Genomic DNA, 544,015 nt, shown 5'->3' with positions numbered 1-544,015 from the left:
CTGCCAAGACGCAACTTCCAGTTAACCAGTCAGAAGACTGGGTTCACTGGGAGGGGGGCCTTAAAGAGACAGGAGCTAAAACAGCCTGTTTGAAACAGAGGCTGAACTGAGAGGTATAAAGGGCCAGTGTAAGATAAATAAGGAGGCTTTTTTTTTAACTGTAAATAATGCAAATTTATTCCAGTAGAGCCCCAGAATATAAATATAGACTTGGAAATGTGCATGATACATCACCTTTATATCTGTATTAGCAGATTTTATGGCCACGGCGACAGTGGAAGCAAGCTGTAACAACAGCAATGACATATTATCACTTTATAAAGTTGATATGGTGAATATGCTAGCAAAGAATTGCTTATTTACACATTCACCAGATATGAAGCAACATTAGCATTCATTTGGAGTTATATATCTGGCCACCTGGTGAGTGTAAGTCAAATATTCACTCTCCTTTTAGCTGTTTTGGTCTCTGCTAACGTCTGAGGGAAATATTGTCTCATTAGCTTCTTGATATTCTGCTATATTCACAAGCTAGTTGCTAACTTTGTGTTTCAGCCGTTAAGTGCTGGGCTGATAAAGTTCAGAGGGCTTGTGGCTTGCTTTTTTTGCTGAAAACAGCTGCCTGTGGCTGAAAACGACACTATGAGAGCTGTGAGACTGAACCAAAACAGTAGAGCTGAAAATGAAAACAACGAGCTGAAAGATGCCATAAAGCTCCATAGAGCTAAGGGAAACTGCAGAGTAGGGAACTAATTCTCTGGTTCAGTGATGCCTTTTACATACAAGTAGTCATATGATCCATATGTTAATAAAAAAAATATAAAAATATTTTAATAAGTCCCCTGAAGTTTTATCTGCTTTCAAAAGATTTTAACTAGATGACAGTCATCCACAGGAATAAGAACAACGTGGCATAAAAAAACAAAATGGGCCCAGACATGCAACACACCATGACCAGGGAAGGATGGATTTTTATTTTGTAACAAGTCACCATCGTGAATAAGGTTCCCTCCTCCGTGTCTTTCAAAGTGAAATGAAGGTTGAGATTGTTTTCTTTAACAGAAAAATATAAATGCACATATTCACATTTATACATATATAGCTCTAACATGCAAACCCACCTGAAAGGGCACAATCCTGCATGTACACACAAACACACAGATCCCAAGGTCACCTGTGTATGACAGATTAAGAGTATAAATGGCTGCTGTGTGTAGCTCTAATGACTGGTCTGTCATCAGTTTTCATTAAGTGCCCTGGGTTTACCAAGGTGAGACCGTTCTGTCCGCACAGTCTGGATTCAGATGCCGAGTTATGGATCGTGAAAGAGAACGGAGAGAAGCTCGGAACAGCAGAGTGACCTTAATTTCCAGTAAAATGTTGGAGCAGGAAAGAAACTGGTGTTACGTGTTTGCAACACATCTATATAATTAAACGACCACATGATTGTACTTGCACTCCAGAACGACCCATAGGATCTGAATATACTGCTTTCCGAAACCATTACAAATCACTGTTAAAAAATAATTATGTTTTATGGTGTGACAACGCTGTGGTTAAGGTCTGGTTAGGTTTAGGCACAAACACCACTTGGTTAGGGTTAGGGAAAAATCATGGTTTGGGTTAAAATGATCACTTGAAACGTGGTTTTTACTTCCTTAAGGTTACACAACTTTCGTCATCATGGCAACACGACATCATTTTTTTAAAAAAAAGTCCCGTCTGGGTTGGAAACATGACACTTGTGGTTGGAAATGGGAAGTGAAATGCATTCTCCTGCAGCTCAGTCCACTTTTTGCCATCTAACTATCTAGCCATCCACCCAATCTACCTCCTCATATTAACGTCATCTGAACTGCGTCACTTCCCCGGGTCATAATTACTACCATCGCTAGATGGCGTAAACGTAACTATAGGTCGTTTTTGTCGGCTGAATTTTACATCTACACTGTCGTTTTTCTTGTGAGGACTGGCTGGTGTTTGGCATGTGCATATAGAGCCTGTGACTCGGGTCGCTGGCCCTGTGTCCTTAAAGGCAAATTCCAGCAAAGTCATCATTTGGAAGAAAAATAACATGCCTCATGAATTCCCGAGTAGTCTACAAGATGTGTTGCTTGGGCAATCATGTGCTTGTCCAATCAGCAGGAAACTAAGTTGTGTGTGTACCAAACCATAACACCGTGATGAAAAACTGAAAATGAAGGAACATATTTACTTTCCCAAATGAGCCGCTCATTTGTTAAATTCATATTAGAAACTGTCTCACTGCCTGTGGTACGTCAGGAGGGATGGTGAAGAGCCAGAATCTGAGTCCAGGACAGGAACCAGAGCCTCCAGTGTGTCACCTCAGACAGAACACACAGCAACAGGGGGAGATCTTTCTCCAAAGCCCAGGAACACTGCTGACAGTGTTTAGACAACTGCTTAAGTCTCTGTTTCCCGCTATAACTCACCCTGCCTCCTCTTTTCTCCTCCATCCTGCACCTCCAGGAACTCGGAAGGAAGATGCTGAGATGAGGGCCAGAGACGGACACAGAGGAAGCAGTAAACACATAAAATAGACACGTATACAGATTTTATTCTGTCACCAGATGAGGCTGGAATCTCCAATGAATTAGTGAATATGTGTCAGGAAATGTAATCTGTAAATATTATTTAAACTGACTGAGAGTTAAGTTAACTATCACTTCATATGCTTTTAAAAGAGAAAATCCTGCCCAAGTCAAGGGCATCTACAGATTAGCTGATCTGAGCAGAGGCAGAGATGTGTTTTTTCCCACAGCCATGCAAGATAACATTAGTTTCGGTGAGATTAACAGAGATTTGAGGAGAGCCATTTCCTTCTTAATTAAACATTAATATCGCAGGCAAATATCCAACATAAAGGATTGATCTTGTTTATCACAGTCAAACAAACAGCACAGATAGCCATCTGGAACAGACACTATCCTAAAATGCTCTTTCATAACTGCACTTATAAATAGATTTGACTGAAATCCCTGAAAGACCCCCACACCCCCACCCCTCAAAAAAAGCAAGGAAAAACAACCAGTGAGTTAACATGCTCCCAGTTCCAAGAATAGGCTGTACCACAAGGTCCGGGATTGGATTTTGCGATAAGCCAGCCATATGAGCTGCATTCTCTATCTGCTCTGACCCGGCTGCATGTGAGCCGCAATAACAAAGGCGCTCAGCAGTGGGCCCCAGGATCCGTTTACTCAGTGGCGTAATGTTTGTGCTCTCATGGCCCTCATAGCAGCCGAGCGCAGCCCTTATCAGGGGCCCCGTCCAAGCTTGCCGTGGCCCTCTGGAAGGCTGCGGCTACACCGCACTGTGTACTCTACCACTGCAAACAACCCCCGCACAAAGGGGAGAAAAAAGAGCAAAGGGTGAGGAGGTAAAGAGAAGGATGAAAAACAGAGGGATCTGATGCCTGGGGTCTTGGTTGGTTTCCATAAAGGGGCCTCCATCCCTGCTCCTCTGGAGGGAAAGAAGAGAGGAGGGTGGAGGGTCGGAGTGCATTCCTCTCTCCTCATGCCCTGGAGGGGTGTCGGCTTTGGCTGCAGAACGGGGAACGAAGGCAGGTCTAAGCCCCTGCAGACACGCAGGCCTCGGCTGGCTAATACTCTGTTGGCCTAGCAGTAAGCAAGACTGAGGGGTCTCTGGGTCCATCACTATCCCCACACCAAGGATCTGATTGACTAGCAGGGCTCTCTGGTCCATCTCTTATTATGCATGGAAGTATTGCACAAAACCAATCTGTTTGTAAGAATAAAAGCGTTATTGTAAGAAAACCAAGAAAACAACAAGGAACAAGTGTTGATGGAAAACTATGGCTTTAATTAGTTTCAGAACAATATCCGCGAGTGGAAAACCATGCATCCTCATGAGGGAGCATTTCTGCTCTACATGCACAAATGCGGTCCTGCGAGCACAGAGCCGTGACGACCCTCCCTACGTGCCCACAACTGCTCAACACTTGCTCGTCAAATTGAGGCTGAATCCAAATGTCCGGACTTAACCGCACTTGCAGACTTGCGGACTTTGCGGGCGCGTTCCTGAGAAGTCTGTGAGTGCTGAGGGCTGTCCAAACCCACAGTTCATCAAGCCCACAAGAATCCTCAAGTGGATTTTCTGTAGACTCTCTCCAGAGAGTCTGCTTGGGGTGCAGACTTCACCAGACTTTGCTTAGAAAATTACCCATAATCCTGCAGCAATAGGCTTTAAAGTGAGAAATAATAAAAAAAACCAATAATTATCATAGTAATATTAATAATAATAGGATGTGTAAAATATTTACTTTTGATGACATTTGCTTTTTTCACTTTTGTTGTATAAATGAATTGAAGTGAGATAACCTATAATATCCACACAAAATAATAGGCTCAATGACTTGGATTTGTTTATTATAATCTGCTAAACTAGGTGGGGTAATGGTTGGTTTTTGTCCGTCTACAATGTGAAGATCCTCAGTGAGGATTTAATAGCAGTGTAGCAGTTCATGTAAAGGGAAAATCTCTCTGAGCATTCTGACCAAGTTTGGTGAGAGTAAAGCCGCAGACCAGCATATTTCAAAACCATTAGGAGCTGTTCAGAAAAACACTTTGAAATGAGTTACATGGTCAGGAATTTCATTTTATCTCCATGGAAACAGTGGAGGTCTTAAGTCCGTCTCTGAGCACATTTTATCCCCTTGCGGCCCAGCGCCCTCACAGACTTGATGTGATGATGGTGAACATGTCACAGTACTATGACTGAAATCCTTGAGGGCTCAGTCCACTAGTCCAGAGGCTGGACAGTTGAAGATAGGCAGTTTCCTGAGAGAACAAAGGGAAACATAAATAATTATTAATATTTAGCAGCTGATTGTCCATTTTTTTTTTACCATTTACACTTAGACAAAAGTGTTAGACATTGTAGCAAAAGCCTTAACCCTTTTTAAACCCACTTTCAGATTTGTGGAACCTTTATTTTGCTTATGAAAACAGAAAAAAGGTTGATTTCACTGATATTTTTCCATCCAGACCACATTAGACCAGATCCAGATAAAAAACCAGTACTCTTGGACTTCTGGACTAGATTACCAAAGGAGACTCTAGAGAGTCATTAAATCACAGTTTCAGATTTGTGAAACCTTTATTCTATTTGTGAAAACACAAAAAAGAGTGATTTCACTAATCTTGCTGCTAGAAATTCACACCATGTTTCTCCATTTCGTCATGTAGAGCTCCTCTTTCTCATTGAAAAACCAAGGTAGAAAAGTTATTTTTATCTTTTCAAGTTCAATTACTAAATATCTTTATAGAGTAAATTTTCTAATCTGTCTAATGTGGTCTGGATGGGAAAAAAGGAGTGAATTTGCCCTTTTTTCAGTTTTCACAAAGGCATGGAAAGGACTGTTCCATACTTTCCATCCTCGTTGCTGCTTTTTGGGCTTTTCTCCTTGACTGGCACGCAGGGAGGCAGCAGGCTGGCATAGCCACTGTAATTTCCAGCTCTGTCCTTTCTCAAAACGCCTCAGAGAATAGTGCTTAATGTCATTCTTAGGCCAATTCAGACTTTATATATATAATATATAATTTCAAACATCACATCTATAAATACCTTCCAACCGCAGTAGAAAGAAAACAAGAATGGTTTTCTAGAAAATAATCCCAGTAGACATGGGGAGAAATCAATCATTTTGAAGTGATGATGATGCCACTTTGGGAACAACTTCTACATCCAAAATGAAATCAAAATTTCCTCTCCAGGATTAGCTTCAGCTACACGATGCCAGTGGTTGATGCGGAAATCTTCCCAAAACCCACCAAAAACCTGTTCCAGCTTAGCAGAGACCATCCCACAGTGTGACCAGAAGAGGCCTTCCTTCCATCGAGCAGCCAACCCACCAACCCACAGCTTTGTCTTTCCCCTCATATATGCTCTGGTTTTCCCGAAAAACCAACAGCAAAATAGGATGCAGACTTGCAGACTGTTTTGAATTGCACCCATAAAGAGGACAGACGGAGAGATGGAGTACTCTTCTTGGTCCCCAAAAGTAGAGGAATGTTAAGCATATCCCTAAGAAGATTAGGGGTCTCCTTGTATAGCACACAGCTTTCCCTCGATGTGCCAAAGGACCTGTGTAGATCAAAGCCGCCTCGGACTTCCTCGTCATTAGCCATGGCTTATCCCCAAATGCTTTCACCCTCTGATACTGACCCCCCTCATTATCCCAGCACACCCATCACTTCTGCTGGCTTTGGAAACAGAGTTCAGGGCTCTGGCACAGGATGTGATTCCCCTCTTAAAGACCCCCTTCCTCTCTCATTGAAAAAGTTACACTCACTCAGTCAAATTCAGATGTAAACAGCACAGGCAAACACTTGAGTATTTCAGTGAACTAACATGCATACACAACACAGTGTGTTTAACAGCTGGTTAACAGTTTATCTCTGTGTGCTATTTGCACACATTTTATGAGCAACATCTATTTCTTTTCTAGAAATTAATCATAAATACACACAGCATTAAAATGACTAATACCAAACACAATGAATTACAGAGAAGATGTTATGTGCTTAAGCAAACAGAAAAATAAAGCCTAAAAGGGAAACTGGTAAAGAATTGTTTGTTTTGATATTACTGCTTATTCTTTTTCCTATTTCTCCTCTTTTGTTTACAATATTAAATGTGAATTCTTCCATTGGTCGTTTGCCATCTGGAAGCCATAAATGTCAAGAGTTTGCTTGCCAAGAAGGTTATAGGCATATTTATACACTTATGGGTCCTAATCAAAACAAAGATTGGCCATCTGAGCCAAACATTTACAATATCTATTGTTTGTGAAATATAGAAATGGTCGCTTCAGAGGCAAGTTGAAAGGATTTGTAATTAATATTCAAAGCAGTTGCAGGAAAGACGAAAATACTATTCACTTGCTGCCACTTTGTGATTCATAAAAAATGAAGTATTAATAGCTTGCATTGCACGCCGTTCAAACCGCCAACATCCGTCTAACCAGCCCCCTATCACTAAAGTCAATGCTGCTTGATTAGCCATGAAGGAAGTAGGTTAAGAGTGCCTTTGTTCCAACATTTACGAATACATTCCTCCATACTGTAGATTATCCAGCTATAACACAGGAACAAGCTTGTCACACAGAGATGGATTTTTTCCTCAAAGTATAAAAGCATACAGTGCACAGCAATCCGAGCGTTCAGTGTGTTTGCTCAGGGTGTGTGAGGCCCGCCACAGCAGAGCTTGTTCGGGGTTGCTGGGAAGGCCACCTGAGCTGGAGAGAGCTTGCACACCTGTTCTCTGTTTGGTCAACAGCGCAATCGTGGCCCGGTCACACAGCACAATGCTATCGCTGCCGATCTGGAGAGCAATCCAGCACTTATCTCTTATTGGCTCAGATTGCAGCCATTCAGGCCAATTAGGAGCTCTCCCTCCTGTTCAGTGAGTTCCTGCCCTCCAGCAGTGAGGCCCCGCTGCACGGCTGCTGCAGTTCCTGGACTGGGCCGAGCCAGCCGGGGCACTGAGGGAATAAAGATTTAAGCAAACATCACGGGACGTCAATTCCCACATATGGATGTGTTTGCAGAAAGGAACAAGAAGGTGGAGCAGTGGCTGTTGCGACAGCGCAAATCTTGTCACAGCAATTAAGTAAAACTGTTTTCACAAAAACAAAGTTCTTGCTGAGTGGTTTGCACTTTTTCATGGATGGCTGGTTTCAGTTCAGTGTCAGGCTCAGAGGGAAAAAAGGGATTCTGGCTCTTGCTTGGAGTGAACTTGCAACCTCCCAGTCACAAAATTGTCCAACAGGCCACCCTGTCTCGACAACATTATGCCGTCTGTGAAATCTGTGTTCTACCCACACAGCACCAGTTGTAGAATGATTAAATTAAGTTTCCCTATTGGCCTGGAGAAGATCAGTCTGGCTAAATGACGCTGTCCCAGTGAGATTGAGAGAAGGCAGGTGCTGGAGTCTACAAGAGCTGTGAGGTGCCAAAGCCCTCCAGTATGGATGAAGAAAGCCTGGCATTGACCCTTTGTTCACACTGCTGCCTACTTCGTAGGGCCCAGAAAGAAGGCAGGGGAGCAAGGACTTTGAACACACCTCAGAATACACGCACACACATTTGCTATTTCCCTTGGATGGACTTACCGGTGTACGTCATCAGCCTGGCCCCGTTTGACCATTGCCGTGGTGACGATTCACAGCCTAGCCATTAACACAGCGGGAGCACTGGAAATCTTGACACAAACCTGGCAACATACGCATATAGTCCACGCACATATCCCGTCTGAAAACCCAGAATTAGACATAGAAGATAGAATCGATCTTTTCATGCCTGAGAGCTCAGACTGTGCAAGTGTGTGACGCTAGCATCATGCCTGCTCACTGTGATTGTGAGTGTATGTATGAAGGTGGGAATGTGTGAAACAGATCAGTATCAAGCAGAAAATATTCTGCTTGGACTGCCAAGTTGGCATGTTTAAAGTAATCAAGTTATTAATTATTTTTGTCAAATAGCCTTTGAAACTCGCTCTATTCTGTTACCTGATGCATCCAATATACTAGTTGGCTAACCCAAAACACAAAGATTTACTAGTTCTGCATGTATAGTGTGAAACAGAGTAAACTGTGGAAAAGGAAAACAAAAATGAATATAAGGGATGATGCTCAAAAAAATGTTATAGGGTATACAAGATAAAGTGTCAGTAAGATCTAAGCAGGAGAATACAACAATGGAAAAAGGACAGTGCCTATACACAGGATGGAGATGTAGCAGCATATATATCACTGTGGTTTTGATGAAGAAGATTCATCTCACTTCTCAGTGTGTCACCCTGCGCCTCACCTCTGCCTGGCAGCACTGTGCAGCATCATTCCTTGACAGCTCCGAGTGCTAACGGAGAGCTCAGAAAAAACAAGACACAAGCCAGAGACAGCAAAGACACTTGATATGAAGAGGGGATTTAGAGAGAAAGGAGACAGAACTACATCTAACTCCTAATAATGTCTGTAAGTATTGTATGTCTATGTGATAACATGCACAGCAGAGCAAATCTTTCAAGTCAACAGACAGGAAATCCTGCGTGATGCTGGTTGTTTTCAGAACATTTGTGTCATATCATTTTCAACGTGCAACAACTCTTAAAAAGGAGCTTTTTATAGGAGTCTTTCGTCTCAGAAGCGATTAGCCTTGCTAACCATAAAGACTAGACGCAGGGAGAAACAGTTAGCCTGTCTCTGTTCAAAGTTCATAAATTTGCCTACCTTTCAAACTCAGATGTTGTACTTTGTTTTTTTAATCTGCACAAACAGAAATGTTAAAATGACAATTTATGGTGTCTGGGTTACATGCTGTAACTGTTTCTTGATGTACTAAAGCCAGTGACCTCCTGGAGTCTTGTTGATGCAGTGAGGGTGTTTTTTTTTTTTAAACTTTTGAGAGAGCCAAGCTAGCGGTTTCCCCCTGCTTCCAGTCTTCATGCTATGCTAAGCTAATTGCTTCCTGGCTCTAGCTTCAAACTTAACACAAACATAAGATTGGTATCAATCTTCTCAGCTAACTCTCACAAAGAAACCACATAAGCATATTTCCCAAAATGTTGAACTATTTCTTTATAGCTCATTATATTTTCATTGTAAATACCTTGAAATTAGACAATAATGAGAATGATAGAGTGGGTGTGAGTGATAAGTGAATGATAAAAGTTTACTACTTTTTATTTTATGGGAAATAAACATGAATTTTCACCAGTCTATGTATCCATCTGTAGCAGTTTGGTTTAACTGATGCTAACACGCTGTATATTTAAACCAATGCGACTGAGCTGGTTGACCTCAGCAGCACACCTGCCTTTAATAAGCACTAATTAAGTCCCATTGACAGGGCGTAAAATACAAAGATTTATAACTTGGACCACCGTATGACAGTCATCATGGTAAAAAATGTCTGCTCATCACAAAGAAAAGAAAAATTATTTTTCTTAGGAATCAAACATTATTTTCTCAAGAAATTAAATTAAAACAAATACAGATAGCATTAGCAATAATGGCAAGACTAATATAGAGTCTAAAGTATATGGTATAAAAGCTAAGTTTCAATAAAATAAATCATTTCAGCGTATTTTCAATGGTCATGTTAGAGATTTCAACAAAAATGGTGCAACACTGAGTACTCAAAGTTTTATATCTAGGTCAGTTGCAGCCATGCCATTACACCTTTCACTGAAACACTCAAATGACAGGGAAGAAAAGTCAGAATCAATGAAATACATATGACTAACAGAGTGCTATGATCTGTAGAGTCACAGATCCATTCCTCTACTCATGGAAATTATTCTTGGATCGCCTTGAGAGGCAGCCAAGCCGTGCCGCAGTCACTGAAAATCAAACATGCAGGGCACGGTACATATGAAAGTCTTTATAGGACCCTATAGTGTGCCTCATTCTTTGTTTCATTTACCCCTTTCCTCCATCCTCCCTGTCTTGTCATCCTCAGGGCTGTGTAAGCTCTGTGGTTTTGGCATGCCGGTGAAGAGAACCCAGTAGTTCCTGTTGTGGAAAGAGCGACTATTACAACCCCACACTGCTACAGTTCACGGAACAATTATCATAATTATCATTTCACCAAATAGCGCAATGATATCCAGTGGTGCGGCTGCCATGGGGTTTTGAATGTCAGCTTGATGCGCCTGATATGTTTCTATTTTGCAATCTGTCTTTAATTTTGTTTTTTCTGTGTTTTCAGTCGTGGGAAGTAGTGACACAGTTGTTCACAGTGAGGAACTGGGTGAGTCACCACTGTAAGGAATTTATGAACCAACCATACTAGGTGATATACAGAAAAACATTATGAAATATATAAATACAAAAACCAATGCATTTGAGCTGTCCAATCCTTTTTTCTTCTTTCCCTTTACGCATCTGGCAGTGCACAGGCTGACCAAAGCCATTCCATGTAAAGAGAAAAATAAAGAGCAGGAGAATAAAGAGCAGGAGAAGAGAGCAGGAAGAGATGAGGCGTCCGCCAGTCTCCTAAACAGAGGAAGGACAGGGAAAAAGTGAAGTCAATAATAGTTTATATTCAGCCAAGGCAATATTAGCATCCATCCTCCATCTCCATCCAGCTTCTCTTTTCTTCAGCCACAGTGACTGTCGGAACTGACCGTAACTTAACCGATCTGTGGAGCGGTGAGCATTAGACACCAGCATGTCTGCCATCGAGAGTCAACATGCCGCCAGGGGTGAAAGGTCACATCTGAGCATAGGGATGGGAAACCGCTCCAGCGAAAGGAAGGGGGATAAAGAAAAGACCAATGCAGGGTGGTTAAGTATTCACTGGCAACATAAAATGAGAGGCAGTGGTTAAGGGCACAGAGAGGGGGATTCTAAGTGGAGGTTTAGGCTTTGTGTATGTTCATATTTCCTCTATGAATTTGGCCTGCTGTCTGAGTCAAATCACAGTTAATTCTTTGGAGAAATCCACCCTCTTGTTTAGATCCAAATTCCACAACCTCATTCAGTTTTTATGGAATTTCTCTATGAGTAGTTGAAAATGTGACAGCAATCTAAGTCATGGAGTACAACGTAGGAGCTGTGTATGGAGTCAAACTGAACTCACTGGAATGCAAACATAAAAACACATAAATAAAGACAAATGCAATGTAATGAAATACCTAAACCATGAATATGAACCCAAAAGTGTAAGCAAGAAAATTTATACCATAAAATAAATCCATAAGTTCTAAAGTTTTCTTATAAGAGGTAGGTGCTTTTATTGTGACAAACATGAGCAACCCATCTAGGTTAGGCTGGTGTGAAACAAATGCTTGAAATGTATCTAAACTACTATTAAATCCACCTTCTGGACATGAACTGTCATGGCGTATATGTGTAACCATGGTAACATGCATGCGCACCAGCACGTAAATTACATGGATTTTCCCCAAACAATGAGAAAGTGAAAAGCAGTTAAAACAGTGCTTGGCTGTGCTTTTGTCAGTCCTTTAGCAGCTTCTCATTAACAGTGAGTGAAATGTAGTGAGCACACAGTCATTATCCCCTGGAATATTACAATAAAACCTGTTTCTACCTGTCTGTCATTTTCCGTAACATGAGGTCCAGCTGCAGTTAATATCATAATTTCCCCATGAACTCTTCAACACATAAAGAGCAGCAATGTGCTGCATAACTTGCATAAAACAAGTTGTTTTTCATGTTATAATGAGAAAAATGATCTTGTTATAATGAGAAAACGTTCTTGTTACGAAATACTACCTTGTTATATAGAGTTAACTTTCTCATTATAGTGAGAAAGTTTTCTTGTTATATTGAGAAACTGAGCTAATTTTTGTCCTGATGGAAGCAAAACACTGCTGTAGTTTTCCACTTTTGCTCTCAGATCTTAGTTTTTTTTTTCCTTTTAATCTTTTCATTCTCACTGCTCAGCCTGTTCTGAAATAGGGGTGCACTTAGTGTCTATAGGCCACCTAGCAAGTGATTGACAGCTGATAGACCCCTCTCACGCTGGGCATGCCTGTGGAGGAAGTCGGACAAAGCTGTGTAAAATGACTTTCACTGTAACTGCTCTAACAACAAACAGAAACAGGGTTATCTAGGTTTTCACAACTTTCTATCCGACCAGGGGCTGCCAGTAGCGTTGCTAATGTTCTAACCTGAAGAACTGTAATCTTTTATCCTAGCTAGAAATTGCTAAAGCAAGCTAACATTACTCAACAAATGGAGCAGCATTGCCCAATGTTTCCTTTAAAACCACTTCACTGGTAAGCACTGATTTCAAATATTAAATATTTACTTTGTTTCTCACATTATTACAGTGGATGTGCACTATCCTTATCTGCTATATTTAATTGTTAGTAGTTAGCTGGTGTCAGCGTCTTTCCTGTTTCTGTAAACAAATGTTTATGTAATTTAGAGCCTGCAGGAAACACATTATTAACAGGCTGTACAGGTTTTTATGGCAGTGATGGTGGTTTAACTGTATTAAAGTGAGAAACCTGCACCAGATTAATTCTCATTGCCTGCATGTTGTGACAGTATAACTTAGCAGACCAACTTTACATGGCTTAGATATCACATTCACAAAATAAATGTTTTTCATTTGTGACATGTTTACTCTGTTTACATTCCACTGGGTGATGTCATAGATTTGGTCTAAACCTCTTTGAGAAGATAAAAAGTGCAGAGGAAAAGCACAGTCAAAGAAGATTTATATACACAAATATGTGATTCAACGTTAACACAAATCTAACGTCACTCTCACTACCCTCTCCCATTCCAAACACTTCCACTCATTCAGACTCACAGTACATTTAACAGTGTACTCTTGCATACTTGTGGCAGCTGTAAGTCCCAGTGAAGCCACATTTCCTTCATTAAGATATATTTCACTGGCACAGAGTTCTATGACTCAACCGGGTTCATTTATCACCATTAAGGAAGTACAAGGAGCCTGGGACAGGTGCTGAAACCTGCTCATAGAAAATTCCCTGTATTTTGACACAAAACACCATCACTATCAGTATTTTGCAAGGTGGTTGAAGTATTTACAGCTCAGCCAGTTTCAGTTTGTTACATGCATTCAAATTGCATACGTACCCCAGTCACTGGAAAATATTTTAACATCAGGTCCAAGTGTCCTACATGACTCTGTTTTAATTATGTTGCTGCATCAGAGTCTGCAAAAGTACTCTAAACATTATGAATTATGTGTAAACATTATTTGACCAAGGTCTTTTTTCATCTTAGATCTGTTACCCGATCCCTCACTCAAATCCTTAAAAATCGAGGAGCAACCTGGTTTCCATTTAGACACTTAATTTAACTACTTAATGGTTCTTGAATGCCTTAATCACCGCAGCTCGAGATATGTTACTCAGTTGCTCCCCGAGAAAACAAACCTCTGACTGACATTTGTTGGCAGGCATTAAACCCAAATCCAACTGCAGAACAACTGGGTCTGGCTTTTCAAGCCTTGTCAATTCTCAGGATTCGGAGGTGTGGTACAGTTCAAGGAGGAGCAGCCTGAAATATCTAATGTGAAAAGTTCTTGTCACGACTTGTGTCTTGTCTTAATTCTCATTATTCAGGCTTGGAAAAGTAATTTCACTGTTTGATCTGTTTTCTTTTAGTTGAGTAGACCTGTTGAAAAGTCTAAACTTGTAATACCCTTGGCAGACAGTCTGTGTGTGTATGTGTGGATATGTATGTGCATGTCAGTGTATTGTGTGCGTAGTGCAGTGCCTTGGGGTTACCTCCTGGGCTGAATGTGAGGAATCCACCCCCGCTTTCTCGGTAAATGTGCACCCAGTGCCCTTCTCCACGGCAAACCTCACCTGGCCCAGGTGTGCTCTTCCCCCTTAGGGGCCTTTAGTGAACCTTTGTGGAGACGCTCCGAGGCTCTGGGGCTGCTGGGGTCGCCCAGCCAGCCAGTCCTGCTTTATAGCTCATCTACTGGGCCTCTCTCCTCCTCCTGTCCAAGCAGCCATGTAATGAAGCCCTAATGAGCCTGTCACTCCAACTGTCACTTATTCTCACCTGAAAGACACAGCAATAGGCGGTGAAAAACAGGGCAAGGAGGTGAGACAGGCTGAAAGTGCATGGCAGGAGATTAAAAAAAGAGAAATTCATCAAGTGCAAAGCAAATGTAAAAATGATAAAGTTAATATTGTAGAAAGAGCCAAATGGGTTACAGGTGAAATTTGTAATATAAAAGAAAAGCATGGTTTATTACAAATGGATAATTTACATAAATACTAATTACATTTTACTCTGCACACTTGTTGCAGTAAGAGATGATTTTCCATTACTTTTGTCTACAGTAAATGGCTTAAACTCTTCACCCTCTTGAAATGTTTTCCAAGATGAAAAACATTAACAAGCCCGAATGCATGACTACAATTAGTTATGTAAATAAATAAATAAAGAGAAAGACACAAGAAAGAAAGAAAGAAATGTACAGACAATACATAAGAAGACATCCATCACGTATGAATATGAGCAGTGGTGGGAGAAGTACTTAGATCATTTATTTTAGTGAAAGTATTAATACCAAAATTTAAAAAACACTCTAAGTAAAAATCCTGCATTTAAAATCCCACTAAGGTAAAAGTACTTAAAGTATAAAAAATAAAAATACTCATTCTCCTGAGAAATGGCCCCTGTGAATGACATATTATCATCATACCTTAAAGGCATAATATGTCGGATTTTCCTAAAAAAAACAATGTATAGACACAAAAATAATCCCTCTCTATCATCAATTATGACCCAGTAAAAGTGCGTGGCAGTGTACAGAGACCCTGCCGTCTGCCTCTGTTTTCTTATTTTCTTATTATTTTGATGTGTTTGGGACATTTCTGGGCATCAACCTTTGCGCAGTGGGTGTGCTTCAGTGTTTCCTCTGCTTCTCCGTGTCTCTCCTCTGCTGCTCCTTTGCTGTCTGTGTCTGTTTGACCAAGGTCAGGACTGAGCTACACACACACACACACACACACACACGCAGAGCAGAGAGGCCACAGTGGACAGGATAAGTGTGTACTTCAGCTGCATTGACACAAAATCCAGCAATGCAGCACCTTCCCGCAGGGTTGCATGAAGGTGTGGGTGTGTTTACTTGAGCTTTAGAACATAACTGCCATGAAACAATCAGAAAATAATTTTAGTTTTATTTATCTTATTCACAGCTTTGTTCTCACTATCCCTGCTCACTCTCTACATTCACTTTCTAGCTTGCTCAACCACTGCTGCTCTCTCTCTTTCTCTCTCTCTCTCGCTCTCAGCTCACTCTGGTGTCGTTGAGCCGAGGAGGAAGGGCCAACTTTGATTGCTGTGTTTACAAACACCAACCGACAAATCCTGCATAGTGTGCCTTTAAGTAAATGTACTTAGTAACATTCCACCAGTGCATATGACGATAGGTTCTATGGCTTGTATGAGGCAGGCTACCTCTCTACCACTGCGTGGAGCCAGAGAGCTTTTTTCCCTTGAACAGTGAGAGAAAATGTTTTTTAATAGAGAAGGGGAGGGAAGGAGGACTGAGGAGTAAAGAGAGGAGGGGGAGCAGTGTACAGTCGTCTGGCAAAGTCAGAGATCGCCTGATTAAAAGCATGTGCTGAACCCCGATTCCCAAACTATGACAGACAGACCGCAGCAGATACACAGACATGAACAAAGAAGTAAAGACCTCCACGTATGAACATGGACATATAATAGATGCACACATTTGAGAGGACATATATGCATATGCTTGCTGAAACACATTTGGAAATAATATAGGGGGTGGTGTTGCACATTCACAAGTGAGGTCTTAAAATTTTGATACTATACCTCCACAATGTTCACACTGAACCGACAATTTAGAATAACAACCTATGAAATGCATAAGTTCAGACCTCCATGTTCTTCTTTTACAGACTGATTTTTCAGGGAGGAGCATATCCTTCTGTTTGGGAAGTTAGTCAGTGATAACAAACACACTCTTGAGAATCAAGAGAGGAGTTAAGAAGAGGATAGGTGTGTGTGGGTGTGTGTGTGTGTCCCATGTAAGAGCATCACTGGCCCATGACATGAGCAACTGGAGCGAGCCAGGGCAAAGCAAACAGAAGCATAGAGCTGATGAAGGGCTTGAGATCCAGAAAGAACAGCAAAGTTCGAACCCAAAGAGAAAATATACACTGCACAGGCCCTCAAATAGAATAATATCTCGTCAAACACGAGAGCTGGGCAGCAAGTTCAGCTGCAAAATGACAACATGCAGACTCTTTTGTTCTCCAAGTGGTTTGCTGGGATGCCAAGGCTTTGAAGCTGACAACTGACGAATCCAGACAAAAGAAACAAATTGAGGGAAAAAATCATGACTTTAATAAAATAAATTTATATATTTTTTTCTTTATTTAGACTTTGCATGCGTTTTTTGTTTCATTGTGATCTTTCACCATGCTTTTGGTGTGGCTTTTCTCACTGGTGTGGATTTCAAAAGCACACATGCTGACTAGTTTACCTCTAACAAAACATTTAAGGGAGGTTGTGGGGGTGGTGTATGAGTGTAAAAATACATCAATCTTTGTGTGTCAGCACTGCCTTGACATGATGGGGATTTCACATGGCACAGAGCACCAACAAGAGTGTCCAAATAGTTGGTTCTTCTGCACCCATGGAGAAGTGGTCACATCTTTGGCTATGGTGTTAGTCTGGTTCCCCTGCTGATCTTCTGTTTATCTGGTTCTCAGAACCCACTGACAGCAGTCACGGAAACCATTACAGCCCCCCGTCACAACTTGTTTATGTTAGCTTTGATTAATAGCCTGTACATTCACAATGAGACACACACCCTGATTGAAAAAGAAAAAAAATATGACTTGTTTAATTTGAAAAGGAGCTTAATCCATTCCCACTCCTCTTGTGACTTTTCAGTTGTGCACCACACGAAAAAGAGAGGAGGCCAAGGAGTGCAGCCTGCATGCTACATCTGCAAACAAGCCCAACCAGCTGTGTAGTGTATAGATCCTAAGACTCTTTAAACCCTCACGTCTCTGTTCATTTGTCAAAATTTACATGGAAACATATTAGACATGCATTTTTGAGAGCTGGTTTCCAAGATGGGGGGGATGATGTTTTTTTTTCCATAACTGGAGAAAAATACAGGTCTCTCGTTGGTTTGAGCACACTGTAAATTTGAAATGTTTGAAATGATGCATTGAGAAGACTCATCTTTCACTGCAATGGAAAAAACCTCCAACATCTGTTGTAAGAACAAATAAACATTTACGAAGTATGTTATACATATATATATATATATATATATATATATATATATATATATATATATATATATATGATGAATAAGGCTTAAGAGGAAAACAGAAAGACATCTGCAAGACATGATATTATTGGCATCACCAGGAAAAGTGTGAAATCACAACAGCCCATTTCAACAAGAGCATCTCCTGTACAGAAGCCTTGCTCAATCCCTTATGTAAACCCAGCATTCCCACAATTATGTTGCACCATGATGACTGGGCTCACCTGTCCCAGCATGAATTGTGCTGAGAACAGCATATGGCAGTAAAGGATGTGCCACTTTTGAGGTTGCTACAGATATTTTACCAATACACTGCGTTACTATGGCTTTAAGCAAGTAGTTACAGAAGCATACAGTAAAATTAATTGGCAGGTAGAGTTGATACTGTAGGGTGTACCTTGCTTCAACATGCTGGGTTAAAGAGTAAAAGCCTGCAACACATTGTTACATTAGGTATAGTTCCTGATGCTGCAGAGTCAGAGCAGGCAGCAGTGGCTGGGTGTGTGTGTGTAATGCTGTGGCTGCGGTGGCCAGTGCAGCTGCATACCGCACACCGGCCCCCTCATGGCTGCTTCGCATTATGGTATTCCCTCATTCCCCATTGTGAAATTTGTTATCTATCATGTGACTGCCTGGGTTCCATTAAGGCTCACACTTCCCTCCATCCTTCCTCCTTTCCCTTCCTCTCTTACCTCCTTCTCTGATGGGGTTGATGCAGGATGGTGACAGATGGTGTTTCTCCCCACGTTTACGAATCTGGACCGATGTTTATTTATGCAGCGGCGGGCTGAACGGGAGTCTGCCTTTTCCCTGTTAGCACCCCCCCATATATAAGAGTATTTGCATGTGTGTATCTATAACTAAGTGACCCAAATTCCCTCATACGTGAAGGCATCCATTCCTATGTTTGCACTGTATGTCATATCTATCAACGCTGAGTTCAAATGTGAGTGAAATGCTGATCAAATACATTAAAAAGACGTCAGTATATAGCTCAACCTTATCTGTGGAGCTCAGAGGAGTCATACAGTGGGTATGTTGTAATGTACATTTATGATAACTCAAATCTGCACAAACCTATTGGCCTCCATGAGCCTGATAACAAGTTGGCGCCACAGCAGAACTGATATCACCTGACACAGTGAGTGATTGTGAGAGAAAGAAAGAGTCTGTCAAACATATGACCAAACAGATAACTCCACCTTTCAGTTAGACCTCCATCATTCACTCTGACTGTTTATCACTCTCCCCCCTGGTGCCTGTTGCCCTCCTTTCGCTGCCCCTCCTCTCTATCTCTTCCTCACTTCACCTCCCTCCTCCGCTTTGCTCTTCTTAACTCCTAGCCGGGGCGGGGGGAACCACTCCGATGGGCCGCTGCCCTATCCAGGGGCCCTGCTTCGACACAGCTCTGCTCCCAGTGTCAGGGTGATGGAGAGGGGTTATCAGTCCAAACACCTCCCTTTTCTTCCCCTCCTCCAGAGAAAGGCCTGGGAAAGAAGTCAGACCGGAGGGACTGAGCTGTTACGATGGTTTGAATAAAGCAGAGCTGTTAGCCTGATGGAGAACGGGCTGTTTCTCTGCAAACGCGTCTGTCAAAGTGTTGGACTGAGAAAGGGTCGAACATTGATATCAGTCAAGTGAGTACCGTGCGATGATGTTCTCGGAGAGGCCCTTTTATAGTGATGTATAGTGCTTGTTCAATATGGTATTAGTAGACTTTAACAGTAGCTTTAACGCACACTCATCCATCTGATGACAGTTACATCTCTCAAACTCTCTGTGACAAATGTTGGGATTAAAGCATTTCAAGATAAAATATTTTTTCATACAGATTCTGATGCAAGACTTGTCTCTGGAGCGTAAAATAAGACAAATAGCGAGTAATGGAATTCTAGCGACCTCAGCGGAAAAGTGAAATACAACTTCACTAACGGGTAAATTGACAGGATTTTGTGTTCTGTTGGGAAAAAGATGAAAAGAACAACGCTTCAGTGTTTAAAAACTCATTTCTGAATAATCTGCTTTTTTTGGTCAAATCGCTCAACACATAGAGGTCAGGGCTGTACTCTGGAAAAGCAAAAGTGAAGTCCAAGAACAACCACCTCTTCGTGTTCTCACACACTCTCACACACACACACACACGCACACACACACACAGAGGTCGCCAGGCTGTGAAAAGAAGCCAAAATACACTTAACTAATCTGCTTGATCTTGCAATTTATTGACGATGAAAACTTCAAAAGGTTTGAAACTTGACCCGCATGCGTCTCCTAAACCATGGCCAATGCAATTTCCACCGGCAGGCAGGGGGGGCTACGGTGGGAAGGGCCTGACCAGTGGATGGAGCTTTATTGGTTGCATTCGCCTCGGCATAAAACTAATTCACCCTCGATGACAACTCACGGAGGGGGCGAAAGATGAGATACATTCTTTTTACCCCCTTCCCTCAACTACCTAGTTTATTAGCTAGCCTCTCTGTGACAGAGCTATTCATTCACTGCCCTGCGCTACCCTTTCTCTCTGACACACACTACGCACATGCCCTCTTTCCCTCTCACACACCGACCAACCCAAACATGTTATATTACCGGCTGGGAATTTATATCACTTTCAGAGTGAAAAAGCAACAACGCCTCAGTCTGGGCTCAGGGCTCCATCGCTCATGTGCAAAGGCTGCCCTTTATGGCTGCACAGTAGTGAGGCCCCTCATACACTCTGAGCTCAGAATACACTCAAAGCAAAGAATTACAACGGGGCAGTCTTGAGTTATCACACACCATCTGTACACATGTGGAAAAAATACCTCTTTATCTAGCTTTCCTGTATGTTAATGAATGAACAGACAGCAGAATGAGGATTCTGAGCATGAAGACAGCAAGACATTTGTCTTGGTTAAGCAATTTATTCATCCCGTCTGGAGTAATAACTTCTCAGAGTTCAAAGCTAAACAGCCTGTCATTAGTTAGCTGTACCTCTACTTGCCATCAATCACATTCTTAATAGGACTATAACTCTTCATGGAAGTCTGAAGAATAAAAATAAAGAGATAGTTTGGCTAGCAAGAGCCACACCAAGATTTTCACTTTCAGTAACACCTTGTCTAACACGCAGTGCTACCACTGTAGCTCCATCTCTCCCAGGGTCGCTCTGAAGGCCAGGAATGTGACCTGCCGCAGATCTCCCAGGGCTCCAATGAGCTCCACATTGCGCTGAGGTTAGGTACCCGTAAGCCCAGCTGGGCTTTACTAGCAGTCCTGCCTCTAGCAGCACTGCAGGCCTATCAAGTTACCCTGATTTTGGGTCAGTGAAGCCCTCCTGGTTCCACTTAGAGCCCTGTTTCATTATTTTAGATTTATCACTGCCATGTTTGCCAGTTGCCATGTTTTCCTTACATATCTCCATAAGTGTAATTCATAGCATCTCATAATGCACAAACCAAGACATTTTAAAGGACTGCAAGTTGGAGTTGTTCCAGGGTGGAGGGATTAGAGGCTCTCCAGGGGCCGCTGGGTAAAGCGATGGAGTGTTGCCCAAAGGAGAGAGAGGCCAGTCCCAGTGGAGTGAACATTACTGGATATGTACCGAGTCATTGCGTGGCCTAAGGGTCTGGCCTGACAGCCACCCACACCCTCCTCCCGGCATGGCAAGGCAGAGAAAGTCCCAGAGGATGACACAATGGCCAACTAGTGTCATGGATAATTTCCAAATCTTTTCAAATCTTGCATGCTATTTTCCCCTTATTGTTTACCTTACTGAGGCAGAACATCATTATTTTATCATTATCTCATCTGCTGCTGATTTGCAAACAATGACCTATTGATAAATGCAAAGAATGAGAACTCACAAAGCTGTCTTGATAAATTTAAACTGCTTAAGACGTAGATGAATATCAGTGAAAGATGAAAAAAATGAGCTATTTCACCACTCAGTACGTCTATACAGCAGTCAGGACTTTGCATCTAATCTCGTGGGGGCCTCTAGGGGCCATTTAACTGTTGTGTTCTTGTGCCGGAAGCTCTCCGGTGGGGGTGAGGGGCCAGGAGACTTGGAACTGGGATGGAGCAAGAAGGGGAAGAAAGCTGGGATTCATCCTCCATTACCATAATAGAATTAGCACGGCGAACAAAGCAGGCATTAGTGCGCCCACGGTGGCATTTGGAGAAGATCCATCTCTCTTTCCTCTGCAGGCCGGCCCTCGTCGCTTAAAGAAAAAGAAAATCTACTCTTTGTTCCCCCTTTCATGAGCCTTGCCAGATTGCAACAAGGGGCTCAACGGACACACATGCACACAGACCTGCACAAACACACGCAGCATGCCTCTTGCACATACTTGTGTGTGTGATGTGCGCCTGCATGTGCACACTCATGGCTGGCCAGTACCTCAGCGTTTAGCAGGCAGCTTGACCTGCCCATCAGAAGGGATTACATCTACATAACTCCAACAAAACACTGTCAGCACCCGCCCCTCCCTCATCAACCCTTCCTTCCATTTCTTCTCTTCTGTCATCCCGCTTTTCTCTTCACTCTTTCTCCTCATCACTTTAACCTTTCAATCCTTTCCTCCTGCCTCTCTTGCTTCTCTGTCTATTAGACTTGTGTCTAGTCTGATGTAATGCCTTTCCAGTGTGCCAGCATTTCTCACAGCTGTGCTGCATCAAATCAAAGTCCATCACAGTCCACTCAAAGAGATCAAGCAAGAGTGTCAGCGAGCGGTGACCTCCAAATATTTATAAGTGTTAACTTGGAATACCTGAGAGAAGGCTTCCCTGCGCAGAGAGCTCTGTGAGCCGTGTCTATAAGGAATAGCTGCTACACTGATTCCCAGATTAGGCAACATGCAGTAGTGCTGGTGTCAGATTGTCTCGGTGATACGGGGAACATGGCGCCGCCATGCACAAACACAGCAAGCTGTTATGAAATGGACCTGCAACTTCTGGTTGGCTCTCTCACTGCATGACCCACTAACACACCGCAGACACACTGGAATGTGATTCTTTTCAATGGGATTCAAACAAAGATTGTGCAGCCTAGTTAGTGTCCTGGGAAAATATAATCACATGTTGACCTGACTTGACGGAATGAGTCAATGAGATAAATTAAAATAGTTTACTGGAAAGCATAAAGCATTTTATTAAAAAGGATGATGCTGTAAACTGCTGGTAAGTAATCTGAATAGAATCATTAAATCAATAATTTTCATTATCTTAATTGCTCACATCTACAACACAAACTACTATCTAATTTCTAATGACACATATGGAAACTGGTCTGGAGAATCTTAATTCAGCAAACTAAATTAAGAGATGTGCTGCAGAAGGAAGCAACTCAATGTCACACATTTCACACCTTTTCCCCAGGTCTCTGCCGCCCCCTAGTGGAATCATAATAGACATCAGTCCTACGCTAATAGTAAAGTACAGTATACAATACTGTATGAACTCATTTTGACAGTGCACTATTTTCTTAGTTTGTGTATAAAATATGAATGAACATTACATTTTTTGTCACTCAATGACATCAATCAAAGGGCAACTTTGGAAAACTTCACAAAAAATGATTGATCATTTTATATGTTCATTTGCACATGCGCTGTAACATAACCATACACATTTTTTCACTTTTTTCCAGTTGTAAATAGCCCCTCTATTATTGTGGTGTGTTGCATTGTGGGACAGCAATACCCATCAATCCAACTCTCAAAAATCAAATGATTTTAGCATGCACAGTAGCTTTTCTAAGTACTAATAGATCCTCTCCAGACATGTTTTAGGACATATAAAATCCTCTGTTTAGAATAGTAAATTGTGACTGGCGTGTTTTTTCCATAAAAAATGTTCAGTTACCTTGCAAAAAATCTTTAAATTGACATGTACTCTGTCTCCCTCATTGAAAAATCCAGAATCTATGAATATACAAATATTGTTCATTTCAAAAGTTTAACTGCTGGACACAAGATGTCTCCTACTTCACTGTAAAGTCTATTCTCAGTGTATGTGCACTGGAGGCTTCAAGTTTAAACATCACACTTGTGTAAGTTGCATACTGGCCCTCGATTGGCTCCTAATTAGTTGTGACGTCACAAATCATGCTAATAGGTACATACCTTTAACTCAGATTTAAGGTGAGAACAGAGAAACTTTCCTCCTTCAGCAGATGAATGTAAAAACAGTCATTCTGCACGGTGAAGCTCAGACATCCAAGTGAAGAAACAAGAAGAAAAGCCAGAAAAACAAATTTTTGACCGGAGCTCCACTTTAATGTTGTTATTCATCCGGTGAGAACATACTCTATCAAGGCATGGTATTGTATACAGCTGGTACAGGGAAGTTGTCTCAACTGAACGGAGACATAAGACAAAGCTTATAGTTTCATACTGTAGATATGACTCTACTGTGATTCTAACTGCATGGCGGATGTTTTCCTTTGAAAACCACAGGAGAAAGGCCCGGGCCTGGACCTGCTTCTCTCTTGGCAGTGTAGCACGTGCTTATCCCCAGGAGTGAAGGCCTGCACGGGCCGCAGCAAAACAGCCCACCACTCCTGAGCCTCCAGTGTCCCCTATGGCCCCGCTCTCACACACAGGCCCAGTGTGTCCGGTTGGACTACACAGAGAGGAAACTCACATACTCTGCTTGACTAGAAACAAAAACACGCCGCTCCACGAGAGACCCGAGCACAGCAGGATAGTCTCTCTGCACTCACAGGAAAGAGGCCAGGGCAGTTAAACTGGGATAGCTGTGTATGTTCATACACCCAGCTCATATTCGTGGGTACACAGGATCATATACAACTCCAGAAAACATGCATGCATGCACATATACACAACCAGCAATACAGGAAATGGGTCAGCTGCAACACAGGTATCCTTTACATCCTCTCCTGGCTCCCACTGTCCGCCGATGAAAGGGAATACCCCCGTCTCTGCAGTCCTGGGCCCGGCTGGCTGAGTGTACAGCAGCTTATAAGAGGCCATTTCCTTCATAATCATCCCTGCCTTCCCCTGTGCTAATCTCCCAAAGGACAGTGGCAATTAGCCTGGGGAGGGCCTTACTGTAGCAGGGGCATCTGTGGCATCTCTATTAGCTCATGGCTAGCCATTAAAACACACACACACACACACACACACACACACACACACATTTTGGGGTCAACCAGAGGCATAGCTTGGATTTCTAGGTCCTTGGCGTCGTGTCTGCACACAACAGGCCTGGCTTAACTTTTTCTCCTCCCTAATAGGTGTAAGTGTTGGTTAAGTGTTCATTAGGCCTCTTCTCTCTTCATCTCTCGCCACCTTATTATGTAGTTGCTATTAATTCACTTCACAGTCCTTAATCGGATCTGTCTGCGGCATCTATTTATTATTTACACATAAACACATATGTAGTCACCAGAGGGTCTGGATGTGGTTTTAGCTTTGTCGACAGCAGTCGCGGCGGGGATCTTTCAGCCGTGCCTGTCTGGCTTGTAGACAGAGCAGTGAGGATTTTCTATTATACATGGCATTAATTTCATCAGATAAACCTCCTATACTCCCATTTTGGAAATTTCCCCTGGTGCAATAGGTGTGTCAATCCAATGAAGTCAGCACATTCCATTGTCTGCGTGAGTCTTAACCTTGTTAGCTAATTGTTTGTCTCTCTCTCACACACAAAACAGTGATCATTCTCTGGGAATTAGGAGCTTAGCATTGTGTAAAAGCCTGCCCAGGATTTGCAGACCACACTGCAGTGGTCGACAGAGGCCGCTCCACGCTCCTGACACAATGCACTCATTGATTTTGTCTTTGCTTTTGTAAATAACAGCCTTGACCGCAACATGCACACGTGGAAGCCACAAAAGAGCTGTTTTAGAGATAGCAAGAGCTTTTTAAAAAGATTATCCTGTCCACAAGTCATTACCGGGAGCTGATAAGAGTTTGTCATCAAGTGGTAATGTTCCACAGATCCTGTTGTTCCCCTATGCTGCCCCCCGTCTAGCACTCGTCCCCCCTTAACTCTCTCTTGCTCATGGCTTTCTTAAATGGGGGAGGAGTGTAGTGTTGTGGTGAGGCGAGGCCATGGTCTGCTGAACACTGTGACATTCATCTAAATGGAATCAGATAAAGCTGGGGGCCTGAATACCTTCAACATAAACATCACCTGGAGCCCCCAGCAAGGGCCCCGGCAGCACTCTGCAACCAACCAGAATGCACAAACATCAGGGGGAACAGAGAGCTCAACCAATAGCAGAAGCTGAAAGGACGGAAGGAAATCAGTTCTAACCAGTGTAAGGAGTGGCTGGCTGCAGGTATCAGATGAGATCAGACCTGTGGGTTCCTTCCATGCCTGGCGATACCCCCAGATATGGGCGAGGGGAGGTGATGTAGAGGTGAGAGTGACTGTGTGAGAGAAACGGATATGACCTTTACATGTGTAGATCAGGTTCTCGGCGGAGTGATAACAGTGTGGAGGAAGGTGAGAAGAGTGTCACCATTACAGTGATATGAAGACGTTAAAAAGAATTTTTAAAAAAAACCTATCAAATATGATGCAGGTGAATTCAGATGTAAATGTGATGATATTCTGTAGGTCAAAAGGACAAAAAAATGAAACAGAAATCAACATACCTAGACAAATAATTATCCTCATAAATGCGCAGCCGCTCAACCCAAAATAATTCCACTACCTGGGGTGTGAACTGCATAAAGAATGGTCCACTGGAAGGTGGGATAATTACAGAGAAAATGAGGAATGAACTCAGCGGTAACCCTCAGCGAGGAGGGGAAAAACAAACGGGAAAACATGTCACACAGAGGAAGAGACAGTGGGCTTTCAGTAAGTTGTTCGAGCAAGCTTAGACCTGCCCATCCTGGATAGAGCTATCTGTCAGCACTGGATGAGAACATGCTCATGGGAACTGGATGACCTGCTGTTCTTCACGTTCTTTACCACACAGACTGGGGAAGTGTTGGCCCTGCCTCCGCCTGCTGCTCATAGAGGGCCCGGTTCGATGGCTGCTTATACAGATGATTGAGAATGCGTGACAGTCAGACTACTGTATGCGATTGATTTGCTGTTAATTCTCGTTGTATGCAGTGTGAAACAGTGAGGGCCAGTGATTTCCATCTGTTAAATTGCTCCTCACAGCTCTGGATCCAAACACACTCAATCTTGGGCTTCTGACACCGCTTTAAATCTTATTTCAGGAGGGGTACTGAAGAGGTGAAAGCCAAGCAGCAGATGGAAACAAGCCTTCCAGGAAATTAGTGGAGGTGGGGTGCAGCAAGAACATGAGTTGGCACGGCGTTTCCTTTCTCTGCCTGTTTTCTTTAGGCGGAGGAAAAGCAGAGATGGACAGAAAAAGGGGTTTGAAGCACATGTATGGTGGAAGGTGGAACTGACAAGGAAGAATGGTTGGATGGGAGTTGTTATCAGAGCCATTTGGCTAGCTGGGTGGTAGCGTAATGTATAAGCAGTGGAACAGAAAAGAAGTCCCGTAAGGCCCTGCATACTGATGACCTGGCTGTAACGGCTGGATCAGCTCCCCGGCAGTTATTCATTAAGCCATTAAAGGAGCACAATCAAGTCATTTGTGTGGCCTTCTGTTTCAGACTGGTTTTCTTCTCTTTGTGCTCTGGTTTTTTGCAAGATAGAGAGAGAGAGAAGAAACAGAATACACGTCAATGAATAAATCTGAGGCGAAGAAAAGAGCGAGACGGTTAGACCTGGGCAGCGAGCTGAAGCCAGCTGTTAGCCCTCCTTCTGAGCAGAAAAGAAGTAATTAATTGCGGAAGCAGTGCATGCAGGAACGGATTCACTTTTAAGACAGTTTGATAAATGAACCAACATTCAAATTCTATCTACCTGGCTTGAAATAAAAGAGGATAATTGCAAAGGGCACTTGATATAACAGGTCTTTTCAAACAGAGTGCCTGCCATTAAAAAGCAAAAACACAGCCACTGAGCCTGCTGTGTCCTTTAGAGAGGTAAGAGTGCCCTCTTGTGTCAACATTCTCCACACATGAAACACACGTAAAATATAAATGATAATAATATTGATTTTTTATTGCCATCTATATGTACATAAATCTTTTTTTTTTCTCTTGTAATATATATATAGCTTAAAGCATTAGGATCACTGTGTAAACCATGAACAGAGAACAATGGAAAAAAAAAGGCTGAACTTTGACACCATTACAATGATTGATTACAATGAAAATACACCGTTTAAGGCATGTCTTCTCTCTTGGCTACATGCCTGAATTTTGAACAGAGCGTTATTTGTAAAGTTCATCTAAGTATAAAGAAAGCAGCGAGTGTTAATCAAACTAATGCCTAATCATAAGGAGGCAGTACAATACATGTTGCTTCACAATACTGCATGATGTGATTGGAGGAGGACACACAGCATCAGGGAAACTACAGCTGATTATCCGTTGAGTTGTGTGAATCTATGCTAGCTCTGGATGAGATACAGTATGTTAGTGGGACTATGTGAAATGGATATAAAGGAACAATATGTTGTCCCCTAAAATAGGCCTGGGTTGCCATAGTGACACTGCCTGGGGTTCACTGTTACACAGAAGAGAAACAGCACTGACGTGTTTATGAAACACAATAACACACTAAAGGTCCCACGGATGGAGTTACTGTCTCGTTTCAGGACAACTAAAACACATTACAAGGCAATTAAACACACAACCACCGCGCATACAAAGTCTTTGCATTGTCATACAGATGATTTTGATGATCAGTAGACATTTAATAAGTGAAAATGAGGCAACAGCGAGGCGGAGGAGCCATGGCGCCGAGTACAAACCATTTCCCAAACTGCGTGTCAGGTTTGCAATTTTGACGAGCAACAGCGGGAGCAGCAGGGATTATTATTTGTGCGTAAATGATCCATCAGAGGTCTGATTAAAATGAGTTACAACACATTTTGACAGCTCTTCTTGTTAATACACACGCCAGAGAACAACCTCATTATACAAACATCAAGGAAATACACGGAGCAAATATCCTGTCAAGTCTTCATAAAAGTAGAAAATTAAAAATTCCATTTGGATGAGTGGAATGAATCAATGAAAAACACATCTATTTAACTGCACAGAACTCTCTACACAAGCTAATTAAATGGGATCACTAAGATGGCAGCGGTCAGCCTTCCCCCTCTGTGTTCAGGGAGGCAGTATACCAATAAGTAACTAATAAGTGCATGGTGGCCTAGCTAACAAATCTTACTGCCATCCCACAGTTGCAGCTGCAGAGGCTTGTGCTGAAGCAGGCTTTGGTCACTCACTTATACAGCACCACCTGCTGAGGACAAAAACATCCGGTCTGTTATGTGTCTGTCTAGAGCAATATTGTGTCTCAGTAACATGGAAGGTCACATAAATTATCATTCAAATAAAGTGGTGTTTTTGGTTAAATCAAAAGTGCAAAATTTTGGAATTCAGTCATGGAGTAGGCTGCTGGTAAAGTGAAGCCTTCTACGATGCCAGTGCATTCTCAAAATGAAGTAGGGATATTTGGGGATATTTTCAATGTGCCACATTCCGCAAAAAAGGCAAATTAAATCTAAACCTGTAAAGCTACAACAGTACTTTGAAGTTAATACAGGCACGTGAAATAAAGCTTAACAAGCAACCATTAAAAAAAATCAAATGAGTTAAATTCATTAACTAACAAAAACACAGATTTATATCAAGGTGGATGACGATGTATATTACTTCCCTTGTTGGGGGAAATGAGGATAAACATGTGTTTCTTTTGGGGCTGTTACATGCATACATAAATGCACACAAACACATACTGGTCATACCAAACATTAGGAAATGTCAAACTCATTACAGCCACAGACACGGGCATACTCCAGTGACAGACTGACAACTTCACATGGAGGATGCTCCTCATCTCTCATGTCTTGATGATCATGATTCCTCCTGGATTCCCTACACTATAGTATAAAGTTACTGAAGTTAAATTGAATGCCCAACTCTTGATTTGAACGAAGAGCATGTCATCCGTTCTCCCCCGAACCTCCCAACCTCGAGGGTCACTCCGTGCTCTCTTGGCCCAGCTCAACTTCCTCTTCGCCAAGAATGGCTTCTGCCACACCTCCCTCTCCCTGGAACAGCTCCTCCATCAGCTGCTCCCCAGCGCTGCCAGCACGCGATGCCCACAGAGCAGCTCCCTCCCGCAGTCCCAGCGTGCGGAGCAGCCGTGCATAGTCCAAAAATGCAGCTTCAATAAGCTTATGTGAAAACACAGGTCAAGGAGAACTCATGATATTTCACGGGAGATAAAACACACAGTATGCCAACGAAAGCTATCTCTCCAAAATATTCTTCTATTTCATTTCACACTCTTTAACTACCAAAGCAGAGCATCACTAGATGAATGTTGTCCAGATTTACATCCCAAAAAGGTTTCTTTCAAAACTAACCAGTTTTGATCCACTGAAGTTGATTGGAGGTCTGCAAGTAGTGCTCTTAACGACATGATTTCGATCAAAATGTCCACATGCAAACAGGTGACAACTTAAAGTAAAAGAAACATAATGAATGCAGATGCTTCCTTAGAGGGTCACCGAACAGTTTATGTGAATTATATATGGCTACATTAGCTTTAACTTAAGGAATTTGAGTGTATTCAGCCTGCACGTTGTTTGCACTACTGCTGATGGTCACCAAAACGGCAAACATTAGTTGGTCAACACTAGTGCTTGTTCCTGGGGACTGAGCTTGCATTTTTGCTTGAGCCCACTGTCAGGAAAATAGGGATCTTCATTTGGTTTTTCCATGAATGTGTCACCAGCCTATATTTCTAAAAAGTACTTCTACAACAAAAATGGAACAAAAGCAGAGATTATCTCCAAAAAAACCCAAAAAACAATATTTCTGCTGAAATACTGTTGTTCATAAATCACACCCTAACAATTCTCTCTTACAAGAGAGCCTGGCGCAAACTGAAAGTTTGCTCCTGGTCTGGTCCCCAAAAATCATAACTCACTTCAGTGGCTACAAACCAATTTTTACAAATGAACAAGCCAAAAGAGAGTTCTTCTAGTTCAGTGTAGGAACATTAATTATACATTCTAGATAAAATATTGTTTTAGGGTATTTCCCATTTTGAATGTTTTTGGTATTTTTGTTTTTTCTGTTCTGTTTTTGTGTATTATTCATTGCTAATATAAAACTATAGGATATTAGCATTAAGAAATGTGGCTGATAAAAAAAGACTATAGTTGACTATAAAGTTAATATCTACCAACAAGATCCTTTCAATTATGTAACATTAACAGTGTGACACCATGTCCTTTCCTTTATGTATAAAGTTAACATATTTAGAAATAGAAACTGTATAAACTGTGAACTAATATCTACATTGTAGAGGATGGACAAAGTTAAGAATTAAGTTATTACAAAATAAAATATTACATACCTTTGTTTAAAAAAAAATTAAAATCAAAGTTGGATTTATTATAAATGGGTCAAACTCAAACTGAGATCTGGTTCACAGAAGTGTGATACAAAATGATTCAAAGTCTAGATTTTAAAAGTCCCGTCATGAGTCTGCAGCTTAACCGAGCTCTGTGACGAGAGTGTGATATTGGCAATTGGGAACATGTGAGACGTAGCTCGATGTGCTCTGTGGAGGAACTAAATTGAACTTCATTATGAAAAAGCTCTATGCTGTTGAGTGCACATCTATAGCAGAGACAGACAGAGTTAGCAGTGGAGCTACATCTCTGGTTATCAATGGCCCTCAGCGTACAGTAATGAGTTTTCAAAAAGGATATTGGAAGAGTCATTGGCCTCCATCAACCCATACTTCAGACAGGCTTCAATGAAGAGGGCGGCGCGATCAAAGTGCCTCATACTGCTCAGGAGATGAGGGAGGAAGAAAAAGACACATGTAATGCATACATCAACCCCGTCGTCCTGATGCCTGTCTAATTCTCTCTGAGAGCTCTTGCTGATAAAGGCATTTCAGAAGCTGAGCTGTCAAGGGGGAGAACAGGTAGACCAACAGCAGGTCAATATGGAGGTAAAAGATACAGGGTCAGACCACTGAGAAAGCCCCATGTGGTTATGATTGTGGATGAAAGAAGAGGAGAGGAAAGGAAGAGGAAGTCAACAGAAAAAAAAATGGTACTGTAAAGATAGAATTTGAGACTGAAACTTGGTATTTGCATGTATATATTTGTCAGGGTGGAATTTATCTCAGGCAAAGTAAGTTATAAGGATTGTGTTTTTAATTTTAAAATTCAATAACTTTCAAGACCGTATCACTCAATTTCTAATGTCAACAAATACACATTAAGCTCATAAGAGCACCGGTCTTCAATAACAGCTACTTCTTACCTGTGGAGCATCTCTCCTACTTTGTAAAAGCAGCCCAGAGAAAGCAGCACCAGGATGGCTTTGGACTTCTGGTTGACCTGTGGGGAGCACAGATGTTCTGCCCATCGCTTCAGCACGTCTGAGCTCTCTGCTGGGTTCAGACGCACCTGGAAAAAAAAAACAGCCACATTCAAGGCAATGAAACTCCAATTGCTTTAATGGATGCTGCTTTGTGGCAGTAAGTGTCATAAATGCTTTGTTGTTATTTTTAATTGTATTTACAGAAAATATGAGAATTGAAGCATAGCACACCGAACAGCCACTTATTCACCCACCACTCACACACTATCCAAACATGACACAGTATCTGATGTTTCCTGTTGATGGACGCTGTCATGCTGAGTTACCTTAGCCAGCCAGGCGGCACGGTTCCACTCCCCGTAGGTCTGCAAGTAGCGGCAGGCATCCGCCGCCTTGTCAATCAAACACAACAGCTGTACTCCCTCTGATAGATGCAGAAAGGAGAGTAGAGTTGTGTAAGCGAGATAGAGAAATGATGGCCCATCACTATCCGACTCTGCCAGTGTGACACCAGTGTGATGATTTCTTTATACACTGCAAATCTGCTGGCAGTAGCCACATTTATAATGCAATATGTGAAAGAAATCCACATTTAGAATTTTAAATGATTGTGAAAAAAAAGGCATAATAAATAATGTTTAACAGAAATCACTGTAACCTTTTTTTAAGGACAACTATGATAAAATATATATTCAAAAGACATCTAGTGCATTTGAAATGCCTAGAGTTTTGCTGATTTAAAGATATTCTAAGATTCTTTCAAGGCTACAGACACACACATTAACTGCTGCTTGTACTCATTAAAATAAAAGTAGAAAAGTTGCTAAAGGCTATAAAAATCTACCCGCTAGCTTGCCGTTGGCGATCATATTGGTGGCCACTAGCTTGATGGTAGACTGGGACGGGCCCGAGGAGGTGATGGTGGTCACTAAGCAGGCTTTGAGTGAATCACAGTAGTAGCTGGAGTTGTCTGCACTAGTCTCCAATAGTAACTGCACTGCCCGGTCCGTCTGAGAGCAAGAACAAAGAGATGAGAATGTAATGACTGAGGTAACAGAGAGAAACAAGGCATTAGCATCTCAGGCAGGAAGGAACAGAAGACAGAATTGCAAGGGGAAATTATGTTTATTATCATGCTTTTTCATCTGGTGGAGATTAAGGCTCGAGTCAATGCTGGGGTCAGTGCAGGCTGGCCTCTGCCTGTCTGCTTACTGAAAGACTGCACCTTCAACACAGCCTGCACACTGCAGCCTGTGATTAGAGGGAGAGTGGTGACATTGAGAGGGAAGAGAGGTGACTCCAATGCCCACAGGCTGAGATGTTAGAGTGGACAGAGGGAGCACTTATCATCCATCTTGCTTCATTAGGTTTAACAGCACGGATAGGTCCTATTTACCATTATGACAATACGCATGTGTGCACCGCTAAAGGGTGTGAAGGTGTTTGTGTGATAGTAGATGGTCTGACAGAGACCACCTGAGGGAGAGAGATTGCATATCTTTTAAACTATCAGAAGGATGTGACAGCTAAAAACAAAACACATTTTGTCTATCTGATATTAACACTTAATCACAAATATTTACTATGAGAAAACTGAACATTTGAGCAGGAACCTTTATGTAATGTCACTCCCTTATGATATGAATGCAACATGTATCTGCAGCCTCCCTCCTTAAAGCCATGATTGTGTGGGCAGTATGGGTAGTGTAGTACTTACCTGACCCAGCAGGAGGAGCTGGTCAGCACATTTCTTAGTGTGTTCATAACTGGAGCGCTTCACCTCCTGCAGGTGAACTCGATCCAACTGGAACTTCTGTTGAGCAGTAAGGTGAAGTAGTGATAAGTTTAAGAAACACAAAATACAATTTTATATAAACATATATGTATATTATACACACACACACACACACACACACACACACACACACACACACACACACACACACACACACACACACACACATATATATATATATATATATATATATATATATATATATATATATATATATATATATATATAAATCCTTGTACACGAGTGTGGGAGAGAAAGAGATTAAGTGAGACGCAGTGTATGCTTGGTACATATAGATAAAAGTCTGTGTAAAGGAAAATGAGAGATTTCTGTTCAAACACATTATACTTGTTAGAAAAAAACTGCTGATAATGTGAAAATGTGAGCTATGTAGTACTGAATTGTGGAGCATTAGTTAAAATGAACTGAAGAGTTTGAGTGTTAAACTGTTTTCACCATTTCTGTGTTCAGGATTTTTGGTCTGGCCTGAAATGGGTGACTAGCATGACCCCTTCCCTAACAATATACAAGACCTAGAGCACCTTGGCATCCGCTGAGTGTGCAGTCTGTTGTTTGCTAATGGCTTAGCATTAGCATCTGGGGGGATGTATGCTGCAGTCACGACAGTAGATCTAAACTCTCTGGGCAGATAGAAAGGTCTACACTTAACTGAGATATTCAAGGTTAGCAGAGTAGTGCCTCTCAGTAATGACATTGTCCGTGCACCAAGCTCTGTTAACATAAATGCACAGACCCCCATGCCCCACCCACACTTATTTCAGGGCTGTGCTCACTCTTAGACCCACAAGGTACTGAAATTTGGCACCGACTGAACTAACTCCTAACAAACCCTAGTATGCAAGTTAACCTATAGACCAACATGCATAACCCGTAAAAATATTCTTGGCGGTTAACTGATTAACGGTTAACCATTACCATCCCTAGTCTTGAACTCCTGCACATGCACGCGATGCATATCCAGGTATTACATACAGTCTCTGGCAGTCATCTAGATTCATAGAACCTTAGTTACATTTCTAACTCTTGTTTTATATGACCGATGTGGCTAGCTACTCGCCCAAAGTCACATTTGATTGTATTAACTTTTGTAAATGCCCGAGTGAGGGATGAGTCATAAAACAGTTGAAACCTTTTTACAGGAAGAGAAAAGACAGGGATTTTAATGTAAAAATACTATAATATGACTTTTTGACATATATTTGGCATATAACAAGAGATATATGAACAATTAACACAGGGACATAGGATTAAAACTAGGGAAATTAATTTTTCATTTCACTGGGACTTTCATTGGCTTTCTCCCAACTGTCTGATTACTTGTTCTCTGATGGGAGCTCAGATTTTTTTTCCAGTGAGCAAATGATAGGTATGAATCATGAACACAGCAAGAGATATTTCAAAGTGTAAGAGCTCATCAGTTTTATAAGAGGACTAGAGAGAGAACAAGAAACAATAAGGTGAGAGATAATAGCATAGTATGAGTGTCTGTGTGTGTGTGCACACTTACATTACTACATAATATATCTATATTGAATACAAAAGCTTGATTTTTTTTTGTACGTTATGATGATGAGTTCTTCTGAGTCAGAGCCGTGGGTATAAATCCTTGCAGAGATACAAAATGAGTTTAGTAACTTCAGAGCAGTGTGCTCTGTATTGGAGTCTTGGATATTAGTAATTACAGTCAGGCTGCTGCCACCGAAGCTGCTTTATGACAACAGGAGTCACATGTGGCTGCATACTGTCGGGATAGCTCTTTGAAAAACTCCTAACTCTGTGATCACTGCGTGGCCCCTCATTAACGGGGTGTAGAACTTTCACAAAAACAGAATGGAGCATAATCCATAAAAAACCTATGAAAAACACTCAAAGAAAAAAAAAAAAATACAGGCTCATTTGAAACTTTTCAATAAGACCACTACTGACTGAAATTAGACAGTCCATTTACATTCTGCTTCTTCGAACTTCAATGCTAGCTAAAAGCTACTTGACATTTTTCTTCACTAGAAAATCTTCTTTCATCAAAAAAGGGTACATGTTCTCTCCTCTACTTCTTTTGGTATTCTGGTGCAGCCTTGTGGGGGGGAAAGACCAGACCTACCAAGTACCAGATAATGCCTTTCTTCACTCTCATAGTGGGCAAACTTTTTAATTACTACCCATACTTTTTTTTCCTTTATTCTTTTTATGTAAAGCCCACAGCTGCATGGAAATTCAGTCAGCACACAAAAAAAGAATGTGTGGTACATTACAATGACAAAACAATAATCTAAACCTAAAAAATTTAAATCTTCACATTCCCTTTGGCAACACAACGGAGAGTCTCTGTTCAATGGGATGCGTGGCTGCCATGCCAACTAACAGAGTGATACTGGCAGACACAGCAGAGGATGACCAATTAATGTGCATCTTTTGAAGAAACTTTTCTAACACTCTTCAGAGCAAACTGGGTTGATAATTAAAGTTTTTTTTCAGGGTATTGTTTACAAGGGCCTCGTACGCTGCTTAAGCTTCACGTCATCAGCGAGATGTATTGATATGAGCAACAACACGGCACAAACAAGAGAGGGATTTTTATTTAATTAAACCTATGTGAGCTAGATTCATTGTGAGGAAATGTTGGAAAGATAAATTTGACCTCAAAAGCTTAAGACTGTGAAATGCTTCCTTGGAGACCGGGGCTTAGTGAGACATCAGAAGAGATACGCAATGACATTACATTAATATTGGAATGTACTGTGTGACCGGGGCGATGTTGTTGACACTGTGGATGACAAGGGACAGGCTGATGCATGGCTGGACTTGAATATACTAACTGTCTGCAAGACTCCTAAGGGGATTTTTTAAAACGTTTACTGCTGGGATCATGTGCTTGTCTGTGTTGTTACTGTTTATTAAGGAGAGAAAATTCAACAAAATCCATGCCAATACTTTCTCTGCTTCCCTCATTTCACTGACCTGGAAGTAAGAGCTCTCACACAGGACGTCATGGCAGATGTCCAGATGGTTGTGAAGTGACTGCTGGGTTCCTTCATTTTGAGCCTGACCTTCTGCTGTGGACACGCTGAGTTGGCGAGCCTGGGCGAAGGACTGGAGGTAGTGGGACGCTACTGTCCAGAAGTGAAGGTCCGACTCGTCCCCAAACAGCCTGCGGTTTGCCACAACATTGCATCAGTCTGAATCAAGTCAAGTTAAATCAGTTTATTTATATAGCACAGTTTAAAAACAACTAGCGGTTGACCAAAGTGCTTTACATAGAGAAAAATAAAATGTAAAGAGCAGTTACGAATGACACACAGACAATGACAAAAACACATATGGGTCTTTAGCCTTGATTTAAAACATTGAGTGGTGGGAGTTGATCGAACATGGAGAGGGAGGTTATTCCACAACTTGGGCCTGGCCACGGAAAAAGCACCTTTACACCTCAAACGACTGTTCTTGATTGTTTGCTTAAATCTCTAAGACGGTAAAAAGACGACTTAACAACAGCATTTATTTGTTTATTAAATTTATGATGAGGGTCAAATAAAATGCCTGTTTTTAGCATAAGGTTTGATATAACTGGCGAGTGACCGTAGGTTGCAAGTTATATTTTCAATAACATCAGTCTTGTTCTCCTTTAGTTTTAAGAAGTTGCTAGCCATCCATTGTTTGATGTCATTTAGGCAGTCGAATGGGCGATTCAGCATGCTGGGTGCACCAGGACTTAAAGGGAGGTACAACTGTGTGTTGTCAGCATAAAAGGGACAGGACACTTTTTCACAATGAGGCTTAAGAGTAATATATAATGAAAATAAAATACAGCTAAGCAGCGTTCCTTGTGGTACACCATACAAGAGGCAGACGACGATCCACTAAAAGAAACTGAAAAGGTTCTCTTTCTAGGAAAGAGGCTAACCATTTGAGCGCGGTGCCTGAGATCCATACCCAGTGCTCTAGGCGCTCTAGCAGAATGTGGTGGTAGAACTAACAACAATAATATTGCGCAGTCCTTAGCGTCAGCAGACAGCAACAGGTCATCATCGACATGCTCCCTTCTCCTAGTAGTTTGCTCACTAATGACCATAGTTCCTGTATCTCCCAGCCCACACCTCGCTGTCTCAGCAAGCTCTCCTCCACCCCCTCTTCACATCCTTCTGCCTTTTCTTCTGTCTTTTACTTCCTTCACCCTCCTTTTAACATATCTGCACAGGCACACAGCTGTTGCTAGGTTACCTTACCACATTAACAATAGCGTGAAAACTTGGATGGCCGGATGCAGAGAGACGTTGCATAATCACGAGCTCTCTGTGTGAGCACAGTCTCAGTATTCACGGTGGTGCAAATAGGCTCCTTTAGACTTTCCAGGTAAATCATGGCTTTAATAACAAGATGCAAACACACAGGCAATATTGCATTTCTGCTCATACTGGCTGTTCTAGATTTGTCAGATACTCAAGGGAAATGAGAGCCGGAGCACAGACAAGATCAGAGTTGCTGACATCGACTCTCATGTCATGCTTTTTTGCGGAGATAGAGAATACACAGCTGTACAGTTACACCAAAAATAAACCCTATTGTTCTGGCAGACAATTTTAAAAATAAGATTATTGTACTGCACTTTGGACTCATAATCTTATATCCATCATGCTTATCTTTCACTCTAAATACATTACATATTCAAAATTAAATCTATTTTTCTACATTAATATTTACCAAATAACAGTTGTAAAAAATTTAATGAGGAATTTTAAAGGTTAGTTGCCTATGTGAACATTGAAGCAGGTTTTGCTGACTGTTATCATTCCTCCTGTTCATACAAGTGATGGGTGCCAAAATCCACAATCCTCATTTTGAGCAAAAATGCATTTAAAAGTTTATCTGAAGTTAATAGGAAGCTTCAGCAGTCTGAGTCAAATAGTGGATAAAAGTGGATATCTGCCACAGTTACAGTATCTTAGTATAAAATTCCCTCTTTGTGTCCCGACGGACAGTGTTTCCCTGTTCAGCTGCAGTGGGAGGATCACAACAAAAAGAGGGACTTTGGCACTAAAAAGACTTTAACTTTAAAAGATATCTACTTGATTTGACTAATTTGGACATCTGAAGCTTCATATTAGCATCAGATAAACTTTTAAATACATTTTTTGCACATAAGAAGGGCTGTGGATTTTGGCCCCCATCACTTACATTGTAAGTCAATCATGAAGGGAACTCTTAATGGTCAGTATTAACAGAAGGAATGATTACAGGAAGAAAAGCATGTGTCATTGCTCATTTGAGCATCCAACTATTGTTTGAGGACAGATTTGAAAAATTGTGAATCTATCCTATAAGTGTACCATTAAGACACAGACTCTTGCAGAGAGAATAGTCCTCCTCCATCTAATGATGTCTTGCTCAGTTTAATGATGACCTGATCAATCAGTGAACAACAAGGCTAAGAATATGCTCAACTTCCAACACAGATTGGCTTTAGTTCATTGTAACAAATAGACCCACTCCATTGCCTGAACAAAATATTCATAAGAACAGACAGGAAGACATTACTGGAAGCAAATATATTAAGTCCAAGTCAAAGAGAAGTTTACGATGCCTTCTGAGTTTCTTCATTAATAGTACATTACTCTGTAGTGTCTGTGGTTCCAGCCCACCTCTAGCATAGCAGCTTTTTTTCCCCTAACTTTTGTTAGAACTCAGTAACTTCGTCTTTCGTGAGTCTTTGACACAGCTGCACTGTGTGAATGTTAAAATAATGGTGCTGAGGTACCAGCAAACCCTCATGACAACAGTTAGGTCTGTGCAGACAGCAAACAGTCTTACTGTAACTCCATGCTGAGTTGTAACTCACCGTGACACCAGGAGGCAGCGCTGCAGCAGGCTGAGCTCTGGGTCCTGTAGCACACTCTTCATATCACTGGGGAGCCAATCAGAGACAGACAATAAAAACGCAGTAAGAGCCAATTCCATTTCTCAAACACAGCAGGCCCAGTGTGGCTGTTACTGAAGATTCCTCTTATCTGTCAACCCACAGACTACATGCTCTTTGGGCCTGCTGTCTAAATACAAAGGACCCTTGAGTCTCTGACTGCAAGACAAAAGTACATAAACACAAACTGACACTTGGGACAGATATACTAGCGAACACACATACACTCACATGCATCAAAATCTGATTGTTGGTGCTTGCATCATAACATTAATATTAAATATTGTAGGTTGAGCTACAGCATGTAATCATTGACTTTAAAGAGAAATAGCGTAATAACTCACTTAGACAAGGAGTTGAGCTGCTCCTGGATCAGGCCTTTTATCTCAACTTTCTCATTGTAGTCTCTGAAACAGAGGGATCAAACTCTGTCAAACGGCTCACCACGTCTCCCTGAAATAAAACCTGACCTGATATTAAATGAGAAGCTGAGAACCTGCTTGTTAAGAGAAGTCGATCTGTGGTGTCATGCAATAATAGATAACTCTATTTTAACATTTATGCTGAGGTCAGGTAGTACCCTGTGAGTGCTGCTCATATCGCTGCCTGACTTATGATAAGGCAGCTGTGTGTGTTTAATGGAAGAAAGCAGTGCTGCAATTAGGGCTCAGTTAAATAGGGCATAATTATACCAGGCTATAGTTAAACACAGATGTAGCAGTCTGAAAAACAAAAACAGAATCCCTCTCTCTCAGGATGGCCTCTGTTGACTCCCATGTTGACTTGTTTACATGGGGGTGTTGCTTAAACTAGCAAATTGCGCTTTTTCTTTTATTAAGTTAAACTGAATGCTTGGGTGGTTTGGCAATAATTTATCCATCCTGATTCCAAAGAACAATGAGTTGATCTAGATCCATTAACAATTTAACAATTAACAAGTTTGTATTTCATATATCACTACACGGTTAGCTTAAACTATTTGACCATTCCTGCTCCCAACTAATTATAAGTTTGTAACTTAAAACTGAACTAAAACAAGCTTCAATTGCAAAGTGGAACTGTTTTGAAATTTTTCTTATGAAATTATGATGAAGCTAAACAATTTTAGATATGTTTCATAGCTGAATTTGTAGTGTTTAATGTGACATTATGTGACATTTGTGACGAAAGGTCAGTCTGTAACAGCTCTGGCAGGAAGGTTTAATAGAAGATAGACTGCATGTCTATAGCTCCAGGTTCAACAATGTACAGTCCACAGGTTCAAATACAGTTTAACCTGAAGCAGCTCTGTTCCATCGCTGGTGCAGGCTATGTGGATATCAATAATTGAAACTACTAGCTACTATCAATGTGCTGCTCTGTTCACTTCAATTCTGTTCACTCTCAATGCTTTGCTTTAGGGAATTCTGCCAGTGTTTCAATGGAGCATAATGGATAATTTTTTACTGCTGGTGTACCAAACTGCAATGAGCTAGAAATAAACAACAGTTTGGAATTGGATTGAGATTTACGCAGCTGAAAGAATTCATTATAAAATGCATTGGTCAGCCCCGATACTGATCTTTCAGACTGGCTCAGGGCACTCATAGCACAAAAAATATGAGCATCTATTCATACCATGCTGTTTTATTCTTCTATATTCTCTCACAGTATGTCTTTGTGCACACATAGTAGAAGAAAATGAAAAATAAAGCTGATAACATGTTTTTACTCCTCCCGGATGGCACAGTCCAAACACATGCAGGTCAAGTGAAAGAGAAACTCTGAATTGAATGAATGTGTTTGTCTTACTGTTACACACAAGGGACTCAAGTGGACACATTTTGGGGTCAGTTATTCAGCGGTGAGACTTACACTTGAGTGATGTCCATGGTGAAGGTTCCTGACCAGGGCTGCAGCAAGAGGAAAGCTTTGAGGGTGAGGGAAGCTCGGGGCATCAGCAGGTAAGGACACCACACTGAATCTGGACATATTCCCCACAAACCAAACAGAGCAAAGTATTAGACCATGAGAAGAATTACATCACGTGTCGTTACGTAACTGAATAATCATTTAAAAAGCAGAACCTTGTTATGCAGTACACCTTCATTTCAATGTCTAGCTCCCTACATAGAATTAAAAAAACAAACAAACATGACACTCATCCCTCCATCCCTGGCTCACCGGTCAGATCTTGTTCATCCATACGGTAGCTGGCAGACTTCATGGCCATCTCCAGCACTCGGATACAGCCGTCATCTGAGGCAAGCACGACTTTGTCTGATGTGCACCAGTCGATGTCTAGGATGCGGTAGTTCACGTTGCGACCAATCCGCATGCTGCTGACCATTTGGACCTGCCGAGGTAGTTCAATTCAAACTGTCACCTAAAAGTTTCTTTAAAAGCATCTTCAACAACTCTAGGAGGATGTGGTGAGAAATGAACCAGTATTCCACACAAAGAAGACACAACATGGGATGATTGGATTCAATAACAGCCTGCTGGATTGAAAGCAGAGGATGGCCCACACAGCACGCTAAACTAATTTATGTTGAGTACAGCAGGACGCAGAAGGGAAGACTCAGTGGACAAACAGCCTTTTCAGGAGGTGTTCTAAAAACTACTCTCTGGCTTTTTATGGGGCTGTATGAGAGTTAGTGCAACCCAGCTGTCAGCAGAGCGTTGAAGCATTTTAGAGATTTCTCCTGCACGTCCTCTCCCCCTTCATTCTCTCCTGCTCCTCCCTCTCTTTCCCGCTCAATAGCTGTTGCTTGTTTCCCTCTGCAGCTTGATCCATCTGTTGTCTGGCTTTTACGACCGGGGACTGAAAACTGTGTCTTATCGCAGCTCCCCTAAAGAAAACCCATCCCTCCACCCAGACAATAGAGCTCCAGTGGGACCACCTCCTTCCACCCTACACTGCTCAATACACCGGAGTATTTATCCATGTCCACATTCATCCTCTCTTCAATTCTCTACACTCATTGCCGCTGGGTTACCTAACAAATATGCTGGCGTGGATACAGATAACAAACAAATAAAATCCAGTCAATGACATTAGATCGAATGATGAACAGGGTCAGGAAATAGCTGGAAGGATTCATAGACGAGGTGTAATGAAGACTGTGCAGAGAGAAGACTTTCTGCACGAAGGCAACTTCTGTAAACAAAGTTAGAGAAGAAGCGTGGATGCACGCCGCTTAGACGAATCAGGATCATCCATCCTGCTATGGTTGAGCTTATATATGTCAGCGGAAAGCTTTTAGGGCTCGTGTATGTGTGTTTGTACAGCACACTGTAATGATTCTTTAACACAACAGGGCTATTACAGTGAATATACTACAGCGTTAGTTTGAGAGAGGACATTAGGAAAATATACCCCACCACAATATCGTGGTGCTTTAGTGATTAGAGTGCTACAGGAACACATTATTTCTGCCACAGTAAATCTGTTAAACCGTAAACCACCGCTATGAACCCTGCAGACCGTAGCAGATTCTTTCATTTTATTTGAGTTATGCAGTGCCATCAGGTGACGCATGCTGGGAATTCATAATGTGTGGAGCCTCACTTCTTTGGTGTCCCAGACTTCTGCTCCATCTGTGTACATGACCAGAAGCTTCTGGTTGCCCTTCCCTGGTGCAAAGCGAATTTTCTTCACCCAGCCACGGTGTGTTGGTATTCCCCTGAAAACATCAACAACAAGTACATCTTAGATCATTTATGACACTGCGCACTTGTTTTATATCAGTAGCAGCCATTATCTGATGTAAACTTTACTGTATATTTTAAGATTTCTGATTCATTTTTCTCCTTAAGGTACATTTTTTCATTCTTTTTGTACAGTAAGAAACATCAGGGTGCATAGATAGCTAATTAGTCTATGAACATCCTAGCTAGGTTTATTATATTGAAATTACTTTATTACTGCATAGTAATACAGTCTGTTTATCATCTCCTGTGTTCCCATGCAGGTGTAAAGTGTTTTGAAGAATGGTCAGCAGTAATGTAGTATACAATGCTGTAGCTACAGGGTCTAAAAACTTGCATAAAATCTTAAAGTTAAGCCATTACCTGGACAAACGAGCTTTGAGGTCCCAGAAGTTGAGATTGCCATCCACGTCTCCAAGCACCAGGGTGTCACCTTTCCAGGCGATGCAGGCGATACTACCCATACTACCCTGCAACATATTTAATGAGAGGCAGTGAGAAGAAAAAATAAGAAGTGAGAGCTGCACATTTGTCCTCATGTAAAGTGATGTATTTGAAAACTGCTATTGAAGTAAAACTTAACATCTATTTAACAGTTTTCACAGCATGTCTTTATTTTAGGCAACCTGCCTGTTTGGGTTATTTTCTACTATTTACATACACAAATTGTAAGAATTACTGTCCTCTAGGGCTGTGCCCGACTCACAATTGCATCAATTGAATTGAATTTGGCTGTTCAATATGAAGATTCGACTATTCGTTTCTTTTTTTCCTAAAGACTATCTGGCAGATAGTCTGTATCAGAAAATCCACTGGCATGAGCTTCAGTGATGATTTCGACCACATTAACAGTCAAATGCAACAGAGTCATGGGACCGTATCTTTGAGCATTTAAAAATAAACATAAAAAAACATAAAAACTAATAAATAAAGCGAAACAAGAATAAATTAACAAATGAAATTATTTAAGATTGGAATTATTTTTAGATGAAAATAACTAATAATAATAATAATTGAATTTTCAATAAATTCACAGCACTGTCTGGTTTAAAATAATAACTTCTCGTCTTCAACTGTATTTTTCTTTAAACATAAAATAAATAAATCTTAAGTATAAATGAATAAATGAAGATTTGACTGACAAAAAAAAAACAACTGCTCAATGTGAAGAATCTCAGTTGACTGAGGTTTTCCAACAGATGATTCAACTCATCGACTTTGAGGGGGAAGCCCTACAATCCTCTGCCCTCATCAGTGAATCATTGTAGTTGTACCCTCTAAGTAATGAGACCACCTGTGTGAGCGTTTAAAAATTCATCAGAAGTCCATGATCATCCTCCATATAATTAAAGGACAGACTTCAAGAAAAATGACGCTGTGAGGTTCACAAGTCACATCTTCAATGCAGCAAATCAACAGGGAGTTAAAAAAGTGCAATCCCAACAGCATTAAATACACCTTTTCCTTCTACTATAAAACCTCATACTCTCAGGTATTTCATGTTTGAGTGTAAAGGAAAACAGGACAATGAATCGAAAATATCTGTGGCAGCCGAGTGATAAACAAGCATGACACCGCTGGGTGTAAGTAAGGCTGCGCCACCAGACAAGAGTGCTGATGTGAAGACATAAAGTGTCAGCTCACCTTCAGTGTGTATGCAATGGATGATAGGATAAAACTTTTTAGGAGAGTTTCCGTTGGTTTCCTGACAGAGATATGAACATCTTCTATCATCCTGAAAGGACTGTGAAACCTTTGGGGTATGCAAATCTTTGAGCAATGAATTTGCAGCCGTCATGAAGATAAGGCTTTAAATCCCCAGGTAAAGCTCTAGTGTCTGTCTGTATGGAGCGAGCGAAACACTGCCAAACAATCCAATCTGCTGCTCGGAAATGGACTTCAGAATTTCATATGCTATAGAGGCTTTCCTTTACAAATACTGTACCGATCAATATTATGCCACACGATGCTGAAGCATCTCAAAATAAAGCGTGGAATAAGGATAGATAAATATGCGTGTTAAGGTATGAAAGTGTCCTGTTTTTCATTGACAGAAGTAGTGGGCATCAACAACATAACAACAGAAGGCACCACCAGTGCCTACTCTTTATCATGACTCAGCTAGACACAATTACTGTACAAGTCACGACGTGATAATGAAAAAACCAAAAAAGTTCCTGAAGTCAAAGTCTTCTAAAAGACTTATAATAGCTTCAATTTTATGGTGCTCAGGGAGGGAAATGAATGCTTGGGCAACGTAACACTTTTCTTTAATTAACTACCAAGGGGTTCTTTCTTACTGGTGACAAACTGACTTGTAATCAAAGCATCCAGTGCTGCCATATTACCCCTGCATCTTATAGTCATCCAGGTGAAAAGGAACTCTTTCTCCAGTAATAGCTTATTTCTGTTTGCCGTCCCGGCCATTTTGCTGTCAAAGCGAATTAACAGCTAGGTTACTGTTAAATGTTTTACAGGTAAATACAGAAACGGTCTCTCCTACCCTGAGACTGAGTCACGCTCTCAACCACTGGAGAGAACACGTGCAAAAACACTATCTGGGACAAACTGATGACACACTGATGACACACTCAAAATCACCCACACTCGGTTGGCTGTTTGTTCTCTGGAGAAAAAAAAAAAAAAAAAAAAAAGGTTTCAATTTGGAGAAAAACATAAGCTGTAGAATTTATTTGAAAACCTTCACCTTGATTGCATGCGGTGTAGCAATTTAGGTTGGCTGTGTTTTGTTGAGGATCCAACAACTATGTCCCCCACACAGTAAAAACAAAACAACAAAAAAATCCTGAGGGACACTGGTTATAGAGCAGGAATGACAGCTTTAACTTTATAGAGGAAAAAATAACGCAGACACTGGTTTATAACCAGAAAGTGGTGTTTCTTTTGAGCTCCGAAAGGACGTAAAATGTTGACAGAATGCAGATGTTTGATTACAAAAACAAGGAAGCAGCTGATGTGAAACACTTCGCTATAATCTTTCCATTCTCTTTGACATGGAGAAAGAATAGTACACACTGCATAAAACATCTAACTTGGTGAGAGAAGATACCAGAGCGAGAACAAAAGAAGATGAGAAAGAACAAATGAAAAATGGGGACTAGTCGGTTTTTTATCTTAAAAAAACAATGATGGATGGGTGTGTGGTGCGTTCAGGTGAAGTACAGTGACAGGATCGATACTGAGAGAATGTATCGATACGTTTTTTTGCTAGATAGATAGATATATTTATAGAGGGAGAAAAGAGGAAAGTCAGAGGTGGCAGCAGTGATGGGAGATATCACTACATCACTGCAGGGTAAACGGAAAAGAAGAAAAGACAGATTTAGATCTCTGTGTACATAGAGGATTAACAAAATATTGAATTAATATGAGAGAGAGAGATATGATGAAGGTTGGAATAGCTTTGTGTGTAGGTCTGCTTCCATGACCTTGAAGTATAGTTCAGAAGGATATGAAGGGAAAAGAGAGAACCGTGGTCTCTGGACTCACATCAGGAGGGATTCGTGCTCCGTCTTTGACTGTGTTGCCTTCCACAGTGATGTGGTAGACCTGCCCGTCTGTGTCAGTGAATACAAAATGCTCCCTGGCTGAGATAGCCTGACTCGTCTCTGACTTGCTCTCTGCGTCCTGCAGGAGACTGTGGCGGAGAAATCAAACAAACACACAATTTTCTCAGATATTCACAACATGTCAGGGTTTTTTTTTTTTTTTTGCATTTGTTCCAGTGTGAAATATTTTGGCTTGGACTTGGACATAATTAAGTTTGCACGCTGCTGACAGTGGCGGGGCATTACCACTGTCACACACTGCCAATGTGTGTTTGTGGCTGGAGAATATTTTATTTTTCATGAGTTCAAATATGGAGGAATACGTTTTGACTTGATTATTGACTTTTGAAAGAATTTGGGTCAAGAAATCAAGAAAGTGTTTTGACACAGGAATGATTGAACTGTTGAATTACAAAATATACTAATAACAGAAATTAAAAATACAGTAAGTCTCAATTTTTTGTGTGTTCCGTTGCTGTCAATCACAGTGTATTTTCTGAACAAACAAGCCGCTGCTTTGAGCCACCGACTCATGGGGTGTGGCTTCAAAATGTGTGTTAAAATTGGTTTCAAATATTATATTGTTTTGCTAATACACAGGATCTCTATTTACCTGCAAAATAACACTGTGGGCACACAAGCATGTCAGATAAAATGTCTTCCCTGACCATGGCTAGTTTCACTGAGCATTTTATTGTAATCCTCTTAATTCGAAATGAAAGAAAAACAATATCGGGCTGGTGTGAGAGGATTTTAGTCATTGGTGTCAGTCTGGAAAACTTGTCTAACCCTGCCTTAGGGATCTCCTCACCTATCTAAAGGAGGGTTTTTTTTTTAAATATCCTGATTAAAGGCTTTCAGGAACAAATTTCTGAAGGATTATAGTGTTGACCTGATGACTGAGGATTCAACGCTACTTTGCTCGGCGTCTGACACCGTCTGCCGAGCGATGGCCTCCCTCGCCGCCATCTGCTTCTTCTTCAGACTCTTCAGGTTGTGTGACGGGGACCACTCCTGTTTACACACACACACACACACACACAAACAGAAGTAGTTACAGTGACAAACCCAGACAAAGACCCAGACACAAACACATTTGCTAACGTAACAGGAAACCATTACAGTGCATAAAACAGATAGACAGAGACAGGAAGAAGAGGAAGTGACTTGCTCGCATAAATGATACTAAAACACACATGAGAGCTATTTTCCCCCGACCTTCCTGTCTTACTGCTGGAGTAGCGTGGCTGCAGTCTGAGTCTTGGGGTTGTAATCAATATGGAAATGAGACAGCAATATGGGGCTGGGGGAGGCCGGCATGCATTATTAAGGTTACTGGCGGTTTTATTTGCACTGTGGAAGATTTTACAGCCCCACAGTAAAGTTTGTCCAACATAACTCTTTTTTTTATGAGCATTTCTCTGGCCTAATGAAGCCACTGTTCTTTGCTGAGCTTGGGCAAAATTTTTCAGACTAATCTTTAAAATGGCCCACACAAACAAAAGACGGGGGAAAGGGTCACAAAGTATAAGAGACTATTTACCACAGGGAAAAGTCAACAACAGATGTTACTGCAGCACTGACAGTGTGTTTTGTTAACTGCAGGTGTTCAGATATGCAGCTGTGAACGTACATGAGAATATCTGAACACCCTAGGGGAAACATCTTAAAATAGACCAAAAGTTTTTATAGGCGAGTTCATTTCTAGGTACCAGAGCGGTAACGGTGGGGAAGTTCTTAGCCATCTCTCGGAGAAGTGTCCCCGTCCTGATGTCCCACAGCTCCAGGGGTTTGTCTCTGAACACCACCACCAGGTACTGTCTGAGGACGGACATGGACAAAGACAGACAGACACAGACACTCAATCTCAAAGCATGTACAAGAAGGTTTCTTGAATTCAAAGTGGGTCTCACACTCTGGTTACCATGTAGCCTAGATGTCTAAACAGTTGATGGTAAGTCAGCCACCTAGTTAGCACAGTGTCAGAATACCAGCATGAATTTTAATTGTCGATTGAAGTGTTTCACAAAGATGTTTATATTGTGTGTATGTTACGATAAGGTTTTAGATTGACAAATGTTTTAACCATCCCTAAAGAAACTAAATGCAACAAGGATGACTTTTCAAAACCACCCGTAGCTGTTTACAGCAAGAAACAAACTAGCAGCATGAACAAGCTTTGCACATTTGAATTCTGTATTCATATTTGTGAGCTGCAGTTGGCCAGTCAACTAACCTGGGAAAAGAATTTGGCCAAAAAATCTGACAAACTAACAGGCTGCTCTCCCAACTGAGAGAGCAAATATCTAACCTTCAGCTGCTCTACAGGAGTAACACTGTATCAAGCAGTGCAAGAACACTGTAGTACTGGGCAGCTCGTCACTGAGTTTCGGTGTATGATAGCATGTTACCCTTTTTCTCATTGTAACTACAACCTCCAGGCCTTGGTTATTATAAGATTGTGATCTTTGGCAACTTGCCTGGGTGAAATACAAAGACAGCCGGAACAGAAAGACTGTCCAGTAATTACACAGCTTTCCACTTCCATTTACCCTGTGATATGATGTGTGGAGTGTGGCACCTCAGTTGTGCATCATGCATTTTACTTTAATAAAAATGTACATTCTTACAAGTCTACCTAGGTGTTAATGCTGCACACCTTTTGTTTGGTGTCCTTATACCACGATCAATTTAACGATATCCCCATTAAACGTTCTGTAAAGAGCTGACATGATGGTATTTTCATGGCCACTGACCCTTGCATTCATTGTTTTCACAGCAGCCCACTCTTCTCCCTCTGGAGGAGGGAACACTTGTTGCTGTTGGCAATGCAGCAAAATACTAGTGATAGAAGTCACCTCATGTAGGTGGAAAAATCTGAGGTGGCAGCTTTCAGTATCATACATTATCCACCTTTTCTTAATGTAAACATAAGGCTTGGACTGGCTTAGCATTGTCAATTCATAAAAAAATATTGTCATGTTGACCTTGGAAAGCAAACAGAATTTACTATCATATAATTGGCGGTTGAGTGTACAAACAGGCAAATGAGTTGCTGTCTGATAACAGTGTGTATATTTTCATTTCTCGTAATATGCATGTTGACTGTAAATGTATGCTCTTTTATTTCTCTGAATATGACAGTCATGTTAAAAGATCAAGCAACGATAAACGTTTGAACAGAAAATTGCTGTTCCAAAACACTGCACAACATGAATATGTAAGATTTTTGGAAACAATACTAAACAAACAACAGAATTAATTTGTGCCTTTCAGGTCTTTAAGTAGACTTTTCCTGGGATTTAAGTCTGGGTATTAAAAACACCTCAGGAAAAAAGCAAGCAAAGGAAAAAAAAAAATGAAATTAAACATTTGGAGACGGAGGCAGATGGCTCTGAGCAGATAATGTGAAAGGATGTGTGTTGGTGTAAATAGTGTATATATAAATGCACAGTTTGTGCATATATATGTGTGCATTAGAGACTGTGCGATGTCGTTGGAAGTTGTTTTTTGGTGGTGGTGGTGGGGAGAGCAGGCAACTCACTTGAGATGAGACACTTTAATCATCTCTATGGGTGGCTCATCGTTTCCTCGTTCGCCTCTGAATGCAAAGCATCTGCCTGGAAAACACAACAGACACAGACAGGGGGAGAGAGTGAGAATGCGAGGGAGAGAGGTGATGATGGAAAGCAAGAGACAGTGTCTTTCCTTATACCTACATTTCACTTTACTGCTAGGGCGGCCTAGTTTCTTCTCTTCTCTAATCTCAGAGTGGAGAGAGCAAACTGCCGACAACTTATTCTGACCGTCTGCACTAATCCCTGCTTTTCTTTCACAACTGTCCACCCACTGGAGTAGACATGCAGGGCATCAAGGTGCCCCTTTAAACAAAACAAAAATGCCCTTCAGGTGAATCATATCGCATTTGCATAAGGAGACCCTGATCTGATTTTGTGGATGACACTTAGGAAGGTGGCCTGTTTAAAATGTTCAAGTGACAGAGCAGCCTGTGGTGCTTTGGGGTTAGGTGGCGTGTGACCTCCAACGGTTGTGTGGAAATGGCGGTTGGACTTTACCAGAGGGGATAAAATAGCTAAGCATATGGTGTAGAGAAAATTTTGGAGGCCTGTGGTGCACTAGAAGCTAATGAAGCCCTCTTCACCTTCTCCTCTTTTGTTTCCTCAGTCAGACACAGTGGGAGGGGTCGCATGTCTTGATTACAGAGTGTCAATTGTGGTATCTAACTCTACAGATCATCAGCCTGCATGTCTAATCATTCACAAAAACACGCACAAACACAGCTCAAGATCCTGAATAGAGGTCATGGTGCAGCAAAATTAGCAACACAGGAACATACAGTAGAGGATTTTTTTTTTTACATTTGCTGTATGCAAAGGGAGGAGCATGTGCTGTGGGTGATAATCAGAAAGATGCCTCATAGTGCTGAACTGATGATACCTGTCATGATCATGAATGTATAAATAATTTGGAATTATTATTTGTATACATAATAAATATTTATACAGTAAGTGAGGCGATGCAAACTGAGACTGGGTTCATTACCGCTTCTCAACACCACGTCTTCACAAATACTGCAGTACACAAGAAAATCATTTCAGAGATAAGGAATGTGTCCTTTCAGAACAGCTTCTATAATTGCTGCAGAACCCAGGTATCACCACAATTGAGTAAGGCAAGCAAGGGAAATGGTTTTCCAGCCTGGATTCTCAAATCTTATCAGAAAAGGCTCCATCTGTAAAGGGCACAAGGTGCCTGCCTTAGTGGATTAGTCTTACAGGTGAAGTAGAGAATCTTTAAGTGTAGAATTTACTTTTGTGCTGTTCTATTTGAGGACTCGTTTATGCAAAAATCTGCTCACTTTCTTTGAATAAACAGGATGAAAGCACATAAGCTCAAGTAACACAAACAAAAATGTGAAGATTTGCCTGCAGCCTTAGCGAATCTGGTCCAAGATGTTCAAGTATGAGCTAAACCGCTATAAAAAAAAGGTCAGAATGAGATTCCATTTGTAAAAAAAACCTCCCAAATCATCACATGCATGTTGATCCACAATGGTTTTTTTTATATTTCAACATGTGATAAATATACAGCTTGTAACCTGTAAATAAGACATCTTGGGAGTTGCTGAAATGCTTATTTTTTTCAGTTTTGATGGAGCTTAGCGAGCTGCTTCCCTTGTCATCTTGGTGCTATGCTAGATTAAACACGTCCCAGACCTTTTTGTGTCTTTGTACTGAACACACACAGATGAAATTGATATTGATCCTTCATCTAACTCTTGGTAAGGCAGTAAATAAGTATTTCCCAAAATGTTGTGACCGAAGTGAACACACACACACATACACACACATCAGAGCTGTGAGGCCTGACACTGATATCCAGAATCAGAACCAGGTTTATTGCCAAGTAGGTTTGCACATACAAGGAATATACCTTGGTGTTGTGGTGCATAACAGTCAGAATATACATAAATTTAAGTAATACTATATAATATGGAAAAAAGAAACCTACAACAAAAAAGTATGCCAAATATATTGTAAGTGAGATGAGCTGCTATAGCTTTAAATCTCAGATCTAAGTCTCTTGAACTTGAAAGAAAAAACAATTAAATGTATGTGTGTTAGAAAGTGTGCAGGTCTGTAACCAAAGCTAATCCCATGGACTGTTAACTGTTAACAACTCTGGTGCTTAAGAGAAAGTCCTAAAAGTAGTGACTTACCCTGGCCATTGCTCTGAAAGAATTGGAGGTAAAGGCTCTGTGACCGAACCATTATAGCAACCATATCTTTTTAGTGTGCCTCTGCTAACTTAACTACACACTATGGGGGTAAAAGTGTAAAAAGCAGACACACACGACAAACACAGATTCGGAAGATTTGTGAAAATAATAAAATTGGTCATCCATAATTTATATTGTATATTCTTTTCCGCTAAAACTATCTCTTTCTGACTGTTCACTACTCCATCCTCAGGTTACATTCCAACTCTGTTCCTTCTTTGGCAAAGAAAATGCAGCACTGTATTTTTCACCCTCTGGACAAGAGAGAACACACAATGGCCACTAGTGGTGCAGTAATTCTATAGGCTCGTCTTCCATGGGTTCAGGCAGGGATATAAGTTCCTCTGCAAAGACTCATGATAGGATCTCATTTTCAAAGCTAGGCATCCCTTTGGTCGTACCCTAACACTGATTAGATTGGACCTTAATTTGGAGATTGTGAGCATTCCCTGGAGGAGAACAAAAAGAGCCTCTTGGAGAAGCACATAGAAATAGAAAGACAGATAAAAAAACAGAAACAGAAAAGAGAGTGAGAGAGACTGAGGGGACTATTTTCTCTGTTGTTAAGGCTGAGCAACAGAAATCTCAAGAACAAAAGCCAATATAAAAGTGCTGGTTGGTACCCTCAGGTACAAGTGATAACGTACTGTGTGTGTGTGTGTGTGTGTGTGTGTGTGTGTGTGTGTGTGTGAGCGCGTGTGTGTAAGCCTCTCACCAGTTGGCAGGTCGACATGCTGCAGCTCGTTTCGCACTAGGCCCATGTTGTTGGGAGCAGAAGTGGCAAAAGACAGGAAACTGGTAAGACTCACCCATTCAATACCCCTGTGGAATAAACACACACACACACACACAAACACACTTCAGTTAAATGAGGAATATCGCTATCTAACGCTTGCAGTGCAGCTGTCGAAATGGTCCTCCACTACAGTCTGACAAGCAGAAAGGTAAATGGTAAACCTAAAACTTCAATAAAATCCATTACGAGGCTGTAAAAAAAAAAAAATGCACGGCAAATCAAGCCAGCAAGTGTAAGATATGAATATTTTTGAGGTGTGGGCTGAGCTCAGGGAGCACAAACTCCACCGTAATGAGATGGTAAATAGCCACATGATTAATTAGTCAATTTCCCCACTAAATGTAAATGGGATGCTAAGTAGTCAGGCCTCTTTTGGCATGGTTGTGCTGGGGCCATGGCTGCTGGGCTCATTTCCATTAAGCACCTCTGCTCTCCCCACCACAGAAAAAAAAAATTCTTCTTTGAACTTTATGCTGTACGTCACAGCGCTAGAAATAACAGCAGTGCTCGATATGAAACTACAGAGAAAGAGAGAGAATCTAATGGAGAGGTTTTTAAGAGAAAGCTACGGTCTGACAGCATCACTTTGATGTTTATGTCTGATTAAGTGGGTTCGTTTATGACTGTGTGATTTTGTGACGTTTGCTTTTAAAATGTTTTGTGCTCTACTTTCGGTCATGTGTGAAATACATGAAAGCACTGTGCAATATTAAGCAACTAAACAGTGTGTACAGTAAGTGCTTGCATGTGTTGAATATTATATGCGGTGTGTCAGCACAAGTTAGAGTAGTGTGAGTGAGGTATGACACGCAGATGAAGAAGGCAGCTGTTGAGTGATAAAACTGACACCAGAAAACCTGACATTGCCTAAACACTTATCCCTAACATTAATACACACACATACACACACATCTAAACATATATATAGAGAGGAAGCTGCAAAGATTTCAAGCAACTTCTGCTTGTGTTGCGTGGCTCATTAAAGTTTGCTGGAGTATTCATTTGTGGATACCAACTTCTCTCATTAAAGAAAGCCTTGCTATGCTTGAACGGATGGTGTTTGCTCCCAATCAATCTCTTAACAGCATTAATTGATTCAATCTCGTGCTTAATTAATCCTATTGAAATAGTTTTGCTGCTCATTAGAGAATACTAACTAATGAAGTACAGCCTGCTCTTTGTTGGTGTTTGGCTGTTGCATTGTGGGGCACTCAGAAGGTGTTGAGGCACTCCGACTTTATCCCTTTTCAGTGTGTCCTGTTTCATAATTAACCAACCATTGTGCTGAAGCCCAGCAGGACAAAAGGGTTTAATGTATAACACGGCTGCACTGAAACAATGCAAAGCTTGAGTCAAGCACATCGCTACAATTTATCTTGAAAGAACACATTTTGTCCTAATTAGAGTAAATAGCGTGAACATTTATAATAATACAACATGCTGAAAAGTGTTTTTTTTTTACATGAATATACAACTTGATATGTGATGTTCAGTACGACAACAAGTGTTATTAGTAATCTGTGTCCAATCGTTAAGTTCTGAAAACCAAATTGATCCAAAATTATGGAAGACAAAAAGCAGATTAAATTAACTGTTAGCACACATAGAGTATAGACAGGAGAGTGCAGAAAATGTTATGTTTTGTCCACCATGGATTTCTCAATTATTCCTATGGAGTCTTCTGAAAAATGATTTTTCATGATCCTGGAGAATAAAGATTCTTCTCACAATCACAATCACAGTTTCCAGTCAACATAAAGGTTATCAAGAGAGACGAATATTTAAAGGACAACTCCATCTGGATTTTTTTCCAGGTTGTTCAAATGGAAACGCCCACTCAGCCATTAGCAAAAAAACAGTGACATGGGTTAGTGCACTGATTTTGACGCTAAAACATACGTACTTTGATTAAAATTTTCAGATTTGAATACATATGTAACACTACTGGGAAGCTATGGAATCATGTAAAAACCTCAAAAAAAAAACAAAAAACTTCCCCCCAAAAATAATGGACCCGCCCTTTAAAAATTAATAGTCAACTTAGAACAGTGTGTTTAAGCAGAAGGTCATGGCACTGAGGTTTTCATACTACGCATTACAATAGGTATTAAACAGAAGGAATTTATAGGAATGGATTACATTTAGAGCTCAGAGGGTAACCAAAAGCTTCATAATCTCTACAATTTATATTTCTGACAGAATAAACCTGTATCAGAACAGATTCAAGCTCATTGATTTATGACTAAAGCCAATAATTGTGTTGGTGGTCTTGTCATTGATTCCTTGAAATGTCATCAACAACTGTTTTCCAATTATTCCTGTTTTCTTTTGTATTTCCTGGTTGGGTCTAAACAGAGGGGTAAAGCTTCCTCATATGAAATGCTGCTCTTCCTTGAATGTCCCCTTTGACGTGTGATTGACAGGTTCATTAATAAGCTTCTAGGACTCGAGGGAATTGTGTAGTACTGAAAAGGTAAAAGGAACATTCAAAGTAATTTATTGTGACAATCCAAAAGGTGTTTATAGGAAGCATGCATTGGACCCAGAAATCAATAGATCTTTTTTTTACAGCAGACATTTTGACTTGTCCTGGCAGGAAACACACAGGTGTAACGAATGACATTAATAATGGCTGTGTTCTGCTCAGGTGCTAGTGGGGCAGCACACAGAATACCAGAGCCCTCCATTAATCTTATTAGTAACATTACTCACAAGTCAAAATGTCCACTGTGAGAAAGGTGTAAACAAGATCTAGAGGTTCTGTTGAGCTCAGCAACAGGTGTTTTTAGTTCAGATGAATAGTATATTTTGTTACTGTTAAATTAACTAAACAAATACAACACTACACATATTGTATTTGCAACGATGGGTAGAAATGTAACATCACATATCACTAATTTAACACATCTTGTATCACACACACCCTCGGACACACGCATACACGCACACGCACAGTAAAATGCAGGCCTTGTAATTCAGTTTATTAGGTTGTTGTGATGAATTCATTTGCACGGTACACTAAGCTGGTCCCATTTCTCAAGTGCATCTAAGCTCCCTCTGCATTCATCCGCACTTCAGGAAAACAGCCCTCAACATTCAGTTACTTGTTGGAATAAACGTACCGAAGCAGTTCTGCAGTATTTTTATCAGCTACTCCAGACTGTTTAGGTTCTTGAATGTGCTCTGCTTCAAACATTTAGTATATGGTGCCAGGATACTAGAGCTACAACAATAAGTCGATTATTCGATTATCAAAATAGTTGTGATTAAATTTTGACTAATCGAATAATCATGTCATTTTCTAAGCAAAAATGACAAGTCTCTGGTTTCAGCTTCTCCTTTGAGAGGATTTGCTACTTTCGTCTGTTTTATATACGTATTGTAAATGGAATATTATTGGGTTTTGAACTGTTGGTTGGACAAAATAAGACATTTGAAGATGTCATCTTGGACTCTGGAATAATGGGATGGACATTTTTCACTGCTTTCTGAATTTTAATAGACCAAACAATTGATTAATTAATTGAGAAAGTAATTGGCAGATTAATCAGTAATGAAAATAATAATTAGTTGCAGCCCTAAAGGATTTTTCTGTTACCTTCACTGCTGTGTATCATAGGTAACCATGTTATCACTTAGCAACATCAAGCAGTTTTATTTGTGGCCTTCATGATTTCATTTATATATAATAGCAATGCTACTACCTTCTTAGCATTTGGACTTCAGTCAAAAAAGAAAAAAAAAATATGATGAATTTTTTTTAGGGTTCATTTGCTTTGTATAGTAAATTATACGATATGTTTACCAAAAAATCTAGATCATGTATATTGTATTTTTCATCACTATCTCAGTGCCTGTGTGAATTCTTTCTATTTTGCTCTTGTGGTTGTCATCTTTATTTCTTTGAGTCAAGAGTACCATACTCGGCTGAAGCACTCTAATTATGTGATTGCCGATTGCCTCTCCAAACTCTAATGAGCCTGAAGACAATCAACAGAAAATCAATCCACCTCGAGCTGACTGACTTGCCACTGGGGTTCATCTGACCTGCTATTTTACAGATTTTTCATCTGAAGCGTACTGTGAGTGCATACACATGTTCACTAAGGTGTGTGTATCATTTTGTACACAAGTAAAAATCTTACCTGACTTCACAAGAATGGACACTGAGTTCTTTGTGGAGAAGACCACTAGTGAGATTATAGACCAGCACAGACCCATTACTGGTTCCTGAGAAGAAGAGACAGAGGCAGAGAGGAGGGCATAAGAAAAGAAAAATATGAGACAGACTGACATGGAAAAACAAGAGGTCACAAGCCATACAGTTATCTTAGCAGCACCTACCCCCTGGCAGGATCAGAGACACAGTGTGTCAGTGTGACACTGCTGTGTATTCCCTGTCACTGCAGTAGGTGTGGATAGAGGCAGCACATCATACCTTGTGTCACTCAGCTCACAGCCTGCAAATATTGCACTGTTTCATCTGCTACTGAGAAAATAGCACAACAGCTCAATCCCTCCCTAAACTCCACCTGATTAAATACTGCAGGTGACATTTGACACTCTGATCAGAAACTCTGAGCAGGTTTGACAAAGTGTCAAAAAACTTTTTTTCATGAGTGTTCATACTGTAACAGTGAAAAGCAAACCAAAATCTACTTTTAAGTTTCCTTTTTATGCTTACATATCCAGGGAAAGTTTCAAACTATAAAAACTTTAAATTCACCTTATATCTACTTACAACTTTTTCACATGCAGGGAGAGTTGATGGTTTTTGTTTTAGCAATGGCTTCATTCAAATTCACAGTGAAGGAAAATCTTCTTCACTGTGCCGTACTCAAGTGTAGCCTTTCCAGAGGGAGCAGTGACTCTCTTATTCATTTTACCAATCTTGATTGTGTAGCTTCTGGTTTCATTTTAACAAGTGATGTCACATTTTAGCTCCTCTACTCTTAGCCATGGGAGACCCTTTTTATTCATTAGATGATTATTTTATGTGTCACCTTTATTTTTCCATTTAGAAAAATAAGTAATAAAAGCTTTTATTTATTGTTTCAGCTTTGAACCATAAAAAGCTGACATTCCATTTACTATACATTTTCCTAATTATTGCAACAGCTTTTTCATGGTATTATAAAATGCCATGGGCTAACTTTCCATTAGTGGGGAAAACAAGTAGTTGTAAAAAGACAAAACAATTGAGGTTATAACCTAAGCAAGGAAGCTGAAAGACATTGCAATTATAATAATTACTCAAATCAGGAGCATGGCAAAAACTCTGCAGTAGATGTGAAAGCAAATCAAAAGGTTCTGGGGATTTATTTCTATTTTAATGTGCAGTAGCACATTTAGTTCTATAATTATCCCAAATGTGATGGAGCTGGGCTGAGGTGCCAAGTCCCTCTGCAAAGGACTGTTCAATCTGCACTGGGCTTCAGCGAGACGACCACATGCTGACACAACATCTGGAGGTGGTGATAGGCAGTGCCGCACAGGCATCCGTGTGTGTGTGTCTGTGTGTGTGTGTGTCTGCGTGCCATCCCCTCCTGCTCGCTGTGTAGCTGATAGATGGCATGTAGTGAGTGACTGTGGGATGTTTCAGCTGGAAGTCTGGCAAACAGGAAGTGGACGGGGGGAGATAAACACAGATACTCCTGTTCCTGTGGTTTCCCTGAGTTGCCCCACTGCCACTGTTTGTTTACGTTGATTAAAATGACCAATATGATGCAGCCCAATATGTAGAGTGAGGTGAGTGTGGTTGAATAGATTCATTTTGATTGTGGGACAGATACTTCAAATTTGACAAAAAATAAAACATGGCCTCTTAACCCACAATATGGAATGCGCAAATTAGTTGTCAGGTCAGTCAGCAAATAGACCAATCAAATATGTAATTTATGGTCTGTGTAGCATTGTGCATGCTGCTCAAAAAATTCATGGCTGGTCCAGACCACTTATGAGTGACACATCGCAATCACGTCACCTCACCTGTCTTCATTCAGCCACCCACTAGTCGCTGCAGTTAGCAAGGTTGCTGCCGTATGTTGGTGCTCTGGTTAAAAAGTAAAATGGCTTGTTCAAAACGAGCTGATACTAAAAAAGAAAGGCTCAGAGTGAAAACTGTGCACCTATAAGTGGACTGAGAAATATTTGTTTATTTTGCCCGAGGGAAACACGAGACCATTGTGCTTGATTTGCAATAAAACAGTGGCCATAATTAAGAGTAGGGACATAAAACGCCACTACGACACCAAACATGCCCATTTTATACCATTTATTTAACTACCCCAGAACATTGAGGTAAGAACCACAAAACTGTACCAGTTGATGTCATCAAATCAAGCCACCATCAGAATATTTGTAAGATCAACGACATTTTCAACAAATACAGTGAAAAACTCATATGGTAGCACTTATACCAGGGTCTCCATCTGGCTATAGCACCTTTTGTGCCCAAGTTTAAGGACTTGGTTGCACAACAAAGGTGTCATGTCTCCCATTCATACAGAAATGCTGTTCATGTACATAGTTCTGGAGTTTTTGTACTGAAATATCATCATGTAGTGCATCCTTACTGGACCTTTGCAATTGATTTCCCCATAAAAATAAATTACTTAGTAAACGTAAAGGAAATCCTTCTCAAAATCACAAAAAGCAATGCAAAATCTAATGTGTTTCAACAATCATCCAAGCTGATGACAGAGCTGATCTACCCTCAGTTGAACCCAACTCTATGAATAAGTGTGAGATAGCAGGAGATAATGTGTATTCTAAACTGGAGGCTTTAATAGATTATTTAGTGAACTGCAAACGTAACTGATATTCCCTTTGACAGACCACTGGAGCTGAGGATGAGAATCAGTCCATCTGATAATTGTTTTGCTTTTTGAGGTTCACGCCTCAGTAGCTGCCTTCATATTAGTATGTAGGCATTTCTTTCCCACATTTTGCAGTTGACAAATTTATGTCTTTCCTCTGCTACTTTATTGAAGTTGTAATGCAGTTTCATTTTGCTGATCCAAACAAAGCAGCAAAGTATAGCTGTCAGGCAAGCACGGATAAATAAATTAGGCGTGCCACAATCAGATGATTAGGAATGGATGTCAGTTTGTCAGTGTTTGTGTACATGTCACCGAAAAGGAAGCCTCTGGGCCTTGTACCTATCTGTAAAGGAGCTGTCAGGCCTCACACAGATTAGAGCTTTTTAGACAGGCAACCAAACAACGGTGCTTCTGGGTAGCTAGGTTGGCTGCACAGCTTCTGTAACTTTCGCTTTGGAGGCAAGGAGGAAGAAAGACTGACAGACAGGAAAAAATAGAGACGGGAATCCCTGACTTCTGTCGAACTGTAATGAAACTGTGGATGGCAATTTCAACCATCAGTGCTTTCACACCATCAGCAGTGTGCTCATCTCTTACTTTATTTGCACCTAGTAGAAGGTGGAAAAACTTGGTTTCCCTTGGCTGTTCCTCTGACTGCAGGACTCGCATCACTGAGTCAATCAATGAGTCCTCCTTTTAACTCTGCTACACATTAGGGAGAAACCAAATGCAGACTGGAACAGAGGCCAAGAAAGAGAGTGAGCTGTAGCTACCAAGCACTCATCCATGAATCGCTCTGGATTTACTGATCAGGTGTATTCTTGATAGACAGGAGAGGCAACAGATGCAAACGCCCACCAGAATACCTGACACAATACCAACCTCGACGTCATTACTGAGGAAGCGACAATTGCAACTGTAATCCAGGAATCAACTGAATTCATGAAGCATGACAGTCAGGCCAAGTAGCTGATTCAGAGACTTTAAATATGGCACTTTTGAATTATTCTAAATTATACCTTTTTGCAATAATAATAAGCATCATCCCTCAAGTGTGCTAATGGAATAAATTGTCGATAAATTATATATACTAGCCTCAAGATACCATTTTAATTAAACATACTGCAGTTTCTGAATCCCCTGGACACCGCCTCCATCTTTCAGCAGAGATCATGCCCTCCACCATAATCTTCAATGTAATCATCAAGTCCTCCAAACTTACTATTCAGAAGCTACCTCACAGGAAGTGGAACAAAAGACACATTTCAATAATGCAACTAGAGACTGTTAACTACTTGACTCCGCAAGATGACTATGGGGACTAGAGAAAATGATGTGCATAGAAAACTCAATCGCCCTGTTCTAGTTTTAGATTCAGAACACCACTGGGAACCAGCTGTGCCAAGTCAACCTCAGACCATCTGCAGTGTGAAGGGCTCTACTGCACCCGCTCCAGAACTCACACAGTGATTGGAAGAAAAAAAATGACAGGTCTCTGACTGAAAAGTGTTTTTGAAATGGCTTTGAGAGAATGGTGGTGGTTGTTGTTGTTGTTTTTCCAGGTAAAGATGCCCTTTCACCTTCAACAAACCTGTAAATAACAGATGGAGAACAGCAGTGGTCAAACCTTTAGGCTATTTAGAACTATTGCAGTCATTAAGTAATAATGTGCAATGCACTTAAGAGATCTCTGTGTTCCACCATTGTGGACGTGATGCACATATCAGAGAGACAAAGAGACCCTGAGAAAACGGTTGTAAGATGTGTAGGTTTAAGGTGGTATTATTCATCTGCTTGTCTGTGGGTCTGAGGAAGGCAATGTATCTCTGAGGTGTGATTAATTTATGTGGGATATGTCAGGGGATTGAGCATAGCCTATTTTTCAGCTTGACAACTAAACTGAAGGTTTGCTACTTTGGGGACAGAACAGCCTAGAGAGTACTTCTGGGCCTTAAATCGAATTTGGTGCACAGGCAGTGTGTGTGCGCACACGTTTACACACATAGAGCACCAGATAGACACATTACATACACAATTCAGGCTTTAATTTCCTGTTCAAATTGGGATTTTTACAACTCTATGCATCATTAATGAGGGGGGGGGGGGGGGTGATAAGGGAACTGCTATGCTGATCTAAAACAAATAAACCCAAACTTTCACTGTCCATCTCTTTCTCTCTCACGCCTAGTAGCTCTCAGGGGAGTAATAACAGAGGTTGATATTTCAGATCACATCTACGCCTTTTGCATCATTTACTGAGACCACACAGATTCGATGGACTGCTACTTATTCACTTAATGCCTCAAAAAGTCAAATTCACAGCAATTATTTCTATATTCAGACATGCTGATGTGTGCACTTCACTTCATAAATCATAGCTTTTTAAAGCAAATAGTTGAGAATTTGCAAGATGTCAAGAGGTTTAATAAAAGAGTCAACAGGTTTAGGATCACTTTGTAATTTCAGGAATATTTTGTGGCAACCTAAATAGTTTATATTAATTGGACTACAAAGAACATAATGAAGACAATATTTAAATTAAAGAGTAAACAAAATCCTACCTTGTGTAATACTGGGAATTGCTGACCTGGATATTCATTCACTTTGACATGTCCTTTAGGCTGAGCATATGAATGAATATCTAATTACTGTGTTGCTGTTCTGAGGTAAAGACCTGCTTGACTTAGTGCTTGCCTTCACATCAATGGCTGTTCATTTCCTGCTTTGTGACAGACTGATGTTTGAGGTCTTGCTCTGCTGCTATCCATTTCCAGTGCTTATTATGTCTTATTTTTCAGAAGCAAACCACAGGCGCACTTTGATAAAGGGCTTAGACGTGCAAGCGATTAAAATGTGTAGCTGCAGCTGCATAATCGTTCAGCCCTGTGCCCTTTCAAAGCACTCCTCACTCACTGGATGTTTTGTGCTCTCATCACTGGGCAGCAACTTTCAAAATTTCAAACCAGACAAGCTTCTTCTTCTCAACGGCCAAATCTGTGGTAGTTATAGAGATGGTAAGGTGAATGACGAGCACTGAGACAGTTTATATTTTCAAAACTACAGTGTTTAAAACAGACTCTCCAAAACCATGACAGAGATATCACTCAAACCAGCTCAGGCCACACACACACCACCAGTAACATCCCTGTGCAAATTACTGGGATGGATACTTCATACAAAATAATTATTTTATGCTTCCACTATTCAAATGTTAAATATATATTTTGCTATTATCAGAAAGGTAAAATAAGCCAGTACATTAATCAAGTGCTGTAATAATAATTAATAATTTATACAAGTTCAACCTTTATTGTAAACCAATCATTTTTATAATACCTATTTGTTGCACGTATAGACTGATAAGATCTTAGATCTAGGAACTGCGACGGTGGCAATGCACCCTGTTAAGACTGATTCAAAGCACAGAACATCGATGCTGCCACAATGGGAAACTGCTCGCTGTCTGGAAGCACCTTTAGGCTTTTTATATACACACACACTGAAATTACTAGGCTTTAGCATGTTGATAACATTAACAAGGCAGCACACTGTTGTAGAATCCTTCAATTTAAGCATGCTCACGCATTGCTGTATTAAGGTAGTGCCTTGCTTCAGTGAGCTTTGTGATCATGAGTGTGTGTGCAAGTGTGTGTGTGTGTTTGCTGCTGATAGTGGAAGTAAACAATACAATTTGACAGCTTAACTTGCATGTATATGAATATAATTGAGACAATTTCATGACACTTTTGCAAACCACATATAATCTTTTTACAGCCAGTTGTCATACAGTTTAAATAGACGTTCTAAACTGTATTAGTGCACTGATGATGCTTTTCTTCACTGCGGTTGTGCTGATGAACCTTCAAGTTTGCTGAGACAGAACATCTTCCCACATTGATCACATGGGTAAAGCTTTTCTGTGGTGTGAATATGCTGATGAGCCTTCAAATGCATTAACTGATGAAAACTAGTGCCACACTGGTCACAGAGGTAAGGCTTTTCTCTGGTGTGAATACGTTGATGAGTCTTCAAATGCGCTGATTGACGAAAACTTGTGCCACACTGGTCACAGAAGTAAGGCTTTTCTCCAGTGTGAATTCTCTTATGTCGCCTTAAATATCTTGGTTCACTGAACATCTTACCACACTGGTTACAGTCATGTGGTTTCTCTATAGTGTGGGAAGGCTGATGTTGATCTACCTGTCCTCCATTGAAACTCCCTTGACCCTCATCATGAGGTCTAGCTAGACTTTTGCAAGTCTCTTTCTGTGAAGCAAAAACAGGTGGACAAAGGAAGAGAGAGACACAAGAGTTCAGGGGATATTAAATGGTGGAGCTCCCTGATAATACAGGAAGAGGAGTCCTTATAAAAGTAAAAATTTGACATTGCAGACCTGAATAATGGAGAGAGGTTTATTTTATTGTGACTACCTTTTTCTACAACCTAAAAATGCCTCTTATAACGTGGTTGCCCTCGAATCACAATGAACTGCCCTTTTCATATCAGTGCATTATTCAGACTAGTGTTGTGTTAATGTCAGAAGGAGGGGTTTTATTTTGCCCTAACCAATCAGCAGTAACTGATTTATCCAAGCCAATTTAAGAGCTGTGATTTCTGTAAATTTCTTTACAACAACCTGTGCAGCTCCATCAATCTCATCCAAAGTTGTTGCCATTTTAACAGCGATTTTTCTGACTTTCTGGCTCTGGCACAGGAAGATGACGCCCAATTATCAAGACATAATAATTGTGTCCCCCATAATTTTGGACATAATCACTGTGTTCAAAATCCTCCTCTATGTTTTAAAGTGTGTTCTTCCTTATAGTAGGTAGTAGCTGGTAGTTGCTGTTTGGTGGTGAACTATACCTTGAGTACTAATTCAGAATGGTGGTTAAACTATAAACCAGACCTATGTTTTAAATTATTATGTGTATAAATATTTTTGACTGATACATGTTGACTGTATGAATTTACAGCTTTTCTGAAAAAAAAAAAAAAAGGAATTTGCCCCATTTTCTTATTATTTTTAAAGAGATTAATCTTTGCTATTCCTTGTGAAGAAACAATATCACAATATAAGTTTTTAAGTGAAGATTTACATATAACTAAATCAGAAAACAGGTTGCAGCACACAAACTTGCTCTCATGCAGTTATTTGTATTTACACCTAACTGCCAGTTGTAACTGTTGTACTGTACTGTAACTATAAACTACACGATGACCATTATTCATGAAATACAGATATTTCTCTATTAAAACAAAGTAATATCTACATTTAAAAAGGAATGATACTGACTTCCTGTTTACACTGTTGATTGCTTGAAGGTGCTACAAATTTTTCATACATAAACATATATTTTTATTTTGAGCATGAAGGTTCATTTTTGACTTTGAAAACATTAGATTGACAAAAAAATTTTAACTTACGATCGACTCCAAATACCAATACCAAAATAAGATTTACAGTATAACACTGATAACCAAACTCCAAGTAAAGTGGTTACTTCCTGAGTTCTCTATCTGCCAGTAAAGCTCTAGAGGCCAAACAAAGTTTTACTTTGATACTTTGATAAGTTTTCTTGATGATAAACTCCTCTAAACTGTAGAACATCAACTACAAGTGACAAACAGCTAAAAGAAGAAGTTTTTTTCTTACCGTTTATGTGTGAATGAAGTTTAATTAACCTCTGCAAGGAAATGGGTGTCTTCATGTAGGTCAGAGTCAAGGAGGTTTGATAGATGCATTGGTGGTTTCCATGGTAACCGCGGATGAATCCAATTCAAAAACCATTTTAAAAATAAACACACCAATATCATGAAGCACTCCATGCACTTAAACTGCACGCTGAGCAAAACTTTGTAACTTTGTAACTGCATTACACGATGATCTTTGAGCATAAAAAGGTACAATGGCCAGGTAGAGACACTGGTGTAAGTGTTCATTAATGAGTTCTTCAGTGCATTCATTGTTGAAAATGTTTGATTTTATAATTATTCTGCTGGAGCCTTGATATCACGACTTCAACTGGTTCAGTTTTGTGGTTCTTACCTCTGCACTTTAGTATAGGTTTGTCTAAAACAGGCATGTTTGGTCCTGTTGTGGCGTTTTGTGTTCCCACTCTTCATTATGTTGCCACTGTTTCACTGCATACGAAGCAAAATGGTCTCCAACTTCCCTCAGGCAAAATGAACGCATATCCCTCAGTCCAGTCATCCCTCATGCTTTTCACTGTCAACCTTTCTTTTTTGTATCAGTTAGTTGTGAACAAGCCATTTTACTTTATCAATAGGAGCTCCTACATTCCACAACAACCTTGCATACTGTGGCAGGTAGTGGATGGCTGAATGATGACAGGTGAGGTGATGTGATAGCAATGTGTCATTCAAAAACAGTGTGGGTCAGGTTGCAGTTCAATTTTTGTCCCGGTCCGGATTAAATTGTTGCTCGGTCCAGATCCGGACCAGAGTTCGCCTATTGATTATGTATGGTTTGGTGTGTTGCTAGGACTATTCATCACAGTCTGTTTATATTTGGTTTTATCTATGAACTGCTGCATTGATGCAACTGGATTCCTAAAACAGCAATTGTGATGAAAAAAATAAACTTAGCAATGGACAAAGTGTACAAATCAGCTCTAGGTTTTTGTGAAAAGACAAAAACTAAATTTAACTACTGTTCGTAAGTAAGTAAACTGAATGGGCCTGTGTGTAGCACCGCTTGTTTGATGTGATTATGTGACTGTGATGGGCCTTTTAAAAGTGTAGTTAGCGATTCCGGAGAAAGATATTTGAACAAAACACCCCCAAAAAATTGGTTGGTGGTTGGTCTGGACTTTGAGAAGCTCTGATCTATACCAATGATCCATATAATACATATGCTACATAAGTGTTCCATATACTACTATATACACTTCAGGCCACAGTACTTTCTCTTTGGGATTCATCACCGTTCTTTACACAGAACAGAACTTGAAACATGTAGTGCCAGTAGTAGCGCCTTACTGTTAAGTGAGCTTTGTATTGTGTGTGTGTGTGTGTGTGTGCATACGCGCACATGCGTATGTGTGTGCATGTGATTGTATTTTGCATTATTACGTACCAACAGCCAGCAGGGGTTGGTAATGGTTGATGTTTTTGGTGGTAAGAGGTGGACACATGCGGATGGCAAATGGTGGCAGCGGCAGACCAGACAGTAGGCCAGTGAGCAAGAACTTCAACTGGACTTCTTGCTGGTTGGACGATGGAGGAGGAACCTCACCAGCTATCAAGGTCTGACCTAGAGATAAAAACAACAAAGAAAGGTTTAAGGGGGCATTCACAAAACTTACATATCAATGGAGGAATTTTTAAATTAAAAAATACAGTAAACAGTAAATGTTCAGCAATGCTACAAGAACATTAAATGTCCATTAAATATCCCTTTTTCTACTTCTATGTTATTTATTTACTTTTCCTGTAATTTGAGGAAAAGAGTGAAGATTGTTTTCTCCTTCATCTTTAACACAGGGCATAGAGTGTGCAGTCCGCCATAAATCAATATTACAAGTTGACGCCTGTTTACTAAATGACATAGAAACAATCACTGTAATTGAAGCCACAATTAGGCTTTACTGATTAGGTTTTTTTGCCCCTTATACGAGTCCTTTCATACTGCATATATGTTGATCTCACTGTGCCCAATATGATTATAGGCGTACATTAAAATTAGTCAAGCAGATCCAATTTAGATGACATGTTTGGCAGCAAAATAACTGCATCACAACTTTCCTTCTTTGGTTCCCTATAACTTTTTGAACTTCTTTGTATAATATATGTGTAAAGGGGCGAGAAAATATGGGCAGGATTTAGACAACCTCTCTTCATTGCCAACATGAACAAAAGTAATCAACAATATCAGACATAATCAAACACAAGCAACTGGAAGAAAGCTCAAGACACAAAGTATAGTGTTTGGAGCTTGTAACAAGCCCACCTACTGCACATACCTAACAAACAAACAGCGACAGTATCAACTATTGAACAGGATCCCAAAGTAGCTCCTTTCAGATGAGGCTGTATACAGTAATACATGAGACAGTGTCCTAATTTTGTGCAGGTATGACTCATCCTACTTAGTCCTGTGACACAATGTCATTTGTACCCTGATGAAGCCATAAGCCAAAGCATGTTGGAATAAACCTAATCTCTTTTAGCATGGAGAGAAGATGTGTGCAGTTATCTCTCTTTACCTTTTTTCCCACATTTCTAGATAGGTATTTGTAATAGAGCTCATTAGCACTCTTACGAATAAAAGTGTGAACCTGTCCTTACTGATATAAGTCAAAGATGTTCTTTGGCTAACTAAGAAAAGCACAATTTGACTGCAGCTGGAGCCAGCAAAAAAGAACAAATACTGTTTGTTTCATTAAGCTCTGGCCTCAAGTTGTTCCGATTTAATGATCTCAAGGATATAGTGGGGAGTTAAGACAATTAAGCCACTGACCCATGTTTTACACAGGAGTATCTATAGGCTTCATCTAGTTAAACCTAATTTGCTGATTTCATCGAATTTCTAATCCCACACAGTCACAGAATTTAACACCAGTTTTCACCATAAATGTAAGCCCCAGGCCCTTTAATATCTTCAAGGGCCTAAAAACACCCTACTTTACTGATGCATGGATTTTGATGGCCATGCTCCTCACAGTCAGACAGTTAATGACTATATTTTATATGTTTTAAACGGGCAATCATCTCCTTTTGTGTATGTGCTGCAGAGCTAGAGGACATCCTCTGAAGGTGCAACAACCTTGAAGTTATATTTGGCACTGGTTGAAAAATCCATTTGGTTTTCATTTCATGCATCATAATAGCCTTCTTTACACTAGAAATTTAATGTCTAAATGAGCAGCATTGCAACTAGTAGATATAATAAAATGAAATGAGGACAACAAACAAACCAGTAGATCAATACACCACAGATACAACAGATTGCCATGCATAGCAAATCAAAATATGAAAAGGATGCAAATATGGTTTTGCAGGTGGCAGCTAATGCCTAAAGCAATGATTTGTTTGTCTTTCTGTCCATCTGATGCCCTTCTTGTGTCAGTCTCCGACAACTTTAGCATCAAATTTTAGCAACAAACTAGCTGTATCAGTGTAGAATTTTAGCAACCTGCGGGCCAGTGACATTTCTTCATAACAAGAGCTTTAGTTAGCAACTGTCAGTCAGAGCTCCAGGCAGTTGCTGGCTCAAATGCGTGCATGAGTGAGTGTGTGTGAGAGGGGAGAGACAACAAAATCCTCCCCTCTCATGCCAGCATCACCACTACTTCTCTACCTCCCCAAGGCCCTCAGCTGGCAGGCGGTTTGACTATCACTGAATACAACTGACAAAGGAAAAAAAAAATTCTGCATCTTATTACTATTTCATACCCACATTCGTCTTTTGATAGGCAGCTCTGTTCTAAATCAACAGAGATGAGAGAGAGAGAGGGAGGGGGCGAGTGGAGAAGACTACAGAGGGGGAAACGCATCTTAAGCAGAAGGATATGACGGTAAAGAGTCAAAAGTGAAAGAAAGGAAGGGCCAAGCACCCATGAGACTCTTTGTGCAGAGCCAGTCAGTCTAGGGAATAATGCCGGCCTGTGTAGTGCATAGAGGAGAAACCAGCAGTCACACATGAAAGCAGAAAGTGAAGTGCTGCCCTGAGGCCCATACAACTCACACAGGTATAATAAAATATATGAGAGGGCCTGATGCACACACACACACACACCTACAGCTCCATCTCCTTCATTCTTTTGAGTTCTCACTTTTCTTTGTTTTTTTGTTTTCGAAACTGAAAGTTGTCCTATGGAGAGAAAGCTTTTATTGCAACAAAAAATATATGTGACATGCTGACTCTGAAACACCAAACTTCGCTGTACTGATGCTGTACACGGCAACATATCTGGTGCTTGTAGGTGCTGATGTGTACAGTCATACCGATCATGCTGTTGAGAGAGAGATCCTGAATCCTTTTCTGGTTTGGACCCAGCAGAGCTCCACAAAATGACACAGGGGAGTAGAGTGGCGACAGCCCCGAACTGACACAGAGGAAGAGAGAGAATATTAATCAAATACATTTGGAAAGCATGGTGCACATTCATTATTAGAACCAAGTGAATAGGGAGTGATAAATGCTTGTGAGAATGATGAATGTGATCCCCTCTTTAAAAATTTACTGACCCAGAGGGAGACAGCAGCACTTGTACATGATGAAATGAGTAATGATTCCTCATATTGATTGGATGCTGCTCAATTAAAAAAAGAGAGGACTTCTAGAAAAAAAAATGTTTTTATGTGGGCTGCAAACTGTGATACAACTTGTTACAACCAGGCTTTAATCTGTAAATCGAACAGGTGCGGCGCAGTGAAGTGTCTCAACCTAAATAACTCATCTTAATTTATCTCTATGTGCTCAGCACATTGTGACAACACATCTCACTAAGAGAGTTTTAACAGAAATCTAATTCATGTCTAACCTAACTTCTTTTTAGGATTTGTTTTGGCTTTCAGATAGACACATTGAGCATCAGACAATCGCAGGGAAGAATATCAATTTAGTGAAGCGTGAAAGCCAAGTGCTTGCATCTGAATAGTCCTGAAATAGAAAACCTAAGTACTTCAAGCAGATTAATTCAAACTAGACGAGATTATAATACGACAATACATCACAAAGCAGTGCTACAAAAGTCAAGAACATGCAATCTCTCTCTTTAATGCAAGGTTGCGGATTTGTCTTGTTTGCCTGAATTAAATTCCGGTGTTTCTCACTAGCTGACAAACCTCTCTCTGCCTCACACAGGAAGCCAACTTAAGAGAGAAATACAAAACTGTCTCCTCAACAGCAGCAAGGGAGTGCTCCATCAAAGGAAAGCAGGGCTCATCAACGATAGTTAAAGTCACTGCACACCCTACCTGTGACAGTCACTAAGAAGACTAAATTTAGGTCAGAGGATTACGTAGTTTAAAGTCAGTTTATTTAAGGCATCTCACAAAGTGTTCAGACTTTTAACTGTTACCTTCCCCCTTTAGGCCACCACCTGCAAAGCTTTCTGTATGTGTGTATACCTAGGATTGGCAGGAGCCCTGCCGGTGTGGGCTTTGAGCTCCCACAACATGACTCTGCCGTCGCTGACTGTGAGTGCAGCATTGTTCTCGTTGACAGGGCAGATAACCATGCGATATGGCCGGACTGTCTTAGTGACTCGGATAGCATCGCACTGAGAGCGAAGGTCATACACAAGCTCCTGGCTACTCTGTTCTGGATCTGGGAGAGAGAGAGGGGAGAGAGAAAATAGAAGGAGATAAGTGCAGTAGAAAGGTCGACAGAGATCGTCTGAGACGGTGGGAGAGCGATGTGAATGGAGGGAGACACAAATGTGGGATAAGACATTTAGTAAATGTTAATAAAGAAAGGAGTAGATAAGAGTGGATGAAAGAGCGGTGGCCAGACAAGTGAAGACGAATTTTGAGTAATTGTGAGAGGAAAGTAGAGTAGGAGGGTAGAAATAGAGGGAAGGATTTAAGGAGATAAGAAAGGAGGACAGGAAATAAGAGAATAAATGAGTATGTGAGAGACTCAAAGAACTGGCAGAGAGAGAGAGAGAGAGAGATGGGTAGACAGAGAATAGTGTGGAAGAGATAGCAAGAAGAGTAAGTAACAGGGAGAGAGAGAGATTTGGCAAGACAATAGACTATAACACTAAGCCAAAGATAAATGAGACAGTAAGAGGCTAAATGCCCACTGGAGCATAGAGAAAGGCTATAGCCTCTGACTGCAGTGCAGTGTGGCTGAATAGATGATGCCTGGAAGACGACACGAGAATGAGAATGGTTTGTGAGTGAGTACAGTACTATTAGCATACACTGTATGTGTGCACAAGTGTGCTTGAAGGGGTTTCATACCTGCTACCTCTTCAGGAGCGGTAGTGGAGCGACACACTCGAAGGGTGATACACCCGTTCTCATGGAGACAGTACAGGGCATCCCTCTGAGCACAGGGGATCACCTAAACACAGAGAGTCGGGGACACAGTTAGATGATGATGTGTGTGTTCATGATCAGGTTTGCCAGCTGTCTTTGGGAGACAGGCTGGCACTTTTGCATGTGTAGTTCTATCAAAACTTAGTACACACACAACTGTACACAAAATCTAAGCTGAATCAAATAAGCCCATATGTCAGTCTGTTTTATTGTCATTTAAAAAGTAACTTAAGTAGTAATCTTCTATTTGTTGATCATCACAGAAAGATAGAATAAAACAACAGTAGTCATTATGTCAGCAGCTGCACCTTCGTGATGATAAAAGTATTCACTTTTAAACAAGATTTAAACAAGAGTCTTCAGTGGCTCTGTGAGGCTGTACTTCAGCACAGCTTTGCTTTGAGCTAAATGCTAAAAATCAGTATGCTAACATGCTCACAATGACAATACTAACATGTTGAAATTTAGCAGGTCAGATATAAAGTTCACCTGTTCACCATATTAGTTTAACATATTAGCATGCTAACATTTGGTAATTGGCACAATGTCATCAGTTTAACAAGTATTTCATCATAACAGAAATTGAAATGTTGACCCAATGATGGTGCTACAGGGAAAGTCAGGGGATGACAAAGTTATTAAGGTTAATCCTCAGGGCACCATGGATATCTGTACCAAATTTAATAGAAATCTATCAGATAGTTGAGATATTTCAGTCTGGACTACAGTGGTTGACTGACCAACTACCTGACCGTCATGGCAACGCATAGATCCATTTCACAAAAAACAAAAATGTCAACCTGCTGGTGGCACATGAGGAAGTCAAGTGATCACTAAAGTCAGTAGGATTCATCCTCTGGGGTCTATGAATGTCTGTACAAAATTCCATCTGATAGTTATTAAGATATTTCAGTTTGGACTACAGTGGTTGACCTACTGAACAACATATTCTCATGGCCTATTGTCATTTTCAAATTTCACAGTAAGGAACAGATGCTTAGCAGGAGATTTCATCAGTAAGCCTGCATTTTTTGTAATTACTGGCAGTTTCCATTTATCATTTTTCAATTTTGAGCACCCTTTGTCATTTTGTCAACTGCTCTTTTTCAACTTATCATTGTAAAACTAGATCCAACACCTCCTGCATCCTCCCCTTAACTCCCCTCACGTTCATACACTATGTGACCAAAAGGCCACACCTCACACAAACCTAAACCCCTAATGATGATGTCAACAAAAACTGAACATTTTAACTCCACAGGGACAGAATTTGTAATGAACTGCATTAGATTCATAGCTACTGTAGATGTACCTGATGAAATGGCAATCCAGTGCGCATGTGTATGTGCCAGATCTGACAATACAAAGTATAGCTGTGTAGCTGTTTGTATCTCCCCATCTCTTCTTGGCTTCTAAACTCCAGCTTGGACATTTGCTGAAGCCGTGTCATCAGTCATGCAAATTGGCTGTGTGACAAGCACTTTATAACACTTACAGAAAGGAGGCGTTGGCTGCACAGAGCCTGGGTGGCTGAGTAATACCCCTCTACTCCTGCTCTGTGACTTTAGGACTCTTTGACTACAAAGCCTTGTTCTCCACCTTTTGTAGCGTTTAACCTTGGAAACATTTATTAAATCAGGATCAATGATAAGCAAAAGAAAGTATGATTTATGGATGCGTGATAAAATTTAGAACAGAACACAATTTCACACACATAGAATGACAATTATCAACAGTAAACTAGTCAATGCATGTGCATATAGGCATGAACTTCAAGGTTACACATTTAAAAAGGGGAAAATTATGGCTCAAACTGAGCAGAACCACCACAATGAAAAGCACAAGATCTACTCAGTGTAATGACAAGTCACTACAATGGTCATTCCTTCACAGGCAGACACAGAAAGTTAGGAGTGAAAGCACAGTTAACAGAGTGACACCAAGAGGCAGTTTCTGTTCCATTACTGGCTCTGTAGCCGTGACAAATCCTCTTTCTAATACCCCCACAGCATTCATCAATTTCCAATTAGAAATCCAGGCTCCAAAAGCAAAGAATTGGAACCTAAAGGTCACCGATGCTGCTGAATGGGACTGCTGAAAGGTACAAGAAGTCAGAGGATGTATGTGCGCTGGTTTTTGCTGTACCTAAGGACTGCATGGCACTGCTGTGCAGTCGTCAGACCGTGATGACGCGAGCACGGAGGGGGAGGAAGAAAAGTAGAGAACTTGATCATTCACGGCAGGGGGAATTGGCTTCTTGGAAGAATCATCCATTAAAAAAAAGACAGATTTGGTAAATCTCTCGAAGTAATGCAATAAAAGTTCATTCGAGGGGAGGGAAAGACGGTGATGTAGGAAGCATGTTAGAGCGAAACGGCACAGCCATCCTTTCCTTTACCGTACCTAGACCAACTAAGGCAGCAGTGCAAACATTTAGCAAGTTGTGTTTGCTTGTAGTTTCCAAACGCACACCAGGAGTGTCTTTCCATCACATTCCAATTAATTAAAAAACATCTGACAGAATTCTGACCTTGAAATCCATCCTATTGGCACCGTGCCCACCAAAACTAGGCTAACTCCTTTTATATATATGGTTTCCACAAACTTTGATTCCATCGAGCTCTACTAAAATCCTTATTACACAGAATTTACTGTACATATATAGACCGCCTCACCTGGATGAAAGGCACCCCGGAGCGCTCGATGGCCACCACACCCACCGTCTGGCTGAGCTCCAGGTCCAGGATGAGGATCTCTCTGGGATAAAGCAGCAGCATGTGGTTCCTCTTGGAAGGGAGGTAGGACAGCTGCAGACAGTCGTTCAACGTCACCGCCTCTGCGCTACAGGGCCACGAAGAAGAGGAACGTCAGGAAAACAGGAAAAGAAAATCAATTTCACTGACAAATTCTTTTCTTAACTGGAAAACGTTGGCATGTTCTCTGAAAACGGTGAGCTAAAAGTCTAAAACCAAATAAAGTATTTATTGATAAATGAATTCACGTTTCAGGGATAATTATGCCCTCACCCCTTCCTGAATGTTCCCAGGATTCAGCGTTTTCTACTTTCACCGCCGCTGTCTTGATTTTGCATGCTTGTTTTCCTTCTGCTCCCAGCTGTTACTCCAAATTACAGTGAACTAAATTAAACTTGCCTGAACTCAAGATACTGTACACATGACATATTGGAAGAGGCAGAAAGAAATTGTAATAACTCGAAATTGAGGTCTAGATCGCCTGACGTATTGCCAGTCTTATTCTCCAGACACATTACCAAAGATATAATGAGACATGGCTGTAACAACACATGCATATGAAATATGGAAATATTATTCACACCAATGTGATGATGAATTAGAGGGTCCTAAAACAAGTTTAATAACAACTCTCATGTTTAAGATCCACTTGATCTTTATTCATGTCTTCCCATACAGCAGGGCTGAATGAATTAGTTATTACTGTTGTGGTCTCTCTGAGTCTAAGGCAAATGAGGGAGAACTTTAAAGTGAATTTGGTCTAATGATGGGAGGCTTTTGAATTAAGCAGGTATTGGCAGCTCAGACAAAAATTATTCATTCCATGAACCCTGACAATGTTAAATTAAGTCTGTTTATTGCTGAAATTTACTTCACACGTTTTTAAACTAGTTAGATTTTCTATTAGTCATGGCAGCAGCCAAGCCCTGTTCTCTCCCAATGACAACACAGCAGTCACAAATGCTTAGCAGTTCAGCCAAGAGATGAAGTCAAGAGAAGAACAAAGGGATGATTTTCATTGAATCTACGACCGGATCCACAGCCATAGCTCATTCCTCCAGCTTCATTCCTCTCTAGGTCATGATGAGATCAAATAATAGATGCACAAACTTTATAACAAAGTGGAGATTATTATCATCTATGGTAGGCATAACAGATAAAATTGACTCAGCAGAGGAACCTTTAGGAGTTGCTGAGCTAAATCACACTGTTACCAGCTCAGTGGAGTCAGACGAGGCAGAGATAGGGGCTGAAATGTCTGAGCTACCAAAGGTAAAACATCAGAAAAAAAAACGTGAAAGAGACTTCTGTCTCTTAGATGCAAAAAAGAAAGCAACAGATCTTCAGACAGAAGGAGGAAAAACACAAAGAGAGAAGACAAGTTCTATAAGCCCAAGCCCTTCCCAAAATATTCCACAGTCCAAGACTCAAAGCATCACACACTCCTCACATCTCTCTCTCTCTCTCTTTGCTGAGGCATAAAGACTACAGCAGTCAGTAGTAAGTGGTAATACATTGTCACATGCGTACATGAGTGTGCACATACACTGATCAAACCATGTTTATACATTATGTAGTCACCTCAGCTGTAGCTTCTTGACAATACAAAATAAACTGATACAACTTCATACTGACAGGCAGGGGTGCATGAATCATGACTTTGGCTTATATCTACACATGAGCACCAAATGTGTGTATAATTATGTTTATAATGTAGGCCCCCCCAGTCTTGGCTGACAGAGGACCAGCAGCTGGAGATGGCTCACCACAGCAGGGACATGGAAATTTCAAAAGCACCACAAACAAATGAAAAACTGTTCCCGTAACATAAAACTTGTTCCTCAATTTAGTTACAAGGTTCTAAAATTCATGACCCTCTTTAACTTTAGATCTAATCTTTTGTGGTTTTATGAATTTTTTTGGCACATTTTGAAATTTGAAAAGGTACTCTCCTAGTTTCTCATGTCTATTGTTGAAGTAATTATTATTTTATTTTTAATTTTCTGTTTTTTACATCATATCTTTAGATTAGAAGCAAACTTAAGTATTAATAAGTATTATATAAGCCCTGGTGAATAATATATTGTCATCTTTTATATTGAACCTCATTACTGACATTGATATTAAAAGTGTAACTACTAAATTTCTGAGAATTAAAAACATTAAAAATAAATGTAAAGTTTCTCCATGTGTGTTTGTGTGTGGGCTGTGAGAGATATTTCAATAGTGGTTATCATTTGATGTATTTCTTGTATATATTATACATGTTACAAATGGTGTTCTTGAACTAAATGCTAAGTGGTAGTTTGTTATTCCACAACTCTTCATGCTGTGTCTATTTCAAACTTGTTCCTTGTAAAATGGCACAGTTGATTGTTGAACAGTTAGTTTATGTTGTCTGAGCCAGAGTTAGGACAAATTATAGTTATTTATTATACGACTTTGTTGAATACTCGATTCTGATTGGTCAATTATGCCGTTATAGGGTCTGTTTTCTGAATAGCAGACCGCTGCTATGAATAATTGACTGTTGCTATGGACGCAGTTCTGATCATAGACTCTGAAGGACAACGTCCAATTATATCAATCAGTGGAAAGAGGTCCGGTAAAATTACCATCTGCAGGCACAGATGTGACGGCAGCCTGAGGAGCTACTGGACTCCTACTACTACAGATCCTGTCGTCCAATCCAGACAACAGCAGCAGATCTGGTGAGCGCCTCTTCTAGCTGCCTATCGCTACATACTAACTTAAGCGATAAGCAGTTGTGATAATAGTAATATTGTTATCAGTTGTAACATTAGTAACAACTGTGTTTCCAGGAGTGTCAACTGCAAAGCCCCGGCAAGAAGGAAACATAGAGATGAACGAGGACAGAGTTTTCATAGATATTTACGTTGCTATGCACGCAGCTCCAACCGTAGAATACAACTGACTATTTTTTTAGCGGAAGCAATAAAATCATTTTTAAATCAATATTTTGTGTCAGATTATAGATTTCTTTAGTAAATAGCCATGTAATAAGTGGAATAATGTATAGCAAGCTGGTCATTATTGTGTACATTATCCCTTACGTAGATTTCTATGTCTCTTTAACGTGTTGATTTGACAAACCTTTAGACGATAGAGTTGTTTGTTCTTTAATTCAATGTGATAGCAATGTCAATACTATTCCTTGGCTAGTTGAACTCTTGACCTTTCTTTCTATCTGAGGGTTGTTCACTAACCTTTAAGGTTAACTATAGATATTTTCAGAGCCTGTACAAGAGTATTTAAGGCCTGGCTGAGTGCCAACATGTGAGACAAAGAAAAGATAAGTAGGTGATATGTATTCTCTGCCTCTCAGAAATATGATGCATTGTACTTCTGATTGTATTATTTGATTCCATTATGTCATAACCTGACAGTGCTCTCTTTGTGTTTATTGAGTGATCAAGCAATTCTCCTCGACAGTGCATTTAGTGTATGAACAGACATGCTGGCGTGTTAGTGTGCAGCCAATTCCTGTCATCTTGATAAAGGAAGCAAATCTGTGCTGGCTAACAGCCAGATTAATGGCCGCCTGATGACAGTAATGTGCATGATATAGCACTGTATTCAACGAGTTTCTGATAACAGTATAGGAGAGCAGTCTTGTTTAAATCCTCCATCTATCAACTGGAGGCAATAAGAGCGAAAGAGGAAAGATACCGTAACGCTGAATATGATAAACACCCAAAACTGACACAGAGACACAGGCAGACTGGTGTCATATAGCTATAGTTTCAAGAGAAATTAGACACAGCATGAAAGGTGAGGCGAGAAGGTGTCACATACCAAGAGAAGACACAAGACTGAAATGGACACAACGAGAGAGGCAGGAGAGAGAATAAAGACAAGTAAGATTAATGGAGTGTTTGTTATTAGAGCTGGTTGGGTGGGTGGACAGAGCGGCCGGGGTGCTGCTGCTATAAATAAGCCTGTTTGACAGTCACAACCGCTCAGGCAGGAAGCTGCCAGCACATCAAACAATGCTTTGGTCCTGATCTGTCGAAACTTAACTTTAAAAGTATGCCTGATACCATTTCCCAAGTTAGTCATTTAATGGTGTCAAAATTAGGTTAGCCTTGTGTGTCTCAGAATTAAAAAGACATTGGTAATATTTTCCTCTCTAACATCATCTATGATAAATGATTTATAACCAGATCTTATCTGATCTAGAACAGTTTCAATGCCAATCTTTGTCAAATCAATTAAGCTAACATCTAGATGGAAAGTATGAGCTGTACATCAAACTGTGCTCTGAACTGAACGGACAGACTCTTCAATGGATGTTTTGCACAAAATGAAAAAAATAGAGGAAATTAAATCCAGTATTAATCTCACATATTTAAGCCTGCCACTTCACTTTCTTACAGAGAACATCAGGTTTGGTAAATCTTTTAGTTTCTTCGTTTTGTCTCCTCCCAAACAAAGAAAATGTCACAATTCAATTCCAACATGACAGTTCACTTACTGAAAAATAGGAAGAGCAGCACAAGTGACAGAAAAACAAAACTGGAAACAGACAGCACCGAGTTAGCATCAGCATCTCACAACAGCACCTCAACAAACCCCTGATGCAGACTAGCTGACTCAACCTGTTGAGCGTACAGTCAAAAGTGGCATGTTATTATGTTAATGTGCTCCTAATACTGCATCTTATACTTTGTGGTTTGCAGTCATATCTATGAGATGGAAGCTTTAATTAATCAAGGCAGATATGTCCAGTGCATGAATATGTTGTCCAGCAGCGGAGGAAAAAACATGATTAATGCACACTGACAGGTGCTGATTCACTACAGGTCAAGGGCACATACATTCACTTTGCTGCTGCAGATGCCCCAAGTCTAAAAGAAATTGTCTAATAAAATTATCTGTTAGAATTCTGTTTGAATAAAACTCCAATGAGTTGCCCCTGGGCAATGCCAGTTGCTGGGATGAAACTGTTCAGTAGCCAACAGGAGCACTTATTACAGAGAGTAGGGACTTGGGAGATGTCTGAGACTAATTTATGGACATTAGTTTGATGGAATTAAAAAATGGTTTAAAATATGGAGAAAAAAAATCATTGCAGTGGCGGCTCATCACTACTGATTTGCTGCCAACTTACATTAACATCATAAGATGTTAACACATTTGTTTGATTAATCTGAAGATTTATTTTGCTTGGGATTTAAGGGCATACACTTAATGTGAGAGCATGACTAGGTAAACTACTTATTAAAGAGGTGATGCTGTCAAACGGCTCAACCCTCACATCAGCTGGGTATGTTTGCATGAGGAACACTTCACCGTCTACCCCTTTAAAACATCCTGTATATTACATCCTCAAGTATAGTTATAAAAGTGAGTAACATGGTAGCTCTTACGTGGGTTTTTCATTGGTGATGAGCACTTTGACCTTATTGAGGGCCTTCTTGGCTCCAGTAGGGGCCGGGGTAGCAGCAGGAGCAGGCTTGGTGTGAGCGGGGCTTGCATGGGGGCTGGCGATGTAGACCTTTTTGCCAGCACTGCCTGGTGGTTTGGAGTGTGAAAAGTCTGTGATGAAGACTATTCCTTCGCTTGTCAGCACTGTTGAGAAAAAAAGAAAGAAATCATTAAAAAGTTGCATATTCTTGTCACAGCTGAAGACACTGCCAGTATTCTATTAACAAGTGTCACTTGGAAAAATCTCTTTTGTCAATTGCCTCTTTTTTCCAAACGAGTGAAGAATTGAAAATGAGATGTTACCAACGGTTCAACGGTTAGCATAATAGAATGCCACACATCCCTCTAGAGGTGCCGCATTGTTTCTATATTACTTAAGAAATATGCAGACATCATGCAGAACTCTACCGAACTGGTGCAGTGCCCGTTCAAAACAGGCCGATTTTTCAATACCTAGAGAGAACAATGCCCGTCCCCTAAACGCCTCACACGCAGAATATCTGGAGACCACAATTTTGAGTTGAGCTGAAGTTGATTGGATGAACTGTAGTGCCCGTTCAAAACATGCCTGAGACATCCTGCACTATGTGTTGAGCATACATACAAAGTTCCTGCACGTGAGGAACGGGAACAGATTTTAACTCTCTGAACTTTTTCAATTCACTCTCTACAGTAGTTCTCATCACTACGGGTGTAATCCCATCTCTGACCACAATGTGGGTTGCAACGGCAGAGTGGCGCTGTTCGTATTTCCGCTCGTTGAATCCATGTGCAGAAGAAGAAGCAGGCGCAACGTTGTTTATGGGGTATTTTTATATATTTCTGAACGTGCCTGAGACATCCGGCACTAAGTCTTGAACGTACATGTCAAGTTTCGTTCAGAGAACACAGTTCAGCAGTAGAGCTTAAGTTTTTAAAACCTTTTCAAGTCATTAACGCTGCAGATGTAATCTCATCTCCGACCACAATGTAGGTTGCAATGGCAGAGTGGCGCTGTCCATATTTCCGCTAGTTGACTCCACGGGCAGAAGAAGCAGCAAATCGACATTGTTTATGAGGTATTTTTTTAATATATTTCTTGAGAACCGCTCATCCAAACAACTTAACACATCAACTTTGCACTTCCTTCATTCCCCAGCAATCCACCTGCCAGGTATGAAGTAGATCGGATGAAGGGTTCTTGAGATATGCAAAGGACATACATACAGACAGACAGAGATTCCTTGCTTTATATAGAGAGATATAGAGAGAAGAGATACCGAATGCAGCATAGAGAATATACATGTGAGCAAGGAAATGAGAAAATGTTAGAGTGAGTGTACTAAGGTTGAGTCAGAGGCTTAGACAGAATGCCATGTTGTTCACCTACATGCCATGTTGGAGGGGTCAAAGGGGTCAAACGAAAAGGAGAGGATGTTCTCAGCGTAGCTCTTCTTCCACAGCTTGGTGCCTGTGTCTCCATTCCATAGAACAATGTAGTTGGGAGGGTGGACGGCCAACAGCAGATCACGAGACGCATCCTGGTTCCATAACCACTCCAAGTCTGAGAGAAACAGAGAGGAAGACAAAGAGGAGATTGTAGGAATGAAGAGGATGGAGGCGTAGTGTGCACCAGTAGGACAGACAGAGAGTGATGGTAAGAGCATCTTAATGAAAACAAATAGCTGACAACAGAAACAGCGTAAATTATCTTCTTGGCAGGGCTAAGGGGATAATGCCCTCTTCCTGTGCAGCAATGACAGACTAAGACTAGACAAAGAATCGATTCACGCCACCATAAAAGGGAAGGGGGTTTCTGAAAGATCCCTTACCCTGGATAGGTTTGGAGTGCTCCTGGATCTCACAGTGGGCAGTGCCGCTGACTACATCCCACACTATGATCTTCCCCGCGGCATCTCCTGAAGCCAGCCGGAGAGAATAGGGCGAGCTCAAGTTATGGTAGTAGTTTTCTCTGGACCATTTCACCTACCAACACAAAGAAAATGCTGATTATCTGACAGTCGCTATGGAGACATCGCAAGACTTCCATATTTTGCCATTTGTCTAAAGAAGGTAAACAACAAAAGCTGATAGCAACAACGTCTCCCTGAAATAGAAGATGATGAACTTCACTGGTCACACAACTGATGCTGAGATCTGAGGACTTCTCAATTAACCGTAGAGTGATTTAAAACAAATGTGTTATTATGTATTAGCATCATTAAAGATTTTACGACTGTGCATATACTGTAAATGTGCGCTAAGGGGAGAAAGTTACAGAAATCTGAAGAAATAAATTACAGACCCTGTGGGAACAAGACAAATGACTCTATGATGGTGTTGATCATGTCTGTGTATTTGTTCCTGAACAGGCATGCCCTTTACATTGGCTACTTTTTTTTTTATCCACCAAGCTTTCTTGTGTCAGGCTGGGCGGTGAGAAATGGTCTGCTGCTGTGGCTGCAGTGCTTTACAAGATTAAAGTGTACTTTGTAGTGAGGAATGATAGCCTCGGATTGAGCCAAGACAATAATCACTGCACAATTTATTGCCCATTATTTACCCTTCTGAAAAACACACAAACATATATACGCACATACACACACACGCACTCACAATAGGACTCTCCATCAATTCCTAAGCAAACATTGGCTACACAGTAAAGCAGAGCTGCATTTATCTGCCAGAGATGGACAAAAACAACTTAGCTCAAGGTCACACAGTACTAACATTAATACAGGGTGATATAATACCACTTCACCAGTGGGTGTGTGTTTGTGTTTCACCTAGAAAGCACATTCACTATCAGCCAAAAACTGAAATATATGTCAAAGACATTTTAAAATACGCACCACAGATAAAAGTGAGGTATCTGTCTGAAAGCTTACAAAACACACTTCTACAATATATGCTGGCTTAATGTACAACAGGTAAGATTTATGTTTTTGCAGTCAGGGACTGAATATTCAATGAATAAATTCTTTTTATAATTGAGAGAAGAGAACAGTGAAACACATTGACTAAACATAACCTGTTCTACAAAGAACCTAATCTAACCTTTATCAGTCATTTTGTCTGAAGCCTTTATGTTTGTTTTTCCCACAGAAAATGTATTTTATGACAGACATCAAATTCTTTTTTGAAGCCTACAGTATTAAACATTTACACAGATGAAAGAAGAGCTACTTAGGTGGCTGGCTCACCTTAACCACATTGGCTTTGTGCCTCTCCAACACCTGGATGGTCTGGGACGTCTTTGGATCGATGATAAGAATGCTGGAGTGACATCCCTGAGCTATCAGCCCCTGCCAGCCCCTATATAAAAAGCGGAGAATGGAAGAGGGGAGAGGATGTTCAAAGTTGAAGAATAATGAGGCAAGTGTGAGGGAACTGAATGTTATTTCCAACGCAGAGGAAAAGGGATGGTTTGTAAGTGGGAGATTGTGCCAAGGGATGCACAAGTCCATTTTACGTAAATTGGCAAATATGAATCTAAATAATTTATTTTATTAGATGAATACATCAGTGAACGTGGCCGTTTGACCTGGCACTGGTTTGTATTCCCTCCCTATGAATATAGTATGAGCCTAATTGAAAGTTCTGTCTACATTACATTTCAGCGTGCATTCAGTGCCTGCATGCATATGTGGCTGGACCACATCCAGACTGAACAAAAATTTTAAATCAACCCCATATTTTGAAAATATGGGGTAAGCTGAAGTTGATTTTTGTGCAAACAGACTTTAAATGAATGAGTCCTGGTGCAGCAGGCTCACAAAACTCACAGATGAATCGTGTGTGACTCTAAACCAAGATAAGAAATAATAACAGGAACTAATAAAGAGTAGCTGCAGGTGAAGACCAAACCATTAATACAAAAATCATCAAACAACATACTGTCTAGTTACATGAAGTAAATAATTTGACAATTTCAGTTAAAGATGATTAAATTTAAACATATGAACCATTATCAGCTGTATCTATGTAGAATAGAACCTGGTGATAGTGCAACCCTTGTGTAAAATTGTAAAATTTCTGTTAGTTTTAACATTTCAGGAAGATTTAAGGGAGTTTTAACACAGAGCAGGCAATGTGGCTTTGTGGAGTCACACTACAGTCACAGTCTCTAATAGATTTCTATGCAGACAAGGCTTCAGAAATTCATCAGGCCCAGCAAAACGTCACATCACATGACCCAGGATGTATGTTCCTGTGTTTAGTTGAGAAAAATCTACGTTACCGCCATCAATGAACACTGACATCTTTCTAATCAACAATAAAAGGCAACAATATAATGAAACACATTCAATGCAAAACGCAGTTCGGGAACATCATCTGTCAATCGATCAAAATCAACCAGCTATCAAATGATGCTAACGGCAGAAGCAGCAGTACTCACCAATCTACTGCGGTTTTATTCTGCAAATTGAGAGTGCCAGTCAACGTCCGAGCCGCGAGTTTGATGTTGACAGTGTAAGGAATCATTATTGTTGGCCAGTATTTATGCTACATTCACGTTTGTTGACCAAATGCTGCTACAGTGAATTAGCTTCTGCGGTTCGGCTCTGTTGTGAATCCTAACAGGAAGTGAAAAAGTGTATTTTAAATGGAACGCCGTATAGGAACAAATCCCAGCGTAACAAAGGTTCCACATCTGATTACTCATTTTTCTCAATGCAGAAGCAAAATGCTATTGAAATTAACAAATTCTCCTACAAATCAAAATGTTTTTGTTAGAAAATACGGTAAAAAGTACCAACACTGACTCTGAATCGAACAATAACATTTTCCCATCACAATATGGTTTTAGGCTATATGTTTGAAAGTTTTTAAAATAATTTTTATTGTTAGGTGGTGTCACACAGCAATTTTAAAATCAACGAAAACGTTATGATAGCTTTTTGAAAGCAATTACCTCACAAGTATGCACAAAATGATATAAAACATTATTTGGGTTAAGACTATATATCTATTCTTGGGGAGCTGTTATAGTCCCATCTTTGATCAATGTTTAATTTAAAAAGGTTGTGGAAGTGATAATTTACTGCCCACACAAGGTATTTATGGGGTGAAAATGTGTAATTATAAACATATAGACAAACTGAGAGTGCTTGACATTTTAGTTGAAAATGAATGTCACTGATTGAACCTAAAATCTAGAACCTCAAGAGCCCCCTTTTCTATCACCAGAAATTAGTTATTTTCTTAAACTGTGGGGTTCATGCTGCAATTTAACACTGTATAGTATCTTATTAAATGTTAATAACATCCAGTGAGGAAAATTATTCCACCTCTCAGCCTTCATTATAATTTAAACCCCTGTGATTTTTCATCTGACACTGATGATCTTATGGGTCACAAGATCTCTAAAGATTCTTGAGAAACCCCCTGCTGTTCAGGGTGAGCATACTGCTCAGAGCAGTGTCCCAGAGGAAGGTGGTGACGTTGGATTCCAGTCTGATGGGCTTGAAGGCAATACACAAGGGAGGACAGTGAATGGTTTTTTGCCACCACAGCTGTGCAACTTGAATATAAACTATACCTCAAATAACTGCTGGCATTTCAGAGTCTCAAAGTCTTTCTCTCTTTTATTTGGTGGCATTTAACCATCATGCAGTTACACAAACTAGTGCACTGGTTGAGCATGTGAGTAAATCAATATAAATACAACCCTGAAGGAAGAACACCTGTCCTGGATGATTACTTAGGGATAGACCCTATGCAGGTTTGACAGATTTGTGATCCAATACAGTTTGTTTTCAATGTATTACCATACCATACTCTATTCCCTCTGATTTTTGTTTAAGGTCAGGCACCTGTTTTGAATACGATCCTACACAGCCTGTATCATATATATTAAAATTTTCTGTGGCAGTCAGTTTTCTTTGAATTCTGTCCTTATTTCTACATATTATATCCACATGTCAGGGATAAGAGGAGTAACTCCCCCATTTAACAGTAAAAAATAGGCTGAATTTTGATGTGGAGCACTTAAGAAAAACATCTACATTGAACCTTTCGTTCCAAGATAATGGCTGACTTTGACATTTTGGCAGAAATGGAGAAGGTTAATTGAGGCAACACATGCAGTGCAACACAAATAAAATATCAAAGTCAAATAAAACACATTAAAATGAGGAACTGAAAGTGCAGAAAAAATATAAATTGGGGCATAGAAAGACAGTTTATCTTTTACAGTTTAGTAACCATGAAGATTTTTCATTAACTGGTAGATGACAGCATTTGATTGATTCTCATGAAAGCTAGATTTGGCCTTTGAGAAAGATATATCTTTTTTTACCCCACTGACTATGACATATTGAACAAGATAAGATTGTAACAATGCAGCACATTTCTCCCATTTATAGATACACAGATACACTGACATGGGATGTTTTTATCTTGTAAAGTCAAATACTTTTATAATCAGAAAATGTTCAGGTTAACAGTTTCTGCACTGTCAATGGTGATAATCCAAATTTTTATATTTTATTTCTTCAGGAGATTGTCAAAAAAATATTAGCACTCTGCATTGGGATTGCACCACATAATGCATTGACAACCTGCATCATGTGGCACAATCACAGCATTTAACTTGAATGTTTATTCTGACATATCAAACTTTACATAGATTGCACAGTAAATTCAATACACAATTCCAGGAATAGTGAAACAAAACAACACCTTTTCACCTCCATGTCCTATGTGACAGACTAAGTGAACATGTTTCATAGCTTTCTTTGTCATTTGGTTATTGGATTTTGATAACAATCCCTCACAGCTATTATCTGATTTGCATGTTAATTGTTAGCTAGTTGCTAGTTGACGGAAGATTGCATCTCACTTCACATCCTGGATGTTTGACTGTCTGTCAAAATCATCCCATGGTCACAGTTTTCTGCACATTCGACATACACACCAAGAACCTGTCACATTCGTCATAATTATTTCAGGCTTGCTGCCTTTAGGAACCCTGCTGAACTGATATTGAAATATTATCCTATTTCTAACCCTTCCCTGAAGCACACAGCTGTACATTTAAGTCAGATGTATAGCTGGTATCCATACCAGGATTAATGAGATTGCAATATTATTTTGACAAGTTATGACTAAAATACATAAGCAACTTGCAGTTTCTTTTAAGAATTTCTGAAAGTATCAAAACTCTGCAGCAACCACAAGGTCTCTGCAGTGACCTTGTGGTTGCTGCAGACAGTTCATGAGAAAGGAAGCTCTCATCAAGTATGCTACTGAAGCCACAGCTTGCATTTTTACTTTAGGTATATGAAATGAAGTAGAGTCATTTCAATAAAATCGACACTTTTAAAGGAGGTAGAAGTCTACTTTGTATGAGGTTTGTGCATGTTAGAACATACCTTGTTTTTTAACCATAGGGGGAACAATATCTAATGTATCTCAGTTAAGAGGTTTGATGTTTCCCCCATGGCACTGACACATTTACGATGGTGAGATGTAGAAAACCAGCCCTATATGAGTATATTTTATGAGTGCCTATTCTTTCTTTGAAAAGAGAAAGAGGAACAGTATCCAGCGGATGCCCAGAAATTAAAATTTATGTTGATCTCCTCATCTGAATGCATGAGACCAGCACTAAACATATTTCCCACAATGTCAAAGTCTCTTTAAGAATGATGGTCTGGGTTGTCCTGGTTACCTGGTGATCTAAAAACATGTACCCACTGGTTGGATCATGTTTTCTGTCACTTTTTACTTTTTACTATCTATTTTCTACTGTCAAACTATCTCTTGAAATTGTTGATGTGCTTCTATGGCGGAGCGTTATACAGATCGCATCCATCTGCCTTCATCAGTGCAGCCCACTTGGGCACAAGTTTGCAGCTGTGTTTTCACTGCCTCATTAAGACTCTGAGTCTGATTTCCAGTTGATTATAGTCATTTAACTATTTATTCTGACATGGTGAGTAGTCTATCACAACTTGACATCAAACATACATTTATTTGCATGCTGCATAGTTCCACAGTTGTGTGCAAAGTTCCTTTTACATTAAATTCCTGCTACACTGGATGATTTGTGACCAGTAGAAGGTAGAAAGACTGCTAAAAAAATCCTACAGAAATACCTGACATGCCATTAAGGCAAGACTACAGAGCAATATGAGCATCCCATTAGAGTTGTGTTTCTGGCCCAGCGAGTCTTCCAAATACATTGTTTGTACTCGTCCTCCAGAGCACATGTTCTGATCTGACACATCGAATTTGGAAGAACGGCATCAGTTGTCAGCACCTCTCAAAACATTATAAATCACTGTTGCAAAAACAAAACTGTTTTCATATCTGACACCTCCATAAGTAATGTTTGGCTAGGTTTAGGAACAAAAATGACAATTGCTATTAGGATTATGGAAAGATTGTGGAATTGGGATAAAATAATTACTTGGTTAAAGGAATAGTTACCATATTTATCTTTATTACCCATTATTATCTTTCTTACCGAGAGACAGAAAAATCAGCACCACTTTCATGTGTGTATAAACATGAGGTTACAGCCAGCAGCGAATAAGCTTAATTAAGCATGAGGACTGGAAGCAGGAGGTAACAGGTGTCTTGGCTCTGTCCAAAATCTGCCTAAGGTACCAGCATCACAAAAGGTTACCAATTAACACATTTATTTAATGTGTACAAAAAACCAAAGAGTGAAAATAACAAGTTGTTTTGGGGCATTTGCTGAAACAACTGAGGCTGTTGTTTTTTTCTGGGGAGGATAGTCTCCTCTGGCCACCTGAATGTCTAATAATCAATGTTCCTTTTAAGTCTGGTTTGATCTCTGGAGAAAAATATCTGGGTCTGCTAGCTGTGCAGCTTTCTTCACCAGTCGCTGGTTTACCTTAGCTCTGTCCTGCTTTGTGCTGAAGAGGTAGTGTTTAGCCAGGCTATCCTCACAGGACAGGCATTATTTGACAGAGTGAAAGGTAATAAATCAGTCCTTTATTTCACTCGCTTGTTTTTCTTCCTATAGCCTTAAATTTTCCGTAGCTATATTGGCCTGGGCAGCAGAGTGTAATGAAGGTTCTGTAATGAAAATGGAGTCTAGGGATAATCACACTTTGGGGCACGTAAAAACCCAATTAGGGTTTAAAGTGCTTTGAGTACGCTTGACTTCTGGCCATCAGTCATGTGAAGTATCCCCTCTATTTCCGTTACTCGTATTTTAGATGTGCTTATGCGCAAGCTGGAATGTTTTATTGATATCCAGCATGTATTGTATATGTATATACACAAACACTTTCCCTCTGGCATTTTGATGTGCCTTACACGGGGAATAAAATACAAAGGTATAAAAGGTTGTGCCAATTTTGGGGATTCCCATGCTTTAGTTTCAGTTAAATGATAATGACTTTAAAGGCAGATCATGCAATTTGTTTTTTTTTTTTGTTTTTTTTGGTGTTTATTGGACAAACAAAAAGGCCTCTGAAGGTGGTGGTATAGTTAACTCACTGCTTTTCAGAGAGGCATATTGGATTCATACTCTCAACACAGCTGAACCCTCTGCCCTCAATGAAGAGCTAAATTTGTCATGCTTCCTCTAATTCATGATATATTTGCTGCAGAACTTACAACTTTTATGCTTGATTTCAAGTAACTCAAAGATATGTGTATTCTTGTTTTCCTGTCTTGTTTTTAAGGTATGGCTGTGGCACCTGGACATTGGCTCTGGCAATCCCTACCCCTGTATCTATTATCCAATAGGGCTGAATTCTTGTTCCACTTTCTATCCAATGACAAATGCACACCTATCTTTGGTTGACTATGTGATTACATTTTTCCTTTGTCCTCCTTTAACTCTGATGAAGACACAGTAGTGTCGAAATGTTGGTCTGTTTGCACTATTAAAGGCTGCAAATCAATCAGTGTGCTCCACTCTTTTTTCATTAATCATGCAATGTTTGGAAGAAGAAATAACTTATTCTTGCTGTTACAAATGCAGTAATGCAAAGTGTTTATTTCAGCACATTCAGGGGTTTTACTGCTACAGGCTTACTTGTTCTGGTATGACCACTAGCTTAAACGGGCTAATTTTAGTGGCACTAGCATTAGCAATGGCATTGGCAAACTTTGAATAGATATTGCTGTACTGTACATTATAATGGACATCACTGTCAGTTACTGACTTGATGGGTTTTACTTGTGTTACTGTTTCTAAGTTTTAGCACTAACTGTCTGTCATTATCACTGGCTGTCCATCAAAATTATAGGTTCACTTTAAGGGCTGAGAAATCTCAAGTGTCCTTGGTGGCTATAATGATTTCAAAATCCAACAAATCCAGTGGCTACATATGTTACACATCAAGTTGAAAACAAGGCTGATGTTCTTAGTTTTGGAGATTTTATTTCACTGGATGGTAACAAATTTCTTGCTAAATACCTACAGAATATTACTTGGGTAGGAAGAGAATCATAGGATGTGCTCTCAGAGCCAAAAAAACAAGGCGCTTATAGTATGGCTCCCCTAATCATCATTATCGGTCCTCCAAACCTTTAACTGGCACTCAACAAATCCAGCTCCATCATGTGCGAGAATTAGGGACCCTCTGCTAGCACAGTGGGCATAGGGAAGGAGAAAGATAAAACAGAGGCAACAGGGCCGTAAAATTCTCATTGATATCTCTAAAACCATAGCAAATTAATATTTCACTTTGTCATGTCTTAGTTCACTTGAAAAGTTTGAGGTATAGTTGAAAAAATATATTTTCCTTCAAAGTTCTCATCACCAGATTAGTCCGTCTGGTACTCATGAAGCATGTCAGATCCACATAAATGGACCAGCCCTTTGAATCATGCCTCCAGAATGTGTTAACAGCTCTATCCCATATTTCAAACATTCTCGCTTGATGGTTACAGCGCTGGATGTCACAATGAGTTATGATGTCACACTTTCAGAGGAGAGATCCCCACAAGATAACCCTGATTTATTTTTATCATCCAGGCAATTGAACATCTGCCATATGAATATTAATGACTGCCTGAATAAGTCGTATTGTAAAAGCATTGTCATCTGTGTAATTGGCACGCTCTCTATTACTTATGCTGGTATGAAAATGACTCTAAATTGCTGGCTTGTAACAGCAAAATGAGTCATGATTTTATGCTCAGGCTGCATAATTTCTTCACACTGGGAAAATGATACATTACGGACACATTTTATTTATCATTAATACAGTGGAATCAGGGATGACAGAGAGGACATAAATGACGTAAACAATAAGGCTTATGAAAGGCTGTGACCATGTGTACATATAGAAGGGGAGGGAATAACATCAAAGAATACTCAACATCCATTTTACCCTCACAGGGAAACAGGCTTGGCATTAGCTGATAATTTACATGTATAATGATTGTTGTTGGACATCATCAAGAGAGGATAATGCTCCTGCATTGCACATGCATAGATATTTTCCATCACAGCATAGTCCAAAATGACCCATACAGCAAGGTAATTCTCATCAGTTGAGTGCGAATGAAGGCCATGTATTTGCACAGTAACGTCTGACTGAGCTTCATCTGAGTGCAAAGTAGGAGTTGAGAGTGAGAAAGCTTTGTGTGATAGTGCATTAACACATTTATGTTTATACTTGTGTATTTAAAACAATGAGAAAGAGAAAATGAGAAAAAGCAGACAGTCCATTGTTCAGAGGTATTTACTGACCATCAACAACTAGCTTAGCCCCAGTGACTGTGAGCAGCACACCACTAATCCTGTCCTTACAGTGAAGCTGCTGGTTTATACTATCCAGCTCTGAACAAAACCAAGTGATTCCTAAATAGGATTGTTTGTTTTTTTTGATTCAATAGGACATATCATTAGTAACACTTCTACCTTTCTGACTAAGACAAGTCAAAATGTCTGCTGTGAAGAAGGCCTTACCAGTGGCTAACATTAGCAAGCCAGCTAAGAAGACTCAACATGTAAATAAGACAGACAACTTTTGAGTTACACAAATGCGTATTCACCTCTTTTTTATGGGAAGCTAGCCTCCTCCTGCAACCTCCTCTACTTTTACCAAATAAGTTACTGCCTGTTACCAAAAACCAACCCAATTGAACATCTATGGAAGATTTTTGGACTGATGTGTTAGACAGTGCTCTCCATCACCATCATCAAAACACAAAAAGAGGGAACATGTTTTGGAGGAATGGTGTTCATCCCCAAGATGCACTGAGGCACTTCTGGCGGCCCAACACCTTACTGAGGTAAATGGTTGGTATTTCCTTTACTTGTCACTTATCTCTATCTACTGTATAGCTCACATGTGTGTTTGTGAATAAGTATAGTAAGAATAAAGAACGATAGAAATTTGAGAAGCCTTCGTGTTTTTTTGCTCGTACATACATTTTCTTTCGTTAGGGTTGAGATATGTGTGGGATGGAGCTCAGTTAAGCTATGTATAATAATAATTAAGCCCTCTGTGGACCACTGTCTACCTACTCAAACCATTTAAACATCAGACGGAGTTAGTCAATAAACCACTAAGCACTCAGCAAAGACAGAGATGAGAAGCTGAATGATGAAAATGAATTCACATAAACTGACCACAGTGCTGTTTTTTTATCTGTTTCGAGAAAAACAGACAAATGACGTCTACATATTGCACTTATACTTACTTTGAACAAATATTTGTCAGCTTCATTTTTCATTCATCATTTAATGTCATGGGGTTAATCACTGGTGTGCCAGGTGCAACAGCATGTCACATAAACCTGACCCTGAGAGAACCATCAATGGTGCTTTTGGTCTCCTGGAAACACTCAATGCCTCATTAACACAAATGCTTATGCTGATGTGGCTGTCAGCATAATTTATTACCAGTCTTGCTATGGCCTACCTCTTTTATTAATGTCTAATAAATAACAAGGTGGCAGATGGTCAGACATGAAATGCAGTTAAAAAGAAAAAAAAACAAGCCTCTTCTGAGAGGCGTATAAACAAAATGAATTAAAGCTTGGGTGTGTGATGTTTCAATAAAACAGTAAGACTATATTCACCATGCAGGGCAGACGAGGCTTCACAACCTACTTATTAGTTACACTAAGGAAGAGTAGCGTGGGATTGGTATAAAGGCCACAAGAGCAGCTTTGAAAGTATTTTAACAGCTTACCGTGATGATGCAGCCTATACAACACGATGTTGTACAGTCATGCAAATTATTTTTATTAATCACAAGCATATGTTTCTGTGATCCATAGTTGGTTCCCTAAAGCAGAGAGTGCAGCTGTGATGCATTAATTTACAGCCTTGGGCATAACACACACATACACATACACACACACACACACATATGAACACTGACCTCCTGACAGTGTTATTTGGCTCTGTGGTCTGAACTCAGTGGATAGTGACATTGTGTGGAGTTAGTTTCTCTTAAAAGAGAATAAGTGAATAAGTTCATCCCCAGCAACCATACAGTTGTTGGTAATGGAAACATTATAGACCCTGTTGCCAAGGATACACTTTAATCATGGTCAAATACGGTGGAATAGAAAGATAAACAGAGTGAGGAGAAAGAGGCAGAAAGAAAGGAAGAGAGAGAAATAATGGTTTTCTTTATCTCAGTGACATCCCATTGCATTCGGACACTTTGGAAGTATTGATCACATTGGCTATATAATAATAAAGAATATCGATTTGAAGCGAAATTGAATCGAGATTGAATATAACGGAGAGGGTGAAAGTGACAAGGAAGGGAGAAAGTTAAAGAGAAGCAGACAGAGAGTGAAAGAAGCTCAAGGTTGATGCCTTTAAGGGAGGAAGAAATGGCAGGAATGCACAGTAAGCTCAGGGACTCACAGCAAGACACTGCACTCTCTACACTCCACTCTCCTCCTTTCCTAGTGTAAATTTACCCAACCTATACCTTAAAGAATTACAAGTGAACTCACTTGTGCAGCTCTTAATTGTGTGTCTATCTTTGTATGTGCACGTGTACACCCACATGTTCACCGGCGTGTGAATGGGTTTGAATTAGAGGCACTCCATCTTGGACTAGGGACGAGTTATGTGCTAATTACCCCAGTTTCAATTAAGCCAGATTACTTTCCAAAAGCAAGGAAGCATGACAGCTCAATATTAATTGACCAAAGCCAGGGTGCATGTGTGATTGTCTGCAGGTTTGTGTGTGTATGTGTATGTGAGTGAGAGGAAGTTTTGTATGTGCAAAGAGGAACTACTAGAAATAGACAGAAGCAATAAATGAGTTAGTCAGTTTAAAATCCTAACATGATGGTAAATCTTCACATTAGGCTGTTTATGTGACACATTTGTCTTGGGCTCTCCACTGTCAGAGCAGTACTGTTCCTTTGTTCAGGTCAAATCTAGAGGAGAAGCGCTTCATTGCTAATATACTGCAGTATGGGCAGTCAATGAAGATGATTTTGACCCAAATGTTCCATCAGCCTGGATACTGATGATACTATACTTCTTCAACCATATAATATAAAATGACATTTAACATAACTTAAAATCATCTTAGCGTAGTGTGTGGTCATCTTCTCTTCAATATATCATTGCCATGACCAGCACTTAGTCTTTGGTGTGCACTCCAGAGTTGCACACTGGACCACAGATGACTTATTTGGTGACACCAAAAAACATGTTAAACTCAGATTTAAGGTGAGCACAGAGAAATTTCCCTCTTCAGCAGACAGCCTTCTAGTGTTAAACTCATATACGTCATTCTGCACAGTGCGGGTCAAACATCTAACACTCTGCATGGCTGGCTGCAATTAAATTCTTATTTTTTAAGTTTTTTTTCAGTTTCTTTTAAAGTTTAAATGTTTTTAAAGCACTGCCTGCCTTGTAAAGCTTGAGTCTTACCTACCTATCAAGCCTGTATTCACGAACTCACAAATAAAAGAGTAAATGAAAGAACAAACTGCAAGGTCATTAGACCATATCTGCTTTAACTGTCTCGCACATACTGCAAATGTGTCTTCACACAATCTCACTCTCTACAATCTCCTTTTTCCCCTCTAATTCAGCTTTTACCATGTGAATCGCTGAACCAGTAGTAAAGCTTTACAACACAGCGTCAAGATTAATGTCAAGCCTCCTCCTTCTGCCCACCATTGTGTTGTAATAAAAATAATTATAACTTTATTGATATAGCACCTTTCAAAAACAAGTGCTTTACAATAAAAACAAAGTGCTTTATAATGAAAACAGATAATACAAGTAAATAAGATCCAAAACTTAAGATATAAAGAAGATACAATAATTTAAATAGTTATAACAAATACCATCAGTTAAGAAAAAGCCATAAGATAAAAGTGAGTCTTAAGAAGAGATTTACTACTTATGCCTAAGCATGATTTGCCCCAGGGGTAGCATGTATATAGAGAATAAGAGGGGACCCAAAATAGACCCTTGGGGGACCCCACAAAAGAAAGGAGCACAAGAGGTGGAGGCATCTCCAAACATTACAGAGAAGGACCTGTTCGAGATGAACCAATCCAGAGCCACATCACTCATGCCAACAGAGTTCTTCAGACGGCTGATTAAGACATTATTGTCCACTGTGTCAACGGCTGAGCTGAGGTCAAGAAAAATTAAAATGGAGTACACGCCAGTGTCAGCTGCAAGCAGTAAATCATTGGTGACCTTGACCAGAGCAGTCTCAGATTGAAAATCTTCAAGAATTTGATTGTTGTTCATAAAAGAAATCAGTTGTGAGGGGACAATTTTTTCTAAAATCTTTGATAAAAATGGCAGCTTGGAGATGGGTCTAAAATTACTTAAAACATAGGGATCTAAAGAAGGCTTCTTTAAGAGGGGGTACAGTGGCATGCTCAAAATAGGAGGGAAAAATACCAGTAGACAGAGAGCAGTTAATAATGTCTAAAATATCTGGACCAACGGTCTGAAAACCAAGTGGGAATACAGTCTGAGGGGCAGGTGGAAGATTTTGAAAGCGCAACAGTGTATTCAAGGGTTGACAGAGAGATTTCACTGAGGTGAGTTAATGTTGAAGCTGGGGAGGAATCAACATCAAGCTTTCTGAATTAAGTGTTGAGGTGCTGCTGAATCTCCACTACTTTGTTACAAAAGTCACAGAGAAATTCTGCACATCTCTCTGAGGAAGATTCAATTAGCTGGCTAAGGAACTTATCAATCACAGAATTTACAGTTTTAAAAAGGATTCTGGGATTATGATCATGTTTAGCGACCAGTTCAGAAAAATATGTGTTCCTTGCTTCTTTGATTGTACAGTGATAAGTGAATGTTAGATCTTTTAGAGAAGCAATGGAGACACTGAGTTTATCCTTTTTCCATTGTATCTTTAAATCCTTAAATCTTCATTCAACCATTGCAGAGAAGAAGGTTTCATATTTTATTTCTGACTGAAGCTATCTAAAATATTTGTGCAGGAGCTGTTAAAAACACTGAAAGCTCCTCTACAGTGAGGCCATGTGGTTCACTGGTATTAAAAAATGTGTTTGAGGCAGTAAAAGCTTGACAGAGGCGAGGAACAGAGAGTGAATTTAGGGGGTGAGAGAAAATCAGTGTGGTGGGTTTGGGGTCAGGAGAGAGAAGCGGTGTGTTGTGATCAGAGATGGCAAAATCAACGAAGTCCACATCATCTACACAGAAACAATGGGAGAGCACAAGGTCGAGTGTGTGACATTTGTCATGGCTGGGGTGCTTCATATACAGGATCACTGATAAAGGGTCTGAAAATTCCTGAATAAAACCAAAAGTAAGTTTAGGGGGTCTATAGATTAAAAAACATAAAATGAGTTATTTATTCTTTAAAATAAAGATAAGACTCTCAAAGGTGGAGAAACAGCCAAGTGAGACTGGAGAACAACTAAAATCATTTCTATGTATTACTGCAAGGCCAACCCCTCGGCCTGTCATTCTTGGCTGGTGGAAAAATAAATATTCTGGGGGGGATATCTCAATGAGAGGAACACATTCATCAGGACTAATCCAGGACGCTGTGATGATAAAAAATGTCAATATTGTTGGTCATGTTAAAATCCTGGCAGATAAAAAAAAAGATTTGCAAGGGATCTTACAATGAGTAAACAGAAATGAGTTGATTCAACAGCAGGGATTGAAGAAGTGGTTTTAACTGTGATGAGATTATTTCTGTGTGGACTGTAAGACTTTGGTATTGCATGCCGCCTTTCAGTGATCCTACCAGGAATGAGAGAATTACTGATGGAAACAAAACCAGTAACAACAGGATCTGCATTGTCTGGGACATTGTTATGAAGTACAGAGCAGGATGCTGGGCAGGGCCTTGCTAGGGAAACCATCAATTAAGGCTAAACGCAATAAAGTTAATAAAATTACAAATCAAATGTCTTGTTCCTTTCCTGTTGGAATGCAACCCATCATATTTAAACAGATCCTGCTTGGTTCACAAGGAATCAAAATGACTATGAATGAATAAAACAAAGTCCAGTGGCAGTAGTAAAATTTTGCATCCACAGATGCAGACAAAAAAGACATTCCGAGCTCTTCATTCAGGGTTGCCTTTGTAAACTGGAAGTGTTGATCTCAGTTTATGGCCGATTGTTATCGAGCGGGCTGAGTGCAGGTGATCTAAGTGATTGATTACCTGGTCTGATGCTTGCATGGGGGGAGGCACTGACATAGTAACAGACGGCTGTGGTGAAGGAGAAGAAGACACTGGAGCTGACACCGAGGGGAACAGGTTGTCAGGTTCCAATTGCAGGGGTGACAAATGGGGACGTTTGCACTCGGGGGGCCTGATGAAGGGGACAGCGTGGGGTGCTTTCTGGTGGCAGGCCGGACGTGGTCTGCTCTGTGAGCAGGAGGTGGAATAGGGGAGATGACACGCTCTGGGGGAAGCTCAGCCAGAGGAGAGAAGGTAGTGAGTGGGATGTTGTCACTGCCGATACTGAATGGGTCATAGAGGGGAAGAGAGAGCTTTCTGTGACTCTTAACCACAGACTCCTAGGAGGGTGGACAAGGTAAAGCCAGGCCAGGGTCGTTGGCAGGAGTAGCCCTTAGCCTTGCTGCATCCTGTGATAGGGTATTATCACAGAATAATGCCTTGATCCTCCATTTAGCCATCAAATTTTACATTCACATTCAAATCAGCCATTTTCTCATTCATAAAACAAAATGGGACCATCTCACCAGTTGTCAAACCTGTGTTAACTTTTCTGGTTCTGGTTCTGGTGGTTCTGCTTATCAGTCACGTTTTTTGTTGTTATTTTGTCTTGATATCTTGCAGAAAAAGGAAATCTGTTCTAAATTTTGTTTACTACTGATATTTTTACTGTTTAAAAGACATAAAAAGTAAATTAAGTAAGAGCTACTTTAAGAAAAGCAACAGAATACTTGATTTAACAGGGAGGAATTTTTGAAGAGAGTCCTTAAGAGTCACTACAAAGGTGAAATTTCAATGACAAAAGACTATGTGGTACTGTCATGACTAAAAGATGACTTGACTGCCTGTTATGGAAGATGAGAACTGACTTTAATCCTCTAACTGGAGTGGGAAGGGCATTCAACTCTTGAGGAGCCAACACTTGTAATTGGTTAGAGTAACGACCAAGATAAGAGGATTTTTACAACACTGGGATGAAATCAAAGTCTGTCATGCCCTTGTTTTTGGCTCTGGTGACCTGCTCAGACCAACAGTAGCCTTTAAAAATGAGCAGCGACAGTGTAGGGATGATGGTAGGGGGTAGATGAGTCTGGGTGCTGATGGGTAATCAATCATCCTCACTACTGAGATGAGAGCAGGTTCCACTGCAGTGATCCCGAGGCGGTGATGGGGAGGGAGGTGAGGGGAGGGAGACACCAGGGTGGCAGGAGAGAGGAGGTTAGCGAGATAAAGTGCAACAGAGTGGAAAAGACAAAGGCGAAGTTTGATCACGTCCCTACTGGGCACAGGACCAAGACTTGACCCACACAGACAGGGAGCACTGAGGGGGGAGAGAAACTTAGTAGTGCAGGAGATCTCGGCTTAAACATCAACTTCAAACCTTAAACCTCAAAACTGTCTCAAGTATGAACATACATTCTTGTCCAAACTTTAGGAGCGGTGTTAATCCCCAAATGTGTTGCAGGCAACCAGACAGTATTATACCACTGAATTCCATCTTTTCTACTTAACAAAGCTGCGTTTTCATTAGAAGTGAAGGAAATGAGATTGTGTGTTATTCTCTGAACGGGTGATGAATATATTTAGCCTTGCAAACACTTTGATTACAGCTTATGTCAGTTACAGCCATTCAGGAGCAATTTGCGCCCTGCAGCTATTCACCATCTGACTTTGCAATCAGGTAGGAATTAGGCAGGACATATTGATTCAAAATTATACCTATAGGTTATATGTTTACTGTAAGTGGTATTTCATTGTATAGTCAACAGGGGGATTGTGTGATGGTGCAATGAATCTACATGTGGATAATGCATACAGTCTTTTATAAATCAGTGCCTCTAGGCAGCTCAGTGGTCTCACATTTGTTAAGACCTGGAAAATGTTCAAAATGTCAGAGGAGAAACTGATGTACAAGAGGTTGAAGCAAAATAAGTGAGCTAGGGCAAAGAGCAACAGTCCTGTAGAGAAGGAAAGGACTGTCAATTCAACACACATTGTATATCCCTAAAGAATGATATTGGACAACAGAGGAATACAGCTTGAGGACACTGACCTTGAACTTTGTGCTGTCAAAAAGAGGTGAATTTCTGCTGACTCCTCCTCTTCCCTTTCACTCCCTCCATCCCCTGATAAAAATGTTTTTATTCCAACGTCTTTCTTTTCAGCGTGATGTTGAATAAAACATGATGAACCAACTCAACTGTGTTGCTGCTGATGTACTCTCTATGCAGTTTACTGTATACTGGTGCTGAAGCACATTCAAATTTGGTCTTGTGTACACCCCAAGAGGTCAACACTGCGAGCTCAGTCGGAACTTATATATGAAAGAAATATCACTGGAATAAATAAAGCTTTCTTTAAAGAAAACTGTGTAGACTTCCAATGAAATCTGAACATATAAGAACGATTTGATTTGATTGTTTGTCCCTTATGAATTTGTGTTGTGTGTACCAAGTTTGTGTAATTTTCCAAAAGATGGTGATTGTATGAGAACACATTAAGACAGTGTGTGGGCTGAGATTGTCAGTAGAAATTAACACAAACAAGCCTTATTTTTCCTCTGACTCCTACTGTTAGTACCCATTATGGTGCCCTAAAATATGGCAAAATAGCATTGCTATATGAATAATTTATTGCACGGCCGCTGCCATTCAGGAAAGTTTGCAATTTTAAATAGCTGTCACGGTGAGATGAATAAACTGAACATTGAGACGGACAAACATGAAGCAGTGCTGTTTAAATGTGCATGCTCACCAGGACTGATGATAATCTTTTAAGCCAGAGAAAAGAAAACAGAATTTTTTTCCCCACGCTGCCTGTACTTTATACATCAGCAAACATGTCTTTGTCTTTCATCTCAGCAGAAAGCTTATTAAAGTAAACTTAGGAACTTATTAAGAACCAGGTTGCAGCAGGAAAAAAGAATTTCGCAGCAGCATGGTTCCACAGTGACCTCGGCTTAGTTGCACGTTAAACTGGTGTTGATGGCAGAAGCAGCACTGACCTTTTTGCTGCTCGGTGGGTGGGAGAGGTGTCATTAAAGTTCACACAAGACATGGATCTCCCCTCGCTACGGCTGGCAAAAAAGACTGCACGTTATTAACTGATTATACGGAGAAAAAGCTAAATATTTAGTGGGAAAATTCTACACCAAAGTTTTTCAGTAGCCAGTGTCTTACCTAGAATCTTTCTTTTGTCATGCAGTCAGAGCATTACATAACAGTAGTCCAATATGTGGATGTCATGGGTTATAATGATTAAAAAATTGCCATATTGGGTATCCAATGGGAGTAGCTCCTCAAATTTGATGACATTTTGTGTCATTAAGTTGGAGTGTTGCTCCAATTGCTGCTAAAAACAAAGTCATATTTTTCTGACATCACACATGTTGAAGTCCTTATGTTTGAGAGCTTCTGCCAGGACTTTGTGTTTGCAATACAGCTGGCGTCCCACGGTGGAAAGCAAATGGTAATGCCATTATCCAGATGCTAGAGATAATAATGCAATCCTGAAACTCTCTGTCTCTCTCTGCCAGAATGTGCAGTGCTATTTTGCTTTTTATGTGTCTCCACTGTACACTCACTAATGGCCACTCTTAATGCTTCTCCTCTTAATAGTGGAATTGTTTCCCATACACAGAGGAGCAGGATGGACCTGGGACACTATGTGGCCACGTCTCTTTTAATGAGCAGCAATTTAGCCATTGCACCAACTAGAGAACAGAGAAAATTAACGAAAAAACATTTTGTTTAGCTGTTGCTGACTTGAATGCCAAATCTCTGTGTTTTGGGGGCTGATAGTATATGCGGAGGGAGATGAAAGAGCAAGGCCAGCATGTTTATGTGCGTGTGTGTAAGTAGATGCAAGCACTTCCCTGTGTGTGTGTGTGTGTTTCTGTGAGAGACAAAGGGGCACAAAATGAAAGACGGGCAGAAATAAAAACACAGCCCAGGGTCACTGACTGAGGCTATACTGAGGAAAGGCTAATTATGTCCTTGCCTGGATGTCACAGTATACAACACACTGTGAGACCACTGTCCTCCAATCAGCTACTGGCAACTGTTGCTCACCAAGCAGACGAAAAGACAAAGCAGCAGAGCATTTCTAGCACAACACTCTAGAAGGCTTTCCAGTAATTAACACTACAAGGTTACAGTCGCCAGAAATATCCTATTCCAAATTATGCATGCATGCTTAATTTAAAGAACAATTACAGCACTGTATGATGTAGGAAATTATCCAACCCTGCTGAATGTGTATAATTCGTATGCATTATCAGTCTTTGCAGCAATGTTTCACTCAATAGTTAAACAAACTAAGCTTCTCCAGCAGACAAGAGAAAAAGCAGCACATGCCTGAGAATGCTTTCAGATAATATTCATGGCGAATATAAGATGGAATCCCTGGATATGGTGCAATTTTGCTGTGCTGCAACTAAATGATTACTAGCTGTATCTTCTGCCTGGACACACTCACGAGATGAGAGAGCTCAAAGGAAGAAGGAGAGGGAAAACACATGGAGGTTTATTCAACATATCAGCAGCCAGGTAATCCGACTGGCAGTGGAATAAGAAGATTAGCAATACACACTGATGAGTGTGAACTCACAAGAAATATTGCTGAGGAGTCTGTGCTGAATTTAGCTGTGAACTTGGGCAGGTTCTGTACTGGCAGCTAGATCAGGGACTTAATACTGCAGGATGGAAAGATGGCAGCTAGGGAGACCGAGGTTTTATACATTTCCTAACTCATTTTATTGACCTTGCAGTTTTAGGGTGCTATGTAGTTGTATTTAAAGACACGCATCAATAAAATATTGCCTTTTCTGGTTCCTCTTACCCAAAGTGCATTAATTAGGCAGATTCCTTTCATTTATTTTTTTTTTTTACCACTGTTAAACTCATTTGTGCTGCAGGAAAATGTGAGTAGCTGCATTTTGATTGTTGCAAAACTATATTAGCAGAGTTTGCTATAGGCCACCCTGTTTATTGGTGCTTGGATGCCTCAAAGATGTTTTTATATCCATGCGCCCATACAGCCTGGAATGTAATTGGCTTCAATTAGGGATAATGAAACTTGGGAGTTGGAGCTCCTTTAGTGGATATTTAATCTTAAAATAAATGCAAATGCAATACCCATTCATCATTTCAAAGTAAGACAAACAAAATGAGACAAGGCAAACCGTAATTTGACATCTGAGCCTATGAAAACATCTGGTACATTCTTAAACAGGTACCTTTGAGGACACATCTTTGTAGGAGATGCTACAAACAGTGAGGGTGCTGAAAAAAGTGAGACGTTTTTCATACTGATTAGCAGAAGAGGTCTATCAGTTGCCAGATGACATGGTAAAAAGCATTAAAGATTCATAGACAGGTGATCATCTGTAAATCAATGTTATGACTCATGCATATTTAATGAAGCCTCATACAGTAAGTAGTAAAAAAAAAAAAAAAAGTGGGTCTAGAGCCAATATGTTTTCTGCTTTGTATGATAATGAACATAGGTGCTCTCAGCAGCCAGCACCCCACTGACCAGCCTGAAGGCATCATTTTTCACACGTTCTTCACAGAGCCCCTCAGATGGATGAGAGGCATGCAGACTTAAATGGAAATGAGTGGATAAACAAACCTATCGCTTCCTGTGCGCATCCTTCCTTTTGCTAAGCAAACAGCCTGCTACAGCTAACAAAGCCCTTTCCATTATAGGAAACGGACTGGGGCGAGCAAATTAAGAGGAATTCATTCAGAGCATGTTTGATGTCTTATAGCTTATTACTCTGCAGTAACCTTCTTAAAGGTTACGCAAAGTGTAAATGGTCTTCTTTTTGAACACTAGCGCAAGAAATACCATTATAGCAGAGCAACAACAAGAAAACTGATGGAGTGGAACTGCATCTCATTACCACTGAGTAACCAAGGCAACAATGCTGTCCTCTACGATTAATATACAATTAATCAGGAACAATAACAATTTTCTCCATGAACTAACTAAAAAAGCTGAAAAAACTCTTTTATAAGATGAAAAACGCAGTCTTGTGTACATCGCTGGTCTTGGAAGCAAATACATTGAGCAAGTATAGCTTGTTATGAGCATGAGATTCCATGCAATTGACCTTACTGTGTGGGAGGCATAGCTTGTTAAGATTTTTTTTTTTTATTTTGACCTGCTGTGGCTGAAGTCCTCTAACTTTGTGAATCAACGGCAACATGTTTCATTCCCCCCGGGGAGAGAGAGAGAGAGTGAAGTCAGTCCAACGGATGGAAAGAAACTTTGTAACCTTTCAAGGAAAACACAGTGAACATGGTCTGCTAGCTCTAATCCAGCATTTTCCCATTTGTCCACTCATTTCACACCTGAAAATTACAAACTGTGACCCAGAAGTATACATATTTAAACCATCTAAACAGCAAAGAAGATAATTTCACTGGTGTAAGTGCTTTCAGCCAGGGAGGAACTAAATCTACTGCTTTGAAACCTTGTATGCTCTGGGCTATTCCCTGTTCATGATCTCTTAGAAGCAGCCAGACAAGACGTGGAGTCTGAAAAGAAGGTATCCAATTTGAAGGACTTCTTGAATTGACCCATTATCTTAATTTATCACCATTCAGGGGGAGACCAGAGAAGACTTGCAACAGATCATTCAATGTATGCTGGCAGCTGCTTATTACTGTTTGTACTGAAGTTCGAGCAGGGTGTCATTAATACTGGGGATACAGACAGTAAAGAGGGCTGTAGACGGTTCTGTTGTAGGGCTAAACGTGGACAACAGTGCCATCCAAAATTGCTGCATGGACTGCCTTATTATTACCACACTAGACCTTCAAACTCAGTCAGGATTTTAAAAACTGACTTGCATCACACACATTTAACAACACATTTTCAATCAGGGGTAAATCTTTCCTCACTTCATGATTACACAATGATAACTGAGTAAATCCAGTCGTGTTCTGTCACATTACCCTTCTCCAATCCTTTGCATAGTACAACAGTCTTTAGTCAAACAAAACAGCCAGATTCACCTCACTGTGAACCCATCTCTCATTGGCTTTTTTCCATTCTTGGCATAAATCTGTGATCGCTACACACCACAGGACTTGAATTCAAATGTTAAATTTATATCAGATTGGCTCAGATCAGCCTGCAAGTATACAGGACAGGCTACGTTTTAAATCTGTAAACCTCCGTGCACTAACCAGATAATCTTTGCTGAACCATTTGGTCCAGAACAAATCAAATTGAAGTTGAGTGTTCATCGAAGTTTCTTTCTACCTTACACTCACACTTAATCTTGCTGGGTTTCCCTTCACTATGTCCTTGCCCAGTCTACAGAAAGCACTTTCATTTTTCACAAAATATTTCACATATTAGTGTACAACAGCAGCATCAGCATCCTCAAAGCGTCCCTGGGTGGCTTGTGTGTTCCCATTCCCCTTGAAGCCAGGTTTCTGGTCGTTCTTGATGGTGAATCTTATCCAGGCCAGCTGTAGCCCCTCTCCTCAGCTGGGTGCCTCATGGGTTTGGTGGAGAGGCAGTGCCAATGCCCATCAGTGCTGAACATCAGTCACTGCATGCCCCAGATTCACACATCATCTCCACTTCAGAGGGCTGGCCGACTGCTTGTACGCCTGTGTGTGTGTGTATGAGTGCATAAAATTAACTAAGAGGCAATTAGAGATTTCATGAATATCATTTTTTGTGTGAAAGAGGCCCAACACAAACAAACCTGATACAACCTGCCACCTGAATAATGTTGAAGGGATGCTTTTCCTTTGTAGTGAGAAGGTGATTTTAATCTGTGTACCCCTACATACAAATACACAAACACAACCAGAGGACACCTCTGCCAATGCTGAAAAATTCTCCAAGACATCATTTCTCTCTCACATCTTTAAGTTTTTTAAGTAAATCTCTAAGTTTGTTTAGATATTGCTACAAAACAACAGTTATCTAGTGGTGGAAATCACAGACCTACAGTATCTGCCCTCCAAATGACGTTGAAAACATGCCAATACACAAGCAATGGAAGAAACCATAGCCTCGTGAGTGGAAGAAAATAAATTCTGAGATGAGAGAAAATAATAAACTTACCTCCACAGGCTCTTCTGTGGAAAAAAAAACAAAACTTGACAGGCTGCGATTCATCTGTGGTTCATCAACTGTAACAAGCAAAAGGACTGGAGGCCAATTAAATAGACAAAATGAATAAATAAGGAAAGAAGGGAGACAATTTAAATATTTATCCTGTCTGTCAAGTCGATGTACTCCACACATCTCTGTTCAAAAGTGATGTCCATCTTAAATTTTTTGGTGGATGCCATCTTTGCTTTTCTCTTTAGCTGTTTTGATTTAAAAGGCACGCATCTACAGTGACAGCACCAAAAAATACAAAGACAATTTAAATTCAACATTAAAATTCTAGATGAAATCTGTAATACATGTGCATTTGTCAGTGACATTTACCTTTACCTGTGAAGTCTGATGTTTCCTGAGAGATAGAGTGCTTCAGGGAGCCTTTGGGTGGAGGAGCTGCCAGGCTGAAACAGGGACAGATATTTTTGAGACAATTTTTGTGCCTCTAGCAAGATGAGACTTTGTAGGAAGCAAAAGTTTTTTGGTTTATTCAAATACAGTACAAATCAAAATCAATCTCTTTTTGGGCACTTTATAGTCATGCTTTGTGGGTGAGTACGAAATATGACTTCATTCTCCACCAGCTTCTTATCCTTGAAGAAATCCACGAGGAAGAGACAGTGACAGTTATTTGACAATGAGTGAATTTTGAAAAAATGTGAGCGACAGTGTGACTTTTCAGAAGAAGAAGTTGCAGTAATCATTGTAGTTTCAAAGATGTGTTAGAATTCAATTACTTTGAGCATGCACAAAGTTCTTCAGTTATAAAGAAATATTTGTTTTATTGCCTCACTGACCATGGGACTGTATAAGCTTCAGACACAGTTATTTGAAATTCTATCTATGAAAGCAGTATGGTATGCAACAATCCATAGCTTATTGTATCCAGTGGCCTTAAAAAGTTATAAAGCTTTAATACAAGTCTTGGTGAAAATAACTTTTCATCTCAGACTTGACACAGCATCCGTGCATGAAGTATAATTCATCTGCAGTTGTTCACGTCGTATGATGAAAAATCTCATTTGTGAGGGTATTTCCTGATTTTATTCCTCTAAGATGTGCAATGCAATTCACCGTGCCAAAGCATCAGTTGGTTCCATCATCCAACTTGTAAAATGAAAATTGAAACAGAAAGTCGAGAGCTGGAAACAGACACAGCTAGCCTTCAAAGTATAAGTTGCGCGGTTTGAAGCGTGTTTGGCTGCAGTGGTCAATTTAAGGAGAGTAAACATGTATAGGCTGCCGAATACGTTTTGATTGATGCAGGAATGTTGTTAAAAGTAACTCATAGCTCCAACTCACCAACAGAAAGGCAGTGAGATCCTCACAACATGGCACATACCCAAAATTCAACACGGAGTGACGTCAACTTCACATTCCCTATTCACTGCTGGCAAGTACTGTTCTCCAATTTTTTTTTCCTAGAATGGCGAAGTCATGACCCACCCTTCTCTATACAGTAGGGTGGGTCATGACCTTGCCATTCTAGGAAAAAAAAAATTGTGTACCGTTTGCTTCTGGTTTGGGGGCATGACCTTACCATTTCATGTAAATAGAGGGGTGGGGGGTTGGGCAATACAGAGGCTCTCTGGATGTCTACTTTTTTGCCAAAAACAAGAAAGTAAAACGTAACCATTAGTTTTACTAGTACACTGTAAATAAAATATTATATTAATGATAAGAGGTTAATACTTTAATACTCAAAAAAAAAATTTTTTTTTAGGGTCCCTGTCAGTCACAGGCCCTTGGAATTATCCTGACTCCCCTCCCCCCCCATGTGGCACCCCTGGCTGTCACCCTCAAATATATAACCCATGACACTCGACTGATAGTTTTTAGGTCATCTTTCAGTGTAAATCCAACACCCAGTCCTTGTGTTACGTGGCTACAAGCAGTATGAGTGGACAGCATCCATCACATAAGGTGTGATTCAGGTTATAATAAAGAAAAAGCCCTGAACAGATAATAGGTAAAACGATATTGTTTTGTCAGATCTCAGCGCTGGAGGTTTAGTAGCTCACAAGTGCAGTGTGACATTGGAAAACACAGAGGCAGGATGTTGTAAAGCAGAGATATAACCTGACATCCAGGTTTGTAACCTGCAATGAGCTATTGCACCTGTTGAATAATTAATGTTTCTATGCTTTTAAGAGGCAGGTGGTGCTACTCATGACAAACCAGTTATTCCTCACAGTTTCATTTTCTCATCTTTTTGCAATCTCTCCTGCTCACTGGCAAACTGGCAGGTGGACAGAAAGACACACAAACATGCATGACTGCACACTCACACCCAAATATATGCATGTGCGTGAACATGCACAGACATATGGAGACCATCAGTCAGTGTGTCTGTAAATTGGTTGACAGGTAATCCTGTGGTTTCTACTGTTCCCCGAGTCAGTCAGCTGGAACAGATTGGATTTCGGGGCTTTTACCACACAGCTTTTAGGGGATCTGTAATTTCACTTTGCATTGTAATGGTCATATATTAATACTTGAACACCTCAGGTGGGCTGTAAATGTTCCATGAATATGTAAGTTATTGCATGACAATAGGTAATACCTATTTTTTTTACAAGTTTAACATCTACCCCATCAACCTATTTTACAGCAGTAACTTGCGGCACATAAAAATCTCCAATTCTTTCATTTCGAGCTGTTACTGGAAATGTAATTTTTGTTCCAGTTTCCCCACAGTGCATATGGAAGACTGCAGGTTTTGTCTCAGCTGTTGTACTGAATGGAAAAGATGAACAATTCTGATCTTTTATGCTACTGTGACGATTTTGAATTTTAAATTTAGCACGCAATATCTCCACAGTCACAGTAGGTGTTTAGTGCTATACTATGTGTATCGGCCTGTGTGGACCGATTCCACTTCAGCATTACCAGTCAGGTATATCCACCTACTTCGTATAGCGCTTGGTTATTATTAAATATTTATTTATTCCACATTGGGCTTTTCTTCTGCTCACCTCAGATCTTTTTATTCTCTAATGTACCCAGATATACAAACGCACATGTATACTGTGTATACAAGCGCTGCAGGAGACATCAAAATACCTGTCACATCACATCATTGTGAAAATCTACTATAGAGATTGATATTTGCATGAAAGCACAAGGAATACGCACACCACAAACTGAGTCATCAGAAAGAGAAATCCTGCCAAGTGTCATCAGTCATGGTGTTTAAGATGGGGGTGGTGGTGGAGCTGAGATAACCTCCTCCTCTTCTCTGTGATAGCTCCATCCCACAGGTCTGCCAATAGAAGATAAGTCAATATTTCAGGGGAGCACGATGTCGACTAAACTTCTAACCTCAACAAAGAAACTGATCTGGAAGAGATCATGTCCATAAAAATGAGTCATCTTACAATCCATTCTGAAAAAAAAGTTTATCACTCAGTGTCAGATATACATCCAGCCAGTGTGTGAGTCAACTGCAGACTATCATTTTCTCCTCTCAGAATCATAATTTACAATTTTGTGCTGTCAGTGGAGCTGGTATCTGATTGGCAGATATGTCTTTCTGAAATGCAGCTGCTGACATAAATCGTCAGTGATGGCCAAATGAACAGTTATAAAAATGTCAATTATTTTCTCAGCAAAATATTAGAAACGTAGTGTTTGGGTTTTGAGGATCTCAGTGTCATGTAGAAGAATGGGGTGGAAAATTTGCTCAGTCATAACACTTGACAGATATTTTAATGATTTATTCTGCAAAAATGCAGAGTAATGCAAAGTAAAACTTCACCACAAATCATGTTTATGATCCCGTTTAGGACATTTAAAAGTGTAGTGAAGGGTTTAGAGGCATATTCAATCCTGTTGGTTTTTTAAGGCATGTGACTCTGTGAGCTGCTATTGTATGTTTTGTTTTATGTGCTTTTTTAAAATTGTTTTCTTGTATGTTGTTTGTTTATTGCTGCTATCTTGGCCAGAGCTCAACAGGACTTAACTGGTTAAACAAAGGGTTAAAAAAAAATAAATAAATACAGTAAATCCCAACACTTTTTTAGTTGAATTACTGCATTACTACTACTGAGAAAAATGCTGTTTTAGGTCAATATGACAGAAGTTTGTGCTGTATTAGGATCAATATGTTCATAACACACAAACACTAAATTCTTCTCATTCTCTCTTAGACACACACACACACACTCAGTCGTCTGCCCCTGTATTGGAAATTAGTGAAGCCTAAAAAGCTGTTTCACATATAATATCAATTTTCCTCTGGTCAGTCTGGTCTCCAAAAGTGAACATAGTTATGTTCTACATGAAAACACTCTATTGACTTTGAGAATACACACAGACCAGTTTGAGTTTTAAACAAATTGCTCATATCTTCTCAAATGCTTCATTCATAAATCTTTTTTATTTCTCTACATCATATAGTACTTTTACATGCTGCTATGCTTTGAGTTCTCTAATTGTTTTCTCTGCATATCCTTTTCCAAGATAGCCAAAACATTTGGGCAATAAATCATTGGACAATAACTGTGCAATGTGTTGGATTTCGATAGACTACATGAAATCAAAGCCAAAAATCATTTCCAGTTTTCCACCTCATGCCCTAAGAACCACTCTATATTTGCAATACATTGTATGTGTGAGCAGCTAGCTGAAGCAGCCACAGCAGTGATGTCTGCTGAGTCCCAACAGGCTCAGCCACTCAGTCAGTGCTCACAACTGGGTCAGGAGCTGTTAGCATAATGCAGCACACCTGATGTGCCTGGTGCCGAACTGATAATTTGGGTAGTCTTTAAGCTTTCCTCCTGGATCCAGCTGTGGCAGAGAGGGCTGTCTGTGGTGCTAACAATGTTGGTTCACTGCAGCAGTGTATCACAGTTGTGCCACAATGCATATATTCATTGATTTTAACTGTTTTAATGTTAGTTTTCATCTGCAACAGCCCACTGTATACTGACATCTGAGTAGAGGAACCTGTGTCTTCTTGCATCTTGAGATATTTTATAGCCATTCCATGAATAAGGATCACATTTACCTGGAATTAAATTAACATATACATGCAGATTTTTACAATATTATAATATTCTTATTTTAGATGAGTTTGCTGTACTGGATACTAACATCACTAAAAATGTTTATTACATGATGAAAATGTCCTGAATTGTACAATTTTATTAAACCTTGGTAGAGGAGTTGAAAAGTTATACCTTTAAGACTTTGTAAAATTTGGTGAAAGGTTAGAATTGTCAGACAAGTGTTCAACCGTGCTGACAGTGCAGAGTGGGTTTATTCTCTCTGTGTCACTTATGTAGCTGTCCTTACACCTCAGCCATCAATAACGCCCAAAAAACAGCAAAGAAGAGGATAAAAATAAAAGTTCCTCCAGAGTGAGAGGAAGCCTGCCGATTCGTCAGGGAAAACCAGCTTTGTGCATAAGCACTAATGCTATGATTTTAATTTCTGAACCTGAGCAGGACTGGTTACATTGTGAACATTTCACCATCACACATTACAAAACAACTTCTAAAACCTGCCTCGCATGACAGTCTTTGGAAAAGATAACATGACCCTCACAGAGCATTTATTAATTTTACTTGAAATGTTATTTTAACATTCGCAGTTGTCATGGAAATTATTTCACTTAGTAAAGATGAATTCAGAGAGCACGAGTTGCCTCTCGGAGTTTTACTTGCAATAATCAGAGCAACATTTGCAAATGGATCCTGAGGCTTGCTAGGCTGAGAGAGATGTTCAATGAAGTCCAGCGATCATATTTGTACATACAGCCACATCCGTCACAGAGCATTCGGTCACCCTCAGAAGATTTTCCTACCATGGGTCCTTTGTCTACAGTACGACATCATTCCCAGAAATGACATTACTTGTTTCTTTATCTGGGGTTTTGGAATATTTCATTTCATGTTTTGGGGATAAGGACTTACCTTCACTTGTGATCACGTGCCCCAAGAAGGTCACTTGTTGCTGTACACATTGTAATTTGCTGAAACTAAATTTTTTTTGTATCATTCTCACAGGCCTCTTTTGTTGATGAACAAATCATCAAATCATCCACATATTGCAAGAGAGCGCTCCCCCCACGGTAAGGTTAACCCCTCCAGGTTTTCTTTTAATGCTGCAGAAAATATTGCCGGACTTTCACAATACCTCTGTGCTAATCCATTCTAGGTGCTCAACAACAGGAAACCACTTACTATCTGGTGGAGCCTGGATAAGATAGAGTGTGGATTTGGAACATAAGGTGCACACACATGTACTGCTGCATTCACTGCCTGCAGGTCTTTGTACAAATCTGTTAACTCCAGAGAATCAGCTGTTAGTTGCAACATAACTGGTTTTTTTTTGCTCCCATACTTTCTAGTTGCAGGTTTACTTCTCTTTTACTTATAAATCTTACCTGTTCTGTGCAATTTAAGATGTTGGTTGTAATACATCAAAATCCCGTCTATGTTTTCCCACTACTGTGTTTCAGTTCTACACCTCACCCACGGTCCTAGGTCTTTCCACTGCTTTGTTTTGCTCTTTTTTTCCTTCTAGAGAGATGTGTGGTGCTGAGTCATAAATGTGTGTAGTGCAGAGTAAGTTTGTCTGCTTCATGTATTGTGCTTCCTGTTTCTGCATATGTGTGTGTGTGCTTGCTTCATTATCTCTGTTCTCACTGCTCTAGGGTCATTTCCTGTGAAATTGCTACCTGTCACTCCCTTATCTGTGCAGATTTACCACTATGCCCAAACTACACACCAGATCTCCTCTTATTTAGGTTTACTGGACAATATGATGACAAGAGAAAAGAGTGTTTGATTCTCTTTCCATCCTTGTCTTGGACTGATAAAGGAACAATGTACTGTTCTTGGACAGTATTATCACTAGCTTATATTGTTACCAGTGTTCTCCTGCTCATTTTTCAGAGCTGGAGTCAAATCACACCTTTTAATCACTGATCTCGACTTGTCCTCCAACCCCAGTCTCTTTCAGTCTGCTTTTGGCAGCAGTCTCAAGTAGAATGTCCACAGATGAAGCATTCACGGCCAGTCTTTCCGTTGGCTCCACCTCTGCCTTGTCCAGCAGCCTTGTCTTCTGCCACTGTCACGACCCTTGGCTTGAATTTTAAACACCATCAACTGTGCCATTTGAAGTTTGGCAGCTGTGTCTTCGTTCTTGTTGGTCTTTTTCTTCTCATTTACTCTGAACATTCTTTCAGTATGTTCAACATATCTTTCAGCTGCTGCCCTCCTGTATCACAGTCAAGGCCCTATTGTATTTGAAGGAATTTTTATTATTCTTCCAAAAGAAATGCATTTTTGAAGGGCTAAATGTGCTTAAAAACTTACGAAACTTTGCACATGCGTCAGAAGTGGTGAAAAATTTAATATTGTATGGGTCTTGGGCATGGACGTAGCAAAATGGCTTGCGGGCGCCCCCTAGAAAATTTCAAATTAAAAGCCGCCACCTTAAAATTCGGTGCGCCTTGACATTTATTCTACAAGCCTATGAAATTCTACTGGAGGGATGAACACTATTCTTTAAAAAGATATTCCCTCATTTGTTGTTTTGATGATGATTGTGTAGAGCCCTGAGGGGCACAAAGGTGCAAGGGCCCAATCATCGCTGCAGCTTTAATCTCAGCTTGGATCTCTCGAAGCAGTCTCACCAGATACTCTGCTACAGTCTCATTTGGCTCCGGTGCAGACTCAAGCATGGGAAAGATGAGTGCAAGAGACAGGTTTCCACCTGTCTCGCTTCTGGAGTGGTGAGGATGTCCTCCTTGTACCGCTGGAGGGCTAAACCAATGTCCAGCTGCTCTCATGTGCCTGCCTGTTATGCTCCAATCCGTTCCAGTGTCAGCCACAGGAGGTTCAGATGGTGTTGGAGGCGCTGGGTGGGCAGAGGATGTTTTTTTAAGTGGTGTTGCAGCCTCGTGGTGTGTCCCAAATGGGTTGGAGGGACTCCAATTCAGCATGGATGGATTCTGCCTGCACTTATGCCTGAATTCTGCTTCTTTCTGCCAATCCAACATCAACACATTTTGCTCTGGGAAAAAATGAAACAACTTTTGGAAGTAATCAAAAGAGAAATGAAAAGTTCAAAGAAATGGTTTGACATTAATAAATTATCATAAAACTAAATCCATTGTGTTTGGCAATCCCCTGCTATTAAAATCATAATCAATGATGTTGAAATTGAAAGAGTATAGATCATAAACACTATTAGAAACCACACATAAATCATACATAAAAAAATTTGAAAAATCTAAATCCATTGTGTTATTTATATAAAACTAAAGATATCTTGAACCAGAACTCACTATATACTGGGGTGGATGTATTTTTCTCTTACAGTTCCATGAATTACTGGGAAAACAGATATACAACCAACACACATCCAGCATATGTGTGTCCTATAAGGAATGTATGTGTGTTCTCCCATCCTTCCCACAGCTCCACCCCCAGGCTGGGGTGGCTGGTCTGCTCCTACACCAGCAGGATCTACACCAGAATCACCACCAAATTTAACAAACTATCAAGCACATAAATGATGCAACTCAAACATCAGCTGTCAAACCAAGAGAGCTGCACAGAATTTTTTTTTTTTTTCACCTTTTACTTTTTACTTGGCTAGACTGTGACTCACAATCTCTTTTCTACTTGGGCCATGGGTGGACCTTTTCACCTTCACATCAGCAGCTTTTTCACACTTTTATTACCATTTTTGGTACCCATAGTGATCCTGTCACAACTATGTATAACTTTATATCACAATTATAAAATGCATAATGAATTCTTAAATTATATTCTATGATATCAACAAGCTAACTGTTCTCTCACTTTCTCAAACTCCCAGAAAACTACAGGTCTGCTGCAACTCTCAGTTTTCTAAAGTCAAGGCTGAAGACTTGCACTGCACTGTAACTTTTACTCTTGTTTTATTCACAAGTCTGTTTCTCATACCTGGTCTTTTTCACAGAATCACAATCATAGAATAGTTTCTCTTACCAGACAAGTTCTCCGAGTGAATTCTGCTGTTTCCTGTCCTCTCAGGGGATGCCTTCAGGTGCTCCTCTTCTCACCCAGCAGACCTCGGTTACAATGCAGTTGTTGGAGGGGAAGTATTTGGAGCTCGCCAGGGTCCCCGGCCTCTGCCTGTGCACAGTTTTTCCTTTGGTGATGAGCCATCACTGGTTCACATTTGGTCACCCATCCTCGTTGTCAAATTGTTGCAGAAATTATTTCTCTGAGTCTTTGTCTTTGTCTTTATTGCAATAATCAGAATAACATTTGCAAATGGATCTGGAAGCTTGCTAGGCTGATGAAGTCCAGCGATCATATTTGTACATACAGCCACACCAGTCACAGAGCATTGCATCACCCTCAGAGGAGTTGCCCTTGGCATTTAATTAATAAAACATTTGCCCTTTTGTTAATTTATAACTTTATCAATGTTTCTTCCCTGAGGGGGCTCTGCCTCTGCATCTGTCTGCTGGGAAGATGGATCTAAACACTTTCTCGCACTACTTCATCTGGTTTTGTTCCTTCTGTGGCAATCTTGCTACTCTCTGATGCATCACCTTAGCCATGGCCTTAATCAGGCTGAAGTTCTCTCAGTTAAAAGCCACATAGTAATTTTCAGAAATTAAACATAATTACATATGCAGTGACTGTATTCAAGCATGTAGTAGTTGTAATTTCCCTTTCACTGTGTAATGATGTCAAACAGAGATTTTTTTTCACATTGACAAACAGATGCAAGTTCCATGTTCCTTCTGAAGGAAATATGTGGGAGTAAAATCAACAACAGAAGCAGTGGGAGTAAACAGACGAGGACGAAGCAATGTGAAAGTAATAGAATTAAATAATAGAATAAAAGTGTGTTTCTTTTGATAATAGCTTACGCAGATACAGGCAACAAATAGCAATGTCAAAGGAGACACCAGATTTGCAAGGACGGAAATTTGAAGTAGGAATTATACAAGCTTTTGTTCAAATCTTACCTTGACATTTTGTTAGGTATAAACACATGTGTGTCTGGATTCTTTTAGACTGAAATGCACCACCCTGTTCAATGCTGCTACAGCTTGGACCACCACCTTCCAGACTGGCATTTCATATTGATAATATCCACAGTAATGGATGTAACAAACCCGCATTTTAACTGTACTTTAGCTCCCATGGTTTTTGAGTTTTGAGTGGATAAGCAGTCAATTTACTGACCAGCTTTCAATATGAAGCAAAAGAACAACAACTTTGAGTTGATAGACATGAAAATTGATCTTGACTGACATTTACATGTTTTAAATTGACATTTTTAGATGGTGTATCGATCGATCAAACCACACAGCAGATGTTAAGGTCTATCCATACACAGTGTGAGAAAGATCATTTTCAGTGTTGCTTAAAGTGCGTTGAAGTTGACTGTGCACCAGAAAAAGTTTAGTTCACAAAGTTTCTTAAACCCCTTCTCATAACGAATAGACAGAGTTCCCTCGTGAAAAAGCCTCCATTCATTCCATGAATGTTTGTCCTTTTCAAGCATTTGACTTTGCCATGTTTCTGAATGATGTGGATCAATTTCTCCCTCTGAGTGAGCCAAACGAGAGTGCAATCAGTACTTAGCATTTAAGAGACGAGAGCAAGGCTGCCACTCACTTTGCCATCAAATCCCTAGACCCTTTCTGGAGGGTTTACACTGAATGTTGCACTTTGAGAGAATTGTGGTTTGTGTATTAATGAGGCAGACATGACAGAAATCACTGAGTTCTGCGATATAGCACAGTACCCTGAGGAATTTACAGGAGCATGAAAGGTACATCTACAGCTGTCTGCTCATTGCTATTGATCTATTATGAATGTCAGTTTCCACTTCGGCTGGGATTCATGCTGAGTTGAAGGTTTATTGTGCATGCTACCTTACATATATAGAATTTTTATCATGTAAAATATTATACAAAATGAGACTTTTCAACCATGATGATATTGTATACAATACATATGGTTTTCTTAATAGCAAATTAGATAAACTTTCTGACCTTTACAAAATCACCTCATGGAAATCGGAAACTACAGCATGATTCAAGATCAGATTTTTTATTTATTGCAGAGTGTGTCCAAGTCAGACCAAGGGTCCTACTTTCCCGCAGGCGCAAGGCCCGCGCTGGTCCAAACGCAGTCTTTCTGCAATTTCCCGGGGTCTACTTTTTGTGAAATTACGTTTGCGATAAAATTTGCTCAGAAATCCCTTTATCGCACGTGCAGACGCAGGGCAATTTTCGTGGCTTCAGTTGGCAGAGGCGCACGCACAAGACGTCTCCAAAATTACAAAACACATTTAATTTATGTTAAGTTTTGCCCCTCTCAGTATGTTACACGTTTTTCATCTACTGCAGATTGATATGAGAATCAAAACAAAATTTTATTCAGTTCAGATATACAGCTGTATTCATCACAGAGCAACAGGGATGATACCTGTGTTTCATCTGCAGTCTCTGAGTTGAGAGAGGGGCTGTGCATCACTTTACGCACGGACAGCAGAGGCAGAGGAAATTTCATTAACCGACCGGATCGGTCAGGATCTACGATATAATTAATGTTCTGCATTTTATAAACGTCAGACAGGAAAGCTGTTAATCACAGATTCCAAGTTTAACAATAAAATAATTTGAAGTAACGTGGCTGTCCTCAGGATGCGTCCTGAGCTCCATCAAATCCGTCCGGACATTTTTATTAAATAAAAGTTGGAACTCAGTTTAGAGAATCAAAATAGTTCTTCTGTCATGTCGCGAAGATAATTACAGTGAGTTTTCAGCTATGCCACTTACAGTCAAATCTCAAAATATTTTCAGCAGTCAATTCTGCGCATGAACGTGTATCCATGCAATCAGTGTATTACCCTCTGACAACCGGAGGTCTGACAGGTGTGCCGTGCGCGCTCCTTCCTAAACAGAGCAGACATACATCAACATTCTCTATGCCGTGAACAAATAAAACATGTTCGTGAAAACATTTTAAAACAGGTTTAAACACAGTCCTGCATACTTTACGCACAGCCGGGCACGTGGATACCTTCATTCATCATTTAAATATTTCGACGAAACAGTGATAGAATTTGCGCGCACCAGATACTCTGTAACCAGCAAATCTGTTGTTTGCAAAAAATGAGCGGCAGCACCGGTATGATAGCAGCTGCAGCAGACATGGGAACACATCAGCTTTATTTCCATTCCATCATTCTCAGCATTGTATTGATGTATATTAATATTTGGGGTGTCAGTGTCCTGAATCTATATTTTGGAATTACAGGCTTCATAGAGGTGAACTCATTTCTCCCTCTCACTCAGCCCCTCTCCCCTGTTTCACCTGCTGCTGCGTTTAAAGGGAATGAGAGGAGTGATTCTTCATCACTGAAGCCCACCCCGACTCCACCTCCATAATACATTCCTCCCACTAATAATGTATTCAGTCTGTCCTCCACGTTGCGCTTGGCTGAGCTCAAAGTGCACCAGTGCTGATGGTCGGGAAAACTGCAAAAATGTGTTGGCCACACCCATACGCCAGGAATTAAGACTTGGATCTGAGCAGTGTCATCAGCCTCTGAACATTTGAACACTTCTTTACCCAAAAGCTAAAATTCAGAAGCTGTCAATAATGTTCCATTAGTGATGTAAATATGTGAATCCACAAGAAGTTTATATTTTAATTATGACTTTTGACCTCTGGGGAGAGGAAGTGAGCTCAGCAGAAACCTACTTCTCCTTTCTTTCTCCTTAGATTTTCCAGTATGAGTTACAAAACCACAAGAAGAAACTTCTAACAGATGAGTCTCACATCCCCTGGCTGATCCATTAATTATGAGCCAATCTGATGACTCCTTTATTCGCAACTTGCTTGAGAATCCAGATCCATTCATTATTCAGAAATGTCGCATTTCCTCAAAAAAATGATACCAAATTAGAAAGTAGGGGAGAAAAAAGTATTCATTATTAAAAGCTGATGTTGTAATGAAACAATTTGTTACAATGGATATGCACATTATCAAAAGATCCCTTGCTCCCTTCTGTGCACTCCAAATGAGTCTGAGGTGTCATTGTGACAAACTCGATAAATCCCAAACATCTTATTTAAAGCACGACTTTGCTGACTCAGTCTATTTGTAACTGAAACGCTCTCCAGAAAAACACATTTTTGTCAGTATAGATTGGCCATTTCAGGAATAAAACACATAAACACACAGAAAAGGTGAGCTATTTGTAGTGTGAGCTGTTCCATTAGCGTTGTGTCAGCATCGAGAATGTAAAATCAAAAGCTTTTAAGCAAAACTTAAAAGGGCACTCCATCAATTTTAGACATCGAGATCGCTTACTCGTCATGGGGAGTACCGCTCAGGCTGCATGTATTCTTGTACCTTCTATGAAGATCTGAAGCTGTGTCTGAAACACCCTGAAATCTCCCTCATTCACCAGACACTCAGTAATTTATATAGCAAGCAGTAAACTGAGATTTTGGACACTGGTGAATCATCATTTTGAATGATCACTGAAGAGGTCAAGGTGTAGAGTTAGGACTGAATATTTGCATCTATAAAGTGTCAGGCATTGCATTGTTGGATTTTTAATAACATCTCACCCAGTAGGATGGAGCTTATAAAAATCTAATTCTTAAGATGCAGCATGTTTGAAAGATATATAGACTTGCAGTCAGAGAGATTCTAATGAAAGTCACTATCAAAGTGAAAGGAAGTGTAGCATCCAGCGTTTTTATAAGGTGACCCATACTAAGGGCTAAACCTCAGAATAGAACTATATGGATATTGACCTTTTTTCTGTCTCTCGTGAGTCCTCCAACTTAATGGACATGCAACACTAAATTGCTTTATTTACTGTAGTTGTGACTTTCCAACATAACAAACATGTATTGGTCTGTATTCAGGACTTCCTCAATTGGCACAATTCCTTTGGTTCAGTGTAATTCTTACAAATATGTTTGCGGATAGAAAATATGTTTTATGTGCACAGATTAGTCACCAAAGATGTAAAACTTAAGCTTTCCTGACCTGAGTACAGTAGATCACCTGATGAACTCAGTTGTATCCTTTGCTTCTTATTAAAAGTTTGTTCCAGTCCCAGCTGGTTAAGTGTCACTTTCATGTGACATTTTGTGTGGACATATTTTTTCTGTCTGCAATTTCAGGTAGTAAGGATTAAATGGACTTGTTTTCCCACCATTTCTGGGCTTGTGGGCCATGAAATTGGTTAAATGCCTGAGTGTCAGGAATCTTATTTAAAGGTTCTATATGTAAGAATTATGAAGCAATTTACATGTATGAATCATTTTTTATTGCCAATGAGTGAATGGGTTGTAACATAACTTAAAAAATGAGAAGTTCCCCGACTTCCTTGATTGACTGTAACTGCCTGTGGACTGATTTCTATGTGAAGGACTCGGGCCAATTTTTCTGTGAAAATTCAAAGGATGTGATGTTTTTGAGCACTCTCAAGTGCCTTGCCTCTTTCCCGCTAACGTCAACAGATGACCAGCACCCACCATAACAAAAACTATGCTAACTTTTCCAACTAGAAACACCCTGCAGCTCACTTAACGACTACCAGTGTTACTAATGAGAAGGAATTTCTGATTCTTACATATAGAACCTTTAAAAGCAAATATCTCATAGTAAATGGCATCTCTGCTGTTGAGATTTTGACCCATAGCCTTTCAATTATGTCATTTTCATTGAATAACATTATCACTGAATAATATACTATAGTCTTTGTTACTAGCATATCCTATTGTAAGACATACAAAGACAGAATGTGCGATCCGAAACTGGTTTTATGTTTTTCTTATTCTTCTTTTGATCAGATAAAATCTCAACCAGTCAAACTTTTCAGTTTGTGGTCATTAGATGTGAACTAATATACACAGTTTCATGAATTCTCCATTTAAATGCTCCTTTGAACACATAGAGTATGATGGAGTGTTATGTGCAGCATCTTGAAGGGTATTGCAATGTTAAGTGATATTAGATGCCAGCTGACTCTTGATGCATTAGATCCAGGTTGATTTGGCTGCCATAATGGCACTGCTCATCCAGAGGCGGGGAGCTGCCCTTGACAGGAAAACAATATGGATGTTTTGAAGGATGGCTCACTTGGCTTTGATTGAGCACTCTAATCACTGACATACTGAAAGGAAACCATCTCTTCTATTTCCAAGACAAACAAATGTGTAACTGACTGGCAGCTCTTTGCTGCTATATCAAATGTTATTCATCTGTATGGCTAAACAAGATTGTATTTTGTGCATAATTTACCTCAATAACACATAATCACACAGCACATAGTCTTTGTAAGGATTCAGTGTGAGTTGTTCAGGAGCAACAATGTATGTGGGTGTTTTATTGTGTGAGTGCTCGATGTGCCTTGAAACGACAGTATCTAAGATACCTAGCAGGAGCAACTCTCATTACATATTATGCCATTTTAACAATTCACTATCAACTCTAAACAAAGAGGAAAATTGGTGTTTGCCATATGCAGGAAGACTTTGAGCCAATTATTTGGAAACAGTGGGCAAATTAAGAGACTTTAAATCTAAAAATATTATTATTATATTGTAATTTATTTCTTAGCTCATTCCTTGTATCACCTAATCAGATATTTGGAGCCTTGTAGTCACATGTGTGAGGTGAAGCCAGGATCTTTCACATAAGGATCTCTCAGCATACTAACTTTCTCCACTTGTTACAGAACTGGCTGCTGCAGCACTCCTGGGTCTGATTGGATGGATTGTTACCAGACATCACTCAAAAGTTTTCTACTAGCCAAGTGTACATATGAAATAGGCTTTTTCTCTTTCTCTCTTTTCTCTTTTAACCCTGCTACCTTCAGGCCTTGTGCTCTTTACAAATTTTTATCACACCTTAATAAGCTTTGAAAACAATACAATCACGACAGCTTGTCAGCACAGTGAAGAGGGCAGATGTCTGGGATCAACAACAGCCTTATTGATCTGTGGCGTCTTTGTCTTGTTATTCATGGAGGAATACTTTTCATGACTAACAAGGTCATGAGGGTTAAAAGCTTCTATGAAATCATTCAGGGATTTAATTTTTATCCCTTCAGGATAACCAAATTCATTTTAATCTTTATTGCAGTCTTGACAGTAAGTATCAGGGGTGCTTGCTAACATGCTGGTGTGTATCGGGTATAGACACAATGTTAACCATGTTCACCATCTTAGTTAAGTGACTGATGGGAATGTCATTCATTTTGTAGTATTTGAAAATATTAAATTTTGACCTGCTGTTGGCAGAAATTTCACTAAAAAAACAGAAACGTTAACCTCATGGTGGCACTAGAGGAAAAGTCAGGGGATCACCAGTCACCAGACTCCATCCTCTGAGGACCATGAATATCCAAATTACATGAACCAAAGTGATATAACCATCATAAAGACCAACATTGCCATGAATCTTTTTTTTTTTTTTTTTTGCTTTAAAAAGAAGTGGTAACATTATAGGTACAATCAGTTTAAAAAGAAACTTTGTCTGATTAAAGCTTAGGCAGTGGTGGACTAAAGGTTAGAGAAGCGAGCTTGTGACTGGAAAGTCGTCGGTTCAATCCCCGAACCGGCAGGATAAATCCGGGTGGGAAAAGGAAAAGCAGTGTCGCTCCTCCCTCATTACCACCACTGAGGTACCCTTGAACAAGCCCATTAACCATAACTGTTCCAGTAGAGCTGTTCAGTGGCCAACAGGTCAAACTGTTGTTGTACTGGACAGCTTCCAGGTGTGAATGTGATCAGGGCATTCCTGCAAAAGAGAGGCTTCCTCTCAGTGAAACTTCCCTGAATAAATAAAGGTTGAAAAAGTCTTACTGATATGAAAAGTAAGAGACAGTTTTAAGCATACACACCTTTATTGGAAACTCCCTAAACAAGAGTGCAACACAACTGATGCAGAGAAGCACAACACACACTTAGAACAGAGTTCACACTGTCTCAGTAACACTGTGCAATCTGACAGCAGGTCTGTCGAAGCGTAAATTAATTTAACTAAACTTGGGGTTTAGCTCATTCAAATGCCTGCTGCTGCATAATGTGGGATTGCTCATTTGCATATAATAGGGAATAATACATATGTTCTGATTATTGTTCTGATTTTAATATAAACATCCTTAAACTGTGATTACTCTCCAAAGTTGAATTCAAGTGGAGTGGCCCAGAGCTCCAACAATCCCACTATGACAAGACACGTTACTGTAGGCTCCTTTGTTTTCTTCGTGGACAAATTTCACACAGCGGCAGTCTTTCATTGTACATAAAATAGCCTATATAAACAGCAAAACACAGCTCAAAGAGTTCTCACAGCCAGACATGCTTATTCATAGAAAACAGTCTTTTCTCACAAATGGAACTGGCATGCCATGAACAAAGATTCTTAAGTCTTACACTCTTTTTTTTTTTCTTCAGACATCTATTCATTATAATCGATAATAATTTCATTATTCTTTAATATTTTTAGTTACTTTTATCCCTTCAGTCCCTGGGATGGTGAAATGACTGAAAAAAAGTATCACAGAGTAACAAGCATATGTTGCCCTTTACAATCTGCTTTGAAAAAAGAAACATGTATTATAATCATTTTTTCTTTCTCTGTAGAAAATTATTGAAGTTTCATCTCAAAGTGACACATCCACTGTTTGAAAAAAGTAACACCTACTGCTACAAAAGTATCTATAGCACCAAATCAAAACAAATCATGGAATGACTTAAAGGTGGAGAACTTAAATCTTAAACGTTGATGACAGAAAAATACTCCCACAGACGTGACTTCTGAACTTTTTTTTTTTTTCCAATATACACTGTACCATTGAATAGGAGAAAACTAAATGACAAAGTTCAAACATCAGGCTGTCAAGTCAGGCAAATGCAGGTCTATATAACATAACGCATCTGTGTCACAATCAATTCATCCCAAATCTGCCTCAAGATGTCAAAATCTTCACAGTCACAGATCTCCAGGCCTGTGCTGAAAGTCTCAAGCCGGTTACAATTTTCTCAGTCGACTCTCAGAGTCTCGTCAAGTCCCGTCACAGAGTCTGATGTGCAGAGCCGAGCACCTTTTCCTTCTGGTGAAGACGCCAGGAAAGTTTAATTTTGTATTGCATCGGCGTGGGATAGGCCCTGTCAAAACCTGCACACAGACACACACATAGTTTTAAGAAGCTGCCGATGGGCTGCATTAGTGATAGAGGCTTAATTGAAGCTGATTTGAGTGAATGATGTTTAAAAGAATTTTGAACAGAGTGAAGCTTCCCCTGTCTATTACTGTGCCGCGAGCCAAATTGTGCCCAGAATTATGCAAACAGCAGCTGAAGTTACGGCTGTCTCAACTGAGGCTGTCTACAAAAACATGTCGGGTCTGTTGACAGTGGAGACAGACAAATGTAAAAAAATAGGCTTGAATAACATCCTGGTAAGATAATAAAATTACAAAATAACCTTTCTACATTAGGCTTTCTACTCATTTGAAATCAAGTTGTTTTTATGTGAGTCTCCTGTTTTTCGCCCTCGCTTTTCAGTGCAAATGTATATTCTTTGCCCTCCTAGTAGCATGGTGGGTTCGGAGGTAAACTGAGATTCTACCTTCCCATTAATGTCACAGCAATGGCAAAAAAGACACAGTAACCAAGGCAACAAAATGATCCATCATTTTCTAACGAAACTTGTAAGAGGTTACAAATTGCTTTGTCGATGAAAGGGAACCAGTCATCTGGCTATGTGTCATCTCCGTTAATAAAGCATAACAGGGCACATACAACCCAAGCAGAAAAAGCTACAAATCTTTGGTGTCTGCTTCATTTCAACACGCTTTCCCTAAATTAAGGCGCAAAATATTAATAAATAATGGAACATTAATGTATGAATAATACATTAAAACTGTCTCGGGTTCAGGTCTGTCATCTCCTGAATGCTAGATTGTCTATTTGTGTGGCTACAGTCTACAGACTGAAAGCCATTTGCAATGCTTGGGCAGTCCTTGGGGCACCTCATATAGTCCTAATGTCCTCATGTGCAGCTGTGGCTGACCTCACTTAATGAGGATTAATGCAGGATCAGATTGGAGTTTGTGCCTTCCCAGACACACTTCCACCACGGTATTTCCACCTGCCTGTTATTGATTGCACTCATTGAGCTACAATTTGGCTCTATGTCCCTGTGCAACCTCTGGGAACATGTGTTAAATGGTGGGCTTCTGAAAAATAAAGTTAGATGGTGAAGGGGGGAGGAAGAGGAACAGGAGAGGGGCGATATGTAGGATTGCACTGGAAAACTAAATAAGCCCAAGAGAATGGGAAGGAATGGAATAATAAAAAATGGGGGAATTGAGGAGAGTAAGAGTCAGGTTGGCTTGACATGGACCAGCGCCTCTCTCCAAGTGGGTATTGGTTCTATATTTATCATTATGTTGCCATGGACAACCAAAAATTATTAAAAGCAGAGGATATGTGAATCCAGAGTAGTCCTTGAGTTTAAGACCAAAACATTGGTGTCCTCAGCCTAAATGTCTAAATTTAAAAAGCAGAATATCACGGTTCTGGCACTGGCTGCTACTGAATCCATTATTTATCTGTGACATATATCATTAATAGCTTAATCGGTATGATTTTACGATTTGATTGCTGTGACATTTCAAGGGATTTCTCTGGGTTTCTGTCAACTTTCTGTCCAAATCATTTAACAACCAAACATTAAAAACACTCCAGCATCAAGCAATCTGCCAACCACATTCCCCATTAAGAAAAAACTGGCAATATTTGAATTTTCCTCCACAGCCATTAGTAAGACCTGTTTCCTCAGGTTTTCAGCATGTTTTTGCCTCTTCCCCTCTCAGTGGTGATGTCCCATATTCATAGGTTCCTCTCATACATCACATCTAAATATAGACTTTCACGGCTGCTGAGCAAGAACCAGATATAAAAACAAAATGAACAAACAAGAAAATGTAGGCGTCACCGAGACAAAATGGAGATGGGTAAGGTGTATTACTGTCCATTGGAATGTATACAAGAGCCAGTCAGTCACTGGGAATGGGGAGGTGAGCTTGGTGGCTTGGTGAGGGTGTTGGGGGGAGTCTCGGTGGTGGCCACTAGTCATACTGGCCCTTCAGTCAAGCCTTCCAGGGGAAGGGTGGTGGCATTGTCAGTGGGCTGCGGGTCGTCCTGGGGATGTGAGGGCGCGTGGGCGGCGGCAGCCAGGCTGGCATAAGGCAGGTGGCAGTCCATATGCAGAAAGGGTGGGTAGTGTTGGCGGTAGCAGATATACGCAAACAGTAACCCAATCACTCCTCCAACAAAGGCGTCTGTAAAGTCACAAAAACACATATATTTTAGGGTATGCATCTATAGTTAATTTTAGCCTATGTGGAGGAAGCAAATTAACACCTGCTCTTCAGAATGAGTACAAGTAATTAGACATTACTGTATGTGCTACAGTGTCGCAGTGAGCATTCTTCATCTTCATTCTTCATCTAATTGAGAGGATGATGAAAATAAACATGAAAGGCAAAGCGATGACTCTGTTCTACTGAGCACTGGGCTCACATGTCTTTGGACAGACTGTCTTTGTCACTTTGTCATCTATGTTGAATAGCTTCAGATTATACCTGCCCCCTTTAAACTATAATACATCATATACTATCACACTGCCATAGTGAATATTAAGCCTGTATCGCTGGGTATAGATCAAAATGACATCGCCAGCTGGTATCTGGAGCAATTGAAGTAGACGCTTCCATGATATCAAAAATATATATTTCCATAGATCTCAACACACTCTTTATTTTCTCCTTCTGGATAAAATGAAATATAATATAACATCAATTTCCACCATTCAGAAACTATAAAAGGCATGAGCTTGCTCTGTGAATGTTTCATCGACTCCTGTCAACTGAATTTAATAGACTGTGACTTGATGCAATGTTGGCCTCATTGAGACAGTGATTGGAAGCCCTGCCTTTCCCCCCCCGAGGACAAAGTGCACCTACAAAGTGCAAAGGGATGGTGAGAATATTAGCATCCATCAAACATGGCTCAGCAGCCAGGCTAATGGGGGCTCCCAGCTTGTGTTTACACTGAGTGCAGAGTGGGGCGCCTCAAGTTAAATTGGCTGCACCGTTGCTGCTTACTTACAAAATTTTCTGAGTAGAGGAAGTAGGAAGACTATAACTGAGAAGTACTGATGGGACTCAGAAAGTGGTCAGCTGGCCTATAACTATTGTATGTGTTGTGCTTTTGATATAAATAAATTCTGGTTGTTAAAAGAGTTGTCTGTGATGTAGCTGCCCTGCTCCCCGGGAACATATGGCTCTCTAAAACTAATTAACACCATATGACAGTGCTGTCATCATATTACCATATATTCTCTCCCACACACCACCCACATAGTATGTATTCCCCTCCCTGTATCCCTCAAAGTCTCCCTCCAGTCCTCTTAGAACAGATATGAAAAACAGAAGGTTATAATTGTAATTTTCCTTCCAGGCTGCTGAATTAAAAGCCACTTCACTGTCATTTGAGGCAGTTTTCAGAGAAATCAAAACCAGTCATTATGTTATAGCAGCCTTATAAGACACAATTACTCTGTTGTGCAAGCAAGCAAGCAAGCTCATCCTGATTTACTGTACACTCTTGAGTATTCCTTGATTTGTCAGCCATGCTGATTAAGTTAAAAATGTGTGAGATTACCAGAGTACATCTGTTTGAAATGAGCATCACTCAGGGTTTGCCTTAAATTATCTGTATAATAATTATAAAAGTGTCTTAAGCCGGCAGCAATGCTTCTCAGGCTGACACAAGCAGATTTAACAGTGTGTAAGTTAAGAGGAAACAGCATTTGACAGTAATTTTAATTAATGCAGGAAAATGATATTCAGGCTTGTGTCTGTGCTGTTAGCCTAACCTTGCCAGTGGTGTTTGTAGTCGCAGGTACGGGACAGTGCAATCATCATAGCGCTGTAGAGGGGCAGCACCATGGCACAGAGACGCCAGCTACGCCCCCGACCCTGATCCGTAAAACACTGCAGCTTCCCCGCCAGGTAAAAGGAGGTAAAGCCAAGACCAGAGAAAGCGACTAGCAGGGAGAGAAGTGGACAGACAAAGAGAAAAAAAAAGAGACAGGAGGTCAAGCAGCATTCAAATTCAGATTATTAACTCTCATCCTCTCTGTAGCAACCTCTTGTATATCAGCAGTGAAAACTGTGACCAGTGCATTAAATTTGACTGTGCCTCAAGGGACTGCCTTGTAAAAGTCAAGCCTCTTGATTATACTGATGGTGAGGCAATAATATCTCAGTCTGATGGTCAAGTTTGCAACAGGTGTCAGTGCAAAAGAATAAAATCAGCAATGACAGGGACAACATTGGTGTGATAACAAATTGTTTAAGACAGAAAAACATAATGAAGAAGGCAGATTTGCAGTTTGTCCACTGCCACCTATTCACAGGTAAGCTCACTGAGGGATGAAATTTCAGTCTGTTAGGCAAATACATCCATACTAAGTCACTGTGTGCGACAGGTGTCTGAGAGCAGGGTAAGACAAACCACATCTACACAGCTAAACACAGCACACCCTGCACACTGAAGGAGACCTATTTAGAGATGTGCAAAGAGGAGTGTGTATGTGACATTAGTGTGTATCCCTAAGCCAATTTACAGCACAAAATTAGGTTCCTAATGAGTGGCCTCTATGCAAACGCTGTCTAAGTAAGATAACAAAAGAGACTATGTGAGTCCCAAATTACACCTCACTCCAGGATTTGAGAAGTATAAAGTAGATATATGAATAAAAAGCCAATCCATAACATTCAGTTAATCTTGCAGCTCTCCTTTGGAAAAGTCTACTAACACCTGAACGCCTGAGGTCACAGTGAAAACTAAAATAAATGTGACTGAGCTACTGGTCATGCTGTGCTGAAGGGGGTCTGTGTCTTACTTACTAGGTTAGTGTAAGAGAAACAGTGGCTTCATCAAACAGTCTAATTGTATGAATTAAAGGTAGCATGATGGAGCCGTAAAAGGTGGTGCTGAGACAGGGTCATTAGTTTACTGCCGCAGCGGGCCAAACAGCACCCATCAGCACCCATCAGCAGCCCATTTGTCACTCAACCCCGAAACGGACCAAGAATACTAAGGATGTCGAAACACGTGTTTAGCCTGTAGAGAGAGGGGGAGAGAGGAGGGATGGTGGGAAGAGAGGGCAGAGGCAGAAAGTCCAGCTGTCGTCTTGGCTGTTCTGCTGTCGTGGAGCAGGAGTTCGCTCCATTAAGAACTCTGTATTTTCTATTAGACAATTCAGATGAATATATTGGATGGCTGGTATAGGCTGATATTGGGTTATTTATTAAAAACGGTTATACAGTGTCACCCACCTTGGAAATGATGGATATTATGTAGTTTGCTTGATTGCATAATTACTTTAAAATTGATTTCTATAATGAATCCTTTAGCAGGGCTGAATCTAATGTGGGATTTTTTGTTATGTATGGTGAACTGCATGTTTTCTTGTTGTTGCTCCCCAGTCAACATGTCCATGTAAGGTCATAAATATGGGCAACATGGCCAACACATAGCCAGGAGCTTGAAAAGTAAACTGTGTGGGTCCCATGAATGTGGGAATTATGCTTCTGCAAGGCCACATCTGAACATTTCTGGCGCCCATACAGGTTATAGAGGCTCACAGAGGAACCGAAGTGCAAACCTTCTGCCACGGTGTACATTTGCTTACATGCAGACATAGAATGTATGTTCCAGCTAACATGTTCTTAAAACTGGCACATTTGACTTATATAACATGGGTCCCGCCTGACAAGCTCATGTTGCTGCCTGGGCCCCTTATGGTGGATGACCTATACAACCTCAGCCACAGAAACCATATGGTGGTTTATGTGGTGTGATGTGATTTTAATAGCTTAAGCTTTAAAGTGGACCAGTAGTTAAATTTATTAATCAAGTTAATAAATTCATCCCATTAAATCATTCCATATGGAGAGCAGGAAAAATATTAAACATGCTAAAATTAATTACCACCCTGTGATATGTAATAGCCTCTCCATAGTCATCACCACCCACAAAGCGTCAATGAACAGACAAATTACTTTTGTGTTTTTCTGCCTCTGTTTCCCACCCAGTCCTTCTGTTCTGGGATCATGAACTAGCTAGCCAAGATCCTCCGCCTCAGCATTCCTCTATGGCCATCCATCTCACTTCTGGGTAACCTCTCTACATTTCAATCACACAGCAGCTCACATCATTCATTTTAATAGCTGTAACCATAGGTAAGATGATTACATTACTCATTTGGAATGACATAACTAACTTATCCATAAACCACTGGCTCAGTTTGCTGACTGAGCACCCCAAACTAGTTTTACATGAGAAAATCACACATTTCCAAAGTTATTTCCCCGGTTTTGAGGAGGAGATGATCCCTTATCATTGACACATAGAGATAAAAACATTTAATTCATTGTCACAATGTACAATTTCATCTATATTATTTCGATATTAATACATAGTTTATTGTGTTTTACTTTGTTTCTTCTATAGTTCTGTATGGTTTATGAAAACCACCACCAACATTGTATACCCCTGTAAAGACAGCACACAAAACAAAGTTTAGGATCTAGCAGGTACAAGATTTACAGATACTATCTGTTATCATTATTCACTCAGAGTGATAGGGGCTGCAGCTTATCATAGCATGCTCTGAGTGGAGGGCAGGGAAACACCACTGAAAGGGTGAGCATGTATTCACCAGTGGGTGGGCAGTTATGTGTCTTTAGACAAGAACAAACCACAAAACACAATAAAGACTGTAAAGCATTTCAGTGGGCTTATGTAAAGTATATCTCCCAAATACCAGCTAATGTATGTACGTTTCAAATGGAATGCACTTATATATCGCCTTTCTAGTCTTCTGAACACTCAAAACGCTTTACACTACATGCCAACATTCACCCATTCACATACACACTCATACACTGATGGCAGAGGCTACCATGCAAGGTGCTCATCAGGAAGAGTTTCTCATCATTCACACACACTCACACACCGATGGCACAGTCTTCAGGAGCAATTCAGTGTTCATCATCTTACCCAAGGATACTTTGACATGCAGACTGGAGGAGCCGGAGACTGAACCGCCGATCTTCTGATTAGTGGATGACTCGCTCTACCTCTACCTCACCAATTAAAAAATAATGATTAAACGTTGTCAGTTTCAGATTCTAAAAACCTGCTAATTTTCTATTTAAACTATTTATGGCAATGTACTGTAGGTGCTAATCAAGACAGAGAAACAGAAGAGACTGCAAACAATATTCTGTTGGCTTTGATGTTGGCCTGGTCACCTGACATAGAATTGTAACACACAGCTGTGTAAAGATGTGCCAGTTAAACAAAGCAAAGCTGCCAACAAACATATCATAAGGCAAAGTGGCACATGATTTATGAAATCCTTTAAGTATAACTGTACATACTGCATACAACCAATATATTTGCAGACACAGAGAGTCAACATCTTGCGGATTACACTAATAGAGATACTTCGGTGAAATGCATAATACATGACACTGGCTGGCTGTGTCTTCACACACAGAGAGACACAAAAACACATTTCTACATGTAAAATTACCATCATCGGCTAAGCCAATATATTTGCAGCAGCAAGGTTAACCGATGAATACTAGATGTACCTAAAAACCACTGAGGGATGCTACTCAAGAGGCAGCAGAAGTCCCCAAAAGGCCAGAGGACAGAGAGCAGGGCAACAAGGGGAAAAACATTATAGTAATGAATCCACTTCATGCATTTTAAAAGACTCAAAGAGTAATTCCCCCGAGACAAAACAAAGATGCCTAATGAGAATGATGAGCACAGTGCGATATCTTTTTTCATCTTCAAACAAGCACAAGGTTTGTTCAGAAGTTCCAAGTGAAGATGAACCCAGCACTGTGAGTCTGATTGCATTTCTCAACAGCAAATGGGGGTGGTGATTTGTGTAAACATGGCAGAAATCAGACGCACTAGAGACAAAAATTTGAAAAGGCAGTGAGAAATAACGAAAGACGGATGTAAATTTTTGTATCAGAACAATGAGTAATAAATATGACACAGTAATTCCACTGTAGGTGTATTTGAAGGCATATCAAACATCATACTGGGTGATTTTGGAGAAAATAACATTATCTATCATCTGTGTAACTTTGTTAACTCTGTATCTGAAATAAGCTGTCATACTGAGTGACAATATAACTAGCTTTGAGTTAGATACTCCGCTCCCTCCAGCTCCAAAACCCTGTATTTTGGAAAATGGTTTAGATTATACTGCTGGAAGAGGTTCATTGCATGAGGGACCGATGTTGTACGGGTGTGGTGACATTTCCTAATATGTTGTTGATATGTTTCGTTTCTTCTTTTAAGTTATTATTACATTATAATAAAACTGGTTTATAAAAAGCAGTTTTAGGGTTGTATCTGTAGGCATTTGTCATAAATCCCATCAGGAAGTGAAGGCTAATAGAGTAACAGCAGCTTATATTAATACTCATCTGGCAAAAAATGACTCATGAACATGAACATATCCTGGGTGTTACAGTATGAGAAGAGAAATGTAATTGACAACTTATCCACACACAATAAAAAGTGAGTTGCTTCATGACTTCACAATACTGTTACTGACACAAATCTGTTCTGCTCAGATGGACCAAATGATGTTTTTACCTGTTATTCAACTCATAAGTTTATAAGATGTTACAAGGTCATATTTATTGGGATTTACATGTGCCCAGTGTTTATCTACTGTAGATTTATGAAGAGTGTTGTAAAAATTTGATGTCATCTATAAGAGGGAAAACTTCAGCTTATGGAGCCAAATATTTTTATTGGTGGGCCAGAATTGGCCCATGGGCCATTATTTGCCTACCACTGGGTTAGACGTTTCAATGAGTATATTGATATTTCTTCTCCTCTGTGGAAATGTGTTACCAATTTGTGTCATCACTTACTTATTTCATCCCATTTTTACCACATTTTAAATATAGTTGGATAAATCTAAAAAAAATTATTCATTTGTTTGTTTTCCTAAAATGATGGAGATGTGGTAGCTACAGATGGTGGTAGAGCAGCATGATAAATTAAAATGGACATAACTTAGTTGTCACAAGTTGGTCATTGTCATATTTTTTTTAAACATTTTTTGCAGTTGTTATTCTTCTAATAACAACTACAATTTTCTGCACAGGATTAGGGTTTCTATGAAATGTACTTTGAAGAAAAGTTTGTATTATAAATTTTGATGCAGATAAAGACATTAATTCCTACATATTTTACAAATGTTCTGTAATTAAAATCACATTAAGAGGATTGTTCAGCCTTGGAGGGGATACATTCTCTGAGCGCTTTCTTTCTCTTAGTTGAAATGAAAAAAAAAAGATATATATATGCAGCCGTCGGTAATGTTTTCGTTATCATTATGTGTTACCTTGTGGGACAACAGTTTGTGCAATGCATGTTGGCATTCATCATACAACATCATACTCTCCAGTTTGTTATTTTTCCAGTGTGAATATACTTGTTACTGCATTTTGCATGTTGTTGTTGTTTTCATACCTGAAACAGAACCCATTGTACAATTTAATTTTGTGTATATATGCATAGGGTTGTGGCAAAGCTATCACAAAGGCAGCTCTGAACGAGATGAGTAAAGAAGCATGAAGGGATTGCTGGTAACAGAGTGAAGTACAGCACACTGTATGTCTAAAAAGGAAGCCATGTTTAGTTTATAAAGAGCTGTCTTGTTGAACCTGGTTTTTGACAAGTGAAGCAGTGGAGGAACACTCAAAGAGTGGAGTCATACTCTGGTCAAAGGTTCTGCAGACTAATAATTTGGATAAAAGCAGCCTCTTTTCTTTTCTATCCTGTTGAAATAGCTATCATTGAACTACCTGACCACACACGGACGCAAACTGTCTAACCACACACACTGACAGTAGCGGTTATACCTTCCCCCTCTCTGTCCCTTCTGATTTGACCTCTGACCCTTTATCATCCATTAACATGCAACGGCATCAACAGGAACTCATTATCAGTGCTGTATAATTGCGGCTGCGCTCCTGGACAATCTGTTCCTCTACCTCTTCGGACGCTCCAAACTGAAGTGTGCCTGAGTGAGTAACAGTAAACATATGAGAGCACACTTTGCGGAAGGGTAATGTGCTCCAGACACTGAACTAATATGATGTACAATCCAAGCTGTGGTTAATTTAATATAGATGGTTATGTATAAGTGAAAGAAGCAGTGTGGAGATTCAAAAATGTGATTAGGTCTGTCTCACAGGAATCATTTAGGCATAGAGGAGAACGTAGATGGTAGGATGGCAGATGGTTTTTAAAAGTGCATATTAATTGATCATATCTAATGGTTTAATATGCACAGAGGAGGATGGTGAGATGAATATGAATAAGAAGGAGATCATTTGCTTCTACTGCTTTAGGGCTTGCTTGCTTTACCACTGTGTATATTGGTGCAGTGGGTCCGCAGGAGTTTGTATTTATCTCTTTGTTTTTCTCTTTCTGGGACCTGTCTTCTCCAATTTATGTTACTTTGTCACTTTGCTATGAGGTGAGGAAAAGAAATCTAATCACAGAAAACCTGAGCGGCTTTAAAAACTTTGAAATGCAATAATAGTTTGTGTGCTTTTAAAAAAAAATAGCTGTCATCAAACACTGAAGCCTGCTCTATATTTTTATGTTTGCCCTGGCTGATTCTGATGGATTATTTTGGGTGTTATTCTATAATGTAGACCATGCAGCATCATCAAGGGAAGTTAAGCAGCCTCCAAATGCAAAACAGTTTCTTTTACCTAGAGTCAGTGTTTCAGGTTTCAAAGCAGCCTGAAGTGATGTTGTGTTACAGCCAGATGCCACTTTGAATCAGGTTGTATTCATTATTGTCATTTGTTTGGCCCTATTCCCTGCCTATGGCCATATTCGTCTGCGTAAAAGCTCTGTTACTTATGCAAGGTCCAACGAGCGTTGTCTCAGTGAAAAGGGACACAGACAGGAAATTGGATTTCTTCTGCTCTCCAGACGGGCTGGCATATGGGTGCTCCCTGTGTCCCCATCACACAGTTCTCTCAATCACTTTCTCACTCACAGCTCAACAACATAAGGCTATTAGAGCTGCCACACAGATGAATGTAATCCATACACAGCGCTGCAGTGAATTACAGAGCAGTGTCCCTCTCTGCCATTTCTTATGGGACACAGCCAGCACTTCAAAGCATTTCTTTCTTAAAGCAGGTGCCTGAGAAGCTGCTTTAATGTTATACTAAAACATCTATTTGAAATCAGTCTGGACCATGAAATTACAGCGTTTTTTAAAGTCAGTGCAACATTTCCAGCACCTACGCTATTTCTCACTCTACATGGCTCATGGAGGCACACAGTCATCCATTACGGTATTTTCCCATGTTACTGTTATGCACAAAGACCATTTAATCCCATGTTTGATTTGTAGCCTTTTATAGAGGTTCAAGACAGTCACACTCGCAGTAGGATGGCAATTAAACACATTCACAAAACCATTTGACAAGCACCGTGTTTCTTGCACACAAACAACACCACTCCACCTCTCAACAACTCCTGAACTTGAATATTACCACTTTAATTAGAGTATAATATAAAAAAAATATGAGTTCAAGATGTTCATGGCTCCTAGGATTTTCACTTCTCTACCATGGTTGACAATTAAACGCTTCAGCTAAATGCAACCATTTGCTTATTTACACATTCATGCAATACTTACGAACCCTGCATAATTACTTGTTGAGTGTGAATGTGAATCTAGAGTGGGGATGTAATGAGAATTTTGAACAAAAGCAAACAATATAAATATCAAGCATGCCACGGTTGGGGCACAGCTCACTGGAGGATATAAAATATATTTTTGATTTTGCAGAATAGATAGTAGGAGATAGTAGAAGTTAGCATGTTATCGTTGGTGGACTTTTCTGAGGCACACAGAGGCTAGAGCAAGAGAGAAAAGAAACTTCAAAGCCATGCAGTCACATGTATGTTTTGTTGCAATGTTCAACAGCAGAAAGGCCACATATATTCACACCTGTACTTTTGTGTATGTATTTGTGTATGTATTTTTATTTTACTTTCGTATCTTTTTTTCTATCCTTTTTTCTTTTTTAAATTTTGTAAAAAGCCTCCTGTGTACAGGTGTTGTAAATTAGCGTTTGCTATAAACACTAAATACAGTGCATCTGGTGCTTGTGCATAATTGTATGTTGCAGTTCAAATGCTGTTGTGATGTCCATGTCAAATAAAATAAACTGAACTTAAAGTGATGGTTTTGAAAGATATCTCTTTTGAAATACAGTCCTTACATGCCTGCTGCACCGTATAATGTGGAGAATTTATTCAACATTGCTAACATCTGTGTGGCCCACAGCAAACACTCCATGCATACTACTTAGTATTCATACGCTGGACAACAGAAAAACACCTGAATTATTTAACGTGCTGCTGAAGTGAAAACAGCTTGGAAAGCAATATGACTGAAAAGATATCCAGTGTCCCACATTGGTCTGCACAGCTGAACACAGCATGAAGTCAGATGAAGCTGAAACAGTGGGTGTACATACATAAACCAAATGATCATGACTGAATATGCTTGACTCAATCAACCAAACTCATGAGCTACCCGACGAGTCACCACAGGACGTGTAAATTGAATGATAACTCAAAACTACTGTTGATGTCATCGATGATGTAATTACCTTTGAAGAGAGACGGCAACAAGATTATCACTTTGAAATGTGAGTTAAACACCTTTTGTAGTCAGCACACACATGGATATTTTTTACTTGGTGAAATGTTGCTCAGAGCATCAAGATCAAACTGAGTGAAGAGTTACAGTTGTGTGCTGTTTTAATGAGTACGTTGTAATATATCTCTTGGCACTGTGTTGCAAGTGCTGGCAATGATCTGCTTGGACTGGTACTCACAGGAGGAATGGCTGCTGGGGAAGCTCTTGCGTCCCTCGGAGACCAGATCTGGCTCTCCAGTGCACAGCATCTTCGCATTCACTTGTCCATCTGGAAAACAACGCTGGAAATAATCGGGCCTGGGTCTGGGAAATCAAACACAACCCAAAAGACGGTTACTGCACTGCTGGTAGAGAGAATTCCATTTACTTTTTCCTGAATATATTCATGATAGTGTTCTCAAGTGCATTCTGCAGAGTTTACATCTTAAAGGGGTCCTATTAGGCTAATTTCCAGCTCTATGTTTTTATTGTGGGACTCCACTAGAGTAGTTTTGCATGATTCACAGTTCAAAAAACTCATTTATCTTATACTGGCCCTTTATGCAGCCCCTCAGTTTGGCCTCTGTCTCTTAACAGGCAGTCTTAGCGCCTGTCTCTTTAAGGCCCCCCTCCTGATGAGCCCACTCTGTTCTGATTGGCCAGCTTTCCAAAAGCTGCTGAGGGGCAGCACATATCAGAATCATGTTAAGTTGCAGCCGACGAAAACCTAACAATTCCTGCTTTACTGCTTCAAATTAAAAGCTTTTAAATGACTAAATAACAGGAGACTTTTATACAGGAAGTGAAACATGCTCCTCAGTGAATTAGCAGAGCTTCGTTAGCGGCGCTAAAAACCAGTTGAAATAACAAGATATGGAGATATTTGGAGCTCTTCGTTCAGCGGATCAGTTAGAAATAATGCAGGGAGGAATAGTACAAGCAGAAACAGCCACAGTGATGATGATGTTTGATGAAGAGCTGCAGACAACCAGCACACCTCCAGCAGGTGAACAACTTATTTTACTTTGCAGTGCTGTATAATGGATAGAGATGTTCCAATACCATTTTTTCCTTCCCAATACTGATTCCAATACGTGAACTTGCGTATCAGCCGATGCTGAATACTGATCCGATACCATTGCCTTAAAAAAAAAGAGTTTAACAACTGTATACTTCTAACCCTGCATAGATGTGATATGATTGCTATGATTTCCGGGAAAACTGCTGTTTTATCTGGGTGTGAAACTACTTTAAAGTTTATCAATAAATTATGTGTTATCGGATGAATGCATAGACTTGTGTACTTGCCGAAACCTGATCCAGCATTTTAGGCGGAATCGGAGGCATTTCCAATACCGGTATTGGTACTGGAACAACTCTAGTAACGGAGTCACGGCTCGGCGTGACAACACCCAAAACAATGGAAAAATGCCATAATGTTAGTGGAGGAGAGCAGTGAACTCTCACGCTAGCAGCGGATGACCATATAAAGAAATTCAAGTCGATATCAGCTCGGGCTGAAAGTAGAAAAAACAGTTGGAAATCGAGCGTTCAGAGTAGTCTGAAGCCAGTACTTTTTGCTCACAGGGATTACTTCACTGAAAGAGAATGTTTAATGCCTGTGTTTTTTTAGCCTACCTGCCAACAATCAACTTGATAGTATTTGTGAAGACTCCATTCAAGGCGAGAGCCAGGGATACCGCTGCAGAAGGAAGATTGAAACACACAGTCAAATAAGTATCTCACAGAAGTTTATTGTTGAACCGAGGTCGACACAAGATTTGATACATTCTCTTCATAAGTTTCATAGAAACAATGATGCCTGTAGTAAAAGAACTAACTTTACTATCAGTGCAGTCCAGGTGCAGTCTGGAAGGTTGCTTACTTACTCTGACATATTGTACAAATAAAACAGCCAATTAGTTGCATGGAAATTTCCCTTGCAGCTGGGCAGATGGTTGTCTCGTCAGGATTTACAGTATGTGTGAAACAGCCTCTTACAAATTCTAAGCAGCTACAGTAGTAAGCAGGTTTCAAACATATGTACAAGCATCACACACACACACACACACACACACACACACACACACACACACACACACACACACAGAAATACATTCACGCACAGGTTTTTCATGCACAAGTTTTTCAGAAAACATTCTTTCAATCACTGTATAGCTGGAACATGTCCTTTATAAAACCTAATGAAAAGGTCGGATTTTTCATTCCATTCAACTCTATTCTTTCCCTGTCATACTCTAAATCCAACTGAATGTACAGATAATAATAATCTTAAAAAAAGTTTGTCACCAAAATGAGAAAAAACCTGTGCTAACTTTATAGTTTAAAACATCTATCAGATATGTAATAGGGAGGGGAAGGTGCAGAAAGTCTCCTTTCAGAAGTGGTGACAAAAATATTGCACCTGCTTATAGCCTAATCTGACTGTGAAGCAATTACTGTTTCAGCTCAACTTTGGTAATGGGAAGCAGGCGGACTGTAGTTGGTTGACAGGTACGCACTGTAACTGTACATGCACTTAATTAGCTATGAAGCAAACCACTGAGGCTAATCATTAGCCAGAGTGCCTGCCCTCGTAGGTTAATCCTGGTAGTCTGCAGGCCAATTGAATTCACCCTACGTTGCCAGCACCCAAATGAATTAGGTTCATGGGCTGCTGAGAGTAGCACAGTGTCAATATTATTTAACAGCTTGTTACTATGGGCAAACTCTGTAGATCAGATGAAAGCCCAAAATGAGACATGTTTCGCTTGACCAGTTCAAATATGGGACATTAAATTGCAATGTGTTCCCTTTGTCAGATCCCTCTCGGTATGATGAGGCCTGGCACTTTCAAGTATTGCTCGAGCTGCTTTCTTTCATATGTAGTCCAGTTTACTGATGGTCATTAAAGTATTAATAAATCTTGTACTAGCCCAAAGCCAACAGTAGCAATGACACAGTTTTGACAGTCGATTATTTTACACTTACTCCTGGCACCAAACAAGCCAGTTTGGGTCAAAGTAGCTGGAGTTGTTTAGCTGGTCAAATAAATAAAAGGCATGTCATTTTCCCTTGAAGCATATTTGAGATGCTTTATATGAGTATATGGGATACTGTGTATTTGTGCTGACACATTGCGCCACCACTTTAGCCTGGACTCACTCTCTATCTGCTACTTTTACAGGGGGTGGCAGGTGATGTAATTGGCAATTAAGCTCACCACAACTGCACCTGCTGACACTGCATTCTTCCTCCTAATAGTAGTGTGTTCAACCTGCTTCAGTCTCTTTGCCGTGCTGCTAGGATTGAGCTTGTGCCTCTGGCCACCAAAATTGCTCACACCCATGTGCACTTGCAACTCAGAGTTTGCACCAGTGATTGCACTAGTGCAGTTTCAGAAAATTGCAGACCAAATGAGGAAAAACATCACTACTGCCATTTATTTAACAAAATGGATTGATTTTAACAAAATCTCTTAATAGAGAAATAATTTCTCCTGATATAACAAGTTAACGGTGACAGTCCAAATATTTTCATCAGTTTCCCTATTTTTGATATTCAATAACTAAACAGGAGAGCAGTGTGTAGTGTACATTCCTGGAGAGTTAAAGCTTTAACAAACGAAATTGCAAAAACCACACAGACACTTATTATTGATAACTCTCTCATTGTCTCACTTACTGGAAGATTACTCCCTCTTCACACACCAAACAATAACGTCTGTGTGAGCCTCAAACTCTCACATTCAGATGATGAATAATATTCTTCTTGCTTTGCAACCAAAATTAAAAATTATCACTGCGGAATCATCTCTGTGTCATAAAATATAATCAAACTTCCAAAATGGCCTCATTATATCCTGACTAATAGATAGTCGCGCAATTAAGCTGCAGGAGTTTGGGAATGATAAAAGATTATTAGACAGCTCTACAAAGGGAACATTGTGTTTCCTCCAAAGAAAAATGGAAGAAAATCAAACAATAAATGCAATATATTAGCAAAACTAAGTCCCATTGGTATTATAAGGGTGAAAATCAAACTCAAAAACCTTAATTTATGCTAGCTCAATTATATCTGTTTGAGAGTTTGTTTCATGCGTTCAGAATTGTAAGACCCTTAGGGACAACTTTGAACTTAATAAATTAGCGGAAATACAGGGAAAGCCACATTTCTGTGATGTGATTTTTAGCTTGGGAAGAAAAAATAAATAGGTCTATAGGTAGTTAAAAATATAACTTTTTTTTTTTAACTGCACGCCCAGTCCAAAAACTGCTTTCATGATCTTTTTCTTTTCATTAAGTAGCTTTGGAGCCATGTTCAAAACGACAGTATGATCATGTACAAACTTGTCAGTATAACAGGCTTCCTTATGTTCTTTGTTCTTCTGAGTGATGTTGTTTTCCTGTTCGCCAATAAAGCTTTGTAGAAGTGCTGCTCTGCAGGCAGTAATGGGCCTGTTAAGTTCTACAGAGCACTGTAATCTTTACACAGATGCACTGAGCTACCCTCTCTCCACCTGATTCATCTCCTTGTGTCTCTTTAATTGGATTTGTGTTAAACTTTCTTAATGCTCTATGATGTGCCAACGCCTCAACAGGCTTCTCGACTCAGGGAAAATGACGAAGGGGAAAAGTGCTGCTGTGTGAGAGAAATGCCTAGATGCTGTTTGAGAGTTGAACAGATAGCATGCATTTTTAAATGTGTGTAAGTACTCACAGCTCCTGTGATTAAGATGAACTTAAATATGCTACCATATTGACTGTAATGGTAGGTCACAGAGTTGAAAAGCACAATAAAGTACTTTTTGGTGGCCAATGTTAGCCCATGCAAAGATATTTAATAGCAAGAAAACGAGAAAGAGAAAAGTCTGGTTGTCATAAAAAAGCTTCAGTAACTTCAGTTTGTGCTGCAACCATGGTGAAAATGCTGCTTTTTGGTCTTTCGAAAGCAAGAGCAATAAATTTGTGACATAACATTTCAAGTAATTGGTTCCACGTACCTAAACATGCCTCTTTGATCTCTGTCTTGTCCGTCCTCTGAATTATCTTCACCACAAATATCACCGCCAGTGGGGTAAGGAATGAAATTGCCTGTGAGGAAATCAAGACAAAAAATGTATAGTTATCACTGTGACATTAGCAATGCGCTGCAGCATTCCACGGGTTCTGTTTTGCTGGTTAATCGTAAAATGATTTCTGCCTCAGGGAATGACATGAACCTACCTATTATTCAGAGTTAATTTAACAAAGTAAACTGAGGGGCCAAAGAAGCTTCTTTATTGTTTATTGAGGTTTCCTCCCTGCACAGAAAAGTATTTGCACCTCACTTGATAAGAGATTTGGGCCACCTCAGAACCTAGGTAAATATTCATGTCTCAGAATGTATTAATTACTCTTTGGCCAAACTCAATATATTTTCTTTGCCTTAGCAACAGAGGTAGTAAAAACAAAGGCTGGGTTTTAGTTCCATTATTATAACACACATATTGAATTTCCCTTGAGTATTGTTCATCAGTTCAGCCACGTGCACATCTGTGTATCTCTGCCAATTATAAACTAATTTTGAACCTCACTGTATCCTTTGAAGTAGCTGGATTCATACTTGCAGTTGGATTCACACGCATAAATACAAACAGTCACTTCTATGGTGTTTAATTAGTCTCAAAACCCGCACACATAAAAACCAGGCGTGTGCACGTGATGGGAGTGCACGTTTCTGCTCTGCATGCACAAATGCAGTCCCGCGAGCAAGGGGCTGTGACGAGTGAGAGGTCCACCCTCCCAACACGCTCGCAACTGCTCAACACTCACTCACTCATCAAGTTGACTTTTGAGGCTGGAGGCGGGGATGTCTTTTGTTTTTTTAATGGCGGTTGGCAAACAGCTTTTAGGTGCATTACTGCCACCTTCTGGATTGGAGTGTGGATCAGAACAGTTACTATACTATACCTTTAAATTCTCCTATCAATTCCTGCATCTGTCTCTCTTGTTGATACTTAGGACAGTATAAAAATACCTGCTCCACTGTTTCCTGTAGTCGACAATGTTCACATCCACCTGTAGCATGCTTATTCATGACGTTTAATGTACTGTTCAGACCGGTGTGACCAAACCTCATTCTTGATATAATGTCCTCCTCCTTTCTATTTCTATTGCTTCCTCTCATTTCTCCTACTTTTCTTTGAATGCTGCAGTAGTATCAGCCCTTATTTCCTCTATCCCACTCTTCCTGCCATTTCTTTTTCATTGATTTGATTATACTTTTAACCTTAGCCTTGCTATATTTTACGACCATACTTATTTCTCTTTTTCTTGTTGCTCCCTTTGCATAATTATCATTCCCATCCACACAGACATGTGCACGGATCCACATGAATTTAATTTCTATTCCTGCCTTCTTTATTCTGAATTCTGTTTGAGCCGTGTCAAGTACTATGTCTTGCCTTGTATCTCACTGCATGTATTTAATACTTCAGTGCACTACTTCCTTTCCTTTGACTTCCTCTATCCAACTGAGAGCTAAAATGGTTGTTGTCTCAGGCCAATTGAACCAATTAAAGGTGATGGTCAGTATTCAAAGTGAACAAATCGAGAGAAGAGAGTGAGTGTTGAGCAGTTGCACATGTAGCCTCCCTACACGTTTGTACTCGTCACAGGTCTGTGCTCGGGGGACCACATTTGGGCATACAGAGCAGAAATGTGCCCTCACAAGGATTCTTTTCTGCTCACCAATATTGTTCCATGTGTTTGTATCACCTGCACGTGCCTGGTTTTTATGTGCATGGGTTTTGAGACTAATTAAACACCATACTGTAGCTTCAGTGAGAACAATATAGTGCAAAATCTAGGCCTTACACAGTGCAAAGAAATTTTCAAGTAGAAATAGACACCTTTTTTGCTTTAACTTATCATTATGAAGTAAATGTGGATTGCACAGTGTAATGGCTATAGAATAATGACACCATCGGCGTTAAGATTGGTTCCCTATAAGCGTTGCTTTCACTAAGCAATTCCGTCTGCCACTGGGTACAGTCTCCCTGGAAAATGAAGGCTCAATTTATGGCACAAAGGAATTCCTTCAACCATTGCGCAACCAAAAGAAGAAAAGGACAGCACTTTTATTTTCCCCGAAAGCTATATCTCACAATGACTTGTCAGGTGGCAAACCTCTTTCTATTGTCTTATTACTATATGATAAATGTAGAATATTGCACAGACAAATCCTGCGCATGCTATGTTTTAGTTACATAGAGTATATTACAAGAATAACCAGTAGAGGACTCTCTTCCAATTAGCTGTGGTAGCTAACAGGAAGAAACCCCTCTAGAAATCACTTAGCCAAGCTACCAGCCCTACAGCTGGATCACTATTCACTGGATCATTATTCAGCATGGATGTATTATAAGAGTTGAATAAGGCTCCACCACTCAGCCTTGCAGCCAATTTTTCCCTGTGGCCGCTCATGGTATTGCAGTGAAAAATACGCCTGCGGCCCAAAAAACGTTTTCCCCATAGACCACCATTGTAAGAGACATCTGTAAAACTGTTGACAGGACACCCCGAACTGCAAACAAGGTCAATTATGACCCTTTTTTTTATGAATTTTTGACATAATTGACATTACAATGTGAAGTCTATTGGCCGAGTGGGAACTTGCAGGCAGGGCCAGCGGGGGAAACACCACTGTGCATATTAAGTGGGCCGCACAACACGGAGGCAAATCCAGAGGCTAGAAACTTTTTTTTGGCGTATGTGCCAGCTGAGCAATTCTTATTGGACTGAATGGGTGCCATTTTCGATCCGGTATCCAGCTCTTATAATACATCCATGATATTCAATCAGGCTGATCTGTTTGTTCATATGAAAATCAACGGACAGAAAATATGAGTTTACCATCTTCATTGTGCAGTTTCTCTCATTTTGTAAAAACATAAATATTCTACCAAACCAGTTTGCTTACACATACTAAAGAATTTATATCTGCCTTCATTATTAGACTAAATGAACAAACTCACAGTTTTTCTCCTGTTTTCTTCTAACGTTACTCCCTCCCCCACCACACCGCCAACCCCTGCTGTAGTTACTTGTTTGTGTGAAGCATAAACATTACTCAAATTATGTTATTTCTATGCAATGCACATCATTACAATAACTTTTGTAATGATGTTCCCAAATTCGATATAAAATTGTGACAATTTCAATTTCAGTCAGTCACAGCAGCACCCAGTTTATTAGTGAGATTGTGAGGGAATCCAGTGAAAAAAATATCTCTTTCTCTGTCAAATTGAGACATCTGCTCACAGTCTTTAGGTTGACACAACTATAACAGTACAAAGGTCAGCCTCACTTTGGAGGGTGATTTGGTGGTTTACACACACTTTCATTTACAACTCCTGACCGTATTTAACTTATTTATTTCTCTTCATATGCTAAAATTATACATTGGTAATCATAAGAGCATAAAACAGTTGTCCAAAAACATTTTACAGGTTTGACTATATTGATGATATATCTTACAATATTTTAAAGAAGATTTATAGATACTTACAGTGGAGCAATCCTATCTGTTTACTTACATATCTCTTGTATGATTGTTTAACACATCCCTATGAAGATTTAATACCATGCGTGTGCTTCATGTTTGAAAATCATTCCTTTAAATAGCTATACTGTATTACTGGAACCCTCTCTTCAAAGGTCGTGTGTCTCTTGATATGTGAGTGTACAATATGTGAGTAACTGTAATGAAAGTCTTTTTTTCATGGGTGAAAGATCTAAGTACACATCTTTACTTGTGTAAATCTCATTAAACAATTCATCTGTACCTTTCACCAAGTGCCTGCCAAGAGGGTGGACTATACTCATATCTGTGGCTCTCAGATTCAATAATAATAACTCTCAGTAATAATATGACTCAATGTACAGTAGTTGAGTAAAAATGACTGTAACCTAGTTTCAGTTATTTTCTGTATTTTATTTCCTGCATTTCTTCTATAGAGAATATCTGTTTTACCTAACTAACCTTAATATTTTACCTTAATTACATTAAGTTTTGCAGAATATGGGATCAACAAGGTTTTGCTCCAGGATGCAGTGTAATAATCAGGCACTGATTTGTGAGCTGCATGCTAATAGCCTGTGTTTACTCATGCAACGGGACAGAAATGTGACCTTTAGCTACACTGGTCTGGAGGTTTGTACTGTAAAACCACTGGGCCCATTAATAAATAGCAAGCACTGAGAATATTCCTGCTACTCCCATAATGAGTTAATCAAAGATTGCCTCTTGAGGCCGCGTTCAGACTAATACAGTATATCTTTAAGAAGGTCGTGTTGAGTCATAATGTAGCTTCATATAAATCCTCTCCATGTACTATTTTTAATAGCCAGATAAATTCTCCACACCTTCAGGGCCACTGTCAGAGCAATGACATTGAAGAAGCCTGACTGCTGGGTGTCAGCGCTGGGAGCATTTTCCCTAAGAGGCGTCTGGGGGGAGGGCCTTTCTCTTCCACTCATTATTTAGTGGCTTGTCATCAGCAAAGATCCATGGACATTGAAGTTAATTTAAACTGTCATCATTTTTCATAAAGCATGTGGAAAAAGTATATAGAAATAATAGAGTACAGATAAGCTGTAGACAAGCTCAAGGGCTTATCTATGGCTTTTTCAGGATGTTCAGCACCAAAGACAAATGGAATAGGATGTTTAATTGTAGGTGTTTTGTCTATGCTAGTGTGTGCTTACTTCTTGATTCTTTGAAGCCTTCTATTATGCACTTCTGAGTGCTTATAACAAATACCCAGCAAACTGTTTGTTGATGAGGAATCTAAAGCTCTTTTTAATCTACCTGATGATACGAAGAACTGTAGTTCTATCAATGCATTCAAGACCAGACTGAAACATGTACTAAAGACCAATCAGCTGTGTGACCATTGAGTCGCACTGAGTTTAGTTTACATTATTTCTAATTGACATTGTCGGGGGTGAGGGGGGTTTGCTTTTTACTATTTGTTGTTGTGCTGTTGTATGTTTTTTGTCGGGGACTACAGACGCAAATTAGCTTCAAGCTAACTCTAGTGCAGTGCATCTTTAATGTTTCAAACTGCACACTGTCCCATTCAATAAATAAATTCAATAAATTTCTTTTTTAACCCTATTATGTTAATCATTGGATGAAGTGGTCTGGCACACGGGCTTCAAAACATCATTAAGTGGAGCTAAGCTGAGCCTTGAAATATAGTATACTGTCCATATTGAATTTATTTTAATATTCCATACACTAAAGTTTAGATGGCATTATTTATAACGTGAATTGACTGACAGTTTGTGCTTACCACCTTCTCTGCAGCTGTTTCTGAACATAATGAGATGACTGATGTGTGTGGAGGAGCATTGGATGGAGTTGAGCACCAGTCAATCAAACCCTGTCAGTTTGCTAAGGAGTGTGCAAAACAAGCAATGGGCAGGCAAGTCTTTGCTTGTTAAGTTGGTTTCATATTTTGCTTGAACAGTGAATACCTACTAGGTCCTTTGAAAAGTTGGTACATCTGCTGTACGGAGTTTCAACCTATCTGAGAAATTATTAAATGAAACTGTGGGCTGTCCAGCTAATTCACAAAACAGATATTTCTGGTATAATAACGAGAAATGAGTTTTTAATGTTCTGTTGGTTTTTTTAAAAGCCATAATGAAGTTACATTTGTACAAAAAGCTGTCATTGCTGCCACATAACAGTGCAAGGCCTTACAGTGCACTGATAATACCCCACATAACAACTTGGTATTAAACCTTTAAAAGATGGCTTGATCACTGTTTGATGTGATAGGAGAAAATAAGATTATTATATATAGTATAGGGCACATAATGCAATCATCATCATCAGGGCTCAATTTCCACTAGAATGGAAAATATATTTAGATGATATTTCTATTATAACAACTTTAAAAAGCAGTTCTGCTTCATATGGAGCGCATTCTGCTGAAAGTGCCTGGATGTTCAGTTTTAGACAGCCGTGTTTTTTGTTTAAAGTTACCATTGCAACTCTCCAACATATATATGCCCAGGCTTATATTTTTTTTTACCAGATGCTGTGAGCTCCTATGGGGCCCCACTAGTTGCCAAGCAACCAGTGGGGCCTGGCTGCTGTTCACCCAGAAGTGACAGTATACGACCCCGTAACTCTCTGTAAAATCACAACTTGCTGTTTTTACATTTCCGTTCGTATATGGATCAAACAAACAAGATATAACATGTTAATTAGTGAGATATAAACTTGCTGCTATAAGTGTATTTGGAACTTTAAGCAGAGCCAGACAAGCTGTATCCCCCTGCTTCCTGCTGTTATGCTAAGCAAGGCTAATTGCCCTCTTATTGCAACATATTTATTGCACAGACATGAGAACTGTGTAAATCTACTCTTCTAACTTCTGGCAGGAAAGAGAACAAGCATGTTAACCATCATGATCTTTAAAAACCCATAAAGTATCCTATTACAACTGTTTCCCAAAAATTGCACGTCATTAGAAGGTCTAGATGTTGGTGGCAGATGGAAATAATTGAAAGATTGGTTTTGTTTTTACAACAGCTGGTTTTGTTTGGGCATCCATGTTGTTGTTCTATTTAACCATAATCACTCTTTGAAAATAGGACCATCTAGTGTTCACCATCTGAGTGTGAAAGCAATGTATGACTCACAGCAATATTAGAATGAGCTCTGCAATGCCCAGAAGGCTGTATTTTAAGTGTATTGAAGCCAGTGGTGGTTGCTGAGGACAGACGCTTGAATATGTGCTGGGTAGAAGTGTTTGCCAAGAGATTCTTTACTGTAGGTTATTTGCTCAGTGTTTACAGCATGAGCCAGAGGAAAAATATTTCCAGTCCGTGTTGTATTGGTTAGAAATTCATCTTAACCCTGTACTGCCCACCTCTGTCTAAGAAGAGATGATATTTACATTAGAAGTGCTAATCACCACAGCTCTGTAAAGCCCCACTTATATCTATCAAGGCAGTTCAGGCCTCACCTCAACAGGGGAGAGAAGAGGCTTCATAGTATTGATTGCCTTAAATGAAGGATTTATGCGCCACACAGATTACTAAGAATTAAGCAGAGGATACGGTTCATGGAAAAAAACAACAATAATTTAGTGGCAATCAAGTTTGTAATAAGAGGATAGCATAATTAGACAGCAGGTACTTACGAACATGACCCTCTTGGGAATGTGGTCTGACTCAACTAGAGGATTCTTATAGAGCCAAAGCTCCTCCGGTTGAATCACTCTCTCAAAGGGCTCCAGGAATTCTGTAAATCTGTGGCAAAGAACAAACAGATCAGTTAATCGTTTAAAATTTATATTAAGACATTTATCAGATGCATTTGCATACAGTGCAGAATACAATGTACAGTATAAGATATCACATGACTTTTTAGTGTGAACCTGTTGGTTCTTCCACAAGCAGGGTGACTTCACTTGAGATCACCTGCACTGAAGAGCCCTAATGTCTCACACTCTTGTGGGAGCATATTAGCATGCTCCTGCCTCCTCTAGCCTCTCCCTGGCCACCCAGTGATCTGTCAGACGCGACCTTGTTTTCTGTCGTCTCAGCAAAGGCTTTTTGTCACCGCACTCTAAAACAATTCAATAGGCTGCTCTGTTCTACAGTTGGGCTTTGAGTTACCACCTCGGGGCATAACGTCCAAAACTTACAGCATAAATATTTTTAAAAGCTACAGTGTTGCTGAGATATTATTTTCTAGTAACAAGCAGCAAACATTATTACCAAAATTTTGTGTTTTGGGGATATATTATGTTGAAATAGGGGACGGAGGAAGGCAAGACTAGTCTTAGGTTAGTCTCTCTCTCTCTGTATGTGTGCCTGACAGTGACTGACTGACTAAATAGCTCACATAAGCTCAAAAATAAATGAAAAGTTCAGTCACAACTGCAAAAAAATCAGACAACCCTGAAAAACAGCAAACAGCAAAAAAAAACAAACAGTAAAATAAAAGTAGTGAATACACAATTTAAATAGTCGTAACTAAAAGTGATGGATAAATATAGTAGATAACTAAAAGTAATTAATAAATGGTTAAAACAGATAGCTAAAGATAACTAAAAGTATTAGATAAGTTGAACTAGATGTAATGGATAAATGGTTGAAATAGACAGCTAAAGGTAATGGACGAGGTTGAAACGTCCACCAAGTGGTAGTACTGAATGCCAACTTGACCAAACCAACCTAAATAGTTAGTTAGAAGCACTGAATAAATAGTTAGTTAGCTAAAACTATAATGGACCAACAGTTTAAATAGTAATGGTTGATGTAGCTAAAGCAAAGTAAATCTAGCCTATAACATTCTTACTTTAGGCTTAAACCAAAAAACAAATATATTCTAAATTACTACAACATGTCTTACAATCATGAAAAAAAATTGGAAAAGACCTAAATAAATGATAGCAGGTGAGGCTATTGCCTAAAGGAAGAATCCTCAGGTCCAGCAGTTTACTCTCCAGATGAACTGCTTCAATCTAGGTGGAAATAATGACTGAGTAATGTTCTCCCAAAAACCCACATGCCCTTCAGCAAGGCATTTATCACACATCTGCTCCAGTGGAGCTGCTCGCTGGCCGGCCACGGAAGTGTGTTGGATATCTTGGATGATGTGCAGCTTCTCAGTGTGAATCTAACTGTGGAGATTTGAAGGCGGCCATTAGCTGAAAGGCACATAAATCTTCTGTAAACCTTTCTTACGTAAAATGGATGAATATTCAGCTTTTTTTTTTTTTCTTATTTTCCCTCTCTTCAAACGACTGGAAAATCAATTACAATTTCTTAATCTCCTGAAAAGACATGCAGTGTATTACACACTCTGGAAAGTCTATTTATTGTTGATAATGTGTCATGATGTTTTCGCAAGAGAGCAGCCTAATCAGTGCTAGCTCATTTTACACCTTGCTGAGTCTGTGTTTGAGATTCACCTCGGCAACATTTATGGTATATGGTGCATAAATTAAACCATGCTAATGACACACAATATGCTTCACGAATTACTCCAGCTTGTCCTCTCTTCAACTCCTTTGTTCAGATAGTCAGTGACAAGGAATGTTATTTAAGTCCCGAGGGATTAAAAGCAGAGAGATAGAGCATAGCCAGATAGAGTCAGTCAAGGCAGACCCCCTCCTTAACCAACACATATTGAACTCCCAGGTCATTAAATACTGCAGTGGTCTACCTGTCACTCTGCAAGGCTTATCTTGCATCCAACCCTAACATCTTAATGAGTTTGAGACACACACTCCCCCAAGGTAACAACACAGATAAAAATTAATCTGCACAATATTTGCTTTCATGGGTACATGTCAGAATGCACTAAATTCCTGCAGTAGGAAAAGAAATATGTCGATCATTATCAAAAAATTGGCACTTCTATCAGCTTTTGATGTCCAACATCTCATACGAGTACAAACGTTAGAAAAGACAGCATGTTATTACTGTTCATCATGGTAAAAACATTTTTTTCCAAACAGCTTAGGAAAATAATTTGAGCTGATATGAAAAATTTAATGAGATGTTGTAGCTTAAGTTGACAACGAAAACCTCAAATTTCAAAATTAGCACTGTATTAACAGGCACATTCACCATAATATTGTTTGCTGTGGATGATTACTTTCATAAGCTCAAAATTAAAATGCCTTTTGGACATGTAATAATATTCCCCCTTCTTTTGGAGAACTTGTATCAAATCTCCTCCAACAAATCAATACCGCTCTCCAAGGATTCCCCTTGGCTGAAGAAGATTGAGATTTTTTGCCTCATCTTCTCTTTTCCAACTATAAACTTTATTAAAAGAAAGACTCCAATAGGGTTTAGACATACTTTAAGGACTTCAGGCTCCAAACACCAAACACAGTTGGAATTAATCATACCTTCATTCTTGAGTCCGACCACATGGATAAATGTGCCTGGCCTTTGTGGAAATTAATTTTACTTTTATTGTAATTTAGAGGCTGAGATGAAAGCAGTAGGAAGTTTATCATTTGCAGCTGGTGGCAGAGGCAACATTTCCTGTGTGAAGGAGGAAGGACAATGTGGATTACAGTCACATCAGTAGAGCTAATGATAGAGCTAATGATAGAGCTTGAAGAGATAATGACATACACAGCATGTGCCCCTATTTATCCTGCTGTGGAATAATTGTAATCACATTGATTCAAAAAAAAGAGACAAAAATTGTGGAGGGTGGTAATGTGGATGTATGATAGTAGAAACTAACTCAGAATTGACATAATCAGTGTAACAACCAAATCGGTGTCCTTTCTGGTTATTGTTTGTGGCTTATGCTCAAGTCCCGGCTTAATGTCCTGTGATAAGATTTTGACACTTTCTGTAAATGACTGTGTAAGCAGGTGCTATAGAGGCATTGAGAAGAGACAAGAGATAAGGAGACAGAGAGATATTAACAAAGACAAACCATGTAGATAATATTCCCAGAATGCACCTAAACAAGCGTAAATAAAAGATCTAAACTGTCTAAACGAAGCCAGACTCCTATCGGTGCCCCAAAGAGATCAGAGCCCTTCTGACACGAACTCCAGCCAGAGCAGATGAGCTCTCCAAGTGCCCATAAACAGAAGGCACACAAAAGGCCCTGAACTCAGCACCTCCTGCTGGCTGCCTGGGAAGTGCCTCATTCTGTTTTATCATCTACTGTTTGCTCTGTTTACAGACATTATTGAGCAAAAGCATACTAGTTTCTATAGAGGCCAAAACCTTATACATTAACTGACAACCAAAGTATTAAAGGTAAATATGTGAAGTTCTTAAGATAACCCATGTTGACATTAAACTTTTTTAAAAACATTAGAGATTCATAGCGATGGGTAGCTTCGTTTTTCTGCAAATAATTTAATTGTGAGAGTCATTTATGCTCAGTGGACAAAAGGAATGCCACATACATCCACATTAATTCCCATAGCGAGCAGACTATAACAAGCCTTTATCTTGGCTTTAAATCTTTACATTTGACCTTTTCTAACTCGAGAACTTTTTTGCATTTTTCCTCTTCCCTGTTCCTCTTCATTAAGCTCTGCAATTGGGTCAATTTATCATCACCAATTCCTATCCATCTCTGTTTGACGCATATTCTAAATCTGACAAGCACAGCCGCAGCCGAGGAAATAAAACTGAATTATTTCTCAAGATCTCCTCTCTCTCTCATCGTCCCTGCCGAAACACTTTGGAGATTTAGCACACAACAGCATCAAGAACAATACGAGCAGCTAATTTGAAAGCCCTTGATTTACAATGCACTGTGGGAAGAAACTGCGACTGTGGCCTCGGGAATACATATCTTCAGCTGTGCCACTGTGACAGAAAGTTAAAAAAAAAAAAAAGTCGAGGAATTCCTTCTTAGTTAGTTAGATATGCTGCGAAGCAATTAGGCATACAGAAAAGTGGAATAGCTTAGTTGGATTAACTTCAGGCAAGCTCCCATTTTCACAAAACTAAGTCTGAAAGTAATCTTTTGGCTGAATGTCTGTGTGTCTCTGTGTGTGCATGTGTTGGTGTGAATGTATTTGTGCACCAGCCTATCATAGATATATCCAAACAGAAGCTGAGAGTTTTGATCAGTATTGATCGCATTACATCTGCTAGCAGGGGTTGGCCGAGCCGGAGCCAAACGCCCAAAGCTATTATTAAACTACAGTCACACAGCATTTATCTACAGGTGCAGGAGGCCACAGTGCAGCTCTTACACTGCATCGCTCACTTAGCAGACAGAGCGTATGACCTTCACCCCTCAAGGGGAATGGAAAATATCAGGGAGCTTTACAATGTTCTCGACACACAGGCGCAAAGCACAGAGCAAGAGGTCTGCTCAAATGTCTTACAGCTAGCCCAGGGCAAGTGTCGCCCTTCCTAAGTGGGAAGGGTTAGAACGTTTAGCTCACTGTGTCACACTTTGCACCAGCATTTCACAAGTACGACTGCTACAATACCTGCTGTAACACATGAACACATTCAAAAGGATGAGATTGCCAGGCACTGTGTCCATTTGATTGCATTTGCACCCATCAACTGGGTTAAAACCGCAGGAGTGAGCTGAAGGGATTCGGGGACTTAAAACTGGAGCTGACCATCTGCCACATCAGAGTCTGAAATCACTTTTCCCACCAGATCAGAGGTGGGCAATCATCACTGCCTTTCTCTCAGTCTGATGGCGCCGACATGTCACCCCTTACTTATTACTTCAGTCATTTAATCATACAGCAAGGAGCTATTGAAAAGTGACTTATGAGATTTATAAGTGATTAGGATCAGAGGTTGTATTGAGCCAGAGGGAAATTCCCATCTTTTTCTGTTCGGTGCACCTTCTGGTTCATTTACCATTGGTGAATTCCCATTCCTCCTCTTACATGGCATCAAATGCAACTGGAGAATTGGGGCTGTTCAATAAAGCAAAATAGTGGTGGATGATGAAAGCTTGGGCCTCAATATGTTTTATAACTAAAAATATGGTAAAAAAAAAAATAGTATAAATATAGGTAGAAATGAAAATATGGAGAAGTTCTGGGAGAAATGTTAAGAGATATGAAGCAAGAGAGCAGACACTGTTGGAGCAGACTCTTCGCTGGCTGATTCCTGGCCAGTTTTTGTCCCAGAGGAGGCTGGCACACAGACGGGTTGTTCTGGAGAGGCCAAATCAGCAACGTACTGCTTTGACAGCCACTCAACACCTCTAAGCTCTAAATTCTCTGAGCATTGGCCTTTGGTTGTTGCACAGTCCAGTTTCAAATTAAAAGGGTGGTCAGGCTCAGACTGTAAAACTAGCCCTTCAAAAATATGAAAATGCTGACATTTTAAAAAAACATTTAAAGATCCGCTTTTAATTCTATGTAATTGATGCGCTTGATCAAAGTGTTTGATCTCAGTCTGCTAGGTTTCACTTTCCTTTTCTATTTATGGATTTTTGAAGAATTCTCATAAAGTTGATTCGACCTCACTTCACACACATTGCACATATTAATGCTTTAATTTGCATGAAGGACCAGACAGGCAGGATACACAGGATTTTGAAAATGAGCAAGATAGGTTGCCATTAATATAAAGTTAAAAGTAGAATAGAGTAATGTAATATTAGTAAAAAAGTGCACATTTTATGCACTTTCTGGCATGTACTGTGTTGAACAATTTTGGCAAACCCCACACTATCATTACAAAGGCAATATTAGCTGCCGGGTTACTGTGAATTGGGTTCCGTAAGATTGCACAGCTGTACCTAAAAAATACCTAAAATGCACCATGAACCCAGTTTTAAACAGATTTTTCAGGTCTTAAAGGAATACAGTAAATGCACATGCGTTCATAGCGTTACTTCTTCTCATCAGCCTTCTAGAGTTGTGCACCTGTGAAATGTGCTGCTACAATGTTTTAACCTACAGGAGAGAAATTTGTAATGAGTGATGGATGACAGCCACAGCAGGTGAGCCTCGGTCTGTCACAAATCTACAACTTATACACTCAACACTGCAGGAAGTTGCACAGCACAGGGTTTCACTTAAATTACTTTCTTACTACACACAGGGAAAAAAAAATCATGCTTTTGCTATTCCAGCAAAATCAAATCTTACTCTTCTGGCACAACTGGATTAAAATAAAGACAACCGGGTATCTGTGATTTAATAAAGCGCTTCTGCTGCTGCAATTCGATTAGGTGTGGGTCATAGTGGGGAAAGAGGGGAGAGCACTGACAGACTGAGGATACGTTCTTGATTTAACTGTGCTGCTTTATTTCCTTCATTATTGGATCCATAAACCAGAGCACACTGCTGCATTGACAACTAATGCTTGTGTACAAGTGGTGTTGATTATCAAGGGGCTGAGGCCATAACTGCACATTTTAGGATCAGAAGTTTCAATCAGGCAAGTAACAATCAACCTTGTAGATTCCATTTGGATTTGAGAAACCTAAAATTATGAAATGAGACTGTATTTTTTTGCTTAAAAGAATAAACTGCAGGGAAATGTGCAGAAACATTAGGTAATAAAGCTGGAAGAGAGGCTGTTTATGGCAATAGATTTAAAGGCTATAAAGGCTATTAGAGACAGAACGAAAGTGCAAACAACATTCATACGCCTGCTCTGGGGAAAAATACACTCATAATATTAATATCCTCATCGGATTTTCCCGTACAGCAAACTGCAAAGCTAATATGATCACATTGAATCAAGGTAATTGCTGAGATCCTAGTGTCTTCTTTATACTTACTCTGCTATGCAAGTAAGAATTGTGCGTGTGCAATAAATGTCACATCCCCTCTCTCTCCATCTGTGTGTGTATTAGTGGTTACTGTCAGGGCCTTGACCAAACGTGTCAGGAATGCACAGCACCGATCCTGTCACAGGCAGGGGAGACTTGAGGGGAGCAGGATAGATGCTGAGTGACACTCAGCTTGCTCTGGCTTCCCTGGAGATATCCCCTCTGAAGTTGGCTAAAGGGGAGAGGAAAAAAAAGAAAACGCCATCCTTTGCTTGTCACGCAAACTGCTGGTGGGGGATATGGAGGACAGGCTTCATTTTTAAATTTTTTATTTAATTAGCCATTCACACTGGCTAATTCAATAAGGCGTATTAAAGAAGCCACAGTTTAATGAGAAGCAAAATGAGGGATGGCTTGGTCTGACTACAGGTGTCTGGTCACGATAAACGCCCTGGAGACACTTTCAGAAAGGTCAGAAACCTGTAGGCAGGTATTAGGAAATGCACTGGTCTGAAGCTGTTAGGACATGGCCAGGGGACACAGGGGGATTGAGGAATCAAGGAAGCATGGTGGGGGGGCATGGAGAGATAAGTTTCCCACCCACAGCAGGAAAGCAAGGAGCCAAGCTGCTACGCGCAGATGATTTGCCAGCGGGCTTTGCAAATGCTCCACAGGTCCAAGGCTTATGTTCATTGAGCTTGCTGAGTAAATGCATCAACTTTAACGGCCCATTGGTGTCGGCTCATCAGATCTATTGAGCTGTCTCTTTCTCTGTTGCGCTGTATAGAGCAAAATGTCACCCTTGGATGCTCTTATATTGCAGTGACTTAAATGTGTTGAGATGAAGTGTTGCAGTAAACTTTTTTGATACCCACTTTTCTACGACTTGACTGACTCATTTTCTCACAATGACTTTTGGCAGTACCCAAACTACTGCATTTAAAGAAATAGCTCAACATTTTGGGAAAAACACTTTCTGAGAGTTAGATGAGAGGATCAATATCAATCTCATGTCTGTGCATTAAGTGCATGTTAAGCTCTCTAATTAAAATTATGTATCTTGTTAGTTTAATGTGTACATAAAGAGACATGTGAAAAATGTCAATTTGTGGATTTAGGGATAGTTAATGTGCTGTATCTGTTTTTTGACGATTAAAAGTTTAAACACCCTCCCAGTACTTCTGTATAGCCAGAGCATCTCTGGCTATATTCCCCCTGCTTCCAGTTTTTAATGCTAAGCTAGGGTAATCGCCTCCTGGCTCCAGCTCCGTACTTAAAACAGAGATGGCCGGACTGGGAAAATCATTCAGGCCGGGAAATATAGCGCGAATATAGCCCCAGTCAGGCCACTTTATAAATGGGGGTCTGGGGGTAGCCCGCTAGGAAAATTTTAGTTACAAAGACTTGATGTCCTGCATTTTAGTGCATATGAATAACAAACTAGTGAGCCAACAACTGCTTAGTACAATGTACTGTTATGGGCTCAAATAAAACCAAAGGTACATATCATTAAGGAGGGAGACGACATTACTACTACTGCTGTGGCACAAATGCTACTCTCTCCACCTTCAAAAAGAAAAAAAGCAAGAGCACGCCATATCTTTTAATGTACCAATATAATACAGTTAACCACTCTCTCTCTATTTATTCAAAGAAAAGAGCAAGAGCACAATACCCTATTCTGTTTACTGATATACACCCATCAGAAGTTTGAATACACCTGTTTAAAACAATTTTTTTGGCAGAAGATGTTGTGTTGTCTCAATAATTTCAAATTATGAGCTCAAAGTATGAACTCACTGACTGAAATTTTCTCCAAAACAAATGAATTTTCAAATAATATTGACCACATTAACTAGGCTAGATATGCCAATTATGCCATCAATGTTTTTGAGGAAATTATAAATAGAACTACCACTTTTACTATTGATTGTCCAGTTTCTTGGCAGCTTTAATATGGATACAATGGATGATGATGACACATCAGTAACATTAGCTTCGTTAGCTAGGTAGCAAACGTTAGCTAGCTAGCTTTATCTTTCTTTTTTTCCCTCTCTCCCTCTCTGCTGCCAAGTCATTTAGCCGTACTAAATGCACTACTGCCAAAGGAAATGTGTAACAACAACTCTCTCTCTCTCTCCACTCGCTCTCTACTTTTATAGCGCCTGGTTGGCACTGCACGCAGGGCAGTGTTGCGTTCAGGGTCAAAAAAAAAAAATCTGTGGCCTGCGGCAGGCTTTTTGTGCCATTTAGCAGGCCAGGCCACTGGACAAAAGTCCCAGTGCTCCCGATTGCCAGTCTGGGCCTGGACATGAGAGTGGTATTGATCCTGTCATCTAACTCTTGGAAAGTAAGTAAATAGGCATATTTCTCAAAATGTAGAATAATTTTGTAAACAGCCTGTCCTCAGAATAAAAACAACAGTATAGGTAGAAAATTCCGCTGGAAAAAACGACCTATAGTTACGTTTGAGTGACAGACGCCATCAAGCAGCCGTAGTAATTATGATCCAGAGAAGTGACGCAGTTCAGATGTCATCTATATAAGGTGACAAATTTCCATATTATGAGGAGGCAGGTTGGGTGGATGGCTAGATAGATAGATAGTAAAAAGTGGACTTAACTGCAGGAGACCACTGTTTTTTTTACAGTAATTTGTAATGGTTTTGGAAAGCACTAGTAGAGGCGACGCATTAGACAACACTGCTATGGGTCATTTGAGAGTACATGGTACAATTGACCTATGTGGTCATTTAATTATGAGGATGTGTTGTTGTACATGCAGTAAATTCATGCCTATTGTTTGGGTATTGTCCATTTAACTGTGGATTGCAGTGTTGGTAAGAAAAAATAATTTGCACTCAAACTCAACTCAAAATGCCTATTTTGGGTAAAATTTCACCCTATTGAGGCTATTATTTGAGATAAGAGATCTCTCTCTTCAACAATATCTCAAAATGACAAATCTCTAAAAAAAAATAATAATTTGCTCCACAATTCTGAGCAATTGGAAGCAAAACCTGATTATAATCATCAATGTTTTAGAGAGACACTCTTGCTTTCAAACTCCACTGTTGCCCACATTTGCCAGATACAACAACGACTTTATTAACAGTGTTGAAGTGATTTATGGTGGATTGTTCCTTTAATAACTACATACATATATATATTTAGGACAAGAGTTTATTCCAGCTACATTCACTTCAGTGTTATGTAATTATCCTGCGACCTTTAGCTACACCATAGTTGCTGAAGGGTGAATACCCATGGAAATTACTGTACGTCTTTATCAGTTAACCTTGAAAATGTTTTTATCTACAAAGGTCAAATCTGAGTTCTGATGATTATCAAAAAATAAAAACAGGCCTGCTCAGGCAGAGATAATTAATTCTGCACGCAGAATAAGTGACATCAACGGTCATCTCAGAGGTTAGGGAATCTTTGTTTAGCTCAAGGCAGAAGCTTTAAAATAGGTGTATAAAGAAACTCTGAGGTGTGTGTGTGTGTGTGCTTTTGGTTGTGTGTAGGGGTTATTAAGCTAGGCATGTTTTGAGTGTCAGAGAGAAAGACAGAAGAAGGGAGGATGGAACATATAGACAGAGACACCCTGATTACCCACACTGTGGGCTATGATGTTGGACACAGACACGGGAATGACACCAGGCTGACATTTATCAGTGCTGTCATGGTCATTGTTCATCCTGGCAAATGTCAAAGTCGACAGCAATAGGAGAGAAATTCCAGATTTGCGCTCTTTGTTCTTTCAAAGGAAGGTGGAGCACACATGTCCCCACAGAGCGTTAAAGCTGGCCATTAACAGCAACAGAAGCCAAGGTACGCTAATAGCTGCACACACACACACATACACACACTAACTATGAAGGCAGATGCACATACTCTAACTGTGCATGACCTCCCACACTCAGGGGAGGTCATACTCACTCACAATACATCTGCTGATCTGTTAAGAGTGTATATATTGAATGTTTTCTCATTGCACATTCACATTTCCTGCCTCAGGCTGTTCAAGTTTCATGGCTGTTTGATTTCATTTTATTTCCCTTCCTGGTTATTCTTTTGTCTTCTGCCTACCACTCTTCCCTGTAATGAGTTTTCATATCACTTAGATTTTTTCCCAGAAAATAATCCTTTGTCATCTTGTTTTTTTCCTCATTTTCTTGAGGAGGGTGATATTGCCTTAGCAGGGATTTGTTTGTCTCATTTGCAAGAAAATTATATTACTTTTTTTGTTAAATCTGCATGTGCAAATAAACAAAATCTGTGGGTAGTAGGAAGAACACAAATATTCCCACTGAACATACAATTAACATACACACAGGGGATGCACTGTTAGGATGAATCCACCTTGAGTTAAAGACCCTGCATGTTCACACAGGTGTTTTCATTTCATCTCTTTGATTAACCTCATTTTGAGGTGTGGAGGATGCTTGCAAAAGCGGAGTGACTCCCAGCCCCTAGAAATCTGTTCAACCAACCCAGGTGCCCCCTGTTTTAATTGCCTCTGATGTCAATCAAATGCAGAATATAGTCTCCAAAACAAACATGCAACAGACACATGTGTGGGGGAAATGATTGATGGCAAAACAGAAAAAAAGGAGTTTAAACCAATCCGCTCCTTTTTAAAGAATCTGTCATTAAACTATGAATAAAACTATGAATGAACTTTGAATGCTTCTATCTGACCGGTCATCATATTTACTTTCTTAATGATTTTTCTCAAAATGGCTTGGGAGTAGAAATCATATCATAATATTAGAGGTATTTGTGTGTAACATAAATTATAGGTCTGTTTCATTTAGGTGTTTAAGTTCCAGTGCATATTTGCTCAATGACATGGATTGTTAAAATGGCAAAATATAAATATAATGACAATTACATTAAAATAGAATACAAATAAAAAATATAAATAATAACAAAAACAAAAACAATAAAACAAAAGTAGTCATAAAACAGGTGACATGCTGGAAATAAAACATTGTCACATAAATTAAATAAAGGCCTTTTTAAAAAGATTAAAAAAGTTTTGAAAAGTGATTTAAAAGATGTCTATGTTTCTGCAAGCATCAGATCTTCAGGCAGGGGGTCCAGAGCTGAGGGGCCTTGACTACGAAAGCCCAGTTACCTTTAGTCTGACCTAGACACAGCCAAAAGGGCCTTGTCTGAAGACCTGAGGCTGTGTTGCAGGGAAGTAATAACTCAGCAGTGTAGCTGAAAGGTACAAGGTAAGCAATAAAATCTTAAAATCAATTCTAAAACTGACTGGTAACAAGTGTAGAGAGGCTAAAACAGGAGTGATATGATCTTGTCTTTTGGTATTTATTAAAAGCTCTGCAGCTGTGTTTTGTACCAGCTGAAGGTGTGAGACCATTTTTGGCTTAACCCTGAATACAATGAATTACAAAAACCCAACTGAGATGATAATAAAAGCGTGAATGACCTTCTCAAGATCAGGTTGAGAGGGAAAAGACTTGACTTCTGAGATGCTCTTCAGTTGATAAAAACATGACTGTACTACTTTTGTAACTTGTTTTTCAAACGTGAGGTCACTGTCAAATATTACACCTATGGTTTCTGGCTGCAGATTTGACATTTGTAAAAAGAGAGCTAAGATGTTTTTATAAAATCTTTGTTGACTTTGGAGGATCAAAAAGAATTATTTCTGAATGGTTTTCCCTGGAGAAACTTTTCTGACACCCATCACTTTTATGGAACACAAGATAGGTAACAAGGTAATAGTGCTGTTTCAACTTCTGGGGATCACAAACTCCATAAAGACTCTGGAAGAACTCGGGTTTTGCTCACATTACAGGCCTTGGTGCTCAATTCTGATCTTTCAGTCAAATCCGATCTTTATGTGTTGATGGTTCACATTCACATTTCTTTTGTGTGAACACCACTGAGGCCCTAAACTGCCATGCATGCACAGATTTAACTGAAATGTGAGCAACATGTGTACAAGAACAATAACGTAATTTGTGCAACAGTCAAATCACAAACATGGATGACATGGCTGTGCCTGCATACATGTCTAGAATTATTTTTCGTGGAGGTCAGGAGACAATACAGATGGTGAGAGCGAGAAGGCAACATGTTTATTTTTAGTGAGCTGTGAGGTGTTGACACTGAATGATGATGACAGGCGATATGCGAATGTGCAGAGAAGTGAGATGTTAAAAAAAAAAAAAACATGAATTCCAATCTGACAGCTGTCACATAGCCAGAGATTGGTTATGAATCAGATCTAAGACCATATTTGCAAGTGGCCCAGATCTGATATAAAAAACTTTGATTTGGTTTGTTCACACTTCTGTGAAAAAATCAGACATGAGTCATTTGGAGGCAAAAAAATTGGATTTGGGCCACTGTAGCATGTAATGTGAGCATAACCCCACCCTTACAGGTGCCACACAACTAATAGGAGTCACAGGCAATTCAATCAAGAAGTCTTTACCCACACCGTCCTGACACAAGTCAAGTGAAAACACCTGTGTGTGTGTACCATTGAAGTGTGCAGGGGCTTGATGTCATACTTGAATTTGAAGAATAAAAAGTGAAGTTTGACTGAGTCTGTTCTAGTCTGGGCCAATGTTAGCTGGCAGTCATGAAGTGTGAAGTTCTGATCTAGTCCTCGCTCTGTTTGGTTAAGATGATTTGAGTTAGTTAGATTTTTACAACTGAAATTGGGACAACTTGCACAATAGGTGTAAGTTGGAAAAATAATTCTTATTTTATAATCCATCCATCCATATGAGGAAAGATATTTGTTTTTGAACAGTACTCACTTTCATTTTGGTAAAGTGATACACAAGAATTCTTCTTGCGTGATTTTATCTATTGACACAACTCTAGTCATATTCATTCAGTGTGGTGTCCACTGTTCAATACGTGCTTCTTCCAGACTGTCAAAACTAAAAATACCTGTATGTTGTCTGTTGGAGTTATAATAAATACATTTGATATGGGTCGCAGAATTTTTTCTTCTTTGACAGAACTTTTTGCTTTGATAAAACCACGGTTGTTTACCTTAAAGTTAGAAAGTCAGAAAAGTTGTCAGATGTGCCTCTTCCCCTTACTTCCTTTTGACTATGACACACTGTATGTGTTTCACCTTGCTGAAGCAAAGAGCTATCGCTCCACTGTCTGAAGGAAAACCACAGAGGAGTCATCAAGGAAAGAGTCTGGTCTGACAGTAAAACCCAGGGGGCTGAGGGACACACACACACACTCATAGACGTGAAGAAGGCTGTTCCAGAAGGCGAGGGGCTTGCTTGTTATATATTTTTGAGATTTGGGCCAGGAGACTGCTTAAATGGAGGGAGGCTCTTTCATCTCCTCAACCCCTCATCTGTCTTTGTACAGATAAGAGTATGTGGCTGGAAATGACAGTAATGGAGCATATCTAAGAAAATACCTGAGAAAGGCGCAATGGAGAGATGAAGTGACAGAAAGAGAAGGTGAGAGAGAGGGTGAGGGGGTGTTGGGGGTAAGAATAGAATTATCATGATGGCAGGAAGTGTAAAGCAGTGCAGGGATCTTCATCTCTGCTCCGACAGGAACTGTCACTTCTTCACCCCATCCACACCTCCGAGGTCTACTGAATTTCCTCAGTCTGCCTGAGCACCAGTCATGGTTCAAATACTTCATTATATATAGGCTTATAGGAAAATCACCATTTTTACAGAACATATCTAGACAAATGGAATGACTATGGCACGTATCCTACATGTAACAGCATACAATATATCTATAAATTATTGCCCTCATCAATATTTGATACAAGTTCTTCTGTTTGAAAATCTGATCACCACCAGACACTGAATGTTGAACAACTATTTAACAGTATACTATGCTGCAGCAAGAAATTCCTCCAAAGGGTCAGAGTATGTAAAATGTAATTATATGACAGAAGAAGTTGAACTCCCGCATATGATTATCCGTATGAAATTGTCATTTATAAAATACCTACCAGCATAATAACAATCCTTTCTGTGACTGCAGTGTTAATGACTGAATTTGATTGATTAAATACCTCTGTAAACATGGTGGCTTCTGATTAATTGTCTTAATCTCATTTTGTAATGAGAGCTATAGCAATGGGCTGGGAATTAATTCAGATTTAGGAGGAAGACTACAGCTCTAAAAGTCATTAATTGTAGATTAGAAGTTTTTAAATACATGTCACTATAACTCCACACTTTCAGACACCAAAAGGGAGGTTTTTATATTTTAAATTCTTTGATTTCATGATTATGATTTTACATTATTTCAATGAAAATATCATTCTGCTTATTAGTGACTGGAGTTTGATACAACAAATCAAATCTTGAATAAAGCAATAACTTGATATTAGATCATAGGCAGAACTGACAGTCACACTGAGCCTGATAGCATCCTGCTACACAACATAAGAGCCACAGACTCTGAACAACAACCCACATTAGCTTTCCTGCTAAAGTATCCTTCTTATCAAACTCACGAACATGAACACACGTCTTGTACTGCACCTTAGCTTGTTGAACACCAAATAAACATTCACTGGGGAAAAGTGCACCGCTAACATCAGTTAGCAGGCTACATAGCTAATTAGCGGCAGCACATTACCGCATGTTAATGTATCTGAAAATGTCACTTCGGTCCAGTTAGATTCTGGTTTGGTCATTACTCTTCAAAATCCCTGTTGCTGTCTGTCCATGCCTTGTAACTACAGCAATTTGTCCCCTTACCCTATGGTGTATAACTGGTAGCCTAGCAGCTAATGTCAATCAAACAAACCTCCACAACGCCCAAGACCTTTTTTCTTCATTCTAATAACAATACATTTCAAAAACATGTTGCAAGGAGGGATGAAATGTAATTTCAGTTGGACTTTAAATTGGAAAATGGTTATGATTTCTCCCAAAACTCCTTGTTATGTAAGTGCAGACTGGATGTAGGCTAACAGAAGTGAAGCCACCTAAATATAGAGAAATGATGTAATAAATTCAAGGCAAAATTATGCATAGATGTCTGTCTTGATTAAATATCATGCTGACCTGAATCTGTCTTCAAAGAAGCAGAAGCAAGAGAACAGCTATTTTATGGTTATTTTCTATGCTTAAAGTCACTATACTCAATATGTGTTTATTAATGGATGACATGATTTGTGGGTATTGTTAAAGGAGTTATAGTGACAAACCTACAGAGAAATATCACCCAACGAGTCAGCACATTTTTGGTTAGCTGGCCCACAACTTGACAGTTTTGGTTCTTGCTTATTACTCCACAGCAGTCAGTTGTTGTCTGCGAAAAAGCTCTAAAAACCTCAAGTGTGAGCTACCTGCCGAGTACCAAATGGCTTGTTTCTGCTGCCCCCTGCTGCTGTAGTTGCACCAGAATCTTGTGTTCGTGTCAGAACGCAATGCCAGTAATGACTGTTGGGTATTGTAGGAACAAATTGATAACAGTTGGAAAACGACTATAATTATCTCAGCCAGTATGAGAGGCATTTTTAAAAAAATAGCATCTCCTGTTCCATGATATGCTATCTTATGATTTTGGTCCTTTCAGTAAATTTTCATTATCTAATGGATAAGGGAAATTTCAACAAAAACCTCACTGTATTCCTTTAAGGAGAAATGGTGACGAGGACACACGGAGTGATCTGATGCCCATGGAGGGATAAAGAGATGAGGTTGGATAAATGACAGCAGGGACAGCGAGACATAATGAGCTGATCAAACGATTGTGGAGAATGAAATGCCAGAGTAGCTTAGAGCGGTGACAGTCTGAGCTGTCAGGGAATCCCTGGTCTTCATTTGATAGTCAGCTGCTTCTGCTCTCATTGGAATCACATTTATTTCTGCCACAGCACCTGCAGAGTTTGCTGATCCACGCTGTTCTCCCTTTTGTCTGTGTCCCCTGCCCTATCCGTCTGCTAAACATAAACAACTATATTCTTTTTCATTCTCTGCCTGTTAAGTTGTTTTTCATTTTCATATAAATCTCTGGACCTTGGCCTTTTCTGTTTGTCCGTTTTTGCATCCATCCATATTTTTTTCCACAGACCTCTCAGATACAAAATTCACCACGGTCACAAGGCATACAACACATTTAAAAGCCTCACATCTGGCATTGATTCCCCATCCTGATATTTTCACTGATGCTTTCAACTGTACTTGTCAAATTGTCTTTCTTTTGTTTGGTTTAATTGAGTGTCCCTGCATAGACTGCCACTTTTCAACAGCTACTCATTTAAGAACCAAGTAATTAATCACGTTGATTTTGCATAATCAAGTACAACAATGGGTGTTCTCACGGTGCTATTTCAGACAAAGATCAATAACCGACCGTTCCTCGAGGTCACAATGTTTTTGGTAATTGTTTTCTCTGATCAATTTGTGTCAGCAGCATCCTGTCTATGTTTTCCTTGTCATTCCAGCCTCAGTCACTTGTCAAGCTTGCAATCTCAGTTTTCTGTCATCTCTAAAATAATGAGGGTTACAAATTGGATGACCTGTGATTCAGTGCCTTAGATGTTAGCTGACAAAATTAAGGAACATACAGAGAGAATACACAGCAATAATCATACAGGCAGTGAGAGGTAAACAAACGGCAGATTACTCTAGGTAGAGATGTGTCACATTCTTCAGAAGTGATTTCCAGCCACTAGAAAAACAGAAAGACTTCAAAACAAACTCACAAGCAAAAAAGGCATTTAAGTAGACAAGCAATTGTCTATATATTGTACATATGCCAGAAACAAAACACAAGATGAATATAACTCTGGTATTCACTTGCCTTTTTTTTGGTCAACCAGCTTCTGAGAAAAATATTTGGTTTTAAATGGTAGATGTTTGAGTTTGAGTGAACTTCTCAACACAGGGAGAGTCATCTGGGCTAAAACACATAGACTGGTGAAACAGAACAAAAGCTGAAAGAGCCTATTTTCAGTGGGATTGGCAGTATCAGCAGCCTTTTCACATTTCAGCAATTAATATTAAACACCATTTAACAAAAATTTAAAGTGATGCTCACATCTGCGGCCTGCGGCAGCACATTCTTTATCAGCAAATCTCTTACATACATCCAGTATCTGTGAGTTTGGGATAGTGAATGAGAATGTGTGTTTAAGGCACCTTAGTGCCTTAAACAATGATTGTGTAAGTTTATTGCATGTCACATTGTGCTAGACAACTATTGATAGAATCTTGGTCACAATCTGCGTCAGATTGCATCATATCGATTTTCAGGCATTTCATCAGTTCACGTCATCTGTCTGCGGTGCTCCTATGTTTTGAAAATACACACAAAAGTCACACTTTTTCGTTTCCCCTCCATAGTTTTGTTTTTTGTGTACCATGGACGTATTAAGGAGAATGAGTGTGTTTTCCCCCTAAACTTTATTCAAAAACTGCAGTTATGAAATGTCATGCTCGCAAGTGTATTCCGTGTCATTTTATGTTGAATTCTGATTGGATTGTTTGTAGATGAGGGTTGTAGCAGCAGTCATATTGTGAAAATTTGGTCCTAAATTTCTGACACTGTCAGATTTTTGCCTCAGGCTGTCTTTGGTCGCCAAAGCTCCTAATTGGTTGTCGGTGGATATGTCTCACAGTGTAATGTAGGACCGCTGTTTTGGCTTGATGAACCAAAGATTACCATGTTTTTCTCACAGCTGTCAACTTTCATCTCCAACAGCCCGAAATTGCACAGTATAAAGGGGCCTTTAGTGGCAACACATTGCCACAAAACTGTCTCTAAGTTTTTCATCATTAATCCAATAGCCACAACATAAATAACCGTAACCAATCCTCTACAACGGGATTTTCTCCTCAAAACCGAAGCACAAGAGCCCCCATCCTTAACATGCAAGCTAAACAATCCGCTTATTCTTAAACAGTCTAAAGGCCTGACATTCTCCTCTTCCCCAACATCTCACAAGGCTTTCTGAGACTTGCCAAGGCTCTGGGCTGTATCCCAGGGCTGTTCCTAAAGCCCTCCTCTGAGAGGAGAGGATGACACGCAGTGAGCAGAACACTGTTTTGAGGGATGAATGGTGTTTTAGAGCACACACAATCAACCTCATTTGACAACACCTACTATATATCTAAATCCTTAAAATTCTGAGATCATATCAACATGAGAGGGTGAAAACCCCTGCTCTCACACCAAAATTCTCTACAATAAAAGAGTCAATTCTGCTTCGGCTCAAATTGTTACCCGTGGCGACAACAAATCTACTCTATTTTGTTGTTTACATCAGCGATGGACAATCGCTCAAGCAGCTTTCAGATTGCACTGATAGGAGTTCTCAGAGTGGTTTTGGTGGCTCTTTATTTGCTGCTGTCGTGCCTCAGGTCTTAATCTGCAAAATCTAAAAACAATCTAAATCTCCCTAACTCCATGTCCTCCATTTTTATCTTGCTCCTCTGTCTCCTTCCTTTTGTTTTGATGTCCTTCTTTCTTTCTCTTCTGTTCTCCATTGAGCCAAATGATATTTATTGGCATCTACATGCATTTTCTTGTGTTTGATCATCTACCGTGAGCTGAGGAACAAATGCAGGGAAACTTAAATACTGAGTTTGTTGATTGATTGAGGACATGAGCTCTGCCTCACAACTACTCGAGGAAGAAATGACTTCTTGGTATTTGTCTAAGCTCTTGCTTGTTTTGCTGCAGATTACAAGGAAAGTAATCCTATATTGAGTAGCTAACCGCGCACAAAAATAGCTTTATCTTTTTCTAATTCAGTTTTCAGCTTTTGTTTTTGACACTTTGTTAAATGTCAAATACCCATTTCCATTTAGATTGAACTTTTGCTTTACTCTCTGGAGATGTGTGACTCCTGGTATGCTCACCAAGCTATGATGACTGCGTGGCATTAGCGATTTGATAGCACAGGGTTGACCTAACGTCACACACTTGGCCCGTCGCTAAGGTCAGTACACCTCCTGAGGCCTAGAACAGACAGGCAGCTTGGCAAGAAAGGGCAAAAAAATTGAAATATTCCCTTAAAGGCAGGTCATCTTTTACAAAATTTGAATGTGAATAATGTAGGGAATTCTCAATCCTCAGAGAATAAAGTGTGCTAGAGAAGGAAAAAAAACAGTCGAGTATTGTATGTGTACAACAGAAAATAAGCTCTATGTATTTTGGTGTTACAGTTTATATTATTTTAGAACTTGCGTGTGTGATCTCCGATTAAAGACATTTCTCTGATGCATTCATATCTGCTTAAGAGACCAAACTAAAAGATTAATTGAGTCATTTTCAGCATCCCTCGGTACATGTTCACAATTATGAAGTAATATGCACAGCAAAATTAGAAAAATCAGTTCTATTCAGTCAAATTTAATACTGAAATAGGATTCTAAATGGAGTAGTAAGATATTAAGAAATGAATCAAGAATCACGGCTGGAAAATCTTACTGGTAAACAAACATAAACCTATATGGCTGCCATTTTCTTCCCCAGATAAAACGACAGTAAATTACACCTGCAATGAACAGCAGACACAAAAGACGACAGCTAAAAACTGTCCTTTACACCTCCAGTGGAGAAAGAAAAACAGACTAGTTGACCCCAATTATCCTGCATTCACCTTAGGCTTCAAAGTGAGACAAGAACAGGGAACTGCTGGCCTTCAGGGTCAGAGGGCAAGTCTCTGATCTGATGGATGAAAAGCTTGTTCAGTACAGCAATTACCGTTACTGTAGTCCCAAAGATATGTATCAGACCAAATGCTCCCTCTGTCACCATATATGACTGAAACTCAGTATTTTTCTGTCAAAAATAATGTCTCTGAATCACTGTTTCTTCTACATGGCATAGTCAGTTGTTATTTGTGTTGTTGTAGTATATGATGTCTGCTATACTTATATTTCAAACTAAATAAAAAACAGAACTACATTATAAATCATCCAGTGTCCATTGCCCTAATATTACATCAGTATATCAGTGGGCCAAGATGCCAAGATGTCACAGCTCAAATATAAAGATGACGTGTCTATTTTTAAGCATGTGTGTTGTTGTGTGGACTGTTGCATCTGACACTGGGCATCTCTGTGTTTGTGTATGGCAAAATTAAATTAATTTGATGTGTTGTGCTCAGTTTAGGGACACTGCTGCACAAAACAGATCATGTTTACTGATGGGGCTCCATAATAAACACAGTTTATTAGCCTTAGCTTGCTTTCTGTGTACTGAGGAGGGAATATGGGGACTAAAACCCAATTCATTACAGTCATCAAGGACTTTGTGACTGGGACGTCTCTAGCAGATCACGGCAGTTAGTTGTTTCTGATGATGATGATATTGTGTCATATCGTTTTTTATGTGGCCTTGAGCCCTGACACACAGCAACAAATCAGACAAAAATGTGTATCTCACAGACTCACATGCACACATAAACACACCAATGGGCTACATCAGGATGCTTCAGTGTGGAAGCGAAATGACTCCTCTCTGACATGTTTCATTCTTTCCCTTAACAGTGAATGTGCAGCATCAGGCTCTTCTTGGCTGTATAATCCGTTTAGGGTGACAGCACACATAGCTACACCACTTAGCCCAAGGACAGATATTAATGATAATCTACACAAGCTATGCAAGCAGTGCATGCAGCTACACACTCCAAATCAGAGGGGCTGATTTTTGACTTTTCTTTTTTTTTCCCATGGATGGAATGAAAGCTGCGGCAAGGTCAGTCATTTCAGATAACAGGACCTAGGGCTTTTTTTCAGATATCAAGCAGAAAATCAATAAGTGACACAATCATGATGCAAACAAGCTTACTACCTTCAGGACAGGCAAATAATTAATAATTCATATTTATGTTAGTTTTGAGGGCTGCGCCTGTGAGGCACAACCTTCTCACAAAGTGTCATGCTGCGAAAAAAAAGTGCTCATCATTGTATCACTGTGTCAGCTGGGCAGTCAGGGCTCCCTTGTATCACTGTCTATTTTGGGGGGAGTGAAGTGGTCAAAGAAAGCGTCTGTCTCTCTCTCTATCTAACCATCTCTTGTCATCTCTACTCAGAAAAAAAATGGTACTAGGATATATCCCAAGAATCGTGACGCACAGATTCATGAAATAAAGTAAAATGCTGCCGAACATACAACTTGTTTTTGCAACCTGTTAACGCGGCGTCTGTCTACTGTCTTATTCGTTCAGCAGTGATCTGTCCATGGTGCTGAACTGCGGCTCGGCACAAACCTGTCCGTCCAGTACCCCGCCGCGGCAAATGAACCTGAATACGGCAGTTCGGTGTCTAAAGCATGTAGTGGGCACACGGATAACACTCGGTCATGACACTGGATGAGCCCGCTGTGATCGCCAGGGCAGATAATGTCAGAACAGATTTTTCAAAGAGCAGAAAACTCAGCTGGTCGAGGCTTTACTTACACAAAAACTCCGAAAAGCAGAACTCGGATGCCAATCTCCAGAGCCAGTTCTCGCATGTTTTTCCTGCGTTCTGGGGGCGACACATTCATGGTTCTGAGATAATCCGTCAAGTGAAATGAGCGAAGGCGGACCCGGTCAGTTCTGAAGGATGTTCACTTTTTGTAATCCACCTTAACAAAGCGAGCGCTTCCAGAAGCGGTGCTCCCTAATCACACATGCCGCGCGCTTCCATCGGGACACGGTCACCTGAAACAGCCTTTCCTTTTCTTCGCCCTTCTCCGCCTGTCTCCTTCTGTTTCAATCCCCACGGGCGATTTTCTTTATTGCAACTCTGTTGCTGACAGCTGCTCCTTTATCGGGTGCAAGTCCCCTTCCTCCACTCCATCAATTACTTAAACTGGGTTGGAGTTTGGGGAGCAGAGGGGATATAGGCTACGTCGGCAAACATGGAAGAACATTAGAGGTGTGTGATAGTGCTGAGAGGGAAAGTGAGAAGGAGACAGCAAAGTAAAGAGGGAGCCTCTGAGCGCCACCGAGTGTGTATGGAGTCTCTCTCTCTCTCTCTCTCTCTCTCTCTTTCTCTCTCTCTCCCCTCCTCTCTCTCTTTCTCTCTCTCTCTCTCTCTCATGCCTTGGCTCCTCTTTGGGGGATCAGATCTGTAGAAGTTACTGGAACACCACACAGGACCTCACAGGATGAATACATTCAGTGCCAATGTCCAGTAACGCAATGCTGTGATCAACTGATTTTCCCCTTGTCTAGTCTGAGGAAGACATTGCTCCTGAACAAACATCTTCTCATAAATAATGAAGCACTCACAGTAAATGTGATATAGACAAAGCAGTGTACCACTCTGGTGGTGCAGTCTGAGTGTGTGTTCATGACCGGTACATTGCCACAACGGTCGAACAGCTGGTAGAACTAATCCATCAACACAGGTATTAGGCTGAACACTCAGCCTGACACATGATATTACATTAGCTCACTGTGCCAAAAGAAGGCTGGTTCAGGGGAGCCCTGCTCTCTGGTGGCTCTTCCCCATACTATCCAATCATACCCCTGTGAAGAATCTAGCACCTCAGGGCCTGTGCAGCCAGACAGTGATAAAGGAGCACAGGATACATGCATACCTGCAGGCCAGAAAACCTGGCCCGCACTTCATAGTCACGAATGAATATTTGATATCCTCTAAAACTGGCCCTCCTGCATTACCTGCCAGTCCAAGATGTGCATCTGTGTGCATGACAGAGAGGGAGGGACCATAGTGGAAAAAAAGCCCCTGACCCAAAAACGTTTCTGCTGCCTTTCTAGGTCACAGGCTTCACAAGCTGGAAACTGACTCTGTAGATGCAATTTAGAAAAATGTGCATCTTGCTGGATAAGAAGATGCCCTATTAACTACATATGACTAAGATAAATGCATTTATACATGCACATCCACAAAAACACACACACACAGACACTAAGTCAAGGTTTTGATCTATTTCTTTGTTTGATACAGTAGACTTCTAGGTGATGTGCCCAGAGACTTTGCCAGCTCCCTAATAAGAACAAAACAAAACAAGCAGAGATGTGAAATGGTGGTAGGTTAGGAGGTGAGATCTAACTTCAAAGCTTTCTGGCAATCATCAGACTTTTCAGCTTTTAGAGAGTGTGGCATGTTTATCACAAGCTATCAACATTATTTTACCTCCCAGCATCATCATTCAGATGATTCACTCTGGTCAGGGACGCTTTCCAGACCTTTCCGAGCTTCCGCACAGGACTATATAAACACTTAATTATAGAGCAGAAAGAGCATTCAAAATATTACTTAGCTCTCTCCAGGTAATACCAGCCTGACTTTTTCTTTGTTGTAGAGAGTAAACATGCAGGATCTATATTAAAAGGCACATCTTTCCTTTTCATCCCTATTCTTTTATTTGATTTTCTCGGAATAAACATTTGAATAATTCTCTTTCCTTGACCCACCTCTGGAGTTCTTCTTCCTTGTAGTGTACAGCGTGGACTGTGAGTCATGTTTCCTGAGGTTGTACTTACACTGCAAGGTCAGACATATGGTACATTCTAAAAAAGGTTGTATTTCGATAAATTAAAGTTGAATGCATCGTATCAAAGTGCTCTTAATCACCTCCATGAGAATGGGCACGTGTACTAATCAGTGTTGAGGGTATTCTCTGCGACAGAGTGACTCATCAGGCTACAGAAGGATTGGTCCATTGCTCCCTGAGTTCTGGGCTTTATCGGACATCTCTCCCCCTTACACTTTTTTTTATAATCGGAAAACATCTCTCATTTGTGTTTTATATGCAGTTTTATCAGTATGTGGGCAGAATTTTACATGGTGATAAACATAGGGGGGTGTAAAGTTTGATACTGCTGTATAAACCTACTACATGATAACATACTCATTCACTGAACACCGTATCTGTGGCTAAGTAAGATGTGTATCGGAAAAAGTGACGTGTTAGAACATGGGAAATGAAGTTGTGGTATTTTTTAAAACAATCGAGGTTAACCTAAAGGGGAGTGCCACCCATTTTTGATGGTTTATTCTTAGAGTTCTATAATTAGTGCGTCAAAATTTGAATCAGTTCTAGAGTCAGAAGTGCCAACTGTTTTAGTTCAAGTACTCCCCCAAAGGGGAGAGAGGCATATTTCACCGCTCCTTCCTCCATCAGATAAAATGTGGCACCAACAAAGGCATTAGTCATCCAAAAATGAGTGTTGCCATGATCTAATTACCTTCATGTCAGTACACAGCAGTGAACTTTGTGTTTTGTGTAAAAAGATAATGAGAACTGGTTCTGGCATAAACTTGCCATAAAATTACTTCAAAAAGTTGAATGATCCAAGTATTTTTAAGGCGAACAAATGCTACTTTTTAAGAGTCATGGTGTATATTTATGCACAGCACATATTGAATCGCATGTTGAGTCTCTTGATATAATTTGTATACATATCCACATTTTCATAAATTTAACTTCAAATAAATAAGATTAGGCAAATAATGGAACATTTAAAAATACTTTAATACTACTATTACCATGTGACATAGGCCTTACAGTAAGTAACACAAGCACTAAAAACACTCATAGTAAAATGTACCACTAAATATGGATATGAAGGCCAACTGCTTGGCTTCAGTAAATGTCAATTATCCTCATGTTCTGTGGTTAATTAATGAATAGCTTTACTTCCTAAGACATCTAAAAACTATTCAAATTAAGTGGTCTATGTTTAGTTGAACTGTTCATAACTCATCATCCAACCTGTGATCAAAAGTAGACATTGCTATATATTAAGGGCTCAGATGCAAAACCAGTTGGGAATCACTGCTCTAAAGGAATAATACTGAGCCACTATAGTTGTTTTGAAGAAGGCTAACTTAGAGCTGCACCAGCTGATTACAGCCAGGCGAAATACAATTTATTTTGGCATCAGGCTCTGTTTAAATCATTGCCTGTGAATGGATTTTTTTTTTTTACTTATTTTTACTTACTTAAGTTTACTTATTGTGAACTGTTGACATTAATGCACATGATTTATTAATTTGACAGGGGGAAAAAATTATAATTTTGTTGGTGGACTAGTCCTTTAAGATCATGGTTAACACAATATAAATAAAGAGTCCAGTAAAATAATGTGAAACATTGGATCAATTATAACTGAAATTGATTATTTTTAAGATGCAGAAATAAGTGTGATTTAAAGCGGATTTTGATAATGCTTTCAAATTCTCATATATTTTGTATTTGTGACATTTGTAAATGAGAATATAAGCAGCAACCTGTTCTGCTAAATCAAAGTTTTTTATTTAAGAAATTTAATAGAGGATAAGCCTCTTAAGATCCACACGCTCAAACCCCACCAGCTACATCTGTTATCTGTACAAAAGATGAATGAATGAATAGATCAAATAACATTATGTTAAAATATAAAGTCTACTTATGAACAAAAAATTTAAGGTACATTTAAGGTGGAGATGCAACAAAGTCTTGAAGTCGTGGAAAGAAGTAATCAACCTGAGTGAGTTAGGCAAATTATCTGATGGTGTTTTAAACTTAAACTTTTAAACTCCCAATTTCTTTAAAGATCTAGGCACAAAAAAGGTTTTTGAGTGTGTCTGAGTAAATGTGATGAACTGAATGGAACAAAAGCTGTTTAAAGAATAAAGGATAGTTAAAGTAAATACATTTGAAAACAAAGAGCAACCAATGAAAATGTCTCCTAGAGTGAAGTGGTAGATATTATTGTAAACTACATTTAAAGGCTGAAGATGGGATTCAGAGGTGTTCTAGTAAGCTGTTGGACAATTAATTGACTGATATAGTATTCTGACACTAGCGTTTATTTTATTTCTAATAAAATCAATATGAGGCCTAAAATAAAATACAGAATCCATCCAAAGTCTCAAGTATTTAAACTTATCAACCCATCAACCCATGGCAACCCATCAGTAAAATTAACAGCCAACTCATTAAGTGAATTATTAAGATTATAACTAGTACAAATAACATGCCTAAGACTTCTGCTTGTTTAATTTGAGATTGTTATTTAAAAAACATTTTTGAACAAAAGAAAATTCTGATTGCAGAGAGCTTTAAATTTTAGTTATTTCAGAGTCAGATGTGTATATAACTGTGCCATCTGCATATAACTGAACAGAACAATTAGAAGATTTTAGGAAGATCATTAATAAAAATAGAGGAAAGTAAAGGTCCTAAGACAGATCCTTGTGGTACACCCTTTTCAACAGTTGAATAATCTGATTGATTGTGATGAAAATAAACACAATGACAATGGTTATGGAGGTGAGAATTAAACCAAAACAATATCTGTTGACAGACACCAATAGCATAAAGTTTATCAAGAAGAAGATAATGGTCACTAAATTGAAAGCCTTGTTTAAATCAATAAAAATTTCTCCTGTGAAACTACTTTTGTCTGAAGATGATAATACATCATTGGAAATTTTTACAAGGGCTGTAGTGGTAGAAAAATTAGAAAGAAACCCAGACTGAAACGTGATCATTAATGTATTGTGATAATTGATTAAAAATTAACTTTTCAAATATTTTAGCTGTCGTACAAATGTAGAAATTGGTCTATAATTATTAAGATCTAGTGGGTCTCCTTTATCGAGTGGAGTGACTTTACCACATTTCCAAATAGACTGAAGATTACAAGTAGATAGAGACAGATTAAATAGGTCGGCAAGTGGAAGAATAAGCACTCGAGTGGCTAATTTTATAAACTTAGCCTCTAAGCCATCGGGACCAGGAGCAAAGCCAACATTTAGAGCTGAAATAACTTGCATAATTTCAGTGGGTAAAATACTTAAAGAAAATGAGCCACTTCTAGTTAGGTTGCTAATTTTAATTATTTAAATAAGTTGAAACAAAAGAGTAGGAACTACAAACAGAGGACAAATGATGACTGAAAACATTAGAAATAATAGCGGGATCATGGACAACTTCATCATTTACACGGATCTGCGCAACAGAGCTTTTACTGGGGCTAAGGACACTTTTCATCCTGTTCCAGAACTGTTGAAAATCATGAGAAAGACTATTTCTATAATAGTTGGACTTCACATCCATTCTGGTGACCAAACCATTGAGCCTGCAATGAGATGCTGTAATATACAATGAGAAACAGCTTCAGTGGAGCAGACCATGATGAGATTAATATGTCAACAGTCAAAATTCAAACAAAGCTCTCATAAATTGTCGAGCACGCCTTGGCAAAATTTTTCTCTAGGTCCAACACTCAAGTTTATTGATTGGTGGCAGTAAAACAAAAAAGCTGTAGAAGGTCTTGACATACAAGGCCTGATTGGTTCTTGCTCAGTACTCACTCAACCATATTTTCACTTGTCTGTTAGTGAAAAAAGAGAATGTATCACGGTGGTGTTTCCACATAATATTGAAAATCAAGGATGTATTCAGTCTACCCAACAAAAAATGAATATTTATCCAAATGTTAGTTATCATCCAACCTTATAGTATGTGCAACCAATTAGCTGATGGTATAGCAATAAGGATTCAGCAGTGTGTCTTGTTTCTTTTGTGCATCTTCATCATCACTTCTTTTTGTGTAAATTTTAAAAATCATGTCAAAAATTGGGGATGATGTTAGCATTCTATAAATTGTATCTATACTCTTTAGTGGTGACAAAAGGTGTAATAATGTATCACACTCTATAAACACTACTAGTATTAGATAGCACTGATTCAGTTTGCATCTGTCCTGGTGGAAAAAACATGTCTGTTCAAACATAGCCTTGGCATACAGTCTATGTTGTTTCATATATTAAAGCACTGCATTTAGCATTGGGTGCCTCAAAGAAAGCGACAGGCTTTCACAAGAACTCTACCATCTTTGCTGAACAACATATTAATTTCCTCTATTGGCTGGAGAGGGTGACAACATGCAGAGATGTTGTAGATTTCAGCTTCAATTGTCAGTTCAAATAAATCCCAAAGAAGTATACAGTATATATTATAAATATTTTTTCTCACTGCAGATAGTTTCTGTTGTAAGGAAAAAAGGAAAGTCATTTTAAAAATGTATTAATTGTTGAGGTGTGCTACACCCAACCCCTGGACTACTGCTAGAACTAAATGACAATTTTGTTTGTATATATGAGGCTAATGGATGTTCCCACATTTGCCAAAGCATGATTAGTCAGTACTCCATAATAATTACAATCCATCATATTTCAGAAAATATAATATCTAAGGCCACTGTAAAATGAGACTTTCTCATAGCTTACTTTATTTAGTTTAAATGTATTGATTGGATCTTGATGCAAAGACCATCAGTAAGTAACAAAATAATGTTTTGTGAGGGGTAGAAATGTAGGAATTATGTAAAAAAGCCTGTATCCTATCAGTGTCCCCCTTTTTTGGTATACTCAGGATCTTGCTGTGGGTCTTTAAGCATAATACAGCTTGACTAATCCGATCATCATCACCCTTATCAGTGCTAATGCCATCAGTGAAATTAGTAATTAATGTCAGCAATTAGTTCTGCCTTTGAAATGACACACTGTGATGAAATATTAAACTGCTACAAGAATAGGAATATTCATGCAGCTCTTTTTTGTCTGGTCGGGGCCTACAGTGGTTTTATTTGATTTGTTACTCTGTCACAATGTCATCCATTTGCCTTATTGTAATGCAAGTTCTTGGACTGCTGTAGGGGGGAAGGCTTTACTTTTAGGTGGATAAATCTCTGGTATTAGAGGGAAAGAGAGAAAAATGAATCAGAGCTGAAACTACCACTTTTTGTGTGTGCGTGCTCTCACACCAGGTGCAAGATGTGTGTGAAACTTAATACATTGTATGTAAGTTCATTGTGTTCCATGCACCTAAAGCAAAAAATCATTGGACTTTTAGAGTGGATCCAAAATTGTTGGCAATTCAAGAGCAAGAGAAAATATAGCCCTGATTCGCCCTGAGATGTACTTTCTTGTTGAGTAAGAAAATTTATTGATTTACCCACCCCTCCCATTTGCTGGTGATTCCAAACCTGTTCTCTACGACTCCACTGCTGTTTCATTCAAGTGTCACGGCACGGTCGCAACCATATATCTCTATATTGTCTAATGTACAGTAAACACCCTCTTTCATCTGAACTCCACACTTTTGGTACACAAGGAGAACAGGGAAATGCATTAACTGCCCTCGCATGTTGCCTGTTATATATGTGACACATGCACCAAAGGACAACATTCTTTCATCATCAGTCTTAAGGATGTACTGTTCAAATAAATGCAAGAGCAATGACATTGTGCTTGCATTAGCTGATTGGCATCAGCTGCTTCATTCATGCTTCAAAATCATTGGCTCATTTACTTGTTGTTTGTTCACCAGCTAAGTAGTAACATCTACTGATATTCATCCAGGTGTGCAGTACCGAATACTTCATGCCAACATATCCGCTGCTGCTTCCAGCTCCCTCTCCCTGCCTACCCTCATCCTTATATGCCACATTTTTAGTATTTTATGATTTAACTAAGATTAATGTACATGTGCATTTTTTTAATTCTTCTCCTCCAAGCAAAATCCTTGTAACTACTTGAATTTTTTGACAGCTTCCTCAAAGACCAAGCCTTTACCACCAAATCTAACTGTATGAATGACTGAATTGGCTAAAAATGGTCAATTGATGTACTGTAAGTGTGTCAGACTTGAATATCCACAGCTGAACATCAGATTGATAATTCCGTTTGTGCTTTAAGACATTCATATGCATAAATGTAAAATTGGCCACCAGTTCTGGAAACTAAACTTGTCTTGGTTCATGTGATTTTATGAACTCTTGTCATCTATTTGTAATTTTTTTTTTCTCTCAGATAGCATATTTTTTTACTTTTATCACAAGGGGGGGAAAAAAATCTAAATTCCAATTAATGAGAAGACACTGGTATTTCTAAGAGCCAGAAGAGAGAAAGACCAGGAAAAAATGATTTGGAGGATAGATACTGTAGAGAACGATGTAAATTAAAAGCACTGCTTCGAGAAATGAGGGATTACAATTGGTACAACTGGGCCATTGTCTGCTGTTCTCACATTTGGTTAGTCACTGCAAAATGTATTAGGGGAGAGCTGTTGTGGAGGAAAAAAAGGATATGATACTCTAATTAACTGGACAACATGAGTGCTAAATCCTGTATCAGTTCAGTGTTCAATGCTTCGGTAAAGGTCAGTGATGGCACTGTTATTGTCTTCAGTCACTAAAGCCTAATTACTCCTTTAGAATTTAGCTGTATGCAGAAATGTCTGACAACATCTGCACTGGGACTTAAAATACTAGCAATATAGATCTATTTTGTTACATACAGTACAGAATATGCTTCAAGTTAATGTATGAAACAAGTTTGAATTGTATCAAGATCATAAAGTAAGTGAATTTCCATAAGGTGTGAGTGGAATAAATAGTGCTGGATGGAGCTTCACAGTGTTCTAGTGGTCTAGGGTGCATGTCCTCAGTTTTTGTTGCATCACACCCCCTTTCTTTCACCATATTTTCTCTTACTTGCTGTTGTGGAAATATTGAGCGATGGTCAGCACCTCAGAGGAGAAAGTGCACACGAGCCTTTGATGTCTTAATGCTGAGAATGTTTATTGAAGCACTTGATCAAGCGGAGAACTGAAACAGTAAACATCAAGGTCTTCTGCACTCTGATGCTGTCTCTTCCCGTTTTGCCCTCTGAAGGTCTGACTCTTAGTCTTTAACCCCAACAGATCAGCCTACAATATGAAAAATTAGTCTAATTGGTTCACTAGTTTCTAAAACAAGGAACTGCATTTTACCCGTGTTAATTCAGGTCACATTGCATGGAACTTCAGGTCAACGTCAGCACATTCTGGTGTGAATATCTGATTATGCCATGGAATCTACGTCTTTCACATATCTGTGTTGTCTAGGAAGGCCCCCTCCGACCTTGGTAACCATGGCAATGCTGATTTACCCTTTATCAGAGAGGCCTCTGCTTCCCCAAACATCACAGACAGTTACTCAGAGTCTCAAGGAGAGGAGAGAATGTCTCCTTCTACTTAAGAATTATAGTGTGACCTCAAGGACCATGATTAACCCAGTATAACCCAATTTGTAACCCCTAAAGATGGAAAAATTCCATAACACTTGCTGCGTTGGACTGAGTAATAACGGCAAATTTGCAACAACAACATTAATAGTGATAGACAGAGAAATGAATACATAGGGACAGAGAAAAAACAGACAAAACAAAAAAAGCAAACAAAACCAGTATTGTGTTCGCAGACTTGTCCAATTAAAGTTATTACAGAAGTGTGTTTCTAATTTTAACTCCCTGGTAACAGTGAAACTCCATTATGGATGGGATTTCTGAGCATGTGTAATTAAGTGAAAGAGAAAGAGAAGCAGGACGAGTATCATCAGCCTGTGCATCTTCTCCCTGATATCTAGAGGACACATCATTTCTCCTAGATATAATACCCACTAAGTTTCTATTACAGATCTTTGACTTCCTTGGCCCATATATCTTACATATCATAAACAGCTCACTGGCTACTGACTGTGTTCCTTCTTATCTCAAACACTTATCCAACTGCTTTTAAAGAAACTTAGCCTAATCTTAAACCCCTGGACCTCAATAGTTACAGACCAATCTCCAAATTACCATTCCTCTCCAAAGTCTTAGAAAAAGTAGTATCACCTCATTTAATACTGTTAATGAATAACAATGACATTTTTGAGAAATTTCAGTCTGGTTTTAGATATCATCATAGCACATAAACTGACCTTCTGAGGTTTACTAATGATCTCCTGGTTGCGTCTGATGCTGGTGATTGCTCAGTTCTGATACTCCTGGACCTTAGTGCTGCATTTGACACAGCTGACCGAAGCATTTTGCTCAGTCGCCAAGAAGTGGGTTGGCATCTCTCACTCTGTCCTTTGTTGGTCCAAATCATATCTCGACCACAGAACATATTCCGTCACAACCTTATATAAATGTGACTGATGTGTATCCACTTCTTGTTGCTATGCAGAAGTGAAGCCAAAATACTTCTTTTCCGAGAGCTGCCATCTTGCTTGTGTGACGTCATTTGGAGCCAGAGTCTGCGCAGTAGAGTCAAGCGGCAGAATGACGGCCCGCAGGAAATGCCCCCTCAGCTGTCCCACCCATCCATGGTCCCACCGCCTGATGGAGGTTTGAGAGCGGCTATTACAGCTGTCAATCATGACGTCACACTCCCTTTTTATATCATCAAATAACCAATTAAAAACATATTTATCAGAAAAATTAGCACTTGGGCAAACATCAGCGTGATAAGAACTACATAAAAATGACAGAAACCATCATCTGGGAAAAAAATCTTTGAGGTGTACTTTGATTTTTTAGTTTGGCTCATGTCCCATCCGCTAATATGAAGGGGGCAGGATTTATGACCTATACTGCAGCCAGCCACCAGGGGGCGATCGAGATGTTCTGGCTTCACTTTTGCACGCAGTGCTGTCATGACGTCTCAGTTTTTGGTCCATTACTGTTTTCAATATACACGCTTCCACTTTGGGACATTATTTATTTATATAAAATACATTTTCAGTTTTATATAGAAGACATCCAGCTATATGTACCAATAACACCGACTAATACCAGTGGTCTAAGGACTCTTATATCCTGCCTCAATGAGATTAGGGGTTGGATGTCCAACAGTTTCCTCCAATTAAATGAAAGCAAATCGGAGATTGTTTTATTTGGCTCACAAATAAGCTTGGTAGTCTGTTAATATATGTTAAACCTTTTGCTAGAAACCTAGGTGTGCTTTTTGACTCTGACCTTAGCTTTGATGCCCAAGTCAAGAAAACAGTACAGTCCTGCTTTATTCATTTAAGAAATATCAGTCTTTTTTATTGTTCACTGACCAGGAGAAAGTCATCCACATTTTTATTTCATTGCGGTTGGACTACTGTAATTCCATGTACTTTTGCTTGAGCTGAAGTTTTCTTTCCTGTCTGCAGCTGGTCCAGAATGCAGCAGCAATGATTTTAACTAATTCAGAGAAATGTGATCACATCACCCCTGTCTTAACCTCTCTTCACTGGCTACCTGTTCATTTTAGTTTTTAAAATTTTACTAATTACGTTCAAGGTTGAATGGGGTCTTGCTCCAAAATACATCTCTGAATTCCTTACCCCCTATGAACCGAATTATAGTCTGAGGTCCTCTGGCAAGGATCTCTTGGCTGTTCCTAGATCAAGGTTGGTAACTAGAGGTGACAGCCCTTTTGCTGTCAAGGCTCAGCGACTCTGGAACGTATGACCAGAGGTACTTTGGCTCACCACCTCAGTTTCAACCTTCAAGTCCCTTCTTAAAACAAACTTGGACTTTGAGTAGTTTTGTTTGTTTGTTTTTCTTTGTTTTTCTTTTATTCTACATTCTACGTTTTATATTAGCTTTCAGTGTTCCAATGCTTTGTAACTATTGTTTTGAAAGTTATTATTGTTATCATTATTATTGTTGTTGTTGTTATCAGTAGTAATATTAATATTATTATTATTATTATTATAATTCTCTTCTCTGAGCAAATTGCGCTCTCTCTCTCTTTTCATGCCAAACTGCTCAGAGTAATTTCATTTTAATATAATTCTAAGAGAAACAAGCCAAGGTCTACTTTGCTCCTTGTTATTCATGAGAACTCAACCTGCCATCTGTTATTGCAACAAAGTCTGTCAAAAACTAACCTAGATGTATTAGTCTCTCTGCTGCATGGTGGCAGGCATTTCTGTTTCAAAGACACAGTGGTTGCAAACAGCATCATATTACTGCCCTTTATGAATTCTAGTGTGATTTGTGCCCTATATGCCCATACAAGCCCCAGCAATTACACAGATTATAGAAACTTAAAAATCGGAACTGTTTCACCTGATGCATGACATCAGACAGAATGAGTTCAATTAACCCTGAAAAACAAGAGGACTTTTGATCTTTTCAATATTTATCTCCTATTTTATGCCTTTTGATGTCAGAAATATGGCAAACAAGCAGAGGTGTGCATACTCTGATCCAGATTCATCCAATATCCTTTGACAATAAAACTTTAGAAGATACATTTGTGCATCTCCGCCTTACCATCCAGCAGCAGTATTTCAAAACTTCCTGCCAGAAAGTCAATAATTAGAGTCAGAGGTAAGCCTGTTTGAGATATGTTTCATCATTAAGGCAGCTTTGCTAACACGTGAGGTTGTCATGGCAAAGGAGGCTTTTGGATTTTGCACATTAAAGAGTGCTTTGATTTTATTCGCCTTTGGTTAAATCCTTGTCCAATATCTAAATGCTGCTCACATACTTTAGCATAACTAGAGATGCAAATTGTAGGCTAATACAAGGATGTATAATTGAAGCAACTCAGTGTTGTATAAGGTATTTCTTAGTCAGATAGTGACAGGCTGACTAAATGAATGAGTGAAATGTGACAGTTACTTTCTAGATCTGTGAAACTTTGCATTAAAATAGCACAAAGAAGTTTAGTGTACATTTGTAAAAACCCAGTCTCCCCAGTCTCACACTGTGACACACCTCCATGTGTCATTGTGTGTCTGAGGGGACTGCAAGGGTCATTCTCATGGTTCATTGCTGAAGCTGTCTTTGATATATCAAGCTTTCCAGCTCAGTCCCACTGTGCAATCCCAGTCTGCCCAGTCACTGACTGTGAAACCCAGAGGCAGCTTGTTTCTCTTCCTCCCACTCCACTGGCTCCACTGACAGTTATCCTTGCTTCAACTCCTCTCTACAAAAACATTACTCTGTACACTCTCTAGATTTACAGTACTGTGCAAAAGTTGTAGTCACTAAAAGTAATATGAGGATGTTTTCACTTGTTTTTATTTATAAGTTTATTTCATACAAGGTGCAGTAGACAGAAGAAAAACCTAAATGAAATCCATATTTGGTGTGACCATGCTTTGCCTTTAAAACAGCACCAAATCGTATATTTACTCTGTGGATATAGTTGTCTCAGTTGCTTCTGTGTCTTCATGTAATCCCAGACTAACTTAATGATGATGTTGAGATCAGATCTCTGTGGGGGCCATACCATCTGTTGCAGGACTCCTTGTTGTTCTTGTTAATGACGATAGTTCTTTATGACTCTGGCTGTATGTTTGGGGTCATTGTCATGCTGCAGAATACATTTGGGACCGATCAGACATCTCCCTAATGGTATTGCATAATGGATAAGAATCTAAACATTTTAAGTGAGAAAACATTTAAAGACAACTTAGAATCAAATTAGAAATAATGGCAAATTATTTCTCCATCTGCCATTGAGAAACAGTTAGGTACCTCCAATAAGAAATATATTCTGCTATTATTATATTACCTATACAGTATGCTATCTCGTGGTTTTTATTTTAAACAAATAAATGACCATAATCCACATTGAGCTCTCATTTCTGATTAGAGTAAAAGGCACGAGAACAGCTGTGGGTATAGAAGCTGTGGGCTCGCGCTGCGTTCTTCTGTTGGCAGTTACAGCCAGAGAACATCGGTGAAGCTACTGAAGACTAGCCAAATCACTGTTCGCTTTCATCTTTTCTTTCAGGTGGGTAAATGTCACCTAAGTACCTTCATATTTTATTAGTAGTATACCCTTAATAGTGAAGTAGTTTATTTAGTTTGTATTGTGCTTTATTACATTGTTTGAGGGTAATTGCATAGTGGACGCGACTGTTACTAATGCTAACGTAGCTCCTCAGTGATTGAAGCTATTGAAGTTATTTTTCTAATTTTGATCATCTAACCTGTGACAAGACATTAGCTAAGGTTGTAAGGACTATGACTGTTGCTAGTTGTTGATTTTGTTTAAATATGCAGAATTGTAATTTTATGGGTTATTGTTGTTCTGACGATTAAGCTAATCTACCTAATACATGCTAATGTTAGTTGTCACTTGTTGCCATAACAACCAAACTACGTTGCAAATACAGATAAAATGCATTGTATTTAGCACAGCATGGATGATTTTAGTGGGTAGTAAACCTATAGAAAAGAGTTTAATTTGCAATACATACCATTGAATCTATTGTAATTTTTGGGTTCATTTATTGTTTTCTATAAAAAAAAAAATATACCGCCTTGTCATAAGAATTGTAGATCAGAGAATGAGTTTTAATACATTTTAATATATTAGAATTAATTATTCCTGATACTGTATTATATAAGCCTATTTTATGTTTATTGGAATTTGAAATGAAATTATTTAGAGAATGTATAATTATTTTGGGATACTGTGATTTTGATACAATACTATGATTGTTTCCATATATTGTACATTATTCTAAGACAGATCAATTGGCAGTTACACCCAGAGAATATCAGTAAAGCCCCTGAAGACCAGCCAAATCACTATTTGTTTTCATTTATTCTTTCAGAATAAAACCATCCTCCCTTTTCTTAAAATGTGTTCATCCTGAGTGCAGTTTGATTCATGGGTGCAGCACTACCACACGTATATATTTTTTGGCTGACACAATCATGTTGAAATCAATACTCATACTCACACTCATTTAACACATTCTGTGTTTCTTCCCCTTTTCATCATTTGATCCCTCAGGGCCCATTTGGTGTATGATTGAACGATAACTCGAGACTTTTCTCTCTTAACACAGAAATACAGGTACTTTTTTTCATCCTACATATCATCTCTTGTGATCACAAATACTTTAATGGTCCCTCACCAATAACCTTTCATTCCATCCATAGCAGTTGCCTGAACAGGGCACAGCAGCAATGTGCACGAGCAGCTATGTGGAACGGACAGAAGACACGCCTTCAGCAAAAGAGAATGATGGGACACTGGGAGTGATATTGGAACCCCTGTGCTACTTGGCATGGTCCAGTGATGAGTCCTTCCAAAGGTGTTAGGTAACCATCACTAATAGGGGTGCACATTAACCTAGGCCAGCAATTGTCTAGGTATTCATGACTGCCAAGGGAAGCTGCCGTGGCAGTGCCAGTGTAATAGGCTGAGCTTTCTTCACCCTGCTGCCCATTTTGGCACCAGCTTCTTCCAGATGACAGCTGGGAAGTCATTAGCAAACTACCACATTGCTCAAAACACAGAAGAACCTCTCTGACTTGGTGTGTAAAGATGCAACAGCTTGATGTCAGAACGAGTTTCAGGGGACAACTATTTGCATTTATGCAATATGAAAAATGATGAGCCATTTTTGTATGTCTAGTCTAGTCAAGTCCTGTAATCTTTAAAGAGAAAACTAATCAATTTAAAGGGGGCGCAATATATCATACAAAGGAATTGGCACAGTCCAAATAACATTTGTGAACGGATGTCTGTCTCAAAAAGCTGAAGACGTCAGAATCGGAAAGGATTATTAGTTTATACAGATATGAAAAATGTTGTCATAATATAATCTTCCTTCCAGTCAAAATACCTCATTATAATCCCCCAGATACAGTAGAGTCATGTACACCAGTATTTAGTACAAATCTTCACTATCATGGTTTGTGTGGCTACTGCCAAGTGGCAGTGTTGTTTCTGGCACAATCATTCAGTGTCATAAAAAAGAATTGCAGGCATGGGAACCAGTTCCTTCCTGGACTCTCAAATGAGCACTGTTTATCCAAAATACAAGTGTTGAGATAAACAAGCATAACACATATTACCAAAAACATCATGTTGCCAATATTTACATAAACATTACTTTCAGTTTGAGATAATACTGAAATGTAGACACATTTTACCACAATTGTTCGATTTGAAATGAGTCAGACTCATGACCGCTGTGGCCACTTAAATTTATCTTCTTGCTCTAGGGATCTATAAGGAATACCATTAATTTTGCATGGTCACTCAGAGAAGTATATACATGTAATTTAAGTTGCATAGAAGACCTTTTTCATAGCAGACATTTTGACATGTCATAGCAGCAAAAGCACACCATCATACCCTATAGGCTACCATGAATTTGGAAAAAATAAATGGGATTAAGTCATCATTAATGTTATTATTTGAACCTGTGCTTTTCCTGTTTTGACATGTCAAAATGTCTGTTGTGAAGGTCTGTTGCAAAAGGCCTTTTCAACAGCAGACATTTTGACATGGCATGCTGATAAACTGATAAAAAAAGAAACTAGTTTTAAAGCAAAACCCATAGGTGTAGCTAATTCATAACATTTATAATGATTGCTTTCTAATCACATTAGCAAGTCATGGCTTACTTTGTATGTTGACTCACTGGCATGGCTGGGATACCTAAATTAGTCACAACCACCATTAATGTTATTAATTACTCCTTTGCTTTTTTTGTTATGACAAGTCAAAATGTCAAAATAGGTTTATTGATTGGTGATTTTCAAGGGTTATAGCAGTTATTCGGGACATTCACACTCTCACAAGAATTTGGCAAACAACTATAATAATATGTAATGGTATGTAATAATATATAATAATATTTATCAAAATGTGTTGGCAGGTTGGCGAAAAAACAAACACCTGAGTATGAAACAAAATAGTAAGCTAAGTAAGTGATACCTAGCTAGGTTACATTTATCACTTCAGCTCAGCTGCTAGCTTTGGGTACTCCAATATTCATACCAGCAGCTTGTACTTTTTAATAGGGTAAGTTGTGTGTTAACAACTGTTTTTTTTTTGTTGTTGTTGTTGTTTTTGTTGTTGTGTTGATGTTTTTTTAGCTATACAACATTTACGTAACCAGCATTAGTTATATTGAAGTTTTGGTGAAATTATAAAACATTGGCAGGCAACACAGGGGCATTGGTACAATTGTTATGCTAGGTTAGCTAATTTAAAACATTTAACAGATTATGTTGCTTTTATGTGGAGATAGTTTACTACCTATGTCACTGCTAATGAAGAGGAATGAAACTTTTTTAAATACAGTGAAGAATTAGTAAGTCTATGTATCTATGTTACTAACAGGGTATCTGTGGGGTTTTTATTTATATGGATGGACCTTTTTTCACTGCAGACAGTTTGACATGTGATAGCAGGGAAAGCAAAGGTGTAATTAATAATATTAATGATGGCTGCACTTCCAGAGCCCTGCTATTGTGCATGTTTGCTTGCTAGTATTTATAGTGGAACACCACCTTCATTATTGTTCAACCTATACATTTCCTGCCATGACTGGAGATTTGTGTAGGAGAAAATGAATGGTGTTGCACTTAATACTGACTGAAATTGCAACTCTCTTATCAGCAATATAGCCCCGTTTTGACCAAAAGTTCCAGGTACTTTGGAACCAGAGGAATTAATCTCAGCAACTAAATTTGGAACTTAAAAAGTCTCTGTAGTGCAGTCCTGTTTGCATTTCCACTGCATCTGAGGAACCAGGTAGATCATGCAAATTTTAGAGACAAAAATGACGGTGGCAGTTGAAACGCAGCATTCACACATGAGGAAAAAAACAACACAGATTTGTCCTTTTGTTCTGTATATTTACTGCTGCATGAGTTAGATGTAATGAGTGAATGAAAAGGAGAAATGCAGAGAAGGAAAATGAAACTGAAACTAAGAGCGTCTGTTTCAACAGTAAATCATCTGTTGACGTTAAGTCTAGTCAATTTTAATTATAGTGCCAAATCACAACAGAAGTTATCTCAGGACACTTTTCACATAGAGCAGGTCTAGACCGTACTCTTTAATTTACAGAGACTAAACATTTCCCCATGAGCAAGCAGTTGGCGACAGTGGCAAGGAAAAACACCCCTGTAACAGGAAGAAACATCAAGCAGAACTGCGCTCTAGGTGGGTGGCCATCTGCCTTGACCGGTTGGGTTGAGAGAGAAATAAGGAGGGAGAGAGGGGAGAGAGACACACAGAAAAGCACAACAACAACAATGATAATCATAGAAATATAACTAATAATATTAATAGCAGACATGGGTGTCAAGCAGGACCACAGCAGCATGGGGTCCACAGCCACGAAGCCCGCAATCCATAACCAAGCAGTCTGCAACCATGATCCATAGAAACCTGCAAGATGAGAAAGCACAAAAACTCGAGGGGACAAGCCAAGTTAGTAACATGCATTAATGGTACATGAATGCATACAGATGGAGAGGGGGAGGAGAAGAGAGGAGCTCTCATTAGATAATGTATTTCTGAGTTGCTTAGGGCCTAGCACAATAACTTAAGTTTTGTCTGAGTTTAGCAGCAGGAAATTGCAGGTCCTCCAGATCTTTATGTCCTTAAGGCATGCTTGGAGTTTAGTTAACTGATTGGTTTGATCTGGCTTCATTGATAAATATAACTGGATGTCATTTGCATAACAATGAAAATTTATGGAGTGTTTCCTAATAATATTACCTAAAGGAAGCATATATAAGGTGAATAGTATTGGTCCAAGCACAGAACCTTGTGGAACGCCATGTCTAACTTTTGCGTGCATGGAAGCTTCATTGTTAACATGTACAAACTAAAATCGATCTGATAAATAGGACTTAAACCAGCTTAATGCAGTTCCTTTAATGCCAATTAAATGTTCCAGTCTCTGTAATAGGACGTGATTGTCAATGGTTTCAATGCAGCACTAAGATCAAACAAGACAAGTGCAGACTTAAGTCCTTTGTCCAATGCAATTAGGAGGTCATTTGTAACTTTCGCCAGTGCTGTGTCTGTGTTACAGTGCGCTCTAAATCCTGACTGAAAATCCTCAAATATACTATTGATATGTAGGAAGTTATACAACTGATTGGAGACTGCTTTCTCAATGATCTTAAAGATCTGATAGTTAGAACTTTATCATCAAAGAAACTCATGAAGTTGTTACTACTGAGATCTATAGGAGTACATGGATCAATAGAGTTATGACTCTTTGTCAGCCTGGCCAAAGTGCTGAAAAGGAACCTAGGGCTGTTTTTATTCTCTTCTATTAATGATGAGTAATAGGTTGCTCTGGCATTACAGAGAGCCTTCATGTATGTTTTAAGACTATCTTGCCAGACTAAGTGAGATTCTTTTGCTTTAATATGCAGGTTTGAGAGTTATACCATGGAGCTAACCTCTTTTGTTTTACTATCTTCTTTTTTAAAGAGTTGAGTGTCATTCACAGTGACCCTGTGGCACCATGAACAAGATGATCAATTTGGGAGGGACTAAAGTTAGCATAAGAGTCCTCTGTTGTATTGAGACAAGGCATTGAATTCAATGCTGATGGAAGGAATTGCTTCCTTAAATTTAGCTACAGCACTATCAAATAGACATCTAGAGAAGACCTTTTTGCCTAATGGCATGTAGTCCAGTAATAGGAATTCAGAAGTTATTAAGTAATGGTCTGATAAAATAGGATTTTGTGGAAAGACTATTAAATGTTCATTTTCGATGCCATATGTCAGAACATGGTCGAGGGTGTGGTTAAGACAGTGAGTTGGTTTATTTACTCTCTGAGAGAAGCCAATTGAGTAATAATGAGACAAAGGCAGTGCCAAGGTTATCATTATCAACATCCACATGAATATTCAGGTCACCCACTATAATTACTTTATCTGTACCAAGGACTAAGTTTGATAAAAATCCTGAGAATTCAGATAAAGATAAAGTTCAGATACACTATAACAAATAGAATTGGCTGTGATGTTTTCCAGGTTCGGTATGAAAGACAAAGAACAAGACTTTCGAATGAGTTATAATTAAGTTTAGGTCTAGTGTTGATTATTAGCCTTGTGTTGAAAATGACTGCAACTACAACTCCTTCTCAAGGAACATAAGTATTAATGTGAATGGGGGGAGTGGATTCATTTTCAATTTCAATTCAAAGCAGCTTTATTAGCATGAGAAACAGATGTTTACATTGCCAAAGCAGGTGTGAAATAAAAACAACCAAAAAATGTATATAAACAGAACACTTGTGATTTTGTTGTTAGAAATATACAGTATACATAGAAATAAGTAAATAAAATAAAAATAGAAAAATGTAGACTTGCAGTTAAAAAATATAAATACAAACAACAGAGAACTATATAAACGCTGCAACATTTTTTTTAAATTAATGTATTTAAAGATATTTCTTCTGTATGTATGTAAAGTAAGTATGTCTATGTACAGAAACAGTGTAAATCGTTGGTGCAGGAGTACACAGGTGATTGACAATCTTCATGGTGGTTGTATTACATTGGACGCCCTTTTCCAGTCACAACAGCTCACAAATCTTGCTGCTGTGTTTGCACATCGCTGTATTTCGCCCAGCAGATATGGAAGTTTTTTATTAGCCATGTTTTCAAAATCTTTTTGGGTAGTTGCAATCTGTGGGTAGTATATGTCTCTGATGTCTTAGTATAGTTGACAGGTGGTTAAAAAGTGCAGCTCGGTTTCCACCTCCTGCTGTGTGCAGTGGATGTCTTCTCTGGGAAGCCAGAGGCCTGTACTATGAAGCAGGATTTGGGGTTAGCAAGGTAACTTCAGGTTTAACTCTGGGTTATCAGGGTTACGATGATGGTTCACTTCTTACCAGGATACATCACCATGGTAACTTATACTCAACAGCCAACCTGCTCTGGAGCAGCTTAACTTCAGAGGATTCGATCACAACCTGTCAACAGCCTGACCACTTACCAATCAGATCACTGGAAAAAAGAGTAATCATTCCTACAGGATCCCGACATGCACAAAAGTCCTGAGTTTATAATACAGTGACAAGTAAAAAAGAACAAAATGTATTTTATAGGTCAGTAGAAACATTTTATTGTTCCAGGCTTTCTTTTTCCACTCTGGAAAACAAAGCTTCTAACAAACGGAGAGATCGTTTACAACACTTTAACACATAATGATGATTTTAGCTGTATTTTAATTGTGCAAAGTTGATTTTATCCCTGGAGTGATAGCTGACAGTGTGGATGATTTTACACTCTGATCCCATCACTGCAGCTCAGAATAACATGAGACAACTGTGTGATGATAACTAGAAATAAAAACAAAAGTCTGTGTTATCTAATCTTATTAGAAAAATAATCCACACACTGTTAATTGGCTCCCATGATTATAAATGCAACATTTGGGTCAGATAGACCTCATCAGTCATTCCACTACTACTACTTCTCCACTCTTTGCTTTGGCAGTAGAAACAGTCTGGCGTTACTTGTAAGTTTCTTTTCATCAGCCAACTTAATAGCAAAAAATACTCACTCTATTCTTAAGTCATATAGAATAATTCCTACATGTATTTTAAGCCATAGCCTATTTTTAATATGTGGAAATTATTTCTAGTGTTTCTACATCTTCTTATTCTGTTGTATGATTACAGGCTTGTTTTCATTTGGTTGAATATGACTTTTTACTGTTCCTAAAACAGAAGTTTCCTGCAGGTAATTTGTATCATTGGTTCATCTCATATCATATGTAGTATGTCACTCACGGTTCTGATGATGTCATTTGTAATTAACAACCTCGCCTCTTTCACATGAACGTGCTCGTAGCTGGAAAACCCAGACTTGACAGAACTGGTTGATAGCCAGCTTTATAGTACTGATTATCTGGACGGCCAATGTTCAATGCTTGAAACCAGCTAACGAAAAGATATCCTGGGTACGTTGAACTTTCTTTTTAGTACAGACCACACGTCTACCTGTGGCGGCCTCTCTCCACAGTGGGACTGTGCTCACTGAGTCTGTACATGGTGAAGTTTTTTGTTGATTCTTTCCAATGTGTCAAATACTTTTCTTTTTCTTTCTTCTAATTTTTTTTTTACTATCTGGGAGTTCCAGAACCAGCTGGCAGAGAGGGCTTCACTGTAGGGTCTCTCTGTATGTGAGCTCTTTGTTATGGAGTGTGTTAGGGTCACTTTCTTTAGGTGATTATAATATTTTAATTGTCTCTTTTGAGTTTTTATAATCAGTAGGTATTGTCCTAATTCTGCTCTGCATGCATTATTTGGAGTTTTCTGTTGGACATTTTGTAAAATCTTGGCTGGCAAGTGGAGCCCAGACCTTGCAACCATAAAGGGAAATAGTTTCTATAATGGAGTCCAATATTTTAAGTCAGATTTGAATTGGGATGTCCAATTTGATGTTCCTTATGACGGTGTAAAAAGCCCTTCTTGCCTTGTCTCTCAGTTCGTTCACAGCTTTGGTGAAGTTACCTGTGGTGCTGATGTTTAGGCTGAAGAGCAATGGTATCTAGAAAGAATTTATATTTGTGGTTTTGGAGGCTGGATCTTTTTTGGAATATCATATTTTTTGTCTGGGTTAGATTCACTGTCAATGCCCCCAGGACTAGGAGAACTGGTGCAGAAGATCAAGGTGCTGTTGTAGCCCTTCTTTGGTTGGAGACAGGAGCATCAGTTCATTGATGTATATGTTGAAGAGGGTGCCCCCTCCCCCCACTCCCCCACCCACCCCCAGTGGGGACCCTCCTCCACCTACATTTCCACCTCCAGTGGAAGAGGAATTCTTCAAAAAGTCCCTGGGGAAAGTTCCTGCAGTCAAAATGCGGCTTATTAAATTATGAATTCCACAAGTTATTCAAATATGTGTGGAGAGCACTAGGACCTACAGAAAGAAAGTTATGAAATCAAATCCTGTTTACCACTGCTGTATACTTAATGCCTTTGTGACCCCTTTCTAAAACAAAATAACTTCATTTGAGAAGCACCTCAGTGTGTAACACTCCTAAACTGCAGTTGAGCAAAATATCCACCAGAGAGCAGCAAAATATCACTTTGAATCATCATCAAAGGAGGCTGGTAAGAAGGCCCAGGAAAGGTTTACTTGACAATCAATTTGAGATCACTAAAAGTTACCAAATTTTCTGACAATAGCGAACTTGAAGAACAAAGTGTAACAAAGTAGTGCAGAGACTTTCTGAAAACCAGGTCTGTAGCCATGACACATTTTTGTTTGTGCTTTTAGGCTTTTAGCTGCACAACCTGCATCCTTGAAGAAAAAAAGTCCCCCGAGGAACAGCAGTCATTGTAAGTAAGATTTCTTTTTTTTTAGCCTGTTAACAAAAGGAAATTGAAGATTGTCATATTGTAGTTGTCCAAACTGGCTTGCATTTGACAACATGTCTACTCCCATGTTCTACTACAGAGGTGCATTCCTTGATGTCTGAAATTTGTTTCTTACAAGAAGTGAGGCATCTGGTCCTCAGCAAACTGAGCAGCCTGCGCAACCAAAAGAAAGTCTTCTATAACAAACTTTCTAGTTAACCTAGACCTAGTTAAAACAATAAAAATGCTTGGGGCCTGTCTTTTAAATTCAAATACAAATAAGCTTTAGTGGCATGACAGATCAGAAACCTATATTGCCAAAGCAGTACAGAAAATTCTAAACATTGACAGATGATTAGTAATAAATATACAATAATATTCAAATATCAACAATAATATTAAATACGGTATAATAAAAGTCATTTTTTTACAGATGTAATCACATAGAAACATGTACTACAGAGCTTATTTCTCTCAGAGTATGACAAGATTTAACATATTTTTCAGCTATTACTGCACATTGACTTTTCTCACCACATAGATAGGGCAGTTTCTGAGGGTCGGGGAGATGGATAAACTCAGGGCATTTATTATTTATTCTAGCTCTCTACAGTACAGCAGTGTAAATAACCAGACAATAAAATCTGAAGATTTATAACCTAAAATGTCAACTTACACTTGTTGGAAGGGTTAATGTACCTGTTGCAGCATCTGAATTGTGGGATACACTTCATACTGGAGGGAAGTGATTTATACTCTTGCTAGGTGGGAGAAAAATGAAGGAACAAGCAAGGATATCACTGCCCTTGCTTTATATAAATCAGAACCAAATTTCACTTGGATGGCAGCCATCCAGGCATAACTGTATTTGATGAAGTCGGAGGAATATATTTAGTTGTAGGGTTGCAGGAGCAAGCATATTGTACTTCACACCATTGTGTTCCTAGAGCTCATGAGAGGAGGAGGTGCATTTCTGCCAGCTGCCACAGGAAGACACATTTTTGATATGTACTGTATGTGTGAATGAAAACAGAGGACAGGCGATATCAGGAGGACAAAAAAGGAATCCAATCAGCTTTGCCATGCTGCAAAAAGTGAGTTCACTGAAGAAGAAACAGTTTGCTTAGTATCTTAGTGGTATTTTTTAAAAAGCCAGGGGGTCCACACCATTCAGGTGTCCTCTTCTACTTCTGCATCTTCAGGAAATATAAGATTCAGATGAATGCTCTTAGTGCATGCACACACAACCACTTATCATATGGAGATGTGTAATAAAATATACACATATTAATGGATCACCATTGCGTTTGTTAAATTTTTTTGTTTTTAAAATTTTACTCAATTAAGTGCTTAGTCAGCTGAATAATAATCACACTGATAGTGTGGTGTGCTGACATGACATCACAAAATCTCATATTACCAAAGCTATGCATTGCAGTCACAAAAACCTCAGCTGAGGGCCAGCTGGAGCACCTGTTCTTTGTTTGTACTTTCTTGACTGTAGTGGTGTTCATCACCTTCTCCACTATAGTAACAACTTGTTGTCTCTATCCTCTCAGTTTGTCAGTTTGTCAGTTTCATTTATGTTTAATTAAGTGTCTATATTATCCAGCATGTTGAAATGATAAACGATGTACTTAGAAGTTAAATTCATGTAAATTAGAGTAGACAGTAATTTCCCTAAATGTGATATGAAAAAGTTGTCTGAGATGGATGTTGTAGTCTTTGCTTGGCTTTTGTCTGTAATTCTTGTTTAATACACTGGGTGGGGCTATCATACTGGCAAATGCTCATCAGATCCACGACCTCTGTGGTTAAATAATGGATTTCAAATTTAATCTGTGCAATATATTAGCTCATAAGCTTATTTTGGAGGCTCATAAATAGATTTCTCTAATCTCAGTGAATTCAACCCTCTTCCGTGAAGCTTGCAAATGATTTGTCAACACATCTAAGGGTAATTATTTTACATTCTTTACTTATATAAATGTACTAGGGCCATGCCTTATGTAGTGTTCTATCTAAAAAGGCATTAATAAATTCAATCCTCATCAAATGAAAATTATGGAGATAATTTTAGATTGCATGCACGAAGAGAGTTGTGTGTGTTTGGGGTTTATTTTAACTGAAAAAAAAAAAAAAACAGAATCAGAAGGCTTACCTGTGGGGCTGCACCTGCAAGTGCTGGAACTGCTGGAGTGTAACCCTGGTTTAAGGGGAGTGGGTACATAATACGGGACAATATGTAGGAGCTCCACACAAGTGAAGGTTTTCGTTGTACTTGGTGGGTTTTGCAGTGGTAACTTTGAACATTGGGAAGTGAAATTTGTAATGACCAGGGCGTTGGTGGTGATAGAGTAAAACCAAAGGGAGAGATACTGTAGAGAGAGAGGGGAAAAGGGAGGGAGGGAGAGAGAGGGGGTAGCAGATACTTGGTAACGCATCACAGCAGGACAGGCAATCGAATCTAAAGGCGCCCAGCCAGCGACGGACACGGACGAGGAAGGTAGGACAATATGATAATGATATGATCATCCTGCTATGAGTTGATAGACACGGAGGAGTGTTAGAGGGGTGACTGCGGCAGAGATGTTTTCACATAAAAGATTTTTTTTTTTTCCATTATGTAGTGTAACATTTCCTACCCATAATAGTTATGCGTAATTCACGACTTTTACGCGCGCTAATAGTTCTTTTAGTTTGGCGTATGGTTATGCTTTGTCTTTTGAATTTGCGCCGCATAGCAGAGTTTAAGAAATAGTTAATTGATCATTCAAAATAATGTTCTGATGAGTCAAATATCAGTAAAATGGGAGGACCGGTTAGATCACGGGCAATATTAAAGCGATCACTTTATTCAAGTTATGTTATTTTTTGTAGTGGTCCACTCCAACTGTTGCTACTGTTTCATCACATGTTATTTTAGTAATTAAGCAGTCAGTAAATGTGAGGTAGTGTGCATGCATGCGCAGAGGTGTCAGGTGTACAGTGTTATCTCAGGTAGCCCTGGCGACTCCAGAGGTGCCTGCTGGGAAGCGCCTCGGTGACCACTTATTTATTCATGTGTCACTTGAACGCGGCAGCGACGCAACGCAGTGTTATTTCGTAGAAATTAATTTTACCTGAGTGCTCATACTTCTCAGCCAGTAACTCATTTTTTTCCTTGCTGAGGGCAGATGCACTGCTTTTGGACACTGCTGCCTGACTCTGCAAAAGGCTTCAAAGTTTAACAGAACTTTTACATGAGCATTAAAATATAATAAGTCTGTAATTAGAAAAATCTGAAAATGCTGTGGGACACTATGACTTTTTTATATGTTCACCAGTAATGCAATATATGACACCAGACCAGTGGAGAGCAGCAACCGCCTATGAGGTAGCAAATGAATATTCATGACAATTAGAGCTGAAGACAGAAGGATTTATATATATATATTTATATGTGTGTGTGTGTGTGTGTGTGTTCCTTGCAGTTATTTTTGGTCTTGAGGAAGATCCAGTTGAAATTGAAATGACTTCATAGGTAATAGAGAAAAGGCTCAGTAATTGTTCTGTCTCCAGTCTGTCACAGTGTGCCCAATGATGTGCTTCAGCCCTTTTATATAATAACACTGGATATTAACGAAAACTGTAGATTGGGTTATAATTTTCTTTTAGTTTACTTGGGTCCCTGGCTCGGATGAGTTATACAGAATAAATTCATTTGACACAAAAGGGGTGATCAGGCTTGTTCTGTCTCCGAGGAAATGCTGTCACTGTTCCTGTTGAAAGACGTTGCATGGAAATTGGTCAGTGAGCCTATGTTGCAGGTTGACTGTCATCCTCACTGTGGTCCACCTGATGTGCTGCTATTGTCACCCCTGCTATGACGCTTAAGTACACCATAAAATGCACATATGCTGCACAAGTCTTTAAAACGATTGTTAGTATACCATCTCACGTCCAAAGAATCAGATATTTTACATTAGCTTATGTATGTGATAAGCTGGAGAGAAACTGCTGCCATTTTTCATGTGTGATGTGGGGAAAGCATGCCTCTGACAGTTGCCCTCTCTGAGTGTCTGTGACTGTTGAATTCATTCAGAATATGAGGAGGAAGAAAAAAAAAACTGAAACGGAGAGACCATATCTGACAGACACCTTGACTGACAGGCTCGAATGAAACCCAAAATGAGGGATAGAGGAATGAATTACAGATACAGTGACTCTACTGGACTATCCTATAAGGTCTCAGGCAGGGAGCAGAGCAAGGTTTGAGGACAAGAAAGGATGTAAGTATTGTAAAATTGGAATAGGGGTAAAACCGTGGACGAGGAAAGGGAGAGAAGGCAATGTGGGGTGTGAAAAAGTGAAATATTGAAATGAAGTATCTCATTTTGGCCCATGGTGTTGGCATAATTCTTGTAACCGTGCCATTCTGTGGAAATTGTAATGTGACTGGATCCACTGGGAAAGGCTTGGCATTGGTTGCAAGGTGTGAAAGCATCTGAATAGTCTACATGCAGTACCTGCTTTTGAGTAATTATTAGATCCAGGCTTATGAATGTAATTTTTTCTACTTATTTATTTATTTGTGTTGTTTATTTATTTATAGGCTTACTTACATATACTCAGGATATCAGTTTGCTTTGGCACCGTTTTCAGCATTGAGTTCATAGGGTTGATTTTTATTCGGTGTTACATTTTTGGCAGAAAGATTTGAATCTATTTGACAGCTTCTGACGCAGACCTTAAATGTTAGTTTTCAGTTTTTCTGCCTCTTCCCAGCTGCTTTTAGTGTCCACACAACATTCCTGATACTTGCAATTATGATGATTGTACACTTCCCACTTTTCCTTCTTCTACACCAACCTCTCTCCTGGTCCAGTTGTGTGTGGTCATTAAATCAGCCGACCCAGTCGTGCAGAACTGAAGAAAACAGGTTGGAGAGGAGGGGAGGGCTGAGAAGATGATTTTGCTCAGCCAGTTGTATTACAGGTGAACCATCAATTCCTGCATGCTGCTGTCCTTATGGATGTGAAGCCATGCTTTTCTGAATTTGTTATGGTGGGCAAAAGGCTCACAGTGCATCCAATCAATGACAATGTCTTTTTAGAGAAGATGTTGGCTTAAATAGTTGGTTGTAAACAAACCATCCGAAATAATCCTGTTGTAGTCTATTGCTACTAATCCCTGTATCCCTGTATTGATTTATTATTGTGTAAGTGTGAAACTGTAATGAAGGAATTTGGAAATAGAAATTTCCTGAAGGAAAAGATGGAGGCTTTTCATTTCTCACAGTTTAAACATTGGGGATTCATATCTAAGCCGGTAGCATTTACTACATCGAATCATATTCTCCAATGGAAATAAACCATGCCATGTAAAACAAACAAAACAGCAATTTAATGGCAGCTTTGTTGTGTGACGAATCCTTGTTGATATTTACGCATGGAATGCTGCCCTGAAACAGCACGGTGACACAGGACAGGAGGAGAGACAATGAGGGTGAAGTGAGACGGGAGACAGGGCTGAATGAGGAGAGAGGTGAAGTGTTGAGATGCAAAGGTCATCTCTGCTGCAGAGGAGCTACTAAATGGTGTGTTTTGATCTTTCAACCGGGATAGAAAGCGTCAGCTGTTGCAGGGGTGGAATGACTGCGCCCTAACAAAGAGAAAGACAAAAGGAGATGAATGAGTCTCCACAGGCTATCGGCTGCCCTCTGACACAGCTGTCTGTGTTTATGTTGTCTGATATACACACAGGCCTCTGCTACGACAGCTTTGCCAAGCTCATTGCAGTGGATAATGGTCAAGTGAAAAGAGAGCCTGGCTAAGAAACAGGCATTTTAGACTGACATCAGAATTTGGAAGGCAATCAATTCACATTATAGAGGCTTTGATTTTTTTTTACTGGCATAATGTTTGAGTGAGGAGGAAAGAAAAATCACAGGTTATTGGAGAGTTTAGGCAAATATACATTGAAATGAATAGTGTGCTGCTGCCATGATTACAGCACAGTGAAGCTGAAAACATTGTGATTCAGAAAAATAAAAGTAAAGCATTAGATAAGAGGAGAATGACAGTTTATTGATCTATGCTGTTCTTATCAGTAGATGGATGAGGGGAAAAGTTATCCAGTGTGTCATTATATTCTCTCTATAATTTTTCCACAAAAATGCGAAAGTCCTAAAATCAGAGAGCTAAAATTGTTTTGTCAGTGAGTCTGCACTCTGGCAAAAGGCGATGGCTGCAGCAGACATGGTTGCTTGCTTCCTACACACCGTTATGTAGGATGTTCTTTAGTTTTTAAATCTCAGATGTGATGAGACAATTGGCTCCACCATATTTATGGTTTGTTTGTGTACACCATTTTATATTTAGTTTTCATTTTAAGGAACATAGCTATATAGTAATCTGCTCTCTCTGTTCTCTAAGCAAAAATTCATTTGAATTAAAACACAGTCTGTCGGAAAATTTCTCATCACACTTCACTATTATGTCGAATTCTGGCGAAATGGATCCATAAAAAAACAATACTTGCTCAGTCAGAATGTCATCTTGAATTGAGCAGGGCTAAAAGCCTCCACAACTCCAAGGTGAATCGACAAACACAATGTAGTTTAGTGTTATCTGCACATGTATGACAATATATAACATGTATGAGACATTCATGGATAGAAATGCATGGTTCACGTTCATGGTGCATGTGGAGCCAGGCAGGGTTGAACAATAATTGAGTGTAATCACTGATTGTCTCTCTATATAATTGTCTGGTCTCAAATTGAAATTTTCGCACAGACGCCTGTCACAAAATGAGATATTAAATACTTGGGAAAAGGTTGTTTTTTTAACATTTGATTTTTGTAAAACACTGCAGTCACTTGAGTCAATGTCATGAACATGAACTTAAATTTTAATTATACGACTGTGTACTTCAGTTAATATTGTCACCTATTGATACTATGTTGTGAGTACAAAAGCTTTAATCTTGTTCATATTGGGTGTAGATGGCACTCTGGGAGATAAAGTGAATATCAGTTGATCTGGATCAGACTTGGTTATGAGGTATTTCTAAGACTTTTTTTCACATCATCATAGTATTGAGTGTCTGAATAGGCCTTAGGATAGGACATTTGATTAACTTGCTCTCTTGCTTTCATCATGTTACCTTAGCAATATGCACAGACGCTGGAATAGAGTACAGTAATTGACTCTACCAGATGGCGTCTTATCAACACTTTACCTTCATCAGTACATAAATTTGTCATTTTTAATAAGTTTTTCCTATTTCTATTTCTATTCCTATTTCAAACATACTGTAGCTCTCCAGCATTTACTGGACAAATGCAGTTCACTCTCTCAGCCAGCTGAGTGTCAGTGTGTGGCACAAAAGGAGGCCTCTCACTTGCTATTCATTCCAAGTGAACACTAATCAAGCCCCATCCTGTCCCTCAGGCCGTACATCACTTACACACACATACGCATCATGGTGGTGTTGGTCAACACAGGACAAGGTGTGTATGAGTCGTGCCGGCTAAAGCATTTTGTGACACGGTAATGCTGTAATGCGACGCCTCGCAGCACTCCCATTCTGTTCCTAATAATTACTGTCTCCCCAGGTCCTGTGTAAGCTGCCCTCTCTCTCTCCCACAGCGTTTTGCGGAGCTTTAGTGTCGGTCCATACAGGATCAAAGACGTTGCAGGCAGCATCTCTAGTAAAGGAACAGAGTTTGGCTTGGCATGTGTCCTATAGTCCCCTGTCTTCTGTTTGCTTGGCAGGGAGTTACTGATCTTTTATTGAGAGGAGGCTTCAGTCCAGCTACATTCTGAAGAAGCCAATCAGCAGGGGCATGCTTCAGTTCTGCTGAGATGGAAGCTGTATATGTCATGTTTTCCAATTCATTAATATCTGATTCATTTAGTGATTTGGGGTATATTATTTAAAAAATATAATATTGTGTAAAAGGTGGAGGATGATTCATATGGCTCTTAGAAAATTGAGGAATGGTCACTGATGTGGAAGTAAACCACCACTGGTGCTTCTTTCTAGGAGAGCATATCTATACTGTATGCTGTGCTGTGTACCATGCAGCTTTCTGTCTGAAAAGGTTGGTCCAAAATAAAATCCAGTGCTGCCCACTGTGGTTGCTGGACATGTGTGTTGTTGTCCAGTAAATATTGTTTGCTCGTTGTCTTGAATTTTTGTTCTCAAGACCATGGCTACTAATTTGCAAAGAAAGTGGAACATCAGCACCAGTGATTTCATATATAACCTGATCAAAGTGAACAGTTTACTCAGCATCTGTGCGCCATGCCAGTTTGATTATCATTTATACTTGCACTACATGCTCTGCAGTCCAAATGCCATCCCGTTCACATTGCACTCTTGTCATGTAAGTGAGGTTTGCTGAGTCAGGCTTTCAGAGATTCACGTCATGTTGGAGATGAGGAGATCAGGAGGGCGGGAAGGAAGACATTACTCAGCTCATCAGAGCAGCACTGTCCCTCCCTCCTCCTTGACAAAGCCAAATGTCTGCTAATCTGTCTGTGATCACTGTGCTAATGAGTGATGGCTTTTTCATGAGGACAGAGGGCGGACAGAAATCTGCCATTGATCTGCTGTGATAATCCAGATTTGGCTGCCGGCTGAGGCCCGCCACCCCCACTGAGAAGGGTGCCTCTGAGGTTAAGGCAAGTCAGACACTATTGCCATGTAATCAATAATATTAAGTGCGGTAAGCCTGGGGATACAGCCATGTGGGCAGGCAGACCTCTCTAGAGAGAGCACAGCAGGTCCAGATATTACTCTTCACTTTACACTGCCTTAATCACACATTACAGTCAGATAAGCTATAGGACCACAACTCATTAAATAGACCTGGATCTCAGCCACTTTAAGCCTTGCCCAGTGGGAGCTGTATGTGTTCCTAATAGTCATTCCGGAGGTCTTAAAATAGGCTGCCTTTAAATCTGGATTCAGGGCAGGATCTTGAGCATGTTGGCAAGTATTACAGGTGTAAACATTGGACTTGATTTAATGGACTCAAAATAGATTAAAATGCCTGCTGCATAAATGTGAGAAACTGATGATTCATTGATTAATAGTCACAGATGACTAATAACTGATGTAACAAAAACACAAAACCTGGAGTGCAGTCAATGGCTATCCTACCCTTTCATACAAATAGATAAGATATACTTTTTATTATTCTTTGGGTATGGATAAATAGGCGTCTTGGACCCACACTTAACATGACAAGACAACAAATACATAGCCCACTGAAGACATGTATTTGTTTTGCTGACATTTTACATCAGGACACAGGAGACAAAATTATCTCCCAAAGCTAAGCACAAAGATGAAAACATTTTGCAGTGACTTCAGCATACATATATAATTGGATAAGCCAAGTTGTGTGGTAAATCAAAACAGGAAGAGACAAGAGCCGATGTGGATAAAACCAAGAATAGAAAATAGGAGGAGAGAGATGACTAAAAAGAGTGAAAAACAAAGGAATACAGACAGAAAAAGACAAGCTAGGGGAGAGCGACAGACTGGTACGAGAAGTTGTTTGAGTTGAAGGGGGTAAGCTGAAGATGAGCAGTGACTCTGACAGAGTGAAGGAGGGGGTGAAGAAAGTGAGGAATTGATAGATAGTGACAGTATAGTCAGTGGAGTGGGACAGTGCCGCAGTGGGGACCAGCTTGCACGGAGGATCAGCCTGCTGCTTAGCCCTGTCCTACACAGTTTAATTGCCCCATGCATAACTGACTGACTGGAACATCTCAGGCTGTTCTAATGGTACTCCGTGCTTTTACACTAATTACTAACTTACCTCCACCTCTGCTTTCATTTGATTCATCTGCTATCTGCTTGGTGATATTCTTAAAAGTACAATCTGTGATCTAAATATCTAGCATGTCACCCCACTACCAAAATTCATTTCAGAATTGATTGACAAGTCTTTTCATTTATGGACTAACACTAGACAAAAGATAAATGTTAGTTTATATATACTGATGCTACAAAAGATTAGTTTACATCACTAAAGTTTGGTAATCAGTTAAACAGGTGTACCTGTCATCATTACTTGAGCAACAGACAAAATAGTATTCAGTTATATATTTGACTCTATCTAGGATTTATGTGGTTAAAAATGAAAAACTTGAATAGTCTGACAAATTTGCTGCAATTGTATTATGGTTCATACACATTTATTTATTTATTCTTAAAGAATTGGTTTTAATTTTTGAGTATGGAGTTTGGACCACACCCAGTGTTTCTCAGGTGCTAGGCAGAGTTTTGATTGCTACCCCCCACCTTCCCACTCTCCTTCCTTGTTATCTTGAAGTGATTGCAATGTGACATATGCCCCATAAACTGTACTTTGTAAACACAATAGTCTAAGTCAAACATGTAAAAGCAAAAGGAAACTAATTACTGCCCTGTTTTCAATCATGTTATTTCAAGTGGTACTGAAACATGACAATAGTGGCATAAACAATATGGTTTACTGAAGAGAAACACAGCAGACTGGCATACCAGGCATTTAGAGGGTCAGTTTACCAAAGTTACAAAGACAGTACTTTTCACCACTTATCCTTTAGGGTATCTTGCCATTCAGATATTTTCAGTGACCAAGACAATGGAGTTTGCGATGAATTTTGTTTGTTGTGCTCAAAATGTTGAAAAATGGTATTGCAGACTATTTGCTACTCTTAAACAGCCACTGAGGGGCTGCTGTTGTGAGTAGCGACGCAATAAATATCCAGATTTGTAGATGGTCAAAGTTCAGATTTATTTTACACTTGGTTACAGCTGACCAGTGCCGTTCAGGATAGCCAATAAAGTATGAGCACAAAATAATCAAACAAAATAAAGTCTGTGGCACTGCCTCTCACAGAAACCAGCAACACCCGAAACTGATCAACCTCGACCTTCCTAAATACAACTCTCAATGTACCAAAACCAAGAAGCGCCGTCTGGTGGTAAACAACACAAACACAATGGCTCCTACAGGCATTTTAGATAACTCAATAGCAAAGTCTTGTTTTCTGTAGATAATCTACACATCTGCTGTGGACCATGTTCACTACTGTACCTTTTAACCTTCCGTACATGATAGTTTCTAATGAAAACTGTTGACATCAAGCCATGTACTGTCTTCGTGGAAAGATATGTCACTGTTTGAGTTTTTCAAACTTCAGATTTTGGTGTGTTGTCACCACAAATTAAATTAAATCCATCTCAACTGGGGTGGTGGCAGAGTACTCTGCAGCTGTTATCTCAAAACCTGTGCAAAACAAAATTTATCTGCATGGCAAAATTACCCAGGGGTGAAGTTGGAAAATGACTGTTTGTAATTTGGGTGAACTGACCCTTAAAGTTAGGTCAACACTTTCCCTGCACAAAACGACTGGTCATCTGCTTTAAGATTACATTTGTGATTTGCAAGTGTGCAAAATGACAAAGACAGATTGAAAGAAAGACAAGAAACAATAAATTCACTTGAACTTAAATTATATCTGCTCAGTACAGTTGCTTTATGCTGTGTACAAATGATAAAAATGCATGAGGTATTATTAACACTAATACCTCACATTTGTAATTTGCTCAGAGCAGGGTCCCAAGCAATGGCCTACTTTGCTTATGCCTCAGGAATTTTATGAAAGGAGACTAGAGTAGACCAGGTTATACATACAAGCAGTAAAATAGATAGGTACAGCAGGTCACTGTGACCACCTGGTGCTTTAGTTATAGTACAGTGCATCTGTAACTTTGTGGGGGAGCTTTCCTAGTGAGAATGTTTAACATTGAATCCTCCTGCATCCTGGTGAGAGCAGAGAGCCGGATGCTGCTGCAGGAAGGCTGCTGCTTGTATTTTCCATGGCATCCACAGCGCTCTCCAACCCAATGAGTCTGTCTCAACCAGTATCCATCACTCATATTCACCCGTTCGTCCTCTCAGAATGTCCTTTAGCATTTGAATGAATAGTGAAGACACTGGATAAGGTTCGTGGGGGGGGGTAGTGGAGAGAGCGAGAGATCAATTGGCTGTATAGCGGGGGGGTGCATTCAAACAAAGTGAAGACCATGCATAAATCAACCACCTTCCTACATTATATACTAGAACAGGGAAATAACAATGGTGTAGTATAACAGATTTTTGGTACCACTATCAATTTTAAGGCATCAGATGGATGTCTGAAAATGATGGATTTCTCAAATTTTCTATTAGTTTGTGGGCATTTCTGTTTCTACTAAGAAAATCAACAGAGCATAGTCTGATTCTATTAGAAAAGCAGATGTACATCATGTAGAAATATTACAAAGAAAACAACTGTTTCAGTGAAATGTATGTTCATTCAGCAAACAGTTTTTCAGGACAGAAAAGAGACTAAAAGAGCTTGTCTGCTCTGTGTGCAATTTTTTTATTTTTAGGGTTGAGAGCTAGGAATGTACTTTATTGATTGTCTTCATCCAGACTGATCAACCCTAACCCAAGCTGGCTGTGTTGTAGTTACAGGATTTAATAAACTGTGTATGTCAGTATGTTTTGGTGTGGCTGTGGCTCAGGAGGTAGAGCGGGTCGTCCACTAATCGGAAGATCGACAGTTCGATCTCCAGCTCCTCCAGCTGAAGTGTCCTTGGCCAAGATACTGAACCCCAAATTGCTCCTGAAGGCTGTGCCTGTGTGTGTGTGTGTGTGTGTGTGTGTGTGTGTGTGTGTGTGTGTGTGTGTGTGTGTGTGTGTGTGTGAATGATTAGAAACTCCTGATGAGCAGGCCTTGCATGGCAGCCTCTGCCATCAATGTGTGTGTGAATGTTGGCATGTAGTGTAAAGCATTTTGAGTGGTTGGAAGACTAGAAAGGCACTATATAAATACAGCCCATTGACCATTACCACTTATGCTCCAGGGTGTCCAAGTCATGCTACCTCAGTTATGTTCATGTTACTAACAGTAGCATATTATTAATTATTATTAAAATTCAAATAATTTTTGAATTTTGAATTGTGACAACTTGTGGAAATGAGTAATCTGTTTAGGCTGTTTTCATCAGCTTTCTGAGCTACCCATAATACCCTTTACTTGAGGACCATAGATATATCGGAGAGGACAAAGAGGGAGGAGAGGGTATGAGTGGGGGGGGGGGGTTAAGCTCTTCAAGGCCCAGCAACAGAGACGAATGAGTATGTAATGTGGAGTAAAAAAAAAAAAACAGTAGCAGACATAACTGTGCAGGTTGTATTGTCACAGGAAGTGAAATGCAATAATGCTGAGGAAACAAGAATCCAAATGAAAACAAATGTGCCTATTCAAACTGACACACATGCACAGCTAATACAAGCACACACGTATACACACACACACACTCGCACACATATACAGTATATACAATAAGTAATGGCTGACTTTTCTATACCTTCGACTCTTTCTCACTCACCTGTAAATTTTAGCTACTTTGTCTGAATTGAATCCACCACATACTGTATATCTCTAACAGCACCACAGCAACAAGACAGCAAGCAACAGCACAAAACAGCATGTGTATTGTATTTTATTGCTTCTCACACAGATATCTGTACTTTATTTAGCTATTTTTGCCATCAGATACCTGAGGGACAAGCAGCACTGTCTGTGCGCACAAGTTTTTCCATGAGCCGTAGCACAGTGGACTTTGGGGAGAGGGAGAATTTAGAAAGATAACCCTTCAAAATTAAATTGTCACCATTTGAGTTTGGCCACCAGCGAGGCCTTGCTAGGACAAGTGATGACAGTATAAAGTGAGGGAACAAATGACAAGGAGTGGAAAAAGAAGCAGATGTGGAGCCTCCTAACAGGAAACCTCACGCAACAGTGGACCAATACATGATCTCCAGCTTGTCGGCTGTGCAGCAATTTACAGTTAATTGAAAGCATGTCTTTGCTGCTCTCCTGCCAGCAACATCGACAATAAACGCCCACAAGCAAACTTCCTGAACCATGAATACAGAATAAGAATCTCATTTATGACATCCACATATTAAGTGTGATTATTTGTCATGAATTTTGACCATACAGTTTGTTCAGTGAAGCTGCGCTATGTGCATATTGAAAATATCATTTATACTTGTTTTCCTTTTTGCATTGCATTGCAGAAAATTACTAGTGTAGTGTCTTGATTATGGCTATTAAACACTGTGTACTGTAAATGAGCTGCTGCTGTGAATTTGCCTTCATCAATACCCCACCCGTCAAGGACACACACACACAAGAAAACACCTGCTTGAAGCACGCAGAGTAGCAAATACTTTTTCTGTCCCCTAATTATACTGATCATCACATGTCCTACTCAGTTATACGGTAATCACATAACATAAAGAAGCTGAAATGTCTGTGGCCATTATGTGGCTAGACTATGGGTAATCAGCTAACCAAATAATTGTGACTGTATTCTGTGTTTGTGCGTCTCATCAGGTGCAGGTGATGTCGTGGAGTGTGAGTTTAGGTGGCAGGATGACATTTGCCAAGCTCCTCCTTCCCTTCCTAATTCTCCACTCTTTCTGTGAAGGTGAGTCATACTGACCATAAAGAATAAATGTGTGTAAGTCTGGAAAGACCAGACTTTTATTTTATGAGTGCTGATTGTGAGGGAAATGCATTACTTCTGCTTAAGTCATACAATGACCATAAATTGTACAGTGCAAATTTTACAATCTAATGTATGCTAGTGTATCTTCTCAGTGGCTGAAATTAGAGGACAGTGTGTACTGGGCAGCTATATTTTGTTAATATGGGCAACAGTGGAATTTTTAAGCTGAATTATTAAGAAGGAGAATGTTCAGCCAGTAAGACTACCTTAAATAAAGGAATAATGTTTTAAAAAATATCATCAATAGTATCAACATTTAACTACAAATCAACATTTGACAGTCAAATAGAGGATTATGAATAAATATGTTTTTCTAATATTTTTATCAAATGCTTGGTAAAATATGAATACTTCCTGAAATGCAGCAGAATTAAAGAGTTTTTTATTACCTCTCCCACTTTCCTCTCTGTTCTTCATTATCATTTGCTTGAAAGGATTTTCTGTTACCTCTACGCATCAGGCTTTCTCTTACCTTTTTTTTGACTCATACAGCTTTTCCTTTCAGCTGTTTTATTTTTTAAAGTTTTAAGTAATTTTACATCATGCTTAGACATGACATCGATTTCCATTGCTATGTGGATGACACCCAACTGTATGTCCTGTTAAAGCCTGGTACCACTGATGTTTCTTGTATTATGTCCTGCCTTGCTGAAATTAAAACTAGCAGCTAGTGTTAAGCAGCTAGTCTCTCCTTATCTGGGTGCCTTATCTAATAATGTTTGAAATGAGGCCTGCAACCTAGGTGTTACTTGAGTTGTCTTTGATGCTCAGGTGACCAGAGTATTGCATTCCTGCTTTGCCCAACTGAGACAGCTCACCAAGATCAGTTCTTTCCTTTCCTCTGCAGATTTAGAAAAGGTCATTCATGCTTTTATCTCTTCCAGACTTTACTGTTACAATGCACTTTATTCTGGTATCAGCAGGCGAAACATCCAAAGACTGCAGTTGATACAAAATGCTGCTGCCAGGCTTGGTGTGGACAGCCTTTTAGAACGATTTTTAAAACTATATATTTATAGTTATCGTTATAGTTATTGTTCCTGGTGTGGACGGCCCTTAACTCTCTATGAGCCTGATCGCTGCCTGAGATCCTCCAGCAGGGCCCTTCTAATGGTTCCGAAATCCCGACCTGTCACTAAAGGTGACTGGGCCTTTGCTGTTCCGGCCCCTCAGCTGTGGAGCTCCCTGCCTGGAGATCTCAGGCAGGAAAACTCAGCGACCTCTTTTAAATCTCTTCTTAAGACTTATGGCTTTTTCATAACTGATAGTATTTGCTGTAACTATTTAAATGATTTTATCTTGTTTTTACCTCAGTAAACATATAATATCTTTGGATCTCATTTACTTTTATCATCTGTTTTTATTGTAAAGCACTAACTTTGTTTTTGAAAGGTGCTATATAAATAAAGTTATTATTCTTATTATTATTTTGCATGGTCTATTTTTTCACATTTTATCTCTGTCAGTCCTTCACTCTTACTCTCCTCTTCCTTTTCTCCCATCTCGTCTGTCTTCCTTAATGTCTCACATTGTTCAGCCGAGAACTTCATCAAAATATTTTCTCTCCTCGCTGAGCGTGTCTCTGTGAGTGTCTGAGAGAGACAGTTGTAGTGAGGGAGAGCCTCGATGTTGCGGAAAGTCACGGTAACTGTCTCACAGTGACAGACAGGAGACACCTCCAATCACACACAGCACTGAAGCAGCAGGGAAAGTTATTAAGTGAATGCCACAACCTCTTTCCATCAAGCACAATGAGTTTATCAAGGCATTTTTTATATCTCTGGAGTCCCTCAGTCTCTCGCCTCTCACTCTTACCTCACACCTCACTTGCGTTTGCTTTCTGTGTTACATCTCCCTTCCTCTCCCTTCCTCCCTCCCCTTGCTTTCTCTAACTAACCCATTAGCACACTGACCCTGTGCTCCTCTTGAGCATTACCTCCCTGATCCAGAAAATTGGATTGATGATCATTGTTGTGATTATATTGTGGCTGTAATCAATCTGCATTTCTCTATCCAAGCCTGATGCACTGCCTCCCAGTAATTAAGTCACAGGTGTGGACAGGAGCTTGTTAACCCACTTCGCCACCACCCCCCATCCTGTGAAGCACACTCCATGTTCTTGGCACTTACAAGAGCCACACTGGCAAGCCAATCATGAGCATCTTCTTCCGCACAGGCAGGCACATGACTGAACAAAAAGCTCCCTCTTTCAAAGCACTGAATCACTATATCAAGTACTTGCACTTCAAACAGACTGCCCTCCCCTTCTCTCGCTTCACTGTCTCTCTGGTCTGCCGCCCAGCTCAGCTGATCAAAGACCATCAGCTTTGTTCCCTGATCTTCTCAACAAAACAGCTTGTATTGCATTGCGTTCTGACACCGTGGAGGCCCCAAACTCGGCAGACTATTAACCCTTTAAGAGGCACTCAAAAGTGTGTTATTCTATTGGAAACAAGGTATTCTATTTCATTAATTTTAACTCAAGACCATGATCACCTGCTATGGAGCACAAAGACCATACAATAATAACAAAACAATTGCACATGGCATGGCTAAAGTGCTATAAATGCTGCTTAAACCAATGAAGGACATTCTTCAAAAAGGCACCTAATTTACAAATAACTTTTGGCTTATCTGATTGTAATAACAAAATTAATTTAAACATTGATGGACTGTTTAAATAATACTTTGGCAAGTACCTTTCTCTATAATTCATCACGCTTATTCCCTCTGCATATAAATCAATGAGGTACTTGCTATTTTTTAATTTAATATATATACAGTACTATGTACATACTTAATTTGCTATAATTGAATACACTCATGCTTCAAACACATGCAGGCTATAACATTGTTTATATCCATTTTTTAGAGCATTTAAGTTTAAAGCTATAATTTGTAAAGTTAGCTTTTCACAAAAACAACCCCTAAGTATTCATTTTCATTCTGACAGCCATCCACTGTTAAAAACTGACCAGTGTTGGAATTGTTGGAGGCATAAATTACTCTACCTACAGACAGACCATGTAAACATTTTATTCAAGTGAAAGCATGGAAATAATAATCAAAACTGACAGCAGTATTATGCTCTGTGTGTAATTGATGTTCTATGCTTACACTGCTTTATATTGCTGCTAAGTGTTTTTGAGTGTGGTTATCTGTAAAACCTTCTACATATCCGTGGTGTCCATGGAATGAATTCTATTGGCTTTGATGATCCACTGACTTTTCATCTAGCGCCACCAACAGGTCAGAGTTTTCACTTTATTTCGTGAAATATCTCTACATGTACTTGACTGATTGCGACAAAATTCCATACAACATTCATCGTTCTTAGAAGATCCAAATGACTTTGGAGATTCCCTGACTTTTCCTCTAGTGCCACCATCTGGTTGTCATTTGTTGTTTTAAACGTGGTCTGGGATTTCTTATTTTGAAGCGGTTGAAGCGGCTCCGATGCGGAAGGATTGATCATAGACGCAGGGATGAAACAAAAACACAAGGCAATTAAGACGTGGGGAAATATGACGTGGCCCTAGCTAGGGCTGAAGCAGTCTGTTGCCACACCGTAGTGGCGGCAGGATGGAATCATCAGTGTGCCAGTGCAGTGGATAAATTTTTCTGAGTGTCACAACCCTTGCGAAATGACTTGTCTGAATATCAGAATTAAATCCATTTGGTCCGATCATATTTCAAAAGCCTCGAAGAGCCGCATGATTGAATTGTTTTATCCCCCTTCAAGTTAGCCGGAGGGCTAACCCGGAAGTAGCCGACTCGGTCAGCGAAAGTCACCAGTACGCATGCTCTATGGGCCGCACAATGCGGAAGATCTGGGTACTTTCATACCAGGAAGTCGATTTTTTTTTTGCTTCATGCGCCACTGAGCAACTTTCACAGGAATGAATGGGGCCCCGCCCCCGACGCTGTATCCAGTTCTCTTTATGGGCGGGATGTAAGCGTTTGCGATGCCAGCGGGTTGTAGGTCACATGAGAACTGAGACGAACGGGAGAGAAAGGGGTTAGACACGCCTATATAGGTATGCACGGATGGTTGAATTGGTGAGGCGCAGGTGATGTTAGGTGTGAGATGTGAGGTGAATTTAGTGGGAGAGAGGGGCATGGTCTTGTTCCTGAACCTTTGTTATAATAATAACTCCATTTAAACAATGGGAATACTTTCATCAGTGTTTCTCAATAAAACACAAATTTACAGGCTGCACTACCTGTGTATGTTCACCCAATCTGAACAGCTGACAGTAGTGGTAGTAGATGTGGCTGCCAAAAGGCCAAGACTACTGGTACCAACAAAGGAAGGTGTTACCCAGCTAACATTAACTACAGTCAGCGAAATTCATCTATCCTAATGTAATCTCCTGGCTGCACTCACCTACAGTTCCCATTGACGTTGCTTCAGAGGCTGTGATAGCAAATCTGTTGGGAGAAAAAGGATGCTTTGCACTGCATGCTGGAATAGGGTGGGAGGGCTGAAAATAACAGGATGATGTCAAACTCTCTTTATGAATGTCTGCCACTATACTTTAGTGTTGACATTTCTTGCTTTGAAAAATCTAATCAAGCAAAGCAGCCATGGTCTCCTGAAAGCATCAGTACCAGTCCTCAGATGTCATACACTGTCTTAAACTGAATATATTTGCTCCAGCCATTCATACAGTGTCATATGCTGAATATATTTGTTACAGCCGCTTATATACTGTCACACACTGAATATATTTGTTCCAGCCCTTTTTTTGGAGGGAGGGGCCATGCTTTGTTTGGGAAGCAGTGTGAAAACAGACTGTATGAGTTAAACAGTATAACAAGTGTGGGTGCACGGGCATCACAGCAATTAGACAACAATGTAATTCAGTTTAAGTACTTGCTTTTGTGTTTTTGCACCTATACTTCCTAAAGATCACTTGGCCAATGCTGCTTAATTACATCTAATAATCTAATCATGATCTACTCTATCTATTTAAAATAAACTACTGTTGCTGCTTCTGAAAATGTTAAATTCATTACTTCCTGTGCAAAGTTGTGAAAGAACTACCAGACACCAAGAGCAACATTTGTGAAAACTTTTAATATCAGGATAAAGTTTGAATCACTAATTTAGTATCATAAAAGCAGTATAACGTACATTATATATGAAAACAATTTATGGCTTTAACAGCATAAACACAAATCACAATACTGTAAATAATTTCAGGACACAATGTGAATTACTGTTCCTTTTCTCTGCATCACAGCCTCCAACCAGCCACCGCGCTTCCTGAACTACTTCTTCTCAACCTACCTTCTCATCTATGAAGATATGCCCGTTGGTAAGTCTCTGCCGATTGTCAATATGCTTTATTTGATGTATCTACATTGTCTAAAGAAAGTAAAGTAAAGCTATCTTTTTGAATGGCTTTGCAAACTTGTTTACTGCACAGAAATGAGAGAGAGAAAACAACAAGTAAAGAGAGATGTCATAATAGACACTAACAATGATAGCAATGGATGTCCTGGGTGCACATTTTTTTCTGAATGTGTTTCTATGTGTGTAGTGTGTTTGTCTGTGTGGGATGAGAAGGAAACTCCAGAGTCTGATCGGCTGAGTGATTCTTACAGTCTATCTGATATATAACTTGCACAAAAGCCAAAGAAATCTGGATACTTTGGATATTTCGCATCCTGGTGTTGATGTCTGGATGAAAGAATTTGTCCAGATCTGATATCTCCATGTTATTATAAGCTTGCTTACTGTATCAAACTGAGGGGGTGTGTTTGCCTGCATGACAAACAGTCATGCCGTAATCAAAACTGTACTGAACACCCGCTGTGTTACACATGGCTCTGCACACAACTGTGCAGCATCTCGCAAACACCTCGTCCTGGTTGCTGAACCATACCCCTTGCTGGTGAGAGGAGGGGGTATTGCCTCAGATCAAATATCCATGCTGTGTTTGGATGTGTTCCCTCATCTTTCTGCTAAATAATCATATGCTCCTGCCTGCCATACAGAGATGAAGCTACTCGCTCCGAGGCCATGAGCTGAAGTCACTGATCTGCTGCCTAGACAAGACCAGATAGTGTTGTGAGTGTGTGCACATGCATACAGACCAGGTTTAACTGAAGAAAGTCTGCTTTGCTCATCTTCTTTATATAGTTTCAATGGTGCTATTGTGCACGTGTCAGTCAAGTGGTTACTGGCTCTTGGTGTCACCTCACACAACCTACTCACATGCACCCTTCGCTAATACATCAACACCAAGACTTGGTCAGACAACCTCCATGGTAACTGAATGCCACCAATCAGGGTGGCTGTGGAAACCTGATCACTATGCACAAGTCATGCCGTTTGGCTTCCAGTGAGTTAGACAGGTGCTCATTTATGTTCATCAAATTTGTGGTAAAGTAATGGCATAATGAAGTATTGAATATGATTAAACCGCCTCTATTGTGCCCTGAAAGCCTAATTTAACAATTCTTTATTCTTTACGCAGTCTCTGAACCTTGAGATGAAAAAATATGTATTTTTAATCTGCCCTTTATTCAAATCAAGAGTAAGAGCGATGTCAGCATTGAAATCGCTGCAAGCCTATTCTATTAAACCAGTGTGCTGGATGATAAGTAATCTCGAGTTTGTGTGTGAGGAAACGTGGACGTTTGGGGTGAAAAGGATCTTATACTATTCTTTACCATGTCACATACTCTACACACATAACACACAAACATTTTACTCAGTTGTTTGTATGTTTGTGAGTGCTTTTGTGTTTGTGTGTGTGTGCTGGAGGGCCTCCTGGATGAGGACATCTGCTGAGCTAATAAACAATAATCTTGACAAATTGTCACTGTCAGATCACTCAGCCCGCCCTCATAATCACACCACTGAAGAAGCCATTACAAGCCGGGCCAGGGACATGACTGACAGCTCTTTGGACCACTGGAAGGCATTGCTGGACCAAAGCCCAGCTGCCCAAGGAGAGGACACAGTGATTCATGGCCAGAGGGCAACCTGGACAGAGTGGTTAGGGAAATTAGCAACGCCACCCACCAACACATCCATGCCCTTCACTGGTACACCAGCGGACTTAATGAAGAGATGGACCTCTGCCAGAGACTACTTAGTTCTGTTGGACAAAGATGCCAAACTAGACAACTATGAAAGCAATAGTGTTTGGGGTCATGATGATGATGATGTACTGTCAGCAGGTAACTGTCACCTTTCCTGGATACAGTACAAAACATGCTATTAAGATGACGATGATGGAGATGATGCGGAAGGCGATGGTGACTGGGATGGTGATGAGAATGGAGACATGGCTGGTATATTTTGAACCTTCATGACCCTGAGAAAAAATGTCAAAGAAGAAAAAATTATAGGTTGTCTATGCCTGTGACATGTAACTCACATACAGCAACTCTGAGGATGGTATGGATAAGCGAACACTCCATGACTCAGACACGGAGTGTTGACAGACTGGCAGAGTGTAAAGGTCATGTGATAAAAAAAAAACAAACTTCTAGAAAATCAATCCAATATAAAGGATTTTAATTCCAAGCCACTGACACCCTCAGAAATGATGAAAAGCCAGACATCTCCAAATTGCCCTGTCAATCACTGCAACCAACAAAAATGACAACAAATAAATAAGAGGGAGAATAATAGATCCAGGAGGAATTGGACTCGACCATATCTGGTGTTCATACCATAACCCCCAACTGCCCTCGACAGCAGTGGGACAACACATATATGTACGTGGGTGAGACTGAACCCAAGAGGAAACTATGATCCCCATTGGAATAAATGGTGCCTGTGATGTGTGATCAGGCTGCTTTAGTGGTCTGCTGTACGCTGCTTACAATGATTCAATGATGCCTCAGATGATTTTGTTGTATATTTACAAAAATAACTCCCTATATGGTGTTGAAACAAAATTCTTAATCTATTCATATTTATTTTCTGCATGTCTGTGTGTATTATATGTGTATGTATGTTATGTTAGTCTGTTTGTTGTGAGTATACAATAAATACATATGTTTGTGTTTCATGCATTTTTGTCACATCCAGGCAGAGGAATCATTCACTCTTAGGGGGGGCAGCTAAACAGAGAGGCTGATGTTTAAATGCAGTGGCAGATAACAGTGTGTGTTGTGTCAGGAAATGGGATGTGTAATTAGACTGAGAGAACACTTTGATTAAATGCTCTCATCTCCTAATCCACTTTACCCTGATTCTGCAGATTAAGCTCTCTACTGAGTAATTAACTTGTGGAAAGAACACAACATTTGTACAAAATAAGAAACTTCCACACTCTGCTGGGATGGTTTGTGCATGTCTTGTAGTTTATGCCAATTGAGCATAAGGCTTCGCTGTCTGATTAGATTTAAGTTTGGTTTAGGCTAAGGCTATTAAAACATGTGTTCATTTATACATTCAAATTCATTTCTTTTTACTGAGGAAGTAAGAAGTTGACAATAGAACAGGAGAGAAGCTTTTGACAATATTCAATATATAAATGAATAAAGTGAATCAAAGGTCTCTTTTTCAAATAACCATTTAAGTCATTGTAAGACAATCTACTCACTTGTCCCTATATCATTAAACAAAAGATAACACACTGGACAAATTGGATTTCTAAAGAATAGAGGCAGAATACCGGCTCTTATTTGAGCACAAATAGACCTTTTTCTTAAATATTATTTTTTTTATATCTTTCTTCTCTTTTAAAGCCAGCAGGGTAATGTGGCTCTAAAGATGGGCTCACTAGCCAACCACACAGGTTAGTTTAGTTATACTACACTTTAGTTCTGTGCATCAAAGTTGTAGTACCTTAGCATTTCTTATGCACTCTCCTTTTTCTCTTTCTCACTCAAACCCCTCTAACTTTTTCACTCTCTTGTTCTTTTTCACTCAATCTCCTCTGCTCCCTCACATTCTTCTATTGCCACGGTAAATACCTTGCACTTTTAATTAGCTCTGTGGCATTCCTAATTCAATAATAATTAAGGAGCAGGAAGTAGCCCCAAGGAACGACTTATTAAAGCCTTCCCCTAAACGTGTTGATAATGTCTGTGTACTCTCTCCCCAGCCAATTCCCGGCTGTCAACTGCCTAGCGCGTTCTACATTAACTACGGCTTGTCAACACTCTCCTACGGACACTGTCTCTCTGTCTTTTCCTCAGCTTTCTAATTCAGTATTGGCTATGTTAGTTTTCCTGCACTGATAAACAAAGCAGTATCATAACTATTGCTAGCTATTGTAGATGGTGTTCTGATTTGAATACTGCTTTATTTTGATTGGACCAATGCTTTCTTTTTTTAAATTATACATATGTATTTAATATACATACATTTACAAATACACAACCACACACACATGACAAAACAAGACCAAGAAAAACAAAACAAAAAAAAAACTAAATAAACTAAATTTTAACAGGATAACTTTGGTACCTCTAGAAGCGATACTTCTAGATCTTTCTCTCACTGTGACTTAATGGTTGTACAACAGTTATAAGTGATGTGGAATAATAATTTATACATTTTAATAACTATTTCTTTACCATTTTTTAATGTGATTTTAAGCTGTATATACTGAAAAAAAATTGGAGTCGTTTAATTTGTGTTGCCTTTTCAGTTCATTGAAATCAACAGTATTTCCATCAGCTATCAATTGGCTCAGTGTAATAATATTATTTTGCTGCCATATGTTTTTGACAATAGGTTTCTCTCCAGCAGTTAATAAGGGGTTCATCCAAATTGGACATGAGGGCAGGGATAGGCCAGAAATACTAAGATGTCTGTGAAGTTCTTTAGCTACCTCACATGAATGGAGGATCAAGGGATTATCAATATTTTATAAAATTTTGGGTAATACCAGAAGGATGCTGGAGACATATACTTATTACTTTCAGTTAAGATTTTTTGTTCTAACCACCTCTAACTACTTTCTTCAACATGTTTCTTGTGTATGCCCATGATAGTTCATATCTGCCACTATAAGATAGATAATATGAATAAACATCAGGTATACCTAAGCCACCCATGTTCCTAGAGATGGTAAGTTTTTTTCAGACTTATTTTAGGTTTTCTATCTTTCCACAAAATCATAATAAATAATTTATTTATTTCCTTAAACCACTGCTGTGGAAACTTGAGAGGAATTGCAGAGATGAGGAAAGATAATCTCGGGAGTATGTTCGTTTTAATTACTTCTGCTCTCCTCTGCAATGATAAAGGCATTGTTGTCCATCTCTTAAGATCTTGCTTTTTAGTTCTCAAAAGCTTAGGTCCATTCAACTCATAGATCGTTTCAACCGGAGATCTAATTATGATACCAAGATATTTCATCCCCTGTGTCTTCCATACAATGAGAGTAGAAGCTAAATCTGCTGGGGATGTAAGATGGTTCAGCGAATGGCCTCACTCTCACACCAGTTAACCTTGTAACCAGAGTACTGGCTGAAATCATCAGTGAGCTTCAAAAGGTGTGGGACTGAGTCACCTGGCTGGCATAATGTTAAAAATTGTTGTCAGCATAGTTTTAAAATCATACCCAAAAAGGCTGATACCAGTTATGTTTAGATTGGCTCAAGTGCTAGTGTGAAAATAACTGAGGGAGCTGGACAACCATGCCTGGTAGACCAGAAAAGCTGAAAGGGGGTTAATATCATACCATTGATTTTGACACATGCAGTTGGTTCATGATAAAGTGCCTTAATCCAATGTAGACATGAAAAAGTCTCCTCTTGTGATTGGAGGCAAGATGGCCAGCAATGAAACCCACTTGATCTATTCGAATTAATGAAGGAACCACTTTTTCAACGTGCATTGTAAGCATCTTTGCAAATGCCTTGTAATCATTATTCAGCAAACTGAGAGGACAGAAGTTATTCATCTTTAAGTGGTCTTTACCTGGTTTTGGTGACACAGAAATCACAGCTGGGCGCATGTTGCTGGGCGTTGATTGATTAGCAATATCATTATACAATAGATTTAGAAAGGGAGACAGTGTGTCCTGGAAACATTTACAGAATTCAATAGTAAAGCCATCCTCCCCTGGTGCTTTACCAGCAGTGAGCGCTTTAATTGCAGACTTAATCTCTGTCTCAAAGACGCCCTTTCAGAAATATTCCTTATCAGTGTTCTTCAACTCAGGCAAAGACAAAGTATTGGAAAAATTCATTGGCTTCCTTTAAATTAAACTTACATTCTGACTCACATAATTTTGAATAATAATCTCAAGAATGCTGCTTGCCCATAATTAGGAGCATATACAGATGGGCGACAAATTAAAGGAAAAACCTGAATAAATGAGTGGAGAAACATAATGAATGCAGATGCTTCCACACAGGTGCACTGCATGGTACAATTTAGCAATTAACATCCAGTCATGTTCTGTGGCATGTATAAACATGCTGAGCAGGCCCAGTTGATTCTGAATTTGTATCAAGATGGCAAGAGGAAAAGATCTAAGTGACTTTGAAAAAAGGATCATAGTTGGGACTCAGATGGCAGGAGCTTCATTCACAAAGACTGCTCAGCTGGCTAGTGTTTGAATAGGAACAGTGACTTAAGTGACATCTGCATTTAGATCAATGGCAAAGACATCAATAAATAGGGTTGGAAATTGTGGTTGACAACGCACATTTGATGACCGTGATGCTTGTGCATTAGTGCGATATGTAAGGAAAAACAAAAGAGCAACTCTTCCTCAGGTGACTGAGAATGTCAATGCAGGACGTGAGCAGACTGTGTCAGCAAGAACAGTCCGTTGACAATTACATAGAGATGGATGTTAAAGTAGAGACATAGAGACAGCACATAAAGTGTCAGTGAGCCTCGTGGGATAGAGAAGACCATAGAGGAGACCAGCTCTGCAGAGCTTCACCCTTATATCGGCATACTCTGTACACCTGTGCTGGATTACCACTGGGAGATCCTGGTATTGGAGCTATGCCTCCTGATAGAGAAGCCTTCATCTATCAATTCTCTGATGGCAAAACTTATGTTTGTTATGATACTAATGAACAAATTCTTAATTGACCCTTCAACAGCAAAAATGTGACTGCCTTGTGGATAAAGTACAAAGGTTTGCTTTAGTGTTGCTATTGCTATTTTTTATTGTTTGTTTCGAAAATTCGAAATTCACAGTCCTGTTGCTTTTTAACCCTTTGTTCTTTACGTTAAGGGTTGCTTTTGTTCTCTAGTTTCAGGTATTTCAAGATTTTGAGGGAACATACAGTGTTTTTCACCAGTGAAAAACACCTTGGAATGAGGCATTACTGCTTTTATACAGTATGTAATGTTAAAGATTACAGGAATAAGTGGATGCTGCTTTGATGCTTAGGGTTTTTTCCTGCTCAAGTGGTTTTTGTGTTTAGTGTTGGGAAATCCATATTTGACTTCCCGTTGGTGACACTTGGCTGGAGATAAGAGGGCTCAGATCTGTTTTTTTCTGCCCCTGATCAAATGATTGCCCAGACCATTACCTGGTTGGAGAGAAAGGCCTCTTTACCTGGCTGCCTCTCTCTGTGTAAATCACTGACTGAATAGCTGATTTCCACAGGACTGTGGTGGAGACTCAGACATGGGCATGCTTTAGGTCTGGTCTGCTATATCAGTGAGCCCTCAACTAACATCAAAATATTTTGCCCCATTGCACCATTTTCAAAAACAAACTGTAATATTGAAAATATTGCATAAGCAAATGTGTACTAAGATTAGATTTGTTAAGTAAATGTGTATCTAGATTTGAAAACCATTATCACTGGGCTCAGACTAAGAATCCATCCCAATGCTTGCCACCAGGTAGGCGGCAGATGCTGGGCACTCACCTTTGAACTGCCCCGGTGGTGCTGCTCAGTGACCAACAGACTGGATTAGTATCTGGGCTGCCAGAGGGATTATGCCACTTTATTGGAGAGAATTCCGTAAACAAGTTAATTTGCATTAAGAGAAATCTTCAAGGTTGTGACTTATGCTCAATATTGGTTTGTCAACCAAAAACTAAATCAAAAATGCAATTAAGGGTCTTTATCCATCCATTCTTTCACATGTAAGTGTAAGAAAAGCAAACAGAAAACATTGAGGGGAGTAGGAAAATTGCTACGACCATAAACATTTAAGGATTCAGCTTCAAGGGGAAAAAATCAGAAAAAAGATCCGCACACTGTACTAGAAGTACTCAGCAATTTTAATTGAGCAACATTTCGATCTACCAGAGATCCTTGTCAGGCATTGTCAAATCTATTCAGCTTCAAGGGGCCTTGAAGTTGAAATGTCTCTATTCTTCCTCTAAATATTGTATTATGTTTTAATGTTTTATTTCATCAGGAAACATAGTTTAAAACATTCTGCATCAGTGTGAGGTCTTATTTTCTTTTTTGACATTTACAACATCTAAAATTACTTCACAGTCAGATTGTTTTGCAGAAGGCAGAAGACATCCAAGTATATTTTGCCAGTCCTTTGGTTCCACAGACCTAATAATCTAGAGCAGTTGCTCTCAATGTTTTTCACATGAAGGACCCCTAAACTGACACAAATTAGACCATGGACCCCCATTTGATAAGATTTTGTCCCAGGGTCCCCCATCTGATAAGATTTTTGCTTTTAGATGTTTTATTACAGAAAATATATGAAACCCATGACCAAAATAGTCGTATGTCACTTATGGATGGAATTACAGTGAAAATAAATCATTCCCCTTTTTTGCTAGGGACCCCCTGGAACCACCTCAAGGACCCCTGGGGGTTCCCGGACCCCACTTTGAGAACCACTGATCTAGACCAGAAACAGAAGCATAAAATGAGCAATAAAGAAAGATGAGCAGTGATAAAATAAAAGGGTAATCAGGGTATTGTCAGGCGAAAAAGAAGGGGGCAGTTCTTCTGTAAGTGGATTCAGTGTTTCTGGGATTTTGGCTGGTATCCAAGGCTGTCTCTACTTGCAGGATACGTGCTCTAGATATTTTTACTCGCTGACTGTGAGGGGGGGCAGCGCAGAAGTCTGTTTATGCTCCCACTTTCAGCCCTCATTTAGCCAAATTGGAATGCGATGTGTGTGTCCTCTCTGCATCTCTGGCAACCACCGTTATATCTGTCACTGTTTGTGAGTTTGAGTTGGCGGATGCGCTGTGTTCATGAGAGTGACTATGTCTCTATGTGTGTGTGTGTGTGTCTTAGTTTTATAAGTCCTATCTACCAGCTGCAGAAGTGAAGTATTCCTCCCTGTTAAGGTTTGAACCACCTGATCTCAGCAGGAGATGAGTCCCAACATGTCCGGGAGATATTCTTAATGACTGGTAGTTTTTCTCTCCATTTGAACAGTCCATGCCTACCTCACTTTAAAAAGGGGATGCACTTGATCTTCTTACTACCTGTGAGAGCTCTCTGCTGTCATTGAGCTGTTGCATTGACTCTCACAATGGCTTCCCAATAATGCCAGCAGACTGCCATCCATGAGGGACCTCTGTTTTGGTTTAGTCAATCATCCCTTATCTTTCCCCCGTGGTGCCTTGCTCCCCCCTTTCCTCCCCCAGGAAATAATGGGGTCCATGGTTCAGTGGTGTCTGCAAACACACCATCCATCATGACAGTGTGCTGCGCTATATTGTCTGCACTTTCCCAGCACGTGATGTGTTAGTGTTATTATGGACCATGCAAAACACTGCTAAATGCTAAGCTTCCCGCACATACCTTAACTAATTTTAATTTCATCACTTTTTCCTGATCTTGTTTTCTTTCACTCTCGCTTTTCTGTCTGCACTGCAGAAAATTTATTTTAACAATTAATTTTGCTCCATATCCATTCTTAAATTATATACAATTCTGGCAGTGTGTAAGACCGTTTTCCATATTTACAATGCTGCTTCACAAGTTTCAAGAATTTTCCAGACAAAATAGGCAGAACAAGTCAGGTCACTCAACTTCTATCAAGAAATTGACATAATTGACATTTTAACAACTTGATTTGTATTTGATTTATCCCAGTTTCAGATTTCTGTAGTTTGCTTGATTTAGGAAAAATAAAACAAGTGTCCAAATCAGAAATTATCAGCTAAATCCTGACTCACCTAAGCTACAGTAAACCCAGAGAAGGTAACACAATCAGGGGTGATTAGATTCTTTACTTTTTAATCCACTCAAACTTTAAGAGACATGTGAGAGTCATATGTCAATATGTGACCCCCATCGTTTTTATGCTCTATGCTTGAAAACTGTTTTTATGTTTGAACAGGTGAATTGTTTTGGTGTTTCTCATAGTTAACCTATTGAAGACAGTTTGGCCAATTTCTGTCCTTTCAGCCCTTCAACAGCTGAAAGGTGATGGCTGTAACAAAGATCTGGTTTGGCATGGGTTGTAGAAATGGACACTTATGACACTTAAGTGCTTATGTGCCTCTAATGTGTCACTTCTGGTGTGAATTACAGGTAAAACAAAAAAAAGGCAAGGCACATCTAGGCCCTCTCCTCCCTCTGCACATGCAACTGGCTGTCACAGTCAGTTCACTGTTAATAGTAGTCATATTTTAGGTGCTCATAGTCATTGTACAGCTGGTCCACCTTTAAAACAGTGCCTCGAAGTGGTGATATATCTCTGCTCAGCCTGGTGTTCTGTTTCACCTGCACAGTCAAACATCTTATGTAAGGCTCGTTTAGTATTTCCTCAGAGAAGCTATCTCAGACACTTCACACTGTAGCGATCTCTCTCTCCCTCTCCTTGGAAAAGACATACTTCTTCTGTGGTTTGGCCTATTCTATTCAAGTTTTTCTGTTATGACCAGACAGAGTGTGAGAATGCACAGAGACAGAGAAAAAGATGGGGAAAGTGTGTTGAATAGCTGGAGGCTATGTGTGTGATATTTCTCTGGGTTGTAAAAGTTAATTGAAATTGTCTGTGGGAATGTGTTGCGACACCAGGTTGAGCAGTGCTGCCAAGGCGCCCAGTACTGAGCTGACAGGCATCACAGTGATGGTGGCAGTGGTTAGATTACCTGACCAACCGGGGTTGGGCTCTCACACACTGATACACACGCACATCTTTAAGGCTCAGGATGAAACTTATATTCATGGCTCATATTAAATGTGTCTGTATCTGGATGTGATGTCCAGCATAGGCAAGACACTTAACTGTAAGTGATCTGGTTCAAAGTTTGTGTGTGCGTGTATGTGTGAGAGAGAAGGAGCAGGAGAGATCTAACATTTGGAATCATCAAAGAAAACAGCACAATATACTTTAATGGGGATACTTCTCATCCTGTTTTTCTTTCTTTTCATCATTCCAAATTATCAGCATCATCACAGAATTCAGTTTGTTTACACGTTTAAGTGTATTTACTCGGTTGTGTGTATTGTGTGTATTTGTGTATTGGACTCCTATCTGAAACGCCTCAGGTTTAAACCCAGTTTAATCCCAGCAATCCCAGCAATTCAAATGATCAAAGTATAAAGAAGGTGAACCTTCTGCCTGAGAAGTGTTTATTCAGTGTGTATCTCTGCATTTATGCACGATGCATTTTTTTCTCATTTGAAAAAATTAGTGATTTTCAAACACCACAACATTTATTTACTAGAAATGTAATACAATGTTTCTTATGTTGCCATTTTTTCCCCATTTTTCTTACATTTAATTCATTGTCTCAGGTTTTACTATTTGTTTACTTATGTGCGTGTGTTTATATGTGCGAGCGTTACTCCATTCTCCAGTACTGAGAGGTGCATTGCTGGGTGGCAGATCAGCTTCTTGCAGCTGCTTATCTGGCCCAGGTGGGTCACAGCTGATACCTGCCTGAGCCACGCAGAGCAGCTAACCTGGAAATTGATGTTTCACATCAGCGACCACCTCTCTTTGCTCCATTGCAGGGAAGCTGTAGGAGTGAGGAGGGGGAATGCATATGTGTGTGTGTGTGTTTGTGTATGCTGCTTGCATGTGTGTTTGTGTGACTGTATCTATTGTTTTTTTCTGTTTCTCTGTGCCCTTTTGAAGATGTACATGCATGCAGCAGTTCACTAACAAGACCTCACCATGTGTACAGTATACCAGAAATAGTTTATTTGGTTTGGTGGTTGGATGAGGGTCATGTATGGTGGGATGATTGAGGGTCCTAAAGAGGAATGAAGGGGGTCGAGTGTGAGAGGATGAATGGGGGTCATGATGCATCTGGAACATCGAGGAACCCACGGAGCGAGACTCAGGGTGGGGGCACATCTTGATGAGCTTTGGCTTCATCATCTCCCAAGGTTAGCTTCAAATGACAAGGTTAGAACAAGCTTTTCGGATGCCGTTGGGGTGACTGTGGATGTAGCTGTGATGAGCTTGAGATGGCCAAGAATTTGATGGTGTGGTCTCAGATTCCTCTCTGAACGCTTTGGATAGGTTCGAAAGGATTCAGATATGAATTTAGGTGGAAGAGACATACAGGGTGAGAGAGGCCATGCTGGTCAGTCTTGCTTTGTGTGAGATTAAATATGAGGGTGTCTTTAGAGTGGATGGAAATATCCGAGGGGTTTGTGTGCTGTGACAGGTCATAGTTGGAAGTGTATGAATGAACTCTGAGCATTGCAAAAACCAAAGAACGCTAGGAGAGACATTTATTCGAGGGATGGGTCGATGAAAGGGGATAGGTATCCTATGCGAAGGGTTTGGATGAAATGGATGAGGAGATCTGCTGGCAGGGGTAAGCGTTTTGGTGTGACTCAAAGTTCTGCTTTTCATAGGCCTTTGATCAGCATATTGGCATGGGGGTGAGAAATGGAAGGGGCTGGAGTTCTGGAAAGCAGTTTGATAAAGAAGTTAATCCTGTTGATGTACATCTGGTTGGAGGATGTTCTCATTTTGAGATCTGAATGTGTAAGTGTAAGTGATAGAGCCGGTTAACGATATGATGTCTATGGAAGTAAATGGTTGGCCATGTGAGGTACGAAAAGCTTAATGCTGCCCCACCCTGTGTAGTATGATGAGGGTTTTTGGAGCAAGACTTCTTATGACGGCTTCTTGTGATGCGGTAACCAGGTGGAGAAGCTGAGGGTTCAGATGAAGGTGGTGGCTGGATGTCTTGAGACTGGGTGATGTAGTTGTCATGGAAAGCGATTTATTTAATAAGTCATTTTATTATTTATTTATTTATTTAGTTTAGTTTAGTGCAGTAAATGTATTTATATCAGAGACCATGTACAAAATACATTAATCTCAAACAAAGAGATGATGAAAAGATGCTTTGTACCAGATTTAGCTACTAGCTAATTTCCATCTGTAGTCCCTGGGCAGGTGAACAGAAACAATAAAACACAGAGCAAAACCATCATCTCCACTACAAATGGACCAACAACCTATTGACAATCACGCAGGCATATGCACACACACACACACACACACACACACACACACACACACACACACACACACACACTTCATAGGAATAAATAAAAAGCAGAATACAAATATCAAAAGTTATAAAAACAAGTTATCAAAATGTCATATTAAAGCTGACAATACTGGTTACTTAAAATCAATTTTATTAATGGCTTTAAAAGAAAAAGCAGATTATGCAAAGGCAGAGGACACTACATTCTCCCCTTGAAGCAGACCTTGAAGCTCTTCTCATTTGCTCAGAGTGGAGCTGAGCAAACCTCTTCAATGGTGGAGGAGCAGCATTATGGTATATCTTATGCACTAAATGGACATCTGAATACAGAATCGAGTTGTCAAAGCTTAACATTTTATATTTAACAAGAACATCACAATGATGATACTGTTGTGATTTCCTGTCCAGAACTTTTGGGGCTTGTTTATTAAGTGATCTAATTGCTTTTAAGACTGTACAAGAAAATGGATGATCTGGTGGTCTGGATGGTTCTTGGGAGCTAATTTGAGGGTGCTTATTGTAATTGGTGCTTTGGGATACAGCAACATCATAAGCTGTGCTTGGTGGGCTTGTTAGGGCAACTGAACCTGACATAGGCACTACTGCAGGAGGAACAGGTTTCAAGGAAGAGGCAGCTCAAAACATTGCGACTTAAATAATTGAAGTTATTGCAAGCCATTCTGCTGGCCTTGTAGGGGACAGGTCTACCCCTTCTGTCAACGCCCTGGGGAACCGGGCTGTAAGTAAACGGCAGAATGTTGGCTGTTGGAGCAGTGGATGGGTTGGGAGTGATGGGAGGCAGGTGTGTGGCAGGGGAAAACTGTGAAAATATGGATGAGGTGAGTATGGCTGGAGTACAGTAGCCAAGCCAGAGTAGAGCAGTCTGCGAATACACGGCAGATAGGTGACCTGATTGAACAGATGGAAGCAGAGAATAACATGGTAGGTGTAAAAACCGGAGCCACCAAACCACAAGGCTAAATCCATGATGATGGACAAGCAGTTGTCAAGTTCTGTCCTGCGGTCAGGGAAGACTGAGGATAAAGTTAGGCTTAGAAAAACTTCTATCCGGAAGACTTTTTCATCTTAACTCTTGTTATTTTCTCTATGTTGTGTGTTGTATGTTTTTAACGCTGTAGCACTTTGGGGTTCACTGCGAATGAAAAGTGCAGTACAAATGAAATGCATCATTATTATTATTATTATTATCATTATTATTATTATATGACATCATGGTACAGAGAAAGGAGAAATCAAATTCAACTTGTGTGAGTTCTCTGGAACATGAAGATGAAGGGTGCCTGAGTTGGGCTGCACCTTGGGGGATTGGGAGCTCTCTGGGACCAATGATGTTGCGAGCGGGTGACTGAGCGAGGTCGATGAAAGTACCTGAAACAATTTGTCTGAGGGAAGGTGGAGCAGGAGAGGATCATGTAGCCGAAATGGGATGAGCGGAGGGAATGGAAGAAGCTAAGGATGAAATGCCACTGATAGGGTTAATGATGGTGAGAGCCAGAGGCCAGGCAGCAGGAGGTGCTGTAGGGAAGGAAGGTGCAGTGGGTTGTCGGGGAAGGATAGGAACGGAGACATGCCAGTAGGAAACGGAGTGGCTTGCTGATGGTATGAACTGTATGAATCGATATAAAGCAATTGCATTGAAAATGGTTCACTGTTTCGAAGCATTTGATACAGTCAAAATGGCAACATCTGCTGGGCAGCTATAGGTATTACACTTGCATTGCTGAATTAAGTTTTAAGTATAAATTATATATTAATAAATCAGATCACTTTGAAACAGAATTTATATCTCTGTTTTTAGGTATCGTGGCAGATTGAGAAGTACAGCGAGTACGAATGTGGCGTAACGAGGCGTCGTTTGGGGGGTCAAGTGATTTTTGGCGTGGTGAAGCGAAGCATCAAAACAGCTTGCTGAGATACTTTTTGAAAGTCGATACAAAGGTGTAGTCTGCGTAGTATGCATGTGGAGCGTCTGGATCCCGGCTGCAGCGTCTGAAGGAGTATCTTTTCTCCAAGGAGCAATGATGATAACGGCCTCCATGTGAATGATGCGGTGGTGAAGAAGGTATCTCGTTGGTACTGCTGAATCAAGAGTTATGGACAGTACTTTGCGGAAGAACATGGATCATGGAGCACAGGCGGGATGGCTGAGTGGCTGGCTGCAGGGATCAGGAGGCCACAATGGATTGATTGTCAAACAGGTCACTGTCTGAACTGTTGAGGACCACTTCGTTGTCCGTGGTTAAGGTAAGCGAGAAAAAACTATTGCAACTAGATAGTGGTATTTCTGAGAACGAACCAAACGAAGGTGAGGACTGAGACAAACAAGAGAGAAAGGGGTTAAGTACACCCAAATAGGTAGACACAGGTGATTGAATTGGGTGTGCTCTTGTGCTCTTGTTTCTGAACCTCAATTATAATAACTCCATTTAGTGTCATGACTCAAGTGCAAATTTATTGTTGCTTTTTGATTGTTACATAGGTCTCAATTCTTCAAAGAGTTTATTTATTTATTACTTGTTACTTATTTTTCCAATCACAGAGAAAATGTAAGAAGTTATCAAAAATGAAGGGAAAATGAAATATTATGAAAAACTCCTAATGGTCTTTGAAAATGAGAGGGTAACAGGTCTAATTAGAGATGATTTCAAAGCTAAAAAAATCTCTTACTGGAGTGTGCATAATATCATGAATAATACTTGGAAAATGATTTCCTGCTGAGAGAATGAATCTGTGTTTAGAGCACTTTAATCACCATATTCTGCACAACCTTGTTGCCAGCCGCTTCACATGCGACCCATTTACTAATTTGTACAAAACAAGACACACAAGACAAGCTGAATATGTTTTTCTTTTCCTTTAAATTAACAAGTGCAGAGATCTAACTTTTGGCAATAACAGAATGGTCTCTCTAAATATTAGTATGTTTTAGTTACAACAAAGCCCAATCATTTCCAGACCCTTTGAATTATTGTTCGGATGACATGCTGGATCAGCTTATATCAGGCACCTGCAGTATAATATCAACGTTGGTCGTCTGAGGCTGGTGTGCATTCTATGAAGAAAGGTTATCTCGTGCTAGTCTTGAAAGCTGACATTTGTTCTCATAAAGGCCAGCATGCTGGTGCCAGATAGGATTAATTGACAAGTGGGGTGCCTGCACTCTATGCGCCCCATTTATAGACCAGTCTGTGGCTCAAATCTGGTTGCTTTTGTTTAGTGGTATCTCCTTCTCTTTGTCCTCTCCACTGGTTGAGAATGATCCCACTCACTTATTTACTCTTTCTCACCATGGATACACTCTCATTATGCTCTCGGTATGTCGCCATTAGTGCAAGGTGATGTAACTGTGGCCTTTTCAGTGCAGATACATGTGTTGTCAGTTTGGCGTTTGCACTTGCTGTCTTTTGATACGTAAGTATGTGTCAGTCTTCTAAATCTGTGCATGTTAACAGTAGGCACAGTTATAGTCTGAGAAGGCGTGTATGTGTTGTTTGTGCATTCATATGTGTTTATGTGTGCAGTTTTGCACACTAGTGGGTTGGTGAGCTGGAGAGAGTGCTGTATAATTGAATTCTCTTATCTCACAGCAGAGAAGGTGTTTGACATTTAACAGGCCTCTTTAGAAGCAAAGATCATTTTTTAAAGAAATAGGGCAGACTTGTCTGTCATATCTGCCTTTCTCTCTCTCTCTCTCTCTCTGCCCAGTTCACATTTTTGTTCTTTGTCTCCTTTTCTCTCCTATTTGTTTTTCTGTGCAGTAGTTTGTCTCCGGTGAGAAGTTCCAGTTGCTAACAAATCCAAGGCATTTCTGCTGTCTGCCATTGTGTGTGTGAGATGATGTGTTTTGTTTTTTTTTAACTGTTCATCTTCCACTGTTTCCTGCATTCACGCATACATACACTCATACACTTACCATACATAATACCTAGTTACGTGTATTGTACTGCTCATTTCTAACCCAAACCTGTCATGGTTCTTTGCCGGTGCAGCTTGTCTGCTTAAGGAGCTGTTTTTTGGAGGGAGGAGAGAGTTTGTGTAGGACAGTGCAAGAGGGAGCGAGAGAGAGGGATGGAAAAATGAGTCCAAAACTGATCAAGCAGAGCATCTGTAATTGCCCAGCTCTCCTACTCACCTTCCCTGTTTTTTATGCTTCCCCCATCACTCTGTCCCTCTCTCCAGATTGACCAAGGAGGTCAATTGCCAATTTGCTGGTGCCAATGTCTTTGTCAGGAAACAATATTAATTTTGGCTAATTAGGACCTGAAGCTAATGAGCGCTACAGATAATGAGTTCATTTATAATCCATAAAACAAGTGTGGCGTGTTACGGGATGAAAAAAGCTGTAATGGCGGCAGCCGGACATCAGATTTAGGCACCAGTGTAGCAAACAATCTGGACACACACACACACACACACACACACACACACACACACACACACACACACACACTATTGACTCTGGCATGTCTGCATTGCAGTCTTCTGGTAGTTAGCTTCAGCACATTTTCAGCAGAGTTTTTCGGACAGTGACCACCCTACCCTTACTGCCTCTCTGTCTGTACTCTCTCTCTTTACCTCTCTCTATGGGTCTCCTTGTCTCTCTCTCTTCCTGCCATCACCTGTCTGTCTCATGAGGAAATAGTGAGTCACCTCTGATAACAGAAGAAAAAGACAAGTGATGAGAATGCAAAAGAAAGGGACAGAGATGGGATAAGGAATATCAAGAGAAGAAGGGAAGAGGGGAGAAAAGATGGGAGGTAGAAAAGGGAAGGTATGAGGAAAAAGGGAGAGGGAGAGGAATGTATTCAAGGAAAGAGGTAGGACGAAGGAATGGGGAGCTGGATGGAAGTGTGGATGTGAAAGTAAAATTGATACACATGGAGAGACGGGAATAGATATTGGCAAAGGGGGAGATGAGGGTGAGAGGGGCTTCATAGCAGATGGACATAACAGAGCGAGAGAGAGAGAGAGATGAGGAAGAGATGCACTGGAGTCTCTGTCCATACAGACAAAGTCCAGCTGGCTGTGGCCTGGCCCGGCCAGTCAGTCAGCTATACTGAGCTGAGGTGGACCAGACCAGGATCAGACATGGTAGTATGGCACGTAGCACAGTGCAGTTCTACAACTACTACACCATATGGACTGGTGAGAAAACACTTACAAGTATATTCCTGTGAACATCATTAAGCCTGCACGCCACAACTAAGTTATCTGTAAAATGGGAAGGCAAAAAAGCAGCAGCAAGGGCTTGACGCTGTTTATCTGCTTGAATCTTGTTGTTGGATTAGTGAACTTTGCCCCCCCCCCAAGGTAGCCAAGTCAATTTTCATGATAAAGCTGAATGTCAGTTGTCATTTACGTTTGCCATAGAAATTAGATTATACCAACCATTTGGTGTAGTATGTGTTTTTCATTTTCTGGTGTGAAGCTACATCTGTTACTTGAGAATTGGCTGTAGAAACAGTAGGGTTCTTCCTGTCAATTCAAATAAATCAAAAGTGGCCAGTGCTATTTTTCACTTGCCTAAAAAGTTCAAAAAATAAACCTAAGCACAACATCACAGGAACAAGTGATGCTTTAAGAACAACAGAGAGTTAGAGTTTATTTAAAAATGACTATTTGATAATGCAAAGTGAGAATATTCAAGGTGGTAAACTAAATGCTGCTTGCAGAGTTTGTTAAATTCAGTCCACCCTTCCACTAGTTTATAGGGACTGAAACCTCATCATATTTACATTGTTTTCAATATTACTAGAGAAAATAACCATGTCTTACCTCAATAAGTATAAGAAGACACGCATCATCAAGAAAGGGGGCCCTCCACACTCACACAGCTGTTTTTAGTTAGTCTGTTTGATTAGGCATAGCTATGCTGTGTGTTATGTGGGGTTACCAAACCCAAGATACCAATAAGAATGATAAAGGTATATAAGGTCCCACCTTAACAGTGCAGCAGGAGCGTGAGGGAGATATCAATCAAGCACAATCTGTGCACACCCACCCAGTTCTGGGGAGAGATCTAATCAGACAGAAGTGAAAACACCTGTGAGAGTATACTGTGGATGAGTGGGGCCTTTAACCCAAATGATCCAAAACACCAGTGGAACTGATGACAATAATAACGACTGTATTGAAGTCACTTGTGCCAGTACCAGGACCCTGATATTGCACATGCAGATTCACTGGGCACATAAACAGAAAATAGCTATTGCTTTTCATCCTGTGATGAGCCAAACTGTCCTCCATGAGGCAACGCTTTTATAACGTTGGGATCACTAATTCTACCTTTAAAGCACTTCCACATTGCTCTCAGCATTCAGCCACAGTGTCTGCCATTTGGTAGGCGAGTAGTTACATCAGACTGGCTTTGGAAGACCTGGGAGACAAACTTAATTGTTAGATTTTGATTGGCTATATTTTATCGGGGGTGTATTCAAAACACCCCCATTGTTTTCACAACATTGAACTCGCCCAACCTAATGGAGACTGCTCGGTCTAACTGTGCCCAACTTTTACTCAATGTTTACTCAACGTACTGAATGTTTACTGAATCAGCGTTTCTCCTGTAATAATATCAACGAACCCCCGCCAGACCAAAAGATGTTTTTTTAATGCCAAAACTAACGCTAAATATCGGTAACTCCGTTTAGGAATAGGGCAGTGCTTAGTATGTTTGCGTAGCGAGCGGGAAAGAGCGGCAGGAAAGTGACGGTGGATGCGAGCGGAGCAGAGGAAAAGGTTAGTGGTAAGTTCTCAGTCTGGCCATAAATGAACAGTACAGTGTAAAGTGTAACAGTTAATAAATGCTAAAAAAAAGTCACGTCTGTTGTTTCCCCAAGTGCTGGAAAAGTGAATGGGGTTAGCTCCAAAGTTAGCAACAATAGGTTAACCTAACCTGAAGAGGCAAAACAGAGAAATGTAAGTTCACTGTGCACTCGCATTCTGTCCCGTTACACACATACCGCCCCCCACCCCCATCGACTAATCGATTATGTACGATTTCAGTCGATTTTCTTTGGTTGACTACAGCTCTATCAACGAGGGTGACAAATTCTTCGATTGGGTGCTGCTGTTTTATCACTGAAAATGAAGTTGTACGGTAAATGCGGCCTTCCTGATGTTGAGTAGTGTGGCGAGCATATTATGAATTTTCAAAGCACATGTCTTTTGTGAGATTTGCAAGTTCTTAAATCTATAGTGCACATCCATGCACTATAGATTCATTGTCCAGGGGAAACCTCTGCTAATTCTCACAATCTTCACATGTTCATTATAGCTATGTTTGTCAAGAAAAGCAGCCCTTGTTTTCTGAGGCTATACTCCACTCTCTCCCAGCCAATGACAGCTAGGGCTGGAGGTCAAATCTGAGTTGCCACAGCCTCATTCTTGGCCCCGGTGCCTGCCATTCCCCAGCATCCCCATCCACTTCCACAGGGCTGACAGACACAACATCAGCTTTATATTTCAGTAACACATGGGCCAAATGATAAACATGTAAACGGGAGAGAAAAGGGGGAAAGGCCAAAAGGGAGAGGCTTTTGTTTCAGTGTGACTGTGTTTATGTGTATGTGGCCTCACAATAAAGGTGGCATGTTCCATTACGCGACCATGATTTAGCTCACTCTCGGGTAATAGTCAGCCCTGGTGAGGTCAGCAGAGGGCCAGGAGGAGAGAGGGAGAGTGGGCAGGGTGAAAAAGAATGGTAAATAACAGAATAAGAACAGAATTAAAAATTGAGGTGAGCAGCAAAACTGAATGAAAAGAGCAAGACAGAAAGACCGAAAACAAAAGGGAAAGGATTTGGCAGGCGTTACAAAATGCCAGTGCTGATGGACATGCTGGCATGTTGGCAGGTGTGGTGCAGTTTTGGGTGGATGCATGTGTGTTTGGGGCGGGTGTTTGCTTTTGTGACAACAACAGACCTCTAAACAGTGCGGTCTAGACCTGTTCTGTATGAAAAGTGCCCTGAGATAACTTCTGCTATGATTTGGTGCTATATAAATAAAACTGACTTGACTTGACTTGACTCAGCCGTCACTCCAGAACCCTCAGTAGCACACAGCCGACTGTCCACTCCTATCAATGCTGCCTGCGTCCCTCTGTCTGGCCTCCACAAGCAGGACGGAGTGTGACGAGAGGATGACAAAAACAAAAGGGAGAATTGCATGGAGAGTGGTGGAGTGGGGGAACAGCAAGACTGTGATGGGATGGAATAGAAAATAGCCAGAGCAAAGAGCTTTCCTGTGTGATCGCAGAGTGAACGGAGCTGTGTGTGAATTTGTAGTGACAGGTCTGCCTCTCCTCACCAATGCGTGGGATGACTGCCCACTAATGTCCTTCACTGTCCTCCGACTTTTGCAATGTGATTGGTTAGTCACAGCCTTGTCACTCAGTGTTTTCATCATTTCACCATTTGGGTGCATTAGAAAGCCGATCCTGGGCTGGACATCCAATCACATTCTTCATCCTCTCCTGTTCATTTTAGACTGAGCTGAATCGCTGCCAATGTATGATTAATGTGGACAGCGGCAACATCAAATATATTCTAATAACCAAATGCGCTAATGTGATTCATCCAACCCAAAATTTATACTGCAATATTGGCATTAGTGCCTAAAAGTCTCAAAAGTATGTGAGTTATTCAACTTTGTCTTTAAACTTTGCCTTTTACTAGTTTTTGATGACATTCATCGTTGTACAGCTTCTTAAAATTCCCTTGATGCCTCCTCTCTGCAAGCCTGGGAGAATAAAACAAAACCGACTGCAATCTTTGCTTTCTTCTTTTTTCACAAGGTTAATGCACAGGTACATAAACCATTGTTTTCAACATTTTACTCCTCCCATTCGAGCGTTTTAAGCTGTATCATAAGCCGTAGCCTAGTTTCTATTGAAGAGTGCCATGCCATCTGCACAGTACACACACTGCTCGCACCTTCACCCACTTTCACAAGAGGGTGGCTGGACAAAAGATGTGGTAGCCCCTTCGCTTTTTTTAGTTAAACAGTGAAACTTATCTTTTTTTGACAGTATAACTTATAATTTATACCAGATGACCTTCAGGAGATGTTTTATGCTCATGTACTTACATCTAGGTGTGCTAATCTTTGTTTTCCTTTATGTCTTTCACACACAATAAATGTGCATATGTTGTCTGAATATGTACAGTCTGGTAGCTTAAAAGCTGTGTACACACACGCATTTAGGATGTGTGGTTTGGAAGGTGTTCATGTCTCTCAGGAATGGCTAAGGGAAAGGCAGAGGGTATTCTCCTCTCATCCGTGACAGATTTAGTCATAAATCTGTTGGATTAATACACCAGCTCCCAAGGACTCTCATGGTGTGTGTTGTTGAAACACAGGAGTCACTTAAAGCCAGACTCTGGGCACTATTTGTCTTCGGCTCTGTTCGCCATCACGGTTATTGATGTCACACACACACACATGCGCTTTGTGCACACGCAAACACATACACACACACACACAAAGGAAAGAAGGGCAGTGAAAAATAGAGAAAGGGTAAATGAGAGGAAAATGAGATAGAATATGGTAAATGTCTTGTTTCAAAGGAGCTATTAAAATGTAAGGATTTCTCTGTGATAAATTAGCTTTTTTCTAGCAGACAAATATAAATTCCTTTGAAGAACTCCAGTTATAATTTGCACCTATTATTTAATAAGTAAATTGTACTCGTCTGCAGCGGTTGTGTTGATTTGAGAATGTTTTTTCATGGCACAAAGGCTTGCAAACATTATCAGTGGGCTTTTTCTTTCTTTCCATCTTTTTTTATTGCAAGCTTTCTAATTGACCTCCCTGGGGAAAAGCCTTTACTGTCACTCTCCATGCCTGACTTCATCCTACAGGCAAATAAACTATCTGCATGCACCCTCTTCTCTCCTATTAAAGATGCCCCCTGAACACATACACCTCTCTTTGTATGGAAATAGAGGTCCAAGCACTCAGTTTCTGGCCATCACACTATTGTCATTCCGAGTAGATCTGCTCGGTTTATTTCCATGTCAAGCTGGCTTCCCAGAAGGAACCTGGATCTCTAGACATTAACGCAGCACACAGCACTGATGGCAAAGAAAGTGGCGATTGGTAGATTTCAACTCATTTCCATTATATTTCCAATGAAAGAAAAGAAAGTTTAATTTATTGTGTGTTTGACTGGAGGTGAGGGTGCGAGTTAATGCAGGTGCCCCCAAGAGATCACTTAAAAGGATGAGCCTGAAATGGTGACTTAAAAACCCTGATGGAATCTGACTCGTAAATTACCCTCAAAGTGCTTATATGAGCCAGACTGACTGAAACAGCTGGGGTCTCACACTGGTTTGAGTGCAGTACTTCAATATAGTTCTACTGTTTTATGTATGACTTAAAGTTCACACCCACCTCAGTTTTTATCATTTAAAAGTTGAATACAGTGCTTTTATTTTTGCGTTTGCACAGTTAAGAAAAATTCTACTTTCCTATTTCTCATTTCAACAAAAGTATAATGGCATTTCTGCATGTGTGACCCATGTTCTCTCCCAGTTTATGACTGTATAGATCTTTCAGTGTGGCGATTCTAACATGCAGACACACACAGACCTTCTGCAAGACTGATGTGCAAGAAACAGACCTATTTTGTTATAATGGCACACAGTCGATTAGCAGTACGCTGTTTTGCCTGCTTCCTCTTTAGTTCTCTGCTTGTTATTTTAGGCCTGATGGATCCGATACTGAAAAGAGTACAGCATTATAGCTTAGAGTCACAGTCTCATAATCACAACTCATCTATGTGACAGATGTGAAGGCTTTCTATTACTGTTTCTCTCCACAGAGAGAGTTCAATTTCTCTTCACAATCCATAAAGTGACGAATGCTGCACTAAAAAGCAGGGAACAAAATACAGACACAGTACTGGATGAGCTCATGCTGCCAGTTAGTTGAAGACAGTATTTGCCTGTGTGAATTTGTGATGGGAGTGATTGATGTGAGGCATCGTGGCTTCGGCTTGGCGTTGCTGATGTGTTTGAAGGCTCTCTTTGTCAGTGGATAGACAGTGTGGTAACATGAGTGGCATCTCACTGACTCATCAGCCTACTGATTGCATGACTTCAACCCTGAGGCTCACTGGCCCTGCCTCAAGACAATCCATCAAGTATTTATAAGAAGCAGGTAAAGATCAAAATTCTCTCTGCCATGTCCTCCACAGTCAGTCATCTCTCCGCTTTGTCTTGAGGTGGCTTTTTTTTCTTTTGATTGCCGCTGCTTTGGTAGTCAGCGTACTGAACATTGCCCATATACCCATTAAGCTTCTGTGCACCATAAAATTCAAAGCTATAATTCTCAACCTGCCCGAAATTGCAGTCCTGACATTGCCCGTCCCACTGAATCAGCGCTCAGATGACCGAGAGGTCTAGAGATGTCACTGACATAATAAACAGGGCTTTGGCCTGTAGCCCCTTCTCTTTCTCAAGCCTGAGGCCCCAGGGCAGGACCCAGCCGAATCCCCGTCTAACACGCCCGATTCCTATTGATCCAGCAGGGATTGATGTCCTCCAGTGGCTGATTTAGCGCCCCCACTGGTCCCCTTGCCTTTCCTAAAAGGCTGGGCTGAGTAAAACATGAGGGTGCTGCTGTGTAGCAAGTCTTCTTACTTTCATCTCCCCCTCCTCATCACTTATAGTCTTCTGCCTCTCCAGGCCTTGTCATTTTGTATGTTTTATGGCAGTACGTTTTTCAGCCCTGTCACAGTAAAGCAACGATGCTTTGTCTTAATGCAGAAGTCCTACTCTAACTTTGGGAGAAGTGCTTATGGTAATGGAGTGCATCTATTACTTTCTTCAACAACCTCATGTGCTCTTTCCTCTTTCCCTGTTTTTTAAATGTACTCTCATTCTGTTATGCCTCTTTTATTGCGCACATGCTTCACACTTTTGCCTCACCAATTTCCCTCTCTCCACCTCTAACATTTTTAAACCTAAATGCTTCCAATATTTCTTTCAGGTATACCGTTAAGCCTTAAAGTTAAAGCATGTTGACAAAACCACATACAGTATGTACCAAAGGGTCTGCAATATAAAACTGTGCATGTATTTCAGTGTCCCACTCACACTGCCCTCATAGTGTGAGTCATGTAGGCTTTGTTTCACATTCGTACTAACTCACAGGAGGAACCACGTATCTCCAAATCTACCAGGTCAGATGAAGTATGCAAGTGGTGTGGTTTGGTCCCCGAAAGCTTAATGTGCTTACCTTGGTTTGTTGTCGTTTGCTCTGCTTCATTCTGGTTTGACCTTACTGTATGAACACAGAAGCAAAAGTAGGGATTCAATATTTAAGTTTGCAGAGAGAATAAGAGGTTCGGGGGACAATAAGAGAGAGAAAGGTGAGCTAGAGAGATGGCTCTTCCAGCCCATCGCTCTTGTCATGGGAGCAGTGTTGCAGAGTGGAGGAGAAGGGGAGGGGCACTGTTAATGTGCACTGTATCATTCATAACAGTAATACTGGCATCACTTGCTGCTAAATAGCATCATTTGTCAGGGGAAAGGGCTTGGTGCCACCGTGTTACAGATAAGCACTAGAAGGATACTCTAAACACACACACGATGTATTACTATACCTGCGAGGAAGGTTTGCACACAGTGCTGTTTGGTACAGTAGTGTCCTAACCCAAACCTTGACCCTTACTGCTCTGTGCCTACATCTTAATTCTAATCCTAAATCTTTTAGTGTCAAACTCTGCACATATGTCATTCTACACAGTGAAGTAACAATAACTAAAACACATTTTTGAGTGGAGGATGACTTTAACCAAACCTAATCCTTATTTAATTGTAAACTTAAACTAAGCCTCAACCCTAAAGTAGCCTGAATAAGAAGCAACAAAATGTTGTATTTTCTCTAGCTGCAATGATTAGTCAATTAATTGATTGAAAAAAAAATCTGCAACTATTTTGATAGTCAAATAATGGTTTCAACCAAAAATATCAAACATTTACTGGTACCAGCTTGTCAAATATGAAGATGTTTTCCTTTGCCATCATAGTAAACTGATTATCTTTGGGCTTTGGACTGTTGGTCGGTCAAAACAAGACGTGTAAAGTGTCACCTTGGACTCCAGTGAGTGAGTGAGTTTTTTTTTTACTATTTTCTACTATTTGTCTTTTTCTACCTCAGCAAATGTTTCCACTGTGTCATTCAAGAAAACACAGATTTATTGTTGTTGCTGACAGTAATGTCAAAGTTGTTCCATTTCTCAGACATTTCTATTTTTGAGGCCAAAGTAAAATCTCCTGATCCCTAATTTGTTCTTTACTGGATCACATACATTTTTCTCTGTTAACCCAACCTGTGAAACCCAGCCTGATTGGACCTGAGAAAATTAAGAGGAATTTGAGTAAATTCATACATGATGTGCAGTACCAAATCTGTATCAGAAAGCAAAGGCACTGTGCTTCAGCAGACATGGACATATTCTAGCAGTCCAGCGATGTGAGCACCCCATACTGTGTACTTAATCTTAATCTGAGCAGAAAATCCAACCAATATAGTTAATGGGTCGCTCTTAGTTCACCTCTCTGTTCCAAAGTAGGAGTTAATCTTCCATAAGACAGTGGCTCTCATACATAGTCTTAGTCTCAAATGACCATTTGTTATTCTTCACTCGAGTGTGTCTACCCACATGAAGCAGACAATTCCTCCTCAGTTGAGAGGGCCGGAAGGAGAAGGAGAAAAAAAATCTGTTATTATTGATGACTATGAGGTAAAATGCTTAATTTGCACCGTCTTCGACCAAATTATAACTCATATTGAAAGCCGCTGAATTTGCATAAATCTCATTAGATGCAATGAGAGGGGTTCATAAATCGTTATATTAATTAGTCATTTTTGCCACCCTTTCATAGGAAAATGGGGTGTATTAATAAAACGAGAGGGGTGTGTGATTGTGAAGCCTAATTGGTCGTTGTGTTAAGCAGTTTGGTGTGCGAGTGACAGGCTTGATTTAGTTCAGCTTCACCTCTATCGTCTGACTGAGTACCTGCAGGGAGGGAGAGAGGATGAGTGTATGTATATATGTGTACATGCGCTCATTGAATGCATATATAATCTTTGTATTTACTCTCCACTCCATGTTCCCCTCTTGAATATTTATTACTATGCTCCCAACATGCATTGCGTAAGGTCAGCTTCGGAGAGACACAAACAAACATACAGACAAACAAATATGTAAATTCACATCGAGATGTCACAAGGGTTTTGAATGTGTGTGTGTGTGTCACTTTCACCTCTGAAATCTAGACTTTCCATGTTTTCTGACCTTTTGATAATGGGAGGAAAGTGGAGCAACTTTAGCAAACCCACACAAAAAAATGGAGAGAACACACATTGGAGGGACCAGAGCTGAGACTTAAACCCAGAAACCTCAAACCCGTCTTGCTGTGAGGTGACAGCAAACCACTGAGATATATTATCACACTGTATTAAGTTTTGTTAAGTACAATTTTGGACTTCAGTGGGGAAAGGCTTGTTACTGAGATTACGGTTTATAGCGAGAATCAATGGAACAAGAAAGAAAGGGGGTATCAGTAACAGAATTGCGTTGGTGTTGGGAGGAAAGTGAAGGTTCTTAGCAGTGAGTCTCCTAAAACTTTTTGAGCTCATCCCTACAGGACTATAGTTCAGCACCATGGACAGCGTCTAATTTTTAATCTTTGTTTCTTCCTTTATGGAAATAAATGACTAAATGTAAAACTACAAGAATGTCTGTCTCTTTTTGATTGTGCAACTGAGGGTCAGGGTTTAGAGACAAATGCAGGTCAAAAGAATGACCTCAGAACAACAGTTTATCTAAACTTGGACGTACCTGTAAATGTGTGTCTACATTTCAGCTGTGTGTGTGTTGTGTGTGAATATGAATGGAAAGAGAAAATAATACATTTTCTATGTGTGACTGATAACAGCATACCCTCCCCTTCGGCCCATTACAATGCCCTGCCCAAGTAGTTTTACCCTGGCTAGTAATGAGCCTTGTCCCTCCAGGTCATGGGGTCTTGATGTTGTCGTCCATGCCTCCCCTACTAACCTCAGCCTTGCCTTCCTTGACACATCTGTCCAACATGGTGGATTAGTCGGGCTGATGGATCCCCACCTCTGGGTTTGATTAGCCAGCCTGTCTGAACCCTAGTGTCTGTGATGAATGAGGCCTGAGAACCAATGCAACTCCAATTAAAACCCTTTGTTCCTCTACCCTTACACATGCTAATGTGTTTGTATGTGTTGTGTGTGTGTGTTTCTTTATCCTTAACATGAAAATGCAGCTTGGTGTTTGCATATCACTTTAATTCTTTTTGCTGGAACATTTCCTCCTTTATGTTGTAGCTGTGATCTATCTCTCTTTTGGTTTGCTTTGCATTATCTGCATTTAATACTACAGATTACATTCATGAAAAGTAACTCACAAGATAAAATATGCATTGGAACTGTGTAATTAAATGAGCCTTCAAATGGTTCAAAATTAAAGCTTAAATGTCAATACCAACATCATGCTCTGCTAAGATTTTTTCTTTACTATGAGTCAAGTTGTTCCTTATTTGTTAGTATTTAGTGGGTACCTGACCTTTAAAAGAGAAGACATTCCTGGTCAATTGTGGGAAGCTAAATTAAACTAACTCCAGTGTCAACTATTGCCAGAAACAATCCAACAGTGATACTCAGACATCATAATCTCAATGCTATTTTATCCTGTACATATGCCTCAAATGCAATGAAATGTTTTTTATATGGGTGACATATCCTTTTATGTGTGTTGCTTTTTATATGACCCATTACAAGGTCACATAACCAATAAAAAAACTTGTTAGCCACCTTGACCTTTGACTCTGTCTGGCAGGTTCATCAGTGGCCCAGCTAAAGGCGGTTGATCCTGAGGGAGAGCCCCTCATATATGGCGTTTCAGGAGAGGAGGCAATGAGGTATTTTTCAGTGAACAAAGACAATGGCGTGGTGTGGCTTCGACAGCAGCTCGACCGTGAGGTAAGATCAACACACACACCAAAAACTGTGCACACGCTTGCACATTACCAAAGCAAATGCACTATATACAAAAAAAAAGACACTCAGGACAATTTTGAAAATAGGAGATGGAATGCAAATTATGGAATGATGAAAGAGTAGTGAAAAGCACAATACCTGTCAGTGGGGAGAGATGAAGAAGAAAGGGTTTTGAGTTCAGAGCAGCATTTCTATCTAGTTATGCCTTTCTGCAAAGCTCTTTTGCACTACACATTCATGCAAAGTATGTGCTGACACGTGTCTCTGTCTCTACCAGACCAAATCAGAGATGCAGGTCGAATTCTACGTGAGTGACATTCAAGAGGTAAGAGACAGATTTGCACTGTGATCACAGTTATGACACATGCTGACACCTGGATGTAGTCTGACCACACGTCATATAGAGGCCTTCTCTCTCAATCCATCTCTCTTTCAGTCTCGCGCTTTCACTCTCACCCTTTTTTCTCTCTTTCTCACATGAAATCATTCTGACACCTGTCTCACTCAACACAGTTTAGTTACTGAAACATACTGACGTTCAACCTACTCTCCCCCGCGGGTAATCTATCACACACTTGTCCTGTTTTCCTTCACTCTAAATCTTGGCTTGGTAGTGCTAATACACATTTTCAGTAACTACAGTACTCTGTCAAGTAAGTGTGCAGGTGTGGAGGTGGCTTTGGAAGAGATTTACCAAAGTGTTTGCTCCCTCAGGTGGTCAAAGACACAGTAAACATCCAGATTGGAGACGTGAACGATAATGCACCAATCTTCCATGGGCAGCCTTACACAGTCCACATCCCAGAGGTAAGACTGAGTATAACTGCTTTAAAGGTAGCAGTAAAATAACCAATGTAGAAATCACAGGTTGTGATGTTAACAGGCCCAAACTTTCCCTGCGGACAGTTTAAATAAAATGAGAATTCATCATGTGTAGAACAATTACAATATAATTTCTTATATGAACATAAAAACAATGCCGGTGGAGAAATTATGTGACAAGTCACAAAAGAGCATTTTCCTCACATGAAAGCAAAGGTTTGCTCCTGGAATTTAAGACAAGGTACTGTAAGAAAATATGTATGAAATATACCTGAATGGTATGACAGTTTTAACAGTAGTAATGCATGGTGGCCAGATCCAACTTATTGTGATCATCAACTGTTCAAAGTGCTTTTCTGTCTCTGCTGTCCTGGAAATAGCTACATTTTTCTGCACCTGTGATCTACTCACGATTTTGGGGAGTTCTCGTCTAGCTCATGTTTAGAGAATGTGCACAGCCTCCGTTATAGGAAAAAAAACACCCTCTGCAGTGGAGACCTCAATCTCTTTTCTCCTCTCAGTTTCTCTAGCTTCTCTGTCCTCTCTCTGAATCTGCTACCTCCCTCCTCAGCTCTCACTTCTCTCCATCTTTCTCTCTCCTCTTTGCCCTCTCCCTCATCTAATCCTTGATATGAAGTAATTGCCAGAGTGGAGTGGAGGACTTCAAACAGGGGCTGAAATCCACACATACACACAAGCAGACACACACACACACACACACATACACATATCTTATTGTGTTTATATTGAGCACATACCCCTTTCTGAGTCTTCACCAAATCTTCAAAGCCACTGGCTTTTTCTCTCTCCAATCCATAAAGTCAGGCAAATAAATGGGAGAAAGAAGGACTGTTTAGACTAGGCTGTTTAGACCACCCACTAGGGAAGGTTCTCTCAGGCCAATGCAGCCACTGCTCAGTTGTGTGGGACTCACTTATAGTCCACATACAGACTTTCCAAGCTCTGCAAACAATAGGCTTCAGTTTAGCCTCTGAAAAGCTATTAAACAGAGCTGTGTTTGACCCTCATTCGCTCACATATTGTTAGTTCCCCTGCATCACTCAGTGAATTACTGCTTATGTCAGTCCTGCCCTCCTAGTGCTTACAAAATTTTAAGCATTTTTATTTTAGGCAATGGCACGTGGTAATAGATGAGGTTGCTTAAAACACTAGTGCAACAGTGGCTCTAATTCACCAGCATTTACTTACTCTTGGAAAGAGCTGAAGCCTGTAACAATAACATAACATTCCAAATAAAATATGCAAAACAGGTGTATTTGAGCACAGTGTGAGACTAATGCAGGTGGAATGTGTTTGTGTGATCACAAATCTCAGTGAATTTATTAGTGTGTTTGATAAATGAGACACAGAAAATTGATTCATATTTCTATGACTGTGTGTGTTGCAATAACAATGCAGCACTTAGTCCAATCTGTAGACAGAGAGCTCCAAGACTTTCACCTCTTCCACCTAAAGCCTGTGAGAGTTTTTGGAGCTGTGTTCACTTTTTTCATTGTACCGTGTTTCTCCTTTCTCTATCCTTTTCTCCACCTTATCTTGTTTCCCCACAACTTTCGTTCCCTGCATTTTTATGGCCTCATTACCTCCATGACCCTAACCGACCTCTGGCGGGCGAAGCAAACATGCAGCGACATCACTCCATCTTGCTGTCACTCACTGGACATGCCACAGTAACTAAAGGTTAGATTACCAGCGCTACAAGACAGTCCTGTTGAATTTTAGTACACAGAAAAAGATGGGAAAGGGTGATAGATAGATGACAGAGTAGTAAAAGTGAAAGAGCAGTGATGACAGAAAGTCAAAGGATTCAAATGATGAGATTTAACTCAAGCAAAGTGTGACAAGACACAAAACAGATTGATAGAAGCCAGAAGAAAACAAGACAAAGTGCTCAAGGGTTATTGAAACAGAAGAATGGTTAGGGAAGGAGGTTTATTGGGGTGGGCCTGACGCAGCTCAGCAGTGAGCAGATGAAGCAATGTGAGTGGCAAGGTGAGCGGTGCAGTAGGGAGAGTGAGGGAGAGAGTGTGTAAATGTCGTTTTAATTTGTAGAGCCATAAAGAGGGTGAAGGGGAGCAGGTGGGCTGCTAGCATTCCCTCTGTCAGTGCTAATGAGCTGGCCAGATTTACAGCATCCACACACTCAGGCAGCCAGCAGCAGAGACTGGATACAAAGAGCGACGACTATCACCAGAAATAATGTTTTGATACAACAGCAGATGGGCCACAACCCAAATCCATTATTGGTTGAGATGATGGAGTGAGACTACAACATACTGAGAAGTGTTTTTCACATTCCCTAAGCACGACAGGTAGCCCACGATATAGCAAGCCCTGTATTGACAAACTCAAAATGTTTTGCCAAGTGTGCAGGCTGTAATCTAAAGCGTTACCTGTGCATCTGTGGTGTACAGCGCTGCAGTCTGAGCAGCTCTGGGACCATTCATGGCTTTAAGAGCAACTCCCCCAAAAACACTCACATACCAGCCCCAAGCTGCGTGACCCTCACACTCCCCCACTGGGAGTCGGTCTTTCAGTCAGTGCTCTGTGATAATATCAAATGCCAACACTAACAACTTCTCTAACTGTGCCAAGTGTGTGTTTGATACCATGCCCCTGACCACAAACACAGTTTTCTGTTGTTCTTTTAGTCACTTGTGGTCTTTTGCTTCTCCTCTCTCTTTCTCTGCGGTATTTTCTGCCTCAAATGCCTGTTTCTCATGCTCTCATGCTGCTTTGTACAAAACAGATTTTAATTGCATTATTGGATCATACACACTCACCTTGCTCGCATTTATGATCATGTTTCGATATGATCGATCCATAGTTCCCCATGACCTTAGCAAGGTATGTTTGTTAAAGTTTTGTGTTATTTTGGTCGAGCCACTCTACTTATAGCATTACAGAAATTACATTTCATCTCTCTTTCGTCCTCTCGCCAAAACTCACATTCATCCCTACCTAGATACGCAGTGCAGTGGAATCCTGCCTTCGATAGCAGTAATGATGCACAGAAGATTGTATAGCCGAACACAGACCAGTGCTGTAATGCGACACATAGATGGATTAAATGTATTGGTAAACAGGCAGACAGGAAAGAGGCTTCAAGTGATAGATATCCAAACTTTATCTGTTTACTGTCTCTCAGGTATGTCAGGCAAGTGAGCAAATCCCTCCTCAGCCTCTATTTTCTATCAGCCATATCTCAATGTCCCCCTCTAACCTACAGTAAGCTCTGATGAACTACGGCTGATCTTATAGAACAGGGCTGCCCAAGGTGGAACCCCCTTAGGTGGAAGTCAGACATCTAACCATTCAGTCTGGTCTAACATATAAAGGTTTCTGTTTGGTTTGTTAGGGAAGGGAAGGTCTTGTTCAACAGAAGCATAATAAGGAATCCTCATCAGAATGTTTTTTGTTCCTAAAACAATGGTAATTAACTTTTGTTTAATTAAATGACTGTTCACCATATTAAAATTTGGCTCTCAGCCCTTGTTTTATTATTTTTTTTGAATGGTCGGTTGGACTGTGTGTTTGGGAAGCATGTGTATTGGAGCACCTCAGATGCTCAAAGGCACCATGATGGCAGTTTTGTAGAAGAGAGGAATTCATACCAGCATCGTTTCAGCCCCCAACTTTTGGCTACTACTGCCTCCAAACAATTTTGAGTTAAACAGCATAACAGAATTTCACGCACTAAACACACAGACACACACACACAAATGCACTCGTATTTTAGATAATATTGGCAGAGGGTGTTTGAGAGCTCCTATTATGCCTGTGAATGAGCTGTTTAGTGTTGATGTGGGCTCTGGCAGCAAAACAGAGGCACCTGCTATTTGATGTGCCCTCTGTCGCTGTCAGGTAGAACATAGATGAATCTGTTATATTCCTTTCTTCTTTGCTTTTGTTGGACTCTGAAAGCTGAAAATCCAATCTTTGATTGCCTTCTGCCCCGTTTGTAGCAGGTTACAGCATCCAAAAGTAATTTGTTTACCAGGTTTTAGACAAATATCTCAGCTCTAAAGCAGCACCTACACAGTACAGTATAAGTATGACTAATATCTTTGCAGTTGCAACATTCTCTGGGAACCTCATAGACACGTTTTATTTGTAGCGGAATACATATATTTTGAAATAACTTGTCATAAGATATTTGTGATTAAACTTTAGCATCCACATTCACATATAATGCACACAAACCAACCAACACAAACACCGTCTTTATGAAACAACACACACTCATACAAACACACACATGCTGCCTCCTAGAAGTTGGATTTAGCCCATAATGATTTCAGTATCATCTCTCCCGGTCTCTCCTGTAGTGTAATTGAATCTAGTGGTTACTGAGCTGAGTGGTGGCTGGTTGACAGGCACAGGCCTCAAAGAGAATTCTGCCTGACACTAAGACCTTGAGCCCCATAGGGATGGATGGAGGGATTTAGGGAGAAAGAGAGAAAAAATGGATAAAGTGAGAAGGTTAAATGGGAAGCAGTCAATATTTTACTCACCTCAGGCTCTATTTTTAACTTTCTCCTACATATATTTGGTGCTTTGGACAAAATTCCAAGCTAACTTTATGGTTTCTCAAAAAAAAAACCCAACTATCCTTATTGAAGAATTAGCTGCAGACATTTTCTTCAGATTTATGTGCATAAACTTTATACATGATGAATAATGAAATACATTTAAGTCTTGAAGCAGTAAATTGTTGGTTTGAATGTTAAATATTCTTTTGCTTATTTATTTATTTTTTTAGATCTTTCTCCATCTGTCTGTGTGATTATGTCTGGCAGCGCTGATTAAAACATAGCACATGATCATCCTCTCCACAAACTATTCTAACTCCTACACTAACTCCTCCATTTTCTATCCAATGCAGATACAGTACATATGGCCAATTTAACTACAGACTCAGACTCTTTAACCATCTGTTTGCTCACATATTTCATGTAGAAATAGTTCCCTAATTTCTGTTTTCGGGTTTGGTTTTGTGTGTGGGGAGTGCGTGCGAGTGTGTGTTTCTCTATCTGCAGATGTTCACCGTGCAAGCCTGTATTCACGTGTAAGATAGCACATTCTTGAAAGAGTGACTGCAGTCATTCACTTCCATGAATGATGATTCATTTGTAGACTTCAGTGAGCCTTTCAGGGCAAATAGTGGCTTAAGTGAGTTGTCAGGGAGGACGTCGGGCCCGTAGAACAATTTTTCCGCACATCCTTTCCAGTCCAGGAGTTGATGCAACAAATGCTGCCTGGGCATCACGTGCGCTGCCACTTGTGAAGGTAAATCACCTCCTCTTCCTCTCTTTATCTTTCTGTCATTTACTTTACCCCGCTGAGCATGAAGAGCACCTTGATTTGCGTGCTACGCAGAAATGGGCACATATTTGTCTGTCAAAAAAGGGAAGGCTTGCGTTTGTGAGTGACCATCAAAAAGTGCAGAAACATAGAGTGAGGGAGGTTGAGAAAGAGAGAGAGAGAGATAAAGGAGGTGAGGTGGGAGCAGACAAGGAAAGACTGAGAGAGAAGGGGCAAGATTGAAGGGGGGAAGTGGGGTGGGGGGGACAGCTTGCACTCCCAAAAGCCATTAAAGTTTGATTCACCCACTCCTCACTCTTTGAATAAATCAACCTGTCACTCCCTCTCTCCCTTTCTTTCAAGTATGAGGGTACCACCCCTCCATCCCCACCCCCACCCTGCCTTCGGCGCTCTACTTCCCTCCAACACTCACTTGGCAGAATTGTGAATTTTGACAAGGTTTTTCTAACATGGAAGACAGTTGAGCATCTTGTCAGTCCCACTGTATTTTGCAGCTGCTTGAGTGTTTATGTTTATGTGTAGGTGTGTTGGAGAGAAGGAAACAGAGTGCTAACTCTCATGGCTTTTTACAGTGTGTATGATGCATGGTTATGGGAACAATACTCTGCTGAAAGATGGAAGAAATTAATGTGTGGGGGAAAAAAATTGTTGCGCTACAAGTCGTGCTGTCAGCCTCACTAGGGCTCCATTTGGCATTATGCAAATTCCTTGACGATCCTTTCCCTCTGTCTTCTTCTGTGTCTTAATATGCACCACCTCCCCATTGCTCTGTTTTTCCCCTCTCACTGTTCCACTGACCGTGCAAGGTTTTCCTTAATAGAGCTTTATAGCCTTTCCAATTTGCTCAAATCTGTTTTTGCTGTCACATCTACAATTGAGATGGTAGAGAGAGAAGCATTAAAGGAAAATGATGCTTTATAGAGAAGTATGAAAGAAAGGTGAACAGGGATAGAAAGACTGTCGCTACCTACAATTTTCACTCTTTCATGTTGGGATTGTTGAATGTTGTTGTTGAATGTTCAGTCCAGTGTAATAATAACATACAATAGCATTGGGGCTCACCATTTTAACCATATACAGTGAGTCATACATATATAATAGCTGGCTGTCGGGAAAAGTATGATTGATATTACTCATACACCTATTTACCGAGAGGATAAACTGGTTCCTATAGTATATGGTTGTTAAAAGCAGCTCTTATTGTTAAAACATGTTTTTCCCTCACAACTTTTGCTCTTCAATTTACACCTCAGATAACAGGTTTTACTGAGGTATGTTACAGCAGGCATACATGACAACAACAATAAACAACTCTTAAATTAATTAAGGTGACAAACAGATGTTTAAGCTCCAACTTACAGCCCATCCTTGTCAAATCTCTGCAGCATTTTCAGGTTATCATTCTAGTCAGTTTGATGTTGTCGAGAAATTGTTTGGCACCTCTTATAGAACAAAGCAGCATTTCTGCCCTACTAGCAAAGATGGCTGTGGATGCTGATATTGGCTAGTCTGTCTAATGCTAACTCAAACTACAGGCTAGATTTCTACGAAATTTGGTCCACAGATTTTAATTCTCCTGAACTTTTCTCTAGTGCCATCTCAGGCCCAAATGTCTACATACACAAGAAATATCAAAAACAAATGGGCAGATGACCATGATATTCTTTCTTGCACATCCGTGCCCCCCATCGGTTTAACCCTTTGCATTTTGCATTGAGACCTCATGGACTTTTCCTTTAGGAGGCTCTAAGTTCAGAATGTGAACTTTGCACAGGATCTCATAGTCTAACTGGCTGATAGCAATGAGATTCACCATCCACATGTATGCTTCTCCAATGATAAACCAGTTTGATTTTAATACCATCATCATCAGTTTACATTTTTAGCCCCAATAGAATAACAAAGTCATCTTACATCATATATTCATTATATGTCACAGCACCATAGTGGCTGCTGGCAGGGCTTTCAACTTTCACTATTGTTTTCTGTTTAGGATTTTCTGACGGAATCTTTGAATACACAATATGACATACAGAGGTGATCTGTGTACATTAATCTTCTTTTATTGCAAGGACTTTGATTTGATTACCTGCCTTACAGAGGAAACAGTGTACAAAATATCATGCCTGGATATTTTCTTATTTTTGACAACTGACATTCAATGTTCTTACACTATAAATGCAAGCAAAATAAGAAAACAAATAAAAGAAAATTATTTGTTAAGGAACCGAGGTCCACCAAAGTGAAGCAGAGATCAAGGTTTAAGCATAGTACATACAGACATGGTATATTAATTAAATATCCATAGTACAGAATGCTCTTTGTTGTGAAGTTCATGCATTAGAAATGAAAATTAACATATGGCAGTCTTCATGAAAGTTATTTAATCCATAGCTTAATCTTAATGAGCAAGGAATAACATTGTTGGTTAGCCTCTCCTTTCAGAGACAGTACAGCACATCGATTTTGTTCAATGTACATGTATATGTGTTTGGTTGGTTTTAAAGTTTGCTCGGTTGACAAGCCTATGGATTGAGAAATTGTTGAGATAGTGTGGAAAACCTAGCCGTATCTTTTGTTTGTTGTGTTCTTTCATTCTTTTGGACATGTGGAGGGAAAAAGCAGAAAAGTCAATATTTCTTCTCAGTTTGTTCTCTTAAGTAAGCAAGGTCTGTTTTCCCTTTAGTCACCAACTTGCACAGATACCAGCACCCGTCACCAAGGCCCCTCCTCATCCAAGTGAATCCTCTTTCGTCCTCAGACATCTTGCTCTCCATTTTCTTCTTGCCCCCCTCCCCCTTCCATGGTGTCCCCAACATAAGTGCTTTGATGTATAATTGAGTTGTGCGCTCGACCGCTCCTCTCCCCCTTTCTTCCTCTCTTTCCTCTATGCCCCTGCAGGAAATAGAAAAGGTAGGTTAAAAGGGGAGAGGAGAAAAAAGAAGGAAGCAAGAAAGGGAAGGGAAATTGATACATTGTTTATAAGAGAGATTTTGGCAAGAGAGAGGCTATTGGATTATAATAGAGGTTCTTTATAAGAAAAGTGTGAGACACTAATACAAACCTTAGGCGAAATTTCAAAAGTCGTACGAATGAATCAGTATAATGCTATTACGAAATGCTGTTGCATGAGCAAAGGGGACTGAGACACACACAGACCTCGACACTCCTCGTTGAGCGCTCCGTGTCATGTCTCATCAACAAGATGTAATTTAAATTGACAATGTCACATTCTACTAATTGAGATAAAGAGAGAGATGAAAGGAGAATGAAACTGTGGAAATAACAAGTTGCGATATTGTTGTAAGGAAGTGCCAATTGCCATATTATGATCACTTTATAAAAGAGATGATTATATACATAACTATTCTGCATTAATGTCATTAATGCTGCCAGTGCTTTTTATTGATGTGTAATCCTACAGTATGCACACAGCCTAACCTTTGCTGTATTTAACTGATAGTGCTAGTGTCTCAGTGTCTCATTTAGGTCCATCATCTGCTGACATGAGATACTTTTCTTCACTTGCTATCTCTCTGTCCCCACTCTTCTCTGCTGCAGAGCTACATGAAGTGATTGCAAACGGACCCCAGTAGTGCTGCGGTTTCTCTGTACAGGCTGCTCAGATCTGTTTGTCAGTTTATACTTGACTATCACATTTAGTGTTGTGTATTTCATAGTTCTATTTATATGTGCTTGAATTACAATCTGGCTTTAGGGAGGTTTGACATCAATTTGATACTGTATTTACTTTGCAACTTATTACTGATATAGCAATACAAGGTACTTGCTATCTATCTCTTTATATTCACAAAACTGCACCCAGAATTACACAGTTGAACAAATGCTGTAGCCACTAAAATAAAGCTATTTGATACATCTAAGAAATTCAGTGACAACATTTTAAGGCACCACTCAGCAATAGCAACAATATGAAGCCTCCCAACTCACACATACCTTCTAGATACAAAAACAGGATTAGAAAATATATCTCCTTAGCTTTACACAGATAAAACAGTCCACAGTTTGTTCTGGCAGATTCATAACTGGTATCAATACTAGCTTGTAAAGCTGAAACAAAATAGGAGATTTGCTTGTGTGTGTTTGCTTGTGTGCCTCAGTTTTTGACATTGTGTCATGAAATCTGAAAAACAACTACATGCACCCTGTTATTTGAAGAGCTTTCCCCTTTTATTCTGTTCTCTATTCTGTATGTTGCCCAGTTCAGTACTGCCCAGTCCAGAGTAGTCAAACATGTTAGACAAATATGCTTTACTGGCACGACAAGATGTTTTCTGTGTTGCCAAAGCATCATAGCATATCAGCTGAGGTAATGTTGTTGACTCTACTGACCAGAACAGATGGATGGTAAAGACTTAAATGCTGTAAAGTAAATACATCCCGAAGAGCAGATTCAAACATTTTTGGCTGATTATTATGTCAAGATTGAGATGAGAATTTTTTATTCTAATTACTCCTAAATTCTGCTGGGCTAATCTGTCTGCATATCATATCTCCCTCTCCTTATTTTTCCAAATCTGTCTCTCTTTCTCTCTCTCACACACACACAAACACACACACACACACTTAGTTACTGAAAATTAAAAGCTTGCATACTAATACATATCTCAGCGTTCCATGTTATTTTGCCAATCAAACACCCGAGTCTTATTAAGAGTTCCTTCGCTGGAAAGCACATGCAGGCATTTTAATGCTCTGGTTGTGTGGTCTCTGCTGAAAGCCAGAGATAGGAGTGATGAGTTTAAGCACAGACACACACACTCTTTTGGGGAGTAACCACTGGCATTCTTCAAGCACTGGAATAATGCATGGGAAATTAAAGGCACCTGGGGTCATAGCACAGGAGAAAGGCAGCCCAGATATATGTACTCAGATGTGTCTGCAATTGCTTGAAGTCTGTGAATTATGCATCGACTAGGAAGTATGTATATTTCTACTTGTGTCGGTGTGTGTGCGTCTGGGGAGAGACACCTGAGACATTAAGACTCATGGAAGAAGAACCCCATCTGCCCTCACAATACCCCATGCCTGAGGCTACGGATAGAAAGAGATGTTGATATAGAGTTCGATGTAACTATAGGACCAGACTGCAGAACGAAGAGATTCAGGGGGTACAGAGTTCACAATGAAGTGAAAACACACAAAAGACTTGAAAACAAACGCACAGAGATACAAGGCGAGCAGAGAGAAAGGCAGTGGTTGGAAAGAGAGCAGGGCATCCATTGAAAAACAGCAGAGTGTGCTCTGAATCCCATGTGAAGTTGCTGAGACAAGATGGCCCCAACAGCAACTTTGGCAGCACAGTTTCTCTGAGAATCTGCTGTGCAAAGTGCAGCCCTTCTCATCGGCCTCAAACACTTGTCGCTATTATGTAAGGAGGTACCATAGTTAGCAGTAAAGTCAAGTCGTGTCAGGTCACATTTATTCAGATAGTGCTTTAAAACCAAAGTATTTCCTCTGTAAAAGAGCAGTAGAATAAAAATAAAGAATATAGACAGCCCACGCACCACCAGTAGTGGATTCTTTTGATGTGATACTGTGGGGATTCCACAGACTTGGCTCTACCACAGCAGGGGAGGCAACTTATAAAAACTCAGAGGGCTTTCTTCTTTCCTGACGTTGTGACATGTTGCTCTGATTGAATGATCACATCATATGTTCACTTTGCAGTAATGAATCAATCACCTGCTGAGCTGAATGCGCTGCATCTCATCTCATTATCAATGTTACTATCCCCCACACATTGAGCGAGAGACAGGGTTCATCCTGGACAGTCTATACACACATACAGTACAGACACATTCACACCTACAGGCCACCAATTAAACGAACTTTCATATCTTTGGATTGTGGAGGAAAAAAGCCTTATACTAGACCTCAGAATTGTTGCCAACATCTATAGTATTTTTCAGCAGCTCATGTAGATCTGATGACCAGAGCTATGAAGGTGGGATTAAGATTGGGGATGTCATCTTTCTGTGCCAGAGGCAGAAAAAAAAATTTAAGAAATGGTTATACAAGCTGTTGTAAATCGACATGGATAACAAATGCTTCAGAAGGGTTCTGTAGATTGTCTGTACTATAAGGCAGTTTAAAGACACCAAAAAGGAGCATGTCTCCTTTGGGACATGGGGAGTCTGGTCCCAGTGTTCTGGACAAGCTGTTCTGGGACATTGCAGATTACAGTAGTTGAGATGGGAGGAAAAGAAGCCATAAATAACTGTCCATGTCAGTGGACAAAAAAAAAATCTTGATGTCAGAAAGAGCACATCTGACGAACTCTGTACATGACACCTCAAAGTACTGTCAAAAGTCACAGGATGAGCAGGTTCTCAGCATAGATTAGATGCAGTGACTTGTTTCAAGTGAGATGTCAACCTCTGACCGGTTAATAATAATAAAAAATAAAAAGATAATCACCCCTTCATCAAGAGAACATGATGAAGTCAGTCAGTGTTCAATTGTTATTTTGATTTGCTTGTGTGTTGCTCAGACTTTCTATTTTGCAGGTCTTTGTTTGAACCTCTTCCCTCTAGTTCACTCCATCTCCCTCTGATGTTAGTTCTGGATAATTGTCCAAGCAATGTTACCCTCACTCACTATGAATTGAAAGCAGACCAATTGTACTTGTGAGTGACTGCAAACATAATCCAGCTGCCAAAAAACCTCTCCACAGCTACATAAAGATATTGGTTAGTACTGGATTATGGGGTTTGTAATATGGTCCTAGATGTGTACCTTTACATGTGATATATCTTAGTGTTATATAGTAAAAGATTATAAATACAGAGAAACAAAAGCATGCACTTAATTGAACAATATAAAGAACCAGTTGACATGATGGTAACAAAGTTGCACAGGTCTATGAATGCTGCAGGTACATCTTTGACGCTTTCTCTGCTCTTGGTCACATACACATACACAAACACAAATACAAGCTGCCCTTACACATGCACACACGCACACTGAAACTCAAACACACGCCCGTCTTCAGTTAGTCCCCGATTCCCCAATGTCTTTAAAAGAAAATGTGGACTGATTAAAGGAAATGTGAAAAATATGACAAAATAAATAAATAAAGCCAGAGTGTCTTGCCCCCCTAGGCAACAGCCGTTTATATGATAATCAGCTCTACTCTAATTTGCATTTAATTCTATTTTAAAAATGACTTCTTAAGAAAGAGAGGAAGTGGATGAGAACAGGAAAAATAATGTAGGAGAACAAGATATTCTGTAGGAGGAAAAGCAAACAGGCTTTGTTATCGTTTACCTTCCTTTCATCAGGTCATCAGTTATCTTCGGTTTGTGTCAATGTGACTTTTCCTCAAGGACTACCGTTTCATAAAAAGAGCGGTGCTGTACATACATGTTTATCTTTAAAATATGTTCATATGTATACCTATAAATCCCACTTTGTAGTTTTCTTAATGATATTATCCACTCCCTGGACATGGGCTGCTTTATTCTGTGCAGCTGGACCTGCCTCTATCTCTAGCCTGTTTTGAATGGCAGTCTTTGGACTGAAAGCCACTTGAATGAATTCCTGGACCATCTGAGAAAATCTGATCAGGGGGTATGTGTCCCTCCGATCGTATAGCATCTGTTCTTGAGCAGCTTGAGCAAGGCCACAGCAGTGGTAGTATTGTGCATTTCCCAGCTGTGAGTGTAAAGCATAACATGCCCTTGTCACTGCAGCTTATCCCCCGAGGTGCTGCTGTCCAGTTAAATATGCCACATTTACTACTTTTAAACTCATTCATTACCCCGTCAATTTGGAGATAAATAGTAACATATACTTACTGTAAAAAAAACAAAATAAGGCCATCACAGAGAAGACTGGTAGCCTCCACTGGTCGGTTGCTTATATGACATTCAGCCCCATTAGATGTTGTACTATCGCACCAGCATCTCAGACCAAAACAAATGTGCGTGTCTTTTACTCAATAAAGTTGGAAAAAGTGCTGATCAAATATGGATCAAGATTATATTACTGCATTGCCCATTTCTCACGTCAATTGTTTTCAGAGACATATTGTAGCGTACTGTTTAGCTGGAATAGGAGAAACTTTGTGACCCAGCTGCCATGTTGAAAACGGACGAGGAAGGACACAGAGGGACTTGCATGCTCACATGCACTGTGCGGCTACCAAAACAAAGAACGAGGGGGTCAAATTACAACACACAGAGAGGTAGTGTGACTTCATTCTCTGCTCAGGACACCATTACTCCACTATATCTTTGCATAACAAATAGTTGTTTGCTGACATCTAGTGGAGCTGAATGTTGTATATTGCACCTTTAATGGCACCAAACAGTTCCAACATGCATGCTGCACATTACGCCTTTAACTAAAGGTTGAAAACAAAATTGCTTACTTTCACTTTTAATAATTGAGATGGATAACTTTCCACAACAAGTAGAGAGAGGGTACAAGACTTGCCGATGTGGCCTGTCCTTGTACCCTTCCCCTGGGATCAACCCATCTGCCTCTTTCTGGCTCTCTCTGGCTCCGTGGATCCCCGTGGCATGCTGGACTTGATTACCTTTACATTTAAACAAACAGCCCAAGCTCTTTGGAGGCAGTCAGCCATGAACTCTGACAGGGAGGCTGGGGTTGGGCAGTTGGGGGAGAGGACTGATCAGGAGATAAAGATGTTATTTGTTTCTTTTCTCTACTGATAAAAGGGCCTGTCCATACACACAAACACATACACACAGATTCTCCTACTTATCCTCATGAGGAACCTCCAATCCCTATCTCCTCAGCCCTTACCCGCTTTTAACCATCACTTCACCATGCCCAACCTTATACGTTAACCTAACTGAAATCCTATTTCTAACCAAATTCTAAATATATTAGCCCAAAATCAGAACTCTAAGGCCATCCAAGAAGTGAGTCTCAGACAAAACAACAATCCTAATTCAAAAGAATTGAAACCAAAAGTATAGGAACATATCGCATAATGAATACATGTGCTCACATCATGTACATACACACACACAAGCACACAAATTCATACGCTGTCTTTGCCTTTCAAAAGTGGCTCCTCTTGCTGTCTGTTGATGTGGAATCATTTTGTTCGGCTGAGTGCTTCTCCAGAAAATCGCCCATCGCTCAGTCAGGCCATAGAGTGGACAGAGAGAAAAGCAGCGCAAGACAAGATAGAATGAAAGGAGGCTACAGTATAATGTGAGGCTTTTTTTTGCCACTGGTTTCTGTACAGTGCACAAAGACTTGTTCTGTATGTATTGTATGACTGGTCCTCCTGACCAGTTTAATAGAAATTAATTGAGTACAGGGGGTCAAATGAATTGCCAAGATGAAAATGAATGGCAGCTATGTGAAGGCGGTGCATACACACAACATTGTCAATTCAGTCAGTTTAGCAATTGATTTCCTGACAAGAACAATCATAATCTAACCTATTCTTCTTGACTGTTGTTTGTTGAGCCATTTTTATTAGTCTCTTTAAAGAGAGGACATCACTCTTTCACTTTTTTTAAGATCAGCTTTTCTCATTCATCCACTGCTTTCTTGCCATCACCTCAGGAATGTTCAGATGGGGGGAGACAGAGAAAAGCAAAAATTGGAGTTTGGAGAACTGGGTGGATTTTGTGAGTGATGCCCCTCCTGCAACACCACTGAATTTGTTTTTACCAAGGCTGTCTAGGACATAGACACAGAAATACAATAACAACCCAGAAACTCACACAGCAAAAGAGAAGTCTTGTCAACTAGTAAAGTCAAGAAAAATCAAACTTGTGCATTTGCAGCAACATTGCTTCTGTTTATAATGAATGTGAGACAATATGTGCACTTAAACAAGCAGGAACTAAAAGATACAGAGTTTGTCTGCTTAATTTATTGTTAGCCCTGCAATTTGCAAGTTCTGTTTTTTTGTTTTTTATTGTCACTATCTGGCTTCAAGATTCATAATGTGACCTAATTTGCAGTCAGTTTACAGACATTTTCTCACAGAGCCATATTTACATTTTTTTCAACAGCAGTTTCATTTTGTGCAAATTTCATCCCCACCTTAACTGCACGACTCACACTTAGATATACATAGATAACTGGCTTATCATTGAAAATTGTTGTGTTGGAGTTGTATACAAAGCACAGTGGGTCCCTCCGTTTCAGAGCAAAGCTCCCTAATGGCAATCTCTCCTATCACAAGAATGCATCATTACTGATAGGCACACCTATCAGCAGATTGCATGTTGTCACTCAGACAGTCTGTCTCTTAGCTCAAACTGAGCTCAAGATACCAGTCAACACTCAGGCTGCGATGATGGCATCAGCCACCCACGCTTTACTACTGAGGCGGCTAAGATTGAAGAGCTTTATGAGGTGGGTTTCATACCTCAACCTCAGCCCCAAGCACAGTGCCCATTGTGACACAGATCACAGGTACATACAAGAGGACCGCAGCTGTGTGCCACTGGGGAAGCGTGGGCTTTAAACCCCTATCAAAACTGTCGTCATGAGTGGAATTGTAATGACAGGCACATCCTTTTATGAGTTGGGCTTTCTCATCAGCTTGTGGATGCCATTCCCATGACATATAATTTAAAGTTGGTACTACCTCCCCTGGGACCTAGGGCTCATTTTATCAGTGATGTGGCCACATCATGGGACCTGTTCCATGAGTTGTCCGCAAGTAATAGTCTGTTTGTTCAGACACAAGCATACAGTACTTTGAGCGGTTTTACTGTATAGATGTATCTGAGATGCTGATGGCTCTCAGATACATCTATATAGGTGGTTAGGGTATGTATGAATCTCATCCCTTTTGGATGTTTCCTGGATCTTCTCTAACCTGTTGGGCACCAGGGTCATTGACACAGCTGAACAATTTGACACAATTCATATCTGTGCAGCCTGGTTTCACCAAATGGTGTATGAATAACATGCCAATTTCTTATGTAATTTTTGTGTTACCACTATGCATTTTTTGCTTTGTTCATTTAACACTGTTTAGTCCCCATAGACATCCAGTGCAACCCAGTCCATGTCACATGACTGTTGAGTTTCTGTCTGCGAAAACAAACAAAAAGACAAAAAAAAAAGTGGGCTGACATTCCTTTTATTCTCATAGAAAATGCAATATTTTAAGATAGTTTCAGCATTAAAATGTGTGATAACATTTCTAGTGGGAAATGTGCATTTTATTTTCATAATCTTCATTCAGTTATTATGAAGATTCTTGCAGGCTTTCTATTGTTGCTATGGTAGTTGCTATGGACGCTGCTATCACTGAAACCATGTAGCTGCATGTTGTTTGAATCAATGTCTTTGCATTGTGTAGTTATCTGAGCTGTTATGTTATTTGTGTTGTTTTATGTAACTGTTTGATGATATTCTTTCAACAAAAAACATGGATTTTAGAGCAGCCCAGGGATGAATTGAAATTAATGAGATGAGATGAATTGTTATCGAAATGCATTTTAATGCCGAAACTATCTTAAAATACTGCATTTTCCACTGAGAATAAAAGGAATGTCAGCTTTTTGTTGTTGTTGTTTTCACAGACAGAAACTTGACAGTCATGTGACGTGGACTGCCGTGATACTGGGTTGCAATGGAGGTCTATGGGGACTACATGGTGTTAAACGACACGCGAAAAGCTTGAAATGCGTAGACATGACATGCAAAATATCTTCAAAAGTGGTGTGCTGTTTATATGCCATCCCATGAGATCATGTTAATCTGTAACCCCTGGCAAGTCTTACGGCTCCTGTACTGCAAGCAGGAGTTGGAGGTAGTATGCTTACAGAAGTACTCATACATTACAGCAAACAAAACAAATTCTAAAAATGCTATATGCATGTTGATTAGAGAATTCAAATTGTTTCGAAGTAAGTTAAACCACACTTTTTCAGGAGAGTATAAATCATTTTTGTATAATTTCCCCCCATTTACTGTTGGAGCCTTGCAGATGAAGGACACTTAGTCTTGTTTCAATAGCAGTGAATTATTGATAAGCTAATTTCAAATGTGAAATATGGCTTTGTGTGTCACCTCTATGATTAATTTAAGTGTTCTCGTGATTCACCTGCTTCAGCATCTCTGCCAAAGCCGCATACTGTGAAATCATTACCAGCGCCCTGACTTCGCCTACTTATATAGAGTATGTTATATAAATATCCATCAAATAGTTGTGTAATACATATATTTTATGAATACATAGACTATATATTGATGGATTTACATGATTCTGGGGTATATTTGTGATATGTAATTGGTTTTCGTTTTGACTTGAAGTGTTGTATTCGTGATCAAATTTTTTATTTCAAAGGTTTAACACCAAGTCCTCTCCATGAAGGCAATGGTATGCACTGATTCTCTAAGTGGCACAGGATTAGGGTTATGTTCAGCTGTAGGGTTAATTTTGCCTTAAGGTTACATTAAAGTGGCATTTGAGCGAGGTATAGAGGGCTTTGCCTGACCAGAGGAGCACTTGGGAGGCACTGACTTTGAGCAACTTTTAGAATTTTGCTTGGAAGTGACTCATTAGGGCACAGACCTGGTTGAATAAAATTTTCAAAAATGGCACACATATTGACAGAATGTTGAATTAAAGCTGAAATGGGGGCTATATGGTGTGTGCTTCATACTAAACCTAATAACAAGACATAACATAATTCAAATGTCATCTCTGAACAAGTCATTTCTATTCACTTTTGAAAGTCTTGCACTTACTGTTGATCACAATGTCACTTTTATGCTCCAAATTAAAATGCTATCACTAAATAGTTTTGAAACAGCATACAGATATTAGATCAGTCTTCAGTGTGGATTATTTTAATTTGTAATTTGTAATTATTTGTACAAATGGGCTTACAGTAACATGTATTATTTGTGTTTTGTGTTTTCTTAAATTCTTGTTCATTGGTCAAACTTGTTGAGCAGTTTGTGACACTTTCTCATAAAAGGAAAATTTTACTTGCTCACTATTAACTACTTACTCCATGGTATTTACTTCACTTGTCTAAATTCTAGTTGGTGGTTGGTTTGCAATTTAAATATTATTAGAATAACAGAACAACTTACCATAGCCAAAAAGATAAGCTATGTTCAAATCTTACAAAGTTTGTTTCATCAGTTTAACCCATGGTTAGGTCTGATTCATCAGTGACAGTTAACTGGTAACAGTGCTGTTTCTATTGTTATCTGCAGTATACCTGCAGTGGCTAAACTGTTAACTGAACCGTTGTTTCAGGTGTCCTGTTACATCATGTTAACAGATGCTGGCTAACATGAAGCATTTTGCCTTACCGAGGCATAAGGCCTTTTTAGTTAAAATCTTTCTTATCCCTTAATTCTCATCTAATTATTTTGCTTCATGTTCTCCTCATTTGCAATACATTCCCTTACATATAGAATTATGCCAGTGGCAGTGTGACACCACACCACATGTGGGAGGCAGTGATGGAGGGACAGAGGTTGTGAGAGGCAGGGTGAAAGGGTGAGTGAAGCTGGTACAATCACATGCCCGCTGGGTTGGAAGCGGAGAGCAGACAGCCGGGGAGGAACTAAAAACCTTGCCAGCAGTGTAGGTGTAATCATGGCTCTATTGTAGTGAACAGCTGGGTCTCTGTGGCTGTTAGCAGCAGGGGGCCAAAGCCTGAGCGCTGCCCCTGCAAATCACCATGTCCTTAACATTTCTGACAAATAAGAGCAGAGCATTGTACTCAGAAGCCACAGCCTTCATCAGGTAGGAAAAAAAGTCAACTTTACTTCAAACAGCAGAGATAGCATGCCAAAGCATGCCTGACTTTTGACTATGTTTTCTCACCGAATCAACAAGCACTAGATCAGAATGTACCTAGATTTTGGGCCTTCTTGTAGCAGGGCTTAAAGAAAGCAGTTTCAGTCAGTGGGTCAGTCAGTCAGTAAGTTGGTCGATCAGTTAGCTGGTTGGTTGGCCCATTTATCTGTCCGTCTGTCAGTCCAACATTTTGGTCCATAGAAAAATACATGGACAACCACTGGCCAGGTTTCCATGTTATGTGATATGTATCATTTATATTTTATTGGTATTATTAATGTTTGTAGGTTTCAAAAGATGAAAATTAGATTATATTTTACAAATTGAGCATACAGTGTATAACAAAACTGAGTACACCCCTGTCGATTTAATACAATTTTATTTGTTTTTAGAAGAAGAGGTAATAAGCCAATTAATAAAAAAAACAAAATATCTGACTACTTAAACTATGATGAAGGGTCCATATTTAAGAACAAACTGCATCAAAAGTCAGCACTGCTTTCATTAGTGAGACTCCATCCTTTTATTTTTCAATATTTTTTATGCCCGCCTTTATTTTTGATGACAGAATCAACCCTCCTGGGCATGGATGATGCCAGTCTCATACAAATCTGTGGAGAGATGTTCTGCCATTCTTCAGATGATTGTTTTCAGCTGCTCTTTGCTGGAGGGGTTTTGTTGCTCTACTTTCTGCTTTAAAATACTCCAAAGGTGATCTATTGGATTCAGGTCAGGGGAAATACTTGGCCAGGTCACAGTTTTCACTTTTTTCTTCTTTAAAAACTCTTTCTTCGGTGTGATTTCTGCAGTGTGTTTGGAACCATTATCATGCGGGAAAATTCCTCTGCTGCCAACCTTCTTCAGACTGATAGTCATCTTTTCATTCGGTATTTGGGTATACAAACTTGCATTCAGTGCCATCTATAAATGTCATCTCCCCTACAGCTTTTGCACTCAGGCAGAACCCATATCAGCACACTCCCACCTCAATGTTTCACAATCAGCACTATGCAGTCACTGTGGTAGTCCTGGCCAAGTCCATGCCAAACATGCTAGACCCCATCTCCATCTCATCCAAACAAATTAATTTTGGTTTCATCTGACTAAAGAATGTAGAAGTATCCATAAGGCTTCTTTTTATGCTCTTTGGCAAAGTTTAATCTTGCAGTTTTGTAAGCAATGGTTTTCTTCTAGGACATTGTTTGTAGAGGCTGACATGCTTCCTCATAGGCCTGGCTTACTGGGGCATTTAAATGAAACAGAGCCATCATTAACTGTATTAGTTCCATCTGTGCTTTTCCTGCCATGACAAGTCAAAATGTCTGCTGTGAAAAAGGCTTATTTTATTCTGATGCTTTTGTGCTTTTGTTTGGGACAGGAATAATTATCAGTAGACAGTAAAATAGTTGACAGCCTCCTTCACTGAGACATGAGCATGAACATAAACAATAAACGAAACCTGACTGGATAAACTCACCACAGGCTGGGCTGTCATTACTGTAGTTCTTGCTTCCAATTTTCAAAGCAGAAAACATGGCAGGTGTTCTGGAAACTTTGTCATATTTCTATAATAATTTGTCAATATTTTCTTCAATAATATGGGGTCTTCTTAGATTTCCCACAGACATTTTTGGGCATTTTGGATCCTTGGTGGAAATGTGGTGGGTTATCCATGTGGGCTACTTGGATAACATACATGAAATACTCCCACGGTCACATAAACACAAACATACATGTTCAGGCCTTAGCACAAAGAACACTAAAGAGCAGTTTTACAGAAGCTGTTGTGTTAGTTGCTAGAGTTGTGTGGTTTATTCATTTTCCTTGTCCACATATTTATACGTGAGGTGTGAACTGTAGTGCAGTTGCCACCCACTAATATTTTCATTTGCATTTATTGGTAAATAAGCTCAAACTGTCACAGACACAATCAATAGAACATTATAGTATTTAGCAAAACAGCATCTTTGCTTAACATCCCTAATCTGTAGACTATTGGGTTAGAAAATCTCAAATTGAATACATGACATTTTCTAAGCACAAAATCAATGCAGTGTCTGCAGAGTAAAAATATCATAGATAAGAAAATGCTGAGCAAATAGAGTGCTTAAACCTGGAGAAGGATGCTGGCATGGATCCGAAATAATACTGAGGGCTGTTTCAGGTCATTTTTTGGGTGATGAATAAACTTAGTCAGAGTTTGATTGTCAAAAATAATAATGAATGCATCCAGAATGCACTTAGCAGATGAATAGAAGAATACTATCAAGCTTTGATGGAACAGTGTTTATCTTCCCAGTTGTTCATAAAATATAGGAAATATGGCATAAATTCCATATCTGATGGAGACTACTCTACATTTCCTTAGAGAGTAGGGAAAGTGCAGAAGTATTACTTTTGCAGTCTGTTTTTAATGAATAACAGTGACATGCTGCCAATACAAGATGTATATAATTTCCTCATAAACCCCTTAATCTTTCACATTCAGGATGATAATGATTATTCTTTTTAAGAAAATGTTATGTAAAATGCTAAGAATTTTTTTATATATCTCACAATGCTTTCAACAGCATTGTACCTCTCCATTTCCATTACAGAGTTGTGTTTGGATGATTTGCTTTTTTTTTTAATAAATCAGACACTAATTTGGTGCTTTTAGCTTGTGCACCTGAAGAGCATAATTTGCCTTTATGCTGCAGTCTGAGATAATTTGGCTTCAGTTCTTCCATCACTATAGTAACATATAAATGAATTACACTGGAAGTTGTTGTTGGAGAGAGCATCATCACACACTGTGGTGATTGCTCCACCAAGGACCCCCTAGAGGAGAGAGCTGATGTTTAACCACTGGATTCCATTACGCTTACAGCTCCAGCCCCCAGTGGACTCAAGCCCCCGTCAACCCTCAAGGTCCCAGAGAGAAGCTGAGCTGTGTAGTCCTGAGGTCTGGGAAGCCTTGACTCTCCAGAGCCCCAGAAGTCTCTGTCATGTTGAACCTGAAATTTGACCCACAGGAGACAAGTGCTCCACTGCTGCTCTCAACCAGTAGAGACAGCAGTGCAAACACCATCATATTATACAGCAGAGGCACAGTTAAAAGCGAATAGGGACTCCCTTCTTTATTAGAGAACTCTCATGGCTGTTAGTGACAGGCTTTCACTTTCATATGCTCATATCTGTGCTCTCACTTTCTTTCTCTAATTTCACCGTCTGTCCTCCTCTCTGTCTTTGTTTTTCTGTATATTCTTACCACTTATAGTCTAGTTTAGTCTAGTCTAGACATAATCTTTCATTTTTGCCTGCAAAAAGTAATAGAAAGTAATTAGACTCACTCATCTTCACAGTCAACCAATAGACAGTATACTATCATGACAATGTTAAAATGGGCAGCTGAAATATCTATGGTGCATACAGTAAGCATTCAGACCCTTTATTTAGTTGTTGTTACTTTGTGGAACCAATCAATTGTTGTACGTATACTCACATATCCCTCAAGTGTCACACATTCTTCCTTTTAAATCCGTCAAGGTCAAGGACATTCTTACCTCTCCTGAAGCCACTCAAGTATTGCCCTCAATGTGTGATTTGATGAACTGCAACATTTCATGGAGTTCTCTGCCATCTCTGCAGAGATGCTCCTTTGGAGTGGCCATTGGGTTCTTGCCCATACACTGAGTTTGGCTGAAGGGCCAGCTCTCGGAAGAATCATGTTGTTTCCAGACTTCATTTTCACAATGATGCCCATCATGGCTCTGGGAACTTTCATTGATTTAGCAGTTTCTAATACAGTTTTTCCGTGGGTGGAAACATGTATTTCCTTTACAGCCTCACAGCAAGGGATAACCATGCCAAGCCATGCTGCTGTGGTCCTGCTGGGTAGTCAACCCATGACAAGCCTTATTTTACTATTCCTGATGACTTTCTGTGTTAAGTCACTGCTGATGAAAACCCAACATCCCCCTGCTGTTGCTTCACATTAAACACTTTCCCAGTGAGATGATTCTTTGCGAAGAAGTAATAGGAAATAAAATATGTTTATCACAGAGTTATAGGAGCTTCATCAGCGCTGTGATTCTTCAATTAAAAACAGGTCTACACAACAACTTATGGAGATATTTGGCCCTATTAAGTCAGTGGATGAGTTTTAAATATTGCAGGGAGGAATAGTTCAAGAAGTAAGATTTTAGATGAAGAGCTGCAGATGGGCCTTTCTTCAAATTAGCAGACCTCCAGCGTGTCATCAATGTAAACAATTTAACTTATCTTACTGTGCTGTACAATGGTAAAACACTGGCACAATGCCAGCACGGCTCAAGGCTGTTCATAAAAAAACCTTGTTACACTCTTACATCGATCTGTGCCACAACACAATGCTGTCTTGGACCTCTACAGAGAGTTCCATGGACTTCAGGCCTTTCAGGGTTTAGTTGTTTTTTCCTCTGGTACCATATGCACCGTGTACTTTGGGACAACAATGCCTTTAAACATGTTCAGGACACATTTCAATGATGATTAAAAAACAGGATGCATTAACAACAAATATCAACTTGCAATGCAACTGCCAAGGTTTTGAATACATAGGTAAATAAGGTATTTTTGTATTTCACAATTAATACGGTTGCAAAAATGTATATTGCATCATTAGTAATAGGTATCAATTGTAAGTTGATGGCAATATTTGAATTAATTTTCAGTTAGGTTTATAACACAACAAGGCATCTTAATACTGTCCTAAAAACACACTATAAATCTCTTTCTCTCTATCTCTCTCTACACTCTATGTGTCTCCTACTCTCATTCCATAAGTAGTAGCTCTCAGAGGGAGAGTAGGGTGATTCCTGCGGTGCAGTTTAGATATGACACAGCAGGGAACTCTCTTCATCCCTCTCCAACCGTCTCCCCACTTAACATTCTGCTTCCCAAAGGAAATAGCTCCCATTTATTCAAATGCTACAAAGCACTGTCAAGGCATATATGCAGGAATATGAGCCATGGCTAACCAATTGGCTTTTGCATGTGTGAAGGAATAGGTAGTGACACATACAGTGCTTCTCAACTAGCAGGCACTGGTATCCAGTTTAGCAGCCACTGGTCCGATCCTTCCTTGCTGGGCATTGTTTATCATGTGGCTCACTTATGGAGAAGTGATTGAACCGTCTGATAGGCTAATAAAAACAGGGGGATTCACTGCCTAGCATTTTGCGCCTGGTCACACACATTGACTTGCAATCTGCATGACATGGCTCCAATCAATGGCCTGATGGTGAGGCTATTGAGACCCAGTGAAAGGTACAAAAGGCCAAGCAGAAGACAATATGTCTGATGGCTCTTTGGTCTTTTATGAGCTCCATGGTGAGCTGCAAAGAGAGGATTACCAGACGGGTTGTAGAGCTCTCTGTAGCGGCAGACTGCTGGAATGCAGAGAAATTCATCAAGAGGAGCTGATGATCCAAGGCATCTGTTTGAATAGGTTGCCTTATTGTTTTTCTCTTAGTGTTAAAATATACCTCTTGTGTAAGCAGAGCATTTTGACCTTCAAAACCTTCTAGGGAGGATAAAGGGAAAACAAGAAAAGAATAAGGTGAATGGCTAATTGTTATGTTGTGATTCTGTCATCAGAGCCTTGAGAGGCTAATAGCAGCTCAAAGATGATCTTCACTTGCACACAACCGAGCCTTCTAACCTCACACGTACCACACTGACACAGAGAGAGTTAGTCATCTGGGTTCCTTAGGAAAGCTTTGAAAGCTCTGTTGTTGCTTGAAATTCTTTGAACACCGTGGCACTGTTAAATCTGGGAGTTCAAAACTGGTGTGTGTGTGTGTCTGTGTGTGTGTGTTAACGTATTCGGATGAGAGTGTGTAACAGTATTCACTGAACCTTGTGGCATTGTCGTCATTATTTCACAGGTTGCTGTGTAGAGAGAGATAGAAACAGGCACGCTTTAGGGGAGGAAAAGGATATATCATATCACATACTTACTCTTCAAAAATCCAGATCTCATTCACACACACTCCCCCTCTTTCCAAAAAAAGTTACACACACACACACACACTTACTCACCTAATGCTTAACTATCAAACTGCATCCTTGACATCAAAGCAAAGTTGATAAAGCAGACAACCATGCTAGACACACATGCAGGTACACAAACGCACAAACACACAGACTCAGCACAAGAAGGAATGTTTGATTAATTCACCTAGAGTATGATTTTGTGTATTTTTATCCATTTAATTTGTGCGTGTGTCATGCTGTAGGCTGTGGGGTACTTTTACAGGTGTTTCCAGGTCTCTTGTAAGCAGACAACTTGACAAGCATAATAAATATATCAGAGAAATGCAGCTTAGATGTTTATTCAAATACAGTTATTGTTGTGGGGAAGTGGATTAGTAACTCTGTTCCTTCACTCAGCAACTATTGATGAGGTTTGCCTCAGCTAAGTGCTGTAGTGGAGCTTCTTAGTGACCAAATTAGAGGTAAACTGACAAAAAATGATAATGAAGTTTTTCTGCAAGAGAGCTTTAAAATAAAAGGGGACCCTGCAATTCTTTTTTTTCTCTCTCACCAATACCAGATACCCCATGCGTTTCTTATAGTTGTAGCAACAGCACAGACACAAGGCATTCCTTACCTTGTATATGGGTGTTGGAGATTTGAGGTTTACTCACCTAAGATTTAGACAGGCAGGAAAAATCCTGATATAGAAATGATGACATCTGTCGGGGGATCCTGGCCCAGGGCTTACGGCACAGACCATGCATCACAACATCCTCGGTCCGTGTCCTGCCAGGGACCTTTGTTGCATTCCCCCATCTCTCCCATTATTTCTCCTTATATGTCTACTGTCACCTTTAAGAAAAGAGAAAGAAATGATGACATCTTTAAACCTTTTTGATTTAAAATATATTAACTTTAATAACATCAGTCTTAGGAACTTCCTGCAACCCTGTCTGTATATCAAGCGATCCAATGAAGGTTCCAACCTCAAGGCTGAGAAACTGCAATATCTGTTGCTCTCTCTGACATCTGTTGCTCTCCTTGTTTGACCCTGCAGCTACACTACTTGGATCTCTCTCCTCTTTCTGTCCCTCAATTCCCATGTGGCAATCAGACTTAATCTGGTTTGACAGACCAGTTTCCAGCACTGCTTATTCATGTGTAGAGACCAGTGGGAGAACGTTTAACAAGGGAATCGAGGGGGAAGAATGGTGGAAGCAGAAATATTAAGGAACTGCAGTTAGCCTTACCTTGCTGTTGTGTTGTTGTGTTTCCAGGGTAACAGCCTCCTGCCCTCACGAGTAAGACAGTGGGTCAACAGGTCTAAGTCACACACACAAATTACAAATACATACACCCATATCTCTATAGACACTTTCTCATTGCACTGTTCACACTGTCCCAACGCACATACACATGTTCTCCCCCAAGCAATCACACACAAACATACACAGTTTTACAGACTCTGACATACTAAGGCAACAGCAAAATGTAGTGTGTACACACACACACACATGCAAATACACCTCAGTGCTCCCCTGACATCAGTGCAGACAGACTGTGGGGTCAACAGCTCTCTTACTGTGTCACTTTAGCTTTGGCTCAGAGCCCAGCTCTCTTCAATTCAACACCATGACCTCCCCATGTGGTCACACTCTCCCCCTGGAGTATACAAGGCCACATGCTCTATTTTGTGTGTGCACAGGTGAGTGTGTGAGTGACAGAGAGAGCGAGAGAGAGAGAGAGAGAGAGAGAAAAGGGACCTTGTGCAAGTGTTTCTTTCCAGTAATGTACCTGGAATACCTCCCATCCTCTTGCACAGTCTTTTTTTTTTTCTTGTGTCTGCAGGCAGTCTCATTTCGTATTAATTGTGTGTGTGTGTGTGTGTGTGTGTGTGGTTGTTTTGAGATAAAATTCCAATTAATGAAGATGTCCCTCAAACTCTGCAATACCTGGGGACTCTGTATCTTTATATGGCCTCCTCTTTTGTGATTTTGCCAGGTTCGGACACTGACCATGGCCAAGACAAACAGTACTCTGATATGGCATTGTGCAGCCTTTCTTGCCCAGTTGATGTTCCTTAACTCTTAGCTTTTTGATATCCACAGTAATTTTTTCAGGCAACACAGATAGGCACAGACGGTGAGACGAATATTTTCTGACAATAGGATGGCCCTATGTCATTGAAGTTACACTATTGTGAGAGTAAAATCTGTTTTATCAGAGGAAGTCACAATGTGGAGCTGCAATGGACAAGAGTGCTTCATTCTGTCCAACTGATATGCCATAAATTTGTCCTCTGTGCCCAAATTAAACTCTGCTGTCAACTGTGTATGGTCAATCGTCTAAAACCGTCTCCTTGCACATGAAGTGATGAGAAAAGTTCAGCTCAAAATGAACATCCAGTAATTATCTTCTCACCCCTGTCGAGTTTCCAGTGGAGTTTGTAAGATCATCACACAGGGAGATAGTCCCATAGCTCCAGCTTTGCATTCTTTCAAACTGTACTGTTAATGAGACAGTCTTTTCAGAGCTGCAAAACAACCATAAAAATGTTCTCCATATTTCCGACCAATGATGAAGGGTTTTGTAGTTAAACAGTGAAATGTGGGGTGTTTTGGTGTCAGTGAATCATGAATTTTGATTTTGTGGGAAACAATTCCTTTAGGAGCAAAATGTTTGTGTCTGTACAGTGGTGATCAAGAGGCAGTTGGGTTCACCTGTGTTAATTCACATTCTTCTTTTATCTATTTAGCATCCTTTGGTTTCTGGCTTAATAAATAAATAATAGTAATAATGTGTGTGCTCTAACACTGACGTGCCACTGAAGAATTGCTGATGCAACCCCTTGGTCACTAACCAATCACAGGTGATTGATTACAATAACAGCCATGTTTAATTCATCCACATTGACCAATAATACATTGTTATTTGCAGTCATCATTTAGGAGAGTAGCTCTAGGGAAAGAATATGCACATTCAGTAACAACTTATTCATTCAACTCATTCCAAAAATGATGACTAATTAAATTGTCCCCTGTGGCTCTGTAGCTAGACAAGGCTTCTGTGTAAACCACATAAAGGTCATAAGTTCAGTCTGTACTTCACCAGTAGTGTATTAGTATTCATCCTGAACATTTCTCAGTGTAATGATGGAAAAAATATTCTACTACAATTTGAATCAGGTCATGTACTTAGATCATGTCTATTTCACTGCCAGCCTGTACTCAATGCCAGTACTATGTGTTTATGTCTGCTTGAATGTGTCTTCCAGAACACACCGGTGGGACGATCAGTGTTTATGGTGAATGCAACAGATCCAGACCAGGGCACTGGAGGCAGCGTTCTCTTCTCCTTCCAGCCCCCTTCCCCCTTCTTCGCTATTGATGGGGCCCGAGGCACTGTCACCGTCATCAAACCTCTGGATTATGAGACAACCTCAGCCTACCAGCTCACTGTCAACGCCACGGTCAGCACATACATCAACCACTGAAATTTGCATTAGCACAGACCTAACACACTCAAACAAATGAATGCATATGCTTTTGTTTCTGTTTCTATCAGGATCAAGACAAAGTGAGACCTCTCTCCCGGCTCGCCAACTTGGCTATTACTATCACTGATGTCCAGGACATGGACCCCATTTTCACCAATCTGCCCTACAGTACCAACATAGAGGAGGACGTTCCCCTGGTCAGTAATACCTGACATCACACTGCCACAGCTTACATCCTCCTCATGCAGTTTTTATGTGAAAGCCTCTACAATCTGTTCATTTCTTTGTCTCTCATCCTTCTCTGTTGTCAACAGGTTCAACTTATCTTTCACCTTCATTGCTCATCTCCTGCTCCTCCTGTCCCATGTTCCTTCTCCTTTTTGATTATTCAGGAGCAGGTGCAAGAGAAATATGGTTAAAAAGGAGGCCTGAGTTAATATCAGGGCAGGATACCCTCTTCCTGAGACCTGCCCCCCCCCCCCAAAAAAAAAAGAAATCCACACACACCCAAACTCAGCCCCAGGCCCCTATATGCAGCACTGCAGGTGTTGGAGACTGTGGAGACTGTAATTACTGTGAGAGATTTACAGGGATGTGCGGCCTCTAGCAAAGGTCACCAGGGCTATAGGATTTATCTCACCATGCTGCATCATGTGCTCTACTGCTGCATGAAGTATGAAGTACTAAGCAGTAGGGTCTCACAGTGACCCTACTTTTGTCTTTATAGCAAGAAGGTTTATAATGGGTATGTAATATACTGAGTGTCTGTTTCTCTGTGTACCATTATGTTCACCCCGGCTCAGCCCTCTAAACTGGGTTCCCAGGTGGCTAATGGTCCAGCTATTGATGTTTCCACTCATAGAGAGGGAATTACACACAGGGGCATAATACTGTCCGTCCTTATTTCTGTTCTCTCTTTCTCTCTCTATCAGTTTTCATTCTACCTCTCCTTTCGTCTCTCCCCTGACTCACCCAAACCAATCCCCACAACTCACGCACCCACCCGCACATCTCTCGTCCCCGGCTTACACGTGCCGTAGTAGAAATGTCAAGTGCTACATTTGCATGCATATTAACGGGGCGTGACGGAGTCGACGCCCGGTGTCTCCCCGACTCTCTGATTCATCAGCTGTCACCAGGAAGGTCACAACAGGAGGAAGATGAAGGAGAGGAGGAGGAGGAAGTGTGGATGGGGTAGAGAGAGAAAGTGGAAGAGATGTCGGGGTAAAGGTGAAAGGAGAGAGGAAATGTGCAAAGTTACAGCAAGATAGAGGAATAAACATCACGTTGGATCACAGAGTCGATGTTGATGAGTGGATTCCAGATTTCTCACAGCAACCGAGCAGTGTTAAACCTCAGTAATACTGCCTTGGAGTATTGTAGCTCTTGCCTCTTACAGTAGGGGGCATTGTATAATCCTATTATAGCGGCACTGTAGGAGGAGGTCATGGCAAGCGTGCAATCAAAATCTTTTACTGAGCCCCTTTGACCCAGCAACAGATACATACAGGATAACAACAGTGCTTAAAGCGAAACACAGAAACGTGTGCCACCACGCTGGCACACATACACCCACATACACACACACACTCCCGATGCCCTCATGTGGTATTCTAACAGGCATGTGTCATTTCCATTAGGTAGTGTTTGGTGGTGATAAGCCGAGGGCGTACAGTGACGGAACGAGTGTCAACTGTTCTCAAGGCCCATGACATTTACACGTAAAGGGATATCAAACTTGGATCCCTGTCATAGGTCATTTCTCAAAGGTGTGAGTGAACACACACACACACACGCACACAAAACCCCCTCTATTCCTATCTCTCTCCGTTCCTGTTTGTTTCTCTCTGTCTGTCTTTCTCTTTTTCCCCAGCCAATCAACCCGTCATCCGTAGAAAAACTTTGAAGGAGTAAAAGAAAATATTTTCACAGGGCAGGGATTTTAGCTGTTATAGCTATGAATCCATGCTGCTTGGACTGACGTTTAAGCCCCTTCTAGGACAAACACAATTTGGCTGTCAAATCAATGAGGAGAAAGAGAGAAAAGGAGAATGGGTGGGGGGGGGGGGGGGGGGGTAATGCACTGTATAGCTAGAAATGAAAGGATAAGGAGGAGGAGAGGGGGGCTGACTTGAGTTTGGGAGATGTGTTGGTGTATGTGTGAGCGTGTGTGTGTGTGTGTGTGTGTGTATGTGTGTAGGTTTGCAGGAGGGGGGATTGTATCTTTGACGGTTGATTGAACATATTCCACTTGTGTAGACAGCTCGAGAATATTGCTCATATTATTTCAGCATCACTTCTTCTTCTCACTTGCTTTCTCTGTCCCTCATTTCTCTCTTAGTCTGTCCCTAAATCCCCCCCCCCACCCACCCCCCATAGTGTTTGTGTGTGTGTGTGTGTGTGTGTGTGTTTCCCTCTCAGCTAGTGATTGGTGTGAATCAATCTCTCTAAAAGGCTTGTAATTGATTCTGCTGTAATTGGTCAATGACAGGAGATGCTTTGGCAGAAATGGAGCATAAACACGCCTTAGACACAATTTGCAGGATCAATGGGAGGCAGCATGCTCGGGTGTGAGTGAGAGAGTGTAGAGGGAGAAAGGGGGAGCGGGAGGGAGGGAGGGTGGGAGGAGGAGAGAAGGAGAGAAGGAAGGAAATTGGGAAGTAGGGAGGGTCGCTCCGTCTCTCACTGCAGCACAGGGGTTTTTAAGTATCACCACCGTGTCTGATTGAGGCACGAAGTCTGAGAAAGCTCAGTGGATCAAAGACTTTTCAAATAGCTTTTCGCTTTTCTTTTTTTTCTCCCCCAACTGTCATACTGTGGTTTTTTGTCGAGTTGCAGGCTCATTGGCGCAGCTGGAGAGTTTTGAAACAATGAAAGGTGAAATAAACCCCAATGAGGTGCTAATAACCCACTCTATAATGAAAAAAACTGTCTGTTTGTGATTTGCCTGCTGTGATGTTAGTTGCCTTTTAGTTACGGTTATTTTTCTCCTTTCCAATATGGAGATGCTGTGACGTATTGGCAATACAGGGCTGTTATGGTTCAACATTTGGTGGGAGTGTCTTTCCAAGAAGACAAGACAAGTGTGCTCGTTCATGGTCTTCATGGGATAATGAGTTTCTGACTGGGAAATATTATGACAATGATTCCCCAGGTTGATGCATTTCTTACAGATTTCACTGATTAATGTCCATCCTGAAGGCCAGAAATCAACATTTTTTACAATATGATAAAGGCCACTAACATCATTTTGTGTACATAACAAAGGACAAAAAACATGAAAATATGAATCTGGTATTATGTAGTTTGTCGATAGCTGCTTACTGTAATACAAGGTTTCTTGTAAATGATAACAGGTCAGATTAAAGTAAAAATTGCTGGAAAAATGCTTGGAAATGCATAATGACTGTGAAGATTACATGCAGCTTATACAGTATGTTCTGTGTGTGTGTGTGTGTGTGTGTGTGTGTGTGTGTGTGTGTCTGCAGGGTTACGAAGTGCGGAAGATAACAGCCATTGACCAGGATCTGGGCCGACCGAGAGGCATCGGCTACACCATCATCTCAGGTCTGAGTCACATAATCAATCTGACATCCGCAGCACAGAGAGGGGAATCGATCACTTCTTATCATAATCCCACAGTAATAATAGACAAGTCTCATCAAGCACAACAGTCAATAACAGGAGAGAGCAGTGCCTCAGAATTGGAGAAAGGGCTTGCCCATAAGTGGATATTAATCACTGTTTGGTGCAGCGGAAGTCAGCTTTCATTTAGTGTTATCATTCACAAGTTTGGCTCGTGCCATCAAAACAGGATTATAGTTTGTCAGAGTGACAAATTTTACCTCCGGCAAAGAGGATGATCTCATGTGTTTCTGTTGTTGCCTACGTGTGTTTTTTTTTTCGATTGTTTTATTAGATATGTCAGAGTAACACTTTGGGTAAATACGCTGAGATAAAGTGTGAGTGCTGAATGCCTCCATTGGGTCTCCTCCTGAAATCTATATCTTGTGTTGGTGTTTCTGCACCTGTGAGTCTTACTTTAAAGAATGTGATGGGACTCGTGGAGAAGATGAGAGGAAGCCACAGTTTGCATGGTGCTGATAAGGCTATAGCAGTGATCCTGCAGCTTCCTGAGCTGAGTTTTCCTCTGCCAATGATGTGACGTTTGTGCCTGCCAGTTAATTCTTCCGTCTGTCTGCCAGGACGATATCTCCCAAACTCATGAACAGATTTTTCATGAATCTTGATGGTTAGATTGACCTTGGGGCAAGAAGGCCCACGTTACATTTTGGGGTTGATCTTGAATTGTCACTACTAGACCAGTATCTTGTTTTTCTTGCCTTATCTGTGAAATGACAGAAATGATTCCAAATCCCTGAAGTGGGTTTTCAGGATGAATAAACCAATTTAACATAGAATTTTAATGACGTTTTGGGGAGCAAGTGGGGAAAGTGTTGATGTAAGTATTGTTTTTATGAGTGGTAGTTTGTTTGTGAACTGAAAAAGCTGGACTCCACTGTCCCCTGTTTGCCCTAAAGAATAACCTAATTTGCAATCTTGTGAAACCCGCCTTCAGAATGTGGAGCTTGTGTTGATCTTGTATGAACAGATGAATGAGATCAGACCGAAGTGAAGGTTGAAAGGTGCACTAACAAAGGGACACACTGAGTTTACATGCACTCATTATTTACAGTAATTTAGTTATTTGAGTGTATTAAATAATATTACATATTGAATGTGTCATTATCTAAATAGGTAGTGCAGACCGTCTGTTCACTAGATGATGACCCATTGTCACTGATGTCCTCCGTCCGTTTGTTTTTGTCAAAGAAATTCAGGATATGGCTGTTTTATCTAGTTTTTGTAAGACACATCCCTCCTTTTACTCACTGAGTAAACGCCATATTCCTTTTGAAATAAAACGCACAAACACTTTTGACTCGGTGCTCCATGCACAGCTGTAATTCCGCTTTAATACCCCCGTAGGGTGATTATTGTCACTACAATCAACACTTCAATCCTGAAGGATGAAGAATCCCTCCAAGATCCTTCAGGACTAAAACATTGATCTGTGTGGTGAAAATAAACACCCGTTGGGAGGATTATAGCTATGTGTGGACTGTATTCTTTAAACTCTGCATGCCCCCTGTTGAGCCCAGAATGGCCAGGATGGAAGGACATCGGTGGCTCCAGTTTTGCCAGCTGGCTGATAAGGGCTGGCACCGCTTGATAAGCCTGGCACACCATGGGAATTTTGGGTGATGAAGATATTCATCGTTCTGCCATCTGCTGAGTCACTGCCTGACCTCACTGCTTAACAAAGGAATTTGACCCCTTGTGTGTGTGTGTGTGCGCATTTGAACTTGAGCATGTGCGCAGTCATGTAATACTTGTGAGTGATAGCGTGTCTGAGAGAAACAGTGTGCGCTCCTTGCATGCATGTGTGAACCTGACTGTTGTACACTCAGGACACAGAGTCCACAACCCAGCCCACTTCTTTACAGAGCTCACCACAAACACTCTGCTCCCTTTCAGTGCACACACCTACTCAGTCTTACTTACCATCTGCTGCAACATTTTGTATTGTTGTGTGTGTGTTGTGTTTGTTGCAAAGTTGAAGGGCTGAGTTAAGCTCTAGAGGAGAAGAGCATTAAAAAGACATTAATTAGGTGGTGCGATGGATTCCCAGTCGTTGCAAAATCAAGAGTTATAGCACTGCACTAAGCCCTTATGGAGATGGAGCCTGTAGGCTTGATAAAATCATTATAAGTTTGATAGATAATGGAAGTTGAAGGGTGATGCAGTGCCAGGAGATAAAGGTAGGAGGGCAAGGTTTTCAGAGGATTTTTGCATGTGTGTCAGTTGTTTTTTTTTTTTGTTTTTTTTTGGTGAGTCTGTGTGTGTGTGTGTGTGTGTGTGTGTGTGTGCGTGCACATGTGCACTCGCATATACATCTCTGTCTATACAGGCTCATGTGCACGTAGTCAGATTAGTGTGAAGGCGTGCTTGTTTGCAGACTTAAGCGCAACTCTGCACGGCGCCTCTCTTGCCTTCCCGCTCCTCGCCCAGAGTGTCCTCAGAGAGCGCGGCTCACTCCTGCGGGACTCGTCTCATTAGTTCAGTAATTAAGATAAACGAGGTTTTAATTGCAGCTGTGATTTATGCTAATGATTGTGGGACTCAAGATGAGGATTTCCTCTGCCTCCTCCAATCAGAGGGCAGATCTGGGATTTGATGTGTACAGGAGATAGCATCACAGCATCACCGCTCTGCCTCCAATGTTGCAGTTGTTATTGTTTGTTATGATGGTGGAGATGCAGGGGATGGTTTGATGGTAAGATCCCTGGTCCACTGAGTCAGATGTATCGCTTATTGTAACTCTGACCTACTGGTCTCATTATGCATCAAAAGCTCTAACCATAGTCCTTTACTGATCAGTATTTTGTACAGTACTTTCAGACCCAAAATGCTCAAAATGTAACAAACACTCTCGCTATTGATGATAATAATGATTTTTATTCATGCCCATAGTGGTTGTTGCCCTAAACAACCATATTGAATGTTTTGCATTTGGAAGGCTCTGCTCCTGACAGACCCCGAATTCCTAAGATCATGTCGTCTTTTCTCTACAGTAGCTGTGCACCATTAAGTACTCATTGCCTTTTAAAATGAGAATAATCTTGCCTAATCTTTACATTGGAGAGGTAATACTGATTTAATGACCTATTGCCAATCATTGCAGATGTTGCCATAATTGCTACAAATATTTTCAGATTCTTTTCATGTAAAACTTACATTAGCTTTTAATAAAGATACCAACTCCTGTATGTCTCAATTGCAATTTATCATAAAATTATCAAACCCTTAAGATCTGTCTAAAAGTGGCATTAACTATGTGATATGTGTCTGCAAAACCAAGTAAATAAATTATTAGATAAACAAGATAAAAAATGATAGTTTCTTTAGTTCAGGCATGCTGGACTGAAATTATATTGTGTGTGAGAGAGCTTTGTGATTAATGAATATGTAATTTCTGCAAGCTTTTTTTATTTAGGAAAACTGTGCAGAGTCACTGACAAATCATTATTGATCATATAAAAGTTAAAGAGGTGCTCTGGCAATAATTGCCATTACCGAGCTATCTCCTAATTCTGCTAATGTTGGGTCAGATATTTCATGAACGATAAAATCCAAATGCACTTCCCTTGATGTGAAACTCTCATCTATAAGTACTCCATTTTCCCATTGTCGTCTGCATTACATTTCCTGAGTCAGTCTAATTTGGCCTCTGGCACTATTATACCAAGTGAAGCTTTTATTTATTTATTTATTTTACAGTTGCTCTAAATGTGCATTTAAGTCCATTTTTAAAAAAATGAATTTGTTCTAGGCTCATGCTGATAATTGACCTATTATTAAAGGGAAGATAACAGAAGAATTTGCCAGGTGTTCAGGTGTCTGTTTTGACTAGCAACAATGTGTCCAGGGAATCAAATATCTGCTTGCTCAGTCTTGTTGCAGTAGTTGCTATGACTCCAGTCAGTGCAGAGAATATTAAATATTAAATGACCTTTTCCCGTAACAGCGCTAGTCTTACACCAGCATGATCCCCATTTTGACCCCAGTTGTTCCATGCATTACAATAATACACAAAGTCTGATATAAACTTACCAGCTCCCCTGAAAGGAACAAATCCTGTAAAGCCTCATTTTTTGCAAACAAATGTTTTACATAGCACCACAGTCTGCTAATGCAGTTTTGAACCAATTAAGAGCAAATATAAAAGGACAGCTTTATCATTATGTCTTCCTCATCAGTAGGATGTTGTTTTAACTAAAAACCAAACATCCCATTTTCCTTATCCAGACAGCAGCATACAAAAGGAAAAGTGTAAACAATGTGACAATGAAATGCTTACAGAAAATGATACAGACTTCATATCACTTGATTTTGCTATAGCACAAAAGCTAGCAGGTGTGTGATGGACAACAGGGATTATTTTCACAGAAGGTACAGACCAAAGAGAATAATTACCTCTATAATAAGCATTATAGCAACTTCATTTGTTTCTATTCACATGTAAAGTATATAGCACCTTAGCTTTTGGCCAACAGCTCCAGCAACAAACAATCCCAAAATGTCAGCAATTATCCACTCAAACCCACCCCCGAGGACGGCCAAGGCAGCAGCACAGACAGCCTCGGTCAGTCTCACTGACACCAACGACCCGAGGAACTGACACTCCAAAGATGGACTCACTCTGGCACAACGTCCACACAATAACTTTCATTTGAGGATGTCTGCACGCATACATACATGAATGGATTACACACACACACACACACACACACACAGGGAAGGAGAAAGAAGGAAAAGATACCAAAACAGAAATAAAAAGACAAAAAAAGAGGTAACTTTTACCTCTCTAAAAAGAGCTTGGCTATCTGTGATTTCTATTATAGAGAGTTAGAGGCCAACAAGTCTTGTCCAAAAGTATTTCTGTCCGTTAGGATAAGAGTTAAGCCGTTGTGTAAAGTTTGTGTGGACTCTCCACTGTGCCTGTAATGATAGTGTAAGGACAAGCAGAGGAAAAGTCAGCCTAGCGTCTCACAGAATGAAAGGACATCCCCCAAGCTTTTCATATCAGCCTCTTGTTTATCTGTGTGTGCTTGTTTCTATCTCTTGCCACATGCAAGCACAACTAATCCCATCTTAAGCCCTTTTCCATCTCTACCCTTTTCTATCCTTTTAGACAATTCCTCCTTTCTTATTGCATCTCTTCTGTTTGGGAAACTGCAGCAAAGAATTGACCGCATTGGATTTTAATTTGCAACAACCCAAGCAGAATAATTGTCTAAATTGATAAAAGATGATAACTTAATTTATGTATTCACTAAAACATCCTCTAGTATTTAGAAATTTGTCAGAGGCTGCAAAGTGAGACCACATATTGCACTGACACAGACACAGTGTAGCCAGAGGCATCCACTGATTTCCATGGCCTTTGTCTGGGGCAGTATATGAACACCCTATCTGCCCCTGCCATAGGAGTGAGATAGGCATCCCTGTCCAGTGCAGTGGGTCAGAGGGAGACGACTGGCCTTGTTCCAGCATCCCCACAGCATACAGGTCAGACAGGTATGGTCACGCCATTTCCCGCCTGGACAGACTGATAGTAGTAAAGGCGATTATTTCCCTTCGTCTGCCTTTCTACACGTATCTCTATCCGTCAGTACTGCTACACCCTGATGCTCTGATTCCATTCCTCTATTACATAGCTCGTATCAGCAGACATGCTGTAATATGGACAAGGCTAATACCTGTTATTCTATGGGGAGTGCTTATTGTGACTGTCGCGTCGTTGGGATTTCTCTGGGTTTTCAATTAGACGCTCTGAGGCTCTCTGCAGCTTGTTGCTATGTAATCTCTCAGAGAGGCAGATAGTCTGCGGGACACTGATCACAACACAATCCCAAGTCTAGTAGAGTGCAGTAGCTGTGTTCACATTCAAGTCCAGACCTCACTGGGCTACTATATGATATAGGCAGGGGTGGTCTTTAGCATTAGGTAAGAAACTGCCTGGGACCACCAGCTAAAACAAACCCAAACAGCTATATACTTTTTATACTTAGATATGAAACATTGTATTTATTTATTTATTTATTTATTAACATTTTACAAAAATACTAACCACATTCACCCATATCTCCCTTTTTCATTTCCTTAAAGAAACTTTTCCAAACCTGCTTTTAAAAACTATAATAGATTCTGAGTATCTCACATCATCAGGTAAGCTTTTGCCCCCAAACTTTGAAAGGATTTATACCCAAAAGTTCATATCTATGAACTTTAACTGAATTTTTATTATGCCAAGTATTATACTTAGGCAGGTCGCTCAAACATCTGTAAATAGTTTGGCTCCTGGCTATTTAGGTATTTACACACGTGACTTGCTGCAAAATACTGAACCCTGTTAGCAGAACTGAACAACTTTAGTGATTTAAAATGTCCTAAATGGCTTAGAGATTCAACATATCATCTTATTTTATTCAGTCTGTGAACAGGCCTTCCAATTGACGTTAAGAAACATTTTTTTCTGTTTAAAAATTTTACACAGGTAATTTTCCAACTATAGAGTTACCAGATACTGTTTATTTTGATCTTGTAACCCACCTAAATAGGTTTCTGAGGTATTGTCTTTCATTGTAACTCTGTTGTAACCTCCCTTTATCCATTCCATTTAATCCAAAGAAATATTAACACTTAATACTAGAAATTAAGGTTAGATATTTTAGATTACACAAATTTAGATGTACTTATGGTAAAAAGAAATGACAAAAATATATGGCTCAGTAAGAATCCTCCATTCTGCCCTTGATGTCTTTCACTGGTTGTTGTCCTCTTAAAACAAAATAGTTTTTTAGCAACATCACATCACAAACATATATATTTCAGCTGCATCTATTGGTGTTAGAGGTCCTCCCTTATTTTCATGTATTTAAGAGATAAACGGGATACTGCTGGCTTTGAGAAATGTTATCCTAAGCTATCTGCTTCTGAACAAGCATATTTCCAGATGTCAAACCCAATTTTCTTTGCTGCTGTCTCCCAGCCAGCTGTTGTTTTGTCCAGAGTGTGCAGAAATAGATTTTGTATCATCTAGCAAACTACAAAAAAATATCAGATAGGAGGGTAAATCCCAAGTTCTGTACTCTAGTCTTACAAACACAGACAAAAATTCTCACAGCCATGCTTACACACGCATGCAAACACAAAGTGGAGAGATAAGACTACACTGTCAGCTCAATGCTCTGTTGAAAAGAGAAAATGTGACACCTTGAGCTGACAAAGCCAGCAATCAATAGCTCTGAGTTTGATTATTTTCCAAGAGACCTGTGGAATGACACATTTGTCTGTGACCAGGTTGAGAACCAGTTTTTACTGTGGCATCTGGGAACACTAAGGACTTTGTACGGTTCGCTCTAAGTAAGAAGAGGGTAAATATTAAGCTGCATCTTTGTGGCCTATTAGTGAGCTTCCATTACTCCATCATGAATTCTATTGTATATGAAATATTTGATTAAAAAAAAAAACTTAGAACCTAAAAACATTTTCCAGTCATTGCACACACCCTTATTCAATTGCCAGTAGCGTTACATCGGGTGTTCCATCAGTGAGAGGCAGGTGTTAGATAATGTCCCTGTTACAGAACTAGCAACTTACACTGGTTGATCGAGGGGAGCACATGGAAGGAGGTTGGGAACTGAGGGAATAGCGCAAACCTCCCACACCTAACTTGTATGCAGAGGTTATACAAGGAAGAATATAAAAAAAGCACTACTTAAAGCATCACTTACCTACAAGAATGTAAGCTGAATGTAAATTTTTTTTTCATCAAATCCCAATAGGATCGGAGGTTAGAGTCATACAACTCTGGAAATTCAGAGACACACAAAATTAAATTAAAACTCCAACAATCTTACAGTTAAATTGTTGCCATCATGACCGCCTCAACTTTTCATTTATGGAAAGCCATTGGTTATGTTATGGAAGTCAACGGTGATCAAAGTCATTAGGTTAAGCTTTATCCACAAAACATGTTGCAGTATGTGCTGCTTTGGAGAGCACAGCCGCTCTCCATTGAACATAATGGAGTAAGTCGCTCGTGGCAATGCTGGTAGTGGAAAAAACAGCTTGTGAGGTGCACATATCCGTTGCATGCTCATCAGAAACGTAAGGGGTCCTGATCAACTTGAAGTGGGCTGGGTGCGGCATGAGGAGCTGCTAGTCATAGCTGAGGCATCAGGACCTGAAAGTGCATCTAAGCAGCCATGTCAACAGCACTGAGTGGGATACCTTGGCAAAAAAAGGAAAGCACTTTCTTCTGCCATGTATTGTCTTAGAATATCTGTCCTTGAACCTCTTTTGAAGAAAAACTTTTGATGAAACTAGTTCATTGGGTATTCATGAAATGCAGCTTGTCTGCCAATGGCGAGACACCCACAGGGCCATTATCACTTCGCATCACACACACACACAAAACAACATACAGACTCACTGGTAACTGTCATACACCAAGGGTTTGTGTTAATGCAAGCGAGTCAGTGTATGTGAGAAGCTGTTCGTTTAGATTTAGATGTGAGTGTAGTTTAAAGACAATAACTGAAACCTCATCATCAACATGATTTGCCTGTAGGCGTAATCCTTAAAAGTGACACTAATTTGTGTACATTTAGCAAAGTACACAAAATCTTAGCCTCGAGACTCCGAGCACTGGCTGCATGCCATATCACATTACTAGAATGTTCCAGCGCCCCCATGATGTTGTCACAAACTAGAGAAAACAGTTGTCACTGGCTTAGTCATGGCGATTACACTTGGAGAACTCCTGCTTCAGCTGTCCTCAAAAGCTCATTGCTCGGAGAAAGTCATTGTCATCCACTTGTCGCACGCCCGATTGAAATCATCAGATCAAATGCCTTATTTCTTCTGTTCTCTTGGGCAATCCCTCACATAATAACTACACATGTATGTTTTCCACTTTTGCGACTCAATACACTCAGTCTCTCCCATTTCTTGCCTCTCTATTTTTCTCTCCGTGTCTCTGAACTCACTCTTATGCTCTTTGTAAGTGGAGGAGAGAATTTCAATGAGGAAACTGTTCTCAGTAAATGAGCCTTCATTGTTCATGACAGGAGAATTTAAATGTGTTTGTCAATAGATAATATGAAATTCGTTCACGTGTTTTTCTTTATGCTTTGGTAATGCTGAGATTGTTCAAAGTGGCAAATTATTTGGATTACTTTTATCTTGTAATTGTAGTAGCAACTATTGAGGCAATTGCTCACATACTAAGTTTGCACCACAAGGAAATAATAAGTGGTTGTGTGCATATACTTGAGTGTGTGCGAATTTGAGTGTGTACCACACACTAGACAAAATCATGGCATGGTTTCTCATTTTCCAGTCCAATACTGTTGGTAATGTGAGAGCATGGCTAATACCCCGGAGTCTCACATCATAGAATCAAACTCTGCCAGTTAGCACCACATGCACTCTGACACACACACACATTTACACACACCCACGTTTGTCTTTCTATACTTGTGAGGACCCTTCCCTAGCCTGTAATCCTAATCTTAACCATCACAACTAACACACACACACACCTCACACACACACACACTCACAAACACACAAGCACACTCATGTTCTCTATGTGTGTACATAGGAATTCTGCATTGAAAAACCTACACATTAACACACACGAAACACATAAACACTGCCTCAAGTCATGAATATCAAATGCAAAAAGTTGAAATTTAAGCTTCAAATTAATTTGTCATTCCAACCATATCCATACTAGGAGTGGGCCTGTATGCAAATACGTTATTTGGCAAAGCACAAATAATGTTGTTTTTTTCCCGAATATTTATTTTGCACAAATATTTTAAAAATGATTTGTTTTTTGGGAAGAAGGAAAAAACCATGTCAAATACCAGAGCACAGGTTGGTTACATCGCTATCTCAGTCTCTCTCCTCTGCTCCGCTGTTACGTCTATCAGCAGGTCTCAACAAGGGGAGTCACATCCACCTACTACAGGACAAACATTTCCTTATTCAGACATCTCTCCTCGAGTTGGGGGTGTTCACCAGAGATAAAGCTGAGCTACTGACACACGCAAATTGCTCACAAGGGACTCTCCATAACCTGTTGGTCACTTTCTCCTTTCCACAATGTTAGGTTGTAAAAAATAGGCAATAAATGAAAAGTGCAAAGCAAGAATCGCCTTTGAAGTTCTTCTCTACACATCACACTCTGTGCTGTCTTGTGTTATGGGTGCATAAATAGGTAGAGGTCTGTCTGCGCATTTGTGATGCACTTGGTTTTAGCTCAGTAGTCAGCACAGTCGTCTATGATCTGGGGGACTCGAGTTTGAAGTGTGGGGACTTCCCTCATAAGGTGGTTTATTCATAAACTTTTTAACACTTTAATATCCTAAAATTAAAAGTGTAATAAAAACAAAAACTGGATTTTTACACCTAATTCCACTTTTATTCAAATACAAATAATGTTGCTGCCTCAACAAATATAGATACAAATACAAATACTGGGTTCTCTGCACTTCCCTAATCCATATAGAAATACACATACAGTAGAACAAAAATGTGTTTCTCAAGACCAGGGTGCAAAAATAAACCTACAATAAACATACCTAGAAACACACAAGAACGGTTAAAAACTCAATAAAAAGAAGCAGTTAAGTTAAGTGCAATTAAGTAAGTGAATTAAAACCCTAGGAAAGGCATGGTTTTATACCAAATAGATAAAGCCTAAATAGATAATATAAGTATGCCTTTATTTGTGCTGAATCTGTGTGTGTGTGTGTGTGTGTGTGTGTGTGTGTGTGTGTGCGTGCGTGCATGTGTGTGTGTATCTCTGTGCAGCAATTTTCACCCCCTGGGGGTCTAATCACAGTGTCCTGGCAGATCACTGGAGAACTTTCTATCAGCAATTAGAATATGATTATATTTTCTCCCTCAGTTGGGCCTGTGAGTCACTCTGTATAATTTCAGCCTGTCTCTCTGGTCAAGCTCAGCACACAGCGGAGCTGAGGTGGAGGGCTGTTCTGTGGAACCTGAAGCATTGAGTCAAAGCCTCTTTACCGGATGCATACAGAGAGTAGAACCAACAGCGTGCTGTTACTGTGCACTTGTACATTACAGCACACCACTCTTGAGCTTTGCAGGTGTGTGTTTATGCATCCATTCCACTCATTGCTTGGCCAGGTGAGTGTCTAGTCGCCCGGGTAAGGAGCGCCTGTTGGAGTAGATCGGCATTCTAGTCAGGCCACTGAAGCCGACAAACCAATTTAGAGGCACGATGCCCACACTGAGCGGGTCTGTGTCCCTGATGCATATTACCCCCCACAACTACCAATCATTATCAACATCGACCTCATGCCCTTCCCTCCCATCCAGGCAAAAAAATGTTTCATATGTTGTTTCAGCTTATTTTCACTGCTGCATGACAAAAAATGACAATGGCATTTTTTTCTATGTTCAATCTTAGTGTGACAGTGAGTGACACAGTGATACTGCTAATGAGCAACTTGGCCCAAGCATTTACTTCAGGATTATTAGAGTGATCAGGGTCATCTGCAAGGAAGCACCGGAACTTGTTGATTTCTGTTTCATTATCTCAATGGTTCTGTAAGAGTTTTTGTCTTGTGCCTCAGTACTCTTTAAGTTTAAAGTAAGGCGTTAATACAGACTCTTGTGTGTGCATTTTTTTCATGTTTCATTTTATCATGTTGTGACCTTGAGTAATATGGGAATCAGACAATATTCACCGACACACTTTTCCTCATTTCCGCAATTAAATAGAATATTAAAGCTGGATATAATCAACAGCAATTTTCGTCCCCTTTATGTCCCTCTTTCTCTCCACCTTTTGGCCTCAATCCAGGCTTATTACCCAAGGGCTCTGCTCTCTCAGCTGGCCTGCCTCCTCTCCTCTATACCCCCTCTGTGCTCTTTGTTCTGTAGCTTCCCTCCTCTCCATTCCAAGCTAGGTACAGGGCAATAATAGAGCAGCCAGTGGGGAGTGGGGAACACAGGCATGGGTTAATCTGTTGACCCTAGCCGTTGTGCACTGTAGACTTACCATCTGAACGTATTTCTCCAGAGTCTAGACCTCAGCTATTACTATAAACTATCTGAAGAGAGTGATTCTTAATCCCTCAAAGTGCAGCCGAAGGTTCATAGTGTGCCACACTTACAAAAATTAATGTAAAAAAACGTGAATTCAGGGAGCATGCTTTTTGGATTTAGTTTTTTATACTTTAACATTGTCACACCTACAGGGTTATGATTCAAATTTTCATATTTAAGTCCATTTTTACTGTCCCATGACAGGTAATTGGATGTGCAGTCAGAGTTTAAAGATCATATGAACAAATATTAGCATGATTTTATAGCAAGATAATAACAAAAGGGGAAACCTTACAAAATGTTAGATAATTTAAAAATTGATTTAGAAAAATTAAATATGTCAAGTTTAAACTATTGTAAACTATTTAAAAGATCAACTTTGACCATATCATGGACATATCTCAAAAGGGGCATGAATGTTAAAGGACCAGTATGTAAGCTTTAGTGGCATCTAGCGGTGAGGTTGAAAATTGCAACCAAATGAATACCTCTCCCCTCACGCTCCCCTTCCAAGCATGTAGGAGAACCTTACGGTGGCTACGAAGCTCGCGAAAAATGCAAAACACCCTCTCTAGAGCCAGTGTTTGGTTTGTCTATTCTGGGCTTCTGTAGAAACATTCTGGTGCTATATGGCGGCCTCCGTAGAAGGGGACCCACTCACTGTGTAGATATGAAGGGTTCATTCTAAGGTTACGAAAACACAGCGATTCTTATTTTCATGGTATTATACACAAATTAAAACATACTTATAAATTTTATATTCCATTTCTGCCAGGTGTGTTCCACTAGATGCCACTAAATCTTAGATAGTGGTCCCTTAAATTCACATCAGAAATAGCCTCACTTTTCAGGAGAGAAGCAAAATAATGTTTTGGTCAAGAACACAAAGTTGACCAAAGTGGTTAATGTTATTAGGACCAAGCCGTGACCTAAAATGCTTGTAAAATTTTCTTAAAAATTTTGTAACTGACTGAGTGAACCAAAATCAAAATGGGACTTTGTCTCTAAATTGTGAAGCAAATGGTGTTAATTATATTTATTTATTTCCATTTTAAACTAGTAAAAAAATATTACTGGTATCAATGGTCAAAATGTAAAAAAAAATAAAATAAAAATCTCCCAAAGCCACAAAAAAACTTACCAACAGACAGGAGTAATAGTGATACAAGCACTAATGTAATCATTTGGGGCAACAGTTTGTAGTGTGGGCTACAACATATCAGTGTGTTCCACTATATGCAGTGTCTGTTTTTGGTAAGACATGATATTTTATAATTTTATGATACTTTACTCTGTAAATATTACAGGAATTCTGTTAACTGTGCTATATATTCACTCACTATATCTAGTTATAGATTCTAACCTGCTAACCTGGTATTTGTGGCGTATATATTGTCATATATTATCACATATTTTTCTACTTTATCATAGACAGGGAATGATTTCACTGAGCATATTTGCTCTTTTTTCACCCTGAAATTATCCTGTTTAATATACACTATGTGGCAGATAGAAGAGTTCCTGTGCTGTCAGCTGGTAAGAACTGACTGCATTAACAAGGCATAAGTGAATTAGTTCCAGGAGGACTTGACGGTCAGAGTCATCTCATTCAGCCCTGCCTGCTCCATTGTTTGCCGAAGATTAGTCCGATAGCATTCACATGTATGAACTGCCACTATCTACAGATTGCATAGGGGCCTCTCCAGGTCTCATACAACACACTTAGCTGGCACAAAGAATCACAATGAAATTGTGAAGGCATTCAGTGTTCCTGAATGAGAAATGATTCATCTTGCTTGACCGAGGTATTGAGTAGGGTGGATGGGTGGATGGTGGATGGGAGACATTAACAGCAGAGAGGTCTCGGCGATGGGGTGTTTTTTCGTTTGTCTCCATCTGCTGGGTGTAATTAACAGAAAACAATCACAAGATGCCCAACAGAAAGAGACTGTAAGAGAGTGTCCAAGAAAAGTGTCAGAGGTGAGAAAGTTAACAAGAAGGGGTGTAAACTGTAAAGGAAGAGAATAAGAAAATATGAGAAGAGGACTCAAGTGGGTCTCAGTCTAATATTTTAACCTGTGTAATTGAAGTGTATAGGGAACACCAAGCACACTTGAAGTTGTTAATGAGAACAGTGCAGCGTTCATAATTTGAAAGGCTTCTCTTTGAAGGAGTGCATAGACTATAACAAAGTTAATGCAATTCATCAGCCCATGTGAAGCGATGTACTTCATGAGAATTTGGTAGGGTGCTACAATAGCCAATCAATTTTCTATGCATTCTTATTGTCTTAAAGATCCCCTCTAGACATGTTTTAAGATGTGTATAAAATACTCTACTTTGAATAATAATTTGTGTCTAATATGTTTTTTCCGCTAAAAAAAGTTATCTTGTTAAAAAAAAATGTCTTGTTAAAATCTCCTCCTCTCTCATTAAACCTTCTAGAATCTATGAATATGCAAATATTGTTCATTCCTGAAGTTTAACTGCTGGACACAAGATGTCTCCTACTTCACTGTAAAGTCCATTCTCAGTGTTTGTGCACTGGAGGCTTCAAGTTTTCACATCACATGTGTTTAAGTTGAATATTGAACCAGGATTGGTTGATGTCAAACTGGATTTTCAGTGAGCACAGAGAAACTTACTACTTTCAGCAGATGAAAGTGAAAATAGTCTTCAAGTGTCAAACTCTGCACATACATCATTCTGCACAGTGAGGCTCAAACGTCCAAGTGAAGCAACAATAAACAAAACAGTGGAGGAAGTTTAAAACTATTTCAGAATTTGGGGTGAGGTTATTTTTCTCAACAGAAGATTAGTTTATTTAAAATAATTAAATAAACATGCTGTATATTCAATATTAAAAAGGAAACTACATTAGAATCAAGTCATCTCGTCTCATTGATCACATTTCAAATGGATATCTGCATTCGTCCTGATCTGTGTTTTGACTTTACAAGGATTGCAAACATGTTGCAAGGTAAGCTAGAGCAGGTCAGCATACTTTAGTGCAAACGTTTTGTAAGATATCACTTCTAATTAAATTGGTCAGTGCATATAAATTACTGAAGGAGGGAAATTAATTTAGAAGAATTGTGATATTTGATTAGTATCTAATTATGGGATTAAATGCCTTGATTAAATAGCTCTGTGGAGGTTTCTTGAGAACAAATAAGTTATTTTTACACTTAGTTTTTCATACCTAAACGCACTGTGTGTACTCTAGAGATCTAACAAACGTGTTGAATGCAAAAAACAATGAACCCCATGTTCTACATCCATGTTTGTTTTTTATCATTTGTCTTTTTCTTCACTGCCTTTGTTGGCACAGTGGTATGCTTTGTTACTCTCAACGGCCACCAACTTTCAATCAGCAGAATAGCGTGAAACCATCAGTGGGAATGTGAATCATGTTGCCCATTGTGCTTGTGCACAGGAATGCATATGCACAATACAAACAAAATGGGGACCCACTCATAAAAACTGCTCCATAGTGCTACTAGTGGTCAAAAACTCTGCAGGCTCCTTTTTAGATGTGAAAATGACATGTATTCAGACCTTGGTGCTTTTTTCATGTCAAAATTTACAGAATAGGAACATTTTGCCAAGCTCTCATCAAAATTACTGACACTGTTGTCATGAAATGAATTACAGTTGAACTGTAATTTATGTAGGATACAACATGAATTTGGTGAATGTGAATTGCAGTAAACCTGGCGTACATCCAATAAAGAAGTGAAGTGGAGAAGCTGACGAAGAAATAGGAGCAGTGGAAGGGGAGTCCGACAGTGACAGATGAAACAACGGGATGCAGGGGAGGCAGCGTGTGGACAGGTTTGAAGTGGTGGGTCAGCCTAAGGCAGGTAGAGAGACAGAAGACAGCACAGCAAAAGCCGTATCCATATTGCATGAAATAGAGACATGCACATAGCTCATCCACCACCTTCCCTTCCAGAGGCTCCTCGCTGCATCCCAGGGGTTATGTTGAATTATCCACAACGCCAGTTTCGTTTGTCGCTCTGACTTTCTTATCTCTCTCTCTCTCTCTCTCTCTCTCTCCATCCATCCATCCAGGGAACACCAACAGCGTTTTTGCCCTGGACTACATCAGCGGTGCCCTGACAGTGAATGGCCAGCTGGACAGAGAAAACCCACTCTACTCAGCAGGATTCACTCTTACTGTCAAGGTAAACTGCTGAATGGGAGGAGGTTTGGGAACGGAGGGACTGTTGCATCCTAGAGAAGGGATTCAAAGTCTGTTTAGTCGAGCCGGTGGGTCAGGGAGAGCTTTGACATGATAAAGCAATGCATTGTCTGGTTTTAATAAAGCCTCAAAAGACCTGCTAAGTGCACTACTTCACTTCGGCTTGTACTGCACATGTTGTGATTTAATGGTCTTTAAAGTTTATGCGCATGGCGATAATTAGGAAAGATTTCAAGGTCAATACTTCACTTGACACTGATTAAAAGCAAAATCCCATAGTAGCAGTTACATCTATAGATGCCTCACATATGTGACCAAACAAATACTTTATTATGCTTGGCAGTGAAGACATCTGTGTTTGTGATTCTATGATAATGTCCCTTTCAGAGCTTTGTTTGCAGTGAACAGCCAGCAGCCAGAGAGTGTTGGGGGTGCGGAGGAGGACAAGATAAAGGAATAGGATTTAGAGTCCTCTTCGATGCTAAAGGCTCCTTTGTTCCTCCTTCTCTTTCTTTTTTCCTCTGTTTGAAGCAGGTGGAGTCTCTGAATCCCTCTGTCCCTCTACTGAGCCTAAAGTCTATCTCACTTAGCTTTTTAGCATGTCAGTCCTGCCCACTCACCCACCAACCCCATCCCCCCCAACCACCTACAGCCTTCCCACCTTGTCCACCCCGCCACTTGCTTTTTTGTCATCATTTCTAACTATCGTAAGAAATGTGTACAATCGTACACCAGGAGGTTCCCACAGGGTGTGATAGGGTGCATGAAATTGATTTCCAAGTGCTACTGAAAGTGGAAGGATTTGCGATCAAAGACCTCGTTTATTCTGTGTAACTGCAATGTTACATTGTGGATTTTTATGGCATGTCAAGTCAAATCCTTTGCACCTGTTCTGCACAACAACTGGCCTTCAAGAGCACTTAATGGCCTCGCTAGCACTCATTTATTTGCTCATTTAGCTGCAATTATTGCTCATAAAAAGCAGATTGCATGAGGTTTTTATATGAGCGAGCATTGAGATGCAATTCTAAGGTTTAATACAAAAAGGGATTCTTGCTAACATATTCCAGCCTCAGTCTATCTTTTTAATTGAAATCAATAATTACAAAAAAAGAAAAGTAGAATAAGTGAAAGTGCTGAAAATGAAAAAATGTCGCCCAAAAAATGTATTTATAAGATATGGATTTTTTCCCCTTACATTTTCTCTGCCTCTCTCTGCTTGTGCTTTCTTAGGTGGTGCTACTATTGATTGCGGTGTGCCATAGTAATACAACTAATTTCTCAACTTCAGGCAGCTTAGATAGTGCTGAGCGTATGGAGGTGGAGGTCAAATGATTCAGTGGCATTGGGACTAGAGAGGCTAAACTACCTTGATTACCCAGAGACCAGCAAGTTGTTCCTGCCTCTTCTCCTATTGCTTGTGACACTCCTCTATCAATAAAAGACCACGACTGCCCATTCCTATCTTTCTCTCCCATTTTTTCATTTCAGAGGCCTCACATCTTCGATACTCAGGCAGCCAGAAACAGAGTGTGTAATTGTGTCTTCTCAATGGGACTCTTTTCGGCTAAATCTCATTGTGTGTACGTGTGTATGTGTGTGTATGTGTGGATGCACATGTTCTGGCCCTCTCTTGGCCTCACTTTGAGCCTATTTCTATGATTGCTTTGAGTCCGTCTGTCCACCTTTTGATCCAATAAATGAACAGCTGTAAATACCTGGCTGAGATTGCGTGCCGACCGCCTCCATCTAAAATGACATTTTCAGTGCAATTGAATGCATCTCATGTCTCTCTCTCCCTCTCTGTCTCTCTATATCTCTCTCTCACTTCTCTCTGTGGCTCTATAAGGCCACAGAGTTAAAAGATGATCGCAGTCCATCAGATGCCACAGTGATGACCACCTTCACCATTCTGCTAATTGACAAGAATGACAATGCCCCGAAGTTCAACAGTTCCGAGTACCGGGTCCGCATCACCGAACTGGCCCAGGTGGGCTTTGCCCTGCCCCTCTTCATCCAGGCTGAAGATAAGGATGAGGTGGGTGGATCACTTGGCTTGCACAGTCACAAATAGTCACAACATTCTTGATATTAAACTGATATCCAGCAAAGGCAACTATCACGTCCTGCTTCTTTTACCACTGAATGTACAAATAAAGACCAATTATTGAACAATTTGGCAGTTGAAGGGACTAACAACTGGCTGTGACAAGAGACATCAATAAAGTAGTGATCAGTAAAAGTAGTAAAGGCATCAGTAAAGTTCACTCTTGAAAGACATTTTTTTTACTTTCAGTGTGATCAAACACAAAGACAGCTGAGACAGCTACATGTTTGTTTTAAGTAGTGTGTGGATGGGTAAGATTTATCTTGCTTGTAAATGCAGCAGCCAAAAACAACATCAGCCTTGATAAACCTACTTGTATGGCAGCAGTGCTTTTTGTGTGTGTGTGTGTGTGTATGTGTGTGTGTGCGCGGTATGGGGGGTGGAAAGGGTCACAGAGGACAAGACGCACCTACATACACTTGTGTGATTATTTACTAAAAGTGTTCACGTGCAGTCACAGGATGCGCACACAGATGTATGTATACATGCACGCCTGTGTGTTAGGAGTCACATGTGTGCATGCATGTGCATCTACATGGCTTAGTTGTACTGATCACACACAGATGCGCACACATACACGCATGTGGGACTTTTGGTAAATAATCACACGAGCGTATGTATGTGCGTTTTGTCCTCTGTGACCCTTTCCACACCCCATAGGTATACATGTGTGTGTGTGTGTGTGCTTGCTTCCCTGGGGCAAAAAGCCCCTGTAACGTAAATCATCAATTTTAAGGCGAAGACTTAGTTTAAGGTTGAGGTAAGGTTAGAGTTACGGTTAGGCTAAGTCTTCAGGAAATTAATGTAAGTCAATGTAATGTTCTCTGAAGTGATGGAAACATGACTGTATGCATATGTGTGTGTGTGTGTGTGTGTGTGTGTGTGTGTGTGTGTGTGTGTGTGTGTGTGTGTGTGTGGACTGTCAGCTGTGTCCAACAATATGCTTTAGTGCACTTTAGTGTGTCCGCCACTTCTAGTGATGGGCAAAGCTGTGTACTGAATCATTAGAAGATTTGTTCCTAAGTTCGTTCACCAAATCATCTGTTGCTTGACCGGAGCTCTGACTGCGTGCTCCCACTCACTGAACTGAAACCCGGCTGAATGTTCAGTTCAGTTCGCTAACTAGTGAACTGAGAACGGTCGTTCGTGAATGATAAACCAGTGAGCTGAGAATTTAGTTGGATAGGATACTGTTTGCAAAGTGAAAGCTACTAAAACAAAGTCCTACCCTGTTATGTACAGCACATATATTTTCATCTAATTATTAAATAAAATATTTGATACTACTTCCTACTTCGAGTCCTCAAGACATGAGAGGGAGGGAGAGGAAGAGGGGTGGGCTTGAGCGACTCAGCGGCTGTCTATCACTCAGGGCTCACGTTCACTGTTTATGTCCAGCGAACGAATCACTGAACATGCACTGTTCCCTGAGACCAGTATTGTTGAATCATTGCAGTTAAATGTTAGCAACCGGAATCAGCTGTGTATTTGCTGTCTTGAACACACCCCATTCCTCTTGCAAACAAATGACTTGAATCGCTCACTCAGTGAGTGAATGTGTCCCTGCGAACGAATCACATTCGCTTGCAACTGACTGAGAGCTCAACTCATTCTTTTGAACGAATCGTTCGCGAACGACACAACACTAGCCACTTCCCATTAGCTTTATCTAGCAACCTACTGTTGTGACACACAATCGTACACACTCAGACACCAACGCACACACACACACACAGCTCAAACACTTTTTCACTTAGGCTTGCTCTTCCACTATGTCTCTTTCTCTCTCACATGTGCACATGCTCGCTCACAAAGCCTGAGACCAGCGCATTGGACTCGACTACAATTTAATTTGCTCTGGAAGAGATGGGATAGAGCATCAAATTATACCTAACGAGGAAAATCAATCACCTAGGGTGCAGATAAGCCGAAAGCTAGTCAACTCTGATTGATTCAGGCACAGCCGCCGCCAGGGTGGAATTTGACAGATAACTGCAAGTCAAGTGGATAGAGAAAAAGGTGGAGAGTAAAGAGAGACACAAAGAGGAGAGCAGAGCAGAGGAGAGGAGAGGAGAGTAGAGTAGAGGAGAGGAGAGAGAAGAAAAATGCATGAGCTGAAAGTAGCTTGCAATGGAGCAAAACCAAAAGTCTGAATAATTGGTGGAGCAGGAAGAGACAGAGAAGACAGGAGAGAAAGAAAATCACCTGAAGGAGCGATAGCAAGAGTATTTAGCAGCAGGTCTGTTTATTCATTCCAGGGATGGTGTGTTTGCTTCTGTCTGTGTTGCAATGGTGAGGCAATGAGGGGAGTACCATGAGCGCATTGCTGCATGGAGGTGGGGTGACAGCCCAGACCCCTGGCATGTGATAAGAGGTCCCTGTGTAGGTCAGCATTCAGCACCCAACATCTTTTCCACTACCAAAAGCTGCACTCAGTCTGGGGAGGCACCCAACTGCTAAGATTGCTCACCACAAATGGGGGAATAGCTATGGCAATTCTGAGATGGATTAAACCAGATTCACCATAGATGCTGCATTAGAAAGAAGCAATAAATGTTAAATGCGCATTTATGTGCTGGAAACAGAAAATGCCTGCACTCTACCAATTTTGCATTGTAACACCGCTCCAATAGTGTCATATACACCCAGTTCAAGGAATAAAATCAAGAAATGTTTTTGTCAAGCAGTTTTGTATTGCTGTTTTGATCCTTTAAACCTGCATGTCAGTGCCGATACGCACACTCATTCACACTCCGCTACACATGTGCTGTAATCTCACTTTTTCCAAGTGTAAGGGATTATAGGCAGACGTTTTATTTCTTAGACTATGACACAAGTGGTAGTTACCTCTCTCTCCATCTGTCGCTCTTTTCATATCCTCTTCTGCTCTGCTAGCATCTATAAAACTTTTGCTGCTGGAACTTGTCACTAAACTTTGTGGCTGTCACGTCTGACAGGGTGCTTTTTATTTGGGGCTTCTAAAGGCAGAAGCAAATGGACGGGCAATTACGTTTATGGGCAGTTTGAGGTGACATCCCTGCATATTGGATGGTCTTTTAAATAGGAGTCATCAGCCACAATGGTTCTCCCAGAGATGAAAACAAAAACAAGGGGGCTATTTCAACCGCCAGCATAATGCCAATTGACCACCGCACCCATCTTCCTCTGTCTGCCACAATGGCTCTGTGATTGGCTGCCCTGCAGCTTTATTTATGAAGACAGGAGGGCTCTAGTGATGTTTTCTCAGCTCAAGACAGCCACAGGCTTCTCAGGTCTGTGATGTCATTTTGACTCTGACTTGGTTTATATTTACCCATCATGCCTTTGTACTTGGGGATTTATCTGAGATAAAGAACTAACAGAAAGATGAGGATTGGAGGTGCTCTTTTCAGAGGTTATACAGAATTTCATGTTGGATCCAAAGTTTTTACATATCTTAAGTATCAGACAGTACTAACCTTGCCATTCAGACTCACCCAAATACACCACATAGTATTTCTAAATCACACTCTGTGCTCACATAATCTAACAGTGTGTTGGCAAAATCTGGTGAGCTAGAAACCAAACCCAGACGTGTGTCTGTGTTTAGATAGATAGTCATGGTTGTCATCAGGGATCACATCATCTCTCCATTTCCTCTCATAATACACAAACTATGATGATTAAAGCACATGGTTTCAACCTCATTCAGTGGTAGGGTAATCATCACAGTTGCACATACTGTATACAGCTCTGTGGACAGTGCATTGAGATTTGCTCCATGTTGCACTCAAATGGCTATTTACATAATGTGAAACAGTGCAGTGCAGGTTCTATGTGGCAGAGATAATGTAGAATTCAGATGAAGAGGCAAGATGAATGCGCAGTTATGGACTATGATTTGATTCTTATGTCTGTTTTGCGGTCTAACCTTGTCATATCCATTTTACCACACATTTTGATTGTTTTGCTCACTGGATTTTCTCTTCTGCTTTACCTGCAAAGCGCAGCACTCCAGGTCAAATGAGTAGTGGACATGAAACAATTTTCTTGTTTTAGGTCAACATCCTCACTACCTTTATGTGCCTTTTTTACCAGCAAATTATTTCACACAGCAAGTGGAATAGGGTCTTAATATATGTTTCTGTTTACCCAAACACTGTTCATAATGTTTTGAATGTATGGTCAGCGATGATGGGAATATGTGTGTGTGTATAGTGCTTATAAAGTCGAGGTGCCACTTTGTAAAAGGCTCTAACCTCTGACACTAAGTCTAAATAACAAACAGACAGTTGTGGAAAGAAGAAGAAAATAGATTACAGGTAGAGTGCCAGGTGACGCTATGGGAAGATAGTGAACGATGAGGGGAATGTTTGCAAAAAGATGAAGAAATAGAAAAGAAACATCTCACACACGACTGTCAGAGAGTTGTGAGCGTTGAATGGAGCTGGCTACCCGCTGATGTTGCTTGTGTAACCTCATGACCAGCATCAGGATTGAGAATATTTGCTATCAACTGTTTTTAAAACTTAAAAAACACATCTGACACATGGAGATACTGCTCTGAAAATCCACTGAGTCATTCAAGTATTAGTACATTACAACTATCTTGCCTGTGAGCATCAGTAAGGTATTTCCTGGCGACACACACATGAATATCATGATGACTTCTATCATAATACAAAAGTACAAAATGCAGTAGTGTTATTTTACGATGAAACCTAAATGTGTGCATGTAAAACTCTGTTGAAATATATCTTACTATGGTTCCAACATTGTTTTGCTCTATCATATGACTTGTGCATACTGCCACACTATGATCAGGACATAGTTTGACCTTTGACCTGTTTACTATTGTTTGCTTGTGAAATATGTGATTCTTATTCTACTGTCTCTACTGTCACATTCATTGTAAATAATTCAGAGTAGAACAATCATCTAAACACTTAAAAAAAAGTTCATGTTTTGGTGGAAATCAGGGGTTTAGTGAAGTGCCAGCTCCGCCTTTCTGTGTATTGAAGTGTTTGTACCTCTGTTATGAATTAGTTGAAGTTTTATCAAATAGTTAATCATAAGAGCTCCATAGATATATAGGAGCATAGTATTTATCATCTACATTCGTCACTGGGAGGTTAGACAGAGTATATATCACCACTGGCCTTTGCTCCCTCTCAACAACCGCTTTCTTCTCTGTTTTTCTGTACCCGTCTCTCTCTTATCCTTCCTGCGGCAGGGGGTGAACAGCATGTTCCAGGTGTTTCTGACAGGAAACAATTCGGAGTACTTCACCATCTCCCCCACAGCGGTACAGGGGCGTGCCGACATCAGGATGAGGGTGGCCCTGCCACTGGATTACGAATACATTCGCAGCTACAGTTTCTCTGTGAGTTTTAAACTTATTATGAGTATGTAAGTGTGCACATGGATATATACATGTGAGAGTGCACAGTGGGATGGACTCCAGTCCCTTCAACTCTGCAAAGAATTAAGGGGTAGGAGATGAATTAACAAGTAATCAAATAATATACAAAGTTCAGCAGGAGGGGGTAAAATAGCCATCATCCCCTCCACAAGACACCTAACTTTTATAAAAAGGATGCATAAATAAGTGCTCGTCTTGCGGAAGTGATTGTCCAGTCATTGCGTCTATCAAACAAATCAGCTTTGTAAAGAGATACAAAGTAGAATAAGATAAGGCAATTTTCTTTTGATGACAAAACACTGAGTACTTGCACACAAAACAGCTATTTTGTCCTTATGTGAGGCTGCCCTTGACTGAACTCTGGAACAATACTGATTTCTAAGCAACAACACTGAATGTAGCTTCATTATGTTTCTTATAACTTGTTTTTATTTGTTTGGACACAAGGCTTAGTCATACTGGGACTATATCACTTTCTCAACACTGCAGACTTGTGTGAACAGTGAAATTGGTATTTTGTCACCTCAATTTACCCCTGAGTCATTTACAGAACAAAAGGGTGACTTGCTCCGTGTCTAATCCAAGATATCCAATTCTTAAACAAACCAGCTCTTTGAGACAGTATCTTCTTTGGCACTAAGGAAATTATAATAATCACTATAAGAAAGCCACCTAAAAAATAGAAATGTTTTTTATAAATACGCCATTGTTAGACATGTAGTGTTTCTGCTTTTACTGACTTGTAATAAATTAATAAAATATGAATAATAATATTGTATAAAAATGTAAGGCTACATTTAGATATTTGGTGTAAATATAATCCTTGTTGTCTCTCCTCAGCTCTATGCCAACGAGTCCATGTCTGACCATGTGGGATTTGCCCGTGTCTTTATTGAGCTAATCAATGAGAATGACAACCGGCCCATCTTCAACAAACCTCTGTACAACATCAGCCTTCCTGAAAACACACCCAGTGGTACCTCACTGATTCGTATTCTGGTGAGTGTCTTAAGAAAGCACTGTGCAGTGTTCACACAGCTGAGAATATGATACCATACTCACAGAGTGGATCCTTGTGATCCTGAAGAGAAATTTAACAGGGATCCAAATAGATTACAATAAAACCTGACTTGTACTAGTATTTTTTATTGAGCTGGTTTTATTGGGAATGAAATCATGGCGTGTTTGTTTGCCCCGTGTGGCCCAGTACTCTCTTGAGACTTCACCATGTGAGTTGTGATTTATTGTGACTCAAGCAAGGCTGCCTCGGACAAAAGCACAAATACACACAAATGAAAAACTCAATCACCGCTTGGGTTACTGTTATCTAATGCATCTCTTAGATCTTAAAGATAATCCAGGACTTACCTTTGGCTTGGTCTTAAATCCAGAAAAGCAAAATTAAATATCAACTGCCAATACAGTAGTGAGTTCCACTGCCAATACAGTAGTGAGTTCCAATAAAATAATGGTTATGCCACTGGACAATAGTAGAGAAAGCCAGTCACAGAAAAGTGGAATATATATGGAATAAATATGGAAGTTAGTCAAATTAGTTAGTGTATGTGTTATGATACCAAATCATATTTTTCTTATCCATCTGACCTGGAAAAAGACTGTTGTTCTCTGTCTGCAACCTGTGAAAATAAAGGTTAAATTAAGCACAACATAGCTCAACTCAAACTAAATGACTTGGATAGAGAGTCATTTTGGCAGGATAAAAGATTCAGGTGATTACCTCCAACTCACTGCTTTTACAGTATGTCAGACATAAAGTTTCATATTATACATGTAAACTTACTTCCTTGTTGCAATGAAACAATTTTCATCTTATCTTAATATTATAGATTATAGATTAATTATAGATGCCAATAATGACAGGACCACATCCAGTAAAACTAATCTAATTAGGACAAGGCTTAAGATTTTTTTTTTAAAATAATGTGGTGTGATTCATTCCCACCAGGTCTGTTAGTATTCAGTTTCTCACAGTTGAAGTGTCCTTGAGGCCACTCTACCTCATCTTCTCTGAGTCCCACCACGCAGCTGAGCTCACCCTCAGACACTGAGCATGTCCTGAGCAGCCACTAGTTTAACCAGATCGGAAAAAATCTACAGCCATCTCCCCATAACTCTCTATTATTATTCATTACCAGTCATTCCTGTGACAGAACATCCACAATCCTCTAGATACAAGTGCAAAAAGCGCAGTGAGAAAATCAATACTGTTTATAGACTGGGTGCTCATGAAATGGAGATTGCAGGGCATTCTAATACCCGATAAGTCTGGCTGATGTTGGCCTCGTGCTGGAGCGTACGGCCTGCCATGGAATCTTGATTGCTGGCTGTGGAGAGTGAATGGGCTGTAAATAGAATGAGATGTGACGGCTCTCAGTGAGGACTGCACTGGCATGGATGGCAGCACTCGTACATAATATACACGGTTAGATGAGGGTTTCGATATTCTGACCTGCTCTCACACACACACACAAACTCTCTCAGATGCCACTGGAGACAAAAACACACACAGAGATAAAACAGATGTTTCCCACACTCAGCTAGCTTGGCTCTGAGGTTGAGAAATGGAAACAGACACACACACGCACACACTCTCACACACACATACAGTACACTACTATCTCCCTGAACTCCCTCAAGGTCAGCACATGGCTAAAACCAGACAAAGTCACTGTAGGCCTTCCTCCATTTGTTATCCCATATTATTACCATCTAATGTGTGTGTGTGTGTGTGTCCAGTAATGTGTTTGCACAGATTTGTTTACCAATGTGAGTCTGTCATAATTTAGTTCATTAGTAATTTAGACAGGAAGTTACAACGGTTGTAATCCAATAAATAAAGTGGAGACTGTTTATTTACATACTGCAGTCTGATCAAACAAGTGACTGCCGCCTCACTTGTGTTTGTGTGAATAATGAGATATTTATTTTGAAATGGGTATTGCATCCATGTATTGCATACATTATTTTTTTTATAAAGTCTATAGTGAAGAACAGAAGGAAGTTAAATTCATCAAACTACTGTTGTTCAAGCAGAAGTGGGAAATTGAGAAATTATAGAGGGGTGATGTCCCTCCTGTAAATGTAATAGGTCATATTTCTTAATGAATCATTTGCTTTGGTTATATATTGTAAAGCATAGAGTACATAGATGTAAAACTAGCCTTGATTACATTCAGTCCTGTGCTAGAGCACTTTTCAACCCACTCCTGTGAGTCAGCCCCAGGTAAAATAATAACTTATCCTGTCTATCACTCCACTGCCAAGGACATATTATGTTGTTCACCAACTGCAGAAAAACATGTTGAGTTGAAGTGTTAATTGTGACAAAGTGAATGTGTGAGGTCTCTAACAACTGGGTCTGTTATTACAGGAATTTTAATACATTTATACTTAGCTTAAGCTCATTTTATTCTGTACTTTATATTAGAGCTCTGCAGGTGCCTTTTCTTTTTCCCTGTATTGTTAAGTGCAGTGAACGACTCAAGGCATTACGATATAACCAGATTGTTAGCCTCACAGTGCTCTCTGTCAGATGGCTGTGAGGTACAACAGATGGTGGCCAAATTATGTTTTAGCACCACTCTTTCATTCTTAATCTCTCAAGGTGGCCTGGCCAGCCCGCCACAATATACAATGACAAACACTCACACAAATGAATTCATTAAAACAAGTATCAAGACATTTTTGTAAAAATGCTTATTTGTTTCTTGTCGAGAGTTAGATTAGAAGATTGATTCTACTCTCATGTCTTTTATTACATTTATTAACTGACACACTGTAGCCTGCACTATACATTTACTGTCAGATTTACAACTTACTGCTAACCTTTTCCTCTCCTCCGCTCACATCACCGTCACTTTTCTGCCACTCGCTCAACCACACAATTGCTATGCACACACATTACGCACTGCCCTATTCCTTAATGGAGTTACGCTACTCTTATAACAGTACCTTTCACATAGATGTGCTTGGAGGAATGAGGAGATGGAGGATCACTCAGAACACTTCCTCAGTAACTAGGGTGTTATTGTGCTTGCACAGTGTGTGAATGAAAATCATTAGTAGCCCATTCATACTAATGATTGTGTGAAATTTTGCAGCAGCGCTCCTGATTTTGCAGTGGTGGCGCACCGCTGCAGAACAAATACAGGGGTAACACTGGTATCATCATGACCAATAAGTCATCTAGGCTGAAAAGAGGGTTTTACATTACATAACAGTCAAAGAAAAAAGGATCATTTTAGGGAACATTGTTGATATCTTTAGAATCATATTTTGAATTGAGGCATGTGATTTGCCCCTTCAGTTGATCAAAAAAGGCCTGTTTGTTTGTTGCTATATTAAAGGACTTTTTCACATCACCACTTGATTTGAGAACATTTTCAGTGATGAAAACTGTATCCATAGATCAAGTGACTGAAGTGCAAACAAATGAGCAAATTACCTTTGTAACGCAATCTGGACGTCCATGTTTATGGCAACAACAATAGCAGAGAGAATCATCAAATTAGGTTTCATCCCCTGCTAGCAGAGTAACTATTAGACTGATAATAGTTTCTCTCACAATAAGGTAATTATTGTCAAGAGTTTGGTACAAGTGCTGTGTTTCTGAGCATGAAAGTGTTTCTGCAGTTGTGCAGTATATCAATAATGTGGTGAGAGTGGTTTGTATGTAAAGAGGGTGGAGTCTGGATGATGTTTATATAATGCTTTATACCTATGCTAATTGAAATTATGCATGTTGTTCCCAGTTGCTCTTGAAAAGTGCCCAACAAGCAATGTGATAATGTAATTGAAAGGCTTTGTTTGGGTTAATATTCATAGCTCATCTGATCAGAGCTTATGTACAGTGTTAGTCAATGCATTACTCAGTGCTCGCTCTTGCATCCCCATGGACACTTATGCTCAACATACAAGTACACACACACACACGAACACAAACACACAGATGCAGGGGCTGTTTAATATTTATGGTCTGCAGCATTACTTATCATTATAAATATTTATTGTGATTTACTCTTTTGTCTGGGTCCTTTTCTCTCTCACTCTCTCTTTCTGTCTCTTTCCTACCCTGGAGGCTTTAGACACCAGCAGCTGTTCGTATCAATGGAATCACTCTGATTTTCCCTCTTTGGGTTTCAGAGAATATGCCTTCTTTCACTTCTTATTTATTATATGCCCTGAGTTATTGTTGTTTTTCCCTTTCTCTGTTTTGCCATTAGATTGCTAATGGATTTCAGGTGTTGCATTGATTCACCCTGTAGTTTTTTGTCTGTCTCTGCCATGGTTTCAACTCATTCTACATCTTTCTACCCATTAGGCTCTACCTCTGAGGATATGTATGTATTTGTTGAGGATATATGCCAACCTAATATGCATATAGAAGCGGAGTTTACCTGCACCTGTTGTTCTTTGTGCTCTAAAAAACATATCAGATGCTAGTACTAGACCAGTATCCCCCGTGGCTGTGTACGCAACTCCTCATTTCAGGAGTCTTGGTGATGTTAACCACACTTGTTCTACTAATGACATGTTCTCTGTTTGCTTTACGGACTCTGTGTAGATCCCGTGTGTTTGAGGGCTAAGACACAATGATAAATGCCTCCAGCAGAAGCTTATAAATTACAGAGTAGAGGATGTTTCGCTTCCGCCACTGTTTAGACAGGCCTTTATGGAGTAATAGTCACAACAGTAATTATAATTCATTATTATAATAAAATGGGTGAGCCCCAGCTCTCTCCTCTGTTAGCTCACACACAATCACTGTAAATAATGGGGAGCTTATCATGGGTGTGAACGGGTACACAGTGTAGAGGAGAGCAGGCGGGGCGTCCCAACTTGTGAAATGTCTGAACTTTCCCAGAGTTGGTTCGCGGTATCACTATCACTAACCCGTTCATTCATCCATTGAGTACAGACAACACTGATAAAAAATTTCACCACTGTGTTGCAGCATTTTAAATACCGTCCTAGTTACAGTAGATACGTTCATAATTGTCTTCAATTTTAAAATGTCCATCGTGATTGCGTCATGTCTTGACCTCAGCTCTACCCCTTCAACAAATAACAATACTGTAAATAGCATGTACATGGCTGCTTTGTCACTTGTATTCAGTGTGTCCCCAGTGTAGTCTTTACTCTTTACATCCTCCCTGTTCTCTACATTCTCCTTGTTATTGTGCTAATCTTGTTCCTTCATCATTGAGGACAAACAGAAAGAGAGGGGGAGGACGAAGGCCTGTCGGCAAAGTGACGCTGCCAGCCACAGAGAGCTCTGCATTAAGCCTTTTCACTGGCAGCTCAAACTGTGTCCCCAGCTTATGTGCCCAATACAGTCCTCTCTTTCTCCGTCTCTAGCTGCCTCTTTTCTTTATTCTAGAGGTAACAGCTGTTTTTTTAGCTGTTCACATGTGGTTAGAATCATTATATAGTAGCTGCATATGCATGCAAACGGTAAAATTTATCTTGCAAGCTGTCACAGTATAATGTGAAGACATCCACTCCACTTTATTGGACTTATCGTTTACGAAAGTATACATTGTTAAAAGTTGCACCTCTCTCATGCGCTCTCTCTTTCTCTCTCTGTCTCTCTCTCTCTGTCCCTCTCTCTCTCTCTCTCTCTCTCTCCGTGCCTGGCTGTTATCTGGGTGGTCAGGAGATAATAGAAACAGGCTGTTCAATTCTGTCGGCAGGAAGCAGTTGCTGTGAGCACCCCCACCTGCTCGTTAATGGTTTAGAGGAATAAAGCAGTCGTAAACGTACGCTCGACATCGCCATTACGCTAAAGTATCCGCAGTAAAAACACACAGCTCCCATCAACCCCCGCAGGTGCTCTAGGTCACAGCTGGGGGATGCGCTAGGTCTTCGGTGAATGATGATCCAGGGATTTTTCATTTTGTTATTGCTGAGGAGGTTTGAGTTTTGCGTCATATCACACAGCATTAACTTTATATTTGAGTGTATGATCTAAAAATTAAGGATGGATGTATCAATTCACTCATTAGTTTAGTAGCAGGAGTATTTAGTAAGTAGCTGTTTATGATATGTGATCATTAATTGGTCAAATCTCCAATTAGCCCTAACATGGTCTCAGGCTGCTGTTCTCTGCTCTGTAGAGTTGATCAGAAACTAGAACGGGTTCTGCACAGTCCCATGGCAGTTACTGTACACAGAAAAATAGACCAAGATACCAAGTTAAAGTTAAATTCAGGCTTTCACTTACGTCTTTCTTTCAATTATACCTTGAGTTGTATTGTGACCACCAAACATATATCTTTGACTTGTTCTCCATTTTGATATTATTTTACAAAACCAAATGTTTTATCATTTAAATCAGCTTGTCTTAAAGGATAGATTCACATTAATTCAAGTCTGTCTTAAAACAATACTCATACAGTATACCCATATGTACATTGAAACAGTTCTTTTTACTGCTGTCTGTCCATACCGTCAGTGGAGATATCCTTTTTTTAAAGTTACTCCAATATAAGTGATGGGGGACAAAATCTACAGTTCTCATTCTGAGTAAAAATGAATTCTGAAGTCCAGCCATAGTTAATATGAGGCTTATGCAGTCTGACTTAAACAAATAAATGGGTTATTTTTCAAGGTTACAGTCTATTTAGTGCAAAATTGCCTCTTTGTGTTACTGTCCCTCCACTGCAGCTCAGCAAGAGAACGCTGTCCAAAGAAAGACAAAGACTCTAACTAGACAGATACCCACTCGATTTGACTGACTCTGGCTGCTGAGGCCTCATATTAGCTTTGACTAAAGTTAAGGATAAATCAAAAAAGAAAGAGTCCCTTCGCAGCCACTACAATTTCAGCCACCAGTGGTTGTATAAAAGTACATATGGGCATGTGAGTATGTTTGAAGACAGACTTGGAAAAAATGTGAACCTATCTTTTAATCTACAACAAAGCTCTTTGCATGGCTTTTGCATATTTCTTACTGATGATTATCCAGGAGACCTGATGTGAAGAAAAATATTTATGCAAGTGTTATAAACTGTAATGTACGGGTAGGACATGTGCATCTCACCCTAAAAATGAGCATGTGATTCCCATGGAGCCTTGGTAAAGCTGTGAGTACAGTGGGAACCAAAAACTCCACACTGAAGATCCACAGGCATGTAATTTTGCTGAGATGATGTCCTGCTTAAATATGCAGAAGTATACAGTATGGAACATGTAATATGACCATGACTCTGCTTTATGCATCTCACACACACATAAACTAGCATATGCAGAGGATTAGCACCAAGAGGTGCTTGTTTAAATATAACTGTTCTCTCTATCCCACTTGTAAAGCATTTGTGAAGACTGATCTGTGATCTTGTCATGGACAGAGAAAATGTGATAAAATGAGACACAGAGCTTTTAAACAAGCCTGCATGAGATGAGCTAACCACAGCTGAGGAACCACAGCTGAGGAAGATAACCTGACAACCGTGTCTTCATCATTGTCTCACCCACAATGATTGTCAGAAACTGGATATCTTTACTGTGGTGGCTTGTGTGTGTGTGTGTGTGTGTGCGTGCATGTGTGGGTGTATGTATGTTGTCTGTTCTCTGTGGTTGTGTTTAGGTGTGCAACACTGAGACAGAGGAGGTTGTCTGTGTTTGGACTGGGGGTCATCTCTATTTTGACAGCAGGCTTTGACAGCCAGTAATTGGTTTCCTTTGCCATGCCTCTCACAGCTCCTGCAGAAAAAGCAATTTTAGGAGCCAATCAATTCAAATTCCAGCTCACTCAAGATAGAAAAGCCTGTGCAACTGTAACCTCCCTCGCTGTCCATGAGATAGCTGGGCTGATAATCTGCTCCTGTACCCCTTCCAACCCAGCCCCAGCTCATACACAGACACACACAGACTCACACGTACTACCCCCTGACTATCTGTCAGGGGAAGCTCTCATTTCTGCTTTCTCTTGAAAGCAATTGAGTGTGATAATAGGAGTTTACACTGTAAATGGTTGGGTTGCATATTTACCCCAAGACTGAATGGTCCTGGAAACACTGTGCATATCTGTCCATGTGTATCCTTTTCACATGCACATAATATTTTGCATACACAAACACAGCACACAGCACACATCCAGTCATACACATGTACACACATACTGTCACACTTGCATTAACAGGCTTGCAGGCACACAAATGAGCGCACCAGTACACAGGTATACCCACATACGTGCCGAGACACACTCACATAGAATTGTGCTGCTGGCTTCGCCTCTCTGATGGGAAGAAACACATCATTTAACCAAACTGGTCAACTGAGAACTAATTTCTCTTTTGTAGTTACTGCCTGAGGACCCTGGGGTTTGCCGAGTTTATATTGGCAATCAGCAGCGCACTGACTCTTTGTGCAGAAACTCCTTAACAACTTAGTTTGGATTTTGATCAGAATGCTGGCTCTGATACCTCAGTGCTCTGCTTTTTAGCACTGAGGAGATTTTCACCACTGCAGTCTGAGCCCTGTATTTATCTTCAACACATGCTGCCATTAAATCATTTTTGGGCATATTGGGCCTGCTCCTACATTTTTTGTAGCTCTTTTTATAACTCTTTTGAGTTTTTGTATGGTCCCTAAAAATAATGTTTTATGAATCCATCAGCACTGCTTTTTTTGGCATGAAAGTTATTTATCCCTGTGAACCATCGCTGTGCTTTAAATGCTTGTTGTAATTGTCAGTGAGGTTATTAGGCACATTAGTTAGGCACATTGCCCAGCTTTATTTCCATGTCATTTCTTCCCTCATTAAATCTTATACTCGCTCCCTCCCTGTGCTCTCCACCTCGCCAACTTTTCAAACACCTCCAACTCCCCAACCAAAAAAAGTTTAAACTACCAAGGCAACAAGGGGCAAATGCATAATACCCTGGTGTCAAGGATTCAGGCCCATGGTGTTAAGTTACAGAAAATCCCAGCTCACACCAATCTCTCCCATCCATCTGCTGCGGGCCTTCTGCGACTAAAGTTGAAAGTCTTTGGCAAGCAGTTGGCAAAGTGACTGGTCCACACTGTCATGGTGATTGTTTGGTGGGGGAAAGGGAACGGGTCAGTGAATGATGGGAGGGGGAGAAAAGATGGCTATCGTCTTTTCCTCTCTTTATTTCCCTCTCTCTGTCTCTCTCTCTCTCCCCCTCTGTCTATCGTCATGGCGAGAGGTGCCCGGCGGCTGAGGCAGTATTAGCTCCCTGGCTGAGCCCGGCTCTTGTCACCGCTTCGATAGCTGTCACGCTAACACCCCCACTGCTATCATTGGAGCACTTATGGGCCTGTCACTCACCTGGGAGCAAAGGAGGGACGGAGGCATCGAGGGGAAAGAGTGTGCTAAGGGAGATATGTAGAGGAGTGGGGAGACAGTGGAAACGGAGGCGGAGCTCTGGATGCAGGGAGGAAAGTGAGGTAAAGACAGAAGGAAAAAGGGAAAGATAAAGAAGGAGGAGGGGTGGGTAGGAATGCAAAAAGAGAGAGGGAGAGAAGCAGTTGAGTGGCATTAAATAATGAGGTCATTGAGACAGGACAGATGAAAACTTAAAGGTTAATATAAGAACCTGACTGGAGTCCCAAACACCTCAAATGTATTTAGTGTCCCACTCTCGACGCGTTCAGCAGGATGTGCTTCAGTGCACTTGACAACAAAGCGAGGGACATTAAAAAGAAGCATCGATTCACCATCCAGGACGATGTGGTGGAAGCTCTCTGTGAAATTGAGCTAAACAGCATGGTGTAATTTTTAGAAGGGGGAGAAAAAACACGTTGATTGCTGCAGCCGTTGTTCCATCTGTGAGAGGCATCCTAGATGGGCATTCACACACAGACAGACATTGACACACACACACACACACATATCCATAAATGCATTTGATTTAAAAGGCACAGATATTCCCTCACATACTAAAATGTGCACACATACATCCAAATTCTCAGCCAAAAACCTAAAATATGTTTTAGCCCATTTGCTTGTGTATACACACACACACACACACACACACATTCTAAAGTAAATACAACTGCAAAGACTCCCTTCATTCAACACAATACATATGAACACACACACTCGCACACAAATTTTTAAGTGTCAGCCACATGCGAAACAGCATGTGCCCTACACACACAAACACAGTCCCACGTAATAAGGTCGGTATCAGGGCATCACTAAATCACAGTGACCAGCATCGTGGTTGACAGAGCAGGCTGCAGACACGTTCGGGTTTGGCCCTTCAACTGACTGCAGAGCCACTGAAGTGAAACTCTATTACAACAGCCTCTCCAGCCGCGATCCATCAGCGCCGACACAACACTCTGTGTGCACCCGTCAGTGCACGTGTGCACATGCGCATGCATGTGTTTACAAAGAAAGATTGTGTTAATGTGGCGTTTCATAAAGTACAAGATTCCTGAAAGTGGTGCTCTTTATGTGGCATTTCTTTGACACCCATTTTATCTGCAAAACATATGACGGCAGTTGTTGCTGCTTTTAAGGAAGCAGTGGGGCAATCTTTATTGAGAAAACATTCAAATATACAAACAGTTCAGACATCTACTCAACATAATGGTATACAAAGAAACAAGAATATGAATTTAAATTAATAATAATGATAATAATAATAATGAACAGATTTGGGATAAATAAACTTCATTAATATAAAATTATGATTAAAAAACATACATTATTCTTCTTTAAAGAGTTCACCGTACAGTTTGACAATTTAGTTTAGTGTTAATTTAGTGTTTATAAATCTTAATGTATTCTTTAAATTCATATAAAAATCCGGTGAAATTGAGGGTAACTTTTGTATTTTGCATTTATGTATGTGAAATTTACCATATAGAATCAACAAGTTTACAATGAATTCACTGTTATATTCATCATGTTCAAAATGTGTATTTTTTTGTAATTTATGATTAGTTTTACACAATATATAATCTTTCATTAGAGTCCAAAAAGTAACTGAATGTATATAATTGTAAAATAAATGCAAGATTTTGGTTCATCATTGCAAAAATTACATTTGTTTTCAATATCAAAAAAATTAGAGAAATATAGATTTGTTGGATAAATATTGTGTAAAATTTTGACGTGTACTTCTTTAATCTTATTGGCAATAGAGAATCAATATGGTAATAGCCATACCCTCTGCCAATCAGTACCCATAAAAATGTCCCAAAAGCATTTCCTCTAGGAGTAATTTCTCTTCTTTCATAGAATGTATTACATATGTGTTTATTGTTGCATTTAGTATTCATAATGTCAATACCATTTATCATCAAAAAGGGTTCTATCCTCAGTGCGACTAGAAATTGAAGATGTCTCTTCATTAGATGGGATAGACCATTAGGAATAGCTTTCGTTACATAATTCAATTTTGTTACAGGAAAGGATTTGACAAGAAGGAATGGTTCATAACTAAACAATGAACCGTTAGCATCAAAGAGATCACTTACATAAATAATACCTTTATCAACCCAATTTTGCTTAAAGATAGATTTTTTTCCAACAGTAATGTCTCCCTTATTCCATATGGAAGCAGTGGGTCATGTGGGCGAGGAAAATGAATTTAAATGTTTTATTCAATCAACACCTCCGGAGAATGAAGCGTGGTTTGCATGTTTTATCATAAAGTCACACAGTCATAGACAGCTGTTGGAGTGAGAAAGTTTGGTAACTGAGCAAAACTCATAAACTGATTATTTTATGCAGCCATTTGGGTGTATCATGTCATTAAAAACTGCTGTTAAGGACACACGTATGCATGCACACACATAGACACAAGTGCAAATGTATGCTAAGAAATTATACAACAACAGTTATATTAACATGATAATATATGTTTTGATGAAGATGTCAGTCAGGAATTTCTGGTTGTCACAAAATCCAAATTTGCTGATAGCAAAATGCACCTTGTACCTGGCGCTCTGTGTCTGTGGTAACTAACAGTATGCCATGAACTAGTTTTCACAATAGCATGTGAAAAAGGCAGCAACACATAATAACAATCTGTAGACACTTAATATAAAACTTGATTAATAGTTTATAGAGTTGTTGCCCTAATGCCGATCTGTCAGTCAGTCCACCCCTTTGGTCGAGGTCAACTATATCGAAATCTAGGAGATGGATTGCCATGAAATTTGCCACAGACATCCATGTTCTCCAAAAGATGAATCCTACTGACTTCGGTGATCATCCATTTCTGGTTCAGAGTGAAAAATCTTGACAAACATCAAAAGATTTTTTCCGGAGGCTACATGTTCAGTTTCCTTGATTTCTTTTTGTCTAGAATAAGTTTTTAATTATTCAGTGAAATATCTCAATATCTTCTGGATGAATTGGCACCAAGCCTTGTACTGGTATTCATGGTTCCCTTCCAATGTATACTAAGAACTTTGGTTATCAACTGGCTTTTCCTCTAGCACCACCAGCAGGTTGACATTTTTGGTTCAGAGTGAAATATCTGGACAACTTTGCAGTGTATTACCATGAAATCTGGTATAGACATTTATGTTTCCCACAGGATGATTCCTACTGACCTTAGTGATCCCTTGTCTGTTCCTCCAGTGACACCATGAGGTTTACATTTCTTATTTTTGTTGAAATATCTTGACAACTAGCAAATGATGTATCTTGCCTTGAATTTGGTGTAGATATTCATGGTTCCCAGAAGATGAATTCTGATTGAAACTTGGATCCCTTGACTGTTTCATCTAGTGTCATCATCAGGTCCAAATGTGTCCAATACTTTGATTTATGACCAAATACCTGCAAAACTAATGACATTCCCATCAGCCTTAGGTGTACTTTGGGTTTAGAACTAATTAGCATGTTAGCATGCATGCTAACACGCTAAACTAAGTGAACATGGTGGGCATTATACAAGCTTAACGTCAACATGCTAGCATTATCACGGTGAGCATGTTTACAGGCTGATGTGAGCACTTAGCTCAAAGCGTCGCTGTGCTTAACTACATGCAGCCTGAAAAAGCCACTAGCATGACTCTCGTTCCACATGAAAAAGTGGAACGAGAAACAAAACTGATGGACAATATAAGCTGAATCAAGTAAACATGATGTTAAAACTAAATTTTTTTTTCCCTGTCTTTTCTGTCCAGGCTACAGACGGAGATGTAGGCACATTCGGGAATGTTCATTACTACTTCAGTGACGAGCCAGACCAGTAAGACACAGCTGTACACACACACAGAACTCACACATACATTATCATACAGTTCACACAAAAACACACATCACATTCATGTTTCATTTGTTGTGACCACTTGTGAACACTTGTCCTGCACTGTTTCTGCCACTCAGCCTCACCAGAGACCGCTGAGCTACAACGATGTTTGGCGTTTTTCATTACGCCTGCTCTCTTCAGGCTACAAAATTTAAACACCACATTCACATAAGCTATTCATTTACCTCCTGTGTATCAAAATAGAATGATGTTTTAGTTTACCTCACCCAGTGTGGCCTTTTCCCTGTTGATTTGTTCCTCTGTTACCCTAACTGAAAAATTATTTTTTATTTTTATTGCTGCAACCATGCTTAAAATTACATTTTCTTAATGTAATAAGATGATAGATTATATCGAGAAGAAGATGATTTCATAATAATCTCCCTCTAATGAACTTGTTTGTCTCTTGCAGGTTTTCATTGGATGCTGAGACGGGCTGGGTCACTCTGCGGGCCAGTCTGGACTATGAGTTGATGCGTCGCTTCACGCTGACTGTGCTGGCGAGGGATGGAGGTGGGGAGGAGACGACAGGCAGGATCCGGGTCAATGTGTTAGATGTCAATGACAACGCGCCACTCTTCCAGAAGGAGGCATACGTGGGCTCACTGAGAGAGAACGAACAGGCTGTCCAGTCGGTGGCACGAGTCAGGGTGAGGTGTTTAAAACATATGCACGTATGTTAAGCATAAAAAAAGGAAGGTCATAAAACAGACCACATATAACACCAAGAGTATATTCCTGTTACAAGATAGAATCATAAAAGTGTTTATGCTGTAGCTGTAAAATACCCTATAAACATACATGTGTGACTATCATTCACTTTAAATATTAATAAAGTAAACCCACATCAGCACTCTTAATAGTACTATAGTGTTACTTAGCAACCACATAGCTGTAGTCAAAGGACTATATTGCTAGATGCAAAAAAATGTCATTGATTGAAGAATGTTATTATTTCTATAACATTTTGTCATAGTGGATTGGATTGTGTTTAATTTTAAAGACAGTCTGCAGACACTCCCAGAGACACACACATGCACATGTAAGTAGGTATAGCAATAGCACTGTGCACTCACACAAGGATAACTGCAAGAATAGACAGTACATTCAAATAAAAACTACACCTACAACAGAGGATCTCATCCTGACTCATAATACCACCAGTCATCACTCACAAGCCTTTGTTTTTGTTTCCCTCCTACCACATTCTTCCTTTTTTCCTCTGCGTTGCTATAATCATGCAGTTACTGTATGTGTTTGTGTGCACTGTATCCAAGAAGAACAGGTCATCTTGGTGTGTTGGCCATTCGTCACTGCCACACAAAAAGAAAAGGTACACAGGCACAATGGTAACTAATGGCTCAGCGTTTCCTTTGATTATGCCCTGGAGAGAAACACTATTATGTCCCTTGTGGCAGTGGTTACTGTGGTGGCTTACCCTGCCACAGTGCACTGTGGTGGCTTGCGTTTACATTGAGGGAGTTCAGCTGATGACTGGGCTCAACGCTTGGCTCACTGTGCTTGATTAGTCTGAGCTAACCTTAAACGCTGCTGATATTAATAAGCTGCCCGAGAGGAACGGGGAACCCAGTTGCACAATTCTGTGTGTCAGCGATTTGCCCTGGAACCTACTATACACACACGTACACACACACATACACACACACACATACACGTACACACCAAAGACAGAAATAGATAGCAGAAGAGGACGTGCTGAGAGACAAAGCAAAGAGAGGCTTTTCTGCTGTTTGCTTCTTTCTTTTTCCAAACAATGCCTGGGAGGTTTGTGTCTCCTAGAGCAATACTTATGCTTTCTAACAGCTATACCTCTCACACCTTTTTTTTTTTCGTTTTCTCTACACTTATTATCCTTTCTTTCCTTTGCGACTCATCTATTTGATTTTCTGCACTCCACTCTTCTTACCTTTCTGAGTGGTAAACGACTGTCTAAAATGAAACTTTTAGTTTAAATTTGATATAGGAAGGCAGTCTGGTATAGAGAGGCACAGCTTAGGAAGTTGTGGGGGAAGAAAGATATTGCTTACTCAACACTTTGGCATTAAATCAAAGAGTAGACATATGCGTGTTACGGAGAGATATAAGTGAATGTTTTTGACAACCTGTCCAGCCTTTAACGATGCCGGTGAGGACCCAGTAGACTCTCCTCACAGCCGGAGGAATGACGTTTAAGTTTCTGCCAACTGGAGAATAATGAGGGGGTGTCATCATTGTTGTGGATTACCCCTACAAAGTATAGTTTCATCTGTCCTCTGCCTGCTTGGCTTGTCTTGGCTCGGTTGGTGTTCATCCAGTATTGACGCCTGTGCTACTAATAGCCAAAATCAGCTTTAATCTGTCCAATAACATGCTGTCAGTGACTGACAGCTTCCTGGCTGCACACATATGCACAGATTCACACACACTCATGCTGTGTAAACACACAGGTTTTAAGCATCTGTCCTGCAACACTGTCTGTCTTCTTGTCTCACTCACTCAAAACTTCTCTCTGTGGACTTCTGACTGTCACTGAGGCATATGTTAAAAACACTCCCAGTTCCTACTCTCACACCCCTGTCTGGCCACCCACAGGCAACAGATGAGGATTCTCCTCCGAATAACTTCCTGACATACACCATCACTTCAATCTCGGCCTTTCCTGATTACTTCAGCATCATCATGGTGGAAGGCTACGCAGGTAACATATGTTTGGGCATACCAGTTACCAGTGTGGGTGGGCAATGATGTACTGGATGTTTAGACTAGCTAAACTCACATTTGAAGTTGTTGAATAGAGTTTTACACCTGTTTATGCTTATATAATTTTTGCTTGTTTGCCATTTGACCAACAACTTTCCTAACTTAAGTGTACATGATGTTGCTGGAAGTTACAAATAAGGCAAAAAAACCCTTACATTTCTCTTCTCTTTACCACCAGTGATTAGTGTGATCAGGCCTCTAGACTATGAACAGGTTCCCAAAGGGATGATCTATTTGACAGTGATGGCCAAAGATGGAGGAAACCCAGCCCTCAACAGCACTGTCCCTGTCACAGTGGAGGTGATTGTAAGTACAACCCTGCAAAATGCACACACACATTTTAGTACTTTGATGTATGCTCACATCAAAAACAGAACATAAATATTGAATTTATTTAACATCTGTCTGGACTCTTGCCCTGTCATGACACACAATAACTCTCAACGGTGCATGTAACAGTGCCTCCTCAAATACAGCGACTGCAGAGACAGGCCAGTACTTTGCAAGTACATTAGCCTTTTTTGACATCCCTGTCATCTGCAGAGCCATCAATCTATGAACATTACCAAAATATAAACATGAGAAGTCTGCAACCATAACAATATCCATATATAGCACAGTATAGCAATGCTAAAGCAGACTAGTTTTCCCTGTAAGTTCAAATCATTCCACTGTTGTTATTCCTTGCATTGACGTAAATGTGCTAATTTATGTTGTTTAATGTTCAGTGTCATACTAGGTGATACTGGCTTTCACATGGATCAAAACGTCGATTTAATGTTCTCAGAATCAAAAACTGTTTCAAAGTCAGATCTCAGCGGTTCCAGGGTTACTCCATTTTAGAGGTCACTGAGGACAGGCAAGTTTGACTAAATCCCAAAGCCAGCAGAGCATGTGCTCATTTTGCCACTGAGAACCCCAGCTCACACTCTGTTGCCTGAGGGACTTGAATTCATCACATGCCCAAAATGAGAGGAGCTCAAGTCAGTTGATTTATCATCAATATTCAGCACGTTCAGCAGCTGGGACAGTCCTTAAGCACTGTACACAATGTAGACACGTTATAGACATAAATACAGATCTACTTTGATATAATGATGATAGTGTGACCAATATATCTGCGGTCCTTAGGATGAAAACTTGGAAACCTAACTATTTTTATCCTAAACACTCATCCGATCTTTTTTTTTTTCCAAATAAGTGAAATAATTTGGTTGAGTATTTGGCTGAATTTCCTCAGACTCTCAGGCTTCAATGAGCCATAGCTACTGGTTGGAAAAAAAAACAAGTAGAATAACATTAAATCAATTTTAATTAATCTTTGATGAATAGAATATAAATAATAAGTAAATAGAATGTAATAAGCAACCATCCAAGCAGCTAACTTGTAATTAACACTCTACAGGGTGCAAATTGATTCCTTATGTTCAACCCCAGCTCTGCGTATAATTGAGTCATCTTCATGCACACTGGTATCAAGATTCATTGTAAATACTGTGATCAAGGCCAACCTCAGAATTTGCAAATGTGCGACAATAACAGAATAATGTTTGAAATGTAAATCAAGTATTTTGATTAAACACTCTCCAACCAATAGATGCATTTAAATCACCCTAGACAAAAATCATGTTTAACTGCTGCTACAAAATAGCCACACACACCTCCACACACATCAGGTCGGTCATAATTTATTCTGCCTTTTTATGCACAAAATGTCAGATTACCAGCGCTCTTTAATCCTGTGCATCATTTCCTTCTTTCCAACTTTTTTTTTTCCAAAATTGGCATTTCTTGTTTTAGTCTTCTAATGTGCAACTGCGGTTGTGTCACATCAAATAGGACCATTTGTGATGTGAGATACAGTAGAATTATGACTGAAATAGTGTTGAATTGATCTGATTGTGTAAATAGCTTCCACAAACATTTTTTTTTTAGTATTTATTCATATAGTTATTGTACTAATAACTGTAAAAAAAAATCAGCACCATTTGCCCTGCCTGTAATGATGTTTGTTTATGTCATGGCACTCTGCAACATCCAGACAGCATTATGATTTCCTGGTTTTTCTATTCGCTGAGTGATTGTTGTCATGTTTCACTGTGATTGGCACAGCTGTTTCAGAACTATGAGACCAATGATATGACTAGGCTGAGAGTGTATTTATCAATCAGCACACCCTCCCATCTATATTCCACTTCACCCAGCCCTTTTGCACTTCGTGCTGCTGCACATACATGAACCAAAAGCAGGTGTGCTTGGAGACTCCATCAATCTGTACTTGTTGTTGTGCTTGCACAATTAAAATAGGGTCTAAAACATGTTTGTTGATGTTTTTTTTTACTCTTTGCTGATAATCTTTTTAATTCACATTTTTTTGTATATGGTCAGGTGTGGAGTTTTTTCAGGAAGAATTTAATGACTCTCTTGGTGCTGCAGCCACCCTAAAATCCTCACAGTCCCCCCTCATTCAAAGGGACAACCTCCAAACATTTACAGAAATCTTTTCATTCAAGTTCCCCTCAGGTGTGACTCTGAAAAATTGTACACAATTGTTACATATTGGATTTCAATATTTTCTCACTGTCTGAATTATTCTGAGTACCTTTTGATCCATGTCTGACTACAGCTTTGTTTACCATTATATCACAGACTGTGCAGCTATCTGTGCTTTTGGTTTGGTTCCTTTTGTCACGCTTATCGCTAAATGTCTTAGTTTAAGGCACTGGAAAAAGTTTAGAGCAGTCTATTCACACACACAGTGAATCTGAGAATGTAATGTAATGAAAAGACAAAAAACCCCAACAAACTAACAAACATAAAAACAAGATACTCTGGTCCTAATTCCCCAAAGATATTGCACATATTTTCTGTTTCGCATTTCCCTGCAACCTGTTTAGATTACATTGGATCATTTAGAGTGTAAATGTTATATGGAATAAGAGACTACGTCATGATGTCATGCACTGACAGTCTCACAGTACATTTGTTACATATATAATGCTTTTCCATATTTTCTCCACTATCTGAGCCACTGAAAATACCCTCTGATCCGTGTCTGATTACAGATCAGTGTGGAGGTTGTCTGTGCTGAGCATAGCTTTTTAAACCTTTTGTCAGATGTTAGTTTAAGGCAGTGAGGAGATCATGTCTGCCTGTTCAACACGGCTGACATGAGATGTTTTATTTGTGGTCACAGTTTGAAGGGATACACTCTGTCCAATTCTCACCAGTGTATGACACATGCTGACAGGCTTGTGGCTAGTTTCTTGTATGCTTTTTGTTCAATTTTGTATACAATAGATGCTGTGAATACCTTTTGATCTGTGTTGGACTACAGTGTTTTTTGCTGTCCAACATGCAGTTATCCATCTGACCATCTGATCACTACTAGATTATGTACTGCATGACCTTTTTCTGTTGCAAAGTGAGAATCTTACTCCGCAACTTTGAGAAGGTCCTGATAATATTCATTTAAACCATTTTCAATATAAAAGTGGTGTACATGCTGTTGAGCATTCTGTATAAAAGACTAATTCAGGTGTTATTTTGTAAATCTTTTTGTTGTTTTGTTGATCTTTGCCAAGATATTATAAATACAGCAGTAAAAATATAATGAGCAACCAGAACTCATAAACAGTATCTCTACTGGCTCTTAAGCTCATTTCCCTTGATAAACATTCATTATACATGTAACTTTTTATTCATAAAAGAAGAAATGGCAGAGTAGAATAATTGAATCCAGCTGGGAGATTCTTTGATATGCAAGGGCAGTAGGCATATCTATACACATCCTACATAAGGGAGAAATACTCTTTAAAAAGAGTGAAGAAATCTGTGCTGGGATGCAAAAACCAGCAGGGAGAGATGTTCACAATCCTGTATCCCCTCTCTATCTCTCTCGCTCACTCTCTCTCCGCTGTCCTCCACAGTGTCGTGACTCGCACTGCAGGGGTTTATCAGTAGCTGGCAGAATCACACACACACAATGCTTTGCTCCAGTGTAACACAGAGCCTGATAGATAATGTTGCCAGTTACTGTTGTTAAACTGTTAACATTTCTCGGCAGCTCACACAGTGGGGAGCCTCTCTGTGAATAGCCACACAACTGGATCTGCTGATGTGAAAGAGAGTCAATGAGTGGGAGGTTGTGAGAAATATAAATGCTCTGGGAAAGTCCATGTGATGGTGGATATTGTTCCAAGTTGCAGTCAAATTACCGGTCTTGATTACCCTTTGTTTTAGGTAATGGTATTAATAATCAAATCAAGTCAAGTCAATTTTATTTGTATAATCCAATACCATAAAACACAAATTTGACTTAGGGGGCTAAAAAATAATAATAATAATAATAATAATAATGTTGACTGGAATTATTTTATCGCCTATCAATGTAAATGTGTCCTCTTTTTAATATCTACCTCTGCTTTTCATGTTATTCCACTTCTTGCCCAGACCAGTTTTGCCTCACTCCTGCAATGCTAAAGCAGTAAATGCACTGCCTGCTGCACTGTAGTACAGTTAGTTGAGCTAATAGCATTTACTTATACATATCAGGTCTAAAATAGTAGTTGATTAGATGACAGGACTGAAGCAGGACCAAAGAGCCACTGATCAAGGCCATAAAACAAAGTGGTTCTTGGAGGCTTCAGTTAAATCATCTCTCATCTCAGAGACACTACTACTATGACTACTACCACAGTACACTACAACATTTTGTTAAAAACATTTTGCATTCCTTAATGCCTTAATTCCCAAATATGTTAATCGCAGTGCTAATGTGTGATGACAGCTCCAAACCCTTTTTAGTTCTTCTCTTTTTAAGCAGCATTTGCATTTTCTCATTGTTTAGCACATTGAGCAGTTGTTGATGTTTATACCTTCCTCCAGGATGAAAATGACAACCCACCCGAGTTCAGCAAGCCATCCTACATCGTCAAAATCCCAGAGAATATTATTGCTGGTGAGTCACTTTATACATTTTAGGTTACTGGTAAGTTGCTAGAATGCATTTTCTGTTCTGCACACCCAATACAGCACTTAAACACTGTGTAGCACATGCAGTCACCTCTTGCTGGAATTGCCTTACTATTAGCATATTCAACAAATAGCTCTGCCTTCTTGGGGGTATTTTTTTATGTTTTATTTTCTTCCTCTGGCCTCTACTGTCTTATTTGTTTAGATTTTGCATAATGTTTTTAAATGCTCAGTCAAAATGCAGGATATTGACTATTCAAGGCAAATCACTGGCTGCTATATTCATTCTCATGCATGCATTCAGAGGACTCTTTTATCCCAGACAATAGATTAGTTTCCAGTCGCTAGAGGGAAATGAGATATTTGACCGCTCCTTTCTCTCTCTGAGCTCCAGCAGACGCTGACCACTTTTTGTGTCTCGGACCTGATTTGAAGGAGCACATTGCTGAGTGGTTTGGGCCAGGGCTGAGGTTTAGGGGACTATGGCTAAAGTGCTTGGGTCTAAGCTGGGGACCTAAGGCTCGGGCTGCAAGGCAGAGCTCAGGGCTAGCCCTGCGGCTCTGGCTAGCCTCTCATCCGACTGCCTGCCTGGGTATTGATCAGGCCTGTGCCAAATATGGCCTGTGCCAAACAAGCTGATAATCCACTAATCCATAAACCCACTCACTGCCATGCCATCAGTTGAGCTGTGGATGGGGGCGGTGAAGAAATGAGCTCTCTGAATGCCATTTTAGTCTGTCTCTGCATCTCGTCTCTCTCTGTCTTTCCTCTTTACTAGACTTCACATATTTTCCTCATGACTCTGTCTCTCAGTTTTAATTTTTTTTTTCTTCTTTCTCCTGCTCTGTGAGTTGTGACTTTCTCTCTGTCTTACTCGCCCTTTCCCTCCCTCTCCTCCACAGGGGCAACTGTGCTACTTGTGAATGCTACTGATTTGGACGCCTCACGGGAGTTTGGCCAGGCCTCACTCATCTACTCCCTGGAGGGTTCCTCTCAGTTCCGTCTCAACTCGCGCTCAGGTATGTGTGTATGTGTGTGTGCGTATATTCTTGAAGTATACTTGTAAATGTGACAGAAATTTAAGATGATTCAATTTTTGGTTTCAATATTACACGTCTGCTTATTTAGATCTGCAATACCTTTTTCGGTCTTCTTCCTTAAGCTCTTCAGTTCTTTGCTTGTACATGCATTGTGTCTTGGTTGTGCCTTATCTACAGTATAATGTGATTCGAAGCACTCAGTCCCGTGACTTGAAAGAGCTGATTGCAAATCTGAGATTTTTACATCTGGACTTTTCACTCCATGCATCCTGGCATGAAAAGTTGCTTTCAAATGACTTCTCTCCAATCATGTGGCCATCCTGGATGTTGCATTTCTAAAATGTTTTTGATCTGATTTCATGTGTGGTTCAGGTGAGATAACCACCACAGCCTTGCTGGACCGAGAGCTGAAGTCAGAGTACATCCTCATTGTCAGAGCTGTGGATGGAGGGGTGGGCCCACAACAGAAGACTGGCATTGCCACGGTAACGACTTTGAAGTCAACATTCATCTGATCTCACCTTCAGCTCACAGAAAGAACTCTAATTTCCTCCTCACTGTTTAATCAATAGTACTTTTAGTTAAAAAAAACATGTCAGACATGTCAGTTCTATTGTATGTATATTTTGTACTATGAACAAGACTGTCTGTCTTCTAAACCCTGAAGGTCCAAGGTCTTGTATATAACTGACATCATAAGTAGCTCATTTCCCATTTACCTCAATTTCCCACTTTGTTCAGGTGAACATCACCATCCTGGACATCAATGACAATGTCCCCATGTGGAGGGACGAGCCATACCATGCCAACGTGGTGGAGATGAGCCCGATAAACACTGATGTTATCTCTGTGAGTGCACCTAGTCCAACTTGGTAAACTTTACCTGTTTAATTACTGATGGCTAACTACAACACAAATTAACACACTTGAATAATCATTCTTAGCATTTGTTCCATTTTGAGCAGGATAGGTGGTATCTGCATTATAATTATTTGAAATGTTGGCCTCTACTTTTGTATGCAGATTTGATGTAGAGAGAATACCAGTGTCCTTGAGTGTTGTTTTTTTTTCTGTGATTTAATTTGATGACTCTGACTCTGTAAACTTGAATCAGGGAAAAGGCTGTGCTTTTCAATAAAAACACTTAGGTTTCAGAACAAACAGAGTGATCAGAGCGTGCATAATACAACAATCTTTTATATCATATATCAGTGATCATGTAGGTTAAGAGTGGAATAGAAGATTATTAGAGATATACGATGTAAGAAAAACAGTGCATGTTGATGGGTGCATTTACATGCATACTCCTCCACTAATGATGGACAAATTGCCATCACTGCGTAGGTCATCACAAAGTAAACACTCTAATATTACCTCCAAGCTCTCTCATTGTCCTGCTGGTGTCTTTGGCAACGTGTTGTTGTAAATTAAGCCCTGATTGTCCATTAATTAAAGAGGCGTCAGTGAGTGTAATTAAGGGAGTCCGATTGCTAATTAAAATGTAGCCTGCAGTCATACGCATAGCAAATTATTCAGCTGCTAGGCAGAGAAGGAGAGCGAGAACCCATCTTGCAGTGCAAAAGAGTGAGATGGAAAAATGGTGAGGATATACAAGTGTTGCAGTGCTAAAATGTTGCTACATTTTCCACTTATACCTGCCCTCTTGTAACTATTCCTCAGTTGAGTTCATTTACGGTGCATCCAGCGGTGCGATGCATACTGTATGTGACTCTCTACGCTCAGTGGACAGACACCGTCGTCCCTCTGACCATTTTTCAATAAATCGGACCACCCAGGCTTACAGTCCTGTAATTGGCCCCTATGTAGCCCTTGCCCAGCCAGTGTTTCCATGGTGACAAGAGGCCACCCGCTGAGTCCTGGAGGTGTCCAGCGAGCTGATGAATTTGGTTGCTGTGTCCAGTTCAAGGATCAGCCCAGTCAGTTCCTAGACCTAGACCCGCCATCACTACTGCATTCAGCACCTATGCACACACAATGAGCCTCCTCTAATATCTCATTTCAAAACAATATTCTCTTTTCTGCCACTCTGCAGTCAGATCAGGGCTACAGTTCAATGGACAAGGCTAATATATTTGCACACCATCTTTTAATGTGCTCAGCTCAGGCCAGAATTGATAGTTCAACTGGCACCTACCTTTGTCTGTGCTGTTGATAATCAATGGGCCTCTGAGATGCCTGCCTACAATGTCCCCTTAATAATTAAATACCTGCAAAACCTTTGTTCCTCTAATGACCAATTAACCAGTTTCCAGCGTTTTTACTCAGCACACTGAATAATTGATCAACTCTTTAAAAATCAGCCAGTGTTTTAGCCGGGCTCCTGGCATTCATCACCCATCGCCACTTTGTGTCAGAAAAGAGACGTTACCATTTTTCTTTTAGCTGACTGATGTGTGAGAGCAGTTGGAAGGGGTTGCATGTGGACAGATGCTCTGCGGGTGAGGAGGGGGGGATGGGAGGGGTGTCCTCATTCATAGTATCATTACTATTATGATTATTTATTTTCTTTCCCTAATTCACCTCCTCATTGCTCCCCTCACTTCTGACTTGTAACTTGAGGATTATTATTTATATGGTAAGCCAAGCAATGTTAGAGGTAGGAATGAAAGAAGCATATAAAACATCTAGCAAGGTTTCCCCTGTCACTCATTTGTCCAGGTGTTGGCAGTGGACCCTGACAACTGGGAAAATGGGACAGTGGTGTACAGTATCGTTCCAGAAAACCCCTTCTACACCATAAACAGCAGTACCGGGAAGATCCGCACCAGTGGGGTAACCCTAGACAGGGAAAGCTCCAACCCCAGGGACACAGTGCTCATGAGGACTATTATCATCTCAGCTGTCGACCGTGAGTAGTGTGTGTGTGGGAGATGGGTTACCCATGTCACTTTGCACTTGTATTAGCCTTTCGGTGTGTAAATTTGTCTGACTCATGAAACACTTAAACCATCTGTAAGCAAGCTTAAATAGCTTTTTATCATTCTCAGTAGAGAGCTTTCAATTCTGAGCGATTAGTCTCCTTCTTCAAGCCTCATTCCTCAAGTTTTATGTTGACCATGAAACTTTTTATTGTGGCTAATAAACTCTCCTGACCATGAGATGTGGGGTATGTGCTTGTGTGTCTTTATATGTCCCTCTGGCGCCCTCTTTAGGTGGTACACCTCCACTGCGTGCATCAGCAAGCACCACAGTATTTGTCAACCTCCTAGATCTCAATGACAACGACCCAACCTTCATCAATCTGCCCTTTGTGGCTGAAGTGCCAGAGGGACTGCCCATTGGATCCTCAGTTTTTAAGGTAAATTTTAGACACAGTCTATATTAGGAATGACAAAGTTAAAAAAAAAAAAAACGATAAGGATTCAGAGATATTAAATCTTCCTTTGAAGATTTCAAGGGTGCCAGTTCTTTGAACATTTATAACACTACACAATCCCTGCACCTATGAGTATTTGTCACAAAAAGTTTTAGGCAAGCAGGCAAGTTGAACAATAACTGACGACAGACATATAGAGTACGATCATTCTGTCAGCATGATACAGTAAATTATGTATTGTTCGCCAACCAACATTAATGATTTACTGATGTGATGCTTTTTTGAAATATGACTTAAATATAGATTCTTGGTAATAATGCATGATCACTGCCCTTCATGAAATAATCAAAACTATATCTTTTAACCTCTGTCTCTTCCTGCCCACTATCCCTTACCTTTTTTCCCCTGTAACCGCCCCTTCTTCTTCCTCTCATCCTCTTCTTCTTCTTATCATCCTCTCTCTCTTTTAGGTCCAGGTGGAGGATCCAGATGAGGATAAGAATGGTTTGATTACAATGGCGTTACAGATGGGCATGCCTCGCTTGGACTTCTACCTGAACACCTCCACTGGCATTCTCACCTCCACGGCAATCCTCGATCGAGAGCAGATTGGACAGTACCATTTGAGGATTATAGCCTACGATGCAGGGAAGTTCCCTCGCACCTCCACTTCAACCCTCACCGTCACAGGTGAGAGTCTGCGAATGTGGCTGATGATGATGAGAAATTGGGTTTGATTTCCCCTGTGCTGTCTGACATTACCCTGCATATGAAACTACCAAGCCACAGTATGATTAGATTCTGAGTGACATAAGGAGTTACTTCATTATGGCAGACTTCTCAGAAATCTGCTCAGAAGGCTGCTACCACCTGCTGGTGGGATGTGAACAACCCTAAGAGGAAACTAATTGTCCGACTGCTGTGAACGTGATAAAAAAAAAAGAATTGGAAAAACTGATTGAGGGTTTCTGGCATTTCTTAAATAGATCAGATGAGTCAGAAGCAATGAAATATTTTCAACTTGACAAAAAACTGTCTTGTAGCGATATGTTTCACATTACATAACTTTACAGGGAAAGTCAGGATCGGCCAGAGAACAGCACAAACTTCAGAAGTGCAGATCATGTACTAAAACCTGAATCCTGTGATTTAACAATGGTTTTTCTACTCACTCCATACCCTGCTGCCTTATTTGTCCTCATGTACATTTATCTGTGTGTCCTCACGTCTGTCTGTCTGTCTGTGTGTTTGTGCGTGTGGGTTAGTTCTGGATGTAAATGATGAGACGCCCACCTTCAACCCTCGCGTGTACAATGTTTCCCTGAAGGAGAGTGTCCCTAGAGACCACATTGTAGCTCGGCTCAGCTGCTCTGACAACGACGCCGGCCTCAACGCCGAACTTAGCTACTTCATCACAGGTCAGAGGTCCCAGTTGGAGGTGTTTTTGTGTTTTGTGTGTCTTTGGGCTAGAGAGTTGTACAGTTACAGAGAATATGTGCACATACAGTACCTTTGTCAATCCATCCATCACTGTGTAAGTTTGTGTGTGAGGTAAGTTCCTCTTGCATGCTTCTGTTAGTGTTTATGGCTGTATGTGAGTGAATGTGTGGGTTTTACAAATGTACTGTAAGTTAATTTTGGACATGTATTTGTGTTTTGTATTTTTAGGTGGTAATCAGGATGGTAAATTCAGCGTGGGCTTCAGAGACGGCATTGTTCGGACAGTGGTTGGCTTAGACAGAGAGACCCAGGCAGCATACACTCTGGTCGTAGAAGCTATCGGTGTGTCATGAATTCATATCTTTTTTTTGCGTTGATAGAAAACCAAACCAGCATTTTTTATCATTCTCATCCTTACACAGTATGTGTTTGTATTTGTTATAATAGCGCTTGTTTTCTCACTTGTTTTGTTTGTCATCTTCAAAGCTGCTCCTTTCTACTTTGTATAATGATGGGGAAAAAAAGTGATGCCTGCACAACTGCAGTGATTTCAGACATTGCTCAACTGCCTTTGTTCCTGTTTGAGAAGAAAGAACAAAAACTCTGAGGTTTTCCTGTTTTGAAAACCATAGTCAGGGTGACTTCTGCTCAAGGGGCAAGCAACACAACAGAAGAAAAAGCAGATAATGTTAAACTGTGCAAGACAGCAGAATTAAACATATTGTCCTAATTCACGAGCAGCTGAAAGTGACCCAAGTTTTGATGAGCCAACAATATTCCCATCTTCCTTCTTTAAAACAAGTTTAATTTCTTTCTGAAGATTAATGAATAATTTAATGTAACATGTTAACACATAACTAGTTCCATTTTGTGTACATGTTGTAAAGATGGGTTTCTAACTTTTGTATTTACAGCTTTTTCATGTGGTACCGCCATGTCTCTTTCATTTGTCCTAGTGTTATACCTAAAATTAGCATAAACCTGGATGACTGTAACTGATATGTTTGTAAATGTGTCTGTTTCTACACATAGACAACGGTCCAGCAGGCAGCAGGAGGACAGGCACAGCAACTGTATTTGTTGAAGTGCAGGATGTAAATGACAACAGACCTATCTTCCTCCAAAATAGCTATGAAACCAGCATACTGGAGAGTGTGCCCCGAGGGACCAGCATCCTTCAGGTAGAAAACACACACACACTGCTTAACAGATATAGAAACATACTGCACCTTCAGCAGTCTTTTTTTTTTTAAAAGTCACTTTATTTTCTAATGTAACAATCACAAAACACAAAGAATCAGTTGGCTCAGGTTGCATTTGTCTTTTCAGTATTGATAACCCATCATATCTGATAACGCTGTCAGCAGGTTCAGGAATAACAGAGACCTGCATGAAATTGTACTGTAAAATAATTCCTAGTGTTTGTCTTAACGCACATGAATTACCAGATGGATGTGGTTTACTGCAGCAGAGCAATTAGCTGAGTGATTTAGAGGAGTGATACTTGTCTCCAGACTTTGAATGTGATTGGAGAAAATTCCCTCCTCATAAATCACTATTGTTGAAAATAGCATGTAGACTTAACTGAGCTGCTGTCATTTGAGGCCTAAACTTGGTCTTGAAAGTGAGTTTCTTTTTTAAAATTCACATCTGAGGAGCTCATATACTTTGTGTTAGAAATTGAATTTAATCAAATTTTAATTTGAGTTTTGATGATTCATCAAACCCTGCCTGAGAGAATCAAATGGAGTCATTGTTAGATTAAATCATTACACTCCTGGTGAATATGCTGTCTGCTATAGATAGTAAAATGATCAGTGACAAAAATGTATAAACACTGCTCCATAGCTTTTTAATTGCCTCATTTGTAAGCACGTTGTAGCAAACCTCATCCATCTAGCATTCAAAGTATGTTAAAACAAATGCTAAAAAAATCTTATTTACCCATACCTGGTATTAGTGATAATTGCAACATAAAAAAAGCAGTTTAACTCTGATTTGGGGAAGCAATCAGTCAGTCCTTAAGCAGTCCTCCAGTTAGATTTCAGTGACATAGTCAAATAGACAAGGCATAGTGACGTGCGACTCCACGCTGGTCTCTGGCTGTGCTGTCTGTCTGTCTGGAGACTGGGAAGCATGCGTGCTCTCACGCTCGTGTGGCCTACGATGCGGCGGTCTTCTGAAGGAGAGGTTGTATGAACGCCGATAGGAGCCCAGCCTCTTCCAGACCTTGAGCTGGGGCTCACTGGACTGGCTTTTTCCATGGGTCAAGCTCTCCCCTGGGCCACAGCTCGCCTCAGAGTCCCCGTCCTGTTCAGAGGGCCGGCACACTGCCAGGAAGGCTGCTAACCCTGCCAGCAGCAGCGATAAGCCCAGCACCACCATGATGGTGAATTCTGGGTCATGGATGTCTGAAGAATAGGATGAAGGGAGTGGGGTGGTGGGAGAGATGGTGGTGGATGTTAGGCTAGACAGAGTGATGTTTTCTGTGTTGGAGGAAAGGGTAAAGTTGGAGCCTGGGTCACTGGTATTCATGTTGTCTTGGCCCTGGATGGAGAAAGAAACATCAGATTGGAAATCTAGGGATGTGTGTATGTGTGTGTGTGTGTGTCTGTTTGTCTGCTTATGTTTGTGGTTGTTTTTGAGTGTATATGTGTGTGTGTGTGTGGTCAGCCTCTATCAAAGTACAACAGCAGCGCTCTTGATATGCCGTGTTTTGCCTCACTAGCCAAGCCTAACCAAGCTGAGTAGATTTATTTGGGGGCTTATTTTCACTTTAGTGGGATCATATACTCAAGGGCTTACATTATACGTACACACACATACACACACACACGCACAAATATGCACAGAAACGCCTGCATGCACATGCAGATGCGGTGAATGTTTGGCATTTGCGGCAATTATGTAGCTATTAAATCAAGGACTACAAAACAGTCAATGCTTGACAGGCTTTCTTCAATGTAAAACAAATTAGGTTTATTAAAATGCCCCTTGTAAAATGTAAGGCACCCCCCACCTTTTCTACCCCGGTCTCCAATTATCCCCCTCTCATTCTCTGCACCCCCATCATCAGCATAGTAACATTTGTAAATGTCATCGTCCTTAATTCAGCGGAGACAAAGCATGGCTTATCGGTTTAAGGGAAACACATTGGGACGTGAAATTATTTTTAAGACCAAATGCCAGGAAAGCTGTGAAAAGGCCAGTGGAGCAGGATGGCTCGTTAGAGAGTCAGTTCATTAGTCAGCGCCTCCAAGCACATACGCTGCCTCACACGCACACATACACACATACACTCACAACTATTCAAACACAAACTTTCCTTCTCACTACACATACTGTTGCTTGTACTGCACATATTCATGATTAGGCGCGCTGCTCTTAAGCTTGGCAGCTTAGTAAGGTACTCTCCCTCACTATCACACCACATTGTTGCTCGTCCAGATCTGACTGCTCAGCTAGTTTTGAAGCACTGAAACTCATTTCCTAACTTCTTTATGAGCACACTTTGTCTAACCTATTCACATTTGTAAAGTTTGATCAATTGTGCGCTCACAAGTTTTCCAGTAATTCCTCAGTAGCACACTCGCAAAAGCATATTCGATTTTTTTTTTATTTCATTGCCTCTCGATTGCTCTCTGATTTATGGTATTTCTCACCATATTTTCTCTGTATTATCCACATAGTGGAAGCACAAATTGAATGGGGAATATAGTAACAGTTCATAGATGTCAGATGTGCAACCTGTTTGCTAATATTCACATCCACATGCCAGATAAGTCCTAATCAAACTAAACCAAATGCAAACACAGCAGTTTCCACATACTCCTACAGACAATGTGTAGTTACTCAAGCACATGTCAAGCAGCTCTCCTGTCGAAATGTGGATTTTAGGAGTTTCATTCCAAAAAATAGACTCCACAGCAGACATGCAATACATATTGTAACAGACATTAATGAGATTTTTAGCTTTCTTAGGCCCTTAAGACTTGAACCATGTCTATCTCTAAAATACCAAGCAATTCACATTTTTCCTCATATTGAACCTGTCGTGATTTGGAATAAAACTGTTCAAAAATACAGTATATACTCACTCCCACACTTTAGAGACTCTTTAAAACAGCACCTTGCTTAGTCCCAGTAACTGAGGTCAGACCTGTTTCTTGGCTCCACACACTTGTTTTTCCCCCCTTAAACTGCTGCTTTCCCAGAGACAGAGGGGAAAACGCTGGGGAGGAAGAGGGAAACAAGGAGGGAAAGGGGGTAAAATGTGGGTAACAGCATCACGGTTGAAATACCTCACTTTTGTTTTAATGCCAGGGAGCCAAAGACAAAAGTGTGTTTTCTGAGCCACGCAGAGGCTTAGTGAATAATCTCTCAATGCTTACACTCCACATGCTTACACTTACAACATCTGGCTCTGCTAGGTAGTCTTACACTTTATACACCCCCATTTATGGCCAAAGTGGTGCAGTCCGCTGTGTAATACCCTATTCATCACTCACCAATCTGACCCCCCAGCCTCTTTTTTTCTCCCTTCACCCCCTCCCCTCTCCTCCTCTTTCTCCTCTCCTCTCCACATCTCTTTATAAAGCTAATGAGACTGAAGTTGGGCCCCTCTTCACATAGGAAGCGAGAGAGAGCAAAAGAGGACACACAGGGCAAGAGAGAGAGAGAGAGAGAGAGGGAGACTGTGAGAGTGTGTGTGTCTGTATTTGTGTATACCTGAGTGCACGTACATGTGTTTAAGTGTCTTGAGTGTGTGTGTGTGTGTGTGTGTGTGTGTGTGTCTGTATGCAATTGAATATGCACTTTGTAAGCACCTCCACAAGTTTTGACAAATCCACAGAGGAGCAGGGTGTGACATGAAGTCAGCCTTATCCAATGCCAGCATCTCTGTGCCTCTCTGGATTCAGAAGTCAGTCTTATGACATGGCCCATTCACCAGCAGCCCAGCATGCTCCACTATTTATCTGTGTACACTGTGGAGCCATGCTGTCTGTGCTGGCTTTGGGGTTTTCAGCTGCTTCTGGCCTTCTGCCTGTAACACAGAGAGAGAGGTACTCAGTGCCAAGCCATGCTGGCGTTGTTGTGGTAACAGCACACTGGGCAACAGTGGATGTGTGGTGAAGGAGGAAACCATCTGATCAATAAAAAATAGAGTGAAATGTACTATATATCATGTGAAATAGTATGGGATAATCACACCGGAGAGGTAAACACTCAACATCCAACTGAACAACGGACTCTGATCACTGGTAACCAAATCCATCTTCTCAAGTCTCTCATGATAGCAGCTGCAGTATAGTGGTTCTTGAATATTGTAACATTCTCCATGGCCAGACTGCAAAATGACTGTACCAGTCATAAAGAGAGATTAATAGTTATTTACTGGATGGTTTGTGTTTCCATGTTGTTGTAGATTTTTGTTATGTCTGGTGTCCCCTTGTAGTTATTTTATGTAAGTGTTGGGTTTTGCTTGTCTGTGTTTGCACAGGTACAAGCTACAGATGCAGACCAGGGGGAAAATGGCCGAGTTCTGTACAGAATCCTGACTGGTAACTGTGCTTAAATTTTCCTCCCAGATGGCATTTACATACATTGTCTCCATGCTCACCAACACACTGAGCGAGCGTGCCCACATGCTGCGCAAAATTACTCAATTACTAAAATAACTGACGGTGGTGTCTTTGAATCAGTTGTTCAATATACTGTAGGTGCAGGCAAGAAATTCCCCCAAAAAGTTTCCATATCAAGTTTCTGATAATCATTTCATTTCTCTCTTTTCCAATACAATTTCACTTCTTTTAAAACTGTCTTGAAGCAGTAGACGGCAAATCACAGCCACAGCTTGTATTGGAGGCGAGTGAAATTATCTCACCCAGTTGGCAAATGCTTCTGGAGAAACTACTCAAACCATGAGACTAGATTACATGTTTTGCTAAAAATGTGCATTTTGTAGAAATGTCTTATACTCTGTCTCACTTTCCTTCACTCTTTTCTTGTATTTCCTGTGTGTGTGTGTGTGTGCTCACGAATTGTGAATGAATGCATGCAGGGAACAGTAACAATCTGTTCAGCATAGACAGGCAGACAGGGCTGGTGACAAGAGGCCTCAGGGCTCTGGACAGAGAAACCAGCAGCTCCCATGTGTTGGAAGTGGAGGCCTTCAACAGTGACGAGGGCAGCATGAGGAGCTCTGTGAGGGTGAGGAGACACGGGGAGACAAAGGGGAGGGTAGCTGGGGGGTGGACACGACCAGTGTAGATGCTATAAAAAATTGTTTAGCATATTTTGTGTTGAAGTCATTTGTGCTTTTTACTATAGAGCATGAAGATTTTTAAAATTAAAAGGAAAATGTGGCTGTTTTTTGAAGTGTGACAGCAGTGCAGTCCTCAGAAGATCCAAACCTTTAAGAGAAAATAGCCAAGCCCCTTTCCCAAAGAGTGTATTCCTCAAAGTTAATATGTATAGTTGATGTATAGCTTCAAATGTCCTCCCCTGCAGGTGATCGTATATGTGGATGATGCCAATGACGAGGTGCCAGTGTTTACCCAGCAACAATACAACCGTCTGGGCCTTAGGGAGACTGCTGGCATTGGCACTTCTGTGATTGTGGTTCGCGCCACAGACCCTGACACTGGTGAGTTCAGATAGGTGATAGTTAAGTCAATTAGCAGAAGCAAGCAGAGGAAGCAGAGCATGAAGTCAGTTCTTGTCGACCCTTTAGTTTTATCCTCAGAATGAAAGAGAAAGAGACACCTCTTTTTACACCTTGTTGACTGTATCTGGCCTTTAAATCGCTACTTCTCATCCACACTTCCTCTATTCACTTCCTGTTCTGTAAAGTGTTTCTTAGATACATTATGACACATCTGGTGCTGTGACAGACATTTTCCAAAACAGTAAAGCAGGCCTGAACTTAAAATAAACACAGGCTAGCCAACAGAGCCAAATGTTGACAACACTGTAACATAAAACACAAACAAAACACAAGGAGGTTGTTAGCGTGTTGTAACTATAACTACAATACCACACTGTTACAAGATTTTCAGGTTGATTCCAAAATATCCAAGGTTACTACTTTAAACTCTCATAGTTGTTAAAGTTATTGTAAATAATCCATGCATTTCCTTACCAACCACCCTTCCTCTTTCTGTTCAGGTGATGGTGGAGCTGTGGCTTACGCACTTGTGTCTGGCTCAGACCGCAAGTTTGAGGTGGATGTAAGCACCGGCCTGGTAACCACCGTGGACTACCTAGACTACGAGACCAAGACCACCTATCTGATGAATGTCTCAGCAACTGACCAGGCCCCGCCTTTCCACCGAGGCTTCTGCACCGTCTATGTCACTTTACTTAATGAGCTGGATGAGGCCGTGGCCTTCTTCTCAGCCGGTTACGAGGCTTCGCTTCGTGAGAACATTGCCACAGGGACAGAGGTGGTTCAGGTGCAAGCCCAGTCAGCCGACAACTTGAACCAGCTGACTTACAGATTCGACCCTGATACGTCACCTGCAGCTCTGGCCCTCTTCAAGATAGACAGCGTCACGGTGAGTGGGAGAGCAGTGGGGGAAAGGTCATCGATGATATGAACACAATGTACGTGCCTGTTTTTTGTGCACTTCAGAGGCTACACCCACCTTCCGTCAAATATATTTTTTATCCATTAACCACAGTGTGACACGATAACACCTCTTCCTTTGTGATATAAGCTAGCGTTCTTTTTCCTCTCTGTCAACTGATCAAAGAGCTTGTTTGCTTTGAAGTAATTTGGTTTCTTTGATAGTTGAGAAATTGGGGATTTTTCTTTTTTTTTTTGGTAGATTTTTATGATACTTGTTAGTCTTTCTATGTCTCTGTCCTTGCTCCGTGTCTGTCGTATGGGGAAGATTTTTATCTTGTATGGAATCTTTATAGAGGTGGAGATACAGTGTATGCTGATGTGTTTAATGTTTCAGGGCCGTATCACAGTGACAGGCCTGCTGGATAGAGAGAAGGGAGATATGTACACCTTGACTGTTGTAGCCGATGATGGAGGACCTAAAAAGGACTCCACTGTGGTACGGTGCTTCATTCTGAATTTTATGTTCCTACTCATCTTTTCATGTGCAATTTATTACAGTGGATGCTGTGTCTATTCCGTTGTAGAAAGCTTAATGGCATTCCTCTTTTATTCATTGCATCTCTCATTGGAACTGCAGAAGGTAAGATGCTCTGATCTTTTTATAGGGCTAAAGCACAGCATAAAATGTGTTCATCTGAAGTATGTGAAGTGATTATGTCGTATTTTTACAGTGGGTTTTGGTTATTTTAGTCATCTTAAAAATATCATTTGGCAAGTTATAGGGCCTACATTTGATCTTACCTCTCGACAGGTGTCAATCACCATACTGGATGAGAATGACAACAGTCCCGAGTTTGACATCACATCTGATACTTCAGTGGACATCCTGGAAAACACACCCATGGGGAAGAGAGTGGCAGTAGTGCTGGGAAGGGACAAAGATGCTGGATTGAATGGACTGGTGAGACTGAAAGAGAAAGAGGGACAAACAAGGGCTCAGACAGATTTAACTAAATCTGTAACTTAAGTTTGAGGGTCCTATATGTGGCATTTTAACAACAATTGATCATTATCACTAATCATTAAGTTCATAAACTTATAAACAGTATAAATACTGAAATTACATCACCATGAAGACAGGCCTTTACAGTGCATTTGACTTTGTTAATTTAACAGGAAATCTTCTCTGCTGCTTTACCGCACAAAACAAAATATGACACAGATGTTATGCTTCACTCATTTTGGTTTTTGCAGCTTTTCATATGATGTGTGAGTACTCTAAACATTCACTTCACCTTTAAGCAGATTATTACCTTATGAAAACTTGAAGCTCAACTGATTGTCTAAACAGTCTCCAATTGATTTTGACATCTCAGCAAAGTGATCCACTTATTTTGCTAGAACCACATTTTTTCCTCCATACCGCTTCAAGTTTTTATTTTTCCTTTCAGTTACACCCGGCTTGTGCAATTTTTTCTCTCTGTCAACCCAACCTCCTCCTGTTTTAGTTTATGAATTCTTTTTTCTTAATTTTCTGTCTTATTCATATGTGCAGCGGCATTTTTTCCCACGTGTTTTTTGTATATTTTCTTAGTGATATGTGTCTGCTCTTAGTCATGTTCTGTTTCTCCATGTGAGTCTTAGTTGTGATTCTTCAGCATGTGCTGGGATTTATTCAAGGTTCAGAACCTGCCAAATACAACTGTTTATGATAAGTGTTGCTGACTCAACCTGTTGATAGTGTGACATTTTCATTCTATCATTGTTTCCCCCACTGTCTCTTTGTCTCTCTCATTGTGACTCTTCAATCTCCTTCAGGTCAATTTCACTCTGGTGGCAGGCAACATGCAGGATGTATTCAAGATCAAGACAGTGAACCACACCTATGGGGAGGTCTATGTCAATGCTCCTCTCGACAGAGAGTCAGTGGACCGTTACCTACTAAAGGTCAGACAGCAACCTACTTTCATCCATGAGATCTTTTATCACATACCTCTTACATTCTTCATGACTACATAACACCTTTTTCTAAATGCACTCTAAACAAACATCTCTAATCATCCTCAGAAATTAGTGTGTTCATTGGACATTACTCATAGTAAGAAGGTGACAGAGAAAATACATTTTCAGTGCCTTTAAGACATCATTTGAATGGTGTTGTTATTCATCAATGAGTTGGTAGATGTTCTCTATATGAGCCTATGAGCTTCACACTGATCTAACTCATCTAACACTTAAACTATAACCGTAACTCAATAGATTTCTAACCTCAGTGCAGAAACAACCTTCACACAGACACTGAATGTTTATTGTAGACTAGTAGTCACTTGTTAGTAACTTGAGTATGAGCACTGGAATATAAAAAATCATGTGTGGTCGTTTTTTTAAGGCTTTGAGATGATCTGAGCATATCAAAGTATTTTCATGTCAATCTATATGTTTATCTTTTTATGTAAATGAAAAGCACCCTGAAACTTGGATTTATTTTCAACCAAGCACCAAAGAAGACGGACATATACTTGATTTCTTTGCCCTCTGTGTGATTCTATGCTGTGTCCAAATGCATGGTCAGGCTTACATACTAGTACATAGCAGAGCATGTGTATGTTGTTACAGGTGCGTGCCATAGACAATGGCTCACCTCCCAGACAGACAGACCACTCCCTCACCGTCAACATCCTGGACGTCAATGACAATGCACCTGTTATTGAAAGCCAGAGGGGATACAACGTCAGCATAAGCGAGGTGGGAGACACACTAGCACATCACATGAAGCATGTTGTGATGTAGCATGTTCCTTGAATGTAGTGTGGATCTAGTTCTTGACCCGAAGCTTAACAATGTCACTGTTGAATAATTACGGGTATGAGCGGTGATTTTCAGTTGACACAATAATATGTCACCATGCAGTCACAGGTTTGTGTTTATTCTACAGCAGGCAATTTGAATTGATGCTTCTTTTATGATGTAAATTGCAGAATGTTGGAGGAGGTACGTCAGTCCTCCGAGTGATGGCTACAGACAAGGACATCGGTCCCAACGCTATGCTGTTTTACTACATCACTGCTGGAAACCAGGACCTAACCTTCCGCATGGATCGTGTAACAGGAGAGATGGTGACACGGCCGGCCCCTCCTGACCGTGAGCGCCAGCAAGAGTATCGGCTCATTGTCACAGTGGAAGATGATGGCACGCCACCTCTGTCGGTAAGACAAAAAGAACAGCAACAAGTAGTTCACTCCAAAAACCATCTCGATGTCTCATCATGTGATGAGGTCATCTTCTTGAATCAAGTGACATTTTCTCTTGATATTTTATCTTATTATGGTTGTGGGTCATTTAGGGGATTTAGTATCACTAGGGTACTATTGTGCCCTCCTTTGGTCACTCATTGTACTACAATCAGACTTAAACAATATGCTCATTCTGGGGACCCTGTGCACTGATGTGTGTAGCTGATCACTGACTCTATTTCTACCAGATATTAGATATGAAACACATTAAGACCTCCTGGTTTCAAAGCCCACACATGAAATTTAATGGTTGGTAGATCAGCTGTGAGGGCACAGGAAACACCTTCGCTTGTAAACAGGAAAGCCACAAGCCATACATCCAAAAAGACGATGAATGCTTTTCCTGTTTAAAAACATCTGCAATATTGAAAGGCACTTCTAAAGTTGCATGCATACAGAAGGAGTTATGCACTGTATGTGTCACAGGTCCATGCATAGCCACATGACTGACAGCTGTTGTACTGTATTTGGCCTGCATTTTTTTAACTCCTGTCTAGGCCAAGTAAGACATGGATGGTACAAGCCTATAATAAAGTAGCTCCTGCACACACAAGATACATACATAGGAAACGCAAAAGGTGGAAGCAGCACTGGAGAGAGGACATGGCAAGCACCAGTCTCTGTGTCTTCTTATAAAACAAGATACTAACATTATTTTATCATTTTCTCTCCTCAATGTCAGTCTCCCTCTGGTGTGCACCATTTTGGAGGCACACAAGTGGAACAACCTTCTTCTGTCTATAATGGGTCCCCGGGCAGCAAGTAGCACGTCCTTGTATAGTGATAGTTTTGGAGACCTGCCAGTTAAAAGGAACAATGATTTCAAAGACTAGACACAGGACTTCAAGGTGTAAGAACTGCACTTTATTATACAAGCTACAACCAGGACAATTTAAATGCAATATACATAACAAACGCTTTCACAGCAGCGTTCTGCCTATGTATCTAATACAAGCTTTGTACGGCAGAAAACACAAAAACACATACATACAGCTGCAAAACTGCGTGAAAGTCTACACACACACACACACACACACACACACACACACACACACACACACACACACACACACATACATTTAAACCAGATCTGCACACACACACAGGCAAATTTGAAAACACAACACCCTTGCACAAGACTTTGGTTTGACTACTTATGAAAGTACTCACATGTTCGAAAAACAAAAACAAAATACATATGTAATACCCTGTACTACACACCTGCTACACATCATTTGGAGATGATATCCGCTGAGCACCTACTGTACATATTTACCTCAGTATAAAGAACAACCAGTGGTTCCTCACAATAACAATAACAACATTGCAATCGTCTCACTTTCTGTGATCATTTTTTGTCATCTACATCTACTTTCATATGGTTTGGTTAACATTTCAAAGCCATTCCTCCACACTAAATAATATTTACTCATTTACAGTCTCGTTGCACACACAAAAATAGAGAGAACTCTAATATACATATCCCAACAATAAAATCAAGACACATTTAAAAAATCCACAAAATCAAGAACTAGTAATATATGTTATAAGCCAAATTTTGCATGAGGGCAGCAATTAAACTTATTTGCAGTTTTACGATGATTTTTAAGTAAAAATGTATTGTGCTACATTCAAAAAAATGTGAATAAACAAAACATAAACGATTTCAAATTTTAAAAAAATCTAATAAACTGTACATAAGCATGACCAACAATCATAACAACTATTTAAAAATAACCATTACATTTTTAGCACTTAATGATTTTATGAAAATATTTAAGGCTACTGTGAAGTGCTGCATTTCTGAGAGAACAGGAAGGAAGAAGTATTTAGAGCAGCAGAGCTGACAGTAACTGAGATAGAAGCCGAGGCCAACTGGAAATGATACCAAGCAACAGTATAATGCCATAAAACCAAGTAATATTGGGACCTCCATGACGATTGAGTCCTCTTTGGTATGAAGCTGTTAGAGCCATTCATTACAATGACAGGAATGAGAGAGTTGCTTTTTCACTTTCACACCCTTAGTTTGGTTCACTTGGTCCAGACCAGAGAGAAGCTAAGACAGATAGTTTCCTTTTTGGTCAGTTTTACTTTCTCACTGACACATGGAGTTACACGGACTGACAGATAACTCCTTCACTTGACAGTTATGGTGATTGTCATCCTGCATCATTAACACTTAAGGATCAATGAGTAAAAACCAAGTTTATTCCAGTGATTGACAGAAAGTGATACATCTACATGACTTTTATTGCCAGGACACAAGCATGGCACAGTTTTGCTTTGGCCCCTTTTCATTTTCTCACGTGTAAAGATATATACATCTACACTCATGTGTTGACGTGCATATCATGTTAGCATGGTTACCACATGATTTTGTGGTACCGCATAATTACGTGGGAAATTGTTTCTTTGACAGTTTCCACTATTAGCAGATGGATTGTAATAGTTTTGCTTTCAAAATTATGTTGAAATATGTGATATATACCAGGTGGTTTAAGTTTGATTCTTTGGTATGCACTAGGTTTCAAATAACAGCGTGCACACCAACATGAATGAACTGAACCAAACAGGTAACTCACCAGAGTTTGTCTGAACGAACTGCACCAAACAAGTTGGGTGTGAAAGCAGCCTTAATTTCCACAGGATCTGCTTTATCACTCCTAACATGCTGCACCTGCACACAGCAGGACCCTACCCTCAACACCCTAGTAACGTCTCAAGCAGCAGGCCCCACCAGACCAGGGCACCTGTTGGTCCACGAGCTGTTGTCAGCGTTTGGATGGAGCGTCACACACATACCCAGCTACATACCCGCCACAACACAAGTGCTCACAAGCAAAAGTTCGCTTTTGGCCCCCAGCTGTTGTTGCAGGTGGAACAAATTTCTGAATAAAAAATACCTCCTGCAGTCCAGACATTGTACAGATGATAATCCCAGTAGAGGTAATTGTGAGACAGACCATGAGGGCAACATTGCTGTGAAGGTAGAAAGAAGAAGAAGAGAATCGCAGGACTGTTTCCAGGTCAGCAGTTAGAGCAATGAAGGAGGTTTCACCCCCCTTTAAACCTGCAGCAAGTCTGGAGACTCAGGGATGGTGTCTGGAATAGAGAAAAGTGCAGGTCAGTGACAGTATAGAGATGATAGCAGGTAATCTACACGTATCAACCTGCACAAATACACATTTCACATCCATGTGGTGACGTGGAAATTTAGATATGTGGGAGTTTGCGCATTCACATTTGTGCTTTCCGTTTCTGCCAGACATATATTGCAAAAGACACAGGACCGCATTTCTTTTTCAAATCTTCCTACTGAGTGCTGCCACCATACGCAGAAACTGATAGATTTCTCTAGAATAAGTTTAGTTCAGATAGAAACCCAGTAAAAAAAAGGAACAAAGAGGTATCAAGTCTGAGTTGCGACAGAAGAGGGAACTGCTGCTAGTTAAATTCCGCTCAGTTGATGGTCAGCGGGTCAAAAAAGATGAAGTGTGACTTTTATCCATGCAACAGAAAACTTCAGATATGAAACCAAGCTGTGTATACTGCACAACATTTGTAGACCTCTGAAGGAAATGAGCTCTGTCAAATGTAAAAGATATGTTTTCTTTCAAGGACCACTGATGGTTTTATCAATATTTGTGTCTCTCTCCAGAGGAGGGACATAGCTGTAATCTGAGATGCCATCAAGCAGCGGAAGTTTCCATCTGTCACTTATTGTAAGCAGAGCTTTTCCCACTAGTGACATTACGCTTCTAGTTCTATTTGGGCACATAAGGCAAAACTGCAGCATCTCAATTAGTGCACTGTTACCGGGGGTGGCTGACTTTCACCTCCTGTTTACGCTTACCGCAGTGTTCACAAGTTATGTCAAGTTCTGACATACAGTTTGTGGTCAAAGGATGAGCCCCAGTAACTATTTCTAAGACTAGTTAATTCTTGCACACTAAATTGTCCAAGGTCAGAAAAATAAAATATATGTGAAGTTTTTTTCCTCTCCCATGTACCATCTGAGTTTGTGCTACCAGGAAACAGGGCAATCCACCTTAGTATGCCCGGAATGTCTGCACAGGTGCCCCGGGAATCGGTAGAAAAACACTCAGGATTGAACCCCTTCACCGTAACTAATGTTTCAGTATTATTTCAAGTTGAGGCAGAGAGTACGGCTGAAGGGGCCATTAGTGTTAAATGAGAGTGCTGATGGGTGGAGAATGACTTGTGAGGGAGGCAAGAGAAGAACTGAGAGGATGACAGCATAAGCAAGTGGTTTCAGCTGTGTGGGGGAGTGAAATTAAACTCCCTACGCAAAATTTTTTTTCTTTTAGTCACATCAGATTCAAACCAGCTGTTCCTGAGTGTGAACATGTAATTTTGCACAAGAGCGTGAGCGTCACTCCGCCAACACTTCCGTCATATGCGGGATGTTTCAGCAAAATGCACATCTAGTTGGTTTTTGATTGCATCAGAGTCTTTTGTCATACTGAGTGTACATTTTGAAACACGTATTTCCAGAACTATACACTTTTGCAATACAGTTATGTCCCAAGTACTTTTGTACTTCATTTGAAAATATAATAGTGTGAATCTGAGGGTAGTCAGGTGTATGCTTTCAGAAATTAGTTAATAATGCCTAATCTACCCATGGCTACACTCACTCCTAAACTGAAAGTCACTCACTGTGAGATTACTCATACTTCATTGTGTTATAGTGATAGTCAGAGGAAGGTTTTAGCCAGGCTAATGGGCAGAAAATGAACAGAACAGAGAATGGGTCAGATGTCTCAGCTTGTGCCAAATGAGTTAAGTGTCTCATTCTGTTTAATAAGCATCTTTGTGTATGTGTGTGTGTGTGTGTGTGTGTTTGTGTCCTACCTTCTATTGGGAAGAACACATCCCCATGAATAGGAGGAGTGAAGGGGGTTCCTGGCTCAGACAAGAGGTGGCGTCCTGTCTCTGAGGACTGCCTGGTCATGATCTGAGAAACGGTGCGCGTCTTAATCTGCGGTGATCCCCCGAGAAACACGGGGTTCTCATGGCCATGAGCCTCACTGAACACACACAGATAAACGTACACAAGAAAGAAAAATCATCACGATTAGGAGGAAATGCAGATGTGATGCAATAAACTGTTTCAACTCATCAGTTGCTCAAGACAGAAGTTTCATGTCTGTCTGTGTTGTTTTCTTATAGTAATCAATGCTTGGTGTTTCTTGGTCAGTAATGGACATTTAATACTGTATCAAAATGTTTTGAGTTCATTTAGTGATTTGTAATACATGTAGACTCTCTGAAAAGTGAGATGTTGTCAGTAGGCCACAAAGTCTCCCTTTTTATCAGAAAGTAAACTAATAGATTTCCCATAAAATATATTCAAGTGGCACAAAACATACAGTAATATGCAGTGTAAATGCCAGTAAGGACCAATGTTCTGAGCAAAAGCTTTTCTTGTTGTACAGTAATGTTATGATGTATCAAAATAAATGTAGCAATGATAAAGCTATATGTTGTTGTTCTTTAGCATGAATCAGCAGAGATGTAACATGTTTAGGTACAATCAGGTTGTTTGGCTGAAACTATTGTGTAAAAAATGTTAACAGTGTGGCCAGTACATAGTAGAAAATCCATGTACACAGTATTATTATTCTGAAGAGCAGGTGTGTTATTGACCATGGTCCGTGAGACCAGCTGCCTGACAGACTGTGGGAAAACATACCTGTCCATCCTCACCAGCTCTTGTGCACCTGGGAGAAAGGAAACGGGAAATAGGCTATTGTGAATGAATTGAAACAGAGCGGAACACTACAGATAGAGTGTGAATGTGCTTCCTACTGTGTGAAATACAGTTAATCCACGTCGCTGACAGGAAATGTGTGACGGACAAAACACTATGGGCTACCCGGAGTGAGAGATTTATATTTGACCCATGGTGTGGACATGGAAACAAATGCGTGTGTGTGCTTGTTTGTGCATATCAGTAATACGTACGTCTGCTCGACTGGGCGTTGTGCCTCTGTTTGTACACAAGCACCAGAATAAGAGGCAGTGAGAGCAGAGCCAAGATGCAGGCTGCAATAGCCAAGGCCACTGGCACAGAGCCTGGGGATACAAAAGACAGACTGTGAGTTAAATAAACTGAATAACTGGCCACTTATTTCTTAACTACGAGGCGTGAAGGCTTGAATAAGGTGACATACCTCCAGGTGGCGTGGGATCCCAGACAGTGCACTCTTGAGATCCATTTCTCCCTGGAAAGAGAGAATAAATACATTGTTTCTCACATACATCACAGTATAGAATTGGTTTGGGTTTTTTCCCATTAAATGTAACAGTTACATTTCACCACAGCAAATGGTCTTTTTGCACAATGGCGTAGGCCACACTGAGCAATCACAGACCACATTTCATGGAATGAAGGAAATTAACATAACAACCTTGTCCTTCTTAGCAACTTGATTAAGTCACTGTGATTATGAAAGTTAACTTCTTCCCCTTTCAGTTTACCATATATACTGAACATTCACACCCATTAATTCAATATCCTTACGTGGTGACACTTGGAGTAGAACGTGGCTGTGGGGTTTCTGCACGATGCTTCCGTGTTTATGTTCCACATGGATGTCTAGGACCATACAGCAGTAGCGACCCTGGTCAGCGTGCGTCACATTCTGCAGAAGCACCCAGAAGTTGTTGTCTGTAGATCCAAATTGCAACCCAGGGGGCAGGCTGTGGGAATGAGAGTTAATGACAGTACCGCGTGGGCCCTGCCGTCCTGAACAGTGCTGGTCACTGTGCTGTGTGAAAAGCCAGGCGCGTTTCAAGACATCATGGTCGTACATGGTGGCACCTCTCTGGGCACACAACATTTTGACAGTTGCTCCCTCGGGACAGGTGTAGTACAGGTGGGGGGCAGAAACACCCAGTGTAGCATAGGCATGAGACATCTCGCCATCGGCTAGAGAGGAAAGACAAGTATGAAGAATGTAAAACATATAGCAGTTTCAGTTCCCTAAGTTAGACCTTTCAGCTAGTGCTTCCTCTCCGAATATTTAACAGCCAAAACAAGTTCTACCAGGTTCGAGAGGATAAAGTTTGGGGGTATGACTGTGGTTTGGGTTATAGTCTGACAATCATTCTACAGGAGGGGCATTTTGTATGTAGTGGAAATTACAGGAACTGCTTCAGAATTACAACTCAGGGAACACAATTCCCCAGTGTGTATTGCAGATGACAAAGAAAATCCAGAGGAAAGAGGGGATTATTTTTAGTAAAAATATTAAAGTCACATGTTTAGTTTATTTTGATCGCAGTGGCAACTAGATGAACTACATGAAATATGACATATTAATGGAAGACAACAAAATTAAAAGACAAAAAACTTTAGAGGCCAACAAGGTTTTAATGATAAAATAGATTATTTATACTAATACAAGTACATTATACTTTTTCATTGCAGCTTTGTTTTAATTGATTAGATATGGCAGATTTACGTTTCATAAAAGTACTGTCGTGATATCACAGGGTATATTCAAACAGGAAATTGCTAGTTAAATCACAGCTCCATTCAAAAGATTTCCTAGCTAAAGTTAGGTGTGATGAAGTTCCTGCCTGGTACCACTAGTCATATCACAAATAACCACAGTGCAAAAACAAATTATCACAACTTCTTTAATATCTCAATGTGGATTTAAAGCTACAGTGCTGCCAAAAGACAACAACTTCCCACGTCCTATTTCTGCATACTACATGCTTCCGGGGTTTTGTGCATTTTGGGTCAGCACAGTATGTTTCCTGCTCTGTGTATTCATACTGTGAGACAGTACATAGTCTACTGGCTAAAATAAATATACTAACCTCCTGTGGGAGTTAAATTGCCTGTTCCTCCCAGACAGCTACAGCCAGAGATACTAGCCAATATATAAAGGATCTCATGTGACATGTCTTTTGCCATCAAACTTGGTAAAGTGTTGAAACTTAACATGTGTGTGTATGTGTGCACTTTTTAACCTTGCATCTATCATTGACAGAAATAGAGCAAGAGAGAGACTGGCTCTGGGAGGAATGAGGGTATACATTTTCACATATTTCAGGTTGAATTGTAGTATATACTGAAGGTCACTCCTCCAACCACCACTGACTATTGCTGTGTAGTATCATTACCCAGTAATTGCAGTGAAAAGGCCATTTCTACCTCACAAGACTGTCAGATTCTTTGCTCGTGCCTTTATGTACATCCAGGAAACCAAAAAAGACAGCTGTGAGATGTTTCTTTACATAGTGCATAAACGATTCTCTTCAACCATTTGTGTACTGCCTTCAACCACATCCTGCTCCGAGTTCTTCATTGCAGCAGAGGAATGCACAAACTCTTGATGTGTGCTCTGAATGATTATTTCATTGCAGTAACACAACAAAGCCAACATATCCTCAGGCTAAGCAGTCTCTAACTACTCTCTAAACCTGTTCTATGCAATGCACCTTCACTACACAGTTATCGTGCAGCATCAACACAAATAATAAATGACTCTTATATCCAGCATGTAAAAGCAACAGAACTCTGTCTCTCTCAGTTTTAACACATCATTACCACCCTTTATCTGTGACAGATCGCGTTGTGGTTTTGCATCCAAGAATGCTGCGTGCTGCAGAGAAGACAGGAAGGCTGCTCAGGAGTGTGTGTGCATGCATATTAGAAATATGTGTGGGTGGAGTGGACTGCAGTCAGAAAGTATACATGCAAGTATTATCGCAGTGGCACAATGTTTTTTGTTTTGGGGGGGGGGGGGGGGGGGGGGGGGATTGGCCAGTGCCAAGAAGTGAGGAGTGGACTTCCTTCCTGAGTTGTCCCGGCACGCGAACACGGCTCCCACTCCTCCCACTTCTCCTCCTGTCTGGCTCCTTACTGTTGAAAACTAAATAACAGAAGGCTACAGCTGCTGCTGCTGCTGCACAGCTCTTTATGGGCTGAAAATTTCAAGCAGGTTGCACCTCTACTCACATCCCAATCAGTAATGATGTTACTGCAGGTGTTTTCCATCTGTTGTCAAAGGCAAAACACATGCTGTTGCATCACTGATTGGACTCCGACATGCTTCAAAGTTTAAACCCATAGAGAGCTGTGACAGCAGACTTTTGTGATTAATGTGGAATTAAACATTTTCATTGCACTACCACTGTTTGCCTGTGGGGGTAGGAGAAGCACAGTGTGACAATGATGATTTGATGTGTCAATAATAGCTTGTGGCCAAATAAGGGGTTGGTTTACACTCTGCTGGATATTACATACAGTAGCTGACCAGCCAATGACCCCTGCTTTTTGATTAGCTGTGCATGTTTGTATATACAGTATGTGTCACAGTGCGTGAGGTACGTGCCATGTTCCCGGGTGTGTGAATGAACTCTGCACTACCCATTGTGTGCTAGGAGCAATAGGATGACCAGGGAGGGTGATTAAAGTGAAACTTGCCCCCGCGGCTGTTCCTGCCACTGTGGTGGGACAATAGGAGGGGAAGCCCTTCTCCTCTCCTGTTTCACACCCGCCCTGCCTTCCTCCCTGCCCTTCTTTTTGACAACTCTCGGTTTCTCTATCCCTATTTGCACTAGTGAAGATGGATTTCTGGCAAAGGAGAGAGTTTTTGTAATAAAATATGTTCAACATTAAATCTAACATTTGCCTGATTGAGAGCCAAAAAGATACTAGGTTGCCAGCTAGAAAACCATTACACACATCACATATATTTCAGATATAGCTTACTGACAAGATCAGGCCTTTCTACAATAGTTGTGTAAACAGTGAATATAATTTGTTTTTGCATCTTAGGTGCCATGTGGGTGTTGTTTTCCATAGTGTCAGCACAATCCGAACTGTTTTGATGTGGTTGCAACCAGGTACAACAAAGCTTTTCCACATATCTGGAACAGATGGGATTTTTTTTTACTTGTGTAGACCAGACATCTGTGTTTTGGCTCTATTATAGATCTAAGTTTCCTCCTCTGATCTCTGTTCTCGGGATCCTGATAGCCCCTGAGGGCCCAGAAACAGGCCCTCTTTTGTTTTAAGCTTGAATGCCACCTGTTAAGGACATGTTGCCTCTGACAGCTTTCTTTCTTACATTCAGGCATGCAGCATGGCCTGTGTGAATTAATTAAACATGTCCTCAATTCTGCTATGTTGGCTACTTTGGAAACTCTTCTGTCAAAGTCTATTTTATTGCTCTTCTGTATTAAAGAGATCCTAACACAATACAAGCCAGTAAACATACTCTACTGGTAAATCTGGTAGCCTTTCACTTGCATGAGTTCACTGCCTGTGTTTGTACAAGTGCTTCCCCACACACCTCAGTCCCCACCCTTTTTCACACCTGTAGTGATAATGATTATCCAGCCCATTAAAGGGTGTTAATGAAACCAGCAGGAGGATCCCAGATTAGCCCCTCAACGCACACACAAAGAGAGAGAGTTTCAGTTGAAGCTGCTGGCATACTGAGCAGATGTATTATGCATCTTTTCAGTAATAGGAAGTGTGGCACATCAGACACAAACTACCCATAAGGGTACATCATAAAAGGAAGTTGGTTACGAGTCAGACACGAGCCGTCGTACTCAGATGTCCACAACATTTCGTGACAATTTTCATTTCCTTTATACTCTTGTCAACCAATTTGTGCTAAACTTGTTTGTGAAAAGTTCAGTCCTAGTTCCACACTTCCTCTTCTTCCTCCGCATTTACTTCATGAATTTAGTTACAACACTACAGCATTGTGTAACAACAGCTTCGTAAGCATATTTACAACATCATTGCAACATCATTTCTTCTTAAAACTGCAGCAACAATGCAGCTGAAATGTCATTTTGAAATTGTAAATGGGACTTTTTGTATTTTTGAAACAGAAGAAAATTACTTTTTGCAGCAAAGTTTGCAATTACATAACTTTAGCCAACGGATTTAATTATTATCAAATAGTCAAGTCTTTTCCTGCTTACTCTTTCAGTTTAAAGGGCTTCTCATAATGTGACTACATTGCTGTGCTGTTACTGTACTGTTACTATTTCAGATCTTTACTGTCCAAAGCACATTAGGTTGCTGTTGTTGCTGCTGTAACTAGAAGCAGTCAATACCCTGTCATTGGTGGTCAATGCTGTATCCTTGGGCTGTTCAGAGAATCACCAGTGTGGGAGACACATTGTGACCAGCAGTAGAGAAGGTCACTGTTGTTAGGGGTTTTTTTTTTACCTCTCACTGCATATTGAACATGTGACACTGAGATGATGACTACAACTGTTTGAAAAACCTTTAAAAATGCAATATCTGCAAAAGTCACAGAACAAGGGTTTCCCCTCCTCTACTGTCTACTTCTTACTCATGCACATGCAGTAAGCTCCCACACATAAACACAATTACACCGGAGAAAGATTTTGTCTCCCTGAGGACTGTTCTTGTTGATGAGATTGACCCAGGAAACCATTTTTATTTGCTGCACCCTAATAATGATTTATTCATTTAGTAGAGGGGATCAATGCACAGCATGAGCTGAGGAGGAGAAAATAGTCGAGACGAAGAAAGAGAGAGTGGTCACATCCTGCAGAGTTCATTGACCATTTTTGACTGTGCCATTGTGCTCCATGGAGTGCAAATGCTTATCTCGACGGAGAGGAAAAGAGACACTGATTATTGGTCTGTTTATCTCAAGTCGTGGTTTGTGGAGGAGAAACCCATTATTGGCAGTGGCACAAACAGCTGTTTTCATCATAGGCTGAAAGGAAGGAAACTTCCAAACAAAGAAGACATAACAGGGCAGGGCACTGGAGTCTTATAGGTAATCTTGAGTCTTTTATTGGAGCCTCAAGAGTTTCCACAGGATACATAAATACTGAAATGACTAACACTGTTTACACTAAAAACTATTACAAACTGTACATTAGATTAGCACTTTTAATTGATATCTTATTATCTACAAACATTTGAAAACTAAGTATATTCTGAACGATATTATTCGATATTTTTCTTGATGAGTTGGTCTAAAGGTTTAGTAAACATCCTTATTTTCCTTTCACGGGTTTATCGTGAGTTCATCTAAATGGACCAAATCCTAAAGCCGAAAGCCGATCACCTCTGCGAGGTTTCAGGGGCGTTTGAAGTGAAACACCGCGCGCCCTTTAGGCAACAGCTGCTTCTCCTCTCCAACAAACTTCAAGCAGTTACCAAAGTCCTTGCCAAATCTCCACATTTGATTACAGCCGCCGCTAAAACACTGGATTTCTGTGGAAATGCAGCAATAACTTATTTTCAGTCGGTGGGTAAATTACTAGGTCGCTGAATTCATCTCAGACAAGTCAACGCACTTGACGGTCTAAAAACGTGGACAGCCACGCTCCAGTTTGCGGCTAAGATGGATTTACACTTTACAACAACCCACGGGAGGGGCTTTAAAACAGCTTCACACCAGATGTTCCGACTCAAAACAACAAATGACAACAAACGGAATCTGAAAAACTTATACTTAACAGTATATGTGTTTACGCCAACATTTTTACAGAGAGTTCTAAAGATAAGAAATCCCTGGTTACAATCAAGAAATTAAACTGAGTTTGAAAATAGAGAAGTTAGTAAGCTGTAAAATCAACAGAGCTTAGGCTAGTTATATCAGATCAGTCATTTGACAGCAGTGTCCTGACACCGCTTTTATATATAAACCCCTCTGAGTTCATATTGATGACTTTATCACCTATTAGGCTACTATACAGTACAAACAGTACTTTTGTTTTTCTAGACTTACTGCAGCATTACCTTGGCTATCTTATTTCGTGCATGTCGAATATCTTTTCGTTTAAAGTGAAAAAAGCCAACAATCTACTGTTCCCATCAGTGAATTGGTTTGTCAGTTAAAGAACATTGTCAACAAGCTGGCACACGCCCGAACAGTTAGATCAGCCAGTTAAACAACAACAGCTCAGAGGAGGATGGCAGTGTTTTTTTCTTTTGTGCTTACCTTCAGCTATGTTAAACAGAACACAGCAAAACCAAAACATGAACTTCTCCCAAAGTGGACTCCGGCGGGGTAGTCCCCACGTCATGGTCGTCTGGATGTTGAGCCAAAAAAGTTGAAAAAACTACTTCTACAATTAACTTAGGTTAAACTCTTTTGTTCCCTTCACTTTCAAACTGGGCAATTTAACTCAGCTTTAAACCAACACACAGAGATGTGGGTGACAGTCCCTTGACACTTTGTTTCCAGCTCAATTTGAGCCTTCTGTACTGAGCTGAGAACAAACCACGTGATACACGGAGCCACAACGATCCTCCCCCCACTGTCAGTCTCTCGCTCTCTCTCTCCCTCCCCCTGCCCCACCCCCCACAGAGTAGCAGAGATGAACAAGGTTGTCTCTTACAGGCAACGTAAATATACACAAATAAATAGTGCATAGGAAAAAAAGTTTATAAACTAGGCACAAAACGTAAAACGGCTACTCCAGAAATGTTGTATTGCACTACAAGGTTGGGCAATTTTTTAAAGATTTTCTCTTGATTAAAAAAAAGAATGTTCAAAATTAATGAAGCAAAGGCAGAGATACTGACTTCTAGTCCTTATTGTTGGTTACACTCCAGAAACACTGGATCCTACAATTCCCATAATGCAATTCAATAGCATCTTTAGTTTGACATTGGCAGCTTGGCCTCTAAAAAGTTTCCTAGCAGAAGCCTGTAGCATGATCAGTGTTATCCTTTTTTCCTCAAACTTGCCAAAGCTCCTCCAGAGCCACAGAAAACATCATACAACTGTTTTTAAAGGCTACTCACATGACTAATGGCCTGTGCTATTAATATGTAAAATAGGTGGAGTGGCCCTTTAACTTCAGGAACTATAGAGTATAGTATAGTAGTGCTAAGTTGAAATGTTTGCAGTTTGTCAACACACAAATTAATATAGTATATTTCATACTAGATAAAGCCATGGTGTCTGGATACTCAGCAGGTGTGTTTTAGTCTTATTATTATGCCATCTTTCACTCACCAACACACACACACACACACACACACACACACACACACACACACTGCTTGCAACTTGTGCTGAAATCACAGTTTTGTGAAATCTCAACAGCTTCTTTAACCACCACAGCCTGAAGCTGCCAGCCAGCTGGTCCATCTTTTTAGTAGCACTGGGATGGAAAACTAGCTGGGTCAGACTGGTCTCTGCACTCAACCTTTATTCTACACAATTATATTTTTGCGTTCATATCAGAATCTTTCAGTGGTTTGATGAAGTGGAATATTTTTAGGATTGTACTGCTGTCTTTCTCCCTCTTCACTTACATTTTAGATTTTGCTTTTTTCCAGAGTCAGTAGATGGAGCAACAAGGAATCAGAGCTTTTGGACAACATGAAGAATCTTTTCTCTGCCTCACTTAGATTTCCTTTTGGTTTTCATTCTGTCTGTAACTAAATATGCTCCTAATGTCCTGTCCCATTCTCCCATGTAAAATGAATTCTTAATATCACACGTCCATCATAAAGGAGGACGGCAATATGTTTACTCTAAGATATGATTGTTTAGTCATCATTATAATATAATGAATGGAGATTATGAGACTTGCTGATGTGGTTTTTGTAGGTTTAGCCTTCAAGTAGATTCCTGATTTGTGCTTGATCTTTGTTCTCTAATATGACGATGAATCATTGTAGAAGCATTCATTATTATAACAATGACTGGACTATAAGACTTGTTTTCACAGCCAGGCCCAGCTGACACCTTTGGCGGAAGTGAATCACACATTTTAAGTAGCGTTAAATATAATCCATTAATAGTGGTTACAGCTGTAAAAGTTTTTCGTGTTTCTCTGCTTCTCACGCAGACTTCAACCACCATCTATGTTCGCATTGTGGATGAGAACGATAATGCCCCAGAATTTCCTGAGGAGGAGTACGTCACAGTGCTGAGCGAGGGACCAGAAACAGTGGGTGCCACCATCGCCACGGTAACAGCCATTGACCCTGATGAGGGTCTGAATGGCACCTTGCGATATGCCATCGCTCGCGGCAACCTGATCCAGACCTTTAACATCAACAGCATCACGGTGAGAAATGATAACAGTGATGATTATACTGCGGTGTGCAAAGCAACTACAGAAAAATGTGAACATACATTTACTTTCTGTGTGTGCATTTAGGGGAGGATTACTGCTGTAAAGGAGCTGGATTTCGAGATCAGCAATGGACACTATGCATTGGTTGTCACAGCGACGGACCAGTGTCCAAAACCTGCTCTTCGCTTGACATCTAGCACAACAGTAATGATTCAAATGAGACACATTGAAACAAACCAATTCAACTTTCGACTCTCATCTTTAACTTTATTGTCCCCAAGGGGAAATTTGTTTTGCATTTCATGTATTCAGAAATTTTCAGGATTCTAGAAACATAAATCAAGACCACAGAAGTTCAATAGATAGACCTGGAATCTTGTTATACTAAGATAAAATATGATAAAACACAGCTTGCAATTAAATGAATTACAACACCAAAATTTATCCATATAAGTATATCAGTAATGTGGACTTTTCTGATCACAGAATCAACACTTATATACAGAAAAAAAACATATGTGAGTGTGGAAATCAGCACCAGCACCTGAAGACACAAGACACTTAAAATATGAACTGAGAAGTGTGAATTTGATGTTTAATTTGAACGTGTAGTATCACCTTCACAAATGTTTTCGTGCTATGATATAGTGGCAGAGGTATATATGTTAAAGCTGCATGTGGCAAATCAGATTACTATGAACTTAGCTTGTTTTTAGTGTTCATTTTATTTCTGCAACACTTGATGAATGTGTTAAAAATTCTCTTTACCTTTCTCTTAGGTGCTGGTGAATGTCTTAGATGTGAATGATGTGACACCCACTTTCCCCAGAGCCTATGAAGGACCCTTCGAAGTGACTGAGGGCCAGCCGGGTCCTCGGGTCTGGACTCTCAGAGCCAGTGATGAAGATTCCGGTCTCAACGGCAAAGTGGAGTACAGCATCACCGGTGGAGATCACCAGAGTTAGTACCAGATTGGTTTCTGTGGAGATAATGACTTATTATGAAATCCTCTTTCCATATGACTGAGCCTCTTTCTCTCTTGCTCTGTCAGATGAGTTCATGGTCTCTCCCGTGGAAGGTGAGCTTCGGGTGAGGAAGGATGTAGAGCTAGACAGAGAAACCACAGCCTTCTACAACATCACTGTCACAGCCCGAGACCTGGGCACCCCGTCTCGCAACAGCTCGGTGGGCCTATATTACACAATCACAAACACACACCAGAGCATGCACACTCTCTTCGTATCCTCTTGAATGATCGGGATACTGTAACATGAATAGATAGAAGTTAAACCTTCAGCTGCTTAACTGATATTTTGATGGGTTTATAGGGAGTACAGATGCAGCTTCTTTTATGACATTTATTGTGGACAGACCATCTAAATAAGAGATAGAACACTATTGTTAACAGGCATGAATTGGAAGTTTTATTTTTGATCTGACTTGTTTTCTTCAGGTGGTGGTGGGGATTCATGTCCTAGACATCAACGACAACGACCCCGTCCTCCTGAACCTGCCGTACAACACCAGTGTGAGCGAGGGTGCCTCTATACACACCTCTGTGGCCAGAGTCCAAGCGCGAGATGCAGACAGCGGACGCAACGCACTGCTCACTTATAACATCACTGCTGGCAACCAGGATGGAGCCTTCTACATCATTGACACTGTGAGAGAAAGGGATGATGTGGTTTAAGAGGGATATATTTACGCATCAGCTGATTTTGAGCATACACCTCTAAGGATTTACAGCATAAATATATCACAGGGTATACAAATATTACGTGTCCTTTTAAAACGTTGGAAACAGAAAGTGAAATCAATGAAAGCTGTAGGTTCACTTTCCTTCTGAGCTGTGACTCCTCTATAGAGAGGGAAAGGTGAAAATAAGAATATATACAGTAATAGTACAATGGTGTAAAACACACACACATGGCTTAACCTCTTCCTCTCCGTATCTCTCAGACAGGTGTGGTGCAGGTGAACAGACCGCTGGACAGAGAGCGGGTAGCTGAGTACAGACTCACCATCACTGTCAAAGACAATCCTGAGAACTCCCGCATCGCTCGCCGGGTAATCCCACCTCTGCAAGCGGTCACATATGCTTTCACATAGGCAATTTCACAGAAAGACCACTGACAGTCATTGCCAGGGAATTCTTATTATTATCTTTTCAAGTCAGCTTTTGAGGAATTCATAACAACAGGTGTATTTTTTTTTTAGAAAGGAATTCCTGAATAAGCTTTTCTTCCTTCCTTTAAATAGTTTCTTGACTTATTTCTTTTATGGGCCTACATGTCCTGTATCATGCTGATAGAGTCTCATGCACACTGTGTAAGATCATGAGAAGCACACAAGCTGCAGGTGCATGGTTTTACTACACAGTCTTGTTGTGTGTAGAGAGTAGTCTCGGTGGTAAAGGTGAGAAACTGTTCTTGACAAGAGCTGTAAACAAGTCAACCAGCAGCACTGTGCAAGTGGCCTTTTAAAACAGCCTTTTCTTATTTCTCCATAGCAGCAGAGTGCTCTTAAGCAATTTTCCTCTTTGAGGGCTAATTTACTTATTTTTCTCTCCTCTTCACTCACATTCCCATCTTTCCTCTATAATGCATTATCTTTTTTTTTTTGCTTCTCCATCCCCCTCTTTCTGTCTCACACCACCAGGATTCAGACCTCTTGGTGATCACCATTCTGGATGAGAATGATAACAGGCCTATATTCACCAGGACCAGCTACAGGGCTGAGATCACAGAGAACTCTGCAGCAGGTAGCGCCCAGGCCGGTGTGTCTTTCTCTTCTCTCTTAAGTGGGACAGTCTGTACTGACAGCAAAGAGCATCATGCTAAAAACACTGTCTGTAACACTGTCTCCTTAACTTCCTGGCTTTGTTTACATGCTGCTTTTTTTTAGCTTTCAACTATGTTCTGTCTCTTATTTCACTTTGAAAGTTGAAAAGTAAGATAGAAAGACTGACAACTTTACATTTTGCATTTACTTTAGAGATATAAAAATGGATTTGTACACAACAGGGACCAATCTAACTATGGACTCATAGAAGCAGTCAGTTAAATTATTTTGATCCAAGATATGAGCCATAGTCAATCTATGACAATCAGAGTAATCAGAGGGATAGACTCAACATTTTCAACATTCAACAGTGTCTCTTGGGCATTATTAAAAATACTAAGCCAACACTCAAACTCACTGAATTAGTTGCAGATATGACAGGTAGCTTGCTGACTTGCTGTAAAAAAATTCTAACTTGACTTTTATTACTCTGCCTCAGCTTCTCTTTATCTCTGTTTGTCCTTTAGGCAGCACTGTAGCAGTATTGAATGGGCCGGTTCTGGCTGAGGATAAAGACATTGGACCCAATGCTGTGGTGAAGTACCGCCTGCTGGGAGCCAGGATGGACCTCTTCATTGTTGATGCTAACACTGGTAACATTATTACTCCTCAGCAAGTAGACGGAGGGAAATCAGAAAACTGCTATGCAAGTATTAATGTCTGTGTATCTCCCTCCAGGTGTTATTTATGTGCGACAGGGGGCAAAGTTGGACCGTGAGGCGTTTCAGGAGCCTCGGGTCGAGCTGTTCCTGGTTGGGGAGGACATAGGAGGTTTAAATAGCAGTGTTCCTCTCACAGTTACAATCCTGGACCAGAATGACAACCCACCTGTTTTCAGCCCGTCCAGTTTCAGTGTACGACTCCCTGAGAACAGCCCCACTGGTGCGTGTGTATTAGCTTTTGTCTAAAAGTCTGTATGAGAAGGCCAGGAGGAGTATGATTTGCATATAATCCACATTCACCAGGTTGAAGCTGAAACTGAGAGAATAGTTTTTCCTGTGATTATCTGCGCTTACTTTCATTGCATTTCATTTCATTCATTGCAAGTTTTACATGTCGGGAATTAGGAATGACTGTTGCCACTGAAGGTCCTCACCAGAATACAAATGTGTGCTTGTGTATTTGTGTCCTGGTCATTACTTTGTCTCATCCAGGTGTGGTGGTGACCCAGCTGTCTGCTACCGATGCTGACTCTGGCTCTAATGGCTGGCTGATGTATCGGCTGGAAAGCGGTGCTCAGGATCGCTTTGTAGTCGACCCTCTCTCTGGTGCTGTCCTGGTGGGCAACACCACTCTTGACAGAGAAGACCGTGGGTCCTACCGCCTTGTCGTCATGGCAACCGACCGTGGCACACCACCTATGACGGGCACGGCCACTCTGACGGTCATCCTGGATGATGTCAATGACTCACGACCCCGATTTCTAGAGCCCATAACCATGATAAATGTCAATGAGTCCACACCTCCTGGTGTGGTGGTGGCCACACTGACCGCTGAGGACCCCGATCTGCATCCCCGACTGGAGTATTACATCATCTCAGTGGAGGCAAAGGATGATGGGAACAACCCAGTGGATGGTCTGCAGGAGTCCTTTGGCATTGATTTACACACTGGTGAGACATGGATCTCCTGATGATGATGATTGTTAGACAATATCTTGAATAAATTGTGTCTTACATTGGGGGAAATTATTGGAAAAATAATGAGATGTGTTTTGGTGAATTTTCAGGTGCAGTGTTTGTACGCAACCCGCTCAACAGAGAGCTAGTAGCCACCTTTGAAATCATTGTGTCTGTCCATGACAATGCCAGTGATGTTATTGACAAGTCAGGCAGTGTTCCGAATGGTAAGTTCATTTTTTAACATGCAACCTACCTTCAGTTTCTTGCATACAGTTTACACTCTCTTTCTCGTACACTCTCTTATCAACATGACCTTTTCCTCTTTAGCGAGATTAACCATCAATGTGCTGGATGTAAATGACAATGCTCCTCGCTTCCGGCCCTTCGGAGTGTCCAACTTCACAGAGAAGATTTTAGAGGGCGCTCAGTCAGGCACAACACTGCTCTCAGTGTCAGCCGTAGACCCAGATAAAGGTCCCAATGGCCAGGTTATCTACCAGCTGCTGCACTTGCCCCGAGGGGGATACGTTAGACTGGAGGACCCTTCCACTGGTATGATCATCACCACACCTCAACAAGCTGCTGTAGGCTAAAGATTAAAATGTAATTGCCGTGAGCAAACTGTCAAAATTCACCAACTGTGATGGTGAACACTGTAAATTTAGAGTAATTTTTTCTCCATTGAAGACATATTCTAAAGTTTCTTACATAAAGAATACATTTCACAATTTATGTATTACTCGTAATGTCAGTTGCTTGCTTGTTGTCAAGTACATAGGCTTTTTCACTGCACACATTTTGACTCTTCATAGTAGGAAAAGCACAGATGTTATTAATAATATTAACAATGGCTGAGTTCTTTTCACATGTCCCAGTAAGACATGACAGTGAGCCAGCATGCACAATACCAGGTCCAGGAGCAGCTAAATGGAATTCAGCTATCAATAACTGTATTATTTATACCTGCGCTTTTCCTACTGTGACATGTCAAAATAGCTTCTGTGAAAGAGGCCTATTGTTAAATTTACTATATCAAAACAAAACATTAATATCATTATTTTAAACCTAGAATATCAATATTGGCCCCCAAACCCTGGTTGAATCCTAACTGTAACTGCCACTGTGTTGCACATTTCCCAGGTAAGATTGTAGCCAACCAGACAGTGGATTTTGAGCAAGTACAATGGCTGAATTTCACGATTCGGGCCCAGGATCACGGCAGTCCTCCTCGGATAGCTGAGCTGCCAGTTTATCTGCGCATAGTGGATGTCAATGACAACAACCCTGTCTTTCTACAGCCCTCATATCAGGTACTGAAGCAGAATATTAGGACAACTAACAGCTGCTGAAGCAGAGTTATGGGATGCTGGAATATTAAGTAATGCATTTTTAGGTGGCTACTCCTTTAACTTGAGATATGATGTATTAAATGAGACATTCTAGTCTTAGTTTATGGCAGACATTTTGGCTTGTCATTGAAGGAAGAGCAGAGGTGTAGCTAATAACTTTGACGACAACCCCAGGAATGCCACTGTTGTTGATGTAATGGATTACACTTGTGTTTGACAAGTCAAAATTAAATGAACTGCCACCAGACATGAGGCTGAAAATGACTAGTTGACAAGAACACTCCAAAATAGGAAATATATGTACTGTACAGTTTCGGTCTCTATAGCTAATTTCCCTGTTCATGACAACTGTACCAGAGGGTAAGGGTGAACTCACCCATTTAAATTGTATTAAAGCTTAAAGTTATGCATAATTAAGGGCATGCCCGCCTTGATTAAGTATTACTATTACTACTATTACTATACAAAAATGATGGACATAGCCACTGTGACATCACCCATTGGTTTGTGGACTTGCATTTTGAAGCCTAATTTTAGCATTTTGACCGTTGCCATCTTGGATTTTTGGAGCCAAAAGAGATAAGAAGTGACCATATTTGGACAAAAGGGTGGAGCTGACCTTAACGCTAGCTGCTAGCTTGGTTAGCACCGTGCATTTACAGTCTATGGTTAACTGTGCTAATGCCAATGCTAATTTTCACTAGCAAAAAGGGGTTTAAAACCATTAAAACAAAATGTACTTACTAGAAAAAACTAAACATCTGACTTCTTCTTTTAGTACAACCAAATGCCGAACAAGACTTTTTTTAGGCGAACAAAATGTTACAATTAACTTTTATGAACTGAAAACACACTGAAATAGCAATGGCTTCGGCTTCGCCTATACAAACCAATGAGTTATGTCACAGTGGCTATGTCCATTATTTTTTACAGTCTATGGTCTAAAGTATTTTTTTTATATTGAGCTAAGTCAAATCTAGGTATTAAAAAATCATTAATTCAACACTACAGTTCCAAAATGTGTAAAACATTAAGTTTTATATGATTTACTTTATCAACCCAGTCATCATTATTCTATTAAATCAAAACATTATGTTATCCTTGTAACACTGCTGTGCCAACGTGCGTGTTTATTTGTGCTTGTAGGAGCCTGTGTTTGAGAATGTGAACTTGGGCACTACCATAGTTCGTGTCAGCGCTACAGATGCTGATTCTGGCCTCTTCGCTGTCATTGAGTACAGCCTAGTAGATGGGGAAGGCAAGTTTGGCATCAGACCATCCACTGTGAGTAAACCTTTTCACCAGGACATCAGCTCAATCAGCAATCACAACTACATACAACTCATACACTCATATCTTTGTTTCTTTAGAGATGATGGCAAGGCCTGAAAAGAATCTGCAGTTTTCTAAATATTTGCTGTAGTTTTAATCTAGATTTGGGCCATTTCCAATAAAACTAGAAATCACAATAACTTCACTATTTAATTAATTTTAGTGTATTTACAGTGCATTTACAAATGAATTGCTTGAGATTTCACCAAATGCTAAAACATAGCAGATGTTCGTTACCTTTTGAACTGCAGTGTCTATAAACAAATGTGCTGCCAAGAATTCAACAGAAAATGTCAAAAATGTCCCTTTTGGTGAACTCGGAGAAAAGATGAAAATCAGTCAAGTAGTAATTAAGGAGTGGTATGCAGGTTTTGTGTTTTCTCTTCCAGCAGTGCTGGGTGTCAAAACTGAATGTTATCCTGCCTGGAAATGAAAGTTTAAACAAAGTGCTTAAGTGTACGAAAGACACTATAAATATTTGACTTCAGTGCTCCATTTCTGTTACACACACAAACTCAAATAAATGTCTCAATACAACCACCACTCCCAGTTGGTGCTTGAACTTCCTTCCTAATCATTCCTCCTCCTCTGTGTCAGGGAGAGATATACATCCTCTCTCCTTTGGACAGGGAGACAAAGGACCACTACACCCTAACCGCCGTTGCCCGCGACAACCCTGGGGGCATCCCCAACAACAGACGAGAGAACTCTGTCCAGGTAGAGATTACATAGTTTAAATTTCATCTGTAAGTTATATTGCCATAGTAGAGTAGAGAGAAATATTTTATTGATTTTATTTAATTTGAGCAAACTATCAGGATGTGCACATGCAAACAGTATACAGTATTAGGGCCCAAACAACATTAGATTTTTGAAGCTGATACTGATATTATACCATGTGTCCTGAGTATGACCTTTTTTAGAATATAACCTTGTGTCAAAAATATTCTGTGTTTGAAAGCATCCTCACATTTCATCTGCCTGTTGCACGTCAGGTTCTGGTGACAGTTCTCGATGTCAACGATTATCGGCCGCGCTTCACGGATCGTGTGTTCAGCACCAGCGTGTTTGAGAATGAACCCAGTGGGACGTCTGTGATCACAGTGAAGGCTACTGATCTTGATGAAGGAGAGAATGGTGCAGTCCTCTACACCATGCTGGGACCCCACTCAGGTATGAATACATAATCATAAAATCCTTGGTAGGGTCACCTAGCCAATTATACCAGATGAATTGGTCTTTAATCGTACAATTATTCACTTTATAACAATATATTTTAATATTTCTTAAAGTTATTTAATAAATAAAAAAGAATATTGATCGAACTTTGAAGGGGCATGTATCTATGCACAGTCCCTGAGCTTCCTCTCTCTTGTTAGATGCGTTCTCTCTAGATCCAAACACAGGGCTGGTGCGTTCTCGCCGTCTGCTTCAGTCCTCTGAGCGTTTCAACCTTACTGTGGTGGCTACAGACCAGGGGCGTCCCCCCCTGTGGGGAACTGCAGACCTGATCATCACAGTCATTGACGTCAACGACAACAGACCTGTATTTGTCAGGCCTGCCAATGGAACCATCATCCATATCTCAGAGGTATCTATCTGCATGTCTTTGTACTCTCTGTCATAGTTGGCATGTGTATCTGCTTTCTTCCTCTTTTTATGGTGATTATAGCACTCTTGAAATTATTTTAGTTCCCCTCAGCTCTACAGAAAGTTGCAGCACCTGTCAGCTAAGGTGTTGCTTTTACTGTTTCGATTCAGTGTCACCGCTCTCATCAACATTGTTTCCAGCAGCAGCTGTTTGTTTTCAGCAAAAAACCTCTCATAAACCCACTATCTGAAGCCAAAGAACCAGATATTTCTCTCAGGAGTTAGCAGAGACCAAAAACAAAACTAAAAGGAGAGTAAATATTGGACTTACATTTATCAGGTGACCATAAACACAACTCCATATTAATACTAATGTTGCTCCATATCTTTTGGATGTGTAAATAGGCAACTGTTTGCTAACAAGTTCACCATATCAATGATTAAATATGTCTGTGTTGTATATAGAGCTTGTTTACACTGTGGCAAAAAATCAGTTATTGCAGGTTTAGTGTTACTTATTACACCAAGGCTGCTATGACTTGTCAAAATGTCTCTGTGTGTACTTTTGCTTAGTTGTAAGTCAAAAATATCAACTGTCATTTCCCTGTGCGTGTGTGTGTGTGTGTGTGTGTGTGTGTGTGTGTGTGTGTGTGTGTGTGTGTGTGTGTGTGTGTGTATGTGTATGTGTATGTGTATGTGTGTGTGTGTGTGTGTGTGTGTGTGTGTGTGTGTGTGTAGCCTAGGAAGTAAATGTTACAATTAATAAATTCACACAAGCACAAACTGACCCTGTTTGTCCTCCATGTAGGAGCAGCCCCCGGGCCTGCCAGTGTATGAGGTGCATGCAACAGACTCAGACGAGGGGGTGAATGGAGAGGTTCGCTATGGCTTCCTGCAGACTGGAGCAGGTAACAGAGACTGGGAAAATTTCCACATCGATGCCATGTCTGGAGTCATCACAACCACTGTCAAACTGGATCGAGAGAAACAGGCCCTCCACAGCGTGAGTCCACTCTGTGTGTGTGTCTGTGTGCACAGTGAGTGAAGTAATATTACATGTACAGGTGTGTTTGTCTCTAACTGAGTGCAAATGACTCTTTTAGCTTATCATTGTGGCCCGTGACATGGGCCAGCCAGTGCCTTATGAGACCACACAGCCTCTGCAGGTGGCGCTGTTGGACATTGATGACAATGAACCAGTCTTTCTTAAACCACCAGTGAGTATGAAGCTATAACAATTGAAAGTTTCTCTAACACTAAATCTACAGTATAATCCTAATGTGGTTATCTGTACAGATAAACTGCCATTAAACTGTGTATTTGTGTGTGTGTGTGTGTGTGTGTGTGTTGTGCACCTCAGCGTGACAGCTTGCCTTACCAGAAGCTGACAGTGCCTGAGCACTCCCCTCCAGGTACTGTGGTGGGGAATGTGACCAGAGCTGTGGACGCAGATGAAGGCTCCAATGCCATTGTCTACTACTTTATTGCAGGTGATGCACATGTCCCACACACATACATAGATCATGTTGTGTGATTTTGTTGTTCATATTGAAAATGTAATGCAAAGCTTTTCCCCATCACTGAAATAATTTATGTTAACATACCCAAAATAAGTTTCAGGATTTAAGAAGAGAGGATAATGCAGTTTGTCTTAAAGCTCTGGTATCCATTGTGTGGTCAGATGAAAGTCCTCAAACTTCAAAAGCTTATGAATAAAGAGGACATTTGTATAGAACCATCTGTCTTTCTTTTCTATTTAAAGCTGATTCTTTCAGTCCTTTAGAGCTGATATGATTGAACACAAATCATTTCCATCTCTTCCTGTAGGGGGAAACAGTGATGGAAACTTTGGCTTGAGTCTAGAAGGAGAGCTGAAGTTGCATAAAGATCTGGACCGGGAGGAGATCCCGGTCTACTCCATCATCATTAAAGCTTCCAGCAACAGGAGCTGGACTCCTCCCAGAGGTCAGAGGGCAGCACGGGCTAAAGCCCTCGACCCCGCCCGTGACCCCAGTCTGCTGGAGGTCCATATTGAACTGGAAGACATCAATGACCAGAAACCACGCTTCACCAAGGCGGAGTACACTGCAGGTAACCTGCCGTCTTGCATGATTGTGTATGCAGGTCTACTCTGTGTAAAACCACCCTAACCCTCCCTTTTTGCTGCTTTGTTTTAGGAGTTGCAGCTAATGCCAAAGTGGGCTCAGAGCTGATCAAGGTTGTGGCTATAGATAATGACATCGGCAACAACAGCTTGGTCCAATATCATGTTGTTACAATTCGCTACTTCCAGTCACAGAGCAATGGTAGTGAGGATGTTGGCAGCATCTTCACCATAGGTGAGCTTCCTTGTGTACCATACTCTGGCTTTAATTATATTAATAATATTCTGGTTTTAATCCATGAGTATATTACAATTTAGAGACTTGAAACTGTTGATATTCTACATTTTTTATTGTTTTGAGGGTTTGTTTTGTCATTGAGTCCATGCCCTATTAAAAGACAATATTCTATCCCGTGATATCGACAGGTTTGACAGATGGCATCATCCGAACATATGACCTCTTCACGGCCTACAATCCAGGTTATTTTCAGCTGGAGATTTTGGCATGCGACTTCGCAGGACACAGCACTACCACCAATGTGAATATCTACATTCTCCGGGATGACCAGAGGGTCAAGATAGTCTTCAATGAGATCCCCGATCTGGTCCGAGAAAACCAGGAAGATTTCATTAACCTGCTGTCGAACATCACCGGAGCCATTGTCAACTTAGATGACATACAAGTTAGGCTTTTTTTGTTGTTTTTGTTTTGTAGTTTTTCATTTGAGTGTGTAAATATCTGACATCTTTGACTCTCTCTGCTTTCAGTTCCATGTGGACAAGAAGGGCAGGGTGAATTATGCTCAGACTGACATGCTTATCCATGTTGTCAACAATCAGACCAACACCATCCTGGATGTTGAAAGGTCTTGTATACCTTCCTTAACTGAACAGATCTTCAAAGCTGCTTGGTAACGCTATCATACACACAGTTTATGCATAGTAAGGCCTCCTCCTTGTTTGCAGGGTAATCCAGATGATTGACGAGAACAAGGAGCAGCTGAGAAACCTGTTCAGGAAATACAACGTTGTGGACGTTCAGCCCGCTGTCAGTGACAAACTGCCTGATGACATCACCACACTACAGGTCTGTGAGGCCTCCAGAAAACTAAAAAACAGTTGCGGATGTTTTGTGTTTCTGTGCTTTTAGACTTTCCTCTGTCTCCCTCTCAAACACAGCTGGTCATCATTATCCTGGCTGTGTTGCTGTGCTTGGCAGGAATTTTGTTTGTCACAATGAACTGGCACTATCGCAGAGTGTAAGAATCCTTCTGCACGTCATTCTATAAAATTGACAGTTTTGTTACCACATAGATTTATTAACTTGTGTTGAGTGTACTGAGTCAGCCATGCACCATGTTTTTATAGTCATAAATATTGTTTTACATATTTACCGTCTTATGACTTGTGACTTCTGCAGACACGAGAGGAAGCTGAAAGCTATCGTTGCGGGATCAACAGGTGAGAGGTTTCGGGGACGTCCCACCACAGGATGTGGCTTTGCCATCTGCTAATGTAAAACATGTCTGTGGCACGGCTGCTTTTCTTATGTCATCTGTCCTATACCATCCAGGAAACCAAGGTCTAATGGACATCCTGGACATGCCTAACACTAACAAGTACTCTTTTGAGGGGTAAGATAATAGCTCCATTTTCAGACCTCTACCACACACATTGCTTAAAGGGAATTCCCACAAAATATTACTTAATATTACTTAATACCCCAGTACTTTTGGAGTTTATTCTGAAGATCAAGAATATGCTTTTCTTTGACTTCAAGAATACTGAAAACAGATGTTTAATATATGTTAAAGGAATAGACATTTTAATATTAGTATTATAATAGACATTTTGGGAAATGCACTTATTCACTTTAATTTTGTCACTGTCATTGTTGCCAGGCAGCAGATAGAACAAATGAGATATAGACGAGACAGATTTTAATTAGTGAGCTGAGGTGTTGGTAGGCAGATTTTTCTTACCGTTGGACAGAGGCAGGCCATTTGTTTAAACCTGTTTTCAGTCTTTATGCTACGCTAAGCTGTACTGATTTTCCCATGTTACACTCAGCAAGAATATATTTCCCAAATTGTCACATTTCTTTTAAAGGACCAGTGTTTAGGATTTAGTGGCATCTGGTGGTGAGGTTGCAGATTGCAACCAACTGAATACCCCTCCCCTCACCCTCCCCTTCCAAGCATGTAGGAAAACCTACGGTGGCTGTGAAACTTGTGAAAAATGCAAAAGGCCCTCTCTAGAGCCAGTGTTTGGTTTGTCCTTTCTGGGCTACTGTAGAAACATGGCGCTGCAACATGGTGGGCTCTGAACAAGAGGACCCTCCCTCTGTAGACATAAAGGGCTCATCCTAAGGTAACGAAAACACAATTCTTATTTATATGGGATTATACACTAATTAAAACATACTTATGAATATTATATTCCATTTCTGCCAAGTCTGTTCCACTAGATGCCACTAAATTCGACACACTGCTCCTTTAAGTAACCTAACATCCAAAAATGTATTTCACCTTTTTCAGATAATGCTGATAATCTACTGTTTTAACTAGAGCTTATCTCATAAAACAACAAAAAAGCAAATCAATGTCAAAGTCAAATTCTTGTTAACAAGATTGCTATTTGAGTTGTTTTTGTAGCTCATCATAGTTTGTTTGCTTTTTGTCGATGACATGTAATGCTGTATGCCTCTGCAGGGCTAATCCGGTGTGGCTGGACCCTTTCTGTCGCAACCTGGAGCTGGCTGCCCAGGCTGACCGTGAGGACGACCTGCCAGAGAACCTGAGTGAGATAACTGACCTGTGGAACAGCCCTGCTCGCACTCATGTCAGTACCAACATTAACCTGAATTAATTTATATTCCACAACAATACTCAGAGGGATTTTATAGATTATAGTTTGCCCCATGCTTTAATGCTGAGAGGTTACAGAAGTTTGTATCCTTTACCACGACAACGCCCTCTGAGTCACCCCCATTACACAACTGTATCATCACAATATTTTCAAGCAGAAGTGCGTGTGTGCATGTCATCCTCACAGGGCACATTTGGTCGAGAGCCTCAAGCAAAGCCTGAGGATGATCGTTACTTGAGAGCAGCCATCCAGGAGTACGACAACATCGCTAAGCTGGGCCAGATCATGAGGGAGGGGCCTATAAAGGTGAGACACTTACATGTTAGCTTAGCAAGAAACGCACATGAACACGTCCACATCCAATCTCAAAAGCCTCTTTTTTGTTGGTCATGTACTCTCTCCTTCCATCCTTCCCAAAATGCACTGGGGGACAAGGTCAGAGGACGGGACCCAAGACCTTCTCCAGTATGTCCTGTGAAAAAAACAAAGAGAGAGACCCCCAGAACTCAAAGAGCAGTTGAGCTGCTTATATAAGGGGCTACTACTGTGACAGTGAGGGTGTTTAAAGTGTAAGGTGTGATAGTCTCTGTTTGATCCTAACTGCCGTCCTGTCAGGGTTCCCTGCTCAAGGTGGTCCTGGACGACTACCTGAGGCTGAAAAAGCTCTTTGCAGCCCGACTTGTCACCGTATCCACCAGCCAGGGAGATCACTCGTCAATCACTGAGGTGGGCCCGAAGAGGCAGATTCTACACCTGCTGCTGTGCTGTTCTTGTCTATCAACGCTGGAGAGTGATCTTGCATTCCTTTGATTTCCCATCTGACGTCCTGTTCGCTCTTCTGACGTGGCACCTTCTCAATACTTTTCTTTCTCTGCTAGCATGAATCAGACTTTATGTCAAATAGAGTTTGCACTTACTTTTCAGAGTTTGGCTGAGCCTACAAGGGTACCTGATAGATGGAATTTGCCACACAGAAATTGCGAGAAAGACAAATATTGAAGAGTATTCAGAGTACAATTTCAATACTTGGCTACCACTTACCTACACTTTCTAAATTGCTATGATGTGGAAAACCCCCTCCACGCATTCCTCCCACATAAGTTAACTCTAAGAATTGTTTGCAACTATTTAAACCAAGTTTGATGTGAAGTCTACCATTCTCTGCTGAATCTGTTAAGTTTTTTTCTTCTGAACTTCTGATTTCTGTTCTGAAACTTTTTGCCTTTTCTGGTTCCAGCTCCCTTTCCAGCTCTTCTTCAAAGCTGTTTCTGGTCAACTTCATGCATTACGCATTCTGTAAATGTGGAATTAATCAGCAGCTTCATTAACTCTCATCTCGCCTTTCTTCTCTCCTCTGCAATCAGCTGATTCAAAGTGATCTAGACGATGATGAGGATGAGCGTCTGAGCATGGGCGGAGGTCGTGGTACTCTCCGCTTCAAACACAAGCTTCCTGTGGAGTTGAAGGGTCCTGAAGGTGTTCACGTGGTCCACGGCAGCACAGGTACCCTCCTGACCTCCGACCTCAACAGCCTGCCGGAGGACGACCAGCGGGCCCTGGCACGTTCTCTGGAGACACTGAATGCTGATGGGGGTCTTTATTCTGAGCGCAATGCCCGCACAGAGTCGGCCAAGTCCACCCCAATGCACCGTCACAAGGATGGAGACACCCTGTCGGAGAGTCCCCTGGAGATCACAGAGTTATGACTAGCCGAGGCCTCGCTGGTCTGAGCCCAACCGTGACTCGTGTGTGTTCTTGTGCCTCCACGCCGCCGTCCTGACCAGGTTGGGGAGGCATGGGGAGGACCGTAGACGGAGTGTGTGTAGTCTAGGGAACCTCATCAGCCAACCTCAGTGCATCAGTGAGACAGTCTGCGAGAGCACTTACTCACAATTGGGTTGGTTTTGAGTGAATCGTTTGGTGCTTCAAGAGCAGGTTTATTGAAATGAAATGGAAAATCATTAGCAGAGCACTTGTCTTCAGCAAGACGAAACCAACAGGTGTCATCGACTTTCATCCAAAGAGCAGAATGGACAAGAGAGACTAATCCTCCCTGTGGGAGATGCTTGTTGAACCACGACCGAATAATCGTCAAAAGGTGCCTCATTCTCATTAATCCTTTTGAAGTCATACCTGGACTGCATACACTCACACAAACACAATACACACACTCAAAAAAATGAAGCTACACACACTCAGACCAGCAGATGGCCACCAATGGGACACTGAGAAAATGACGCAATTCCTTGTCATGTTCTGATACGTTTTTTGTTTTGATTTTTTGTAAAATGATGCAATCAGTGTTGAAGGGGTGAGGAGGGGACAGTAAGACCTTTATTCAAGATTAAATTTGTTTCAACATTAACTTTGTTGTCGGGAAATTATAGATGGACTTTCAATGCAAAAAGAGCATTTCTGGTTGTTTCCCCAGTGATACTTGTAGATGAAGTTTCCACCTGACACCAAAAGGAAGAAGGGCCCTGCCTTTGTGCAGTTGATGTACTGTAGTAGTTTGATGAAAGAGCTTTGTTGGATCAATAAAAAAAGGACACAAGGGCACCCAGTCTACAGGGCAGCAGTGAACATTCAGACCTGGTCCAGCTCACATCTTCAACATGTACTGAGTCCATCATGTACAAGGATACTATCACTGATGACTGGAAGACTTCTCAAATAATGAATGAAGATGTTGAAAGAAGAATGAACGTTGTCTGAGACTGGAGCCACATGGAAAAAACAAAACTTTTATGATAAATTTGATATTAAAGGCAGTCAAAGAAAGCCTAAGTAAGGACTAATAGATGGAATAAAAAAGAATAAATTGTTGCATTTTATAAATATAAAGATGGCATTGTGCCCACAAAGACTTTACACTGCCACCTGAGGGAGTAAAACAGTCATGCTCAAAATGAGCGATGTTTGCTTTATTTTTTTATTTTATAGAAAATGTGAAGGAATTAAAAGATATTTTTGAAGAAAAATGCAGGCTTACCAAAATAGGGAACTTTTCTGGATGTCTGTTGGAGTATGTGTATATTGTGCTATGGTGACATACTGTATGTTGTTCTGTTTTCCTTTATATGACAACTGACGCTGTTTCTGATGAGTGGTGTGTTTTTAAAATTAATTTTTATATTCCCATTTTGTAAGTTTTTATTTCTTCGTCATTATTGTCACCAGCCCTGAGATCTGTGTTGGGAAATGTTTGTTGGATGATCTGTGATAATAAAAGAAATATGCAACGGCCTCTGACCTCAGTCAGTGCGGTTATGGAAGAGCAGCCAAGCACAACATGGTAACCGATGCTGCAAAATAACACAACCCTAACCCTAACCCTAACACTCATACAGGATATTAAAAGACAGACACTAGCTAAGCCTGGTAATCTAGGAAACAATGAATAATGACCCAAACTATTTTCCCCCCATGATGACAATTGAATGACCTCTATTGTACACACAGGTACAATCTGAACAAAGTCTCTACTAATGTGTGTATTGTCAAAAATATATTCAATCCAGATAGAAATACATTCATCCTTACCCATTACTGCATATGTAATTTACTATTTAAAAAAACAGCATTTAAGGCAGTGGAACAGCTTGATAAATACTGTCATCTAGTGGTTCTAAAGAGTAAACACAGTAAACATTTTTTAGCACACCACTCAATCCTTTTATTGTTACCAGGTTACATAGAAAAGTTATCAATTATGTTTTTCAAAAATCTTGAGAGAGACTGGAAGAGGACTCAGTCCCAGAGGTTTTCTTCTTCACTGATGCTGGTTAGACTCCTCGGCTCGCGGCAGTCCCAGACGTTCCGGTGGTGGTACTTGCTGGCATCTTCTTCAGTGTCCTGTTCAACTGCAGGGAGACATGAGCGAATACCAATCAGTCTCTGACACACAAAGATAGAACTTGCAGCCCTATGTTTAAATTAAATCTAGCAAAGAAATCAGACACTGGGAGGCCTGAGTATGTATATTTATCAACATCCGTGACTACTCACCTCCTCAAACTTGTGGATCTGTCTGATGAAAAAGTCTCCGTACCGACGAGCCACTTTAGTGTCAGCAATGTGGATCATGTCCTGAGGAAATTTAACAGACAGGAAAAATTTCACACATAAAGCACTACTTTGAACAACATGCAAGGGGCAACCACAGACCATAAAACCCCCTAAACATGATCCTCTAACTATTTTATATACAGCACCTATGCATCAATTCAGACTGTATAATTTTAACCAAACTAACAACCAATAGAGTTCTTTCCTCATAGTGCAGGGCTACATTATATGTGAATTTCAGTCCAGATTTCAGTCCATCACCAATATCAGATTTATTATCCTGTATCGGACTGTATGGTATGTGAACATACATAAACGTAAAAGTAAAAAGTAATGCATTAAGATATCTTAGGAACTCCTTTTATAGCCACTGAGTCAACTCCTTTATTTACAGGACTCTACCTTGTCAATGTAAAAGTCGACCTCAGAAGCAGACTGGAACTCTCCGTCCAGAGCTGAGATGCCACTGGTCCACACCAGGTTCTTCATCTTGTGTTTGAAGACCAGCAGCTGGATACGGAACTCCTGTTCAGTCATGTCCAGGAATCCTGCCAGCTTGGCTACCGGCATAGTGGTGTACAGCTTAAGGAAACTAGAGGGACACATAATTAAACTCAGACAACATACACACAAAGATGCTGCAACCACACCCAAGTCAACAGATTTCTGCAAAGTTCTGAAGGATTAAATGGGTGAAAAATAAAACCAATCCTATGTAGTCAAGAGGAATATTTCACACATTTCTTACACCAGAGCAGAAAAAAATGTATCCAAAAGTCTGAGTACCATTTCATACAAACACAAATTATGTTCACCTACTACAAAAGATGCTATGCTGTACCTGCGAATGGTGGAGAGCTGGGCCTGCTGTTGCACCTCCTCAGCAAAAACCTTCAGCTGCTGCTGGAAGGGCTCTTTGTGGTAGTTGGGGTGGACATTGTCATAGTTTGGCACCACAGGTGACAAAAACTTAGGACAGGCGAAGCTGAACAATTCCTCAAACACCTGCAGGTCTCTGAGATGGAAAAGGGAACATTCGTGTCATTATGGCTGCTGGGTGCCACAGTTGCCAGCTGAGCACTGCAAGAACCCATCCTGCTGAACTGCTCTTCAGCAAAAATATTAATATTAAATCCCAAACAACTCTATGGGGCTACCGTTGGTATATAGTTTCAGCAAAAAGACATTTCTTACATTGTATTTTACATTATTATGGCTCAACAATTAAGTAACAAAAACAGCTCTACCTCATTTTCATTTGTATGTATTTTATGTTAAACAGATGTCTTTCTTTCACTGACAGTGCGTCCAATAAAAAAAGATATTTTACGAGGTAATGGAATATGAAAAATATAATAAATGCAATACACAATGAGAATACAGCAAGACAAACGTGATGAGTTCCTTTCTCACCCTTTCTGCATACGCAGCATCTTGTCTCCGTACTTCTCCCTCAGCTGGGTGTGGATGCTCTCGTCAATTCGCATTGGGTACATGGTGAGGGCAATGGCCAGCAGGCCGTGCATCTGCTCGTTTTGTTTGTTAATCTAAAAAATATATATATAAGTATCATGTGATCTGTTTTGCTCTTTTGACATATTAGCATCTACTGAATTGTGCCCTCCTAGGTTGGGCACAGGAGAGGACTCAAAAAATGTGTAGAAATATAAATAATATATATCATTCTAAACTAAGAGATGTATCTCTTAGTTTATGTTGATATAAGAATTCACAATTTTCTTCTTTAAAACAATTGTTTGTTTTTTTTAACACAATACAATTTCCAAAAACTCTTTGAAATAATGCATATAAACAAGACAACCCAAAGATTTTGGTATCTATATGAATCTTTCAAAAAAAAAAAAAAAAAAAATTAGGATTTGTTTTTTGAAAGAACAAAAATTACTGCTCACTGCTCTGACTCACCATCTCATATTTATAAGTTGACCTCTGGAACATGTTTCTCGTCCTCTGGATGTAGAGCAGGATGTTGGCAAAGACTCGAATGGCATCCTGGTAGCGCCTCATCATCAGATAGGCAAAGCCCACATAGTAATAGGTGGTGATCTGGCACTCGGGCACACGGGAGTACATACTCTGGAAAAGAAAGCAGATAGAGGAATAAAGTCTAGACAGTAGAAAAAGATGACAAGTAGAAAAGAGATGTAGCCTGAAACCAAGTGAATGTTTATCAAAAAATGTAAAAAAAAACAAACAAAAAAAAAAAACCATCAGAGAATATAAAGACAAAAGGACGGATTAATATACTCATTAGTAATATGGGTCAATAATCAATAAGCCTCGTTGAGCTCTGTAGTCACTGTGTACATTAGTTGCACTAAATAGGGCTTCACCTTCTTGTTGAGCTCAATGTTCTCCAGGACTTTGATGGCCTGGTAATAATCACCGAGCAGGGAGTGCAGTCTCAGGAGCCCCACCAAGCTGAAGTAACCCAACATCTTGTAGAGGGAATGACGCCCATATTCCCCTGCTACACTCTCTGGGTCTCCTGCAACACACCAACAAATGACATGTTAGCTGCCTTATATAAGAATGACATACATTAAGTCTTCATGGTGTAGTTACTTTCTCACCAGAAAACCACTTAAACCGATGTTTATAAGACTATAAATCTACAGAGAACCTAAATTACACCTTATTGCAGTAACAATAACTATCCATTAGACATTTAAAGGCCTTTTTTACACTAACATTTTAAAAACAACTCCTATCTTTTCCTCATATATGTACAGTATATCTCCAAAACATTTTTTCATACCTCCGCTGGTGTACACCTCAAGCTGGCGGTTAATGTTACTCTTGTCCACCAGGGAGTGGAGAACGTTGAGGACACTGTGGACATTCCAGATCTTTGGGTTGTTCCTCAGGAACTCGATCTCTTCCTCAGACTTCTTGGCCGTCTTGCAGCGGTACTGACTGAAGGACTGGAACTGAAGAGGACAAGTGGAAATTTATCGTGTTATTCCCATATCTCATTCAACAATTTTTAGACATACTGTTGAAGTCTAGATAGGAGTGAGATAGCCCATAGACACATGGGCTATATCAATAATCACTACAAACTAATCATAGAAAAGTATTTAAAAGTCATTAAAAGTCATTAAAAAAAAGGCATGTCCCACCCATGTAGGTTAAAACAACCTCTGAAATTATTTGTAATTACTGTTTGACTTGTATTCTTAGATCTATTTGTCTCTTCAGTCTTCTTGTTCAGTAAAAATTAATTAAAAGAGAACATAATGCAATGTACCTGGTAAATGAACTCATCAATAATGTCCCAGAGCCACTGGTTCGGCAGCTCCAAGGGGGCAGGCCCATCAGCATCTGTTTATAGTCACAGACATTCTTAAATTACTTTTCTTTTCATCACTTGTTGTATTCGCAGGGATTAAAGCGAGAAAAGATTTGTGAGTATGAAAGGTTATCCAGGAGGAAATGTGTACAATATAGTGAATTAAGTACAATATGAATTTAAAACTGCTCTATGGCTGAAACAACAACGTTAAACCTTGTATACGACTGATATCGTCATCATGAGGTGAGAGAAAAAAAGCAACAAATATTCTTGTAACTTACTGAGAATGTAGTTGAAGAGGTTGCAGTAATTGTAGTACGACTCAAACCTCTGATCCAAAGTTGGTCCACCCTAAATAATAAATCAAGAAAACAATATTTACAACAAAGCCACAAATACTGGAAATATTTGTATAATATTGTGTAACAAGGTCATAATAAGCTGGTACTCACGCTGACTTTAGCGTAGATGTGTCTGTAGTACAGTTCCTTATAGAGGATGAGGAACACAGCATCTGTAAGAGATAAAAGGAAAACAATGACATAATGCATCTCTACTGCTGAACTACTCAGGAATGTACTGATTTATCAGTAGACTGCGATACCAGCTTAAACAAATGAAGTCACTTAAGACAACTTTCAAAATACCAGCAAAACCAAATAATTAAAAATCACGTAATTACTTGTGGTAGACTCATCTTCTGACCTGTGTGTACCATGGCAAGTACATGTATCAGCTGATATCGCTGGATGTTATTACTATATCACAAACCAATGGGCATTGGACTCAGTTACACACCCTGTTACACTGTACACAGTGACCAGCTAATTATTTTATCTGTGCATTCTGGTTGTAGTTATCAGTCATACGCAATCTACAACAACAACTGACAAGGTGAATGCTCTCAGATGCCTTTTTGCCCAACTATTGTACTGTAACTTTACCTTTATTTACACATCACACAATCAAATGTATCTTTCATTTTTCATATTCAAAGAAACAACAGAAGAAGAAAAGAATTCCTAGAGTGAGAAATAATGTATATTGTCAATGGCAAAAACAAGAAAAGGTGATGGATGACACTCACCGTTACCAACCAGTGATGCAATGGCCTCAGCCTCTGGCCACGGAGAGGTCTTGAAGAAACGGTCGGTCAACTTGTTCCAACTGAAAATGAGCACATAAGGAAACGTTAAGACACTCCCAAAACATAACACAGCTTCATCACAAACGCACAGCACTGATGTCTCTGCCAAAGGAGGCAAGCAAATTACTGCTGGGAGCAGTTTTTAAAACAGAGTTAAATCTACAACACTGAGGTTTGCTTCCAAATGGGGGTCAGGGAAAAGTTAAGGGAAACATAAATAAAGATATTTAGCAGCTGATTCTCCATTTTTTCACCACTTACACTTATGAAAAAGTGTTAGACACCGTAGCAGCGAAAAAAGGGTCATTTCACTGCTTTTTTTTCTCTATCCAGATCACATTACACCAGGTCCAGATCAAAAACCACTATACTTAATAGTACTCTTAATAATAATAATAATATGAAACTGTGTTTTAATGAAGCTCTGGAGTCTCCTTGGTAATCTAGTCCAGATTTGACAAGTCCAAGAATAATGGGTTTTGATCTGGATCTGGTCCAATGTGGTGTGGATGGAGAAATATCAATGAAATAGCTTTTTTCTGTCTTCATATGCAAAATAAAGGTTTCACAAATCTGAAAGTGGGTTTAAACAGTGTTAACAGTTTTGCTACGATGTCTAATACTTTTTCATAAGTATAAAAGGTGAAAAAACAGGGAATCGGTCGCCAAATATCATTATTTATGATTCCCTTAACTTTTCCCTTATCCTGGAAATGGAAGCTGACTTCAGCATTGTGTCAAATCTACCTGTTCTCATAGACGTCCTGGATCTCATAGATCTTCTGCTCAATGCTCTCGCTGGACACACGGTTGGACTGCAGCTCATAAACCTTCTGGTCAATCAAGTCGGAGATGGTTTTGTGGAAATACTGAAGGAAGTTCTTGATCACCTCTGGGATGACATGATAGGTCTGCTGCTCATACTGCCTCTCATAGGCCAGATCTGCTTTTGGGTCACCTGCATGGAGACAGAAAGTGATGAGGAGGCAAAGCTAACACAAAGAAACAAAGTGCCTCAACTTAGTACAACTATTGGCTCGTACAATGACTATTACAAGTTAAGAAAAGTGGTCTCTGAGGCCAAAGAGTGAATAAATACATGTTTACTAACCGGTGTGCAGGTCGTAGTCGTTTGGGTAGGCGTAAGGATCGTACTGTGAGAAAACAGAGCAGACATTTATTAGATGACGCAAAGTCAACATCTGTCAAACAACCGGTCACCGTTAACGTCATCTTCCGTTAGCTAAACAGTCATAATCTAAAGCTATATGTCGTTACTGAGGCTGCATTGAATTTAACATGTGTGCTATAATGTTTTCGTCAGGAATGCCAGAAAATATTCGCATTAACATCATGTTATCCCGGTGGAGTAGCTAGCTACACAGCTAGCTAGCCTCTCAGCACTATCAATATGAACGCTTTTTAAACATCTGAGGAAAAAAACAAGCATATATATATATACTGACTTCTTCCCCCTCTTCGTGGTACGACATTATGCCAGAATGAGTCCGAGCTCTTAAATGGTGTGAAAAAGGAGAGTGTGTGCTCAGGTTAGCTAACCCAGCTAAACCACGCAGCTACCGCTGGAGACACGACGGGAAGCGGAAAGAAGAAACTGTGACGTGAAGATGACAGACGGCAGTGTTGATGCATTATGGGAAACGGAGTCTGTTGTGTTTAAGTTTTCTCCTCTTTCCTTTCTTTTCTCCTCTCTTTTAGTATTTTATTATTTTATCTTGTGGCCTTAACTTTTCATTCACTGTTATCTACTGTTTGGTGTTTTTATTTTTATTTTTATTTTTTTTCATACCTTCCTTTTCTATTATTACCTTATTTTGATATTTTGAGTTTTTATCTATTTCTAATCCTGCCTCTGGTGTTTCCTCATTGCAAATTAATGAGCTTTATGATAACGTTTCCTCAGTTCCTGTTTTTTATTGAGTGCGGTTATTATTGAGTGCTTTATTAATTACAAAGTCATTTATCGCTTTGTGTGTATATGGGGGGTTATTGTTTTATTGTGTGAAGCACTTTATTACATTTTGTTTGCATGAAAAGTTCTATACAAATAAAGCCTGATTGATTCAAGTCTGATTGTTACAATGATTAAACAACAATAGGATATTGTTTGTTTATTTTATTTTGTTTTATATTAATATTTTGCCTATTATTAATAATTCTACAACTTATTTGGCAGACATTGAATTTAGAGAGCCTACGGGGAAAATGTGTGATAAATTAAATTAAAAGTCAGGGACAGTGCAAAAAGCATAATAAAGTGAATTTTAAAAACACGAAACAAAACATAGAAAATAATAAGCCTATGTAACTCTTCTGATATGTGTAGTGCATCTCACATGATGATTAGCAGCGGGATAGAATAGTATAGATAAAGTAATATTTCCAAATATTAGATACAAATGTATGTTTACACAGTCCTCGGTGATAATTATAAGGATTAACAGGCATGCATCTTATCAGACCAAACATTAACGATCTCCCTAAATTATCCCATATCGTGATTTTGACACGTATATGATTGATGTTGATGTCGATGCCATAGCTTTCTTTACAGCCTTCCTTGCTGAAACATCTTTTTCAATTGTCCCTAACAGAGGTTGTTAAAGTCTATCTAACATCTGTAACCACTTGTCTTTCTGTGCTGTGAGAACTTGTAACTCCTTGGAAGCACCGTTTGGTGGCGTTATAGTTGCAAGGTGCCGCTCTCTCCACTAACAAGGAAAGCTCAGATGACTTGTCAAATCGATGCCAAGAAGAGCACCACCAAACTTCACATTTATCATGTCCCTTTTATTCCACCGACATCTATATTGACTGTAAGAGTATTACCATTACTCAAATAGTTGCCTAAGTATAGTTTCTACTTTCTCCCCTTGCGTGCGATATACTGTAGTATTTAATTTTCCTCTCAGAAACTAACAACTAGATAATGTCCTTTCCTTGTCTGTGTATTGTATTATGTCAGTCTATTTATAAAGCACGTTTAAAACATATGTTGACCAAAGTGGTGTACAGACATGACAATTACAATGAGATGTCTGGGCAGTATGAGAGTTTGAGCGCAGACTGCGTTTATTCTTCCTTCTGACCCTCCCAGCAGACAGTAGCCTGTCTGAACCCCTCCTTTCTCTGCCGAACGAGTCTCATAACAAGGTCTTCTGGAAAAAAGGGGATTACTTGTTGTCTTTTGAGGGAGAAGGAAAGGGGAACAAAAGTTAAAGACAAGAATACCTGACGTGTTTGCCTCAGCTACCAGCAGCAGACGGAGTCGCTCAAACGTACACCTACCTACCTACCTACCAGCGAGGGAACTGCCTGCATCCGATAAGGGATATAGTCCTCAAGTGTGGTGGGAGGGGGTGTGGAGAAAAGAAGTCGAATTGGAGAGAGGGAGAAGAGACACCGAGGGAGGGGAAAAGGTCAGGGACACGGGGGGTTTATCGCACTGCCAGAAATAAGGAGAGTGTCTACACAAACGGTTTGGCAGACGAAACCAAGGAGACGAAGTGAAATAAACCAGCACCCTGTTCTCCACCACTGAGATTTTTTTCGGAAGGACTACTTTGGATTTTTAAACATTTTCGAAGTCTTCCAGAGACACTGTTTGTGCTTTGGTGAAATACAGGCAACCCAGACTGAATTTTGGACCGTGCGTAATTTGGAGAGTTTATTGCCACGCTGCGTCAGGATGCGCGTCTGTCCGCTGCTGGTCTTCATCTGTCTGCTGAGCGCTGGACGCGCTCAAAAGTACTCCGCTCTCACGGTAGGAATGGCCACATACTCCCCACAACACTTATCGCTCACATCCACTCTGTAATAGATAGTTTTATAGTTTTAAAAGCCAAATATTTCCTTGTGCATTTCATGCGTAATGGTTGGAAACACCAAGAGGAATACACACTGGCAATTTTTTACAACAAAAATGCAGCCCTGAAACACTGACTTTTTTAAGTTAGTGTGTAAGTTCATAAAACTGGCATTCGTCGTCCTTTTTGAGCGTTTGTGTTGTGAGCTTTCCGTCTAACAATCATAGGCTTATATTGAAAATAACCAATAAACACAGAGATTTTATTGCATTGTGGCCAAGGCTGACGATATGATGTGTATATGCAGTCTCTCTCCAAAAGAAGACGTTTTCACTGTTTACTGTTATGTTCATATTTGGTGGAAATTCAGGCTCAATTTAGGATTGAAAATAAAACTCAGCAGGCTATTAACTAGAGAAGTCTGTGTTCTCCCCTGAGCTTTATGAACTCAATGTCCCTGTGTTGCAGGGTCTCTGTACAGTATGTCTGAGATGGCAGAGCTGTTGGCTTGTGTGTAAGGAGCTGACTGGTCTGTTAGCTGCAACACTGGGCACCAACAAGTGGGTTGCTTTTAGTGCCTCTACCTGCCTGTGTCCCTCTCTGTCTCTGTTCACTCTCGTTGTTTCAGTGGCTCTGTGGGGTCTACGCTGCCAGTGTCAGCAGGTCTACTGCACCAAAGCACATGGCATTGTTTACAGCAGCAGAACAGAGCATACTGTCCATTTTTTCCCAAAATTGCAGGAGAAAGTGCAGCTTTACAGGCAGAGGAGGTTAATTTCATGGCCATGATCAAGTGCAGGTATAGTGCTAAAGGAGGAATAATAGACAGCAGAATGTGCACTGTCAGAGGTTTCCCCCCTTGATTTAGAGGTTGATGTGACAGCCGCCTCCCCCAGCACCATTATTTATCGTCCGGGTGAAGATGCTTTAATATCCAGTTGGAAACAAATGGCCGTGAGTTGTTAACCTGCAGGTGAAGGGTCGGATATCCTTTCTCCCTGACGGCACTACGGAGTTGTGGAATGTGGGATGAAGTGTTGCACTGAGCAGATGCTCCCCTGATACACACATTCACACACACAGAGTATCTTTACAGCAATGAGAACAAATAATATGAGTGTTTCCTGAGATGTCATGGGTGATAATATTTACCCAACAATTAATGAAAAGGGCACACAGATGCAGCAGTGTGTGTGTGTATAGTGTATTTGGATATGACAGCATCCACCAGGCTCTGGACATGACTGTACTGCGGTTCATTAGACCTCCTTTATTGGAATAGCAGATGGAGCACTGGACTTGTACTTCTACAGGACTTTATGAGTGATTACTGGCTTATTGTTTGAGTGACACAGGAGAGGTTATAGCTGGTTTCAAGAAAATGTCTCCATGTGATATTTTGTGCATATTTGAGGTCGAACAGGCAGTTAAATATATGGGATATTTGCCCAGGGTATTCATGAGCCTGAATTTTTTCCATGGTTTGTGGAAGTATGAAATAGTGTGTGAAAAGATGAGGGTGCACAGAACATTGGCTGCCTCTTTGTCAAAACATATGGGCTCCATTGCCCCCCGTGCTTTCATAATTGTGCACCTGCCCAGAGAGACTTTTTTATTGTCACATGACTACTAGTGGCCTTTCACACCATATCTCTTTCTTTTTAACATCTTTCACAGCAATTAAATGCCTTTTCCTTTGATTGAGTTAGTAGCCTGGTTAAAGGCTGTCACTTTCTTCCCTTTCCACCATGCAGGAAACTAATGATCCCCTTTGCATCCTAGCATCCACGCAGGAAACTCCCGCCAAGGCCATTTAACACGTTTGTCTCAGCTCTCAGCTGGGGCCCCCATTGACCCTGCGGGGCCGTGGTGTGAGGGGCCTCTCGGGGTGCTGGAAGCAGGGGCCTCCCAGCCCAGAAGGCCCTTATCAGCCTACAATGTGCTCTCTGCTGGAGGCTCGCCTCCTTCGTACTCCATTCAATCCCACAATGCCGCAGAGCCAGGGGGAGGTAATAGGATTTGATTTGTATGCTGGTTGGTCTTGGAAAAAAAAATTTCCCTTACACTCCGCCTGTCTCGCCTCTCTCGCCTGTCTCTTGTTCATTTGCCAACCTCTTGTATTATTTGAGCAGATGCAAAAAGCATCTTCCAAGAGAGATCATGTGAAGAAAAAAAAAGAAATCATGGAAGGAAAGAGAGGAAAGAGAAAGAAAAACTGAGAAAGTGAGATACAGCTGTCTGGAAGTAGGCAAGAAAATTATGTGAGCAATAAATGGATATGAGTCACAATATGTGTTCTGTCTTGTATGAGACTCCTTTTATGATAAATTAGGATGGGAGCTTGTGCTGCTTGTAGCCAAGGCGATCCATCACTCTCTGCTGTGTTGCTGTGCATGGCGAGGGTGCCGGCTTGCAGAGGCGGGAATGAGACATCAGGGGAGTGTCAGAGCTCTGCCTCGGCCTTGCCCATCCATCACCACAGGCCAAACGCACAGAGATCTGCAGCAGACAGCTAACTACCATTAGGAGTACACAGGAGGAAGAGGTCCTCAACACACCATTAGTCTCCGAAACTTCCTTCTCTCACTGGCTTTCACATCTTATTTTATCTTGTTCTTCAGTGGGGCCAACTGCAACTGAAATAAACACTTGGATGTCTGATAGTGAATCTGGGTGGTTGATTTCATGGGTGGCTGATTTCATGGCTAACTGTGTTCTCCATGCTGAGTTCTTGGAGCTTTATCGTAAAACTTGCAGGCACTTGGCGCTCTGCTGTGTGGTATACAGTGGACATCTAGCAGGATGCTGAGCTGCTGAATGAATCTGTTTGGGTTGTCAGTCTGCTGGCTGGCAGGGGCTGATGCTGATAATACTGGTGTGGTGTGGACACTGGGGTGGCCAGTGTGGGTTGTGGCGAGGCTGACAGCCCACCACCGAAGCATGGCTGGACGCACTCAGACATTATCGGAGAGGTTACTAACTGTTGTGTGGCCATAGTCTGCGCAGAAACCGTCTTCATGAACCAGCCTGTCATGTCTGCTGGACTTTAAGTGAAGGGGTGAGCTGTGAAAGACTGAGCGGAGGGTGAGAGGAGGTCACCGCTTCAGACGGACGTCCTAGGTGGCGTGGGGAGGACAGAAAGAGAGGGAACGGGGGTACCGACGGGAGACTGTCAGTTAAATGTAGTGATGCAAACGATCCAAGAAACTCAGAGACATTAACAAGAAGGGGAAGGGGGATGTTTGACCACCAGTTCAACCAAAGAAATAAGCAGCAGGGGAAAGAGAACGAGAATGTCCTAATCTATTCATATAGTATAATAGTTGTTCATTGTTCCATTAAATAACAGGTGCCTTGTTGATGAGGGCCAACGCGGCTTCTGATTGTAACCATTTGAGAAAATTAATAAAGTCTACCAACCAACCCCTCTCAAATAAAGTCATATTCTCCAAAGTGGCAACTCTTCTTTAAAAGAAAGCTTCCTTTAGCAAACTTAAAATGGAAAAGCATCCTAATTGTATATAAACAGCATAAGTGTAAAAAAGTAAAACCCAAAAACTGTCTTTCATAAGAGAATGCAGAAATTAGAGAAAAATCAAAAAATATACAGCACAAATCATCTTAAGACCCCTCAGGTTTCTCCTCCCTGAGGCTGGGAATCACAGCTGAAGACTACTGTGCTGAAAGTCTTGGCTTTCCTGAATTAAAGACAATACTTCAACCCCTGGAAACAGGCAACATTCACTCATATGCAGTTATTCCTAAAGGAAAGCACTCTCCATATTTCTGTCTAGAAGGATGAAGGATGAGCTTTGAGACTTGGACACACGCTGTTCTTATGAAGCAAACAGCTCTCCCACTCTGCAACGTCAGGATTCATTTTGCCTTCTCTTCATAACAACACATCATTTTTAAAAGCCAGAGAAGAAAGGGCTTGTAAAAAAAAATTTGGAGAAGTTTTTGAAAAATTTCATTCAATCCAAAAGACTCATCTTCCCTCCCTTGCGGCTCCTCTTCCGATGTGTTTGAACGGGCCTCTCCTCTCTGATCCCCCCTGGGAAGATTTATGAGCAGGGTTGACAGAATGGGCCGTATCTCCCCCCTCTGGCCCAGGGCGACGTTGCCTTCCCTGCCAACCCTCTTCCAGGTGCACCGTGGCCCAGGCAGCCCTGCAGCCCTGCTCGTCTGAAGGCGGGGGGTTGCCATCAAACCTCATCTCTCACTTCATTTGTAAGATGTCAGACACAACAAATTTCTTTTATTGCTGATCATCCCACCCTCTTCATGGATGTGTGTCTTTTCTTCTTGCTCTGTATCTTGCCATGCCCTTTCTTTTGAAAGAACAGATTTATATGGCTTACCTTTAAGTAATGGCTTTGCCTCTCTGCTTTGTGCCTAAGATTGATTAGTATGTGTGAGAAGAGAGAGAAAGTTTTTATCTGTGTGTGTGTGTGTGTGTGTGTGTCTGCTGAGAATAGTTGACAGAACAGGCATTCAAACAGATTTTGGACATTCGTGCATCCACTAAAAACTGAACAAAAACATCACAAAACAAAAGAGCAAAACTGAATGAAAAATTCAGCCTCATACGTGCAAATATTTTCATTATAAGAGAAGACAAAAAGGCTTCAGAGTGGTGTTTATCTATGGATATGAGTGGCTGAAAACAGCACCTGCATCAGCATGGGTATATTAGCTTGTTTTTTTCCACTCAACCCAGGTCATTATTCCACCCAACTGAATGAATCACGCAAACTTTATGAAAACCCAAAACTCACACTGTAGCAGCACAAAGCTGCCTGACATCTAGTTTATCTTTTCATTCATTGTAGCAGTCACAGCTTGTTGCCACCCCCCTCACCGCTGCCGTGCCCCATTGTGTGGCCTGGCGAGGGGGTTTCATACTACGGTGGCAGATACAATGGTGGCATTGACACAGGTGATCCGATGCGTTCAGCCAGGAGTCTGCGTTGTCTTGTTTCTCTTTTCATGGTTGAGTAAAACATCCTCAGGAGTGATTCCAGGTGAATACTTATGCAGGTGTTGGCACAGACAAAGAAGCAAGGAAGCATCAGTCAAATCTTCTCCTGCCCTTTAGACAAAGACAAAGCAGGGCTGCTCCCAGACAGGCTTATAATGAAACTGTGTCTTCTTTGTGTGTTTATCAGTGTTTTGTAGTGTATTTATGAAAGGACGTGGCTCATGCTCATGAACCACCGATAGAAGTTTTGAAACAAAATTAACAATTTGTATGGCTTGGCAATGGACACTCATCCTCAGACTTATTGGTGTAAAAGCCTGTTTTTACAATCTCCAACCCCTAAACATCATAAATCCCTCCAGATTTACACCTGTTGTTGTGGCAATTAAACTCGTTCGATGCAGAGCTCCTTGATTTTGAGAAATGACTCATTTAGCAAATGTTTTCTCTCCTTATCTCCTACTTTCTCACTTCTGCAGTTCCTGCGGGTGGATCAGGATAAGGAGTGCAACATGGAATGCAGCGCAACTACTCGCAAACCGCTGTGTGCCTCTGATGGCAGGACCTTCACATCTCGCTGCGAGTTCCTCCGAGCCAAGTGCCGCGACCCCCAGCTGGAGGTCATCCGAGGGCCATGCAAAGGTCAGGTCATGAGTCACGCTTCAGCGCCGCCTGACGCTCTCAAACGCGCAGAGGGGGTCACAGTAGAAACTCCTGGGTTAAATTCATTTCAGCATAATTGATTCTTTGAGTGCTGAGAGGACGAGTGGGGTTGACACGGTGAGAGTGGGTGGAGGGGTGGGGTGGGGGGGGTGCTGCTGTCTGCTGGCTGCAGTGATAAAGGAAATGTACGTTAAGTGGTCATAATACACACTTCCTCTTTTCAGTTGAAATTATTTTTGTTTACTTATAGATTTCATGCTTTGTATCAACATACGTACATGACATACATATAGAATAGCCTCATGGGACAACCAACAACTTTCTTATTGATATGAAATGGCTCACGCTCTCTGAAATCAGATGCATTATGCAGAGGCGAGACCATTGGAATGAAATATCTTGACAAGAATTAATGATCTCATTTTCATCATACTAGATGTAAAGCGGTACATATTTGACCGATGGAGGACTGGAGATGAAAAGCAAAAGGGGAAGGAGAGCCAGTGGGGTCAGGCAACTCACAGACTCCCTCATTGTTACTCAGTGTTAGAAGGAAGAACCCACACACCCCAATGCCACGGCCCCGAATACCCGCCCCACTCACTAACTCTGTACTGCCAGTTCATCGCTGTACAGACTGGGGACAATGCCTCATTCTTACACATTACAATATTAGATCACCAATACAGAGAGCGTGAGCGACAGGGTTTGCTTAAAAAGAAGTCTCGTATGATGGAAAAGCATTCCACAATTTTATGCCCGTGTTGGGTCTCTATGGCAACGTCTCTAAGCGGACATCTGGATGTGGCGGACAGCGCCGGGACACAGAATAGAGGATTCCAGCTAGGAAGCTGAAAGGGACAAGAGTCCATGAAAGTCGTATTGTATGCGTCAATAACATCGGGTCTATAAGAGCTCGGACCCCCCTCTGCTTCTGGATAGCCGGGGTGAAAGACACAGCAGCAGCAGCCGAGTCAGCAGCAGAAATAAACCAGAGGGCTGGTCTGGCCTAAAAGCACAGAGATGGGATTGTGTTTAAGGATGGTGAGACTGGCACCACATTTGTTTTCTATCACTGTGTGCATATGATTCAAGTGTCCTGTCATTTTTTCCAGTCAGCTTTTTGGTCGGAACCCCCTGGAGAACGACGATGGTTTTGGGTTTTTCCAATGGAGCTAACTTTAGAGCTCCTGAACTTGCTGTTTTCCTCCATCCGGAACATCCAACGTCTTGCCCCCTCTCCCCACTAGTGACAGTGACACAGACACACACACACACACACATGCATACACTCTAGACAGAGAGAAACCAGTGCACATTCTCCCGCATGTGTCTAGTCTAATGGACAATCCACTGTAAGGCATGCCAGCAGCCTCCTGACCAAAAGTGGTGGACGTTTTTAAGCTTAGCATGAGTCATTGTTTTAATGTGATTTGAACCTGCAAGTCAGACGGGCACTGCGTGGCAGCTAATGTGTCACACCAACTTACCATCGAACCCATCGCTGAGAGTTTGCACAGCTGGCGCTGTTGGTCAGGTTGGATGAAGCAGCTGTGGAATGACAAGATGATCCATGTCTCTGACGGACAGATGTGAAAAGACTTGAGGTGCACACTGGTGAAAAGTTGCTGACCCACATTTATATCGACAAACACTTAGAGGATAGTTCAGGCTGAACTGAGGAGACAGTCGAGGTTTAGGAGGAGAGAGAGGCAGACCGAGAGACATTAAGGAAGGGTCAGGTTTTCCCTGTGCATCAGCCCTTTTCTTGGGTGCCTGGAATGTTCTACAGGAGCAGCACGAGCTGCCTCACTCAGTAATGGCTTTACCACCAGGCACAGTGCAAGCCTGCCTGATGTGCTCCTAATAAGACCGGGGGTGTTGGTTCTATTCCCAGCCACACAAGTATCTGCCGCTTCCGAAATGTCTTGAATTGTTTCCCCTCCGTCTCCCTCTCTCCCTGCATTTTGCTTTCATTCCTCATCATCCATGAGATTCAACATCTTCCACTGACTTTCTGAGTGCATCGGTTTTGTATTTGTGCACCATAAGAAAATAGTTGAGCTGTGGGTTGAATCATGGATTTCTCTGATGTGTAGTGACTCTGGTGATTTGTGGTGCTCCTCAGATACATCCAGATGTGTAGCAGAGAAGAAGTACACAGAGCAGCAGGCCAAGAAGCTCTTCCCTCAGGTCTTTGTGCCTGTGTGCAACCCTGATGGCACATATAGCGAGGTAACAAAAACACAACATAAATAATTATCCCAGTTTTAAATATGAAGGAGGTTTGGAAAAGATTCATTCAGTCACACAAAGAATTTCCACTTTTTACTCCTTCCTGAAATAATCTGTTGATGAGTTTTGACACTGTCTCTTCACATTTCATTCTCACAGATGCCAAATTTGGTTTATCTTGTGCTAACTTATTTTTTTTACATGCTGTGTTGCTTAGGTTCAGTGTCACAGCTACACTGGATACTGTTGGTGTGTCAACCCCAATGGCCGACCTATCAGTGGGTCAGCAGTGGCCAATAAAAAACCACGATGCCAAGGTAGGTGCAACCCCATCAACCTTTCTTATAACGAGCCGCTGTCAGTAATTATACTCTCGTGTAATGAGCCCAACATTTAAAATGACTTATTTGTACTAGAATGTGGTTTGTGTAATTTTGTGAGGCAATGATGATAAATCGCATTCAAGCATGACATTCCATGTTTGTGGGGGGTGTAATCTTCAGCCCTGTGGAACAGTGGTCAGTGCTGGACCGACAGCCACAAAGTCTGAGGGCCACCCGAGGACGTTGCTCAAGGCATGGGGCTGCGGTGTAAATAAGCCTAGTAGAAAATCCCTGCTGCAGAGTTGAGCAACAAAGTTAAACTGTAAGGAATGTAAGTGTTCTTGGAGGATGGCGTCTGCCAAACAATCAAATAACCAATGCCACATGTCCTCCCTGTGTGTCTCCATGGGGCTGCCTTGGAAGTTGCTGCTGTTTCAATTGGAGAAAGCACCAGAAGTCGCTGTAGTTGTAGTGGCAGTAGTCGTAGTAATGTAACTGCCAGCTCTACTTTAGTAGTTAAAATGTAAATGAAGAAAATGCCATTAAAATGCCTCTCCATCCACATGCATGTGTTAGCCACTGTACATAAATTAATAACATTTGAAAATAAAAAAAGAGAGCAGAGTTTTCCACTGTGGTTCACTTCTTAAGCTTGGCTGCTGTTTGTTCTTGTGCCACAAAATGAGGCTGGATTTTTTTAAGTATGTCAGATGCCAAAGATCTGTAATCTTTTTTCATTGTTGAGGATATTATGAAAAAGTGTGTTGTTTTAATTAATTTCAACTTACTGCTTTTCAGGATCAAAACAAGAAAGACCTACCACAAGAGAGCCAGGAAAAGCAGGTGAGAATTTAATTCACGAAACAATCATTCTTGAAGGCAAATTGTCTCCTTTATATGTATGTATGTTTTTGTGTTTGCCCATGTGTGGATCTATCTAAGCATGCATGTATGTGTGTGTGTGTGTGTGTGTGTGTGTGTGTGTGTGTGTGTGTGTGTGTATGTGTGTGTGTGTGTGTGTGTGTGTGTGTGTATTCCTTTGTATCTCTGTGTCTATTTGCCTGCATCTGTGTTGGGGATGTGCAGTGTGGGTCGCCTGTTAAGGCTTGCCTCTCTAATATTTTGTCAATTCGACAGAGTGTGAGCAGCCTGAAGGCTCATATAAAAGCTGTCTGTTACTGAGTAACAAGTCTAAGGAGAGAGGCTGCAGTGAGCTTTAATGCACACTGCCAGCAGCTACAGTGTCTATAACTGCCTGTTGTCTTAACCAGGCAGCCAAACAGCCAGGGAGGAGCCAGAATGGAGGAACAATGACTTATCATAAGCTCCTCTTCTCTAACTTTAACACTCTTGGTCATTTCTTTTTCAGCTACAGTGTCATAACATACAAGGAAATGTTCTCACTTTATCCTCCACCCTACTTTCATCAATATCTACATCAATATCTTCCCTTTTCCAGATATAGAACCACTCAGTTCCCTCCAGCTCCACTCCAGATACTGTATATCTTGCCCTCATCTTTTAAGAGATGATTCATTTAACTGATGTGATTTGAATGCGCAGAAAGTCAAAGTGTAATTTGGGTGGTTTCTGATCGATTCCTTATGTGATTATGCGTGTGCATGTGTGTGTGTGTGTTTGCGTGTGTGAGAGAGAGAGAAAGTGCACATGCATCCACTTGTATTTGTCACATAGGTTATTCCTGTCATTGTGACATTAACGTCTGTGCCTCTCTCTCTCTGTAAACAGTCTTGGGTATAGTGTCTGTCTGAGCCCAGCCAACTCATTACACATAGATCAAGTGGGAATGCAAAATTTGAGAGAGGAGGAGGGATGGTGGGAGAGGAAAAGAGGGAAAGAGGGAGGAAAAGAGGTGGAAGGGGGGGTGGGGGGGTTTGTGGTTCAATCTGAACTGGTTGGATAAACATGGCGGTGAAAAGCAGAATAAACTTTAGATTTGTTGTGTGCCAGCACTGAAAATAGCAGTGATTGCATCAATATTTTGATTCAACAGAAGACCATCAGTACATAAGCATTCCATGGTGACCATTGCTGCACTTTTATTATCAAGACATTTGGTACAGTTAAACTCCAAATGCTTTACCATAAACCCATTTCTGGTGCTTGACTTGACAAATTTATTCACATGCTGGAATCATATGCAGCTGACGACTGACAAACAGCAGTAAAACTAGTGCCGTATGACCACAAATAGCGCGGGGGTTTCCTGGCAGATGCTAAAAGAGGTGTTACAGTCATGTAAAAGGCCGCAAAGTAAAGCTAGGTCATTAGTGGTTTATCGTAAATCCGAATCATAAATACACTTTTTGAAATGGCATTTCCATCCGTTAAGTGAGCAGGGTAATAACATGTCTACCTAAGTCAGTCACACTGACTGTATGTATTTTTATCCACCAAGCATGCCTGAGAAGATGAATGCCTGGCGTAACAAACTTGCATTTAATGTAAAATCCTGATTTTGCAATGGAGAATTCTTGCTGAAGAAAAGAAGTTTAAGTTTAATCCCTGTTTGTGGAGCCACCCATTCGATATGCCCTGACTCATGCATTAACAGAGCTTTGCTTTGAGCAGAATGAGTGACCCACACTGAGGTTAACCACACCTACGGCCGTGGTTTCACCCTAAGCGGCTCAAAACCTCCATCCCCCTCTCCCCCCCTACCGCAAATCAAACAAACAAACAGAGGCCAAACAAACACTGAGCTGGATTCTCCCACCATTAATTGGTTCGTCTCAGACTTGGCTACTTCATTCTTCATCCCTTGTGTCTCTCCCACCTTCACACAGCTCTTATATGCAGGCAATGGAAGGATGGAGAAGAACATCAAGGACAACTGGTCCTCATCCACTCTTCATTCATTCTAACTGACCTCAATCTGTCCTCCATAGCATAATGATCTCCCTTGTTGCATGAAGTCAAACCATGGGAATATATGACCACTACTTGTTTTCCTCCTCCTCTCTCCTCTTACTAAGTCACCTCTTTCACCTTCCAACACTCCTCTCTTTCTCTTTCTCTTTTTCTTTTACTTCTATTTCTATCCTTCTTGGCCGGGCAACGTGCAAATCTCATATAGTTAAGTGTTTTCTCATCTAGCTTACTCTCGTAATTGTAGTCTCCTTGCAAATATTCTCCATTCTAAATGCAGATGAGACTGGCCTAGTGGTGGATCCACAGCCTGCTGTAGATGAAGAAGGTGAGCTTTTATACATCACACTGTGAGTAAGAACAATGTTTGATACTGAGCCTGTGTTTACTGAGAAACCACTGACTCAAAAACACAGCCCCAAAACATCCTTAAAAGGCCATCAGTGCCTGCACATGAAGCAGTTACAGCATGAAGCTTCAAAAAAGGACATTCATTGAGATGTGATAATAATAACATTAAGATGTGCAAGGTTCAATGTAAATATAGATAAGAACTTTTTATTTTTCTATGCTGTTGATGTTAAAGTGATATTTAAGAACAGGATATTAGTACATGCTAAAACATAGTCATGCCAGCACACTTCAGTGATGACACACTTTTTCATTCAAGTGAATGAGGAGTCACAAAATCTTGCTTTTTCATGTATGAGGTAAGAAAGGAGGTATTTTAAAATAAATTGCAAGACTTCTTGGACTCATTCACTTCTTTTAAACTCCAAATGGCAGAGAAAACAACTTCCTACATTTCAAATTTAATAAAGATAATCCATCACTGTGAGTGGGAAACAGATAATCACATTTTGTGAAGTTGCCATTGAGCACTTATCTCATCTTTTTATATTTTAATGGAAGAATCATTTCATCTTAATGTGAACATTTGAAGAAATGAAAAGATTTATAGTCATAGATCATAGTTTACCTACTCTCTTTTTGCCTCTTTATTTCTGGTTGTAGCTAGCGTATTCAGTTTACTTCCCACATCCACTCCAGCAATTTGTGATTCGATAACCTTGATGTGCGTTTTACAGTCTGTGAGGTTTGGAACTACCAGGTTTGGCTCAGATGATATACAAGTGTGTTTTCGATTGAAGCTAATAAAGCTGTCTTGGTGATTTCTTTCAGACATCATTTCCCAGTACCCCACTTTGTGGACGGAGCAGGTTCGCAGCCGACAGAACAATAGAACCAGAGCACCATGTGAGTTTCAAAGACCACTTTTTCTTTAATGACAGCGACCTCAACTCAAAGCACGTTCTGTGTTTTTCCTACTTGTGTAAGCAATCATGGTTTGAGGCTGTTCCTGTCTTTTAAGGACAGATGGTGGGTTGTGAAACCAATACATCTTGGTGTTGGAGTGCGTCAGGCTTTGAGGATCTGCTTCTCTGTGGTTCTTCGAGTTGCAGCGTATCTGTAATTATCAGCACATGGCACAAACACAGGATCTCCTATTCTTCTGGCTGGTCCATCCTGTTCTCCTTTTACACACATGCATGTTTATCTTACCACACAGATCAGTTACCTCTGTGCGCTTTTGGGAAATATGTTGCTTTCTGCATAAGAAAAATGTTATTTTGAGGCCAGCCTAGAGATGAGAACCCTGTGTGCATGTGTGCATTTGTGTGTGAATTCCATTATCATAATTTACAACCAATAAAAAAACCCCGAGAAATGCAGCATTGATGGTTTTGATTACCATGTGCTCTTTGGGGTATTGGGGTGAAATAAAAACACCCACCCCAACAAAGAGAGCCCATACGGAGGAGCTGGAGCGAAGAGAGTCGCTTGAGAAAGCGGGGAGGCATTTCATTTGGTCTCTTTTGTGTGGGTAAAGATCTCTAATGAAAATAAACAAAGAAAAGGGATATCCATAATCCCGCAATAGCTTCCGAGCCTTGAGGCGAGCAACAAAAAAAGGAGAGATTGGTGATGAAAGCCCTCGTGGCCAGAAGAGCTCTGCTTCAATCCCTGAGTTTAATGCTTAAAATCTCTGTTGGAGAGCTGCATGGCAGAGAAAGAGGCTGCTGCACAGAAAAAGTCTGATTAGATCCTGCTGAGGCGCCGCAAAAGCCCATCTTTCTCCCATCAAGACCATCGTATTTTCTGTACATATGGATAAAGGAAAGGATCATGAAACATTGCATTTTTCCCTGGGAATTTTGTACATGTAAACATATAGATCCCTGGTACTTTACAGTACCCTGCAGTAGTGTGTCAGTGTGTGTGGGTGTGTGAAGGCGAAGGCCCGACTGACCACTGTTCTGCCTTTGTCTTGTCTGTTTCTCTCTCTGTCACACACATCCACAGAGGGCAGTTGAGTGTCCAAATATTTACCTTACTTGGAGCATGGGAGCTGTACTTAGTCATTAGCCCGTTAATGTCCGTAAACAGTGCCACGGGGGGCTGATATAGAAGTCTACACACACTGTCTCTGAGCACTCATCCTCCACCCCTTTGTCTTCTCCAGCGCTTCAACCTCCTTCTCTGCCTCTTCAGAGATTCAGAAGCAACAGTTGGAGTGTAAAGAGACAGCAGTGCATGCGTTTGGGAAAAAGAAATTAATTCAAACATGCTCTATGTTGTATAAATCCAAATTGTGTTAGCCAGATGTGGTTTAAACTTTAAACAAACCCTTTTGTTCATGAGTGTGTGTCTGGGTACATGTGTTTGCCAAGTCACACAACCACAAGTGAGAGACCACAGACTATCCACTGACACCGCCGCTGATTCCTTTATAACCTCTGACCTCGCTTTCCAGCCTCATCATGTGACCAGGAACAGCAGTCTGCCCAGGAAGAGGCACGGCAGCACAAGAACGACGCTGTATTCGTGCCTGACTGCGCCCAAGGAGGGCTGTACAAGCCGGTCCAGTGCCACCCCTCCACCGGCTACTGCTGGTGTGTACTAGTGGACACTGGACGGCCCATACCTGGCACCTCCACCAGGTAGGAGAGACCACATCAATCCCAAACTCCCCTCTACAGCACACTCTATGGCTCTTTTGGGGGCTTATCTTTTGTACTTTCACCTTAATTTACAAAGATTCCTGGTATTTATTGCTCCGTGGCAAACCATCCAGACGGTTGTTACACAAAGCCGTTAAGTGATCATTAGCCACCCTTACTCAGCAGATTGGCCAGTAAATAGAGAGACTGTCCTTCAACTGGATGACCCAGCTTCAAGCTCTTTGTTGGCAAGTGCTTTATCTACTGCACTAAAATGTCCTAGAACAACATTGAGCATTATTTTTGCCTTCAGTCTGAAATTCTGCAAGTCTGCAATCATGCAAACTTTGTAGGAGACTGTCTATTTGGAAGAAAATGTTAGAAATAAAGCGACATTCAGACAACAAAAAGAAGATTCTCTATTTCAGGCTCACAAAGGGCTTGAGTCTGACATAAGCAGGCAGACAGACATCTCCATTTTCTGATGAGACAGAGTGACTCAGTTAGTCTGGTGAGGGGCAGGTCAGAGGTCAGTCAGGCTGGCAGAGCAGGGCACTGGTACACTTATATTGAGCAGCGAGGCTGGGTATCAGATTAACAAGGCTCCAGGCAGAGTGCCAGACAGCACATTAGCACACATATGGAAGCGTGGATTTTCCCCCTTCTCTCCCCTTGTCCCTCGCCAGCTTTTGGCCCAGTCGCACAGCAGCAATCGGGGCTCCGCCGACTCTCCAAGGGAGGCCGTGAAAGCTTCCTTGTGTCCCACGCTCCCTGTCTGGTTCTCTCCCTCTATCTCTCTCTTTCTCACCATCCCTCCCCCTCTCTGTCCTCATAACAGTCCCAAATCCTTCTCCTCTTTTTGGACGTGTTTCACAGCCTCTGGTTTGCCACAAACAATTATTTGAATCCCTGAGATTTAGCTGTACAGGGGTAATTGGAAAACATTGGATTCTTCTCTGATTTTACAACGAGGACAGCTTTACTGTTATAAACAATTCCTTTGACCCATTTCACTTTGAGTGAAATGGCATTTGCTCAAATGACGTACTCTCTATCACAGGTATGAGCAGCCAAAGTGTGACGGCAATGCCAGGGCCCACCCAACAAAACCTAAGGACCATTATAGAAGCAGACATCTCCAAGGTAAGTCTCCAAAGACTGGCCTCAGTCTCTGTTTTTCCTCTCTGATCAGACCACATGGTGAAGTTCTTCAGCAGCCGGCCTCCAACTGCTGCCGCTCTTCCAAGGTTGTGATAACAGCATGAGTGTGTGTGTGTTTATTGACATCATTAGCACTGTTGGTCAAGGAAACGCTTGATAAAGGCTTGATGATTGCCAGATACTGCCCCTCGCTGGTCAATAAGCCACGAGACAGAGACGGATCATGGGGGGGATTAATCTTCAACTGACATGGAGAGATGGAGGATAGTGGGATGATAGCACGGAGGAGAAACAGCAGGGAGGAGAGGTGGAGATAATGGATAATAGGATGCCAGAGCCAGGTAGTGATAGATGGCTTGACAACAGTATAGATAACTAAATTGAAGGTGGTTTAGAGAGTGTGGTCATGGTGGTTGGGTTCATTTATGGTAAGAGTGTTTGCTGTGTTAATTGGCTATTTGCCTGACAGGAATTGACGCTTTGAAGCTGCTGTAATCAATATTTTATTAACTTTGATTTAAATGACTGCGTGTATGTGAAAGGGGTTGCTCGTAATGATTAAACCACAGTAAATTCTTCAGTCCGCAGTTCCCCTTAATCTTATGAAGCTTTTTAGGCTCTTTCGGCTCATTGTTTTGGTTTTACAACCACAACTTTACTGTTTGGATTCACTTTCACTGCTTTAATCAACCTAATTTCCAGATGCTGTAGGCAGCTGTTTTCAGCAAACAGCTAAAAATCCACTGTACTAGACTTTCCCAGCACCAAACAACAGACAGACAAAGTTAGGGACTACATTTTGATATATTTGTGTGGGATTTATAATAACATTTACAGATGGATAATATTGGAGATGGATAAAATTATCATGGGTCACATTAGGTTTGCAGATTTTGAGAATTAATAAAAACAAGTGCCAGAAGGTTGCTTTTACTGCCATGGCTCTCACAGTTGAGAAGGCTTTCATGAATCTTGTTTTCCTAAGTCCTAGATGGACAATTGCAGTGAATGGATTATTTTAGAGCTATGAAATATTACAATGTAATATTGATACCAAGATGTGAAACTAGATATTTGAGTTTTTCCTGTTTTGGCATTTTTTTCTCCATTTATTGGACAGGGAATAGTGAAGAAGGAGAAAGGAAACAAGGGGAAATAGATGGATATGACAACAACGGTCCCTGGCTGGAATTGAACCAAGGACATTGCGGTTCTGTGGCATGCGTAGTAACCATTCAGCTACCAAACGCTCCTGATTTTTCCCTATTTTATTTTTCATATCTTCTTTTTGGCAATTTTGTCTTTTATGGAGAGTCAAAAGTTAAGTGCCAGATAGAAAACTTTTATAGAGCTGCTCTCTGATTAAACTTTGACCTACCATGCTGCTTGAATAAAATGTGGATGGATGATCATAATTAACAATTTTGGGTGCTTCATCTGTGTTTTTACATTTTTATATATTGAATAATAAATATAATATAATAATAATATTTAATTTTGTCCCTCAAGACTTGGTTAAATGTCAAAATATAACAAATGACAGGCAAAGCAGAGCAGAGTTATAGCTTTCAGGTGCTGCATACAACCAAATCATAGTTTAAAGCTGAATGATGCTTGGCAAATTCGTCGTCTTTAGCTGTTTTTTTGGTGGTTTGGTAAACATGTTAATAATCCAGCAGCATATGAACAGAGCTGCCACTGTTCCTGTCCCATCCATAACTGTTTATGTAACAGTGTACCGGGCCAGAGCTGTGCTCTATGCTCGCAGGTGCTGCATTTTAGCAGCAGAGCAACACTCTGTCTCTGCTCAGGCATCGTGGACTCTTACTCGTACAGTGTGTATAAAACAGTGGGATAGACAGTCACAGATGAATGCTCCTTAGTCCAACAAGTGTTACTCATCTTTGCCTTCCAGTGGCACTGATGGCATTGCTAGGATGTTGAACAGTAATGATTACTGTCAGCAGAAAGTGTGAGGCAGTGATGGGGTGGAAAACAGTCACAACTATCCCATGAGAAAGACGTCAAGCCCAACCAAACACCTCCTTGACACGTAGCAGTAGGACAGAGAAGAATATACATATTCAGCCATGCAGACACTCACATGAGTACACAGACTTCATTCTAAACTCGTCAAAGAAACCTGCACCGTATCAGTCTCCCATTATAAAATACACAAGGACAGAGTCAAAGAAACTCAGCATCTTGTTTTCTTTATGAGCAATTGCGTCAACGGCTGTAAACCCTGTTACTGTATAAACCAGCGATAATTATAAATGTTGCCTTCACATCGCTGCAGCCCATTTGCTGTTGAAGCGCTGGTGTTGAGAGGTTTATGGGGCGACATGCGAGAAAGGAGCCACTTGCCCTGAAAGAGGCAAGAGAGGAAAGCGGCGCATTTGGCTCGCTTTCTCCCCAGAGACGGATCACGGGATACCATCGGGGCAGGCATTGGGAGCTGCGGCTGTGAGTGCTGACAGGCCTCTGCCCCATGTGGCTCCACAGAAAAACACTGCTTCTTATTGACAGTAACACACACATGTAAACATGCACTTACTGGCCAACTTTTTTACGGCACACGGGCAGCAGATATCTGGAGGTATTTACTTAGAGGTGCAGCTTTTCAACAAGAAACACTCTAATCATTTGAGGCTTTCTCAGCTTGATCCCATCCCGTATCTGTCAAACTCAGGCATTATATATAATTAGAATCATTACCAAATAAGACAGCAGCCGTTTACTGCCACAGCCTTGAACTGAACGGAAAATGTCCAGACAATTTCCTTTGAATGACAGCAGGAACGTATGTGTCCTGCCCCTCAGCTAAACAGTGTCCAGACAGACAGAAGCTGATCTGTCCCTCCCCCACAAGAAACAAACCTCTGCTGCCAAGAGGGAAAGACTGGAGCCTTACCTGATGACTTCCCATTTGAATGGACAGACATACTCAGATTCCTGTAGCATTACGGAGAGGATGTGTGCTCTCCATGAAAAACACTAACTCTCAAACAAGTCCAACTGCATCCCACAAATCTCTCCTCAGTGAGTAGCCAGATAAAAACACTTTGCCATCTGAAGGTGCAATTGTGTGAGTGTCTAGACTCATTTACCACATGAGGCTCCGCAAGGCACCATTTTGGCCATTAACAGGTGGGTCAGATATTTTACTGGGCTAGGGCCAGAGAGGGCCCACTAAAACTTAAATGCAAGTCTGCTGAGCATGTAAAGAGGACTGCGGAACAGTTTGAACATGTGTATTATTCAACCGTCAACTCAGTGCAGGCTGCTAAAGCCCTGCGCTACTTGGGAAAGGTGGAGTGGAGGCTGGGTGCTGGGTGTTTACGCCAATGCTGGTCGCCACCTGTTCGAGAGGTGCAAAGCATGCTATTATCTCCAACACAGGAGAATCTGGCCCCGCAGGCCTGGGCCATAAAAAGAGTAGTAGCAGAACAGCAGAGGGGAGCCGGACTGTGAGAAAGCAGAGAAGAGCCGGGAGAGGAATCCAGGAATCTCTCAGGCCTCCGTAGCCTTCAGCTCTTCCAGAACAACCTTGGCCTCCTCTTAAAACTATATGGCCTAACAGACAATTACTATCATTAGGGTCATTCCACCCCAGTTGTCCCTAATTTTATTTTTTTTTTCCCGTCATTCTGCATGTAATAATGCTTCTCTGTTGATTTTAGTTGGGTACTTCATGATATACTTTACCTTATAGTTTTATGGGTTAATTATATCATTATGTCATCTCTAGCTGACATTTCAAATAGTAATCCCATCACATGCTGGCGATCAGGTGTTGAGTTGTGTCTATTTGTCTGTGGATACCTGCATACCTTCAAATCAGACATCCCTTAGACAAAATCCTAAGTAACAATGTGTCTGTCAAGTCTGCATTTGGTCCACTTGATGACTCAGGTGAGTCTCAGGAGCTGTATGGAGCCTCTTGTCCATACACACAATATTCAGTAACGTCTTCTGTGCCTCCAGCTGTCAAAACCACTCAGGGGCCTCCTGGATGATTGGCAGGTATCTTCTTCCTCCTCCAGATGAGGGGAGGTCTGACACGTTATGAGAGGGAGTAAAAGACAACTGTGAGAGTCTTGTTTGGGTTTATTTTCTCCTCCGCTGTCTTTATGTGCTGCTCACGTTAAAACTACGCTGCCTTTTACATGACGTCCCTCCCCAGACATTTATTAGGCCACCTATGACGGCAGCATTCCACACTGTTGTAATGCTGTTTACTGGGGGATACTTTTTCGGTGTTTGCTGACATGTACGTGCACTTACTTCCACATGAACTACATAATGCATACTCTCACACACTCATTCAGGTATCTGTGGTTTATTTTCCAGGCTGTCCTGGGGCAAAGAAAACAGAGTTCCTAACAAGTGTTCTTGATGCGCTGTCGACAGACATGGTGCACGCTGTCACAGATCCAGCATCCACTGGAAGGTACGACAATCGGAAATGGATTTGTTCATCTTACAATTTTTCATGTACATCAGTGGGTTCAGTCATTTAGCACAAAGGCACAAAAGTATCCTGCCCTGGACTGTTGGACTGAACACTAGGGTAGTCATTGGCTTCCACAGCAAGTGATTCGACTCTAGTGATGTGACTTATTCTAGACAGATGGATGAATGGATGGAGGGGTGATTATTAGACAATAACCTGATGAATTTGGCTCATAGGATGGCTGAGCCTGACCCCAACCACACACTGGAGGAGAGGGTTGTCCACTGGTATTTCAGTCAGCTGGATAAAAACTCCAGCGGTGACATCGGAAAGAAGGAGATCAAGCCATTCAAGCGTTTCCTGCGCAAGAAATCCAAGCCCAAGAAGTGTGTGAAGAAGTTTGTGGAGTACTGCGACATCAGCAACGACAAAGCACTGTCTCTGCAGGAGTTGATGGGCTGTTTGGGGGTGACCAAGGAAGAAGGTGAGCTGGAAAACACCATCATGTGTAAATGTATTCTTCTGCACAAAATCAGGCTTCAAGCTGATGATCATTGCAGTCAGAAGGTAAAATTGAACTAGTGCAATTGATTGTTTGCTAAACCTCTCCCCAAAATAGTGATTGTCCAGTCATAGCTTAGCAACTGCTTTGTCAAGAATTTCCCCACATGCCAAAGTAGTGATTTAAAGAGAGAGCATTTAAAGAGTTTGAAGGGTGGTGTCTTTTTTATCACCTTTCCAAAACCACAAATACAAGAGCAAACGTGTATGGAATGGATTTAACAGTAGCCTTGTCTTGTTTTGCATTATTACACAGCACTGAATTAGCATGATATGTGGCCATCAAATACATATTTCAGACCCTTTTGCAGTTTTCTCATTTTTATTCTAGGCAGCTGGAGACATACAAAAAGTCAATATATGGAGTTTTCTGGAGCTAACGGTAATTAGTTAGCTACCACTAATACAGTCCGCTAGCAACAGTAGTCATTTCAGCTGGCAAAACCAACGGTCCCAAGTAAAAATTAGATGCCTGCTTTTGTCTACATCTTATCTGAAGTCAAGGAAACATTGTTTCATTTAAATAAATTAACTTTTAGTTGTAATCTGCTACCATTGTCAATGTGATCTGCACATATGCAGTGCTAGATTGGAAAGCTTGACAAGTGTAGCAACAAGTGAAGGGTCAATAGCACAATGATTTGACATCTGAATTGACTTGCAGTAGTTCCTCATATTATGGTTGTTGAGGTTTACGTCACTTTTTGTCTTGCAGGGGCCAAAACGGGAGAAGGCTTATCTTCCAGTAAACTAGTAAGTGAGTCATTCTACCAAACGGATGCCATTTGGGTCTGCAATGTTGGATGAGGTGCATAAGGCACAAAAAATATGCCAAAGTATGTTTCCAAAGCTTAAAGCTAGAAATTCAATTGTTCTTGTTAACATGATATATGAGAAAATACTATTCTTAAAGAGTAACATACTATTTTTTAATAATTTTTCATTAGTACATGGCCATATTCACATGTCCATATTGACCAACATGACATTTACATCTAAAATATCACCAAATAAATAAATTACTACCCTGTCACAGTAAAACATGTGATGGGGTGGTTCTACTTCCAGTGAATAGGCTAAAATGTCTACTTTGAGGATGAAAGCTCAAGGATGTGTGTTACAAGCTTAGTGTTTCTGATGTAGGCTAATCACTTTATTTTCTGTTAACTTAACCCTGTTTGGTTCCTGCCCCCTATGGAAACCCATTGGTACACAGATCCTTCATCTCAACTTCTTTTCTTATTTTAATTTATTATCAATAACACTCCATATTTGTGTTCTGTTGTAATAATTTTCTTGCAAGGACCCCAGGAAGACTAGCAGCCATTAAATTGTCAGCTAATGGGGATCCTAATAAAACAATACAACAAACAACAAACACAGACCCCTGTCTCATTTCAATTACTTGCTCATTCTCATTCACTCACTCACTCACTCACTCACTCACTCACTCACTCACTATCTCTTATATTCCCTCACTAATTCACCAAATTTTGTCCATTTATCTAATGCTGTAGTTTCAAAACATATAGAATAAAAGTTTTAATTATATCCCAATTTCATGCAACCTCTCTTCCCTAACATTAAAGAGTTTTTATTTTCTTATTCTTGACCAAATGTGTTATGAAGTATTTATGTTTAAAGAATAATGTTGCTTATTTCATAACAGATCTGAAAAAAGTTTCTAATGTTAGATGAAGGCTAAAACCAACAGATCATATAGAGAGACAATTTGTCCGTACCACTCCGTCACAGTGAACCACCCTGTCACATCAGTTACCACCCTGTCACGGGTCATTTTGTTAAAAAATGATGGAAAAGGAGTGAAATGTCTCGTAAATTAATGTTGAATAACATTCTTGTTTTGTGGACTGATCAAATGATTATAACTTTTATTTGAAATTTTGAAGTGAATTAGTATTTTTTGCAAAAACAATGAGGCCATTGACATGTTGAATTTGTATTTCAAGATTAAGAATCTAAATATGAAAAATAAGGATTAAATTACATACTTTCTATTGATGGTTTCCAAAAAAGGGACATTTTACTTGCAGGAAAACATTAGATTTTTAAAATTTATTTTGTGTATTATTACTCAACTGGTGTACATATTGTCCGTGACGGGGTGGTATTAATAAGCAATTTATGCCTGAGGTGGAAAAATATGTTTTCTTGGAGTTTGATCTTGATGAAAATTTTAAAAATTGCAAAGTGGAAATGGCACCTATTTCATAGAACGACTCAAGTCAGCATTCCTCCCACCCCACCTGATATTAATGGCTGTATCATTAGTGCATATGTCAAACTAATAGCACTTTTATTTCCTCTCCTCAGAATCCCTCGAAGAAGCAAGGCTAAACTAACAACTGAGATTTCCCCTCCCACATGGAGATTCTGCCCTCGCCAATCGGCAATAATGGAAACCATAGTATTTGCACTTTGTACTTTAAAAAAAATGTAAATTCACTTTGTAGAAATAAGGTATTTAAACAGACTGCTGAATCTGTGAATGATGTAGTTAGCTTTTTATGTCCTGACAAACAAAAATTATTTAACACATACAATGTATGTGTCCTTTGTGTGTCTAAAAGGTATACTTTTCAGAGATGTACAAGTTTTCATGTTTGATGTTTCATTTTGTGCCCCTCACCAGGTGTCCTTTTCCTCTCATGTTGATGATGTAAAAGCGAATATATGGATAGTTTGCTACACATTTTGCTCCAATAACTTAGAACATACCATCTCTTACTATAGCATCTCTTCCTGTGCTTTGTACGGCAGTTTGCAAGAATGTTTTAAACATACATCATTAAAACGTCCCACATGTTCACATGTATTCATGTTTATTAGAAATAAAGAACTCTTTTATACACTTTTGTTCTCTGTGGGTCCGCCAGTCTTAATGTGTCAAAGAGGGTTAATTAGGTCAGAAAATTCCTTTGTTGCTCTCTAATCCAATTAGTCCTCCATATTTTCTTTCTTGTTATATAAATCTTGTAATGCTTTTCCTGTTTTGTGTTTTCTTGCTGTGTCTTTAATAAAACACCTTGTTGACACAGTCTTTAGGAGCCAAGTATTAGTCATACATAGCAAAGGTCGTGTATCATCCCACTTTCAGACAGCTTGCCAATTCCCCCAAGGCAACATTTTGGAATTGGAAAAATGGATGATACTTATGTCTGTGTTCACCACAGATTTCCCACGTAGACAGAGGACAGATAAATGGACCAATCTAGGCTGTGTATGGTATGAGTGCCCATTAAAAGGGCGTTATGTGAGCCAGTTCATGTGTGTGAACATGTGTATTTGCATAAGGTATACTTACATGTATACAGTAAATGTACACTTGAACAGTCAGTGGAGCCTGAATGGATTCTTTCTTAAAGAACAGCATTCAACTCGGAGTAGTCTTGACACATTACACTACTATACATTGTTCCAGCCTGATTATGTTGGGGCTACTAAGTGGTAAGCTGTGGTTTTTCACACAGAAAGTCTTCTATAGGGCTGAGCAAATGACCTGAGACTGACCTGCTCACTCAGGCTTAGCCTCTAATTTATGATTAACACATCAGTCTCCTTTCCGTGATATAATCCAGCCCAATGGTCTGGTTTTAACACCCCAGGGGAACACAGAGGAGAGATTATGACTGTCTGCTATAAAATGGTGGATTAGAGATGGATAACCTATGGCCTTCTTAAGCACTTTCTCCATCCAGAGCACTGGAAAAGTTCAATCTGAAGCAACATGTCCAACGGCAATGTATTATGCTAACCAAACCCTTTCTGTGCTCCTTAAATAGTTTGTGGTTCCTTATTTGTTTGCTAAAACACAGTCTTCTAATTATAAACTCAATTCAGCTCCATCTTTTTGCAACATTCCTAATTTCCACCCATGTTCCTTGCCTAAAGCCCCCTCAAGGTGATGTTAGCACCATGCCCAGAACAACATTTGCTTTTCCCAAACAGCCATGTAATCTGTTAATGTGGCAGTGCTAGTTACAGGTGTAGCACTGCAGAAACTACACCTTACTACTGCTGCTACTCATCCAACAAACTCATCAACCTTCACCTAAACCTCTAGCCAACCTCTTGACTGTTGCTCCAACCTCCACCCAACATAATGCTAAAGCCTTGTCATGTGTGATTTCTGCTCCCCTGGGCTGAGATGCACATAAACACCTTTTATGAGTTGGCTGGATGTCAATGCATGGTTTTCCGAATATGTTCCCCTGATGGGTTGGACTCTTGCCTGAACTGATGGAGTAGCTGAAGAAACACATCCAAACCTTTTGGCCCAGTTACCAGGACCGTCTCACGATTGGCGAGGCCTCCCCCTTCCCAGCTCTTCAGTCCTGCTTCCTCACTTCTCTCACACACATGCACGAACACATTCCCTGAGCACAGAGATACCATTGAGCGGGATTTGTGGGCACAGTTTGTGTGCTTTAATGGGCAAGAGGAGGCACCCGATCTCACCACTGGCAGGCCCCGAGGGCTATGGACTCATGAAGAAATTACTGTCAAAAGCCATCAGGGCTTTAATAGCCTCTGGCCCAGCAGTGGCTTCCCCCTGGCCCTCAGAGGGGCTCTGGTCTGTGGGTAAACAGAGTAGGGACGGCCTGCACCCTGGGACCCTCTCTTACTTTCTTACTGCTTCCCCTGGTGTGGCCCAAACACCCAAACTGCAGTCCAGCCAGCGCTGCAGGGCACTGCCAGTCATTACTCTCAAGCAAATTAATTGCTAGAGGAGGTGTGACTTTTTAATGGACATGGTGCAAAAGAAAAATAAGCAGTGTTAAGTGTTGTATGCACTCACACAAGGAGCCTTTCACAAACTTTTATTTATTTGTCAGATTTATCACTTGGTTATTTTGCTGCAGAGATAGTTCGGCACACAACCCCCTGTAAAACACAGAATTATCATTTTTACACTTTGTTTTTTGTACAGACTAAACAAACTAGATCAAATGTGTTAATTAGTGAGCTTGAGAGGTGTTGGTTAGTGGATTTTGTTACCTTCAGACAGCATGTTAGCTGTTTCCCACTGTTTACAGACTTTATGCTACGCTAAGCTAAGCATCCCCTAGCTGTAGCTTGATGAACAGAAATGAAAGTGGTATCAATATTCTCATCTAACTCTCAGCAAGAAAGCACATAAGTGTGTTTCCCAAAATGTCAAACTATTTCTTTGAAGCAAACAAAACTAGATTGTTTGCGTGACCAAAAATCCTGGCAAAACACTGTACTTAGTGCTTATATCAGCCATCTGTACTATAAGCCCATACAGCTGGCATTTTATTTCTCAGTGCATCAAATAAAAACAACTGCTGTTGTTGTCCAGGGTGCTAGACAATTATATCCGTCTCCTTGGTTGGGATGGACACAAACAGTATTAGTCGTCCCTGCCAAACAGTCAACCGAGATAGACTGTCTGCAGTATCGAGGAAAAAGTGAAGGAAACGTCGTCCTCTGTGCTTGTAGGGCGAATTGTGCAGCTTTTCTCATTTATGTGTTCCAGCTGAATGTGGTGGCTGCCAAGTTCAGGATCTGGCCTGACATCAGAATTTCCCAGGGTGATAAAGAGACTCTTGTTTGAATCACAGTTAATAGACAGTGGGAAAAAAACAGCGATACTGAGAGAGTGATATGGACAATTAGAGGAGTGAAATTTCCAGTAGACAAGAGACAGAGTTATGTATGTGTACATGGCCTTCACACCTACAAAAACCAACTACTTACGCACAGACACACTCACAGGTTCACAAAGTGAGCAGAACGGAAATCAACTTTCTGAAAATATAATCTGAAAACTTGCAAAATCTGAGTTATTCAGGTTTTATATTAATAATATTGCAGTAATACAGCGATATGGAGTAGACAGACCATTAAGAAACTTCAAGTCTTTATAAAGTTACAGTGATCATGTATCCTGTGTCCACATAGTCTTTTCCCTCCAAAACAAGTCTGCAGATCTGGACATAACAATATTTGCTTTCATTCTTGAATATTTGGGGGGATTAAAATCTCTGGACCTGGGAGCTGGAGGGTGGGTGTGCATGTGGAGGGTACTCGTCCTTTAATCTCATTCTCACAGTGTCTACCTTTGACATAGCAGTATCCCATTTGAGCCTGACCAGGGCTGAGAGGGAGAGCCATGAGGAGGGAGCAATGATGGGAGAGAAAGAGAGGGAGTCAATGAGGGGTACTGGAGGTATAGTGAAGTAGGGAAGGGGGGCGGGGACTGTCGGGCCTAAACTCAAGGGATTAACGGGGTGACTTCTCCTCTGGAATGTTCCACTGACAGCCAAGGCCCGCCCACCCACAGCTGCCTGCTACAGACAGGTGCACGGCTAAGGCGAGGCGGGTGGTGGGTGGGTGGGTAAGAGAGACAGACTGGCTGAGGTGGCGAGGAAAACAGACTTCCATACGTAGGCACGGACTGATGAGTATATCAGTAAACTATTTGGCCAAAGATCCCCACCGGAGCGTTTCAAAGCAAACCAGTTCATCAACCTGTTAAAGATGAGCTACTTCATGGCGTGGAGAGATTATAGCACCTGAAGAGAGTAATCAGTCCAAAAAGATAACTGTAGAAAGATTGTTTTTAAAGAGCAGTGATATTGCACAACTCAAAACAACCCTGGAGGGCTTTACACACTTCACAAACAGCCCATGAGAGTAAAAATACTCTCAAGCACCTTCCTGAGTAGATTTAAGAGTCAGGTGAATTTGTGGTCTGGTAAAAAGCCTCCGCTGGCTGCACAAACGAACAAGCATGCAGAATAAGTGCACACAACTGCACACACAAGCCTCTGTGTTGAGCTTCACACCAGAACAATACCTGTGTATTTCAGTCCAGTCATTTAATCATTGTGCTGTGTACAAAGCAGACATGGCAGCATTCGGTAACACACACAACAGTAGGTGAATTCATTTGTCCCGCCATAATTTATGTTTGGGAATGTACAAGAGCTTGCCCATGCTTGCTGTGCAGTGTTAAGTATTACTTTGCAGAAATGGAAGACAAAGGACTAATTTTCTACACTATTATTGCTATGTTCCATTAATTCCATTACGGTAAATGCACCACAGTCTTAGTAACATCCTCAGGTTGTGTCAAGTAGCAACAAAGGACAATAAACGCCACTGCTGATCTACAACAATTCCATGTTCAGAAGCCAAGAAAATCCCTCACACGTTTTCCTTTGAAGCCACTGGGATTCCTGTAGGTAGTGTGAGTGTGATTCTAAGATGTTTGATTGATAGAGGGTCTGTGAAATCGGACTCTTTGTTTTGCTCTCCCTTTGGTGACCTGCCCTGTCATGTCTCCCCTGTTTTGAGAAGCAGGTAGTCTATCCAAACATCAGGTGAACACCGGGGGACAACACACTGCTCAGGTTGTGGGACTCCAGTCTCTGAGGGGTCAAAGGTGACAAGCCAGGGTCATTCTGGGATCCAGGTGGATGCTCTGGAGGAACGTCACAGACTTGTGGAGTTACCGGTGGAGAAAAAAAACAAATAATTCACTGAGCAAAGTTCAGTATATATGAATGTGACTTTCTGATGTGAATCTGATGTTGCTGTAAATTCACAAAAAATTGTATTGCTTCTGTGTCGTTGTATCCTATACTAGTTTAATACATTTGTGATTAAATTGATCGTATCCCTATTTATTAGGCCAAATTCTATTGCTTTTGCTGATGCAATTTTTTTTTTCTACGGGGATCAATAAAAAATACATTTAAAAAGCATAATTTCACTATATAATCCTACTAAACCTGTCTGGTTGCAAACAACAGGAAATGAAAAGATCTTGGATGAAAGGTCTAAGATGAAATTCAGTATTCTTGTGTATTCAGTATTCTGAAACTGAGGCTACTCCAAACCTGTGGTGCCTTGCAGTCTTTGCAATTATACAGGATGGATTTTCAGTTGGCCGCGTTAGTGAGGAAGATGATGTTGACAAAGCAGGTGTGTCTCTGCCACCCCACCATCCAGGCTGTTTTGGGCAGATCATCCAGGCATGTGTGCAGACCACCAGGCAAGGCTTTGTACTTTCCCTGAAAGAGTCTGACTGTTGAGCTCTGGCTTTAAACAAGTCTGAGACAAAGCAGCTTCTCATCACATAACTCTCCTCCAGTCAATGATTGAACATAACCAGGATAACAGTGATAGATCGCTAAATCACTAGACTCACAAACAAGCCAGACGCAACAGGAAGGCGACTCTACAGACCAACAGTAAACACATCCCATGATTCATTCTTTCATTAATCTTACTTAACTCCACGTCAGTAATTGGAGTATGGTGCCCTCTATTGAAAGACTGCTCAGCTTTGGTAATATAGCATTTTTATTGGGCTGAAGTCAAACTCTACAAGAGCATAATGTGAGTTTACCCAAATTCTGGCCTGCCACATGAATCCTGAATTTAATATTTATGAGTAAGACAGTGAACGTATCTCCTCTGTGCTCCTTCCTTCCTTTCTGCCTCTGCATATGGTTCTCATGCTACTCTAATCTTTCTCCCTCATTTTTTCAATGGTGAATAAGGTGATTTAATGATTTATAGATCTGCCGAATCCAGCAAAGCTATAAATCATGAAGGTCTTGTGGTCACATTGTTCAAACGCGAGGAGCAGTCAGCCGCTGTAATCCGTGCTGAAATGCCCCTCAAAGAGGCTCTTGTTGCTGCCCTCCCACCCCTCCACCGGCTGGAAAATGTTAGAAGTCAGGTTATGTGAATGTCCAGTGTCAGAGGGGCTGTTTAAATGGCATTAGTTTTGGAGGTCTGTATCAGAGCAAGGACCCGCCATTCTACAGAGACTGCCTCAGATCTGGCTGCTCCTGCCTGAGAATGGGACTGATGTTAGGTAAAGAAACAAAGATGCTGATGCTCAAAGATGTTCCTTGTTATTGAGCCAGCAAATATTGGGTAACACAATGGAACTGCCCAAAGAGATGCTTTTTGAAATGGTGCTTAAAGAACTGAAGTTGTAAAGAATGGAGTGATGTTCCTGTCTTTAGCCATGATAGTAACGTGGCTCCAGGGATGGCAGTGTTGGTCGGTTGGTCCAAAACTATGATCCAGACTGGAATATTTCAACATCTGTTGAATGGATTTCCATGAAATTTTGCACAAACATTAATGTTCCCAGAGGATCAAACCAACAAACTCTGATGATCCACAGACTTTTCATAGCACCACCAGCAGCTCAACATTTTCACCTATCCTATGAAATATCTCAACAACTAAAAACACAAGAAAATGTGTTTGTACAGACATTCATTGTTCCCAGAGGATGAATCCAAATAACTCAAGTGATCCTCTGACTTCCTCTGGGACCATTATCAGGTTAACATTTCTGGTTTTGAGTGAAATGTCTCAATAACTATTGGATAGATTGCCTTTATGATCCCCTCAGGATGAAATGTAATACGTTTGGTGTTTCCTTATCTGTTAATCTAGGACCGTAATCAGGTCCAAATTTTTATTTGTCCAATACTTTAGATAATACTTTAGCCTCAGCTACTTTGTGTCTAGAGCTAATTAGCAAATGTTAGCATGCTAATGCATATAACTAAGATGGTGATCATGATCAACATTATACCTGCAGCTGCTACACATCAACATGTTAGCATTATGATTGTGAACATGTTAGCATAGTGAAGCTAGCATTAATTTAAAGCACAGCTGTGCCTATGTACTACAGCCTCAAGCCTAATTTATACTCCCAAGCAGACGCGTAACTGGATAGCTGCAGACACCACGGATGCGTAGTTGTTCTGTTTATACTACCTACTGGAGTCCGATAAAAGGACACGTTCCACACATGTGCAGTAGATCGGCGTCTGCAGGAAGACAGCATTGTGACCATGCAGACCAACGCGGGCAAGTCAGCACGGTCACGACAAATTGGAAGTACGCAGTTGACTGCACAGAGCTTCACAGAACTGCTAGCATGGCAGTAGACTTAAGTCTTGTTTTAACAATTGAAAGAGATTAGGGAGAAAATTGAGGAAATGGAAGGAAGGTTTGATACATTTTATTGGTTATATGCCAAATATATGTGATGGAATATGGAATATATATCATGGAAAAAAAGATTTTGAAAAAATTAAAAGAGTTTAGACATTTAAATCTGAAGAATTGTTTTCTGCTGTCATCTCATGATCTCTTGTTACTGTTATGACATTTCATCCATTACTCACTAACCCGTGTTCCTACCCGCCACCACCAGACAGACTCAAAGACCTGCAGAGGTGTGGCCAAGTGATGAAACCTTCCCTTTAAAGGTGGACGGAAGATGTCAACAAATTGCAAAGCATGTTATGACAAATTAGACAAGGCGATTGTGGCACTATCATGGCCTGATGATTGCACACAAAGCACTTCTTTGAGAGCATTTTTTTTCTTCTTCTCTTGGCCGGGGATTCAGTCACATCCTTTCAGAACAGGTCCTGGGGAGCCACTGACACCCCAACCCACAACACCCTCCACCCCAATCGCTCCCATAGCCCGCCATCCCTATCAAAGGCTTAGCGTGATCTGTGGACAGATGAAAGGGAAAATGTGATTTTGAAGGAAAAAAACTAGGAAAAGAAAAAATGCAAGGAGCCAATGAAGTGTAAGGGAACTGAGAAGAGCTGAGCTCATGTGGCAAAAAAGTGTTGATGGAATTGGGCCATTATGAATCAAACAAAAAGCTGTTTCACCCCATAATTCAGCACATTTCATGGAGTACTAAGCTAAGAGAATAGAAATCCCACAAAGGAAGAGGTTCTGCAATGTTTGCTTAAGTTTTGGACACTTTCTTATGTTTTTTCTTTGCCAAATCTGAATGAAGGGAAAATAAAAAAACAATGATAGAAAACGTTTAGGACTTTGCTGCTGGTTTCTAACAAGGAGAGGCACAAAAAAAGGTAGTTTAGGGAATGGTGGGATGGTAGGTGAGGGGGTGATGAGATTGATGGCGAGGATGAAAGATGTGTTGTTGAAGGAGACAGCATCCGAGGTGTCAAAGCAAACAGGACTAAGCAGAGGGGCCACAGGTGTGCAGTCTGCTCGCCTGACTAGAAACAGGCTGCAGCACAGACAGCCTTAAGCGCCCAGCATGCATACCATACAGCCGTGTGCCCTGCAGGACTCCTGGCCTCCTCCATCCACCTGGATCAGCTAGGTGAGTGAAGAAAAAAAAAACTCGACAAACCTTTGTTGTGAGGTTCAACACTTGTTCAAATGACACATTACACCACAGAGAAAAAATGCGAGGGGCCTTTTTCCATTAACATCAAAATGTTTGCGCCTCATAAATATAATGAAGGGATTAAAGATAAATGGTATGCTATTTTGTATTATTTAGTCCCTAACTTGTTTTGCTCTTCCAAATGCTAAGTTGCAATAACTTGTAGTGTCCAGATATTTTCTTAATCACTTGTATCAGCAAAGAAACTGGACTCTTAAATCTGATTTACTCAAAGACATAATGACATCCCATGTATGTGTTGTTGCAGAGATAGTCCACATAATCTTTTCCTCTGGAGAAGACAACAATGTCAATATTTTATCCCTGGCTCACGTCTCTTGTTCCTAAACCTACAGTCTGACTCCTGCCTGAAGCTTTCGGAGTCTGATTTTGCCCTCCAGTCCTCTACGATGATTTCTCTTCCTCTCTCTCACACTCCGTCTTTTTCTCACAGCCACACCGCATCCCCCCACCATCACCTCCCCCTCTGAGGATAAGCTGTGGTTGGGCCCTGACATCCCAAGTAATTTACTAAGTCAACACAGAGTGAAGAGGGCCCGTGTGCTGCAGAGAAAGCCCCTCTATGCAACAGCCGTGGTCCCTGAGGAGACATGGCACACCACAGCACAAGGCTGCCATGCTGGGAATCATTTAAAAAAGACTAAAAGTATTAATCTAAAATATGTGTGTAAATACATAATAAATATAAAGTAATTTATGTGTTTAAAATATTTACTAATCCACACAAATGTCCCGTTCACCAAACAGTCATTGACCTTTTTCTGTTGGAGAAAGTTTAGCTTTACTAACCTGATGCAATATATTATTTCCATTCTACAGATGGTGCAGCCTGTTTAGGTTGCTATGTGTTTTCATCCATCTTTAGCTGCTGGGCTCTTTATCTTCATCAGACCAATTCTTTACTTTATTCAGCACCTGCTCTGAATGGACTGTGATACACTTGCCACATTTTATCTCTTTAAATTCCACCAATACCCACACTACAAAATTTTGAGGATTTTTGAGCATTTTTAGGGGGGATTTTTAATGTAGTTTTATGCTGTCATCTACATTATGTGGTGTAATTATACTGAGTACAGCCTCACTTAATATTTGGGTCATCTGCTCTTTTGACAAGAGCCTTTACACATTAAAATCTGGTCTCTGTGGTCTAATTTGATGTACAGAATTTTAGCCTTGATTGCGATTATCTTAAAATTACTGTCTGTAAACTGTAATCCTCAGCGATACCCAGGTATATAAGATGTTTCTACTAACTGAAGGTCATGATGCATGGTCAGGTGTTAATTCTCCATGATCGATCATCTTGATCTATTCAGAGGTTATTTAAACATACATACATCTTACACAGTATACCTTCAAAGTCCTTAATGGCAAATACAAGTATACAAGTATATATATATAATACAAGTAGTAATCTCACATGTATAATACAAGTAGTAACCTTACAAGAAATATAAGGTATTCAATGATCCAATACACAGTAGGGGTCTAACATGTTAAACTCTCACCAGCATGGACTGCACTTACGTAGCGTTTACCTTACCTACCTCTACCTTAATGGACAAAGCGCTTTACAATTTTTGCCTCTCATTCACCCATTCACACACACTCACGCACCGATGGTAAGGGAGCTGTCATGCAAGATGCTGGCCTGACCATGAGGAGCAACTTGGGCCCTTCGGCACATGGACAGGAAGAATCGGGGATTGAACCACCAACCCTGTGGTTAGTGTAAAAATGTAAAAAAGATTGCAATGGCCATTCTCTTGACAAGAGAGGGGGGTATGACATGTAGCACAGGTCCCCTGGCCAGGAGTTGAACCATGGATGTTGCAGTTATGTAGTATGCGCCTTAACCATTAGGCCACTATGGTGCCTGAGAGTAATATTTATTTTGGCGAAATAATAATATAATAATAATATAAAATAAATGACATCAAAATAATGACAATATATCACAATTAACTTTTCACATATATGTTGTTTCATGTTGAAGATAAAGTTAAAGTTAAATTAAGAACTGAACAATGAAAAATTGACAACAGTATTGTAGTTGTTTACAGTCATATCAACATGAAGTAACTATGCATAAACTCATTAAAATACAGTCAACTCCAACTTCAACATGAACGCCATTCATGCGTGTGCACACACACACACACACATGCTTGTTCAGGTGCAGCACTCCACTCTCACTGCAGGCTGCTCCTTGTAAAGGGGCCTTGGTAATCACTGTGTTTGCTTTCCCATTAGGCCGCTCTTCAGATGTGAGGGCTACCTGGGCCCGTTCACTCCCCGAGGAGAGCTTTCACTCCTCTCCAAAATGCATTATGAAGAATTAGTCACATAAACACCAGCACATTGAGAGTCAGATTCAAAAACACACCAAACATTATCTCCAGGAAAAGTTTATCATCCACCCAAATATGCAGAGTGAATCAAATTCGCCGTAGAGAAAATCTCTGAATGACTTTTACTGCCTCCTCTTTCAGTGGCTACTGTTAATGTACCCTTGAGCAAGGCATTGAAAACCAAAGCACCCCTGTACAGCTGCCCAGCATCCAACAGTAGTGTTTGTGCTGGGGCAGCTCCCAGGTGTGAATGTGTGTAATTATACAAAATGTGAAGCAAGGTGCTGCTGTAAAAGAGCGTGCACACTCAGCAATGCTTTTCCTTAGATAAATACAAGTTTAAAAGAGAGTTGCTTGTCTGAGACTAAATAGCTTTGGGTTGATTTTGTCCCAGTTTGTCTTCAATTTCAGCAGAGCACAAAGAGACTTGTTCTGAATCAATGGCAAAAGTCATGCAGGTGTTTACTTTTGATTATTTTTCAAGATAATCCACTTGAGTTTGTCTACAGCGTCACTGGGGTGAACACAGACACAGCCACAGCCACAGTTGTGCGTTGTGCTCTGTGGGCCATCACTGCAGATGTTCACAAGAGCTGGATTAGGGAGATAGAGGCATCTAGGGAGGTGATGGAGCTTTCAACAATGAAGGCCCTGAGAATTTACTGCCTGGCTCACCGTAGACAGAAGAATGGGCTGCTTCACAGCAGAGAGCGAGTTTTATGCAGTGACGGACGATGAGTCAAGAAGAACCCCGTCCTGAACCCAGCGCGGAATGTTTCATTTACAGTCGCCCACATGGACACCCCGGCCTGTGCCTCGTCTGCCAAGACACAAGAAGGATGGGGATTTCAAACAATGTAGATAATTCAGAGCTCAAACTTCCCCCACCGCAAAAAAAGTCTACAAGCACTCAGATAGACAGAAAGGCACTACCCACTCTCTCTCACTTTGTCTTCCCTTCCCACACTCAGTACTTCTCTGTTATCTCACTGGCTCTGTCTCTATCCTCTGCCAGTGATTTGTCATCTTTAAATGATTCCACCTAAAGAATTTCAGCCCAAAATATGCTGCATGACACGAGTGCTACAGAAATTATTAAAGCCAACATTTGCAGTGTAAGCAAACAGGATTTTCACCCACAAACCCTCCCTTGTGCGTGTATTTTGTTCAGATCCTGCACCGTTTCTCAAGGCTTTGAGACAATATTTTGACTGCAGTAATTACGGTATATGAAATGTAATCATTATAGTTGTCAATAAAATCAAGTGTAACGCTCACAGTCAGCTCCTGAAGATGGAGTTGCGATGTTGCCATTTTGCAATTGAACCCAGCAGAGCGAAGGCTTATCTTTATGAAAACATCTTAATGTAGGTTATGTTGCAACTCTGATGAATGTCTGGCAAACAGCAGTTGAAATCAAAACCATGAAAGAAGCATCAATCCCAGGTATGTTTTTCCCTGCTTGAGTTCAAACTCTCAACTTAATCCATCCGTTTCAAGCTTTAAACACTGCGTCTAAACCCGCTATATCAAGATGTGTGCTTGATTTGCACTCATGAAAATATCGACATTCAAGGAATATGGGGCTACATTATGGCTTTTTTTGCCATGATGTTAGCTGAGTAAAACTGTGTAGTGTTTAGTGTTGGTCAGTGCTGGGACGGTTCCTCACTGGGCTAGGTCATGTACAAGCCATGGTCATCAATCACAAACAGCGGGGACTGCGTAGCGACGAGCTGGCGAAAGGAGTTGACGGCTTGACACGACTTGGCCTTCGTTGCTTCCTCGAATTCCAAGCCATAGCTGACTGAAAGGATTACTTGCATAATCTAATATTTGGTGGCACAAGAAAGCATTCATGCTTCATTTTGCTAAGTTTTTATTGGCTTTTTACATGTGATTTAGTTATGTGTGGCTCTCCCCGCTGCTTCCAATCCTGATATTTGTCTTTGCATATCATTAATACTTTTTCATTAGAATTTAAATTTGTCAGGAGCATCAACATTTAACTCTTCATTTAACCAACCAACCAAGAGTCTATTCATTCTCCAGGCAACACAAGCCCCTATTCCTTCATGCATCGCCCCTATTGCATGCACTTGATTGATATCACGTCCACGCACATAAACTCATTTCTTAAAAATGCCATAACGTTTGTGTTTATAGATAAGTCAGTGTAACTGAATGATGTAACCATGCAGTGCCACAGGGCACAGAGTGTGCATCAGGTTGGTGACTTGGAGCAGGAACAGTGACACATAATCATCAAGCCTTCTCTTAACTACTTAGCAAACCTTAAATACAAACACATAACTAGAGTTTAAACTGTGGTGCAAATCACTTGTGCTTTCTGAAACTGAAGGTGCTTCAGGATGGACATGTGTTAGTTATTTAGGGCTGAAACAATACAACTTGTCATAAAAAGCAGGAAATGTCTCACCTCACTGTATTTTGTGCTCACTTTAACTGAAAAGAAAACAGGGTAAGTAACTTTTGATGAGTTGTAACAGATGGGGACTTTCTTGACACTGACAATCAATAGATGTTAATGATGTCATCGTTGCCCATATCACCAACACATTCTTGCATCTTCCTGCAGAGATGAAGAGTCATAATAAACACATGGCACCCTGACACTTTTCTCTTTGTCTCATCCAGGTGACGACATTATCTGTGACTCATCCTGCAGACCAGAACTGTGAGAGAAATCTGTTCATTCTTCCATTCTTCACCTCTGCCATCTTCTCCTTGTGAAGAATGGGTGGGGGGGAGGGGGGACGGGGAGTTGTTGACCCACAGCAATGAGTTTACATAGCTCAGATACCCAGAGAGATACCCAGGCCTGTCACCGTGCACATCCACATCACACAAAGTACTGATAGGAACTAATCAGTTTATGGAGGTTTTAACTGTCAGGAGGATCTGACGTGACCTGGACCTCACAGGATCTCCAGCATATTGCCTGGATGGGGGACAGATTCTATCACAACAAAACCCGCTTTCTTACTCTGCTATGTGGAGGCAATAACATTTTATGCAACAGTTTCACCTGCATTTCCATTTACAATTAAAACATTGCTCTTGTAACAAAAATGTTGATAATGCAAAAAAAAAAAAAAACTGCTGGAAGATTCAAACATTTTTGCAGCCAGTAAATATGAGGGAATTATGTTGAAGATGTAATGTATTTAATCAAGTCACAGAAGTAACTAAATAACTGGTAATGTGATGTGATAGGTATGTGAATAACACAAGCATATCTCAGAGCCATTGTCCCAAGCTTACGCAGATTCTCACTCAACCCTGTGTTGAATTTAGCTAGCTCTCAAACACAAATGCAAGAAAAAACATTTTTCCCTAAAACTTGTCTTGACAATGTTGCAAGATCAGGGCCTAACATAAAAGTGACAGATAAACAAAGATGCACAAATTCCAACACGGATCTTGACACATGGATTTTAACAGCTTAAGATAGATCTCAACTTTATTGAGTGTGAAATAAGCAAAACAATCTTCTGTTTAAATTCGAAACTTGTGTTGCTCAAACAGCTGGTCACCAGACCGATCCCTGCACTTTCTAACACAGAGGAAAAATAAGGGTAAAGCTTTCCAATGAGATGCGCCAAAAGATTTGCACTTCTGTGATGCAATAAGCTTCTGGGAGTTCATCCCTAGAATTTTACAACTTTAGTTGATTGTGTGATTGGTTATTCTACATCCTGGAATCAATCATGCTGTTCATTATAACAATATTCACAAACATATAGGGGTGTGCCATAATGGTGGAAATAAATAATGAATGAAATAATTTAGCATTTTCTCAAAGTTCTCCAGCAGTTGGATTATATGACTTGTTTTGTAACATCCTCTACATGGTGATGACATTGTTTACATACATTCAGATGGCTGCCTGCTATTCTTGTTTTTTAATAGACAGATTTCTGGGGTGTGAGTGTGTGTGTTTTTCTTTAATTTTATTTAAGTGACTTTTAAAGGGAAAACAAATTATGAAAAAGTTTCTTACTATAAGGCTACAGCCACAGGCAGTTTTTTTATTAGCTTTATTTTAATTGCAGTGGATTTAAAAACACATAGTTGACTGGAAGACAATCCAGTTCTTCTGACTAAGAAAAGATAATAAATGTAGCCCATGTCAAAATGTGCACTGTGTTCACATTGCAGAAGTAAAGATGAGCTGAAAACTAGCTTGACCAGGACCAGGTTAGTCTGGAAGGATATGTTTCCATGGTAACTTGGGCCAGACTTATTTAAAACAGAATTTCCTGAAAATAACCCTGAATTACTTAAGTACACCTGGTTTAACCTGGTTGTTCACTTGCAAGACGAATACAGAAAAACTGTTTTACAGATTTGATCATTTAATAAATTTATTCACTCATAACCATATGACTTTTGGCTGACTAACAGTTTCTTAAATCAAAAGCAGTTATAGTCTGTAAACATATTTATGTGTGAAATGTGAGTGATGCTTCACAAATTAACAGAGTCAACACGTGGCTGTTGTGGGACGCTGTAAGCGACAGTATACAGGGGGTTCCACGCGGCGCAGAGAGGTGACAGAGTTTCTGTGGTTGGCTCACCACACAGACCTGCTCTGTCCCGACCTGCAGAGCGTCAGGCTCCCTGCGTCAGACCTGGCCTTGGAGAGAAGGGCTATATTATGGGGCCTTGGCCCCTGCCTCTCCCCCTGTAGTTCACAACCTTTTCACCACAAGAAAATGTCAGGGATCAAGTTTTTTATTTCACCCAAAAAATTTCCCTTTCTAATCACGCGTCTCAGCTCTTGGCTCAAGCAGCTGGGAAACTCAGCACCCAGTCGTGTCCAGAAACACGTCTGTGCTATCAGCCACTCCATCAAAATCTATTTGCCATCCAAACACAGCGATAAATGAATGCAGTGCTTGGACACTGATTTAAATAGTCCTCTGGCTGTAACTTTTCAAATACCTGTGCTGCTATGCGATACCCGCAGGATTTACATAAGTGCTTTGTAGATCATGTCAGGAGAAATGTATGACCAATAAAGGCAGTAGACCTCTTACAACCCCTGCACATGACATCAACCAGCATCTCTCGTGTCTTCTTGTCATACTGGAAAGGTCTTGATTCCCCCCCCCCAACTTCCATAAAAATAATGCAAGCTAAACCTTCAGAACAGAAAGAACAAGCAAAGATAGAGGATTTAAGACATCCAGCAGATAAAAGTTTCCCACAGCCTCCACCAGCCACTCTCTGACATTTTATAAATGGCTCCATGTGCTCCGCAGCTTGACCTTTGCCTCCCTCTATATAAGGTGTCAAGCCCTGGTCAAAGGAGGATATCATTCAGTATAAAACAGGACCTTAACAATCTTCTAGTACAGTTTAGAGCTCTCATTCTTCAAATATGTGAGGAGTGATGCAGAGGAATTTGCAAACATTTGCTGCACATTATCTTGTTACAAACACTCCTAATCCTCACTCTTTCCCTGATAGGAGGGGAAGATAATTGCTCCTCCTCAGGGAGAGATTCATAATAATTGTTTCTCTTATTGCGCTGAGGCCTGTTTGCCAGATCCATCGTACCTTAAATGACAGATAAACTTGGTGATTTGATGTTTGTGAGTTGGCCTTTGAGATGAAAATACAATAAAATGGAAATCTTGGGAAGGAAAATTCCTTTGTGGGTCCCAGTAAATGTCTGCACACAATTTTAATGACACACAAGTTCCAAAGGTTGTGGGATAACACCTCAAAAACAAAAGGTGCATTTTTCAGCAGACTTTTGCTCTATGATGGTTCTGGGAAAACCGGCCCCGAGTCTTTGTTTGTGCAAAATCAAACTTTAATCTGGTGCTTTTGATAGATGTTGCCTTTCATTTCAAATGTTTATGGAAATACCCAACAACAGTCTTGTGTGGTCCCGTCTAATGAAACACACTCACGTACGTTTCTCGTAGCCATCAGATCACTGGCCAGCACACAGTGTTCACCGAGCAGTGCGGTTACTGAAGGGGTGAGCACATGGCGGGCATGGGGCAGGACAAATGGATTTTCCTCCTCTTCAGGGATCGTCACATTTGTAAAAGTGGGTGCTAGGAGGCTCCCAGTCCCAGCTGTGTTGGTGCTGTCAGCCTCATCCACCTCCGGTCCATCTCCTCCAGGCCACATGAGCTCCCATGGAGGGCTCCAGGAGGATTAGCACACCAGAGGAGGGGGTGAAGGGTTCAGGAGCAAGTGTTCAGGGGTCAGCCTGGGGTTTTACATTTGATCTCCTTTCTAGTACAAATTAATGTGCTCTGATGTATTATTTTGATTGAACCAGCTTACAGTGACATGAGCCTCAGTTCGTCAACCTATCAAGTGTAATTTACTCACATCCAGGCTCTCACTGGGGTTTCTGCTTGTCTGAGGGGCACGAGATCACCTGAGTCTGGTGTTTTCCTGTTGAGTGCAATAGAGGAGAGAGCTGCAGGTTGTTTTGGTTGACCGGTGGAGGGGAGGGGGTCACAAACCACACAGCGCATTGAGTTGTCATCCATGTTCAGCAGCAAAGCTCTTATGTCTTGGAAGCAGACAGCTGAAGCGAGACCTCACCTTGTTCTTTATCTGTACAAGAGAAAGAGGAGCAGAGCAGTGGTGCGTTTCCACGTTTGATGAATGTCATTTATGTGTGGACTGACAGATTCTAACGCCACCCTGAGGGCACAGGCAACTCTGTCACACTCCCCACAGGTGGAAAAACTTCAGGCCTCTTAAAATCACACACCTGCATGGAGGCAGAGGCCACAGCATTTCAGAACTCAACATATCGCCTGTGGTTATATTCCTATGAACCCAAACCTCAAGGCTAAATATCTCAGCACAAACTCATCACATGAAGATTAAATGCCAGAATCAGATGCTCATCAGACATGAGGGAAGTTTAGACAAGGCAACTTTGGTTCTCCTGAGTCTGAGTTAGTGTTGCAAATGCATTGTGATAGCTTAGTGGATGTCTAGAGCCACGTCTGCTGGTGTTCCTGTGTACAAGAAGAAACTTGCTCCGTCAAAATAGCTGCCCTCCTAGAGGAGGAAAGGAGATTTAGTTGTTGTTTTTTTTTCATTCAAAATCCTGTTGTAGCCAAACCAAGCTTTTATGTCTCTGCCACCATCTTGATAAACATACAGTGCACACAGGACAAAGGACACAACAGTTGACATTGTGTTGCAAGTTTCTATGACAGTAGAGCTTCCCTGTCCTGGATGGCATTCACAGAGGCTGGCTGACTTCCTCTTTGCTCTCGCATCACGTGTGCGCAAGCATAAGTTTGGATAAGGGACTGTTTATTTTATGGTATAGTACACATGGTTTTGGTTTTCATTCATATATACAGTATGTAAGTTACATGCAAAAACACAATACTCAATACAGTAAACACAAATATCCCAAACAAACACAAATTTAATAGAGTATGGGATATGGATATGCAGAGGCAAAAATAATATACAATTCAAAATAAACTACAAATAATTTGCAGAAAGGACATGGTAGCATTTTCTAAGTCATAAATTTCATGTCAATAGACAAAAAGGTTTTTTTAAAGCACTGAGATGATGAAAGTTGAGGAAGGTGTGATAAGCAAGACAGCTGTGCACTGCCGTATTTGAGCTAAATGCTAACATGCTGATGTTAAGCAGGTAGCCTGTAACGTTTACCATGTTCACAATCTTAGTTTTGTGTGTTAGCATACTGACATTTCCTCATTTGCAATAAACACAAAGTACAGCTGAGGATGATGGGAATGTCATTACTTTTGCAAAGTGTTGGAATCATTAAAATTTTGATCTGATGATAGCAGTTAAGGGATCACCAAAAATTTATTGCAATTCATCCCGTGGGGAACATGACTGTGTTAGCAAATTTTATGGCAATCCATCTAATAGTTTCAGAAATTTCACTCAAACCCAAAAATGTAAACCTCATGGTGGCACTAGAGGTGTAAGCCAGGCAACCACCAAAGTCATTAGAATACATTTGGGATCCATGAGTCTTACAATTTCATGGCAAGCCATCTATAGTTTTTAAGATATTTCACTTGTGGCAGACCAGCCTACCAACTGACAATGCCATCCCTAGAGCCACACCACTAGCATGGCTAAAAACAGAAACTATTCTTTGTTCAGAACTACAGCACTTTATGCACTATTTCACAAAACATCTCTTTGGGCCATTCAATTGAACCACAACTGTGTTACCAAAAAATTGCTGACCCTAACGCTATTGCACAAGGAACATTTTTGGCCAGAAGAAGAAATGTTGAGTTCTTATGTCCCATTTTGTTGCACATGCTGAGACTTTTTCCCAACTCTATTGTCCAAAAGTAAAGTACCATATTTAGATCTGTCATAATAAACTCTATATAATGTGATTGTCTAGTCTGTTCTGGTATTTGGGAGGAAACAAAGCAGAAGTGACAACAAGCAAACCATAAGAGCCTGTGATATGGTGTGGTCTGTATTAAACTATTTTATCATTTAAATCTGATTAGCATTGGAATAATATTCCACCTTCAGATGTGGAATTTAGTTATGCTTCTACTCTGCAGAGACTGCATAGCAGCATGTCTCCATTACTCTGCAGACAGGGTCAGTTAAGTACGATGTCCAAGTCTTACACGTCTGTCTCCCTGCCTATGAAAAGATACGAGCCCTTTGAGACCCACCATGATAAGTCTCCCTTGTATGGACTTTGACATTTTTATATCCTTGACTGAAATGTAGCCTTCCCTTGGTAAATGATGTCTTTCAGACTTGTGTCTAGTTAATTCTGTTTTTCTCCTTCTGAAGCCCAAACACACATGTATACTGTACACACATAAGTTATCTCAAACGTCTATAAAATACTTGTAGCTGAAGCAGGTGTAAATATATAAAAATGAAAACTTCACATCACATTCATGGCGACTGTGCGTGGCACACAGTGCCCCTTGACAAACCCCCTTGGGGATTCACAGAAAATAAGACATTTTCCAAACGGCTCCCCCGGCTTGTCACACAAGAGGTATAGACCATCCACTGCTTTAAATTCTCCATGGGAACTTGGCTGTAAGCAACACACTGCATTCATAGGTAAAGCAACACTAAATCAGTTAATTTAGACTGATGTCTTTATGATTTGCAGGAGTAAAGCATGGCAGCAAGTCTCGCTCACTTGCTGAATAAACAGAAATTTGCTCAGCTCAAATAAAATTTGATGAGGAGATAATTTTGCGAGCATACAGCATAAAGGTCTCTCTTATGTGCAGAGGTGCTGCACTCTGAGGGCAAATCAACTGAAGGTCTGAAGACGTAGTTCAGTACATGGTGGACAAGATGATAAAGGGAGATATGACTGATCAGGTCCACCATTAGGGACAGGCCTAAGCATGCCCACAAAACAGTGTGCTATCAAAAATGCAGGTAAAATTCTTCTTTATGCCTTACCAAAATGATCCAATAGGTCTTTTTGACTGAGAACTCCCTCTTAGTACATTATAAGTGTTAAACAACCTGGCTGGCATACCCAAAGGAACCCATTTTATGACTGGTTTAATCAATACCCCACTGCACTATTTAATCAAATGTCCTTGCTGGATCAAGTAAAGTAAAGAAAACTCGAACAACATTCGACAGTTCATTCAACATTTTTTGGCATGAACAACTCTCAATCAAAGCTAAAACCCACAGAAACAAGACCCTAATCTTGGATTTCATCAGGAGATAAATCCTGGAGCTGCTCCACTGACAATGAATTGGAAACTGACATGGTGGATTGTGCTGTGACTGCCTGAGCTTCTGCATTCAAGTAAGTTTGACGGTAACTGTAGTGCTACCAGTTATGAAGCAGAACATATCTCAAATACCTTGTAAAAACCTAGTAACTGTCACTTCATACACAAAGCCGACATCATTCAGTGTCAAAGGAGTAGCAACGGGATATGTTTCTTGGATACAGCTTTGACTACGGCTTTTATTGGAAATGACCAAGAATTTCAAAATAAAAAATAAGAGCTTTAAAACTAAGGAGTGCTCGAGTGGTCTGCTGGAATACCGGACATGTCTCATGGGTGAGATAAAGTTGGAGCTTTTAGATTAGAAATCATTTTAGGCATTAAAAATAAGTCTAAGGTTTCAACCTACTCAAAACCATGGAGACAAAGTCACTGGAAGCTTTTCTTAAAAAGGGTTCATAAAAAGCTGCAGATAAAGAACAAAATGCCTTTTTTATTGCCAGTAAAACTCACATTGGAAATAAAATCTAACTCCATAATCTCCCACAGTAACTCATAAGAGGAAGTAGACATCTGGTGAGTGGCTGCATGTTCAAGGATAGGTGCACAACTTTTCAAGTCTGTCTTAAAACAGTCAGGTGTCCATATGAACACTGAAAGAGGGTTTCTTTGCTGTAATCATTCCTCCTGTTCATACTGGCTATTAAAAGATCCCCTTCAAATGTGCTTTCAATGTAAGTCATAGGGGCCAAAATCCACAGTGTGTCCACACACTCATTTTGTGCAAAAATGCATTTAAAAGTTCATCTGAAGCTATATGAGGCCTCAGCAGTCTGAATTAGTCATATCAAGTTGATATCTGCCATATTTACAGTTTTTTTAGCATAAATTTCCCTCTTTGGGTTTCCTCAGACAACGTTTCCCTGTTGAGCTGCAGTGGAAGTCTAGTAACAGAAAGAGGGACTCCTAAAAAGACTAATCTGGACTGCTGAAGCTTCATGTTAGCTTCAGATGAACTTTTAAATAACTTTTTGCACAGAAGGAGGACTGTGGATTTTGGTCCCCATCCCTTATATTGGTGCATTATGAAGGGATCTTCTAATGGCCAGTATGAACAGGAGAAACGGTGGCAAGAAAAACCTATTTCAGTGTTTATTTGGGCACCTGACTTTTGTTTTAAGACAGATTTGAAAAACTGTGAACCTGTCCTTCAACATCAAAAAAGTGGGATTCTGCGTGAGAGGGACTCTGAGGTTCATTCATTCATTCAAACAACCAGCACTGTCATGGTCAGACGTGGCAGACCAAGGGAGGCTCTGTTGTCAGATATAGGAAGCCACTTTGATCTCCGAAATTCCTTATTTTCGCCTTTGTTGATGACAGAATACCTGCGAAAGGGATTTTCAATCAGAGAACCTGCATGGGAATCCCCTGACACACACACACAATTATGTGAAACAAACCCCCGGAAATAGTTTGAAATCAACAACACCCATCATAGGAATTTTGCCTCTTTTTAAGCATCAGAGTGTCTTTATCAGATTTTCCTCCTTTGAAGTAGTAAATTCACAATGCCTACATGTGAAACAGGTTGTTTTTTTTCCATGTACACAGAGCTGACAACAGATTCACTCCTCAGCTCTTCCTCTCGCACATACACACAGACACTCTCTCAGTCCCACATATGACAACACCCCATATTTACTTCTCTGACTTCCATCCCGCACATCCTGTTTGTGGCAGCATCTTCCATTGTTTCCATCTGCATCTACCTAAGCAGGTACAAAGCTTTTATCAAGCTGTTACCACAGCAGCTGTTCTTCAACAAGTATACTGGATACAGTAAAAGGGATCCCTACCCATGTGCTTTTGTTTCGTTATCAACATTTGGCTGCTTTATCATTTCTTAAGTGGATGGAAAAAAAGGGAGGGAGGATGGAAAATCTGCTGATAAATGCAGAACACAAAGAAGAAGCCACACAAAGAAAAACCTCCACAGAGACAAAGCTTTCTGGATTTAGCCTGGCAAAGTGGTGGGTAAAAAGGTTTTTTTTGGAGAAGCCAGGGTGGAGGAGTTTAAGAGATCTTCTCTTGATTAACAAAAACAGGGCACCTTTTGGGCCAGCACCCCAGCTGATGTCACCCTTTAGGAAGTGCTTTGAAGGGGATGGGGGCAGAGGGACATCCAGGCATTACAATGCGGTGTTGTATGCCAGCAGCATCACTAGGACATGACGCTATCCCTGTGAGGAGTGGGCTTCACAATGCACTCTATATTTGCTATAATGTGAGCATCTTGATGAGGGGCCTACCAAAGTGCACTATCAAAGTGACAGGGATGTGTGTTTGGGTAAACAAGTGACTGAGCTCCATATCTCAAAAAAATTATCAGCTAAATGAACCAACTTCATTTTGCACCATTTTGCATTCAATTACATAACAGCAAGTATAATAGATATAAAATATTCTGTATCCACAGGCAATTTATCAGAAAATAAAACTTATCCTGCAAGAGTGAGAAGTTATGTGAGACTGCCCTCTAGTGTTTCAAATTCATTATACAAATGCACGTTGACTGTGAATTCACATTCAAAAAGCCATTCAAACGGCATGTAAACCACATATTAATGATCAGACAGATCTGTTTATTAAACTTGAATTTAAGATACTTTAATCACCTTGACTGTGTGCTGTGTGTCCTGTGTTTGTGTGTGTGTGCGTGTGTGTGTGTGAGTGTGTGTGTGTGTGTGTGTTTGTGCGTGTGTGATGCTCACACAGGTGTACACCGCCCCTGGTATTTTGGTATTTCCTTTGAACTCTGGCTTCAAGATAGCTGGAGATATCAGCATCAAAGAATCGCCCCACCTGTGATACAGTGCTAACAGCCACAGTGTAAGTGAATAGTTTGTAGCTTGCCTCATGTTGCCTATGCCTGTGATGAGGGCTCAATCCTTCTCTTATTTATGTGTTATCAGATTATTGAAAATGAGAACAAGTGTTTCATTTGACTGAGACTGATGAGCAATAGCTCAGGAGGAAAGAAAACAAGAGGGATACTTGATATTTGCTGTATGAGTCATATTGTTGAGGCTACTGACACTTTAAAACCAAAAACAGCAACAGAGGGTCAAATAATAAGGGTTATGTAGTTTTAAAGGGTGACCAGAAGTAGAACACACTAGATTCACTGATCCAACTCTGATTCACTGATTCACTAATTCACTGATTCACTGACGATTATTATTTACTACAGTATTTAGTCTTATTTTTTAACAGAATGATGTTGATGTGTGATGTTTTTTCAGAGGTTTTTGCTCCTCCTGGCTCAAGGCCTTGCCGTAAGGATTCTTAATAAATTATCTAGTCTCACATTGAGCCTTAAAGTATAAGTTGGAAATAAAATAATTATCTCTTAAAATGTCATGAAACAAGTTTGTTTGGGAAAAAAATATGTAATCTCACTGACAGATTTCTTTTTAACTTGTTTTGAGAAAAACAAATGGTTTAATTGCACAAATATTGCACAAGACATCTGGAATATTTGCTTCTGATTGGATGGAAAAAATGGAGACTTGTGTTTGAATGGTTTCTGTGATGTAAACATCATATAGCTTACATGACCAGTTGGAACAAGCTACAGAGAACATATATGCTGTGATTATGTCCAACATTGTGGAAGAGGATTATTTAAACTACTTCAAAGCTACTGAGGGAGAAATAAAAGTGTAAATGTAAGAGGTTTAAGATCATTTTCAAGTAGGACAGAGACGTGCCTGTTAATTAAAGTGATATGACAGTGAGAGAATGTGTATTTATGCATCAGATCACATTGTCTGCCACTAAATTATGAATGCCTACAAACACTTGCCAGAAAAACAATATTCCTTACTGCCACGAGGGGGTGCCATTCATCTATTTCTGCCCTCAGGCCACTTCAATCTGTTTTTCTTTCTCTGTTAACAAAAAAAACAAGAAAAGCTCCTACTTGAATAGAGAATTTATTTAACATTTATGTAGATAGCAAATGGTTGATATGCAACAGATTCATTCAATGTAAATGTGATTTCAAATGTTCTGTTTTACATTCAAGTTGAATCCCTGCAAATAAACAAGCTGTTAAAATTTATAATTTTCAGATGATTTTCCTCTTTTCTTTTATTAGGTGGTTGTTTGCCTCATAATGATGATGACTGAGGATCAATACTTCACTTTCCCTGAAATCACCTCCAGCAGACTTTCACACTTTCACAAAGATGAGCACCCATCTCAGAGTAGACTCTCAGTATTACTGGAGAGAAGAATAACAACAAAAGAACAGTGGAAATAGCATAATAATATGCTTATCATGGCATGTGGTATTATGCAGATGAACTTAGTACATGCCCGGGCAGCTCAAGTGAAGACTTGAATGGGGAGGATTAGTACCAGATGTTCATTGGGACCCAGTGGCCAGCCAATAGGGAGGAAGACCATTTGGTCTGTGGGAGGAGCTCAGTGTATCCTCTGTGCTCAAGATTCAATCTAACAGGTAGTTTAAAACCCAAGCAGGTCAACTGCAGCAGTAAGACATAACTACAGACGCTGTTATCCTGCGAGGAGCATCTCGAGCCAGCAGCGGGGTACAACGAAGACATTTCCTTTGCATTTTGCTTCTGGATATGCCCGGACACTACTCTCCAGCATGCTGAGCAGGAAGGGTTCTTGTGCGGGGATGATGAGCGCCGCAGCCGGAGCGGACCGCAGCAGGGTCGGGGAGAGGCTGCAGGCTGCTCTGGCCGGGCTGCAGGAGCTGCATCTGCTGAGAGACAGACAGAGCGATATGGTGAGCTGGGCACTGAAGGTGGACCGAGAGGAGCCGGTGACTTCTGTCCACGCAGGTCCGGAGGGTCCCAGGATGATGGGGGCCGAGGAACAGCGGCTGGAGGCGACTCTCACAGCCCTGAAGCAACAGCTGGTAGGAAGTTATTTAAATGAAAAGCCATAAAACAGAATAATTAAAATGCCTCTCAAGGGGTATTATGTGTATGTCGTAATTAGTTGTACCATAGGAAGTACGTCTTTTACTATATTTATATTCTATACCATTAGGCTGACATTGGGCTCACTCTTTTCCCAAAAAATTACAGTAAAATAGTCCTTGGAATAAAATCATCCATGTGAATCCTGCCGTCAGCTGATGCTCATGTGCATCCAGTCTTCAATTATTACCAGACACACTTTCATGCTCTCAGCTGGGGGTAGGAAGTAGGATAGGTGTCATAAATCAAGGTTCATTGCAGGACCAGAGGACTGTATTTGTGTGTGAGCGCTGCACTGCAGGGGGGCACCCTCAATCATTAACCACTAATGTCAGGAAATTTAAGCAAAAAAAAGATGGCGGTGTGGTTTTTTTAAAGGTGTATATTTTGCTGTGAATGACACTCAGTGAGAGTCTCAGCCCAGAGAGGCCCCTGAGTGCTACTGACAACTGGCTGTGTGGAGTTTTCCATGACAAGCTTTTTCCATGTTGCTGCCATTATAACAGGAAGTGCAGGGATTAAGGTGCTATGCATGACTTTCAATAGAACTGTGCAAATGCAACGAAGGGTAAAATGTACAACACAGGGGCACCATAAGGTTCAAATTGTGTTCTACAGTCACCCAAAATACAACCACAACCCATCTAAAAAGACACCAGTAGATACATGTAAACCAGATGTTGAAACCTTTTACTATAGGTCATCGTTTTGCTGATGTTTTAATAGAAATCAACTGACCTAACTTGATTTTACAAGAGAATAAAACATTAATGAAATGCGGCATTTTGCACTTAATAACCCTCAGCCCTTATTTTGAGAACAACTGTAACAGTAAAATGCCCGGTCCTAGCTGTAAAGCAAACAGTCCTTCATCCCAACCCCCAAGCTTTCCTCCTCAAGTCGTTTACACAATGGCCAGGCCCTCGCTGTGGGGGAGAAATGAGTTACCCACCACTGCTTCTTCCATGCTCCCCCATGTCCTGCTGGGGTTAATCATCAGCCACAGCTGGGTTGGTTTTGTTTTTCAGATGGCTGTACATTAGAGCATCCTTTATCTTAAAAAGGCATTCTCTCAATGAAATTATAGCATTGCTTACCTACATCCTGACTTTTCTGCTTATTTCCTTGTTCATACATGGAAATAAAGCACTGAACATGAACCTGTACAGAGAATGTCTGTGTATTTGTATGCATGTGGGTGTGCCAGGAGTTTTGTTGCAAAACACTGTTGCTCTTCCCGATTTGCCTTTTGGTTTAGCTGACCCGGCACATATTTTGTGGGTTAGGTTAAAATGTTATGTGTTGCCTGTTTTGCAGTCTCGTCTTCGGAAGCAGGATGTAGGCCTGAAGACTCACTTGCAGCAGCTGGACCAACAGATCAGTGAGCTGAAGCTGGATGTGAGCAAGGCCTCCACAGAGCAGCTGGAGAGTGACAGCAGGCCAAGTTCAGGTCTGTAAGCACATAGTCTCAAGAAGCCCTACAGCTGCTTACTTTCTAGTACTAAAGCGTACACCCAATCTACCATCACATGACTGTTAAATCCTGAGGAAAATACTCATGAGTTAATCATTCTGCTCTCTCCAGGTTTCTATGAGCTTAGTGATGGCGGCTCTTGCTCGCTGTCCAACTCGTGCACCTCAGTGTACAGCGAGTGCCTGTCATCCTCCCAGACAAGCCTTCTCCTCCCGCCCATGAGTCCTGCTAATTCTCACATTAGCCCTCCATTACAAGTTGATGTTTGCCGCCGGCGTTCAGCTGATGAGAGCACTACCCAGCCCAACCCTCCACGTGCCACAGGCCTCCATCTGGGCAGCAGCAGGATCCGAGCAAGCACTAGTGCCACCGAACAGGCACGACCAAGACCTGTGTCAACAGGTAACCACATCTCTCAATCTCTTGTTTAAGCCAGTCTTGTGTTGAAATGGGAGCCACGCAACTGTTACTAAGCAACTCAACATGCAGTTTCTTGCATAATAACATGTAATTCCTCAGTGAATGTGTGATTTGAAAGGTAAATCAGTATTTTTGTGTTGCCCATGTGTTTATCAGGTGATCTCGATAGGATGATGGCCCAAGGACCGAGCTACTACAAATCAGTGGATTCAAAGAAACCCTCAATGTGCCCAAATCCGAAAACCTCCACAGTGGACCCCAAGTTCCAGAGCAACCTGGTGTCCCGCAGTGGGACGGAAGTGTATCAATACCCGAGCCCCCTGCATGCTGTGGCTCTCCAGAGCCCCATCTTTTTCCACGGGGCCGAACCAGACACACCTGGACTTCTAGAGGGGCACGGACCCTCGGTGAATGGATCTGACACCCTCCGAAGGGCACAAATGGGTTATGACACCAAGACCCTTGGTTACATTGACAAGCTCCTCCAGCGCAGCTTGAGCAAAATCCAGAATGAAATGGGCACAGAGACTCTGCAGACACACAACGACTATCACAGGAAGCCCACTGAGGTTGTACCTGTATTTCCTGAAGTGTCTCAGAAAGAGGTGTCTCAGCTGCAGCCTCTTCCGGCCCAGACCACAAACATCATACAACAAGATAATGACCAGAAGAGGCACTGTATGACATACTTCAGTCAAGACACAGCTGATAACACAAACCACAAACAGTCAGTGAGAGCTCTGGAGGTCTCATACCGGTGCTCCTATCCTACTGCCATGAGGGAGTACAGCTCTGATGAGGTCACTACTTCATCCTTGAAGAGAAATGACAAAACACAGGGAGAATATGGTAGCATAGCGAGAAGCCATTCAGAGAAGAGATGTGGGGATAATCCGGAAACAAGGCCACTAGAGAGGAAGGGCCACAGGCAGAGACCAGCCATGGCTCACAGCTCCAGCACAGAGGAGAGTCAAAGCTTTGAGGTTCACACTGGTCACACAGCTTCCCCTGAGTTTGTCCATGCCAAATTTGTCCCTGCTGGTTCTCAGAGGGTCAAGGTGAGACAGGCAGACCGTAAAACCAAAGCTGTAAAACTCAGGAGAAAAAGCAGTGAGAAACCCCGAGCAATGAGGCAGCAACATGGCTACTCCTCCGGTGAAAGGACCAGAGAGAGCAGTGGATCCAAGGGAGAACCGAGAAGATCAGGTAAAGGAAAGGTGATCCAGAAGTTTACCACCCATCACACAGAGGAGCGCAGACAGGGCTCAGGCTCAGACTCAAGCCATTGTGGCCTGGGACTGATGCACACCCACAAAGTCTATCCTAAGCCGCATCCTATCCCTGCTGTTACCAAGTCCAGCAAAAGCCGCAGACTGCAATGTGTGGAGTACGAGCAGCCTGTAGAGCAGAGGAGGAGGAAACAAGGGGCTGCCAAGTGGCCATCCAATGTGGAGATGTTCCAGGCCTCGTATGCTCAGAATCAGAGGTCAAAAGAGCCCCATGCTCAGGCACCAGGGAGCATGCAGATTGTCCGCAGCATGAGTGCCAAGCCAGGCCAGTGGGTAGGACCTCCTCGCCCCTTCCAAACCTCCATGTCCTCTAACTCTTTCCTCCACAGTCTCAATGCCAGATATCCTCCAGCACCCTTCCATGTGTCGGCCCACTACCCACCCAGATGTGAGTCTGAGTACTCAGCTGAATGTGCCTCACTCTTTCACTCCACCATTGTTGAAAGCAGCGAGGGGGAGATGAGCGACAACACCACCAACCGCTTTGGAGATAGTGAGTCCAGCCAGAGCTTCCAGTCCTTCTCGGACTCCGACAGCAGCCTGTCCCTGGACGAGGGGGACCAGGTGGACAGCCACGAGGAGGAGGGAAGTCTAGTGTGGGCTGAGGCTGCACTTGGGCCCACTGCCGCCGGACGGCCCCTCCAGCAGCTCCCACGCCCCGAGCCCTCAGCCTGTCGCATCAAAGCCTCCCGAGCCCTAAAGAAGAAGATTCGCCGGTTTCAGCCTGCCTCCCTGAAGGTCATGACCCTGGTCTAGCAGAGTTCCCCCGGGCAGCATGAAAAACACAGAGAGCTGTGGGAAATGCTCTGAAAACTTGTTGGAAAGATCTTGTCTGGTCTTTCAGCACAGTTCCCTTAATTATCACTGAGAGACTTCATTTGTGCACTGATTATTTTGTTGAAAAGAAAAAAAACAAGTGGTTAAAACTGAAACTGTACAAAAATGGTGCATGTATAAAAGCAGGTACAACACAATTATTATATGTACACTTAATTTGTAAATAGTTATGTTATTATAATTACATTTTCTCATAGCATGTGGCTGCGTTTGGTGATTTCATGGGCAAAATTGTTGTCATACAATTGTCTGTACGTTAAGAAATAAAACCAATCTTTTTACATTTTTTATTTCAAGTAATAGTTTATTTTCTGTTAATTTCTTCATTTTGCTCATTGATTATAACTATTTCTGTCTCTCTCTTTTGAATAAAGTGTTATTTAATGTATGTTGAGACAGCTCGATTTTTTTATGTATCCTTCACTTAACGCACTCAGCTTTTCTTCATGAATGAGTAAGCAATGTTGGCAACATCTCAACCTCTCTCCTCTTCTGATGACTATGACACATGTTGAAAAAAATCTCCACTTAATCCTCACAAATGTCCTGCTGAAGCTGACCAATTTGGCACAGATAGCTGTAACAGCTTCTTATCTGGTTTCCTGATTCTGCCCAGCTGTTGGATTAATAAGTTGCTGTTTCAACAATCAGCCCAGACAGTTGTGTTTAATTAGAGGGTGAAACTTATCAGCACTCAGACATTTAAATGTGGGTAAACACACTTGCACTGAAGTACTAAAACACACAATCACACTCCTACAATTTCAGGCATTGAGATGATGGTTGTTAAAGCTCAGGTTTCAGTGCAAAGACTTGAGGTTTTAAAACAGTTGGTGTTTATGGCAAAAGGCACATTGGATTTAGAAGGAATGACAGATGATAAGAGGCTCCTCATTTCTGAGCTGTCATGAGGAGATTAGACAGTGGGCAGCTGCACAGAGTTGCCCAATAATCTCATTTCCAAAATCCACCTTGGCATCTTTCCATTAAAATTCTTTCAGATGGGGTGAGAAAAAGGCCACTTGTGAAGGTAAGTAGTCCAGTGACTGGCTTTCCAAATATCAGCCCTCTCTCCCGTGGTCGTATACGTAATAATGTTTTCTCCCATCAGGCAGCCACTGTGACCTTAACGTTCCCAACTAAGAAGCTTACAGGGCTGACAAACATTTTCAGCATTTCATCAAATTTTACTTTGAAGTTGTGTTCCCTGCAGATTTAATCACCATGGAGACCATTATTTTTAAGGCTCATGAATCATGCATTTAGTGAGACTTTCTCTCACTCTCCTTTAACTAGAAATGTTCAATTTGCTTTCAAAAAGAAGAAAAGACATCATTCTTTGAATAAAAGTGCTCACTAAAGGGCATATGTTAATTCAGTAGCATTCTCTTCTCTACGCATCACACAAAGACAGGTCCAAAGGGCAAAAGCTTCAACACACATCAAAGATTGCATTTTAAGTTCAGCAAGTTGCTACAATTGAATCAACTTATTAGGATTTGTACATCCAGCTGACCTCTGTCCTCTCTGTAAGAGCGACAGCGAGTGGTCGGAGGGATTAGCGCTGCTGTTTTCAACCAGGCTCAGAGGGAGCATGACAGGCGCTGGACTTGTCTTTGATGTTGAGTATAGCAGAACTGTGCCGGCTTGACCTTGTGTGCTTACTGACCTTTCCAGCTGTAGAGCTGGCTCATCTCTGGAGGCACATCTCCCTACAATAGAGGGGTCAGGGGCCTTTTTGTACCCTTGCTGTCTCTGGGCTTGTCTTTTTTTGTGTTTCCCCATGTTCAACGTGTCACTTACTTTCATTTAACTCATTGTTTTAGTCTGTTGGTAAGAAGATGGGTCCACCTGCCTACTGCGAGTTGTGCTCCTGTCTGAAATTTGTTCTTTAAAAATAATTACCTAGGAGAGGTTTTTCAGAATCAGCCTGCACAGATAAATAATGTAATAATTGGATGCTGGATAAAGACAAATTGGATAGGGAGTGAAACCTCTTGGGGTTGAATTGAAATTAGCAACCTGTGCAACAGGTGTACAGGTGCACACGTGTAAATAGGATTTGGTCATGATATTTTATAGGGTAGTTGAGTGCGGGGGGGTTACCTTCACACTGCTTTATAAAATGCTCCCCACGGATGGCTGTCAAGTCTTACTCAAGGACTACAGATGTTGTGTAGGATCTTATTACACAGATTGTGGTTCAAGTGCAAATGGTTGCATCTAATCAGGATCATACATTTTCTGCTGACACCACACCTGCTGGTGAAAGGTCTTTACTGAGGTCCTTTAATCTTAACAAAGGCAGATTTATCATGCCTTTTTCACATGGCTAGAGAACCACGCATACAATGGTAAGCTCATTTTTTAAAAAAAGGATAGTTTGACATTTTGAGGAATTTCCATATTTGCTTTTTTGCTGAAAATTAGATGAGAAGATTGATACCACTCTCATGTCTATACTGTAAATATGAAGCAACCTCAAGTAGCCAATTAACTTAGCTTAGCATAAAGACTGGAAACAGCTATCCTGGCTCAGTCCAAAAGTAACACAAAAATTGGGAAATGTAATGTAATAGTAATGTGTTAAAACAATGAAAGTACTGAAAGTGCATGGTTTAAGCAGCAAAATGATCTAAGCAACAGTTCATTGACTTAACACTCCAGATTTCCTCACACACACTCTCTAAACCAGTCGGCAGTAGGATATGCTTGTCAGTGTCCAGTGAGATAAAAATAGGTGGAAGTGTCATGAATTACTCTGAGTACTGGGGCAGGTAAACACTGAGGTAATGCAGAGAACGCATGCTACTGAGCTGCTTTGGAGAGTGATCTTATTACACATCCCACATCAGGTCACTGGACTTTTTCTCTGCTAACACGCATCTCATTCGATTAACAAACATTTCATCTAGGTCTTACTATCTAAAGTGATCCAGGAAAAGAATGATCAAAATGTATCCAAATATCAAATCCAGTATTTTTCAGTTGTTTTAACAATTCTGTGACAATGTGACATCCGTAAAAACAAGAAAAACATTGCAAACAAACGTAAGAGAGAGCAGAAAGAGGAGTAAGAACAACAAAGGGTGCACTGCAGACAGGTGCTAATTAAACTTTGACTTGGTTCACATTAGGTCACAGTTGGAAGGGGGGGGGTTCTCCTCTTACATGTGCATGAGGTAATCCCAAAACCCAACATGGACCAGCCCTTCCCAGGCTGTCTCCACGCTCAAAACACATAATACCCCTTCAAGCTGTCTGTGTTTTCTCTCTTCATCATAGTAATTTCAGCATGTCTGTTGCAGCATGTAATACAGTATTCAGTTTTTTCTATTTGCATTTAGTTTGACACTGCATATCTGCAAGTACTTGGAAAATGTTCAGTTTATCTTGTAGTTATCTTACAGGTTCTTATCTGTGTAGTCTGAAATATTTTTACTGAATGTTTTTGAGTCTATGAGAGACTGTGTGAAAACTTCCCTGATGTGAAAACTAGAGAGAAGGTGCTGGGCTTCAGATATAAAACGTGGATTTACTATGTTGACAAGTGGGAGCTCAGAAACTCATTACCACCCTGATGAGAGGAGCTTTTCACTCCTACCCACAATGCCCTCTTGGAAACATAGAGGAGATCATGCTTTTCCAGGGTCCTGTGAAGCCAGGAGGATTATCTATAGTTTGACATGTGGTTGAATATCAGCACAAAATCAAATCTACTTACACAGTTACAGACAGATCCCACTGCTGGAACATATTTAGCTACAATTTTACAATTTCAAAAGGTTTTCTAGACAGAATCATGAAGAGCTGTATATGGGAGGTTTTGTTGGCATCAAAACTTTGTTAGATGATGCAAAAGATTAGAACAACAAGGTCAGCAGCTACAGAACATTTTTTGCAAGCTCTAACATGTATGAGATTTGCATTGTTTACACCAACAATGTTGTAGCTTCGTCTATAGTGAAATCACCGAAGATTCACCCAGCTCCTCTGCGACCCTTTGCATGGGGGATGGGCTTTATAGTGTGAGGTGGCTTTTGTCCCTTTGCTTACTGTACATATGAATGGGGTTGTGCCGGAATGTCCAACCTCATGAATGTCAATTGTTTGAGGCCAGAGTTAAGGAGCAGGCTTCTCTGGTTGTGTAGAAGTGGACAATAGAGATAGAGAGCGGAGAGATGAGGAGATAGAAAGCGAGGGAAATGAGCAGGAAGAGATGAGCTATGGAGGGCAAGTGTGAAAGATTGAGAGTGGTGGAGACAGAGCATGAAGATGAGCAAAATGGAGAAAAAGCCACAGAGAGATGCATGATGTTCCACTCCTGCGAGACTTAGTTGGTCCTTCCTCAACCACCACCTGCTCCTCTTTAAGCACATCCTGTCATTTAATACCTAATCCCTTCATTCACTCCAGTGTGTTTACTAACCATTGTCTCAACTCCCTTCAAGCTGTGGTCAAGAGGTGGTTCAAAAGTTCGCAGTGTATGGAGAGCACGCACTCACAGTAACAGAGGGCATTGTGAGTGCGTTCGCCCCTGCCAAGCAATTGTCTGAGACAGAGAAAAATCCCTGTGCATGCAAGTGAAGGAGTCTTTGGGGTTCTAGCTTTTGAGGCCAACATCAGTTACTTTCTTTGACATGAGTCAAGCAATATTTGGGGACAAATAATTGTATTACAGTGCACTGTAACATGCCAACAAATGCAATATAACAATTGAGGTGTTCATGTCAAACCAGCAGCATGTTTCACTACAAGATATGTCATATTATAAAGTTTGCAACCTATTTTTTAAGTATCATTTTTAAATACTCTGCTTGGAAAAATAATGGGTGTCTTAAATGGTTTTTCCACAAAGGTATAATTACTACGTTAAAATTGTTAACACAGCATCTACTCCTTCTCCCCCATTAAATTCCAGAATCTATAAATATGCAAATATATTTCATTTCAGAAGTTTAATTGTTGGACACAAGATGTCTACGACTTCATTGAAAAGTTCATTCCCAGTGTATATGTCCTGGAGGTTTCATGTTTCCACAAGTTGAATATTGCACCAGGTTTGGCTTCAGATTATTTGTGATGTCACGAATCCTGCTCATAGGCCCACCTCTTAAAATCAGATTTTCAGTGAACACGAAGAAACTTTCTACTTTCAGCAGATGAATGTGAAAACAGCTTATTAGTGTCAAACTCTGCACATACATCATTCTGTACAGTGAAGCTCAAACATCCAATTCTAGGAACAAGAAGAAATACATATCTCTGAGTGGAGGGGACTTTATTTGCCTCTTCTGAATACTACTTAAATTTTGAGTCTAAAGCCACACTAGCTGCTAAATGCTAACATTAGCATGCTAACATGCTCACAATGACAATGCTAAAAGGATGTTTAGACATAAAGTTTACTAAATTCACCATTTATTTAGTGTTAGTGCATGCTAACAATTAGCTAATTAGCAGTTAACACAAAGAATGGCTGAGGCAGATCAGAATGTCATTAGTTTTGCAAAATATTGGACAAATGTAATCTGAAAATGGCATTAAATGAAAAGTGAGGATCAGTTAAATTATCTTTTTTCATCTTGATGGGAACACGAGAAACTTCATGGCAATCCATCCAATATAGGCTTACATATTTCAGTCTGGGCCAAACCAAACAACTGGTAGACAGATACTGCCAGAGCATCGCTCACGTGGATAAAAATCACTGTTGTGTTGTTTATGTCGCTGCTGCCTGTCTTTGGATAAGAGTGCTGCATGATAAAAAAGAAACTGTGAAGCAGGGAGAGCAGAAAACACAAGGTGCACACACTCTCTCATCTAAAAACAGTCGAGCCACACGATTATACAAATGAGTGGGATCAGGAAAAGTATGAGCAGTTATCCAGTAATCCACCAAACGCATACATTTACTTTTATTTGGCTGAAACATGTTGGTGTTACTTGTGCCTTAAATTTTATAAAAACAGTCTAGCTGACTCGTAGAACAAGCTTTCGTGCTTGGGTAGGCAAAAATAATTACTCCACAATCTCCCCATAGCTTACTGGGATTCTACCCAGAGTGTGCAATTTTCAAACGAAGACATGAGCTCACGAGGGAGAACAGAGGCATATTTCAGATGGATACATTGCGTTTCCTCTTTTATCAGTCCCAAGTGTCTGTGTGAGGATGTCCTGGCTGTTTTATGAGCAGGATGTCCTGTGTCAGCTCAGAAGACTGCCTCTCTTTTGTCAAGCCTCAGGCTCTAAACAGTTCAGTTGAACTGCCCCGGCCCCACATATCCTCAGAGAGCTGTAACTATCTTGCTTTATCTTGCTTTTTTTCTACTGTGGGGTTTGTCAACTGGCTTGCCAACAAAGCCACCAATCCTCATTATGAACAAAAACAAGCCTCGACTCCTCTGAAGTGGTGTGTTTGAGCTCTGAAGGAGGACATCAAAAGAGCGACGAGAGTGACAGCTGGTCCTCCTCTTGGTCAGGCCCCCTGATAAGATCAGAGTGACAGGAGAACATGGGACCCAACAGGTACCTCCCTCCCGTCCCAGCACCCTCCTTGCTGCTCCCATATGGCCAATAACAAGTCCCTCATTGACCAACATGTCAATTCCACTTTGACTCTTCAGCCTTTTTTTCCCATCAGGCCAGCTAAAAGGTGAATAGGTAAAAGGTCTACAGCATTTATTTATATTATATGTACATATGTATTCTTCCCCAGCACCTATAGAGCTGCATGAACATTTTACTTTGGTTCTTATCACCTCCACACTATTTGACTGCCCTTCACATGTGACTGCTCTCTTTCTACAAGACGCCATAAACCCGTTGGGAGTGTTTTCACAATGACCACTTGAAAGCTGTAGCTTCCTACAGCTCCTAGCCTAATGGACTCGAGTCTAACACCTATAAAAAATGTTTTAGACTTTGGGCAAAGACTCCCGCTTGTCTCTTTCCAGTGCATGCACCTAGTTAAAGAAAGGCTCAGCTGGCCAGTCTAAAAGGGTCAATATTCTATTATTTTTATGGGCACTAAACTGTTTGGTAAGCCTACAGTTTTATGGCCCCTCATTCTCCCTTTTCACTTCCATGATATTTCTTTTTTTAAACAATTTATTTTAATTACTTTTATCTTCTTCATGCTATTCTATTTGTGGGAAAACATGATTGGTGTGGAAATAATAATCCAAATTAAATCGAGGTGCATGGGACAGTCTCCCATGCTTTTTTCCAAAGCATGGGAGACTGCCCAATTAAATTTTATTCAGCTGGGGGAAGTTGCTTGTTATGGGGGAAACTGCAGCATTTCCTTGGGGTCAATAGCTTGCTGTTTGGTTTGTTTGCCTTTGTCTCCCAGGTATAGTTAGTGGTTAGCTTGCGCTCCCCATCTGAGACAGGTCCCAGCTCGCAGGTGCAGTGGAAAAGATCCAACAGTGAGAAGTCGTGGAGGAGGATAATAAGACCCTTTCCTCAACACACCCCAAGTCAGAATTATTGTACAGTATCTCCTTACAATCCTCAGTTTCTCTTGTTTTTCATTAGTCTCTATTTCACTGTTTTCTGTGTCTCAAGGCAAAAAAGCAAACACAAACTGTGTAGCAGACAAATGTAATTTCAGCCGGCTCCACTAACACCCTGAGGTCTTGTCTCTGGACTGATTTGGACAGGCCGGCCCCTTTCTCAGTACAGGGGTCAGGGGTTATGCAGGGAACAGGCTGATTCTCCATGCGGTATCAAGTCTCTGCAACTATAGGACACACAATGTGGCCAGACAGGTTCAGATAGCTATCACCATCACACTAACCACTATCTGTTTAGTCTGAGTGGACACAATAACTCAATATTTTACAAATAATAGTGGAATCTATTGGCATGCTGTCATTATCAGGGGAGGGACAGTTTCCACCAAAATATTTAGAGTTGTACATCATGTGAAACCTGACAATTTCAGGCTGCAGAGGGCAACTGTTTGAAATGATGCATGGTATTGTGATTTGTATATGTTATACTGATGAATGGGTCTTTGAAACATGACACAAAGCAACTGATGGGGGAGGGCTGGCCTTAACCCTTTGTACTGGGGTATTAGTGAAAGTTGAAGGGGAAGGCTTACAGACAAGAAATGGATCTTGTTGTGAGCACCAGTGAGAGGCATTAAGAAAGGATTTATCAGCAGAAGGCAATGCAAAATACTATTGTTTCATTAATTGTGCTGATTTTAAATGGATTGACAGTGTGTTTTTACAAAGGTAACATATGGCAAGTCTTCCTTTATCTGCTGACTGTTAGCACCGCTGCTTCCTGGCATAAATATGTTAAAAAGGGTGGCAACTGAACTTCCTTTTACGGCTCTTAAGATAAACATTAACACCTGACAGTGAATGTGCTTCAAGATAAACCAAGATTAGTATTTTGATTTATGTCCTGGTGGCAAAGATGAAGCGACCTCTGAAGAAATCCTATCATGAGGAGGCTGTGGCTAATGTTTCATGATGTTAACAGCAGAGAAGTGGATAAATCTTTCAAATCTAGACCACAGCTCTGTGAAAAGTCACCCCAGAGGCCTGGATGATGACATGTGGATGAAATGTTTATATGGGGTGTGTACCGAGGCAGTAAATCACAACAGGCCTGGAGTGTAAGGCAGGATGACAGCCTTTCTGGTGCCCCATGTGTTTTTAGAGAGAAGGGGGTTAGTTTGGGGGTAAACTCAGAGAGTTTGACCTGGCAGGTTTGACCCTAAAGATCCTTTGAACAGGACAACCCAGGGTGACACTCTAGGCCAGTTTGTTGAGGGATTTACACATGAAGGATAGAGGATTTCTCAGAAGACAGCCTGCAACTGAGATTCCTCATCTTTTTTTAATGTGGCATTTCTGACATTAAAATAAAAACAGATGAGGTTCACATGTAGCAAAACATGTTTCCCCTGGAGAAATATGGGGACGTGTCTGTTGAGTGTGTTTTTACAGATATCTGGATGAGGTCAAGTTTTAACATCAAAACATCCTTGAAACTCTATCTAACTTCAGTTAACCATATGCTCAGTTAGCGGAGATAGGCCTCGACTATCTCTACAGTTCACAGAAATGAGGTAAATTGATAGAATCAGCGGCTACATGACAGGTTTATTCACAGAAAACATACATTACATGACATTGATAAAAGTAACACAGAGGGGTGTAAAAGGCCATAAAAACATTTACATACACTTTATCAGTACAAAGTACTGTAACTGAGGGGGTGAGTAGGCATGTATCAACCTAATTGAGGCTGAAAGCAGCTCTATTTTCTTAGCTAAAGTGCTAATTTCAAATAATATAACAGGTGAAGTAACACATTGTGGTTTTTGTACACTACAGTAGTAGGGTCTTCCAGTTCAAAACAACAATTATAGTATTTTCCATGGGAACTCTCCACAATATGGCCTCATTTAGGATTATGTAGTCACGCTACCTCATGGCGCCACTTTACAAATACCATAATCATTAAATAAATACAACAAAAGATGGCAGATAGGGTGACACAGGCTTCAGAGGCTCCTGTCAGGCTGCTCTCCAGCAGCCGTCAGCCCTCATTTAGTACAGTTTGACACCACCACGCTCATGGCTCCCCAGCAGATCTATTCTATTGATCAGAGCTGGATGCACTTTAGCTGGATCAATGCCCGTCCCTTTTCACTGCTCTTTACAATCTGCACCACCAGCATATCCTTCCTTAGCGGAATCGATGACAGCAGAGACATCCTCTCCTCCCCTCTGGTCATTAAAGCTATTAAAGCAAAAGGAAGAGGAATGAAATGAAAGAAAACGGAACAGTTTGTGAGAGAAAAAGGGTCCAGCTTTGATGCCGGCTCTGTGTGGATCTGGCGTCCAGATGACCTGCACTTATAGAGCAGATTAGCCTTGACAGTTGTTTCTGGAGAGAGAGGGACTAATCTAAAGCTGTCTGGAGATCCTCAGTCATGCAACATAAAGGCCAGAGCAGGTACGCTGTGTCGAAAACCCACAGAGCAGTTCATCTGGCCTTATCTCCAAGACTCCAGTGTAAAGATCCATGGAGCAGATTAGGAGTGTTTACATTTGGTTCAGATTTTTATCCTAACATTCCTTCAGAATTAGGCATGCTGTGTTAGCCCAGAGTGGATTCCTGTCTCAAACAAATTCTGTGTCCCTGCAGTGAGAGGCTTCTTATTTTGGTGACAGACAGCACATAAGCCAAAGCTGCACGCCCTCACTCAGAAGGGCACTGCTTGGGCATATCTCAGTGTGTATCCACCTAACAAACACCCCGGCTCTCCGGGAGATCCACTATGTGTTGTCATGGCAGTCCTCCAAACACAGTAGGGATGTATTTAGGGGCTTTGTATTTCCTGTGTTTACCAAGCGTCTTGGGCAATCCTGCAGTGAGGCACAGGATGCTGGTCTCCACAATGGCAACAGTGAAGTCTTTAGGATCCTCTATGGAGGAACAACACACACAGGCAGAGAAGAGAAGCTAATCTGAGATGACAATGGTGTGCAGGGACTGAGCTGTTATGTCACTTTTCCATCGTACTAGCTAGAATGCTAATGACAGACATCCTCTCTGCTCTTAGCCTTCCTCCTCATCGCTGCTTACCTCACCCATCACATCAGTAGGCAGGACTCAGCATTTGGCACATTCTTACGCAGAGGTTAGGACATCTCTGTGTGCCGTAAGTGGATTTGTCAACCAGGAAACCAGGCCGTATTTATAGAAGGATCTAAGTAAGGGTCAGAAGACAGTAATCTGACCCGTTTTAGCTTGACATCAGCTAATATAGCCAACTGCAATCTGGGTTGGAGGTGTAAGTGGCTTTTCCAGGTGTGAGATCAATTTCCCAAACATTGTCCCTGCTCACCAAGCACGCATATGCACAAGTAATGGGCTACTGTAAATCCTTAATACACCATTGAGTTTGCTGGATTGGTGCCAGGGGAATGTATTGTCATCAATCACCTTTTGTAAACATCAGCTCAATTATGCAGTAATGTATGCTGGTATTTAACATAATGAAAGGCCAAGACTGCTCCCTTGTTGATGAAAAGATCTTTACTGTGAGGTTGTTTTTTAACACAGGAGTCAATAGACATGTTGGGGCTGTTAGCTCTCACTGGAGAAGAAATGTCTCACCATGTTGGAAGTGATCATCTCGTTGATTGCTTGAATAAAGTCATATAAGAGTACTGACGAAAGAGACCCTAGAAATGTTGTTCACTCAGGTAAGCTTTATGTTGTCTCTCTAAGCTTTATAACATGAAGTAGTCAGTGTTACACTGTTACAATGTCAGATTGTATTGTGTGGAATTTGGACACTGCAATGTACATTAATTTTAATTAAACTAAAGCAATCTAATGTAAATAAAGTTTTTCCAACCCATGGACTGTAATATTTCAAACCTAAACATGTCATCATATTCTCAGTGTATTTGCTGGTAAGTCAATGTTTTATTAAAATCAAATATAAAAATTGTGCAATGTCAAATCAATTCCTTTTTAGAAAACTGAGGCAAAAGAGGAAAAAAGAGGAGATTGTTAACTCAAGAGAAAGTCAGTTCAAAGCACAGTCAGCTGACTTGTACTTCACTACACATTCCTAGTGCTCTGCCATTTCCTCATAGCAAATCTGACATTGCAGCCCCCTGCAGAGTGCCATCCTTCATCCCTGGATGAGTCTGCTGTCTAATGAGGGGCTTAGATTTAGACCCATTACTTCACCACTGTCCAGGCCCTGTCTTTCCCATCATGTTGTACAGCCTATCTGTGCTTGCCTCCTTTCTACTTTACTGTTCAAAGTGTTCTTAAAAGCAAACACTGTGGGAACTGAGTGGAGGTTAAACTCCATTATTACTTGTGTTTACAGATAGTAAAGAATGCAGCAGGGCACTCGACATAAAGTCTGTGAGACCCATCAGTCCTGCACAATGCTAATCTTTAAAATTGGAGTCACTGTATTCTCAGGAGTGTCTAGTCATCATAAAGTGTAGGAGTATTGTTGAGTCTTAATACCGTGACATTAGGGGAGATTGAACTTTCTCAGCCTCGGGCTGTAATACCACTGAACTGGTTGAATTCCTGATTTAGCTTGATTTGCTGTCAGTATAAATGTGCACGAACCGGAGGACAACTTGTTTCAACATATTATCCTCAAAATGAACGAGAAAAGGAAACTGATATTTTCAGCATTACATCATAACACACATTTATTGGGCATGTTTGTCACATCCTAAGTGCTTCACATTTTGAAAATCAGCAGATCACAAGTTTGGCTTTTATGGCTCTTTGAAACACTTCCCTAAAGCAGTGTCTTGAAATCTTAGCACAGAATAATGAAAATGCATTAAGTCAGGGAACAAAAAAATCTACTGATGAAAGCTTTTTATATTTTATTACATGCACTATGCAATAGACATCCTATTCTTAAAATGGAATTTTCCATTCATTTTTCTTATTCATTTTCAATGCTGAAGCTACCTGACCTGTACTTATCAAAATTGCACAATTGCACCCGTCTTGTTGTCCCACTAAAGTAATTACAGGGTGAGCAATGTGCTATTCTAATGATAATGCAAAGATAACAGCTCCCAAATACAGGTTATCATCATGTAATTACATCCATTATGCTGTCAAAACAATGAAACAAAAGAAAACAAGCAAATTTTAAAATGTTAAGGGAAAATTCAGTGGTGCAGATCAGCACACTTCACCCACAGCCAGTGTGTGTTCTGCTCTGAGTAGACAGTGGTAAAACGAGTTCATCTTTACACACAAACACAACGTGTCTGAAATGGGTTTTGGTGTGGGGCTTCTACCTCTTGCTGTGAGGTGCTTTCTTCATCTAGCACCCTTTCACCAAATGTCAATTGGCAAATAAGCCCAGCCCACCCCCCCAGAGAAGACCCTGATTAGTCTACCAATTCTCTTTATAAAGGGTGGAAGGCAAGAAGATGCTAAATGTGAGTAAATAAAGAATTATAGACCTTTTAATAGGTTGCCACCTCTCACAATACTAATCATTTTAAATCCTACAAACACACTGATGCAGATGAAGACACACAAATACACAGGGCAAACACACAACTACTATCTGCATGACAGTTGTCTTATTTATGGTTTGCTTTTTACACAAAAACTCAGACTTTGAATGCTTGTAATGTTATCACTTGGCGATCACAATATGAATGGAGACAAACAAGTAGAGGAAATATGTTAACATATCATCTGCAGTACAAATCATCTCTGACAAGATAAAGACACACAGTGACCAGTGAGCCTCTCTACAAGCATCTGGTAAATGGACAGCATTCCTTCTTTGGCTTTTGAACTTTCTCTGCTTCAGGCCTTTTTTTGCCTCTCCAAGACTACAATTGTTCCGGTGTGGTCATCAACAATGACTTGGGTGTGTACGTAGCGTGTCTGTAGCTCCACGCTCCTCTGATTCCTGTTTTGCCATCTGAACAGGCCTCAACGACACACCCCACATCTTAAATGCTCTCACAGGGAAGGCAGGACACATCAGCCAGAGACCTGTGTGAGAAAACTAAGACATCCACAACGCTTGACTGCCAAAGGACAATCCAATCCAAATAGAAACCATATAGCATATATCATTCATGACAGCTAACTGAAAAAAATCAAAATTTCTATTTGTGTGAGGCGAGGCAGAAGCCAAAGACAAAACTGGACAAACAAAATGTGAAATGAATCAAAACTTGTTGTGAGAGTTTTCTTTTTATCTGATCTAAAATCAGTCAGTTGCGGGAGAATTTGTTAAATCTACTGTATATTTATGCTTGATTTAATGCACAACACAATTAATACATATTTTCCCTGCCTTAAGCACCGCTTCAGGCTTTAATTCAACTTCTGGACGAGTAATGACCCAATTACCATACCAATACCAATTATTATACAGCCAGTCACTGGGTTCAACCCCACAGGTGTCCAGAGTGCAAGCCCAGAAACATCAAAAGACATCTTTTATGATCCTTTTTATGGTCTACTTGCTTTGCCCATTCTATTTACCCATGATGTCTTTCTCAATGCTAAACGAAGCATCCTCTAACAATCTATTGCATGTCCAGCTATGCAGATGGACACTTTGTACAAGCCTTTGCTTTCACAAATTTAGAAAGATTAGAGATAATCGCCTTGTTGTTATATGCAATACCACTTAGTTCTGCATAATCTTTGGGCACTTTTTCCATTTATATGTATAAAATATTGAGTCAGTCTTATTTAGGACTGAGTACATTCTAACAAAAATAAGCATGGTGTGGTTAAGAGAGGAGAGAAAAAGTAAACATTATGTGACTAATTGCAAGTTTGAGGGACAGGCAACCATTTCCCATGGAGATCTATGACAACTCACTTTGAGTATGGTCAGTTTTGTGTGGATTTCTTGCAAAAGTACCTTCTTTTATAACATGTTTATGGTATAATTATGTGGTATTAAAGTGGCATGTCCAAAATACATAGTATAAGTATATAAATTGCATGTTATACATAACAGTATATGATTCTTATGCTGCAGGTTTTGCTTATATGCAGTAATACAATGTTTTGTTTTGTTTTGTTTTTCTTTTTTTAACCCACCACTGCTCCAGGTGCATTCACTGATTAGTTACTCCTCTCCCTGGCTGACGTTGTACTAATCAGTGTACTAATGAGTTTGGCTGGAATGCAAACCTGCAGACTCATAGCCCTACTTGGCATATGGTTGCTCATCCTGGCTCCAGACAGTAATGAATAGCCACTTTAACAAACTGACTGCACTAACCACCAGAAAAACAATGCATATCCAATTGTTTATAGCATCTAATTTGTGTCCAAGGCCCAGGGCGTGTTGTCCATCCTGAAACTCCACCTCCGGTCTATCTGCACAGTCTGAGGAGACTACCCTCCCCGTGCTGTATCCACTTCTTGTGCTATGTTCCTGGAAGACCACAGGAGTAATCAATGAGTCATGTGTCCTGATTACAACCAACTCCCTATGGGGCATCTTCAAAGGGCTCCAGAGGAGATGGAGAGAGGGAGTAGCATTGCCCTCCATGGGGTAATTACAAGTTGGGGCTCCATGGTTTCTACTCCTTTTCTGTGGAGAGTAAGTCAGGCTTAAAGACAGACCAGTTAACAATCCAGCCAGTGCTGTTAGCGCAGTGGGAGGCTCTTCCAACCACTGATCACCGACTGGTGGTGCATGCCATCCTAAATTATACAAACAAATCCACCCTCATGCACACACAAGAATATATGCTCAAGCACAGTGTTTGCTAGTGAGAGTAACAGATGAGGAGAACACAGGCAAAGACAAAAGATACTACAGAGAAACACAGGGAGACATTTTCATGTTTGGTGCAGCTGAGTACACGTCTGTCTATTCCAGGAAAACGAGCCAAGTGTTTGAGTGTTTATGAGTTAAAAGGGGCTGTAAAACTAGACAAACACACTTAAGCACTGTCTGGCTACCTTTAGGGCTTTTTTCTCTCGACAACTTCCCTCTACAGCTTGTCCAATGATATGCACACATATTTTGTTTTCTTTATGCAGGTATATCTGTTACTCAGACAGATAAAATTCAAGTCCCAAATCATGTTTTTTTTTTTCTTGTTGCAATTAAACACGTTGTTAAAGGTTTGAATAGAACCAGCAGTACCAGTTTTCCACACAGCAAGCTTTATAATATCATGTATGTCAATAGATTTTTTTTTATTAGAGACTATAAAGACTGTCTGTTGTAAATGTCAGCGCTGAAATGCTGAATTGTAATTACTGTTATTACAGTTTGATCGGTAGCTGCATAACTGAATCCAATGTTGTGCAATTGTTGTCTATTTAGATGTCATCCTTTATCATTATGAGTGTAAAAGGTGGTTAATTAGTGCTTGAAATGATGACTAAATGGAGAGTTTACCAGGAGTGGTAGCATGGAGACTGTGTGGCTGATGGTGTCTTTGGGTTAAGACTCCAGTAAGCCCTGTCTGCACGATAGCAAACACAGAAGGGTGATCGGAGACAAAACAGTCATTAGCGTCCTGTAATGTGATGATAATACAGCAACAGTGTGTGTGTGCATGTGTGTGTATTAGTTTGCATGTGACCTGTACTATGGGTGTCACCCAGGGGATTCCCATGCAGGTCCTGCAGGTCTTCTGAATGAAAATCCCCCTTTCCAGGTGCTCTACTATCTAAAAACAAAATTTAAAAAGGGAACACACACAATGCTTGAACTGTTTGAGTACTGTTGGGAATAGAAGTTGTTCTGCTGGACTGTAATCAGGCCCATGTGTATCAAGTAAAAATAAAGGAACAAAATGTAGATATTTTTGATTGTTTTGTCATTGTCCTGACTTATTTCAGGCTGTAATTTCTTTATTTGTAGCATGTAATCAAGATTACTTCAAATGTTTCAGTTTCATTGCAAACCGTATAACAAAAAATCTGATCTTTGCAACTACATCATGATTATGCGCGTGATTTTGATGGCTGAAACAATTTTGTGGTTGAGAATATTCATACAAAGTCTACTTGGTGTAGCAACATGAAGTATATCATTTCATTACGCACAAGCCTGGAGAAATTATTATCCGCTACTGCCCTCTTGTGGACAAAACATGGACTGTACAGCATTTTTTGGACTCCCCTAGTGATCATCTGGACTTTTTTAGATAAGGTCAATATCATCATAGTTATTATGGGTAAATATTACATTTATTCATGTGAATGGAAAAATCTGAAACCCTCACTAATTTGGTTTATAAATAAGTTAAAAAAAAAAAAGTTTTTTTCTTCTTTTCAAATACCAGCTGATACACATGAGCCAATACAAAAACTTTGTCAAGCTGTGTCACAGTTTCCAGTGTTTTGACCAAGACTTTGTGTTTTTATTTATTTATTCAATTATTTTTGCCATCACATAGGTCACCTGTTTGATTTACTGATAGGTTCTCAGTATATAAATGATGTATGGCACAATGTCTATGTATTGAAATCTGATTGAAACTCGATATATTGACTCCTGGAATGTAAAAATATTTTGTTTAAAGTGTATTTATATTTATTTCATTTATATATATGTACTTTTTAAACTTTTTAGTATACTGATGTGAATACATTATCAATGTCCCTACTACTAAATTGTACCATTAGGTCTAAATAAAGTTTAAAAATAAATAAATAAATAAATCTGTACTTTTTACTGTTATTAACCTTCAACTGGTGTGAAGTTTAATTTCTGAGCTGACGAATGTTCACTTCCATTAATCTGACGAACAACCAATTTGTGAATCATCACAACAGCGATTTGCACTGAGAAATTGAGAGGGTGCAACATGTGTACACTGTAATGGATTTGATTGTAAAGATCCCCTCCAGACATGTTTTAAGATGTATATATAGTACTTTACTTTGAATTATAATGTGTGTCTGATATGGGTTTTTCACAAAAAATGTTCAATTATCTTGTTAAGATCCTTGAAATTACATCTACTCCCCCCTGATTATAAATCCAGAATCTATGAATATGCAAATATTTTTATATTTTTCATTTCAGTTTAACAGCTGGATACAAGATGTCTCCTACTTCACTGTAAGGTTCATTCTCAGTGTTTGTGCACTAGAAGCTTCAAGTTTCCACATCACACTTGTGTAAATAGAATATTGGATCAGGACTGGCTTCCAAACTAGTTGTGAAGTCACAAATGCTCGTAGGCTCACCCCTTAAACCCAGAAACTTTTCCACTTTCACAGCCTTCTACTGTTAAACTCTACACATATATCATTCTGCTCAGTGAAGTTCAAACATCCAACTGAAGGAACAAGAAGAAAAACATTTTGAGTGGAGGGGGACTTTTAGATAAAGTGTAAAATTACACCTTCTAAAATACGCTGTTGTAGGCATAATACAGCAATGAGAATCCCATATACCCCGGGACCATGGCCCGATTGTACTGAACCATTTCATCACACTGCATTTGGACAGTCAGCATTATGTGAGCTGCAGCTCCATCAGTACTTTTAAAAACACACTTGAAAATCTCCTAAAAGCTACTCAACTCTATAACGACTGACCCTACATTTTATCTCATGGTCTACTCATGTAGCCACGCAAATAATCTTGGTTTAATTTGTCCAGCATACATTTGTCATTTTGACGTTGTGTGTGTGATGTGCTACTGTACGTAACTTTGTTCACTCAGTGCTACAGTATTAATAAAATACAACACACAACATAAAGAAAACAATGGCTTCAATAATGAGTTAGGATGAAAAAGATGAAAAAGCCTTACTGAATAGAAATAGAAAATAGAAAATTTAATTGTGACCTGCTGATGGGACTGCAGATAAAAATGAAGTGTGAGTGAACTCTCGTACAGTACATCAAATGGTAACATTTATAACTGTGCATGGTTCCTTACAAAACAAACAAATAAATAAATAAATGACCGGACTAGCGACTATGGAGCGACAGAAAACAAAGTGCATTACAGTAGAATATTTATATAGCATCATGAATACCAGCAGTTTGCGTCATTGTTTGCTAAAACAATTTCCATGCGGTCAGTCCCTGCAGACCGAGCTCTGGAAAGTCACTTCATGTAGTCATACAACGACTCACTCAGTGGAAAACTCTCTCCCAGTCGTTGGAGATATTTGCCGGGAAAGAGTTTGGCTACTGCCGCCAGTTTTTTTTTTTTTTGACTAACAAAGTCAAAGGGATTTCCTTTAAAATGCTTCACGTGTTTTATCCAACCAACCATTATTTGCAGAAACTCAAGAAAGACATTGATGTAAGCTGTACATTTTGTTGGGAGCTCAGAGAAACGCTGGTACATTTATTTCGGGTGTTGCCCACATGCAAAACAACTGTGGAGTAAATGTCACGATTTTATTGCTGATCATATATACCCTCACTTTTTATTTCTTTGAAAATTACTTTGGATTGACTGACAGGAGCCTCTGTTCGTAGTTATATTTGATTAATTTGCTTTTTGATCAAATTTTATGTTCACAAATCCAAATTCTTAAGCAAAACGCCAAACTCTTCAGAACTGTCTGTATCAAACAATACATTTCTTTAATATCTGAATATACAAACAAAAAAGCTGTCAAAACATATAACCATTGTAAGCATTACAGGATATCTATTTAACTTTTTATTCTTATTTATTTATTTATTTTATTACAATCTTTAGCTCCCTTGCGTGTTTACACAATGTGCTGTAAACTTGTATACTTTCAGTTTCAATAAGGCTGTTTAAAAAACAAACAAAAAAACTCTCTCAGTCGGGTACATCAGTTGCTATTCTGATATGTCTGATTGCATTTGAAGGCAGCATCACACCCTAAATTTTCCCAACATCCGGGAACCTTTTGGAGCTAAGCAGTGTGGAAAGTGGGTGAGGAGAGCGGCGGACAGGCGGACTGATGACAGCTGTCAGTGCGGACAAAAACACTACCAATTTCTGAAGAGAAGCCGAATGGCTTTGCCTTAAAACCTTCAGGGGAAAAGGGACAACACCTGTGCAGAGTCGCGGGTAATTTAAAGTCGCGAAGGTAACCATATATTTTTGGGGTTGGGAAATATAAGAGACGGGAGGATCAAATGCCAGGTCGCTTTCACTGTCTCTTAGCCACATTGCTAACTATCCAGCTAGCCTTGGCTGCCAGAGATTGTCTTCGATTTACTGCTGTGGAAAGGACTTGTCTGGGTCGTTTTTGTAAAGCGTTGGCTACAGCGGGAGCTGAATAAAAACCCTTTATAGGGTAACTTTTTAATAGTAATTACGAAAGGACAAAATGCTAGTTAGCGTACCAATGAGCTGGCTAGCGTAACCCCTCCGTTAACGTAAGATAATTAGCAAGCTAACGCTAACAGGGCAGTACACTGGGGAAACGTTAATGTTAAGTTAACTAAGGTAGTTAATTTCCTTTTCCCCAAACGGACATAATATAGGGACACAAATATTAGTTTTGCTATTGTGTGGAAACTGTTGGAGTAAATCGACGGGGTTTAGACCACCAAAAGTCTACCAGGAGGGCACATATCTTTGATCGAGGCGTTTTCTCCCCGGTGTGTACCAGTCAGCTGCTGTGCTCTTTTTGTCTGTGTGAAATTGTCTGGATGTCCATCACAACACATGTCACCATGTTGATGATGACTGCTACACCAGCTTGTAAAAGCCAGCCTTAACAGTGAACCATCAGGAGTTCAGATCAACTATATAAGTCATCATTATCATCCGCTTTTGTGGACCTCATCATGATGTTATGTTCAAATACGGATTTATAAAGTTACTGTGGTCCTGCATGTCATAGTTCAAGCTGGTTCATGTCAGCCACAACTGTTTATCCAAAGCCCTTGTCGGTGCCATACATGAGTGACAGTCTGTTTTTGGAGGAATGGAAGTTGGAGATAGGGAGTGTGGTTTGTTAGTGAGAAGAGTGCATGAAACCTTGCACAATGAAATGTAGTTGAAACTGGAGTCAGTCCAAAAACTTACACAAGTTAGATTAATCTAATTGCAATTATCTCTTGGCTGCGTTTACAGATGAATAAGTTGCTGTAGCATTTAATTCTTTGCTTCTGTTTTTTTTTTTCCTCTAGGTACTTGCCTACAGTTTCGTGTATTTTCTGGCCTTGCATATAATTGGTGGAGCTACAGTTGCAGAGGCAACATGGGGACACAAGGCTCTGGTAGAAAGCGTGCCCCTCTTAAAGATCGATTCTCAGCAGAGGATGAGGCCTTGAGTAGCATTGCCCGGGAGGTAAGTTCATCCATCACATACACGCCGCATTTCCATTTTGGAGCTTACTGGGATGAATCTTAGCTCTCCTCTCTCTACTTTGCTCATTTCATCCATTGCTTAATCAATGCTAATGTGGTTTTATCCATCTCATTGTTTTTGTTTATCCTCATCCGGTATAATGGGCTCTTCAAGCATAGGTAAAAGATGGATCTCTCAGTCTCGCATGTAGTTAATTTGGGTAACAGCACCATCACATTTTGAAATTAGAGGATCTTGAATTGAAACCATTATCGGCACAAATAGAACCGGCTGACATTGTGCCATGACTGAAAGAAGCATCTTTCAAACTAAATTAAATGTATATACTTTGATAGTCTGCCAGATGTTTTTCAATTGTTTGATTTTTCTTTTTCTTTTTCGAAAACTTTTTTTTTATCTACGTATATTTACATCTATTAATTGGACCTTTTTCTACTTTATGACATTGACACAGACAGACCTAAAGTGCATAGATGGGGAAAAAAATCTTAATTCACTTCATTTGTACTCAGTTTGTGTCAATTTGATGTTTTTCCAAAGCTATACTTGTATCTTTCAAACACCAGTGTCTGTTATCTGTGGATGAATACTGGGGACAAGATTTTAATGCTCCCATCAACAGATTGGTATTTCATGTGTCTTGTGTTAAGCTTTAGGCACGCTTCCAAAATTCTCCATTCAACAACCAGTCAGTCTGTTTAGTCGAGCAGAGACCTAAAGGTGTACTTAATCTATTATGCAACCAGTTTTGTTGATTTGAAGTGCGGTGGTCAAAGTTGTGTCAGCAAATGGGCTTTTGAAGCTTATGCTGATGTGTAGATATTCAGGTTCTGCTAGCTGATTTGTGTCTCAGCCCAAGTGAGTGGAGACAGCTGGTTTGGACCACAGAGAGATTGACTTGACTTGTAGTGTTTTCATTTGGGGGAGAAAACACAAGCAGAGGAGGGAAGCTGCCTGGCTTGTAATGACTTGCCCTGAGATTATTCCATTTTGTTCCACAGCAGGGCTGCCATTCCTTTGCCTGCAGAATGGTGTTGGCTAAAACATGAAATGCAAAGATCCTTTTTTGTAGTTTAAAGGTTTTTCATGTTTAGTAGGAATATATAAATAGCCAGATTGTCTCTAGTTTTGTCTGTTAAAGTTTCTGATCCAGTCAAATAATTTGTAGGCAGGCATTAAGCCCTGGACAAATCAGCTCTTCATAAACATTTGCCTTGGGCGGTTTTTAAGAATGGTTTGCTTGTGCCGTTTGAAAGCTGTGCAGTGCCTCATTCATGGGCACCAAGCACAAGGCTCCATTTGCTCTCTTTATAGTCATGCAGTCCGATCATAGAAACATGAGTCATCTGACCCTCCCAGTCAGGTCATAAATCTGAATCTCTTTGTGGAGCAAACCAGAGATTAGATCAACTGTACAGGGAGTTCAGGGGGTCAGTGTCTAACTTGTTGCACATCACCACTCTCCCAAACAAATCTTCATAACACAGCAGCTTCTGCCTCGTGTTGTCTGTGCATGTTTACGTTTTATAGCATGCATATGCTTGGCACAGATCACTGCTGAGAATGACTGTGAATTTGAGACAGCACTGTCACTACCCTAGTTCTGAGGCCTCTTACATTACGGCGCAGTCAGTCCTTTTGAATACCAGCTACTTGCTTTACAAATATGACGGTGGCCAAGTGTTAGAATTAGATCATCTCATACCTGTTGTCCCTCAGATTAGGATCTAAGGGAGCCAATGGTGCTTGAACAAGGCAATCATTGACTTTCCCCTGAATGTAGGGGGAGTGTGTTTCTTAGAAGCTATAGTTCATAGTCCATGTTTTCATTTGTGATATCGACAAGTCATTATTTCAATGGAAAATGTCACACTTTCTTTTTCCATGTCTGGTTAGGAGATTGTTTAGGCTGGAGAGAACAAAGCACACATTGAAGTGTCTGTCAATAACTGATGAACACATGGCGGCTGTTGGGTTGGCTGACAGTTTGAGCCAAGTTCATCCCCAGATTATGCATTCCTTTTAACATTTGCTGTTATTTGCTGTACCTTTTTTAAAATGAGTTTTCATGTTTTTGTCTTGTTAAAAGTACCTCCTAAAGCACCAAGCATCGATTAGTTTAGTGCAATTTTAATGTTGCAAGACAGACCGAAAGGTGATTCATTTGCATAACATAGACCAGTTTTGTGCACCTACAGCGACTGTACAAGCCTGTTGCAAAGCTGACTATTTATGTGTCTTAACAAATCTAGCACTTTTTAGGACCTATGTTACAGTTAGTTTTCACATACCTCGTATGCTGTTTTGGCTTCTTGATCCTTTTTGACAAATATTTTGATTATATTGTTGAATTGGCTCAGCAAAAAGCTGAATACTTGTTGTTTAAATGTAGCTGCCTGCAGCATACAATATATTGGGACTAATGCAAAATAAATTCTGCATTTATTCATTATTCAGGATGTGTACAGTATTCCATCTGCATATCAGCACCTTCCAAATTGTAGTTAGACCATAGACTACAATAATGAATCTGGAGAGTCCTTAATCCACCACTTATTAGTTTTTTTAAAAAATTCTATTGTAATATGTGTTTGCAGCCTTGAAGTTCCATTTCAATTTAGATATTGTAATATTGTATTTTTTACTTTCATTATTGAAAACCTAAAGATTTTTTATTGATTGTTTAGCTCATCACAATTTCCCAGAAGCTAGATGTCTTCACAAAACTTCAATCTATCAATATCTATTGATACTATCAATATCAAAATGTTTTGATGATCTACTATCATTTCAATGCTAGTTGATTTATTATTTTTATTTAATACTACCACATGCAATTTTGTGACAATGCATATAAACAATTTTGACCCTCACTGTGGAGTATTAGCTGGTTTTTGGTGCTCTCTGTGTTTAGACATTTCAGTGTCTGAGTGCTCCAGGTGATCTCGTGGTTGATGGCTGGAATCTTACTGCACAACGTGCTGGAGGTGTGTTTGATGGTGAACTTCTGCTGCTCAGGTTTCTCTGCCAGTCCCATGATGTGGCTGTCTGAGAGCTGAGGCCGGATGGGCCAGGCTATAGATAGGACAGAGACAGAGAGCTCAGCTGTGCTGCTGTGCAGAGCAGGTCATACTGTCAGACAGCTCAACAGGTGCAGAGCACAGGGCCAGCCGTCTCTCTTGCTTTCCCATTTGGTCTCTCTTCTGATGCACTCACAACTTTACTTCCTTGTAGTCCTTGTACAAAGCGTGTTTCATTCTAGGCCAAGACAGTTAGGCTCCAAAATCACACAGAGCAGTTATGATGTCCCACATGGCATGTAGGTTAGCAAAACAGTGTTGAAACATACATCTGTCTTCAATTTGGCTTTAATCTAGTTATGGAAAACAAATCATTTGTTGACATTTATTAAGATTATTCACACAGAAAAAGAACTACAAATGATTTAATATTCAATAACTTCACACATCAGTGATGATGAAATTTGAGTTTTGTGTTGTGTTTTCATGTAATGATCATTATTGTATCTCAGTCATCACAACAACTTTGCACAGACTATTATCATCTGTCATGGTTTTCATTCATTTCATATCTTGGGAAGTTAAGATAAGCTATCTTATCACCATAAAAGAATATGGCTGTTACACGCCTATTTAACTAAGACAATAGTCTGTCCAGCTGCCTACAGGTTACCTCTGTTAAACTACACCCAAGTCTGAGGTACAAGTGACTCTTCTCTCTTTTTTTATGTTTTTTAAAAGGTTTGAGGCATTAAATAGATTCAACATTTTCCTTTCACACAGCTCTAGATGTGCAGGTAAAAAGGACCTGAATTTGGGTGGTTGTTTAGCATTACTACAAAAACATTGTTTGTTCGCTCCAGGCTATTATTGAAACAGGAATAGCCAATACCCACAGGCCTTCTACTCTGGCACCGCAGATAAGAAATTGCTGGAATGCTGACAGTGTTTGTCTGCTGTGTGATACTGTACACATTGCACACAGTATTTATGGACTGTCTTTTATTTAGAGATAACAGGCTGGGCTACATCAGCAAGTGTGCCATTCTTTGTTAGCGGGATGTTTAGTTTCAGAGCATGTCCAATATGTAATTGGTAACATGAACGCAATGGAAGGATAGTCTACATAGTCACCTGTGTGTCTCCTCAGGGCTGTGTAGCTGTGTAGGGGCTTGCCTAAATTAGCTCCTTCTGCTGCTGAGGTACTTTGTAAGATTAGCTGCTGTTCATATTCTGACTCAGCTGGGGGCAAAATTGTGTGATGACTTCTTTCAGTTTTCCCCCACAGGAAAGTTTACTGAGCCTAGTGGACTTGTTTGTGCTCCATAAGGGTCAGCTAATTAGATATTGCTAAATCGCCTCCATGTTTACCGACTGAGTCGAACCACGCTATTATGACTCACTTTCTCTTGATACTGTACCCTCTCCCGTGAGGTCTTAAAATTAGCCTTCCTGAAACTGATGGTTAGCACATGTTGTTGGTGATGACGAGGCATCCCAAGCACTCACTGTGGACAGGACTACAAAACTGTGACTTACTGAGCAAACTGGTCAGCTAGGGCTCGCTGTACAGTGTAGGCTCTGATTAGATTTTATGCTATACAGTTTCTGTATTGCAGCCCAATGGATACTGTACTTTTGAGGCCTGATATCTACATGTGAGAGGGTTTTTTGGGGGGTGGGGGGTGGCATTTTATGTCTTTATTGGGAGAGAGACAGACAGGGAACGACATGCGACAAAGGCCCACTGCCGGAATCGAACTGCGGATGTCGCGGTTAAGTGGCATGCGTCTTCAGTGGTGGGCTTTCGGGGCGCACCCCACATGTAAGAGTTTAAAAAATATATCAGTCAATATTATTTTTTTACATATGCACATGGGGTAAGCTGTATTTTTTGATAGTGATCCCTCAAACTTTGAAGCATTGAAACATTGAAGAATTGTGACTGAGATGTACTGAGCTGAGTTTTAAAGTTGGAAAAAAAAAACTTAAACTGCTCTCTTGTAGATAAACAATATGATGGCATCACTATTTCCAAAGTACCTCAACCATGTCTTTGGCATTTCTCCACTGCAGTTTCTATGATAATATTGGCTGGTATATCAACCTGGCAGAATTAATTGTTTGTTTTGGTGTGTTCTGCATTACTCCTGGTGGGGTGTTACCACCATGTCTCTTAAACTGTGTGGGTTGTTTTTTGTTAGCCTTTAAATAATCAGTTGTTTTTAGAAAAGTATTGAAAAGGCTGCAAACAGTAATGATTACTGCAAACACATTATTCTGATGCTGCACGTTGCTGATCACTTTTATAATCTTTCATGTTTTTGAAATATCAAAAACATAAACCACAATGTTGTAATTTTTAGCCCTGCTAATGGCTAAAAATAGGTTAACAGTTTTTCAAGACTGTCTTAGAACAATCCTCAAATGCCTGTTTGTACATTGAAATAGTTTTTGGATACAGTCATCACCCTTCATGTTTGTACTGACCCTGACGAAACCACTTCTTGCTCTGATTTTAATGAAAATGAACAGGGACAAAATCCACAGGTCTTAATGAAAAAAGAAGTTTAGCTGAAACTACTGTGAGGCTTATTAGACAATTTAAGTGTGTATCTTCACAAGTCACAGTCTTTTTAGTACTAAATTCCCACTTTTTTACTATCCCTCAGTTGCGGCTCAGCAAGGACACACTGTCTGAGAAAACACAAAGAGGGAATGTGGTACTAATAATACTGTCACTTTGCAAGATACACATTTGATCAGACTAACTCAGACAGCTGAAGACTCTTATTAGCTTCAGCTGAACGTCTAGATGCGTTTTTACTGAGAATGGGGATTGTGGTTTTTGGCCCCATCACTTATGTACATTGGAAAGGCATCAGGAAGGGATCTCTTGACAGCCAGTACAGACAGGAGGAAGAATTACTGTGACCATAACCTGTTTCAGTGTACACATGGGCATGTGAGTTCACAATGTGAATCTGTCCTTTTAAGCTGCTGTGAAAGAATTAAATAAACCTATGTTCACATTTTCTAGTGTCTTATGTCTTACAGGAAAAGAAGGACTTGAGTATCCAAATATACTCATGTAAATTTTACTGTATGATGTTGGTTTTTGGTTGTTTTTTTTTTTTTAACCTAAAACATCTTTTTTGTTGGGTGTGTCTATAGAGAAAGGCACCTTTTTTACAAGTTTCCATTCATGGCTAACAAGTGTGTTCATGTTGTGTCTTACAGGCGGAGGCCAGGCTGGCAGCGAAGAGGGCAGCTCGGGCGGAGGCCAGGGATATTCGAATGAGGGAACTCGAACGGCAGCAGAAAGAGGTATATAACATTAAAATGAACCTCACTGGCAAAGATGGACTCTGACCATTATTCAACCCAACAAGTGAGCCTGTATAATTCCCAGTAACTGCTACTGCTCACAATACAGATCTCCTGTGGATTGAACATGGAAATTGGCCTTATGATGTTGGGTTTTTTTTACATGAACTCTGGTTGATTGCTGCAATAACTGCCTCTGTGTTTACAAGCAGTTCATCCATAGCCATTAGACTGATGCAAAGGACCTGTTTGGCTTTAAAACCCAGAAAGAAAATAAATCAGATGAATCTGACAGCTCATATATAAAAATACACCCAGGGAAAGAAAAATTAAAGTGCTGCATGTCCACAGATGTAACCAAAATTTCTATTCTTGAAGTAAATGTCACCCAGTTTTTTTTTTCACATTTCAGCAGTTTTAAGTGAAGTACGGTTGTATGTTTTTCCTGGCACTTCCTCCCTCTGTCCAGCTTTCTTACCACTCATCTAGCAGTAGCAGCAGAAAATGGGGTCAGATCCACCAGTGGATGGTAGGCAAGAGAGAGAGTGTTGCTGCACTCTCACTCCACTAACACAGCCTGTTGTGTGGGTATTGAGCCTCAGTCAACCCTGACCGTTTAGCTACACTTGACTCACTGTGCCTCACTGTGGAAATATGCCTCAGCAGTGTATTTGCTTTGGAGACACCATAATCTGTGACTGTGTGTATTTGTAGAGCTGTTTTGGCCTTTGACTTTATTTAGTGTGGGTGAGTCTGCATGCAAGAAGGTGGTTTGGACGTTGAGTGAAACTCCTCCAACCTTAAGCTACTTCAGATGTGATGGAGAGTTTTGAATGTTAATGAACCACTTTTGCATGGATTTAATCTGCAAGTGTGTTGGTCTATTGACATGTTAAAGAGAACCAGAGATTTTTTTTTAGTGTGTGTTGTTCCAGTTGCCTTTTTAAAAGGATAGATGAGACAAAAATGTGAAATTTGTCAGCTGTTCTTGTATATCATTAATCTTGCCATCGTACTCCGAAGGGATAACATAAATTGTAAATGTTTATGACGTGCATTTGGTTATAAACATGATGGCAGAAGTTGTTTTGCATGGTTTGGTCTTTGCATAGCAACTGTTGAGCATTGCCTTGACCTTTTTCATCCCTTTGATTGAGCGTCTTTACTTTCAGTCTGTAATTCTGACCAACTTTCCTTCCTGACTCCAGGCTGACACAGAAAAAGCCAGAGCCTCTAGTAGTAGTAGATCCAGCAGCCGTCATCACCGGGTCTGTATCTCCCCCCCCACACACTCCCTTTTTTTCTGCCTGTATTTCCTTTCTTCTTTCTCCTTTAATCCTGCCGTTAATCTCTCATCACCCATGTTCCTCTTTGTCTGCTTTTCTGCTGTGACTCCATGTTTCCACATCAACAGGGGCTGGATGATGATGTCATGTCAGTCCGCAGCTACAGGGTGCGTACATATTACACCCCTGCCAGTATTATTAAGACTGTGCACTCAAAGGGGCACATTGATGTGTGAAAGCCATTGTTCTTGTCAGGAAAGCACTTTTAAATTAACACATTTTGGTGAAATACTTTTATTGGGTGGTGTTCAACATAATTTAGTTGTCCTAGAGAAGATGTGTCCTAATGTTTGTCTTCCTCTGTTTTGTATTTGAAGTCAACCTCATCAGCTATACGTGACTTGGGCTCTAATAAGAGTCGACCCAGTTCCCGTAGAAAAGGCGCTTTGGTGCGTTGAGTGTGTTTGTGTGTTAGAGCAAACAGTATATTTGTTTGGGGCTTGGCAACAGGTTGAATACCTGGATTCTCTGCATATAAGCAAACTTTAGCTCTGAATAACTTCATTGTGCTTAGCAGAACTAACTCATATTTTAAGATGTGTTTAAAACTGTCTTAAGATAGTGTACTTTCTTGATCTCTCCACTTTCCTTCATCCGTCATATGGAAGATTTGTACATCACACATTAAGTTATACGTGGAAGGAGACATATCTGTATTTCCCTACTTTCCATGTTGTATTTAGCTTTGTTTCATTGTTGAATGTCTGTGATTCTGACTGACAGCAAAATTTGCTGTGAGGATGTTTCAGCTACTAAATTCCACTGTCATTGTGCTAGAAATGCATTTACCTTGACAATACACTGATGGATCAACATTTGACTAGCTAAAATCAGTGAAAATATAAAATAAAAGACATTGCCTTTAGCTGTTTTTCATCAGGATTATGACGGGCACACCACAAGGCATTATTTCTTTTTATTAAAGACTTTATAAGGACAATTTAGAGCACCAAAAGTGCTGATGCCCTCCATTTGCACCTGTCGATATAGAAATGCTAAACTTCATCATATTTCCTTTAGTTAATAACATCACACAACTATCTTAACGGGTGAGTGCAATTAACAAATGATTTGTTTGTCAGCTGAAGCTTTGGGCAAGGTGTAGAAGAATAAATAGTTGGCTTGATCAGTTGCTGTGTTGGTTGATTAAACCTATTGTACAACTAACATACTGCTGGTGAGACATGAAATGTATTAAGTCAGTGCAGAACAGCTAACCAGCTTCTCAGGTGTTTGACCTTTTTCTGATCACATTTCTCGTGACTCCTGTTGTCTCTTCAGTCCGACAGCCTCTCCACTATCTCCTCCCTCAAGACGTCCCGCTCCACTGTATGTACCTGTGTGTTGATGATCCATTTATCACTGCTTTACGCTTTTCTGCCAGTCACTTTGTTTCATTCAAGTTGTTTGACTTATTTTTTCTGGACTGAACAGAGTTCTGTGTACAATGACCTGCATGGCCATAAAAAGACTTCATCCAGGAAGGACCTGCTGGTCAGTGTACTCCTTTTAGTGTTGTTGTTGCTGTTGCAGCCTCAAGCATGGAGGCAGTGTAGACTAATATCACTAGCTTGCAGTGGTGATTTACTGTTGATCGACTTAACCCTCAATAAGTCACTATTTATTGCTTGTGAAGTATCATGAAGATATTGAATGTATCTGAAACAGATAGAAGTCTAACACTTGAGGATAAAATTTGTTATGTCGGTGTTTATTTGAGGTCATATTATGTTGCTACCCTTCCAGGCTGGACTGTACCATGATAAAAGGAATTACACCAGCCTAACGAAGACCAAACCACCGCCTCCACCCTCCACTTCCACCTATCAGCCACGGGTCGGTCCTCCTCTCAGTGCTGTCCAACTTTGAGCCTTTTACACAGGCTGATGGGGTTAAAGGCCTCTCAGTGAAACTAAAGCCAGTTGAAGCAGTGTATTCCTGTCTAGATGGTCTAGTTTATTGGATATTTATATGCCAACATAATAACTGCAATAACAGATATTGTTTGTGTGTCATAAAAAACATCAAAGCAAAGAGAAACATGCCAAGTATACCTGATGTGTTGCCCAGTTATCGTGCAGGAAGTCAAAGCTGTACTTTCAGAATGAGGTATCTCTCCACGTAAAAACAGTTGGTATGATCATTTGAATTCATGTAAATGACTTGCTGAGTGACAAAGGTGGTGCTTCACCAGCATTAAAACAGTCGACAGGGACATTCTCACCTCACCTCACCTCACTTCTCAACACTTTTGGCTGCAGGCCCTAAATGTGTTACAAGGTCAGCAAAACATACATCCTGTTTCCACGCACTTAGCTCTTTAGTCTCTCTCCACCTCACATTCCCGCTACAGCTTTCCTCTGTCCTCTAAACTGACATTTCCCTGCTCCCCTCCTCTCCGACAGGCCACCACTTCCTCGTCCTCCACCATTGGCATGGGGCTGCCTCGCAGCTACAGCATGGTCAGTTTCTGTCCACTGAGTGGCCAGCATCTCACTGCATGCCTTTAGTTACATTCAGGAGTAGACATTCCCCCTCTCTTGTGGCCACATACATCTGATAGGATGCCCAGGGTGGCTGGGACTGCTTATATTTAGCTCCTTGACAATCTGAGCACTTGGCAGAGGCCAGGGATTTGTGCTTCAGTTAGATAAGGCAGGAGTTTGCATGGAGCCATGGCTTATGTTGTAGAGCATTGAAACAAATGGCCTACTTCAAGTTGGAAATACTGTCATTCTGCTTACTGCATGACCCAGAGAAAATGCTTCTCCTCAACCTACTTAGCTACTGTAGGTTCATAGGTTTATGCTCCCTCTCGTGTTTTGCTGAGTCCTGAATTGTCTCCCACGTGTACCCTCAGGCCTCTATTTACGACGACACCAGCCTTTACGGCTCAGGCCACAGTTCAAGAGCTGTAAGTCTTCTGAATGCTTTTCAGTGAATGTTTCAGCATTGTCACCACCACAACACAGCCTACTGTTGTGCCTGTGACCTGAGGTCTGTCTTCATGCTGATCCCGTGTCCTGTCCTCCTCCCATCCACAGCCCTCTGAATATAGCTGGTACTCCTCTGGAGCCAGCTCCACTCGCAGCAGCCCTGCGGTGAGCACCCTAAAACCACTGCCACCATGCATGATGTCAGCTAACACCACACACAAGACACCCACTGCTAACAGGCTCCCCCTCACCCCCTCTAAGCAGCAGGCCTCCCTCCTTCTTGGGATTGTTGATCCCCCATACCAACTGGCTTGGCTAAAGTGTGTGAATTAAGAATTTCTTCTGCAGTGCTATGCAAGCTAAGAATTAGTTGCAAGGTTATTTGATATGACTTATTTCTAGTTGGTCCGTTTGACAAAATTATCCTAATTGCATGGTTGGCATTACTATAGGGTTACAGTCATTGGAGTGATCCAATGTGTGTGTAATGTAGAGAATGCTGCTGGATATCTATGGATTGCTGTTTGGAAAAAAAAAAAGTGTGTGTGTCAGAAAAAGCCTTGGGCATTCAGCCATCCTATATTACTGAGGTTCCTCATCATGTGTGTTTGTGTGTATGTCTGTGTGTGTGTGTGTGTGCGCGTATTCCTCTCAGTCCTCTTCAGATGATGACACTGTAAGCAGCATATCCCAGGAACGCTTCCGCAGAGGCCGCAGGGACAGTGCGGTGAGCTGTAGGGACTGGGCTGTACACAATCTACACTGTTTAATGCTGTTTCTTTTACATTAGTCATACTTGTTGATGATCTAGGAATCAAAGCTTTTTCAACTGTTGATTTCACTGTATTGTTCTGTATAAGAGCAATTAATACCGAATATGTCAATTTTAAATGTCTTCTAAAAGTGAATCCTCCTACAGTCTGTCATTGTTTTTATTCTTTCTTCTCTGATGTCTTCTACTTTTTTGGTGCTCTTCTTTTCTTTGTTTCTCTTCCTCTACTTCTGTTCTTCATCCCGTGTGTGTTGTAAGCAGTCGTCTGACTTCTCGGACATTAGTGAGTCGGCTGCTGATTATTTCAGCCGCTCCAACCGAAGAGGCAGTATTGTGTCTGATCTCGATGATTTGAGCATTCCAGATCTGGACGCTGTAAGTGACTAATTTAAGCTCACAACAGTGAGCTGGGAAATGCAGTGCAGCAATGAATGATGAATGATTTTATATCTGATGCATGATTAAAAGTAACATTTGGTTTTCAAAACTCATCTCACAGCCTGTGGTTTTTTGTTTATTGACCACCTTGTAAAGGAGTAGATTGGTACGAAGGTAGCTGAAGTGGATGTGACTGCAGTGCTGCAGTGTGTAGCAGCATGGACTTGGAAATGGTATATTTTAATAAATGGAGCAGTGTGATTGATTCAGATTGCTTGTTTGGTTGTCGATTCTGTAGGGTCTGTGAACATGCCGCACTTATCCCGACTCACATAACTCTTAGACTAACTCCTTGATTTACAGATGAGGAAACGACTCCGAGCATGACCACAAAGGACGCATGTTCCGCCAAATAGTCTGTATCTCATTTTATAATATTTCTTATTTTTCTTTCAGCTGGATGAAAAATGTGACAAGCAGTATACAGATTATAGTCGGGTGAGTGCACTGTTAATTTGCATTTTACTTTACTTGTTTTTCCATAAGTCCTCACCAAAAACCAAATGGGTTTCCATCGAGTTTCCATCAAGAAGTTGTGGTACCTCGGTTTTGAAACCCAGTAGCTACATATAGGGTCCCACAGAGGCTGATTTCCTCAAGAATGTAAAAACAAACCAGGGCTATGTGGAGACCACAGTACAGCTAGACAAATTTGTGTTTTGTGGTCTAGCAATACTATTTTTTGTGCAAACCCTCTGTTCACTGCAACTTTCACTCTCTATCACATAGTGAATAAGAACATGAGAACAAGCCATATAATGAATCTGTTGTTATAGAAGTCAGTAGGTTAAATAGTACACTGACTTATAAATTAGTACCTACACCGCAGTAGATTGTTCGAGTGTAACCACCACAACACATCAACAAAGAAGTCCAATATGGCTTTTATACACACAGCCTGTGGAGGTTGTGAGCCAGTTTATCAAGTTTACAAAGCTACAGCTCAGCATGTGATGGTGACAATGCCTCCCTCTGAGAGGATTTGAATAGGACAGGGTCACTTAAGAGCCATGCGGTGTCAGATGATGGTGTTAAATGACACATTGTGTGTGTGTCTGTGTGTACTATTTTTTGTGTTTTTTCTGACTGGAGTTCTGTGGCATGTTGTGTTTTCCAGCCGTCTTCCCGCTGTGCCACCCCAGGCCTCTCAGCAGCCACCCTAGCATCACTGGGTGGCACCTCGTCACGACGGGGCAGCGCAGACACCGGTAGCGTCTATGACCCCGACACCAGTCTGAGTGAACTTAGGGTAAGGCCTACGGTACAACCAGTGGCACCTTCTATATATTTGACTGAGTAAAATTAATTCATAAAAAATGTACTCAAGATATGAAGAAAGCTTTTATTTGTTTTCATCACATTATCATAGTTCTTAAATGTTTGTTTTTTTTGAGCATTTTATGTTTACATCTATTCCATCTGCATATGAACTTCCCACAGCATCGCCTCTATTTTACCCTCCCTGCTGTTCTCAGTGTCTGCTTTAACAGTTTTTCTTTATGTATGCACGGGGAGGACTGGATGTGACATGTGTCCTGTGAAGCTGTTCCTTATATCTGGGTGTGCTGGTCATGTGTATGCCAGCTGGACTGTCTTTTGAGATGGCAGCACGGGTGCTTTGTTATCTCTCCTTGATAATCCCCTCCCCCTCTGATGCCCCAGTTCACCCCAACCATTCCTTCCATCTGCTCTACAGGATATCTATGAACTAAAGGACCAGATTCAGGATGTAGAGGGGCGATACATGCAAGGGCTTAAAGAGCTGAAGGTAGAGGGGCTTGAGCTCACAGCATGCCTTCTCTTGTCCTCTGGGAGCAGTATGGCGTCACTAACCCTCCCTGCCTCCCCACTCATATCCTTCTGTACCCCTCCTGTACCTCCTAACACCACAGCCGTGTCTTTGCGTGCTCCCAGTCTGAATTGCGTAACGACCCTTCTTTTGCATGATCTTCCCGCACTTCCTGTTTTGATCCAACTCACTGGTCGTGGCCTGAAATGAAGACACTCCCATAATTCTGCTGGTTTCACAGTTATAAGAAGAAAAGTAACATGCTCCACCTGCTGACAGATAACAGTCATGGTTTGAATTTTGAGGCTCTTCTTCCCACCCAGGCTTTCATTGCCACAGTGTTGGATGGCCTTCTGGTTTGACTTCAGCAGCTTCCTGTTCTCTTTGAAAGAACACTTCACGTTTTCTTGAAAATCTTAGTTTACTAACAAACCTGACTCCTGGCTCGTTCTTGGTAGAGTGTGATACAGCTGACACACTTTGGCTAGATTTCTTTTCATTATCCTGTTTCCTGGTTCACTTGTAGTTCTCTTTTTCAGATCCCCTTTTTCACACTATTGTTGCCTTGTTTCACTCTTAAAAGTGATTCAATGCATTAGAAATGTTGTGTGATCAGTTTCATCTCTTGCACATTTATAGATTAGTTCCAAATTGCCTGTTTGAAATGGGCTTATGCTAAAAAAGTTCCATCAAAAAAATATGCCTCCTCCATCTAATCAATCTTACATTTAGAAATTATAATAGACTTTTTAGTGTGTTTGGTTGTGTTACGTGTTCTTCAAAAACTAATTCTTTTTATGCCAGATAGCCCACCTGATGCATGTAGGTGAGCTATGCTTTTAATCAGTTTACTCTGCTCATTAACATGCACCCACCCCTACCAGGAGTCACTTGCAGAGGTGGAGGAGAAGTATAAGAAAGCCATGGTATCAAACGCACAGCTGGACAACGACAAAGCCAACCTCATCTATCAAGTGGACACACTAAAGGATGTCATAGAGGAGATGGAGGAACAAATGTCAGAGATGAAAAGGGAGCTGGAAGACAAGTCAAAGGTGAAATATCAAGGATGTTTTCTGAAGCTTATTAACATGCATGATGATATAAAATGTGGCTGTAATGTTCTCTCCCTGGTTTCAGGAACTAGAAAGGCAAAAGCACACGTGTACAGTCCTACAGCATAAACAAGAAGAACTGAAAGAGGGAATCCGCCAGAGAGATGAGCTTATAGAGGTATGGCTGCCCCTGCATTAGGCGAACAAACTGTTTGTGCCAGTGTGACCACATCAGACTGCAATTCTGTCAACACTTTGAAAGGTGTTGGGGCCTCTGTGCAGGCTGCAGAGGAGACAGTTCTGCAGGAACCTGATAAGGATTGATTGGCACTGGCCTGCCTCTAGGTCCTCGTTCTCTGTCCCTTCTGACATTTAGCTCCGTCTCACTGTCCTATCTGACTCTGAACATTATTTTTCATTCCTTTCCCAGCATTATCCTCTCGAAAACAGTGTCTCTACACCTTGTTCCATGTCTTTCTTTCTCTTTCAGTGTTTTCATTTATGTGCATTTTTACTTCTTCTGTCTTCGTTCCATTCAATTGTTCCTCTTGTGTTCTTATCTTGTATTGTGTCACTGCTCAACACCGCTCCAGGAGAGCCAGCGAATGCAGACTAAGTTAGATGCCCTCACCAGAGAGGTGTTTGACCTGCAGGAAACGATAAACTGGAAGGACAAAAAGATTGGGGTAGGAGGTCCCACACGGGTGCTCTGACAGATCATGAGAGGCAAAGAGATGGTTGTGCTTTTCAGCCTTTAGACATAAGTGTCCATCCAGCTCTTTTGCCTTTCGTGCTGTCTCTGCATGATGGAGACCCTTAGGTCTTAGGCAATAGCATCCACCTAGACCCATTCACAGTTTGGATTTTTGCATGTCAAAATAACAGGGTTGTCAGTTTGATCCTGTAACAGATCAGCTAACAGTGAAAGTGTGCTGGCACAGTGTTAAAGCTTGCAGTGGACAGACTGTGAAATAAAAATACCAGGATGTAAACATAAAGAGAAATGTATATTATTGTAAGTGAGCCATATATTCTAGCATGACATGCATGTTTCACCTGTGGATCAGTTTGTTTGTTAGGTCATGAAGTCAGATCCTTAATAATGAAAGCATCATACTTTTAGTTATATGTAGTTTTTAACAAAGTGAAAAATCAGACAGAATGACCTCCCTCCTTACAGACTCTCATTAGTCCCTGTGCTCCACCTCTCCTCTTAACTCTTCCCAGTAACATCTCGTGTGAGCATGCAGCCTTGTCCTCGTCTGTGTATTGTTTGTTTCTACATCTACATGTTGGTTTGATGTGCACAGTGCATGTTTGTGCATGGAAGATGTGCTGTGGCATGTGGCATGGCATGTCTGTCCAGAGTCTATCCAACTTCTCCTCTATCACTTCTCCTTTCTTGTCTTCTCTCGTGTGTGTGGCCAGGCCCTAGAGAGGCAGAAAGAGTACTTTGATTGCATTAGGAATGAGAGAGATGAGCTCAGAGATGAGCTCGCTGACATCAAGGGGAAGGCCAAAGCAGGAGAGGTAGGTCTTCCGAAGTCCCACAAGAAAAAAAACAGCTTAAAGGAATGAGTCGCTGGCCAAAAATTGAGTTGTGGCCAAAAACTACTTTTTTTGCCCTTTGGTTGGAGGCCAGTTAATGCTATCAAACCTGCTACTATATTGTACTTTTTAATACTGCCTTTTTGTTTTTCTTTCCATTTTCCTTATTTTCTTGCCAATGTTTTCACTACTTGCTGGTTGTGCAAAACTCATACGGGTACCATCATGTTAATTTGTACTTACAATACACCATATCAAATTACTGGTGGATTTATTGCTTATAGAGTGGCTTTATGTAAAAGCCGCTGCATGCAGTCACCATGGTAACTTACCACAGTGGCACAAAACAGTAAGCATCTGCCACCGTGTAGTCACGTGGTACAAAAACTGCTAAAATGGTAAAGAGCTGTTGTACAAAGAGCTGCACAAACAAGACTCAGGAAGAAACCTGATGATATAAGATAATATGAAAGTATTTTTATAACCTGTTAACCTGTTCAAAGACAATGAGAATATCCTTTTGAAGTTCTTGTTATTGTGATAAGAAAAAACCTGTTTTAGAATAGACCAGGTGTCTATTTGTGCCTTCAGGCTTTGATTTGCAACATGAGCTACATATATACATGTTTGTCAGGGACTCTAATTTCTGGCAACATTTCAACATCTACTAACTGTTCAGCATTGTTGTACAGATCATTGTCATTTACAATGGCCTTCACTTTTTCAAGATATTTGTTTAATTTTCAGTATCACAGCTGTGTCTATCAATAGCAGCCAACTGTTGGTTTGTTTGGCCCTGTAATGGCAATGGAGGGGGTAGTAACATGAAAAACAAACACTGGTGTCCTACATACCCTTTATACTGTGAACTTTCTGCCAACAGCATGCCTGCTCCAAGTCCTCAGTAATCTATGTTCTCTCCTGACAGAAACATGGGCTTGTCATCATCCCAGACGGAACACCAAACGGAGATGTCAACCATGAGCCTCTGTCCTCAGGGATCACTGTGGTCTCCCAGGAGGCCGCCCAAGTGCTGGAGTCTGCAGGAGAGGGCCCGCTGGGTGAGTCAGAGAAATGAGCTCTATCCAGAGAGAACTGAGATGCTGCAGATTGTTTCCTCAGTCCAACTTTTTGTCATGGAAGACTCTAAATGAACAGCTTTACTTTACTTCAAGCTCCATTTACATGTATCTAATGTCATCTGCGTGTTGCAGTAAATTGCACTGGTTAAATGTGTTTTCCTGCTGTTGTGTAGATGTCAGGCTACGGAAGTTGGCAGAGGAGAAGGATGAGCTGTTGGCTCAGATCAGAAAGCTGAAGAATCAGATGGAGGAGGAGAGACAGAAACACTCAAAGATGGACAGTGCGTACACAGACGGGGAGAGGATTGAGAACGGTACAGACCTACACCTTATTGAGATGCAGAGTAAGTTGATCTTACAAGTTTGTATCTACACACACATGAAATGATCTTTTTAATATTTTTATCTGTTTTCACAAACTCGCTGATATCTGTTTTTTCTCTTTAGGAGATTCCAACAGACAGATTAGTGAATACAAGTTCAAGCTTTCTAAGGCGGAACAGGAAATAGGTACAATGGAACAAAATGTAAGTTGAAGAGAAAAAACGAAATATTTCACATTAAATTACAGAAACATGATACACAGAGATCAGTTTGAGAGCACTAAGTCACCAGTTTGTTCTCCTGTGTTTGTGTTTATTTTCAGATTAGCAGACTTGAAGGGCAAGTTTCCAGGTACAAAGCGTCAGCAGACAACTCAGAGAAAATAGAAGATGAACTAAAAGCAGAAAAACGGAAACTTCAAAGAGAGGTAAAGATACAAACATAAGTTGTATTTACAGTGAGAATCACGAGCAGGCTGGATGTTAACATCTTCCCTCTTTTTTTCCCCCACACAGCTGCGCACAGCTCTAGACAAGATCGAGGAAATGGAGATGACCAACAACCACCTAGTAAAGCGCCTTGAAAAGATGAAGGCCAACAGGAACGCCCTTCTGTCACAGCAGTGAGGCAAGGCAGCATCACCACAGAAGCCCTTAAACTCGCACCTCAGACCTCTGACTGCCATATTGTGTCTGGAGCACATTTCCTTTTTTTCAGCTGTAACACTTTAAGATTTGTAGCTTACCAAAAACACTTACAAAACTTGTAGCACAGGCAAAAAAAACGGAACTGTCTTTTTTTTTTTTTTTAAGGCAGACGTTGGTTTTGTCTGGCAAACCGCCGGTATTTTTGGAGAAATGACTCAGAAACTTAACTAATAAAACTGTAAAGTTGCTGGGAGATACATCTGAGGAAATTTCTCTAGTCACTACTTAATTTTTCAGAGCTTTGTACTACATCATGTTATCCACAAGATTTTCTCTCTGGCTGGGTGCTTGGCTGTATTTAGTTTTGTTGTTGTTTTTTTGTTTTTTTTTGATAAGTTGCATGAATGAGTATAATGCTTTTAAACCCACACGGCTGCTCCGGCCCCGCACTTTCCCAGCTTCCCTCACACAGTGAAGTGCCTTTTCACACAAGGAGACTGGGGATCTGCACTGCTCAACGAAACAATAATCGTTTTAACAGGTACAGAATGATGTATTTAAAAAGGTGCAGTCATTGTTTGAAAATATATAGAACCAACTGTGTCTGCTGCGGTTTCATTGAAATGTTTCAAATATTTAAGATTTCTTGAAAATAAATGTGTAATTTACAGAACTGTTTATACAATGTGTATCTTTCCGTGATGCCGTTTTGCAGTTGTTTACATGCTGTGTTTTAATCAGTATAGTAAAAATATGAGGTATGACTATTGTTGTTGATAGTTTTCCAAAGTTAATACCCAGTAATATTTCAGAATATTTACTCTGTTGTTTTTTGGCAGTTTTCAATCCCTGTCGGAAAAGTGAAGGCCATGTTTTGCCTCTTCAAATCTGGAGTTTGCCTCTTTATCCTTAAGTTTATTTCCAGATAAGTTATTCTGTGACTGGAATAAAGATAGAGGCATAGTTAGGGATTTCTATGCCAGAGTATAGATCATGGAAATACAGTTTTGCAGGTTTCCTTTACTCGTGGAAAATCTGGAATAGCCGTAGAATTTAATTTTCCAGGCTTATACAGGCGTTACAAACTTGTAATTGTCCCAGAGGTATTTGGAAACACTAGTGCAGGTGTTAATTTTCCTTCACGCTGAGCTCTGATCCCTCCGCTCTGCACACGCGTCTCAGACTGACAGGGGAAATGTAGATGTAATAAAAGTTAAGCCGAGTGTGCTGCCACATTTTAGGCATCGTTATGGGACTCATGACCCAATTCGATTTTTCCTGGCTGCATGTCCTGAGTCTTACTTTTAGAAAACCATGTGAAGGCTTGGCACATATAGATAGGCCATTCAGAGCAGACGTTTCCTGTGACAGAAACTCCTCATGGAATATGATTTGCAAAAACGTTTCATACAAAGATTTTATTTACAACACAATATAAATCAAGTATAAAAGAGCAGCATGTATGGTTTTTTTCAGTCAAGTTTGACATTTAGATTCAGCATCTCTCAAACACTTTATAGAGGTCAGGTAAGTTAGCTATCTGCAGCACGGTGCCGTCCTCGCTCAAGTGCTTTGGAGGACTGAAGAGAGTTCGGAAAGCCTTGAAGATGACATGCTCAACTTTCCAACGCCATGAGTTCAGCTCAGCATCCTGAAAGACGAGCATATAACACATCACTCATCAATTCAGCTCTTTCTCATTAATGTGTTATGTTATTGTAAAGCAAAGGAAGTTAAAATTCTGATACAACTACAGTTTTTACTTTACGGAATGAGAATTTAGTGTTAGAAGTCGTTATTGAACATGTGAGATCCTCCACACCTGCTCCTCCCCCGGCTCTGCCTCCAGGATGTACTGTTTCCTGATGGAGTAGAACATGCTGCACTCCTTACAGAAGTCTCTGAAGCACTCCTTCTCACTGTCCCAGTTCACCTGCACAATACCAACAAGCAAAAGCCTTCAGATACAGCTTGTGTTTCCAGAAACGTCTTGGAAGGAGGAGGAGAAACTAACAAGAACTTCACCTCAGTGGCCAGACGCAGGATGAACATTGGAAGACCCTCCATGATGGGAGTGTACTTATCAAGCAGTAACGGCAGTCCTATCAGATTTCCTTCCTGTAATGCATAAATATTTGTTAACATGATGAAGAAATACACTGGCAGCAAAATTCAACTCAAACCTTCAGTTCTTAGAGTACAAGACAGTATTTTGGACCAGTGGATGTACACTGACCTGGTCTATCTCCATGGAAAAGTAGTCCTCCAGCATCTCAGCTTTCTTCTTCAGGAAGTCCACTATGTACTGAGCCAAGCCTTCTTTAGGTCCATCCTCCTCTGTCCAGCCGCTCTCCTCAGAGTCCAGAGCCAACATGGCCAGCTCATAAATTGGAGCAGGTGTCTAAATTCACATAATTATCCATTTAAAAAAATCATAACCTGTACAACATATTTAGATTATTTACAATCTACATTCAACATTACTTACAGATAGTCTTAGTACACCAAAGTTCCCAAAGTCATAGATCAGTATTTGGTAGAAAAGTTCCTGGCTGCAACAGAAAAAAAAAAAAGAAGTGAAATGAGTCAAAAAGCAACAGACTGTAACAACTGAATTAAGCTATGTGTGTTTGCTTTGGCTCTGACCTGAGTTTGCTGTTGTTGAGCAGGTACAGTTTGGTGTGATGCTGGATCAGAGTCCACTGGGGATTGACGCAGCCCACAAATGAATGATTCTGCAGCATTTCTTGAAGTCCTGTACACACACAGGAGGAAGACTGAGTAGATCAAATAAGATCTATGATTATTCTAATGTTCAGCTTTTAAAATGATATAATCTGAAGTGGAAGAGTTTGTTATTTGATCATACCTTTGTGTGTGTTATCTGTGATCTCAGTTCTCAGGTCTTTGATGCTGTTCAGCTTGATAACTCGTCTCTTGAACGTGTCTGTAGCTGTCTGGTCCTCCTCTTCTTTTTCCTGCTGCTGCTGCTCCTCTTTCCTGGGACGCTTCCTGGTTCATAATAGAACACACAAACACACCGCTGTCACATCTCCAACACACGGTGCACTCTGCATGTTCACTACTTCATAATATTTCATGCAACCAACCATACAGTCCAATCAGACAAACTCCTCAGCTTACAGTGTGAAAAACATTTTACCACACATGTAATGAGTGGCAAATATTTTTGTCTTAATTAAAGCAACATGACAAAATGTGTGTAATACAAAAATGGCCACTTGGGGGTGGAAGAAATCCACAGTTTGACAAACTTACCTTCAACATGTTATCTTATGTAGTTATAGTTATGTATAAATCCAGATAACATAAAGCAACATTGGCAATTATTTGGAGTCCTGTGTCTAGCCACCTGGTAAATAAAATATATATATATGAGTCCAATATTCACTCACTTTTTCTGATTTTGGTATTTACCAGCTCCTTATATCTGGGTCTTTAACTGCTCGTCTTCACCAGCTGCTCATTAACATTGTCTCTCTGCTGTTTGATGCTGTGCAGGTAGCCTACAGTGGGTTTATCAGAGCTTTTGTTGAGGAAAATAACTGCCAGCTGCTGAAAACGGGGTTAATGAGAGCTGGTGAGGCCTAACTGTACTGTAAATGTGCAGCTGTAAAACCAAAACACTGAGTTAAAAGCTGCCAAGAGTTGTGTTCTTCACTGTGAGCAGCGCTTTTCAAAATACATGCAGTTATATGATACACTTAGTATAAAAAATGTCGATTAGTAGGACTTTGAATTAATCTCTAAAAAACACAAACTGTCATACTGAACTACTGTCACATGCTAATTTGTTATAGGTCAATAACATTTTGTTACTGATTGAGCCAGTTGAAGATTACTTCATTTATGAGGGATGTTTACTTTTACTCTCTCTTCTTCACACTCTTACGGAACTCTTTTGCCGCCGGTCAATGTTCAGATCTGCTCACACCCCAGGATCAATTATACAATCAAGACTTGGTCTGACTTGCAGAAGTAGGTTATAATTACTGATTATGTTACTAATTGATGTGAGGAAATGCTGCGTAATTCTCTGTTAATACCAGCCCACACAAACTAGCACTGACATGATTCATGACTCACATGACACACTAAAGGTTGTGCAGTGTTTTACCTGCTTTACACACCAACACACACTGCCAGAGGGGACTCACCTTTGAACGTCATGAGTACTGACGCTGCTTTCTTTGTCGTCTTTTGGCACCTCTGCCTCTTGCTCATCCAGGGCCTGCAGCAGGTCTGCGTCATCCGTCTCGTCCATCTCTACATCATGTGGCTCTACGGTTTTGGTCGTAACCTCCCTGCTTCCGGGACCAGCTGGTTCGGGGTCAGGAGGTGGCTTCTCTTTTGGTTGGAGGAAGGCATCCAGCTTCTGAGCGCGACAATCAGTCCTCACCATCTGATGTGCGTAGACTCGCTCGCCGGATTCTGCTGTGGCGCCGGAGGACTTCACCTCACTGCCACCTGAGACTGACAGGCCCGGCAGCAACGTCTGCACGAACACACAAACTGTATCTGTCATTATAGACTGACTGGTGCATTGTTCAGACACTTGATGCCATAATAAAATATGGAGACCTTATCAATTATTGCTGTAGTAATGCAAGCACAGAGATAGTACAGAGATAGTGATCCAGTCATATCATACCTGAGTGAAATATGTGCGTGAGGAGTTGGAGCCCAGCAGTTTGCTCTCAATGTGCTTCTGAATGCTCTCAATGACACTGTCTTCATGCAGGAAATGCACCTCATGTTTTGTGGGATGGACGTTCACATCTACATTCTGTGGGGCAATCTCTAAGCTGTGGCAATTAGAAAGAATCAGTGAATACAGAAAGGCATTTAACCATGTAAAATACAGACAAATGCACATTTAGTTACCTGAGATAAAGAAAAGGATGTGTGTTCTTAGGCAGGTATGCAGCGTAAACTGTCTCGATTGCTTTCTTCAAAGCACTCGACTCCACCAGGCGATCTGAGAGATCACACATCACATTCTCCATTTAACAAAGTGCTAACAAGACTAAATCATCTTAACCAGTGAGCTACGTTTCTACGGCACGTACGGTTGATGAAGAGGATCAGCAGGCATTTCTTGACTGAGTAGTTTGCGTTTGAGATGTAGCCTTTCATCTTATAAGCGAGCTTCAGATCCTCGCAGCCAACTTCGATCAGCTCCCTGGGAACATACCACAAAGCCAGTCATGCAGTCTGCCTTAAGCATGATAAAAGGTCACATACTGTAACTGAAAAGCATCAAAGCTATTTTTTTCTTTGTTGATTAATACCTGCTGACTGCATTGCCAAAAACTCCTCGAATATTATCTACTACAGATGCGTTGGGAAGAGTCCTCACGTCTGCCACAGTCTCTCCTTGCTGGAAAAGGAAAAGGAGAGACGTTAACACAGACCATAAAGAATGATGTGCTTGAAGCAATTTGAAAAGTTTCCTGCAATAACTTTGTTCTTAAGTCAAGTATTTATTTTTTAAAAAGAGAGAAAAAAACAGACCTTCTTGACAGAAAAGCTTTTCCCTGAATTGTGTATGGCGTACCTGCAAAATAACATGCTTGACATGAATCCAGATAAGAAGTTATCCAAATAAAATGATGTTCATCAAAAAAGCAGCTTTCATGAGACACAAGGAGAAAAGCTCAGACCTGCTGACAACCTCTACAATCCTGGAGTACTCATCACTGGGGCTTTTTAAAGCTTTCCTCCTGGTGGACACATTATAGAAGAGGTCCTCCACCTGCAAACAAGACAGGAAAACTTGTAATGTTCTTAACATCCGTTAACTTCATTCTGTAAGAGGTAGGTGGTGCACAAACTCACGAGGATTTGTGTTCCCTGGTTTCCAGCACAGGGTTTAGGAGGGCCTTTTAGTTTGCCATCGCTGTAGTTGGCTCTGCACAGTAACAGGATGAGAGAATTGTTTCGTCATTAAAACTTCCGCCATCCTGGTAACTTATAAACATGTTTGATCTCCTAGGGAAGCAGTAAAGCAGATAAGAAAGCCACGATTTAAAACGTAACCATACCTGTAGGCACACTTGGCATCAGCTGTCTTTGTCGTTATGGTCACATGAGCAACATGGCTTATACTAGCAAGGGCCTGCAAACAAGTACACAGACAACAGATGTTTCAACATTTTGTACAGTATTGGTCTACTGAAGGCGAGATCACAGCTCCTCTCACCTCTCCTCTGAATCCATAGGTTGAAATAGCCGAGAGGTCCTCAAAAGTCTGGAGTTTGCTCGTGGTAAAGCGTTCACAAACAATTTCCATATCTTCTTTCTACATCAGAAAAAAAGATGGATATCTCTGTCAGTCAGAGAAACCAACAGACTTTTACAAAAGCGTGGGAAGTCACACAGTTTGTCAGAGTCACATCTTCTGGTAGCACATACATTCAGGGGAAAATCAAAAAACCCTAAACCAGTGGACGTCTCTTATGTGTCAAAAAGGAGTCAGCTTTCCCCATAAACCATCATCTTAACACTATGGCTCTTTGAGTCGGGCTCTTCAGGGGAGCTGTAGTAGTGTGTGACATCACATGTGACAGCTGTGGTGAATATTACATGAGTGTAAAGGCAGGCCCCTTGGACATGAAACTGAATGAATACCAAAACAAAACTGGTGGCAGCATCAACTATGAAGGGGTCAAACTCTGAGGTCATGTGATTACATCTGGGCCAGATTCACTGACAGCTGAAGATGAGAAACTGTTGAAAGCTTCACTAAAATCTGGCAAGTGAACCTTTTAATTAAGATTTTGCCACAAATCCCTCAGTTTCACCTTCCACAAGCAAATAGATAAAGCAACAACTGTCTGTATTCTCTAGTATGATATTTGGATTAAATAGACATCACTAAAGCCAACTGTGGCATCCAGTCTGTAACTAAACGATGTAAACACAGACAGGTTGTGAAGAAATAAAGTGCAGCACCCTGATGCCGGTGCCGTTGTCCTGAATCTGGAGGAGCTTCAGCCCGCCGTCTTTCACCGTCACCTGGATGCTGGTGGACTTGGCATCCAGACTGTAACATTTCCAAACACAAATTGAAGTTATTATACAGCCCTGTTGCTTTTTAGGTGGAGTTATTCAGTCAGTCCGCAGTGTCGCAGCTAATATAACCAGTGTTAATAAGCTGCTTTGCCACAAACGGGATGTAAACAACAGAAGCTACTGCACGACATTGTCAACTGTATTAGTCCCACTGCTGATTATTTGAGACTGTCGTTTAATATCTAACTTTAACTCACGTTTTAAAATTGACTGCATTATGTAACTTGGGATAGTTAGTTACCAGTTTTCAATCATTTCCTTGACGGCATTGGCAGGACGCTGGATAACTTCTCCTGCAGCAATCCGGTTGACAACAGTCTCGTCGAGCCTCCGGATAACTCCTGCCATGTTTCACAATGTTGCCCGTTCAGCTTCAGGGTAGTTAAACTGCACAAAATAACTACAGATGAACAAAAACCTCAAAAAGGTGTATATTCAACCCAAAATGTAGCATCACAACCAGTGCTAAGAAACCGGGGCAAGCACGGGATCAAAGATAGAGAAAGGTAAGAGGTCTCACTCTCCCTCAAATGTATCATGTCGTCATTCGCTCAATAAGCGCTGTATGTGTGTCATTGAGAAAGTTAAAGCAACTAATTTATCTACAAAAAGAAGCTAAAATCGCATAAAGTTGATCACTTTAACTCATTCTTGGCTTTTGCTGAGACATTTTTTTCTCTAAATTGTCCCGTTTCTTACGCACAAGTGATTCATCTTCTTAAACATATACAATCTTTGATGATACAACGCGGGAGGAAAATGGTCATGCCTAGAGCCCAGACACGCGAAAGATCTCGCGAGACTGAATATTTTAAGTCAAACCTTTCCCTAACCCTAACCAAGTGTTGTCACATCATAAAACATAATTATTTTGTACAACACGCACAATGAAGAAACAACGCGTACAAATGTCGCGAGAGTTTCACAAATCAAGGGTAACCATCTTGACACGACCGGGGAAAACGTGGGGTGGCGCCTGCGCCCCTCAGTCCTCACCATCAGTAGGAAAACGTCACTGTGCTGAAAGTCCTCTTTGACCCACTTCTCTATTTTTGGTAGACTGAAGCTTCTAAATATTTACAGCGCTCCTACAAATTGACCATATATATACAGCATACACTGTTGTCTGTGAAATGTGCTTTGCTTTCCACATTAAACATTTTGATACAAAGCATAAGAGAAAGAATAAAAGTTAATATCAGTATCTTCTCTGTACATATCTTATGAGCTTGTAATTCATGTTGTGCAATGATAAACAAACCAATTTCTCATCACTGTAATTTTACTGCTACATTTTCTTTCAATCTATGAGTGCTGATAATGCATTTAGTATCTGAAGTCTCTTTATCAATTGACGATTGAGGAATCCAGTGTGCAATATTAACATAATACAAAGTCCAAATTCCAGGTCATTTAATCTGTACTCAGTGCTTTCTTCTTTACGTTCTTACCAGCATGAACAGAGTCAATGTAATATTCAAAACATGTAAAACTACAGGGGGGAAAAGAGAGAAAACATTGATTATTAAATTATGTTATTATTATTATTATTATTATTATTATTACAGTTAAATGGTTACACAGTTTTGCTGTCTTACCCTCCTCAGCATGTTTGCTTACAAGGGCCTCAGTGTAATTTTCAACTGTGCGTGTAGTTGGCCAGGCTGCTTATGTTTGTGTATTTTACACAGAGCCACGTGTCTTTTGGGGGGATTTTTATCAGCAGAACTAGTGGTCCAAAATCAGCAAATACAAATAATGTTCTCAAAGATATTTTGTGAAGATGTTAATTGTTCTAAATAAAAACTAATCTAAGCTATACTTGAAATTGTTATATAAGAGGCTAAATAATGTTGTTGCTAGGCTTCTAAACTTTGGCCTCAGGCAGGATGACCTCAATGGAATAAAATGTTGTAAGTAGGCTGTCCAGGGAGTGGCGCTATTTGGATATCATGACCAGGCAGTGTGTCAATGCAGTCCAACCTGAGTAACACACTATAATCAAATACCTGCAGCTGGAAAATGAATAAACTGGACAGGTAGTGAAAATGTTGGTTGAGTTTCTTCTAGTCTGTATTTGAAAATCCCAAATATTCAATTCAATATATACAGTGGATTCTAAGAATTCAGTAGATTTAGAGTAAATATTTATTATACATATTCAGAAGATAAATTAGATTTATTTCCCTGTTCAACAGATTCAACAGCCTTCCTTTATAAATATCATGGTAAATGTAGGTAGAGTTGTAGAGACAGAGAATAAGAGCATAAAATGTAATGGTAATGATGCTATTGTTCTTTGATTGCTTTTTTTTTAGAGCCACTGTCATGTTTTTCAGGCTCCTTGTCTCAGTTAGTGTCTCTGTAGAGGAGAAGTATCACAGCCTGGTTGAAAGATTCCACCAGAGACGGACATGTACTGAAGTGGATTATGTGCAGCAGTAAAATGCAATATAATCTTATTTAGAATTCAGAAAGCTTATGTCAATGTTTGAATTTTAAAGTCATGCAGTAACATCATGCTTCTGACCTGTTTTCCCTCTTGACCTTGTAAATCCAATCACATTCCAGAAGAGCCTCTGAACAAGGGAGACTGGATGTTTCTGTGTAACCTACATTTGATTTTATACAAAAATATAAGCCCTCCATTGGGGAGCTTTGAACACTAACTTGGCACAGTTTACTACTGTAGTTCAGTAGCTTGTTGTGCTCCTCTTTGAACCTTTGCCAATACGTCTTCAGTGCCACAAACCAGCTACCCACACACAGACGCAAACACAGGCCACAAAAGCAAACCAAACAACCTGAAAGGTCACTGAAAGTATAATGGGAAGTCAGCTTGGAATTGACAAGTGGAAAAAAGGCCATGTCCTTACTTTGCACATTTGTCATGTTCAGCTCTGCTCATTCAGCTCTGTGTAAGCACTTTTTGCAGCTGAAACCCAGGGTTCACCCAGAAAAAAAGAGGTGACATCACTATGATGTCAAGCAAATATTCCTGCATCAGCTAAGCGATCATTGATTCCAGATGTATGTAGGCTATCCCTCACGCTGGCATCGATCATGTTCTGTTCAAGATGGTCCAACTCTCTCTTTAGGTGCCTGTGGAAACACCGGTCATTGTTGTGTCTAATCAAACATGCAATGAAGGGATATGATGTCTATCCTGAGACATCTGTCGCTGACTCAATGCAGGATATTCCAGTACGTGCTGTAGCTGCAGGATATGCCGCAGGATGCAGTACAATAGAACTGGAAAGAAATCAGTCAAACCAAACTGTTGGAAGGAAGACAACATTGCAAAATGTAAAGCACAGTTGCTTTGACCTGTTGTTGCTGTCATCTTTTCTACAGGCTGCAATTATGTGGGCAACAATTCTCCATCTAGTCTGTCTAAATTTTCTCTTTGAAGTGATGAAACTGTAAACAAGAGTCTGGGTGGGTTCAGAACTGGTTGGTCACACGAGGCCTCATTTTTCTTTTTCTACCCTCTGTTCTCGCATTTTCTCTGTCTAATGTGGAGTCTGTTTAAAAAGAGCTGCCACTGCCACTCCTGTAGCAACCTGCCACACACGATGACAGGCACACACAAGCTAATGTAATTGCACATATACTTACAGGTGCAAACAAGCATGCATGTATATCCGCATACACACACACAGAACAGAAAGTCTGTTGTGAAGTCTGAAGTGTCTGAGGAGGACTCTAAAAAGAGATCTTTTTAAGGTGTCCAGTACAAATCTCTTGTAGTAGCCTACAGATACACAGAGCTCAATACACTCCTAAGTACACAAACACTGCCAACAATCTAAATGACAGTCAAATCAGATACAAATGCACACACGCTGAGTAGTACATCCATTGTGTGGATTGAGGTCAGCAGCCAATCGCAGCAACGTCTGCACATGGCCTCTGAATACAGATTAGAAGAGAGGTATCCATCCAAACGCACAACCTGGACCCATTGCACACCTCCATGCTGCTGTGTGTCTATAAGTGGCTGACATACATGCCAAACTGACAAGAGCCTTTTGTTTCTAATGTTGTGGTTTTGTCTCACCTGCGTGTTTATGTCTACATCTTTCTCCACCAGTGAGGTGATGATCTCTGGCTGGACACCCCCAGCCTCCTCTGACAAAGCTGCAGAGTGATCACTGCCATCACACCCAGTGACAAGGAGTTTGAAAGGTAGAGACACAAAATGTAGGAATACAGTCATCTGTGGAATTTGTCATGGCCTCTCCAAGGGACAAATATAGAGGAGCCTGTCTTTCCTCTAATGGTGAGGGTGGTCTCTCACACTTTGACTACTGAATTAAAATCAAATTAGTTCTTCTCTATTCTTTTGCCTATTTTAAATTTCATAATAACATCTGATTCACTGCTTGATTATGCACTTATGGGCTTTGTGTCATGGCCAGTCATAATATTTAATATTCCAGTACACATGTTGTGTCTTGCACTCATTTGTAACTGTTGTAAGTCATCATCCTCTTGAATCCATCATCATCATCTCTCTGGGTGAGCATGATCTCACCTCCTTGAGAATTGCTTACACTTCCTGTGCCTCTCCATCAAATGTTGCAACCAGAGATCGATTCTGCAGCTGCCGCTCTTCCTTTTTCCTATGTTTTACCATTCTCTTCCTCTTCCTACTCTCTCTTTATCAGCACCACAAAAGCCTTGAGACATGTTATAAACAAAAGATGAACACATACTTCCCTTGGTAAATATAAAGTGGTGGTACTGCAGAAAAGTTTAACAACAGCTGTTCAATAGATTTACTGCCCAAAGATACACATTATTACATTTATACAACTGTAGATAATAAAAATATGTATAAACAGCTCTATAGCAGTTTATAACAAGACTAAGAGTCTGTAGCCATGCTAGCTGCTCTGTCAGGCTTCACTTAAAGGCACAGTGGTGCTTTCAGCTACAAGCTAATGTCAGTGCGCTAACATGCTTACAGTAGCAATGCCAACATGCTGATGTTTAGATATAATGTTTACTATGTTCACTATCTTAGTTTGGCATTTTAACATGCAACATGCAACAAATTGCACTGATGGGAATGCCATTAGTTTTGCAAGTATTCAGTCATTAAACAAAGTATTGGACACATTAAAAAAATGACCTGATGATGGAGCAGAACGGAAAGCTGGGGAACCACCAAAATGAATACACTTCATTAGTTCAATAGTTGTTGAGACATTTCAGTCAAAACCACAAATGGTGAAGTTTCATGGTGACAGTAAAGGAAATGTCAGGGGAGATGTTTTAGTCTGAACCAATGTGGTGAACCCACCTTTTTACCATTTGTTTGTGCTTGTAAGTGCCCACATTAAACACCAGGCCAACTCCATCCTCCAATTGAAGTTATGCTTTTAGGTTCACCATTAAAGCACTTTGTGGTGTGCTACTGTTTTGAGGACATAAAGTTATCCTTGTATTTTCTGTTCGTCTTTGAAAATGCCAGTGGTTTACATGTCATTCCCTTAAACCAAATGTTAAAAGATTACCAAGCACACCAGCTATACAGTTATTAATAGATGGCCGTCGAAGCCTCCCACGTTTGCACCACATCTATCACATCTGCATTGTGCATGTTACATGTAGGAAGTTATTCAACAGGATTGTATTTTTTGGAAGCGCAGCCCTCAGATTGATAAAATATACAGTTTACAGTAAAATATTTTGAATCTGACCCCAGTACTGTATATGAGACTATGTCCAACAGGTATACACAGTATGAAATTAAAACTTTTAGTAAACTTAACTTATTCTACAAAGCCGCTCACCATGTAGACACAGTTATCAGTTGAATGTTATCTACTCTGTGGTGTGTTTACCACAAGGGACTGTGTTTTTGTTCACCTTTCACAATAGCAGTTCATTTAGAGTGACGTTGTGTTATCACATAAATCATATCAGTTACAGTGTGTGTTTGTATGAGGGTCAAACATTCCTTGAGATGTCTTATGGGGGTGGGGGAGGGGAGGGGGGGGGGGGGGGGGGGGGGGAGTGGTCACAGTCAAGTTCATGTTTCACAATCGAAGCTGTCAGTCAGAAAGCCACAAGGCAGATACCAAATGTGTGTTTTTCTGAGAGCTACGGAGATTAACAGAGTCCAGTGGTGAATGCTGCTCGATGGTATGTAGTGTAGCAACTATCTATGAACTCAGTGAACATTCATTTTGATGATTCTATCCCAGCTGCTCCACTGTTTGCCTTGGGTGGTGCCTGAAAGGAACAATAAAGGATTGTCTTCATGTCTTCACTTGAGCAGCTACGTTGCATCACTTCCTTTACTTTAGTTACGTCGAATTCCATCCTGACGAGGCTATTTTAGGTCTGAGTGTGGAGCAACCCTTACAGGGAAAATCACAGTATTTTTTTTCTCTCTTTCTCGCTCTCTCTCTCCTTCCAGGGTTTAACAAAACATGCAGTACAAGGTCCTATCTTGGACTCCCAGATGGCCTTCCTCCAACTTCAAAGCTTGGTTTCCACATAAGCCCTCTCACTATTTTTGTATCACTAAGTCACAGCCTGTCTGGTGAGGTAATGTCATCTCAGTCTGTGGGCATTATTGTAAATGGTGCTGGAAAAATTGTTAATGAACCATTACAAGATACAAAAGAATGAATGTTGGCACCGTGTTGGCACAGGAAGCCTCTCCTGCAGGCATTAAGGTCCTTGTGCTGCTCTGCTCTTTTGTTTGTGTTATTAGGCTACACCTCCATCAAAGCATGACAGTCTTTATGATAATAATCCTTTGCCAGTGACTCCATTGTTTGTTTATATATTTGTCACATTAAGAGGGTTGAGGTTAACACATTAAGAGGTTTTCTTTGTTATCATTAAGACTTAAATTAAATGACACATGTTTTATAAGTATCTTAAAGTGCTTTTCTTTGTATTCAAATTGTTCAGCAAGGTTTATTATGTTTGACTGGCCATGCACCATGCAATGATATAGATGGGTGACAAATTGAAGGAAAAATTGGAACAGGTCTGAATGCTTGACCCCTACGGTGAGGGGATTTGGTGGTTCTGTAATGCTGTGGGGGGCATTTTGCTGGCATGGTTTGGGTGTACTTGTCCACTCAGAGGGAAGACTCACTGCAAATCAATACAAAGTTGTTCTGAGTCATCACCTTTATCCTATGATGAAACATTTCTATCCTGATGTGAGTGGTCTCTTTCAGGATGACAATGGCCCCATTTTTTATAATTTCACTAGGGGTCACTGAATGTTTTGATGAGTATGAAAATGATGTGAATCATATGCTATGGCCCTCGCAGTCACCAGATCTCAACCCTATTGAACACCTATGAGAGATTTTGGACTGATGTGTTCGTCAGCACTCTCCACCACCATCATCAACACCAAATGAGGGAATATCTTTTTGAAGAATTCAGACTCCTCGTGCCCTGTGAATTGGGGCATTGTCATCCTGAAAGAGACCACTCACATCAGGATAGAGATGTTTCATCATAGGATAAAGGTGATGACTCAGAACAACTTTGTATTGATTTGTAGTGACTCTTCCCTCTGAGTGGACAAGTGGACCCAAACCATGCCAGCAAAATGCCCCCGCAGCAGAGCCACCAGATCCCCTCACTGTAGGGGTCAAGTATTCAGACCTCGACCAGGTTTTCTTTTAATTTGTCACCTGTCTATAGATGGTGCAGATAAATGAGAAGGAGTCTATTATGGGGCCTATAGCAGCAACAGTTAATGGCTGAATAAATGATGAATAAGTCATAAATAAGAATAAATCAAGAGACTCATACAGTTTAAGAGGAAGGCTGTAAGATTCTTTACTTTTCCTGTAACTCCTGTTACATTTCACCTCAAGCGTTCGATACAATTATTAATTAAAATCCTACAAAGGGCTATGATAATTACATTTAATTATCTACCTCTATTCATCTTTTTAAATGACATTTAATCACAATTAGGCAGGATTTCTCAATGTCTATAATTAGGGGATGTCTTTTTCAAAATACCAGTCAATCTAGTTGTGTGGGGGGGGGGAGGGGGGGTTGTGTGTATGCGCAGTAGTTCGTCATTAGTAATGAGTCATTGGTAATATGACTAAGGAATATGTTCCATGGAGGCACTACATGTATTGAAACAACAAAGGCATTAAAATAAAATGTTAACTGAGGCCCTTAAGACCCTCATCTTTTCATTTCAGATTGTGCTTTAGTGGTACATATTACCAAACAAATCTGCATTAAATCAAACTACCACTAAATTATTGCCACTATTGTCAATAAACTTTGGGCTCCCAAAACCTGTCAGTATGCTTCAACTGAAGTACTTTGAAAATACAGTGTCTGAAACTCCCTCAGACCTCTCACAGTTTCTGTGACTGTCCAAAACCAACAACCAATCCAACCCAATCACGCCCACTTCAAGCAGCCAGTGGCCAGGTGTGCGGAGTTGAGAAAATAAACAGGAGCCTACTTGTAGCCTACTTCTCTCTCAAGCTCTCTTTTTTCATTTTACACATTTTTACACATTTTTTCATGTGTACAAACAAGTGTACAAGATTGTCTGAGAGTGTGTTATCCACATTTGAACATTTATTGGGTCTTGTCCCTCTCTATAACGGCCGAATTTTGATCCTGCCTTCGAGTGTGGCTATTTGAAAGACCTGTAAACACTTTTGCCTTCAGATGTGGTTGGAAGGCACATTGTAGAAACTTTCGTGAGCACACTGACACATTAAGTGCAGTTGCCCGCTTTGTGTAGTTGGTATCCAACCTTGTTTATAAGTCGTAAGTTATGGTTTTATTGATGGTTGATAAATCATTTACTATCATTTACTAGGAAGATCCTGGATACGCTTTTAGACCCCATCCTGTTGTACATGTGCTTGTACCACACCTTTTTGTGCAGAGAAATCCTACAGCTGTTAGGATGTGTACTGTAGTAGTTTAGGAGATATTAGTAGTAGTAGTGTTTTTTGTGGTGCACCAGGGTTCCATGTTGAATCTCATTAATTTTTGTTTTGAGAACTTCAATGTGGTACCAAATTCAGTTATGTCATCATCACCAAACTGGCCCTTTTTATCTTTCAAACATCACTATTATGTTTATGAAATTGTTAATTAATAAGATTACATACATTTGATAGAAAATCCTCTTTTTCAGCCTTGCAAGAAGCATCACTTTGGAATAGACAAACCAGAGAAACTGGCCCAGTCTCCCGATGAGTCAAAGTTCTTGATGAAAACTTTAAGCCAGATCAAATCTAATGTGGGTGTGCCCATCAAGAAAAAGGTATTTGTTTCTGTACATTTGATGAAAGTGTCTTGTCATCTTCGAACCCACATACTACCTTTCTTATCTTTCTCACATCGAAAGGCTTTTAAGTCAGGATTTTTCTTTCTTTGCTTTGTCATGCTTTGACATTTTATGTCCACTGGCCCAATCCAGTATTCCCCTGCCTTCCAGGTAAAGGAAAACAAAGAGAAGGAACGTCTGGAGAGGAGGCTGCTTGATGAGCTGTACAAAATATTCATGGACTCGGATTCCTGCTACTATAGCATGACCTATGACCTATGACCCTTACCCCTGTGGAAACAGGTTTGGAGAGAATGATGATTCAAGTCCTTATCAACCTTCAGGTAACACACAGAAATACTGAGCAGCACGGCTTATTGTTGTTTTTCTATTTTCAGAATTGAATAATCGCACTGTGTCCCCAGATTTGATTTGTTGACAATTGCTGACAGAGTTATAGTATTTTTCATTACAAGTGTCTGCTAAAAGAGCGTAGCTGGCCCTGCTGGGTAAGCGTGTCAGTTGTATGAGCGGATGATTATCAGGGCTTTATCACAAGAGTATGAAAATACTTGGTGAATAGGAGCATTAACAGCTCTTAAGTTATGAAAGATGATCTGCTTTGGAAACTTGATGGAAAAATCTGGGTTGCCAGGTTGTGAAAAATCTCCTTAGCTGTTTAGTTCATCAGTTTTAGACTGTTGACCAACCAAAGGGATAATTTGCAATCTGGCAACCTAAAAGTTTTTTTATATGTATTTTGTAATCTGAAATTAATGGATAATAATGTATGAGTAATACAATAAATGCTTTACATAAGAATGACATTAAATAGCCTCGCAGCAATTCCACCGCAGTTGATAGCAGCAATTAGCCAGCTGTGTACAGATAACAGATGTGCAGAGTTCAGCATGGACACGAGCTGTGAAGAGCAGAAGTGAGCAAACTGTGGAGCTGTAATCGAGGCGGGGCGAGATTTGTCGACAACACTTTTCTCTCTGTCTGTTCGCTCTGCCTCAAACATTCTCGCCAACATGCCTCAAGCATGATAATAAACTGGTTTAGCTGGGTGACGTCGGAAAAGCAATGGAACTGAAAACTTTTGGCATGTCCCACCTGGACTAGAAGCGCGACATGTTGTGGAAGAAAACATGGTGAAGAGGGCAAGATGACGAAACTTTGACGAGTAAATTTCAGAGGGGTAAGTTCACCAAATAACGACAGAGCTGTACGGTAGTCTTTTATAGAGCGATGGTTACATGGAGAATATGTGTGACATATGGCAAGCGTATCCTGACGTGTGCTTCAGTGTTACCTGATCTTGTTGAAATGTTTTCGGCCTCAGTGGGCAAAAATATTTTGATTCGGACCCCCACCACTGAAATACCAGTAACCATTTATCTTCTGAAGCGTTTATTCTGTCTTATCTATAGTGATTGTAGTGTTTAGTTTGGACTATTTCGTTTCCTACATATGGTTTTACATGAACTTGCAAATGGTGAGTTTTTGTCCAGAGGGAGGAGCCGCACCCATAACCATCGATCCTGTGGTTAGATCTTCCCTCATTCATCATACTGTTTTGTTTTGTTTTTTGCGTTTTTTTTTTTTTTTTTTTGCGTTTTTTTTTTTTGCTTTTTACTAGTACAGTATTACAACTGAGAGGATTCTTGTGATAAGGGCCCCATCTCTTGTGAGGTATAATGAGACCCAGAAGTGAGCTTTGTTGCTGGCTGACATGGTTGGAATAAATATCATGATATGAAGATTGTTTTTCTGATATCATAATATTACAGATGTACGCAAAATCAAATATGAAATTGCTAAATTGATGTCAAATCCAATTAACTTTCTTCCAATATTGTGCATTACATCTGACAGAATATTTGCAACATGTAAAATGAAAACTACAATGACTTGTTTAATAGTTTCAGTTACTATTTGCTTGGAATCAATATGGACCACTGAACTTTATAAAGTGACAACATGACGTGATCAATACACAATACATTTCCAGTAAAGGATGATAACCAATGATATTGAATTTACGGAGGCAACTACTTACTACTTTCTATTTTCTTGAGTTATCAGTTTATCGTTTGGTCAGTAAAATGACAATAGTAAAATAAATAAGTAAAAGAAAATAGTGGAAAATTCCCAACACAAGTTCCCAAGACCCAACATGATGTCTTAAAAATGTGTTGGTTTGTTTGAACAAGCAGTCCATACCCTAAACATGTTCAGCTTATTATCATTTAAGATAAAGAAAAGCAGCAAATATTCACATTTCAGAAGCTAGAAGTCTGTTTCTGAAAAAGGATTTAAATGGTTAAGTGGTTGTCAAAATTGCAATAGATAAATTTGCTGTCATTCTTAATCAGCTAATTCATCTCTAATTGAATTATCGTTCCGCTTTAATTAGATGACACTCTTGTTGGTTGTTTGGTGTCTCTGAAATAAATGTGTGGAGTGAAAATTATTATGTACAATAAATATATCCCATGTCTCTCTTCAGCCAACAGTATGGCACGTCGCTCTCAGTGTTCCTCTGCTGGGGATGACCCCCTGGATCCCAACTACCTCGCTCCTCACTATCGGGAAGAGTACCGCTTGGCTATTGACGCACTGGTTGAGGAGGACTTGGAGGGATACTACGAGCTCCTCCAAAAAGTAGATGAGGTGGACTTCCTGTCCACACCTGAGATTCACTATATTCGGAGTGCTGTTCAGGTCCCTCAGCAGAGCAACCACCAGGAACACCATTTCCTAGAGACTGGGGGTGATGGCTCCTCGGACACATACTGGCCCATCCATTCGGACCTGGATGCCCCGGGCCTGGACCTTGGCTGGCCTCACCTGCATCACTTCAATGGACCCACAGAGGTCACCACTCTAATTAACCCCCCTGAGCCTTACATGCCGAGTATCAAGGAGCAGGCACGGCGACTTATTAAGAATGCTCAGCAGGTCGGTCTTTCACTTTCATTATGGTTGTAGATTTAGACATGACTAATCTTTCTCTGAAGTTACTGAACTTATAACAGTTTTGTTTTCACATCAGTCTTGTTTGTTGCTTTTATCTCCCTAGGTGATTGCCATAGTGATGGACATGTTTACTGATGTTGACATGTTTAGGGATATTCTCAATGCTGCCATGAGGAATGTTGCCGTCTATATTATCCTAGACGAGCAGAATGCACATCACTTCATTAACATGGTGTCCAACTGCAGAATAAATCTACAGAGCATCCAAGTGAGTTCATGTTGTTTTATAAAATATATTCCTTTTGGACTGTAATAAAGCTGTATTGTTATATAACAACACAACAGAAACAGATTTAAATTCCATTACCAACCCAGGATATTACGTTCCTTCTCCTTCCCCTCATACACTCCCAGTCAGCACAACTCCTCCACCCACCACAGAGGTTCCAACCATTTTTTGGAAAGGTTTTAAGGTCGGAACCTGAAGATTTTAATAGAAAAGAATTTGAAAGAACTCTTGAGTGACTTCAGTAACATTCAACTAACTAGTTTTATATTCATTACTCTTTGACTACAGTTTGACTATAGAAGCAAAATAAAATATATGCCGATGCACTGTTACAGTGTGTTTTTAGATACTTAAAGGAAAAGCTTGGTGATATTCTGTGTTTTTCTTTTTTGTCACCAAATCCCACAAAAAGACCAAAACCAACAATGAACTGATCCTATTAACAAGTATTGTCAAAAGCCTGATATAGCTTATTCCTCTGTGCTGTAGAGCTCACATTATTGAGCCACACTGTTGCACTGGCTGACATGTTCCTTCATGATGGTAAACGCAGGCACTGTAGTATATTTTGAGTCAATCAGATATACACTGTCCTGCTGCTGTAAACACTGAGTAGTGAACCAAATGTGTATTAATCTGCAGCTCAAAATAGTCCCCAACAAATGTGCTATTTATTCCTGTTTGAATAATGTTTGATAAAAACTACAGTGCCCAGCTGTTATAAAAAAATATTTAGCCCTTTTTTAAAAAGGACCTGTTTTGTGACCTGTTTGTGACCTGTTTTTACACATTTATTTCTTTAGTAGGAACAAATGAACTTCGGTCTGAGTGTCACAGACAGAGTATGGAAGTCAGAGGGCTTTGATAGGCAGACCAACACACTGTTGGTTTTGGTCTTTTCATGGGATTTGCTGACAATAAGGAATATTTATTATGTCACCAGCCTTATCCTTTAACTCTATCCATACTAATTGAATTTGTGAAGCAAAGTACAAGTACAGTAGCTTCACTACAGCTGTTGGTAAAAGTGACTATAGGAATAAGGAAAAAATATCTTAATGTCATAATGTCTTTTCTTTCCAAACATCACATGGTTGGTGCACACCTCCAACTGACTTGACAGAACTAACAACCTTATCATACCTTTGCTGGACATGTGAAAATCTAGTTATTGAACAAACAACAGTGAACATTATATTTAACAACCCTTTTATCTTCATCCATCAATGTCTGTCAAGTCTGTATGAATCTTATATGCTATGTCATGAGTCATGTCATGTTTGTCTTATGTGTCACTTTTTCTTGTCTGTCATTTTCTTTACATGTTGTATGTTATATGTATGCTTTATGTGTGATATATGCCTCTTGTATTTGCCTGTAATACTATGATGTGTTTGTTTTATATGGTTGTTTAGATGTTAGATAGACATTAGCCATGTGGATAAATCTGGCATAAGTACATCGCAATGATGTCAATCTATATGATTTGTACCTGACATACACAGTAAATATTGATAATAAAGTATTTTTCCATCATAGAAACCACAAATATTGAGCAACTTCTAAATACTGCATATATAGCTGTGAAGAGGAACTTGAAAAACAGCCATTTTCTATCTCCCTATTTTCGGAGTGGCAGTGCTAATGCAATGCTGCCACCTGCTGTAGCTTGAATTACAATTTGGAACATGAACACCTCTGCATTTCCTAATTCTGCTCAGTATGAACCGTAGGTGATTTGATGCATGTCTTGCAGTTTCTACGTGTGAGAACAGTATCTGGCATCACGTACCACTGCCGCTCAGGGAAATCCTTCAAAGGTCAGATGATGGATCGCTTCATGTTGACAGACTGCAGGGCTGTGCTGAGTGGAAACTACAGGTGAGATTTGAAACTGCAACAGAAAGCCATACCTCTACACATTACACAACAAAATAGTAGGAGTGATGATTTGTGATTATTTTGTGATTTTTATGTTTAATTTTCTGAATTTATTTAGACACCACACTTGGTTGGACATGAGTTTGCAATGAATTTAGTGTTTAGTAATTCCTTCTTATTTTCATGTCTTTGTCCAGCTTCATGTGGTCTTTTGAGAAGCTACACCGCTGTATGGCACACCTTTTCCTTGGACAACTTGTCTCAACTTTTGATGAAGAGTTTCGGATTCTGTTTGCTCAGTCGCAGCCGCTGATGATTGAAAATGTGCTTGCTCCAATGGAAGATTTTAACCCTCTACAAAAGATGCAATACCCACGTGAAAGAACTTCACTGTACAGAGACCCCAGGAAGTTTCGTCCAGATGATGAACGTACAGATATAGACTGGAGAATGATGCCCCTTAAAAGGCAGGGATCCTTGCATGGCCCTGTAGATCCGTACAGTAGGTTTCCATCAGAGCAGTCACAAATGGATCCCTTATTTGATCAAGGTCACTCCAGGATGCCTGTGATGGAAAATCCCACCTTCAAACGGCACAGTTATGCTGAAGGTACTCATGGCAGACACTCTTACCCATTCCTGCAGCAACAGGGGTTGCCAGACCTTGAGACCCAGGGAAGGCAGTTTGACAGGGGCCAGCAGCCACATGCAGGGCCAGGACCCGAAGCAGATTACAGTGGCTATGACAAATTTTGGAGTCGAGACAAGTCAAGTCATTCAGCAGATGAGTATTCTGAACCTGGCTTACCACAAGAGATGGATAACTTTGACCCTGTGCTTAACTATTTATCATCTACCAGAAATGTAGAATTTGACCAGGGCTCAGAGAAATTACTACCTTCAGCAGATTTACCATTAAGTTCATCTTACCCTAGAAGACTGAGTTTAGGCCAGACATATGCATGTCAAACCTCTCCCACACCCTCAAATCCAACTGATCAGAAGCAGTTTTTCCAGGAGCCTATCACTGACCGCAAGGATCCCATGGTGAAACGGGGGCTAAGAAACTTGAGGATTAGCTCGTACCTCAGTGCATACGATAATCCAGGAGATGAAGGCCTGCCACTGGCACCACCTCAGGTACCAGATCCCTTACAAGAACCCTCTAACCCTCCCATACAGCAAAAAGCACCAGGCATGCACTTTTCAGTTCCTAAAATCCCTCATTTCAGAGAGTTTAAGATTCCTACTTTACGCAGGGCAAGTCAGATGCCAAGTTATGTCAAACCCACTGTGCGAGAGCAATCAAAGGAATTGCCTGATGAAAGTACTACTGTGGCAGCAGAAACCAAAACGACTCCAACACCTTCAGAATCGTCATCCACAACTGAGGGGGACAAGACAGAGGAAGCAGAACCAAAGGAACCGAAGACTAGTGTTGTTCGAAGGGAGGAGTCGTTCCGTAGGAAATACAATGCAGCAGTACCGCGGAGCTCGAGGTTAAGATCTTCTCTGATATTCAGCTCTCTGGATCAGCATACCTCTCAAGATACCCAAACTGCTGCAGGGCAACAGGATGAGGAGGGTGAAAAAGATGAGGCAAAACAGACAAAAGTACCTTTTGTTTCTCAGGTTTTGGGACAAAAAAGATCCGCTGCAAGAGGACCTTTTGAATGGAGTCGTTACATAAAGTCAGCCACTGTTGATAACTCAGCACTAGAAGCTTCCAAACCAGACGATGGAACCAATAAAGCTGAGGGGAAAGATTCATCTTCAAAAGACGAGAATTCAAACAATCCACCAGAAACCCCTGAGGTACAAGAGTCATTAAAACCATTAGATGTCCCATCAATGCCCCAATCCAAGCCTTCTGAAGCTGAGTTGCCCAAAACTGATCAAATAGTACAACCCCCCAAATCTTTGCTCACTCCACTCTATGTAGATATGAATGATCCTATTGAGAGGCTCAAGTTTTTCAAAGAGTTGGCAGCCAAACGCAAAGCTGCAAAGGCTGCAGGAGCTGAAAAGAGTGCAGAGAAGGGTCCAATGAAAGCACCAACTTATCTGAAAGACAACACAACTGTTAAAAATGAGGAAGTTGTACCACATGAAAAAATTGCTGATACGTCTGTCAAAAAGCAAACCGCACAGCAGGTCAATAATGACCCCAATACATCTAAAAGCTGTGAAGAGGAACAAACCAGAGCTTCAACTGATTCAGAGAAAATAGAGATGAAGAACATCCAATCAGCAGCATCCCTGCCTGTTTCTGCAGAAACAGAAGCCCCTCAGAGTGAACCACCAGAAGACCAAAAGCTGTCAAAACCTGCTGTAAAAGAGTGTAGCCCCTGTCAGTCACCTACAACAACAAATGACACACCTGCAAATGTTCCATCTCTTGCGCAAGGTACTGATAAAAGTGAAAACACTTTGCCCGATTTCAGTCCTCAGACCACCCCAAGTCCCACAGCTTCCAGCTTTGCCCCTCTTTCCCCTCCAGCAGAGACTATATCTTCTAATGTCACCCAAGAAGACTCAAGCTTGACCCCAGCCTCCAACATGCTGTCCTCAATTTCTGACAAAATAGGAGAACAGGAATCTTTCAGTCCCTCCCCACCTGAATCCTCCCAATCAGCGGACAAAGCTTTACAAATATCTACTGCTTCGTCTGACATGCAGACAGAATCTACTCAAGCTCCATTAGATACTGTTTTACAGTCGACTTCACCCAATACCCATTCAGTAGTTGACTCTGCTCATGTGGAATTTGATATTTCACCTGATGCATATGCTGCTGGTTCAGTGCCCTCCTCATTAGAGTCTACTACAAAGATAAACTCTGAGGAATCTTGTGCGATTTCACCTGATTCACAAAAAGATGCTCCTGAATCAGAAAACAGCCCCATTGCAGAGGAATCTGAGGTTTCTTCCAGTGTTGTTCTTGCATCACCAAAGGATGTCAAAGCTGATAGCACACCTCAGAGCCTTAGCTCTTCATCACCCGAGTTGTGTTTACCCAATGTATCTGATCTTGAAAGTAGTAATAAACCATACCAAAAAGAGCCCATTACTTCTACACCAGGAGACCCTTCACCTGAGCAATCAGAAACTAGGTCTCTTGTCAATCCAGACATTCCTCCTGATGCCTCCCAATCTGAAACAAGTGCATGTCTTCAAGATGCACCAACACAAGCAAACTCTCTCTCTGAACTTAACCTGACAGGATCTTGCTCTCCCACTCCTGCTGAAACAGTATCATGTTCTTCTCCTATGTCTGAGTCAGTTGGATCTGTCATGTCCCCTGAGGCTGAAAGAACAGAAACGAGCATGCTTGTATTGCACAGTTCCTCAGATACTGATTCTTTATCCAATGAGACTCCAACAGACTCAAACAAAGCTCCAATGCACCCATCTACAGAATATTCTTCTAGCCCAACTGAGCCTACCTCGATAGTCACATTAGTCACAACAGAGCCTGATCTGCCAACACCTGAAGAGTCACCTGTACCTGCTGATAATAGTTATATAGACAATCAAAATGAAGTAAGCAAACAGGAATCTAATGACCAAGCAAGGCAAAATGACTGCTGCGAGGTGGCAGAGGTTGCATCAGATGAAGTTGCTCCTCTGTCACCACAGTCCAAGAAGCCAAAATCAACCCAGTCTCGCTACCACTCGTCAACAGCCAAAGTGCTCTCAAGCAGCAACCTCAGAGATGATACAAAGCTGCTGCTAGGGCAAATTTCTGCAAATAGCCAAAGCAGGAACGAGGCGACCAAAGAGTTTCCTGTCACAGATGATGAGAAAGAAGATAAAGCTGACAAAAACGCCAAAAGTGTGAAAGAAAGAAGGATTGCGTCACTTGGCAGAGGGCCGCAGAAGTCAACTGAGGAGCGCCAGGAGCTGCTGGAGAAGCTCCAGAACATGAGGAAGGAGAGGAAAGTTTACAGTCGCTTTGAGGTATGAATACATTAATAGTAAGATTGCTTCTGTGTCAGCTACTCATTAGGATACAAATTTGTTTGCCTCTGTGGTAAATCATTTTTTGTCACTTTTACTTTCACAGATGGCACCTTAACAGGGATCCGAAGAAAGTTGTGAGGATGATCAGTATGTATAGAAGAAAATGCAAAATACAATGGAAAAGGGAAATGATGAACAAGACATTTTCTCACTAAAGACATGAACTTACAGGATGAAACTCATACAAATTAATACAGAAATGTCGTGATCAACAAAGGGCTTCTTTCTATGGGTGATTCACTAAGTTTCTTCCAGTGTGAAAATTACATGGACTGAGACTATGTATGTGTGATCAAATATGTTTTTACTGACCACATGGGTGAAGTGCAATGTTTGCGACAGTATCTGTTATGTGGCCTGTCCTTGCCTTTTTCTTACAGCACTGACAGCGTTTACATAATTATTAGTTGGTTTTCTGTCAAAATGTGATTTTCAAGTGTAATAGATAATCTAAAGTATCCTGAGCTTGTAAAAATGTATCATAGTATGCTGTCATGTATTTGACAATCATTTTAAACAAAGATGCTGATAAAAATGTGTTTTTGTGAAACAGGTGGATATGTAAATTCATATCCATGCAGGACTGTTAATGTTCTGATGTAAATTAATTGTAATTGTTTAATTCTCTGAAATTGTAATCAAACATAAACAAAACTGAGATTATGAACCGAGATTAGTGCATAAGTCATTGCACACCATGCAGTATGTATTGTGTTTTTTTCTTCTCTTCTCTTCTCTTCTCTTCTCTTCTCTTCTCTTCTCTTCTCTTCTCTTCTCTTCTCTTCTCTTCTCTTCTCTTCTCTTCTCTTCTCTTCTCTTCTCTTCTCTTCTTACACTTAATACAGTAAGAATCTTTAAGGTGTCAGTTATGTCAATTTAAGTTAAGTTTATTCAACCAAATTACACGCACAAAAGAACATATTTTCAAGCTTACCTCTGTGGTACATTGACATGCAGATACTTACTCTTCTTTTTATTGTTTTTTTAGCCATTAATTCCTTTATTAAATGCCAATACTGGAGAGATGACAGTCTTAACCCATATTTGTACAGATTTTGAGATATATTTTACAACAAAACAATGGAGGTAAAAAATATTGTTTGTGCAACATTAGAGTCAGATCAAAACTTAACCATATAAAACCAAAGTGCCCTGCATGGCTAGACTCCACTGCAGAGAAAATATGAATATGAGTTATTTCTTTGTAACTTGGTTGAACCAACCCTTTAATTGTCTCTGAAAATTTGCCTGAACCTGTAAAATGTGCCTTTTTGAATGAAAACCTGTCATACCTGTTTAAACAAGAAATTTTGAAACGACAAAGAATTTACACAGCTATATGTAGAGTTGTATTCTGCAAGTTACACTTTTTAAAAGGATTTATGGTTGTTATAAATATTTTTTTTTTAAATTAAAAACTTGTCTCTTATCAGGATCATTTATATCTACATAGAATGTGTTTTAGGGGTTTTTGGCTCCTGTGTGTCAAATGTTTGAATGTTTGAATTCCAATGAGGAAAAATTTATTAATTCACATATTAAATTCATTAGCTTTATGTACATATTGTCATTTAAGTTGTTATAACAATTTTCTTCTAAAGTGAAGAGGATTGATCTTGAAGGACAGTAGCTTTGTATAGTTATATGAAATAAAATGTTTATGTTAATAATAGTAATAATTAATAGTTTTTTGTTAATGGCGAATTGACAAAGTTGGGCAGTAGTTTGAAAGAAGTGGACATTTAATAAGCAGGGAAGGTCTAAAGAAAAGAATTTTATCAAGTTGTGTTATAGAAAGTGTTGGATCCAGTGTTCCACCCATTGCAAAGACAAATAGTCAGGATATCTTAGCATCTGCTGCATCAGCATTAACCATAGGCCTTTTTCGCAGCAGACATTTTGACTTGTCATAGCAGGAGAAGCTCAGGTGTTATTAATAACACTGATGATGGCTCTGTTCTATTTAAGTGTCCCAATAATACATGATGACAGTGTGACAGTGAGTCAGCATGCACATTATCAGGACCCTGAAACTGAATCAGCAAAATGGAATTCAGTCATCATTAACTTTATAATTTACACCTGTGTTTTTCTTACTGTGACATGTAAAAAGTGTGAACATCTCCAGAATTAATGATGTTTTAAACAATTCTCAGTTTATGACGTGAAAATCAGATGCCCATGTTGATTTTTGAACATGTATTTCACTTCTTTTACTTACTGAGATGGTGTACAGAGCTGCAAATGTGACCAGCTCCTACTTTATAAAATAGTATTTCACAGGTAAGTTATTCACCTACATATTTGGTGATGTATTGTAGTTGATTGCAATATACAGCATATTGAAAAGTCATTGTTTGATAACATCATGAGCAACAAATTATGACATAATTTATTTGTGAAGTCTATAAGATAAGATATCTCAACTACCCTCAGGCCAGAAATAACAGTTACAGCCATAGAAGTCCCTCAACACTGTGGAACAGGGTGCCACCCTGTGGCCTGGTGCCTCTGGTGCCACCCTCAGGACATATTTTACATCTCCGGCCTGCATCTGGTATGATATGATAGTTGATATCATACCATTTAATTTCCAACATTTGGCAGTTAAAAAATTCGCCCCTCTACAGGGAGGTCAGAGGTCAAGTTCAGCTACCAAACAGAGTACCTGATGCTGGCTGGGATTCAATGTTTTACTCAAGGACACATCAGAATTTCAGGACACTTCATGCCAACACAGGAGTCATTTCTGGATCTACAGTAAATGAGGAATTTTACAAACATTTGCCAGCTTGCTGCTGTCTAGTCTTTCCTGTAATAAACACTTAAAGTGTCTTTGTCAAATGATACTCACCCTAAAGACATTTAAACTGATTTACTACTTAACATTGTGGGGCTTTTCTTGCAAAACACTATGAAACCGACTAAGCTCGCAGTGAATGAAATTTCAACCCAGTCACATGCTACAGTGCATTGGTTATGAAAGAAGGACTCCTGTGCTTCATAAGAAACAGTGGGCCTCTTGTCTTGCAGATATCTTGATAAGCTCAGGCTGAATTACACTAATCTTTACAGAACCTTCACTGCCTGCAGTAGGAAAACTCACGCTCGGAACAGTAGTTTTTGGTATTGTTTTATTTATTTTTGCTGTCAGTATAAGCTTATAACAGAATGACTTCAGTCCTGAGGAGAGTGTACCACATCACTGCATTCAGCTGGTATGCTTTTGTTGTTAAGAGTCTTGCTGCTAAGGATGGAGAGGAGTTACCACCAGGAATCTTTGTTTATGGTGGACCTTGGAAATACCTCACTTTTTTAAATTTGGTGAGTACATTGTCTACATTGTCTCTATCACCTAGAAACACAGAATATCTCATAATTTCTAAGGCAGATATTGAGAAAGGATATTGGAAAAAACAATAATGTCACTTGTAATGTTTCAGTTATTGCAAATGTCATTCTTTGGACTGGCTGCAGTGAATGATCTTCAACCTGGGAAAAACTCAGAGAGAACTCTGACCAGATGTAAAGACCTTCTCTTCTCTGTCTTTGCCTTCCCTGTGGGCATGGTGAGAAACCAGTTTTTGGAAAATCTTTTTTTGTTAAACACAAAATTATTATTATGCTAACTCGCTGTTTTCTGCATTTCATTTAGTTTGTTGTTGCACTTTTCTGGACGATCTTTGCCTATGACAGAGAATTGGTCTACCCTGCTTCTATTGACACCTTCTTCCCTCCTTGGATAAACCATGCTATGGTTTGTAAAATTTGCATTTTCAACCATCTTATGCCAAAAATTTAATAATCATGATTCTCCTGACATAAACCACCCTACGTAATGAGTTATTCCTGAACTCTTTTCTCAGCACACATTTGTCCTTCCTGTTTTACTTGGAGAAGTGCTGGTGCAGCCTCATGTCTACCCACCGACCAAACATGCATTGGCAGCATTAGGAGCTGTGGGTTTGGCTTACTTATTTTGGTAAGAGACAAGTCAGCGTGTAGTAGAGTAGTATAATGTCAAAGCATGTATGTATTGCAACCTTTTCCGCTTTTGAAATAATGACATCCCTCTTGATTTAATATCTTTCATGTAAAACTGACTGAAATAGCAAGAATGATGTTCTTACTGTGACTAGTCTAGGCTAGTGCAGTGCAGCAATATGTATCTGTTCACAATGCAAACAGCTAGAGGGTAAAAACTGCTTTTGTGAACCTTTTATAATTTTGGCTCTGATTCTGTAACAGTGCCTACAGACTTGCATATGTCATGTCAAGTTTTTTTTTATTATGCTGAGTGTTTCACTGTGATAATAATCAATGCCATCAGTGGAAACTGTGCCAGTGAATATTTGCACAAGACATACAAGTTTTTTGAGACAAGACAGTACAAGATGATCTGTTAGATATGGTGATTCTGAGAGTTGCTTTTCTTCCTTTTTTTCCTCTGAACATGTTCTGCAGGATTATATGGGTGTACTTGTCAGTTGGGATTTGGGTGTATCCCCTCCTCGGGCACTTCAGCACTGCTGGTCTGGTGGGCTTCTTCTTTTTTAACATGTCGGTGGTGACCTTGCTCTACCTGCTAGGAGACAAGCTCAACAGCCATGTCTGGAGTAAGAGACATTAGCAAATTTACTACCGGAGACAAACAAATGAGCAAAAGTTAACTTGCCTCTAATCTCCTTGTCTGTCTACCTCTTTTCTTCTTCTGTCTCTTTTATTGTAGGTAAGGACTTGAACAAAATAATGGCGAAACCAAAATGACTCAGTGACTCAGCCTCTCTGCCAAATGAAAATGGTCAAATAGTAATCCCTGAAAGCAAGACTGTGTAACTTTTGAAAGAATAAATGACACATTCCTCCTCTTGCAAATGAAAACGTGGATTTATTAGCAATGAAGTGCACTATTGTCCAATTCAATACGCTCAAGGGTTTTGCTGCTTACAGCCATATTTGGTCTGATATGAGCAGTAGCTTATGGTGGCTGTTAGCTAACATTAGCAAACTTTAACACACAATTTTTTTTGAGTATCTTTGCGGTCTTTGGCTGTTTTTGGCCCACTGTCATACTGTTACATTAGTTTAGAATTTTAGCTAACAGTACTTTAGCACTTCTGTTACCGTCACTTGTACTCACAGTGGCTACTGTTCAGCTAGTAGGACTAGTCTCGCCTCAAAAGGATTCATTGCTTTCTCTACGGAAACTGCAACAACCACTGAATTTTGTAACACTTATACTTCTTATATTAATGTAAAAGTTTAATTTTACAGGTCAACAAAGGGGTATTCAACAGTGCAAAGTGCCTGAATAATGCAGTTGAAACACCAAAGCGAGCCCAATAAAGCAAGTTCTACTGACAACAAAGCATGTAATCCTCCTGTGGCTGTTTTAATTTTATGTAATATATCAGAGGCTTTTTTATCCACATATTCACTGATTTCAAATGCTTTTCATCCACTGTTATGCAAAAATAATAATTTGTAATAATAATAGTAATAATAATAGAGCAGTCAGGATCCATCATCAAAATGGTCACATCCACATTAAGCGCTGCTGAGTTCCCCTCTCTGCAAAGGGGAGGTTATAGCTAATTGACGTTTGGCCTGAATAAAGTGCATATTTTTCCATTAATGATGGAGCAATTTGGGCCTTGCAAGAGTAGCTTGACTTGTTGTAATCCAAAACACAATGCTTAACAGCCTTGACCTCATGTCATCACAAATCCATCAGTCCAGGAACTGCTGCATCTTTGTGTCCATTAGTTACTGTAAGTGTGCAGATTTTTCAAAGGAGATCATCAACTGTTCAGGTCCCTGTAGCCTTTAAGATGGTGGAGGTAGTTTGGATCTGCATCCACCAGTCCGACTGAAAGGATCCTGGCCAATAAATGCACATCTTCTTCACTCAGGTCCTTCTGATGAAGAGAAGAACGTCAAACATTTAATCTCAATTCTTTTAAATAATTACAACATTTACCTTTGGATAACTACTCACCATCTTGTTGTTGGCAGAGGATTCAGACAACTGTGATTTTTGAAGTTTATTTCCCTGTCAAAGATAATAGTCTTTATAGAAAATCACACTGTATTTCCTGCTTGCTCATAATGGACACTTCCTCTAAGAGCTGCAGGACAGTTTTTGGTTCTTTCTTGTTAAGATTGATTCATGTATTAATACGTATCTGATTCATGTTTCCATTTGCAAAATACTGATATTTAGATTTTGTGCTTTAAAGGATAAAACAGAAAATATTCCATCATACACAACAGCAACACTGTAAATATTTACTCACATTTTTGAGTCCTTTTGTAAAGAACATTATGATGAAGAGAAGGCCAGTAACGATCTGTGCATGTTGAAAAGAACAGCAGTCAGTATTACATAAATCACAGTTCTCATTAGACAAGAACTCTGACGAGTTGACATTGCTTGTTCACAGCTAAAAGAAATTAAAGTAAACTACAAAGATGTTTTTACTTACGCCCAGCAAGTGCAACATCTGTACTCCTCTTGGTTCTGTCCTGCTTGTGTGCTGATCTGTAACTTAATGTGTGTCAAATAAGTTTCTCCTGCTCTGAGACAGCAGACTACATAACTCACCAGGGAAGAACACCCATGAAAAACCAGCACTACTGGATATGCTGCATTTTCAAGAAGCACCTAATCTTGCACCTGAAATATGTGATCATGAGACAAATGTTCTGTTACGCAAATGACTGCGTAAAATGGGCTTTTGTTGTGGAAAGAAGGGCCATTCATGCCTTTCAGTGTTAATACAGTTTCCAGTTTAGATTAGTTGTTCTCTGTCATCACCTGCAAATAGCAAGGAAAGAGAAGAGTTATGACTGGTCCATGATCTATGATTTCACACTTTGAAGCAACATTGAGAATCACTTGGAAATCCTAAAATAAACCACCACCTGTCCACTAGCATTCCCTTTACACCAAACATACTTTGAAGTGTATTGATGTGGTTTGTGAAAAATCTTGTTCTGACACCTAGAGAGAGTATCCATTCTTATTTTATTTTAAGTAATACTTTATTGGGATTAAAGGACAAGTTCACAATTTTTCAAGTCTGTCTGAAAACAATAGTCAGGTGTCCATATGAAAATTGAAATAGGTTTTGCTTTCTCTAATCATTCCTGCTGCTGGACTCACAAATCTCTAAACACTTCGCTGATAGAGACTGAGGCGCGTCCTTGACAAAATGTAAGGGGTGTAGGTTTGTTAGTGGTTGGTCTCACCGCTGTTCAAGCAGCTACCATGAATTTAGAAATCTCTAGACTTTGGTAGGTGGAGATCTTTGATTGTCTGGTATTACAAGTCTATCCTCCTGCTAATAATGACTATTAGAAGATTCCCTCCTAAAACCACAGTCCTTGTTCTGTATAAAAATGTATTTATAGGTTTATCTGAAGCTAATATGACGCTTCAGCAGTCTGAGTTAGACAAATCAAGTGGATGTCCTCCAGAGTTCCCTCTGTGTTTCCCCAGACAGCGTTTCACTGTTGTACTGAGGTGGAAGGACAGTAGCAAAAAGAGGGACTTTGGTACTAAAAGGACTTATACTTTGTAAGATATCCACTTGATTTGATTCATTTGGATGGCTGAAGCTTCATATTAGCTTCAGATAAACTTTTAAATACATTTTTGCATGGAAGGAGGATGGTGGATTTTGTCCCCTATCACTTACCTTGTAAGCACATTATGAAGGGATGTCTTTATGTCAAGTATGAAGAGGAGGAATGATTACAGCAAGAAAAATCTGTTTCAATGTACATAAGGGGGCTTTGGGTACGTGCAGAGGATGTTAGAGGGGCAGGAGCCCAACTTCATAAAAGGTGATTTTTGCAGATAATTAAATAAATATATGCCTGGAATGACTACTTTTGCGACACTGTTAAAGGGATATTAAAATGTACGGATTTAAAACAAACCCATGACTGAAGTTGGTTCAAACACTGCTTCATGACAGTTAATAAATGATACATACAAAAAAAATGAAGTTTATTTCAGTAAATTCTCCTCACATGTTAACCAGCCCAACTCTTACCCACTGTAAGAGTACTGCCCTTTGACTGGCATCCTCACTTGCAGAAGCTCAGCTTAACACTGTTGACAAAGATACACTTCCTCTGGCTGCATGGCGGCTTCTCGCCTCCATATTAATCTCTTACCACCTTTCCATAGAAGGCAGAATTGCTTCAGTAATAATGGGCCATAAGAATATGCTGATATTGTACGTATGGCCAAGATACTATAACCATGTGCCAACAAATTAGTTTAAAATAATTCAAATATCATATCATAATACTGTGGTTTGGTAGACATCATGCATTTAAGCCACAATTCTAAAAAGCAACACATAAGGTGTATTAGACACTGGTTTATTTCATAAATTAATTTAAGATAAAGATTTTAATAGTTAACATTCCTTCATCCCTCCCTCCTCCAAAAAAAAACTGAAATGCTTGAACTTAACTATTTACTTAAATATACAATGACATTTGTAAACAGTTAACATTTAACATTAATTTTAATGTAGCTGCGTTCACTGTTCTTATACACATATTCACTTGTTGAGCAAACATAACATAAAATACGAATAAAGGAAATATATATGCTTACTGTCCATATATTCATACATTAGGTGTTACGTTAATGTCTGACATTAACGTCACAAACACAATGACAACATCACTGCTGACTATAGTTAATGCAGATCAGTTTGACGCTAGAAACTCAGATTAATTTAGCTAACGTTGAACGCACCTCACTGGCTACTTGTTGCAGAAGAAGGAAGACGCATTTCTTAAATGCATCATATTGTCGTTATCTTGTAGCTTGTGGGGGGTACAGATGCAAACCTTTTTCACAACTCTATAATTAATTTACACAACTTGGAGAAATGTGTTATATGACAGTATCCACTCCCGCTTTGCATGTAATGTGCAATAACGATAATAAGATCTGAATATTTCCCCCCCGAAAATATGTGATGATGAATGTAGTGATGATACATTTAATTTGTAACACCCTTTTCATTCGTAGTGAAACTCAAAGTGCTACAGCATTAAAAACATACAACACAAAACATAAAACATAGAAACATAGCGATGAGTGAGTGAGTGAGTGAGTTTGTGTATAAAGCCAGCCATGCTTCCTTATCTGTCTCTTATCAGCTTGACTTATCAGGTTTTCAGTTATCAGGCTTGAAAAAGGCAAATAAGGTCAGCAGATATGTTCCAGGTCGTTCCAGTAACCCATAATTACATAAGAGGAACAAAAAAATAAAAAAATAAAAAATAAATAAAAAAGAAAGCAAGAAAGAAAGCAAGAAAGGAAGAAAGAAAAAAAGAAAGAAAGAAAGAAAATAATTATTATACTGTAAATATACTGTAAATATTAATTGTGTAATTTTAATACTCTGTAGTGCCTTTATAATTTAGTTGCCTCAAATACTTTTCTATATTATATTGTAGTTTACATGGTAGGTATTAAACTATACTTTAATTAAAGTCGATTTATAAGGATATGAGCACTGAGAGCCTTACCAGTACACTTTATATCAATAACAGTCCCTCACACTATCACTTTCACCTTTCCATGTTACATACAACATATATACATAATGTACATAATGAACTGTATATGTGCAGATTTACATGTCTGTGTGTGTGTGTGTGGGGGGGGGGGGGGGGGGGGGGGGGGGGGGGGGGGTGTACTTACACTGTATGTGTATGGTGTACGTACTATGTATAGCTGCAGAGCCATCTAGAACATTTTAGATGCTTCCTGACACTTCTGTAAAGCACAGAGTGTGTAAAAGCACTGAGACTTCCGGTTGGACGAGTGTGCCTTCAAATTAAAGGTCACCACATTTACACTTAAAGCCACATCAAATTTACATAACACGTTTCTAATAATGAATTCAGCTGCTCCTGACAGTAGTCTCGGTATCTGGTGAAAATGGAATACTGTTGGGTTGTCAGTTAGAGATGCAGTAGCAAATTTATGCATTACAAAATCATCCACAGGTATTATTATACGCCAGTCCCCAGCCAACATTTGTATGTGGGGCCCATGATGTAGGTAGTAAATGTGCTGAAAAATCGGCCCAATATTGGATTGTCCACAAGTTACATAATGGCCCCATATCGATTGCACATGTGGGTTTCATGCAGGATTAAACTGGGTGTTAGGTGGGGTTAAACATCAAAAAGTGGGACTCATGGAAGACAATTATTGTTGAAAAAAGTAATTAAAAGTATGGGAGAGTGGTTGTGTAGGCCATTACCAGAATCTCCCCAGCTGTGCTTATAAGGAGACCAGTCTCTCCTGCCAGCAAGTACATCCAAACAATCTTTCAGACTTGCACTGGCATGCTTCATTGCTGCTTCAGGGATTATTCTCCGCAATTGGAAGAGCCAGACAACACCAGATCTTGCTGAATGGTAATGCTAATTTTCTGATGTATATAAAGGAAGGAGCCTAACAGGAAGCACAGATTCCTGCAATTTGTTGTTGTTTTTTCAGGAAAATGTGTTACTCCACTTATTGACACATGGTGCCCTATTATGTTTTATTTTTCATTGGTCTCCATAGTTTACTGTTTGTTTGTTTTTTTTACTGTTCTTGTAGCTAATTCTGTTTGCCCAGATTTAGTTTGTTTTATTTTCTTCTGTTTGCTCTGTTACTTATCTTTCATTGATTTACTGTAACAACTGGTCTTGTGTTCCATTATGTTTGTATATACCGAACAAGTTATTAAAAACTTTAATTAAGTTTAATTAAAATTGGAAAACGGTTGCACTCTCTAGTACTTCTATTTCTAAAACAACACACCGGTAATGAGCATTTACAGTACAGTCAACTTGACGCGTGTTTCTTCAGCCTAATTTTTCTCCACACCCGCATTCCGTGAAGACCCGCCCTACTCTGCCTCTGATTGGCTAGTACTCGTTGCCTTCCTTGGTTTGATCAGTTAGGTCTAGGCATGAAGCGTGAGATTGGTTGGATTAGGGTAAGAGTGTCAGGATCAGAGCCAATCAGAGGCAGAGTAGGGCGGGTCTTCGCAGAATGCGGGTGCGAAAAAAAATAACGTTTCTTCAGCAGTTGTTGACAGGATTCTTTATAATCAAGTTCTCACTTGGCTTTTGACAGCAAGGACTGAAAATGTGCGCTGGAAAACAGTAACTTTATCTGGCGGGTTTGGTAAGATTTTCTATTTGGCTTTATACCCGTCTAAGGAGGTAAAAACTCGTGTTATAGATAACATAGACATAGCTGTAACTTGTTAACACGCTTTCGACAAAGATAAAGAAATAAGACGTCTGTGAGTGTGCGATACTAGGCGGGCACCTAAAATAAATAATAATATAATAAATGAACTCTCAGCTACAGTGTGTGAATGCTATAGCTTGTTAAAGGAAAGACGTGCTATATCAACGTAACCACGTGTCGTGAACTTTAAGTTTAGTTTGTGTCCTTAAACAGTTTACCGCCAGTGGTTACACCGGTGTTACACCGAATTTAGTGACCCATGAGATTCTGTGACCTGCTATGTTAGAAGAAGTACTTTTTACCTAAGTAAAAGTATCAATACCACAATGTGTAAAAATACTTAATTACAAGTAAAAATCCTGCATTTAAAATCCTACTTAAGTAAAAGCATAGAAGTATTACCAGCTAACTTTACTTAAAGTACGAAATTAAAAGTATTATATAGTATAATTCTGCTGAATTTAAAAAAAAAAAAAAAAAGTAATTTCACTTCAATACTGTAAGTAGGATTTTAAAGGCAGAATTTTTACTTGTAATGCAGTATTTTTACATTGTGGTATTGATACTTTTACTTAAGTAAAGAATTCAAGCACTGAAGGTCACAGAATCTGATGGGTCACCAAATATAGTGTAACACCCCTTTAACGGTTTGACAGCTAAATTTAGGAGCAAACTACATGTGATGCAAAGTAATATTATTCTGTATTTATTAGGAACAGAGACCTCTGTGCAAAGAAAAACATCTACAAGCCATAAAATATCTTAATCATTAAGGACTTTCTGAAGCCAGCCTGCTACCTCAGCACACAGCAGCATTTTATATCTATTTATTTAACCCTGATTCAGTCCATCAAGTACCCGATGCCCGGTTTAATGTAGCTGTATTTTAATGTGTTCTGTCTGGATGTGTTTTAATGTACTCTTGTTAATGGCAGATTTCTGCACATGCAAGCCAAACACATATTACTGCCTTTTGCACACAAAAAGTAGACAATAAAGTATTTTATATTCTGTTCTGTTAAATGCATCCCCTCGAACTCACTTTGGTAGTGATGAATTGAGAAGAGTAGGACTGCTGCCACTACAGCTCAAAGTACAACAGAAGCTGCTTCATATGTACAATATTATCAATGCTCCTCAATACTTGTTTTCCCAGTTAACAGTGGTCCATACTCAGCATAACTATCATACCAGGGCCAGCGTATGTTCACATAAAGCAAATGTAGCCAGAAGTTACTTTTTTACACCAGTTCCATGTTGTGGAACAGCCCTCTGCTACACATCCAGTTTTTAAATATGAGAGGGGCTTATAGGAAACAGGTTAGGACTTTTTATGGAACAGGGTCACAGATTTATAATGCAATCTGCAATGACACTGTTACTTCAGCTGTCCTTGTCTTCTGATGTGGGAGTTATTTTTTAATTTCTTAAATTGTGGTGATTTGTTTTTGGATTTCAGGAATATATTGTTGAATGTTTTTGTGTTTATTCATGTTTTTCTTTGTCTTTTAATATCTTGGGACCATATTGGAAATAAGTGTTTTTACTTTAACATGCTCTCCTTTAGATTTTTGTTTTTTATGTGTCCGTTTAACCCATAAATAAAATCAATCAGTCAACACTATTATGTACTGTATGCAATATAATTAACTTGGTCAAGGTACAACGGAGATGACTGATCTGATAACATTCCGTTTTGAATACAGAAATATAATGTAAATCTTAACAGAAATGTGTCATTTTTTTCTCACTTTTAGAACTGTTCGCTTTAATTTGGAAAGCCACGCGCACAAACCGGAAGTTGTATGTATTGTTAGGTGATTGTCGCGAACTTAACTCCGCTACAGCCGTTCATTTTTACTGTAGCTTACTTAGCTAATCTGTTTACATTTTACCCGGCCTGGTACGAGTTCATCATTTTGTTGTTTTGTATGTCGTTACACTCTGCAGACATTAATTTAATCAACCACAAACCCGCGTCTGTTTTATACAGAGAGATAACGGTGTTCAAGCTGTAACGTTATTTGGCTAACTTGCCTTGCTAGGTGACACCAGCTCTAAGTGCATCCTGCAACTGAAACTATGGAGGTCTGAATGAGGTCTGTGAGGGTGTAATAAGTGGCCGAGGTGTGTCTCGTGTTTCTGCAGAGACGGAGATCCTGCTGGCGTGAGTGAGTTGTAGCCAAAAGGCAGATCTACAATGCTGTGTTGGGGCAATGCTTCCTACGGACAGCTGGGCTTGGGTGGGATTGATGAAGAGATTGTGGTTGAGCCACGAAAATGTGAGTTCTTCCACGGGAAGCAAGTGTGTGATGTGGGGTGTGGCCGCAGACACACCGCCTTCCTGCTGGAGGATGGGACAGTATACACCTGTGGCTGCAACGACCTGGGGCAGCTGGGACATGAGAAGTGCAGAAAAAAACCAGGTTGGTTTTAAATTTAAAAAAAAATTAAATCATGATGACACAAAATGACTCATCACATAAACATTTGTCTTTGTGTTTTATTAGAACAGGTTGTGGCTCTGGATGCACAGATCATAGTGGCGGTGTCATGTGGAGAGTCCCATACACTCGCCCTGAATGACAAAGGGCAGGTTTTCTCATGGGGTCTGGGCTCAGATGGGCAGCTGGGCCTAAATAACTTTGAAGAATGTGTTCGTGTGCCTAGGTGAAATTGAAATTTATGTTAAGATGCTGTCTTACAAACAACAACAACAAAACAAATCACTTTTAATCCCTTTCTCTCTCTGAAAATGCTAGAAACATCAAGACATTGTCAGATGTTCAAATTGCTCAGGTAGCCTGTGGGCACTGGCACTCCCATGCACTTTCAAGAGGTAGGGGGTGGTTTTTACGCACATAATGCAAATTTATTCACTGATTATGTTTGCTTCACATGAATCCTTTTTCAACGCTTCTCTGTTCACAGGGGGCCAGGTCTTCTCCTGGGGCCAGAATCGATACGGACAACTTGGGCTGGGGATGAATGGACAGAGCATATCCACACCCCAAATCGTACAGTCTCTGCAGGGCATTCCTTTTGCTCAGATATCGGCGGGTGGCGCTCACAGCTTTGCCCTCACTCTCTCAGGAGCCGTGTTTGGTTGGGGGTGCAACAAATTTGGTCAGCTGGGTCTCAATGACCGCAATGGTGAGGGGGGGAAAAAAAGGGTCATGGGTGATCCAAATGTTAAACTGCGAGTGAGCATTCAAGCCCTAAACTGAGATTAATTGTTTGAAGGTCTTTTTCAGATCGGTGTTTCCCGGCACTGCTGAAGTCACTTAGATCGCAGAGAGTGATTTACATCTCCTGTGGAGAAGATCACACGGCAGCACTGACCAAGGTAAGTTACATACTTTTTGGTTATTTGTCAAACCTGCTGCGGTGTGTGTGATTGGTGGTGGAATTTTTTTTTTTTTACCACCTGGGCCTCAAATGTATAGTTTTGGCCATCATTAGCTCTGATTACATTTTATTGGTCAGCTGAATTGCTGAGATATGGGGTCACATGGACTCCACTTAACATAGCTGTACAAAAGAGCAACCTAATGGAGGGCTTTAGGGTCTAACTTAGGTAATCATTTTGATATCTACTATGTAATCTTCTTTTTTAAATAACCCCATATCACAGCAATTAAGCTCGTTAGTAATGCTGTCATAAATAAAATGAATGATGGACAGAACTAAAATAGACAAAATTCTGTTACAATTGCATGTAATATTAGTTGGCTGTTACCTTTTGGGAATAATTTGATTGAAATCACAAACCTGATTAAATCCTATGTGTTCTCTAATCCTGCCCTACCCTGTAAAAAGCAGTGTTTGCTAACCTTTAGCCTCGCAGCACTTTCGTCCTTGAAAAGGTCAGAATAACTGGTGTTGCTGATTTTACAGGAAGGAGGTGTGTTTACATTTGGAGCAGGAGGATACGGACAGCTTGGACATAACTCTACAAACCATGAAATCAACCCTAGGAAAGTGTTTGAGCTCATGGGAAATGTAGTCACGCAGATTGCATGTGGAAGGTAAAATGTCCTATGTGTATTGTTCAGCGAATTTAATGTAAGACATGGCGTTCACACATCAATGCACATTCTGTAATACGAAATAATCAGCGTGCAATGTTAGTCTGATGGGATGATTTGAAATAATACCAAACAACTTACAATTCTCAAATGACTGTGTAATTACAGGCAGCACACTTTGGCCTTCACGCCCTCATGTGGAAAGATGGACTCATTTGGGCTTGGAGGTAATGGGCAACTCGGTACACGCTCTACTTGCAACAGAAAAAGCCCCGCCCCTGTTAAAGGCCCCTGGGTAGCCTCCAGTTCTCAAACAGAGACAGGTGAGATGCAGTGAATTAAAGCTGCATTAAGAGATTTCTGAAGGACTAAAGGGCAGAAAGAAACATCAACTATCATTATATATTGGGAGGGGTGAGAGCCATTATGACTGAACCACTTAGACTTAAACAAGGAGCTGCAAAAAGCTCCAAGCAAGTTGATTCTTACTGGAATCTGAAGTGCTGGCAAGCATTTTACATTACAGGAAGTCATTTCATATCATGTACATTTCAAAAATATTACTTGATAGACCTTTAAGAGGACTGTTGCATGGTCGTGGTTTGACTCTACATGTACTTGACGCATGGTAACCTCTTTATTTATCTGTGTTATTTGTTTCTTGCTTTTGTCACATTGCATTACAGACATGCAACAGAGCTGTTGTGTCAAGAGGATTTATGCTGGAGGAGACCAGAGCTTTGCTCACTATTGCACTGCCAATGTAAGTTTTCATAAACCCATGCTTTCTGATGATTTTGAGACCTCAGTTAATGTTTGCTCACGTAAGTTCAGACATTTAAAAAGTCTTTAATATTTTATGTTGTAGAACCTACAGAACATGGATGACGTGAGGATACGAGACCCCAACAGAGGACTTTGCACCTTGAATGAGGATATCATACAAAAATGGCTGCATCACTCACCAGGAAGACTCCCACTAGAAGTCTCTAAGTAATGTCTCCTCACAAGAACTTTGACCTAATGTTATTGGACGAGTTGTCATGGTGCCGTAATTTCTTGGTTGTGAATAATGGTCACACTAATGACTTGCCTTTTATGATTCCCTTAGTGAGATTGACCACGTGTTCTCCTCAGCAAGCTGCCTCAATGGATCGTTTCTGTCTACGAGGTAATCACATTTAAAGTGGAGTCAATTTTCATCAACAGTTAAGTCCAAAAGTCTTAACTCATTGCTAAAGACTTTTTGTTTTCACTATTGCCGCAAATCATTTAATGTCAATCTACATTTATTGTGCGTTTTTAAAATCATTTCACCATGTTAAATTGAGGTGATGTTTATATTAATTATGTGTTGTTATGTTTTCAAATATATTAAAACAGAATAAGTGAAAATTATTAAATTCACTGTATTAAAAATGTTTATTATGCAGTAACACCTCAGCTAATGACAATGCATGGTTGCCGGTTGTTACAGTAACGCAACACACTTAAAATAAAATGCTTATTATAAAGGGGTGATGTGGTCTTAAAAAGTTTAGGAAGCAGTGATCTAATGCAACCCAGTACAACAACTTTCATTTCAATTCAATGCTATGTTGTAGTATGGAGCTGCAGTCAGTGGTGATGTTGTATTGGTTTGTTTAATATTCAGCCCCCCTCATCTATGTAGAGGTTGGGAGGGGGGTAATTTTATATTTTTTTCTTTTATTGGAACGCTACATGTACATTCTCATATTAACTGTCTCTCTCTTTTACACAGTCATCCAGATCACTACAGTACCAGCAGTAAATATTCAGGGATTGATATGAACATGGCTCGTCTCCTGCTTCACAGAGTGATTCAGCAAGATCACCCAGAGATCGCTCAGCAGGTCAGTGGTCACAAAATAGATGCTTTTGTCGGTGCACCATATCCATGCTATATGTCTGTCAGTCGCCCCACTACAGTGTCAAAATGATATTTAAATATACTAATATGTATACATATGATGTATATCTATCTACTAAAGGAAGAAATCTCTGTCTGTATGTCTGTGTGTCTGTATGTCCTTCACATATCTCTTAAACCATTCATCCTATTGACTCCACACTTGGCAGGTGCGTTGCTGGGGAACAAAGGGAGTGCTGTGTCAAATTTGGTGCATTTTGGACACGTAGCATGATTAATATTAATAAACTTAAACTCTGAATAAACAAGTGATCAGCCGCAGCGCTCTGTAGCGGGGCGGGCCTTCTGGGCTCTGCGACTGCACTTCATGATCAGAGCTGTACAACCCTGCCATGAGAAAGATGAGGGGACAACATCCCTCTTCATATGATAACGTTAAAAGTTAGGCTTTGTTGTGGGTTTCCTGACTCATCTCGAACGAGACAGAGAGAGTGGGAGTGCCCTGAGAGCTCGAGCGAGCGACAGAGAGACAGGCTGGATAGTTTTCTCTGAGCGAGAGAAAGCCTGTGAATGACAGAAATGACAATGTTATTTTCTGCTTGTTTCACGGCGGTTATGTTAAAGCATAAATAAAAAACCAGCAAACACTCAACAGGTGATTTACTGAGGAGACAGACGCTCTTTTGATGCAATTTGGACACGCAACGCGTTTAATATTAATAAATTTTGAATAAACAAGCAAACAGCGAGCTGCTCAGCACTGTATCTGAGTGCAGCACCGTCACATCACAGCAGGGCGGGGCTTCTGGGCTCTGACTTGCTGAGCGGGACAAAGGCACGTGTGTCGCTCAGTTAAACTGCCCAAGAGAGACGAATGAGCATACATAGGAGAAAAAAGAGAGGCGGGGGAAGAAAAACTAGCCCATGCTTGCTTCTACGGTTCAGCCTTAGTTGGAAAGGTTAGGTAGTTAGGTGAAATCTCTGTCTGGATTGAAACCATTTAATTAATTAAATCCTTACTGTTTTAATTGACACGTCTGTGTGGTTCTCAAGAAATAATAAGCAATTGGCCCGTTCCAAACTGACACATTTTGAACAGACACTGCACTAGTATGCTGTAAATGTACATAACAGTCCCCGTCCACACAGCCACAAATTCCTCTTGCAGTGGCACCATGTATTATACTTCCCACCACCTCCTTTTATCACGGTGATTATGAAACAAGCACTGAGTCATGTGACCACTTAGGTTCAGATTATTACCATACCTCAACAAACCTACATACTTTCTTCTGTCACCCTCAGATTGCTGCAAGTCTGGAGAAGAACCTGATTCCCAGATTAAGCAACTCTCCTCCAGACATTGAAGCCCTAAGACTCTACCTCACTCTCCCTGAATGTCCTCTCTTCAGTGACAGAAAAAATTACGTGACCATCGCTATCCAATTTGCCAAATCACTCATCAGCCTGAAAGAAGCTCCACTGAAGGTGCTAGGTAGGACGAAGAACAATTTTCATGCATGCAGTTTTTGCAGCACATCTTTTTTCACAGCATGTTTGGTCTTGTATTTCCTTCAGGAAACTGGTGGTCCACATTTGAACCCCCATTCTTCCAGCGGCTGGTCGAGTTGTACAAGGAGGTGGTGGTGTATCTGCTCCAGATGCACAAGGTGGGCATTCCATCAGTAGAGCAGAGAATTTTCACCTGTTTCCTGGACACATCCTTCCGACTCTTGGAGATCCTGCACACGGTGAGCAATGAGAAAACCCATGGATTTGTGTTACCACAGCAGTCCTACATTGTGCAGTGCTTTTGAAGAACTGTTGATAACATCCATTTTCCTGTTGCCACAGGTGAGTGAGAGAGCAGGACACATCATACAGTACGATAAATTCTACATCCATGAACTGGATGACCTGATAGACATCAGAAATGACTACGTCACATGGATTCAGAGGCAAATGTACCCAATGGTGAGTCTACTGTTGATGTCGGTTCCACTTTTCACATCATTACATTTGTCTAGTCATCATTATGATTCATTAATTTATGCCTCTGTGTCCTCAGGGTCATGATGGTGTGGTGACTCTGTGCAGGTATCCCTTTGTTTTTGATGCCCAAGCAAAGACCACACTACTTCAGACTGATGCTGTCATACAAATGCAGGTAATGCACAGTAGTAAAGCATGTTTTTGCTGTCTCCCATTCGATACTGAAACATAATAAAGGTATTATTATATCTGAAAATCTCATTATTCCCTTGTTATATTGATAGATGGCAGTGGACCAGGCACAGATGCAAAACTTCAGCTCCATGTTCCTGCCCGCTGTGGAATCTGTAAATCCATGCCTCATCCTCATCGTCCGGAGGGAAAATATTGTTGGAGACACCATGGAAGTCCTCAGGAAGTCCAAGAATGTTGACTACAAGAAACCACTCAAGGTTAAATTACTGGCTATTTCATAAAAGTGATTATTTCTTTTTTTTAGCAACTAAACCTCCCCTGGAAATCTTTTTTGCTGCCTCCAGTGGTTTGGGCACAGTGACATCACTGTTGGGTGTGGTTAGAGGTGAAAGAGGCTTGAAACTTGACCAGAGGGGGCAGAAAAGCGCTCATTTTTAGCCAAAATACACGTTTACAAAGGTGTGTTGTCATTTAGATTAAGTCCTAAAAGGTGCTGTATCTTTGCTAACATGTCAAAAATCTATGGCAGGTGATATTTGTCGGAGAAGAGGCGGTTGATGCAGGAGGCGTGAGAAAGGAATTCTTCCTCCTGATCATGAAAGAGCTGCTGGATCCCAAATATGGGATGTTTCGTTACCACGAGGAGTCCAGGCTCATCTGGTTTTCAAACAAGGTACTTTACTGTGTGATTCACCTTCATACCCTCGCACTGCTAAAGTATCACTTGGCTATGTGTAAGTGCACTCTAAAACATTCTCAATAATGGGGATACTGAAGTGGTGTTATGTGAATTATTACATTTAAATGGCATATCCTGTTTGGAGTCAACTAGACAAATGTAACCTTAACAAATCTTAATAAAGTACTTTCTAATTCTATTTAGATTTTTAATAGGTAAACATGTTATTTGGCCTTGCACAGATTGTAAGGTTCTAATAATAAACCAATGTGTAACTGTATTTACTAGCTTAATGACTGGAGAGAGACAAATGGCTGTAAATTCATATTAATTATTTGTTTGCCTTTACTCATAGATAGATTTTAGAGCATACTTGTGTCCATTATCGTGGAAACTGTCAATGTTTAAAAGTAGACAATGTTACTCCATCTGTAATATTTCTGACTGACAATCAATGAATGTTCCTTCCAGACTTTTGAGGACATTGACTTGTTCAACCTCATCGGTGTCATCTGTGGTCTGGCCATCTACAATCTCACAATAGTGGAGCTCAACTTCCCGGTGGCCCTTTACAAGAAGCTCCTGAAGAGGAAGCCGACCTTAGATGACCTGAAAGAGTTAATGCCAGATGTGGGAAGGTCAGATCAAGGAACAGTCATCTGAGGTTTCCATTTATCATGTTTATGAATGTCAGTTTACCTCAGTATCGCCTTTGCTGAATCTGAAATGTTTTCTTTAAATATTTCAATTATATTACCACACACTGTGTTTAATAGAAGATTTTTGAAGTAGTGTTAAATATAAGTATTTAGTACCATTGTCTAAAGAAGTATATTGTAAAAGATGTGTTTCTTTTTCTGTCTCCTCTTAAACTAGGAGTCTGCAGCAGTTACTGGACTACACAGAAGATGACCTTGAGGAAACCTTTTGCTTGAACTTCACAGTAAGATGAGTGTCTCCTGTGGAGCATTAAGTATAGAAATAGTTGTGATATCTGCATATCTAATCAGCAAAATAAAAACAATGTCTATTTTTTTCAGATCACAGAAGAAAACTATGGTGCCACAGAGGTTTTGGAACTAGTGCCTAATGGTGAAGACATCAATGTTAACAAATCAAACAGGTAACATCAATCTTTTCTTGGATGTCATGTTAACCAATAGCAATATTGTTTAATTGTTGTGACTCAGTGGTTTAGGAGATATTCTCTTGAAACGCATTCGCCTGATGATTCACTAGAGGAAGGTTTACTAAAGCAGCTGTAACAGATATTTGTTATAATAATAATGACTCAAGAGACAGCTTTATGGAGCTTTATAGCGAGTTTCAGCTCATTGTTTAATTGCCCGACTACAACTTTATTGTTTTGGTTCACTCTCACCGCTCTCATAGCGTCATTTTTGGCCACAACAGGCAGCTGTTTTGAGTGAAAAAGCTCTTTAAAAACCCCCACTGTACACTACATGCTCACCTTAGCGATTAGCTGGTTGACTTAATGGAGCATTCAAGTTCAAGTGACCAAAAAAAATCAGTGAATGTAGGTTTAAGTTTCCAAAATCAGAAAAATATTTTTGTTTTTTCAGTTAAATATGACCAAAGTTTCTGTAAAACTAACGTTTCCATCAGCCTCACTAGTACTTTTGTGTTAAATACTAAATAGCAAAGCATGTTAACAACACGCTAAACAAAGATGGCGAATATGGTTAACATTTGACCTGCTTGACATCAGCATGTTAGCATCATCATTATCAGCATGTTAGCATGCCGACATTAGCATTTCACTCAACGCACCTCTGTGCCTGAGTAAAGCCTCATAGAGTTGCTAGCATGGCTGTAGACTCTTGGCCTTGTTTTAGCCTTAATTTATGAATAAATTAAGAATTCTTATAAGTAAGCTTGTATAAGTTTCACATAGTGCAAAATAGTTAAGTTGTATCTTGGATACCCACTGCTAAAATAGCATATTGTCAACATAAGTGCAGAGTGCATTCTTTATAGTTTTAGTGTGTTATGTAATATCTGGACAAAAAGTGAGTCAAAGAGAGAAGTCTAGCATTTCAAGACACGTGACATGGTTGAAGCTTTTTGTCATTCTCTAGCTCTTCAGCTGCATGATCTTGTCTTTTTCCTGACATGGTAGTGGTGTCCATGTAGGCATTTGCCGACACCAGTATACAGTGAGAGTAAGCAGCCCTTAGGTGCAGCATATTAAAGATATTCCAAGATAGCGCTTTGTAAATATTAAGTCTCCACTGAATTCTATGTAGAGCTTTTATTCAATTTTTCTGTTAAGTTGTTCCTAACCTTTAACCAATGAATCCTTTCACCTCAAGATTCACTCTGGTCTCCTTTTTGTTTGATTAACTCTTTCAGCTTTAGCAATCCACTCATTTGATGTTAACAAAAATCATATTCTTTTTCGTTGCTGTCTTTTTTTTCTTTCTCTAGGCAAGACTTTGTCAATGCATACGTAGACTACATTTTCAACACATCAGTGGCTCCACTGTTTGAGTGCTTCTATGCAGGCTTTCACAAGGTGTGCGGTGGGAAAGTTCTGGAGCTGTTCCAGCCGAACGAACTGCAGGCCATGGTCATTGGCAACACCAACTACGACTGGACAGAGCTTGAAAAGGTCTTGACAAATAAAAACAAAAATATTTCACTGATTAATTTCCAAGCTTTGTAAAATAATCTTCAGAAAGGGACGATATTCTTGGTTTTGTATCAAAATCAATCTATCATACAACACATGATTACAAAACTAAGTATCTAGAGCTAAATAAATGTTTCCACTCTTGGCTAATTAAAAAAAAAAAAAAAAACACGTTATAGTAGTACGTTATAATCATTTTTTTGTAATCTCACATTAATCATCTATTGGTGATTCATGAATGTATTTATACATGCAAACTCCTCCAGTTTTAAGTAAAAACATACACATTTCCCCGGAAATTGTCGAAGTGGGCCAAGTAACTTTAAATGGTACAAATCATTTTTGTTTTCATTTTTCAGAGTACTGAATATAAAGGGGAGTACTGGACTGACCACCCCACCATCAGGCTCTTCTGGGAAGTGTTCCACAATCTTCCTTTAGAAAAGAAGAAACAGTTTCTCTGTAAGTGCTGCTCTCCATATATGATTTTTTAAAAACATTGGAGAAGCTGTTGCTTTAACAAGGTGAATTGACACAGTAGTGTAATAGTGACAAAGATGTTTCTTGTCTCTTCAGTGTTCCTCACGGGAAGTGATCGCATACCCATCTTGGGCATGAAAAGCCTGAAACTGGTAATCCAGCCCACTGGTGGAGGGGAGCATTACTTACCTGTTGCACACACCTGCTTCAACCTGATGGACTTGCCCAAGTACACGAGTCTAGAAACACTCCGCGAGAAGCTTCTACAAGCTATAGATCACAATCAAGGCTTTAATCTTGCGTGATAGTGCACAGAAATGGCTGGAACCTCATGTCCAGACTGTTGATGGCAACCACATTCCCAAATGTTTTTGTTTAGCAGACTTCTGTGTCTGAATTCTGCTATAGGAAATGAACACTGGTTGGAAAAAGGAGGAGGCCACATGACACTAGAAGTGATGTAAGAGTTGGATGTCTAGACGTTAATCTTGACTTTGATTTTTCAGCTTTTTTCCCATGCCATCACAGTATTTGTTGCGCTATTACAAGTCGATTCACGTTTGATATTGCTCTTGTAGATACGCTTTTATTCATGTTTGGATATGTCAAGTATGATGAAGCAAACTACTGTTATGTACAGTACATGGCATGTACACAGCAACATAAATACCTGTAAAATATAATGAAATGCAGTAGCCCTACCTTTCTGAAGCTTGTAATGCAATTCAATGTAATAGTGAGATGTTTCTGTCATGTTTATACTGGTGGAAAATGTAACTAATCCAAGAATTCAAACTAATCCAAGAAAACACTGTGGCCTCAAAAATGACCAGATTTAAATCAACACCTCTCTCTTACATTTTAAGCTTCACTGTGGTAGTAGTTGCTCCGTGGCTACTGCAGTGAATTACGCTGTATTTTGCAGGAACTAATTATGTTGTGTCCACCCCCTGTGCATTAAATGTTTGACTCATTATGTTTGACATAAATTCTGTTGTGACATTTGAGAAAGAGCAGTGCAAAGCGTTTGCTTTAGATGCTGAGTGGATTTTATTGGCTGTAAGCTTTAATCCACAAATAAAAACTAAGTACAGCCACTGAAATGTGAGTTACTTTTGGGATAAAATGCTGATTGATTGATTACATTTGAGCTTACGTTACAGTATTTGGCTTTTTTCCCCTCTTATTTACATTTTATACATTCACCCACCAACCATCTTGGGACTGTCTGCAGGTGTATAAAGAGTTTTCAATCATTTTTGATACTGTTAGTCTTCCATAGCTACATACTGTGTGGGAATATAACATTGATCCATTGGAGTTACAGTTAAGGGTCAAACGTCGTAGATAGACAAGACAATGCTCTTCAAATGATGTGTACTCCAGCTAATAAGTCAAATCAAATTCTTTATCTACTGTGTAATGCAAACATAACTGAAACCAGAGCATTATTTCCAGTGTTTCATCATACACCATATCAATGAAAATAGTTCATATTTTCGGCTTTTATAGATTTACTTACCCTTTGTCACAGCTTGATGGATGTTAATCTGTTCGCTTATTAAGAACCTAACAACAGATTTCTATCGAGACAATCCAGTTCAGGTATACATTTTAATGCTAAACTGTACATGTGAAATGATATGCAGACATTGTCGTATATGGCCATGAAGGAGGCAAATAAGGATGATGTCCCATTTGTACAGAGCTTTTGGTGATGAACTCAGTTTCAATGGGGCAGCTCGTGGTGGACCAACTTATAGTGGGAACCACAGGAAGGACAGCGCTCGCCAGCTCCCTCATGAAGCCAGAACCACACTATAGCTGTGTTGTCTTCCTCGCCTGCAGAGAATTATATTATGGTCATCCTGGTTTTGTCATGTACACATTGATAATAAACCAATAGATTCTTCCCTTACTAAACATCACTTACAGAGACAGCCCACCAGCCTCTTGGTTCCAATGCATGGCACAATGTGAGGGTCTTCCTTGGTTCCAGCATGCTGCTTCGGCTTCAGAATGCTGTAGGGATCCTGTAGTGTGAACATAGATAAGTTAATACTGTATGAGAATTAAACAATACTTACATGTACAGTAGCCTACCTTTCCCTGTTTAAAGGCCTGCAGGGTACGTCGCTCCAGTCCAGTGGCCTGTTCGTCATCTGTTGGTATTCCTGAAAATGATATAGCAAAGCTTTACATAAAGATCCATTATAAATTGGAAACCACCTTCAAAGTCGTCATGCCAGCTTGTGCTCTATGCACATTACAGACGGGCACTGGACACCACCCACACCAGCGTACTGTCCCTTAACAGGATACTGGCACCACACCAACAGACGCCTGCCAAAGGAGGTGGGTCTATCAGAGGCCTTTCCACAAGTTATGATCCAAATGACCTTCATTATTTGATTCAAACATTTTAGGCGCATGTCGGTGGTACACAATAATTTTACAGCACATAAAGTGACCACAAACAGTTTATATTTTCAGCGAATAAACAAAACTGTTATCTACCATCTGTATATAATACAGCACCAGTGGCAGCTAGTTAATATATTACAGACGTCATGTATGATATAGCGTTTTAGCCACCTAACTGCGCAATAAACTAAAAATACCGCTTGAATACTGACTATCGGTGTAACCCCCTCAAGTTCCCTGTCTATACACATTTATAAGCGCGGACAGCTGCGCTTTCACCGCAGTCTGCAGGACTGTTTGACACTTTAAACAGGCTTTATGCCGTCGGTAATTATCAGTATTTTACCTTTCAGGGTGCCCATGGCACGGTGTGACCGTGTAGCCGCCACATGGCTCCTCAGCCGCAATGTTGTTGAACAAGCTCGAAGGAGAAACCGTCCTGCCATCCTGGTCTCACTGTCAGGTACCGAGAATGACCTGACACACCGAGCAGTGGACTGAAATGACCCGACAACCGTCTGAGCGACAGGTGGTCAGGCCAATAGGAACAGAAATACAGCTGCGCTACCCAATGAGAAGGCAGAGGGGAGCACGAGGAACAGGTGTAAAATGTCATATACAGAAATGATGAAAATCATAATAGGCTTAGTTATTGTTTTATTGGCTCTGTTTTTATTTACTTAGTCCTACTGAACAACTAAGAGATCCTAACGTTTTTCTTGCTTTGGGGGAGACACTGACACAACAGGAAGTATCACAACAAATTAAAAAGCTAAAGTCATTACACAGAGAGAGAGAGAGAGAGAGAGAGAGGAGAATCTCTTAGTTCACAGTATCTTTCGTGTTGCACTGTTTGGTGTTATTGATTGCTAGTACAGTTAGTAAGTTAGTTACAGCAATGAGTTTCAACCATAGTTTAGCCAGTTTTGTTTTTTTGTTTTTTTTCAGGAATTGTGACTGGTGAGCCATTAACTAGCACCGTAGAAACACAGCTTCATTTATGGCTGATTGAAAGGAGCCTACTGTTGTTGTTTCCCTAGAAAAAAGTGGCACCAAGTACACCATTTCTATTAGACTGACACTTATTTGTGTCTGTGAAGGACAAATGTGTTCTCGTCCAAAAGGCTTGTTGTGGAATTAAAACAGTGTTAGAATTCACACATTAAAATTAAATTTCTGGTCAGTATATTAGATTTAATTTCAGCAGCATGCACTATTCAACTGTTCAAACAGCACAGTGATTCATCAAGCCTATCAACAAATTCCCAAAAATCAATGTTAAAACCTTACATGTTTTAATTAGGATATGTGGTTTCAAGTATGTTATCTTTAAAATACTCATTCTTATATTGTTATTATCCTCCTCTCTGTGGTTTAACCTCTTGACAAACAACGGATGCTCCTGCATTTCAGTGGTTTGCATAATACAGTAACCTATAGGCTATGTACAAGCTGAGATCCAAATGAAAATCCATGAGTAAGTCTACCACAAAAATTCAAGACACGTGTGAAATTTACAGTGGCTTCCAAAATTAATGTAGGGTTTATTAAAACAGGGACTTACTGTGGCTTGTGATGCAGACAACCAGTAAAGTCTTTAATGTTATTTGTTTATAATGTTGTTTTTTTTACATAGGCTAATTTAGCTTAAGCACAGATCTAGATTGTATACTGTACTTGAGATTTACTTACTGACAGTTAACAGAAAATTGAGAAAATACTTTTCCCTGCAATCACTGCAATCATTACCTGCAATCGCTTGAAGGTATATGTTGCACCAGAATATAGAGCTGTACAAATCTATGACAATATACATTGTGAATCTGAAAATGGAGATCACTTTTAATCTGATCACTTATGACTCCCAGCAGGTTAAATGTTTGTTTTTCACACATTAAGTCTCAATTTTAATTTTGTTAAAGCTATTGTGAGTTGATTGTCAAACTGTGAACTGTGTGGTGTGTACTGAACCATGAATCAGTGAGTGTATCATGTCACCCTTAATGTTCACATTTTATTCTGATATTAGATAAACACACACACAACCACAACAACAACAACAACAACAACAACAACCTTACAACAAAAGTAAAATGAAGTTTAATGTTTGTGATCCAGATATTCTGTAGATCTGATTGTCTTACCCAAATTACTGTTGACATGTTTTATTTACCTTGTTAGAAAAGTAAACGGACAGCTTTTTTCTCCTATAATTTCATCCAAAAATTGAAAGGAAAAGTTTGTAATAGTGTACAGTATAGCCTATAGTGCTGTTTATCTGTGATGTTGCATTGATTGGTGCGATTGATAGTAAGTGCTCCTCTTCTCCAGGTGGAGGCAGTGTGGGCCAGACTAAGCAGCATTGCTTTCTGAGGTTTCTTCCTGGAACATGAAGCTGTCACAGCTGTTTGTTGTAAAGTGTGCAGAGTGTAAAAAGACTGGGTCCCGCTGTATCGCTCAGGCTGCACTACAGCGTCTATTCACAGGCGCGATCCCACTACTGAGCGGCACGGGGGCTTTGACCTGCTCCGTTTCCGACCTGGGCTGGTGCACCCCTCCTTAGACGACCTGGTGGTCCCGAGCTCCCCCAGGAGCACCATATCGATACCGAACTTAGTGCGGACACCCGATCGACATAGTCCGCTGCAGTTCAGAGCTCCTGAGCTCAAGCGATCCTCCAGCCTCAGCCTCCCGGTAACTTGGATTACAGGCGCGCGCCACCGCACCCGGCGAGAGACACCTGATTCATCGGAGTTTTGGGATTTAACAAAAGTGATGTCACCAAGAAGCACGCTCCAGCGGCATCCAGCTTCGAAAATGCGAACTACAGTGTTGAAGGTTCATCAAACAGGTCAACAGTTTCCCAAAGATCACTCACTGATAATGTCTCATGTTTTTAATAAAGATACATAGTTTTATAACATATCTTTATGGCCAATTGCTGTTTTGATCTATGCTCATTACCAATTTATTGATGTCATCATATATATATATACAGACGTTGACAAATTAAAGGAAAAGCTGGCACAGGTCTGACTGCTTGACCCCTACAGTGAGGGGATCTGGTGGTTCTGTTATGCTGTGGGGGGCATTTTGCTGGCATGGTTTGGGTCCACTTGTCCACTCAGAGGGAAGAGTCACTGCAAATCAACACAAAGTTGTTCTGAGTCATCACCTTTCTCCTATGATGAAACATTTCTATCCTGATATGAGTGGTCTCTTTCAGGATGACAATGCCCCAATATATATGTTCACTAGGGGTCACTGAATGTTTTGATGAGTATGAAAATGATGTGAGTCATAGTCTATACTATGGCCCTCGCAGTCACCAGATCTCAACCCAAATTGAACACCTATGAGAGATTTTGGACTGACGTGTTAGACAGCGCTCTCCACCACCATCATCAAAACAACAAATGAGGGAATATCGTTTAGAAGAATGGTATAACTGACTTTTATACAAAATAAATAAATAAGTAAAAAGTGGCGATTTATTTCTTTTTATTTTAATGTAGGCTATATATTGTACATTGTTTGTATTGTACATTTTTTCGAATGGACTCTGAGTTTGACAATAAAGTTGACATAACATAATATAAACGTGGTCAGGACATCGATAACTAATATGCAAATAAGAATACATGCCACCTTAATGCAGAAATGACAGAACTTGTCACTCTGACACCGACCATCAGAAACCTGGATAATGTAAGACTCATACAGGCATATCCTGAACAGGACTAAAACCAGAACAAGTTGTAAGAGGCAAACAGTGGACATGTAAAAGTGCTTAATACCAGTCTGTGTGTTGTTGACACGTTACAGACCAGTGATGTGAACCCAGTGATGTGGCGAAAATGTCAGTCAAGTGCGCCCCGCGCAGTGCGTCAAATGTACATGATCGTACATGAATATACATGAATATACATAAACGTGCATACATTCACTTAAACGTACATAAAAGTACATACATGTACATAAACGCACATAAATATACATGAAAATACATAAATGTACATAAATATACATAAATGTACATAAACGTACATAAATGTACATAAAGGTATGCATGCAGTGAAGAAAGAAAAGTAAAGAAAATTTAAAAAAAAAAAAAAAAAAAGCAGCATATATACAGGCTCTGAAGCACCCAGGCTGCCTGGGCCTCCCATACCAGCACGACAGACTAGGCCAGATCTATGCACTGGCAGGGCCCCCAGGTGTCATGCATCGCGAGCTCGAGCTCAGCGATGCATGACACCTGGCGGCTATCGAGGACCCCCCTCGGCTGCAGACGTGGGCCGAGGCGTGGGCTACCATGGTGCTGCAGTGCATCAGAGCCTCCACGTCTCCTGTGAGGGAGTGTGGAATGGAGATTGATGGCAGGAGGGGGTCCTATTTATAAACTCGGTTCCAAGCCTTGACGCTGTCATTGATGACGTCAAATAAGCACTGTTGTCAACTGACAACTGATGACACATCAATATGGACATCCTCTGTGATGTCACATAGCCGTGACGACGAACATAAGATGAAATGAAAGAGTAAAACAAACATCTGAAACTCAAATTCATTGATAAATAGAATATTTCTCACAACAACAGGTGGAGTTACGGGAAGCTTGATTAATGCCAATCACAACAGCTCCTCTCATAAGCAGCAAGATGTTTAATGAGCCAAGAGCTCTGGAGAAAACTGTTCTTCCCAAGATAAAAAAATATATACACTTCCCTAAATATGACTATACAGCCCGAGCACACCGAATATTAACAGACAGCACCCACATTTATACAGTATGCCAAATATGCTTTGGAGGTAAGATTTGAATTTCTGTTGCAGGAGACACTGAAATTCCTGTCACCACGTGCAGTGTGCACATTGTTAGCAGACAATTAGCCTATAATGTACAAAATATTACGAGAAACCCGCAGGTTCTTGTAAATATTCGTTTTACAGAAGTAATCAACTTTAAATCATTCCCAAATTGTGTCAGTAATGTTACTAGGCTGTATGATCTGTAAACGGTGTAACTTAGGAAAAAATTGTCATAGAGTTAATATTGGATCATGAGGATGTCTTGTCATACTATGGGAAAACTGATGTCCTCCTGAGTGATGTATATCTCAGCAAAGGAGCAATTATGTGTTCTGATGTAAATTGTAATGGACATTTCTCACCCCAAAGCCCTCTGTGCTATGTGTGATGGTATTGTGGGAGCTGTGCACGAGGCCGGAAGATAATACTTTGCTTACTTCTTCCACCACCGTAAAAACTTGTGTTATGATATACAACAAAATAGTTATAGCACAATATAGGCTAGTTCTAGTATTATAGTGATGTGTCTCTGTGGTGCTGCATTGATTGGTGCGATTGATAGTAAGTGCTCCTCTTCTCCAGATGGAGGCAGTGTGGGCCAGACTAAGCAGCATTGCTTTCTGAGGTTTCTTCCTGGAACATGAAGCTGTCACAGCTGTTTGTTGTAAAGTGTGCAGAGTGTAAAAAGACTGGGTCCCGCTGTATCGCTCAGGCTGCACTACAGCGTCTATTCACAGGCGCGATCCCACTACTGAGCGGCACGGGGACTTTGACCTGCTCCGTTTCCGACCTGGGCCGGTGCACCCCTCCTTAGACGACCTGGTGGTCCCGAGCTCCCCCAGGAGCACCATATCGATACCGAACTTAGTGCGGACACCCGATCGACATAGTCCGCTGCAGTTCAGAGCTCCTGAGCTCAAGCGATCCTCCAGCCTCAGCCTCCCGGTAACTTGGATTACAGGCGCGCGCCACTGCACCCGGCGAGAGACACCTGATTCATCGGAGTTTTGGGATTTAACAAAAGTGATGTCACCAAGAAGCACGCTCCAGCGGCATCCAGCTTCGAAAATGCCAACTACAGTGTTGAAGGTTCATCAAACAGGTCAACAGTTTCCCAAAGATCACTCACTGATAATGTCTCATGTTTTTAATAAAGATGCATAGTTTTATAACCAGGTGTGAATGCTTGACCCCTACAGTGAGGGGATCTGGTGGCTCTGTTATGCTGTGGGGGGCATTTTGCTGGCATGGTTTGGGTCCACTTGTCCACTCAGAGGGAAGAGTCACTGCAAATCAACACAAAGTTGTTCTGAGTCATCACCTTTCTCCTATGATGAAACATTTCTATCCTGATATGAGTGGTCTCTTTCAGGATGACAATGCCCCAATATATATGTTCACTAGGGGTCACTGAATGTTTTGATGAGTATGAAAATGATGTGAATCATATGCTATGGCCCTCGCAGTCACCAGATCTCAACCCAAATTGAACACCTATGAGAGATTTTGGACTGACGTGTTAGACAGCGCTCTCCACCACCATCATCAAAACAACAAATGAGGGAATATCGTTTAGAAGAATGGTATAACTGACTTTTATACAAAATAAATAAATAAGTAAAAAGTGGCGATTTATTTCTTTTTATTTTAATGTAGGCTATATATTGTACATTGTTTGTATTGTACATTTTTTCGAATGGACTCTGAGTTTGACAATAAAGTTGACATAACATAATATAAACGTGGTCAGGACATCGATAACTAATATGCAAATAAGAATACATGCCACCTTAATGCAGAAATGACAGAACTTGTCACTCTGACACCGACCATCAGAAACCTGGATAATGTAAGACTCATACAGGCATATCCTGAACAGGACTAAAACCAGAACAAGTTGTAAGAGGCAAACAGTGGACATGTAAAAGTGCTTAATACCAGTCTGTGTGTTGTTGACACGTTACAGACCAGTGATGTGAACCCAGTGATGTGGCGAAAATGTCAGTCAAGTGCGCCCCGCGCAGTGCGTCAAATGTACATGATCGTACATGAATATACATGAATATACATAAACGTGCATACATTCACTTAAACGTACATAAAAGTACATACATGTACATAAACGCACATAAATATACATGAACATACATAAATGTACATAAATATACATAAATGTACATAAACGTACATAAATGTACATAAAGGTATGCATGCAGTGAAGAAAGAAAAGTAAAGAAAATTTAAAAAAAAAAAAAAAAAAAAAAAAAAAAAGCAGCATATATACAGGCTCTGAAGCACCCAGGCTGCCTGGGCCTCCCATACCAGCACGACAGACTAGGCCAGATCTATGCACTGGCAGGGCCCCCAGGTGTCATGCATCGCGAGCTCGAGCTCAGCGATGCATGACACCTGGCGGCTATCGAGGACCCCCCTCGGCTGCAGACGTGGGCCGAGGCGTGGGCTACCATGGTGCTGCAGTGCATCAGAGCCTCCACGTCTCCTGTGAGGGAGTGTGGAATGGAGATTGATGGCAGGAGGGGGTCCTATTTATAAACTCGGTTCCAAGCCTTGACGCTGTCATTGATGACGTCAAATAAGCACTGTTGTCAACTGACAACTGATGACACATCAATATGGACATCCTCTGTGATGTCACATAGCCGTGACGACGAACATAAGATGAAATGAAAGAGTAAAACAAACATCTGAAACTCAAATTCATTGATAAATAGAATATTTCTCACAACAACAGGTGGAGTTACGGGAAGCTTGATTAATGCCAATCACAACAGCTCCTCTCATAAGCAGCAAGATGTTTAATGAGCCAAGAGCTCCGGAGAAAACTGTTCTTCCCAAGATAAAAATAAATAAATAAATACACTTCCCTAAATATGACTATACAGCCCGAGCACACCGAATATTAACAGACAGCACCCACATTTATACAGTATGCCAAATATGCTTTGGAGGTAAGATTTGAATTTCTGTTGCAGGAGACACTGAAATTCCTGTCACCACGTGCAGTGTGCACATTGTTAGCAGACAATTAGCCTATAATGTACAAAATATTACGAGAAACCCGCAGGTTCTTGTAAATATTCGTTTTACAGAAGTAATCAACTTTAAATCATTCCCAAATTGTGTCAGTAATGTTACTAGGCTGTATGATCTGTAAACGGTGTAACTTAGGAAAAAATTGTCATAGAGTTAATATTGGATCATGAGGATGTCTTGTCATACTATGGGAAAACTGATGTCCTCCTGAGTGATGTATATCTCAGCAAAGGAGCAATTATGTGTTCTGATGTAAATTGTAATGGACATTTCTCACCCCAAAGCCCTCTGTGCTATGTGTGATGGTATTGTGGGAGCTGTGCACGAGGCCGGAAGATAATACTTTGCTTACTTCTTCCACCACCGTAAAAACTTGTGTTATGATATACAACAAAATAGTTATAGCACAATATAGTTCTAGTATTATAGTGATGTGTCTCTGTGGTGCTGCATTGATTGGTGCGATTGATAGTAAGTGCTCCTCTTCTCCAGATGGAGGCAGTGTGGGCCAGACTAAGCAGCATTGCTTTCTGAGGTTTCTTCCTGGAACATGAAGCTGTCACAGCTGTTTGTTGTAAAGTGTGCAGAGTGTAAAAGGACTGGGTCCCGCTGTATCGCTCAGGCTGCACTACAGCGTCTATTCACAGGCGCGATCCCACTGCTGAGCGGCACGGGGACTTTGACCTGCTCCGTTTCCGACCTGGGCCGGTGCACCCCTCCTTAGACGACCTGGTGGTCCCGAGCTCCCCCAGGAGCACCATATCGATACCGAACTTAGTGCGGACACCCGATCGACATAGTCCGCTGCAGTTCAGAGCTCCTGAGCTCAAGCGATCCTCCAGCCTCAGCCTCCCGGTAACTTGGATTACAGGCGCGCGCCACTGCACCCGGCGAGAGACACCTGATTCATCGGAGTTTTGGGATTTAACAAAAGTGATGTCACCAAGAAGCACGCTCCAGCGGCATCCAGCTTCGAAAATGCGAACTACAGTGTTGAAGGTTCATCAAACAGGTCAACAGTTTCCCAAAGATCACTCACTGATAATGTCTCATGTTTTTAATAAAGATACATAGTTTTATAACATATCTTTATGGCCAATTGCTGTTTTGATCTATGCTCATTACCAATTTATTGATGTCATCATATATATATATATACAGACGTTGACAAATTAAAGGAAAAGCTGGTCCAGGTCTGACTGCTTGACCCCTACAGTGAGGGGATCTGGTGGCTCTGTTATGCTGTGGGGGGCATTTTGCTGGCATGGTTTGGGTCCACTTGTCCACTCAGAGGGAAGAGTCACTGCAAATCAACACAAAGTTGTTCTGAGTCATCACCTTTCTCCTATGATGAAACATTTCTATCCTGATATGAGTGGTCTCTTTCAGGATGACAATGCCCCAATATATATGTTCACTAGGGGTCACTGAATGTTTTGATGAGTATGAAAATGATGTGAATCATATGCTATGGCCCTCGCAGTCACCAGATCTCAACCCAAATTGAACACCTATGAGAGATTTTGGACTGACGTGTTAGACAGCGCTCTCCACCACCATCATCAAAACAACAAATGAGGGAATATCGTTTAGAAGAATGGTATAACTGACTTTTATACAAAATAAATAAATAAGTAAAAAGTGGCGATTTATTTCTTTTTATTTTAATGTAGGCTATATATTGTACATTGTTTGTATTGTACATTTTTTCGAATGGACTCTGAGTTTGACAATAAAGTTGACATAACATAATATAAACGTGGTCAGGACATCGATAACTAATATGCAAATAAGAATACATGCCACCTTAATGCAGAAATGACAGAACTTGTCACTCTGACACCGACCATCAGAAACCTGGATAATGTAAGACTCATACAGGCATATCCTGAACAGGACTAAAACCAGAACAAGTTGTAAGAGGCAAACAGTGGACATGTAAAAGTGCTTAATACCAGTCTGTGTGTTGTTGACACGTTACAGACCAGTGATGTGAACCCAGTGATGTGGCGAAAATGTCAGTCAAGTGCGCCCCGCGCAGTGCGTCAAATGTACATGATCGTACATGAATATACATGAATATACATAAACGTGCATACATTCACTTAAACGTACATAAAAGTACATACATGTACATAAACGCACATAAATATACATGAACATACATAAATGTACATAAATATACATAAATGTACATAAACGTACATAAATGTACATAAAGGTATGCATGCAGTGAAGAAAGAAAAGTAAAGAAAATTTAAAAAAAAAAAAAAAAAAAAAGCAGCATATATACAGGCTCTGAAGCACCCAGGCTGCCTGGGCCTCCCATACCAGCACGACAGACTAGGCCAGATCTATGCACTGGCAGGGCCCCCAGGTGTCATGCATCGCGAGCTCGAGCTCAGCGATGCATGACACCTGGCGGCTATCGAGGACCCCCCTCGGCTGCAGACGTGGGCCGAGGCGTGGGCTACCATGGTGCTGCAGTGCATCAGAGCCTCCACGTCTCCTGTGAGGGAGTGTGGAATGGAGATTGATGGCAGGAGGGGGTCCTATTTATAAACTCGGTTCCAAGCCTTGACGCTGTCATTGATGACGTCAAATAAGCACTGTTGTCAACTGACAACTGATGACACATCAATATGGACATCCTCTGTGATGTCACATAGCCGTGACGACGAACATAAGATGAAATGAAAGAGTAAAACAAACATCTGAAACTCAAATTCATTGATAAATAGAATATTTCTCACAACAACAGGTGGAGTTACGGGAAGCTTGATTAATGCCAATCACAACAGCTCCTCTCATAAGCAGCAAGATGTTTAATGAGCCAAGAGCTCCGGAGAAAACTGTTCTTCCCAAGATAAAAATAAATAAATAAATACACTTCCCTAAATATGACTATACAGCCCGAGCACACCGAATATTAACAGACAGCACCCACATTTATACAGTATGCCAAATATGCTTTGGAGGTAAGATTTGAATTTCTGTTGCAGGAGACACTGAAATTCCTGTCACCACGTGCAGTGTGCACATTGTTAGCAGACAATTAGCCTATAATGTACAAAATATTACGAGAAACCCGCAGGTTCTTGTAAATATTCGTTTTACAGAAGTAATCAACTTTAAATCATTCCCAAATTGTGTCAGTAATGTTACTAGGCTGTATGATCTGTAAACGGTGTAACTTAGGAAAAAATTGTCATAGAGTTAATATTGGATCATGAGGATGTCTTGTCATACTATGGGAAAACTGATGTCCTCCTGAGTGATGTATATCTCAGCAAAGGAGCAATTATGTGTTCTGATGTAAATTGTAATGGACATTTCTCACCCCAAAGCCCTCTGTGCTATGTGTGATGGTATTGTGGGAGCTGTGCACGAGGCCGGAAGATAATACTTTGCTTACTTCTTCCACCACCGTAAAAACTTGTGTTATGATATACAACAAAATAGTTATAGCACAATATAGTTCTAGTATTATAGTGATGTGTCTCTGTGGTGCTGCATTGATTGGTGCGATTGATAGTAAGTGCTCCTCTTCTCCAGATGGAGGCAGTGTGGGCCAGACTAAGCAGCATTGCTTTCTGAGGTTTCTTCCTGGAACATGAAGCTGTCACAGCTGTTTGTTGTAAAGTGTGCAGAGTGTAAAAGGACTGGGTCCCGCTGTATCGCTCAGGCTGCACTACAGCGTCTATTCACAGGCGCGATCCCACTGCTGAGCGGCACGGGGACTTTGACCTGCTCCGTTTCCGACCTGGGCCGGTGCACCCCTCCTTAGACGACCTGGTGGTCCCGAGCTCCCCCAGGAGCACCATATCGATACCGAACTTAGTGCGGACACCCGATCGACATAGTCCGCTGCAGTTCAGAGCTCCTGAGCTCAAGCGATCCTCCAGCCTCAGCCTCCCGGTAACTTGGATTACAGGCGCGCGCCACTGCACCCGGCGAGAGACACCTGATTCATCGGAGTTTTGGGATTTAACAAAAGTGATGTCACCAAGAAGCACGCTCCAGCGGCATCCAGCTTCGAAAATGCGAACTACAGTGTTGAAGGTTCATCAAACAGGTCAACAGTTTCCCAAAGATCACTCACTGATAATGTCTCATGTTTTTAATAAAGATACATAGTTTTATAACATATCTTTATGGCCAATTGCTGTTTTGATCTATGCTCATTACCAATTTATTGATGTCATCATATATATATATATACAGACGTTGACAAATTAAAGGAAAAGCTGGTCCAGGTCTGACTGCTTGACCCCTACAGTGAGGGGATCTGGTGGCTCTGTTATGCTGTGGGGGGCATTTTGCTGGCATGGTTTGGGTCCACTTGTCCACTCAGAGGGAAGAGTCACTGCAAATCAACACAAAGTTGTTCTGAGTCATCACCTTTCTCCTATGATGAAACATTTCTATCCTGATATGAGTGGTCTCTTTCAGGATGACAATGCCCCAATATATATGTTCACTAGGGGTCACTGAATGTTTTGATGAGTATGAAAATGATGTGAATCATATGCTATGGCCCTCGCAGTCACCAGATCTCAACCCAAATTGAACACCTATGAGAGATTTTGGACTGACGTGTTAGACAGCGCTCTCCACCACCATCATCAAAACAACAAATGAGGGAATATCGTTTAGAAGAATGGTATAACTGACTTTTATACAAAATAAATAAATAAGTAAAAAGTGGCGATTTATTTCTTTTTATTTTAATGTAGGCTATATATTGTACATTGTTTGTATTGTACATTTTTTCGAATGGACTCTGAGTTTGACAATAAAGTTGACATAACATAATATAAACGTGGTCAGGACATCGATAACTAATATGCAAATAAGAATACATGCCACCTTAATGCAGAAATGACAGAACTTGTCACTCTGACACCGACCATCAGAAACCTGGATAATGTAAGACTCATACAGGCATATCCTGAACAGGACTAAAACCAGAACAAGTTGTAAGAGGCAAACAGTGGACATGTAAAAGTGCTTAATACCAGTCTGTGTGTTGTTGACACGTTACAGACCAGTGATGTGAACCCAGTGATGTGGCGAAAATGTCAGTCAAGTGCGCCCCGCGCAGTGCGTCAAATGTACATGATCGTACATGAATATACATGAATATACATAAACGTGCATACATTCACTTAAACGTACATAAAAGTACATACATGTACATAAACGCACATAAATATACATGAACATACATAAATGTACATAAATATACATAAATGTACATAAACGTACATAAATGTACATAAAGGTATGCATGCAGTGAAGAAAGAAAAGTAAAGAAAATTTAAAAAAAAAAAAAAAAAAAAAAGCAGCATATATACAGGCTCTGAAGCACCCAGGCTGCCTGGGCCTCCCATACCAGCACGACAGACTAGGCCAGATCTATGCACTGGCAGGGCCCCCAGGTGTCATGCATCGCGAGCTCGAGCTCAGCGATGCATGACACCTGGCGGCTATCGAGGACCCCCCTCGGCTGCAGACGTGGGCCGAGGCGTGGGCTACCATGGTGCTGCAGTGCATCAGAGCCTCCACGTCTCCTGTGAGGGAGTGTGGAATGGAGATTGATGGCAGGAGGGGGTCCTATTTATAAACTCGGTTCCAAGCCTTGACGCTGTCATTGATGACGTCAAATAAGCACTGTTGTCAACTGACAACTGATGACACATCAATATGGACATCCTCTGTGATGTCACATAGCCGTGACGACGAACATAAGATGAAATGAAAGAGTAAAACAAACATCTGAAACTCAAATTCATTGATAAATAGAATATTTCTCACAACAACAGGTGGAGTTACGGGAAGCTTGATTAATGCCAATCACAACAGCTCCTCTCATAAGCAGCAAGATGTTTAATGAGCCAAGAGCTCCGGAGAAAACTGTTCTTCCCAAGATAAAAATAAATAAATAAATACACTTCCCTAAATATGACTATACAGCCCGAGCACACCGAATATTAACAGACAGCACCCACATTTATACAGTATGCCAAATATGCTTTGGAGGTAAGATTTGAATTTCTGTTGCAGGAGACACTGAAATTCCTGTCACCACGTGCAGTGTGCACATTGTTAGCAGACAATTAGCCTATAATGTACAAAATATTACGAGAAACCCGCAGGTTCTTGTAAATATTCGTTTTACAGAAGTAATCAACTTTAAATCATTCCCAAATTGTGTCAGTAATGTTACTAGGCTGTATGATCTGTAAACGGTGTAACTTAGGAAAAAATTGTCATAGAGTTAATATTGGATCATGAGGATGTCTTGTCATACTATGGGAAAACTGATGTCCTCCTGAGTGATGTATATCTCAGCAAAGGAGCAATTATGTGTTCTGATGTAAATTGTAATGGACATTTCTCACCCCAAAGCCCTCTGTGCTATGTGTGATGGTATTGTGGGAGCTGTGCACGAGGCCGGAAGATAATACTTTGCTTACTTCTTCCACCACCGTAAAAACTTGTGTTATGATATACAACAAAATAGTTATAGCACAATATAGTTCTAGTATTATAGTGATGTGTCTCTGTGGTGCTGCATTGATTGGTGCGATTGATAGTAAGTGCTCCTCTTCTCCAGGTGGAGGCAGTGTGGGCCAGACTAAGCAGCATTGCTTTCTGAGGTTTCTTCCTGGAACATGAAGCTGTCACAGCTGTTTGTTGTAAAGTGTGCAGAGTGTAAAAGGACTGGGTCCCGCTGTATCGCTCAGGCTGCACTACAGCGTCTATTCACAGGCGCGATCCAACTACTGAGCGGCACGGGGACTTTGACCTGCTCCGTTTCCGACCTGGGCCGGTGCACCCCTCCTTAGACGACCTGGTGGTCCCGAGCTCCCCCAGGAGCACCATATCGATACCGAACTTAGTGCGGACACCCGATCGACATAGTCCGCTGCAGTTCAGAGCTCCTGAGCTCAAGCGATCCTCCAGCCTCAGCCTCCCGGTAACTTGGATTACAGGCGCGCGCCACTGCACCCGGCGAGAGACACCTGATTCATCGGAGTTTTGGGATTTAACAAAAGTGATGTCACCAAGAAGTACGCTCCAGCGGCATCCAGCTTCGAAAATGCGAACTACAGTGTTGAAGGTTCATCAAACAGGTCAACAGTTTCCCAAAGATCACTCACTGATAATGTCTCATGTTTTTAATAAAGATGCATAGTTTTATAACATATCTTTATGGCCAATTGCTGTTTTGATCTATGCTCATTACCAATTTATTGATGTCATCATATATATATATATATACAGACGTTGACAAATTAAAGGAAAAGCTGGTCCAGGTCTGAATGCTTGACCCCTACAGTGAGGGGATCTGGTGGCTCTGTTATGCTGTGGGGGGCATTTTGCTGGCATGGTTTGGGTCCACTTGTCCACTCAGAGGGAAGAGTCACTGCAAATCAACACAAAGTTGTTCTGAGTCATCACCTTTCTCCTATGATGAAACATTTCTATCCTGATATGAGTGGTCTCTTTCAGGATGACAATGCCCCAATATATATGTTCACTAGGGTTCACTGAATGTTTTGATGAGTATGAAAATGATGTGAATCATATGCTATGGCCCTCGCAGTCACCAGATCTCAACCCAAATTGAACACCTATGAGAGATTTTGGACTGACGTGTTAGACAGCGCTCTCCACCACCATCATCAAAACAACAAATGAGGGAATATCGTTTAGAAGAATGGTATAACTGACTTTTATACAAAATAAATAAATAAGTAAAAAGTGGCGATTTATTTCTTTTTATTTTAATGTAGGCTATATATTGTACATTGTTTGTATTGTATATTTTTTCGAATGGACTCTGAGTTTGACAATAAAGTTGACATAACATAATATAAACGTGGTCAGGACATCGATAACTAATATGCAAATAAGAATACATGCCACCTTAATGCAGAAATGACAGAACTTGTCACTCTGACACCGACCATCAGAAACCTGGATAATGTAAGACTCATACAGGCATATCCTGAACAGGACTAAAACCAGAACAAGTTGTAAGAGGCAAACAGTGGACATGTAAAAGTGCTTAATACCAGTCTGTGTGTTGTTGACACGTTACAGACCAGTGATGTGAACCCAGTGATGTGGCGAAAATGTCAGTCAAGTGCGCCCCGCGCAGTGCGTCAAATGTACATGATCGTACATGAATATACATGAATATACATAAACGTGCATACATTCACTTAAACGTACATAAAAGTACATACATGTACATAAACGCACATAAATATACATGAACATACATAAACGTACATAAATATACATAAATGTACATAAACGTACATAAATGTACATAAAGGTATGCATGCAGTGAAGAAAGAAAAGTAAAGAAAATTTAAAAAAAAAAAAAAAAAAAAAGCAGCATATATACAGGCTCTGAAGCACCCAGGCTGCCTGGGCCTCCCATACCAGCACGACAGACTAGGCCAGATCTATGCACTGGCAGGGCCCCCAGGTGTCATGCATCGCGAGCTCGAGCTCAGCGATGCATGACACCTGGCGGCTATCGAGGACCCCCCTCGGCTGCAGACGTGGGCCGAGGCGTGGGCTACCATGGTGCTGCAGTGCATCAGAGCCTCCACGTCTCCTGTGAGGGAGTGTGGAATGGAGATTGATGGCAGGAGGGGGTCCTATTTATAAACTCGGTTCCAAGCCTTGACGCTGTCATTGATGACGTCAAATAAGCACTGTTGTCAACTGACAACTGATGACACATCAATATGGACATCCTCTGTGATGTCACATAGCCGTGACGACGAACATAAGATGAAATGAAAGAGTAAAACAAACATCTGAAACTCAAATTCATTGATAAATAGAATATTTCTCACAACAACAGGTGGAGTTACGGGAAGCTTGATTAATGCCAATCACAACAGCTCCTCTCATAAGCAGCAAGATGTTTAATGAGCCAAGAGCTCCGGAGAAAACTGTTCTTCCCAAGATAAAAATAAATAAATAAATACACTTCCCTAAATATGACTATACAGCCCGAGCACACCGAATATTAACAGACAGCACCCACATTTATACAGTATGCCAAATATGCTTTGGAGGTAAGATTTGAATTTCTGTTGCAGGAGACACTGAAATTCCTGTCACCACGTGCAGTGTGCACATTGTTAGCAGACAATTAGCCTATAATGTACAAAATATTACGAGAAACCCGCAGGTTCTTGTAAATATTCGTTTTACAGAAGTAATCAACTTTAAATCATTCCCAAATTGTGTCAGTAATGTTACTAGGCTGTATGATCTGTAAACGGTGTAACTTAGGAAAAAATTGTCTTAGAGTTAATATTGGATCATGAGGATGTCTTGTCATACTATGACTTTTTGAAGAATACTGTTCATTCCTCCAGAAGAGTTCCAGAGACTTCAGTGCCAGGGCTGAGGAACCCCATTCTTCACAAAGACATTCCCTCATTTGGTGTTTTGATGATGGTGGTGGGGAGCGCTGTCAGACCAAAATCTCCCATAGGTGTTCAATTTGGGTTGAGATCTGGTCACTGCGAGGGCCATAGCATATGATTCACATCATTTTCATACCCATCAAAACATTCAGTGACCCCTAGTGAACATATAAATTGGGGCATTGTCATCCTGGAAGAGACCACTCACATCAGGATAGAAATGTTTCATCATAGGATAAAGGTGATGACTCAGAACAACTTTGTATTGATTTGCAGTTACTCTTCCCTCTAAGGGGACAAGTGGACCCAAACCATTCCAGCAAAATGCCCCCCACAGCATAACAGAGCCACCAGATCCCCTCACTGTAGGGGTCAAGCATTCAGACCTGGACCAGTTTTTCCTTTGATTTGTCAACATATGTATATATATCTAAGATGATATCAATACATTCATAATGAGTATAAAGATATAAAGATATGATACAAAACCACATAAAGATATGTTATAAAACGATGTATGTACTATGTAAATGTAAAACCACATATCCATGTAAAATCATGTCTTTACATGTTAAAACAGCTTCATGTTCCAGGAAGAATCCTCAGAAAGCAATGCCGTTTAGTCTGTCCCACACTGCCTCCATCTGGAGAAGAGAAGCACTTACTATCACTTACTATCAATCGCACCAATCAATGCAGCACCACAGACACACATCACTATAACACTAAAACTAGCCTATATTGTGTTATAACTATTTTGTTGTATAGTATAAGTTTTTACAGTGGTGGAAGAAGTACTCGTACAAAAGTCCTGCATGAAAAATCCTACTTAAGTAACCCCCCCCCTTTTTTAACGTGATCCTAACATCCTATCGCTATTGACCCTCATCCTATTCTTCCTGAATCTTCTTGCCAATCCAAATAAACCATTTAAAACTATACACAAATGACGTGGTCTTAGTTAGTGAATATACAGTTAGGTAGTTTAGTCCAGTGGTTCCCAAGCTAGGGGTCGGGCCCCTCCAATGGGTCACCAGATAAATGAGGGGTCATGAGATGATTAATGGGAGAGGAAAGAAGAAAAAACAATCTTCTGATACACAAATCTTTTTTCAGATTTTGAACTTTTTCTCTAATTATTGATTTTTGGTGAATTATTGGATCATCTGAACATTTATTGAAATGAAACCATGTGAGAAGTTTAGAGGGAAAAATCACTGTTTGGTAGAGCTGTTAACAACTCATAGACATCTGAAATGTGACCCCAATTACACACTGCTTTTTGTAAGACATCAAAAGTCAAAAAGGTTGGAAAACACTGGTTTCATCTTTAACAATGTGTTGTATTTAAAAAAGTTCTTATATTATCCATTGTGTCAAATCTTCATCTGAAAAGTAACTAAAGCTGTCAAATAAATGTAGTGGAGTAGAAAGCACAATATTTCCCTTTGAAATGTATGAAATATAGTGGACTGGAAGTATAAAGTTGCATCAAATGGAAATACTCAAGTTAATTACAAGTACCTCAAAATTGTAACTAAGTACAATACTTGAGTAAATGTACTTAGTCACTTTGCATCACTGAGTTTTTCCCCAGATTTTTGAATGAAGTTTTCTAAGACAGAAAATAAAATATGTCCACACTGATTTGGGCAGGACAATCAGATTACAGAATATCTGGATTACAAACATTTAACAATGTTTTTTTCCATTTTGTTGCAAGGTTGTTATTGTTGTTGTTGTTGTTGTTGTTGTGTGCGTCTAATATCAGCCTAAAATATGAACATTAAGGGAGACTTGATACACTCAGCTCATGGTTCAGTACACACCACACAGTTCACAGTTTGACAATAAACTTAGAATATTTTTAACAAAGTTGAATTTGAAAGTTAATGTATGAAAAGCAAAACTTTGACCTTTTAGGAATCATAACTGATCAGATTAAAAACTGATCTCCATTTTCAGATTCACAATGTATATTGTCATAGTTTTGTACAGCTCTATATTGTGGTGCAACCTATTGTTTCACCTCCTGTGAATATGTAAAACTGAAATATAATCTATCATATTGTCTGGTTATTGATTGCCAAAACAGGCCTAATTCGTATAAAATATTAAGTTTTTGTTTTTTCACTATTGCTTTATTATTTAAAGAGAGGTTTCTTGTTCTTGATGATGAGAAATTCAGACACAGGAACTCACGGGAAAAGGACAGCTGAGTGATTGTTTACAAAAACGTTTTGTTTATCTGTCAATCTTTAATAAATCTTAGAGAGTAAAACATACAGAGGAGGTCCGATGTTTACAAGTAGTACTAATGTAAACAAACCTTAATGACTTAGAATTAGGCCAATTGATGTGTGTTGCATTGGTCAGTCCCTATTCAAAAACTTGTTATTTTTCATAGTAAAATTC

At 40.4% G+C, this 544,015-nt stretch overlaps 14 protein-coding genes and 2 long non-coding RNA genes across 40 annotated transcripts; 8 read left to right on the top strand and 8 right to left on the bottom strand.

Annotated features, from left to right (window-relative positions):
* Positions 1-4,287: 4,287 nt before the first annotated feature.
* LOC122996471 lies at positions 4,288-14,600 on the bottom strand. The gene is made up of 4 exons (XR_006406985.1): positions 14,356-14,600; positions 8,850-10,552; positions 8,153-8,291; positions 4,288-4,817 (listed from the first exon to the last, which is right to left on the bottom strand). It is a non-coding gene; the product is annotated as an uncharacterized LOC122996471 (long non-coding RNA).
* Positions 8,927-11,752, top strand: LOC122996473. Its single transcript, XR_006406986.1, has 3 exons — positions 8,927-9,013; positions 10,749-10,790; positions 10,932-11,752. It is a non-coding gene; the product is annotated as an uncharacterized LOC122996473 (long non-coding RNA).
* A 13,251-nt stretch (positions 14,601-27,851) lies between the features above and the next one.
* wdr11 (WD repeat domain 11) lies at positions 27,852-85,419 on the bottom strand. Its single transcript, XM_044372817.1, has 29 exons — positions 85,223-85,419; positions 84,027-84,138; positions 82,656-82,809; positions 82,214-82,387; positions 80,787-80,988; positions 75,319-75,484; positions 72,566-72,668; positions 71,729-71,927; positions 70,601-70,701; positions 67,731-67,907; positions 57,955-58,039; positions 53,729-53,835; positions 50,758-50,833; positions 48,926-49,034; positions 48,106-48,227; positions 47,155-47,302; positions 44,008-44,114; positions 43,505-43,619; positions 42,118-42,289; positions 41,809-41,917; positions 40,299-40,361; positions 39,877-39,942; positions 37,002-37,191; positions 33,945-34,040; positions 33,072-33,237; positions 32,554-32,651; positions 32,168-32,313; positions 31,603-31,682; positions 27,852-30,059 (listed from the first exon to the last, which is right to left on the bottom strand). Exons 1-29 carry the CDS (start codon positions 85,306-85,308, stop codon positions 29,857-29,859), a joined length of 3,732 nt encoding a protein of 1,243 aa, XP_044228752.1. The 5' UTR covers positions 85,309-85,419; the 3' UTR covers positions 27,852-29,856.
* A 38,058-nt stretch (positions 85,420-123,477) lies between these two features.
* Positions 123,478-172,552, bottom strand: plpp4 (phospholipid phosphatase 4). Its single transcript, XM_044371967.1, has 7 exons — positions 172,100-172,552; positions 149,637-149,745; positions 142,437-142,527; positions 139,073-139,136; positions 137,634-137,758; positions 128,519-128,689; positions 123,478-126,920 (listed from the first exon to the last, which is right to left on the bottom strand). The coding sequence occupies exons 1-7, from the start codon at positions 172,186-172,188 to the stop codon at positions 126,712-126,714; spliced, it is 858 nt and encodes a 285-aa protein (XP_044227902.1). The 5' UTR covers positions 172,189-172,552; the 3' UTR covers positions 123,478-126,711.
* Positions 172,553-186,078: 13,526 nt separating this feature from the next.
* cdh23 (cadherin-related 23) lies at positions 186,079-372,185 on the top strand. 10 transcript variants are annotated; one of them, XM_044373468.1, is made up of 72 exons: positions 186,080-186,195; positions 187,207-187,269; positions 187,359-187,517; positions 195,477-195,538; positions 209,998-210,091; positions 215,419-215,493; positions 244,423-244,565; positions 244,861-244,908; positions 245,298-245,390; positions 273,818-274,012; positions 274,108-274,236; positions 277,528-277,606; positions 293,831-293,943; positions 295,810-295,998; positions 301,280-301,429; positions 302,309-302,467; positions 315,608-315,672; positions 316,145-316,382; positions 318,325-318,430; positions 318,671-318,798; positions 323,380-323,452; positions 324,369-324,485; positions 324,879-324,991; positions 325,248-325,355; positions 327,186-327,375; positions 327,680-327,825; positions 328,314-328,533; positions 329,109-329,261; positions 329,512-329,625; positions 330,316-330,464; positions 334,784-334,844; positions 335,345-335,493; positions 335,794-335,929; positions 336,451-336,839; positions 337,248-337,349; positions 337,491-337,493; positions 337,665-337,814; positions 338,672-338,800; positions 339,470-339,598; positions 339,832-340,059; positions 355,003-355,224; positions 355,318-355,437; positions 356,013-356,193; positions 356,285-356,418; positions 356,687-356,896; positions 357,193-357,300; positions 357,892-358,009; positions 358,542-358,667; positions 358,753-358,956; positions 359,229-359,687; positions 359,804-359,920; positions 360,024-360,248; positions 360,837-361,006; positions 362,192-362,329; positions 362,975-363,094; positions 363,373-363,550; positions 363,757-363,968; positions 364,776-364,970; positions 365,071-365,184; positions 365,328-365,457; positions 365,795-366,058; positions 366,145-366,306; positions 366,498-366,754; positions 366,840-366,937; positions 367,038-367,158; positions 367,251-367,330; positions 367,492-367,532; positions 367,645-367,705; positions 368,783-368,912; positions 369,126-369,245; positions 369,555-369,665; positions 370,304-372,185. In XM_044373468.1, exons 5-72 carry the CDS (start codon positions 210,007-210,009, stop codon positions 370,643-370,645), a joined length of 10,122 nt encoding a protein of 3,373 aa, XP_044229403.1. In that variant the 5' UTR covers positions 186,080-186,195; positions 187,207-187,269; positions 187,359-187,517; positions 195,477-195,538; positions 209,998-210,006; the 3' UTR covers positions 370,646-372,185. The 10 variants fall into 10 exon arrangements, with proteins under 10 accessions (XP_044229410.1, XP_044229409.1, XP_044229411.1 ...); XM_044373472.1 differs by having other exon boundaries at positions 187,356-187,517; positions 357,892-357,994; XM_044373466.1 differs by having other exon boundaries at positions 187,356-187,517.
* On the bottom strand, positions 330,553-334,771 carry LOC122997382 (uncharacterized protein C10orf105-like). 2 transcript variants are annotated; one of them, XM_044373479.1, is made up of 2 exons: positions 334,110-334,771; positions 330,553-331,830 (listed from the first exon to the last, which is right to left on the bottom strand). In XM_044373479.1, exon 2 carries the CDS (start codon positions 331,816-331,818, stop codon positions 331,321-331,323), a length of 498 nt encoding a protein of 165 aa, XP_044229414.1. In that variant the 5' UTR covers positions 331,819-331,830; positions 334,110-334,771; the 3' UTR covers positions 330,553-331,320. The 2 variants fall into 2 exon arrangements, with proteins under 2 accessions (XP_044229414.1, XP_044229415.1); XM_044373480.1 differs by lacking the exon at positions 334,110-334,771 and adding an exon at positions 333,381-333,771.
* Positions 340,989-353,474, bottom strand: vsir (V-set immunoregulatory receptor). Its single transcript, XM_044373478.1, has 7 exons — positions 353,139-353,474; positions 346,697-347,104; positions 346,347-346,397; positions 346,138-346,248; positions 345,866-345,893; positions 345,025-345,200; positions 340,989-343,251 (listed from the first exon to the last, which is right to left on the bottom strand). Exons 1-7 carry the CDS (start codon positions 353,221-353,223, stop codon positions 343,214-343,216), a joined length of 897 nt encoding a protein of 298 aa, XP_044229413.1. The 5' UTR covers positions 353,224-353,474; the 3' UTR covers positions 340,989-343,213.
* A 405-nt stretch (positions 372,186-372,590) lies between the features above and the next one.
* Positions 372,591-379,095, bottom strand: LOC122997313 (eukaryotic translation initiation factor 3, subunit 6 interacting protein). 2 transcript variants are annotated; one of them, XM_044373369.1, is made up of 15 exons: positions 378,937-379,095; positions 378,582-378,624; positions 378,218-378,428; positions 377,411-377,490; positions 376,776-376,837; positions 376,605-376,674; positions 376,279-376,352; positions 375,787-375,958; positions 375,362-375,516; positions 374,934-375,104; positions 374,421-374,554; positions 373,849-374,022; positions 373,410-373,599; positions 372,948-373,028; positions 372,591-372,802 (listed from the first exon to the last, which is right to left on the bottom strand). In XM_044373369.1, exons 1-15 carry the CDS (start codon positions 378,961-378,963, stop codon positions 372,725-372,727), a joined length of 1,722 nt encoding a protein of 573 aa, XP_044229304.1. In that variant the 5' UTR covers positions 378,964-379,095; the 3' UTR covers positions 372,591-372,724. The 2 variants fall into 2 exon arrangements, with proteins under 2 accessions (XP_044229304.1, XP_044229305.1); XM_044373370.1 differs by lacking the exons at positions 377,411-377,490; positions 378,582-378,624; positions 378,937-379,095 and having other exon boundaries at positions 378,218-378,296.
* A 1,200-nt stretch (positions 379,096-380,295) lies between these two features.
* Positions 380,296-404,438, top strand: smoc2 (SPARC related modular calcium binding 2). Of its 2 annotated transcripts, none has more exons than XM_044373707.1 (13): positions 380,296-381,254; positions 386,758-386,920; positions 389,070-389,176; positions 389,394-389,493; positions 390,298-390,342; positions 392,636-392,716; positions 393,571-393,645; positions 395,204-395,390; positions 396,451-396,533; positions 400,905-401,004; positions 401,244-401,491; positions 402,284-402,321; positions 403,903-404,438. In XM_044373707.1, the coding sequence occupies exons 1-13, from the start codon at positions 381,180-381,182 to the stop codon at positions 403,924-403,926; spliced, it is 1,326 nt and encodes a 441-aa protein (XP_044229642.1). In that variant the 5' UTR covers positions 380,296-381,179; the 3' UTR covers positions 403,927-404,438. The 2 variants fall into 2 exon arrangements, with proteins under 2 accessions (XP_044229642.1, XP_044229643.1); XM_044373708.1 differs by having other exon boundaries at positions 380,354-381,254; positions 392,669-392,716.
* Positions 404,439-429,037: 24,599 nt separating this feature from the next.
* dact2 (dishevelled-binding antagonist of beta-catenin 2) lies at positions 429,038-434,369 on the top strand. Its single transcript, XM_044373815.1, has 4 exons — positions 429,038-429,897; positions 431,279-431,411; positions 431,547-431,837; positions 432,012-434,369. The coding sequence occupies exons 1-4, from the start codon at positions 429,625-429,627 to the stop codon at positions 433,898-433,900; spliced, it is 2,586 nt and encodes an 861-aa protein (XP_044229750.1). The 5' UTR covers positions 429,038-429,624; the 3' UTR covers positions 433,901-434,369.
* A 19,005-nt stretch (positions 434,370-453,374) lies between these two features.
* Positions 453,375-473,191, top strand: lrrfip2 (leucine rich repeat (in FLII) interacting protein 2). 9 transcript variants are annotated; one of them, XM_044372084.1, is made up of 27 exons: positions 453,375-453,553; positions 454,605-454,765; positions 461,047-461,133; positions 461,603-461,662; positions 462,342-462,401; positions 462,548-462,586; positions 462,797-462,868; positions 463,761-463,808; positions 463,914-463,973; positions 464,226-464,315; positions 464,885-464,941; positions 465,340-465,393; positions 465,524-465,580; positions 466,071-466,142; positions 466,449-466,562; positions 467,022-467,063; positions 467,743-467,874; positions 468,322-468,393; positions 469,299-469,469; positions 469,555-469,647; positions 470,063-470,155; positions 470,898-470,999; positions 471,946-472,078; positions 472,273-472,443; positions 472,547-472,626; positions 472,746-472,850; positions 472,939-473,191. In XM_044372084.1, exons 2-27 carry the CDS (start codon positions 454,676-454,678, stop codon positions 473,047-473,049), a joined length of 2,265 nt encoding a protein of 754 aa, XP_044228019.1. In that variant the 5' UTR covers positions 453,375-453,553; positions 454,605-454,675; the 3' UTR covers positions 473,050-473,191. The 9 variants fall into 9 exon arrangements, with proteins under 9 accessions (XP_044228019.1, XP_044228020.1, XP_044228022.1 ...); XM_044372085.1 differs by lacking the exon at positions 468,322-468,393; XM_044372087.1 differs by lacking the exons at positions 470,063-470,155; positions 470,898-470,999.
* Positions 473,147-480,646, bottom strand: mlh1 (mutL homolog 1, colon cancer, nonpolyposis type 2 (E. coli)). Its single transcript, XM_044372093.1, has 19 exons — positions 480,407-480,646; positions 480,046-480,136; positions 479,294-479,392; positions 479,136-479,209; positions 478,930-479,002; positions 478,755-478,846; positions 478,606-478,648; positions 478,383-478,471; positions 478,161-478,273; positions 477,976-478,069; positions 477,743-477,896; positions 477,249-477,586; positions 475,940-476,082; positions 475,717-475,825; positions 475,559-475,622; positions 475,307-475,471; positions 475,096-475,188; positions 474,893-475,003; positions 473,147-474,721 (listed from the first exon to the last, which is right to left on the bottom strand). The coding sequence occupies exons 1-19, from the start codon at positions 480,511-480,513 to the stop codon at positions 474,566-474,568; spliced, it is 2,208 nt and encodes a 735-aa protein (XP_044228028.1). The 5' UTR covers positions 480,514-480,646; the 3' UTR covers positions 473,147-474,565.
* A 9,612-nt stretch (positions 480,647-490,258) lies between these two features.
* Positions 490,259-499,336, top strand: fam83ha (family with sequence similarity 83 member Ha). The gene is made up of 6 exons (XM_044372978.1): positions 490,259-490,664; positions 491,976-492,427; positions 492,549-492,713; positions 494,491-494,615; positions 494,813-498,575; positions 498,682-499,336. Exons 2-6 carry the CDS (start codon positions 491,984-491,986, stop codon positions 498,691-498,693), a joined length of 4,509 nt encoding a protein of 1,502 aa, XP_044228913.1. The 5' UTR covers positions 490,259-490,664; positions 491,976-491,983; the 3' UTR covers positions 498,694-499,336.
* Positions 499,337-501,723: 2,387 nt separating this feature from the next.
* On the top strand, positions 501,724-503,455 carry LOC122997233 (androgen-dependent TFPI-regulating protein). Its single transcript, XM_044373266.1, has 6 exons — positions 501,724-501,962; positions 502,082-502,207; positions 502,294-502,395; positions 502,505-502,620; positions 503,103-503,254; positions 503,368-503,455. The coding sequence occupies exons 1-6, from the start codon at positions 501,810-501,812 to the stop codon at positions 503,403-503,405; spliced, it is 687 nt and encodes a 228-aa protein (XP_044229201.1). The 5' UTR covers positions 501,724-501,809; the 3' UTR covers positions 503,406-503,455.
* A 6,289-nt stretch (positions 503,456-509,744) lies between these two features.
* Positions 509,745-523,319, top strand: herc4 (HECT and RLD domain containing E3 ubiquitin protein ligase 4). Of its 5 annotated transcripts, none has more exons than XM_044372590.1 (24): positions 509,748-509,859; positions 512,077-512,354; positions 512,439-512,598; positions 512,691-512,767; positions 512,860-513,081; positions 513,183-513,274; positions 513,826-513,956; positions 514,125-514,279; positions 514,643-514,719; positions 514,825-514,949; positions 515,068-515,127; positions 515,719-515,830; positions 517,153-517,342; positions 517,426-517,598; positions 517,702-517,821; positions 517,916-518,014; positions 518,124-518,291; positions 518,564-518,707; positions 519,185-519,351; positions 519,590-519,656; positions 519,754-519,836; positions 521,162-521,345; positions 521,726-521,828; positions 521,943-523,319. In XM_044372590.1, the coding sequence occupies exons 2-24, from the start codon at positions 512,129-512,131 to the stop codon at positions 522,149-522,151; spliced, it is 3,144 nt and encodes a 1,047-aa protein (XP_044228525.1). In that variant the 5' UTR covers positions 509,748-509,859; positions 512,077-512,128; the 3' UTR covers positions 522,152-523,319. The 5 variants fall into 5 exon arrangements, with proteins under 5 accessions (XP_044228528.1, XP_044228529.1, XP_044228525.1 ...); XM_044372592.1 differs by lacking the exon at positions 509,748-509,859 and adding an exon at positions 511,765-511,831; XM_044372591.1 differs by lacking the exon at positions 509,748-509,859 and having other exon boundaries at positions 511,729-512,354.
* A 127-nt stretch (positions 523,320-523,446) lies between these two features.
* LOC122996840 (cytochrome c oxidase subunit 5B, mitochondrial) lies at positions 523,447-524,777 on the bottom strand. The gene is made up of 4 exons (XM_044372595.1): positions 524,617-524,777; positions 523,950-524,020; positions 523,780-523,879; positions 523,447-523,688 (listed from the first exon to the last, which is right to left on the bottom strand). Exons 1-4 carry the CDS (start codon positions 524,714-524,716, stop codon positions 523,576-523,578), a joined length of 384 nt encoding a protein of 127 aa, XP_044228530.1. The 5' UTR covers positions 524,717-524,777; the 3' UTR covers positions 523,447-523,575.
* Between the last annotated feature and the right edge of the window lie 19,238 nt (positions 524,778-544,015).

This window comes from Thunnus albacares, chromosome 14, assembly GCF_914725855.1.
Source record: "Thunnus albacares chromosome 14, fThuAlb1.1, whole genome shotgun sequence".
NCBI lineage: Eukaryota > Metazoa > Chordata > Actinopteri > Scombriformes > Scombridae > Thunnus > Thunnus albacares.
The sequence above is the reverse complement of the archived record's forward strand: the minus strand, read 5'-3'. Positions and strand labels throughout refer to the sequence as shown.

Bases quoted from the DNA above. Each gene is read 5' to 3' on its own strand.
- wdr11 (XM_044372817.1), bottom strand. From the start codon at position 85,308: ATGATTCCTTACACTGTCAACATCAAACTCGCGGCTCGGACGTTGACT. The intron at 42,290-43,504 runs GTGAGGCTCCAC...CTACCTCGGCAG, and splicing joins AAGTCTGGGACACCAAAGAA to GTCCAAATGGTCAGCAGCAT. The intron at 31,683-32,167 runs GTAAGAAGTAGC...TCTCCTGAGCAG, and splicing joins GTAGGAGAGATGCTCCACAG to TATGAGGCACTTTGATCGCG.
- plpp4 (XM_044371967.1), bottom strand. From the start codon at position 172,188: ATGAATGTGTCGCCCCCAGAACGCAGGAAAAACATGCGAGAACTGGCT. The intron at 137,759-139,072 runs GTAGGCTAAAAA...TTGATTTCCCAG, and splicing joins ATCAAGTTGATTGTTGGCAG to ACCCAGGCCCGATTATTTCC. The intron at 128,690-137,633 runs GTGAGTACCAGT...TCTCCCTGCTAG, and splicing joins CCCCAGCAGCCATTCCTCCT to TCGCTTTCTCTGGTCTTGGC.
- cdh23 (XM_044373469.1), top strand. From the start codon at position 210,007: ATGTCGTGGAGTGTGAGTTTAGGTGGCAGGATGACATTTGCCAAGCTC. The intron at 324,992-325,247 runs GTAACGACTTTG...CACTTTGTTCAG, and splicing joins AGAAGACTGGCATTGCCACG to GTGAACATCACCATCCTGGA. The intron at 363,969-364,775 runs GTATCTATCTGC...TCCTCCATGTAG, and splicing joins CCATCATCCATATCTCAGAG to GAGCAGCCCCCGGGCCTGCC.
- LOC122997382 (XM_044373479.1), bottom strand. From the start codon at position 331,818: ATGAATACCAGTGACCCAGGCTCCAACTTTACCCTTTCCTCCAACACA.
- vsir (XM_044373478.1), bottom strand. From the start codon at position 353,223: ATGACGTGGGGACTACCCCGCCGGAGTCCACTTTGGGAGAAGTTCATG. The intron at 347,105-353,138 runs GTAAGCACAAAA...TTTCCTCTCTAG, and splicing joins TCTGTTTAACATAGCTGAAG to CCGATGGCGAGATGTCTCAT. The intron at 345,201-345,865 runs GTATGTTTTCCC...GTGTGTGTTCAG, and splicing joins GAGCTGGTGAGGATGGACAG to TGAGGCTCATGGCCATGAGA.
- LOC122997313 (XM_044373369.1), bottom strand. From the start codon at position 378,963: ATGTCGTACCACGAAGAGGGGGAAGAA. The intron at 378,429-378,581 runs GTTAGTAAACAT...GTCTCCATGCAG, and splicing joins CGACTACGACCTGCACACCG to GTGACCCAAAAGCAGATCTG. The intron at 375,105-375,361 runs GTGAAGCCCTAT...TTTCTTTTCCAG, and splicing joins ACATTGAGCTCAACAAGAAG to AGTATGTACTCCCGTGTGCC.
- smoc2 (XM_044373707.1), top strand. From the start codon at position 381,180: ATGCGCGTCTGTCCGCTGCTGGTCTTCATCTGTCTGCTGAGCGCTGGA. The intron at 389,177-389,393 runs GTAACAAAAACA...TGTGTTGCTTAG, and splicing joins CTGATGGCACATATAGCGAG to GTTCAGTGTCACAGCTACAC. The intron at 395,391-396,450 runs GTAGGAGAGACC...TCTCTATCACAG, and splicing joins ATACCTGGCACCTCCACCAG to GTATGAGCAGCCAAAGTGTG.
- dact2 (XM_044373815.1), top strand. From the start codon at position 429,625: ATGCTGAGCAGGAAGGGTTCTTGTGCGGGGATGATGAGCGCCGCAGCC. The intron at 431,412-431,546 runs GTCTGTAAGCAC...TGCTCTCTCCAG, and splicing joins TGACAGCAGGCCAAGTTCAG to GTTTCTATGAGCTTAGTGAT. The intron at 431,838-432,011 runs GTAACCACATCT...TGTGTTTATCAG, and splicing joins ACCAAGACCTGTGTCAACAG to GTGATCTCGATAGGATGATG.
- lrrfip2 (XM_044372084.1), top strand. From the start codon at position 454,676: ATGGGGACACAAGGCTCTGGTAGAAAGCGTGCCCCTCTTAAAGATCGA. The intron at 462,587-462,796 runs GTGCGTACATAT...TTGTATTTGAAG, and splicing joins TGTCAGTCCGCAGCTACAGG to TCAACCTCATCAGCTATACG. The intron at 464,316-464,884 runs GTCGGTCCTCCT...CCTCTCCGACAG, and splicing joins CTTCCACCTATCAGCCACGG to GCCACCACTTCCTCGTCCTC.
- mlh1 (XM_044372093.1), bottom strand. From the start codon at position 480,513: ATGGCAGGAGTTATCCGGAGGCTCGACGAGACTGTTGTCAACCGGATT. The intron at 480,137-480,406 runs GTAACTAACTAT...GAAATGTTACAG, and splicing joins AAGGAAATGATTGAAAACTG to TCTGGATGCCAAGTCCACCA. The intron at 475,826-475,939 runs GTATGATCAAAT...GTGTGTGTACAG, and splicing joins CACAGATAACACACACAAAG to GACTTCAAGAAATGCTGCAG.
- fam83ha (XM_044372978.1), top strand. From the start codon at position 491,984: ATGGCACGTCGCTCTCAGTGTTCCTCTGCTGGGGATGACCCCCTGGAT. The intron at 492,714-494,490 runs GTGAGTTCATGT...CATGTCTTGCAG, and splicing joins TAAATCTACAGAGCATCCAA to TTTCTACGTGTGAGAACAGT. The intron at 494,616-494,812 runs GTGAGATTTGAA...GTCTTTGTCCAG, and splicing joins GTGCTGAGTGGAAACTACAG to CTTCATGTGGTCTTTTGAGA.
- LOC122997233 (XM_044373266.1), top strand. From the start codon at position 501,810: ATGACTTCAGTCCTGAGGAGAGTGTACCACATCACTGCATTCAGCTGG. The intron at 502,208-502,293 runs GTGAGAAACCAG...CATTTCATTTAG, and splicing joins TTGCCTTCCCTGTGGGCATG to TTTGTTGTTGCACTTTTCTG. The intron at 502,621-503,102 runs GTAAGAGACAAG...CATGTTCTGCAG, and splicing joins GGTTTGGCTTACTTATTTTG to GATTATATGGGTGTACTTGT.
- herc4 (XM_044372590.1), top strand. From the start codon at position 512,129: ATGCTGTGTTGGGGCAATGCTTCCTACGGACAGCTGGGCTTGGGTGGG. The intron at 521,346-521,725 runs GTCTTGACAAAT...TTCATTTTTCAG, and splicing joins ACTGGACAGAGCTTGAAAAG to AGTACTGAATATAAAGGGGA. The intron at 521,829-521,942 runs GTAAGTGCTGCT...TTGTCTCTTCAG, and splicing joins AAAGAAGAAACAGTTTCTCT to TGTTCCTCACGGGAAGTGAT.
- LOC122996840 (XM_044372595.1), bottom strand. From the start codon at position 524,716: ATGGCAGGACGGTTTCTCCTTCGAGCTTGTTCAACAACATTGCGGCTG. The intron at 523,880-523,949 runs GTAGGCTACTGT...TTCACACTACAG, and splicing joins AGGCCTTTAAACAGGGAAAG to GATCCCTACAGCATTCTGAA. The intron at 523,689-523,779 runs GTAAGTGATGTT...AATTCTCTGCAG, and splicing joins GAGGCTGGTGGGCTGTCTCT to GCGAGGAAGACAACACAGCT.